At 39.1% G+C, this 576,716-nt stretch overlaps 27 protein-coding genes and 5 long non-coding RNA genes across 38 annotated transcripts; 20 read left to right on the forward strand and 12 right to left on the reverse strand.

Moving 5' to 3' along the window:
- Window positions 1–579: 579 nt before the first annotated feature.
- LOC133519657 (uncharacterized) lies at window positions 580–1,878 on the forward strand. Its single transcript, XM_061853708.1, has 2 exons — window positions 580–1,227; window positions 1,356–1,878. Exons 1-2 carry the CDS (start codon window positions 1,222–1,224, stop codon window positions 1,836–1,838), a joined length of 489 nt encoding a protein of 162 aa, XP_061709692.1. The 5' UTR covers window positions 580–1,221; the 3' UTR covers window positions 1,839–1,878.
- A 5,604-nt stretch (window positions 1,879–7,482) lies between these two features.
- Window positions 7,483–9,325, reverse strand: LOC133519658 (uncharacterized). Its single transcript, XM_061853709.1, has 2 exons — window positions 8,678–9,325; window positions 7,483–8,549 (listed from the first exon to the last, which is right to left on the reverse strand). Exons 1-2 carry the CDS (start codon window positions 8,681–8,683, stop codon window positions 8,067–8,069), a joined length of 489 nt encoding a protein of 162 aa, XP_061709693.1. The 5' UTR covers window positions 8,684–9,325; the 3' UTR covers window positions 7,483–8,066.
- Window positions 9,326–25,492: 16,167 nt separating this feature from the next.
- On the forward strand, window positions 25,493–47,444 carry LOC133519661 (proton-coupled folate transporter-like). Its single transcript, XM_061853711.1, has 7 exons — window positions 25,493–26,581; window positions 34,925–35,084; window positions 36,579–36,680; window positions 37,110–37,247; window positions 40,811–40,894; window positions 41,568–41,724; window positions 47,164–47,444. The coding sequence occupies exons 1-7, from the start codon at window positions 25,796–25,798 to the stop codon at window positions 47,231–47,233; spliced, it is 1,497 nt and encodes a 498-aa protein (XP_061709695.1). The 5' UTR covers window positions 25,493–25,795; the 3' UTR covers window positions 47,234–47,444.
- Window positions 47,445–51,522: 4,078 nt separating this feature from the next.
- Window positions 51,523–62,850, forward strand: LOC133519660 (lysosomal proton-coupled steroid conjugate and bile acid symporter SLC46A3-like). The gene is made up of 7 exons (XM_061853710.1): window positions 51,523–52,481; window positions 54,298–54,457; window positions 59,394–59,495; window positions 60,693–60,830; window positions 61,484–61,567; window positions 61,915–62,071; window positions 62,505–62,850. The coding sequence occupies exons 1-7, from the start codon at window positions 51,693–51,695 to the stop codon at window positions 62,602–62,604; spliced, it is 1,530 nt and encodes a 509-aa protein (XP_061709694.1). The 5' UTR covers window positions 51,523–51,692; the 3' UTR covers window positions 62,605–62,850.
- Window positions 62,851–103,783: 40,933 nt separating this feature from the next.
- On the reverse strand, window positions 103,784–121,785 carry LOC133519663 (exocyst complex component 4). The gene is made up of 17 exons (XM_061853714.1): window positions 121,559–121,785; window positions 121,326–121,487; window positions 119,726–119,895; window positions 118,114–118,267; window positions 117,377–117,497; window positions 117,143–117,300; window positions 116,076–116,293; window positions 114,741–114,837; window positions 114,162–114,318; window positions 113,791–113,917; window positions 108,288–108,440; window positions 106,548–106,836; window positions 105,991–106,122; window positions 105,432–105,587; window positions 105,078–105,218; window positions 104,774–104,965; window positions 103,784–104,301 (listed from the first exon to the last, which is right to left on the reverse strand). Exons 1-17 carry the CDS (start codon window positions 121,613–121,615, stop codon window positions 104,137–104,139), a joined length of 2,649 nt encoding a protein of 882 aa, XP_061709698.1. The 5' UTR covers window positions 121,616–121,785; the 3' UTR covers window positions 103,784–104,136.
- A 185-nt stretch (window positions 121,786–121,970) lies between these two features.
- On the forward strand, window positions 121,971–124,428 carry LOC133519662 (aspartate--tRNA ligase, mitochondrial). The gene has a single exon (XM_061853712.1). It carries the CDS (start codon window positions 122,159–122,161, stop codon window positions 124,055–124,057), a length of 1,899 nt encoding a protein of 632 aa, XP_061709696.1. The 5' UTR covers window positions 121,971–122,158; the 3' UTR covers window positions 124,058–124,428.
- A 4,143-nt stretch (window positions 124,429–128,571) lies between these two features.
- LOC133519665 (inducible metalloproteinase inhibitor protein-like) lies at window positions 128,572–130,553 on the forward strand. 2 transcript variants are annotated; one of them, XM_061853717.1, is made up of 3 exons: window positions 128,572–128,751; window positions 129,317–129,514; window positions 129,963–130,553. In XM_061853717.1, the coding sequence occupies exons 1-3, from the start codon at window positions 128,664–128,666 to the stop codon at window positions 130,148–130,150; spliced, it is 474 nt and encodes a 157-aa protein (XP_061709701.1). In that variant the 5' UTR covers window positions 128,572–128,663; the 3' UTR covers window positions 130,151–130,553. The 2 variants fall into 2 exon arrangements, with proteins under 2 accessions (XP_061709701.1, XP_061709702.1); XM_061853718.1 differs by having other exon boundaries at window positions 128,633–128,751; window positions 129,317–129,443.
- A 622-nt stretch (window positions 130,554–131,175) lies between these two features.
- Window positions 131,176–136,666, forward strand: LOC133519664 (SCO-spondin-like). 2 transcript variants are annotated; one of them, XM_061853715.1, is made up of 6 exons: window positions 131,176–131,302; window positions 133,305–133,490; window positions 134,071–134,253; window positions 134,398–134,577; window positions 135,086–135,295; window positions 136,198–136,666. In XM_061853715.1, exons 1-6 carry the CDS (start codon window positions 131,233–131,235, stop codon window positions 136,212–136,214), a joined length of 846 nt encoding a protein of 281 aa, XP_061709699.1. In that variant the 5' UTR covers window positions 131,176–131,232; the 3' UTR covers window positions 136,215–136,666. The 2 variants fall into 2 exon arrangements, with proteins under 2 accessions (XP_061709699.1, XP_061709700.1); XM_061853716.1 differs by lacking the exon at window positions 133,305–133,490 and having other exon boundaries at window positions 131,218–131,302.
- An 11,777-nt stretch (window positions 136,667–148,443) lies between these two features.
- Window positions 148,444–148,908, reverse strand: LOC133519478 (uncharacterized). Its single transcript, XM_061853483.1, has one exon. It carries the CDS (start codon window positions 148,906–148,908, stop codon window positions 148,444–148,446), a length of 465 nt encoding a protein of 154 aa, XP_061709467.1.
- Window positions 148,909–158,263: 9,355 nt separating this feature from the next.
- On the forward strand, window positions 158,264–163,589 carry LOC133519666 (basic proline-rich protein-like). Its single transcript, XM_061853719.1, has 3 exons — window positions 158,264–159,110; window positions 159,419–160,117; window positions 160,912–163,589. Exons 1-3 carry the CDS (start codon window positions 159,059–159,061, stop codon window positions 162,768–162,770), a joined length of 2,610 nt encoding a protein of 869 aa, XP_061709703.1. The 5' UTR covers window positions 158,264–159,058; the 3' UTR covers window positions 162,771–163,589.
- Window positions 163,590–170,482: 6,893 nt separating this feature from the next.
- On the forward strand, window positions 170,483–181,331 carry LOC133519667 (uncharacterized). The gene is made up of 7 exons (XM_061853720.1): window positions 170,483–170,706; window positions 171,011–171,186; window positions 173,963–174,137; window positions 175,952–176,109; window positions 177,825–177,996; window positions 178,243–178,367; window positions 181,114–181,331. Exons 1-7 carry the CDS (start codon window positions 170,640–170,642, stop codon window positions 181,246–181,248), a joined length of 1,008 nt encoding a protein of 335 aa, XP_061709704.1. The 5' UTR covers window positions 170,483–170,639; the 3' UTR covers window positions 181,249–181,331.
- A 559-nt stretch (window positions 181,332–181,890) lies between these two features.
- Window positions 181,891–188,271, forward strand: LOC133519669 (uncharacterized). 2 transcript variants are annotated; one of them, XM_061853721.1, is made up of 7 exons: window positions 181,891–183,084; window positions 183,581–183,747; window positions 184,171–184,328; window positions 185,008–185,120; window positions 185,717–187,045; window positions 187,377–187,592; window positions 188,066–188,271. In XM_061853721.1, the coding sequence occupies exons 1-7, from the start codon at window positions 183,039–183,041 to the stop codon at window positions 188,131–188,133; spliced, it is 2,097 nt and encodes a 698-aa protein (XP_061709705.1). In that variant the 5' UTR covers window positions 181,891–183,038; the 3' UTR covers window positions 188,134–188,271. The 2 variants fall into 2 exon arrangements, with proteins under 2 accessions (XP_061709705.1, XP_061709706.1); XM_061853722.1 differs by having other exon boundaries at window positions 184,252–184,328.
- A 315-nt stretch (window positions 188,272–188,586) lies between these two features.
- Window positions 188,587–214,983, reverse strand: LOC133519671 (integrator complex subunit 5). The gene is made up of 17 exons (XM_061853725.1): window positions 214,640–214,983; window positions 214,374–214,521; window positions 213,465–213,575; window positions 212,875–213,038; window positions 211,730–211,850; window positions 210,494–210,658; window positions 207,741–207,899; window positions 205,942–206,257; window positions 204,292–204,469; window positions 203,698–203,812; window positions 199,589–199,812; window positions 198,741–198,902; window positions 197,875–197,991; window positions 196,962–197,142; window positions 190,033–190,166; window positions 189,371–189,455; window positions 188,587–188,964 (listed from the first exon to the last, which is right to left on the reverse strand). Exons 1-17 carry the CDS (start codon window positions 214,853–214,855, stop codon window positions 188,702–188,704), a joined length of 2,859 nt encoding a protein of 952 aa, XP_061709709.1. The 5' UTR covers window positions 214,856–214,983; the 3' UTR covers window positions 188,587–188,701.
- Window positions 201,093–204,059, forward strand: LOC133519670 (glucose-1-phosphatase-like). The gene has a single exon (XM_061853723.1). It carries the CDS (start codon window positions 201,278–201,280, stop codon window positions 202,457–202,459), a length of 1,182 nt encoding a protein of 393 aa, XP_061709707.1. The 5' UTR covers window positions 201,093–201,277; the 3' UTR covers window positions 202,460–204,059.
- A 7,941-nt stretch (window positions 214,984–222,924) lies between the features above and the next one.
- On the forward strand, window positions 222,925–244,671 carry LOC133519679 (zinc finger and BTB domain-containing protein 42). The gene is made up of 11 exons (XM_061853734.1): window positions 222,925–223,306; window positions 223,617–223,933; window positions 224,167–224,416; window positions 225,404–225,582; window positions 226,755–226,895; window positions 228,005–228,171; window positions 228,754–228,882; window positions 239,671–239,782; window positions 241,242–241,382; window positions 242,110–242,264; window positions 242,886–244,671. The coding sequence occupies exons 2-11, from the start codon at window positions 223,642–223,644 to the stop codon at window positions 242,913–242,915; spliced, it is 1,596 nt and encodes a 531-aa protein (XP_061709718.1). The 5' UTR covers window positions 222,925–223,306; window positions 223,617–223,641; the 3' UTR covers window positions 242,916–244,671.
- On the forward strand, window positions 235,149–236,627 carry LOC133519675 (retinol dehydrogenase 13-like). Its single transcript, XM_061853731.1, has one exon. It carries the CDS (start codon window positions 235,557–235,559, stop codon window positions 236,532–236,534), a length of 978 nt encoding a protein of 325 aa, XP_061709715.1. The 5' UTR covers window positions 235,149–235,556; the 3' UTR covers window positions 236,535–236,627.
- Window positions 244,672–245,971: 1,300 nt separating the features above from the next.
- LOC133519678 (proliferating cell nuclear antigen) lies at window positions 245,972–250,454 on the reverse strand. Its single transcript, XM_061853733.1, has 7 exons — window positions 250,308–250,454; window positions 249,948–250,067; window positions 249,281–249,387; window positions 248,732–248,889; window positions 248,209–248,325; window positions 246,934–247,109; window positions 245,972–246,412 (listed from the first exon to the last, which is right to left on the reverse strand). Exons 2-7 carry the CDS (start codon window positions 250,059–250,061, stop codon window positions 246,302–246,304), a joined length of 783 nt encoding a protein of 260 aa, XP_061709717.1. The 5' UTR covers window positions 250,062–250,067; window positions 250,308–250,454; the 3' UTR covers window positions 245,972–246,301.
- A 328-nt stretch (window positions 250,455–250,782) lies between these two features.
- LOC133519677 (NAD(P)H-hydrate epimerase) lies at window positions 250,783–253,097 on the reverse strand. Its single transcript, XM_061853732.1, has 4 exons — window positions 252,900–253,097; window positions 252,613–252,815; window positions 252,047–252,370; window positions 250,783–251,106 (listed from the first exon to the last, which is right to left on the reverse strand). The coding sequence occupies exons 1-4, from the start codon at window positions 252,933–252,935 to the stop codon at window positions 250,872–250,874; spliced, it is 798 nt and encodes a 265-aa protein (XP_061709716.1). The 5' UTR covers window positions 252,936–253,097; the 3' UTR covers window positions 250,783–250,871.
- A 570-nt stretch (window positions 253,098–253,667) lies between these two features.
- Window positions 253,668–271,540, forward strand: LOC133519673 (transmembrane protein 115). 3 transcript variants are annotated; one of them, XM_061853728.1, is made up of 5 exons: window positions 253,668–254,230; window positions 254,417–254,612; window positions 258,229–258,405; window positions 261,548–261,763; window positions 271,170–271,540. In XM_061853728.1, the coding sequence occupies exons 1-4, from the start codon at window positions 253,720–253,722 to the stop codon at window positions 261,747–261,749; spliced, it is 1,086 nt and encodes a 361-aa protein (XP_061709712.1). In that variant the 5' UTR covers window positions 253,668–253,719; the 3' UTR covers window positions 261,750–261,763; window positions 271,170–271,540. The 3 variants fall into 3 exon arrangements, 2 of the variants coding, with proteins under 2 accessions (XP_061709712.1, XP_061709711.1); XR_009799653.1 differs by having other exon boundaries at window positions 253,669–254,230; window positions 261,548–261,799; XM_061853727.1 differs by lacking the exon at window positions 271,170–271,540 and having other exon boundaries at window positions 253,669–254,230; window positions 261,548–265,574.
- Window positions 271,541–274,496: 2,956 nt separating this feature from the next.
- On the reverse strand, window positions 274,497–287,225 carry LOC133519674 (E3 ubiquitin-protein ligase Hakai). Of its 2 annotated transcripts, none has more exons than XM_061853730.1 (8): window positions 286,816–287,225; window positions 286,286–286,473; window positions 283,755–283,829; window positions 282,976–283,077; window positions 282,041–282,136; window positions 281,225–281,338; window positions 275,037–275,169; window positions 274,497–274,721 (listed from the first exon to the last, which is right to left on the reverse strand). In XM_061853730.1, exons 1-8 carry the CDS (start codon window positions 287,027–287,029, stop codon window positions 274,630–274,632), a joined length of 1,014 nt encoding a protein of 337 aa, XP_061709714.1. In that variant the 5' UTR covers window positions 287,030–287,225; the 3' UTR covers window positions 274,497–274,629. The 2 variants fall into 2 exon arrangements, with proteins under 2 accessions (XP_061709714.1, XP_061709713.1); XM_061853729.1 differs by having other exon boundaries at window positions 275,037–275,172.
- A 5-nt stretch (window positions 287,226–287,230) lies between these two features.
- LOC133519680 (uncharacterized) lies at window positions 287,231–362,900 on the forward strand. The gene is made up of 3 exons (XR_009799654.1): window positions 287,231–287,698; window positions 316,587–316,668; window positions 362,875–362,900. It is a non-coding gene; the product is annotated as an uncharacterized LOC133519680 (long non-coding RNA).
- On the forward strand, window positions 304,931–315,968 carry LOC133519681 (uncharacterized). Its single transcript, XR_009799655.1, has 2 exons — window positions 304,931–307,030; window positions 309,794–315,968. It is a non-coding gene; the product is annotated as an uncharacterized LOC133519681 (long non-coding RNA).
- On the forward strand, window positions 327,040–328,874 carry LOC133519448 (uncharacterized). Its single transcript, XM_061853454.1, has 2 exons — window positions 327,040–327,518; window positions 327,784–328,874. Exons 1-2 carry the CDS (start codon window positions 327,240–327,242, stop codon window positions 327,934–327,936), a joined length of 432 nt encoding a protein of 143 aa, XP_061709438.1. The 5' UTR covers window positions 327,040–327,239; the 3' UTR covers window positions 327,937–328,874.
- Window positions 362,901–365,692: 2,792 nt separating the features above from the next.
- Window positions 365,693–386,060, forward strand: LOC133519672 (MAP kinase-interacting serine/threonine-protein kinase 1). Its single transcript, XM_061853726.1, has 7 exons — window positions 365,693–366,057; window positions 375,479–375,667; window positions 377,127–377,368; window positions 381,405–381,674; window positions 383,720–383,941; window positions 384,348–384,550; window positions 384,850–386,060. The coding sequence occupies exons 1-7, from the start codon at window positions 366,021–366,023 to the stop codon at window positions 385,091–385,093; spliced, it is 1,407 nt and encodes a 468-aa protein (XP_061709710.1). The 5' UTR covers window positions 365,693–366,020; the 3' UTR covers window positions 385,094–386,060.
- Window positions 386,061–389,986: 3,926 nt separating this feature from the next.
- Window positions 389,987–418,483, forward strand: LOC133519684 (protein transport protein Sec24A). Its single transcript, XM_061853737.1, has 16 exons — window positions 389,987–390,168; window positions 390,369–392,187; window positions 396,868–396,970; window positions 399,007–399,133; window positions 399,432–399,619; window positions 399,941–400,094; window positions 400,375–400,532; window positions 401,545–401,618; window positions 401,961–402,112; window positions 402,265–402,418; window positions 402,837–403,012; window positions 403,373–403,483; window positions 408,784–408,968; window positions 410,478–410,662; window positions 411,270–411,506; window positions 412,279–418,483. The coding sequence occupies exons 2-16, from the start codon at window positions 390,380–390,382 to the stop codon at window positions 412,388–412,390; spliced, it is 3,924 nt and encodes a 1,307-aa protein (XP_061709721.1). The 5' UTR covers window positions 389,987–390,168; window positions 390,369–390,379; the 3' UTR covers window positions 412,391–418,483.
- Window positions 406,163–406,848, reverse strand: LOC133519682 (uncharacterized). Its single transcript, XR_009799656.1, has 2 exons — window positions 406,630–406,848; window positions 406,163–406,341 (listed from the first exon to the last, which is right to left on the reverse strand). It is a non-coding gene; the product is annotated as an uncharacterized LOC133519682 (long non-coding RNA).
- Window positions 418,484–425,709: 7,226 nt separating the features above from the next.
- On the reverse strand, window positions 425,710–431,848 carry LOC133519685 (cytochrome P450 6B6-like). Its single transcript, XM_061853738.1, has 2 exons — window positions 427,419–431,848; window positions 425,710–426,401 (listed from the first exon to the last, which is right to left on the reverse strand). The coding sequence occupies exons 1-2, from the start codon at window positions 428,776–428,778 to the stop codon at window positions 426,232–426,234; spliced, it is 1,530 nt and encodes a 509-aa protein (XP_061709722.1). The 5' UTR covers window positions 428,779–431,848; the 3' UTR covers window positions 425,710–426,231.
- A 52-nt stretch (window positions 431,849–431,900) lies between these two features.
- LOC133519687 (uncharacterized) lies at window positions 431,901–436,573 on the reverse strand. Its single transcript, XM_061853740.1, has 3 exons — window positions 436,249–436,573; window positions 434,424–434,509; window positions 431,901–432,272 (listed from the first exon to the last, which is right to left on the reverse strand). The coding sequence occupies exons 1-3, from the start codon at window positions 436,334–436,336 to the stop codon at window positions 431,910–431,912; spliced, it is 537 nt and encodes a 178-aa protein (XP_061709724.1). The 5' UTR covers window positions 436,337–436,573; the 3' UTR covers window positions 431,901–431,909.
- A 3,667-nt stretch (window positions 436,574–440,240) lies between these two features.
- Window positions 440,241–443,928, forward strand: LOC133519683 (cytochrome P450 6B6-like). The gene is made up of 2 exons (XM_061853736.1): window positions 440,241–442,240; window positions 443,695–443,928. The coding sequence occupies exons 1-2, from the start codon at window positions 440,881–440,883 to the stop codon at window positions 443,865–443,867; spliced, it is 1,533 nt and encodes a 510-aa protein (XP_061709720.1). The 5' UTR covers window positions 440,241–440,880; the 3' UTR covers window positions 443,868–443,928.
- A 3,192-nt stretch (window positions 443,929–447,120) lies between these two features.
- Window positions 447,121–451,462, forward strand: LOC133519686 (dual specificity protein phosphatase 14). Its single transcript, XM_061853739.1, has 4 exons — window positions 447,121–447,397; window positions 449,051–449,273; window positions 449,790–449,926; window positions 450,454–451,462. The coding sequence occupies exons 1-4, from the start codon at window positions 447,303–447,305 to the stop codon at window positions 450,641–450,643; spliced, it is 645 nt and encodes a 214-aa protein (XP_061709723.1). The 5' UTR covers window positions 447,121–447,302; the 3' UTR covers window positions 450,644–451,462.
- Window positions 451,463–459,904: 8,442 nt separating this feature from the next.
- LOC133519721 (uncharacterized) lies at window positions 459,905–469,446 on the reverse strand. The gene is made up of 2 exons (XR_009799660.1): window positions 468,427–469,446; window positions 459,905–460,395 (listed from the first exon to the last, which is right to left on the reverse strand). It is a non-coding gene; the product is annotated as an uncharacterized LOC133519721 (long non-coding RNA).
- LOC133519720 (uncharacterized) lies at window positions 463,008–465,252 on the reverse strand. Its single transcript, XR_009799659.1, has 3 exons — window positions 464,710–465,252; window positions 464,127–464,302; window positions 463,008–463,128 (listed from the first exon to the last, which is right to left on the reverse strand). It is a non-coding gene; the product is annotated as an uncharacterized LOC133519720 (long non-coding RNA).
- Window positions 469,447–576,716: the final 107,270 nt, after the last annotated feature.

Below are 576,716 nucleotides of genomic sequence, written 5' to 3' on the forward strand. Positions count from 1 at the left end.
GAGCACAATTATTTCGGAGCTGTAGTCCTGAAATGTGTTATGTTCGCACGCACTATATCTTGATTTTCAGAACTTGCCCCATTATACCTGGCTGAAATATCTGACGGAATTTATGTGCTGAAATTCGTTTTGATATCGAGCTATAAGTGGCCACTTGAACTGGAATTACGAAAGCAGAATAATTAAATTACTTCGAGGAATCTTGTATCAGGTCTCGGGGATTTTAAATTGAAGTATCGACTCTTCTTTACAAAAAGGTTGGGTTTTCTTGTATACTTACAGCTTATAGTAAACAAAAATATCTTAGGTATAAGTAGTAGGGATGTGTGCGTTCTGGCTCAGCTTTGGAGGGTCAAACAGTCCTGGTTTTGGTTGATGACCTTTTTTTTAGCAGCCACACTGAGAACCTCAGGTGTTACTTGGTGTCAACAAGTGGGCGGGGTGTTGGTTCAAGATGTCGCTCTCCTATTGGTCGTTGCGGTCATTAGTGGTTCTAATTAGCTAATGACATTCCATTAATTAGGCCACACCTCCTAGTTGAAGTTATCAAGTGGGCGGGGTCTTGGTTCTGGATGGCGCTCTCCTATTGGTCGTTGCTGTCATTTATGATGCTCATTCCTTATTACATCGTAATTACATAATTCTCGATGGGACTCTGCTATTGGGTAGGTAATTAATGATTCCCTAACTGCATCCATTAATTAGGCGACATTGCTCATTTACGAGTAAACTGTTATGAGCCTTTCATATATTCTTAGACCAACCAACAGACGTTTCTCAGGGGTCACGGTTCTAACCTAACCTAACCTATCAACAGCGGGTCACGGTTTAAACCTAACCAACCTGTCTCTAATGCCATCGAAGTTCAAATCAAACCTAACCTAATTTTATTATTTTTAGAATACTTCAAATATCTAGTTTTATAAATATTCTCGTTCATTACAAAGTTGAATGTTGAAATCTCTATTTCACACAATGGAATTTTAATGTGACTTTAATGTATGTATAATCTACTTGGTAATTGAGCTTATCATAATTGTTAGCCAAATTCCAATAACACGTATTTAGAAGCAAAACAAGTTATCAATTATCAAACAAGACTCTGTATTGAAACAAGATTTTTAATGATCAAGAGTTGTATATATAAAGACCTACGACGATTTCTTTTTTATACTACTATCGATTGACCCACGCTGTACTCCTACACCAGAAGGCATCAATATGTCGGTAAGTCTTCAATTATTAACTACAAATATTGTACATGTTTTTCTAATGTTAAGATTTTAAGAACTGTGGTAATCACGAAATTATGTAAATTTACAATTGTGTAACACATGTTTTGTTTTTAAATACAGAACTCCCCATCAAATGTCTTCGACGGCCAAGACTATACATTTAAGCAGTACTATTATCCAGTGTCAGATGCAGAGGACAGCCTAACTTGTGTACCAGACGAGCCGGTGAAGCGAAAATTAAACACACACTCAAATATCGATGCATTCTTTGACCAGCCAAAGATAAAGAGGAAGAAAAACGTGTCTTCCACTGTAGGAAAAGGCTGTAAAGGGGGTGGTATATCATATATATCTACAAACAAAGACGATGGTACGAATTCGACACATCTAATCAAAATAGAAATATTTGATATGAAAAAACTATCCAAAGTTTCTGATACAACTAAACACTGGATGTTTGCGGATGTGCGTGCAAAATATTTCGTGATGGAAAATGAAACAAATAAGCACTTACAGCAAGCTAAAGATCTCATTTACGGAATCACGAAGGAGATTTCCGAATCCGACGAGTGTAAAAAGTACCATTTTAATTCAAAAGTCTAATCACTGTTGTCTAATTGTGAATAAAAATATATAGTTTATACATGTTGATGTTTTATTTCTTTATTATATTGTGTGTAGTTATAAATAAAACCAAATCACATTTTTTTATCATATTATATTTATTCAAATAATATTCTAAACATATGACATATAGTAACATCATTACTTATTCTGTTTACAGCGGAAAAAACATTAATAAAATCATGCATTTTTACATTTTTTGTTTTTAAATAAAGATAAACTAAACAATATTTTCCACAAACCGATGTTAAATAACTTTGCAGTTCTTGGTGATTATAGAACCACTTCTTAGCATTTCTTTTCAAGAACATTTTATGATAACCTTCTGGTTTTCGACCGAATGAATCAAAATATTCACCAACACCATTGACATCAATGTAAATGGCTATCCAATGTGAGCCAGGTTTAAAATCTGGATCTAAGTTGCTTATTATGAAAACAGGTAGTTGAACAAACATTGGCATTCTGTTGGCTGCAAATACATTCGATTCCAAGGCTATATTCATTTTATTCATATAGTGTTGAATCTCATGTGTATCCATCTTGAGCTATGTTACATATATGATAAAATAAGTTATTGTCTGATTTATTCATTCAGTAATTAACTATTATAATCGACATTTACATCTCGGTTTTTATTTATTTCTATAACATTATCAAACTCAGCATAAATTATACAATTAATTGTTGTTGTTAATGCTGTATCAAAACGAACTTCTAGTCTCACACTACCATGTCTGACTAAATTCCAATGTGAGCTTGAGCTGGCTGAAAGATCTGGAGTTAAGTCAAAAGCTAGTAAACAGTAGCCTCCTTCATAGTCCTGTCTACCTATCGAGTTACCTTCATTGAAAAAGTGAATACCCGTTCCAGAAAACAAAGTATGATAAGTTGATGCAAATAAACCTTCTCTGAATGAGGGCTGCAATGTCTTTGATGGTACCTGCTGACCATCAACATATAAACTAAATAGGTTTATTCCATTATTATCGAAATTAAATGGATTTTGTGTGAAACTACCATTAAATGCTGAATTTTTTACAAACCCTATAATACATCTTTTAGGTACTTGTCCTAGAAATATGTTATCTAACGTTTTACCTTGAATTCCAGTTGGAATTGTTAAAACTTTAACTTCTGCTCTAGTGATAGGATATTTAGCAGTAGTCGAGGCTAAAACTTTTTGATGTGCTAGTAAAACAGATGGATTGATACGAGCCTTTCGAATAATAAGGCTTGCGTCTAAAATTGACACTTTAAATTTTTCATCCTCACTGTTACACATGAGATTAAACACTTCCTTACTTCGTACTAACTTTATACGCGTTTCTACACCATTAATTAAAAATTTGTCTTGATTAAATATATCGCCATGTAAATGGCCAATCATGTCAATCGCTTCATTCACTTTAACTAACTCTTGTCTTTTAGAAAAACCCTTATTTGTACTGTCTGTAGCATCCATTTTATGAGGAGTGTCTTGATACCACAGTCCACATGTAAGATGAGAGGTTTTAGCTGCAGGTCCATAGTTAAGTAATGTTTCTATATATGCACGATATGCATAAGTGTTATTTGGTGGAGACACAAGTTTTTGATTTAAATACACATCTAACTGATTGAAGAGCGAGTGTAACCAATTATTAATAGGTGCAATTTGAGTTGTAGCTTTAATGGAATTCGATTCAGAGCATACTATTTTAGCTTTTATATAGAGCATAGTATGAGATAAGTCGATATAGTCATCTCCCGTACCAGGTACTTGGAATTCAATTGGTCCATCATCACTCAATGATGAAATCGGTTTGTAATGAATCCATTGACCACTTTCAATGCTTGTTTGTGTTGATGGTAGAGCAAACAAGTCCAACTCGGACTTAGCACATTCACATGAATGATTATGTATGAAGGCCATTTTTTTTTTTAAGATGAAAAAATATCTTCAAATTTAGGTTTAGTTGATTTATGAGATCGTCTTCCTTGTAGTGCTTTACGTGCAATGACCGAATGTCTTGCTTTCCTTATTCTTTTATACCCTGAACCACTCATTAGAGAATCAATCTTATCATCGGCCTTTCTTTTTAAATTAGAACTGGCATCTTTAAAACGTGATTTTAATGAGTCCTCCAAAGGATGAGAGTTCATCATATCAGAGAGTAATCCAACACCGGCATTTAATGCTTCTTTACCTACAGTTCGAAATCCACTTGACAATAGAGGCAAAACGGATCTAAATAATCCCCCCAAAAAACTTCCAATTCCATGTCCACGCTGATGAGAGACACCTTTATATATTATTCCAACGCCAGACCCTGCCTGATGTGAGTAATAATGTTGATATGGACAAATGTTATTTACGTTTTTTTGATTCATTTTATACGCTTAAAGTGTAGTTTCACACAGGATGTACCAAACTGGAATGGTACTCGATTGCCAATGCTTGTTCTTATATCTATTTCTATAGTATCAAACTCTCTGCGCATAACGGATAAGTAGTGAGCTGGTGAAAATGCATGCATTTTGTAAGCTCCATAAGTGTACTTAGTTGGATCAAGTGGTATAATGCGTATTAAAGATGACATAACATCCCCTACTATCTGTGGTTGAATAATATCCGAATAAATGAAAATCTGTGATGGTAATCCTAAATATAAATTGATAGGATATTTACCAATTGGCTTTGATACTATATTTGTTCCTGGTTCAAACCCTAATTGAAGACTTAATTGCGGTGAGACAATTAAAGATAATAAATCTGTATTAGTACGAGTGGCTGTTACAAGTTTCGATATATCATCATATCTTATTTTTATTTGATTTTTCAGCAAGGGATTCTCATTAAAAGCTATTAAAAAGTTGTTAACATTATCATATGTTGTTGCTGGTATGTGAGATTTATATTCTACAATTATATCACTTCCTGCGTTAGGGCTTTGATTTGCATCATTACTATCTTGCAAGCGCGCTTTCTTTTTTATGTAAAGAATATTTTCATGTTCTTGAACGTTAAACATTGTACATGGATAATGAAACTCTACTAATCCAACAGTCCATTCACCCTCCAACTTGATAGTTTTTGGTAACTTAGTTAAAAAGTTTGCAGTCGTATTTTCTGGATAGTATGAAATTGAACTATTGCTCAACAGTGTTAAATAAAAACTGTCATCAGTCATATTCTTTCAATATCTGATGCGGGGATCCAACTATTAAATTTGTTGGGATAACCTTTCCACTTGACTAACACTTCCTTTCTGCCACCAATGCGACGGGATTGTATTATTTTATCTATTTTATGCATGGTGGTGGGATCATAAAATACTTTTTGCAGCTCCTTTGAATAGAATGTACCAGTAATTGGTTCATTCTCTAAGTCTTTTAAAGTATAAACAATCCAGGGAGATCTCCTTATAAAAGTATCAATCACAAATATTTCGTCACTCCAGTTAGTTTCATAGCCTTTTTGAAAGATATGTTTATGCTTAGTTATCCTAACATGATCCCCAACTTGAAGCAAAGGATGTTCAGTAACATGTATTTTATTTTCTTTTTTGCCATATAAATTCCGCCAAACTGTCATAATATTATCATGATTGACTTCATTTGGACACATTTTAATGCTTGAATGAAAACTATGATTGTACGAAGGTAACAAATCTTGTAAGATGTCAATATATCTGTTGGTATTTTTAAAGGTAAAATAACGCCACATTTTCATCTTTAAAGTTCTTTGAAACCTCTCTACAATGCTAGCCTTAATATCAGGATTATTTGTTGTATAATAATTAATACTTTTTGTCTTAAAATATTCCTTAGTAACTTTTGAAACAAACTCAGTACCTTTGTCTGACTGAATATGTCTTGGGGTAACTTTAGCTTCTGCGAATATGTTATCGAAACAGGTTTTTACTGTTTCAGGTTTTTTATCCTTCATCGCTCTTGCAAAGGCATATTTACTAAATACATCAATAACACACAGAATATACTTGTACCCGTCATTATATTTACTATAACTACGCATATCACTTAAGTCAGCTTGCCAAAGTTCATTAAAATTAGACAGAATATATTTATTTCTTTGAAACCGTTTCTGCAGAGGCTTGTGAAGTGTGTAAGTTTCTTGAGACTGCAACCAATTTTTTACTTCATTTCGCTTCATCTTTCCACGCATGGCTTCTGCTAATTTGTTGACACTACTAAAACCGGCAGGATGAGAAACATCGTAGTATATTCTAGCTATGTCTTGTATGGGTTCCATCTTTCCCAGTTCAATTGTTTTTTGGATATATCTTTAGATCTAATTGATTTTGGCGTTGAAGCATTGAATTCTTCCTTCTTATGATTTTCTGCTGATTTATGCACGGATAGCTGATTTATATAATCTAAAGAGCTTGGATTACCAACATAGGTTAAGGGAATATTTAATTCTCTTAAAGTAGAAGCAAATCTTTCCCACCCCAATGGTTTGATGCGCTTGAGTGGTCTTACCGTATCACTTATAAGATCAAATATGTTACTGCCTGATATAACTTCATTATCTATAACCACTTCTCCCCCCTCTTTCCACCAAATTTTAGGCTTACTTTTTATAATAAAATCAATCAAGGCTTCACCTCTTTTTTTATAAGTCTTAGGAATTAATTTAAGCATGTAAGATGGTGAGTACTGCGTAGTGAATGTACTTAACCTCCGAGGAGTTTCACCTACATCTGGTAGAGGGGGATTTAAAACTATCGTAGGATCTTCATGTTTTTTTTCTTTATATGGTACAACGGGCTCATTCAACTTTAATGACTCATCTTCAGTATCAGCTAATATAGATAATTTGAGTGGTCTCCTATTTTCCTCGATAGCATGTAGATATCTTTGTAAAGCTTGAGAATATAGTGCCCATTTTTCGCGATCATTCAAATTACTATTTATAATGTTTTGCATTTCACCATCTAATCTTGATGCAGCATTTTCCGAGATATAGCCATTGTTTGATTTAAGTCGATCAATTAACTCTGGTTCAACTAGTATCATTTTTTTTGTGTGCTGCATATTTATTTAATTAGCGAGCTTAACAGACCATTAATAACCGCTCCTAAAATTATGGGAAGGAATGCCCCACCTTTTTGTACAATTATATTTTTACGTATTTTATTTTTACCCTTTGATATTAGTTTTCGTAAAAGGTTTTTGTATTTACTCAAGTGGGTCCGCTCGTTTTCAGGAAGGGATATTTTACCTTTTAAAATGTTATAAATACATTCACAAATAACATTTATTTCTTCATCACTACAGGCTTTTAATATAACTTTTCGATATTTTGGCTTTAAAGTGTGTAGTGCTTTGAGTAAATTTTGATGTGTTATAACTCTCCTATGCATAGTTATAGAATGACTAAAACCATTGATGTAAGTCCTATTTAAAGCCCTTTTTTGGAACATAGACTGTACAGTATGATGTAATAGGTAATATATTTGTTTTAAATCGATATTTATCATCTGTTGTTTGCTTAAGATCAATCATTAAGTAACCATGAGCATCTTTAGTTGCATCTTTATAAGCTTCTTCAACAAAAAGCGAGTTTTCTGGATAAACTTGTCTCGCTAAATATCTTATTTGAGTTTTGTCTCTCGGATTCTTAAAGTAAATAATGTAGTTAGCATTCAATGATATATCACGTTGCCCTTTTCCCTGATGAAATAGGTTCTGTGTTATGTAAAAAACACTTATATTTCGATGATGACTCCCTTTAGTAAAAATATCAACTATCCGTCCATCGGATTCTCTCATTAAATCATCTATAATAAGCAGTTGTGGTTGTTTACCATCAAACATACCCAAGTCTGGAATACCTTGATTATAATTCACATTCTTTAAATTGTACAATGGCTGCATTTCATCATAACACCACACAATTTTTTGGAATGATTGATTACAAACTGCTTTGATACTATTTAAAAAACTTGTTACAAAATGTGATTTCCCACAACTACTGGGGCCAGCAACAATGGCTGTAAATGGATGCAAAAAATGAATCATTATTTTTTTATTTTCCCGAGGAGGGTAAAAAACACGTCTTATAATGAAGAAGGTAAGGGAAGAAATAAATATGTATCATTTTTTTTATAAAAAATAAATAAACTGGTATATTCTATAGTATTTGTTTATTATATTATAAATCGATATTCTAATTACAAAAATACAATTAGACAACAGTGATTAGACTTTTGAATTAAAATGGTACTTTTTACACTCGTCGGATTCGGAAATCTCCTTCGTGATTCCGTAAATGAGATCTTTAGCTTGCTGTAAGTGCTTATTTGTTTCATTTTCCATCACGAAATATTTTGCACGCACATCCGCAAACATCCAGTGTTTAGTTGTATCAGAAACTTTGGATAGTTTTTTCATATCAAATATTTCTATTTTGATTAGATGTGTCGAATTCGTACCATCGTCTTTGTTTGTAGATATATATGATATACCACCCCCTTTACAGCCTTTTCCTACAGTGGAAGACACGTTTTTCTTCCTCTTTATCTTTGGCTGGTCAAAGAATGCATCGATATTTGAGTGTGTGTTTAATTTTCGCTTCACCGGCTCGTCTGGTACACAAGTTAGGCTGTCCTCTGCATCTGACACTGGATAATAGTACTGCTTAAATGTATAGTCTTGGCCGTCGAAGACATTTGATGGGGAGTTCTGTATTTAAAAACAAAACATGTGTTACACAATTGTAAATTTACATAATTTCGTGATTACCACAGTTCTTAAAATCTTAACATTAGAAAAACATGTACAATATTTGTAGTTAATAATTGAAGACTTACCGACATATTGATGCCTTCTGGTGTAGGAGTACAGCGTGGGTCAATCGATAGTAGTATAAAAAAGAAATCGTCGTAGGTCTTTATATATACAACTCTTGATCATTAAAAATCTTGTTTCAATACAAAGTCTTGTTTGATAATTGATAACTTGTTTTGCTTCTAAATACGTGTTATTGGAATTTGGCTAACAATTATGATAAGCTCAATTACCAAGTAGATTATACATACATTAAAGTCACATTAAAATTCCATTGTGTGAAATAGAGATTTCAACATTCAACTTTGTAATGAACGAGAATATTTATAAAACTAGATATTTGAAGTATTCTAAAAATAATAAAATTAGGTTAGGTTTGATTTGAACTTCGATGGCATTAGAGACAGGTTGGTTAGGTTTAAACCGTGACCCGCTGTTGATAGGTTAGGTTAGGTTAGAACCGTGACCCCTGAGAAACGTCTGTTGGTTGGTCTAAGAATATATGAAAGGCTCATAACAGTTTACTCGTAAATGAGCAATGTCGCCTAATTAATGGATGCAGTTAGGGAATCATTAATTACCTACCCAATAGCAGAGTCCCATCGAGAATTATGTAATTACGATGTAATAAGGAATGAGCATCATAAATGACAGCAACGACCAATAGGAGAGCGCCATCCAGAACCAAGACCCCGCCCACTTGATAACTTCAACTAGGAGGTGTGGCCTAATTAATGGAATGTCATTAGCTAATTAGAACCACTAATGACCGCAACGACCAATAGGAGAGCGACATCTTGAACCAACACCCCGCCCACTTGTTGACACCAAGTAACACCTGAGGTTCTCAGTGTGGCTGCTAAAAAAAAGGTCATCAACCAAAGCCAGAACGCACACATCCCTACTACTGGTATATTAGTCCCACTACCAAGTATAGGCTTTACAGGTGACCCATACGTCGTTATTACATTCAGTTTCTATAGAAAGTGGAGGTAAGGAATACAATGTGCAGAACTATTGCAAAAGTGTCCAGCTGTCAGCTACAACTAATAGTTCCAAATCTCTCCAGTAGTAGCGCTAGAGTAGCTAAGAACCTAGGCGTTGTTGACGGAGTGAAGTGCGCTGTCTATGATTTGAATTTATTTTTCAAATAGAATATTTGGTATTGTAGCGCCACCTATTTAAGGTTTTTTGACGGACACTTGTTGGTACGGTCAGCTGCAGGGAAAAAGTACCCATTACTGCATACAAAATTTCTATGCAAACTAACTGGGGGTAACTTTTCTCTGCAGCTGACTGTACATGGAGATTTTATTCCTCCTTACCTCCCACCTTTCACACTAGTGCGGTAAAGTAGCACCGTATGTACTGTAAAATATATTATTAATTTATAGCCTTAACCGTGCATTTTTTTTCTTATATAATCATCACTTCACGTCAGTAAGTGTGACGTTTTAAATAAAAACAAAGTAATAATACATTGCGTGCAAAATTATTTTATAAGAAAAAATATAAGTCGTAAACTTTAATTAAACATATGAAAATTGATTCATTTGAGCCTATACTAACTACTCTTAGAATATGGTGCTTGTATCAAAACTACAGTCCCAAGAAACTCATTGGTACGGGCCGGAGTTCGAACCCGCGATCTTCGGTTTGAGAGCCTCATATCTTACCCCTCTGCTATCTTAGCATTTCTGTATTCTTCATTCAGCAGCTTTAAATTCACATCATCCAATAGGTATACTTACTGTATATTACCTCAAACTACACCTCATGCGGCGAATGATGGTCCCTACTCTTTTAGCTGGATTTAATTAAAAATAATAATAAAGAAATATGTTATTCCGTATGTTTATTACTTAAACGTTACATTTCTAAGTACATTTTAAACGCAGCATTTTAAGCGCAGCTAAAACAAATCTAAAAAAATACCTTATAAAATAAATAAGATTAAAAAAAAAAAAAAAAACAAATCTTAAAAATCTACAATCATCGCAAAATAAATACATAAAATCTCTTTTTAAATATCCTCAGCTTACAATAATGAAATTACTATACACAAAAAACAAAACTTTTCAATTTAAAACAACTCTACACATACTGCACATGCAGTTTTTCAACAGATACTAACGCAGAATATACACTCGCAACTAATAATAACCAAAAGGAAATTTAAACACAACTTGAGAAACTGATATATCCGAGGGTACTCCAATATACATAAATATATCATTAAAATGGAGGCTAATTCTATTTTAACAATTTGATATGGTTTTAATTTTATTTTAATTACGACCTTGACCGTGAGCACCAATCAGCAATAGCGGGTCACGCTGATTGTCACTGACTGTTGTTTCACTTTTGAGGATCGTTGAGGAGTTGTCTCATAAAGGCTTCTACGGACTTTGAAACAAAACGCATGCGATTTTAGGTGATTGCCGGCCAAGTAGCGAATTTAATCGATCGATCAAAGGCCGGAATGGAATGCAAATCGCCTGGGATTTTCATTGAGATATGTAGATGTCCTAAAGCATTTCGCTCGCACTTATATGCGTGCGTGATGCCTAATGCGACACACAGAACCACATCAAATTATTAAAACAGAATCAGCATCCTGTTTTGATTAGGACCTCCAACAAAAACAAACGTACAATTCAATGATCAAATTAAATACAAAGCAGGGTTGACAAAAATGAATTTTCAGAAGCAGTAAATTATTGTAATGAATTGCCCTCGCCCCCGGGCCCACAGATTAAATACGGGACGCAATCAAAATGGCATATGTCAAGGGCTGGAAGTAGGACATTGGATACTTTTATCTGAATGATTTATTACATCATAAAATTCGTATGAAAATAATAGATTTGCGTTTTTGTGTGGTTTTATTGTTATTTGGAGATGTATGAGTGTAATGGACGCCGACTTTTGAATTCTTTTACGTTTTTTGGAATGTGTTTTTAATGGGTTAATGAATGGTTGGGATTATTGTGTGTAACTGGTTTGAATGGATTGTGACCTCCTTTCGGATTTTTTATGGATTTAAAACATTGTGTAACACGGTCGGTTTAGAGCAGCCCAGGGGTCGCAAACCGCGACTCGCTAGCCGCATGCGGCTGTTTGGGGGTACGATTGCGGCTCTTCATGCAACTAAAATTTAAACCTTCTCTTATACTCGTACCACTGAAAACACCATTTGCGGCTCTTTGACATTCTTAAAACTGGTGAATTCTACTACGATTCGCTCTTCTTCTCAAAAGTTTCCCGACCCCTGGGGTAGCCGATCAGGATTTTAAGTTTTTGTTTCGGACGAAATCAATAGATGGCGCTGTTCATTGGATTCATAGGGCGGCCGAGCTACTTTTGGAAACTTTTTTCACCTTACGTCTAAATCCGATATAAGAATTCAACTTTGATTGTAAATTGCCTATTCCTAAACAAAAAAAGAAGTTTAAAATAGTACATAGATATTCTAACCATTAACGCGTTTGGAATTATTTTAATTTTTATAACAGCATTCGCTTTAAGGCGGCTAGTGCTCAATCAAAACTTCTATAAAAATGTAAATTAGACTCCTATTCCTCTGATAATTTAACTTTTTTATACCTCATAAAACACGAACGAATATTTTTAATTTGCATCAAAAAATATTCCCAAGAGGCTGTTTTTATTAGATATTGATTCCCTGAGGATCCAGACATTATTAAAAGTAGAGGTAATTTTGGTAAGTAATTAATTTATCTTGATCTGAAATCATTTTAAAATTTGTATTAAACTCATTTCGTCATACGTTCAAGTTCATCCTCGTACGTCTTTTTACTATGAAGTGGAGAAGTTTTGCGAATATCTCAATAACAGCTAAACTGATCATGTCCGCTATAGTTTTCATTTAATGTCTATCTTAAGTTCTATTTCCACGATTTTTTTTATATTTTTGGACCTATGGTTATGGTTAGAGGAGGGGTTACATTCGTTTTCTTTCGGAGTGATCATCTCCGAATAAAATGTTTGTTGAAGACCCCTGTTAGTTTTAAAAGTGCAAAAAAAATCCCCACTTTACGTGTAGCGGAGGACCTAATTTTTTTTTATTGTACGCATTTGTCGGCTCTATTGGTTTATACATCTATGCCAAATTACAGCTTTCTAGCACTAACGATCACGAAGCAAAGCCTCGGACAGACAGACACACAGACGGACATGGCGAAACTATAAGCGTTCCTAGTCAGTTTCGTAGTCAGGAACCCTCAAAATCTTATTCTTATTAGAAAGACTATAGCATCGACTTATTTCGCAAAGAAATGGGTAGGTATCTGTCGCGAACGTATTGCGAACCAGCTAATATTTGCCAACGTCATGGAGTAGATGGCGCTAGTAGTCACGTTTAATTTAAGTAACCGCTTCTAGGTTATTGGGATTTTTTGAGGGAAGTTGAGAGGGTAGATGAGAACGACAGTAGGAAAAAGGAGGTTGTGTTCGCACACAAATCGACGCGGCAGTGATATTTGCTTTTAGATCAAGTCAAGAACGTTCTTATGGTGTTATTAGAATAATGATGTGTCTCTGGTATATTGTGACCAACGTTATCAGTACTCAGAGTGAACAGTGATCCAGTGAGGCTAATATGAACTTAAGGTAAACTTTGTGTGAGGAATGGGGTCGCTATAAGGGGAGGTTTGGAGGCGACTATTAAGCTCAAGAAACCAGGTGGATAATCATGTGATAATAAAGTCGGACACCAGCACAACTCATATCGTCATCTCACTAACATCCAGGCCTCGTATAGGTATGTAGTACATTTACATATCGCTTTCCAGTATCCGTAAAAGCATTAGCTCATTCGATAGGTTAATAAGTATGGTGAGCTTGACGACAGTATCATTCAATTTAGTCCATCCTTATTTTATATTTATGCTTAAATACTTAGAGATTTTCTACAAGGAAAATCAACCTTTAAAACACGAAGCAAATTTTTGAGGTCATTAACAAAAGTGTACCTATTTTTAGAACCATATTTTAATTATACAAGGAGACTCGTATACCTGTACACGACTCGTATAGTGTAAGTATAATTAATTTGGGGCGGGAGGTGTAATCCTGAAATGTGTTATGTTCGCGCGCACTATATCTAGATTTTCGGAAGTTGGCCCATTATCCTGGACCTGTACGTATATGTTATGTCGGAACGAATTTATGAGCTGAAAACTGTTTTGATATCGAAGCTTCAATAAGGCAAAATAGCTTTAAATTTTCGGAATAAAATAATGAATCTGTAGGTACGGCAACTTTAAATGAAACTGTACCCCTAGTGAAAATTTATTCAATAGCGTGACATGACGAACGCGTTTGCGTTAAGTCTCATTTTGTATGGGATTTTGAGTTTCCAAAACGTCCTGCTTGGCGCGCTGTTTCTAAATCCCATGCAAAATGAGACTTAAAGCAAACGCGTAGTCACGTCGCGCTATCGAATAAATTTACACTAGGGGTTCTGGTCGATAGAGCAATTCGAGTTTTAGTTATTCTTATTCGATCTGATGATACTGATTCCATACCTAACTAAAACTTGAATTGGCCTATGTGTCTGATACTAATCATACTAAATTATAACGGACAAATATATAAATAGTAGAAAATATTAAAATGTATACACTGCTGTAACATTAGTAAATATTAATTAATTGGGGTAAGCTGAGCTGAATAGTATATCAATAAATAATAATTATCAATATGAAATTATAAACACAATAGCATATTACCTATCGTCAATAAGGCTCTCTGTTTTATATGGCAAACATCAATAAAGTTGTTGAAAACTTCAAACATAAGTCTGTACCCCTAGTGTAAATAAATTCGATTTTGAGACGTGACGTACGCGTTTGCGTTTAGTCTCATTTTGTATTGGATTTAGAAAGAGCGCGCCAAGCGGGACGTTTTGGAAACTCAAAATCCTATACAAAATGAGACTTAACGCAAACGCGTTCGTCACGTTATGATGTCGATAAAATTTACACTAGGGGTACTGAACTACATAAAAAGTAGCTGTTTGATAAAGTCATGCATGACGTCCAGTCTCGGACTTTGATTTCCCATTTACGGTTCAAGCTAATTTGGTTGTCAGTAACGCTAAGAACCCTAATGGCTCAACAATTAAAGTCCATGACTGTGCCTACATCAAACCCAACAAGGTTGAAAAGCAATCTTGTGAAAAAAAATCAAAATTTAGGTATAGGGACCGTGCGCGTTGGAGGGTCTGCCATCTTGTGGCCTGAATCGGAACAATAAATATGTACATTTACACGTCACATGTTTTCTTGTGCATAGTCGGTTCTGCCATCTTGTGGGCTACATCAGAACAATAAACATCAAATTTACGCCTTGCGCCAAAAATCTGACGGCTCCTGTGCTGCCTCCTACAGTTCATGCACGCTCCCTATCACCTGCGTTTAGCGCTCGACAGTGCCCAGTGGTAAAAATATTGCCAGGCGCTAAAATTAGGTTCACCCATGGACTTAGAATACTAAGGACGTAGTTTCGCTAAACACAACTAGGATTCCATCCTCCACCAATTTCCTAATAGGGACCGTGCGCGTTGGAGGGTCTGCCATTTTGTGGTGTGAATCGGAACCATAAACAGGCACATTTACACGTCAAGTGTTTTCTTGTGCATAGTAGGTTCTGCCATCTTGTGGGCTACATCGGAACAATAAACATCACATTTACGCTTCGCGCCAAAAATCTGACAGCTCCTGTGCTGCCTCCTACAGTTCATGCACGCTCCCTATATTTACGCATGACACATACACATTGACATTTATCTCTATGGCCTGATCCACCAATCTGCCGTCAGTCAATTTTAGACGTCAGTGCATTAATTGTTCGAAAAAAAAAATTGGCATGCCCGTTTATTAAAATTGCGTCCAATTGCTAGAAACTGAAACTTTAACCGACAGCGAGTCAAAGGTTCACACATTATTGCTCTCTGCCTGAAATATTACGCCATAACGTTCTCCTAATGACCGCCTCATTTGGTCTCAAAATTCGACACGGGTAAATGGCCAGACCAATAGACGGCTGGTAAGTGGAAACTATTAATATTGAGTAATGGCTACCGTTATTACGCACCTCTGGAAGACGTGTGTTAAGGTGCAGTGGGTTCAGAGAGCGGAGTTTTTGAAAAAACCGGTCAAGTGCGAGTTCCTTTTACTCGCGCGCCGAGGGTTCCGTACAAACATTGCATTTATATCTCGTGTAACAATAAAGGCGAAAGACTTTTGATCAGAAGTACCTATACTAAGTACAATCAAATGGTATAATTGTGTACAACCTCATCTATCGGAAAATTGTCTAACTAATTTGCGCGATGTAATGCACGTATGTTGGTTTTTCAAGAATAATTCTCTATCATGTGGACCGATTTCAAGTATTGTTCTTTTATTCGAAAAAAGGTGTCTTTAATGGAATCTCATATAAATTTCAAGTGTAATAAACACACGTATAGTTGGTTAAATTGCAATCTGAATTCGGAAATGTGTCTAGGGTAGCGTTATTCGTAACTATTCCAAATTTCAAATTGAGAGCTTCAGTGGTTCAGACGGACGGACGGACACAGTCGCACCGTAAGGATTCCTTTTGTACCATTTTGGTACGGAACTCTAAAAATGAGATAGTTTAGATCCGAATACGGCTTACGAAAAATTTATAAATAATATAAAGAAAAACAATAAAATCAGCATGAGGAATCCTCCATTCTGAATTTCCACAAACAACTCCACAATCACTTATGTATTCTATCCAAAAGCTGTATTTCTGTGCCATAATTATGGTGAGCTGTCTTTTTCTAAAACAATTGCAGCCCCGCGTGGCCTTAAGTCTTGGCGGACTACTCAAAAGAAGAAAGACGTATGTCTTAACAGGCGCCATGTAGAGTTACATCTTTTTTAGTGACAAGAGAACACGGTAGCGTATTCCCATTTTCTGCGCGAGTGCCGGTTGCTCAAGTTCTTGGCGTAACTAGGTAATATGCAGTGACCTGGGGGCCATCTTTAATATTTAAGTATGTGTTTGACTTATCTTTAGTAACGGCTATTTATTTTTCCTCACACTTGCATAAACGGTGTTATTGTATGCCAGCATACTGAGATAGAATGAGCTTATTATGTCAATTTATGTCCACGGGCGTAATAGATTTTTTTAAATTTAATTATGCCCATGGGCTTATTAGGCATGTTTTATTTTATCATCTACTCTTTTTCTACACAGGAAGGTATAAATGAGTCGCCTCAGAGAGTGTAGCAAAGAAAACAGTTACTCTTCCTACTGACCTCCGATATATGCGGCGTCCATAAGAGTGTCTGGTCAAGGATGATACCCAAGTTCTTCACAGTAGAGGAAAGGGGGATCAAAGTCCCGTCATAAATGACATTGGGTAACACCATATCCGCTATTTTGGAGACAAAATGAGGACTGCCAATAACAATGACTTCCGATTATTCAAAAAATATAAAATATTCACACGAAAACTAGACTCTAATGCAAGGGCAGACTTTAACCAATTCTTAAAAGGTTAAAGTTGTCTCTATAGAAAAACATTGCGAAAACACATCAAAATTTTGTTTATTTTCTATTGTATGGCGTTACCGTGTCTACCATAGCAGTATAATTTGAGTATAAAATAGCTAGTGATATAGCCGAGCAAAAGTATATTTTCAGAGTAATTGAGATAAGAGATAAAAACCCGCGCGACGGCCATATCTTATAACTCTGGCAAGACAACAATATTTCTAAAGAACGTAACGATACTTAGAGGCATCAGCAGAAGACCAAGGCCTAATAGTGCATGCAGGCTCCTACAGGACGAGTGTCGTATGCAAAATTTGACACTGCCATTTAAAGGCTCTACACGATGGGCCATCCTACTGGCCCACAAAGATGGGCCATCGTGTAGAGAGGATAGTGGTGTCGGATGGCTTATAATATGGCGCGGCGAGTTGGTAATAGAATGGTGGCCACGGTGTGGGTTTTTGTATGCACATCAAAGGCCAGCGATGGCCAGCATATACACGTGGCCTATTCCATAATGCGTGCTCTCAACCATCGCATGGCCATCTCGCTGATCCAGCGCTGGGCCATCTAGCTGGTCCAACTCCAACGCTGGGCCATCGTGTAAAGGACCCATATCGTCTATACCTCTCGGGTCGAATGATGATCCTTATGACAGTTCATTTTTAAATGACTTGTAAAACTTTTCTACACTAGTTTTAGAAGCTAAGCACATTAATTTATTTGGAACGTATACATAAATAAAAATGCGGTAATAACAGATTTCTTCAATTATTTTTTAAGCCTTGAAGAGACTTGAAGGACAGGGGACCACCATTCGACTCGAGATAGGCCTACACATATCCCAGGCTTCAACAATCCAATGATACTGAACGGCACGTGTACGAATAATATAAAGGAAAATTCCAAAAGGGCTAGCTACATCAGAAGCCAAACAACATACCTATAATATGAAAGCGCCTTTGTACTGATTCCACCGGAGATGAAGTCGCCTGTTATTGACAAGAGACAGTGACTTGTAAGTGTTTGTAACAAGCCTGAAAACGGTTATACGCAGCTAAATAGTTTTGAACTAACTATACTAGTAGTGGTTACAATTCAGCACATGGTAGAAAATCAAATCGAAATTCGACATCAGAGTATAGTACTATTATTTATTCCGTGGTTAAGGTGACAGGTAAGGGAGGCCGAGGTGAGTTAAAACAAAGGTAAGTTGAAACACCGTAATTTTTGCGGTATTTATTATCGTCTTGAGGCAAGGATGGATATAGGATTGAGGGACCAGCAGGCGGTGAGACGAGGCTACACACAGTTTTTTCAAGCACGATAACAACTCATACTCGTAGTATTGTGTTCCTACCGGTGAGTAAGGTTGCTTAGAGCTCAACGAGGGCGCGGAGTGTTAAGGTCGGCAACGCGCATGTAACTCCCATGGAGTAGCAGTCGTCCATAGGCTACGGTGACTGCTTATAATCAGGGGGGCCGTATGCTTGTTTGAATCCGACGTAATATAAAAAAAAACTTAAGTCAATCACCAAGACGATCGTCAAGATCATATCAAAACCTATTCAAACCCCCTAACAAATTGTTAAATTGAAATTGAATGAATGAATGAAAGATTTATTGCGTATATGATCTCCATGAGACACGTTGAAATCTACGCCGCAAGCGCGCAACCTCGGCAAGCGAATAGGAACATGCATCGAGCAAAACGAATTATCCCAGCACCCGCTAGTTTTTGTTGTAACTTCGACGGAATATTTTAAATCCCAAGTCGGTTAAGAACAGTCTGAGAGATTTTATTACAATCCGATTGTTTCGTATCGATTGCTCAGTGCTTTGCGTTGAGAAAATTGCAATTTGCCATTGCTCATAGAATAAAATGTATTTGTAGCTTCTGGCAATATTAAGTTAAAAGAAAGAACAAGCAAGAACAACATTGAAAAACAGTCACTTTATATAAAAACTTACTACTTACACATTGTGCTTGAGCTATATAGTTGTTTATTTAGCCACCTGCAATAATTTACGGGCTGAATATATAGGTCATACGGAGCAACTTGTACTGTAGGACTAACCCCGAAATCGCGAAAAAAAAAATTACTCTTCCATATAAAATCTCAAGGCAGCCAGACAGCCAAAATGTATGAAACAGCCAATTTTTTTTCGCGATTTCGGGGTTGATCCCAATAGGGAAAGTAGCTCAGTATGACCTATATATACAGCCCGTAAATTATTGCAGGTGACTAAATAAACAACCTGTATTATTGGAAATATTGTAAAATACAAACCATTCGCTATTTATTTCGCTGTAAGTTTCTGAGGGCCTGTAAGTTTCTCTGTCGCACTTGTAAATTCGTACGTAAGTGTGACAGGGAGGCAACACGTGGTTTGCGGTAGGCCCTCTGAATTCAAACGTACATTTTGATATCTAAGTGACATCATTTAGATATCAACATGTACGTTTGGATATACATATGGTGCTACTTTCCCGCACGCGTGCGGGAATGAGCACTTTTCGTGCATATGTCGAAACTTTAAAGAGGTATTGTAAATCGTTGTACGTGACACGTGCGAATAGGTAATTAGCCACTCGTGTCGATTTAAAACACTCCCTTTCGGTCGTGATTTAATTTATCACCACTCGTTGTAAATTTTCTATTTTCTGCACTTGTATTTCATACTTATTATATCGATGTCGTTATTACATGATCCGATAAAGACACATATATCGTGTATTAGGCGGTTACCCTGATGCGGATCCGCACTCCGCTGTGGTGTGCGTACGGGACATTACTATATTTAATAATAATAACTCTTGGACTCCAAGGGGACCCGCAGGACTCTCAGCTCTGGCTTGCCTTCATTGGCCGGCCAGAGAGGAGTCGTTAGAGCTAAATGCTCCAGGGGTGGAAGTGAAAACTTGCATAAGACGCGAGTTGGCACAGTGACTGTTATTAGCCACTGGGTAGAAAGCGGCGTACACCTCTCGACGCCCCTGAGCCGCTCACACCGGTGTTGCTCCTGGTCGTCTTCACGACGGCATTTTCAGGGGCCCATCTAGTGGGCGGCGAGAAACCGCCTGCCTCGATAACTAGTGAAAACATTGTTATGGCAGGTGTCCGGACCTCTTTGCAATAACCCAGTCTCATTTTCCTCCCAAACTTCAATCCATAGACCGTTATACTGTTCACTTTTACTACAATAGTCCCAATGCCTGCTGCGACCGGTTCATGGGTGTCTATTGTTGGGCCTGTGAACGGGTTCCAGCAGGCGTTCTACATGACATTAAAGCTCTCCAAGGGGCCTCTACGTGTTGGATCTATATCCCCACGCAAGCCTATCAAAAGACCGGGATTTATAGGCCCGTGAAATCCAAGGAGATACAAATAATAATAATCATAATCAATTTATTAATAATAAAAATTACAGGTCACAGAGTAATTGCCTATATCTATAGGAAAATATAAAACATTAAATTAACACATAAGATTATGGCTGATAGCTGCACTAATACATGCAGAGTACGTTATATTATTTACATATTGATTTTGTAAGATCACGGCTGTAGAATTCTTTATGGTCATAGAAAGCCTGCTCGATTAGCCAACTCGTCAGTTTTGTTTTGAAGATTGTGTTGCTGTGTGTGTTAACTATTTCGTTGGGTAAATGATTATATACCTTCGGACCCATAACGTGCACGAGTTTGGCTGACTTGGCCAGCTTGTGCGACACGGCTGGGAGTCTTCTCCCAACTGTTCTCGCGCGTGCACTGCTGCTTGGAGTATCAGCAGCGATGGCAGTGTCACGCAGTGTTAATACGCCCAGAGACTTAAAGTGAGGCTTCGCAGACTCCGTTTGTGAGATGTGAACTATGGCTCGTACGGCACGTTTTTGGAGACGAAACACCCTTTCCCAATCTGCAGCACTAGCCCACAGATCTACTCCGTATTGCAGATGTGCATGCACTTATGCGAAATAATAATTTCGCACTATATCGCGGGGGAGGATCCGAGCCAGCCTTTTTAGGGCGAAACAGGACGCTGAGAGTTTACCACACACCTTATCGATAGGGGCCGCCCAAGTCAGTCCTCTATCCAATTCAAAGCCCAAGAAGGTCGTCTTTGTGACTTGATCTATATTAATTCCGTTCGTTATTTATATTATGCATAGCGCTGTCACCATACACATCAGGAGCCTACCACGAAAATCGAAGTTCGTCAATTGCGGGAGATACTCTCTGTCACTTTAATAGATAGAAATAAATAGAATACTCTTTATTGGCACACCTCAGTAGTGAGAGTAAGTAGAAGAGAATGATCCCCGCAATTGACGAACTTCGATTTTCGCGGTATGCCCCCAGACCTGTCAGCAGGAGTTGCAGTCTCGCGCGCGACTCCATACATCTTGAGCCACTTCAAGTAAACTATGGACTCGCGCGCGACAACGCAATTCATGCTAGACGGTCAGAGATGCGTGCGGATCTGCATTAGTGTGATAACCGATAACCATCTCACGTTACTCAGAAAGATCAAAAGAGACGAATGCCTTGTACCGGACGTAAGCCCGACGTACGAGTAGGTACTACAGGTGCACGGTGTAGATGGCCAGTAAGTACTTATACGTAAGCGAATTTGTTTCGTTTATTGTTACACTCTAATACAGTGTGTTCATGAGAAATACTAAGAATTTTTCACCACACTAGTAAAGGCCCTCTTGATTGTTTAAATACTAATAAGAATGTTGCATTTTATCCACATGTGGGGCAAAGTAGTAAAATACAAATTTTGAGTTCTTTACTTATGTTAGCTTGTACAATTGACTTTTAAATGATATTTTTATTATTACGTTCATTTGGATTTGATTTAGTTCGTGTTTTCCTTGGGTTGGTGTGGTGAAAAATGTTGTGTTTCACTCGGAGGCAAAGTTTGTTTAACCCTCATGTCTTGAAGCCCTCGCAACGCTCAAGATTCCACTTCTCGGACCACTCGCTACGTTCGTGGTTCAATTTTAGAATCTTTCGCTTACTCGAGTAACAATATTAGCACGAGTGGTTAAACAACAACTTTGCCCCCTTGTAAAACAAATAACTATTGACCACGCAATGCCTTAAAACAAGGGAAAAAGTTTTATTTTAATATTGTCGTCGGTAACCACGATACTTATTCATGAAATAAAAATAACGGAAACTATTCGAAGCAGTCCATCTAGTAATCATCTAGCAAAGGAACAAGAAAGACATATAGGACTGTGAGACCATAAGTGTTGAATGGTGTAGACATTTCAGTACCGTAAAATGCTGCAACTTTGCCATTTAAGCTCAATTTTGCCTATTTAATTTCAATTACGATCTCTCGAATTTGCTTAGTTTTTTCTTGTTTTTTACCATTTGGTAGTAATATTCATTATACTGGCAACACATATTTCATTTTTTTACAATGGTAACTCCATTGCTGCTCCGCCAGTTACGTATCATAAGTCGGCGTGAGAGGCAGCATTTTTTTAGTGTCTCGCAACTTTTGAATTTTTATCTACGAAAAAGGTGTTTTTTGAGAAGTGGTAACGTCCCAGGGTAAGTAAAGACTGTCTATTTCCCGTAAGTTTAATATTTTCAAGAACAGGACATGATTTCAGCATAATAACGTACTAGGCAATATTGGGCAGTGTTTTGGAAACTTGAATGACACAATTTTGCCTGAGTCTAGGGCTGTCACTAGCTGAATTTTATAAATGTACAGAAAAGAGTAAAAATAAACTTGCCTAAACTGCTTAAATGAGTTTATTTATTACAAGCTTTTTATTAACTTGCAATGTTTGTTTAAGTCAAATCTTGCAAGTCGATTTTCACCGACTTTCAGTGTGGGTAGATCTGCTGACAATGCAATTATAAACTAACGTTAACAAAAAAAACTTATGGGTATTAAATGAAAATTATAAAATAAAACTTATTGCAATCTGTTATTATATTTTTATTGTAGTTACTTGCAATTGTATATTTATTGTATTATAATTATGTTGTATGTTTACTTGTAATTGTCTTTTTGTTCAAAATTTGCAATTTATTTTTCAACCACTTATTAGCGACTAATTGAGGTGTTTGACATACTTATGTAACTTGGGTGACAATGCAATGTTTATGGTACCATCGAGATGGTCTGATGATGGAGACCGAAAATAGCAACTTCTAAACTACACATAATAAACCCACTGTGTTTAGGCTCATTTGATTTGTCTTGCAGTTATCTTTCTTATCGAAATCTGGGTTGTCAGGTGTCAGGTCGATTACAATTGGAGTTCAAAGGTGATGGGTGATTAGAACTTTACAATGAAATAGAACTTTACACTATAATAATGCATTGAAAATTAGCAAAATAGTGTATCTGCAATGTACTTGTAATAAAAAATTTAAAATAAGTTCAAATTATTATATACTAAAAGAAAAAGAAATCAAACAACATTATATTACATTTGTTTGTTGATTATTTTGTAACTAACAATATAAATAGTTTTTTTTTATAATAATATTTTTTTGGCACAACCCTACAGTTAACGATATTTTTGTATAGAAAGTTTGTGGAACCTGCTACAACTTTACCTATTGCATGTGAAAAAAAAAGTATTAAGCTTATGGCAATAATTTGACTGTCAGGGACAAGCATAATGTCTCATGCACAAGAGTAAATATTATTGCAAATAGCAACACATTTTTTATGGAGATATCCGTCTAGGCAAAGTTACGTCTTAAGCCTACAACTTTGCCTGCCACTTTGATTGCTTGTAAATCGGAAATACAGTATGATTAGGTAATGAGATTTGAGTCTTATCTGGTAAGGCATAGGGTATGTTTTCCGACTAATACTCATGAAACTCATAATGAAAAATAGGTTCACAGATATAAGAAAAAAACGTCAAAATCCAGGCAAAGTTGCAGCGTTTTACGGTATAGTAACTTTTCCAGGCATAGTACGATTTATCGACCACATACGCGTCATTAGAATTTCAACGTTAGCATTCCGATTTAAGGTTCAAATTAGATTACACTTTCAGGAAATGTTACTTGTCTTCAAATGAATCATTAAAGCTGGATTAATTGGAATATATTTGGATTTTTTGGGAAAACCTTGTACATTGGTGCGGCCTAGAAAAGGGTTAAAATAATTGTCATGTATAACTAGCTTTATACGCCAAATTAGCATGTATAACTAGCCTTAAAATGTATAGTCTTAATTCATTATTTGTGACGTTTTCAAATAAAAGGTGCCATATTGTCGGTTGTCGATAAGGTTGATTTCCAACTGAAGCTATATGGAAATAGCGCCTTATTGACAACCAGCAATAAGTACATTTTTGGTTGAAAATATCACATTTCTGTATGCGGGTAGTTATTAGGGTTTGCACATTGTAATTTTTACAAAGGTGAATATTTTTCCCCAGTCATCCCCGTTGACCAGATTTCCGATTAAACTTCAAAATGAAGAAGGAGTCTCGAGATTATTATTTTTTGTTTTTGGCTCATTCATTTTATTTAAAGTGTCATATTGATAGCTTGTATTGCAGTAAACAAATGTGGAAATGCGTTGAAATGCGTGTTGAAACGCGTTACACCATTCTTTAGTCCACACCCGACAAGCATCGTGGCTATTTGCAAAGTCCAGTCGTCACTTTACTAAGAGTAACCACCGTACAACGTCATGCTCTACGAGCACACTTGGTATTGACGAAATTGTTATATATATAAATTCGTCTTCCAACCATGACGCTAGCAAAATGGTCCCCTGGACAGATGCCGCCATTTAACCGACATTTAAAAAGAACTGGTGCTTTTCTTTCCAGTTAAGATAAGCTCTGAAAAGTCCTTATTATGAATTCGATGTCTGTCAATAACTGTACCATATAAAACCTAAAATGCGTTTTCACTAATTCGTGTTAAGAAGGATTTCGAAATAATGGTTTCTCTCTGAAACTAGACCGAGTTTTACTTACCTTATGCGACAGTTTAGTTTCTAAAGTTCAGTCAATCCTGTATATTCGTCTAGTTTATGTGCTTAATGAGCATAGTTAAAAGACGCTTGATAGTCAGATTTAGCGTTTTCATTCTTCTCCATTCTATTATTACCTACCTTTATAGCACCACACAATCGCCAAAAAATAGTTGTTGCTCCTCACGAGTATCACAAGTAGCAAGGTGATGATATACCTTGACCGTGCTAATCGCCTCGCGCCTGCTGTTTCACATACGGCAGACATTGGCCTAATGGGATAATCGGGCCCTCGCAGCAAGGCTGCGCCCGCACACTCGCGGGGACCGCCGCTCCGCGCGCTAGCCCAATTGCCGGTAATGTACCACTCGGACCCGTATCCGTGCAATCATCTAAGACAAGAGTCCTTTAGTCTCTACTCGTCGATCTGACGGGACGACACAGAGCAACAGTGCACAGGAATTAAGCTGGTATGGACTAACCTCAAACAACCGACCAGGTCAAGCCACCATGGCCAAGAAAAAGGACGAACGCCTTCCGAACAATGCCATTCACAGTCTATATCTAGATTGATTGAAGTACATCGGATCACGGACAATTGTCAGCATGAATGGAATAAACACCGCCGCGAAGCCAGCGGTGGAAGAGGAAACTCCAAATGACCCTAAAGTGACGAAGTCGAGTGTGCGGCAAAAGTTAATGCAAATCAGAGCGAACATTACAGTGGAACCTATAATCGCGTGTTATATTATGTCAAATGTGTTCTCTGGTCTGGCCGTACAGAATTTAAATTTAGAGAAAGCGTGTCGAGTAAATTTAGGGTATAGTGATGAAGTGTGTTCAGCGCTGAACAAGAGACAAACCGTGAACTATACGCTGGAAGAGGCGGAAGTGCAGAAATTGACGGCGTCAGTGCAAGCGTGGAAGAATATCGTACAAACAGCGTTCCCCTGTATACTAGTGCTGTTTGTTGGCTCGTGGAGTGACAAAACAGGGAAGAGGAAGGCGTGCATCCTACTCCCGATAGTGGGGGAAGTCCTGTGCTGCACAAGCTTCATTCTAAACACTTATTTCTTCTACGAGCTGCCTCTGGAGATCACAGCTCTCTCTGACCTCTTCCCGTCCCTCACTGGAGGATGGATCACGGTGTGCGTTGGGGTCTTCAGTTACATCGGCGATGTGACCACCAAAGAGATGAGGACATTCAGAGTGGGGGTGGCAAACCTGTGCATGTCGCTAGGAATACCTATAGGCATGTCCCTAAGCGGTATTCTTCTGCAACAGATAGGCTACTACGGGATATTTTTCATATCAAACTGTTTATATTTCACCAGTTTGATCTATGGATATATCAGGCTAAAGGATCCAGTAATATCGGACGAAAGACAAAAAGTAAGTATCACTTTAAAGTTTTATTTACGGAGAATTGTTTGGTACGAAGACAATCCTGCATTGTCCTTTTATAATTATATTACCCGCTCAAAAGCCTTTTGAAGATGATTTTTACCTTTGCTTTTAAATGCTCTCCTTGGGAAGAAATTGCACGTATTCAGTGTTTACAAAAGGTTGGTAAATCAGGTCGGAAATAAAGCGAAACGTAGAGATGCTTTATTCTTCTAGGCTATTGACCTCTTTGTGAGAGAGAATGTATTCTACATTGTAAGTCTTCTTTATTACGTAGGCTCATTTTTACACCGAACGAGTTTCCTCAATATATAGGTATAGGTATGTATGCTAAATCGAGTTTTCTTTTTGTTTTTCTAGAATAAAATTAAGAAATTAAGGTCGAATCATATTACACACGAACGCGTGCTTCACGTGGGTATAATTTCGTGGCTACGCCCACGTGGAGCATGTAGCATTTTAGAAACATGTTTTGATAAATATAGCCTCGTATCATAATATTGCCTAAGTACTTACATTACGTCATAAACTATTTTTTTCCTTATAATAATAAATATACGTTCACCGTGGGCTCGGAGGGCTCGAATAACCCGAGAGGTTTTAAAGGTGTAATTTTGACTGCATTTAGAGACTAAAATGTTATACAGTTTTCTGAACTCGGTCGTGTTTTATAGATTAATGACAATTCTTATGAAAAACGCCTTTTGTCGCAGCCAAACCAAGACACAGCTACGAACAACGCTGCCACTGTGTGACTTGGTTTGGACATACATAGTGACAGGCATTATAGTATTTTATGCAACCGTTGTATAAGAAGGGTCAAAAAAGGCAAGTGGCGTGGGTTACATTGTAATGGAATACGCCACGAGCATTTCTAGGGCTCCGTACCTCAAAAGGAAAAAGCGGAATCCTTATAGGATCACTCCTCTGTCTGTCTGTCTGTCACAGCCTATTTGCTCCGAAGCTACTGGATCAATTAAGTTGTTGGTTCTCATATGTAAGTCAGTGACCCAATTGAAGCTCAAGGTGCACGTCTTTATAATAAAATCAATAATTTAATCGCAATTTATAGCTATAACAGGGCGGGAAGCCAAAATTAAAGTAACATTTAAAGTAACTGGTTGCAAAATTTACCATATAATGGAACTGAAAACCTGCTCGTTATAATATCATAGGCAATTACCTAACATAATTAGTGTATTTCTAAATAGCTATTAATAGAAATTAGTTGTTTTATTATCTTAATGCTGTTACACGACCTAAACATATGGTTACGATATCGAATCTGGACGAACTCTAGCGCCTAAGGCACAGGTGCTTACCTAGTTCAGGGGTCGAAAGTTTGACCACTCCATCCATACTGTCATGTTTGTACAAACTCTTGTGTACTTGGTTCTTTATGTAACGTGGTCTTTGATGTACAATAAAGTTATTATTATTTTAAAAAAGACGAAAATGTAACGTAAAAAATGAATTTTGAACATAGGGAGCACTTTTAGGGGTAAATGAGTAAATAAAAAAGAAAAGTTTGCATAAATCGTGTTACATATCAAATGGAAGGGCTCACTATGAGAATCTCAAATATATATTTTTAATAATTTTAAACTAAATAGTTTAGAAGTTATTCACGAAAGTAGGCAAAACATTACCATTACTGGCACATTATACATGGACTTAAGAAAAATAAATGCGTCGTTTCTAGCTCAAAATCAGCACCATCTCTGTTGGTAGTACATTGTATTCCATGTAATTGCTTTTCTCCTAAACATTGATACGAAATCATATAACATATACTTCTTCTATTTGACGGGATAAGTAAAGATCGACTTTTAAAATCAACACAATATTAATTATCGTCATCGTGTCTGTACGCAATCACAACTAACATTAGTCATCCACATATAATTATAAACAGGAGTTGAATTTTTAGGGTAGGAAATGTCCATTATAGATATCATGGTCTTGAATTTTTGCATCAATGAAATGTTGTATCTACGCGGATACGTGAACAATGCGCAGCACTATGGCTAATAAGCGCTGCGTACTCACATTTCGGTACGGTACGAACAAATAGTACCCGTGCCGCATCAAAGAAAAACAATCACCTTTCAGTGCGTTACGCGAAAATACGTCCCCTACATGTTTTCTCTTGAAATATAATATACTTGAAATAAGAAAATAAAAGCTTAAAGATACTTTAATATATTACAAACTAAATTAAATAATAATACAAAAAATAATAATGCGAAATAAACTAAAATAACTAAGAATGTCAGGAGTGTACTTAGTTATCTTTTTATTACTTATACGGGAACATAGAAAAACCGAGGACCGGGGACAAGACAAGCGACGATAGCTGCCGCACCGGCGGAAAATCAAATACGGTCAAATGCTTCCCGTAGCGAATGTGTTCAAAATAGCGTCATGTACAGAACCCCTGGAACACGAGTCCGACTAGCACTTGCCCGGTTTTTTGACCTACATATACAACCATGCATACAATACTTTTCACCGCACCAACTGGTAAAGGCTCTCTTGATCGTTCAAAAACTGATGAGAAAATTGCATTTTATCTACATGTGGGGCAAAGGAAACTGATGCAAATTTTGAGTTTATTCCTCATGGTTTTGGTCAAAAAGTAACCGAAAAAACCTCGCGTGATTTGTGCAAAAGCCCAAAATTAAAAACATTGTCTATGGTGAATTTTATTTTTAGATGACGTTGTAAGTTGGCAACAATGCACTTAGTTTGATAACTGTAGGTATGAATAATATTGATTCTTTTAGCTTGGTAAACGTTAATTGCAGTATCGTTTTGGCGATTTTAAAGCACAAGAGCTGTAATGAGGAATAGACAATATTCAAACTATTATATTTGTTCTTATATTAGTGTTCATGAATGTTTTAATGATAAATAACAGTAGAGAAGTAGAAAAAAAGTTTTAAGGAAACTTGCAAAAAATTATCTGTACAGAAAAAAAACTTTACTGACTTTATTTACATAATGGATATTTACAGAGGCAATTACCATTAATAACTAGCTTAAATCTAAAATAGGCCCTTGGGACATTGTGCCAAGGATGCCGGTGGCATTTCCTCTTTATTTATTTTTTTCGCTAAGTTGTAAAAAGCAATAACGTGTCGTGTGCAAAAAACACATATACACAAAAAAATTAAATTACCGAATTTGACCAAGTCTTAGGTATAAACATTTTTTTGCTCCTTATGATCTCTGGAATGCGTTGTTAAAATCTGTCCGGTTTTTCTAGCCCACGGGGTAGGTATATTTAAAAAAATAATCAATTTTTATAATTATTTAAATCAATATTTTATGAATAGGACATACTTGATTAAAATTGAGTCACTCAAATTTGAACACGTTCCGATATCTGATGGTTTAAGTTTGGTGTACTTTCATAATTCTGATGAAAATGCAATAAAATGTTAACATGAAGCTGTTCTCATCATGCAGCAAAGGGAACTCCTCGCTGGAAAAACTCACTGAGAGTAGACTCACTAGAAAGATCTCAAGGAGTACTTAATATGTATACGTGTAAAGGATAAGTCACAGTCAGCAATAAAAGTATCTACAAATACATTTTTCATTCCTCATGCTCTGAAAGTGGGTCATTGTTGTGCTAAAAAGTGTGCAGAAAGTAATACGTTTCTGCACTAGAGCATTTTACTTTCCAAGCACGTCTTTTATTTTACGATACCAAATAAAAATTTGGGTTCAAATAGATTTATTATACAATTTCCATTTAATTATCTAACTCCCCATTTCATGAATAACGATACTTTTAGATACATTGTAAATTAAAAGGTCCCTCAAGAAATCTATAAAACTTTGTACTTAGTCACGTTTTTTTAAATACACATGTATTTTACTTTCCTCGTATTCCAAAGGAAAAGTAGAGTGTTCAACTTAGATGAAAAGCTACATTTCAGTCTCGGACTACAACTACCTCGACAGAAGTGTCTTTTATCCAATCTAAAATAATAATTTATTTTATATTAGGTAGATACTTATTTTTCATATATTCCCAGATTTGTCCTAAGTTGACATCATGACCGGATTTTACCAATCTACTTTTTCGATTCTTATTCTTGACTTTTCTGCTTTTCAACTCACGTAACCTAATAGAATTATTTCGGTCACTATACGATAAAGCGTACGTTAAGCCTGTCCGTCAGTTAGTCCTACAGCTAAGTGGTAAATTGCGTGCGTACAAAGGGGAACTCACACTTTCGCGACGCACACTAGGTGGCAGTAGTAATTATGGATTTTTCCACATTAAAGTAGTTTCCAATTTATAATTCGAAATATCGACATTCATCAGTTTATCAGTTGAGAGCCATATGTGAATCCTTTTTACATACAGGTTGTTTATTTAATCACCTGCAATAATTTACGGGGTGAATAGGTATAGGAGTGTGTCCCTAGCCATTGGACAAAGCCGAAATGTACATATGCATTAGGGTATTTAGAACCAGTGTACAAAGTATCATAACAACCGCTGTAGCGGTTTCGAAGAAATTAACAAATTACCATTTTTTATTTACTTTGGAGCCTGTATGAGTTAGTACGTTAGTAGCTCCTAAGTTAATATCCTCAAATAATAGTATGGAACCTTCTTCGACCTTTTTGATTATCTTTTTTAATTATGACACTATGAAGCTTCTGACTTTTGAAAAATGTCATCATTATCAAATATTTCGAACAAATTGTCAAAAACACTGTCAAAGATTAACACGGTGTGTTTCCTTTTATTAATTGTTTTTATTAAACGGTTTTATTTTTTATTTGTAAATAGAAAATATCTTTGGAATATAATATCGTCTATTGTCATACCGAAGCTTGTAACATTAACAATGTTTCGAAACATATTTGTTAAAAAAAATTGAATTGAATTGAATTGAATTATCCGACCGTTCTAATTATGAAAATAGTCTAGACTTTTAAATGAGACATCGTGTATAAACCATTAAGTTGGGTTAGATTTGTGACGTTTAAAAACACATTTGCAGAATTTAGAAAAGGATACATTCTTCGGAAGTATGGTAGGTAGGTAAATTCAGTATTAGGTGGGTCAAAATTATTTTCATTGTCTTGGTTTTTGTCCCCAAATAATGTGACGGAGTGTTGCTTTTTGTATGAGATGAAATTTAGTTTAGTTTTTCTCGTGTTAAATATAATCTAATCTATAGCTAGAAAAACATTCAATAGCTCTCGTTTTATTTACAGAAAGTCAAATACAAGCGTAACAGAGTGGTCAGAAACAATGCAACGAAAATAATTTTGACCTAGGTACTAGAATTAGGTCTGTAATATCTGTAGGAAATTTACAATAACTTTTGATCCGACAATTTGATTCAAATTATATTATAAACAGTTTAAGTAGGTAGGTAGTAGAAAAGTCTAATGTATTTTTGGCAATTCCGCCCACAGTTAGGCAATGAAAGTGCGTAAAACATCCTTCTAACCTATTACGACCTACGCCTGTAAATTACAATGTCCGAGCCTCTCCTTTTGCGATTGTCGCATTGTGTTGGCGACATAAATTGTGGATCATTGCCGGATTGTGCGCCATACGAGATCTGCCACTTTGCGAGTATCGCAGATGTGTATCTGAATAGACTGAGCATGTCGTGTCATAGTCAGTTAGCGCTTTCTGACCGAAAAGTTTTCAAAGACTTGTAAAAGTTATTGGTTTTTATTAAACTCCTTTCATTTTTTTGCACATTTTTCCAAAAATTTTGAGATTTTTTCAAAAATTTTCGTCTTTCTGCAACGTGCACATGAGAAGACAGCGTATCTAATATCTATACCTCTTAAGTATACTGAGGCAAGTGCAAAGGTACAACGGAACGTAGCTTCCTTATTTTTTAAAGCAATTCCAAAAAAAAAACTTGGTCTAGCGAAATCTCTTAGATTACGTCTGCATTAATATCCATTAATTATTATATTGAAGTTTATAATATAAGAGTATATGCTCTAGTCTAGTGTATCCATATTTTAGCCGAACTAACAAGCACTTGCTCCAGTTATGTCAAATTTATGTCTTATAATATTTATTTATTTAATGTATCAAATAATTGTTATTATCAGTTTTTTTACCCCATCGACTCAGTAAGTTGTATCAGTATGCCACACTTAAGTTACCCTCGTCCGCATTAACTTTACCGCGGAAAACACAACACAACAAGTGATTTGCCTCTTTATTTCGAAAACTAATACGAATTTCAGCATGAAATATGTGGAAAGTAAATATTGATATTTTAATGATAAATATGTAGAAAACGTAAAATTGACACTTGCCCCAGAATACTTAGGAGATATTGATATATCTAGTACCTCTAGTAGCGGATGAAACAACGCGACATTTTACAAAAATAAATATATATCTCCAGTTTGTTTTTAAAATTATCAGCCACACTGTTTTATATATACAGACGTAAAGGATTTTGAAAAGCCAGATAGTTATGACGCGTCCACAATTAATAATACTGACTATACTTACCATCGTTAAATGAATCTACAATCGAACAAACTGATTTGTAATTTACCATAGGACGTTATCACAGTAAATGTCATAGTAGTAAGTGTGATATTACTTTATAAATGCCAATGACGTAGTAAATGTATAAGGGTTGCACAGTGGGTCAGGAATCAAATTATTCAATAAATAGTATTATTTAAATATAATTCAATAGAAATGACAATTAGGTAGACATACGATTTATAGCTAACGTAATTTAAGCTTGAATACTGTTTCAAATCATTACTTATTGGCTGTTTCGCACGACAGCTGACAGTTTTAATACGTTTGTCAAACAATATAAACACGAACGTTCACATTTATCCCACAACATGCGCTATCATCGCTTTTCCCCAACCACGTACAAAAGAAAGAATCTGGATCTGAATGACCCATTCACATTATAAAAAAATGTTATTGATTTATTATGTGACATTACTCTCAGTGGATCGCGTTCGCGCTCGGACCAATGTACAAGAGTATTTGAGGGATTTGTTTACATTATATGTCTGTGATAACCACCTACAGTATCTAGAAGTAAGGGTTTAGAAAGATGGGCCTAGAATATCTATAAACATTAATTTTCTGAGCTTGAATAGTGTGTAGTGTAGCGAGCAATAAAAAATTGCTTTATAATTTTGCTTTATATCAAGACGTAGTAAAACGTACTGTTTGCGCCTAGTAATCCCGATAATATTAAATAATACTTACTATAGTCGGTTTTTTTTTAGATTCGATTTTTTGTAACCTCAAAAGTAGTGGTAACTTTTTCCTCCAATATTATAGTGTCGTTTACATATTATTATACCGCAATATTAACTTTTAAAAATTAATTTTGATACTTCTTGAAGATGTTGCAAGTTTCAACTTGAATAAAAGAGTGGGAGTGGTAAGGCCATATTTTTATTGTAAATTATTAATAAGTAAATTTTTAGTATTTTTAATATTAATACTTAAAAATCCGTGGGTACTAGATTTTTGGTGACCTGGAAATATTCCTAAATATCTTTCATTTTACAAAGCCTGTATTTTTCACAAAACATATTTATTTGTTTAATACAAGGCTTTATTAATAAGGCTTATAAAGACTAAATAATTAATCAATGGTTTCACATATTTCAATAAACATGAAACTACTCGTAGTTTCCTGTAATTATCAAACTTCTTAGTAACCCCTATTTTCTTTTCAGTAGTATATATTTTCAATACGATTAATCGACCCAGTTTGTACAAGACCCTGCAATGTAAAATACCATTGCAAGAGAAGAGCACATTTCCACATATTCCGACCAAGTACTTATTAGGATCATTAGGTTTTAATTCCCTTGCAGTCAGACGCAATTACAATCTCCTGGTGACAGCATGTGGAGTTTTACGTGGCGAGACAGACTGTCCTGAACTGGTAGGACGAACTGTTAGACTCGCTATTCCATTTGTGCCCAAAAATCTCCTGCGACCGTGAAGTCACAAGCTTTTGGCCGTCCCAATTACACGCACTGTAGCACATAAAAACTCGCCTGCTGTGCGGGCTCTAAGGCTGCTGAACTCCTTTCTGTCATGGACACCAGATTGTGATATGTTTGCAAGTCGATGGACGGCTGTGTATCAGATGTGTCTGCGGTATTGCGAGGTGATGGACGAAAGTTGATTGTGATCTGTTTTTCCTAGTATGTAATCCTATCATATAATCTGAATTGTACAGTGCTTTGGTCTCGACTGTAATGCTGTATATATATATTAAATATTAAATAAATAAATAAATATTAAATAAAGTATATTGTTCGATTTTCCAGGAAACGCCAGTCGGCTGCCGCGGCTGGGTGTGTTCGTTCTTCGACGCGCGTCACGTGCGCGAGACGCTCACCGTGGCGTTCAGGAGCGGGTCGCGGCGGCGGCGTCTGCGGGTGTCACTGCTTATTGTGGTCGTGTGCGTCATATTTGGGCCACTTCACGGTAAGTATGGAAAACCACGAATATAATGTCTTAAGAGGCTCCCTGACCTTCGATCTGAATCCCTTAGTGTTCTATTATTTTTTGTAACTTATCATAATAACTATCCCATACCTACTTATTTACTCCAAAGTTCACAGTCTTCGAGATATTTGGCATAAAAGTTGAATAATTTTAGGCCAAAAACCTGGTTTTCTGGCCATAACTTTTGAGTTAAGTAATTGGTTTAAAATTAAAATGTCTGATCAGTTTTAGAGACGTCAAAGACAAATCCTAATATGTAGATTTCATATATGTAAGATGAGACGAGAAAAGTGTTTTATTAAACAATGTTTAAAAAAATCATTAAAAAATAAGTATTCCTTTCTTTCAAACTCCGGCAGACCAACCGATAGCTGTTTGTCTTATAATGCTATCTGTAGTGCAAATGTAGGAGTAACGACTTAAATCTTGTCAAAAATCGATGAAAACCGCGGGGAGCCCCTTAACTGTGGCGTCCAAGAGCGGCGCTGTTTTTGGGTGTCACTGCTTACAGTTTGTATTTTCGGCATAATAATTTGAGGTGCTTCACAGTACATATAACATCATTATGGTCAAAATACTCTTAGCATAATTGCCTATAGAAATGGCTTGCGGCAGCGGCGTCCGCGATTGTGACTGCTTATAGTAGTCGTGTACTTATATGTCATATTTGGACCACGTCATGGTAAGAATGGTTACTGTAGACACACACCGAGGTATTAGGGTCGACTCGTCGTGGCGCCATATATGAGGGCCAGTGCTACCCTTTACCGCATATGCAACCAACCATACAGTGTGTAAATTCAATACGGGCGAATATTTAAACGGTGGTTAACATAGGACCTAAGAAGTATATTCAGATAAATTTTGCTTAGAAATACAATGACAATAGTAATTATACAAAATAATTCGGCCCGCAATGTAAAGCAATACAAGTAAAGAGATACGAGCTTTTTAAACCAACTGTCAACGCTTGCAATCATATATGGCAGTTATAATATTCAACTCTATTGACAGCTATTAAAATTCAAAAACCAAATTCTTTTTTTGACATCCGTTAAGGGATTAAGTGTAACTTAAAATAAACTTCTTAATTAATGATTACACGGATACGCATTATATATGCGCTTTAATTGATGGGCCGTATCGAATTTACACACTGTATATGGCAATTATAATATCCAACTCTATTGGCAGCTATTAAAGTTCAAATTTAAACTAAATATTTTTTTATTACATGCGTTAAGGGCTTAATTATAATGGTCGCGTATCATATTTAGGCCGTTTCACGTTAAAATGTGGTTATAGAATAGATGTAGACCTTCACAGTGGCGTTCTACTCACCTACCTTCAGTCCGTGTTACAGTTAGTCAGCACCAGCAGCGAGTGATATATTAGTTCGCAAACCTTGTGAATGACAAATATCGAACAGTTTTATTACTTTATTGGTTTCTATTTGAGATGTTCTTCCTGCAGGTGAGATGAACGTGCTGTACCTGTTCATGAGGTATCGGTTCAACTGGGACGAGGTGCAGTTCAGCATGTTCTGCACGTACAGCATTATCACGAACTTAGTAGGTAAGTTGAACGATTTACTATCAAAGAACCAATGTATGTAATGTGTGGGGTCGAGCCGAATAAATTTCGGTACGATTTTTTGTCGAGCTTTTATTACATTTTACAGAAGCCTTGGCCCACTTTTGGGTTTTGTTAAGTTTTGAGATCATATTTGTCTTTAATATCATAAGAGCTGGGTTCTTATTGGAGCATTTTACATGTATCTCTATTCTGTGCCTTCTCTTTCATCGCCTTATATGACACGATGTTTTTTTCTGTCTTTTACAAGTATTTGGACAAAGTTTCATGGTAGTTTTTCTCAAAGTTACTGAAAATCCTACATTTCTTACCCAAAAAAATCTCGATAGCTTGTACCTTTGTCCTAAACTACGTTGAGATTTTTTTGCAATTATTCTACCTATAGATTTATGTATTGCGCATATGCTTCAGGTACGCTGTTCTCGATCAGCATCTTCAGCGACTTCTTGAAGCTGGACGACACGGTAGTGGGCATCATCTCCTGCGCCAGCAAGATCCTCGCCTCCTTCATCTTCGCCTTCGCCAGCACGACCACGGAGATATATCTGGGTAAGTTCCGATCACGCACGAGTGACACTTCATTCCACATTCACCAATCAGCGTGAACCATCTTCAAGGTCGTATTAAGTTAAGATCATAACCGTAACGAGTTTTTAAATCTGAATAGTGCTCCAGGTCTTTACTTCTCATTTTTATCTTAAGTTGTGTGATAAGACTTATATCATCTCAACGACTTTTACGTGTGATTTATGGCAAATGCAACGCTGTAATACTATTGTATTACACCTTACTTTACTTTTGTGTACTTTATTGAGTACGTATTATTATTAAATAACGTCTTTGAATCCGTGTAATCAATATGTCAGTAAGCAACTGATTTTACATCTAATAGTAATTGACAATCATATAATGTTATACTTACAATACAAACAGTATGATGAACGTAAAGCAATTACTCAAACCCGTTAACGTTTAGGTCATACTGAGTAACTTTTACTATGGGACCAACCCTGGAATCGCGAAAAAAAATTTGGCTGTTTCATACATTTTGCTGGTCTGATCTTGAAATTTCTTATGGGAGAGTCCATTTTTTTCGCGATTTCAGGGTTGGTCCCATAGTAAAAGTTGCTGAGGATGACCTAAACGTTAACGGGTTTCAGTAATTGCTTTACGTTCGGATACATAAATAGTAAATGGAAGAACTAGCCAAATAAAATTAGATAATCGTAGTTTTCAAACGTTCCGCATGATGAATTCTATTTAGGCAAAATTTCAAACCATTTCTAGTTACCAGTTTCCTTTGAGAATAAACTACATTAAACTATGAAATATCTCTCGTGTAAAATGTATTGTCTAGACAGGCCTATTACCAATACAAATGTTATTACATTTATGTCGATGAAATATAAACCCTATTCAATGTGAAATAGGGTCTCGTTTTGCTTATAAATAATTTGATATATATATACGAAGTTGGGGAATCAGAAGCTTATACCTAATGTATAGAGAGCAGAGGCTTTAGACATTTCTCATTTTAGTTAAAAGCCACATTCGATTTAAATGTTGACATTTTGCCGTCGCAAATCTTCTAATATGGTTTCAAATAACAAAATATTAAACGTTAGATATTTAAGTAATTTTCAGAGTTTAGTGAAATTAAAGAAGACTGCCAACCCCCAGAATTTCTACGTATTAAAGCTTAAATTTAAAAATAGTAAAAATGCATGCGACGAACGCGGTGTTTTTTTTTAAAGTCCGTTAATTTCGAGGGTGCATTCCTGATCTTAAAGTAAGTAACTTTCACAAAGAAACATTTTAGAGATAATCAATGATTTTTTTTTTCTGATAAGGCCCCTGCGAGCGTGTTCACTTGCCTTAGGGCCTATTTACATATTAATTATATTTGCCGCAAAACTAAGTGGCGAGTTAGGTCATATAGCTGTCTCTTTCACTTTTGGTTGGTCTTAACAAGGGTAAAGGAGATAGCATTATGATCTCAGTCGCCAGTTAGTTTTGCGGCAAGTATAGTGTTTAGTAAGTTTATACATTTTCTACTAAACGCAAGTACTATCTCGGACGATCGATATGCGAAATGTAATAGATATGTCATAGTTTTCAATTGTTTGGTGGATCTAAATATAATGTCCGTGTTATAACAATGCTATTAATTACTTTTTATGAAAAATATACAAAATAGTTTTTAAAATTAACTAAGTATGCCATTCAATTTCCTTAAATGTACTTAGTCACCTCGGGGAAGTTAGGTAACGGAGTTTAAAAACAACACCGTGTATGAAGGAAATACGTCTTATATACCGTGTTTTTTTATTTCCGTTAATTTCAAGGGTGCATTCCTGAGCTTAAATTAAGTAACTTTCTCAAAGGCACCGGTATTCTAATTAACTCCATTTCGGAGATAATCAATAATTTTATTTTATTTTATAAGGCCCTTAACAGCGTATACACTTGCCTTAGGGCCTGTTTACATATTTATTAGTGTTTAGTACGAGTTTATAAATTTGATACTAAACATAAGTACTATCTCGGACGATCGATGTTGGAAATGACATTGATATGTTACAGTTTTTAATTGTTTGGTTGCATTAAATATAATGCCCGTGTTACAACAACGCTATATGCAACATTAAATTACTTTTTATAAAAATATTTATTTATTTTTAATTAACTACGCGATTTAGTTTCTTTAAACGTACTTACCCATCCCCGGAGTTAAAGGAATTCAATAAAAACACGGTGTATAAAAAAATCTAGAGAGTCACCATAGATCCTGTTCGGAGAAAAAATAATCCCGATTTTTGAATACACTTTTCCTTCCCTCCGTTTCATAAAAGTAATACATACCTATACATACAATCTTCGTTTACTTTGACTAGTTCGAGTGGTATAAGAATAGCAACCATTTATTTACCAATTGATATCATTTTATCAGTTTGTTCACGTCTTTAATAATTTCTATTAACATCGAACATTGACATGATACGTCGCTGAAGTGTTTACAATCGGCTCTGTCTCGACAATACACATGTTACACGCTCCATTGTTGAGTTAAACAATATGGGATTATCCGCCTAATAATGCTTGTAATGTTCACTGATATAAATAAAGCACGCGCTTCAAGGGATGATGGAGAATTAACATGATATTAGGTGTATAGCTCGCACACGAAGTGCACAGGTCTCAAGTTGGCTGTTGTAAAAAGAGCATGGTCAATTCAATTCAAAATGTTTTATTTGCAAATATAGGTAGTACTTATGTACATGCCTGTTGGTTAAATATACCTAGCGACACCACTCATTGTAAGATTACCATCGCTATACAGTCGTGGTGTCGCTATATTTGACCAATAGGCATGCAAAAAACATGCTTCGTAGCCACTATATCCGATGTGCTTGCGACACAGCACCGTAAACTATGGCGCACCTGCTAGATTGCCCCACTTGCCCGCACTCATGCTCTGAATCTGACCTGAGAGACGCCACGGTCAGAGTTATCAGCACCGCTGCTTTCTGGGGCATCATAGCTGCCTAGAGCCTAACTCAGCGGATACCTTAACACCAGTTAATCATGCTTACATCACAAAGGCGGTGACTTCAGGCAAACTATACGTTCCTAGAATTAATAACTATTACGGGGATAGAACCCTTAGGAAAAGACTTCCATACTTACTTAATAGTTTGCCTGAAGCCATAAGACGTGAAAATAATAAGGCTAAATTTAAATCTATGTTAAAAAAACATTTTCTTACATTGTAGTCATACCTACTATAAGTTATTTTTAGTTACATAACTAGAGACTGACGACCCCATAGTATTTTAATTAATAAATAATAATAATAAATAGGGAAACCTTGTCACGAGAGAAAAGAAAACGAAATGCACAAAGTCGTAAAGGACTTTTGCCCAAAACGCCCACGCGAAATTCCTGTGCGCAAAATGAGAATGATAGCCTAGGTTTTAAAACACCAGATAACGCTTCTGTAATTTTGTCTATCACTATGATACACCACGAAAAACTTAAGACTACGCTAGGGAATAGTCTTCAATTAAAATTATTTCATCAGATACCTACATTTAAATACGTTCTTGTTACAGCTCCACTGGTGGAGATCTTCAATGGAACATCCTTCATCGCCATGCGGTCTATAGCCTCCAAACTAGTTACGAGTGAAGAATTAGGTAAAAGATTACTTATTATTTTCTTTAACTCGTACCCTGAATCAATTTTATGTCATTAATAATAGACGTTGCCGTTCAAAACGGGACCTTGCTTTGTTTTATTGCCAAATTTTAGAGCAATCAATCATCAGAAACTGATTCAGATCTTGTTTCCATGATTTGCCTCACACATACATATGAACTAAAATAGCAAGTTAAATAACATCTTGTAAAGAACGCTGAAACCGTATAAATATTCACAAATAAACATGAGTGAATAGGGTACTACTGAACCGGTGAACTCCATCTTAGGCCCTGTCTTCACTTTCCATCAAGTGTGACTAGCGCCAATCGCCAATCAGTTTATAATAAAAAAAAAATTTGCTCGAACTCGGAGCCCGACGGTAGGGTGCTCAGAAGCCTGGCAGAGTTGCCGCGCTGGATGGCCATCCCTATGTGCTTGGCAAGGAATGAGCCAGCCCTCTGCTAACCACTAGCATTTACAAGACGTTTGCTCAGTTTAAAAATAATCATGGCAGCTCCAGCTCGCATTGGTTGTACTTTTCTACTCCAAACGGTTCAAAGATGCATTTAGAGTCGACTGTAGCTACATATTTGTGCGGCTTGAGGTATTCGGCAGTTTCGGTGCAAGAAGTACCTAGTCATCTAAGTCAAGTATGTCAATCATTTTCAGGTAAAGTGAACTCCCTATTCGGTCTCGCGGAAGCGATGATGCCCCTTGTGTACGGGCCTCTGTACTCCAGGGTGTACATGGCCACGCTCAGCTTCCTACCGGGGGCGGTCTTCCTGCTCGGAGCGGCTATGACGGTTCCTGCCGTGGCTATATTTGGGCAAGTTATTTAAGCTTATAACCAACCAATCAAAAGCCAGAGCTAGTGTGATTCAGAAATTCGTCATAGTACATTCATTTTTATCCCTCCTCTGAGAACTCCTTCACCACTAGGGATCCTTTTCAAGTTCCAACATAAAAAATATATTTATATGAACTACGTTTTTGCTAAATTTTATGATCATCAAGGTTGGATATCACTCAAAATTCGTCTAACAACCATGGAACTTAAAAATAACACCATTAAATCTTACTATTAAGCAATTAGCTAATGAGATAGCCCATCAAAAATAACTTTTGAATAATTAATAGTCTTAATCTTGGGTTCTCATGGTGAATGTCCTGGTATGGTAAATTTACCTATCCAATTTATTTATTAAGGTGAGATCCGCTCAGACTAAACACTTTAAACCAAGTATGGAGTGTTAAAGAAATCATTTAGTTCCTTGGAATAGTGGAAGCCGTTCGAGACCAATTTCGAAGAAAAACCGCAAATCGATGTACAGTTTAGCCATTTCACACATGCATACTAAAGTCAAAACACAATTTTAGGCCCGCAGTTTCTAAAAAAAATCCTTTAGAAAGGGGAGTGCTGAGTATATTTTTTGTATGGTTTTTTTTTCGAAACCTGTCGTGTGTGGTATTATATGAAAGGGCTTTTAGACACAATTCTTAAAATATACCACATCATTACATTTCAGCCATTTCAGCCAGGTGTGATGAAAAAAGTAGACTAACCTGCATTGAAACCTACATACACAACAAGTTAAAAGTCTAATTGCACTTAATTTTTTTTTCTAAACTTGTTTGTTTGTACAGTCTTGCGAGATCAAATATGTAAATCGTTCCAGGAAATTCTCATTAGCAAAACCATTAATATAAGCGCGCAAAGACACCTAAATATCTCCTGCAATTACTTTAGCTGCAGTGCTCTGTAAGGGGGCTAATTAGTACGGTAACGTCGACTATTTACGTACTTATCGTGATTAATAAAATCATATTACTATAAATATGTATGTACAGTCACCATCAGATACATCGGAGCGGTCAAGCTGGTCACAAATATCTGAACACGCCTCTATTGTCAAGGAGTTAGATTGCGTGCGTCTTGTAGAGTATATATTTCATGGCTGGCGAAATTTTGTTGATAAACAACTATCAAGTTGTGTTTTGTCTGAAATTCATTAAATAATATAGTAAACACCCCAGAATGGAACAGGCACCAGTAATGGGATGCTATGGAAAAATCCTGTAAAACAAGTATTTACCATCACCATCAGTTTTTAAACGCTTATAACATTTTACCATAAACAAGAGCCCAAGAGCTGCTTAAGTTTAATATTTCATTGATATTTGTTAGTTTCAAAATTGATGACGCCATACATCCCATGACTGGAGCAAAAAACCGTAGTTTTAATTGGTTAATAATTTGAAACCAATTGCAGTAGCTTTCATTAAATACATAGAAAACATAGAAGACGAATTGGACATTCAACTTTTAAAGCATAAAGCGGTGGAAATTTTACAGGTGTCGGTGAAATATCAAAAATTCTCCAATTTTCGTCTTAAATGTCCCATGATTGGGGCCGTTAACATAAGACTATACCGATCTAAATGAAAAAATGAGTCAGAATGGCAAATGCAACGAAAGTCAAGATTTGTGATCATTTCCATACATTACTTTTTTCCATATTCTAACTATAATTCTTTTAAACAAAAAGTAGACTGTAAATAAAATATAAAAACAATGCCTAAGTTAAACCAAAGGTTAAACCTAGTACGTTTAAAGGAATTAGGTGAGATACAGAATTTTATTACACGCGGCTACCCTACATACAACTTAACTGCCTGTTTATAGTATTTTATGCAACAGTTGTATAAGAAGGGTAAAAAAAGGCGAGTGGCGTGAGTTACAATGTGAGCCGGAGCCGAAGGCGTAGGCGAACATTGTAAAGGAATACGCCACGAGAATTTTTTGACCTACTTATACAACGTTGCATACAATATTTTTCCTACGAGTCAACAAAAATAAATCTTAATTTAGGTAAACAAATTACAGCAAAAGTATATAGCCAAGACGCGCGAGCATACCTTGTTCCGCGCCCGGCCCGCCCCGGGCCGCGGCCGGCCGGTCGGCGACACCTCCTCGTAACTCATGAGGCCCTGGTACTTGCTACTTGCTAAATTAATTTTTTGGACAGTTTTTTCTCAATTTTGGCCACCGTAGCCTACGGAGACTAACAAGCAACGCTAAGCGGTCTTCGTAGTCTATGGGTGTTGCTATATTACGGGTGTCACATGCGTGTTTCTGACTTATGAAGTAATTATTTTTACTATGCAACCAAATGAATATTTTGTAAGTTGGCAGCAATGCACTTAGTTTAAAACTGTATTCGTTTTGGTTTTGTTAGGTTGGTAGCCATTAATCGCAGTAACGTTATAGCTTATAAAAGCACAAGAGCTTTTATGAGGAATAGACAATATAGACTTTTCTTGAAACCTTTTATGTATGTTCTTATATTCGTGTTAATGAATGCATAAATGACAGATAACAGTAGAGGAGTAGGAAAAAGTTATTAATACCTTTGCATTTCACCTCTCTTGCAAATCTGATACAAAGGTATGAATTCCCATATAATACAAGTCATGTATTGAATACATTTTAAGGGGATAAATTCGCCTTTATTCACATTTACTGTATTCTCTGTGTTATGTACATGTATTGTGCAATAAAGTATTTTACCATTACTAAATCCGTGATGTAATGTTAACTGTACCAATCTTGGGACATTTAAGAGAAGAGTATTTTTGATATTTATTTACAAGTTGAATGTCCTATTTGTCCTTTATGTTTTATATCTATTTAATGATAGCTACTGCAGTTGGTTTCAATATTGTTAACAAATTAAAACTATGGTTTTTTGCTCCAGTCATGGGATGTATGACGCCATTAATTTTCAAACTAACAAATATAAATGAAAAATTCAACTTAAGCAGCTCTTTGGCTCTTGTTTATAGTAAAATGTTGCCAGCGATTAAAAACTGATGGTAAATTCTTGTTTTACAAGATTTTTCTATACCATCCCATTACTGGTGCCTGTTGTATGACCCAAAGACCAAATGAAGATGTACCAAAAAAAAACTGTAAACTTCAAATGAAAAAAACTGACGCGATTGAGAACAAACTAAGGTTTTTAGAATAACTGCAAAAAAGCGACTTTTAATGCAGATAATTGTCAGTTTATTTATTTATAAGGCAGCTTTTTACGGACCTGTTTATCATATTTGCCTGCATCAGCCCATGACCTGCTGGAATTGTTAATGTTTTTTGGCTGTTTCATTCTTCTCTTTTAATTCACTTTTGATTTGAGCCCAATAATAGTTGAAAGAACGCCACTGAAGGACGTTTGGAGCTCTTAGTCTATTCTATGTCAACTGCCAAATACGATTTTGGTACGAAGGAATTTGTATGATTTTCGACTTGGCCTAGAATTAAGTAACACATATTTTCTGTAACTTTAGCTATCCTAACCTTCGTACGAAGAACTGAAGTGACTTTCATCGTAGTTCGTTGCACTTTAACCGCATATCTACACCAGTTTTTACGATAATTTTGACAGGTATGCTTCGTTTTCGCAAATTCTATTAGCAATCTTTGTGATAGGACCAGGGTCACTTGTTCCTAGAGATCTACCGCTTCGAAACCTCGGGGATAATTGTAAATATTTTTTATGGTATTTCAAACTGTTTTGTGAAGTCAGTTTTTTTTCTATCAATGTTTATATTTCTACAATTTCAGTCATTACATATTATTATTGTATTATTTTTTTTTATTTACTATTACTTTTACTTGTTCTGTCGAGTTCTCGATATGTCGGCATGGAGGAACTGACGTGCTTCGAGTTTGGTTTCTGTGCCGAAATATCAGAAACTCGCCATAATCATGATAGATGTAAGAATGGAGTTTTTGGAGTTGAAGACTCAAAATTTTGTTATTATCTTGTATATGGTACCTGCTTTCAAACCCCAGGTGGTTTCAACTTTACCAAAATTACAATCATGAGTGATACTCATTTTGATTGATATTATTCAATTGGGGTAATTATGAACTAAGGAAACGAGAGCGTACCCAATTATCCTTTGCATTATCAATAATTCCTACTACATACTGATTGACATACTCGTACCAATTTTTATTTTATTTTGAAAATGTTATGTATCCCGTGAGGTAAAAATCCTTGAAAAGTGATACTAAATTGGAAATCTTCAAGTATTTCCATTTCCCTCGCGGACTGTTTCCAATTACCCTAAATAAAGACAATCCTTTTGCACTACGTTATTGCACCTTTCGTTTTGGATTTTACATTATTTAATTTATTTTCTGTGGAATTTTTCTATTAGCACCGTTTTGCTTTTTAGAATATGGATGTTATAGGTATATTTAAAAATACATTCATTTCTGTACCTAATAAATAAATATAATAAAGTTAACCGCCGTAAATACAAGTTTGGGACTATTGCGTTTATTTCGATATTTCTCGAATACGATTAGTCGAATCGAAACGCCGTCTATGTTACATTTTATTACCAAATAGCTCAAGTTTCTGTCACTAGATGGCGTGAGCCGGTTAGATCTTGAAAATAATCACGTTGCTTAAATAAAACTCAAATAGACACCATAACCCCATAGTTACACTCATCCCGGTCGACCTTAAAAGGGTTTTTTCGAGCCTATGAAGGTACCACTGCCAGGCAAAGGCAATGGGAAGTTTCTCAGCCGTCCTTGTCAAAAACATCAAGCTTTGGAAAGACGTCCGAACATCTCCGACGAGATACATTACCGTGTCTCCTTACAATTTGTGGTACTTGGCGATTCTCTCGGCCCTACATATACTACGGCTACTACATATGTCTGCTCGTGACATATTGTGGTAGATGAAGAGTATTGTGATGACGAGCGCACAAGAACATTTCGGCAAGTGACGTGACGAATAGCGAACGCCCATATTGTATTATAATCCTAGTATGACATGTCGCGAGACATTTGTCCTTTACTGAATCACCGGCATTAAACATCATCGAAAATCCCAAACAATCAACGTCGGCCGGTTCACAAGTTCACACTAAAAAAGACTTGAGACACCAGCCGCGATGATTTCCCTCTTCGTCACCCCGCATGATAATCTCCTGCTAGCGATGCGGCTTTGGATAGCGCTGTTATACGAACGGTGAAAACCCTACATCTCGCGAACGTTTATTTATCGTGGAATCCATAAAACTTGTTTTTCTAATTAATAGGTGTGATGAGACTGCAGGTTAATTAAACATACGTCTGTTTATAATTAAACTCTGTGTTTCTTGCTTACTTTTCGAGACCTTGATGCAAAATCGTACACGCTCACTTTCGATATTATAACTCACTTCCATTTTTTTGTTCCAGTTGGATGTATTTCGAGCAGAAAGAGGACAATCGTCTCGCGGCCGCTGAAAACGCCAATAAAGAGGTCTAGATTCTAGACTTAAATAAATTCTACAACTAAAATTTGTCCATTGTCAAAACAGCGCAATTCATCGAAAAATTTCTGCACGTGCATATTTCAGTACGTGAGTATTTGAAATAATGCACTCATTTTATATATGATAGATTTGTGCGTCTTTGAGATCAGTGTCTGTTTATATGTAGTGAGAGATATTTAATAAAAAATACTTGGTTAACGATTCCTTCAGATTTTAATTAAATTAACCATCTGCATCACTTTCGTATCCAGAACCACTCACTTCACTCGAGTGCAATGATAATGCGTCACATTTTTATGGATATAGTCATACAAAATTATCTTTTTTTTTAGCGTAGACACGAAGACAATTGATTGTAATAGAAAGGTAAAGTCTAACAAATAACGTGGCCCTTAGTTTGACATCCAAAACAGATGGCGCTGTACTGCGCAATATGTTTTGCGGTCACTGAATTATCGAATGTCAACTTTTTTTCAACCAGACTTACCGCAAAATGTATGGAGCTGTACGCACCATCTCGTTTACCTGTCAATTTCAAAGCACGAATTGTCTTAGATTTTACGCGTTTTACTCAATCAATATATTTTTGCCTAGACAGTACCTTTTAAAAGGCAAGAATACCACGTGATCGTCAATACATAAAGAGAAAACGTTTTTCCACTTCTAAATCTTCCATTCTCCATGATTTTTTATTGTATTATTGACATTTTTTTTATACTACATCGGTGGCAAACAAGTATACGGCCTACCTGATGGTAAGCAGTATCCGTTACCTATGTACGCCTGCAACTCCAGAGGAGTTACATGGGCGTTGCTGACCCTAACCCCCTCCCACCCTCGTTGAGCTCTGGCAACCTTACTCACCGGCAGGAACACAACACACATAATAAATAATAACCGGCCAAGAGCATGTCGGGCCACGCTCAGTGTAGGGTTCCGTAGTTACTCTTCCGTCACAATAAGCTAAACTGGAGCTTAAAGTATAGTAAATTGATAACCAAGGGATGAAACGGTACCTTTCACCCGAGTTAAACAAATAGGCAAATTTGCATAATCAGTACCTAATTAAAGTAAGTCTTACTATGAAGGGAAAACTTTCTGCGATAACTCAAAAACAGCTAAACTGATCATGTCCGCTATATTTTTCATTTAATGTCTTTCTTAAGCTCTACTTCCACGATTTTTTTCATATTTTTTGGACCTATGGTTCAAAAGTTAGAGGGGGGGAACAATTTTTTTTTCTTTCGGAGCGATTATCTCCGAATATATTCACTTTATCAAAAAATGTTTCTTGAAAACCCCTATTAGTTTTGAAAGACCTTTCCAACGATACCCCACACTCTAGGGTTGAAGGGAAAAAAATAATTCACTCCCACTTTACGTGTAGGGGAGGTACCCTAAAAAAAAAAATTTTAGATTTTATTGTACGACTTTGTCGGCTTTATTGATTTATATATCCATGCCAAATTTCAGCTTTCTAGCACTAACGACCACGGAGCAAAGCCTCGGACAGACAGACAGACAGACAGACGGACATGGCGAAACTATAAGGGTTCCGTTTTATGCTATTTGGCTACGGAACCCTAACTTGGGACCGTGCGCACCGCATGGTGGGGGTAAGTAAAGCGATCCCAGCGCATAAGGTGGTAAAAATTTGAACTAACTGCGGATAGCGTCTTTAACATTTCGTACAATTATATGGCTCGAAATGAAACTTTGATTTACGATTACTCCTGAAATATTCATTTAAATTGTATGGTGTAAGGGACCATTGTAAGCTGTATGAAATGCTTAATATAACTAACGTATTTATTTTGATAATTGTTAATAATGTATCCATTTAAATAGCTTTGCAAATGCCACATATTACGTGATCTTTTTCTAGAAGTTAAGAATGGATATAGTAAGTTATCCTTAAAAGATAGACATTTAACATCGCGGACTTTTTTGTAGACCTATGAATGAGAAACAACCCCACCATACATTGTGTTGTTATAGCTCAAACGGATTAGGCAGCGTTTTCGATTAAAGCTCCTAGCCAGCGTGATTTTTTCCGACAACATCGTTATATTTCAAACAATTTACACAAAACCTTAACAAGTTATATACTTAAGCCTTCCTCAAGAATCACTCTATTGATAGATGAAAGTCGTATAAAAATCCGTTCAATAGTTTTTAGTTTTGGAGTAGTTTTATAAGATGTAGTGAATTGACGTTTTCCCCTAGACTTGCGGACACTAGGTTGCGTGACAGTCGTGCACGCTCCCAATAGCTTTTCCTTTTTTTTTCAAAATTTGCAAAACAAAATAAACCTAATAATATATTATGCTAAAGCGATCGACATCAAAATCAAAATCATTTGTTAAGATTTAGTTAGTGGAAAACGTTTTCTCCCGAAATGGAATTTCATAGAAAAAAATCCGTTATTTCGCTACGATGGCAAAGCAATTCTCTCTTAAGCCTTTGCCTACTATTTGATACTCATTGGCTAATACCAAACAGAGGGCCTACCGCGAACCACGTTCAACGTGTTACCTCTCTGTCGCACTTGTAAATTCGTACGTAAGTGCGACAGGGAGGCACCACGTCGAACGTGGTTCGCGGTAAGCCCTCAGGACACTACTTATTTCACAATTGGTGCGAATATAAGTATGTCGTTAGTTTGAAAATCTTTAATAGATAAATGAATTTGATAAAGTGTGTAGACACACTAGCCCCGTCACATAGCCACCGAACCTCCGTAAGGGCAGAGGCAGCAGCAGAGAACACCAAGCTAGGAAAGTAAAGGGGTCTCGGCGACAAGTATACGCATAATGGTATTCCGTTCGGCGTCGAGACCCTTGGTCCGTGGGACCCTGGCGCTGTGAATATTTTTAAAGTCCTGTCGAAGAGACTCGGAGGCGCCACCGCGCCACACAAGACCGACGGTTATTTTAGATTTATTTAATCTGGTTTTCATTCTAGTTTCGTTTTTAATTATAGTGTTATTTGATATACTTAATTTGTTAAATTGAAAAAAATGTATCGTTAGGTGACAACCAAAACACACTAATTACCTACAAAAAATAACTAAACCAAAATGTTGGTGATATGATGGTTTGACTCACAATTTAATAAACGGACCCGCAGAATTTTAATAGAAATTCCCTCTTTTTGAACGCCGATTAAAATGTAAATAAATACCTAAATAAATAAAAATTGTTTTACTTAAATAAATTATTGTCACAAAACGAATCAACATATGATTTATCTAAATCGTCATCACAAACGTCTTACTGTACGTTTGTTTTTCCTCTCTCGATGTAAATTACCTATCAATCTTTTAAACAATAGCTGCAGTAATACCCATTGTAAAACTCGGCGCCATCGAATATTAACCATCAATATTATCATTATCACATGCTTGAATTCAATACGAGTAAGTTTATTCTCGATCCCAGTCGCTATAATGTATGTGAACGCATTACTGTGATATGGCTTACATACTGCGACACAGCTTAAGTATTTACACATACTTAACTTCGTCTAATGATCCTCTGTTTTGATGCCCAAAGATTTGTAGTTTAAAAGTGAAAAAACAATAAAACATAGGAGTATATCGCCAGAACGGGATTTTAAATATGCCGCAAATTTGGTTTCACCAGGAGTTAATTGATTACGAATCGAATGCTCTTATCTATTGAGCGTCCCACCATTGTCATCCATTGATAAACAAATGAGGAGAGCATTCTAAGTAGGTATATGAAGAGACACAATATTTAAAAAAATACAAATTCAATGTAGTTACCAAACTAACTTTGATAAATAACAAATTAAAAATAAACATTAGTTTCGTCAGAGTGAACAACTCGCCCTCGCACTAGTTGCATTCTGTGTCGTGAGAACTGTGGGGCATTAAATTAAATCGGAAGATTTACCAACAAGATGCGTAAGATACATATTTGATACAAAGAAGCAAATTTTAACACTATCATAACAAATTATCCAAAAAATAATCTTTCACCAAAGACTGAGTTAAAGCACAACTGCAAGCAGAATGTCGATTAAGTACCTAGATAATTTGTTCATTTATTTTTTGTTCACAGATAAAGGTAGTTTATTTTTCAAGATAGTTTTTTATAATAAGTAGTTCACCTTTTGCTATTTTTCTTTTCCGTTTTACACACTAAAGGAAAATTTGTTTGTTAAAGAAAAAATTATAACTTAATTTACGTTAAACGGTCGTGCTAAGAAATATACTGTCATACTTAAGCTGTGACTGTTTGCTTACTAAGAGTCAGACAATAGTGCATACAGCGACGGACCGGCCACATAACATTCAACATCAGTATCTGTCTATTGAGTGGTGCGGGTGTGTATACTAGGATGTGAACTATCATTAAACTAATCGGCAAACAGTGCAAGAATAATCTATTATTTAATCATTTTAAGCCATCGAATTGGATAAGCAATATGGAGACTAAAACGCAAGATGACACGACAGAAGAATCGCCTTTAAAAAAGGACGTTAAACAAATAGAACAAATGACTGTGATAGAAAAAATTAAATACATCAAATCAAACATTACCGTGGAACCTGTGTTAGCTATGTTTGTTATGCCAAGCGTTCTCGCCATATTAGCTACGCAGAATCTAAACCTGGACAAAGCTTGTCGAGTGAACCTTGGTTTTGGGGATGAAGTGTGTACCGCATTGAGATTGAGAAAGCGAGCGAACCATACGTACGAAGAAGATGAAGTACAGAAGTTAATAGCATCTGTCCAAGGATGGAAGTCCGTTATCCAGACCGCTGTCCCAACAATCCTGATGCTTTTTGTCGGGGCGTGGAGTGACAAGACTGGCAGAAGGAAGATCTGCATGCTCATGCCTATCATTGGAGAATTCCTAACCTGTGTCCTTAACATGATAAACACACATTTTTTCTACGAAGTCAGCGTGGAATGGACGGTAGCCATGGAAGTTCTTTTCCCGGCCCTCACAGGTGGCTGGTATACAATGTTCCTGGCTACTTTCAGCTATCTAGGTGATATAACTTCGAAAGAAACTAGAACTTTCCGCATGGGCATCTTGAGCTTGTGTATGACCGTTGGTTTTCCTATTGGAATGGGTTTGAGTGGAGTCTTATTGAGGCGTTTGGGGTATTACGGAGTGTTCAGTATATCGGCGAGCCTGCAGTGTGTCAACTTCTTCTACGTTTACTTCTTTTTACGAGATCACACGTGGCTTGAGACCAGGGAAAAGGTGAGTACTGCTCTGCTACTTGACTGAGACGGTTCATGAAGTTCTAGGTCTGCGGGTTTTTTATTATAAGACTTAGCCCACTATTAGATTGAGTCTAAGTAGTGTAACGTGTTTAAATATTAGGTACGGTCGGTGCCCCAACTTAAGTCACCAAGTAGCCATACTAGTTGTATAGAAAAGTGAATACTTATGTTTGGGAACAAATAAGGTTAGGTGGAGTGAGACAATTATGGGGCAAGAGTAACTAAATATTGTAGGGAAAATAACCCTTTAACTATGACTAAAAATAAAACTAATGCGTAAATAAAATTAACTTAAATGATACTTACGCAGAAGGACTTTCCTCATACGGTTTTTCTGGCCCTGAGCAAAATAAACTGTTTCTCTTACCTTACCTGACCTTATTGCAAATAAATCGCACAGTGTTATACTGTCAATAAACAACCGTCAAAGCGTCAGTTTTCATTTTCAGTATTATGAATCATTTTTTAGAGAAATGTCTTAACAGGTAGGTACCTAGGTTTAGTACTTGTTACAACTTTAATAAATAAAATAATACGACTGTGACATGACACAAATTTTAAAACCTTGAGGATTGGCAGTACCTACATAGTTACCTAACTACGTAGATTAAAGACGTTCGTAGCTTATTGGTTAGATATGATAATTATTAATAGGATAGTGAAAGGCCGCTTCGCTATACAAACGTACTCCCCATTTTCCTCTTTAGATATTGACCTTATGGAAATTACACAATTTGTTGTATATTAACCATAGCTATGCCCTTTCGTTTAACTTATTTGTTAGTCGGCCACTTTCGTCTTAACAGCGGAAACATGATGAGCACGAGTGTCCTGAGCACGGTTCTTTTTCCTGTAACCTCTAAACATGCAAGGCATAGTTGACGAAATATAATTTGCACCTATTAGTCATAATATGAAACTTTATATTTACGAATACAAAAGGACAAAAGAGCTAGGAGTATCGGTAAAGCACGTGACATCCGTATCGTGCAAATAACTAGTACTTTGTATTTCTGGGATAATATAGATAAGTAGGTACATTATTATGTAAGAGAAACCTTTTTTCGACCAAGATGGTATTTACTTTGAAATTAATATCTTGGTTTTGCAAAATAATACCATCTTAATACTTATAGAACGAGATGAAGTAGATATATTACTTATTTACAGACCAAATATTTAGCCACGTTAGTTTTAGGATCACTTTGAAATAAATATTATGTTCTTTAGAAAAAAAAACTTATTTATTTAATTTAACATTAGGTAAAACCTGGTATTATAATAACCATTAACACCTTGTTACCCTATTGTCAAAAAATAGCCAAGCCCTTTGGAGCGATAACATTCATCGATGCAAATAATATTTCTTCAACTATACAAGACGCTGCTGTAGCGTACTGCGTCCAGCGGAACCCCTTAAACTACGTTCTCCTTAAAACGCCACCCGTGACGGACAGCGAAGCTTGATGTCACAACAAGCGACTGACATGCTTCACAGGTTCACACGCTGCCCGCCGCGGATGACTGGTCTGCTTGACCAGACGCCATCGCAGCTGACGTATCATATAAACAGTATTAAATTGCACTAAACTTATAAGCAGCTCTTCTTTCCTTTGGTATTTAGCTCTATGATATAGAATGCCGGTTGCCATCTGCGGTGGGCGATCTTCTTCTCATGTAGCGAGCGAGCTAGACCACAAACATACATATACGAACATAGCAAACGGACGTCATCTTGTCAAGCAGATCCATTGTCGTCTATCTATATGTACATCCCATTTCATTTTGTCAAGGTTCAATCTACGGGTTGCACCGCGTTGTTGCTGGATTTTTTCGACTTCGCCAGTCTGAAAGAAACACTTGGCATAGTGTTTAAAAAAGGAGACAACAACAGGAGGTTAAGGATCTGTCTCATTCTTACTGTCGTCTGTCTTACGTTTGGACCTATGTGGGGTAAGTTATTGTGAGATGAGTATGGATAGAAGTAAGTAAGAGAGCAAAAAGCTACTATGAAAGGCTGAATTCGTTTAATATTGATTATCCGCTCGTAATTTTAAAATTGGATTCGGACTTATAAATTTTGGTTATAAAAAGAATCCCAAGATTTAAACACTATTTTTTTCATCACCTATCGATGTTTTTTACCTTATATCGTTTCCTTAACGTGACTAGTATGTTTGACCACTTATTATATAAGGAAAATTATCGTAACTTTGTACCTACCTAAACTTCACAACTTCACGTGAAAAATATTTATGAGTCATAAATATAATGTCTATTCATAATTTTATACTTGCGTAAACACTTTTATGCACTGTTATATTTTTCTTTATTTAAAAAAAGATGCAACTCACACATTTGGGCAAACACGATAATAGCTATTTACGATACAAGTGCAGAAAATAGGAAATTCGAAACGAGTGGTGATGAATTAAAACACGACCTAAGGGATTACCTATTCACACGTGTATCGTACAACGTTTTACAGTACATGTGGCTCTTTAAAGTTTCGAGTTCGACAAATGCACGGAAAGTGCTCATTCCCGCACCCGTGCGGGAAAGTAGTACCATATGTACTGTAAAGATAATTTGATTGTTCTCAACCGTATCATGTCGTGCACCAATATAATTATTCTGTGTAACCATGCAGATAAATTTTACTTTGTACTAAATACATACGTAATAAGATTTTTCAAACAACATATCAACAAGAATAACATGATACCATGTGTTTGTGTCGCTTTTTTGGGCTATGTGCGCGTTGTCTCATCCGCCTTCAGCTAATTGTTGGTATGTGTTATAGTCCGTTTATTAGGGTTCCGTACCCAAAGGGTAAAATGGGACCCTACTGTCTTTGTCTTACGCTAGTACTAGCACCTAAAAGAAAGGGATGACTATAATTTTCCTGATTCTTACTGACTGACAAGTTGTGTTTACAACAAAGAATGCGATCTTCATATTGGACGCGGATCCGCATACTGCTCTGGCTGACATGAGAGCGGAAAATCGTCGCTATTATACATGCATAGCGCTCTCTCGCTCACACATCGGATCGGTTTGCGGATCCGCCTTAGTATGATCACCACGCAAGTCTTATAAACATATTTGTTATATTGTATTGTATGTCAACAATCCACTTTGCACTTAGATAATAGAAAGCAAACATTGCGTAATTTTCAAACAGTTTTCCTCAATAATATCTTAGTATAATAAAGTTAAATATATGTTTAGTCATTGACTAATGGTAACACAATCTATCTATAAATAATGACAATATACACATACTAGTAAGTACATAATGGGCTACATGCTTGAGACATATTTTAGAATAATTGTTCTATAAACGATTTGACGACCGGTCTGGCCTAGTGGGCAGTGACCCTGCCTACGAAGCTGATGGTCCCGGGTTCAAATCCTGGTAAGGGCATTTGTTCGTGAGATGAGCATGGATATTTGTTCCTGAGTCATGGGTGTTTTCTATGTATTTAAGTATTTATTAATATTTATACATTATATACATCGTTGTCTAAGTACCCTCAACACAAGCCTTGTTGAGCTTACTGTGGGACTTAAGTCAATTTGTGTAATAATGTCCTATAATATTTATTATTATTATTATTTATTATAAACACGTTTACCAACACGGAATTAATCTAAAAATGTGTACCCCGCAATTTTTTTTAACAATTTTGAAAAGATATAAGAGTTTGAAAACTTAAAATTTTAATATACCTATTTGTTACTGCCCTAATGTATAATTAAACAATGTTATAAAATTTCTTATGTTACAACAAGAAAAAAAATTATGTTAACTATCTACTTTAACGCAGTTTTTTAAGTCGTAAATAACGAAAAACGTAATTCATTATTCCTTTGTATACATTTTGGCGCCGCGGCCCGTGCTGTGACTGTGCCGTCACAGGGCGCACGCTTTTTGTATCGGGTGTTTTTCGGTGCAATGAGCGTTGCGCGCGCCACATATATTTACGCAATTTGGAAATTTCTGGGGTAAAATAGATATCAGGTTTATTAGAAACATGAATCTCTCGACAAGTAGAATCGATTGACAGCTGCCCAAAAATCATACATCTAGCCAATTGCTTACTCGTACTGTAATTATGTACTGGGTACTGTTGCGTACCTGTTTAATGTGTACTGAATATAGTTTCTAGAAACCAGAAACATTGGTTTCCAGATATACGTTTGTGAATTTCAAGCTGAAATTACAAACAAAACGTATCGCTCGTTTAATTGTATCAGTAAGACTAAGATGCCTAAGATGGTCAGTTTTTTATCATCTGTCACCATGCCTGTCACGTTCTAACAAGTATGTAAGTGCGAAAGTGACGCATGACATGACAAGTGATAAAAATGCGACCATGATACAGCCGCTGAATATATTAAATATAAAATAATAGACATGTCCTGACATAAACACGTAATTACCTAAGGTCGGATGCTGCGCACACGTCAATTTTCATTCATCAATATTCACATCCATATGGACAGTGTGACCATTGCTTGCACGAGCGTAAGCGAGTATGTTCTTGGCGGACCAGCTTATAGACCGCGGGCCAGGAGCATATTTCGTCAGTCATCGCCTCCCGGCTGATAGTTTAGATGCTATTTTAAACTAAAAAACCGTCAGCCGGTTCTATCGCGGTGGAATGACCGTCAGCTGTAAAATGAACATGTAAAAAACATGCACCTTACCACTTTATGTGCGGCAAAGTATGCGCAATGTGTAAATTGCGTAATCCGTTGATGGCTTTTCAGGCGTTTACGCCTGATGAAATGCTACATGCAATGATTCTTGATTTGTTATTGCTATCATAAAAGGTATGGCGCTTATTTTTTACATGTTCATGCGACCAGCTGATGTTCTTCGCGATATAACCAACTGACGTTTTTTAATTAACAACAGCATCTGAGCTATCATTTGACAAAGTATCAAACGGGAGGCAATGACAATTTTTTTTGTTTTACGTGTTTCGGTGGCTGCCATTCCTCAACCCACCAATGGAGCTGTCATCCACGAGGGTTTATCATACCTAGCCGTTAACCACTACACGAGTTTTCAGCCGGGAGGCGATTGGTCATGGAAATTGTTCCTGGCTCGCGGTCTATTATATCCTTGAGATGTTACTGGATTATGTGGCTAGTTAGTAATAAGTGGTAATTTCGAATTCATTTCGAGTATTTCCTTACGTCAATAAATTATAAATGAGCAACTTGTAACCTCATGTGTACAGTATTAAGTACCTTCTTACATACATATTTGTACATTATTACATAGGTACTTAATAATGTACAAATCTACTCGTAAATTATGTTCTTGTTGTCTAATAGGTAATCAGAAAACAAGAAATTAATATTAGAAAATAAAGGTTCAACGTTCGTATGATTAATGAGATAAACTTTAGGCTAGAGAAATAAAAATTTAGTTATAGATATTTTTTCTTATCGATCTTGGGAATACATAGATTAGAGAGTACTGCCCGTATGCGCTGCGTCTGCGCAGACGATCAAGTGTGCTCGACAAGAAGCCCGATTCAGATTCAATAACTTGTTACAGGTTTGATCTTATTTTAATACGACCTTGATGATCGCTCATGCTGATTAGTGCATGCGAAATTAAGTGAATTAAAATATCGTTTACCACCTAGCCTGAAGCGAATGTCAAGAGCAGTTTACGTAATTGAAAGCGCTTGACAAAAAAATGATTAAAAATGATTAGATTCCGAATATCTGAATTGTGTGTGGCCAAAGTATTGACGCTGGTGTGCTAGGTACAATCAAGTGTAAAAATATGGGTCCACGCAACTTACACAAAAATATGTCCCCTCCTAATTCGCCGACATAAGAGCTATGGGACATATTTTTGACCAACTTGTGTTCGACCATATTTTTACACTTGAGAACTGCCTGAGAACTGAACCGATCAATCTTATGTAGTTATTTAATTGAACTTCAATCGACATCGCGGAAGCAGGCCCTTGTTTTGAAATACGGTTGAGGTAACAAAACTATATTAGTACATATGGTGCTAAATTCCCGCACGCGTGCGGGAATGAGCACTTTTCTTACATATGTCGAAACTTTAAAGAGCCGTATAAACCTGTAAAACGTTGTACGATACACGTGTGTGTAGGTAATTCGCAACTCGTCTCGATTTAAAACACTCCCTTCGAAATTCCTATTTTCTGCACTTGTATCGTAAATAACTATTTAAAAAAACGGCTACAGCGTAGCATGAAGTGGTTATATTATACGGTAAGAAAACATTATTTTTCAGCTTAATTTTCCAAACAATATCATATCTCTAAATACAGAAATAATAATCCCATTAAGTACCTACTCTCTAGCAAAATCACCTAGTGATTAACTCCTGTACGTTTGCATGGAATTGCGAATAAGTTTAATAAAATTGCTTCCCCAAATTGTCGATGGCGGAATAGTCGACATATCGTCCGAATGTGCAAACTTCAGCAGCGAGCACTCGACCTACGGTCAATATGAACAACAAGTCATCGGTTTCTGTTTATTCTTGGCCACTGACTCATATTTAATTTGTGTGTTTATGACGAATATTTTCCTGGGTTATGGACGTTATCTATTATTGTACATAAGTATATATTTACCTATAATATATTTATTAGTATGTTAGTGCCAACAAAAGTATTGTACTTTTTCCATATGCGTTGGAAAATACACTACACTCAGCGTGAGCAAAATGTGAACTTTCATGGCATAATATTTTCATACTATTTGACAACTGTCAACTGCCAAGTTACTAACGGCTCCCATACCCACTAGGGTGGTGCCACAGTTATGCACGTATCGAATGATATTGATGATAACTGTCTGTATAATTACCCTTTTTTTTCAGGAGAGCTTAGCGTAATGTACATATTTATGCGCTACCGTTTCAACTGGGATGAAGTCAGATTCAGCATCTATTCCACCTACAACTTCGTCGCTCATTCTGCGGGTAAGAGAGAAGTATTTTTCTCCAAAACTACATACGTCTCTGCTCATATCCAATTGACTTAACTTATCTATTGGGCAGAAGCGACATTTTTTTCCAAGTGTACGTGCGTTCCTCGACCCACCAACGGATCGACGGCTGATATTCACAAGGCATCGTGGTACATTTCCTCCGATTACGTACTTTCAGAGTTATAACCCCGGGTAGAAATGATTAACAACATTTGTACCTAATTAAAACAAGAAATATTACTTTGCTAATCCGCGAGAAAATAACGTGTTAGTCAATCAGTGCTAACCCGTTATACTTACTCACACAGGTTTTTTTCTAGACAGCTCAGTCAGTTGTCGGGTGTCAGACCGTCAACATCTCCAGCATCTCCTGAGGATGCCTCGTAGAGAGGCGAAACACGTGTCGAGTTTTGTACTTTTGGTGGCGGGTTGTTATATTTATTTGCGTATTTATTTTTGCGGTGGGAGGGTGGGAACATTAATTGCATGTAAAAATACGCAAGTAAGTATAACGGGTTAGCACTGATTGACTAACACGTTATTTTCTCGCGGATTAGCAAAGTAATATTTCTTGTTTTAATTAGCATGGATTTCCGCAAAGTAACGCCTGATTCTATTAACATTTGTACCTAGCCTGGGATCTAAAAGCTGCTATAAAGTGTCTGGAACACAAGCAAGTCCCACGCGTCCATAAGCTGCAGTATTGTAAAATATACCTACTCTCCTCCTCAGTGTGCTCCAACTGTTTGTATATAGCGGTGGCCGATCAGAAAATCAGGCAGATCATAGAATTTTTAGGCATATCGTGAAACATGAAAATCATTGTCTCGTTCCCTGAGTCGACGGACCTCGAGTCCTATTTCTGGGCAGTTTGCCCTTTGGGCATCTGATTCAACCTAATGAACCTATCCCACCTATCTATTGGTTTAATGTGACTATCGTCAAAACATTACACAGGAAATTTATCATCGGCCGCCGACTTATTATAATTTATGAAAAGAAAACTATATCACCACCTAATTTAAGTAAGTCTTACAACATTATAGCAGTGAAGGTCTACTTTGAATCGGCATATATATTAACATACCTACCACATTATTAAATTTATATTAAATTTCAAATTTTGGAGCAAAGTAAGCATATTTTACGGGGTACCGTAGTAAGTAAGACTAAAGAAGACTGCTTTCAGGAACGCTGTTCTCGATCAGCGTGTTCAGCCGGAGGCTCCACGCCGACGACGCCATGCTGGGCATCATATCCACCTCCAGCAAGATCCTCGGAGCCCTACTCATGGCGTTCGCTAGGAACGATTATGAAGTGTATCTTTGTACGTTTTTAGGTTTAATGACTTTTCAGCGAATATTTAGTAATTTGATTTTGTTTATTTGTTGTTTTTCAAAATTATGAAAGAAGTGTTTGTATAACAGAAACAAAATAATATTTTTTGCCCTCCGGGTGGAAAACGTCAACTTTGCTCCCGCTGCGCTACACGAAGTTGCCGCTTTCCGCCTCCGTTGAGCAGAAAAATAGTATGCGCACTACGGGAGGAATCGTAGGACATTCTAGCCCGCGTGTTTGACAATTTTACACGCGGCACGCAATGTTCTACTTTTCCTCCCTTGGGACACAAATAACTATTGTATGTTGTTATTACTAACACAAAAATTGAGACTTACGAACTATGTGTTGGCCGGTGTAGGCCAACAGGTCGGTTTGTGACAACAAAATCGATTGTAAGATTTGATCACAATTTATTACTCCACTATTTAAGTTCAGCTATTTGTTAAATAACCTCCTCAATATCTAATTATTATTTTCAGTTTCAAATTCTACTTTGAAATTTATTTATGTATGATCTCACATTCAGTCTTCAGCATTCCTATATCGTTCGAAGTCACGTTTAGCGCTCAGATCATGAAAGTGTTTTAATACTTTATTTATCAATTGTTCTTCACACTTAAATAATATTTATGTTCTCAGGTCCCCTCGTTGAGATCTTGAATGGAACGTCAGCCATCGCTTTGAAGTCCATAGCCTCCAAGCTCGTCTCGTATAAAGAATTAGGTAAGATTACACCTGAAGATCCCCTTTTTACCCGACTGCGAAAAGGCGCAATGTGTTTATTACATGATTATTATTTATAAAATAGTAAAATGATTCTTTATTCTATATATGTGTGTTACTAGCACTTTGCCCGTAAAAAGTAAAAAAAGTAAAAAGATTAGGTTGACAGTTTTGGAAACCTTTCCTAGCCATATATCAGCAGAAAACTCGTTGGTCTTCGTTCACGCCATACTTTACATATAGCCTCATCGTGGAAGCGACGAAAGCCTTGTTCAAAGAGCAAAAGAGAGCGATGCTTGGAGCCTGTTGTACTACGAGTAACTCTAACAATAACTTTTGTGGTACAGGCAAGGTGTTCTCTCTGTTCGGTGTGGCGGAGACCCTGATGCCTCTCATCTTCGCGCCGTTGTATACCCGAGTTTACATCCTGACGCTGCACGCGCTGCCCGGCGCCTTCATGCTAGTTAGTGCTGCAGCCACGATTCCTGCGTTAGGAATATTTGGGTAAGGAGTTCGCCATCAGGTGTGCCAAAATATCATTTAAAAGTACTGAAGCAATGGTAATTTAAGTCAGGGTTTTTTAAACCATTTATCTTACTTAGTTATAATTTTAACTAACCAAAAGTTTTTGTCAAAATTGAAATTTTTAATTCATATAGATGCCTATTTATTTTACGCCCCCAAAGTAATAGATTAATGAAAAGGAATTTTATAACTACAAACTTGTGGGGTTTACTAACTACCGAAACTCCATTAGATCAGCTCGATTATACCTACTAAATAATAGTACCTGATAAAACTGTAAAACAAATTATTGATAGTAAAAAGTAACAATATGACATACAGTATGACAAAGATATGAAAAGTTAATCCCGGTATTCTGATTTGGTAGCGACGGTAACAAATGACAATTTCGATTATTTTTCCTAAATTTCAGATGGTTCTACAATCGGCACAAAAAAGACTTGAAGAACAAAAGAGCAGATTGCCCTGTGACTCCGCCTGTACCTGGTGATGTTGCTATAGTTCCCGCCTAAACTCTCGCGTAAGCTTTCTGCGGAATTGTGTTTTAAAAACTGTATTTGTATCCGAGGCACCAAAGGTTGATTCGTGAAGCTTACTCATTAGTTACAAAACTCGACTACAAAAGTATGAATACAGACTACCTTGGGGCCATATAGAATATACCTGTGACTACTGTCAAGTCACCAAAATATACTGTATTACGACGTTGTGTTTTATATTACGACCTTTTTTTTACAATAAACAATTAGAATTTTTAATAGTTTGTTTCATTTTCATCGAGAACATCGCGTTGAGTTGTCCGTCACGATTGAATTTATCGCGATGATTTTTTTCACAAAATTGAAATTTATGACCGCTATGCAATATTACGAGTTGAAATTGAAGCTAGTCAAATTTGCCCCCAAAGCAATTTTAGCTTCACTGCGATAGATTATATCTGGAATCCTAATTTGATTAGTTAAAGCATGAAACACATTAATTCCCTTTGTTAAAGTTATCCAGCCATCACAATATCGGAGCGGCGAAGGTGTTCAAAATTGTAGCTTTATTGTCAACATGTTAAACAGCAAGTTGCGATATTTTTGAAGGTGACGTAGTCCCCATACAGACCCAATGCGAAATGGGAAATACACACACACCTTTGACTTTCTTCGCAGGTTTCCGCGCGATTTTTTTCTTGAATGAAAAGTAAGTGGGCAATAAAAAATGATATTCCGTACAAAGGTTCCAAACAAGTAATTTGGTACGAGCCAGGTTTGGAAGCTGCACAGGAGCGTAACAACTTGAGATAATTATATTGTCTATGACACATAATGCTTACTAAACCTAATAATGTACATGACATTTAGTTCCTAATCGAATCAAGTAACTGACATATAGGTAATTGCATGACATCCCGACACTTAAAGGTTGTCGCACCTTTATGTCTTTTGTATTACATTTTTGTCTAATGAGATGCTTACCAATTTTCATGAATTATTTAGGTTTCATAGTAAAAAAGGCATTATTTTAGATGAATCATAAAAAGTATTGTATAAGCTTTGTTGTTCGTTCTTCGTGTATAAACACGATACTCGACTGAAAAGCTCTCTATTATATCACGATTGTATAAAATACTATTATTTCATTATATTACGAGTAGATAATTTATAAAATTATATTAGTAGCTACATAACACAGCACGTTCTTATAACCAATAAATTATCATTAAAATCCTTGACTTCCCAACATTCGGTAAGAGTAAGGGCTGTAATTTAAAACAGATTAGCGACAAATATGGCGGAGATGTCCGGATGAGGAATGTGCGTTAATTAACTCTAAGACAATCGCGTACGGAATAAATTGCTTGTTACTCTGTCCTTTTGCTACAACAAAAGCGATATCAAGCGAAGCTATATGAATATATTCACTCTGAAATCACTCACTTTCTAAATATGAAGCCCTCATCTTATTACGCCATAGGTGCTTAAGGGGCCCACTGCCGAATGTCCTACTCCAACCACTTACCGCCTACTCGCGAATGTCCACTTTTGCGAATAACTGATAGGCTGATATCGTCCGGTGAACTGGTAATCAGTGGGCCAAGGCGCTTATCAAGGCAGCTTAGTAGCAATTTCCAAAACTATCCCGCCTGCGAAGTAACCCATGCTCCTTATTTATTTGCCTTAAAGCTACGATTGACAAATAATATTCCTGCCCGCGTAGCAAACGTGCATACACCTTTTTACGTACCGTAAAGTCGGGTTACATGACCCTTTTTTCTTGTATTTTTAGGTGCATCTTAAGGATACGTCGGATAAGTAAACGTAAAAAAAAGTTAAAAAAAAACCTTCTGTGTATTTTTTTTTATTTTTTCATTTTTGGGCCAAAGTTCATCTTAGATGCGGGTAAGTTTGAACTTTATACTTATTTTCATACAGAAAGTCCCACTATTAATCTAAACAACAAAGAAACCCAAGACACCTCTTTAAGGTAGGCTAGTAAATGAAACGAATCAATTTTTGATACAATATTTGACATTTATTTGAGCAAAAATCAAACAAAAATAACTTTTTCAGTTCTGAGATAGAATAAAAGTTGTTCAAATTTTAACAAATCCTTAATTAACAGCCTGTTAATGAGAATCATCATTAGAATTAGTCAACATATACGATAATAATCACCTTTATTAGTAACAAGAATATGGTAATATTTTACCTCTAAGTAAAATAAAAGTACAAAATCTCAGTCAAGTAAAACTTAATACTGAAAACGAAACAAATTCTTAAATCACAGCATTTTAACGAGAATAATCGTTGGAAATAGTAGGTTAACAATTCGTTTTTGTAACTTAAGACTCACTTACACTTATTTTAAACCTATGGAGAGCAAAAACTCACAACAATCATGAAAAACTTAAAATTTAGATACCAGCACTTAATTAATTCAGTCTTTCAACGAAAACTATCATTGGATTAACGAAAACTATCAACTGATCTTCGTCTAAAATGACATAATCATACAATACGATAGGTACAATCAATGGGTATTACTTGTAGGCTAGCTACAGTAGCTACCCGTGGGCTAAATTTCCCCGAAATGGGGGACAATGTTTACTATGATTATACTAACGAACTTTATGTTTCTAAGAAAAGACTAAATAAGTTTTTATTGTAATTGCAGTATTCTCAAAGACATGTTTTGTATCAAGATATAGGTATTAGTAAGCTAACTTACCTTATTTCGCTGTTTTAACCAAAAGTTTGCAGACACCATTTATGTACGTATGTCTCACCTCACGCTTGATCGATACTGACAAGTTGAAACCTGCGCAAGCAACTTGGAAACGGTACCACGTCGCGGGTAGGTAACTGCTACGATCGGACGTCTATTGGCTTTGTGGCGGGATGTTAAATCTTTTTAATTTTTTGGGACAATCTTTACCCTTAGGGCTAAAGAAACCCGGTTTTACGGTAACGTGAGACTTTAAAAACTTGCTGGCTTCCACTGGCCTACAGACATTCCGACCCCAAATGAGTAACTCTTCCAAAAACTGTAAGACAAACGGCACGCGTGCAAGTGAGAGTAACGCCCTGATTTGCCTAAATCTAAATAACGAGCGAGTTGTGCCATTAGGGATTCCGTGTTTTGTCGACTCGGAATTAATGCCCCAAGTTTTTGAACTGCAAAACTGTTATACCCGAACGGCACAGAAACGAGATTTACTTACTTGCAATTCAAGAAACACTCCTAACATATTTTTACTCGTACACAGACCCGGTTGAAAAAATAGGAGGAAATTCGATATATTTTAATGTTAATGGGAGACAACTGGGGGAGCAATTGTCAATTTGTCTGTCTACCTAAGAAAAAAGGTATCATCGCGAGAACGCCACTCACAATTGGCTTTGATCGTCCTTTCTCAATTACAAACAAAAAAAATACTAAACAATTTTTAAACATCTCTTAATTTATATCGATGTAAAATCGCGTATCCGAATAACTCAAAAGTGTCCTACTTATGTGACGTAATTATCCTTTGGTTTATTGAATCACACTGTACAAGCCTGAGCTAAAGTTCATAAGCCTTTTTTGAATTATTTAGAATTTGTAATTGGCTACTTGACTGTTTTCTGTAAATAATGTCAATTGATCTTGATTTTCAAACACTTGATTAAGAAAATGATAAGGTGAAGTGACGTCACATCATATAAGTCTGTCCTAAATGTATGGAAGAACAAGGAAATTGACATTTTGACCCTGAAATATTGCGTTTATGTGTATAGTTGTTATACAATTTATTTTTCAATAAAATGTAAGGAATCGACTGGTACCATTTTCTTTTCTATTTCTGAAAGACAAAAAAAATTTTGTTTAGTTTTCGGAGCCTTGTATTTTTTTATTATTTCAATATAATTTTTTAAATTCCACTTTTTTATAATAGATGGCTCATTTTCTATCCATTTAACTAAATTTTGTTATAATATTCAACATGTGTCAAGTACCCAATTCTCTACGAGTTGAAAGTCGTGGGTTCGAATTCTGGTTCTTATTCTGGTTTATCGACTTGTACGATATATCATTTCAAACTTACCGCGTGATTTTGTAAAACACGGTCATGTTTTATGCACTTTAATTACCGCAAACTGTACTTTAATTTCACTCATGTATTTGATTGTTATTGCACAAAAAAAAATTAACACGAGTATACCTACATCTTCCAAAGGACCCATTGGAAATCCGTCTTTTTAAGTTTTTTTCTGGCATGCTGAAGCATCAGGTCATCACCAATCACCCTTCATAGAAAACGAAGTATAGGACGGCTCGGCCCAGACCAGGACCATTCTAGCGTGACTCATCCTTAAACGTAATATTTTAATTTCATGGGAATACATTATACTTTTGGGACGCGGTTATAGGTAGTGATAATTCCATATTCTCGCACTGTAAAGTATGGACCATATGTTGTCTTCAATAAGTACATTTTTTAAAGTCTTTGCAGGATTATTCTCGCTCTATTTACTTATAGTGAAGTGTATTTACTTAGAAACTGATAAGGTTGCTCTGCACAAGCTAAACTGACGGTTTTATCTAGTTTCATTGCGGGCAAAAAACCGTAAACGTCGCTAACTAGGGGATTAATTACCGGCAGTTTACGATTTGCACTAACGTGCACTCGGAAACGTTTACAGCCTGTTTACTGCCCTAGGGGGTTATTCCGAATTTACCGAACGAGTCAACCGCTTAAGAATAGCGACATTAACAAAGAATGCCTGGATTTAACACGTTCACTGAGGTAGGAGGTCGAAAAACCCCGTTCTCCGATAGACAACGTCGATATCTGATCAGCCACAGATGTATGGAACATCTATTTTATTCACAATTTCGGGGTTGGTGCCATAGTTTGCTCAGTATGACCTATACCCACCTCACAATAGACATTCGTCCTGTGATTCACTTGTTCTCTCACGGTTTCATTTTTGTGACACAGTATACGGGCCCCGCCTCCTGTCGCGTACTCAGAGATAAATACAAAGAGTGCCAAATGCCTGTGCAAAGTTTTGTTTTGATATCCCTCCACGCCACATTCAGACGTACTCTCAGAGTAAACAACAATTGAAGGGAATATACATTGATGTCAGATTTGATGGAAAATTGATGTCTTGCACGTAACGCCATATTTAAATATGAACTGCATTGTGAAGATGTCCACGCCTCAAAAGGTCCATTTAGCGTCGCTTATGTTTGTCATTGTTCACCACCAGATGCCTTCGTACCTTTACAATAAGCTAACCTGGGCATATACCTACAAACTTATCTGCCCTCGTCACCACTCAGCGGCCTTTCGTGGTTGTTTCCGGTACGCTGCTACGAAGATTTGGAAAACGACATCAAGTAGAAGTCTTCACCACGCATCAGAATTTGACAATTGAATATTATGGTTGCTATCCATGGTGTAAAACCTGTAAAACGGATAAATGGGAAAACAATTCCGCGTGATTCTGATATTGATTTCTTGTTCTGAAACCGTTATGGATTTGATCCATTAGCTGTCAACAGTGACCCTTCTGGTCCAGAAATGAGTCATGACTCGAGCTCACAGTCACATTTACTCCGTCCAATGTTCCTTACGCTCAACGATATGCACTGAGGAAGATCTCCTGAGGACTACACCTCGAGGGCTAGAAGTGGCGAAGCATTGGCAGACAAAAATTTTAGTTTTAAGAAGATGGAAGTCACATTTATACTGGATTGTCTGAAATTTCGACTCGTTTGAAAGCAGCATGCTTCAAGAACATAGGCAATTGTAGGCCTTGTAAAAAATAATGGCCGGTTTACTAGTGTACTGCGAGTGATGAAACTGATGAATGGGTTGGTAAGGGAGCTACGCGCTATGGCCGTTTACCCCCGACCCGCGCGGGGTAGGCGCTGCAGCCTTGGAGGATTTAACAACAGGAGTCGTCTTTGAGAAGTTGCCCCTCTGTCGAAAGCCTCGTCCGAAGGTCATGTGTATTGCATGGACTGACGTTTATCACATTTGACGTGCGCCTCCCCCGCAAAAATCGTCAGACTGTTCTGTACAGAAAATTACAAACCTGGCGTCTTCAGTTGTTAAATCCTCCAAGGCTGCAGCAAAGTAAATAAGAGCGATGAGCATTGACAATGAATAATAACTGACTGGACGTATATGTAATTTTTTTGTTTGTTAAACAAATATAAGAACACTGAAATAAATTAAATAACAGGAATGACTTGTTTGCCTTATCGATTAGTAAATATAAACCGCAGCCAAATAACACTAAACGTTTTCCTGCCGATGAGTAAGGTTACCAGAGCTCAACGAGGAATCGGAGTTTTTGGGTCGCCAACACACATGTAACTCCTCTGGGTGGTAAGCCTACAGAGACTGCTTACCATCAGGCGTATGCTTGTTTGCCACCGACGTAGTATATAAATAATATATATATAACTCCAAATTTTGATGATTCTTTTCCAAATGTGCTTGACAGCCAAATTAGAAATCATCATCTCAAACATGTACTCTTGTATATGTATAATTCCCCCACCTTTCTCTAAACAGCTATAGGTACCTGATACATTAAACAAATATGAGTTAACATGACCCATCAGCAACACCCAAACCTCAAATCAACGGACAATGCGGGCAGTAGCCGCTGGCGCGAAGCCAAATAAAGTTTTTGACACAAAATACATTGTAGCGGCCAAACTGGGAGCAACTTAGATTACATGGCGGCGCGGGAACTTGGGTTCTGGATTCACTTGATAGAGTAACTTGACTCCACGTCGTAGGAATTTGGTATGATCTTTCAGTTTCGAGCGCTTCGCACCAATGCATGGACTAGTAAGAGCTAAATGTACGCGCGAATAATAACTAACCTGGTAAATAACATCATTTTGATGTCAAATGTAGTAGTAGTAGTAGAAAAACACTTTATTGCACAAAACAAGAGTACACAACATAGAAAGAATACAGTAAATGTGTACAAAAGCGAACTTATCCCCTTAAGGGATCTCTTCCAGCTAACCTTTAAGTATGTGAGAGAGATACATACGAAATGGTAGTCAAACTAAGATAATAATTATGTCCATGACGGCAAGACTTTAAAGAAGTAGCTATCCCTAGAAACAACTAAAAACTATATGATGCATTAGGTGCAAAGGCATATATACCAAAAAAAACTAAATATACATAAACATATTAATACATACTTATAAATACATAACTACATATATAAATAAATAGATACAAATATTCAAAAATATATAACCGGACAATCCTACCTATGTTTCTTCCAATTAAATTGTAAGTTGTGTTCCAAATGTAGGTACAAACAGCAATCGGTGGACCTTATGCTTTTTGTAATAAGGTTAACCGATGAACAGTTAACAGGTGGGCGATCGTACATTCGAATTGGCCTCAAAGACTTATCAATTTTACCTAATTACAACGCAAAAACGAGATCACTGATATATAGTTTGACATGCGTGTTTGGTTACGTAACCTAAGACATTTTAGTTTTTAAAAGCTGAAGGATTGTTTTTAATATAATTTATGGTTGGCATTGCCGGTCCTGACTTCTTTATTTAGTTTTTACTTATATTTACGTGAAAGAAAAATAAAAATTATTTAGCTCCGAGTCACTCATTTGCGTGAAGACGTCTTATCTGATTGTTTTATCCATAAAAATGTTGTTCAACGGTGGCAGAATGGTTCCATTTTTATCACTTGTCACTATACCCGTCACTTTCGCGCTTACATACTTGTTAGAACGGGACATCCACGGTGTCAAATGATAAAGAGCTGACCATCTTAGCCCCACAAACACCACTACTAACCTATTTGATAATCTTTAATTCTAGGTACGTCACAGATCTCCAAGCTTTACACTCTACACTGATGCTACATTTCTCTGGTATTTTGACCAGTAACCCGTTTCATGTAATGAAACCTTGCAACTTATAAAACAGGCAAAAGTTCTTTGCTAGGAGACAAAAGAGACGTCCACATGAATTATAGTTACATGTGGTTGTGTAACTAACCCCAGACCTTTGTGATTGTTTGTTTAAGTCCACTTTGTTCGGGGCCTTCTCATTCTGTATCTACCTTGGTTCTTCGTTCTTGATGCTTAGGTACAGGAATCTACGTGAAAGATACCTTTTTACGACTTCAACGAGTCTTGAAGTAACTAGAAAATCCGATCCCAGTACGTAGCTACACACTTTGCGTCTAGAACCTAGCGAAAATAGCCACTTAGTAAAACATTCCGGCGCGCATTACAGCAGCGAGCGCATTAGCTGCAAGTGGTTAACGGGTGAAACACGATTATTATATTATCGGGGCCTAAGTATATTAACTCCTCTTTGAATATGAACTAACCGTAAAAATTTCCACTTTTAATTTTATTCGATGCTTAATAGTATCGCCGGTAGACATTTCTGCTTGATACAGAATTTCTTTGACTTACCGTATTTCTACTAGCCCTCGATCAGCAACAATGTATTAGCCATTTTATGTTGAATTTAATAACATAGGTATATTATAATCATCTTAACACCGAGGTCTCTAAACTCTCTCTCGTCTTCAACCCATTAATAGAAAACATTACGTAAAAATCTGCGTAGGGGGCGCCACTAGCACAAACGGTATATTTTTCGTAACAAATAACCTGTGAAAAGTTGTCAAAAAACTGTTTACGGCATAGTACCTACATACAGGTTGTGTTTTAGTCACCTGCAATAATTTACGGGGTTAATATATAGATCATACTGAGAAACTTTTACTATGAGACCAACCCCGAAATCACGAAAAAAAATTGACTGTTAGATAAATTTGGCTCTCTGACCTTGAAATTATCTATGGGAGAGTAAATTTATTATTTCGCGATTTCGGGATTGATCCCATACTAAAATTTGCTCAGTATGACCTATATATTCAGCCCGTCAATTATTGCAGGTGACTACAGCCTGTATAACAGGCCAGTCGATCGTGGCAAGGCAAAAAATATAAAAACGTAGGCCGGTTTCATTTAAGGTTTCAAGAAGTATGTAATTGGTAGATCGCACAGGGTTTCGTTAGTAAACAGGAGATCTTGGGTCTAATCAAGTTGGCCACCCCGTGTATAAGTTACTCTATGGTTTATAATTTATGCTAGTCCTGCACTCTGGCGACAGAACATTGCAATAATACTCCTTATTGGGATGCCTCAAACTTAGATTAATCAAGTTGAAATACTGTAGGTACTACTTTGACCCTGACTTTTACGAACTAAGTATGGTATTAACTATTAAGTAAATAAGAATGCATTAGCTGCCCTCATGAAAGCGTTTGGAAATTGAAAGGGTTTACTAAAAGCGTTATTAAATTATACGATATGAGCTCATAACTTCGCTTGAGGGCAAAACTATATTGTAAAGGCATTTTAGCAGTTAATTACATTTCATATCAATGTTTTTCGGATGAACAATTTCTACCTATCCGGTGGTCTATAAATATAGTTATGAATAATTTACTTAGTTACCACAACACTTGTGGTGTATAGCGCCATCTAGTTCGGCTGTCAAACGCAGAGGCACGAGTTTTCTTCGAATTTACACCTCTTCTACAATCAGTGGCGAGTATCATTTTATTTAGGAATTAATCAATGAGAATCAGACCAAGATAACTCTGCAGCGATGTTTATAGCACTGACGTACAAGTGTTATTTAAATGTCATTATTTCATATTCGTTTGACGTTTAAAATAACACTTGCATGTCTGTGCTAAATCGCTGCAGAGTTATCTTGGTCTGACTCGAAAAATCTGTACTTTGGTCAAAGTAAAAATAGACACAAGTTCGAAACATTATTTGGTTGCATGGTTTGCCAGAAAAGTGGTTAGGTATAACACAACAATAAAACATGGGCTTCACGGAAGACCAGCGCTGACATCAGTAGGGATGAGAATTCCGGTGAAAAAAAAATTTTTTTTTTCGGGAATTTTACCAAATTTCTTTTTTTCCATTTTTTTCCTGTTTTATTCAGAAAAATTAAATACGTCATACACAATGCCACTGATGAGTGATGACAGTGTCAAATATATAAAATGCCAGAAACTAACACATTAGACGTACAACCTTAACCTTCCTGTTTAAATTCCGAATTAAATTCATATGGAAAAATACAGAAGTTTAAAAAAAACTTGTTTTTTTCGGCTTTAATCGTTTTTTTTTTTTCGGAAGTATTGTAACTAATTTTGCATTGTTTTTTCAAAGCTACATCATAGCTAGCATTATGCTGAGATGGATCCATTTCATGATGTTCTGTTTGTCTGTTTTTGTTGCCTGTATATGATTGTATTTGTGCCTGTCATGAAAAATGTTTCTTTTATCTTCCGATCACAACGTGTCCCGAAAAAGTGTTTATAATTTTTCGTTATGATACGAAAATATTATACTTTTTCGAAATTCAGAGGAAGACTTCTTAGGTCATACGGTGAAATTGCGCTTATATTGTACTATCTATCTAGAGTCAGACCCCAGATCTAGAGTCAGATCCCCATACATTCCACGACTCTTCTCTTTCCGCACAGACTCGATTACTAAATGCTATTATGATTGATTTACTCTGTAACTGTGTTTTTCGTGTTTTTATTTCTATGTACAATAAAGTATATACATACATACATTACATAACTACTACATATTTATAACATAACATGTTTGCTCGATGGAAAATTGTATCGAACAGTCATAAATCACATGCCTCAACCGCGCTTTAAGATTTAAACATTTTCGCTAGTGTGTATGTGGCGTAGAGTCGAACCAACGAATTTGATAGCCCAGACGGGGCCCGTGTTATTTGAAACGTCAAACTTCTATGAAATTATGACATTTACTTAACACTTGCACCATCTGAGCTATCAAAAAAGTATCATAGCCTGACTCTACTTAATTTTATCGAAAACTGACGAAAAAACTCCGGCAAGAAAATAAAAATCATCAAATAATGATTATTAACGTCACAACGTCGTGAAAATATCTAACAAGACAGTAAATAGGCAATAAAATATCTCCTCCATCGCGATAATGTGATTTTTATACTTTTTACGGCCAATGCCGTCTGGCGGGGCTATATTAAACCGCCCGGAGCAATAAACGCCATTTTTAAGGAAAACACAAATAAGCTCTCCGAGATGCCTTCATTTAATTCGTGAATTTATAACGTGCTTCATAAACTTGTTGATTGTCTGGTATAATTTGAGCCAATTTTTATATAGAAAAAATTGAAAAGGGTCCGTGTATTAGTGGTTTATGTGACTCGTACACAATGAATGGAATTAAAATACGAGTGTGGACTCATGAAACGAATGAAGTGAGTTTCATAAAAGGATCATCTGATATTTTATAAAATAATGCACATCTGATCCTTTTATTAACTATGCACAGCCCAATTATTTACAATTACCTATATAGGTACACTATATGATAATTGATCGCTTGTGTACAGTATACGTCAAAAAACATGGATTTAAATATATATACCAAAACCGCTATATAAAACCATCGAGGACCCAAATTTTCATACAAAAGTCCCTTATGAAAAATGGATTTGAACTTTTCAGGTTGATCCAAAGATTTCATAAGTCTCCTCCTTCCTCCTTGCGTTGTCCCGGCATTTGCCACGGCTCATGGGAGCCTGGGGTCCGCTTGACAACTAATTCCAAGATTTGGCTTAGGCACTAGTTTTTACGAAAGCGACTGCTACCTGACCTTCCAACCCAGAGGCTAATCTAGGCCTTGTTGGGATTAGGCCGGTTTCCTCACGACGTTTTTCTTCACCGAAAAGCGACTGGTAAATATCAAATGATATTTCGTACATAAGTTCCGAAAAACTCATTGGTACGAGCTGGGGTTTGAACCCGCGAAAGATTTCATAAGTAAAGGTCACATAATTCCGACCGAACATTGTCATTCACCCGTTGAATGCGATTGATTGATGCGCCCGATTTGTCGCAAGTGTCGCAACTAGTTGTATTGGACTGCACGATTGGCTCGCAGTCGTGTGTGCACCGGTGTGGAGGCCCCCCGTAAGGCCTGTCTTTACGAATTACTACATAAGTCAATGGGTTGATCCCATCGAAAAGAAATTTTATATTACATATGGTGCTACTTTCCAGCACTATTGCGGGAATGAACACTTTCCGTGCCTATGACGAAAGTTTAAATGGCCATAATGTACTGTAGAACGTTGACACGTGCGAATAGGTAATTCGCAACTCCCTTTGGTCGTGTTTTAATTTATCGCCACTTGTTGCGAATCTCCTACTTTCCGCACTTGTATCGTAAATAACTATTGTCAGAAAGAGTTGATTAAATGTTGCATATCTACTAAAGTTTTTGAGACTATAGGATCTTTCAGTATGACCTACGTATTAACTAAAATATGACGACCATCTAGAGACCAAAACAAAACTAAACTGATATGTGTGTGTGTGTGTGTGTGTGTGTGTGTGTATGTGAGTTTATAAACTGTGTTCCAATAGTAGAAAAGAGGCCGCAGCATTATTAAACCAAAAGTCATTCTAAATAACTGATATAAGTCGGAGACAATCATAAAAGACGTTGTCGATAGATTTTCCTCCCATCAAATAAAATATACACACTAGCGGAAATGTTTAAACCTTAAGAGGAAACATTAGTGGTCATTTTTCCATACAAACGTTCTCGTTATTTTGCTCTCTGGATTTTAATATTACACCCTAGATGAATATTTTTTATATGATTTCAATATTACTAGTATCAGTCTGTGTCTGTACGTTTTGCTTTTTTTATATTCTTGCTTTTATAAGAAAGAGATTACTTTAAAAAGCGCTACAAACATCAAAATAAATGCGCCTAGCGTACAAAATCGGCAACAATAAACGCAAAAATCAAAACGATCAGACAGTGACAATTTCTTCCTCATTAAGTTTCCAGAATTTCGTTACGATTGGTTATGGTTTGGAGGAGGAAACTATCCAGAACAAAACCTCGATTTCTGAGATTTTTACGAAAAAAAGAATGTTTTTTTTTTATTTATGCACGATTTTTCGCCTGAGCTGCAGTTGTCCTTATCGCACTAATTTTAGGAGATATTTACTTAGAATTCTCGAATCTGAGAAGTGACAGCTTATTTCTTCTTATAGCGCGGTTGAGCCATGCGATTTATGACTATTCGATTCAATTTTCTATCGAGCAAACTTTATAGCATTTAGTAATAACAAAAGCATAAACTCCTTTGTGTCGTCCTTTATCGAAAAATTAAACTGATAACAGCGGCTATTTTTACGCATGTTACCATGCCTGTCACGTTCTAACAGGTATGTAAGTGCGAAAGTGAGAGGCGTATTGACGAGTAATAAAAATGCAACCATGCTGCCACCGCAGATTTATAGAAACACATAGCAGCCTAAGCAAATCTCGTCATCAAAATAAGATCATTGTAATTGCAATAAGCCATTTTACTTTACGACGGCTATAAATGGAATAGGCTTGTGTCAACTAACAATGAAACCAATGGATGAATGTTTCTAGGCGTAAATTGTAATATTTAATCAAGGAAAACCGAAATAATTCCTCATAAAAAAATAAGATTATTGTTATTTTTACAAATTAAAATCAAAAAAATACCCCCCTGGCCCCTCCGCCGTGAACGCCAATTAGAACGTATTACGTCACATGGTGATATGCGCCATTGTTGTTGTTGACGTTTGGTTATGATTTTCATACAACAGCACAAGTCACTTCGTTTTTTTTTCTATTATTATCATTTTTCGACAAGTTGAGAGTGTTATTTCCACCCATATCGGATAATACTAGCATAAACTGCCATGGAACCTGGATTTATCAAAGCGAACAGCAATAATTTACCCAAAATTGACGCTGTTATGCTAGGCCGATTTTTCGCGTCGAACACTGACTTTTGTTCATCGGAATTTCGTAATGTTAAAACTTCTATGTAAGTATAAACAATACTAAAATACTGCTTATTATCATTTTCACGTATATTTCACTTTAGCACGCAGTCAATTATTATTTGAAGGAATGTATACCAATTGCAAATTAATTGATTTTGAGGTTAGAATTACAATGTAAATATAGAGAGATGATATTGTAAAGAAAGACACTACTTTGTCTTAGTGTCTTAAGCCCTATCGCAAGTTTGTGGAATAGTGGGTTTTTAATTGCCTATTTCGAAAGTAAGAATTAGAAAATAATTGTTTGTTTGCTCCCAGGGCAACAAAAAAAGCTTTGGTTTTTCTTAAGATTTACGAGTTGAATATGAAGTCACTACTTTTTTTAATAATACTTACATCGAAATGATCTTCACAAAAATAAATTCTCGATGTTGTTGATAAACAATGAGCATCTTTCCTCCTTGCCAGTTTTAACCACTTTCTTCGCATTTTTTCCTTGACCGGAACACGTATGAATAATTTAGTCCGAGTTTTTATACTTGTATTTATACACTGGGGCACTATACAGTTTTTAAAATACGAAGTTTCCATTTTTATTTAAACAAAACAAACTTTCGCCGTAAGTGAACACAATCGCTTGCAACTATGTGACGTCATTCACGACGCCATGACACTTTCTTGTGTTTTTACGTTAGTTTAAAAATATTTTTTTCAAACTTAAAATATGTGTTTTAAATATAATTTTTATCATGAAATATTATTTTTTTGGGGTAATACAGGTACTAAACTATCGAAATAAGCCATTTTTGAAATTTACGACACAGGCCTATTGCATAGATCGCATTTCAGATATTCGTGATAAGAACAATTTGCCACATCGCCGAACATATAATTTCTTTCTTACTTAAATCTTACACTTCCCTGAATTTTAGCGTACCTAATACATTTCCAATTTCGCCTCGTCGACGTAAAACGTCATATGTTAATAGAAAATAAAGTGTAGTTACGACTTTTAGAGTTTAAAGGCAAGATTTCTCGGCTGATGCAATCTGCACCAAACCACTTCTTCGCTCGCTGCATCGTTTCCCAAAAAGCCTAGTTCAATTACAGCTAGTCCCACATCTAGATTTGATTCGTTCGACATTACAATCCGTTCACCGCGACTATTGAAAAACGTTCCACAGTGGATGCCAGGTGCGCAGTCGGCCCGATTCGAAATTTAAGATAGACACGTCAAACATTTGCTAAAAATACGATATGGATTAGATATATCAGTGTCAAAAGTCTGTCTGGCTGTATGTGTCTTTCTGTTACCTCTTCATGCTATAACCGCTGAAACGATTTCAATTTTTGGTATGGATACAGAGGCCCGACGAAGCACATAGGATAGTTTTTATCGGTCATCATCATCATCAAGGTTGACTGGTAGAGAATGCCTCATGGCATTAAGTCCGCCTTTTGTACTATAAGGTTTTCTTTAGGAAAACGCGTAAATTCTGTGGAAAATTGTATCATTGGAGGGTCTGCTTGACCTTGTGACTTTGCCCCATTAATCAGGAGGCTTCTATTCTGTCCTCTACATGCATGCTTCCTATCTTCTTCAGTACCAGTCCTAGATAAAAAATAATTGTTTAAAATTTGAGCCCACTGTAGCAGCGCCGCCCGGGATCGAGTTAATTTGGCAGCTATCGCCGCCTGCGCGATCGCACGGAAAATTGCCCCCTTCCCCATTTCATTACGGTCCATTATGCCGTGCAAAGATCAAAGATCCTGTCGCATACACCATACAGACTTAAGAGGGGGTAAAGCCAGGAAATTAGAAAGGAACAAAAGATATAGCACACCGCGCGAAACCTGCGAAGGAATATTTGGCGATTTCGTGGATTTTAACGTTTTACCTCAATAACTCTGAAAGTATACTTCTGATTAAAAAAATTCTTGTCAAATCCTTCGCCTATATCACTAGCTATTTTATACTAAAAATATACCGCTATGGTATGCAGACCTACAAGGTAACGATTGAAAATAAACTAAAATTAGACATATTTACATGATTTTTTCTATCGAGCCAACTTAACCTTTTCTGGTTTTGTTTAGAGTCTGCCCTTGCAAATATAGTCTTATTTTTAGAGTGATTTTCTTTCATCGCATTAACCCATGACTAAATCATATAAAAAGTGCAATTTGGCCTTAGCCCCCACTTAAGCGCTATGGTGTTAGAATATCATGTGCTGTTTCTCGAAATTTAATGGAAAGAAATTTGTTTGTTCAGAGGCGTTGAATAATTGGCGTAATTGGTGTTGTAAAGTGTCGATGAGTTACAAGTTATTAATTGGGTCACGTTTACGGACTTCCATGGTAATTATTAGAATAATATTTCTTTGCTAAATATCTAGGTACTACAAAATTATATGTCGCCAATTAGCGACCAAACTACCGTGAATGGCTTTGATAACTATTCACAGGATTTCGTTATATTAAATTTTTTTAACTGATTGATTTTTCTAAGGTAGCTACACTAGTTAAACAGCTAATCATCGGATCATATAATTGACCGAGCGGCAGCGAAGGTCTTCATTTCAGCTTGGCCAAAAATGCATTTATATGTTCAGATGTTCTCCTCCACAGGTCGCAATTCTCAAGTGAGTCTCATGAAATTTTGTGTTTAATTCTAGGCTCTGGCTTAAAAACCAAAATTTCACTAATAAAAACTATACATGTTGCAAAAACTAGTTATTTAGCTGTACTGCGGACACAAAAATCAAGACAATTTTTGTCTACAAATGATGTTAAGTGAGGTCACAAAGCTGTTCAAACTCCCCACCCCATGCCACAAATGTCACATATTCTGTACCCCCTCCCGAACCTAAACATGTGACGCAATTAATCGATGACCCCTGTTCCAGGCATTTAGAAGGCGCTTTTAACATTTTAATGAAAAATAAGGGGTTCATCGAGCGGATGCTGCCCTTGCTCGTGTCTTGGGATGCACGCAGATACAGCAGACGCCAAGGTGTAAGGACTATTGAGATTTGATGGAATCTAAAATGAACAAGGCTAATGGGTGAAAGCGATGCACTAAATACTATGACTATGGGATATAAAACCGGTCGCCTGCCTAATTATTATTTTTAGTATTTCCGGCAGACGATGACTCGCCCCTACAAGATGGGCCCCCATAAAAAGCAACATCTAATGACTTGTCTACACGATGGCCCAGCGCTGGACCAGCGAGATGGCCATGCGATGGTTATGGCACCTCTACACGACGGACCAGCGCTGGACAAGCGAGATGGCCATGCGTTGGTTATGGCTCATCTACACGATGGACCAGCGCTGGAACAGCGAGATGGCCATGCGATGGTTATGGCATCTCTACACGATGGACCAGCGCTGGACAAGCGAGATGGCCATGCGATGGTTATGGCTCATCTACACGATGGACCAGTGCTTGACAAGCGAGATGGCCATGCGATGGTTACCTATGTCTCCTCTTCACGATGGTCCAGCACTGGACTAAAACGATGGTCATGCGATGGTTGAGAGCATGCACTATGGAATGGGTCACATGTGTACGCACCATCGCTAGCCCATTACCTTTGATGTGCGGATGAAAAACCGACACCGTGGCTACCCCATCGTCGTCCCGCCGCGCCATATGCCATCCGACACCACCCTATCTACACGTTGGCGCATCTTAGTGGGCCAATTTGACGGCCCATTGTGTAAAGGAGCCATAAGATGGCTCAAGGGAACACCAGTGTGAGAGCTAATTACGAGTAAATAAAAAAAGTCTGGAAAAAATCTAATAGTTAATAAATAAAATAGCTTTTAAACCTAATGTGACCGATGCGCACGATGCTGAAAGAACATAAAGCCAAAGTAATACATATAAATAACTGGTCCTGGGCTCAAAATTACTTTCAGGCAATTTGTCAGGAAAAAAGTGTCCCGTTCGGAAACAAATGGGTCAACCTTTTTGGGAGGAGCGGTAATTCCATTGTTTTCGTATACATCTAAGTGGGAGCTGTCGATTTTGGCTGCGGCGGTTGATAAATCGATGTATTGTCTCAAGTTTCCTGAAGTTGAAGTTTCTGAAGGATTCTGTAGTAAATAACAAACTACAGGCGGATCAAATGAAAAGCAGCCTTTTAAATTTTCAGTCATTGTATCTCTTTCTACGTCCTAGCAAGGATCGTAGAGCTGGAGATAAACCATCTTTGAATTTCTTGTTGGTTAGTTTGCACCTTCATATAGTCGCGTGATTAAGGTGGTTCGATTTTCATACAAAAAACAATCGCTATTTATTAATTAATTACACAATATTATTACATAAATAGTTGCGCATCTATCTACTTTCGAATATTCATTTGCGCTAAATTAATAGAAAAACTTTGTTTCATACAGAAATCATGCAATAATCAACGTTATATTTTTATAAATTTTACTCATGTGTGTGTGACAAATGTCGTGTACAAATACATTGCGGCGTTGCCACTCCATGCTTCGGACGGCCATCGGCGCGACGTTGCGATGTTTGACGCGTTTTTAGCTGACTCTGTCGACACTGACACTCAGTGTGACCAGGCGTACGATAATTGTCGTACATGTACGATAATTTGGGCCCGGGTATGACGTAATGTTCCAAAGAGCATTATCGTACTAAAGTACTATAATTTCAGCCCTTGGATGATGCCACCTTAAAAGTCTAGTAATTTGAAGCAAAATATGACACTTTCTCTCAGAAATAGGCTAAAATTAGTATCTTTTGGGTGTTCGGCTCAGTTTAAAGTTTAAAATGTCTCAATTTCCTGTATACCGTTTGAGTCTATCCCAAAATTACACAAACATAAACAGATTTTTTGCGCAATTTAGACGAAAATTGTCTTTTTTTATTATTAATTGGAAATTTAAGCTTATTTTACTAGACATTTTTTGGGGCTGCCTTTTTGATTGGCGTACGATATTTTTTTCAACGGTACAATAATATTGACACTCAAGTACGATAATTCTCTTCCGCTCACCTGGCAACACTGCTGAAACTTGACAGGACCTGGGGGCCTACCGCGAAAACCTAAATTCGCAAATTGCGGGAATCTTTCTCGTTTACTCTCACTAAGACGTAATTAGAGTGACAGAGAAAAATGCCCGAAATTGACGAATTTTGATTTTCCTGGTAGCCGCCCTGGTGCTTGAGGTACTTGATAGAAAACAACGCTGCCGCATGTTCTGAATTGTGATTTTATGTGTTTTTGGATTGAAAATGATAGCAACGTCTAAATCAAGTTACAAAAATCATCGATATTCTGGTCCACGAAAAACCAGGAAAAGTGTAACTGTAATTGGAGTCTACAAATATGACCAATTCATAGAAAATATGACCTAGAAACTAGTTCACTTTTATAAAACTCAATTTTACCCGAGATTGTAGGTACTTAGGCGAATACCTAAGGGAGCTACGTGTATTGATCTTGAATAATTAGTTGGCTAATATATGACTCCAACATGATATGGACATTTACATCATAACTATTATACCTAGTTGGTTACTAAGTTCTGTTACTCGATTTCTTTCTTTCTTCCTAGCGTTGTCCCAGTATATTGCCACGGCTCAATGGAGCCTGGGGTCCGCTTTGACAACTAATCCCAAGATTTGGCGTAGGCACTAGTTTTTACGAAAGCCACTGACATCTGACCTTCCAACCCAGAGGGTAAAACTAAGCCTTGTTGGGATTAGTCCAGTTTCCTCACGATGTTTTCCTTCACCGAAAAGCGACTGGTAAATATCAAATGATATATCTGTTCTGAAGTTCTGTTACTCGATTTGCAACCTCTTTATTTCCGTTAAAACAAATGCTACCGATAAAATAAAAAATGACATAATGTGGTGGATTTGTGAGCTATAATTATATACCACACATAACGCTTATCTCGTTGTATCTATAATGAATTGGGGCCTAAAAGAGAATCGTATTCCAATTTTTTGAAACGCTTGTATTACTTTCTATATTAACTAAAAGTTGCCTTAAAATTCAGCTTTTATACTAAAAACGGCTTTAAATATGTTAAATTAACAAAATATATTTTGACAGATGCTTTCGCGCCCAAAACGCTCTTTGAAAATTGTGTGACGTCACAGTTTATGGTTTGACACATAACTACATACACACGTAGAAGATACGAACTGTCAACTGATATTTGTCATTTGTTGTTAATCGCCTAACTGTCAACAGTGTCAATCCGAGAGTTGTGACGTCTTCAGAATCTTCAATGACGTTTCGAGTTTGGTCACGTGACGTGTGCCAAAAGATATTTTAAATTCAATATTTACAAAAATATGGTCATTACAGGTCCCCTAAAAGTAGTTTAACATGTTCTTATAATCCAAAAGAATTTATTGGGATACAATTATGCCCTAAGATTTGTAGATGGAAACAACCCTATTGCGTTGCACAAATGTGGGCACCCGCCAAACATGATTTTGGGTATGTCATACTCAGGGCTAACACAGATTCATTTCTGTGAAAAAGGTGTGAAAACCGGAAACTGGAAACCGTTCTCGAACCAATAGTGAAGCCCTTAAGCCACACCCTATTTCAAAACCAGCCATGGATCTTTGAACAGGACTCAGCTCCTGCACATAAGGCAAAAACAACTCAAGCCTGGTTTCGAAGGAACAAAATTGACTTTATTGCCCACGAAGACTGGCCGTCCTCCAGCCCGGACCTTAACCCCCTGGATTATGCCATATAGCAGGATATTGAGGAGAAAGCCTGTGCTAAACCCCACACAAATCTTAACTCCCTCAAGCGGGCCATAGTTAAGACAGTGACGGAATTAGACATGACAATCGTGCGTGCCGCTATTGATGACTGGTCTCGTCGTTTGAGGGCCTGTGTCAAAGCCAGAGGAGGCGATTTTGAATGATATTGTCATATGTAATTCCTGATTTTGTGTACTTCATTTTAATATATACTTTATTTAACTTTCGTTGGTATATTTTATGTAGATAAAGATTATTGCAGTAACAGAATTTAATAACCAACTAGGTAGAAAACAATGCAATACATAAACACATAAATTGGATATGATGTGATCCGTTGAATGAAATTGACAATAAATAAAATAAATAACTAATTTTCTATCTCTAGGCATTGTGTGAAACTTCTAGTTGTGTCAAAATATCGGGAAATCAATAATATAAACAAAAACCGGCCAAGAGCATGTCGGGCCACGCTCAGTGTAGGGTTCCGTAATTACTCTTCCGTCACAATAAGCTAAACTGGAGCTTAAAGTATAGTAAATTGTTAACCAAGGGATGAAACGGTACCTTTCACCTGAGTTAAACAAATAGGCAAATTTGCATAATCAGTACCTAATTAAAATAAATCTTTTTACTATGAAGGGAAAACTTTTTGCGATAACTCAAAAACAGCTAAACTGATCATGTCCGCTATAGTTTTCATTTAATACCTTTCTTAAACTCTACTTCCACGATTTTTTTCATATTTTTTGGACCTATGGTTCAAAAGTTAGAGGGGGGGGGACACATTTATTTTTTCTTTCGGAGCGATTATCTCCGAATATATTCACTTTATCAAAAAGTGTTTCTTGAAGGCCCCTATTAGTTTTGAAAGACCTTTCCAACGATACCCCACACACTAGGGTTAAAGCGAAAAAAAAAATTCACCCCCACTTTACGTGTAGGGGAGGTACCCTAAAAAAAATTAAATTTTTAGATTTTATTGTACGACTTTGTCGGCTTTATTGATTTATATATCCAAGCCAAATTTCAGCTTTCTAGCACTAACGACCACGGAGCAAAGCCTCGGACAGACAGACAGACAGACAGACAGACAGACAGACGGACATGGCGAAACTATAAGGGTTCCGTTTTATGCCATTTGGCTACGGAACCCTAAAAATGGTAAATATCTCATTTCTTTTTATAATGGTTATAAATAGAACGCCATGCAATTTTGTAACTCACTGTAATTTAATTAAATGTATCGTAAAAAAATGTTTTAATTCTACTGTAAAATAGTACCTACTTTTTTAAAGGCTGGGCAGTAAGGGATTGCTTTAATTTTAGAACAAAACAGCGTTTTTTTTTTAAAAAAAAATACCGGAAAATCTGACTTACAAATTTGGACTTTCTTAGGTTCATTCTACTTAGAATCTTCTCCACCCTAGCATTAAAAAAAGATATCCTAAAATATCCATACCATTACGTCACATTTTAGTGTGAAAGAAATTTCAGTGTAAAACTAAAATTTCAATAAAAATTTTCGGGTTTTTATAGTACGAGGATTGATTATGCTAGTGATTCTGAGTTGGAAGAACCCAAAAATATCATGATGTGTGAGAATCAGATTTTTAATATTTTTATGGAAAAACGCTCATATTTCTCATAAAATAATTTATTAATAATAGGTACTTGATAATACTGATAATAAAAAAAAATTAATGAGTCTCGAACCCACATCCTCTTGCATGTATTTCCACGTACATACCGCAACGCTATTGAAGCCTACTTACGCTGTGCCAAATTGTCTACTACAAGGATCCCAGTACGACTGTTTGAATGTGTGAGTGATACTTAGAAATAGAGTCAAGAAACATTCTGTCGACATTAAGGGGTAGTTTTTGTACAATGAAGTGTTCAATGTTTGTTTTAATAGTTCAATATTTATTTAAAGAGTGCGCTAAACATAATTTACAGTATAGAAATACCAAGACTACTCCACAAAAAAATTAAAACTCAAAATTTGCAATTGTGGTGCCATCTAGTGAGGTTTAAGCTTTGGGTAACCTAGTCGAACCACCTTAATATGATGCAAAACCTATCAACCAGAAATGATGACTCAAGTAACCATAATCCATTAGTAGTTAGTGCCACTGCACTAGACCGCCAATCCCAACATTGACATGCTTGTAACCAAAACGCTTCTCATTTTAGTAGTTGACATCTAGCGTCAAATAGCGGATTTATCAGCACCGCTATTTGACACTAGATGTCAGGAGTGTCGCAACATATGAAAAATGTATTGCTTAATAATTTACAACCAATATTACAAGCGATAGGAGTTGTTAATAGAGTTCCGGTTATAGGTAATATTAGGTGAAAATTGTTGAGCATTAGACTTTTCGTTCATCATTAGTACAGTAAGCTGCAGAGATAAATGATCCCTACTGCAAACAAGTTTATGTGCAGGGGACATGGGGAAAGCATCGACAATTCAGTTTATCGATATAGGTACTCCCTACCTGTCATTTAATTTCGCCCCCAAAAATCCAATGTCTGAACATTGCATACAGAAGGTATGTTTTGACATGGACACGACATGACTCTGTCAACGCGACGAAGTCAAATAAAAATAGTACCTAATGGAAATTGCTTTTTGGACACTCTTAGAATCACTTCCTGCTATCTGTACCCCTAGTGTAAATAAATTCGATTTTGAAACGTGACGTACGCGTTTGCGTTTAGTCTCATTTTGTATTGGATTTAGAAAGAGCGCGCCAAGCGGGACGTTTTGGAAACTCAAAATCCTATACAAAATGAGACTTAACGCAAACGCGTTCGTCACGTTATGATGTCGATAAAATTTACACTAGGGGTACAGATCGAGTCAGATGAAATATGGAGTAGGTACTTTCTTAATTCCGATGATTTGAAAATCCCAGACAATGCTCTTTGCTACCAAAGAGTTATTGCTTGTTATCGTAGAGAAATAAGTAAACATAGAGTGCTCACTCCATACATCAATTTTCTTACCAAACATTACCAAAACTGTGATTGTATTAATTTGACGATAGGTATTTAAAAAAGGGGGCCGCTACGTACTGTATTTTGTACTAAGTACCTTTTGAATACATCAAACTAGTTTCTATGTTGCTGGATTCATCAATCTATGAATTCAAAACAAAAACGGCCGTTTTAAATTTGGACGCCTAGATTGACGAATCCAGCAACGTAATAGTACATTACGATACAAGTGCGAAAAATAGGAAATGTACTGTAAAAACTATTATGATGATACAAAAGGTATTGAAATACAAAATACAGTACGTAGCGGCCCCCTTTTTTAAATATCTATCTTTAAATTTAAAAAAACACAATTATTTAGCAGTGGCACTAGTGAGCACGTTGATGGGCTCTTAATTTTCTAATCAAAAACGATTTGGTGGCTAGGTCGGCGCAAATAGAGATTTTACTACACTTCACGCGAACACTTAACGAACAGACACACACACATAACTTACACATCTTACAGCTTACACAATCAATAGATCTTTGTTGCCAGTAAACTATAATGGAACCACATCTCGGCGCACAACTCATAACAAATACCTATCAAGGCGCTCCATAAGTTTCAAAATACTAATATAACTAAAGAGTCATATCTTTCCTGAATATACACTTAAAATAAGCCTTTTTCATATTATCACAAAGCTTATAACGGTGTCCAACTAAAATGTGCGTTATTTCTTTGAAGTTAAGGTTTACTTAACCTTTTGTTGTTCGGCGTCATAATACGCATAAAAGTATCGCGATGGAATCACTAATCGAGTATTTTACGTTGATATAAGAATGCACTTATGAGTTTGTGTCCGTACTAGTGGATATCGAAGCGATTATCGATTACCGAAAATATTCACTTTATCAAAAAATGTTCGTTGAAGACTCCTATTTGTTTAAATGACTTATCCAACGACATTCTACTCTATAGGTATGAAGTACTCGCACTAGCTTTTATTTTGCCATCTCGTCGCATTGATTGATTTATATATCCAAAATACCAAATTGCGATCACGGAGCAAATCCTCGGACAGACAGATGGACATGGTGAAACTATAACGGTTCCTAGTTGACTACGAAACCCTAAGAAATGAAGATCACGTGTATAAAGTTCATAACTTATAACTCTACTAACTCCTTGCAAAGTTGGTGTTTATGTCGTATGTAAGCGACATAAAGTTGCTTTTTATGCTCTAGTGCATAAAGTAAAAAAAGAAGATCAAAACCTCCAATACAAACTGCCACTGCTGCAGCTGACTGCCGGCGCGCTTTCCTCCCCACGCGGCCGTGCACAGGCCCCAGTACTGATTTCAATAACCTTAAAACTATAAAATAACCGAAAATATTCAGTATTGCTGTATATTTTCCTGACAATCGAAGTGAAAAGCAGAGTATATAACTCGGGCATAAATGCCTATTCTATCCTCGACCTATATACATTACATATACATAGATATTTTATTGGAAAAAGGTAAGCATTTGACCACAATCTCACCTGCCGGTAAGTGCCGATACAATCTAAATTAATCAATTGCCTCGATTAAAATGGATTACTTTATGATCTTGTTGTACCATTCTAAGTCATCGTTTTAACTGGGCCTCGATAAAATGATGTCAATAATATTCCCTCCTTAAAGAAAACAACTGACAAAAGAGCAATATCTCACTAACCTCATATTTATCTTACGCGCTACGGTTAATCTGAACCCAATTACTTTAAAACGCGGCGTACTCGTAGTAGACCCCAATATTTTTATGCCGGAGGAGGGCTCGATATTTCAATTGTTCAGTGGACCGACAGAGTTTATAGATGCCGCACTGTGGGTTCAAAACGAGATTCCGCGGACAAAGTTATGAAATTAGGGGTTTATCTTGTTGAAATGGCTTTCAATTACATTTACAAGTATTGTGAATATACAATTCGGAGATAACTTAGAATTAAATCATCAATTCTTTGTTCTTGCGTCTTGCTGAACCGTTGTAAATCAGTGTCTTACCTGAGCGAATAACTCGCGAACGCGAAGCGGCGAGGCGCGGCGCGGCGCGGTTGAATTCAATCCTTTGATACCTATGGAAGTGTCCCACGTGGGCGATCTCCGAATGCCGTTGGGCCGCCGCGTCGCATTTGCGAGTCATCGCCCACGTAAGCCGCGCTGTTACACTTCTAACCTATTATTTTTCCCTAGGACGGGACTTAATCGCGTAAAATTATTAGCGCGATTAAAACGATAGTGGAGCGCGAAATCGCCTTTTCTTACAAATGTAGTCCTCATTTTCCTGATGGATATTAACATTATTGACGATATTTTTTTAATTATTATGAAAGTTAGAAGCATTTAGAAATGTGTATGAAATCAGTTTTACGCTCCTAATTTTTACAATAATGGAATAAGGAAAAAAACCGGCCAAGTGCAAGTCGGACTCGCCCACCGAGGGTTCCGTAATTTTTAGTATCTATATTATATAAAGCTGCAGCCCGAACGTGAATTGACGCGAATTGATCTCCCGGAAGGAGGCGCGGGGGGGATTCGAGTTTGGTACGGTCGTACAGAGGGCGGTCCGGTGACCTCCGGAAAAATCTGACATTCGGTCTACCGGATCGGGACAGAAAAATGTTTGACGGCCCGGCTAAACGGTGGGAGATAGTGGGGGGGTGCTCGACCGAATGTCACAGAGGACCCTGGGCAGTTTCGGAGGCCGCCATTTTTTTTTCAAAATGGCGGATTCAAAATGGCGGCCGATTTTCAAGTCGGTCCCGGCGCGCTCAAATTTCGGTCACGGAATCTCGGGGCCCTCTTGATCGGTATGGAAAAAAAAAAATTTGGAAAAAATCCAAGATGGCGGACACCATGGCCACTTTTATTTTGTATGGCAACTTTTAAACGGTGACAGATAGGTGGGGGATGCTCGACCAAATGTCATAGAGGGCCCCGAGACAAATGGAGTGGCATTTAAAAAAATTCAAAATGGCCGACTCAAAATGGCGCCGAAATTTCAAAACGGTCCGAGAGCGCCGAGAACCGGTACGTGGGTACATATGGGCATTTCCCCGCATTCGAAAAAAATTTTTTTTTTTTTTTTTAGCTCGAAAAAAAATTTGTATGGGAATTTTTTTCGAATCCCCCACATGCCAAACGGTGAGAGATAGGTCGGGGGAGCTCGACCAAATGTCATAGAGGGCTCCGAGTGAAATCTGAATAAGAAAAAAAAAATTCAAAATGGCCGACTTTTTTTTTTTCTAAAACTTCAAAAAGGTCCGAGCGCTCTGAAATTTCGGTCGCGGTATCTCGGAGCCCCAATGACTCCTATGGAAAAAAAAAAATTTGGAAAAAATCCAAGATGGCGGAGAAATGGTCAATTTCATTTTGTATGGCAACTCTCAAACGGTGCGTGATAGGTGGGGGGTGCTCGACCAAATGTCATAGAGGGCCCCGAGACAAATAAAACTGCATCAAAAAAAAAATTCAAAATGGCCGACTTTTTTCTTTTCTTTTTTTAATGTTGGTCCGAGCGCGCTGATATTTTGCATGCGGCGAGCCTGGGGGGCCAAGATTACCATATGAAAAAAAGTTTTTTGGAAAAATCCAAAATGGCGGCGGACAGGGGCAAAGTCAAATTTCCAAGTAGGTTAAGCGAGCCCGAAGGGCGAGCTTCAGGCTGGGAGGCCGAAGGCCGACCCCGGCGGAGGGCCGAAGGCCCGGAGCCTTCACCCCGACCCCCAAGCGTGCAACCCCCAGTAACTAAAAGCGAGGCCGAAGGCCGAGCTGCGTGCGTACGGTGCTCCCAAGCGTTCTACCAAGTCGACTGTCTTGATAAGCGGAGCCGGCGGGCCGAAGGCCCGACGGCGACGCGTCGAGGCCAGCGAAGGCCGAAGGCCGAGCTCCGCGTAGGGCCGAAGGCCCGAAGCGTCACCTGAGAGGGGGAAGTTGGAGCTTAAACACGACCCAATAGGAAAAGTGTCTTAGACAAGCGAAACGGCGGGCCGAAGGCCAAAGGCCGTAGGCCCGACGTGAGCTTGTCAAGACACTTTTACTATTGGGTCGTGTTTAAGCTCCAACTTCCCGCACTACTCCGGAAGCGAAACCAACCCTCCCCGAGTGTCCTTAATAAGCGAAGCGGCGGGCCGACGGCCCGACGCTGAGCTTCGAAACCCAGCGAAGGCCGAAGGCCGAGCTCCGCGTAGGGCCGAAGGCCCGGAGCGTCCCACTGGATTGGTCAAACACGCGAGGCCGAAGGCCGAGCTGCGAGAGTGCGGCCCAAAGCGGAAGTACAACCGCATTACATTTCACCTTTGGAAAACAAATATTCTTTATACTAAAAATAACGGGAAAAATGCATTTATAGAGCGAACCGGTTACAAGTTAACTGTTTTAATAAGCGAAGCGGCGGGCCGAAGGCCCGACGCTGAGCTTCGAAATCCAGCGAAGGCCCGACGCTGAGCTTCGAAATCCAGCGAAGGCCGAAGGCCGAGCTCCGCGTAGGGCCGAAGGCCCGGAGCGTCCCACTGGATCGCCCAAGCACGCGAGGCCGAAGGCCGAGCTGTGAGAGTGCGGCCCAAAGCGGAAGTACAACCGCATTACATTTCTCCTTTGGAAAACAAATATTCTTTATACTAAAAATAACGGGAAAAATGCATTTATAGAGCGAACCGGTTAGAAGTTAACTGTTTTAATAAGCGAAGCGGCGGGCCGAAGGCCCGACGCTGAGCTTCGAAACCCAGCGAAGGCCGAAGGCCGAGTTCCGCGTAGGGCCGAAGGCACGGAGCGTCCAATTGGATCGCCCAAGCACGCGAGGCCGAAGGCCGAGCTGCGAGAGTGCGGCCCAAAGCGGAAGTACAACCGCATTAACTTTCCCCTTTGGAAAACAAATCTTCTTTATATTAATAACAACAAAAATAACGGGAAAAGTGATAAAGCGAACCGGCAACAAGTTAACTGTCTTAATAAGGAAGCGAAGCGTCGAGGCTAGCGAAGGCCGAAGGCCGAGCTCCGCGTAGGGCCGAAGGCCCGAAGCGTCCCCTTCGAGGCTCGCCACGCTTCGCTTCAACCCCCAAAGTAACCATATTGCAAAGGCCGAAGGCCGAGCTCCGCGTAGGGCCGAAGGCCCGGAGCGTCCCATTGGATCGCCCAAGCACGCGAGGCCGAAGGCCGAGCTGCGGGAGTGCGTGCTCGCACGCGGACCATTCCTTGCAAGCAAAAGTACAACTGCTTTACCTTTTCCCTTTGGAAAACAAACTTTTTCACTAAAACAACGGCACCTACAACAACAACTCATCAACAACAACATCAACAACAGCACCAACTACAAAAACAACAATACCAACAACAGCACCATGCACACCGCGGGGCCCCCGGGCCCCGCGCACCAAGCAAAATCTAGTCTATATTATATAAAGCTGCAGCCCGAACATTAATTGACACGAATTGTTCTCCCGGAAGGAGGCGCGGGGGGGATTCGAGTTTGGTACGGTCGTACAGAGGGCGGTCCGGTGACCTCCGGAAAAATCCGACATTCGGTCTACCGGATCGGGACAGAAAAATGTTTGACGGCCCGGCCAAACGGTGGGAGATAGTGGGGGGGGTGCTCGACCAAATGTCACAGAGGACCCTGGGCAGTTTCGGAGGCCGCCATTTTTTTTTCAAAATGGCGGATTCAAAATGGCGGCCGATTTTCAAGTCCGTCCCGGCGCGCTCAAATTTCGGTCACGGAATCTCGGGGCCCTCTAGATCGGTATGGAAAAAAAAAATTTGGAAAAAATCCAAGATGGCGGACACCATGGCCACTTTTATTTTGTATGGCAACTTTTAAACGGTGACAGATAGGTGGGGGGTGCTCGACCAAATGTCATAGAGGACTCCGAGACAAATGGAATGGCATTTAAAAAAATTCAAAATGGCCGACTCAAAATGGCGCCGAAATTTCAAAACGGTCCGAGAGCGCCGAGAACCGGTATGTGGGTACATATGGGCCCCCGCATTCGAAAAAAAATTTTTTTTTTTTTTTAGCTCGAAAAAAAATTTGTATGGGATTTTTTTTCGAATCCCCCACATGCTAAACGGTGAGAGATAGGTCGGGGGAGCTCGACCAAATGTCATAGAGGGCTCCGAGTGGAATCTGAATAAGAAAAAAAAAATTCAAAATGGCCGACTTTTTTTTTTTTCTAAAACTTCAAAAAGGTCCGAGCGCTCTGAAATTTTGGTCGCGGTATCTCGGAGCCCCAATGACTCGTACGGAAAAAAAAAATTTTGGAAAAAATCCAAGATGGCGGAAAAATGGCCAGTTTACTTTTGTATGGCAACTCTCAAACGGTGCGTGATAGGTGGGGGGTGCTCGACCAAATGTCATAGAGGGCCCCGAGACAAATAAAACTGCATCAAAAAAAAAATCAAAATGGCCGACTTTTTTTTTTTCTTTTTTTAATGTTGGTCCGAGCGCGCTGAGATTTTGCATGCGGCGAGCCTGGGGGGCCAAGATTACCATATGAAAAAAAGTTTTTTGGAAAAATCCAAAATGGCGGTGGACAGGGGCAAAGTAAAATTTCCAAGTAGGTTAAGCGAGCCCGAAGGGCGAGCTTCAGGCTGGGAGGCCGAAGGCCGACCCCGGCGGAGGGCCGAAGGCCCGGAGCCTTCACCCCGACCCCCAAGCGTGCAACCCCCAGTAACTAAAAGCGAGGCCGAAGGCCGAGCTGCGTGCGTACGGTGCTCCCAAGCGTTCTACCAAGTCGACTGTCTTGATAAGCGGAGCGGGCGGGCCGACGGCCCGACGGCGACGCGTCGAGGCCAGCGAAGGCCGAAGGCCGAGCTCCGCGTAGGGCCGAAGGCCCGAAGCGTCACCTGAGAGGGGGAAGTTGGAGCTTAAACACGACCCAATAGGAAAAGTGTCTTAGACAAGCGAAACGGCGGGCCGAAGGCCAAAGGCCGTAGGCCCGACGTGAGCTTGTCAAGACACTTTTACTATTGGGTCGTGTTTAAGCTCCAACTTCCCGCAATAATCCCGAAGCGAAACCAACCCTCCCCGAGTGTCTTAATAAGCGAAGCGGCGGGCCGAAGGCCCGACGCTGAGCTTCGAAACCCAGCGAAGGCCGAAGGCCGAGCTCCGCGTAGGGCCGAAGGCCCGGAGCGTCCCACTGGTTCGGCCAAGCACGCGAGGCCGAAGGCCGAGCTGCGAGAGTGCGGCCCAAAGCGGAAGTACAACCGCATTACATTTCACCTTTGGAAAACAAATATTCTTTATACTAAAAATAACGGGAAAAATGCATTTATAGAGCGAACCGGTTACAAGTTAACTGTTTTAATAAGCGAAGCGGCGGGCCGAAGGCCCGACGCTGAGCTTCGAAACCCAGCGAAGGCCGAAGGCCGAGCTCCGCGTAGGGCCGAAGGCACGGAGCGTCCCATTGGATCGCCCAAGCACGCGAGGCCGAAGGCCGAGCTGCGAGAGTGCGGCCCAAAGCGGAAGTACAACCGCATTAACTTTCCCCTTTGGAAAACAAATCTTCTTTATATTAATAACAACAAAAATAACGGGAAAAGTTATAAAGCGAACCGGCAACAAGTCAACTGTCTTAATAAGCGGAGCCGGCGGGCCGAAGGCCCGACGGCGAAGCGTCGAGGCTAGCGAAGGCCGAAGGCCGAGCTCCGCGTAGGGCCGAAGGCCCGAAGCGTCCCCTTCGAAGCTCGCCAGCGGGGAAGTTGGAGCTTAAACACGACCCAATAGTAAAAGTGTCTTAGACAAGCGAAACGGCGGGCCGGAGGCCGAAGGCCGTAGGCCCGACGTGAGCTTGTCAAGACACTTTTACTATTGGGTCGTGTTTACGCTCCAACTTCCCTTCAACCCCCAAAGTAACTATATTGCGAAGGCCGAAGGCCGAGCTCCGCGTAGGGCCGAAGGCCCGGAGCGTCCCATTGGATCGCCCAAGCACGCGAGGCCGAAGGCCGAGCTGCGGGAGTGCGTGCTCGCACGCGGACCATTCCTTGCAAGCAAAAGTACAACTGCTTTACCTTTTCCCTTTGGAAAACACAAACTTTTACACCTAAACAACAGCAACAAAAACAAACACTACAACAACAACACATAAACAACAATATTAATAACAACATACGCAAGGCCGAGTGCATGCTCGCACGCGCAACAAAAGTACAACTGCAACACTTCTTCCCTTTGGAAAACAAACTTTTTCACTCAAACAACGGCACCTACAACAATAACTCATCAACAACAACATCAACAACAGCACCAACTACAAAAACAACAATACCAACTACAGCACCATGCACACCGCGGGGCCCACGGGCCCCGCGCACCAAGCAAAATCTAGTTTGTTGTTACAGCGGCAACAGAAATACAAATCACAACTTGAATTTATCGAAAATAGTCAAACGTAGGAGCATAGTTATGGTTAATATACAGCAAATTATGTAAACATATTTACCATAATGTCAATATCCGTTTGTATGGAATGGAGAAGCGGCCGCCCTTTTGCTTTTAAGTCCCATCGTAATGAAAAATAATGAGTAAAAATGAAAGTTTAAAAAAGCGTTCTAACCTGTAACTTAATTATTTAAATGAAGTATAAATACATAAATGCCAATACCTATCACATAACAAAAAAGTTGTCAGGAGACCATAGGTCTACTAGGTATAACTTGGCAGTGACAACGTGAGGAAGCGCCACTATAAAAATGTACCGTTTACGGCGGGGTTTTTACACTTTTTCGTTTGCTTAGTCGGTTCAGATCAGAGTTGAATTTATTTATTTATTTAAACTTTATTGCACAATATAACAAATAAAGTACAAATGGCGAACTTAATGCCTAAAGGCATTCTCTACCAGTCAATCATCAGGCTAAACCGAAACAGTAGTACGTGCAGGCATTAAACAAAAAAAAAAACAGAATAAGTAACTTAAAACAAGCAATATAGCGATAAATAATATATACTAACGGTAATAAACTTACATAAATATACTATAATTAAGTATACATACATATATATTAATTTATGTACCCAGTGCAAAAAATACTATGACTACGATGGACAATTAACCAGAGAGCCATAATTAAAACAGCCATGTTAAAAAATAATGTACCTACTTTGTGTATATAACGTGCATTAATTATTTACATATAAACCAGATTTGATTGAAACTGTATAATGCATAGAGCCTTAAGGTATTTGCCATCGTTATATTGGCTTTCGTTTGACCCTTACTAAATGCCACACCTTGTATAGAAATACTAGCAGTAGGGAATAAAACTAAATACCTATCCTACACATGAAACTTTACACTTTACTTTTTGTCCATAAAAGCTAACTTCGACTCACAGTGTGCCATCGAGTGACGTCGTAATAGGGACACAAACATTACCCCTTTTAAATTGAATTTGGAGCAATTTATCAGTCACCCTGATAAAATACGGCGCCCTTTCAAGCAGTTTATATGGAGCTGTATTTGGGTTTATTAAATGTTTTGCTTCGTTCATTAGGAACCGTTAATTTTTTGATTTGATTAACAGCCGGACGGTGAAGGTTGGGCTTCTGTTAACTGAAAGTTTTAGTAAGTACAATTTTCAAAAGGTGGTGTGGGCAGACAAATTCAGTTATGTCACCATTTAATTGATCTACTTAGTCTGGAAAAATAGTACATTACGATACAAGTGCGAAAAATAGGAAATTCGAAACGAGTGGCGATAAATTAAAACACGACCGGAGGGAGTGTTTTAAATCGACACGAGTTGCGAATTACCTATTCGCACATGTATCGTACAACGTTTTACAGTACATATGGCCCTTTAAATGTTCGACACAGTAACGTAATATGCTACTTCTCGCACTAGTGCTATAAAGTAGCCCCATATGTACTGTAAAATAATATAATCTATTTCTCTAATAAATCATTTCTATTAAAAATCGACCGTCCACTCGTCCAGTAGCGCCCTCGTTAGGGGGATTCTGTTTTCTAATAAACCAATACATTTATGTAGGTATATTAAGGTTGTTGTCCTACTTATCCCCGTTTTTTGATCTATGACCTAGCTTTTGATTTCATCGCTTTGTGTATATACCCCTAACTCGTTAAAAAAAGAGCACTTTTTATTTTAGAAAAAATGAAACTACCATTAACATTCTCAAATAGAGCCAATAAGTATATTAAATATAATTTTCAACCCATAAACCGTGTTTTTTTCAAGGGTGCATTCCTCAGCTTAAATTAAGTAACTTTCTCAAAGTAACCGTTATTCTAACTATCTCCATTTTGGATATAATCAATGATTAACATAATTTTATATAATAAAGCCCCTGCATATACACTTCAAAATTACAAAAAAAAACCGATAAGAATTTCGTTAGCGAGTTGTACGGTCAATTCAGCGCCATCTAGCGGGAGATTTGGTACACCTTTTATACTTATGCGCTTGCTATACGGACGCAAATAATCACCTGAACGGAAAAATGTGGACACCATTTGCCGTTTAGGTGATAAAGCAAAAAAAAAAACTATGTTACAAAGACCTAGTGTGGAACTCATCATGTCAATAACACAGTCCAAAGATATCCAAAAACGAAAAGATAGAGATATCGAGTACTTGACAGTCCCAAGGATTTCTCCAACCACCACTCGGCGTCTACCTCAGGATTTGGCTATGATGTTGACCTGAATAGTCGGTCAGCAACTGCAACATTATGACATTACATAAATTGTTTCAGAAGGTGCTAGACGGGCTATTCTAACAATATTTTGATTAGTAGGTATGTCCAGCTGCGCAATAAAGTATAATAAATAAACATTAAACAACCCCAACTCAATGAGATGTTGGCAATAAAACGCATACTGCATTTTAAAACATTGACGTGGATTGGATATTGCAGGAGTCCACGTGACCGCCCCAAGTTCTAACATCAGTAGCAATTTACAAAACACGGAAACCGTGAGTTCATCGCTGGTATAACTTCAAATAGGTACAAAAAAATACATATATAAATTAGGGTTAGGTAGATAAATAGTCCATCTTAGGTATACAGAGTAAGGTAGGTAAGTATTTATCTAACAACAACAACAACAATTTGATTGTGTTATGAAAAGGTGCATTTTTTTACAATAAATTTGGTTTTAACTGGATTTTTTGGACATTTTCTATTCTGATATAAATAATAAATAAATAAATATTACAGGACATTATTACACAAATTGACTAAGTCCCACAGTAAGCTCAATAAGGCTTGTGTTGAGGGTACTTAGACAACGATATATATAATATATAAATATTTATAAATACTTATATATTACACAGAAAACACCCATGACTCAGGAACAAATATCCATGCTCATCACACGAATAAATGCCCTTACCAGGATTTGAACCCGGGACCATCAGATTCGTAGGCAGGGTCACTACCCACTAGTCCAAACTGGTCGTCAATTAACTCCACATTCCATAAATAACGATACTTTTACCAAAATTGTTAATTGAAAGTATCCTTAAGGAGTACTATACGGTAAGTGTATACTTAGTCATGTTTTTTTAATACATAAGTATGTAGTTTACTTTCCTCGTGTTCGAAATGAAAAGGTGAGAGTTTAACTCGGGTAACAGGCACCATTTCAGTCTCGGATTATTAGCGCTCGAACACAGGAATAAGTGTCTTTCATCCCATAGTTAACAATCTACTATTTAGGTCTCGCAAAGCGAAAAGTGTGCTACAATATTACCTATTTATTCTAGGTCACATTTAAGCCTGCCAGCCATTTAAGTGCTGTCGAAAATTATTTTTAGGTCACGCAAAGCGAATAAGTGTTTTTTTTATTATTATGTGTTAAGGTTATTAAATATGCGTCTTTTTGTGATTTCATTAAAATAAAGGAATTTTACAGCTTAATTTTCTTGTTGGACCCTTACAGGTATGTTTAAATCTTCTACTTCTTAAAAGCTTTTTGATGAAAACAGGAAAAACGCCCGTTTTCCCGATTCGGGGATTAAGGCCACATTTAAGGTGACTTATTTTATTTTAGGTCGCGTATAAATTGAATACAGTGGTGGTTTATATTTATTGAAGCTTCATCTTACTACAAGATCAAATTATACTGGAGAGTAGGGTACAGATGAGTACAAAACGATTTGTGAATAGAAAGGTAGCTTGGTCGTGATGGCCCGCGGCCACTTCGCGATTACTCCAGCTTTAGTTATTGGGTTTAGTCCGTTTAGCTACATCGGGGAAAGCTACGTTCCTAGGATTCGGGTCAATTTCGTTTTATACAGACTTCATAATTAATTCTTGGAAATAAATACGACTATAACGAAAATAAAATGAGATATAATTTAATTAGAAGAAGTTGAGGTGAATCTGGTAACTCGTATACTTATGATCGTTGCTGAGCTTACCAAATGCGCGATCTTAAATAAATGGACTAATACTTTATATATTAGTGCGAGCGAGACGTATAGAAAGTACCTAAGTTACGCAGACGTTTGCGACTATGTCAGTTTGAGACTGCTAAGGCAGTCGAGGTGAGGCTATACCTATACTTGAATGAACTTCACGCTTAAGTTGGTGTCTGTTGGAAGTATTCTTTGACTTCTGCCTTCTTTGAGCGTTTTCGTTTGAGCTTTCTAGCTCAAGCTTGAAAGGTATCTATCTTTACTTGCATTTTAAGTTCTCAACTTTTCTACGAATCCCTTAGCCACGCGCTTCCTAAAATACACATTTTTCGGTTTCAAGATTATAATTGTTAAATTTGTTTGTCAAAAGGTAGGCCATATTGTTAGGTAGGTACATGGAATTTAAAGAAAAAGTGGCAACATTAATTAAAAACTATTTCCAGCTAATCATGTCATTTAGAAAGTTGAAACATTTCACATATAAGTAAGGAAACATGATCTATTTCGCTACGTTACTCATAGTAATAGTATTTACATAGTATCAGCAACTGAAAGATGGTTTTACCTAACTTGGAAGTCTTTGCTTCATAGCGCGAAATCAACTGTGATATAACCAATGTACCCAGCGTTCCATGAACGGTACAAAATGGCGAACTCGTGTCCAACTCACGACTCACGACACCGCTTCCTCGCAAAAATACAATATTTCGCCGTTCAAACTTCCGCCGGCCAAGTTTGATGAGTTCGACACACAGCCCGACACAAACTGACAACTTTCACAATAGCCGGCCTTTGAAAACTTGACTACAATTTACTTTTATGTTTTTATTTCTGCCAACGTTAACCGGGTGTTTTGGATTTGGGTGTATTGATGTTGGGAATTGGAAATGTTAGTGACAGGCAACACGAATAGGTATTAGACAGTTTCCGTAGTCAACTAAGAACCCTTATAGTTTCGCCATGTTTTAACTAAGTATAAAGTTCTACGCTGAACATTTTCTACGCAAGAAACAAAATGAGCGTTCCTATTCTATTTTACATGGGCAGTAGGTACCTACTTCACAGTAAAAAGTTTACTATCAAGTCAAATGAGTTTTTTTTAATATATAAAACTACTGTTCCTATGAAGTTAGTAAAAAAATGCAACGATCATGTAACCTCCCTAAAACTTTGAAAACTACACTAACACACACAATACACACAACTACACACTACACTATTCAACTTTTAAACTTTTTCTTTTTTTACATTTCTCATGCTCTGAGAGTGGATCATTGTTTAGATGTCGCAGGCAAATTGTATGATTCCGCCTTATACAAACAGCGTCGTCATTTTAACTGTACGAGCGGGACAGCAATATACGAACAGGCGGGTTAATGACGTTAATGTACGAAAATCCTTATGGTAAGGGTCTTTTGGGTTATTCCCACTAGTTACCACCAAGTTGTTACCAGTGGTAACTACTAGGATTTTTTTTCCCACCTTTACCACTAATAAATATTTTATTTTGTTTTATTTGGAATTATGTATTACATTATATTAATTATTAGATTACATGTTTTTTTTTTCCTTTTTGCCATCAGCCTCGAGAGTATGAGAGCATTTATCTTCTTAATTGTAAATTGAATTAATTCTGACGTTATCTATGAAACCTGGATCTTTTGTCAAGGACGCTTACGCCACACTGCGTAGCGCAGCGTTGTATTTATATAGGAGCATCGTTGATAATGGCGTAAGCGCCATCGAGAATAAAGTCCTTTTCAATAAATAACGTCACAATTATACGAACGAACAAACAAATCAGTCAAAAACCGTTTTTTTATCACTTTTAAGGCAGTTTACTGAAACAGTAATCGACTTATAATGAAACGAATAACTAATGAACTTATAAATAATTCTACGATTAATAAACTATTGATTAAGGAACTCTATATTTATACTGTTTTATTAGTATTGAATGCTAACCAAATTTTGGTGGTAACCACTGGGAAAAAAAATCCCACCTTTTACCAGCGGTAACTACTGGGAAAAAAATTCCCAGTAGTTACCACCAAACCAAGTCGGTGGTAACTCGTGGGATTTTTTTTCCCAGTAGTTACCAGTGGTAAAAGGTGGGAAAAAATTCCCAGTAGTTACCACTGGTAACAACTTGGTGCCAACTAGTGGGAATAACCCGGTCTTTTCTTTAGATAAAAGTAATTTTTCACCACACCAACTGGTAAAGACCCTCCTGATTGCTTAAAAACTAATGAGAAAGTTGCATTTTATCCACATGTGGGGTAATCAGATTGAAATTTTGAGTTGTTTCCTTTTGTTAGCTTGTAGAATTGACTTTTAAACGATGATTTTGAATGATATTTTTTAATTACGTTCATTTGGTTTCGCTTTGATTTTTTGATATTTCATACTTAGTATTTTCCTCACATTGGGGTGGTGAAATTTTTTGTGTTTCACTCGGAGGCAAATTATGTTTGTTTAACCCTTGCCCAAAGCCTTGAAACCCTCGCAACGCTCAAGATTTCACTTCCCGAACCACTCGCTGCCCTCGTGTATCTTTCGCTTGCTCGGGTATCAATATTAGCAGGAGCTATTAAACAACAATTTTGCCCCCTTGTTAAACAATGACTATTATTGCTCGTTAACACATCGCCAGCAGCGCGCGCTGCTACGAGCGTAGCCGATAACATGGGAAAATGCGTAAGCGAAAAGCGACTACGGACAGTGCGCCTGGCGGGTTGCTGGCAGTAAATGCGTTAAAGGAAATGGAAACACATTTCCTCGCAAGTTTGCACGGAGCATTTATACTCTGGTACAGCTGCTTTGTCAGTAGATAATGGCGGCAAATTTGAAAAATGAAGGGCTGATCTCCCATAGTAAATTTGAATTTGAGTTTTTGAGTAGAGCTTTCTGTACTTCCCTGTATACCTGCAACCTTTGGGTTCAGTATTCGCAGTGGGCCTATGGGGCTCTCCGTGTCCAATATATAACGCGTTCCGGGTGATTGTGGCCTCACTTCTGTAGCGCATCAGGAATGTTTGCGGAGGCGCGCGTTGATTGTTTTCAGACGACCTTGCGCAAGCGCGCCGCATCAGGTCATCAGGTCACAGTCCCAACATCATCTTAAGAATGATAGGGGATAAGCCTGATTCTCCGCTAATGCTACACTGTGCGGGACTACATTCCGCTATGGGCTCCATATATACAGTGTTAACTTGTAGGTTTAGTGTGTAGGTTTAGGTATAATTTTTAGGATTAGATACTAACCCTTTGGAAACTGTTTTTTACTAACAAAATGTATGTGTCACAGTTACATGAAATAAATGATTTCAAATGTTACTCCCAAGAGCATAGAATTTTTAAGTAGAGTAATTAAAGCTAAAAATAAGTTTTATGAAAACAGTTCTTGTTGTATAATATTTCCGGACATTTTACGTGTATTAAGCGTATTTATTTATAGATAATAAGCGTTTATGAAAGCCCAGACGGTGCACGGGTTATTTTAAACGTCAAACTTCTATAAAATGATGACGTTTACTTGACACTTGCACCGTCTGGGCTATCAAAATCGCTGCCAACTTATCTTGGTCAGACTACAATCAACCAAAAAATATACTCATGACACATTCTCAGTAGTATCTCGGCAGCAACTCTCAACTCAAGTGATTGGAATGATCTAGTAAATATTATTGAATGAGTGGAGGATTCACATTAGAATTTAAATAATAAAACCAGTTAACTGTGTAAATATAATTATGTAGTTTATTTAAAATAAACCCTTTACCGCATACGAAGCCATAAATGGCGGATATGATATTCAACTCGATTGACAACTGTTAAAGTTCAAATTTCAACAAATATTTTACAGTACATATGGGGCTACTTTATAGCACTAGTGCGAGAAGTAGCATATTATGTTACTGTGTCGAACATTTAAAGGGCCATATGTACTGTAAAACGTTGTACGATACATGTGCGAATAGGTAATTCGCAACTCGTGTCGATTTAAAACACTCCCTTCGGTCGTGTTTTAATTTATCGCCACTCGTTTCGAATTTCCTATTTTTCGCACTTGTATCGTAATGTACTATTTTATTACATGTGGCAAAGGGTTAAAATACATTGCAACTTAAGTTACATAACATAAATATATAATCTTACAATTAATTATACAAAGAGCTATAATTATATCAGCGTATAGGTATTCATCCAAATATATATTTATATTAAATACCTATTGTCTTTTATCAATATGAATAAAATATGTAATTTAAACAAGTGTAATGTTAATTAACGAGTAAATCAATTCGTTACTTATTTCATGTTAAATACATAATGGACACTTCTATGTTTATACATGATCCGAAAATAAATATGCTTAACGTTCTCTAAACGCCGGACACTTTCGATACTTTACTAAAGGCAATGGAGGTGTATTTTTATTATACGTTGTACATTATGTACCTATAACGGTCAGTAGTGGGCTGCTACAAACGGTTGTTCTATAAGTGCACATGGAAAGGGCTTTAGACTAGGCAATAGAGTACACCGCTGCGAGCGCGGCGAATGGTTTGCCGCGCTCGCAGCGGTGCGCGAACATCTACCCTGCAGCAATTTATTTACTTACTTGAACTCTATTGCCTAGGTAATAAGGGTGATGGCATTTTGACTAAAATACAAATATCTCAATTCTGCAATGGTATTCCGCTTGGTGGTTGAACGAAATGAAGTAAATAGCGATACCTATCGAATGACCTAACTCAAATTTTTTGGTGGACCAAGTGGACCAGGCTCCATACAAAGTTGCCCACGGTCCTTTTACATAAAAAAAAAAATCTTCCCGCTCTATTTTCTGTGTATAACAATTTTTAGCAAACAGTACCAGACATAGATCTTGCATAAATATTGATGCCAAGTTTCATGCAATTTACGCATTTCGTTGGAAAATGAGAGCGTAGCTTCGATTGTGTTGGGAGCGGCTTTTTGGCGGCGGCTTCGTGACTCATGGGCGAGTGATTAGAAAAAAGTGTGGCTGGGAATGTGAATAGTCAACGATATCTGTAATAGATGCATCTTTTATTTACAGTCGCCATCAGATATATAGGAGCGGCCAAAGTGCTCACAAATAATGTAGGTTAAAGTCAGGTCGTTCAGTGAAAGATCCAAGCGGTTTTGTATTTGGTTGGTTAACCAATAAATGTTAAAACTACCAGAAAATGTACAAATTGTTTGTTTACTTTTATTTATATACCTAAAGATACAGAGTATAGGGCCTCACACAGTCCTACTTGGCTATTCGCTATGCAGAGGCTGAGTAGTTAGACTGCATAGCGGGATAGTGGCCTAGGTAAAATCTAGGATTCCGCGATTTCCCTTGATTTTGCTACACTGATCAATCTGACCCGAAGCAGTAACCTCATTTTAGCTCCCCAGGGCCTTAAACAGTGACCCCGACATGACCTAAGGCACTAGCCAAGGCCTTGAGATGGGGCTTCATGTCGGCCTGGGAGAGCCCGCGCCGCGCCGCGATCACCTTGAAGGCGTTCAGGTACTCCAGTTCGGTGAACTGGGCGCCTTTCTCTCGAATCGATGCTATGATTTCCTGTTGACAAATGATAAGTTATAATAAATTTGTAATTAATATTAGGGGAAAATTATACACAAATTTGTGGCGTTCCATGCCTAAAGGGTCCTTGTGCTTCATGTGCCACAAGGGCCCTTCAGGCATGGAATATCACATTTACGCTTGAAAGTAATAAAGAAGGCAATTTTGGAGACATTCTGTCGGCATATTTTTTTTAATATCACGACGGTGGCAAGCAAGCATACGGCCCACCTGATGGTAAGCAGTCACTGTAGCCTATATATATTGTATATTGTAGTCATTTAGCGAAGTGCTGCCCTCTACAGTCCACGTACGTTTTCGTGAGCATTGGAGTTTCTGCCATCTTGTGGGACACATTGGAAGCTTAAACTTGACATTTACACTTCGCGTCAATAAACACGGGGCTCCTGTGCTAGTGGACGTCTTTATGCAACAGTAGACTATAGCTAATGACAGTGACGATGATCACCTCGGGCTCCGGCATAGCGAGTAACAGACGAGAGTAATCATGCGCTCGCTGCAGCCCGGCGTGCGGCAGCGAGAGGGCCGCCAGGCAGTGCCTGAGCGTAGCGAGGGTTCCGCCCGCGAGTTCCGCCTCCATGCACTGCCAGCGCCACACTACGCCCGCGGACATCATCTCGCCGATGCCGTTGAAGATGTACTGCGAGAGAAATCATTCATAAATTATCTTTTCTACAGTGAAGAAAAATCTTTTTCAGACTAAGACAACAATGTCAGACTGTCAAATAAAGTGAGACAGTGTCAGTACTCACGGCTCTGCGGCCGGCCGCCATGACGTTGGTGGCGTGCTCGTGGAAGGCGAGCAGCGCGTGCGCCAGGCGGCCCGCGCCGCCCGCCTCGTCGTCGTCGCCGCCCGCCGGCTGCCCGAGGTAGTGGAAGCATTGGATTCGCATCTGACAAAAAATATACGAGAGATAAGTTTTTTGAGAAAATGTTCTAACACAATTAGGTTGCATTGTTTATCACCTCCCTCCCAGATATGATGGACCTCCTGTGTCCATCATCAGATTTCTCGATAGTACCATAATATTGCATTATTACCCAATTTACATATACGAAGTTTCAGCTCAATCGAATAAGTCCGTGTACCAAAAATATAGCATTACCTCCAAATGTAGAAACAGCAGACATTTATGAGAGATCTCGTCAAAGATGGCGGCCGCAGCAGATATATCTTCGCGCAGCTTGTCGGTCAGCCGGACGCCGCCGGACGGCGCCGTGAGCAGCCCCGGCAGCGATCGGATGTTGGTGGCCAGCCAGTCCTAAAACATATGTCAAATTGTGTGAACTACACAATAAGTGATCTTATTATGCATAAGATACGAGTACATCTTTATTTGAATATGGCATTCGATTCTGGGGTAAGAGCCAGGGGCCTAAAATCACTGAATAATTTATAATCTGACATTGTCTCTACTACTAATATCGGCGGAAAATTTCTTTCGGGTGTTTTCTTTGTATTCTAATCTAAAGAGTTCTGTATAATTAGTTTTTCATGTTCGTTGTGACTTATTGTAACACATGCCAGTTACTTGCCTTTTTGCTAAATGTCGTGCGTGCAAAAGGTCGATATCTTCGTCATCCATCATTTTCGTTACTTTCGCACCTCTGTTACCAAGTGTTTAGCCTTTGACTTACGCTTAAAATTTGCGTCATCTGTCTTACCATGGACTCGCAGAGTAATGCTAGGTCGCCTAAAGCATTGATGTCCCCAACGATTTCGCGGCGAGACACGGCGCCGTCCCCGAGACTCGAGCCTAGGATTTCGGCCTCGCGTTCGTATGCCTGTTTCAAATCCTGTCGAAAGATGAAAAACAATGTTATGAGACTTCACGGTGATGTTACTAAAATTTGGTTTAGTTTACTTTATCGTTTGTTTTTTGACACAAACGATAGACTATAGTGAAATTTTAGGAGTCACAGGAGGGACATTCATATTTAGGCTTTTGGCGCGGGGAGTGCAGCGAGCACGACGGGCAGCGCTCGCAGAGCATATGTGTCGTTTTTAAGGATCAATTCGGTATGCCCCTAAAAGCGTTTTCAACATACATACCTGTTCATTTTTACTAGCAGCACCAGGAACCACAACCGCCTGCCGTCATGCAGGAACCTTACTGTATTATCATCGGCCAGCCACGCCGCTTCGTTCACGCCGCTAGGATACCTAATAAGTATGAGGGTAAAATGTTGTGTTATGTTTTAGGGGCCACTTTTTCACATACCTGTTCATTTTTGCCGGCAGAATTAGGATCAACAACGGCTTGCCAGTTAGGCAGCGTCTGCAGGAACCGGACGATGTCGTCGTCCGCCAGCCACTTGGCCGCCCTGGCGGGCTGCGCGGGCTGCAGGCGCAGGTGCGCGGCGCGCGCGTGCGCGGCGAGCGCGGCCAGCGCGGCGGGCAGCGCGCGCAGCGCGTGCGTGGCGCCGCACGCGCCGCAGCGCCGCGCCGCGTGCGCGCAGTGCGCCACGGCCGCCCAGCCCGCCGTGCAGCACGAGAACACCAGGCGGTGACTAAATAATACATTTGTTTTGATGTAGGTAACCTTCGAGGCTGCGGGCTGGACGCGAGCGACATATCAACAAACAAGATCGGGCGCACAGTATGAACGGTCTTGATGTTCCGCCGCCACGCCGCGCGCCGCTTGCGTCCAGTGCGCGGCCTAAATATATCCAGGGCCTTTGTGGGAGATATGTCACGAGCCTTTAGGTTAGTAAATAAAGGGTTCCTTTTGTACCTTTTTGGTACGGAACCCTAAAAACCAAGCACGAGTAAAAATTAAACGTTGTTTTTAAATATATGCATATCAAAAAATACATATATAAGACCCATTTTCCTTGAAGTGTGAATAAAATACAGTTTAGTAATATAAATTTGATATGAACTATCCTACGAAACCTACAAAAACCTATAAACCACTAAAAAATATTAAATTAAAAATAGTGTCATTCTACTCACTCATAATGCGGATAAATATAAGATGTATGGTTCTCATAAGAAATGGTCTTAGAAGGTTTTAATCAATGACTTTATGAACAATGTTAGCTATGATTTTTTTTTATCTGATGAGTCTATTTCTGTACACGATTAAAGCTTTTTAAAGACAAGCCACAAAACAAGGTAAAGAAAAATGTCTTCTATAAAATAAAGTTATGTTTCACATGCCCTATCAATGATTATTAGTTTATTACGCTTGTAATGGAAGAACTATTTTTCTTTTAAATACTATTACCCGAATGATTATGCAAAGAAAATGATACTATTGATCAGGATCACTATTACTCACTTCTTCAACAACCGGAGAAGTCTGACATCGTTCGTGGCAAGAAAGGACAAGTGCATAAATTATGTACATAACCTTTTTCCCGATATATCCAAAAGAATGGCATTTTCGAATAGTTGAATGTTTTACACTTAAATATTCTGAGTATTTCATGCGACATTCATTTTATTAATAATGAACAATCATCAAATGTTTATTCAGTAAAAAATGAAATCTAATAAAATATAGAATTACAACAAAAAGTAACATACAATTGGAAAAAAAATACACACAAAACAATAATATATAAATAAACTACGAGTACAATGCTAAATAAAACTATCTTATTCTAAAACACCACCGCGGGCTGCACCGGGTGCAAAGGTGCCCATCACACTTGCCGCGTTACCGCGCTGGATAGCGATGGCTAACCTCTGCACCAGGTACGAACCCCATAACTAATGCCCTTGACCACGCGTTTACCCAATTTCATTTAAATTAGAAAAAAAATACTTAAGTTATTGTCCATCAAACTATCCCTTAATACTTAACAACATCGACATACCGGGACGTGTCCCTAGCCAGCCGTGTGTACCAAGTTGAATGCAAGAACTTCGCTTCGCTTGCACGTTCGATAACAATTTATTTTAAATTGATTAAACCGTAAAGAACTAACAGACAGACAAACATATAAAAACTTACTTAGCGCTCGGCGGTTCCGGCGGCGCTCGCTCGCGCCACGCGGCAGCCTTCATAGCGACCTCGATAGAAGCCCTCGCCTCGCTCGCGAGCCGCTCGCTCTCCCCAGACCGAACGTAGTCCGTAATGAATGCTCGCAGCGAACATTCGCCGCCGCTGTTAATAATAAAAACTCCCATCATTTTTTTAACCACCAGTCTTAACAACACAAATAACTAAAAAAATTGGATTTTTAACGCAATATTTCGAGTTGATATAACAATATTTATTTATTCGAACGATCGAATGCGTCGTTAAAGGTGTTCGTATTATATAGGAACACAAGAACTTGTATTCTTTGTATACCAAACTTTTTTTTTAAACTTACACTAATAATTTTACAATGAAAACTTGCCAAACTTTTACGTTAAACAAATATAAAAGCATCTTTAGCTATTTGACTCGTGACATGTCACTTATCACTACACATTATAAAACAAAGTCCCCTGCCGCGTCTATCTGGGTGTATGTACATTCGTGATAAACTCAAAAACGGCTGAACGGACATGCGGTTTACACCTGTAAATAGAATCATTCTTGAGGAAGGTTTAGGTGTATAATTTGTTAAGGTTTTTTGTAACCCGTGCGAAGCCGGGACGGGTCGCTAGTGCTACATATGTATGGTAAGGTCCTTACCGCTCGAAAAGGAAAACAGCACATTTCTATGTTGTTTTCGGCTGTTGTGCGTACGTTTTGAGTTCCTGTTGACAACTTACTTCGCTAAAAGGGGTACCCGCGTCCTACAGTTGACACACGCTGCCTACATTTCCGTCGTCAATGAACAAGTAATAGTAAAGTCAAGTAGACTCACACGACGGGCTCGATGTCGTGCGTGAGCTTGTGCAGGGTGGGCAGCAGCACGTGCAGCAGGCCGGGGTCCGGCCGGCACACCAGCGGGTAGCTCACCGCCGGCACCACGCCCACTGCGACATACACGAGTATACTCACACGACGGGCTCGATGTCGTGCGTGAGCTTGTGCAGGGTGGGCAGCAGCACGTGCAGCAGGCCGGGGTCCGGCCGGCACACCAGCGGGTAGCTCACCGCCGGCACCACGCCCACTGCGACATACACGAGTATACTCACACGACGGGCTCGATGTCGTGCGTGAGCTTGTGCAGGGTGGGCAGCAGCACGTGCAGCAGGCCGGGGTCCGGCCGGCACACCAGCGGGTAGCTCACCGCCGGCACCACGCCCACTGCGACATACACGAGTATACTCACACGACGGGCTCGATGTCGTGCGTGAGCTTGTGCAGGGTGGGCAGCAGCACGTGCAGCAGGCCGGGGTCCGGCCGGCACACCAGCGGGTAGCTCACCGCCGGCACCACGCCCACTGCGACATACACGAGTATACTCACACGACGGGCTCGATGTCGTGCGTGAGCTTGTGCAGGGTGGGCAGCAGCACGTGCAGCAGGCCGGGGTCCGGCCGGCACACCAGCGGGTAGCTCACCGCCGGCACCACGCCCACTGCGACATACACGAGTATACTCACACGACGGGCTCGATGTCGTGCGTGAGCTTGTGCAGGGTGGGCAGCAGCACGTGCAGCAGGCCGGGGTCCGGCCGGCACACCAGCGGGTAGCTCACCGCCGGCACCACGCCCACTGCGACATACACGAGTATACTCACACGACGGGCTCGATGTCGTGCGTGAGCTTGTGCAGGGTGGGCAGCAGCACGTGCAGCAGGCCGGGGTCCGGCCGGCACACCAGCGGGTAGCTCACCGCCGGCACCACGCCCACTGCGACATACACGAGTATACTCACACGACGGGCTCGATGTCGTGCGTGAGCTTGTGCAGGGTGGGCAGCAGCACGTGCAGCAGGCCGGGGTCCGGCCGGCACACCAGCGGGTAGCTCACCGCCGGCACCACGCCCAGTGCGACATACACGAGTATACTCACACGACGGGCTCGATGTCGTGCGTGAGCTTGTGCAGGGTGGGCAGCAGCACGTGCAGCAGGCCGGGGTCCGGCCGGCACACCAGCGGGTAGCTCACCGCCGGCACCACGCCCACTGCGACATACACGAGTATACTCACACGACGGGCTCGATGTCGTGCGTGAGCTTGTGCAGGGTGGGCAGCAGCACGTGCAGCAGGCCGGGGTCCGGCCGGCACACCAGCGGGTAGCTCACCGCCGGCACCACGCCCACTGCGACATACACGAGTATACTCACACGACGGGCTCGATGTCGTGCGTGAGCTTGTGCAGGGTGGGCAGCAGCACGTGCAGCAGGCCGGGGTCCGGCCGGCACACCAGCGGGTAGCTCACCGCCGGCACCACGCCCACTGCGACATACACGAGTACTCACACGACGGGCTCGATGTCGTGCGTGAGCTTGTGCAGGGTGGGCAGCAGCACGTGCAGCAGGCCGGGGTCCGGCCGGCACACCAGCGGGTAGCTCACCGCCGGCACCACGCCCACTGCGACATACACGAGTATACTCACACGACGGGCTCGATGTCGTGCGTGAGCTTGTGCAGGGTGGGCAGCAGCACGTGCAGCAGGCCGGGGTCCGGCCGGCACACCAGCGGGTAGCTCACCGCCGGCACCACGCCCACTGCGACATACACGAGTATACTCACACGACGGGCTCGATGTCGTGCGTGAGCTTGTGCAGGGTGGGCAGCAGCACGTGCAGCAGGCCGGGGTCCGGCCGGCACACCAGCGGGTAGCTCACCGCCGGCACCACGCCCACTGCGACATACACGAGTATACTCACACGACGGGCTCGATGTCGTGCGTGAGCTTGTGCAGGGTGGGCAGCAGCACGTGCAGCAGGCCGGGGTCCGGCCGGCACACCAGCGGGTAGCTCACCGCCGGCACCACGCCCACTGCGACATACACGAGTATACTCACACGACGGGCTCGATGTCGTGCGTGAGCTTGTGCAGGGTGGGCAGCAGCACGTGCAGCAGGCCGGGGTCCGGCCGGCACACCAGCGGGTAGCTCACCGCCGGCACCACGCCCACTGCGACATACACGAGTATACTCACACGACGGGCTCGATGTCGTGCGTGAGCTTGTGCAGGGTGGGCAGCAGCACGTGCAGCAGGCCGGGGTCCGGCCGGCACACCAGCGGGTAGCTCACCGCCGGCACCACGCCCACTGCGACATACACGAGTATACTCACACGACGGGCTCGATGTCGTGCGTGAGCTTGTGCAGGGTGGGCAGCAGCACGTGCAGCAGGCCGGGGTCCGGCCGGCACACCAGCGGGTAGCTCACCGCCGGCACCACGCCCACTGCGACATACACGAGTATACTCACACGACGGGCTCGATGTCGTGCGTGAGCTTGTGCAGGGTGGGCAGCAGCACGTGCAGCAGGCCGGGGTCCGGCCGGCACACCAGCGGGTAGCTCACCGCCGGCACCACGCCCACTGCGACATACACGAGTATACTCACACGACGGGCTCGATGTCGTGCGTGAGCTTGTGCAGGGTGGGCAGCAGCACGTGCAGCAGGCCGGGGTCCGGCCGGCACACCAGCGGGTAGCTCACCGCCGGCACCACGCCCACTGCGACATACACGAGTATACTCACACGACGGGCTCGATGTCGTGCGTGAGCTTGTGCAGGGTGGGCAGCAGCACGTGCAGCAGGCCGGGGTCCGGCCGGCACACCAGCGGGTAGCTCACCGCCGGCACCACGCCCACTGCGACATACACGAGTATACTCACACGACGGGCTCGATGTCGTGCGTGAGCTTGTGCAGGGTGGGCAGCAGCACGTGCAGCAGGCCGGGGTCCGGCCGGCACACCAGCGGGTAGCTCACCGCCGGCACCACGCCCACTGCGACATACACGAGTATACTCACACGACGGGCTCGATGTCGTGCGTGAGCTTGTGCAGGGTGGGCAGCAGCACGTGCAGCAGGCCGGGGTCCGGCCGGCACACCAGCGGGTAGCTCACCGCCGGCACCACGCCCACTGCGACATACACGAGTATACTCACACGACGGGCTCGATGTCGTGCGCGAGCTTGTGCAGGGTGGGCAGCAGCACGTGCAGCAGGCCGGGGTCCGGCCGGCACACCAGCGGGTAGCTCACCGCCGGCACCACGCCCACTGCGACATACACGAGTATACTCACACGACGGGCTCGATGTCGTGCGTGAGCTTGTGCAGGGTGGGCAGCAGCACGTGCAGCAGGCCGGGGTCCGGCCGGCACACCAGCGGGTAGCTCACCGCCGGCACCACGCCCACTGCGACATACACGAGTATACTCACACGACGGGCTCGATGTCGTGCGTGAGCTTGTGCAGGGTGGGCAGCAGCACGTGCAGCAGGCCGGGGTCCGGCCGGCACACCAGCGGGTAGCTCACCGCCGGCACCACGCCCACTGCGACATACACGAGTATACTCACACGACGGGCTCGATGTCGTGCGTGAGCTTGTGCAGGGTGGGCAGCAGCACGTGCAGCAGGCCGGGGTCCGGCCGGCACACCAGCGGGTAGCTCACCGCCGGCACCACGCCCACTGCGACATACACGAGTATACTCACACGACGGGCTCGATGTCGTGCGTGAGCTTGTGCAGGGTGGGCAGCAGCACGTGCAGCAGGCCGGGGTCCGGCCGGCACACCAGCGGGTAGCTCACCGCCGGCACCACGCCCACTGCGACATACACGAGTATACTCACACGACGGGCTCGATGTCGTGCGTGAGCTTGTGCAGGGTGGGCAGCAGCACGTGCAGCAGGCCGGGGTCCGGCCGGCACACCAGCGGGTAGCTCACCGCCGGCACCACGCCCACTGCGACATACACGAGTATACTCACACGACGGGCTCGATGTCGTGCGTGAGCTTGTGCAGGGTGGGCAGCAGCACGTGCAGCAGGCCGGGGTCCGGCCGGCACACCAGCGGGTAGCTCACCGCCGGCACCACGCCCACTGCGACATACACGAGTATACTCACACGACGGGCTCGATGTCGTGCGTGAGCTTGTGCAGGGTGGGCAGCAGCACGTGCAGCAGGCCGGGGTCCGGCCGGCACACCAGCGGGTAGCTCACCGCCGGCACCACGCCCACTGCGACATACACGAGTATACTCACACGACGGGCTCGATGTCGTGCGTGAGCTTGTGCAGGGTGGGCAGCAGCACGTGCAGCAGGCCGGGGTCCGGCCGGCACACCAGCGGGTAGCTCACCGCCGGCACCACGCCCACTGCGACATACACGAGTATACTCACACGACGGGCTCGATGTCGTGCGTGAGCTTGTGCAGGGTGGGCAGCAGCACGTGCAGCAGGCCGGGGTCCGGCCGGCACACCAGCGGGTAGCTCACCGCCGGCACCACGCCCACTGCGACATACACGAGTATACTCACACGACGGGCTCGATGTCGTGCGTGAGCTTGTGCAGGGTGGGCAGCAGCACGTGCAGCAGGCCGGGGTCCGGCCGGCACACCAGCGGGTAGCTCACCGCCGGCACCACGCCCACTGCGACATACACGAGTATACTCACACGACGGGCTCGATGTCGTGCGTGAGCTTGTGCAGGGTGGGCAGCAGCACGTGCAGCAGGCCGGGGTCCGGCCGGCACACCAGCGGGTAGCGGCGCGCCGCCGCGCTCACCGCCGGAACCACGCCCACTGCGTCATTAACACATTTTTTTTATTGCAAAGGGAAACAAACAGCATATAATTGCACACACACAGTTTAATAAATTAAGTTAATACAACGGCCAGAACAGTTTTCACTTATAGGTAACACGATTATTTTACTAATTAGTACATGCAGAGTTATGAACTTTTTGCGAAAGGATTCACTGGCTTTTTATAGTACAGACGAGTGAATATCGTCTGTCCTACGATGACCGAGAGAACACTGCCTTACCATTTAGCTTGAAAAGTTTCTCGCGCCGCTGCGGTCGCTTTTTGGCGAAATAGTCGGCAATCCGAAGTTCGCTCTGGGTGTCCGAGGCGCTGGTGGAACGGGCGGCGGCGAGGGTCACGCTCTCTATTTGGAGGTAGTCTGTCAGTAGCAGTTGGAGCTAAAACAAAATCAACTCGCTAAAAATAACAGGGCCGTCCTTTAAAAACCTTTGAAGTGTTTTTATAATCTGTACTGTAAAAATAAAAACAGAATTACAATTATGAACCTCAAAAATTGAGTTACGATTTCCTACATTTAGCAATCCTACGGTTCTACAACAAAAAATCCAGTGGGTCCTATGTTCCAAATTTTCGACCCGAAACCACATAGCAAATACGACTTCGTAGCTTTTGGAGGGTAAGTAGGTGTCAGTTGCAGCGCGTCAAAAATATTCGTATATTTTCGGAAGACGGAATTAATTTGGCTTTCCTTTTCATTAAGAGTGGAAGTCAACTGGCTGAAAATAAGGCACGCCGGTGGTAAATGGACTGGTAGTAAAGAGGAGGAGTAAGTATAGTAAAGAGGAAAGACAACACTTACGACTTGTTGAACAGCGCTCCAATAGTGTATCTCGGTGTGCAGACAAGAGTCTGAGATCTTATGTTTCTGTAGTGCGGCCCGCCACAGTTGGAGAAGTCTGTAACAAAACAAATGCATTTTTAGAAACTGATCACAGTGATGAGGTGTGGTGTGAGGATCATAAATTGCCAACGCTAGTCCTGGCAAAATTGCGGACAGTTGTACACCTCTCCGTACTATTTAATAAATGGAACTATCTCTCTGGTATTGCATTAGAGTCATGACGCATAAAAACGTCGTAAGTTAAGGATATCGAACCATTTTATGTTTACAGCGACTTCCACTGGTATCAACATTTAAACGCTACTAATTTTGTCCAAAATAAGGACGAAAAGTACACATGTACGTAAAATAGTGAAATGCTCTCGAAAAGCTGCTATACGGGAAGAATAGCGTATCGTAAAACTGATCACTGAATCACTTATAAGGGCTACGACTATTCGTATCCACAAAAAAGAAAATAATAAAATGGCTACCTTTTATTCCTCGGTTTCGAGTTCACAACCACCTCGTCCGGCGCGTCCGGCAGGTCCGGTACATTCGGCTCCCCGCCCTATTCGATATCATATTACTCTCACATTTAACTATCGCATACGTATAGTTAAATGTTTTTCCCTTTTTAGGGTTCCGTAGACAAATGGCAAAAAACGGAACCCTTATGCATTCGTCATGTCTGTCTGTCTGGAAGGACGGACGTCCGTATGTCACAGCCGCTTTTTTCCGAAACTATAAGAACTATATTATTGAAACGTGGTAAGTAGATGTATTCTGTAAACCGCATTAAGATTTTCACACAAAAATAGAAAAAAACAATAAATTTTGGGGGTTCCCCTTAACTGAAACCCAAAAATCTTTTTCTCATCAAACCCATACGCGTATATCATACGTGTGGGTATATATGGATTGGTCTTTAAAAATAATATTGAAGTTTCTAATATCATTTTTTTTTTCTAAACTGAATAGATTGCACGAGAGACACTTCCAAAGTGTATCCGCGCCCCGCGCTTCCCCCCCCCCCCCCCCCCCCCCCCCGTAACTACTAAAATAAGAGAATGATAAAAGTAAAAAAAAAAGATGTACATTACCATGCAAATTTCCACCGAAAATTGGTTTGAACGAGATCTAGTAAGTAGTTTTTTTTTAATACGTCATAAATGGTACGGAACCCTACATGGGCGAGTCCGACTCGCACTTGGCCGCTTTTTTCTTTTACAACGACTTTTACTAATATCAAAAGAAGTTACGCAAGTTGTACTAAATAGCGACAATAATTATAAGTTAGTACGTAAAATATACCTTTTATTCCTCGTCGCACACGTTCTAAACTGCTCCACCAGCGCGTTCACAAGCCGCAACGGTTTCGAGTTCTCCACCACTTCGTCCGGTACGTCCGGCGCGTCCGGCACTTCCAGCACGTCCGGTACATCTGTCTCCACGTCTCCGTCTTCGATTATCCGCCGAGACACAGATTCAATCACGGTTAGTAGCTCATCCTGGATCTGGACTTTGAATTTCTGTAACGATAGATCGGCATAAGTATAGTCAGTCATAATTTTCAATTATTCAGTTTAGTCCAGTGAAATAAGGCGTTATAAGGAACATGAAACTTCCTTACAACGCCACGTGGCTCATCATGTCATAGATGGAATAAGCCCTATTTAGCTTAGTGCTCTATCTAGCTTAATACGTCCTCTTGCTGTTATTTATAATTTTGAAACTTAAAATTTTATTGTTCTCAGTGACAACTTTAATCATAGTCATAGTCATTTATTCAAATAGTATAAATATAAATGATATTGTAAACTATTTATGTAATTGTTTGTTGTTTTTAGAAATTGTATAGTTAATGGTATTCTGTCGAGTATGAGTATAGCATATTAATCTTAATGTTAAACTTGCTTTGCGCTCCAGGGCCCCAAGATACAGGCTTAGCCTAGTTTGGGTTCCACCAGATATCTCTTATATGGAAAAATTGTTACTGGTAAACAATAAAAAGATTTTGATTTTTTTGATTTGATTTTGAACTTCATTGTAAAAATTTGGTCACGTAGTACGAGTATGTTCCCTAAAGTTCAAAATCTTACCTCAGTGGCTCCTTTGAGATGGTTCAAGACCCCTAAAGTTACTAGCGATATCATCGATACACGACGGTAGTTTCACACATTTTGTTTTCCACTCTAAACAAATACTGATTTATACAAGATACTAAAGAGATATTCAAAATCGTACCTCAGTGGCTTCTTTAAGCTGATTTAAGACTCCCCGAGCTTCTAGCGATATCATGACGGTAGTTTCAAATGTTTTGTTTTCCTCTCTAATCAAATTCTGACTTAATACTAAAGAGATATGGTTCAAAATCGTACCTCAGTGGCTTCTTTAAGCTGATTCAAGACTCCCAGAGCTTCTAGCGATATCATAACGGTAGTTTCAAATGTTTTATCTTCCTCGGTGAGGGACGCCTCGAATTCAGGCGTAATGTCTTGTAGGTACGCGTCGGTAACTTCTTCGCTCTTCGTCAGCTCTGTCAACAAATATGTTGTTAGCAATAAAAACTACTTCCCGTCATACAAAATTACGTTTATCCTAGACTGCATTACCTGCCAAAAGCAGCGCTGTTCGGCGTCGCGACGACATTCGGCGTGTGAGTGGCGCTGCTTCGCCGTACAATGCCGATGACAACCGCCTTAGAATCACCGTCACCAGCTCATGCTTCTTTTCCTGAGTGAACAATATACAAAAACTGTTTAACTACCTGAGCACTGTCAGCACTGACTTGGGACAGTGCAGCGCAATGATCTAAACTTGAGATGCGCCCTCGTAACAGTGTTTTGAGCGCGTTGACATGACAGCGTGGTTGCAGCGGTATCGAGCGTGAAGCGAAGCAAGTCCAAAAACTCCTACACATAACAACAAAATCTTTCCTACTACTTAACCCTTAAATGCATGATTTTTTGTATAACTTTTTAATAAATTGAAATAGATGTGTCATGTTGTATAGATTGAGGGAAAAATGAGTAAAATATATGCATATTGAGCCACGGACCATCAAATATACGATGCATATATACATCATTATGCATTTAAGGGTTAAAGATTCTATGTCGACCCTACGTTAGCGCGATGCAGGAATCGCTAAGACCGATACAGCGTCACCTAGTGGACGCCTGTGACTACCCCGAGATGCGCCCTTGTAGTGTAGCGTATGTCGCACTCACTAACTACCCGTGACAACAAAACTGTTCCAACTACTTAAGGATCCTACGGCAACAATTCGTTAGCGCGATACAGGAATTGCTACGGCCGTTACAGTGCCACCTAGCGGACATTAGTCTACCTCGAGATGCGCCCTCGTGGTGTTGAGCGCGCTGACGTGCGACAGCGTCGTTGCGGCCGTGTCAAGAGCAGACCGAAGAGAATGCGCGCACGCGAGCACGAGCCCGCGCGAGAGGTGATCGCGAATGTCGCGCTCGGAGACTACCACGCGTTCGCTGGAAAAAAGGCGAAAGTTTGGCTCATTTACATGAAGCAAGCATACAATTCTCGTAACAAAAAGATCCTCCAGCCGCCAACAAATCAAAATTTAACAAACCTGGTAATTTTGATTATAGAGATTTAAAATTATGAGTACAAATAAATAAAAGGCCTTTATTATACCTTATATGGTAAAGTAAGAATCAGTATGGTTGTTTTTCATAGTAATGATTCAGTAGGACAAGCAATTTTGTGGGGTCGATTGCTGAGTTTTGTCACTTTATTAAGGGAATTTTATTTTTCTTTGTGTCTAGATCTACGCATGATAATAAGCATAATAATTGGAAACATTGTTATGGCAGGTGTCTGGACGTCTTTGCAATAACCCAGTCTCCTTGTCCTCCCAAACTTCAATCCATAGACCGTTATACTGTTCATTTTTACTACAATAGTCCCAATGCCTGCTGCGACCGGTTCATGGGTGTCTATTGTTGCGCCTGTGAACGGGTTCCAGCAGGCGTTCTACATGACATTAAAGCTCTCTAAGGGGCCTCTACGTGTTGGATCTATATCCCCACGCAAGCCTATCAAAAGACCGGGATTTATAGGCCCGTGAAATCCAAGGAGATACAATAATAATAATAATAACCAGCTTGTGGCGAGCTGACGGTGAGTGGCGACACCGCGGACCCCTATTCCAGAGGGCCCTTTTATTTGGCCCTCGCCTCTGCACTTGCCTTCACCGGCCGGCCAGAGTGGAGTCGCAAGAGCGGGACCTATGCTCCAGGTTGGAAGTGTAAAATGTCATAACGCCGGCGGCCTGCTGAACGGATTACCGGGATCTGGCTTCCGCAGTCTCACCTCTCGACAACCTCATAGCCGCTCCAAAGTGTTGCCCTATTGTCGCACTGTGCGTGCGGCCGTTGTGGGGCCCACTCAATGAGTTGGCGAGTCACCACCTGTCTTAAACAATTCCGAGACTGATTGTCACGGCAGGTGTCCGCTAGTCTCCTCCCATAGCCTATTATCCAGTCCATCCAACTTTCAAATCAATAGCCTTATGACCTTAGATCCCATCGCAGCACAAAAGTGCTGCACTGCAATAGTCTTTGCACCTGGCGGGGACCATCTCCGGATGTATCATATTGTACGCTCGGAGATGGTATCCGCCATGTGTATCCCTTGCTTTTAGATTAATTTGTCTTAAAGGGCCTCTGCGCTGTTGGCTTCGGCCCCACGCATGCCTCCCAAAGGTCCGGGACCCCATGGTCCCGAGATATGGTAAGACAGACAAATAATAATAATAAAATACTTTATTGTGCACTACAAAGAAACATACATGTTACAAACAAAAAAAAGGACATAAGTAAGTAGGTAACAACAGGCGGACTGACTTGACTTATATTGCTTGTTGACAATTAATTGCCCATATCTGTTCTGGAGGATCCTTATGCATCTTCTTCGCAGTAACTTACATGATGGTGAGCATATGCAGTGCGTGGTGGTGAGTCCTGGCGTCCTGCCACAGCCGCCGCAGCTCGTCGCGCCGCACGCGCAGCAAGCTGCGACATGCGGTCAGCCGTGCTGTGGCTGCATCAGTGTGCTGACCCCAACTTGCTAGGGCTGCTTGGACGCTACTGAATTTCTGAGGGACATAAACTATGAATTAGAAGCCTCTGTATTGTATACGGGCAATTTTCTGCAATTCGACGACTGGCGCCTATTTTGCGTAATCCTCTGACTTTATATTTAAAGAAATATTATTTGCAGCGATGAAATGTTATCACTAATGGCTATTTTACAATTAGGTTATAAAATCATTAACATCCTGTTTTGTTAAGTATTTTAATTTATCTTGATTTACCAACTTTTCAATTCATATTCTGTTGACTGACCTAATTATCAAAATAATCCTGAATGAATGGTTGAAGAAAGCTTTCTTTTGCATAATAATGTATCTTGATAAATTCAGAAACACTAGCGTCATAACTAGTTTTTGTACTTTGCTGCTCGTTTGTATTCTTAAAGATAAAAAATAAAATAGAAAATATTTATTTGCTTGAATATGTAACAATCAGATCTTATTAAATTGTTAGTTAGACACAGTATTCAGCGGACGTTAATGTACAATTTTGTAAATATTTTGCATCAACATGTAAAATATTTACAAAATTGTACATTAGGGTACTAATTTACTAATTATTAACATGCCATCATTAAAACAATATAATAATAAACAATGTCAATGAAATTAAAATTGAAAAAAATATATATATTATGGTAGAATAGTCAAAAATAAAAGTTAATTATGTAATTATTTATTTGTTTAATTGTATGGCATGCATGGTTAGGCAATCAGAGAACAGCTTTGAGGTTGTTAAGCCAGGTAACTATGTCGGGTGTCAAGACATCGAGATCCTCAGCTGGGCCAGGATAGAAGTGAAGTGGGGAGCACCAAAATATGGGGGGCAATAGTTACTCGCATTTAAAGGCAACACAGCACTTAGAGAGATACACTATGGCGATGACAATTAAATAATTAACTTATAATATATGTATTTCAAATACAATCAAAGGCAATTATTATTTTAAACATTAAATTTTAAATATTCGGAGGATAATATAAGTTATTGAATATTACAACACACATATTAAATTATATTATCTGAAGTACAAGCTGGCTGCTATAGTAGATGTTGGTACTGAGCCCGGAGTTGTCTTGCAAAAAAGTATGACTAATTGGTGCAAATTATATTTTGTTAACTATTACTATTTAACAAGGAAGCAAGCATTAGGCATTAAGTGTTGCCTGTATATCAATCCTAAAACTAGCACCCTTATATTCATTTTACAGTCCTGCTATGATGGCCAACTGGGTTTTTACCATGAAGTGTGTTCAGTTCACGGTAAAAACTAGAACACTGCCCACACACAGTTTATAGGCCAACAACATATTTGAGCATAATTCAGAGTATGAAAGACAGCAGTGGAGTGACCCTAAAACTATAACTTGTACTTGTTCACTTTGTTGTAATTGTTATAGTAAATCATGATAAAAACTCTAGTAACTTTTACCTGCATAACTTCCATGATTTCCTGTGCATGTTCGGCAACCAGCTCGTCCAATCTCGCATCACTCTTTTTATACTCCTTCTCTAGTTTAGCACGTTCTTTTTCTCGCTGCTCGTTGGTCTCACTCGCCGATAAAGTGCGAATAACAGACATTAAAAGTCCACTCTGTAAGCAAAGTAATTATGTTATACAGTATTATTTTTCGCAAAAAGTACGGAGGATATTTCTTGTATTACTGTTTCTCTTCCTTGTTTCACCCCTCTAGGGGGTTTTGTAGGTGGTGGTGATGACATTATTTCCTTAGTAATACAACTTTTGAAGAAAAATGATGAAAAATCGAAATAGTTTCACTACGCCCCGTTGAAAGATACAATGAATGACATTGATGACGTTGACGTTTAAGGAGTCAATTTTCCTATTATATTGTTTTCTTGCTGTTTAATTTATTAATCAATAAAAAAAACCACAGGCGGCTTCCGCGAAAAATGAAAATCAAATGTTCGTTATCTGCCTTTCTCTCGCTTTTGCGTATTTGAGCGATAAAGAAGCAGGTACAGAAATTCCGATTTACGTTTTCCGCAGAAGGGCCTCAATATGAGGTCCTTCAAAAGTGTATTTTTCTTTTTAAAATCCGAAAAGACTTTTATCTCCAATAGTTGGATATGTCAAATAGTTGTCAACCTAACTCGAAAATTCTGAATTGAATTGTAAACAAAAGTAAATATTGCGTAAAGTAGGTGAATTATTTCTTCTAAATATTGATTTAGATAACTTCTGCATTCCACATATGACTGTACATCAACGCCACGCAAGACCGGCTAGTAAAGGTAATAAACATGTGGAGGAGAAACATAATTCATCTGAAGTCATTTAGTGCTTCTACTTGCAAACAGACATTAACCAACACGAGAAGTCTTACAATACATCCTTTAGCAGCGCAATGCATATTCAGAAATCAACAGTCGCTAAACATTGGGGCCTCGAGAGTTCGTCACAACAGTCAGGGAAGTGCACCACTTACAGACCAATTTAGTGTTGAAGACAGTTCCATCGAAAATGTTAACTCGTTTACTTACAGAACTCACACATGTGGGGAACTAAGAGCTTGTAATACAGGCGACAAAGTATCATTGTGTGGTTGGGTACAGTATTTACGTCTGTCTAAGTTTCTTCTACTCCGAGACCCCTATGGAATCATACAGTGTACTGTTGGCCCTGTGAATATAGACCTTTCTAACATACCACTGGAGTCTGTAGTTAAAATACATGGCGAAGTGACTCAAAGACCACAAAATGCTGTCAATTCTAAAATGTCTACTGGTGAAATTGAGGTTATAATTGATAGGTTAGAAGTTTTAAATATGGCGGATAACCTTCCATTTAATTTAAGAGAATATCAGAAGCCTAAGGAGCAGATAAGGATGCAACACCGCTACATTGACTTACGATTTCCAGAAATGCAAAGTATTCTAAGATTGAGATCACAAATTCTGCACAATATGAGACGATTTCTTGTTGAACAGCATGGATTTGTTGAAGTGGAGACACCCACACTGTTTTGTCAGACTCTTGGAGGTGCAAGGGAGTTTGTGGTTCCAACACATCATGCGGGGTTGTTTTATTCCTTAGTACAAAGTCCACAGCAGTTTAAACAAATGTTGATGTCTGGAGGCATTGACCGGTATTTCCAAGTAGCTAGATGCTATAGAGATGAAACTACACGGCCAGACAGACAACCTGAGTTTACTCAGTTGGATATTGAAATGTCCTTTACTAATTTAGATGGAGTTTTATCTTTGATTGAATCATTGCTTATTGACACATTTCCAAAACTTTTACAAAAGCCACCTTTTAGGAGAATGACATACAAATATGCATTGGAAAATTATGGCACTGACAAACCTAACATTCAATATGGCTTGAAATTCAAAAATATAAAAGATTTATTTCCAGAAAAAGCTGATAATACTGATTTTTCTGCCTATGCTTTACCTTACCCTGTAGCATTAGGAAAAATCACAACAAAAAGTAAAGAGCAAATAAAGCAAATAGCTAAGAAATATAATGTTAAAGTGGTATTGGATCATGATATTCATAAAGCATTTAATAAGGAATTCGAAGGGAAACTGAAAAATATTGTTGGTAATGAAAATGCCACTATCATTTCAATAGGGGACTTAGAAAATGCCTGCAACTGCCTAGGAGAAATTCGACTATTAATTGCTTCATTACTACAATCTAAAAATTTACTAGAACTTAGGGAAAGTACTGAAATATTTTGGTTAGTGGATTTTCCATTATTTACTAAAGGAAAGAATGGTTTAGAAACATGTCACCACCCCTTTACCTCGCCACATCCCGAGGACATGCATCTACTGGAGTCTGATCCATTAAGCATGAGATCATTAGCATATGATTTAGTCATGAATGGAAATGAAATTGGAGGAGGTTCAGTGAGAGTCCACAATGTGAGGTTACAAGAGAAATTGTTGAAGATGTTGGGAATGGATGCTGAGAAATTGAAACACTTCTTGAATGCTTTACGTAGTGGCTGCCCGCCACATGCAGGGATAGCTCTAGGCATAGACAGGCTGGTATCTATAGTATGTAACACGGAGTCAATTCGTGATGTTATAGCCTTTCCTAAGACTCATGAAGGAAAAGATCCATTGTCAGGTGCACCTAATGCCATTTCAGATGAAGACAAGGAATACTATCATATAGTTAGTAAATAACAATAAACAAATATCTGTTTATATTAGTTGTAGCAATCATCCATTAAAAAATTACCCTATAAGTAATTTTTTTTTTTATGTCCAATAGTTTCATTCCATGGCCATGTTTTACTGTCTGAGAAATTGTAATAAATGGTGCATTAATTAATAGTATGACTGGATGACAAGCTCTTCTCTAGAGAATACATGTATCACCTGTATTATACAGGCTGCATATGTATAGGATTATGTAGGCTAGATAATTTTGCTATTCATTTAACTATATGGCCATATGTGATATATTAGATATTCATGATTTTGATATACCTACTAGTGAGTATCATTTCGTACAATTGGTATTTCTTATATATAATTAAACTACATTAGTATTAGTCTTAGACATTTATTTTGTCTCTAAAACATTATTTCTGAACAAATGGGAGAATCTTAAAAAATACTCGACAAGAACATGCTCACGTTATAGGGACCGCGCGCGTTAGAGGGTTTGCCATCTTGTGGCCTGAATCGGAAACATAAACATGTACAAATAAATGTACATTGACAATTCACGCCAAAGCAAGTGCTGCCATCTCCCGTTCTCGTATGTTATCTTGTGCATAGTAGGTTACGCCATCTTGTGGGCTACATTGGAAGCATAAGCTTCACATTTCCACCTCGCGCCAAAAATCTGGTCTCCTGCGCTGTCTCCTAAAGTTTATGCACCCTCGCTCCCTATAATGGACATAACGCCCATTATGTAGGTATTGCCAGAATATTGTGTGATAATGATAAATAAACTCGTTTCTTAGGTAAGTATTTTTATATGAAGCATTTGGGTTGTGAACTCCCCAGAAAACCACTAGCGTTTATTTTCGAGCTGACGTCATTCAGAAATACTTAATTCCAAGGTTATGGTCATACAGAGACGCAAAGTAATTATCACATATTATACGAGTTTGTTGACATGATAAATGATAAGGATAATAAGGAAATAAACCGGCTGCAGTTTGGATTGCTAATGTTGCCATACATCAGGATTTCTCCAGACATCTCAGCATTTATAGCAAAGAATATAATACTCACTATTTATAGCGAGTGTCTGAGTTTTTTTGCAAACATCAACTAACCAAGTTAGATAAAAGTTTGGAGTTGGGTAAAGGGAAGCTAATGTTATACTGTAATTACAGCATATGGTACCGTGACAAGTAGGCTTAGCGCGGGTGCACCGCAACAGTATATGGCGCGCGAGAAATTAAGAGTTTGAAGAGGACGAGTACTGTACCAATGGATGGGGAGGGGAGGAGTTAGAGAAAAGGCAGTGATGCCAATGACGTCAAGATTTTTAGGATTAAGTACCTATCGATGATGAATTTTGTCAGGCCATTACATTTTTCCTTGTGGCAACCCTAGCTGCAGTGCCATCATCCATCTAGTTAACTAGCTGACAATACGTAAACCTTATTATAAACACTGTAAGGACTACCAATGGTCAGTTAAGTTGCTGTTAGTAAATCAGTTACCTATATAACGTATTGCACGTCACGCGCTATTTAGTGTTCTGATTATTGGATTAGGTTTTTGTGGGGTAAAATCTTTGGATTGGCCTGAGGGCAAAATTGAAATAGGTAGGTGCTTGTTTAATAAAATAACCACAAAACACTTTATTACACACGGTGTGTATATCATACCTACCTCATACAACCAAACCAAAGGACCTTAATTACTGTTAAGTTTCTACGTAAAAGTGAAATTAAATAAAAGTAAACAAAATCTACCTTCAAATGATCAAATAATGTAGGTTAAAGTCAGGTAGCTCAGTGACACATCGAGGCGGTTTTGTAATTGGATGATTAACCAATCAATGTTATAAGTTATAACTACCCGAAAATGTACAAATTGTTTGTTGACTTTCATTTAAAGGGGCTCGAATCATATTCTTCCAATAACTTCAGTCTTGGGCAGATTGGATCACTCAACCAGCCAGAGCAGCTCCAACAGAGCCATAGGTACTTTGCTCTTCGAAATGGCGCCAAGCGAAGGTCTGGGCCGAGGGTATCCGTTTCTCGGGCATCTTCTAGGCCAATTAATTGGGTATCTCCATAGGTGCGCTTGTTAGGCCGAAAGGGCAATTTGGCTCAAACAAGGGTAGTATCACGTTGTTTAGTAGTTATGAATTGAAGATCCTCACTTTAAGTCCTCTTATCAAGGTTCCACACCGATTTCAGTGCGGCGGTAACTGGTGTAGGTAGGGCTTTATAAGAAGGCCTCCTGCCGGTGCAGTGGTAAGGTGACGTCTTGGCTTATACCTATGTTTTTTTTTTAAATAGCCTACATTGTGTCCCACTGCTGGGCAAAGGCTTCCCCTGTTTTCCGCCACTCGTCACGGCTTTGTGCATGCTCCCGCCAGTCGCCACGAAATGAGCCCAGGTCGTCTCGCCATCTCGTTTTTGGCCTTCCTCTGCCTCGGGTGATCTGTGGTGCCCATTCGGTCGCTATTTTGGCCCATCTGTCCGGGTGCATCCTACAGACGTGTCCCGCCCAATCCCATTTGAGCTTGGCGGCCATCACACCCACATCTGCGATACCTGTTTTGGAGCGCAGCTCTGTGTTTCTTATCCGATCCATTCTACGGACTCCGAGTATGCTCCGCTCCATTGCTCGCTGGCAAATCTTGAGTCGGGACTTTTGAGCTTCTGTTTATGACCAAGTTTGGGCGCCGTAGGTTAAGATAGGCAGGATACACATGTCGAAAAGTTTGCGTTTTAGTGCTAGTGGAAGGTTGCCCTTCATTAACGCCTTCATGGACCAGAAGCTCTTCCAGGCGTTTTCGATGCGTCGATCGATTTCCTTGGACTGCCTGTTATCGAAGGATGCTATCTGGCCCAGATAGGTGTATTCGTCAACATATTGTATATCCTGCCCATCTACCGTGACCCCACGTTTCGCGCCATTGGTCATTAACTGGGTTTTTGTCCTGTTAATTTCGAGTCCGACTTCAAGACTTGCCGTGCTAAGGTCTTGTAGCATTTCCTTTAGATGGGGTGCAGTGGTGGAGAATAAGACAATGTCGTCGGCGAAACGCAGGTTTGTCAACCTTTTTTCGCCGACGTCAATGCCCATTGTTTCCCACTTGGTCGCCAGCTTCTGGAAGATTTCCTGTAGGCAAGAGGTAAACAACTTTGGAGACAGCGGGTCATATGATATAGAATCTAATATAATAGGTATCAACTGAAATAATTTTATTGTTATGATTTTTTGTACTATGTATTTTCAATTTATATCGGTCCAGACTATGCTACGGTTAGTGGTAGCATAATCTACAGAAGCTCGTCTTAGACTAGCACAGATAGTAAGTAATGGTACCCATTTTACAAGCAAACTAGCAAGCAAAATAATTCAACTGCCTTAATATTAATTAGATAATTCATTGTTCATTCGAATAATTACCTATTATTATGACTGTGATGACTGTCCAATGACCTCAGGAACTTCGCACGCCCGGTACAAGGGGCATTCCCTATAAAACTATGAAATAAAGCTGATGACATTAAAAACAACTCTATTCCAAGGTCATACGGCTTTGTGAGCACGCAATTTATATTCATTTATTTTGTAACACATCTATTTTAAGTTCGTTTTTAGGGTTCCGTACCAAAAAGGTACAAAAGGACTATGTATGGTGCGACTCTGTCCGTCCGTCCGTCCGTCTGTCTGTCTGTCTGTCTGTCTGTCTGTCTGTCTGTCTGTCTGTCTGTCTGTCTGTCTGTCTGTCTGTCTGTCACATCGCTAAATATCTCGAGAACCACTTAAGCAAATTGGAAATTTGTTAATATAATTGAAATTTGGAATAGTTATGAACAACGTTCATTTATAATTTTTTATTAAATATGGAAAATGACCAATATGTAGAGGGGGCAAAATTTCAAAGTCTAGTGACTAGGTAAATGATACCCATTTGAAAAAGCTCAAACTGGACATCCTAAAACATTTTTTTTTACAAACAGAACAAAAATGAGTTATGAAGGAAAATGTGAAAAAAAAAACGAAAAATTATGAAATATTTACATACCTCTATCTTGGTAACTTTTTTTTAATTCACAAAAAACCTTTCCGATTTCAGTTTGCAATTTAACCAACTTTACGTGTGTATATTACACCTGAAATTTCTATGAGATTACATAAATACACGTTCTTTCAAATAAAAGATCATTTTTTGAAATCGGTTCACGTGATAGAGAATTATTCTCGAAAATCCAACATATGTCAAATTAGTTAGACAATTTGCCGATAGATGGCACTGTACACAATTATACTTAGTAGTAGTAGTAAAACTCTTTATTGTACAGAAATGAAAACAAAACAGGAAATAAAACACTCATCATTAGTACAAAGGCGAACTTATCCCTTTAAGGGATCTCTTCCAGTTAACCTTTGAGCAATTAGTATAGGTACTTCTGTTCAAAAGTCATTCGCCTTTATAGTTACACGAGATAATTCAAAGTTTGTACGGAACCCTCGGTGCGCGAGTAAAACAAACTCGCTCTTGACCGGTTTTTTTGTATAAGTACAGGATAATTGGGTAAGGAAGGAAATAACATCAGCAGTCGAATATTGGTTGTCGTGCATTATGGACGGTAACACTTTGTTTTTAGTTGTTGCTGGATTAAGTTTTTGTGGGGCTAATCCTTTAGATAGTGGGGACAATGGTGAAACAGGTAAGAGTTTGTTAAAATATACTTAGTTAACATTTGCGAACAATCTTAAACAGAGCAACCTCAAACTCAGCAAAGCTTGTAACTAATGGGTACTAGGTGACGGTAATAAGTCTGCTTGAATCCCGTAAAAGCCATTTATTTTCCGTCACGGTATACGTACTTAGTTAGATACATCCATAACATCTTATAATTCAGGAATAAAAAATCGTAATGAACACACAAATAAATGACTTTGAATTCAAACCCGGGACCTCATATTTCGTAGCACAGAGAATTTGAAATAGAGGTGTATTTTCAAAGAAAACTTTGAAGCCACGTAAATTTACTGACATCTTTCGGCGCATGATTAAAAATTTTTGAATGCTTTTTGACTTTGATCCTTATTCTTTCACAGATATGTGTTAAGTTTGTTAAATATCAAAATGTACCGACTAGGCTAGGAGAAGCAGGGTTATGGTCAGCGCTGAGTGCACCTTTAAAACAAACAACTAAACGTTAAAGGTACACATATCTTCACCGTTAAGTCGATACCCACTTTCGCATCTTACCTATAACATTCTTCCAGCTATACAATGCAGTGACAATGAAGTGTTCTCTTCTTGCACCAATGGGGGCTGCGACGCGCGCAACTGCACTCAGCTTGGGAAGCCGGTGCCCTGTGTTAAGCTGCATGCTGACAGCTGCATCAAGGGGTGCGTGTGCAAACCGGGATTTCTACGGGCGGCGAACGGAAATTGTGTAGATGAAACAGAATGTCAAAAAGGTTAAAGTATTACCTTTTTAGCTATCAGCTTGGCAGAAAAAAGTGCCGTATCGTATGTTAGGTTAGGCTGCATCAAGGGATGCGTACGCGTGTGCCACTATACCTGCAGAGTTTAGCTAATGGTTTTTATGCCTACTCTACCTCTACATATATGACTTTTATGTAGAGATTTCTGTGTTTTTTATAGTTTTAGACAAGAACATATGCTCACGTTATAGGGACCGCGCGCGTTAGAGGGATTTGATTACGGGTTGTTCACAAATTATGTGAGTGCGAGAAATACCCATTTCTCGCTCTTACATAATTTGTGAAGTGTGAACAACCCGTAATCAAAATTCGTAATTCGTAAATTTGTTAATTCGGTCAAATGACTTTCAAACATCATACATACAATCAAGCCAAGCAAATAGAATAATCGTAATATAACATGTTTCCATTTGTCTCCCAGAGCGCTGTACAGGCCCACATGAGTACTTTTCCTGCGGCGGCGCGTGCGACAACGTTTGCGCAACTTTACAGGAACAGAGCCAGAAGAACTGTCCAATAAGGAACATTAGATGTAACGATATGTGTTACTGCGATGAGGGGCATGCGAGGGACGACAATGGTGTATGTGTTCCCACCGAAAACTGTTAACTATGCGTATCGACTTTACGTTACATGAAAGGAGTCAGAAGAAGTGTCTGTACCAACCTGTATAACCTATTAAAGCAATAAATACACTGATTACTGATTACTATTTAATAAGGAACATTCGATGTAACTAAATCTGCTATTAAGCCTGATTTACATGCGTGGTGAAACTTGCCAAGCGTCAGGGACACAGTTATGCGTTAGAGGGAGCAAGCGATATTGCTATCTCATTCCACAGCATAGCTGCGTCCCTGACGCTGGGCAGGTCTAGGAGTTAAAAGGTAACAAAACTTGTCAACAATAAATATAAATATTCCATAATAAATATAAATATATAATCCTTTAAATACAGGTAGTGCTTGATTTTCAAGTTTTAGGATAAGTAAATACATTTTTATACTCGCCTAGTATTTCCTTTGTTTCACTCATACCCCACCATGTAAGTGTCTATCACTTGGTATGTATCACACACTTATTCATAAAACGTTACAAGTCTCAATTAGTGAATTTATGATTTATCCTTATCATTCAAATACATGAGTCAAAATGACAGACTAAAACAAACGAATAATAGCTAAAATATCTATATTTAAGGCTTGTAGTGCTTTTATGAATAACGCCATAACACCATTAAAATCCATAAATAAGTTTCTTTATTCATTGCATGAAAAAACGGTAAACAATTGAATGACATAAAATACCTAATTAGAGGGTAGGTACGGTCCCGGAAATTGATTCTTTAGCAACTTGCGGTTCAAGTAAATTTGGCTGTATATACTTATGGTAAGAGCTGTCTATTGTAACGTGACACGTTAACTGCTAAAGAATCAATTTCCTCGACTGTACCTATTGTATTGTTTGCTTATTATGTCTTAATCGGGAGCTGAATGTTTATTTAGCACTGCGGCTGCTCGGCGCCGACAATTGTTTTAGAAAAGAAACTGTTCAGTGTTCACAACACAAGTACGAAAATAGTGAGTCATCCTTTGCTCTTGTTGTCGCGACTCTACAAATAATGGCAATAAGAATATAATTAAGGCGTAAAACAGCCAGTTTGTTCAGACGAGGCGCAGCGGTCGAGCAACATGGCGCAATCATTAGCGTTTGCCGTTATCATAACAGTGGGAATCTCAGCGGCTGCTGCTGAGAGCACAGGTAAATACGAATCATAAAAATATCTGTAGGCAAAGAGAAATCTCTTTTATCTACGCTGTAGGCAATATTTTACGTAAGTAAATTCATTGGAACATTACGAAGTGTGTAATTTTGGCTCATAGGCTATTCAAGTAATCAGAATAATTGAAGTAGTTACCGTTGTTAACCCCCGACGGGAAAGGGTTATAAGATTGTGTATCAGTGTGTATCTCTATGCCGCATGTCTGTAACTCAACGGTTTTTTAAAGTCGAGGTCGATGCTGCCTGTCGAGATGGTTCTGACTAGATGGCGCTGTTTTAATTTTGTCTGAGTTTTTTTACCTATTGATTATGCTAATTGACACTTTATAATTTAACGCCAGTGATGCCTAAAGAAAAAACCGGAAATCAAACACGTTTTTCCAAATTGGTATCCTACGTTATGTATACGTGTACCTAACTACCTACCAGCTGTGCCAACTACCTACTTAAAAGTAGACGCACGTTATTAAAATGCACATAATTATCATAATTTGTGAATTAAGTAGGGGTACTTTCTGGTAATGCATCTCCACCGGTCATAAAGTCATAAGCATAAGTACCTCTCATTGTCTCATTAGCAAAAATGCAGTTTTAGGATTCAGTCAGTGTCATTAAAAAGAATTGATTGTACGAGTAATAGAGAGGTAAAGTGTATGAAAAAAATGTACTCTTAGTTTGACATCCAAAACAGATGGCGCTATACTGCGTCATATATATTGCGGTCACTGACAACTTTTGACTTTGCAAACGTCAACTTTTGACAATCAGAGTTACCGCAAAATTATGAAAAGAATACAATCTCCATAGGCAGAACTATTGCAAAAGTGTCCAGCTGTCAGCTATAAATAATAGTTCCAAATCTCTCCAGAGTAGCGCTTGAGTAGCTAAGAACGTAGTAGTCGTTATTGACGGAGTGAAGTGCGCTGTCTATGATTTGTTTTTTTTTTTCAACGAACCTAGAATAGGTGTTGTAGTGTCCTATATACAATACAAAGAATAGTATATACTCTTTGTATTGTAGTGCCACCTATTTAAGGTTTTTTGACGGACACTTTTTGGTACATGGAGATTCTATTCCTTACCTCTACCGCCCATAAGCAAAATGTATGAAGCTCTAAAGCGCCTCATCTCATTTACCTGTCAAATTCGAAGCACGAAATTGTCTTAAATTGTACACATCTTAATCAATGTATCTTTGGTGTCCACTGTCGTCGTGCCGGTACATTTACCTTACTTTTATTTAAAGCTAGGTTGTAGTTGAAAATAATACAATTGCCCAAATATAGCTACAAAAAATGTGATGACGCTATGTTGTTAACTGGGCCTTACCAAGAACCGAACGTTCGTCTCAGACCGCCAGAATATGAGTGACCTCAAGACCTGTTCTAAAGGTGCGAGAGCGGAGGCCAAATTATTGGTTCACCAGCAGTAACCATAAAACGTTATGTTGAAACATATGTAAGACGTTGCTATAATTGTATTTAATCAGGTTTCAAAAACTAAATTTAATTTCATACAGCAATAAAACTTTCACAATAGATTTACGTGCCTAAATTTATCAATTTTCTGTCAAGATTTGGATAGTTTAGATTTATGTAGGTTTAGATATACATAAGAAGAAAAAGCCGCCCCTAATAGGCCCTGAGCACAATACTTACTTCTTATATCTATGGCCAAATAGGACCTTCAATCCAATAACCGTTTTATTTTCATTATTAAGAAAACGGTGAATCCCCAAATTACAAGAAATGGGGCGCTTTTATTTACCTATCGTGGAAGGTAGCGAATAATTATGGAAAATATCGTTATTTGTTGTTTTCTGAGTGCAAGTGAGTAGACTTTGACCACGCTAACTTTGCACAAACTTGGCAGTAATACACATCCCTATAAGCTCCATACTTGTCGTAGCACTTAGCGTGGCGTGGTCCGACTTTATGACTTAGCGCTCATTTCTTTCATTTTTTATTTGTTGGCTACACAGAATGCAACAAACCGAACGAGGAGAAGCGCTGCGTGACTATCTGTCCACCGCAGAAAAGCTGCCGAAACATGGACATACAAGTATCTTGCCTGCACAACCCCTCAGAAGTTTGCAAGGACACATGCGTCTGCAAAGAGGGTTACTTCAGGAATGCTGGAGCTGAATGCGTGACGAGAGACGATTGCAGTAAGTGTTTTTAGTTAATTTTATTACTTACCTAATCATTTTCGAGGACATATAAAGATGCTTTCATCATGATCATTTTATTGATTGAAAATGGATTTCGTTAATTATATTTAAGAACCCTGGGTTACCTATTATTTGAGATTTTGTTCTTAACCACTTTCCACCTAGAGAGGACACATTGAGGTTCAAAACACTTTGAGGTCACGAAACTGTCCAACTACGCATAGCACCCTTAACAGCCATTGATTCAGAATACTTACATGTGCCTCTATTATTGAATATCTAAATACCATATTGTATCCAATTATCCAGTAGATTTAATTTCCAGTTACCTGTAGAGATAGGATGGTTGCGATTCTATCTCTATCTTCATCTACATCCTTGTTAGAACATGAGGGAAACGATGTCAGACGATAAAATCGCGACCATCGTAGGCAAGCTGGCGGTAGACAGATCTATATAAAGTAGCGGCCGGAACCGCCATCAATCTACCTTAAATAGTATTTAAAAGGAGTTATAGAATATAAACTTCAAACAAAGCCCCAACTGTCGATAAAACCCCCTGTTCTTTATTTTTCAGCAAAATGCGGCGGCCAAAACGAATACTTCTCGTGCCGCGTTCAACCAGACCAGACGTGTGCGTCGCTCACTGAAAAATCGACAGACCAGGACAGTGAGCAGTGTAAGGAGCAGTGCTACTGCAGCCCCGGTACTGCGAGAGATGAGAACGATGTGTGTGTGCCAACCGACCAGTGCAACAAACGTAAGAACTCGTCAGAATGTAATATGATACTACAGATAGTAGATAATCGTGACAGAAAAAGTTGAGATTAGACACATCCAACCCAACTTTCTAGCCATTACTGACGAACTAGCAAACTCTAAGTATATCCATGTCTTCCGACAGCATGCGGTGACAGAGAAACCAAAGATTACTGCCCCGCCGACTGCGCCGCCGACTACTGTCCTAAGAACGCGAAGACCGTCTCTTGCCCTCGCCCGACTGTCTGTCCTACGCCCCAATGCAAGTGCAGATTCAATTACCGTCGCGCTGACAATGGGACCTGCATACCTACACGCGATTGCCGTGAGTATTATTCTTAGCCGTTCCCAAAAATGACGCCTTATCCCTACTTATATTCTATTTTAAAAATAAAAGCGATGTGAATTGCTAAATTAATTACGTTGGACACTTTCTGCTATCTTACTGCGGAGTGGAACGGGGAAATAACATATACCTTTCTTTGTCTCTCTCAACAGAAAGTCTCCAAGGAATACATGTACAACACCGAACTGTATATTTAGGTACCTAAATATGTAGAGTCAATCCTTATTAATTGAAATGCAGCTGAGGAATAGCTCGAGAAAACTGCTGTTTTGATAGCATATTTTTTCCAACTTACCTCTCATAAATAATTCAAACGCTCTAAAATTTTAGAGTGGCGGTTTTATCACTCATCATATCATGCATCACTTTCGAACTTTCATATCTGTTAGAACGTGACAGGCATGATGACACATGATAAAAAACCGACAATCTTAGCCTAACTGGAATCCTTGGATACTGATAGGTATGATTGGTTCCATTTCCACAGCCCCATTCGAGTGCAACAAGCCTTTCGAAGAATATAACCCTTGCCCGCCGCTCTGTCCAAACGGCTCCTGTGGCCAGGCCACGCCAACAGGGGACTGTCCAGCAATATTCGGAAGAATAGGCATTGTACTGGAATGCAGCCCGAGCTGTCGATGCAAGAAGGGTTACTTTTGGAATGAGGACAAGGTCTGCGTGCCTTACAATCAATGCCGTATGTATATGGTCTATTGTTGTATGTATTTGTTATGACGGCTGTGCAAACTCCCCGAGAAAGGCCGAGAATGAGTGTGTACATACTGCTCCCTTCTCGTTTCGCATTTACTCGTCTCATCTCGCCCGTCTCCGATTGGGTCGTAGTGAAGCGGTGCCGAGACTCTCCGCAAGAGACTCTTGACAAGTGTGTACAGCCGGCATTAAACAGTAATGCTAATTAGGTATCATTGTATTGTCAAAGAAAACTTTGTAGCCACGCAAATTTACTGCCATCTTTCGACACATGATTAAAAACTTTTAGAACGCCATTTGACTTTGATCCTTATTCTTTCAGACCGCCTGTTCTATTTTCCTTTAAAATTAATTTGTAGTTTTACATGTTTGTAATTACTTTCACTGATATTTGATAAATTTGTTAAATATCAAAAAGTGGCGCTATCTTACCGGGTACAACCTAAAGGTTATAGCGCCATCGCTCGAAACGATGTCGACAATCGACGTACCTTTATCCTTTGATCTATTAGATGGCGCCCCTTTTTGATATTTAATTTTTTTTACACATATCACTAAAGTATAAGGTTCAAAGTCAAATGGCGTTCTAAAAGTTTTAATTATGTGTCGAAAGATGGCAGTAAATTTGCTGTAGATACAAAGTTTTCTTTGACAATCCACCTCTATTTCAAATTCTCTTTGGTATCATTAATAATAGGTAAGGACGTGCTACTTTCACTCCGGAGTTCACGAGTACCTATGTATGGAGAAGCACTCGTCCACTATCGTCTTTATTATCGTTTTCTTTTGTTTAGTTATTGTATAACTATTGTGTACCATCGAGAAATTACCAGAATTCATGATTTTTTTAAATTTTGATAATACTCAAACTTCCATTTTTTTTTTCAGCGGGAAAAGGCAGATAACTACGGAATAGATAGAGGAAGAACGTAATTACTGCGAGCAACCCTTCGTTTATTATTATTATTGATGGCTAGGACTATACGATGGCCCAGCGCAGGCCAGTCCAAGGGATGCATTTATGCGTTAGAGGGAGTAAGTAATATTGCTATCTCATTCCAACGCATAGCTGCGTCCCTTAGACTGGCCTACGCTGGGCCACAGATTAATAAATAGTTACTGGGCCATCGTGTAGGGGAGCTCTGAAGTTATAAAATGTCTAGGTGCTGAAATGGCGTGACATCCTAATCTTGAAATTTTGGCACCCTGATAATTTAGTACCTAATTAGCTAAAAAAACGACACTACATGGATTGAGTTGAAATCAATAACCTAACTAAATAAGCAAGTAGCCTGTCGCAAATCTCTTAAATCTCAGAGTTTCACCAAATAAATAAAATAAAGGTTCTTATTTTTAATGTTTTTTTTTTATTACGGGAAATACGAAATTATGCGATATTTTCTGTTCTCCTTTATACGTCTCGTCGTATTTATATTTAAAAATTACAGCTTTCTGATTAAGGTTCTTAATACCACAAAAAAAACTGAAAATCGGGTGAAAATTAAGTAATGAAATGAATGGCCATCCTCAAACACACCTACTAAATCGGAGCACGGGTCTATCGGTGAACATACTTACATCAAAAAAATACCCACAACCGAATACAGTACCTCCTCTTTCTAGGAAAGGAAGTCGGTTAAAAATTAGGTAAACATTGGTAAACTTGAGGACGATGGTTTTTTATACTCGTACTGTACTGCTGTACTAAAGATTGATATAACTTCGGCTGTACCTACCTACTTAACCCCGTCGCCCCTTCGAAACCGAACGGCCTGTGGGCTGTCTTGTCAGCCCCAGTTGCCAGCTTCGCATTTGCAAAATAAATAGGATTGGTTGGTTGTTAAAACACCATAAAACAAGTAAACATGTTACCATAAGTACCATATACTAAAAATGTTAAAAAGTAAAGTAATATGAAATAGAAGAACTTTTATTTTTTCATAGGTGTTCAGATTATCTTCGGCTTCACGGATCTGAAAAAAATGAAATACTCGATTAGGTCTTACTTATTATCAAATTTAAGTATTATATAAGTATCTTCATCAGGAGCACCTGGATGCCAGCTTGGGCCCTTCGACTCAGTCCAAAGGCGTGCTGCACGATTCGTCGACGATCCCAAACTCAGAAGCGGTATTGAACCTTTAAGTCTAAGGAGAGACTTTGCGTCCTTATGTGTGTTCTACCGCTTGTACAATGGGCTGTCCTCTGAAGAATTGTTTGACATGATGCCCACGGCTACTTTCTATCACCGCACCGCCCGCCGTCGGCAGGGTGTTCATCCTCACAACCCAGAACCTAAATGGTCACGCACTGTGCGGGTTAAGAGGAACTTCCTCCCGCGCACGCTCCGGTTGTGGAATGAGCTACCTGCCGAGGTTTTCCCGAGGGTCTACAGTATGAGGTTCTTCAAAAAAGGAGTGTACAGATTTTTAAAGGGTCGGCAACGCGCATGTAACACCTCTGGAGTTGCAGGCGTCCATATGCTACGGTGACTGCTTACAATCAGGCGGGCCGTATGTTTGTTTGCCACCGTCGTGATATTAAAAAAATCTTCATAGCCCGCTCTTGAATAATTACATGAGCTTCATCTTTAACTAAGGTTGCTGGATACAAATTTAAAATTACCTGACAGAATTCCTGACTCGTACTGACAAACGGCCACAATTTCTGAGATGTCAAGAAAATTCCTGACGTCTGGTAACCCTATCATTGACCCCATGGATACTTGTCGCAGACTATTACTTATATTCATTGCTCAATTGCAGGTGGCCCATTCGAAGTTTATCAGTTTTATCACATTCGTATCGTATCAATAAAGAATCAAGTTAAGTTTAAAAAAAATCGAATAGACCTCTGAGGGTCTAGCCTAGATGCCAATCATTTGCGCAGTGGCAAACGAAACTGGGGCCCTACCGCAAAAACCGAAATTTGCAAATTGCGGGGATTTTTCACTTTTACTCTTACTAAGACGTAATTAGAGTGACAGAGAAAAATGCCCGCAATGGGGAAGGCGGCTGAAAGCTAATTGTAGATGGCGCCACTAGAGTTTGAGACAACTCGACCAACTCATTTTATGAAATTTATAACTTAAAAAAATATTTGTATTTAATAAACCAATGTTTAATAAAACTTCATAATTAAACTCTCTGTATAAGTATTAAACTTTGTGTCTGAGGCCGAGAAACTGTCGGTTAAGTTTCAAAGCCATTCAAATAAATAGTTTTTGTTTTGCCTATATCTAATAATCGTCTGCTTAACGCAAAAAATGGATCCTCATGAAAAACATGGACGTCTGACTGTAACACAGTTAAAAGCACTTTTACGGGAACGCAAGGCATCCGTAAAAGGGAAAAAAAGACCTCATAGAAAGGTTAAGTATATTTGGCTATGTACTGTTTTCACTCGAAAATATTATGCCTAAAATATCATGGAAAACATTATCAACAAGTTAATATTTTACGACCAAAATAATAATTTTCAATTGAATCCAGCATTAAATGTCGATTATGAGGCACCAACAGAATTCGCCTGTGATGTAAATTCTTACAGAGATATCAATGCAGATTCAAAGCTCCCACCTCTGATCATCTCTAATATAAAAAACTATTTAGACCGGTACATAAATATCTCATTAAATTAATAAATAACTTATTTGATTGTGGTAACTCACGTTTCCATTAACTATTATGATAATTTATTTATTCGAAGAAAAAAGGTGGGGCCAAACTAATGTCATGTCACAAACTCTAGTGGCGCCACTTAGTAGCAGAGTTTGGCAGCCGCCTTCCCCATTGACGAACTTCGATTTTCGCGGTTATAAGTAGCCCTGTTATCTCTCTCTATGACTCTTTATTCTTTATTGTATTGCAGTTATGCTCATTATACATTAGGTGTTACAATTTTGTTTTTTAGGTGTTTGTTTTGCTCTTCTATATTAGCGTATCGTTCCCGACGAATTGGCATCTTTGCCAGGTACCCTGGTCAGCTTAGAGCTGGCCATGGAATAGGGATACATAATACACGGATCAACCAAACCACTCTAAAACACCCAACACCTGGCAGCTATTCATTGGTAGACCTCAGAATGGTAGATCAGCGGGATCCAGATCGGATCCGATAATAACAAAAGTATCCTCCTTCATAGAGAATATCGGGCAGAATCATAAAAGTTCCTTAAAATATCCTTGTGCACGAGGTTATAGAAAAGAGATTAGCAGGCGTATTCTGATTTTAATAATAGGTCATGAATTAGATCAGGATTAGTTATGGATCTGATCTGTCAGTATCAGAAATGACGTTTTTGATTGAACGGCTTGAATGTCGATGAAGAAATGTCGTTATAAAAATCAAAATACGCTATGGCTAGAGTGGCTATGGCCAGTTCTCCTTCTAGTTGTTAATATATCCACTATAGGTACGTTACATTACGCGGTTAGTTATCAGGTTATCACATTGATGTGAATCCACATGCGGCTGTATGAGCGAGGCGAGGCGGCGCTATGCATGTATGAAGCTAACAACATCGGAGCAGCGTGCAGATCCGCATCCAATCCAATGGGAATTTGGGAATACCGCCTTATATCTACCGTGAAAAACGAAAAACCAAATTTCGTTAGCTTCCTCCTTAGTATCGCTCTTGCTTATTCAAGCGATAGAGAGGCAGATAAAGAAATTTCGTTTTTCGCCGTAGGGATAGGTCCTCTGAACAGTAAACGAACACTGGGTTTATAATTAACTTACCGCACTCCTCATATCTCACGCAGCGTGTTCCCTGCCTGTAATAACCGCTATCACAGACGCATTTGAAGGAGCAGTCATCAGAAGCCGCGCAGTCGTACATAATGTCACGGTTTTCGCAAGTCCTCGGCGGCGGGCATGGGGGTACGCAACGGAGAGCCTCGTGAGCGCCTGTGCAAGGCAATGCTGGAAAATGTATAGACATTTTTACACAAATCGATTAAGCCACAAAGTAAGCTCAAGAAGGCTTTTGTTGTGACAACGATAAATAAATACTTTAAATACATAGAAAACAACCATGACTCAGGAACAAATATCCGTGCTTATCACACTTATAAATGCCCTTAATTGCCCGGGATTCGAACCCAGGACCATCGGCTTCATAGGCAGAGTCACTAGGTCACTACCCACTAGGCCAGACCAGTCGTCAAATAAAATAATCGGAAAATCGGTCGAAAATATATTTTAAAATATATTACAAATTTAAACATAATTTTGGAGATAATGTACATCCGATACACGGGCTGCTAGGACATCAATATCATCCCAAGACGTCCCACAAGAGTCGATTAGTTCTAGTTGTAGGTAAGTATTCCTTCCATGAAGACATGTCCTCCGTATGGATGACCGCCGGTTGCCCAAAACCGTATTCTACTCTAAATTGGTGGAAGGCAAACGCAAGCACGGCGGTCAGCATCTGCGTTACAACGACGTGCTCAAACGACACCTGAATGCTTGCAACATCAACCAGCGACAGAGCATCTTGGCGGTCCACCATTTTTAACCACATCAAATCGTTTGAGGAAAACCGCCTCAATGCCTTAGATACCAAAACGCCAACAACGTAAAGAGAGACCGAAGCTCTCTTACACGTATACATACAACGCGTCTGGTCAACTATATTGTAACACCTGCAAAAGAGCCTTTAAGACCAAGTTCGGCCTGGCCAGCCACATTAGGGCCCATAATCGGCGTAATCCGTAATTGCTGAGGTCGCCGTCATCGAAATCGATGAGGAGGACTACATATAGTACAATGAATTCAGTCCATTATTCAGTCTATCGACCTGATACCGCATTGTAACCAGAATCGCATGCAAGTTCTTGAACCGCCTTAATGGGGCGTTAGTTCAAAGGATTCGATTGACTTACCTAAACGAAATCAGATATTATCTCCGACAGACACATCCTTACTGCCGCCATACATTAACAAATTCGCCAAAAATCATCTGACAGACCATTGCCAGAAACATCTGTGTATTCTGTATCTATAGACATTATTTAGAAAGAAAGAAACACATTTCTTTGGGTGTTACGACTTAAATTATTACTTAGAATACGACAGAGCGTGGCAGAACTTTGCTTAGCAAGAGATTAATCGAAAATCACACAATATATCAAATTTATTTATTCAATACCTACTTTGTAAAACGTCCAAGCTAAATTTCTTACCTCCTGCTTCCACCATCAGCGCACACGCCAACACAATGAAAATTTCTTTAAACATGATGCACCGCACTTAGCAAGTCGATAACAACAGCTGGTGTTTGTCGCGTAAACTTTATATAAACGTGTGTATTTTATTACTTGTTAAGGGCAGTTGGGGACACATGTTGAATGGGCATTTCTCAGAGGTGGCGTTTTTACGTGTCCGGGGGCATAAACACATGAATTTGTTGCCTATAAAATCTGAATTAAATCATGGAAATCCACCAGCATCTGATACACCTGGACAACTGGTAAAACATTCCATGTAGTATATATATTATAAGAAAATAAATGTTAAGTGCTAAAATTGACGAACAGTGGGTATGTCCCGCACCCAGATTTGTTGAAACAAAAAATCATAACTTAAGACTGGAATTTTATTTTAATTTTTAAAGTTGGTTCACGTGTTCAACATAAGCCTATCATTTATATTATTAGACTCAAAATAATTTACGCATTAATATTACAAAATAAATCCAATTATTCGACTTGTCCCGCGGCAACACGTGATTTCACTGGAATTTATAAACCTTGTCGGCATTTCACAAAGGAATATACCAGGAACTCCGCGCCGCGTGCGCAGGTAGCGTCAGTCGCGCCACGTTTACCGGCGAGAGCGGACGTCGGCTCCCGGTCTGCAAGCAAATTTCGTAAAGGTGTGTTCGGCATTCGGTGGGTTTGGTTACGTGATTTTTTGAATTCGGTGAAGCCATTAATTGTTTAAGTGCTTATGCTTTTTTCGGCTAAATAGTGCGTAAGCCACCCTCAGAGGTATTTGATTTGGATATTAGAAACTCTTTTACATACTATGATTATGTTTTCTGTAATTAATTAAAAGCGATTAAAATTGAATTCAGTGGGCGTGATAACCGTGGATTCGGTGGGTTTTTTGACCACCGAAATCAAAAAATAGTCCACCGTTGTCAATCTTTACTATATTGTTCGTTATTTTTGTACTTTACATACAATGATAATTTAAATTATATACGTTAACATGTGCTTATTATATATGTCCAAATAAATATATAATTTTGATTGTTAAGCTGGTGCCATATTTATTGGTTTTTATTTACAGCACAATCTGCAATCTTATATGAACATGCATACAAAAAGCAGTTACTTTAATAGTATAAGTGTATAGGAAAATTACAGCTTCTGGAAATATATACCTGACTTGGAAAACCTGATAACTCCATCTTTAGCACAGCATGACATTTCACTTCCTACATTTGATTCAGATAATGTCATTGAATCAGACGATGATTTAAATATATTTGATTAATAGCAGATCTCAATAACTCATTGATATCAAATATGTTGATTTATTTTTAAGAAATATTTTTATGTGTATATGTTAAGTGTTATTAGACGAGAAATGTCACCTTGTGTTAATTTTTATGTAGCTAAAACTAAAATGTTAACGTCTCTTAAAAAATAATTAAAATCTTAATGAAAAAAGACTGTCAAAGAAACTGATAATTTCCTACCATTTATTATTTTAATTTAATAGTCAATGACAAAAGAGTATTTTGTTTAAGATAACTTTAGAATTTAATGAGTATTGTGATATTTGTGATGTGTCTGCACATTGTCAGACAAACCGACTGAATATTATATAAATAGAGATATAGACATTACTTAGTTCAAATTAAGTTTAAGCAGGGTATTACGCAGGTTTTTCTTTTCAATGTTATGTTAAATGTTAAAGCATAACTGTTATTTTCTTCCTAAGATTTTTTTTTGATTTTGTTGTTGATTGTCAAGTGTTTGCTTGCGAGCAGGCCAATTTTGCCTTGCTTTTTAAAGATCTATATAGTTTATTTTGAGAGATTTAAACTTTAATTTGTTACTGATTTTAACTGCTTATTCAAAATAATGATTCTTTTACCGTTCTATCTTGATTATGATTTGACTTTTAGTTTTTGAAGCCATTTACTTTTATAATCATAAATCCATAGTTTGTAGCAGAGCATAACTTCGTTTTATGATGAATCACAATAATAACATAATTATATCTTCATTATGATGTCTTTAAATTGATAATAAAACTATTTTAGTGCTAAAATAATATTGTTTTATTACAATCTTGGTAAATTTTGAATTCAGTGGCACCCTTTTTATTAATATTGATTTCAGTGAGTGTGTTTGATTTCAGTGTTTTGAAAAACTCAAATATCTCGCGAACCTTTACGTCTATAAGGAGGCCTTCACTACCAATATTTTTTAAATTTAAGCCTAATTGTTAATTTTAACATCACATGTCTATAAAGTAAAAAAAAATTATCGGCACCGAAGTCAGGCACCGAACGTCACCTCTGAGAAATGCCCGAATATTATAACAAAATTTAGTTAAATGGATAGAAAATGAGCCATGCATTATAATAAAGTGGAATTTAAAAAATTATATTGAGATTATAAAAAAGTACAAAGCTCCGAAGTCTCAAAATAAAATATTTTTTTTGTCTTTCAAAACTAGAAAAGAAAATGGTACCATTCGATTTCTTACATTTTATTGAAAAATAAATTGTATGACAACTATACACATAAACGCAATATTTCAGGGTCAAAATGGCAATTTCCTTGATCTTCCATACATTTAGGACAGACTTATGTGATGTGACGTCACATCACCTTATCATTTTGTTAGAGGCGTTTCAATCGTCGACTGCGAGCGTCAGGCTTCAACTCTCATTTCTGACCTTTGTGTTGCTTAAATGCCATGAGTCCTATATAGACATTTGATCCTCAGGAAAATCAAGATCGTTTGACATTATTTACAAAAAACAGTCAAGTAGCCAATTCATAATTACACATACAAATTGCACTTCTACTTGGTAAGTATTATTGCTTGTCTTTTTTCTATGAGTATTAACATCAAAACATCGATCATCACTCAAATATGTAAATATACCGAAAGTGTATTATACATATGAGTGGGCTAGTCATCCAGATTTTGAACTTGCTCTATATTCGTTATGAAAATATAATGTAAGGCAACATTAAAGCTTATTAAATTCTACACCACAAAGTCCTCGATATCTTTGCGGAAAAAATATAAGCTTTCACTTCGCATTACACATTATTCATATTCAATCCATAGCTCCAGAGAAAGAGACTTTTTGGCGTAGAATTTAATAAGCTTTAATGTTGCCTTACACTATATTTTCATAACGAATATAGATTTATACACATTTTCCTAGATGGCTGCGATTCCTCGAGGTCCCCAAATGTCAAATGGTATGGGCATGAAAAAGGGGTCTTTAATTTATACAGTATGATTCAGGAGCCGTGAGCAGGATCAAGCCTGCGTATTCAGTAAGTTATAAGCAACTGTTTCGTATCAGTATTTGTGAGATTAACGTGAATTTTATTGTTACTGTTAAAAAAAAAAAAATTAAGTACGACATTTATGGTCATCCATAATAAATGACAAATTGAATATCATCGGAGTCTGGTTACTTTTGAAAAATCGTATCTCACTCGAGCGGTTAAAGAGGTTTTATCTTTGTTCATTAAGTGTTGTAGGATGTCCATGATTCTTAAAAAAGTTAGATAACAGAAAAAGCGTGATTGTTTAACTTAAATATGACGGTGAACGATTCATTAACATTTACTGATTGTGTATAGGCTTGGTCCTGCTCACGTCTCATGAATCACCCTGTATACATACCAATTTTCATGACTGTTCCAGAGATTTCGAGGTTGGTCCTAATCCGATTGTGCTACCGAATGTATTCACTTTATCAAACAATGTTTGTTGAAGACCCCTATTAGTTTTAAAAGACCTTTCCAAAATTCACCCCCACTTTACGTGTAGGGGAGGTACCCTATAAAAATATATTTTTAGGTTTTATTGTACGACTTTATCGGCTTTATTGCAAAATTTCATCTAAATCGGTTTGAGCAAATGAAATTTGACGATGCACCGATAACAGCGCCACCTACCGGGTCCAATTGTTTTTCAAACCATCCACGTATACTAAAACCTTCTCTAGAATGTAACAAAAACTTTTCTGAAAACCGCATCAAAATTGGTTCAGCCAACGCGAGATAATCGCGGACAAACATACGGGACAAACTGAGAACCTCCTTTTTTTAAGGCGGTTGTAAAATGTTAAAAAAAATAAGACTCACTAGTCTTATGTACGACAAGTTTTAGTGCACATTGGTCTTAGAACCGATAGCCATTGACTGCAATAAGGTAGAAGAGTGGCGACGTGGTGGCGACTACATAATGCACGTTACAGGGACCCATGGGACCCCTTTGACAAGATCGTTGCCCCAGATCTGAAGATCCTGGACAGGTTTTCCCACAACAAAGTTGCCTCGCCATGCATAAAGTCCATACCAGGATAACGCCAATATGAACGGTTGGGATATCACCTTTTAGACGATAATGTACAGTCAGCATCAAAAGTAGCGGATCAAACAAGGTTTCAATAGTATCTACCATTCTCTAACAGCATAACAAAATGTGGTGGCTCTATATGTAGAACAATTAAGACGGTAAAAGATATACTTTTGAATGTAAATTTTAGAGATTTATCTATATTTGGAAAAGTTATCTGAAATATGAGAGACTTTTGGCGCGTTGTTTCATCCGCTACTATTGATGCTGACTGTACCTACACTAGAGGACTAGAGGCATCAGGAAATAGATAATATTTGGAATCCACATAATTAGTTTTTCAATATTCCGAAGACGATGTATGCAAGTAAACGGCCCTTAAATATTATTTACTAGTAGTCTAGATTGTAACTAAGAATATCTACTTGTATTTAATTTATAAAGAAAACATATTATACGTTTTATTTTACAGTAATAATTAGTTATTTACCCTTGCGCAATTGTGTAAAGAATTTTATTGCTTGACGTCATATTTTTTTCTTCTCTGTAAGGCGGAAGTACTTGCCCATTTAAGTTGCTCCAGATTAAAGCAACATTGACATGGACCTGTACAACCAGCAACACCGATGGACAGTTAACAAAGTGGGCGATGGTACTATAGAGCTACATAATGCAAAATTCAGAGCATCTGCTTTGGCTGCTGCGGCTGACAAGAACACGCTGGGTCATTCTCGCATTTCGTGCAAATCGATGTTTTAGTTAATTTACCAAAAATTTGTTGTAGTTTTCGAATATCTGTAAAAGCAAGGTTGTAACATACGGCCTAAAGTATATGTCTCTTCAACGAACAATTCTAAAAAGGTAATAGTTTTCTTTATATTTACAATTAACACCCAATTTTTTCATTCCTCTCTACATGTAACGCATGAAGGTATAACTTTGACCTACATTTGAACCTTAAGATACTAAAAATAGAAAACTCGTTGTTTGCTCACTTAATGACTAATTTAGTTATGTTTTAAATCGTTTAATATTAGAAGCTAGATATTAACAGTTAAAATTATACAGCCTTATAAGTGTATGGTTCAAGTAATTTGTTCATTACCGACGCGAGAAATGGATTAGCTATATTTTGCTACATAGCAAGGGTATATAGCGTCTACCGCCGATGCTACGCATTGTTCGTCAGTCAGTTGGCCGCGTGATCTCGTAGCGGACGCGCGTATGCCGCTGTTAGCGAACATACCTACGTTCTCGCGTGTCGAAAAGGAGTGTGGTTCAAAACAATCTTCATCGCCATCCAGTGATTTACACAGTAAGTTCCAAGTGTACATTATTATAATTATACGTAATGAAGTGTTTTAGTGTTGCCTTCCAGATGGTTTATTCTGCAAAATTAAGGTCTGATGCCAACCGACGTAGGCGACAAAAACTTCCAAAACTTCATTCATATCTGTTTCATTCACTTCTTTTCCTTCCAGTTTTACTGGGGAAGGTAATGAATGCATTAAGAAGGTAATGATAATATATTCGAGGCAGTACATTTAATGGAAAGAAGCTCAGTTATTATAAAGATTACGTTGTTATAAGCATTTAAAACTGTAGATATGTAATAATAAGGGAGCCCAACCGGGGATTTTTCGGGTTTACTCGAGCGCAGTAGATTAACATAAACCTGCCGCTCTGTTACCTTTACTTGTGATGACACTCAAAACATGAGTGTTCAGTACTTCTGTGATACATACGTTTTGAATGTAGGGGTGCGTCTGATAAATATTAATCGTAAGAAATAGTATATCATAAAAATCTGTTTATTCTACTTCTGGTTTTAGTTCATAAACCTGGTTCGTCGTGCATAGCAGCTCCGGACGAAGATACGGAGCCAACTGCACCACCTTAGCATCGTCGCCGCTCGCGAATTCGTTGCACCGCACTTCGTAACGAAATGCGGTGACAGTGTGAGATAATCGCCTTTTTTTGGTGAAGCAGGGGTAAATGCATTTACGCATCTCACCCCCGGGCCAGGTCAGCCCATGTGGGGGTAGTATGTGGGACTCGCTCCTCCCACAGCTCTCTCTGCTACACAGAGGGAGGGGAGGAGAATACCCACTAACATCCCCTGCGGCGTCACCCGCTCTGCCGTTACTGGGAGCGCCGAGGGATTGCAGCCATTCTACCACGACGCTCCCCAGCATAGACGCTGGGAGCACCCGCGCTAAGGAAGGAGAGGACCAGGGACGCTATGGCCCTCCCCCTAGACGTGTGGGGCCGTATGGTGGGTACCCAGCCCACCAGCCATATTGGAAGATCAGACTAAGGCTGCTGAGAGGATGCGCGTCCACATTTTCCTCGCGTATTCTCTCAGCGGCCTCCTTTTGTGTCATAACGGTTTCACAGAAGGTGGCAACCGCATTCCATGATCTCTCGCTGCATAACATGGCCGAGACAACACTATGCAGTGAGAGATTACGCCCAATAACGCCCGTTAGGGCACCTCTCTCGGTATCCCACCGGTTACACACCTGCAAGGTGTGTTGGGCTGTGTCGTCCGAGTCACCACATTCATGACAGACCGGACTCGGCTCCCGTTGAATTTTGTGCAGGTAGTGACCGAAGCACCACCTGGGTCAGCCGGTATGATAGCACACCTCTTTTCCGCTTTATCCATTCCCGGAACGATGAAAAGAGTGCCCCAATGGTGCGGGTGCCATAGGGCGAGTCCTCCAGGTTTTCCTTCCATCGTTCCAGGAGCCTCTCTTCTGCCTGACGTAGCACTCGCTCCGACTCTTCGGGGTCTTCGCGTTCTCTCCGCGCCCTCGCCTGCGCCCTCATTCGGTACCTCTCCGCCAGTACCTGAGCATCAAGCTCCCACGGAGGGGTATTAGCTAGGAGGCACGCTGCGGCATGGGACACCGTTGAATATGCCCTGATGGTGCGTTGTGCTGCTACTCGCTGAGGCCGCCTGAGTAGGGCGCTGTTGCGCTCCGAGAGCCTGTCCGCCCATATTGGCGCCCCATACAGCGCCATGCTCCTTAGTACTCGCGCATACAGTCACTGACACGGAGCATTCGGACCGCCTACATTTGGGAGCAGTCGGCACAGGGCTGAGGCATTCAAGTTCCCGGATTTGCGAGCCTCCTCTAGCACATTGTTGGCTTCCGTGCAGACTTCGTCAATTATGTCCCCCTCATAGATTTTCGAGACCGGGGAAGAGCTCTTTACAACTTCTGAGCTGATGGCAGGAGTTGCCTTGGTATACTCATAGATGTCCTTCCCTCGTGCACGTATGATACGTCGCTCCGCATCCTCATCAACGTCAGAGATCATTTCATACTCATCCGAATCTATATTCCGCTGTTGTGCTTTAGCTCTTGCCATGCCTGAATATTTACCTCCAGGTTTTCCTCTACGCGCAGTGTTTATTTTTGGGGCAACATCCGGCTACAGATTCCCAGTATCGTCTTCGTGTGCACGTTTCCCATTTTTATAGGGCTTCCCTTAGTCAAATGTTCTTTAATGACTGCTTTGTTATCACTTTGTTTTAGCATTAAAATGACCAGGCCAGAGAAAAAAATGACCAAAGAAGACTAACTAGCAAAAGATAGGCAGCGTAAAAAAGAAAAATATTAGATTATAAAAAATAATCCCGAATTATATGCGATACAAAGAGAAAAAGAAAGAAATAGATACTTGTTAAGAAAGGAACAAAAAAGGTTTGTAGCATAAAGGAAATGACACCTCGTGCTCAGACAAAACAGAAAGAAATGGCGGTCAAATAGTAAAAAAAATTTTTTTGTAGAAATTTGCAAAACACGCCATTAAAATAATTGCTATGCAAGAGATTTAATCGAAATTGCGTAGGTAGTGAGTCAATTAATGACAATGTAACAATTTAAAATAATAGACTAATCAAAGACCGATTGAAATTTAGTTTAGTTTTTTGAATAAAACAATAATTATGTTGGTTACTTAAACTATTAAATAACAAATAAGGATCGGCTGTAACAAAATTCTTCTTATTCAGAAGCATACATATATATTTCTTTGGGAGACTTTTTATGCCACCTTTTCACTATTTCATAGTTTTATGCAGTTATATTGTGTATTTGCTAAATGCCAGACATTAATCGACACGTTTTTAATATTGTTGATTTTATTAATGTTGTTAATTTTCTTTAAATAAAGATTTTTATGTCAGATTTCATAAGTTTGTTTCATTACAGTCCAGTGAAAAAATTACCGTCCGATGCCAATTTCATTCCTTTCCTTTATCATTCATTACCATCTCAGGCCATTTCATTACCAGCGCGTAGTTCATTACCAGTAGCCCTATTAAATGAAAAGTAATAAGGTTACTAAGGTGCCTTTAGCATAAAAGTGTTAATAAACGAATCCACACATGGACGAAATCCAAAATTTTATCAATTAAAAGAAAAATTACAAATCGAGAGAATATCACCGATTTGCACGAAATGAGAGAATGACCCAGGACTACATCGTCATGTTATAAAACAACAAAAATCTAAAACATACTAATATTTTTATTTTTTATTTAATCATTTATTTCAAGTAACTTTAGACTCATAAGTATGTTAGTATGCACTTACAGCTATGTTAATATGTACAAACTTATCTCTAAATAATTACTAAGACAGCCATGTTTCTAGAAGCACCTAATATAATAAAATCACGTGTATTGTAAACTATCCCTCAATGCGTGCTCAAAATACCCGATGCGAAAACACTTGTCTTGCGTCGTGAGTAAACGCAAATATAAAATTACTGTGGCATTACGCAACACACTTTATTATTCATTGTACAACAATATTTTTAACGGAAAAGAACAGAACATCCGCAATCAGGGCTATATCCTGACTAAATCAAATATACTTACTTTCATTTATACTTTCATTCACTCTTTTCATTTCTCATGCTCTGATATAGGGTTGCCATCCGTCCGGGTTTCCCCGGATTTGTCCTAGTTATAGGGCATCCGGGGAGCGTCCGGGGGGGGGGGGGGTTCCATTTGTAGTCGGGGTTTAAAAAATTTAAGTATTGGCCGCCCGCGACACACGCATAACCTGTTTAAAAAAACCTATTGACATGTCCGAGTTCTGGACTCTAAAATCCGGGGTTTTCATGCGTCTTGTCCTGTTTTCCAAATTTGAGACATTGCAACCCTACTATGATAGCGTGTTTTTGTTGTTCTAAAAAGTGTGCAAAAAGTGATACATTTCTATACTAGAGCATTTTACTTTCCAAGTACGATTTTTTTCATTTTTTACGATGAGCAATTGAAATTTGTTTTAAATGGCTTTGTTATATAATTTCCATTCTGATATTTAACTACCCATTCCATAAATAACGATACTTTTACCTAAATGGTTTTCGGTGAAGGAAAACATCGTGAGGAAACCGGACTAATCCCAACACGGCCTAGTTTACCCTCTGGATTGGAAGGTCAGATGGCAGTCGCTTTCGTAAAAACTAGTGTCTACGCCAAATCTTGGGATTAGTTGTCAAGCGGACCCCAGGCTCCCATGAGCCGTGGCAAAATGCCGGGACAACGCTACAAATTAGTACATTGTCCAACGAGGGGGGTAAGTGAAATTTTGAAAGCGAGGGTGGTAATACCCGACAGCCGCAGGCTGGAGGGAATTAAAGACCCGAGTTTACAATATTCATACCCCCGGAGTTACACACAATGTTTTTCATTAAAATTGCAAAGAAAAAACTAAATTTTAAGCGAAATTATTCTTAAATACGGTGACATATCAAACATTCGTCCGCCATATTGTCATTTGTTGACAGGTATCGAAGGCACAGACCTATTCCGCATTCAGCCACGATTGAAAATTATGTAAAAATATTTTAAGAGGCTATTAAATTAATAACTCATTTGCGCTACTTGTTTTGTATGAATTAATCAATCAATCAATCAAATCATTTATTTGTTAGAATACAGTCAAGTGGATGTTATCAAATACATTTCAAAGAACAGTGTATTCAGCCAGCTAACGGGCATACAAATCATATATTCATAAATAAAATTAATCTAATGTATACTACATTATACTAAATTTAATAACTATGCGGAATATGGTCAAAATATTCATTTAAAGATTAAAAAGCATTTTGTACTAAAAAGTCCAATAAATGTTTCCTAAATACAGGCATTTCAGATTCTCTTATTGAATTGGGTAATTTATTATACAATTTGGGTGCCATACCATAAACACTTTTTGCACGCAGGGCTGTTTTTAGGGTTCCGTAGTCAACCCTTATAGTTTCGCCATGTCCGTCTGTCTGTCTGTCTGTCCGAGGCTTTGCTCCGTGGTCGTTAGTGCTAGAAAGCTGAAATTTAGCATGGATATATAAATCAATAAAGCCGACAAAGTCGTACAATAAAATCAAAAAATTTAATTTTTTTAGGGTACCTCCCCTACACGTAAAGTGGGGGTGAACATTTTTTTTTTGCTTAAACCCTACAGTGTGGGATATCGTTGGAAAGGTCTTTCACAACTAATAGGGGTCTTCAACAAACATTTCTTGATAAAGTGAATATTGCTCCGAAAGAAAAAAAATGTGTCCCCCCCCCCCCTCTAAATTTTGAACCATATGTCCAAAAAATATGAAAAAAATCTTGGAAGTAGAGCTTATATAAGAAAGACATTAAATGAAAATTATAGCGGATATGATAAGTTTAGCTGTTTTTGAGTTATCGCAAAAAGTTTCCCCTTCATAGTAAAAATTGCACTATTATAAACAGGAAATTGATTAATATTTAATTTAACATACATAGCGATTTCAAAAATATATAAACACGGTACAGTTAATATTTTCAAATTAATAAAATATGGCTTGCATAATTTAGGTATCTTTAGTCCACAAGCAGAACGCAAACACTTCTTTTGAGCCTTAAAAACCAATTCCTGGTCGGTTGAGTTACCCCAGAACATGATACCATAACGCAATGTAGCTGTTACATATGCGTGATAGGCAGTAACTGCAGTAAGGACCTCAGTCTGACTTACAATTTTATTTAAATTATGCAATGCATATGAAAAGCTATTTAACTTCTTACATATAGTATCAATCTGGGTTTTCCATGTCAATTTATTATCTAAATTTAATCCTAAAATTTTCGTACTATCTGAATTAGTGACATAATTTATTTTTCACGTCAGCATCTCGAACAAGGGTAATTTACTGCTTAAAACCAATTAGCAAAATCGCATTTTGCTCACTGAGTGACACAAAATAACATTCAAGTGACCTTTATATTCGAATGTCATTTCAACGTGCGGGGCCTAATACAAGTTCGAAATATTTGGATTCAACTATCGTTGTCCATTTCAGGTCATTGGCAAAAAGAGTGCATACATAATTCAACTGTATATTGACGAGTCTTCATTCGTAATAATTAATTAATGAAATAAAAGTTTCAAATTTAATACAAACACCATATTTTACGTACTTATTTTATTATACAATCAAAACAATGAACTAATAAAAATTTACGCAATTGTTCCGCAAAGTAAATAATTCTACTTTTAACGATCTCTACTATAGTTGACAAATATGTAGTAGTATCCGCAATTCGGACCGTATCTTACAAAGTTTTTTTTACACAAAAAGTTGTCGATTGAACTGTCAATTGATGTTCGGTAGTTCATTATTTCCGTATTGTTCTTTTTTTAATTTCTTTCGTTTTGTTTTATTGCGGTAATTAAACTTTTTCATTGTTAAAATACCTTAAAAAAAACATATGAGTGAAATAGTGATGAAGATGGATTAAATTTTTTCAAGTTAAATTTTTACCTTCCAAATATGTTCTCACGGCTGACGTGAAATTTTTTGTGTACTACACGAGATCAAAGTTATTTACATCTCGTTCGCTTTTGAGTCCCTTACTACGCTCAAGACTCGAAATTAGATATAGATATATAGATTAAAGAATCTTTCGCTTGCATGGGACTCAAAATAAGCACTCGAAGAAATATCAAACTTTGCTCTCTTGTTTTACTAATACCTAACTATTTTCACAATCCTACTCCCTAGAAAGTTATAGCTTTTTTAAAAAAAATATGTCACTTATTCATACACACGAAGTAGCATGAGTTTTACTTTGAAAATACTGACGTTTATAATTAAATATTTTTGTTTATGTTTAAAATTATTTAATTTGATTTATTTAACAGCCGCTTAAAATATTTTTACATAATTTTCAATCGTGGCTGAATGCCGAATGCTTTCGATGCCTCACCTGCCAAGAAATTACAAAATGGCGGACGAATGTTTGTTATGTCACCGTATTAAAGAATTATTTCGCTTAAAATTTAGTTTTTTCTTTCCAAGTGGGGTGAAAAGCATTGTGTGTAAACTCAAACTCCGGGGGCAAGAATATTGCAAACTCGGGTAAAACCACCCTCGTATCCAAACATATTCCAAACGTGGAGAAACGCACAGTTGAGGACTGCCCACCATCTAAGTGGTGAGGATGAAAATTGTTGTCGCGTAGGGCGATGGTGAAAAGAAGCGGCAGGGATTAATCCGAACAATTCTTCAGAGCACTCTCCGTTATACATGCGATAGAAAATGCAGAGTGAGGCCACATCTCTTAGTTACGCTTACGTGGCGCCAAGGAGTCAAGCCGATCCGAAATACGCCAGCAGTCGACAATTCGAGTCGCTCTTCGTTGGATGCGGTCCAGAGGGAGAACCTGGTACTGGGGTGCCTCTGCCCATAGATGAGAACAGTATTCCACGTGTGGGCGCACCTGCGCCTTATAAAGCTGTATAGGCGGTGGGCCGGTGTGAAATACTGTCTCGATCTGTTGAGCACACCGAGCTTTTTTGAGGCTTATTTGGCCTTACCCTCTAAATGGCCGCGGAACTGGACTTCACTCGAGATATCGACGCCAAGGATTCTGATACCGGCTGTGGCAGTCCGGGGAGTGCTCTTAAAACGAGAGAATTATCTCGGGGGAAAGGCATTCATTCCTTTCATCCCTTGGTTAACAATCTACTGTAGTCTTGCTTTGTGTTATCTAATCAACACCATGGGCTGGTAAAACCCGAAAGATTTTAACCTCGCATTCCCGAGATCATAACAAGCAAAAAATTTTATATGAATTTTAGTCAAATTACGCAAAAAAAAATTGTCGTCAGCCTCTTGTAGCTCTTGTATCGCAGTGGAAATAACATGGTCACATGAACATGTAAAAAATACGCGCCTTACCATTTTATGTCAGCAAAGTTTGCGTAATGCGTAAATTGCGTTCGTCTATTTGGAACGCCTGATGGAATGCTACATGCAAAGTTTAATGATTTTGTTATTACTTATATGCGCGCTTATTTTACATGTTTATGCGACTAGCTGACGTTCTTACCACCGCGATACAACCGGCTGACGATTTTTAGGGTTCCGTACCAAAAAGGTATAAAAGGAACCCTTATGGTGCGACTCTGTTCGTCCGTCCGTCCATCCGTCTGTCACATTGCTAAATATCTCGAGAACTACTTAAGCTATCGATTTGAAATTTGTAATAGTTATGAACAACGCTAACCCAGACACATTCGAAGTGTATTTTTTTATTAATTATGGAAAATGCACAATATAAAGAAGGGGCAAAATTTCAAAGTCTAGTTACTAGGTCAAATGGGGTATCATTTGAAAGAGCTCAAATTGAACATAACAAAACATTTTTCTATTTATTTTCTTAGTAAAAAAAATTAACTTATGAAGGTAAAAATACCATTTTCACGTCAGCAGCTGGAACAAGGGTAATTTGCTGCTTAAAACAGTGAGCAAAATCGCATTTTGCTCACTGAGTGAGACAAAATAACATTCAAGTGACCTTCATATTCGAATGTCATTTCAACGTGCGGGGTCTAATACAAGTTCGAAGTATTAGGATTCTATTTCTATTGTTTTTGTCGCTTTCACGTCATTAGCAAAAAGAAAGTGACAAAAAAGTGCATACGTAATTCAACGATATATTGACGGTTTATAATAGACCCCCGAAATAAGTCAGACCGCATCGTTCCAATACACCCTACGACTCTTCATTCGTAATAATTAATTAATGAAATAAAAGTTTAAAATTTAATAAAAATACCATATTTTACGTATTTTATTATACAATCAAAACAATAATTTATGGAAGAAAAAAGTTATAGCCATAGATTGACACACAATAAACGTTTTAATCATCATAAATTGCTACACATATCAATAATACTACATAATAATTGCTACATATATAATGAATGTTGTTATTAGCAATGAGCTTGTGATACATGTATAGGTTATGTTAGTTATAAGTTTGTAAAATCCACTATATTATGTTAAATAACTTTGTAAGTTATTTATATTGTTTTGTATTTGCTACACCCTATTCAGGGTCCATGTGATACCGTAAGAAATGTGTAACTACTACCTAAAAATTTACCATGGAAGCAAAAAAAAGTTGACGATTGAAGTGTCAATTGATGTTCGTTAATTCATTATTTTCGTATCATTTTATTGAAATTTCTTTCGTTTTGTTTTATTGCGGTAATTAAAGTTAATTGTTAGAATACCTTCAGAAAACATGAGTGAAATAGTGATGAAGACGGATTACATTTTTTCAGGTTGTATTTTTTGATGGCTGACTGACGTGAAAAATGTTGTGTACTACACGAGATCAAAGTTATTTACATCTCGTGCGCTTTTGAGTCCCTTACTACGCTCAAGATTCTAAATCTATTATAGAATCTTTCGCTTGCACGGGACTCAAAACAAGCACTCGAAGAAATATCAAACTTTGCTCTCTTGTTGTACAAATAACTATTCCCCCCTTATCTCCGAAGTTCACCAAAGAAAAATTATGAATTTTTTACATAAGAATTACATTATTATAAAGATTACAAGGGAAGGGAAACGAGGACGTGGGAGAAGGAGAATATCATGGACAAGGAACATAAGAGACTGGTTGGACGTGGGCAGTACAGAGAAACTAATTCGCATGACTTCAGATAGAATGGCATATAGACATAAGGTCGCCAACCTCCGGGATGGAGAAGGCACTTAAAGAAGAAGAAAGATTACAGGAAAAATAAAATCAGACCTCATTCTTGATAAACCGTTTTTTACAAAAAAACAACATCGGTTCACATGATAAAGAATTATCCCTGAAAAACCAACAACTGTATGTATACAGGTTGCACAAAATAGTTAGCCAATTTGCCCATAGAATAGATGGCGCTGTACACAATTATTCCTAGTATACTTCTGGTCAAAAGTCTTTCGTGATTACAGTTACATGAGAAAATTGAAAATTTGTACGGAACCATCGGTGCGCGAGTTTAACGAACTCGCACTTGACCGATTTTTTTAATTAACAATAGCATCTAAACTATCTTCTGACAAAGTACCAAATGGGAGGCGATGACTTTTTTACCTGTTTCTGTGGCTGCCATTCCTCAACCCACCAACGGAGCGGCAGCTGACGTCCAAGAGGGTTCATCATACGATTGGTCATGGAAATCTGTTCCTGGCTTGCAGTACTATAACATTATCAAAATAGTTGTGTTTTTCGTTCATAGTTCGATTCGAGGCTACGGAGGAACATGCGCAATTAGGGGAATACAGATCTCTCCTTCAGATCTGTCTAGCAGATGTGTCTGGCGGTCAAATCTGTCAATGTATAGTGGTAATTGAACGCACACGTACAGTATACCATAGAGATATATCTCTACTCCATAAAAACAAGCACTAAAACATACTTCCTAAGTTTGTCCCTAATAAACTTGACGTTGGCAAAGTGCCCTGGCAGCAAAAGCCATTCTAACAAAAAAAAACATACTTGTGTCACAGAATAAATAACAGTACTACCGTACAGAAATGAAACTTCCTACAGCAGTCGTTTAACAGCGACTCAGGGACGAATCATGTCGTCCCTTTCTAATGTATGACACTATCCCTTTCGGCTATTTAGGGTTGTCAAATTTCAAATAATTATCTGAGGTTGTACACGCAAAGGGAACGTCAAGTTTTACCAACCCCATAATTGCTCGTAGCAATGCTGAGCCAAACGGAGCCGAGAGCACCCGAAAGGTCCAGTTTCACCCCATTGTGTTTGAATCTGCTATCTTGTCCTGTCTAGACTGCTAAAATGTTTACTCTTCCAACTTTGCTGTTTCAAAATGTGCGTATTTTAAACGAATTCGCCGTCATACCAATTTGTGTAAAGTTTGTTCGTGTCAAAATTTATGACTATTAATACAAAGGCACAGACGTCATTGTCTTTCATGCATATTTCATTTAAAAATAACATAGAGATATAATTTATTAGCTCGATGTATGTCAACAAGAATTATACCTACTATGTATATTTTTACTTTTTCAATATATTATGAGTCATTTAATATCGTCCAGATTTTTTCAATAAAAAAGGCTTATTTTCTGAGCACCGGGCTTTGCAAATTTGGAACAAAAGTGTTCTTAATTGAGATCATTGGGAAGAATCCTGAAATTCCTTGATTAAGCCTTTGAACACCACGCCTATCGTGTGCGGCCACATGTATGTATGGTATGAACACGTGGGGCGGAAATGGAAATACACCGTATTGGGCTATGGGGAGCAAAGGGTTAATAGATTCTAGGGCAGGACGAAGTTATAGTCTGGCAAACCGTTTCACGTGGATAGGGTCAAATCAGGGTGCCTAGCCATGATGCCAATCGTTCGGTGTTCCAAGTGTGCCTAAGTGAATTGGCATATTGGCTAGGCCCTCAGTTCTGCCGATCAGATAACATTACAAATAAATGTGGCAGAAATTTATACACAATAATATGTACCTTTCATTTTCGTCAATTGATACTGCAAGTGACTAATATATATTACGATACGTACTAAATATTTGAAATGTGGAGTTTATTCAGCTTTGTTTAAATACGTTAACTTACGTCTGAGAAGAAATAATACAGAGCTACCATTCCGAACACCCGACCGTATTTGAGTCGATCGTTCAAATTAACCAGTATAAACGGTATCTCCGATTACAAGTAGATATTATGGGGCTACAGCTTAAATGAATACTGGTGTTGTAAAGCGTTGGTCTCAGGAATAGGAATACAAAACAAGGTATTATCAGAGGGGTCTTCGAAGCTCCGCGCAGTATAGATGTAGCTGACAATGAGGGCTGAAGTAATAGCTTTAAGCGTGATCGTTTGCGCCTGTTTAGTCGGTGAGTTAATTATCTTTCGAGTTTACTTTGCACAAAAAAATATTTGGATATAGCATTTGAATGATGTCTCATACACTCTGGTATTCATAGTCCTGTGAGCTTTTGTGCAATGTTAAGTTCGCATATGGGTCTCAGAGTTCCTGACCATCAGTCAGTCAGTTCAGTTACTTCTTGCTATTTTCCTACTCCGGTTGGTATTCATAAATCTCTGCCAGAATTAATCCGTACGTAGATTCATATCCATATTCTAAGCTTAAACTCATTTTATTGTTCATTAGATTGACAAACAATAAATATTTTTATTTCAGAGTCGGTTCCGTTCCCTGAGCCGGCTGGATACGTGGCGTCATACCAGAATTTTGGTTCCTCAGGGCAAAGCACAAGCGCAACAAACAACAATGCGTACAATCAACAACCGAACGTAGCCGTGCCTCTAACGAACAACAATGCCTACACGAACAGCTACCAATCCAACAACGGCTACCAATATGCACAACCTAGTTATCAAAACGTGGCACAGCCCCGTATAAACACTTGGCCAACACAAATGCAGCAACTTCCACAGCATACACAACTGCCGCAGTTACCACAACTGCCATCGACAGGGTCATTCTACCAGCAAGCGCCTGCTTACCAAAGTTACCAGCGACCTCAGCAGAGCTATGTACCAGCTCCAAACAGCTACGGTTCTAGCTCCGGCAATTCTCGAGCGTACGTTAACTCTGGTTCTCAGAACACGTACCAAGCTCAAACGCAGGCAGCACCAGCTCAAAATTATCAGTTCCAGAGACAGTCTTACCAAGCGCCTGCTCAAAGCTACCAATCTTACCAAGCACCAACAAAAACAACATACCGAACCAACCAAAACTACCAGGCTCCAAGCCAGAACTATCAGCAGTCATCATACTCCAGCAACCAGGTGCAGCCAAGATATACGAATAACTACGGCCTAGTTCAGCCACAATGGTACCCGAAACCAATGTTGCCGTTGCCTACGCATCCCGAAGGTATGTTTACTCCATCAATGATTGCAGATAACTAAACAAAAATGCATGTGCAGGGATATTTTTAACGATTTTAATTCAAGATCGAATGTTGCGTACTTTTCATAGGTAGGTACAATAGTTATTTGATTTACAACGGGGCAAAGTTGTTGTTTAACCGCTCCTGCTAATATTGATACCCGAGCAAGCAAAAGATTCCAAAATTGGACCTGAACCTGGTTCGAGTGGTGGAATCTTGAGCGTTGCGAGGGTTTCAAGGCACGAGGGTTAAACAAACTTTGCATCCGAGTGAAACACAAAAAATTTCACCACACCAACACAAGGAAAATACTAAGTATGAAATACCAAAAAAGTCAAACCAAATTCAATCCAAATTAACGATATAAAAATAAAAACATTCAAAAGTCAATTCTACCTGCATCTAATTACTTTGCCCCACATGTAGATAAAATGCAACTTTAAAAGTTTTTGAACAATCAACCATTTGGTGTGGTGAAAACAATTTAAATAAAGTAAAAAACAAAATAAATAAAATTTTGAATAATTCAGGGTCATTATTTTAGCTTATATGTTCCTCATATTACGTAGTAGTGGAAGTAGATTTTAACGACGTTTTCAGTTTTCTGATAGAAATACAAGACCTCAAAAAATTATCTACAGCTACACTGACGGTTTAAATTTAACTGTGATCTAAGTATATCATTTTGCTTTATGTACCTATCTGTGACTTATGCATTTGATACGATAATTAGTTAATTACCTACTTGAATGTAATGCGATAACTCTTATTTTTTTAGGGCATAACGTACAACATGTCGTGTCTCATCCGCAAATAAAACATATCCTGCAAACCTCCGGCCACAAGAGCAGATACCTCGTCGTCCTGCCGAACGGAAATATCCAGCACGTAGACAACCTCGACACGGTGACAGCGAATCATCCGAACTACGTGGTCGTAAACAAGAACGGCCAACGGATGGGCAGTGCCCACGCTCAAGCCCACGCTCACGCTGTGGCCATAGAGACTGGACACGCGACTGCCAACGCTGCAGCTAACGGCCAATCAGGAACCCAAGTAAGATCGGCTGTACCACTTACTCCGATTGTTCAACCAGCACGGCTATTACCTCCAATGAACCCATCACCAGCTGTACCATTAGCTCCCGTAATCCCAGCATCAACTACGGCGCGAGCAACCGCTAACGCAGTAACAGGACAATTCTCAGGACCCGCTACCCCACTAGTCCCGATCATCCCAACCCCGCCGACCCAAGTACCGATCACAACCACACTACGAATCCCGTCTGGTGGGGGTCCACCGCCGGTAGCCCCAGTTATTGCTACCCCACCAACCCTGCCAACACCACCGATTCCGCCAAGTCCGCCAAGTTTACCAACCCCGCCAACCCCACTAACTGTACCACGGGTACCACCTCCTGTCACTGTCGCTACAGTGACTCCACAACCTACAGTTACTGTTGCTACTGTAACCCCGCCACCTGCAGTAACTGTAGTTACTGTGACCCCACAAACCCCTGTCATGCCACCAACACCTCCAACACCACCAAATCCGCCCGCACCCACAACCCCGCCAACGCCACCTACGCCTCCTACATTACCTACAATCACGCCACCACCAACCCCACCAACTCCATCAACTTCACCTACACCTCCTACACTACCTCCGATAACCCCACCACCAACCCCATCAAAACCATCCACTCCGCCTTCTCCACCATTGCCACCGACGCCAGTTCCGATAACCCCACCAACCCCAGCCACACCAAAAACCCCTGCAACACCGGCCACACCTCAGTCACCACAAACCCCAGTGACCCCAGCAACCCCAGTTACATTACCCACTCAAGCAACCCAACCACCGCAAATACCAACTGTAATAACTTCCCCACCAACCCCATCAAAACCATCTACAGTAACCCCGCGTACTCCGCCAACCCCACCAACTCCACCCACTCCACCAACCCCGCCTACACCACCACCCCCACCCACCCCACCAACACCTTCTACAGTAACTCCCCCTCCATCACCACGTACTGAGCCAACCCCACCCACTCCACCAACCCCACCTATTCCACCATCGCCACCGACGCCAGCTCCGGTAACCCCACCAACCCCAGCCACACCAAAAACCCCTGCAACACCGGCCACACCTCAGACACCCCAAACCCCAGTGACCCCAGCAACCCCTGTTACACTACCCACTCAAGCAACCCAACCACCGCCAAGACCAACTGTAAAAACTTCTCCACCAATCCCATCAAAACCATCTACAGTAACCCCACGTACTCCGCCAACCCCACCAACTCCACCCACTCCACCAACCCCGCCTACACCACCATCCCCACCAACCCCACCAACACCTTCTACAGTAACTCCCCCTCCATCACCACTTACTGAGCCAACCCCACCCACTCCACCAACCCCACCTACTCCACCATCGCCACCGACGCCAGCTCCGGTAACCCCACCAACCTCAGCCACACCAAAAACCCCTGCAACACCGGCCACACCTCAGACACCACAAACCCCAGTGACCCCAGCGACCCCAGTTACACTACCCACTCAAACAACCCAACCACCGCCAAGACCAACTGTTAAAACTTTTTCAAATGGAATTGAAATCACACTTATTTAATTGGCGGGGTAAATAAATAACTTACAGTATTTTTTTCCATTTTTAAGTTTTTTGTATTTTTTTTATAGATGTGTATTTTTATTAATTATTAACTAATTATCAATAAATAATTAGCTAATGTTATTATGAACATGATATAAATGCATATTTATGCGATAAAGCTTTATCGCATATTCATATATTTATTGCATCCATGTATATTTATTGTACACAGGTGTTACATTATAGTCTGTTTCACATGGGCCCTGGTAGGGCACGGCAATTATATTAAATCTAAAGATTGATTTATGTATATACAATATTTGACAATGTCTTATTAAACTTTAAATGATTTGATAGTTGTATTATATAATGATTTCTAAAGTTAATAACAGATTTTATGTCATTAAAAATAATAAATTCAAATATTCATGCTTAAAAAATTGTTACAGTTTATGTCAAGAATATAAATACCTATATAATATTAATTTCAAGCTTAAATTAATAATTAAAAATGAGACAAGTCCAATAAATACACTAAACTACTTACAAGATAATTACATTTCATCATTCAAAAAATCATTAAGCTTATAATAGCACTTATTTATTAAAAAGTCCTTCAACTGTAGCCAAGATGAGAATCATTTGCAGAAAACGAAACGAATCGCTATCATTACCATAAATTATTTACGCTTACCTTGGCGTTTCGTTTCGTTTTCTGTAAACGGTTGTCTTCTTGAGCAGTCCAAGCAGTCCCTGTTAATCGTATATTCTACCTATAGGTTAAGGCTTAATTGGCAGTGTAAACTTAGAAATAAATGGCTTAAGTAAAGCCCGATATTTAGGCGAGTTTTATTAATCTGTGAACCCCACCCAGATCAGAGTCAGTATGGATATGATGGTTGCGCTCTTATCGTCTATCGTGCGGTGCTTCACTATAGCTCTTAGACCTTTACATACTACCTACTTGTTAGAAAGTGACGATGACGATGATTTCGATAATACCCAAGAGTCTGCACAAGAGTCCCCACAGGTCTGCGAAGGTTAGGTTTGTAGCGAATACTTAGTAGGGGAAGTGTCCCTACTATTCGCCACAAGCCTGCCTTTGTCAAGTTCTGCCTCTCGTTGTTGGTCCATAGTTGTCCGATCGTCTGGATCTAATAAGACATGCCTCGGATGACACACACGTTTCCTGACCGGAAACTCAGGAGTGTATTTCGAGGCATTACTTATTCGATTGTTGACGAATCATCATCCAATCATAATTTATCAAAGTAGCATCTACTCAACACTAAAGTGTTGAGCTACAGTTGTTAGTCTCAAGTCCTTGTGCAAATCATACTCACATACCACAGCGCCCCAACCAACTTCCGCAAGAATTTGTTTTGGAGTACCTGTATGCTCTTTAACTGGCGGGGAGAGGCCTGGGCGAAGGCGACCGAGGCATATGAGAAAACTGTACGGATACACACTTTGTAGATGTGCAGCTTATTACGAATCGACAACTTGCTCTTCTTATTTAGAAGGCAATGAAGTCTGCATACATAATAAGCTGCACGATCGCGTACTGTCCTAATATGTCGGTGGAAGTTTAACCGTTTATCTAGAACTACGCCGAGGTATCTGGCCTCATCTCTCTACGGAATGGAACGATCGAAGAGTGTGTTAGGAATGGATGATATTAATGACTAATACAGTGTAGTGAGTGAATATATGATCTCACACACACCACACTCTTGTCCGGATTGACTTCAACTCTCCACAATTTGCACCAGCGCCCAAGGGCATCAGTAGCAGACTGCAGGAGTTGAGCAACCCGACCAATAAAGGGGGATGTGACATAAATTGCCATATCATCAGCAAACAGAGCAAAAAGAATGTCAGCAAGTTTTGGAATATCGTTGATGTAGATGGTGAAGAGAGTTGGAGAAAGACATGAACCTTTTGGGACACCAGCCTTAATTGAACGAGAGGCGGAGCACGATCCTTCCACTTTATAGTGAAAGCATCTGGCTCTGAGAAAGTTTTGTATCAACTGGACAAGCCAGTTAGGCAACCCAGTATTGTAAAGTTTGTATAACAAGCCCGGGTGCCACACCTTATCAAAGGCCTCCGCTATATCTAGGAAGATCGCTCCAGTTGGGATAGCATGGCACCCGCTAGTCATCCAAAAAAGGATGTGCTCCACAAGGCGGTGAACTTGATGGACACATGAGAGAACTAGCCCTGAACCCAAATTGTCTTGAGAGACCTCACCAGCCTCCAGACGGCCTGATAGCTAGGTGTGATCTCTCTTAGCATGCTGTCCCATCGCTCATTCCTAAAAGAAGCCAGTTGCCGCTTCAGATGAGTCTGAATGCGGTTCAAAGCGTTCTTATTGGAAGGAGACGGGAACGCGTCGTATGCTCTAATGGTAGCGTTTTTCTCCCTCACCAGTTCTCTAATATACTCAGAGGCGTAGCGAGGGGGGGGCTAGGGGGGCCGTGGCCCCGGGCGGCACATGAGAGGGGGCGGCAAAACACGGTATTAAAAAAAAACTTAATAAATCAATATTTTCAAATCGTGCCACACAATGAACCAATGCACCGCGGGAGCGCACGGCACTGGGCGACAGTGCGGGGGCGGTCAATCGCTGCCGGAATGCTTACACCGCCGAGCTTAGGTACACGATTGCCCGCTGGTTATAAGTATAACCTATAACATGCCTATAACCCTATATAACACGTTGCCCTCTGCGCGCGATTGCCCGACGGCGACGCGACGACTTCGGTGCCCTCATATTAAGAGTCGGGCATAGCCCGACGTAGGTAGTAGGTATGTGTCGCGCTGCGGGCGATCGAAGAACGGGCGCCTTTGGCGCTCTCATGTAAATACATTGGGCGCTTTGCGTGCGCTGCTGTACTAAAGGAAATAATAACGAAATTAAATAACAAATAACCCTAAACCCCCCTAACCCTAACCCCTAACCCTAAAATTAAAAAAAAAATTAAAAATTAAATTAATTAATTAATTAAATAAAAAAAGTTCTAATATAAAAGCAGACTACCGAAAATCCCGCTCTAAAACGTATGAAACAAGAAAATATTCTCATCTGAAATAATAATTTACCTTTACCTTAGAGCTTATGACAGTTATGACTGTAGCAAACGACCACGGCTGTCCTTTGAATATTTTTGTGAATATTAAATACACATCGTGGGAAGGAGCAATCCGACAGATGTTAAAGGTGTAATTTTAACCGCATTTAGAGATAAATGTCATACAAAGTTTTCTAAAATCGGTCTGGATAGAGATACATTTATTGTGAAAATTCGTTTGTGTAATAAATAACTCAAATATTTAATTATTTGATTAATTATTTAAATATTTAATTATTAACTAAGAAAAGTCAAATATTTAATTTTTTTTGCTCCTTATGACCTAGTAATATATAGGAATACGTGGTTAAAATCTGTCGGGTTGCTCGTTCCCACAGTGTATACAAAATTTAGTAAATTATGTTACATTGTATTTCTTTATTAAAAGATGTAAATATACAATATTTTCTGTGTGATTATTTCAGATGAGATTTTTTTCTTTTTTCATACTTTCAAGAGCCAGACTTTCAGTAGTCGATTTTTAGTTTATGAACATATAGTCAGGTCATAAGTTATGTCACATAGGTTTTGACTGATAATATGTAATACAAAGTTTTTCAAAACAAAAAAGGTTAGCCATGATTTGAAAGCTTGTTTTATACTGATCAAAACATAATACAATTATTTAAAAAAAATTTGATCGCGATTTAGTTACTACTTGTTTACTTTAGGATTGTCGTTAGACGCGAATACGCGACTGGATTGTGAAAAAATATACTCCACAAAAGGGAGTAAAAATCAGTGTCACATTAATAAAATAGGTACAATATTTATTTGTATGAACCTACTTTATAAGAACGCTATTGTATCACCAGCATTTAGTTCTTCGACAAGTCTATACTTCAGCTAATTCCCTTCAAACTTAGGGTACTTTTCAGTAACACGCTTATTTTTGACTGCCATTCAACGAGTAGGTAAAAGATGTACAGTTGCAATGTTGGCAGTCCAATACACATGATTTATATATGTAATGAAAGATAAAAGACCCAACATTTGTTTTATTTACGATTCAACCATGTAACAAAAAGAAAAATAAATAAATAGGGATCAAAATCACCTAGAAGAGGCCGCGTATTTTTTTGCATGATTTTTTTTATATATTTGTACTTGTATAGCATGCTGTGTACACTTGTTTTGGATCTCGTGCTAGTTTTCAAGCCATCATATGCAATTGTATGTGTTTCATGATGTTGTACGATATCTGTTTAGTGTACCTACCTAATAAGGTAAGACAATAAATAGAATAAAACTTTTTTCGAATATTACATAGAATAATGCAAAAAGTAAAAATCTGTGACTAAACTTATGACTTGTCTAAGAGATGTTGGTCATAAATTGGGGCGGCAAATTTCTGATCGGCCCCGGGCGGCAAACACATACGCTACGCCGCTGAATATACTCTGGCAAGCGCCAGCGTTGTTCCCCTTCATTAGGAATCTGCCTGGAGCAGTTATTAATAACTGTACGGAGACCACTGGTAAGAGATTCAATTGCCGCGTCAGTCTGCTCGACAGTATAGATATTAAAGCAGAGTAGCTTTAATATCTATACTTTAATAGTAAAGATTTTTTAAATGATAATTGACCTATAGTATAAGTTTCTCACTCTTGTAATTATTTTGTTAGTTAATTAGGTACTGTAATTAGCTTTATGTAATATTGTATGCCCCTACGGGGTGTCATGGTCTGACTTGTTTGTATATATAACATCTTAATTGAAATGTACATGACTTCACAATGAATAAATGATTTTATATGATATGATGCCATTTAAACATTGGCTTAAATGTTGATAGGAGAGTCATGACTGTCGAGAGAATTACGAACTTTCTCCCAATCAGTAATAGACTTAAAGGAAGTGCGCTATCTGGGTCCGGTCCGAGCGATATAATTAATGGCCTGTTCTCGGAAGTCAGCTCATGAACGAACTCGATGGAGCGGAGACGAAGGGACACACCCTTCAAAAGAGCAATGTCAAGAATTTCAGGTCTGTGTTCAACTATTGAGGGAAAATGAGTCGGCTCCATGGGGGCTATTATGTCAAACGCCAAGATTGTCAGTCAGGCTATACAGTAACCGTCTATTAGTCGTTGTCACATTACAGTTCCAGAGCTGATGTTTGAAGTTGAGATCTCCATCCAAAATGACCGAGTCATCAATACCTTCTAAATCACAACTTCTAAATCAGCCTGACAAACTATCTTATTCGGTGATAAGTAGACGACCGGTCTGGCCTAGTGGGTAGTGACCCTGCCTATGAAGCCGATGGTCCCGGGTTCAAATCCTGGCAAGGGCATTTATTCGTGTGATGAACATGGATATTTGTTCCTGAGTCATGGGTGTTTTCTATGTATTTAAGTATTTATAAATATTTATATATTATATATATCGTTGTCTAAGTACCCTCAACACAAGCCTTATTGAGCTTACTGTGGGACTTAGTCAATTTGTGTAATAATGTCCTATAATATTTATTTATTATTATTTATTAAGTAGGCAGAGATAATAATTATAGGTCTGTGACCCGTAACCGCAATACGAATTTATTAAATTTGAAATGTCAACCGGTGAGACATGTAATATTTATGGAAGCTAGAGTTAAGGAAGAAAACAAAGGAAATGCGCCAAAACACCACCGATTCAACTCCAATGCTGATCAAGGGAAACCAGATTGACCAGGTGGCTAGCTTTTGCTATCTGGGCAGTATTGTCGACCAGAGCGGAGGAACGGAAGCCGACAGTGAAACTCGGGTAAACAAAGCCCGACCCGCATTCAGCCAGCTTAAACCAGTGTGGAACTCCTCTACCCTGACTAGATCGAAGAACTAAAGTGATGATCTTCAATTCAAATGCAAAAGCCGTGTTACTGTACGGGTCGCACCCGCAACCCGCAACCTGGTTTGTGGCGCAAAGATCTAACAACGAAACTCCAAGTGTTTGTGAACAAATGCTTAAGGCAAATTCTACGCATCTTTCGGCCAAACTGTACACAAGGAGATCCAAACGCGCAAATGGCATTGGACTGGGCATATCTTCAGGAAGCCTGACACCCACCTATCCAAAGTGGCCTTGACCTGGAAGATGCCCGGAAAACGGAAACATGGTCGCCCTAAATTTACTTGGCGCCGTTCCGTGGAGTAAGGGTTAGGTGTATTGGGGATGGGGTGAGAAGAGGTTACCCAAGCTGCCCAGGACCGGAGTCAGTGGAAGAAAATGGTTCGAGCCCTACATCCCAGCAGGGGGTAACAGGATGGAAAGAAGAGAAGAAGAAGAAGAGTTAAGGAATAGAATCTCCATATACCAAAAAGTGTCCGACAAAAAACCATAAATAGGTGGCGCTACAATACCTAGAATACTTGAGAAAAATCATAGACAGCGCACTTCACATCGTCAATAACGCCTTAGCTACTCTAGCGCTACTCTGGAGAGATTTGGAACTATTATTTATAGCTGACAGCTGGACACTTTTGGAACAATTCTGCCTAAGGAGTTTCTGTTCCTTGCCTCTACCTTCCATAGAACGTATATAGGAAGTATGGAGTGTGGAATTAAGAGGAGTGGCATCTCTTATGGTAGAACTTTGGAATATTTTTTTTCACACTGCACCCACTTTAGCAAATTTCTGTTTGGCCCAGTGGTTGACTGGTAGAGAATGCCTCAAGGCATTAAGTCCGCCTATTGTACGTTATACTTGTACTTGTGCAATAAAGTTTAAATAATAATAATATTTCGCAATTAAATGCTGAGCCCCACCATTCACGTATTTTGGAAATATCTCGAAAATATAATATGTCATCAAGTTGGGGATACCAATTAATATTCAAAGTTTCTACAATGCCTACCATATTAAACTTAATGTTTTTTTGTTTTGTTGTGCACATGCTTGGTTTAATCAGTTACTAATATTGACATCATAATTATTTACAAATTACTTAACAGATTTGAGAACCGCACTTTGTATATAGTACTAAAATAGTATAAGAAAGTATTTAATTTCAGTAGTATAATATTCATATATAGTTGGTCAAACCAATTTGTCAGTAAATAAGAACAAAAAAAAACTATACTCATCCTTTTCTTTTGGATGCTAGTACTAGTGTAAGACAAAGATAGTATGACTCCCTCTGTCTATGTTTGAAATGAGATAGCCCTTTGACAAACTATATTTATTCATAATAATTCATATTATATGTCACAATATTATTTAAAATTAGTTATTTACAAAATATGATTTGTAACATTTTACATAATAATAAAAAATTAAAATTAATATTATATCTAAGTTTTTAGGTACTTATTTTGTACTCTATAAACATATTTTGTTATAACAATATATTGATATAAATACTAACACAATGGTATGTCTTTAACATTGGCAACATGTGCGAGTGAGACACCGCGCCCCACTTTTGCTATCTCAAGTGGACCGTTTTCTCTAGTCTGGTAAGAACACCTTTCTACCTCAATGATAAGGTTCAATTTACTATAACAAAAAAGTTAAGAGTGTGCTCCACTTTATATCAAAGAGCATATAATCACTACGTTATATCTCCATGGATAGAATATGTATCTTGAGGGCCCCTTAAAGTACTGTACGTGGATTGTCTGGTTGTGCATTACTTGGCTGAGCATTATAGTGAAACGTCAATGTCAAAAGTTTCAAATCCAAATGGCCGATTTTTCGATTGAAGCCGTTACTTTTATTTTCCTCGAATTTTTGTTTCTAAGTTTGTAAAATCATTAAATATTCCGAAATGACGATGTTGAAAGTGAATAAAAAACAACTGAAAATAACAAAGCTGTTTCGCAAAGGAAATAAACGTAAGTATTTATTAAAATATAAGGATTACTTCATGGGAATACGATGGAGAAAGGATTCCCAGCAGTGTAGCAACTAAACTGTACCAACGTATTATTAAGAAGAAACATCCTAGATTTTTAGATTTAGATTTATTTATTACACAACATACGATTGCATTACAAATTACATTCATGTCAATTTATATGAATCTATATTGTGATTGTCAAAAATAAATTCTAATAATGACAAAAAATAACATCATAATCCAGATAGCAACAATTAATAAATGGACTAGTGTCGCTAATATTAATTTGGATGTTGTAGGTCCCAGAATCCTTAAGGAAAAAGATGAAAACAGTGAATTACAGCAGGAGGTAGCGGAACTAGAGCGTAAGCTTCGAGAGAAACAAGATTACCTGTTCCAAATCCAGCGGGCGAGCTACCGGCACCCTGTAGTAGTACCGAAGAGAACTGAAGATAATGATGTTGCTAATACTAAAGTATGTTCTATTTGTATTTTGCAGTAGGCACTTGTTGGATTTTATCTGTGATGTTGGAAATAAGAATTTTTAGGATGATTGTACATGGTAATTACTCATTCCCTTATACCAGGGGTTCCCAAAGTGTGCGCCGCGGCGCCCTGGTGCGCCGTAGAAAGTAAAGAGGGGCGCCGTGAGTTCTATCATTATCCGAAACCACAAATATTCGCGGGTACCTATTTGAGCGCTCGCACCAGTAAATAATATAGCGTCGTATCACTCTTTTTCGACCGTGATTTTAAATTTACAAGGGCGCCGTTGCAAAATACTAAACTTATAACTGCGCCGCATGTTGAAAAAGATTGGGAACCCCTGCCTTATACAATGGTGTTCTAAATAGTCTAATCATCGACCACTAATATCTAATAGACTGATGTAATGATTTGTCCTTAATGTTAGTATTAGAATTGGAGATGGTTGAATGACAAAGAACTGCACTTAAAGTAGTCGACGTAATATTGCACAGTGGCTGCTTACAGCCACTGGGTAGAAAGTACACCTCTCCTCACCCTGAGCCGCTGACGCAATGTTGTCCCCTTGTCGCTCCGTGCTAGCGACCGTTTTCGGGGACCCATATTATGAGTTGGCAAATCACCACCTGCCCATTTTGTCGTGTTTTTAAAAACAAATGATCAGGGCAGGTGCCATAGTATCCTCCACAGTCCCGGTTACCAGTCCACTTGCAACTCAACCCAATAGCCCGGTTTATTTTGGTACCCTTTTTAGGGTTCCGTAGTCAACTAGGAACCCTTATAGTTTCGCCCATGTCCGTCTGTCTGTTTGCTGCCGAGGCTTTGCTGCATGGTCGTTAGTGCTAGAAAGCTAAAATTTGGCATGGATATATAAATCAATAAAGCCGACAGTAGTAGAATAAAATCTAAAACTTTTATTTTTTTAGGGTACCTCCTCTACACGTAAAGTGGGGGTGAATTTTTTTTTTGCTTCAACCCATCAGTGTGGGATATCGTTTTAAAGGTCTTTCAAAACGAATTGGGGTCTTAAACAATCATTTTTTGATAAAGTGAATATATTCAGAGACAATCGCTCCGAAAGAAAAAAAATGTGCCCCCCCCCCTAACTTTTGAACTATACGTCAAAAAAATATGAAAAAATCGTAAAAGTAGAGCTTAAGAAAGACATTAAATGATAACTATAGCGGACATGATCAGTTTAAAGTTTTTGAGTTATCGCAAAAAGTTTCCCCTTCATAGTAAAAAGACGTACTATCCACAGTTCAGTTCATCCCTTGGTTAATAATCTACTATACTTTAAGTTCCAGTTTAGCTTATTGTGACGGAAGAATAACTACGGAACCCTACTCTGAGCATGGCCCGATATGCTCTTGGCCGATTTTTTTACAATAGTCTTACACTAACCGGGGCTTGTCCTTGGTTGCACTGCTATAGTGTGAACAGGGATAGTCGTCGGTTGGTGTCACGTTACATTTAGAGTAAATTGTCTTATTACAAGGGGCTCTACGTGTTAGCTTCGGCCCCACGCACGCCTTCCAAATGTCCGGGACCCCGTGGTCCCGAGAATTTGTAAAAGACAGACATAATACCTACTTACATATGTCCTTTTTTTTTTGTTTGTAACATGTATATTTCTTTGTAGTGCACAATTAAAGCATTTTATTATTATTATTATTATTTGTATCTCCGTTACAAACTCTCGGGTTTTTAAGCCCGGTCATTTATAAGGCGTGCGTGGGGATATAGATCCAACACGTAGAGGCCGTTTGGAGAGCTTTGATGTCATGTAAAACGCCTGCTGGAACCCATTCATGTGTACATAAATAGATACCCATAAACCGGTTTCAGCAGGCATTGGAGGCTATTGCAGAAAAATGGAAAGAGTCCTGGTCTATGGTTTGAATTTGGGTGAAAAATAAGACTGGGCTATTGCTAAGAGTTCCGGACACCTGCCATAACATTGTGATATACAGTGTTACCGAGGCAAGCGGTGACTCGCCACTCGCTAGATGGGCACCTGATGCGCCATCGTTAAGACGGCCAGGCGCAACACCGGCGTGAGCGGCTCAGGGGTGTCGAGAGGTGTGCTGCGCTTTCTCCGAAGTTACTCGCGGCGTTATGCCCTTTAACACTTCCACCCCTGGAGCGTATAGCTCTAACGTCTCCCCTCTGGACGGCCAATTAAGGCAAGCCAGAGCTGAGAATCCTACGGGTCCCCTTGGGGTTCCACTCCGACCGACGAAGACACGCCGGAGACGGAGACCCTGACCGACTCTCTGGAGCACTCGGGTCCGTGGGGTCGTTACTCCCCAACAGCTCGCCACAAGCTGCCCTGCGGGCTTATTATTATTATTATTATTATAATAATAATAATAAAAGACATTAATCTTATTGAAACAGTCCAAAGAAGAACAACAAAACTGGTTCCATCTCTTCGCAACCGACCATATGAGCATAGGTTAAAGGAATTAGGCTTGACAACCCTGGAGCATTGAAACGCGGGAATTAATAGAAACATACAAAATACTTACAGGACACTACAACACACTCGCATTGAGTGATATTTTCACTCGGAATATGTGTGACAGACTGACATAAATAAATAAATATTTTATATACTTATTTATTAAACAAAAATTATAGTTTTAGCACTTCTCGATTGAATTGTAAAAGTTTCAAGGCCTTTTCTTTTTTCTGTTCTCTTCTTTTATTTTTAAAATTGTAGACTCATCATAATCTTTCATTTTAACTTTGATATTTTCCAGTCAATAATTGTGAAAAACCGCATAGACGAATGGCAGAAGACACTGGACCTGGCGGCAATGTTGACAGGCATGGAGGTGGAGTCCTATGGCCGGGAGCACTGCAGCGTCATATTTCACATGCAGCTTGACAGGGAGGTGGATATCAAACACGGAGTCACCATATCCAGAGTAGATGGTTAGTGCTAGATTATTGTTATAGGGCTATTATTCAAAATTCCAGTTGAGTTCATAAATATTCATACATTTCTTCACCTGAATTAGGCCTAAGAAGAAAATTGCCTCGCGCGTATGGCCTATTCATTGCAATAAGGTGAACAAATTTATACATATTTATGAACTCAACTGTACATTCTTATACCACTAATAGTTCTTTGGTAGAAATCCACAATCCGTACTAAATAACTCTATGCCTTTGTACTTTTATACACCATCGCACAAAATGCCGGAAACATATATAAACCAGGAACTCAGGGTCTCTTGGGTCTAAAATTAAAGGACTCATATTGTTTTTACGAGATTCGGCATGTTCTTTTTAAATGCAACTCAAAAGGACTCGAGCCTCTAGATAAAGACTCTTGTCAACAATTTTGCAGGTTTTATCTAAATATTAGCTAAACAATTAAAAAAGGACTCAAATTTCTACAAAAGAATTAGAATTCTAAAAAGAACTCAAGTTTCGATGTAATTATAAGAGTCTGAAAAACCGAGTTGAGCCTGAACCCCTTTTCCAGGCCGCAATCTACAAGGATTTCTCAAAAAAAACCAAATATATCCCAATGAATCCAGCTTTGATGATTCATTTGAAGGCAAGTCTCATTTTCCGAAAGTGCAATCTAATTTGAACCTTAAATCGGAATTGTATTGGCGCGTATGTGGTCGATAAATCGTACTATGCCTAGAATAGGGTTAAAGCAGAAGACTCAAAGGACTCAAGTCTTATCCAAGACTAGTGAGAACTCGAATCAGTTTTCACGTAGTTGAGCTACAAACATGGATAGGTAAGCCTGGAAATCAAATAGACAACAATGAGTTTTGTCAATAAATTTAAAAAATACCTGATTGATAAAACCTTTTACAGTACATATGGTGCTACTTTACCGCACTACTGCGAAAATTAGCATATTACGTTACTGTGTCAAACATTTAAAGGGCCATATGTACTGTAAAACGTTGTACTGTAATATCGCCACTCGTGTCGAATTTCCTATTTTTCGCACTTGTATCGTAATGTACTATTATTGCCCACGAAGACTGGCCGTCCTCCAGCCTGGACCTTAACCCCCTGGATTATGCCATATGGCAGGTTATTGAGGAGAAAGCCTGTGCTAAACCCCACACAAATCTTGACTCCCTCAAGCGGGCCATTAGTTAAGACAGTGACAATCGAAGAACTAGACATAACAATCGTGCGTGCCGCTATTGATGACTGGCCTCGTCTTTTGAGGGCCTGTGTCAAGGCCAGAGGAGGCCATTTTGAATGATATTGTCATATGTAATTCCTGATTTTGTGTACTTCATTTTAATATATAGTTTATTCAACTTTCGTTCGTATATTTTATGCAGATAAAGATTATTGCAGTAACATAATTTAGTAACCAACTAGGTACTATACTACTTTTCCGCACTAGTGCGTAAATTAGCACATTATGTAACTATGTCGAAAATTTAAAGGGCCATATGTACTGTAAAACGTTGTACGATACATGTGCGAATAGGTAATTCGCAACTCGTGTCGATTAAAAACACCTATTTACCTATTTTTCGCACTTGTATCGTAAATAACTATTTAAATCTACTACATATAATACAAATATGTTTTGTATTTTGTAACCTTGTATGTTTGACATGTACATTTATATTGCATTACACAAATTGAATTAAATAGGTATCCATGTTTGCGGCTCAATCACGTTTGAGCCGTTTGGAGGAACATCATATCATTACAAATCATTATACAGCATAATACAAACTTTTAACATTGCCTTTCAGGCGAGCACAAAATCACAGGCTGCTCTTTGCCACTCGGCTTTAACCTGGAGTCGATGCTGGATGGTTGCAACGATGAGGTATCGTTCAAAACCTTCGACGTCATCAGGAAGGCACTCACCGCCTACTACGCTAGACTTGAACAGTATGAAGATCTCAAGGTAACAGGCTACAAGACACTTAACTCGGATGGCTTCTTACATACCTATCAAAAAAAATTGAAAATTGGCTTAGTTAGGTAGGTACTTATTACTCGACTATACTATGCTAGACTTGTATTTGTAGTATGAAGACCTCAAGGTAACAGGCTATCAGCCACTTAACTTGGATGGCTTCTTACATACCTATCAAAAAAACTTTACTTAGCTAGAGAGTATGTAGTATACTCACTACTCGACTAGACAATGCTAGACTTGGACAGTATGAATACCTCAAGGTAACAGGCTATAAGACACGTAACTCGGACGGCTTCTTACGTACCTACCCGAAAAACTTGACTTAGCTGGGGAGTAGTACCCACTATACTATGCTACACTTGTACAGTACGAAGACCTTAAGGTAACAGACTACACGCACTCCAACGCCTTGACAATACAGGTTCAAATATTTGTAAGTACTTTGGCCGCTCCGATACATCGGATGTCGACTATGCCTACCTAGACAACTTAAGTAACTTAACCTACCTAAGGAATTACTAGTACTAGGATACTTTGCCAGACTTGAACAGTATGAAAACCTCAAGGTTACAGATACTGGACACTTAGATGCATCAAAATTATTTTCGTTATCTTGTTTTTGACTACTCATGTCATGTGTCATGTCATGTCATGCTTTTATTTGTTACTTCTATTCCACCAAACAAAACGAGACCAGTTTCATTGTATATCTTTCTTGCTGTAGATATACAAACCAAAACTGAATTTCACGCCAAAAACTCCACATCGTAAAATTTTTTGGGGACTGAAAAGACGACAATGCAACGAATTTGACTCAGATAGTCTCTAGAGAATTTGAAGTTTACAGTGATGAGCGCCATCTATCTGACCCTAGCGAACCCTAGATGGCTTATCGATAATCAATATTATATGCTTGCAATAAGGGTACGTAGTTCCATAGGTAGTCCATAGGTGGCGCTGTAATAAAAATAATAATTTAGCCTAGCGAATTTTTGATGTACTCATCTCACCATGGGTGTAGGCAGGTACAAGGCAAAGGTACCCCCTAGAGCTTAAATTTTACCGCCGCAAATACGCGTTCTTGACAAATGAGTATGCATTTGCGGCGCTTGCAATGGAGACATTGGGCCCGTGATCTTCCGACACCAAACATTTTGTGAGAGAAGTGTCGGTCATAGGGCGGCTCTTTCTTTGACCAGAGTCCAGGCTAAGTTTGGCGGTGTAGAGGGGTAATGCCGCTAGAGTTCTTGCGACCATGCCGGAAGGGGCTGATTTAGGGGAATTCTTATATATTTCGTTTTAGATTTGGTTTTGTTTTAGCATAACTTTAATTTTTAAGTACTTGAATTTTATTATAATATATTAAATGTGGTAAACATGCACTCTGGTAAACACTCTACCCTGATTACAGATTATTGACATATGACAATATGTAGCTATATATTTTATCTTCAAGTTAAAACTCAAAAGTGGTGTATTCAGACATCTGTGTAAATTACTTGGCCAGCTATACAGTGCCGATAGATAGGTACTTCGTTACTGACAAACGACGCACAGCTCAATACGTTTTAAGCTGGACTTTGAAATTTGGAATATACATTATATTATTTTTCTAAGAAATATTATTTTCATAATCAACTCGTAAGGAGATTAAAATGGGGTTGAAAGATTTTAACAGTAATGCAAAGTTTTATTTGCAGGAGTTCCTATCCATAGATGCCTCACTCTTCAAGCTGATGGACGGCACGCAGATGGAAATCACATTCGTCGTCAGAGACGAACTGGAGCAAGACAGCGAAGCCACTGAAAGCATAACATTTATACTGCACTACACTATGTATGACATACGACCTAGAGACTATTCTTTCAAAGGTATGTGTGTTTTTATTTCTATTTGAAGGTATTCCGAACGCAGATGGCGTTCACACTTGTCGTCAAAAACGAGCTAGAGGAAGACAGCAAAGCCACAGTTTATCTATATTTGGAAAAGTTATGCGGAATATCAGATACTTTTGACGCGTTGTTTCATCCGCTATTATTGATGCTGACTGTACTATGAGTGCACTGATTACGTTTTGCTTATAAATACATTTTAAACACTATACAAATGTATTTCAGGTTTTTCAGATAAACCTCAAGAGACGCTGCAGGAACAGTTCCTGTTGTTCAAGAAATATCCTCTGACAAAAGCCTTCAAAATGGCCTTCATCGACGGCGAGGGCTCCTACAAACTGGTCAGGCATGTAAGTGAACAGTTTTATATTTAAACTAGCTGTTCCCAGGATTCATTGATTAAAAAAACTCTTTATACATTCTTGAAATAGAAGGTAATGAAATAGTTGCGAGCAGAAACACAAACAATATTATTTTTATTACATTTTTTTGCAGCAATATATATTACCAGACAGATATATGTTAATTTAATGTTTATGCCAAGATTCATGTTCAACATGTCTTTTTAAAATGTGAGCGTAACTTGGATAGTATCGCAGCGGCTAGGTTCTCGCTACCCTTAAGCTGAGCGTTGTCTGTCGTAACAGCATTGTTTTATACACCATGTTTTTATTTAATTCCGTTTACTCCGGGGTATGGGTAAGTACGTTTAACGAAACTACTGACAGTGTTGACCGAACGTTAATTAGAACTAACCATATTGAAAATTAACCATTACAAATTCAACCATAAACTGTAACCGTCCGGTACTGTAAACGGTCCAAAATGGTTAATGGTCAATATGGTCAATTCTAATAAACGTTCGGCCAACACTGCTAAATGGCAATTAAAAATATATACATAATTGCATATAGCGTTGTAACATGGGCATTACATTTAATTCAACCAAACAATTGAAAACTGTGACATATGAATGTCATTTCAAACATCAATCGCCCGAAATATTACTTACGTTTAGTAGCAAATGTACACACTCGTAATAAAAATAAATTACTTATTATCTCCGAAATGGAGTTAATTAGAATACCGGTGTCTTTGAGAAAGTTACTTAATTCAAGCTCAGAAAAACACTCTTGAAATAAACGGAAATCAAAAAATACACAGTGTATAATATAGATTAAATGGACTAACACATCAATGATACTGACTTTAGTTTGCTCTTACCTATGCATAAGCTCAGAAGCTTTGGTCGGAAAACATATTATTGATTATTATTAATTAAAAACTCAAAAATCTTTCCCAGAGATAAGATCTTGCTAGATCGATTTTTCGTCACCGAAAACTCGCTTATAGCAAATTGCATCAAAATCGTTACAGCCATTTCCGAGGTGCCCTATATATACAAGAATTGCTCGTTTAAAGATATAAGATTATTGCGTCATCTATTGTAACTAGCGTCTATTATTGCGTTTCTTATTCTTATTATTGTATTATAATGCGTACAATACACGCGTCACGCTTCCAGAAATTTTCACATCTGTTCAAATTGCTAATGAATAAACTTATTCATAAAACCATTTGAAAGAATTGTATGGAATGGCCGATACAGGTATATTTTAATGGAATTTTTAGTTTACATGGAGTCAAAATTTTGGAATACATACCTAGTGTATTTGCAACAAGGTACAGTTTAGTTTGCATTTTTAATCCAGGACACGTATTTTATACTCGAAGGTGGCTTTTCTCTAATTAAAATCGTCCTAAATTCACTACTCAGTAAAAAAACCTCTGGATAATCAATTCAAATATTATTTTAAGCCAAATTTTTTAGTTTTCCGTAGGTGAAAAACGCAACCTAATTGCCAAAGTATCCCGCTGTTGTCGTCTATCTGTCTGTCAACGGGCTTGTATCTCATCAACTATCTATATTTATCATGAAGAAAGTGTAATGCCTATTGGCATTAAGTCCGCGTCCGCCTGCTGTACTCTTTTTTGTGTGTAATAAAGTTTAAATAATAATAATAATGCTCAGCCTCTGGCGTCCAATCATGTTCTCTATGACAATTCCCATAACAAGTGTTGGACCCGGGTACGTCCTTAAACTACGTCCAAAAGAGAGGTATGGGCATTGTGAATGTCATCTGGCTTTGTGTGGTAGGGCACAGCACGGCGGATATCATTCCAGATCTAGAGCGGAGCCCAACTGGGGAAGTACCTCCACCTTACAGAAACCCGCAGCCAAATAACACTAGACCCTACTCATAGTGTTGTGTTCCTGCCGGTGAGTAAGGTTGCCAGAGCTCAACGAGGGGGGGGAATGCTAGGGTCCGCAACGCGCATGTGACTCCTCTGGAGTTGCCGGCGTACATAGGCTACGGAGAGTGCTTACCATCAGGCGGGCCGTATGCTTGTTTGCCACCGACGTAGTATTAAAAAAAAAGTGTATTTCGGTTGTTGGGCTTCATTTGAAAAATAATCGATAGAATATGTTTTTACCTTATTGTTATTACTTAAATTCGAATCAAATAAAAAACCATTTATTTTAAACAAGGTTCATATCGTGTTAGTAACATATTAATACTTAAATCTAGGGTTAGTATGACATGAAATTAGTACAAATTCTTACATAAAGGGGCATGTAGCTGCCCCCAGTGCTTCAGCCACGGTGAGTCCCACCGGTCGGCCAACGTGCACAGGATGGTATTCGAGCTGGCGCAATAAATATTGCAATTCTAAATAAATTAATGTGCTAAACTTCTAAAAAATTGCTACAAACATTTTATGTAACAGTCAACCATATAAAAAAGACTGTCATAGGGAACATCATTCGACGCGAGAGGTGGTAGTCACTTGTGTCGTTCATCTATTAATCACACTCGGCCAACAATCGCATGCTTCCCAGCTCTTGGTACCTTAATATTAAATAAGCTCACATACCTATACATAGCCCATAAGATCCCTGTTATTGTAAACAATCTGACGAATCTGTCGGTCACGTGACCTGTCGCGAGTTTAACATTTTTTCCCCATCACAAAGTGCTCAGCGCCGCTAAAGAAGTTTTCACTTCAAAAATCTATTAAATTAATATCTTTCAGCACGACAACCCGCTGAACGACAGCGCCCGTCGCAAGCGTCGCCGGCCCCACGCCCGCGCGAACCACGCCAACGACGATACCTTCCACGTCGAGGACTTCTCCGAGTCCAGTGGGGATGAGGCTGAAGATAATTGAATTATGAATCGGTTAAGCTCACAAATCGCAATGTTTATGTGTAAAATACCACCGGAAATAAATTAGGATAATAAGTATATAAATTCAGTTTTATTCATAAATACCCAAGTTAAATAAAAGTCGTCGTTTCGCTTTTCAAAGTGGATATGTGTTCGATTTTTGATTAACAAATACTTACCTAGTAAGAAAACACAAGATATAGATCGTGCCATTAACGATGACGCGCGCCTTGACTCGTAGTGTCATGTTATTAAAGGTTATATTTGACAAATCTGCGCGTCATCGTGGAGAACACGAGCTATATTATTTCAATTGAATAAATCGTGCACATACCTATAAAAAATAATTCCATGCAGTCCTATAAACGGTAATGAATGATGTTTTATAATCCAAATAATGGTTTATCGATGGAAATACTGATATCGCTACGAGTATATGTAATATATGTATGTCTATTAAGATATGAAAAATAGCCGGGTCCACACAGAGCGAGCATACCCGCGAGGCAATTTCCTCACGCACAAAACGGCCAGTGTACACGTTCCTCTGCCGAGGAAAACGCACGCGCCGCCTCGGCCGAGGCACGTCTACAGTGTAAATACACTGGCCGGTTTGTGGGCGAGGAAATTGCCTCGCGCGTATGTTGTTTGCTCTGTGTGGACCCGGCTAATCACTTTAATTCGAATCTTACAATCTTTCATTCGGAATAACCGAATTTTCGAGCTAGAGTATGATAAAAGTGGAATCTGGAAGTAGGTACATACATTTCTTTAAAAAAATCAAATATATTTTAAAATGATAATGCTTCAATATAGCCTACATTTCAATAAACAATCAACTGAATTTGAAACCTTAATTTTGAAGTCGGTTAAAAACAGCTCGGCGCGATTTTAATTTGCATCTTTCTTAATAACAAACCAAATTTTGCGCTCCACAAACACAGTATAATGATTTATGATAACACTAGGAAACTATTGTGTACGTGTGTAGCAATAAATCAAGAATTGTCGTCAATAGGTTACCGCAAGTGCCATTGCAAAGGTAACTAATATAACTGAGACCCCGTTGGTTATGAGCTTTACGCGAACTTAAACGTTAGCGACTGCCACAACTTACAACACAGTGCATCTCTCTTAGTAGCGCAATACGAGAGATGCATAGTAAGTTAGTTTACCTAGTCGCTAGCGAATATGTCAGAATCAAACTCGTGGAAAGGATACCGTTCGCCACACTTTGTTAAACACTCTTTTACTTGTTAAATGCTTGCACTTGCTAATACCTTGAGTTAAAAACTTAGTCAAATCTAAACTCGGTTTTGTAGCATTTTCCGAAAATTAAATGTTCATAAACGCGACGCTCTTTTGGAATTATTCAAGTGTTTTTTCTGAGACCCTCAAGACGCATAAGACGTGTTACTCATACTTGACATTTTTTTACATAACACGACGGTGGCAAACAAGCGTGCGGGCGCTTCATGTTAAGCAGCAACCGCAGCCTACGGGCGCTTGCAACTCTAGTGGAATTGTTACACGCGCGTCTTACCTTCCGTCAAAAAGATTTATTGCCAAAAACCTAATATTTGCATAGGGACTTATTATTTCGGTATTTACGCAACTAACATTATTGAGGTGGATTTTCTTTGTTCATAAACATGTATTCAGTAACCGGAGCAGGCTAAAGACAATGGCGGACTATTTGAACAGCTTTTTCTTGTGTTTGTTCAAACACGCGCTTATAAGAGAGGGGGGCTCACTACGGTTAGAGTGGTGTTAGTATACATGTAGCGGACAATGAAGACAATAGTCGTGTGTGCTATATTTATTTTGGAGTTGGTCTGTGAGTATTAATTATTTAATATAGTTCAATTAACCCTCGTCTGGTATTAATAAAAATAAGTCAGTAGCTGGTCAGTAGATATTAGATAAGTTACGGCACAAAAAGCTTTTTTTTACTTTGAAACTGAAGATTTGTTTTCATAAGAAACCATATGCCTGCAACCAATAGGACAGGCCTTGGTCCTAGTTTTATACTCAATGTAAGTTTATCTTATTTTCTTTGAATCTATACTACTTATATCAATACCTACTTAAATAAGCTTGTGATTGTATTGACTGATAAGATTTAGGTAAGTATGCAAAATATCGAATTACTGGCTTATTTCAAAGTGATTTTTACTTTCATTATTTTCGCGTCTTATTTGAATGAAACAAGACTCAACTTTACATCACAGTAAAACATGAAGACAAACAAATAAACAAGTGTGCAATTGAGTAATGTTCTTGTAAAACTAAGTCCTACTATTGTATATACTAACATTTATTTAAATTTCTAGCCACCTTCCCATTCCCGGAGCCCGCGTACTATGATACGTACGAGCCCCAAGAAATCCAAATACCAACTCTATCACACTCTCCCGACCTCTACCAGCAACAACAACTCTACATCAAGCAGCAGAATGATAACATCCGCAGGAACTATGAGAACTTGTTGAGGAATCAGGTGAATATACGCTCATACACATTTTATTCAAAAAACCAGTAAAAAAATAAACACTAAAAGTAAAATAAACAAGAAACACGAAGAAAAAAATATACGCTTTATAAAATTTATAAAATGGGGTCATGGTATCCTTAAAGTCGAAATTTCAGAAGTAAAATATCAAGGGCTAATTCACAAATCAATAGTACCTTGACGTTTTCAATCTTCATATTTCTAGTCAATAAAAACTAGAAAAATACTGTTCAGGCGAGAATCGAACTTTTAGGCTTGGAAACCACCACAAAAAGCTCTCCGACTGCGGAGCTTAATTCCAATATATTTCCACTTTCATTGTTGTACACGCCTTAGAAGCGCCCCTAGCGACATCTACCATAAAAGTATTGCACTAAATAGAGTAACAAAACCGCTTGAATCCATGTCCAGATCCTGACGCGTCCGAGCTACAATATTCAACCAGAGTTGAACACCATACGCGAACCGTATATTAACTCGATCCCTCTTCAGCGGCCGATTCAACGCGCTCAGTATGAGGCGCCCTTAACGCCGCAATACTATCCTGTGCAGCGCCAGCAGCCTGTTCGGTAGGTATACTTGATATTATATTTGTTTACACAAGGAATTTTTCAACATTTTTCTTGTCTGTGTGATAAGGATCCTGACGAAATTTTTAACCATCTTTTTGCATTTTCTTCGAGAGCGATTTTTCTGTTCTATAAAGCATAACCGAGGTTTGAACCCACAATTATTGACCACCACAGTGTGGTGACCACACCATATATTGGCGCCACTTTTTGATATTTAACAAATTTTACACATATCAGTGAAAGAATAAGGATCAAAGTCAAATGGCATTCTAAAAGTTTTACTCATGTGTCGAACTCTATTTCAAATTCTCTTTGGCCATACTTTGTGAAGTGGATGTGTAGTTTGCATTGAACAGCAATCGTAACAATTTCGACTGTCACATACCCAACTGATCAGCTGAAATGTATGCAAAAACACCCTGTTGGATGTGAAGGACCCAGTGTCTTAACTAGAAGCCAAAAATATGTCTAGCCGAGGGACTGAAATCGTGGGTTAACCATAACTTCATTAATACAATTCAGTACAGAAATTCGAAATCTTATTTAAAATTACGAAAGTTTAATTTAACTTTGAAATAAAAATGCTTTTCTACTGTTGTAGCAGTTGTCTGTTGTTATTGTTTTGTTAGTGTTCTAACGGATGTTTTGTTCTGACCACCATTTATGTCCCAATTAGGCAATACCAGCCAGTGCAAAGCCAGGACTTCCAAGTAGCAACAGAGGCCCACGCCGAGGCCGGGAACTCTCAGGTCGCGAGCCAACCGACAAACAACCCGTACCATTATGCGCGTAAGTCACTGAAAATGTAGAGTTGTTTGGATCAGCTAATAGTCACGATATCTAGTTAGAAAAATATCGGAATGATAAAGAAAACTCGGTAAAACAAAAATTCTGCCAATATAATATTATGCAAAACTCTGTGTGGGGGGCGCCACTACCATAACATAACAATCTCTACCGCGAAACAAGAAAATCTAAATTTCGTTATCTAACCTCTATATCACTCTTTCGTATTCGAGCGATGAAGAGGCAGATAACTAAATTTCGGTTTTTGTAAACAAACCGCCTTGATGCATCAATGTCATATTATACTATCTGTGAAACCTTGTCAAAAAACAGTTTAAGGCACAGTATGTATAAGTTACTCTATGGTTTACGAAAGGTGCTAGTGCTGCACTCTGGCGTCTCTGGCGGCAGAACATTGCAGTAATACTCCCAATAAATAGAACACCGCAGAATTGATTTTGTACTTTAGCCGTTTTAAATTTTATATAAATATACTATAGAAATAATGCAATGCAATATTATTAAATCAAATCAAGAGAGTACGTATATCTATGCGGTCTTATCTATCTGCTATGTTAATTCGTAATTACTGTTTCTAGAATTCAACGCAGAAAATTTGGCGTATCACCCGCGAATCCAGCAAGTCCTAGCTTCAACGCCGCTCCAGAAACGCTATTTAGTGCTCCACCCCAACGGAACCATTGAGCATATCGACAAGATCGAACACATCGTCGAACAACACCCTAATTACATCTTATTGAACGCTGGAAGCGTTACACCACAGATTGATAGTACAAGACCAGGTTCAGCGCAAAATCCGTTGGCTCCACAGGTCCCAGTTGCCCCTGTTGCACCAGTGCCACCGAATACCCCACCGGCACCAAATAACCCAGCAGCACCCGCTGTACCTGCGGCTCCAGTAGCCCCATCGCCACCAACCGCCCCTGTAGCACAAATACCGAATGCACCAAATGCCCCAGTTGCACCAGTGGCACCTAATACCCCACTGGGACCAAACGCCCCAGTGACACCAGCAGTATCCAATGCCCCATTGGCCCCAGTACAGGTACCGGAGGCGACTCCAGTTGCCTCGTTCCCACCAACGGCTCCTGTAGCCCCAGCGGCACCTAATGCACCAACGGCCCCAGTATCCTCAGCTGCTCCAAATAATCTAGCAGCACCAAATGCACCAGTTGCTCCAGTTACCGCTGCAACGCAACCAAACGCTGTCGCCACACCCCCAGTAGCCCCAGCACCAGTCAACCCAGCCCCGGCACCAGTAAATCCAGTCCCTTCGCCGGTAAATCCTGCACCGGCACCAATTAATGCAGCACCAGCACCTGTTGGTCCAATCCCTGGACCTGCTGAATCACTTTCACCAGTTAACTCCAAACCTGCACCTCCACCCCCAGGACCTCAAACTGGCATCGTGCCTGGCCCAAAACAGACGGTTCAACCACCAACCGGACCAACTACAGCCCTTCCACCCGTTACCGCCCAAACAGCTCAACCACATGTCCTTTTAAATGGCAATATTCCACCATCTGTGATTCTAAACGGTACCATCCCTGGGCCTAAACCTACAGTCCCACCACCAACCGGCCCAACTACCGAGCTACCACCGGTTTCTGCGCCCACAGCACAACCACCAGTGTGGGTAACAGCTACTGCAACTGCCATTTACCCTCCACCAACTACTCCTTTACCACCAGTAACTAAGACACTGCATCCAACGGTGACAACAAGTACACCACCACCAGTGACAGCAATCACCTCTGTACCACCAGTAACTGCGACTGCCACAGCCTCTGCTACTTCCATAGAAGTGACAACTCCCGTACCCCCGACCACTGAAGATTCTAATAAACTGGATTGCCCGACCACGGTGGCTCCATATATCAAACCAAACAATACGAAGAACGATATTGGTAAGTGTTCAGAAAATAAGCAGGTATTTTGACCAACCAGTAAATTCTATCGCAAGCAACTATCGATCTTATGAAAAAAGCCATTTGACTAGGTAGATGCCACTAAAAGCCTTTGTTTAGCAGTGGATGCGTTTATTCAGCGTCATAATTCGTACTAAAATTATTTTCTTATGTATTTCTTTATCAATAATTAAAATTAATAAAATAACTTGTACCTCCGTGTCTGAATTTAGCGTGGGTAACAAATAACTGCACAAAATGCCGGGAACTTAGTCCTCGTTTTGAATTAGGCTTTAGTTTTAGTTGCTTTAGATTCTCTTGGATGTTTCAGACGTACTTCAAGTAAATGGCGCGAAACCAGAAGCATGGTTCAGGACGAAGGACCTTGACTTCTGGGAGAAGCTGAATACCAGAGACGAAACCTTCGACGTCGTGTACTTCTTTAACGTACCGCGACAGCCGAGAGTGACGAAGGAAACTATAACCACTATACATGCTGACGGTACTGTGGTGGAAGAAGTGACGCAGACCATTTGTGACGACAAGGGTGAGTATTGTAAGAAGCTGGAGATAATAGGGAGTGCGATAACTCAGTTAACTGTAGAGGCATCCCAGGAGCTCCCGGCTTATTGGCGGGTAGTGATATTATCAAGTTGTATATCAGATTTAGGCCTCGAGATAGTAACCTTCTAACACGCAAGGCAGAGAGGCGTTGAGAGTACTGACCCGCTTATTGGCGTGAAGTGTCAAAAGATTTTATTTATACCGCAAGGTGGCAGACCCGTTAATGCGGGTCCCTATTGTCGGAAGAACTTGTTCTCTACTTCTGATCAGATTCGATTTTTGTGGTTTCTTGTTGTTGGCAAATAAGCGCGCGTTTACGGCAACTGGTAGCTTATGTATGTACATCACCGAAAACGAATTGAGAAAAATCGCCGTACATTATCTTTTTTTAAGACAAACTTCGGAGTGAATAAAAAAAAAGGAAAACTCAATGGTTACTTACTCTTTTTTTTTCAGATTCACCACCAAAAATTATCCGAACTATTACGGTCACCAAACCTGATGGCACCCAGTCAACGACGTGAGAAGAACTATATTGGATTCAAATAAGTTTTAAGTAATTAAGAATTATTTTAGTCTCTTCTGTACTCTTGTAATGCTCTCGGTGTACTTTTGTATTTGTAACTTTGTTTCCATAATGTAAATAAAGTGTTTAAGAAATATATTCGCCTATTTAATTTCCATTTCCTTGGTCCCCGCGTAACGATCGGTCTAATAAGAGCAGAATAAACTAAATTAAAACAAAGTATTGGAAAAAAAGGAAAATTTGACAGGTCGTCGGGAAAGACATTTTCAAGTGCTAAGTTCTCCCTGGAAGGTTACCTAAGAACCACTGAGGTAAATGCTACGCCGATTTTTTTATAAGCAGAAAGTGTTACACTTTGTAAATAGTTTTCTTTTTTTTTATTCAGTTGACTCTACCAGATGATGAAGGGGTGATAGTGTACCGTGCGTTTAAAAGAAACTAAAACAAACCATTGTTTTGAATATTTTTATTCGAATTCACTTACAACTAATATTTACATGTTCGTTTAAAAAAATATATGACTGCAATTAAACTTGCAAGTCTTGCAACACTTTTCAAATATTTTTTTAATAAATCGTAGCCGACGAGGCTGTAGCTGTAGGTTCCGCAGGCACCTCCATCGGTTCCGACGCATCCAGATCTATCGTCAACTCTGCCGTCCCATCGGTCCCTTCGCCCTCGGGCTTCCCTTCAGCCGGGGTTTTCAGATCCATGAACATGAGCGGGTAGAGGCGGCCGTGCGTTTTGATGCCGTTCTGAAGGATGGCGCGAAGAGTGTCCGTGTAGGCGGGCGCGGGCTGACATGTGGCTGGGTCTCGCCAGTGTAGACCTGGCAGGAAGGGATGGTTTCACATGAGGAGAAACGCGCAAAGCTACATATAAATGATAAGGTCAACGCAATTAACCCTGAAATCGTTCAAAAATAATCTTTATTTGAATTTCAAGCTTTTATTGACAAAGTTGGCTTGCCAGAGTAGAGGTAGTATATAAGCCAAATCCAAAGAAACAAACCGTATACCATTTTTTTGGGTACCTGGCAGAACCCTTTATAATCTTTGAGTTTTTAACCTCATTTCATTTTCAAGATAGTTAACAGTATTTTTTGTTATTTTGTCATCATAAGAAACAAAGTAAGTCTTTTTTCGATAGATTTCGATTTACAAAACTGATTTCTCGTGCATTTAAGTACCCAGCCAAAAATATAAACAAAGATAGATTAGATTAGATACCTTTACCTGTAACGTCACCAATGAACAGAGCTGGAGATGGCACGTTGTCTCTCGTGTAGCTCCATAGGCAATCCCGTAAAACTTGCACGATCTGCAAGCCAATTTCATTTTAGAAGAATGACAGACGAATCATGCTACTGTTTGTTCCGATGAAATAAATTATACCAGAAACGCTCGTATTACTAATTAAAAATATATCTGAAGTTAAGTTTGAGAAGTTAGACATTTAAAATAAATTAAATCTGTGCCAACTTAGCTTGTTCTAACTCTATAGCATCTTACATTGCGTGCATAAGGCTCACCATGCAAAGTATTCCTAATTTTAATTTGAACTAATTGTTGTGCACTGTGCATTGGGGTGAATTTCGTTTGTTTGAGAAAACAATGAAATAAAAGAAATGTTACTTTATCTGGTTTACGTAAGGTTCTAATTAGATTGAAGCGGAATGTAACATTGGAATGCACATTGGGCCTTACGAGGATAACATTTATGAGAGATAACTCCTATCGCATCAATCTCACCAATTTTAACTTCAGCATTTTGATGTACTAATACTTGCATCTAGAGAGTATATTTACTTATAAAAATGATATACTCACATAAGGTAATATATGGATTCTAAGAATTGAGAGCTGGTTAAAAAATTACGTATTTATTAATGGCAAACCTCGATAGCGGAGAGATTGGGCACCATCTCAATCATGTGGCTAAGCGGGTGCGGCAGCAACTGTCCCAGCGTCATTGTTTCCAGCAGTTCTTTTAGTGCGGTCTTCTCGCGGATTATCTCAGGTGATTGGGAGTCTGCTAAAAAATAAACATTGTTGATTGATATGGGGCCATCCTCGAGACGAACTATCATGAAATAAGGGCGGTCCTTCAATTTAATAGTATGATGTAATGATGTATGTATGCTATGACATGGGGTTGGGTTTGTCGAGTGAGGATTCTGGGTTTGCAAAGGTCGGCAATGCATAATCTGACCAGATGTCCTTCCTAATTTGGAACAACCCGATTTTTAGCTACTAGAATTTGGCCAAAATTCTTGGAATCCCGAATATTAATATCGAAAAATGTGAATTCTGCCCTGGTAACAAATTTATTTGCTTACTTGCTGTAATCAAATAGTAGATTATACAATTAGGGCATAAAGCGACCCATGATATGCGAGGCAATATATAGCCGATATAGGTCGAGGATAACAAGGGGCATTTATGCCCGAGTTGCATGAAAAGTAGAGTTTCCATTTCGATTGAGAGTAATTTTTTTTATTTTTTATTATTTATTTAGGAAACAAACAGTCACATATTAATATATATAAGCTTAAGTGATAACAAACAGACCTTTAGTTCCATTGAAAATAAAAGAATACATAGTAAATTACAGATCGAAACAGGGAAGGTGTCAGGCATCTTCTTGTCTGTCACGCATACAGGGACTTCAAAACATCGGTAGGTAATTAATAAATGCATGACATAGTAAAGAATTTAAAATGGTGTACAAAATAATTAAAAATATATGTATCGCTATAGTTATTATGCGTGCAAATAATATATAGTTACTAGGTACTTAGAAGAAAACATACAATATTTATAAAGAAAAGATTGAAATTCGCAGAATGCTACTGTATTACAAAATGATAATGAAAAAATATCTAAATTTGAAAATTTATCATTGTAATCATGACAGGCTCGTCTAAAAAAAGTATGCTTGGCAAAATTAGAGACACAAAAGCTAATATGGAATGTTTGGGGGTGGCGAGTGGGAATACGACGAGGCAATTTAAAAATATTTTTTTCAAGAAGATCAGGAGAGTTAATATAGTTATTTAAAAGCTTATATAAAAACATTTGGTCTATATATACGCGGCGTCCGACTAATGGGGTGAGACCGTGCCGTATGCTGGTACTTTCAGACAGATTCAAACCATGGCGGAAGTTAAGTGACTTAATAATTTATTTTGAATTCTTTCAATTCGCGTTTTATGAACTGTATATTGGGGAGTCCAAACGATGCAACCGAATTCTAAAACACTACGGACGTAAGAGGAATATAATATCTTTAGATTATTAGGGTCTTTAAAGGGTTTAGAGAGCCGAAGTATCAAACCCAACTGCTTTATACAAAATATATCCAATATTTTAGGTGATAGGAGTCCAGGCACAGCGCGGCCGCGCGCATGTACAGCTCACGCTCTATGCTACTTGCACCGACCTTGCTGCGTGGCGAGGCGGTGTAGCGGCGCGGCGGTGGCGGCGGCGGCGCGCAGCAGCGCGGAGGCCAGGCACAGCGCGGCCGCGCGCATGTACAGCTCACGCTCTATGCTACTTGCACCGACCTTGCTGCGTGGCGAGGCGGTGTAGCGGCGCGGCGGTGGCGGCGGCGGCGCGCAGCAGCGCGGAGGCCAGGCACAGCGCGGCCGCGCGCATGTACAGCTCACGCTCTATGCTACTTGCACCGACCTTGCTGCGTGGCGAGGCGGCGTAGCGGCGCGGCGGTGGCGGCGGCGGCGCGCAGCAGCGCGGAGGCCAGGCACAGCGCGGCCGCGCGCATGTACAGCTCACGCTCTATGCTACTTGCACCGACCTTGCTGCGTGGCGAGGCGGTGTAGCGGCGCGGCGGTGGCGGCGGCGGCGCGCAGCAGCGCGGAGGCCAGGCACAGCGCGGCCGCGCGCATGTACAGCTCACGCTCTATGCTACTTGCACCGACCTTGCTGCGTGGCGAGGCGGTGTAGCGGCGCGGCGGTGGCGGCGGCGGCGCGCAGCAGCGCGGAGGCCAGGCACAGCGCGGCCGCGCGCATGTACAGCTCACGCTCTATGCTACTTGCACCGACCTTGCTGCGTGGCGAGGCGGTGTAGCGGCGCGGCGGTGGCGGCGGCGGCGCGCAGCAGCGCGGAGGCCAGGCACAGCGCGGCCGCGCGCATGTACAGCTCACGCTCTATGCTACTTGCACCGACCTTGCTGCGTGGCGAGGCGGTGTAGCGGCGCGGCGGTGGCGGCGGCGGCGCGCAGCAGCGCGGAGGCCAGGCACAGCGCGGCCGCGCGCATGTACAGCTCACGCTCTATGCTACTTGCACCGACCTTGCTGCGTGGCGAGGCGGTGTAGCGGCGCGGCGGTGGCGGCGGCGGCGCGCAGCAGCGCGGAGGCCAGGCACAGCGCGGCCGCGCGCATGTACAGCTCACGCTCTATGCTACTTGCACCGACCTTGCTGCGTGGCGAGGCGGTGTAGCGGCGCGGCGGTGGCGGCGGCGGCGCGCAGCAGCGCGGAGGCCAGGCACAGCGCGGCCGCGCGCATGTACAGCTCACGCTCTATGCTACTTGCACCGACCTTGCTGCGTGGCGAGGCGGTGTAGCGGCGCGGCGGTGGCGGCGGCGGCGCGCAGCAGCGCGGAGGCCAGGCACAGCGCGGCCGCGCGCATGTACAGCTCACGCTCTATGCTACTTGCACCGACCTTGCTGCGTGGCGAGGCGGTGTAGCGGCGCGGCGGTGGCGGCGGCGGCGCGCAGCAGCGCGGAGGCCAGGCACAGCGCGGCCGCGCGCATGTACAGCTCACGCTCTATGCTACTTGCACCGACCTTGCTGCGTGGCGAGGCGGCGTAGCGGCGCGGCGGTGGCGGCGGCGGCGCGCAGCAGCGCGGAGGCCAGGCACAGCGCGGCCGCGCGCATGTACAGTTCACGCTCTATGCTACTTGCACCGACCTTGCTGCGTGGCGAGGCGGTGTAGCGGCGCGGCGGTGGCGGCGGCGGCGCGCAGCAGCGCGGAGGCCAGGCACAGCGCGGCCGCGCGCATGTACAGCTCACGCTCTATGCTACTTGCACCGACCTTGCTGCGTGGCGAGGCGGTGTAGCGGCGCGGCGGTGGCGGCGGCGGCGCGCAGCAGCGCGGAGGCCAGGCACAGCGCGGCCGCGCGCATGTACAGCTCACGCTCTATGCTACTTGCACCGACCTTGCTGCGTGGCGAGGCGGTGTAGCGGCGCGGCGGTGGCGGCGGCGGCGCGCAGCAGCGCGGAGGCCAGGCACAGCGCGGCCGCGCGCATGTACAGCTCACGCTCTATGCTACTTGCACCGACCTTGCTGCGTGGCGAGGCGGTGTAGCGGCGCGGCGGTGGCGGCGGCGGCGCGCAGCAGCGCGGAGGCCAGGCACAGCGCGGCCGCGCGCATGTACAGCTCACGCTCTATGCTACTTGCACCGACCTTGCTGCGTGGCGAGGCGGTGTAGCGGCGCGGCGGTGGCGGCGGCGGCGCGCAGCAGCGCGGAGGCCAGGCACAGCGCGGCCGCGCGCATGTACAGCTCACGCTCTATGCTACTTGCACCGACCTTGCTGCGTGGCGAGGCGGCGTAGCGGCGCGGCGGTGGCGGCGGCGGCGCGCAGCAGCGCGGAGGCCAGGCACAGCGCGGCCGCGCGCATGTACAGTTCACGCTCTATGCTACTTGCACCGACCTTGCTGCGTGGCGAGGCGGTGTAGCGGCGCGGCGGTGGCGGCGGCGGCGCGCAGCAGCGCGGAGGCCAGGCACAGCGCGGCCGCGCGCATGTACAGCTCACGCTCTATGCTACTTGCACCGACCTTGCTGCGTGGCGAGGCGGTGTAGCGGCGCGGCGGTGGCGGCGGCGGCGCGCAGCAGCGCGGAGGCCAGGCACAGCGCGGCCGCGCGCATGTACAGCTCACGCTCTATGCTACTTGCACCGACCTTGCTGCGTGGCGAGGCGGTGTAGCGGCGCGGCGGTGGCGGCGGCGGCGCGCAGCAGCGCGGAGGCCAGGCACAGCGCGGCCGCGCGCATGTACAGCTCACGCTCTATGCTACTTGCACCGACCTTGCTGCGTGGCGAGGCGGTGTAGCGGCGCGGCGGTGGCGGCGGCGGCGCGCAGCAGCGCGGAGGCCAGGCACAGCGCGGCCGCGCGCATGTACAGCTCACGCTCTATGCTACTTGCACCGACCTTGCTGCGTGGCGAGGCGGTGTAGCGGCGCGGCGGTGGCGGCGGCGGCGCGCAGCAGCGCGGAGGCCAGGCACAGCGCGGCCGCGCGCATGTACAGCTCACGCTCTATGCTACTTGCACCGACCTTGCTGCGTGGCGAGGCGGTGTAGCGGCGCGGCGGTGGCGGCGGCGGCGCGCAGCAGCGCGGAGGCCAGGCACAGCGCGGCCGCGCGCATGTACAGCTCACGCTCTATGCTACTTGCACCGACCTTGCTGCGTGGCGAGGCGGTGTAGCGGCGCGGCGGTGGCGGCGGCGGCGCGCAGCAGCGCGGAGGCCAGGCACAGCGCGGCCGCGCGCATGTACAGCTCACGCTCTATGCTACTTGCACCGACCTTGCTGCGTGGCGAGGCGGTGTAGCGGCGCGGCGGTGGCGGCGGCGGCGCGCAGCAGCGCGGAGGCCAGGCACAGCGCGGCCGCGCGCATGTACAGCTCACGCTCTATGCTACTTGCACCGACCTTGCTGCGTGGCGAGGCGGTGTAGCGGCGCGGCGGTGGCGGCGGCGGCGCGCAGCAGCGCGGAGGCCAGGCACAGCGCGGGCCGCGCGCATGTACAGCTCACGCTCTATGCTACTTGCACCGACCTTGCTGCGTGGCGAGGCGGTGTAGCGGCGCGGCGGTGGCGGCGGCGGCGCGCAGCAGCGCGGAGGCCAGGCACAGCGCGGCCGCGCGCATGTACAGCTCACGCTCTATGCTACTTGCACCGACCTTGCTGCGTGGCGAGGCGGTGTAGCGGCGCGGCGGTGGCGGCGGCGGCGCGCAGCAGCGCGGAGGCCAGGCACAGCGCGGGCCGCGCGCCGGCGCAGCGCCGCAGGGCCGCGCGCGCCACGGCGCTGCTCTCCAGGGCCGAGCGCATGTACAGCTCACGCTCTATGCTACTTGCACCGACCTTGCTGCGTGGCGAGGCGGTGTAGCGGCGCGGCGGTGGCGGCGGCGGCGCGCAGCAGCGCGGAGGCCAGGCACAGCGCGGCCGCGCGCATGTACAGCTCACGCTCTATGCTACTTGCACCGACCTTGCTGCGTGGCGAGGCGGTGTAGCGGCGCGGCGGTGGCGGCGGCGGCGCGCAGCAGCGCGGAGGCCAGGCACAGCGCGGCCGCGCGCATGTACAGCTCACGCTCTATGCTACTTGCACCGACCTTGCTGCGTGGCGAGGCGGTGTAGCGGCGCGGCGGTGGCGGCGGCGGCGCGCAGCAGCGCGGAGGCCAGGCACAGCGCGGCCGCGCGCATGTACAGCTCACGCTCTATGCTACTTGCACCGACCTTGCTGCGTGGCGAGGCGGTGTAGCGGCGCGGCGGTGGCGGCGGCGGCGCGCAGCAGCGCGGAGGCCAGGCACAGCGCGGCCGCGCGCATGTACAGCTCACGCTCTATGCTACTTGCACCGACCTTGCTGCGTGGCGAGGCGGTGTAGCGGCGCGGCGGTGGCGGCGGCGGCGCGCAGCAGCGCGGAGGCCAGGCACAGCGCGGCCGCGCGCATGTACAGCTCACGCTCTATGCTACTTGCACCGACCTTGCTGCGTGGCGAGGCGGTGTAGCGGCGCGGCGGTGGCGGCGGCGGCGCGCAGCAGCGCGGAGGCCAGGCACAGCGCGGCCGCGCGCATGTACAGCTCACGCTCTATGCTACTTGCACCGACCTTGCTGCGTGGCGAGGCGGTGTAGCGGCGCGGCGGTGGCGGCGGCGGCGCGCAGCAGCGCGGAGGCCAGGCACAGCGCGGCCGCGCGCATGTACAGCTCACGCTCTATGCTACTTGCACCGACCTTGCTGCGTGGCGAGGCGGTGTAGCGGCGCGGCGGTGGCGGCGGCGGCGCGCAGCAGCGCGGAGGCCAGGCACAGCGCGGGCCGCGCGCATGTACAGCTCACGCTCTATGCTACTTGCACCGACCTTGCTGCGTGGCGAGGCGGTGTAGCGGCGCGGCGGTGGCGGCGGCGGCGCGCAGCAGCGCGGAGGCCAGGCACAGCGCGGCCGCGCGCATGTACAGCTCACGCTCTATGCTACTTGCACCGACCTTGCTGCGTGGCGAGGCGGTGTAGCGGCGCGGCGGTGGCGGCGGCGGCGCGCAGCAGCGCGGAGGCCAGGCACAGCGCGGCCGCGCGCATGTACAGCTCACGCTCTATGCTACTTGCACCGACCTTGCTGCGTGGCGAGGCGGTGTAGCGGCGCGGCGGTGGCGGCGGCGGCGCGCAGCAGCGCGGAGGCCAGGCACAGCGCGGCCGCGCGCATGTACAGCTCACGCTCTATGCTACTTGCACCGACCTTGCTGCGTGGCGAGGCGGTGTAGCGGCGCGGCGGTGGCGGCGGCGGCGCGCAGCAGCGCGGAGGCCAGGCACAGCGCGGCCGCGCGCATGTACAGCTCACGCTCTATGCTACTTGCACCGACCTTGCTGCGTGGCGAGGCGGTGTAGCGGCGCGGCGGTGGCGGCGGCGGCGCGCAGCAGCGCGGAGGCCAGGCACAGCGCGGCCGCGCGCATGTACAGCTCACGCTCTATGCTACTTGCACCGACCTTGCTGCGTGGCGAGGCGGTGTAGCGGCGCGGCGGTGGCGGCGGCGGCGCGCAGCAGCGCGGAGGCCAGGCACAGCGCGGCCGCGCGCATGTACAGCTCACGCTCTATGCTACTTGCACCGACCTTGCTGCGTGGCGAGGCGGTGTAGCGGCGCGGCGGTGGCGGCGGCGGCGCGCAGCAGCGCGGAGGCCAGGCACAGCGCGGGCCGCGCGCCGGCGCAGCGCCGCAGGGCCGCGCGCGCCACGGCGCTGCTCTCCAGGGCCGAGCGCATGTACAGCTCACGCTCTATGCTTACTTGCTGAAATCAAACTGAACATTTGACCCGACCTTGCCCTTAAATCGTTAAACTGCTAACGAGGAGAATGACTCGCCCCAGCTTTTAACGCTCAATTCGATCACTTACGACAATTCTATGGCTTACCGTAGAAGCACTATCCTATCCTGTCACTATTCAGGTTAATCTACTTCCCATTTTATGCACATCCATGCAGCCATTTTACATAATTATGCGGGTCCACACATAGCGAGCATACGCGCGAGGCAATATTTTTTTTTAAATATTGAGAATTTCCTCACGCACAAACCGGCCAGTGTACACGTGCTTCGGCCGAGGCGGCGCGCGCATTTTCCTCGTCTATTTTGGATCAGACGTACAAAATTTCTAATGATGAATAGTGATATTTATCACCAGTGAAATTAAAAGTTCGGTAATACTTATACAGTAGCCTTAATGTAGACAAATTAAAATTGGTTTCTTTACTTTCTTGGCTACTAACTACTATCCGTTCATAAACATAAACTCATTAATTACTACCACAAGTTCAAAGCCAAGTGAACCTATGTTGTACCAAAGAAACGTTGATTTTTGTTTAATTTTTTTTTTTTGCAATGAATTTTGTTTTCACCTGATGAAATGTTTTCAAGATTTACGTCATCAGACAATATGAATTCTTCTTTACAGAACGTTTTCAGACTAATTTACCTGGCAATATGCACGAAATAAAATCCTAGAAAGATAGCAGACACTAACCTTAGTAAAATCTTCATCCGGCCAAGGCAGACCGTTATACATGACGTCAGGTGACACCAGCTCCACCAAAAGCAGAGCCACTGAGGTACAGCCTTCGACCACACCGTTATTGCCGTCCTGTTAAAAAAACTGTTTACTCTAGAAATAATATTAGTCCAAAGCCGCCAAAACTTGAGTTCTGACTCGGAACTTTTCCTGGCCACCTATGTACATATATTTCGAATAATTAACAACATATTCGGTGAGAATTAACCATGGATATATGAATATAGGAATAACCCGAATAAAGCACTATCATGAAATTAAGTGTATCCAAAAGATAAATAAAACTACATAAGTGCATTTCGTTTGGATTGCGGGATTAACGACGTCATTTACAATAATAATCCAGTAACTTTGTCGCCTTCTGTAACGGGGTTCAAATCCGGTAGTTCTTATTTTTTGCAGAATTGTTTATGATGTTGGCTTAGTGAATAAACCAAATTTGTGACCTCGAGCGCCGAACGCAACTTTGTCGAAAATAAAAAAAAAACCGTTTTTTTTAGATTTGGGCGATTATAACCCTAAAGGACTAGTTTTTTAGTACTTTCTTAGGGCGTTTTTAAAGTAGACTGAATTTTATACAATACGAAACCAGAATTGTCTCGGTGTACATAATAGTTTCCGAGATAAAGCCTTTAAAAATGTAAGTGCTAACTTTTGTCTCCGGCGGTGCCGCTTGGTACGATTGTTCCTTAGGTCAAACATAGCTGATTAGCCCAAAAGTGGGGGAAAAGGGTCGTTTCACCAGCTGCTATCTAATATTTCTTCCTGCTCTTAGCAACTAGGGCAATTTATATATCAATTTGGAACTTTTTTTAACTCACCATACAAGACATAAGGGCGCCCATAAGCAGCTCGTTGTTTGTGGTGAGGATGGGCGGAATGTCTTTCTTGGACTCGTAGAGGTTCTGCTTTCGGATGCCCGAGCCGATGATGCCCGCGTGGAAGACTGAAGTGTGGCTTTGGGTCAGCTGGGTTATTGGGCCCTAGAGAAATGGGACACGTGTAGTGTTTTTTTTAAACAGGTTAACAAGAACAATTTTTAAAGATGTTTCATTTGCCGAACGCGGTTTTAAAAAAAAAAAACTTTTTTTTAAACATGCCATCAATAAATGAAACATCGGACAAAAGTGTTTTGTTTTTGCCATAGGATACGTTCAGGGATATTAATAAATCGAAAATAAACGAAATGAGCCCCTACTGCCCCTAGCTAGCACGGCGGTATTGCTCGATCAAGAATTCTACCACTGTAACTAAACACGGACGCAAATGAAAACACTATAGGTAATATTAAATATTGCTATGTAAATATTGCTATGTAAATACACATGAATTAATTTTAGACATTATTTAGGTGCATGTTTAGTATTAGGTAAAAACTTTAAAATTTGCATGTCACTGTGTGACAAGGTAGCTTGGCTCAGTTAACTATAAACTGCAACATCCTATGTATACCCTATCTTTCGCAAATAAATAACTTATGACTTAACTTATAACTTATGACTTATAAATGGGTACATATATATCAAGATCGTGCTGCTACTGCATTCCTTAAATATAGCGGTTTTCGTCCCTCAGCATTGCCCGACCAACCTATCATATCAGCATTTGACACACTCGAGTAAAAACACTCTAGGTAATATGAAATAGTACACACATCCATCATACTTACATGCTTCTGATTCATTTGCAGCAGCAACTCCTCCGGCTGCCAATCCCTAGCCGGTACGACGGTATTATTCACAAAACTCTTGCTGCCAAATGCCGCCTCTTCTTTAAACATGGCTGTTTCTAACAGGTCCCTGAGCGCGGCGGCGCGAGCGAGCTTGCTGTGGAGACAAAGTTTGCGGAGCAAGCGACTCGCGATTTGTACGCCGCGGAGTTTTGTTAGGATATCTGAAGAATAAAACACGGATTAAAAGCCAAGTTAGAATGTAAGTAAGTGGCCTGTCACCGGACGCCAGGCGCAGCAAAATATAGGTGATAAAATGGTATTTAAATCAAGTTACTTTATAATAAGTTTAAAGTTTGTACAAAATTAAATTATTGATAATCAAGATATACTGTAATGTAAATAAACTGCAAGTAAGAATAAAATAGATAGAGAAACAAACACAACTGAACTTTGACCCCAGTTCATATCGATAACATGAACTAAATACCTAAATCAGGGGTCACCAATTAGTTTCGCTCGGGGTCTGTTTTAAGTAATGAAATGACCATCGCGGTCCGCACAACATTTTATAGAAAAAATATTTATTAAACAAATATAATTAAAGAAATAACAAAGGTATTTTTTTACATATCAATAAGAAAAATTACATTTTTTTGTTGCGGACTATCTGTCTGAAGTTTGGAGTAAAATTGGTGCAAGCTATTGACATTAAATCCTGGAGATGTTCGTCAGTAAGTCGTGATCGAAATTTATTCTTAATGAAGTTCATCTTCGAAAATGCTGCTTCACAAATATATGTTGACCCAAACAAAGTAAGAAGTTTCAAAGCTAATTTTTGTAGTTCTGGATATTGAATGCCACACACAAATTTTATCCAGAAGTCTTCACTGGAAACTTCCGTATGTTTATGTTTTAAAACTGTGTTTTCTTGGAAATCTATCATTTCTATTTGCAGAGGAGCTTTATCACTCCCGAAAACAATTGCAGCTTCGTTGCTCCATTCACCATCAGGGTGCAGAGAGTAAATGCTGCTAAGGATTTCTACAACATTCTAAATTTTTTTAAAGTCTGCGAACCTGTTTTTAAATTCCGATTTAAGATCCGTAATGAACGTTTTGTATTGGCCGACGTCAATCTCGTTGTCACTGCTGATTATTTTATTTAAATTGGGGAAGTGTAAGCATTCATTACCAAGATCATTCATAAAGAGATCGAGTTTTCGCGAAAAACTTTTTACATCTGACATGAGCTCCCATACAAGCTTTCCTTTGCCTTGAAGTTTAAGGTTCAGGTCATTGATATGTTTAAAAATATCCGTCATGAAAGCAATGGCAGCTACATTTTCTTTTTCGTTTAGGAAACTTAAGTAGGCGTTTGCTGAAATCTGGTCACTGTTGAAAATAAATGTCTTCAAGTGTTCTAAAATGCTGAAGAATCTTTCTAAAACGCAGCCTTTGCTTAACCATCTCACATTATTATGCAACAGTAGATCGGATACATTTTTATTTCAAAATACGTACTCTGTAGTGCAAAAGTTGCTGTGTTCTCGCGGTCCGCACAAAATGGGTCGGCGGTCCGGATGCGGACCGCGGTCCGCCATTTGGCGACCCCTGACCTAAATAAAATCCCGTGAACACACACCAGTGCCGAATACGACATTAGGCTGACAACATCGCAAATATAAACATGTTCCTAAAATTAACAATATTTATGACGACATTCCTTGTCAGTAACGGCTACGAGTTAAAACAAGTGATCGTGCTATCGAGACATAACATAAGGGCCCCGTTCCGCTACGACGTTAGCACGGATTTGCTCAGCCCCAAACCCTGGCCAACTTGGAATATGGAACCGGGAGCTTTAACTTCAAAGGGACGTCTCCTCGAACATCACATGGGAAAATACTTTTCTGATTGGATGATTAAGGAAAAGTTACTCGACAACAACTGCCCGGGAGACGAAGTTTTTGTGTATGCAAATACTAGATCAAGGACGAAGGAAACTGCAAAAGCATTCGCTGAGGGCGCTTTTGGAGACTGCGTGAGGATTTTCTTTAAAAACATTACAGACCATGATCCAATCTTTAGATTTAAAGTCAGAAACGATTCGGCGGAATTCAAAACAGCTGTTCTAAATGAAGCGAAGAAGAATTTGAACAGTACTGACTTGAGAAATGCATTTCTGGAATTGAACAGAATAGTAGATTTTGGAAATTCGTCGTATTGCAAAACAGAAAAGGTTTGCGATTTGAGTGAAGCGAAAACGGAAATAGTGTTTGAGACTAATATGGATATACCGAGGATTTCAGGTGGTGTAAATATTGGTTGGAGCCTTGTAGATTCGTTTTTGATGGCATATTACGACGGGATGCCTACAAAAAATGTGGCGTGGGGTCAAATTCAAACGAAGACGCAATGGGAATCTATAATGGCGATACTGAGAGCTTATCTCGAAACGCGATTCGAAGCTAAGATTTTGGATAGAGATATAGTTCTGCCTCTGCTTGAATATTTATCTGATATATTTCAGAACGGTAAAAGGAAGTTTTATCTACTCGTCGCACAAGACGCCAACATCAGTGTACTAACGACTTCACTAAACTTTAAACACTACGTCCTACATGATCAACTTGAAAGAACACCTATAGGCGGAAAGGTTGTGTTTCAAAAATGGTACGACAAAGAAAAGGATCAAGATTTGCTGAGGGTGGACTACGTGTATCAATCCACTGAACAAATAAGAGATGGCGTTGAAGTAGGTTTACAGAATCCGCCGCAGTGGCAGCTCCTTGAAATGGAAAAATGTGCTGTCGACGAAAATGGCTTCTGTCCTTGGAATGATTTTATAAGCATTTTAAACTCTGTATAAAAGGAAGTTTTCGCCTTGTACCGAATGTCTAAAGTTCTAAATGTAATAAACAAATAATGTACCTACTTTACATACATAACCTATCGTGTACTTTATAACCATTAAGAATACAAAATACATAAAACCTCGAAAGAGAAAACATATAAATATGGATCATTCTACTTTTTCATGACCATCTATTGTCAGAAAAAAGTATGATATATATTTAATTTATGTATAAAAATTGCATTCCCAAATTGTATCTGAAACAAATATTTTATAGGAATTTATTGACCATAATTTCATAAATTCATGTTAGTGTGGTCCTTATTTCGATGAAGTTATTTTTTGTACGGGGCATCCGCTTAATATAAAATCCATTAATCTATATAAAATCTAATCCCCTAAAAAAACAATGTAATTTTATTTTTTATAAACTTTAGTGGTTACTACCGTACTTTGAGAATTTGGACCCTCCATACAAAATATTACCTACAAACACAAATAAAATAGCAATGTTAAATTTGACATTAATACACGTTCCTCAATGAAAAATAGAAAAAAAATACATTTTGTATGAAGCTCCAAATTTTCAAAGTGCGATAGCGCCCCTAAAATGTTTTTAAACATTTTGAAAAAAAATGTTTTTTTAGGTAGATTTTACATTTAGCAAGGGTGCACTGTATATACTATATACTATAACTTCGACGAATAAGGTCCACCCTAATCAATACTGATTAATGTAACAATATGGTAACGCAATGGTAAGTGTCTTATTTTCATACAAATCGAGAGACAATCAAGGACCACCGAGTTACTGTGATTAAGAATACTTACAGTGTAGGTATTAATTGAACAAAGCTATCGCGATTGATAAACTCATTAAGCCTCTTTCTCCTTCGCAAAAGAGAAAATGAAAGGAATGACCAAGTATTCTAAAATATGCATTTTGCGAAAAAGTGTCAGAAACTTATGAACAACAAAAAGTAGAATGACCCATATTTGTTTTTTCTATTGAATGTTTGTTTCAGCTCTAAATTTGAAATAATTTATTTTAATATTTGTCGTACTTTGGAGAAAGTGAAATCTCTCACAGTGTACTGTGACGCATTCATGCGAAGTCCGAACATAGGTAATATGACTGTTCGGATGTCGAATAATACCAGTTATAGGTACATATAATATTCAAAAGGCACTTACTATAGTGCAGATAACCAATTAGAAACAAGCTATTGTATAATATAGAATGGACTTCATACCTTCTTCATGAAGACACCGGAAGAAATACATGACTGTAGCTTTAACCACCTTCAAGATGGCCTCCACGCTCGGCGGCAACCCCTTCGTTCCCGTCAAGTCTATTCTGTCCAACACCTGCAAACATAGACCAATACAAATATCATGTTTATAACCCGTGTTCTCTCACTGAGCGTAAGCGTGAGCGAAACGGATGTGCGTGCTCGGGACCGGGGATAACATGTTTTTTTTAATTTTAATTTGTTGTAAGTTTTCAAATAAAAAAGTAATCGATGAGTTCTCTCAAAAATAAAATTACGCATTTTTGAAGCAATTTTCATATTTGTGTTTATTGTTACAAATGTTTAAAGTGTGTTAAGACCTATGTTCGTTATTTTTTTACCCCACACAGTGATGCCGTACCGTAGCCATAAGTGTACATACACATTGTAATATTTGTAATCCGCCCCGGATTCAGAGCATTTAAACGACAAGAAAGACTTGCGTTCGGTAGTGATTCACTATAGGTTGCTGCATATAAACAAAGAGCACAGAAAACTGATTATTTTGTATGGAAATTTCTAATAAAGCAATCCGTTTTTATTGCTTTTATTGACCTCGGTTAATGCGTGGCATGCAGGCATCTCAGGTAGCGAAGACATAGTGCAGTCAACGGTGATCCGTAGAAGAGATGCGGTCTCTTGAAGTGCGGTACCAAAGCGGCATAGGTTGGCTTCGACCGCTCGACCTATGGGGCGGGTGCGGAGGTGCGGTACGCGGTTGGAGTTCTCCCATCTATGAACAAATAATTATATTATCAGTTTCTAAGTACTAGGTTTCTAGGTACTGCAGCGCATCAGGCATGTTTGCGGAAGCGCGAGTAGACGGCTTCCATGCCATCATTCGAAAGCGGGTCGCCTCCATCATGCGCCGCGTGCGGGGGAGTAACAACAGCATTCTGGACGTGATCGCTAGCAGTTTAGACTCTCCCATAGACTACTAGACACTGGAATAATCTGCATGTAATTAATTAATAGGCATAATTTTAACCATTATTAATATTTATTTTGTGATTATATGTAACGCTAAAATGTACCTTTTTATTTGTATAGGATTTAAATATAATTTTAATCATTTTATTGTAATATGGATCATTTGTTATCTGTAATAAAGAATTGAATTGAATTGAATTAAGTCTTTTTCGCAAGATGCTCTGTAAAGTTACAAGTACAATTACAATTAGGAAAGTATAATGTACAGTCAGCATCAAAAGTAGCGGATGAAACAACGCGCCAAAAGTATCTGATATTCCGGATAAATTTTCTAAATGTAGATAAATCTGTAAAATTCAAGCCCAAAAGTACATCTTTTACAGTCTAAATTGTTCTACATATAGAACTATCACTTTGTGTTTAGCTCTTACAGAATGGTAGATACTTTTGAAGCGTTGTTTCATCCGCTACTTTTGATGCTGACTGTACTAGGTATACAAGTTATTTTTTTTTCATTTGATTTTATCGCTAAAAGGTACGTTCAATCTCACGGTACACATATAGGTACATATTACAGTATTCAAAAGCGGCAGGTCTCATACGCTTCTCTATATTATCTGCTTGTTTTAATTAAAAAAATTCTTCCACATTAAAATAATATACATAACTTCATATAAATTAGCATCTTTCCCTGCACGAAACGCTATTTTATCTGCGTATCTGACAGCATAGAATTCCTCCAAGCGTTTCCGACAGCCGTCAGAATATGCTCCTGGTATAGTTCAGCTGAGTCTAGCGCGCGTTCTGACTTGTCGTTAGAGATGTGCTGTGTGCATGGTCGTGGTATCGGACACACCAAGAGCGCTACCGTTGTGTTGTACCACAGAATAAATAATAGTACGGTCGGTTCCCCAACTTAAGTAACCAAGTAGCCGTACTAAGTTGTATAGAAAGTGGATACTTATGTTAGGGAACCGACTGTACTGCCGCACAGAAATGACAATTTCACAAAACCGAAGTTTGACAGCGATTCAGGGACGAATTATGTAGTCCCTTTCTAATATACGACACTATTTCTTTCGGCCATTTAGGGTTGTCAAAATTCAAGTCATTATCTTATCTATGGTCGTGCACGTATAGGGACGTCAAGTTGTGCTAACCCTTTTAATTGCTCGATGCTGAGCCAAACGGAGCCGAGAAAAGCCGAAAGGAGGAGTGTCGCCCCACTGGTTGTACATAGAGTAAAGCCCGCTTTGTTTTTAATAGTAAACTTACCTCAACAACTTGACAATATTCAGACAATAATGATGCAAATACGTCTTCTGATCCGCCGGCACCTTCCCCTGCACAAAGCTCTTCTTTATCTGCGTATCTGACAGCATAGAGTTCCTCAAAGCGTTTCCGACAGCCGTCTGTACATGCTCTTGATATCTTTCTGCTGCGCCTAGCGCGCGTTCCGAGGTGTCGTTAGGGATGTGCATGGTCATGGTGCCGGACATGATGCGTACGAACAGCGCTAGGGTTGTGTCGTTGCGAGAATACTGCAGGAGGTAGCTTAGTGTGTTGACGTATTCTGATGGGAGGCGGCAACCTGGAAATAATGGATTAGGTGAGGACGTTATCCCAAAAATAACAAATAAAAAGTTTATAACGTACTTATATAGGTACTACGACCCCGTTAAGAGGGAAGAATGGCTTTTCGAAATAACGGTAATTTTTCTATGAAATTCCATTAAAGGAGAAAACGGTTGTCACTAACTAAATCTTAACAAATCACTTTGATTTTGATGTCGATCGCTTCAGCATAAAATATTCTAGGTTTATGGGTTTCGCTTTTTTGATTTTTTTTTTGTTTAGGAAAAAAAAAGGAAAATCTATAAACCTAGTTTTCATTGTGTCAATAACATACAAAAAAAAAACATGGAGCATGGAAAATATTTAGAAGTGGCAAACCTTTTCTCTTTTGTATTGACGATCACGTGCATCGTGCATATACTCAGTATCAGGTGCATCGTTAGCGTGGTTTAAACTAACTGGCCGGCCTACTTAATGTTAGTTAAAACAGCATATTGACAGTATCCACATAAAACTACAATAATAGAATCTGGGCGAGAGTTACACACAGTTTTATTGTAGTGGTCGCCGCCTGCTAATCAAATTTTTATAAAAAAAGATAAAACATGTTGCCTCAACTTCTTCTTCTTGTTAGGGGCTATGTAAGGCTCTACAGCCTATGTATCACTGCGACCATCAACCTGATCTATTGTGATCGTCACCTTTTTTTTTTTTTGCCCAGGAAAAATCTTCGAAAGATTCCCCAGCGCCAGGGGGAAGCGCTGAGGATATGTGAGGTTTCTACTCACTAAAAAACCTGGGGTGTTCATCTCTCTGCCTTTGGGGTGGGGTCACGGGCACGTGGTGTCAATCATCCGCAACCCCACCAGCAGCTGCCCATTACGGCCCATCACCGGGTAAATACTAGCCATTATTAAGGGCGTGTCCGAACACTTGACACGCCCTCCAGCCCGAGGACCTCTTTCCTATGGATGACAGACGCCCCCGTGTCTGCCACCCGGAGGTCTATGTTAAGGGGGCAAGCGTCTGTCGTGCGCAGCACGCCTGCGTCTCGTTCTAAGGCGGCGCATTGGGTCAGCCTCAGCTTGGATTTCCCGTTCGCGCTCTGCCTCCTTTTCGGCCATGACGTGCTCAGAGAAATCCAGCATCGTCTGCCACACCTCTTTATTGTGATCGCCACCTACTACAACTCTCGATCCAAGCCCGCAACTTCAAACAGCTGCACGATCTTTTTGATCTCGCGAGACCTTAGCTCCTCCGGACGTAATATGTATCTGCCCATGGTTGAGTCACAAGTGCGCATTAGGCAAGGGCACTCTGCGAGAATAAGCAAGGGCGTCTCCTCTGCCTCCATACAGAGTCTACACCACCCCATGTCACGTTTTCCCATAGTGTGCATGAGCTTATTTAGGCCTCAACTTACAGTTTATCAGTTGTGTAAGGTTAAGAGTTGTGAACTAACCTATAAAATCATGTAAACTAATGGTTATTCTACTTACTGACAAGTATGAGCAGCCGGGCTATAGTGTACTGTTCTAACTGGTCTCCAACCAGCAGGCGTTCTCTTAACACCGGGGCCTCTTCAGCAGCACTGGTCAGGAGTGGGAAGTCAGCATCTGGGAGTAGACCTGATAGTTCCAGCTTCTGTAGGAGGTATTCTGAAAAGAAAACCATATTAAATAAAGTGTTATATAATTAACATTCACAAGGTCAAATGCAGAGAATTAAATGGGTAAGTTTTTTGAAAGACCAATCAATTTGGAAAGAACTAAGGTTGTCCAAACAATGTTTTTTGTAATGTAAGGGACACCGTAAGTAAGTCCAACAAGCCTTTAGAACAAGTCCTTTAAATAAAACAGGGGATAAATACTCTTAAGGGACTCCCCGCGGTTTTCATCGATTTTTGAGAAGTTTTGAGTCGTTACTCCTACATTTGCACTACAGATAGAATTATATTATAAGACAAACGGCTATCGGTTCTTCAATCTTTTATCTCCACTGTGGTCTGTGAATATTTTTTTTTTATGAATTTTTTAAACATTGTCTAAAATAACACTTTTATCGTTACTAGATTGCTGTGAAGGATCTCACATATACGAAATCTACATATTTGGGTTCCTCCTTGACGTCACAAAAAAATTATGACCAGAAAACCAGGTTTTTGGCCTAAATTTGTTCAAATTTGATGACAAAAATCTCGAAGACAATGAACTTTGATGTAAATATGGGATAGTAAAAAACAGTTGCTGTTAATATGATAAGCTACAAAACACATGAGAAAACTAAGGGATTCAGATCGAAGGTCATTGGCGCCAGGGAGCCCCGTAATAAGTATCTGTTAAAATGTTACCTTTTACAAAATCAGAATCCCCGGAGTTTTGAAGCTATTTAAAACAATAATTATTAAATTTAGACACCACACCACAACCGTGTCACTCACCGAGCAGCTGCCGGCACACAGGGTGGTGCAGGAGCAGTAGCGTGCACTGCACGGACGCGCGCACGAGCAGCGCCACCAGCGACTCGGGCCCGACTCCCTCCCAGGCCGCCGTGTTGCGCTGGTGGGACCACACCACAACCGTGTCACTCACCGAGCAGCTGCCGGCACACAGGGTGGTGCAGGAGCAGTAGCGTGCACTGCACGGACGCGCGCACGAGCAGCGCCACCAGCGACTCGGGCCCGACTCCCTCCCAGGCCGCCGTGTTGCGCTGGTGGGACCACACCACAACCGTGTCACTCACCGAGCAGCTGCCGGCACACAGGGTGGTGCAGGAGCAGTAGCGTGCACTGCACGGACGCGCGCACGAGCAGCGCCACCAGCGACTCGGGCCCGACTCCCTCCCAGGCCGCCGTGTTGCGCTGGTGGGACCACACCACAACCGTGTCACTCACCGAGCAGCTGCCGGCACACAGGGTGGTGCAGGAGCAGTAGCGTGCACTGCACGGACGCGCGCACGAGCAGCGCCACCAGCGACTCGGGCCCGACTCCCTCCCAGGCCGCCGTGTTGCGCTGGTGGGACCACACCACAACCGTGTCACTCACCGAGCAGCTGCCGGCACACAGGGTGGTGCAGGAGCAGTAGCGTGCACTGCACGGACGCGCGCACGAGCAGCGCCACCAGCGACTCGGGCCCGACTCCCTCCCAGGCCGCCGTGTTGCGCTGGTGGGACCACACCACAACCGTGTCACTCACCGAGCAGCTGCCGGCACACAGGGTGGTGCAGGAGCAGTAGCGTGCACTGCACGGACGCGCGCACGAGCAGCGCCACCAGCGACTCGGGCCCGACTCCCTCCCAGGCCGCCGTGTTGCGCTGGTGGGACCACACCACAACCGTGTCACTCACCGAGCAGCTGCCGGCACACAGGGTGGTGCAGGAGCAGTAGCGTGCACTGCACGGACGCGCGCACGAGCAGCGCCACCAGCGACTCGGGCCCGACTCCCTCCCAGGCCGCCGTGTTGCGCTGGTGGGACCACACCACAACCGTGTCACTCACCGAGCAGCTGCCGGCACACAGGGTGGTGCAGGAGCAGTAGCGTGCACTGCACGGACGCGCGCACGAGCAGCGCCACCAGCGACTCGGGCCCGACTCCCTCCCAGGCCGCCGTGTTGCGCTGGTGGGACCACACCACAACCGTGTCACTCACCGAGCAGCTGCCGGCACACAGGGTGGTGCAGGAGCAGTAGCGTGCACTGCACGGACGCGCGCACGAGCAGCGCCACCAGCGACTTGGGCCCGACTCCCTCCCAGGCCGCCGTGTTGCGCTGGTGGGACCACACCACAACCGTGTCACTCACCGAGCAGCTGCCGGCACACAGGGTGGTGCAGGAGCAGTAGCGTGCACTGCACGGACGCGCGCACGAGCAGCGCCACCAGCGACTCGGGCCCGACTCCCTCCCAGGCCGCCGTGTTGCGCTGGTGGGACCACACCACAACCGTGTCACTCACCGAGCAGCTGCCGGCACACAGGGTGGTGCAGGAGCAGTAGCGTGCACTGCACGGACGCGCGCACGAGCAGCGCCACCAGCGACTCGGGCCCGACTCCCTCCCAGGCCGCCGTGTTGCGCTGGTGGGACCACACCACAACCGTGTCACTCACCGAGCAGCTGCCGGCACACAGGGTGGTGCAGGAGCAGTAGCGTGCACTGCACGGACGCGCGCACGAGCAGCGCCACCAGCGACTCGGGCCCGACTCCCTCCCAGGCCGCCGTGTTGCGCTGGTGGGACCACACCACAACCGTGTCACTCACCGAGCAGCTGCCGGCACACAGGGTGGTGCAGGAGCAGTAGCGTGCACTGCACGGACGCGCGCACGAGCAGCGCCACCAGCGACTCGGGCCCGACTCCCTCCCAGGCCGCCGTGTTGCGCTGGTGGGACCACACCACCCAGAGCCGTTGGACTACTTCATCTGTCACTGAAAATCAAAAGTTATGCTCAATTTGACATTTACTAGTCAGAAAAAAACGGCAAATCTAAAAACATTCTACAAACTATAGGCCAGGCAATGAATGCTCAAAAAAAGTTATAGAGGGGAATGCTTGGAACACAGTTTTGGACTTCGTTTCGTTGCTTTGTTTGGACTAGTCAGGAGATGAACATATCAAAAGTCCCCGGCCGTAGCCCTTGAACTGGCGGGGAGAGGGGGGGGTTTGAATATATCTCGGAGACTATGCGTCTTAGCGACATGACCACTTTTACAAAATAAAAGTTGATTCAATTTGTTACAAGTTTTATTTGTCAACTTTTTCGATATCTTGTATAGTTTTTGAGATATCCGCTCTTGAAAGATTATTTAGGGCTCTCAATTTTTCTTTTATACCACATTTCAATCTTTTTTTTTTTATACCACACGATGGTGGCACAAAAGCATACGGCCCGCCTGATGGTAAGCAGTGTTACATGCGCATTGCCAACCCTTTAAAAATCTGTACACTCCTTTTCATCTACATCAGTGAAGCTGAAAGGCCGTGTTTGGTATCGTTTTCGTATAAATCGGGGGTGCTGAATTCATTTATGGTATCACATTGACACCATTCTGAAGTAAAAACAACATTTAAAAAAATACATTCCTCTTCACGCTTAAACGGCTGAAGCCGATACCTTCTTATTGCTTGGCCTATTAATGAGACATATAAAATAAGTTTAGTGTCAAAAAGGAATTTCGTTTTTTGATACTAAAAAGCTTTTATCTCTTTAACAGTAATTGTCTACTTATCAACACAATTCAAACAAACCCAATTTCAATGAGGTTGCATTGTCAATAATGCAATATCCGAATTTCTTTGACCACCTCCGCTCGCGTTCTAATATTGCTTTGTCATCGGTCTTTACCGGGACCAAGATGTGATTAGAAAATGGTTTACAAGCTTTGAAGACAACTTACATACACAGTTAGTTACATACGATTAACTAAACTCGTGCTTTCATGACACTAAAGGGACATGAACCCTTATAACAAATACGTGATGTTTCTGCTTATACTTACGCGTTTGCTTAATATCTTGCGTCATAGCTTTCAACACAATGTCGGACTTGGCAGCCAAGTTCAGCAGGTAGGGTATCACGTCTCGCTGCTTCTCTGAATCGCCTTTTAACGAGATGGCTTCCTGCAATCAAACCAGAGATCACTAACAAATGGGACTTTTGATCTGCTATAACCTGTGCAACGTACCTATTACATAAGTATCGATTGTCAACCAATAATTGGCAAACCCAAGTAAATCGAAGATTGACTCAGGAGCATTCAACGAGTACAATTCAAGGCAAGGGAGTCGATTTTTAGTCTGATAACATTTCATGGCGGGATGACCTGGACAGCTTCCTGAATAACTAGCCGGAAAAAATACCAAATCGAGAGTCATGGAAATCAAGGGGAGAGGCCTTTGCCCAGCAGTGGGACACTCAAAAAGGCTAGAAAAAAAAAACATTTCATGGCTCATAACAAATTCTCGTCAAAAGAAGAGCGTTCGTAATCTACACTCTAATAGAATGCTCCTTAAATTCTTCATAATGTCCCTATGGCCCAATTGTCTGCACGTTTTTTTAACATTACACTATTGATAACTTTTCGATAAAGTATCGATTACTTTTGGTTCCAGCAGTCAAAAGCAGATGTTATGCTGTCACTGTAGGCGTGCTATACGCAAAAACAGTACAACGCTCTGCGTATACAGTATAACAACGCTTTCAGGGTGCTGATGGGACTACCTCGGTTTTGTAGTGCGTCGGGGATGTTCGCGGAGGCCAGAGTAGACTGTTTCTACACTACAATGAGGAAACGCTGCACATCCCTGGTGCGCAGGGTGCGGGCTAGTTCCAACGGCATCTTGAGAGCGTTTGCGGAGAGATTTGACTGCCAGTGCCTGAATCACTGTCATATGATTCACGTACTGGTGTCCAAGCCTCTCCAGAATAGGTTAAAATATGAGTATATTTGACTTAATTTAATTTAATTTAGTTTAAGTTAAATTTTAATCTTACGTTTAAATATAATAAGTTAAATGTAATATGATCCTAAGTTGGTCGAAATAAATGAATTTATTATTATTATTATTACTGGTGGTTGAACAAAAAAATCTAGGGGCCGATCCACCCATGCCAGTCTATAGCAAAATGTCAACCTTACACTACCTGAAATAGGTCGAGCAGCGCGCGCCTAACATGCAACAATGCCGGCGGATGGTTCGCCAGGTGCGCCAGCACGGCGTCGGCGCCCAGCGCTAGCGCGCGCGGCGCCACCAGCGCCGGCTCGGCGCGCCCGATCCAGCCCACCGCCCAGGAGCACGCGCGGCAGCCTAGCAACAACGTCATCATTTCAGAAAAAATGTTAAACAAAAAATATTATCAATTTAGAATACATACCAACGTTTAAAAAAAATCATGAAGTATATGCATTATAATCCGTAAAAATAGTTTTATATCATGCATAATAGATAAGATTTCACCCTTCTATAAGGTCAGTAATTTCCCAGTTGCATTCTTACTAAACCAATGTTAATGATAAGATCTGTGGGGTACCCCAAACTGACATTTCCCATAGGGGATACCAGGCCTCGGGCACAATTATTTCATTCACCAAAATGTGAATGGTAATATCAAATGATCTAAAAACTCATTGATCTCAAACAAGGTGAACCCACAACCTCCAGTATGAAAGTTGCATGCCTTACCGCTAGGCTAATGACAAACATTGCTCAGTTATATAGTGTTCAATTTCTTACCCAGCATCATATCTATGCATTTAGCTCTCATGTCAGTGTCTAGTAATGTCAGGTTTTGTGCTGTGATATCCAACAGTATTCTTATTGGTTCAGTTGTTTGAAGGGTTCCACCTGGAAGGTAAAATAACATTAATTTAAAACTCGTATTAAACAGACCACACTGTTAAATATTTGCTCATATAATCAAAGTTGAGCAGGCATTTCAGGATCATTGACCATTGACTGTAGTTAACAAAACCTTCCTTTCATATGCTGCTGTCAAAAATTTGCCATTTATACAGGGTTATTTTTGATTAGTTAGCCATATTTGAATATGTCATAGGCGGGTCCACACAGATCGAGTGATATCATTATCTTACTCAAACTTCAGAGCAATGTCTGAATCGGATGCAGTGTGCTATGCCCCCCCCTGCCCTGGCCGTACTTTAGAGTGACCACTTACGTTGAATATCCGGATTTCGAAAGGTGGCCACAAATTGAAAAAAAAAATTTATTATTTCAGTAAGTTTTATTGGACTGATCAACTGCTCAAAAAGAACCCTGTACTGCGATCATGACAAATACATGTTTAAGTTGAATATAGAGGTGCACTGATCAGTAACTGAGCATGTTAAAGTCTGAGTCAAGAATCAAGTTGAAAATCAGCAGTTAAAATGCCAATCTGTAGCTTTTAGTGCTGAGCTTGAACCTTTCTACTGACACACAATTTTTAACCTATTTATATTCATTATGTTTCTTGTATTGCAGATAACAAGTTTTCATGCGGTGAGTTTTAAACCAATCAATTAAAAATGTTAACCTTACCAAGAAAGGTAGTCACCTTAACTTTTTTAGCAAGCTTTTTATGGATTTCTAAAGATACATAACACAATACTGCTATTGCAAATTGCAACCGTGGTTAATACATACTTGGCACATTTTCTTTTTGTGTAGCAATATCCATAATTAGATTGATGCACCATGGCGCAATGAAGGGAGCCCAGGCTTCTCCGAGACTGCAGAGCTCTGGGCCAATCATGTTTACACTCTCCAGCGCTCCGTTTGTATTAGGGTCGTTCTGAGGAAAAAACCATTACTTGTTTAAAGATGTATGACTAAGTACTTTAAGAAAAATTAAGTACGTTTTTAGTTTCTAAACACCGGGTCTTTAAAACGCAAAATTCACAAAAGCATACCTCGTAGTCCGTTGGGTTGATAGAAACATTGACCGCGCTATGAAAAACCATCGCGAAATACTCGAGAACGGCATCTCTAGCGGCTGGAAACGTCTTCAACAGGCTGATACCGATTTTTGTTAGCTCGGAGGCATTCTGGAAGTTCCTTCGTGATACACCATAAATAAAGTTGTTAAGGTCTGCAGACAATGCAGTGGAATTGCCAGAGGGATTCATTTTGTTTATTTAGTTACTTTGTTGACTAATTACGATACATTAGTAATAAAAAGATGCATGCATCACGCACGCAAAACAAACCGCAAATGTGACACAAGCATGACACCAGTGACACATGCCAGCCTACAGATCCGTTTACTTTTTAAAATGTTACCAGTGCAAATATTAGAATTTTTAGTAATACAGAAAATTATATTCTGTCGTCTTTTTTCTAAGTAGCAAATTTAAAAAAAAATTGCCGCTAAGGGTTATCATCAAACTAGTTATCATCCCATACAAAATATGAATTTCGCGCCTTTTTTTACTGACAAAGTTGTTTGACTGGCTATAACAGCAAAATTATATAATTTATTGATTTTTGTTTTCGCACTAATTATAAACAATAAAAATAAACTATTATAAATATATATCACAATGTTTTTTTAAGTCGTTTTAATTTAAAATGTTAAATACAGTAAGTGAAATGTAAGGAATTCTAATCAAAAACCGGTAATAAAAAATCGATATGCTTACATTGTAAGTCACATAAATTAGTTAATATAGTCGAAGAGCCAAAAAGCAAAATCATACATTGTTAAAATAATTATTTACTACTACAGGAGTGTTTTAGTTATCGTGCTCCAAAATATTAGTATACTGTATATTATGTATATAAATAGAAATTTAATAACCAATTATATCGGTTTAATAACTGATATATTAAGTTGGTATATCGGGCATATCAAAGGATCTCGAATATCAAAGGGCGTAACGACTTAAAGTTACTGTACTCACACCCGTTCATTAAAAATTAGCAGCATCTATCTAAATTTCTAAATGATAAAACACTGTTAATATTTCATCACTCGTCTCATGAACACTAATCAAATAAAATACCTAAATATTATATGAAACAATATCATAAAATCGGCCTTTGTAGTCCCGCAATAAACTCATTAAGGCTTATAAACTTAATTACAATTATCAGGATACGCAAACATTAAGAGCCCGCAGCAAGTTCAGCCGAATTTCACCTTTCGATACAAACAGAGTTTCGTTTTCATTTTAAAACTACGTGTTGGATTGTAATCAAACTTTGCACATACAATGACATGAGATATGTCAATGCCTGTAATTAGTTTATATAACTCCAGTTTATAAAACAAACGAAAAAGAGCAAACACAAGTTTTGTATGAAAAACATAAATTCGATGTATTTTTTTTTATTATGTTATCATAACTATCATCAGTGCCGGATTAACCATTAAGCAAAATAAGCACTTGCTTAGGGCACCACGTCTAGGGGGGCACCAAAATCGTAGGAAAAAAAACGCACAGGCTGCATCAGCATCGCAGTCGTAGTGTAGTACTTATGTACACGAAACTTTTTGGTATGTGTCTACCCATCTAATAACGAAGGGTCGTAAGAGAGTGAGGACACGTAAGCACATCTCCAACTTTACGCGGAGGCCCTCAAAGCTCATGGTCAAAAAATCTTACCGTCGGGCTTGTGGCCAACTGATTTTCTCGACGATTATTTTTTTGATTACCGATTTTGTAGCGAATTTTGCTCTCTTGCACACCAGATGTGTCGGCCAGGCCGAGTTTCTGCAGAGCCGCGATCCTGCGACCTAATTGGCAGTGTTATAAAGGGCCCCGCGAAGGCCGAAAACCAAAAGTATCTTATCAAGTTGCGCTTTCGAGCTAAGCCAAAGGCTGAGCAGTAGGAGAACCGGGATTACATAGGTTCGATTTCAAGCCACTCTTTTGCAGTTCGGCGTTAAGTCTTATGCGACGCTAGGCCTTCTACTTTATGCAAACTGCCTCACTTTCACTTGGCCATGGATCCAAATCCAAGTCCTCTCTCGCAGCTGGGCCTTCTGCTTTGCTCACACCTCGCCGTTGGTTGTATTGTATGATAACGCGCCGCGATCGGACGCTCCGGACGTTCAGCCATTCTTACCTCGTCATTGGTCAAATTCAAGCCTGGCTTTCTTCCAGCTCGACCTTTGGCCTATCCGTAAGCGCCGATCGAACGCTCCGCGCGTTCAGCCTTATGGAAAGCTCAGCCTTTGCTTTTAAAAACACTGATTTAAAGTTTCATGATTCAGGCCAATCAAATTAGATCGAAAAATAATAATAAATAATAATTAATTCCCAGCAAGCTGGAAATTGTTTTAATACTTTCATTTGGTCTTAAATGCGTGTAATCCGAGTTTGCTCCATCCCAAGAGGTGTGCATACCTTTTGGGATACTTAGGAGATATTTTTTCCCTTTGGATTGCCAAACCATAGCACTTGGTGGATCAGACACTGGTAAGGCGTTTTCGGATTATAACATGATTTTACCAAAAATAAAAAATGTCGATCTTTTTTTTACAATTTACTACGGATACATATTAAGGTATCTTCAATCAATCAATAAATTTTATTGCAAGAACATAGTTAAATTACATTTCAGATCCTCAGATATCAATTTTAGTCATAATTAGAACAATTTTCGAATTACAAGAAAAAAACTGAAAAAGAGGAAACATTTACCAGCACACCTCCTGGGATGGAGCAAACTCGGATTACACGCATTTTTAGGACCAAATTCGAAAAAATCTAATTTTATTGGCCTAGGTAATTGTGACACATTATTATTTAAGAAAACGGGACTTAATCGCGTTTGATTAAGTTCCAAAATTACCTCCAACGTCAAGATAATGATGTCGACTTTACCCAGTCTTCTCCGAGACCACGACGTCCTTTGAAACGTCAGGTCAGGTCAATAATTTGCTATTTAAGAGATGGCTAAGCCCCTACTGAAGGCCTTTGCCCTCACATGAATGAGCTTCGCAGGAAAGCTCTAGAGGTTGCAAAACCCTGTGCGGAGTACGGCCTGTCTTACGTCTTCGCTTACTCTTCGATATTGGTTGGCTTGGCTTCCGGCCTTATGCGAAACACGGTCTTCGAATTTGCTTACACTTGACCTTACCTATTGTTACATTACTGCTGCAGTACTGTCAATTTCCGTGATAAAATGATGTGACGGATTGAAAGTCTATTCTCAGCAGTAATGCGGCAATAAACGTCACTCAATTTACTAAGAAAATTCAATGTAATCTTGATGAGGGGGCACCATGGTCTAGAAATGCTTAGGGCATCAAAATATCTTAATCCGGCACTGACTATCATAAGCTATATAAACTCATCATAGGCATAGATATACGTTATTATATTGTAAGTACAAGGTTGCAGAGTAATTTAGCTAGTCGTTTTAAAATGAGAGCGTAACTATATATACGTTTGTATGGAGAACAGAACTTGCTGTGGACTCTTAAAAATCCGAGAAATTCATTTTAGAATTTTATACGATACTGGATAGTAAAGTATTATCTTATAATGAAGCTCACTTCTCGTGCGACTGTTTGTAGTAGGTACGTTTTATAATTTTGGTCGCTTTCGTATTAATCTTACGGAAAATAACGGAGAAAGACGTCCTGGACGTGTTTCAATTATCGACGATATAGACGCTATCTAAACTAAAATCGCAGTTGTATGCTCTAAAATAAAAACTTCAAATAAATCTCATATCAGAAGTTTCAGAAAGGTTAGGTATCAAAATGAGTCAATATTTTCAGGTTGATCCTACATCCCATCGTAAAAAAAGCGGCCAAGTGCGAGTCGGACTCGCCCATGAAGGGTTCCGTACATTTATGACGTATTAAAAAAAAACTACTAACTAGATCTCGTTCAAACCAATTTTCGGTGGAAGTTTGCATGGTAATGTATATCATATATTTTTTTTTGATTATTCATTCTGTTATTTTAGAAGTTACAGGGGGGGGGGGACACATTTTACCACTTTGGAAGTGTCTCTCGCGCAAACTATTCAGTTTAGAAAAAAATGATACTTATTAGAAACCTCAATATCATTTTTGAAGACCTATCCGTAGATACCCCACACGTATGGGTTTGATGAAAAAAAAAAATATTTTTTATTTTATGACTTATTAAAAAAAACTACTTACTAGATCTCGTTCAAACCAATTTTCGGTGGAAGTTTGCATGGTAATGTATATGATATATTTTTTTTAGATTTTTCATTCTGTTATTTTAGAAGTTACAGGGGGGGGGGACACAATTTTTTTCACTTTGGAAGCGCCTCTCGCGAAACTATTCAGTTTAGAAAAAAATGATATTAGAAACGTAAATATCATTTTTGAAGACCTATCCATAGATACCCCACACGTATGGGTTTAATGAAAAAAATTTTTTTTTTTAATTTTATGACGTATTAAAAAAAAACTACTTACTAGATCTCGTTCAAACCAATTTTTGGTGGTAGTTTGCAAGGCAATGTATATCATATATTTTTTTTAGATTTTTCATTCTGTTATTTTAGAAGTTACGGGGGGGGGGGGGGACACACATTTTACCAATTTGGAAGTGTCTCTCGCGTAAACTATTCAGTTTAGAAAAAAATGATATTAGAAACCTTAATATCATTTTTAAAGACCTATTCATAGATACCCCACACGTATGGGGTTGATGAAAACATTTTTTTTTTTAATTTTATGACGTATTAAAAAAAAACTACTTACTAGATCTCGTTCAAACCAATTTTTGGTGGTAGTTTGCATGGCAATGTATATCATATATTTTTTTTAGATTTTTCATTCTGTTATTTTAGAAGTTACGGGGGGGGGGGGGGACACACATTTTACCAATTTGGAAGTGTCTCTCGCGCAAACTATTCAGTTTAGAAAAAAATGATATTAGAAACCTTAATATCATTTTTAAAGACCTATTCATAGATACCCCACACGTATGGGTTTGATGAAAAAAGATTTTTTGAGTTTCAGTTCTACGTATGGGGAACCCCCAAAATTTATTGTTTTTTTTTTTTTTTTTTTGTGTAAAAATCCTAATGCGGTTCATAGAATACATCTACTTACCAAGTTTGAACAGTATAGCTCTTATAGTTTCGGAAAAAAGTGGCGGTGACATAATCGGACAGACAGACGGACATGACGAATCTATAAGGGTTCCGTTTTTTGCCATTTGGCTACGGAACCCTAAAAAAGACGTGAACGCACTGTCAGAAAAAGTTAAGAAAAGGGACCATAATATAAATTATGTTGCACTTCTACAACAGTTTTTAGAATTAATGAATTTTTAATAAATTATTTTTTGAGTATTATTTGAAATGAACAAATCTATACGTGACGCACCAGCTTGTTACCAATTTACAAATCGTTTTGTTTTAGTCCGTGAACTTACCGCTAGTATAGTGTGACCCACATAATCGTAACAACAATGTGCAATCGAAGATCATTCTTACATCGGTCTCTCGGTAGCAAAGTGGTGGGTAACTTTGTTTACCACATGAACTACAAGTTATCGACTTTGTGTTCTGGACCCCGTGCTCATATTTATTTTTATTCTAAAGCTAAGTTATACTGGAATGCAAATATTATTATAACGATTTATGCAATCGCTAGTCGATGTTTTGTTTAAATATTATTGGACTAACTATTTAACAACGAATATTTTTAAGTAGGTACTATTTTATGAGCTAAGTATGAGAGTCAGTATTTGGTTTAGATTGTTCTCTATGTCTACGTACATTATCTCTATGGCGTCCATGACGACATGAGTCCACCCGAAACGCGTGCGCAGTCCGTAGCTTGTATTGATCGCTGCCACCCCACGCGTAACAACCCTCTATCTATATACCTATACATTTCTATTATTAATACCTACGTTCTATTTGATCGATCGAGCTATGCAACTAATTTAATGTGCTCCAACCATGCTCTAATAATGATAGCTAGGTACTAAAATACTATAAGCTATTTAGTGAATTATTTATTGAATATTCCGCGCGGAAAATTCAATGTAACTGATATTAAATGATATAGTACATATATTTTAGTCTTAAATTACAACTTATCGAATTCTCAATTAAAGCTACTAACTTAAACCTTTAACAAATGAAATTAAATCTCATGAGGTTCAATCCATGATCCATGACGTAAGTACCGTCATGCTTTATTTATTACCGAACACCAAAGCACACTAAAATTTACATAACAAACAGTACAGTCTAAGTCTACATGTTTGTAGTTGTAACGTAACTATATAATCGTTTCCGGGGTCCAAATAATAATAAATGCCTGTCATATTTTATAATTAACAAATTGGATGTAAAACCTTGCTACCAATTAATAACAGAAACTCATATTCTTAATCACCTACTAAGGCACTTCACTTACTTCTGACGCAATATATTGATGAAATTTTGTTTAAAACATTTTTTTTGCAATTAATAAATTATCACAATATAATTACCCATATTTTTATGCACTCTCTTTGCGAAGCATGCACGGACGGAACCCTAAAACAAAAACGTAGTAAAGGCGCTGAGGGGATTCTGGGGGTGTATAGAGTTTTATCTAGAAAACCATGATTATGTTTACGATCGGATCTAGGGTTAGTCTGAATACTTTCAATGTAATATGATAAGAATATTTACGATAAATATCTTCTTCTTCCTCGCGTTGTCCCGGCATTTTGCCACGGCTCATGAGAGCCTGGGGTCCGCTTGACAACTAATCCCAAGATTTAGCGTAGGGACTAGTTTTTACGAAAGCGCCATCTGACCTTCCAACCCAGAGGGTAAAACTAGGCCTTGTGGGGATTGGTCCGGTTTCCTCACGATGTTTTCCTTCACCGAAAAACGATTAATATATTAACGATTATTACGATAAATATATTGTAATAAAAAGCTATAAAGTATTGATATAGAGACTAGGAATTATAATTATACTACAAACACAATTAAGGTTTTAGGTAAGTTTAAAAAATATTATTTTTCTACAGGAAAATCGGTGTATACCTGAATTGATTACGTATATTTTTTATGAATATCTGATTCTGGATCAAGTTGCAAGGTGTGCAGTCGGCGTCGGCACAGCACAAGTGCACCAACGGGGCATTTGCGCCTACTCGAAGAACATAAGTATGACGTAAGGGTTAGAGGCCACCTTTTCCAGTAAGGAAAGGATAAAGTTCACTCACGATGGAACAGTGGAAGGACATGAAATGTAACCCTTACGCCGTACTTGAATTTGTCGACTAGGCATGATGTGTGTGCATTGTTCCGACTGACCTAAATATAGTAAATATTAAAACAATGCGCGACTAAAAATTGTACTATGTATACAGAGGTACATAGGTACTTAATACTGCTCGCTTACTTTATACATTTTATGTTAAGTATTTTTAGAGTAATTAAGTACTATTGACATATATCTAAGGACGGGCCTTACGGGCACTAAGAACGGTGTTAGTTCAGTGGTGTCACTCACGAATTCAAGCCAACTGTGCAGTCTAACGCAACTAGTTGCGACTAATCACGCGCGTGATGCGAACTCATTAACCAATCACGTTGTGGCATTGGACTGCAGGATTGGCTCGAATTCGTGTGTGTGACACCGCTGTACTGACCCCATTCTTAGATATATGTCAATGGTAAGTACTGGTTTTAGAAATTTCACGTTTTCCAGCACATATGATATGGCTACAGTTCAGTGTAATGGATATGCACTTATTTCGCCGTATTGGCTTTCAACTTTTTCCTTTCTTCTTCTTTAAGTGACCAGTATAGTTTGGCCTTTAGGCCCGGCCGACCGTAACGCCGCCTGCGTGCTTCCCTATGAATATTAAATGCTACATAATACAAATATAAGAAAGCATTCAGGGAAGTGCAAATCACACACAAGACTAGATAACATTCGAATTTCCGCATCCGTATCGTGGACTATTTACCCAAAAGGAGATTTTATGAAAACCGAGTTTACTCCTTCCCAGTCCCACGCCCGTACTGAAATTTACCAATGCAATCAGAAAATGCAATTCAAATGAATTGTTTAGAATTTGAAAGTTATATTATATTATTGACCTGGGCTTAGTTATTTATACCATACCTATGGAATAAAAAATACAGTACTGTTTCTTGGGATAAAAAATTAAATACCTCTTCATTTACTAATTCATTTGTAATAAAACATTCGTAGGCCGGTTGATTTGATACTTCTTTGCATTTTGCGCGTGAACAGGGTGGCTGCACGAGCTGGCGGCGGACGCGCGGGCCGCGGCCGACGCACCCCTCGCACACGGCGCAGGCGCGCGGCGCAGACCGACGCTCACCGGCATGGATCGATGAGATAAACGCGCAACCCCGCTCCAAAAATCAATACCCTTTCCATCGATTTTTACAGCCGCAGCCGCCGCACACTAGATTTGAGGGTCGCACGCGGTGGTTGCGCGCATTGTTTTAATATATTTCTTTAGTTTTATAGTTTTCGTAGACGCGACCTAATAAGGATTTTATTGTGTATATAAGAAAATATGAACAGTTAGTAAATTCGTTATCGTAACAGTTTTAAAATATCGATTTTCCTAATATCCGGTTTTCACAAGGTATTTTGTTTTATCTTGAAGTCGTTACGTAACTTCTAAATTTTAAAAAAATATTCTGAACAAATTTATTTATTTATTTAAATATAAATGCGTATTTAGTAAACGTTTTTTTTTAAATTAAAACTGAGGTTTTAAATGCATAATTGCAAACTTTGCATTTATTGTTTTTATAATAGAAAGTTTGACTTGTTTCTAGTTACATTTCCGGTAAAACAAGACATTAGACAAGTAGCCCGCTTCTCGATGGCGGCGTTTTCGCATTTGTAAACAAAAACAAAGCGCGTAACGTAAATTAACAATTTCGCCGCAGATGGAGTGGACGTGATATAACGACAATGACGTCGACGGACACGTATCAGTTAAAATGGCACTCGCACAGTTCACATTTGAATGGGTCCGTTGCGGCTTTGCTGCGCTCGGAACGGTTCACGGATGTGGTGTTATGCACGATGGACGGGTCTCAGATCCCGGCTCACAAGTTCATCTTAAGTTCGTGCAGTGTATACTTGAGCGGCTTGTTCGAGGGCCAGCGGCATGTCACGCGGATGGGCGGCATGCTTTACGTCGTTCTGCCTTCGGAGATATCTACGAAGGCGCTCAAGATTTTAGTGGAGTATATGTACAAAGGTACGCTTTTTTAAGTATTTCTACACAGGTACGTCGCTAGTAAGCGTAATTCGTACCATATTTTCTATAACCAAGTTTTGAAGCCTTAAATTTAAGTAAAAAAATTTTTTTGCCCCCCAACTGGCCACTTCATAACCAAGTAACTCCCGTACATTTTAATCATGTTCTTATCTCCCAAAAACCCAGTTCATATACAGAACAACAGAAAAACCAAGAAACTCCTATATTTCCAGGTGAAACAACAGTTTCAAATGAAGTTCTAGATACAGTATTAAAAGCCGGGGAGGTCCTAAAAATCCGTGGATTATGGCGGCAGACGGATGAAGCTGGGGACCCTCCAGCAGAGAAGACAACCACACAAGTAGCTAGCGTTAACAAACAGCCGGTGAAGAAACCGGAGGACTTACAGCCTAAGATAGCAGTTAAGAAAGATGATAAACTACTTAAGACTTTTACACCAATGCAGCAGCAAGGGGTCACAAGGTAAGTACTTGAAGCATTGACATACATTGAAGGACGGGCCTTACGGGCATTAAGAACGGTGCTAGTTCAGTGGTGTCACTCACGAATTTGAGTCAATTGTGCAGTCTAGCACAGCTAGTTGCGACCAATCACGCGCGTGATGCGAATTTTTCAATAAACGCGTTGTGGCGTAAGACTGCACGACTGGCTCGAATTCGTGTGTGTGACACCACTATACTGGCTCCATTCTTATTGCTTGTACGGCCCGTCCTTAGATATACCTCAATGACTTAAAGAATTTTTTTCTTAATTTTATTTTACGCATTTAATTATCATTAATTTTATTTTTGTTGACCTAGGTTCAGAACCTGGTCCCAGGGGTCTACATAGCAAATGTACCTTGAAGTAGTTTTTTGGGGACATAATTTTTTTTTATTGAATATTTATTATTAATTATTATGACAGGGTTGAGTGGAAGAAGGAAGAAGCGAGGGGAGGCTTTGCCTAGCAGTAGGACACACTAAATTAGGGCAATATAAAATATATATTTATTACATTTTTTTGTTCTGATTTTTTTTTACTTGATAATAATAATAAATAAATATTATAGGACATTATTACACAAATTGACTCAGTCCCATGGTAAGCTCAATAAGGCCTGTGTTGCGGGTACTTAGACAACGATATATATAATATATATTATAAATACTTAAATACATAGAAACTCATCACACAAATAAATGCCCTTACCAGGATTTGAACACGGGACCATCGGATTTGAACCAGGGTCGCTACCCAATAGGCCAGACCGGTCGTCAATTAATCAAGTGATCTACCCTTTGCTCTATTTAGGAATAGTTATTAAACAATATAATAAATATTATTCAATAGCTATAGTATGGGAAGCTTCAATAGCTTCATATTTTATAGTACTATCTAGCATCACAGGTTTACACTAATAAGCTGATAAAGGTTGGTAAAACTCATTTGATTTTTTTAATATTTCAGACCCATGTTCATTGGACCACCCAAGCTGGTGTTCATCAAGACCACAGAGGGAGGCACGCAGGCGGCGTTACGGTCGGCCGGGCCTAAGGGCCAAACTATACTGGTTGCACCCGCGCCAGCCCCGGACACTTCTACCACCTCGGCTACTACTACCACCACCTCCACTTCAATAGCTATAGGTAATTATCCAGATCCATGTTAATCAGAAATAACCTGGTGTTCATTAAGGCAGGAGGCAGACATGCGTTGCGGTCGGGCGGGCCTAAGGACCAAACTATACTGGTTGCACCCGCGCCAGCCCTGGACACTTCTTCCACAATAGCTATAGGTAATTATCCAGATCCATGTTCATCAGAAACAGACTGGTGTTCATTAACACAGGAGAATGCGGGAGTTGTGGCTGAGCGGGCCTAAGGGCCAAACTACTGGTCGCACCCGCGCCCGCCCAAGACACCTCTACTCACCTTCGCGTCAATACAGGTATCATTATTTAACATTATCAGCAACAAGGATCTTTCTATAGAATCGATGCCACCAAGTCCTGGTCAAGCAAGAAATTGCTCACTGGTGGAAGTGGATAGGGCACACCCTTCGAAGACCAGAGGACAACACGGCCATGATCGCGTTCACGGAGAGCAGACGATGGGGTCGGCCGGCGCGCACGTGGCAGCGCACCGGCGACGCCGAGCTGCAGCCTGCCGGACTGTTGGAGGGCCGCGGAGCGCGAGGCACAGGATAGGCAATGGGGTATCAAAGGACGACGACATTATTACCCAGATCCATGCTCATCCCATTCAAACTGGTGTTCAACAAGACTACAGAGGACAAAAGCACAAGGACCAATAGACAGTTAAGACTGTTGCCGTTAGTAGATGGCGCTGTGCGATGGCGCACATATGTGTTGTGGTAACAGGATTGGATGATCAAATGTTAGCAATTGACAACCAAAATGTATGGGAGTATACATCGCCATCTATTTCTGGTGTAATTTTTGAGGGTACATATAATTTACGCGGCGTGCCAAAGCAGCTCCTAAAGGTTCTCCAGCTGATTGTTCAAAAACTGATGACATAGTTGCATTTTATCCACAGGAGTGGTAAAGTAATTTGATGCAAATTTTGCGTTGTTTTCTTAAGTTAGCTGGTAGAATGATAATTTTGAATGATAAATATTTAATAACGTACATTTGGATTTGATTTTGTTTCATATTAGTAGTTAGTACCTATTTTCCGCGCTTTTGTGTTTCACTTGGTGGCAAAAGTTTTGGAACCTTTCGCTTGCTCTGGTGTAGCACGAGCGGTTAAGCAAAAACTTAGCCTCCTTGTAAAAAAAAAACTTGTGCTTTCTGTAGCTTCGACGACGATAGCGGACGACTCGCCGGACGAGGCGCCGGCGCCGCGCATCCTGCGGCGGCACGCGGCCGAGCGCAAGTACGGCAAGCGGCACAAGCCCGGCGACGGCGACGACAAGGACGCCGGGGACACGGCCTCCAGTGAGTACCGTCGTCCACTGCCACAAGTAAACCTTATTGCCGAGGCATAAGGTTCACCGTAGGTCTCTCGAGTTGCTGTTAATAGGTACAGTCGAGTTCACAAACATCTTTGGGCTTTGCACACCGCGTTTTTTAAACACGCCCGTTGCCGTGCCCGTCGGTTAAGAGGCCTTATTCCTACAGAAGAGCGTATTTTGTAAATTGCTTCCTTTTTCATTCAAGATTACGACGTAACTATTGGTATTTATTCAAAATCTGGTAACATACTTAAATAATTATTTCCTAAACTAGGGGCTAAAACAGTTCAAATTTTCATTTTCCCTTATAAACCTCTTTTTTAATGTTTTTTTTCTTGGGAGTCTTTTTCAAATTTTGCAGTGAGCAGTTTCATTTCGGTTCTCAATTTTGCAGTAAATAAGAATCATTTGGGACATGTATAGTTACAATTTGATTTAACATATCTTGTACGAGGGCCTGGAATGATTAACAATGGTCGATTCAGAAAAAAAAATATGATAAAATACCTTCCGAGTTTTCTTCATTTTCTTGGCGAAAACAGGGTTACATTATATTTTTTGTCCGCAAATTGTACGTATATTTTGCTTTAAAAATAATATTATAGCAAACTGTAACTTTATGTTAACCTATCAAAAAAAACATAACTATGGGACCTACATTGAGGGTTTTTTTTTTTTTAAAGACGTATAAATCACGCTACACAGACGCCGCGCACTCGGTCTACGCGGAGCGCGCTTAGAGGACGAACCTGTGCTCGATTGTCAGGCGTTCGTTGCGTTCGTAACCAGCTACGGAGTTCCGAGAAGTGCTGTATACTGCGAGTAGAAAATCTTAATACATTTTTTACACTATGCTTAACAACAGACTCTCGCTTATTGATAGATTTTTATTTAAATATTTCGGCGATCTCAGAAACGGCTCTAACGATTTCGATGAAATTTGCCATATGCGGTTTTCAATTCCGCATATGGCAAATTCGCATATTTGAGGTTTTTTTTTTATGTTTTCCGAGCAAAGCTCGGTGTCCCACATATTATTTCATTTAGTTTTGTTATAATTGTCCGACCACTAACCATTCTCTTTTTCATCAGAAAAATCATCTGCCAGCAACAACGACCCAGACGTGTCTATCAAGGAAGAGCCGGAATGGGACGCTTCCAGCATCGAAGAGGAGGAACGATCGATCGCCGAAATGTTCCAGCAAGAAATGAGCGTCAAACAAGAGCCTGAAGATCTGGATATCGACGAGGAGGGATTGGTATGCATAGCTATAGTATTCAAATTGTGAGAAGACTTCTCAGCATCAGCATTAGTCAGTATAATTTGACAGTTTTTTCCTTAAAAAAATGCCATATAGTACGTATCATAGATTCATGACCAAAGAAAAGTCGAGTCTTCTCACTAAGGATTCCCTCGGACCAGAAACGTCTACTTGCAGAGATGAAACTGCTCTGCGTGGCACCTTTCACAGGCCCCCAGTTCTGTATCGATTCATATAACTACACTCAAACATCGATTGAGCGTGCGATTACTTTACTCTTTATCAGTAGAAAAAGGTGCGAAATTAAAATTAAAATTCTGCCAGAGGCAGAATAGCACTTGACTGCTCAAATATAAACAGACGCTTTTGAGCTATATGCTAAAGTAAGGACGCTAAGCGCCAATGTTACTGTGCGAGCGGGACAGTAATATATCCAAATCATCGTCATTACTTTAGCTAAGTTCAAAATACCTGATTGAGACTTTCGTGAGCCTCGGGCGTCTTGCGCGGTGATTTCCTTTCCTCCCTTACGATTTCCGCAATATTTTCCTCTACATTAAACTGTGTGTCGTAACGCAGGTGTACAGCCCGCTGGCGTGCGAGCTGTGCGCGGAGGTGTTCACGCTGCCGGCGGCCTGGGTGCGCCACGTGGAGGGCCACGCGCGCGCCGACCACACGCACGCGCGCAAGCGCAAGCATCGCTCCGCGGTACGTACCTACACTTACAACTAATGCAGGTGTACAGCCCGCTGGCGTGCGAGCTGTGCGCGGAGGTGTTCACGCTGCCGGCGGCCTGGGTGCGCCACGTGGAGGGCCACGCGCGCGCCGACCACACGCACGCGCGCAAGCGCAAGCATCGCTCCGCGGTACGTACCTACACTTACAACTAATGCAGGTGTACAGCCCGCTGGCGTGCGAGCTGTGCGCGGAGGTGTTCACGCTGCCGGCGGCCTGGGTGCGCCACGTGGAGGGCCACGCGCGCGCCGACCACACGCACGCGCGCAAGCGCAAGCATCGCTCCGCGGTACGTACCTACACTTACAACTAATGCAGGTGTACAGCCCGCTGGCGTGCGAGCTGTGCGCGGAGGTGTTCACGCTGCCGGCGGCCTGGGTGCGCCACGTGGAGGGCCACGCGCGCGCCGACCACACGCACGCGCGCAAGCGCAAGCATCGCTCCGCGGTACGTACCTACACTTACAACTAATGCAGGTGTACAGCCCGCTGGCGTGCGAGCTGTGCGCGGAGGTGTTCACGCTGCCGGCGGCCTGGGTGCGCCACGTGGAGGGCCACGCGCGCGCCGACCACACGCACGCGCGCAAGCGCAAGCATCGCTCCGCGGTACGTACCTACACTTACAACTAATGCAGGTGTACAGCCCGCTGGCGTGCGAGCTGTGCGCGGAGGTGTTCACGCTGCCGGCGGCCTGGGTGCGCCACGTGGAGGGCCACGCGCGCGCCGACCACACGCACGCGCGCAAGCGCAAGCATCGCTCCGCGGTACGTACCTACACTTACAACTAATGCAGGTGTACAGCCCGCTGGCGTGCGAGCTGTGCGCGGAGGTGTTCACGCTGCCGGCGGCCTGGGTGCGCCACGTGGAGGGCCACGCGCGCGCCGACCACACGCACGCGCGCAAGCGCAAGCATCGCTCCGCGGTACGTACCTACACTTACAACTAATGCAGGTGTACAGCCCGCTGGCGTGCGAGCTGTGCGCGGAGGTGTTCACGCTGCCGGCGGCCTGGGTGCGCCACGCGCGCGCCGACCACACGCACGCGCGCAAGCGCAAGCATCGCTTCGCGGTACGTACCTACACTTACAACTAATGCAGGTATACAGCCCGCTGGCGTGCGAGCTCTTCGCTCCGCGGTACGTACCTACAGTTATAACTAATGCAGGTGTACAGCCCGCTGGCGTGCGAGCTCATCGCTCCGCGGTACGTACCTACAGTTACAACTAATGCAGGTGTTCAGCGTTGGAGGTGATGGAGACCGAATCAAAGCAGAGAATTACAATAGTTATATTTAATGTTAACAGAAGGCTAGTTGCAAAAAGTGATTTAATCTATACACATGTAGAAGCTTATATGGTCGCGTACAGCGCCACACTATGGATTGTTTATGAACTATTGCATACATTGATATGGCTAAGCTTAGAGAGCAAGTACACAAGTTTTCGGTAGATGTCACCTTAAAGAGGTTAATTAGGTACATTTCATAAGTGGTGCCACCTACCGACGATAGAGAGACTTAATCTATCTAGATTAAGTAAGTAGGTATTTAGGTATGGTAATACCTAAACTTGTTAAGATAGGTCTTAACAGCAGGTGTACAGCCCGCTGGCGTGCGAGCTCATCGCTCCGCGGTACGTACCTACACTTACAACTTTATCTCTCCTCTCCGATGTGTGAGCTGCACAACTTATATAGCGATGTCCCGCTCGCACATTGGTTATCCGATATATGTACAAACCCGAGGACCCACCGCCAACATCGAAAAATTTAAAATCGTTATCTGCCTCCCTATTGCTCTTGCATACGACATGTCACAACTTCAAACAAAAACTTGTGTGCACCTTAAAATAGCAGACACAACATGGATGAAAAAGAAACATACCTTTTACACTTAAAATTAACAGTTTAGTAATAAAATATGAAAAAAAAAATAGAAGAAAAAAAAGAGATTACTTTATGTTAAATTTTTTTTAATATAAATGTATAATTTTTAGTTTTGATTTGACTGACATGTAACATGACGTTACATGTCAGTCAAATCAATCAATGCCTCGTCATTTTTGTATGTGCTCTATATTTTTGAAGGATCGCTTTGTATTGTGTTTTTGTACATAAAACTGTCGTCTTACTGAAATTTTTAGGCATGCAGATTGGTTTTTAGTTTGTCTCTGTTGTGTTTGTGTTATTGGTTTTATTTTGTTTTTTATTATAACTTGTAAGATATAAACAACAGATAAACCGGTTACAAAGAGCATACAATACCTAAAATATTATCCCTTTTACAACTGACCTTGTCAAAAATGTTGTTTAAAATTAGAACCTTGTTTGCTTAACAAACTGGACAAGGATCACCAAACGTGAAATACGCGTCGTTGAAGGGGGTTCTATTCTGGTCTTCATCAGCAGTCCCACTTCACCAAATGGCACTTTTTTTAAATGCAAATGTTGATGAATTTGTTGATGAAAATACAATAATCACTATACCGGGTGGAACAGAATGAAGGACTTTTATGCTAACGGAAATTGTTCAAGCTTCGTGCTTTATTTTTTACCAATTAACTACGTTAATATTTCTATATTTCTAACCGTTTGTGAGATACAGGTTGTTAAAAATTTGTGCAAAATTTTTCATGTTTCATTTCAACCCTAGCAAGTAGATCCGATGACGTCATCAAGACTAAGTATTTCTTAGATATCTAAATAAGACCTTTTAATCGTCGGCTCGTAGTAAACAAAAACAAAAACTTTTTTCATAGGTAGGCATGGTCATGGCATGGTACTATGAAATAATTAAGTATTACTGCAATGTTCTGCCGTCAGAGTGCAGCACTAGCACCTTTCGTAAATCATTGAGTAGCTTATACACACTGTGGCTTAAACTGTTTTCTGACAAGTTTTCACATATAATAAAATATGACATTGATGCATCAAGGCGGTTTGCATACAATGGGCGTACCGGCAAACGCGAAATCGAAATTTAGTTATCTGCTTCTCATCGCTTGAATATGCAAGAGTGATAGAGAGGTTAGATAACGAAATTTCGATTTCCTTGTTTCGCGGTCTACCCTCAGATTGTGGTGGATTGTGGTAGTGGCGCCCCCTACGCAGAGTTACGCGTAATATTCCCTATTGTGGAGTATGATTATAAACAAAAAGGTTTATTACCAACTAAAATGGTTAATTATCTCAACGTTCCTAAATATTTTTCTTATTTGTCACATTTTGCGAATTTTTGTTTCAAACTATATTTTTAACTGGTAAAATTTCTCGCGAAGGATGATATTATTTTATGTAAAAAAGTTTTTTGCACAAACAAACCTTTGTAATAATGAAATTGTTTTTGGTTTGTGTTATATATCAAATTACATTAATTATTAATATCGTAATATTATATGTGTTTTATTTGAAAGCTCAATCAATAAGTCAATTCAAATTTGACATTGTCTTCTAGCGATCGATATCTAAAGCATGATGGCCTGAAGGCCTAACAGTTTAATGATTGAATATATACTAAACATAATACTAAAGAAATACTATTAACAAGGTGACATGCTTTGACATAATGTGACAATTCACGATTAAAACTGCCACAGTTAGATGCTACAAGTTATTTAAATTAACTTTTTAAAAGTACAATTATAATGCTGCCGAGGTTTTACACCAATACTGAAACAGTTGCGCACCAGTCCACCACCTTATCCAGTCGGGCATAGGACAATACTACGAGCTATGGAACGTGTCACTAAATCGTCCCATCGTACCACGAACGGGCCAGGACTACCAACGAGACGCATTGTTTAACATGCAGTTAGATTTGAGGAGAGAATCCTATGCTACTTCCACCGTAAACGTAAAGCAAGTTCAAGACAGAGTTTCACACAAATTATTCTAATATATTGAAACGTGCCGGCCGTCAACCTTAAAAATTCAAAGAGTTCACTTTGCTACCCACAGACTGTCCTATCCGGGAAGTTTATTGCCGGTGACTTTTGCAAAGGGTACCGGACGATGGCCAGTTCATCAAATGCGTTAACTATTTGGAGTGACGAAAGTTTGTTCACGCGAAACGTAATGTAGAACAGAGATAACGGGCACGTCTACGTAGAAAAAAATCCATTCCCATATCGTTATACAGGACACCAATATCGTTGGTTGGTATACGTCGAATGTAAATTTAATGGCGTGTGTCAAATTGAAAGGTAAATAACTTTGTTGTAGTAGGGTTGTCACTGATATTAAAATAATTAATTTTAATGATTTTGTTTTAGTTTTTAAGCCAGCTTTACGGTTATAATAAGTCGATTGTAAATTACTTAGATAACACTATCCCTTCAGCCCAGCCTATAGAAATGTTCCACCCTGTAGATGTATGCCCATAAGATTTGCGGAGTTCTCTCAATTCTTCATGCGTCCCATCATCTGATCTAGATTTGACAAAAATGGGACCAACTTGGAAATATAATAATTTAGAACAAAAATTATATTTCTCTTTGACTTGGGAACAAATATAAAAAAAACGGTCAGTCAGTTAAAAATAAACTACCACATAAGCTTAAAATTGTATATGTATATATAGATAGTCAGCATCAAATAGTACTAGTTGTATTAAAACACTTTATTGCACATAACAAGTACATAACAATAAATAGAGAATACAATAAATCTGTACAAAGGCCAACTTCTCCATTTAAGGGATCTCTTCCAGCTAAACATTAAGGAACTGAGAGAGATAAATAGAAGATGGAAGTGAAACTAAGATTAATACATGATGGCAAGATAAGTTTATTTGTAATTTTTTATCCTCAGTATATAAAAAATGCTATGTATAGATTGTTCCAGAATGATGCTGACAGTACCGAAAATCCTAGGTCTTCAAAATAGTACTGGTTCGGCTCGCCCATTGTGGGGATTCCCTGATATGAAACTTTGACAGCGACGTAATTTCGCGATTTTTGTTTCTTTTTCGCGAAAATCGAAGGGTCTACCGTGTAAATCGAATATTTGTTATCTGCATCTCTATCGCTCGAATATGTAGGAGTGAATTGAAGTGATAGAGAGGCAGATAACGAAATTTCGATTATAGATATTCGCGTTAGGCCCTCAGATTCGAATCTCAAGTATATATTTTATGTGTTGCATAGTTATGTCAATTTAGGTATCTGATGTAATGTTTACTTTTGATCTGATGTAATATTTACCTTTGATCTGATGTCATGTTTAATCTTTATTTAGGTTTGGTACCGAATATTCCTCGTCCTGTCTATATGACTGGTTTGACTTTGTGAAGAATGACTGTATTGAAACTGCATCTTAAGGTAACTAATGCTGCAGTTTGCTTAGGTATTCATATGGATAAATATTGCAATTGGAAAGCCCATATCAACTACTTGTGTAATAAGTTAGATATTTTTTTTATGTCGTGTATCGTTTGCGTTCTATTGTCTCTGAAGCGGCAGCATCCGCAGCCTTTCACGGCCATGTGTCTTCACAAATTCGATACGGCTTAATAATATGGGGCAACTCTACCTAGTCTGATAGAATATTTAAAGCGCAAAAAAATGTGTGAGGTCATACTGCGGGGTCCAGTACCTATAGCTGCAGGTCATTATTCAAAAGAAAAAAGATACTCAGATTCAGATTCAGATTTTTTATTGGTAAAAAAAAAAAATACAGATTTTTACACGTCAAATAAAAATACCATATTCTTTATTTAAGATAGACTTAAATGTGCGGTATAGCTATAATTAAATTACAATTTCAAAATGTCAGTTGTTTACTAAATGTCGGGTAAATAATCGTAGATATAGATATTCCCTTTATATAGATACTCCCTTTACCATCCTTGTACGTCTTTAAAATGTGTAAATTTGTTAATAAATAATATAGAATTGTTTAAAAAAAAGGCCAACGATAAACGGCACGGCAAATACGACCGAAAAATTGTATAATTCTATTCCTGTTTGTATAATATGAGGAACACACACTCGAGAAGGAAAGGCTTTTGGAAAAACCTGTACAGTTTATTACTGGAACATTGTTTTTATGACATAAATTATTTAATACATTTTAAAAATGATATTTTTTAGATAATTTAATTAAGTAATTAAATTAAAATGGTTGGATAAAAAAAAATTAAGTAATTTGACATCGAAACACATTAATACTTGATTTTAATTTTTGACTTTTTAATGTAATGTTTCTTATATTTGTAATTTATTTTTGTGCTTAATATTCAAATGCCAGCCAGATATGTAAAGAACTGTACAGTTTACTATTGGGACATTGTTTTTTATTGCGTTAGTGTTTTTGCATTAAAGTTTACCACAAACTACAGTAACTACAGTGGCCCTCATTATTACTTTGTTAATTACATATTCTCCTTTTATGCTAATAACGACTCAAATAAAACGCTCACGTCGCAGGTAGAATAACAGGTTAAATACAAACATTTCAATATAAATAATACGCGTTGTACTTCGGGATTCCGTCCTTTTTATACGTAACTATTTCTATACGTATTGGAGGTAGACATACACTGGTTCTTTAATGACAATGCGCTCGATTGAGATTTGAGAATAACCGCAATTGCTTCTTTATTTATCCAAAGTCGTCAGCTTCACATTTCATTCACATTCCACTCGCGTTCACGATGGTGCTCATACTTGCTCTCGCGGCTCTCGCGATCTTCGGAACTCTCTACCTCCTCCGACTGTACCACACAGCGACAAATCGAGAATGCAGGTCCCTGAAAACTCTGAAAGGAAAAACGGCCATCGTCACTGGAGGCACGACCGGCATGGGACTTGAAATAGCCACAGACTTCGCTCGAAGAGGTGCCAGGGTTATCATCGCTTGCCCGTTCCCGCAAGAAGGGATCAACGCTCAGAGAATAATCGAAGAAAAAACCTACAAAAAAGTTGTCTTTAAATTCCTTGACTTGGGCTCTTTAGAATCAGTCCGATCATTCGCCGCCGATATCTTGAAGAATGAAGATAGATTGGATCTATTAATGAACAATGCTGGCGTCGGAATGCCCAAGAACTTTGAAACCAAGGACCGTTTGAATTTTATAATGCAAGTCAATTATTACGGGCATTTTTTACTGACGATACTGCTACTCCCGCTTTTGAAGAAGAGTGGAACGGCCGCGGAACCCGCCAGGGTGGTCAACACGTCATCTAGACTGCATTATTTTGGAAGGGTCGATCTAAGCGATTCTGACATCAATTGGCTGAACTTCTTTAGTTACTGCAACAGCAAATTTAGCATGATCCTCTTCTCCAGAGAGCTGACTAGGAGAATCAAAGGATCTCATGTTGTGGTTCATTGCGTAGACCCTGGTACTGTCGGGACGGGTATCTACAATTGCTCTGGCAAAGTCCTAGGCGCCATCTGTCGATACTTACTAATTTTCTGCAGCAAGACACCTAAAGTAGGCGCTCAGACGGCTTTGCACGTGGCTTTGGATGATGAAATTGGCCAAAGAAGTGGGGAATATTTCGTGAATTGCAGGCCCGCTCGAGCCATACCCTGGGCCTACAAGGACAAGAATGCCCGGGTACTGTGGGAAGAATCTATCACACTCGTCAAACTTACTGACGACGAGCTGGCACAAAGTTTTAAATAATAAAACTGCTTAAGAACAATAGAGTAGGTACTGCAGTACACATTGTGATTTATGATAATATTTATATTTAATCAATCAATACTTTTATGTAAATATAGGTTAAAGGTGCGATTACATTAACGTGTAACGAAGATCGCTCCTGACAAACAAAATGCCTTTGTTATTTGAGCTCATCGACATGTTATTAATTAACATGAAAGTGAAAATTATGTTTAACCACACCAGCTCGTAAAGGCTCTCTTTATTGTTCAAAAACTGATGAGACAGTTGCCTTTAATCCACAAAAGTCGCAAAATAATTTATGAGTTGTTCCCTTATATTGGCTGATAGAATTGGCTTATAAACTATAATTTTAATTGATTAATATTTAATAACGGACGGATGGATGTGATTTTGTTTGAGGTTTTACAATTAGTATTTTCCTCGCGTTGATGTGGTGAAAAATGCTGTTTCTCTCGGTTGCAAAATTTGTTGAAATTTCAATTTTGGCCTCTTTCCCGTGCTCGGGTAACAATATTAGCACGAGCGGTAAACAACAACTTTGCCCCTTGTAAAACAAATAACTATTTATCATGATTTGTTTCTGTTCTGCTTAAAGTATGTAAGTACAATCAGCATCAAACAAAAGTAACGATTCAAACTATACGTCAAAAGCGACAAAAGTATCTAGAGTCAGTGCGGAAAGACAAGGGCTTGTGCACAAATCACGCGAGGTATTTTCGGCTACTGTTCGACCCCTCCCCTCCCCCACATGTATATTTTTCACCCCCCCCCACCTCACGTGTATTTTTTTGAATTTTTTTAGTCGACCTAATTTTAAGATAAATAGGTAGTATTGTATTGTATATAGTCAATCTTGTTTGATTTTCTATTTTCGTTATGATTGTGATGATATTTTTGTAAACTAGACTAGCTATTTTTAAGTGCGGAGTGAAAATTTATGTTTAACGAAATCGAGAAAAAGTATCTACTTTTGTGGTAGATATTTTTGCTTAGTTTCGTTCATTGTAGAAAAATACACGAGAGGTTTCCTTATAATTAGACTACAACGGACAAATACTTTTGAACGCGAACTGTAGAAATAAATTAGGAAAAGTATTCCAGGGTGGCAGATACTTTTGGCTCACAGTTTCATCCTATCGATGTCGACTGTACCATAAGGTCCAAAAGCATTAAAAAAAAATTTATTTTTAGTAACCGGCTATGTTGTCCCTCGCAAAAAAAGTGCAGTGTGCCTTCTTATTTCTTGTCTTAGTCTTATGATTTTTATTGGACACCTTCGTCCAGTCAGTGAACTGATCATTCTTAAACCTTATTGCACGCGATTAAGCTCTCCCAATAGTCAAGTTAAGTGTTTCTGTTATAGTATGTTACCCGAACCAGAACTGGTCTTGGCTGCATATTATTTGCGATTTCTTGTTTTCCTACAAATACGAACAATACTGATGATAACACATGTTGTATTTTATGACAAAATATAGTTAAATAGAAATAGATATAAACCGAGCAATTTATTACCTACAATAAATTTGACACTTATAAATTATATGATAAATAATGATAATGTTAAAAAATATACCTCAGTTTTAAAATTCCAAGAAAAAGCAACGGTGTATACATAAAGGCAATATTTCACAGACAAAATCGCAATTTCCTTGTTTTACATACTTCAAGACGGCTTCTCAGCAATAGTGACGTCACGATTGCTTGCCGTTTTGTTAGGAGCGTTTCTTGAGTGAAGTACGTTTGTTAGACTTAGACCATCATTTCATTTCTAACTTTTTTATTTGTTGAATGCAATGGGTCCTATATAGACATTTGATCCTCAAAGCAAACCTGATCGACTAATACCGTATAAATAAAAACTTGTCATGTAGCTATAGCCTATTGGAGCGTGTTTATAATTTATATATCGCATCTCTCAATACGAGTGCGTCACGCTTACATAGTTTCGCAGACGCATTCACATTAAACATATTGTTAGTTTTGAATGTTTTACATTTACATGTATATAAAATCTATACTTATAAAATACCAATCACAGGTACTAAAAATCTTATTTGTTTTATTTCGATAACCTTGAATGTTCATTTACCTTGTAAGGTGCTTGAGCCATATCCTAAATTAAGAATAACGAACGGATTATAATATCAACCTTTTAAACTACACATTTCCTGCTTTCAAGTAAGCAAAATAACAGATTAAACTAGTAGGTAGACAGTTCCCCTACGAGTAAACTACAACAGAAAACGTCTTAAGTAAAGAATTTGCGCGCAAATCATGATTGCTCTGTTGTATCTTGTATTTCTAAGTACATCGCAAGCCAAGAGTATGGAAATAATTTTGTTTTCTTTAACCTTTTACCCCATACGCAACCATATATGGCAGTAATAGTATTCAACTCTATTGACAGCTATTAAAATTCAAATTTAAATAAAATATTTTTATGACATGCGTTAATCTCATGTTTCTTTTATTATTATTGTATATAGGTAACCAAAAACTTACATTAAATAAAATAAATATAAATAAATTTACATACAAATATAATTAAATTACAAAATGTTTTTCGAAAAAGTAAACAATACATTTTTTCTGGAAATCCCCGTATATCTACATACGTACACTTATACTTGTATACTAAGTATGTAGGAAATATAGGAATGTGAGTATTTTTGTGTCGCGTGTGTCACGTGTGTGTGTGTACCACTGTAGCGTCATAACTATTTGTATTTCGAGTCAGGCCAAGATAAGTTTGCAACGATTTTGATAGCACACGCAGTGCAACTGTTATTTATACGTCATAATTTCATACAAGTTTGACGTTTAAAATAACACTTTCGCTTCATTTTCACGACGTGGGTGACAGTTTTAAAGAACATTGAAACTATTGAAAGAGGATCTATTTTTACTATAAAAACCGTAGTCGAGTCTGTTATCTTACGGAGCTACTCCTCCATTGGGGCCTCTACGCACCTCACGGATAATGGCATTGCGATTTGCCTTACTTTGCGGCATTTGTTTTCATTTAAAATCGCATGAAATTTAATGCAAGGTCAATAAAGGCCTTTAACGTTTAGTTTGTGTATATCTTTATAAATTTACACTAATTTAATTTACTATTATTTGTACACAGAGCGATGATACCGAAGAGACGATGGCACTACTCCGCTGCGATTTGTGCCAAAAACACTTCCCCAACCCCGCCGAGTGGGTACGCCACGTGCAGAGCACCCACACTGAAACAGGTGTGTACTTTTTACTTCACACTACACCTTCACACTATAGACTTAAGACTGCTAATACTATTATTACTACTATACCTATATTTCATAGAATATAAGATGCAAGGCATTTAGGCCGCATGACCGAGTCACGTGTAATTGACTATATTCAAAATCTAAAGAGTACCTAAGCTTCGGTGTAGAGACTATAACAACTACCTACTCGTACAAAATATTTTTGATTCGGACCTATTGAGAATATTTTTATATTTTGGGGTACTACACTTCCCTCCCCATTAACGTGTAATGCATTAAATGGATGACCCCTTTTAGGCCCCAGATAATTATTAGTATACAAATTTTCGTTCTCAAAATATATTCCTGATCATGTTCACGGCGGAAAAATCTTTGCTTTCGCTGTGAATGAAAATGTAATTATTTCAGTTTCAAAATACCACAATTTTAAACTACTGTAATCTTGCTTAGCTTACACAATACATTGTTTTAAATATCCTAGGACCTAAATCAATGTGTGTATGTTATGTATTTTGAAAAAAAGTGTGCATTTCGTACACATTTATAAAATTATGATGATTTCCGAAGGTGGTAATTTGAAAACGATTAAATTGAAATAAGCAACATAGCTGAAATCTGATTGTTATGTACGTGGCTGATTCTCGACAAGCGAATAGTGAAATAAAGTTTACGTAAGTTACTAACTCGTACCTATTATAACCACTGAGTTCCCGCATCGCTCTCACCCCGCTACACATGATGATCACTTCAGTTATGTTTAATATTGGCTTTGCTTGTCGCTTAACAGCACTTTGCCACCTGAGGTGATGGCATGGAGGTGTCCCTGAATACTTAGAAGACTACGGATGGATACTGAAAGAAATATTGCATTAAAATGTTCCTTTTCTTTTGAGTGGCTGGATAAATAATACTCATGGGCGTAGGCAGAGGGGGGGGGGTGTAGCTGCACTCAAATTTTACATGCCCCCCTGCAGCGTCTGTTTCCCCCTAGGGCCTCCGGCGATACCAACTCCCCCCTCTCTAGTTCACTGGCTGGTTACGCCCTTGCTAACACTTAAGTTGTCTATGAAGCTGGGTCGAAAAATCTGACGACAATAGCTTGGGACAATAGCTAACACCTATTAAAGAAATGTGATCAAACTATACCGTAACCGTTTCTATGTAATTATAGTGTATACTTTTATACATCTTGAAAAGTCTGCAAATAAATTTTAACACGTCTGAATACTGTTCTAAAATTATGGTTGCCGCTGCAGCTTTAATTTAGTGTTACTGCTGATATTTTAAATTTCCTTTCAATATTAATCCGTTAGTACGCTAAAAATATTACTGAAATTGCAATTATGATATATTATCATATGTACTGTGACAACACCAGCATGCCATCATCTCTTCAAACATGATGTCCTAATAACCCTTTCTAAATGTATCGATGTCGGTTGTCTAGAATTGGCCATATCAAACAACAGTGCCCCACCAAAACGTCACAATCGTTTCACAGAGGGCGCGCAAAACAAGACTTGCTCGCACTGCAAGAAAACCTTCCCGTCGCATGCCTCCATGCTAATACACATGAGGACACACACAGGTTCGTATAATTGTAAAAATAACAATGAGATGAAGTAGATAGAATCTTGAGAACATTGACATTATATAAAATTATAAATTAAGAGTATACTCAAATCAGCCATTACCCGTTATTCTAGTGTCTCCGTCCTAGATAATAAAATAGGATATATCTAGGATTCGTAAACAGATTATTTAAAATGGTTTTTCAAGGAATGATTTCATTCATAACTTGTCCATGCACTTTTGAACCCTCCTGTACGTGTTATTAACCTTGTTGTCGTGAAACAATCTCTCGATTTAATTTTTCTTTGGAATACCTTATCTTTAAAGGTGTACAATTTACTTACATTGTATGTGCATAATTGCATGTGGAACAATCATTTCTTCTATCTGATAATGTCGGTTAATATGGGTTGTAATGATTGACAAAGAATGCCGTATCTTTACTTTGCATATAAAAACTTACTTATATATGTAGTCGGCACTTTGTTGCTACGTCGTCATGTAAAGTTATAAATCAGCCGTCTCTAGAAGAAATATAGGAGTCAAAGCCGTCAAATGCAATAAAAATGGACACATTTTAACCTGTGGTTAAAGGTTAAAATGTGTTCAGTTTAATGTTCTATTATTGAAAGTCATAACGTAGTCATGGTGGTGAAAAGATTTATAAGGAATTTCCTTACAAAATATACACATTTTGAATACTTTATTTTATGTAAACAATACTCACGAAGAAAACGTTTCAGGTGAGCGTCCGTTCGTATGCGGGCTGTGCAACAAAGGTTTCAACGTGAAGTCGAACCTGCTGCGGCACCTCCGCACGCTGCACGACCAGATCATCAGCCCCGCGCTCGTGGAGGGCGAGGCGGACGCGGACGACGAGCCCGAGGGCCCGAGCGAGGTGCGTACTTCCCCATTTCACTATCATAATTAGGGTAAAAATTGACAATTTCTCGTTGTATTAGTGGATTCTGGATACGATGTTATGCGTTAAATTGACGTCGAGAAAATTGTTGGAGAATTATTAAAAATGGGGGCATTTAACGCCAAGCGGGCAGCGAAAAAATGTCAGGTATATTTTTATTTTCTTCTGGTTTAAAAGCATTTAAAAATGCACTCCTCTAATTTTGTCCATTTTTTAAATGCTTCTAAACCGGAAATGGTACCGAATAAAAATAAAATAAAAATATACATAAATTCAGGCCATCAAGTAGCATAACTATTCCAAATATTAGCAATTTCTATGACCTGACATTTTTTTCGCTGCCCGCTTGGCGTGAAATGCCCCATTGCACAGTTATAGTTCTGGCTAAAGCACCATAACGCGACAGTTAGCATATCAATTGACTTGGGACAATTGCGCTACGTTTCTCGAGCAGTTGGATAGTTGGAAACCGAAGGTACCACTTACCGCAAGTTGCGAGTACTTTGGGACGGGCCAAAATAATACCGGTGTTTTCCTTTCATATTGAAGATCTATTGTAGAGTTCTGGGGTGAAATGTGTGGGTATTTGAATCGCAGGTAATTGTGCAGGTGAAGCGCGAGTCCTGAGGCCGCGGGGGGGCGGGGCGGCGAGGCCGGCGCGCGGTGCTGCCGCGCAAGCAGAGCTACTCGCTGTTCCTCAAGCAGCGCGCCGTGCTGTTCTCCGCCAAGAAGTGGAAGCAGTAGCCGCCTGCCGCACGGGCCGCCGCCGCCGCCGGGCCGGTGGCAGGGTAACGCTTCATTCACTCTTTGCGAATTGCACGAATTCGAATGTGTGTGTGTGATGTGACGACGATATGAATATTAATGACTTCTTTGCGAATAGAAAAAACTCAATTTTATTGATGTTGAAAACCCAATTATAACCCAGCGCCTTGGGATCGAAAAAGGTTTATAGAATATATCTAAACATCAGCGCCGGCTGCGTTAAGCTTTGCGCGTTTATCCTCACTAGAGAAATTAGTTGTGATCAACTTTTACAGTTGAGGCTTTCCTTATGCTTCATGTGCAGAATTCAGACCTGGCAGAATTTCTGTTGGAATTTCAGATAAAAAGCTTATTAAAGCATAAGGACCCTTATGTAATGGAAAGCCACAATTTACAAATCGAGTCATTAAAGCTCGCGTGATCAATCAGATTAATGAATCAGAAGATATCTATATAAGCATGATATTCATCTTGATTAAGATTGAGCTTTTACTATTGCTTACTTTAATGTTGAAACAAATATCGGCGTCACATTCAGTACTAGGGTACATATTTGAAGTATGTTGTCTAGTCAAGTTACCCAATACCGGCCCGGACGAGACTTGCATTTTGATTTCTATCTCTCTGAGTTTGTTATCAAAATTCGTAGCGTCGCGGTCATCTGAACTACGCTCCGTTCCGCCCTCCTTATGTTTACCATTATTTGTCTAAGAGTGTATCGTTTCTTTATTCCTAGTGTTATGTGCCATACACAGATTTAGATTCTAAATTAATATTTCCTGTTCCTGAAAGCTTATGAAGTTAGGATATTATATGATGAAAAGTCGAAAAAAAAATCCAACTGCATTTTTTTGGGAACAGGATATTTATAATTATTTTACAATCTGTGTATGCTTATTGTACGACTTTGTAAGTTTAATATGGTCTAGTCACGTTGCCATAGAGCTATTTTGTGATTCAATAATTCCGCCTTCGCTAGTAAAATTCCCGTAAAATTGATTACTATAATATCTTTGATATTTGGAAATGAAAGAAATACACAATTATTTGTCAAGCTTTTGAAACATGGGTTCATAATATCATAATTGTGCTTAAATTTCATCTAAAGAAAGGACGCTTAGCACGAAGAATTTCGTACATTGACCCGCCTGTTTCTATCTCTATCGCGTAATATTGTTGCCTCGCCCATGCTACTGACGGTCAATGACACTGTGCGAGCGGGACAGCAATATACTTACACGCGTGCGGTAAAGGTTGTGCGTACTTTCTTTAATAACGAATATACGTTTGAAAAACTTTTCACTTATGCATGAACTTGTACATTTTCCTTAAAAGTTCACAGATTTTACCGCGTTGGCTAGTACATAAAGACCAAAGGCATTTGTGTAGATGTAATATTATTTAAAACTAAGGTTTAGAACCTACTAAATTATTAAATAGACGTAAGTTTTACATTCCATTTGAGTTAGAATGATTTTATTTTGTGAGCTTCTGTAATAAGTATGGATTTATTATTCATATTTTAGATTAAATACTCATGTGAAACATGGACATGATTTGAGATACTGTGTAGTATTTGATATATGATGGAATGTCAATATAAATTTTCCTATAAGTATTCTTGTGTTTTATTTTAACTTTATTGTATATCTTAACCGTACATTCCGTACATCTTAACCAGGGTCCGTACATTTCATGCCGTTGACGCAAAAATGACGTAATTTAAAATACAGGAAGTTTTTTTTTTTTTTATAATACGACAATTTAAATAACTAACGTATCGATGCGTAGAAAATAAATACTTGTATATAAATACACTGTTAAAACTCAAAAATATGTATTATTTAATAAACTAATAATCTATTATTTCGTTGAATGGCAATATGATAGACGTTTCTGTACTGACTGTTAAGTATCTAAATCAGTTTACAGAAGAGGTTGACAACGAATTAATTATTACGAAAAGACTAATTGGAATTATACTTTATGTAACGTGACGTTATTTTTCCGTCAACGGCATGTCATGTAAAGTCTGACCATTAATATATGATCACGCGCCATATTGTGGAATTTCATTGGAACTAAACTTTTCATACTTAAAAGAACTGTCACCCTATACATGAGAATAACAGCGCCCTCTTGACAATGATCATATATTTCTATTCGGGCTTTACGGGCCCTGATCATAACCCTTTGTATGGCCTTGTCAAAAATTTGTTGCTCCGCAATAACTTGACAATAAATTACAGTTCGAATTGTAAGTTTTTTCACTTTTTTAGGCAGTCAGATAGAAAGTGCCCTTTAAGTGGCCAAATACATCCGTCCTTTTCTCCTATTGTAACAATTACTTTAGTTACCACTTACCACCGATACGATACCGACTGTGAAGTCAAGGTATTAAGTATCAACACGGACAAAATGCCAAATTTAAGTATACACGACCTTAATTATATGAGTACATATATTTTTATATTGCTTATAACCTGATATTTCGAAATATATGGGTAACCAAACTTTTTATTTGAGGGCTAATCACTGGCTCTTCCGCTTCCTTTCCGCGGACCAGATTGTTTGGACGTTGGCTCTCCAGGGGCCTATTGCAGAAAAAAACAAGCTAATGCTATTAGTTATTTTGTATGTACAGTCAGCATTAAAAGTAGCGGATCAAATAACGCTTCAAAGTATCTACCATTCTTTAACAGCTCCACAAAAATTATGTCTTCAATAGACTATAACTAAGACTGTAAAGGATACACTTTTGAACGTGAATCCGGGATGTCAGATAATTTTGACGCGTTGTTTCATCCGCTACTATTGATGCTGACTGTACAATCATAAATTGTATTAGCTTGTATCCCCTGATTATATTCTTTTCGGAAGTAGGAGTATCACTGGATGGAGCAAATTATACTCGAAAATGGTTTATGGAATTACGTATATTGTGCAACATAGTACAAAAATAGCATAATTTATATCAGTCGTGACGATACTTGCGCGAGCCCCGCTCATTTTAGCAGTCTGGCTAACAAATCTGGAAAGTTAGGTCATATCCACAATTATTTTTAACTTTAACACGCTAAATGAATGAGCCGGCTACTTTCAAGCTTCTATAGCCAGATTGTAATTAACTAAATTTATTCTCGGAATTGACAATCATAATGACATGATAACAGGAACTGACGATATATAATACCTAAACTATTTAATAGTGTGGATTACAACTAACATTATACTTAATGGCGATTAGTCTAGCTGTCTTCCTCCTCGATCTTGGGCGCGAGATAGTAGCGGATGTGGCCGATGTCTTGGATGCGGTATTCCACCACCAACGGGACGTCAGCCGACATGGACAGTTGCACCTGTGGATAAAATTGAGTACTGTATAATATAATTGAATAAGATTCTCAGAATAGGTCTCATAAGCTTATAAGTTACTTAAAGGTGACCGCGAATGGATGAATGGAGAATGCAGCCAGAGGTGCTCACTAACAAGGCCAAAAATTTGGTTTAGATCCCAGGGGACCGTTGGCCTATTTAGAAATTTGGGCGCGTGAACTACATAGAAAATTGAGCACGTTTATGGTAGGAAAAAATTAGCATTTTTCCAAACGCAACGTCTTAGCTCATTTTGCCATGACCAGGCCGCAAAGGTCACGCTGGACGCGCTACCATTACGTCTGTTTTGTTGTTAAATAGATAAACACTAGTCTATCCTAAAAATACTGCACGCGAACGTAAGCGTGACGGGCCCGTCCATTTCGATGACAACGGCTTCCTCCTTGTCCACGGACGCCGTCTGCGCCGGCTTGATGAGCTAAAGCTCACGCTAGACACTGTTTTCATTCAGATCAGTCGCAGTCTGTCCAAAAGCGGTAAATACCTGCGGGCTCAGCGATGTTGCCTTCGTGAAGTAGTTGAGGTACTGGCACGCGAACGTGAGCGTGACGGGCTCGTCCATCTCGATGACGACGGCCTCCTCCTCCTTGTCCACGGACGCCGTCTGCGCCAGCTTGATGTTGGCGGAACCGATGTCGCCCGTCGATGAGAACTTCACGCCTGAGGACATTGACAAGATGACATAAATATGGAAGGGAAAATTAAGGTGTGGATTATGAATAGCATGGTTTAAATTAGAGAAAATGGAATGGGATTATTAAACGAACATAGTTGTAGAACGAATGAACATAGTAGCAACAAGCTTTGGGTTCCTACTTAATTAGGCGGGTCCACACAAAGCGAGCCAGCAAGCACGTACGCGTAGGCGGCGCGTGCGTTATCCTCGCCCGAGCGCGCCGCCTCGGTCGAGGCACGTCTACACTGAGTTTGTGCGTGAGGAAATTGCCTCGCGCGTATGCTCGCTCTGTGTGGACCCGGGTCCACACAGAGCGAGCATACGCGCATAGCCGGCGTAGATAGCCGGCTATCTACTCAATTCAAGGTACTGTTAACATTTTATATTGGAAATATTTCCGTTTTGAATTATGTTAATAATTATTACCTGTTTTGTTTCCTATTATATTGACAAAATAAATATAAAAATGGAGGGAAAAATTAAGGTGTGAATTATGAATAGCATGGTTTAGAAAATTTGAGCAAATGGAATGGGATTATTAAACGAACATGGTGCCGGTGAGTAAGGTTGCCAGAGCTCAACGAGGGGGGTGGGGTTAGGGTCGGCAACGCGCATGTAACTCCTCTGGAGTTGCAGGTGTACATAGGCTACGGAGACTGCTTACCATCAGGCAGGCCGTATGCTTGTTTGCCACCGACGTAGTATAAAAAAAAAAATAAGCAACTAACTTTGGATTCCTACTTAATCTATTGTAGCTCCTGTTCAAATTTAATATTGGAAATATTTCTCTGTTTTGAATTGTGTTAATTACCTGTTTTGTTTCCTATTATTCTCGTAGTATGTGTGTAAATTCACAAAAAAAATGGATATCTTAGAATATTTTTTTTTGCATTATACATTTATAAAATAGTTAGTAATTTGTGTTTGGTAAAGGCCTGTAATCTGTAATACAAAAGGAACCAACAATCATATTTGTTTAAAACTTTTGAAAGAGATTTTCACTTGTATTACAGGCTACAGTTGTCACTCATTATAACAAGCTGGATTACAATTTGTTAATTTTCAAAATGTCAAAATTCTTACCCTCCTTGGTGCAAGATATGACCATGGACTCGCCGAACTGGGAGAGATCACGACAGATACGCGCAAATTCCGCACTTGGTAGGCGGATAGTACAACTGTACTCAGTCTCGGGAATACCTGTTTAATTTTACAAATAAGTACTGTGAAATTTTTAATATAATTGCTGTGATTATAAATTGGAAAGTCAGTAAATTAGGTAAAAATATCTGATGTACTTAGTATCCAGACCTAAACATTTTGGAATCTTTAAGGCTTACTTATAAAGTAAAAATATAAATAGAGAAGTGTGTGATCATGAAAAATAATTAAGTTTTGCGCGCTTTATGTGAGTCTTGCATGAGTTGCGCTAATTAGGCGCGCAATTTGAAACTAACATGCATGCTCATCACACCATGTGCATGCTCAAATGTGCACATGAAAGTCTAATTGCGATAAATAAATAATAATAAAAATAGGATGACTCCTCACTCACAACTGAATCGCACAAAGTAGCAAAATAAATCATTATCTTCATACAACTTACCTAAATGTTCAAGGTCCAAATTCATGAGTTTCATTTCATAATCAGAGACTTTTTCCTGGTTGGGGCTCTCAAAGACAAATGTGACGGTGTCTGCATTGTCTTGTGCCTTCATGGTCACTGTGTCTTTATCGCCTGCACATTTGAGGATCTTGGACATGCTGTGGTAAAATAATATTTATTTAATTATTTTGAGCATAAAAAAATACTTTAACATTTAATCTATTTATTTAATATCAATGTTAGAGGTAGATTTGATGCTTCTTTTTCTTCCTTGAAACTGTTTAAAAATAATCTACATTTAAATAAATTCTGAAAATCTAATCTTTATTGGATCTCTAGGTAAAATCTGAAATTTAAATTGAATTTTTATGACAATATATACTCATAAATCTATATCTGTAAAATAGGATACCTACATGACAAGTTCCCGCAGGAGAATATCTATTTCAAATTTAGTTAATTGTCAGACAGTTCATTCCAAGAACTCTAAAATTATGCATGCCAGTTGAAGAGTTAAGAAAGAATAATTTGGTGACTAAATAAACTTACCTTCCCAAATTCATGCCCATGGAAATGTTTCTGTCACATCTGTATTTGTCAAAGCCATCAGCTCGGAGAGTGAGAGACACCAGTGACACATGGGAGTTGTCCATGGCCTAATAGAATACAAAGAAGAAATTTATAAATGCATCTAAATCAGCTGTTCCTTTTCATGGGACAAATGTGGTGTTGTCATCAAATAGATAGTGACTACTAGATATATTGTAAGCCACCTTTGTTACCATGGAAATAAAGTTGGTTTCTAATATATTTAGCCGTCTATATTTATCCAAACCCAAGTTATGAGGGTAAAAAAAAAGCGCTTCAAGAAAAAGTGGGTAGTGCCCTTGCGCTTGACTTTGCTTGTCTTGGCGGCGCACTACCATGCTTCCAGATTATTTCATGCTAAATATAAAATAATCATTTTCAGTCATTATAATAAGTGTAACAAAAGAGTTAACATGGCAGCGGACAGCTATGGTTTGCAACCCCTGATCTAAATTATTTGTCTTGAGTTCAGTATTGTAACTAATAAATAAGACTGTACTTAAGGTGAAAATTTTGAATTATCAAAGAGATAATCAATATAGTTATATTCAGGTCATGAACGAATTAGTTTATTATACGTATTTTTGAAATAGGTTAGGGTAATCCTTAAACAGACAAAGGAATTTACCTGCAATTGAATTCCATTGTCATCGCAGTCAAACGTGGCTTGTGTTAGCAGATCTTTGATGGCTTCCAGCACCTTTTTGAGGATCGAGCTTCGGAGTAGACGTGCCTCGAACATTGTTACCTGGCAATGATATTACACCTATCGTTTACATTATACTTTCGAATGTAGCATTTCTTTTAGTTAATCAAGTTAGAAACTAGTGGTTCAATTCAACTACAAGCGTTGGTAACAAACAATACATGAGTACATGACACAAAACGTACAACGCAGGTAACGGATTTTGAAAAAGTTAGTACACCGTTTTAAATGCACTAAAGCATGTACACATGTTATATATGTATAAAGCACGATAATACTCACGTTTTACAGAAAATTTGCAGGATTGCAACAAGAACAAATGCCTTGAGACTAAATAAATGACGCTGGGTGCTGCTGACCTCACGAGCTTGTGACAGCCGGTGGAGGGAAAAAACGGCGCGAAAAGAAAACGACAGTTCAAACGTCAATCATGTAGCTCCTGCTGCGTGGATCAACATTGCGAGTTATAAAGTGTGTCTCGAATAGCACCATTTTTTTTTATTAATAGTAAGTTGGCAAACCTGTCTGTTAAACTTGCGGCGGTGAACTTTAAAATATAGTCTGTCAAGCCATTTCCGTCAGTAGTTAAAGCGCAAATCTAATAAATGCAGGCGTATTGTTATTTTTAACAAAAAAAAAAGTAATGGATGAGCTGGATCAAAAAATAAAATTGCATAGTTTTTAAAGCAGGTAATTTTTAGCTTTGTGTTTTATTAAGCGTCATAGCATAACCATATTAAAGCAATGAAACACAAGATTTCAAAGTATAATAACATTTTATTTCTCTTTAAAATTACACCAACCACTTAACCCCTATTAAAAGCTTATTTCCACATGATAGAAAAGTTAACAAGACAACTGAACTACTTGTTCTTGATCTGGATAAGGTGGCAGAGACAAATTATATTTTGAGACAATTCCTGGTGGCAGAAATCTGCCTCCAAGGTAATGTTTAGCATCCTGAAGAAATTCTGGCTTTGCACAAAGCTTAGGAGCTGATAAAGAGATCAGAAGAGATGGTTTTAATGCTGGTTCATTGCCTGGTCCTTTTTCGACGTCCCATCCACTTGGAATATCTACACTGTAAAACAAAATTTTATGTTACTAAAAAAATATTTAGGACCACCAGGGGAGCTGCGGTCTGGCCGGCCGCAGCAACATTGGGCTGACGACCTAACCCAGGCTATGGGATAGCAATGGATGGAAATAGCTTTGAACAGACGCTTGGAACAAATGAATTGAGTTGGAGGAGGCCTTCACCCAAAGAGGGGTTCACTGCTAAGCAAAGGACAATAAATTTAAACATACAAATCGTCAGGTGACAAGCAAAACTCACTAATTACAGTAATTACCACTACAAGTTCATAGCCATAATGAACCATATTACTACTATAATAAGTTTGATTTTTGTTTAATAATTTTATTAGTAATTATTGAGTTTTGCTTGTCACCTGACGAAATGTTAACCAACATAGTGTGAATAACTCTTCAAGTGGCATATGTTGTTTTTGAGTTATTAGAATTTTGATTTTATTTCAATAACCGGGTCCGTACAATACGGCCAGTGTAGACCTCGGCCGAGGCGGTGCGCGCGTTTTCCTCGGCCAAGTGTGCCGCCTCGGCCAAGGCACGTCTATACTGGCCATATTGTGTGTGAGGAAATTGCCTGTATGCTCGCTCTGTGTGGACCCGGCTAATTAATCAAATTTGAAATTAAAATGACATAATCGGTTGGGAGTCAAAGGCCTACCACTCCAACGGTTATATTACTTTTTAATTTATTCATTAAAAAAAAATTGTTAAATTAAAAATGTTTAGTAAAAATTTTAGTTTAACCCTTTAAAGCACAATAAATGGCGTGAGTTCATGCTTCTTTGATGATCAATTTATCAAAATTTGTAAAAAAATGAAGAAGAAAAGGAAGAAGAAGAGATATTGTGTCTACATTGCCTAATAAATTATTAAATATGGTTGAGAAAACAATGGTTTCTTAATACATAATGAATTAAAATGCAAAATACCTGCAAACTGGTAGTCCTGCATTGATCAAAGCATCCAATGCAGGTTTCAACTGGTCTCTGACTGGCGGTTTAAAACTAAACCCAAATAGTGCGTCTACAAGTACTTTGTAATTTTGTTTTAATTCTGTTACGGGTGGTAAGTCATCAACAATTTGCACATTAAACTGCTTGCACTGTTCTAGTAAGTTCTCATAGAGGAGCTTGGGTGTGCGTTTAGGGTAGTGGACTGCCACTGAGTATCCAAACAGAGCCATGTGGCGGGCCGCCACCAAGCCATCACCTCCATTGTTGCCTGGGCCACAGATTATTAGGGCAGATTGATGACTGAAAAGAAATTTACTGATTTTTACATTTATTCTTGAATAATAAATAAATAACTAGGACTTGATTCTCAACATCAAAGAACTTATAGTATTTATTATAGACCTGCTTGCATCTGCTAGTAAATTTAATTATGATCCTTCAATAGTAGTTTAAATAATTGTAACTAACTAAGTAAGTACAATATAAAACAGTATAGTAGGCTTCATAAGAAAGGACAAGATAATAATTAGAACAAGTTTTACGTTTGAGGTGGATAGACTTTCGCTACCGCTGTCGCCACGCTCAATCCAGCCAGCTCCATCAACTGGTCGACGCTGAATTTGTACTCATTGAATAAGTCCTGGTCCAGCGCCGCTGCGTTCGACTGTGTAAGGTAGCTCACCCGGCCACTGCTGCATTGTTTCACACCCGTCATCCCGTTAACCCACACGCTGGCTGCCCGCAACTAAAATTATCAGTTTATTAACAAATGTACTTGTATTAGTATTTAATTTTATTGGTTATTTACTAGAGTATACCGCAATCATACCAACAAAGCGCTGCCGATGTACCGGAGGAAAAACATTTACCCATTAACGATTAAGGAGTCTAAGCAATTGTAGTTTGCGGTATGGCAAATCAAATTACTTTAATAAAATAAAATATTATAAATATTTATTATTCAACTATGAAATCACAACAAGGTCGTTGACATTGTCAATAACACAGATAACACAGATAATTGTAATTAAAACGTAGTGATTATATGCTCTTTGATTGTAATCATTGACTTTTGACATTTTCTTATCAGACTATTTGAGGCAACATTTTGTCTTTGGTTTTTTGAAGGAATCACAATAAATTTATTAATTGTTTTTTTTTTTTCAAATGAAACTATAGTCTGACAAACATAACTTGTCAGTCAGTAAGTAACAGAAAAATATACTTCAGGAAAATTATAAGTTCTTTGATACTCATCTCTTAACTAAACTAAACAATAACGTAAATTAGATTTAAAAAGCAGAGGGTTCCATTTTTAACCGACGAAAAAAACGGAGGAGGTTCTCAAGTCGACGCGTATATATATATTTTTTTTTATGTATGATCACGCATAACTTTTTACTCCGTATTTATATATTTATAATCTGTAATTTTTGGAGTCGGTGCCAGCCTCAAACAAACTTGAGCACCTGGCGGAGGTTGCATGGAATGTGTTGCGTTCAACTCAAGTTCAACTCTTCACTATGGAACCCAAGAAATTTACAGGGTTAATTTCAATCCTATTCCAATAAAAGTAAACGTTTCGTTTCTGAACGGAAAACAATTGACAGATATCTAATGTCTATTTTTCCCAATCAACCGTCACAAAAATGGCTGCGCTTAGAGTATTTAGCCGTAATTTACCATATTTTCGACAACAATTTTCAGCATTACTAGGAAACACATCGCCTTCAGTGAAATTTATTTGCGTTGTCGTAGTAATAGGATACGTGTTATCGTTCTCTGAAGATGTCGTGAACGTTCTAAGTGTAACACCAGGATATTTGTTGCCTCCTTCGTTTCAATTGTGGTCTACTTTTACGTTCTGGTTTCTCGAGATACACTTATGGGAAGTAGTTATCGACATAGTAACTGTGGGACTGTGTGGGAAGTTAATAGAGCCGCTATGGGGCCAAATGGAAATGATGAAGTTCTTCTTTCTGACGAACTTTGGCGTGGCATTTCTAACGACGTTTTACTACTTGGTGATATTTGCGTGCACGGGCCAGACATCGTATCTGTTTGACATACATGTGCACGGCCTGGCAGGGTACCTGGCCGCGGTGTGTGTGGCAGTAAAGCAGATATTACCTGATCATCTGCTTGTAAAGACACCATTAGGTATGACATACGTTGTTTTGTTTCCTGTAAATATGTAGTTTGTTTCTTATATCTTTTCTATTATTTAAGATGCAGTTAAGGTGGTTACTTTGATGACAAATCAAAGTGTAAAGAAAACTATAAGAATAATTAAGTATAGAATAAAATGAGATAAATCTCTATTTCTAAAATATTAATCTATTCCAGGCAAACTTACAAACAGATCCTTACCACTCCTACTGCTTATAGCGGCTATAATCCTATGGGCTATTGGGGCCCTGGAGGGGACGTATCCTTGCATGTGGGGCAGTGGTACCATACTATCGTGGATGTACCTCAGATTCTGGCAGAGACATAGCAGTGGGACCCGAGGGGATATGGCTGATAATTTCAGCTTTGACAAGTGAGTTTCATGTGTGTAACAGTGATGTCACTGATAAGGTGGTAATTTTAAACAGATATTGAAGTATGTGTGTCAAATTGTGTACACAACACTTATGTTTTTAAATTTCATGGAAGGTTTGGTATCAGTAGATAGATACTTTTTATCTGCAGTTAATATAAAAAATGCTGTAATTCTTAATATTTAAATCCTCCTTTAACGGGCAAGAATAAAAAAGATCCTCAATTCAGGCCTCATCACCAATCTATAGTCTTAAAAATTCTGTAAAAGAAAAAAGAAAAAGAAGATATAGGGTGGTCTTTTTCGAGACTGTTACCCTATGAAGGGTGAAATGAAACCAGCACACTTAGACAGGCCTTCCTAGCTTCACTGGGACTAGTTGTCTCACTTGGGGTGTCTAACTTACCTGCATTTTGTTATTTTCATACCTTTTTATATTATTATATATTATTAAATTAAGGCACTTTCCAAATCATTTAAATATTTATACAAAGTATACTGTATTCTACATAATAACAAATGGAATTCCTACAAATGCTGATGAGGAAAAACTTACATATTATTCTTTTGTATGACACTATAATGTCATTGCACTAGCTTCCGTCCAGGCTCTAGTCTTCATCCATTTGATGGAGTAGCAAATAATATATTAATTTTTTTATTTGCAACCTGTGAAATTTAATTCTTTATGTAGATACAGTTGTGTGCAATATAATAGCAGTACATAAGAAAATGTAAATTAAGGGAAAACTATAACTTTAGAACAATAATATTGTATCTTTTTATATAATTATTCTGCACTACTTGATATTGTTACAAAATTAACTGTAACTTTTACTTAATGATATTGGAAGTAAAAAAAAATATCATGACAATTGGCTGTTTTTACTAAGTTGCGGAAATTCCTATAAAACCGTTAAAACCTACGAAAAAAATACAATTGTGTACTATAATTGTAATTTAGAATCTTTCCTATTATTTCCAATCAAAGCTTTACATCTAAACCCAAGTCATCCAGAAAAAAATTACTTTTCTATAAGACAATCTTCGTCGCAGAGTGTACTGCTATTATATTGCACACAACTGTAGATCTATTGTTGAGAAATTAAGGATTGCAATAAGTCCAAATTTGTGCAGCAAGGTAGGTTTATATTAAAATTTCGTCAAATGGACGAAAACTAGAGCAGGACAGAAACTAGCACAATGACCATAGTATAGTAATAGGCAATATAATGTCATTTTATCAATGACACAGTGACTCAGAGTAATCCATGATACCTAAACCCCCGACTAAAATACTATGTTAAAAAATACTTTTTTTTTTAAATATAAATGGGTATAATAAGACTAAATGTGTAAAAACAACTATATTTATACATTACTGCAGTACAACCCTATATAATAACAGTTTTGAATGATTCATGGTTAGTTTCACTAGACTTAAATCAACCGGGATGAGAACCATGATTAACTTTATATTGTTTTTGAGCTCCCAATACTTTGTTATTGAAAGGGAACGCAGGGCACTGGCAGTAAGAGCTAATATGTTGATTCGCAGGTTTGCGCGTTGTACAGTGGATGTCAAGAAAACATTATTTATGTCATATTGCCAATCATTCTACACGTGCAGCCTATGGATCAATTATACGAAGCGCGCTTACAGTGCTCTGCGTGTCCAGTTCAATAACGGCTTCAGGATGCTGTTGGGGCTACCACGCTTTTGCAGTGCCTCAGGCATGTTTGCGCAAGCACGAATGGACGATTTTCATGCAATTATGAGAAAAAGAATCGCCTCTCAAATGCATCGCTTGCGGGGTAGCACCAACAGCTTGCTGGTAGATATAGCGGAGAGATGGGACTGTCCATTTTTTTGTCACTGGGCGTCAGCTCATCGTCCTGTGTACCAAGACCCCAAATGAAGCCGTGAGACCTAGGTTAAGATGTACTAACACTAGTATTGTAAGTCTGTATATAACTAACAATCTATGGGCAAATTGGCCTGAAATACAGAAATAAATTAAATTAAATTTGATACAAGCAGATGATTTAAGTCTAGTTAAACCCTATACAGTTCCAAAATTTAATTATAAAATCTCATTTATCAAACAGCTAATCCTTTTGCGAAAATCTAAAAATCTATCTGCAGTAATAAATAGTACAAACAGTTATGTGCGCACCTCAGTGGAGTGAGTAACTGTTTATTTAACAGTTAGTGTAAACTGTATCATAATAAAGTACTGGTGAATATCATACATAGTTTATTTGTTTACAAAGCTTGTTTCTTTGTTGTCCCACTTTTGATGTGATTAGTCATGGGAACATCTTCAGAAAGAAGTGCAGGGATGTGTTGCAAATGCAATTAATATTAGATCAAGTATCATTATGTACCATTTAGGCCGCGGACTGGACGCCAGTAGCGCGTGGCGCGTCGTATCAAGGTCATTCATCCATTGCGCTCGACCAAATGTATAAACGGCCTTGATTTGCCACTTGCCGCGCTGCGCGCAGCTCGCGTCCAGTCTGCGACGTGTATTCCCGTCTGTCTCAGCCGGGCAAAGGTGCTACATAAAAATCAATCATTCCCATCTGTGCCCGCCTCTTGTATGACGGTGGTCACGTGGGGCGGGCACAGATGGGAATACATCGTCTGCGTTTCTTGTAGTCAGATAGAGTCAGACCAAAATAAGTTGGTAGCGATTTTGATAGCCGACCAGGTGGCGCAAATGTCAACTAAACGTCATGATTTTATAGAAATTTGACATTTAAAATAACCCATGCACCGTCTGGGCTATCAAAATAGCTGCCAAATTATCTTGGTTTGACTCTAGTCCTATATTTGGAAATTTCTTTTTAATTTGCATTCATTAGCCGGGCCCACACAGCAAGCATACGCGCGAGGCAATTTCCTCACGCACAAACCGGCCAGTGTAGACGTGCCTCGGCCAAGGCGGCACACTCGGGCGAGGAAAACGCATGCGCTGCCTCGGCCGAGGCACGGCAGCTATTTACGGAAATCATCACCACTTGGTAAAGGGGAATGGTAATGTAGACCATAAAATAATGGCGCTTTATCTATTATTAGAGGTCTCCAAAGTTTTTGACCTGAGGGCTTTGGCAGGTCTTCAGCTCTCCCACTTTCATTTCATGATTGAATATTTATCTTTAATATCATTCAAAAATATACTCAGGCTTAGAACGCCGGATCCCTTTGTTTGACATAATTATTGAAAGTCATAATGTAATGATAGTCATATTATCATTAGTCATAACTCTGAAACCGTTAACTTTTCAGGAATTTCCTTAGATTATCCTATAGATTGGTTAGGTTAGGTTAGGTTTGTTTTATGGCAATCCTGAAAAGTTACGCGTTTCTGAGAAAAACCAAATTATGACTAACGAAAATGTGGACAAACAATACATTATGACTTAAAACTTTATGGGAAACAATAGAGACCCTTAGAACGCACTCCGGTTTCAATCTTGCAATTGCGTGCGCTTATGAAGCATGCTATACATTACACTTTTAGCGGTTCTGAAACCTCGAGAAATTTATCGCAGTGCGTTTAAAGCCTTATTCTTAATAAAAATAAAACTCATTAATGAAAACTTGTTCCAGCTTCTTCCCAACAGTCCTACAGCCCATAGTGCGGGGTATCCTGGGCCCGCCGCACCGCTGCTTGGTGCGCATCGGGCTGTGCTCGCCCAGCCAGCGCCGCGTGCACCTGGCCATGAGTCCTCGCGGCGTCACCATCTCCATGCCGGGCGTGGAGCCCCAGGATATGGAGAGGAGAAGGTAAGTTAATACCTACATGAATTTTATTGATATAGCTTACAAAATAAATTACAGATAATAGCAGGATTTTCTTTATTATTGATTTACAGTTCAGATCTGTACTATAACTTCAAACAAGCAGAAAACTAGAGTGATGAATTGCTAATTTTAGCAAGCTACCGACTTGCTACAGCCTGTGTAAAATGTTGAAGTGGGTAAAATTTATGTAGGGGAGGCTTCCCATCTAACACTACGACTATGGTAAACGCACAAGGCTAACTTAATGATTTCGCCGCCACGTCAATGAAGTAATAAAGTGTCATCTACGCCACGTCAAAAATTGCACGTATACAAATCTGACTAAAACCACGACTTGATATGAAGTCGTGGCGTGTGGAGCACGAAATGTACTGACTTTATATCAAGTCAATGGCGGCGAAAAGGTTACTAAGACTCGATCAGGTAAACATCGTGAAATAATAGCTACTGATTGTTAATATGCGTGTTGTCGATCCTTAATACAAGGCGTCCCTTTGACCGCCAACGACGTCAACTGACGCTCGCGGCTACGGCCCAATATTGACCTTCGTGAATTCTGACAAGGTTCACGTTGACGAAGGCGCACCATAGCCGTGGCGTTCAAATCTGATCGTTTACTATGTTTTCATAATTGAGACTTTCTTCAGATAGTTGTGAATACCTTAGCCGCTCCGATATATCAGATAGCGACTGTACACAAAATACGCTTATGTGGTTTAGCGGCTGCGACAGTGTCTTAAGGCTGCCTGTCCACTGGAGCGGAACGCTGAGCTAAATAAAAATCCTCTAATATTGGTGGATTTTTATGTCTTTAGGCGGGTCCACACAGAGTCAACATACGCGCGAGCAATTTTCGGAGCGATGTTCGGGACGTGTTTGTTTGGTGCGCGTGGTTATTTTGTTCCGTAGAAACATCCAATTGGAAAAAATGAATAAGACCAATGTTGCAAATTAATATCCTTTTTACGTAGAGAATCTTGGAGAATTTAAAAGCTGGAGATGCCTTGACTGTAATTTTCTGTACAAAATAGTCTGCCGATTTTGGCGGGGGAGCGGCACGTCAAACAACAAGTCCATACAATACATATGACCATTGGCCGAGCTTTTCGACAGAAGGGTAAGCTCTTAAAGGCGTCTCCAGTTGTTAAATCCTCCAAGTAGCGAATACATGATATGGGATGCTAGAGATTTCAACTATACGAACAGGGGAATTAGAGGGGACTGTTGTTTAATTTGATTATAAATTTAATAAATAGACGGAGACGAGTCTTCCGTCGCTAAATATCGCTGCGTGGGAAACACCATCTCCCTGAAAGTGATGCCTTTCTTCAATTCGTGTCTTTCCATTTAATTTAGTTTTACATGTAATTGTGAACATAACAAGTCGAATCACTCCTTTTTTAATGCGTTTAAAATTCATCTTAACTTAATTTTATAACCTGGAATTCCGTATCGTGATTGATATTTATAGATTTGTTGCACCCAAAATCTCCTGCAACTTGTTTGTTTTCGTTTTTTCTTTTGGATTGCATTGAAAAGCAAAATAAAACATACACGAGCTACAGCAGGGACGCCATCTTGCACAGCAAATTGGCTCGACTGAGGCAAAAGTTACACGCGCACGCGGCCGCGTGAGGCCTGTCGTTTGTCGCGCGAGGAAATTTCCTCGCGAGGCTGCTCGCTCTGTGTGAACCCGGCCTATTCACCGATCCACTGCCTCGCTCTGGTCGAGTAAACAGGCAGCCTAAATGGTCGGGCCACGATACTTTCAAACGGGATATGTACAGGCGTGACGTTGCAATAGCAACTCTGCCTCAGCCTCCTTATTATATACTAGACTAAACTTTGCTCCTTCAAACAAGGCTGTGTGATGACAATTTTATAGGCATGATAATACCATCTTATCTATCAACTAATCGATAGCACTTAGAATTAAGTGGCGCCTTTGATTTGTTATTGTTTCTGGTCTAGGTCTTATTTTTCATCGTAATATTGTCAGGTTACAATTTTTCGGACTGATTTATAGTATGATACGTATGCTGGTTAAGATAATCAATAATTTAACTATCTGATACGACGCCTACGAGCGAGTACACTTGTCTTAAGGCTTGTTTACGTATTGATTATTACTATCTCGGTAGTATTAGTACGGAAGTACTATCTTGGACTATCGATGTTCGAAATGACAGTGATATATGTTTTCAATTAAAAAAAAAGATTTAATTCAGACTTTAAAAATCCATATCTTGTTAGTATTACTTAAACGAGGGAACCTATAAACTAATAAGTGTTAATAGGTTAGCGTGGTATGGGCATTTAATGAGGAGGGATGAATGCCATATAGGAAAAAGAATGTTAGGAATGAATGTTGATGGACGGAGAGCGGGTGGTAGACCCAAAAAATGGATGGATTGTGTGAAAGAGGATATGAGAAAGAAAGGAGTGAGTGCTGAGGTGACGAAAGATAGAGGAGAATGGAAGAGAAGAACATGTTGTGCGAGTAGAACATGTGTGAACGTGGGATAAGGGCAGGAGGAAGAAGAAGAAGTGTTACAACAACATGAGTTAAATGCATTATTTAATTATTTGCATAAAATCCGAATGCGAGGAAAATCTACAAAATGTCCAATATTTTATGTTAGTTTACCGTATTTGTTCAAGATTAAAGAAAATCGTACTCGGGCCGGTCGGGGGCGCGCCGGCAGGGCTGGCAGGCAGTATGGATGGTAGATGCAGAACTTTATTGCTAAGTTTATAAGGATCGTAATAAATGATTTCACTTTATGCTCTAGAACATAATAAGCAATTTTATGTCGCTTACACGCGACTTAAATGTCAATTTTACGAGCATGAGAAGTGAAAAATATATATAAAATTCAAAATTTTCGAAAATTAATTCTGTTATTTAGTTTCCTTAAAATGTACTCAGCCATACGCCGCATTTAACGAAAATAGGCGGGTCCACACAGAGCGAGCACGTCTACACTGGCCGTTTTGTGTTTTTGTCTTTTTTGTTGCCTCGCGCGTATGCTCGCTCTGTGTGGACCCGCCTATTCAATAAAAACACCGTTTAAGCATATTTAGATAACTGCGTGACAAAATTACATAGACTTTTTTCTTTCAGACAAATCGCGCTCAAAGCTCTAAGCGAGCGCCTCTCGAAAACGTCGGAACAGACGCGACAGAAGAACCTCTCGACCAAAGTGAACATGGAGGCCGTCCGCAAAGCGCAGGCCGCGCACGTCACGCCCCCCTTCCCCGCCGAGCCCGCGCCGCCGGACGCCGCGCTCGTGGACCTGGGCCCGCCCACCACCAAGCACTCGTGATCTACCAACTATATGTAGGAGGAACGTTCACCGGGGAGGGTTGTAATTAGGTGATCGAGTGTGTTTGGGTCTGGCGAAAGTGCCGCTAGCGCGCTATTTGCTAATCGCTCGCCCTTTACGTCGAACCAAAAAGATCCGTTGCACTACGGACTGGATCGGCCGAAAAGACGACATTTGTACTTTTCTGAGAAAAACATTTTTTTAAAATGCTATTTGTAAAAAGTAGAAAAATTAAGTTTTGGAAGACGGGTTGGCTAATAGTTTCCGTGAAACAAGATACCTATTTTTGGGTCCCATACAAAAAGCAGACTTTATTTTCTTCTGCTTTCAATATGCCTTATTTTGAGGAAATGTATACCACATGTGTTGTTCCTTAAACAATTTCCCATCGAATAGCATAAAAAAAATGATTTCCTTAAAAAAATACGAATATCCTCTTTTCTGCCAATCCAGCCCACGGTGCGTTGATTGTACGATGGAATCATAGAGCAACTTATATAATATATGGGTAGAGTGGTTTATCAGAGTTTGAAGTTAAACGACTCATAAGATGTGTTGTGTTTATCACATTCATTGCCAAGAACACGTGTTCATTTTGTACTGGAAATGAGGCACTCGGCACCGAAAGTGTTAAGGAAAATTCATACTTACTTCAAATTTGTCAGGTGAATTAGATGGAGTATGGCTCCATACATTATGCAGTAACTATGGTAGTCAAAAGTTTTGACAATTCAGTTACCACAAAACATGGCCCATGCAGCGCTTTCTGTTCCAGCTACAAACTATTACAATGAATAAACTCTTTGGTCGATCTATTAAAACAACTTGCTTGATGTTTTTCATTGAACTGCCATAACCTTGGTAATGAGGACAAAGACTGGCAACTAGAGCTACCAAAAGCAAGTGAGTCGGTAATGCCATCAGATACCTATATCGGAGCGCCCAAGGTGCTTCCAAATATCTGAACACGCCTTTATTGTCAAGGCGTTAAAGTGCATGATCCAATATTTTTGAACACCTCTGCCGCTTCGATATATCTGATCGCGACTGTACGCGAGCAGTTAGCGCACCTTTCGCTGTCAGACGCAAGCGCGCGTTCGCGCCGTTTTCGCCAGATCTGGACGCACTTATAGAAAAGAATGTCAATAGCAGTATCACTAGTGGATTTAAATTATCAAGAAATCCATTGTAGTCTAGGTAGGAGCTTCGGAAAACAAAAAACGTAAGACCTGTATGGTTTCTTATGTTTTTGTATTCTTAGAGACGTATTCTACAGTAATATGATAATTTAAATCACTAATTCCTACTGTAAAGGAGATAGAGTGCTAAATAGATAAAATATTGTGTATGTAGAACATGTTTCATTTACTTTAGCACTCTGTTATAAATATACTTACATCAGCATGATTGCGGCGTTTTTAGCCACACAAAAAAATCTAACTCTGACAGAGTGACAAATTCTTTCAGTCGCGATGGCTCGAAAACGCTAAGTGCCTTTTAATAAGGGTCATAAATATTACTTATCGGGTCATAAAATCCAGTCATTCAGTTTTCCTAAACATTTCTAATAACCTCATCAGCTGACGAGATCGAGGCTAAAATACTCGTACTTCCTCGTTAATAAAGATGCTAACAAAGAATTTCGTACATTGACTCTCCTGTTCCTATCTCTTTTGCACACGCATAGTTATATTTATTACTGTACTGCTCGCCCAGGGGTTTTGACCGCCGGTATCATGAGCGGGACAACAATATAATTACGCGCGTGCAAAAGAGCAAGGAACAGGCGAGCCAATGTACGAAATCTTTCGTGCTTAAAATTTAGCAACCCGAATCGCTTTTGTCGTGTTGTCATATGGATTTGCAGTACATTACGGTGGTTAATACTGTAAGGTGCGCTTTAAAGTTAAAATTTGATATGGAGTTCTCGCGATCATCTTGGCGGGGACAACACATCGCTATTTCACTAATAACCTTATTTTTCTATTTGTTGATACTACCTTTCTTTAATCTTTATACCGTAGACCAAGATCTCCAAAACTAGTGTTATTAGACCGCAGATTGACTTCTGTTCTTCTGGTGGTTTTTAGGATAGGGTACCGTACCCAAAGGGTAAAACGGGACCCTATTACTAAGACTCCGCTGTCCGTCTGTCACCAGGCTGTATCTCATGAATAGGGTTGCCAACCTTAGTGCACAGATTTGCGGTCAATTTGCGGGATCTGGGTATAAAATGCGGGACTCCTTCACCTGGCCTATCTGGGTAAGGTATATTGATCGTCAACTTATTGAAAGGCATGCAGAATTAAACCAATTTAACTTTCTTATTGCACATTAAAATATAACTTTTACAACAAATATTAAAAATATATTGTTCTCGTGCATTACTCGCGTCGTAATATATATTCAAGTTAAAATCACGCGCTCTCACATTACTCTAATTTACAACTGAACGTTTAAGTGCTTATAATCTGGTCTAGCCTGAAAGCGGGGCAATCGGCGTCCCGCGTGGGCTCTTTGCGGGACGCATACTTTAGGGCTCCAGAAGCGGGACGTCCCGCATATAGCGGGACGGTTGGCAACCCTACTCATGAACCGTGATAGCTAGACAGTAAAATTTTCACAGACGATGTATTTCTGTTGCCTCTATAACAACAAATACCAAAAAGACGGCGAATATATCGACGGGCGAGTCTGACTCGCACTTGCCCGGTTAAAAAAAATATGTTAATAACTGGTCATTATTTCTAATTTCGCGCAGACAAACGAATATGTTCTACTTGAATATATGGTTAAAAGTGCAGACAATCAACGTATTAAGAGAAAATCTATGAATAAAATTGTATGAAATTCGCATAAGATATGAAGAACCACCTTAACCATAGTGTGTCTAGGCTTCAAGAAACCCGATATTGCTCGACTGAAAAATTAACTAACCTAAAATATTACTTGATTAAACATACTTCAAAATAATACCAATCTCAGGCAGTGCAATTACACTGAGAGTAATTACTTAAGTTTGTTGTATAGAAAGTGTGATTTTTTCGACGGCGAATGTATGATAAATATGATAATTGTAAGGGGGAAATTTTCAGCCTGACAACATCGGGTTTCTTGAAACCTAGGAACACCACTGCAAGGATCAGAAGTCAAACCGCGGTCTAATATGCTTACGACACAGTTCTAGGGATCCTGGTCTAGCAGGTATTGCAGTTAATTGCGTTGTATGGTAAGTTGATCAGTTATGAACAAATGTTGCCTAAGTTCAGCTATTTTAAGCGCGGCTTATGTTTTAATCAAAAATTTGAGAGGTTTATAGAAAATTGGTTATAAAATGAAATGAGACGAATTTATCGGTTTTTTTTTTAAATCAGTATTGTCGGTTACTGTACGTGGATTCAGTTAGGTGTAAATCTTTAAAACCATTTGTCAATTCTAAACTAGAGATAATCGCGGCGAACGATATACAATAGTTATTTGTTTTATAAGGGGCCAGGGGGCAAAGTTGTTTATCCACTCGTGCTAATATTGATAACTGAGCTTACGAAAGATTCCAAAATTAAACCACGAGCGAAGCGAGGGTTAAACAAACTTTGCCTCCGAGTCGAACATAAGAATTTTCACCATACCAACGCGAGGCAAATACTAACTATGATGTACCAAAAACATAAAACCAAATCAAATCCAAATGAACGTAATAAAAAAAATCATCTTAAAGTTAATTCTACCAGCTAACATAGGAAACAACTGAAAACTTGCATCTGTTTACCTTGCCCCGCATGTGGATAAAATGCAATTTTCTCATTCGTTTTTGAACAATCAAGAGAGCCTTTACCAGTTGGTGTGGTGACAAATTAAGTTATTTTCAACAAGCGTGCACATAACCTTTTCAACGTTGTGTCAAACACTAAAGCTGTCACTCGGACGCACGTCACCGAAATGTCAAAACTGAAATTGAACTTTATGCACATGCATGTAGGTCTATGTTGCTGTGTCACGGATTAACCTTTTGAACGCCACGTCTATCGCACGCGGCGCGTAATCGTGAACCTTGTCGGTACGCATGAAGGTTGATATTGGGCTGTAGCCGCGCCCGTCATATGACGTCTTTGGCTGTCAAAAGGTTAATACGTCTTCAGCGTTGGACCTACGGTGCGGGTTATCCGTCATTGGCGTCAAAAAAGTTAAGAGTCCTTATTCCTACAGACGAGCGTATTTTGTAAAATGCTTCCTTTTTCATTCAAGATTACGACGTAACTATTAGTATTTATTCAAAAACTGATAACGTACTTAAATAATCGTTTCCTAAACTAGGGGCTCCAACAGTTCAAATTTTCATTTTCTCTTTTAAACCTCTTTTTTAATGAGGTTTTTTGGGAGTCTTTTCCAAATTTTGCAGTGAGATGTGGCGTTTCGGTTCTCAATTTTGCTATAAACAAGAATCATTTGGTACATGAATGACTACAATTTGATTCAACATATCTAGTACGAGGGGCTGGAATGATTAACAATCGAAGATTCATTTGAAAAAACTGATAAAATACCTTCCGAGTTTTCTTCATTTTTTTGGCGAAAACAGGGTTTTATTATATTTTATTTCCGCAAATTGTACGCATATTTTGCTTTAAAAATAATATTATAGCAAACTGTAACTTTATGTTAACCTATAAAAAAAAAATCGTAACTATGGGACCTACATTGCCGTAAATTTATATTTTTTTAAAACACGTATAAATCACGCAGCAGCGACGCCCCGCTCTCAGTCCGCGCGGAGCGCGCTTAGAGGACGGACCTGTGCTCGATTGTCAGGCATTCGTTGCGATCGTAATCAGCTACGGAGTTCCGAGAAGTGCTATATACTGCGATTAGAAAATCTTAATAAAAGTTCATTTTTTACAGTATGCCTAACAGACTCGCTTATTGATGGATTTTCAGTGTTACTTTTTTTTTAATACTAAGTCGGTGGCAAACAAGCATACGGCCCGCATATGTACGCCTGCAACTCCAGAGGAGTTACATGCGCGTTGCCGACCCTAACCCCCTTCCGCCCCTCGTTGAGCTCTGGCAACCTTACTCACCGGCAGGAACACAACACTATGAGTAAGGTCTAGTGTTATTTGGCTGCGATTTTCTGAAAAACGCATTTTCACTTGAAATTACGTTAGGGTTTGCATTATTATTTTTGACCCGGATGAAGTCCAAGTTCTCATGATGGAGTCAGGAGTTGGTCACTAGAACTCCTAATCTACTAATTATAATCCCATCGTGTTTGGGCTCAAAAGATTTGCCCTGACGAACACCATCGATCTAGATGAGGTCCAGGGTCTCATGATGGAGTCAGGAGTTGGTCACTAGAACTCCTAATCTACTCATTATAATTCCATCGTGTTTGGGCTCAACAGAGTTGCCCTGATGAGCACCTTCAATCTAGATGAGGTCCAGGGTCTCATGATGGAGTCAGGAGCTGGTCACCAGAACTCCTAATCTACTCATCATAACTCCATCGTGTTTGGGTTCAATAGAGTTGCCCTGACGAGCACCATCAATCTAGATGAGGTCCAGGGTCTCATGATGGAGTCAGGAGCTGGTCACCAGACCTCCTAATCTACTCGTCATAACTCCATCGTGTTTGGGCTCAATAGATTTGCCCTGATGAACACCATCGATCTAGATGAGGCCCAGGGTCTCATGATGGAGTCAGGAGTTGGTCACCAGAACTCCTAAACTACTCATCATAACCTCATCGTGTTCGGGCTCAATAGATTTGCCCTGACGAGCATCATCAATCTAGATAAAGTCCAGGGTCTCATGATGGAGTCAGGAGTTGGTCACTAGAACTCCTAATCTACTCATTATAATTCCAACGTGTTTGGGCTCAAAAGATTTGCCCTGATGAGCACCATCGATCTAGATGAGGTCCAGGGTCTCATGATGGAGTCAGGAGTTGGTCACCAGAACTCCTACTCTACTCATCATAACTCCATCGTGTTTGGGCTCAATAGAGTTGCCCTGACGAGCACCTTCAATCTAGATGAGGTCCAGGGTCTCATGATGGAGTCAGGAATTGGTCACCAGAACTCCTAATCTACTCATCATAACCTCATCGTGTTCCGGCTCAATAGATTTGCCCTGACGAGCATCATCAATCTAGATAAAGTTCAGGGTCTCATGATGGAGTCAGGAGTTGGTCACTAGAACTCCTAATCTACTCATTATAATTCCAACGTGTTTGGGCTCAAAAGATTTGCCCTGATGAGCACCATCGATCTAGATGAGGTCCAGGGTCTCATGATGGAGTCAGGAGTTGGTCACCAGAACTCCTAATCTACTCATCATAACTCCATCGTGTTTGGGCTCAATAGATTTGCCCTGATGAACACCATCGATCTAGATGAGGTCCAGGGTCTCATGATGGAGTCAGGAGTTGGTCACCAGAACTCCTAAACTACTCATCATAACCTCATCGTGTTTGGGCTCAATAGATTTGCCCTGACGAGCATCATCAATCTAGATAAAGTCCAGGGTCTCATGATGGAGTCAGGAGTTGGTCACTAGAACTCCTAATCTACTCATTATAATTCCAACGTGTTTGGGCTCAAAAGATTTGCCCTGACGAGCACCATCGATCTAGATGAGGTCCAGGGTCTCATGATGGAGTCAGGAGTTGGTCACCAGAACTCCTAATCTACTCATCATAACTCCATCGTGTATGGGCTCAATAGAGTTGCCCTGACGAGCACCATCAATCTAGATCAGGTCCAGGGTCTCATGATGGACTCAGGAGTTGATCACCAGAACTCCTAGTCTATTCATCATAACTCCATCGTGTTTGGGCTCAAAAGATTTGCCCTGACGAGTACCATCGATCTAGATTAAGTCGAGGGTCTCATGATGGACTCAGTAGTTGGTCACCAGAACTCCTAATCTATTCATCATAATGGTAATTTGATGGTGCTTGTCGGAGTAAATCTATTGAGCCCAAACACGATGGAGTTATGATAAATAGATTACGAGTTCTGGTGACCAACTCCTGACTCCATCATGAGACCCTGGACTTCATCTAGATCGATGGTACTCGTCAGGGCAAATCTTTTGAGCCCAAACACAATGGAATTATAATGAGTAGATTAGGAGTTCTAGTGACCAACTCCTGACTCCATCATGAGACCCTGAACATCATCTAGATTGATGGTGCTCGTGAGGGCAAATCTATTGAGCCCAAACACGATGGAGTTATGATAAGTAGATTAGGAATTATGGTGACCAACTCCTGACTCCATCATGAGACCCTGGACTTCATCTAGATCGATGGTACTCGTCAGGGCAAATCTTTTGAGCCCAAACACGATGGAATTATAATGAGTAGATTAGGAGTTCTAGTGACCAACTCCTGACTCTATCATGAGACCCTGAACATCATCTAGATTGATGGTGCTCGTGAGGGCAAATCTATTGAGCCCAAACACGATGGAGTTATGATGAGTAGATTAGGAATTATGGTGACCAACTCCTGACTCCATCATGAGACCCTGGACTTCATCTAGATCGATGGTACTCGTCAGGGCAAATCTTTTGAGCCCAAACACGATGGAATTATAATGAGTAGATTAGGAGTTCTAGTGACCAACTCCTGACTCGATCATCAGACCCTGAACATCATCTAGATTGATGGTGCTCGTGAGGGCAAATCTAGTGAGCCCAAACACGATGGAGTTATGATGAGTAGATTAGGAATTATGGTGACCAACTCCTGACTCCATCATGAGACCCTGGACTTCATCTAGATCGATGGTACTCGTCAGGGCAAATCTTTTGAGCCCAAACACGATGGAATTATAATGAGTAGATTAGGAGTTCTGGTGACCAACTCCTGACTCCATCATGAGAACTTGGACTTCATCCGGGTCAAAAATAATAATGCAAACCCTAACGTAATTTCAAGTGAAAATGCGTTTTTCAGAAAATCGCAGCCAAGTAGATTAGGAGTTCTGGGGAGTTCTGGTGACCAACTCCTGACTCCGTCATGAGACCCTGGACCTCATCTAGATCGATGGTGTTCGTCAGGGCAAATCTTTTGAGCCCAAGCACGATGGAATTATAATGAGTAGATTAGGAGTTCTGGTGACCAACTCCTGACTCCATCATAAGAACCTGGATGGACTTCATTCGGGTCAAAAATAATAATACAAACCCTAACGTGATTTCAAATAACACTGAAACTCTATAGCACTAATGTGCGCAAACGATTGGCATCTTGACTACGCAGCATGGGTGCGTAGCCACCATGCCAATCGATACGACAACGAAACACTATCTGTCTCTCTCTCGTACTAATATGCACAAACGATTGGCATCTTGGCTGGGCAGCATGGGTGCGTAGCCAACATGCCAAACGTTTACGATACGACAAGGAAACACTATCTGTATCTCTATCGCACTAATATGCGCAATCGATTGGCTTCTTGGCTAGGTATCATGGGTGCGTAGCCAACATGCCAATCGTTTACGATACGACAACGAAACACTACTCTCTCTCTATCGCACTAATATACGCAAACGATTGGTATTTTGGCTAGGCACTAAGCAAGTGTGTGGCCAACATGCCAATCGCTTACGATACGACAACGAAACACTATCTGTCTCTCTATCGCACTAATATACTTTATTTATACCTGCAGTCATTTAGTAACTTCTTCATTTTCCATTGGTGTGAAAGAGACAGAATAAAGAGCAAGGGTTATAGTACACTCTGTAGTCTGTACACTTAGTAGTAATGTACATAAAAAAAAACTACTGTGCATATACAATAAAATAAAGAGTGCCCATATGATATCATATGACACTAAAATTAATGTTGCTTGAAATTATATTGAAAACTATCAAGATTATTCTAGTCTGCATTGAAACGCGCGTCGCGTTGCCGGCGCTCGCGTACCGAGCGCCAACGCCATCTATCGAGCGTTATTTCGTGAAATCGGAGAACGCTCCAAGGATTAAGGGCTCTTAAGGGTTATGAAAATGTCGGTTGTTGACATTGACGCTAACGACCGCGTAAATTCTTTCGCACCAATTCATCAGTGCCAGCGAGATGGACTGCGATCGAGTTCACGAAGTCGCTAGGGTAAACGTCAGCTCATGGTACCCGTACTTGTTCCTTGATGGACCTTATGTCAATGTATTAACAGTAATATTTTAGCATTACTGCTATAAACAGTAATTTCAGAAGCTCATAAGAATCATCACAAATAGTGATTTCACTTCAAGGATATTTTAATATCTGTGGTTAAGGCCGGTTCCTAATTTGGCTTGGGATACAAGCCTATAATATAATATATCAGTCAAAGTAAAAAAAAAACATTTTTAACCATTTAAAATAGTTACAAAATAGATGACACTTTAATTTTTTGCTAACTTTTTCAGAATTGCGAAGTACCCCGATCCCGCAAAGCCAAATGAGGAAGCGACCAAAATGTTTAAAAATCTCAAAATATTTGGACAGTGGATGTTCAATTAAGCAGTAATTTTAAAGCATTTAAAATGAATTTACTTTTCAAATTGGAATTTCTGCAATTGCGCTGTGAATTGTTACAATTCTAGTATCTATTTTATTTCCCTTGAGCCCATACTTGTTTCAGTATCGGGACGGCGAGTATGATATACAAAGAAAGATATTTTTTGCAGATTTTAATGCATTTGTTAAAATTTAAATCAAGATATTGGGAGGTGTGAATGAGACTTGTAAATATAATTAATATTGACTAGTGTTACATTAATAAATAATACCCAATCAATGTGGTGTATATTTTTATTTATATTATATTCCAGTCTCTTATACCTATTTGTGGTTTCATGTCGTATGTAAGGGTTTTATAATTTATTATTTTCTTAGTACAAATTTTGACGTAAGTTTTGAGTAACGATCGGAATAATAATGTATACATAGAAAATCATATGAAATAATCGCATTATTATTATGCACTGGACTTTCACAAGTACATATATCGAGGAGTGGGTAGTCAAACTCGAAATTGGAACTGTGCGACATTCGTGGAGTTCTAATTTTAATAAAAAATATTTTGATTTATCAGGTTTCACCTCCCAGCCCTCAGTATATAACGTCTTATCATATTTAACTCGTCAAAGCCGCATTTCACTTCAGTCTCAAGTCCACTGTATCCTTCACCATTGTATCGTGATATTCACCCGAGTAACAGTGTCTTTTCCTAACTGAGGAGATGCTCAATCGGTGCGTGCGGCGAGGCGTTCCATGTTCACCTTTTGAACGCCAACGACTTTAACTGACGTGCGTGACTTCAGCCCAATATCAACCTTTGTGCATTGCGACAAGGTTCATGATGATGCACTGCACACACCATAGTAGTGGCGTTCAAAGGGTAAACAAATGTAAACTTATGCTCGTGGTCTTCGGGCACACTGTACAAGCACTCGGAAGCTGGGGTGCCGGCGATGTATAGTTACTCGAACGTCGTAGAGACCTATTGGAATCGAGAGATTAGATGATAGGAAGAAAAAAAGGTTATATAGTTTTCTTATTCGGCGAGCAGGAAAACGTCTATAGATTTTTTTAAATTTCAGGGGGATAGTGGAGGGTTAAAAGAATCGTTAAGTAGATTGTGGGTTTAGTCAATTTGATATTTTTTCCATAACTTAATCTAACAATTATTTGTTAGCATTTCCTTAATCTGACGATCATAAATACGGCGCCTGATTTTCACATTGTAACCTTCAAGAAAAAAAATATTAAATGAATTATTATTGATTAAGAAAATGCGTACTAATAATTGTCAGATTTAGTAATAGCACAAAATAGCAGTAATTTGGACTAAAACGATCAAATCTTTAATCTGCATAACGATTTTTGAACACCCCATCAACAACCCACCAACCAACGGATAAAAGGACGGCTAAAAGTGGATAAGGTAGACTTCACGGGATAGCGAAATATCATATTTTAATCTGACGTGCTAGAGTAACTACAAAAGTCCCCTGTTGGGCTCCCCAACCATAACGTCCCGCCGAACGGAGCCACTGAGGTCGTACACTGTAGTGAGACGGAGCTTTGTCCCGGTGCGGGTGGCGGTGGTGTGGACGCGGCTACCGGTAGTAGTGCTGCGGCCAGGCGGGCGCGTAGCCGTCCGGCCAGCGCTCGGGCGGCGGTGTGGACGCGGCTACCGGTAGTAGTGCTGCGGCCAGGCGGGCGCGTAGCCGTCCGGCCAGCGCTCGGGCGGCGGTGTGGACGCGGCTACCGGTAGTAGTGCTGCGGCCAGGCGGGCGCGTAGCCGTCCGGCCAGCGCTCGGGCGGCGGTGTGGACGCGGCTACCGGTAGTAGTGCTGCGGCCAGGCGGGCGCGTAGCCGTCCGGCCAGCGCTCGGGCGGCGGTGTGGACGCGGCTACCGGTAGTAGTGCTGCGGCCAGGCGGGCGCGTAGCCGTCCGGCCAGCGCTCGGGCGGCGGTGTGGACGCGGCTACCGGTAGTAGTGCTGCGGCCAGGCGGGCGCGTAGCCGTCCGGCCAGCGCTCGGGCGGCGGTGTGGACGCGGCTACCGGTAGTAGTGCTGCGGCCAGGCGGGCGCGTAGCCGTCCGGCCAGCGCTCGGGCGGCGGTGTGGACGCGGCTACCGGTAGTAGTGCTGCGGCCAGGCGGGCGCGTAGCCGTCCGGCCAGCGCTCGGGCGGCGGTGTGGACGCGGCTACCGGTAGTAGTGCTGCGGCCAGGCGGGCGCGTAGCCGTCCGGCCAGCGCTGGGGCGGCGGTGTGGACGCGGCTACCGGTAGTAGTGCCGCGGCCAGGCGGGCGCGTAGCCGTCCGGCTAGCGCTCGGGCGGCGGTGTGGACGCGGCTACCGGTAGTAGTGCCGCGGCCAGGCGGGCGCGTAGCCGTCCGGCCAGCGCTCGGGCGGCGGTGTGGACGCGGCTACCGGTAGTAGTGCTGCGGCCAGGCGGGCGCGTAGCCGTCCGGCCAGCGCTGGGGCGGCGGTGTGGACGCGGCTACCGGTAGTAGTGCTGCGGCCAGGCGGGCGCGTAGCCGTCCGGCCAGCGCTCGGGCGGCGGTGTGGACGCGGCTACCGGTAGTAGTGCTGCGGCCAGGCGGGCGCGTAGCCGTCCGGCCAGCGCTCGGGCGGCGGTGTGGACGCGGCTACCGGTAGTAGTGCTGCGGCCAGGCGGGCGCGTAGCCGTCCGGCCAGCGCTCGGGCGGCGGTGTGGACGCGGCTACCGGTAGTAGTGCTGCGGCCAGGCGGGCGCGTAGCCGTCCGGGCGGCGGTGTGGACGCGGCTACCGGTAGTAGTGCTGCGGCCAGGCGGGCGCGTAGCCGTCCGGCCAGCGCTCGGGCGGCGGTGTGGACGCGGCTACCGGTAGTAGTGCTGCGGCCAGGCGGGCGCGTAGCCGTCCGGCCAGCGCTCGGGCGGCGGTGTGGACGCGGCTACCGGTAGTAGTGCTGCGGCCAGGCGGGCGCGTAGCCGTCCGGCCAGCGCTCGGGCGGCGGTGTGGATGCGGCTACCGGTAGTAGTGCTGCGGCCAGGCGGGCGCGTAGCCGTCCGGCCAGCGCTCGGGCGGCGGTGTGGACGCGGCTACCGGTAGTAGTGCTGCGGCCAGGCGGGCGCGTAGCCGTCCGGCCAGCGCTGGGGCGGCGGTGTGGACGCGGCTACCGGTAGTAGTGCTGCGGCCAGGCGGGCGCGTAGCCGTCCGGCCAGCGGTCGGGCGGCGGTGTGGACGCGGCTACCGGTAGTAGTGCTGCGGCCAGGCGGGCGCGTAGCCGTCCGGCCAGCGCTCGGGCGGCGGTGTGGACGCGGCTACCGGTAGTAGTGCTGCGGCCAGGCGGGCGCGTAGCCGTCCGGCCAGCGCTCGGGCGGCGGTGTGGTCGCGGCTACCGGTAGTAGTGCTGCGGCCAGGCGGGCGCGTAGCCGTCCGGCCAGCGTTCGGGCGCCGGCGCGGCCGCGGCCGGCGCCATGCTGCCGCCTGCAACATTTGCTAATGCTGAAGCCGGAATCACATTAGTGGCGTCAAATTAATTTCCTGAGGTGGATTCTCAAAGAAAATTTTGTAACCACAGTAAATTTCCTGCCATCTTTCGACACATGTCTAAATCTTTTAGAACGCCATTTGACATTGATCCTTATTCTTTCACTGATATGGGCTAAATATTAAAAAGTGGCGCCATCTTATCGGGCATCGGCTAAAGGTTGCGGCGTCATCGCTCGAAACGATGTCGCCATACCTTTGGCCTTTGATCTATAATATGGCGCCACTTTTGGTCAGAATGAGCATACAGACCTGGCGGCGGCTGCGGCTGCGAGTAGGCGGGCGGGTAGGCGCCGGGCGCGTAGTACTGCGGCGGCGGCACGCCGAGGCTGTGCGCCGGCACGCCGCCCGCCGCGCCCGCGCCCGCCGCCACCGGCGCCACGGGCTGCTAAAACAATTTCAAATAAGTTTTTGTCCAAAATTTCATTTTTAGTACAAGCTATTATCGCCGACTGCTTTTCTTTCCACAGGAAACTGTTTGCGTTGTTTTATCACAGAGTATCTAATGTTCCTATGGCTGTATCCATAATTATCAGCTCAATGATACCATAATGTTACATTGTCACCCGACTTACATATGTATGCAAACTTTCAGTTTCATCGGATACCGGGAAGTGGGTTTAATTTATCTTGCAAGATTTGACCCGTACAAACATACATAGTTACATTGCAAGTTAAATAAAGCTTGCAACAAAAACAAATTTACATATAAAGTTTTATTACTCTCAAAGGAGATTCTAAAGAGCTATAGCACACAATTATGGTATTTTCTTACACGTGCCCTATGGCACCTTCATCATCAGACCGGAAAAAGGTGTAGAGTTACAGCCAGCGTTACTTTATTTGACGTTCAAGAGCGCATTGTAATATGCCTACTTGAAAAATAAACTAATCCTTATCTTTAAAATCTTCCTAGCACGCCTCAGAATGTTTACATCAACAAACAACGTCATATAACGCGCATATTGTTAACTACAAAGTTCTTACTCTAATCTGGGGGTCACATTATCATGTAGTATTTTCATTAGTATCCATTGAAAATTCTGATACCCCTGGATAGTGCGATATAGGATTTTCGCCATACCCGATACCGAACCGAACAGCGCCATCTAACTGATCTAACATTCAATTTATTGACAAAATATTTTTAACACGGCTTTAAGATCATTATAGCAATAAAAATCTTAATAGCGCGATGTAGGATTTTTACTACATGGAACAGCGCCATCTATCGTGCAACTCATAAACGCACCAATCTTTATTTGAATATGGAATCATTGTCCTGAGAATAATTTTGTTAGCGTGATGCAGGGTTTCGCTACACGGAGCAGCGCCATCTATCGTGTAATTCTAAACCAAACAATTTTTATGATTGATGATTATATTAATTATCCAAAGAAATGTGGTAGCGCGACGCGAAGCAGAATTATTAGTACACAGAGTCATCTAACTTTCAATAGGTACTAAATCAATGCTTGAGTAGTTGCTAATACTCGTATAATATTACTCTCCGAAACTTTGTTGGAAACACAAAATTAGTATTCAAGTATTTCTTTCGAGCATGTTTTTAAGATGCGTTTCAACTTACTCTTTAAGAGTCCTTATTCCTACAGACGAGCGTATTTTGTAAAATGCTTCCTTTTTCATTCAAGATTACGACGTAACTATTAGTATTTATTCAAAAACTGATAACGTACTTAAATAATCGTTTCCTAAACTAGGGGCTCCAACAGTTCAAATTTTCATTTTCTCTTTTAAACCTCTTTTTTAATGAGGTTTTTTGGGAGTCTTTTCCAAATTTTGCAGTGAGATGTGGCGTTTCGGTTCTCAATTTTGCTATAAACAAGAATCATTTGGTACATGAATGACTACAATTTGATTCAACATATCTCGTACGAGGGGCTGGAATGATTAACAATCGAAGATTCATTTGAAAAAACTGATAAAATACCTTCCGAGTTTTCTTCATTTTTTTGGCGAAAACAGGGTTTTATTATATTTTATTTCCGCAAATTGTACGCATATTTTGCTTTAAAAATAATATTATAGCAAACTGTAACTTTATGTTAACCTATAAAAAAAAAATCGTAACTATGGGACCTACATTGCCGTAAATTTATATTTTTTTAAAACACGTATAAATCACGCAGCAGCGACGCCCCGCTCTCAGTCCGCGCGGAGCGCGCTTAGAGGACGGACCTGTGCTCGATTGTCAGGCATTCGTTGCGATCGTAATCAGCTACGGAGTTCCGAGAAGTGCTATATACTGCGATTAGAAAATCTTAATAAAAGTTCATTTTTTACAGTATGCCTAACAGACTCGCTTATTGATGGATTTTCAGTGTTACTTTTTTTTTAATACTAAGTCGGTGGCAAACAAGCATACGGCCCGCATATGTACGCCTGCAACTCCAGAGGAGTTACATGCGCGTTGCCGACCCTAACCCCCTCCCACCCCTCGTTGAGCTCTGGCAACCTTACTCACCGGCAGGAACACAACACTATGAGTAAGGTCTAGTGTTATTTGGCTGCGATTTTCTGAAAAACGCATTTTCACTTGAAATTACGTTAGGGTTTGCATTATTATTTTTGACCCGGATGAAGTCCAAGTTCTCATGATGGAGTCAGGAGTTGGTCACCAGAACTCCTAATCTACTAATTGTAATCCCATCGTGTTTGGGCTCAAAAGATTTGCCCTGACGAACACCATCGATCTAGATGAGGTCCAGGGTCTCATGATGGAGTCAGGAGTTGGTCACTAGAACTCCTAATCTACTCATTATAATTCCATCGTGTTTGGGCTCAACAGAGTTGCCCTGATGAACACCTTCAATCTAGATGAGGTCCAGGGTCTCATGATGGAGTCAGGAGCTGGTCACCAGAACTCCTAATCTACTCATCATAACTCCATCGTGTTTGGGTTCAATAGAGTTGCCCTGACGAGCACCATCAATCTAGATGAGGTCCAGGGTCTCATGATGGAGTCCGGAGCTGGTCACCAGAACTCCTAATCTACTCATCATAACTCCATCGTGTTTGGGCTCAATAGATTTGCCCTGATGAACACCATCGATCTAGATGAGGCCCAGGGTCTCATGATGGAGTCAGGAGTTGGTCACCAGAACTCCTAAACTACTCATCATAACCTCATCGTGTTCGGGCTCAATAGATTTGCCCTGACGAGCATCATCAATCTAGATAAAGTCCAGGGTCTCATGATGGAGTCAGGAGTTGGTCACTAGAACTCCTAATCTACTCATTATAATTCCAACGTGTTTGGGCTCAAAAGATTTGCCCTGATGAGCACCATCGATCTAGATGAGGTCCAGGGTCTCATGATGGAGTCAGGAGTTGGTCACCAGAACTCCTACTCTACTCATCATAACTCCATCGTGTTTGGGCTCAATAGAGTTGCCCTGACGAGCACCTTCAATCTAGATGAGGTCCAGGGTCTCATGATGGAGTCAGGAGCTGGTCACCAGAACTCCTAATCTACTCATCATAACTCCATCGTGTTTGGGTTCAATAGAGTTGCCCTGACGAGCACCATCAATCTAGATGAGGTCCAGGGTCTCATGATGGAGTCAGGAGCTGGTTACCAGAACTCCTAATCTACTCATCATAACTCCATCGTGTTTGGGCTCAATAGATTTGCCCTGATGAACACCATCGATCTAGATGAGGCCCAGGGTCTCATGATGGAGTCAGGAGTTGGTCACCAGAACTCCTAATCTACTCATCATAACCTCATCGTGTATGGGCTCAATAGAGTTGCCCTGACGAGCACCATCAATCTAGATCAGGTCCAGGGTCTCATGATGGACTCAGTAGTTGGTCACCAGAACTCCTAATCTATTCATCATAATGGTAATTTGATGGTGCTTGTCGGAGTAAATCTATTGAGCCCAAACACGATGGAGTTATGATAAATAGATTACGAGTTCTGGTGACCAACTCCTGACTCCATCATGAGACCCTGGACTTCATCTAGATCGATGGTACTCGTCAGGGCAAATCTTTTGAGCCCAAACACGATGGAATTATAATGAGTAGATTAGGAGTTCTAGTGACCAACTCCTGACTCCATCATGAGACCCTGAACATCATCTAGATTGATGGTGGTCGTGAGGGCAAATCTATTGAGCCCAAACACGATGGAGTTATGATGAGTAGATTAGGAATTATGGTGACCAACTCCTGACTCCATCATGAGACCCTGGACTTCATCTAGATCGATGGTACTCGTCAGGGCAAATCTTTTGAGCCCAAACACGATGGAATTATAATGAGTAGATTAGGAGTTCTGGTGACCAACTCCTGACTCCATCATGAGACCCTGGACTTCATCTAGATCGATGGTACTCGTCAGGGCAAATCTTTTGAGCCCAAACACGATGGAATTATAATGAGTAGATTAGGAGTTCTAGTGACCAACTCCTGACTCCATCATGAGACCCTGAGAGTTCTAGTGACCAACTCCTGACTCCATCATGAGACCCTGAACATCATCTAGATTGATGGTGCTCGTGAGGGCAAATCTATTGAACCCAAACACGATGGAGTTATGATGAGTAGATTAGGAATTATGGTGACCAACTCCTGACTCCATCATGAGACCCTGGACTTCATCTAGATCGATGGTACTCGTCAGGGCAAATCTTTTGAGCCCAAACACGATGGAATTATAATGAGTAGATTAGGAGTTCTGGTGACCAACTCCTGACTCCATCATGAGACCCTGGACTTCATTTAGATCGATGGTACTCGTCAGGGCAAATCTATTGAGCTCGAATACGATGGAATTATAATGAGTAGATGAGGAGTTCTAGTGACCTACTCCTGACTCCATCATGAGACCCTGGACTTCATCTAGATTGATGGTGCTCATCAGGGTAAATCTATTGAGCCCAAACTCGATGGAGTTATGATGAGTAGATTAGGAGTTCTGGGGAGTTCTGGTGACCAACTCCTGACTCCGTCATGAGACCCTGGACCTCATCTAGATCGATGGTGTTCGTCAGGGCAAATCTTTTGAGCCCAAGCACGATGGAATTATAATGAGTAGATTAGGAGTTCTGGTGACCAACTCCTGACTCCATCATAAGAACCTGGATGGACTTCATTCGGGTCAAAAATAATAATACAAACCCTAACGTGATTTCAAATAACACTGAAACTCTATAGCACTAATGTGCGCAAACGATTGGCATCTTGACTACGCAGCATGGGTGCGTAGCCACCATGCCAATCGATACGACAACGAAACACTATTTGTCTCTCTCTCGTACTAATATGCACAAACGATTGGCATCTTGGCTGGGCAGCATGGGTGCGTAGCCAACATGCCAAACGTTTACGATACGACAAGGAAACACTATCTGTCTCTCTATAGCACTAATATGCGCAATCGATTGGCTTCTTGGCTAGGTATCATGGGTGCGTAGCCAACATGCCAATCGTTTACGATACGACAACGAAACACTACTCTCTCTCTATCGCACTAATATACGCAAACGATTGGTATTTTGGCTAGGCACTAAGCAAGTGTGTGGCCAACATGCCAATCGTTTACGATACGACAACGAAACACTATCTGTCTCTCTATCGCACTAATATACTTTATTTATACCTGCAGTCATTTAGTAACTTCTTCATTTTCCATTGGTGTGAAAGAGACAGAATAAAGAGCAAGGGTTATAGTACACTCTGTAGTCTGTACACTTAGTAGTAGTGTACATAAAAAAAAAACTACTGTGCATATACAATAAAATAAAGAGTGCCCATATGATATCATATGACACTAAAATTAATGTTGCTTGAAATTATATTGAAAACTATCAAGATTATTCTAGTCTGCATTGAAACGCGCGTCGCGTTGCCGGCGCTCGCGTACCGAGCGCCAACGCCATCTATCGAGCGTTATTTCGTGAAATCGGAGAACGCTCCAAGGATTAAGGGCTCTTAATAATAATCAAATGAAGCTCAATGTGGAGAAGACCGTCTACAAGGTCTTTAGTCGCTTCTAACTCTTGCGTTTGTGTAAAGTCCACTTACAGAAGGTAAGGAAGGGAAAGTAGAGCAGAAGGAACGAAGCCCTTTCTTTCTGACTGTCTGACCGAAGTATGAAAAGCCTGACCAGTAACATATGATCACACGCTATATTGCGGAATTTTATTGGAACTAAATTTTTCATACTAAACTGAACTGGCACCCTATACATGAGAATAACAGCGCCCTCTTGACAATGATCATATATTTCTGGTCCGGCTTTATACACACACAGTTTCAAGAACTTGTTAACAAGTCCTATGATGGATGGTAAAAACCAATAAAAAAATGTATATGCCATAGATAGATAGATAGAATACCCTTTATTGGCACGTTCATCTATACCATCTTCCCCACAATAACCTTATATTTCAAAAATTCTTGATACTAACCTGATAATAATTGTAATAATTAGGGTCCGGGTCCTGAATGGGCACCGTGATGAGATTCCGGCGCGTCGACACCGCGTGCCGCGGGTCGTTGGATACTCCAACCCCGCTTCCGACCTGTCACAATATGTTCTATTAGTAATAAAACACTATTGCATAAAACAACTACATAACAGAGATACATTTTATAAGAACAATGGCCAAATTAACACTATTAATGTTATATTTGACTATGTACCAAGTGAAACACCTATTTATTTGGAAAAAACATTTTAGGGTTCCGTACCAAAAAGGTACAAAACAACCCTTATGGTGCGACTCGATGCGTCCGTCTGTCTGTCGCATCGCTAAATACGAGTATTATTTCCGTCTTTGTCTACGTCCCGCCTAATCCGTTACGCACTGTCGACTAGTCGCTAGCGACTTGGTCTCTGGGCGCCTAAAACATAGGCAATTAGGGCCAGGAGATGAAGCCGAATGCCAAGCATAACTAAAACATGGTATTCTTTATGTTCGAGAGAGAGACTGATACAAATTTGTCGTCTCGACTGTTGCTCGCACTGTGAATGCTTCCATTTGAACCCGTGATACTAGGGTCGCCGTCGACTAGCAGTCGCTTGCGAGTCGCCACTGTGCAGCGAGTGCGTAGTCAGACCAAGTAAAGTTGGCAACGATTTTGATAGCCCAGCTTGTGCAAGTGTTAAGTAAAAGTTTGACGTTTAAAATAACACTTGCACTGTCTGGGCTGTCAAAATCGCTGCCTACTTATCTTGGTCTGCCTCTAAACCTCTATATAAACTATAGAAAGTTTTCGCTTACCGAGATAGGCTTGACGACGGCCACGGCGGCGGGCTCGGCGGCGAGCGGCTCGGCGCCCGACACGTGGCGGTGGTTGATGTGCGCCTGCAGGTCCCTCTGCACATCAGACTGTGTTAATGGCTGATACCGTGTCACAGGCGGTAACGTTCGGTAGGGGTACTCCAGGGTACTGGATGTACAATGCCAAACAAACATTTATGGAAGAAATGGGAGGCCTTTAACCAAACGGGATCCATACCTCTAGAAAGAAGAAAAATCAACGGAAACAACAATAGCTTAAAAACATATATAAAAAATTCTAATGAAAATGAATAATTTGTAAGAGTATGGAAATAAATAATAGACTCCAGATGACCATCAAGATTTTTTTTAATAAACCTAATCTCACGAGTTGTGATTTGTGATGTCTGTCACTGAATTTCTGTAACCAGTTCAGTTCAATAGTAAACCACCCCAGACGACATATAGGACAACAGTGCATGTCCTACTGAATTATTAAGGTGTTATAATATATGTACACTACTCCATACAGGTATGTACAGAAATAAGTCAAATTTGTATCGAAATTCAACTTTGTATTACAGACATCAAGAACTGAGTCAAATTTCAAATAACACATTTATTGAAGCTTGTAAAAAACAAATTTAAAGCGAAAATAACTTATATAAATAAATGATACTGGGTTGATCAGCCTAAAGAAATACACCAGACATAGGCCTTCTCAATAGTTCCTTGCATGAATATCATCAGTCCACCTTGTTCCCAATGTTTGCAACCTTCTCATTATAACCAATAAGTGCCACGCCAATCGTGTGCGAGGCGTCCTCGTGAACCTTATCGAAATACACAATATCAATTGGGCTTGTAACTGCGAATGTCAGACGTCTTCTCGGTCAAAGGGGTAAATTAGAAACGGTTAACTGTTTAAACCGTACCTGAGAGAGGTATGTCCGCCGGCAGCCCGTGTTCCCGTACCGCGTGCCCGAGTGCGTGCACATGAACACCGTGCCGAGGCCTGTCTGCTCCACGCGCAGCACCTGCCAATACAAGAGAAGTGTTAGAGTCCGTCTAAAGCCTATGCACCAACTCTAATACAACGAAGTGTGGGGGGTCTTCTTCTTGCTGTTAGGGGCTATGTAAGGCTTTACAGCTTATGTATCACTGCGACCATCCCTGATCTATTGTGATCGCCACCTACTACAACTCTCGATCCAAGCCTGCAACTTCAAACAGCTGGAGGATCTTTTTGATCTCGAGAGACCTTAACTCCTCTAGGCGTAATATATGTCTGCCCAGGGTTGAATCACGAGTGCGCATTAGGCAAGGGCACTGCGAGGATGTGCAAGGGCGTCTCCCCTGCCTCCATACAGAGTCACACCGCCCCATGTCACAGGTATCTTTCCATGTATCTTTATAAATCTCAACATATTTTCATAAAAATTTGTCATTTATGATGGCATTATCACACTTTGTCATTACAAATGCCATAATGAATGAATTTAGCAGGCTAGTAGTAATTGGATTGTGATGGTGTCAATCAATGCGTCTATAAAATATAATAGGTGCAATTAAATGACGTCCAGTTGCGGAAACCAAGCCCGCGAGTACCTATAATAAATAATAAAATAAATAAAATAAAATGATTTTATTTCGGATAAAAAATCCATAGTTGTTAGTTACATTTTTACCCTATAAATGGACATAACAAACCTACCTTTTCCCTACACCGTGGACAGTGAGTGTGGTCTGCCCGCGCGCAAGAAAGGCAGAAAACATGCTTGCATGGTATCTGGAAAAATAAAATAAAATCATTTCAACACAAAAAAAAAAAGATAGTTCTTAAAACAAATAAGTGTCTTTTTTTATACTACGTCGGTGGCAAACAAGCATACGGCCCGCCTGATGGTAAGCAGTCTCCGTAGCCTATGTACGCCTGAAACTCCAGAGGAGTTACATGCGCGTTGCCAACCCTAAACCCGCCCCCCCGTCGTTGAGCTCTGGCAACCTTACTCACCGGCAGGAACACAACACTATCAGTAGGGTCTAGTGTTATTTGGCTGCTGCTTTCTGTAAGGTGGAGGTACTTCTCCAGTTGTCTAACTCTGACCTTAAAATAAAAAGTCCAAATCCAATATGGGTAAGGCCTAGCGCGCACTGCGGTGCGGCGAGTTGCGGTGCGTTTTTAAAATCGCAAAGGAAAAAAATCCGCGTGTCCAGTACGCGCACAGCGGTGACATATCCGCACGTTTTGCCATTCTAGTCCCAACTCAAGTTAAGAACGGACGTTGAAAATTCGGAGACACGCTAGGCGACGACATGACCGCGCAGCACCGTGTCGCAAGAACAACTGCGTCACTGGATGTCTGCCGGCCGGTCCATAGGATGCAGAAAATTCGTGCGGCGCCGCACCGCAACCATTCCGCAGCAAACCACAGATTTTAATCCGCAGTGCGCGCATTTCAAGGAGGTTATATACTTCACAGATTTTGCGGAAAAAAAACGCACGGCAGAAATCCGCAATGCGCGCTAGGCCTAAGTGTGACTGGCTTTCACATTGGTTTTGCCACAGCTTGTTAATGCCACAGGATAAATAATAGTACTACCAGAAATGACAAAACTCAAGTGTGACAGCAACAATTCAGGGAAGAATCATGCTGTCCCTTTCTAATGTTTGGCACTATCTCTTTCGGCTATTTAGGGTTGTCAAAATTCAAGTCATTATCTTATCTGTGGATGTGCACACATTGGGTCGTCAAGTTGCAACACTAATAATTGCTCGGAGCAATGCTGAGCCGAACGGAGCCGAGAATACCCAAAAGGAGGAGTGTTGCCCCTCTGTTAACGCATTGAATAGTTTTTATTGCGAGTTTGTACATTTGCTATTTGCTGCTTGTGTTTAGTAGCAAATGTTATTGCATTACGCACACATTTAAAATATGGGAAAGAGTCATCAATAGCAGATTGCTACAACTTACCACTGTAACCCAGAACCAATGCGGGTTTGTAGCGGGAAGGTCAACGACTGACGCACTACATAGTCTAAGGATTCTTCTTGAAAAACATAAACAGATAAAAAAGGACCTTTATCTTGCCTTTATAGACCTTGAAAAGGCCTTTGATAGAGTCCCACGTCAGCTAATCGGGCAATCTCTCCGCGCGCAATTAGTACCGGAATTGTACATCCAAGTAGTCACTGACATGTACACTGACGTCCATACACAAGTGAGAAATCCAGCGGGAGTAAGCGACGACTTTCAAATAGGAGTAGGTGTACACCAAGGTTCGGCTTTGAGCCCATTGCTATTCAATCTAGTAATGGATCACCTAACGGCAAACCTACATAAGACGCCGCCTTGGGACCTATTGTATGCGGACGACGTCGTTCTTATCAGAGATAACCTCAGTGACCTGGAAGAATCCCTTGAAGTATGGAGAGCCGCTATTGAGTCAGGCGGACTAAAAATAAGTCGACAGAAGACGGAGTACATGCGCTGCTGCTACTCGGATCCCAACCAGCAGTGCAATCCGGTGAAACTGCAAAACCATCAGCTCCGGGAAGTCAGCCAATTTAAATACCTTGGATCGGTTGTAGCCAATGACGGTTCCATTGACGCTGACATAGTTCACCGCATCAGCACGGGGTGGATAAAGTGGCGGGAACTATCGGGTGTGCTATGCGACAGCAGAATGCCGGTGCGTGTGAAGGGGAAGGTGTACAAATCCGCAATCCGACCGGCTCTCACCTACGGCGCTGAATGTTGGCCTTTGAAGAAGGTCCATACCACAAAACTGCACACAACAGAAATGAAGATGTTGAGGTGGGCAGGAGGTGTCACTCTACTTGATAGGGTTAGAAACGAGCACATCCGCGGCAGTTTTAAGATCCGGCCCATAGAAGATAAGCTTTCCGAATCTCGCTTAAAGTGGTATGGCCATGTCATGAGGAGGCCAGAAGATCACATGACTAGACAAGTCCTGAGCATCAACGTTGGCTCCAAAAGATCGGGCAGAGGTAGACCCCTTACGACCTGGATGTCCGTCATAAACAACGACCTTAAGAAAGCTCAAACAAATGTCTCGACGACCCAGAACAGATACGCCTGGCGAAGAATGACGAGGAGAGCCGACCCCAAATGACATGGGAAAAGGCTAGGCAAAGAAGAAGATTGCATTACGAAATTCAGAAAACAGTACAGTCATGGAAGAACATTTTTCTGTTTAATATATCATTTAAATGTCACTTACCATTCTACCATAAATAAGTATAGGCTTTGAGCAGATATCACAGCAGTATATCATAGGGTTCAGCACTTTTTCCCCAATGAGTGCTGCACGGTGGTCCCAGTCCAAACGCAGCATGGGCTCTGGCGGCCCACGCTGCAGCGTTGTGAATACTGGGGCTTCTAGTTGAGATATGTCAGAAGGGACTTCCACTGAAAAGGTTAACAAATGGTCAATTATATTTTCCTCAGACAATTTAAAAAATGTAATGTAAAGGTGCACTTTTACATATGAATTATGATTCAGATGCCTAAAATTACCCTATAAGAGCAATAAAGGAATGTGAAATTGCAATGATTTAACAAATAGTCTAATTAGATGTCCTGGTATCTCTAAAATGTTACCGGACGATTTATTTTTCATCAAGCTATCTACTAATTTTATCAAGTACAGAAAAACTGCTTAAACCAGTGGGTTTCACTATCAAATTCTGATTATTCTGAGAAAAGGTACAAGCACAATTATCACCAATGATACCATGCCTAGTTACTCACGTTTAGGGGGTTCGGCTTGTTCAACTTCTTCCTTTACCTCCTCAGTAGTTAAGGACTCCTCCTGGTCTTGTGAACTTTCTTCAACCGAACACTCTTCTTCATCAGAAGACATCACCTTCGGCACTTTCTTGCCGCGACCACGGCCTCTTCCGCGACCTCGGCCGCGGCCTCTACCTCGGCCACGGCCCCGGGCATTTCTCTTTTCACTATTCATTTTCAAATATGATGCATAAACTATTTTTTTCGTCTTCTAAACGGCGCCCTGTTTTGTTGACACTTAACCTCTTTTAATAGTTTCCACAAAACTATAACTATTAATTGAAACATAGACTAATTTGAGAACACGTATAAATATTTAAAACTCCACCGACAAGAGCCATGCTCTTAAATGATGATGATGATGATAAATATTTTATTAGCTTTAGTACATAAAAGCAATAATTGTTCAATCCTATAATTTTCCTACATTCAATCATTCAACAACCGACAACGCAAACTAGATTTTTTTGACATTTTTTTGTTTTAATATTATTATGGCCTGGATGCGAGTCCTTTAAGCCAAATTTTTTTTGACATTCCCGAAGGCGTTTTTCTATTTTATTAACTGTATTCGTGAATCTGTGAGTAAAGCGTGCATACCACACTTTCGACTTTCTTTTATAATCATAGGGTTCCGTATGGAAATACGGACCCCTAAATTAAGATCCATGGTAGGGACGTCACTATTTTTTACTTTGTCTATGGAACTGTCATCTGTCAAATGAAATTTGAATTCACCGCTCCACGCCATAAAATTTTCATCGGAAGAGAATCTAAGATTTTCTTCCAAGTAATCTACGCCCAATGAAGGATTATGGATGAAATAAGAAAACCAGCAATCTCGGTGAGTAAGATATAAATGATATTATTTTGCCAGACATACAATACGAGCCAAGTATACAAATTTTTCGATTTGAACAACGGTTCTTGTAGGCATTGTTTTTTACCGTGACGAACTTTGTATCTAGCAAGTACAAATTGTACACGTACACTGTATTTATAAAAAAATCCGTTTGGCATACAATATCAAACAATCCTACTCAATATGATTCTTTAAATATGCCAAAAATACCTTCGACTGGTATCAGTATTAAACTTCGTATGTACATGTTTTGTTTACATTACATTGTTTCATTTTGTAGGTATTATTGAATCTGGTGTCTGTGATATAGTCATTGCGAAGATTTTTGTAACAAAACTTAGTTTTTATTACAAATTTACAACAAAATGTTTAACCTAGGTAAGTGAATTAATGTGGGCTTATGCTATGTTTTTAACTTAATCACAGCAATGCCATGTTGCAGCTATTTTCCTAAATATGCTAAAAGTAATGTAGCCACTCAACTGGATAACAAAACACAAAGTCAATTCAGGCCCCGGAGCATGGTTGCATTTTTATCGCTTATCATTTTTGGCACTTACATACTTATTAGAACGTGACAGGCATGGTGACAGGCGAAAAAATGTGACCATGCTACCGCCTTTACGATTCACAGTATCAGTTCCAAGTACCAACCAATAGATGGCTGTTTTTTCTTTCTCTTTGTATGGAATTGAGGATGTTGTAAGAGGGCTGTTTAATACACAACTGTCATACAAATGCAAGTCTCATTCTAACAAATGCAATTGTATTTAGGTTGTTTATTTTTGATTGGTTTTGAAATATTTTTGCAAGAAATTAAGGCTACTAACCAATAGCGAAAACCACTATTACATCTAGTTCTAGTGTCTGATAGTATATATGTAGTTAGTTTTAATAATTTAAATTTTTCCACCTATGAACAATGAGTACAGAGGAGGATAAATACAAGTATTAAGAGAGATAATTTAATATTTGCATTCATAGCACCATACATATGTATATTATATGTAGTATAATAGCACAATAGCACACTATAACTTATTAAATTCCTTAAAAATATTAGAAAAAGCTATAAATTACCTTATTTACTGAATTATCATCGAAAGAACTTAAAAATGAATAACCATTAAAAAAAAAACTATCTTTATTATTATCCTGGTTTTTAAAATAAAAACCAATCATCATCTTCCTTGCGTTATTCCGGCTTTTTGCACTGCTCATGGGAGCCTGGGGTCCGCTTGGCAACTAATCCCAAGAATTGGTGTAGGCACTAGTTTCACGAAAGCGACTGCCATCTCCCAAAGGGGAAAATATTCCCTATCAGGATTAGTCTGGCTTACTCACGATCTTTGTCCTTCACTGAAAAGCGACTGGCAAATATCAAGTGATATTTCCTACATAAGTTCTAGAAGACTTATTGGTACAAGCTGGGGTTTGTACCCGCGACCTCTGGGTTGAAAGTCGCACGCTCTTACTGCTAGGCTACCAGCGCTCAATAAAAACCAATGTGTAAGATTTATAATTATAAGTCTAGAAAAACATTTACATAGATCTTATTTTCAATCAGTAATTATCCATTATAATAAGCTAATCTAATAAAAAAATAAAAATGTATTGTATATTACTTTTTAATTCAATTAAATAACTCTCATTATTCACTACTGAAGATATACAAAGAGCTAAGATGATGCAATGTATTTACCACACTAAACAATAAATGAACAAGTTAAGTTTTGTACATTTTATGAACAAAATAATCATACAAGGTACAGCATGCTGCAGGTACTTTTAGCAGCTGTGTGTAATATTCCATTTATTCAGTAATATTTGACCATCAAATTTAAACTGTCGCGAGACACACTAACATTAAACTAAACCATTGACTTATATATTACTTCGGAAAGACGGGCCTTACGGGCACCAAGAATGGTGCCAGCAGAGCGGTGTCATTGACACCGCTATGCACGAATGCGAGCCAAGCGTGCAGTCCAACACAACTAGATGCGACCAATCACGCACGTGATGCGAACTCATTAACCAATAGCGTTGCAGCATTCCACCGAGGCACACCCAATGAAAATATTCGGTCGGAATTATATGAATGTCGGAATTACATATCTTTACTTTTGAAATATTTGCATTAAACTAATTTTACGTTTTACACTCACGTGTTTTTAGTCAAACCTAGGCTCTCCGAAACATGTCGCGCGAGTGAGTAAAAGCACGTGAGTGAAAACAGTATTATTAATGCGTGAAAACAGTATTATTAATAGCTCCAGTCTTTACTTTTGCCATCTATAATTTATTATTTTACTGAAACAGTTTTCCTCAAAGAGTTCACTTCTGAGGGGTGTAGAATTCAGAGAAACAAACAAATATGTATATATTCGTATGATATTGTATAATTTGATTATTTACCGAGACCGTCTTCCAAAATTCATGAGGTCAATGTCAATGCCTCCTAAACCAGCGAATTAGAATAAATGAAACTTGTTTTTCTGAAACATGGTGAGTGAATTTATTTTAATTTTTTTCAATTCCTTAGATTGCGTAATGAATATGTTTTGGATTGGAAAGTAATTTACGAAACGAATACCTATTGAATTCAACGGAGAATGTTCTTTTCTATGAATACCATTTCTACTACTACCTATAGCTTTTTTCAAATATCTTGGGTACGGTGACAGATGTCATCTCAATAAGATTTTGCGTTTTAAGGTTATAAATTGTATGGAGATGACATCTGTTACCGTAGCCAAGTCGTTTGAAAAATACTATAGGCATCCAAGACACGTAAGTACTTATTTTTAGTTGTATATTTTTTTCTTAGTAAGCTTGGAGATGACATCTGTCACCGTACCCAAGTCGTTTGAAAAATACTATAGGCATCCAAGACACGTACTTATTTTTAGTTCTATATTTTTTCTTAGTAAGCTGTGTGAAACTTTTGTAAGCGGCTTTTTAATTAAAATTCAAATATACAGCTATTAACTTTTATTCAATAATATAGGAAATAAATACAGTCGTGTGGGTTCAATGAGTTCAATTAAAGCAAAACAACGTACGTAGTCTTAGACTAGCCAAGATACACTCGCAGTCACAGGTCGGGCTCGGGCCTAAATACAGGTGCCGTAACTTGATATTCGAAACAAAACAATGAATATCTACATTCAATAATGTCTCAAATATATATCGAATCTTACACTACATACTACCTAATAGGGATGTTGACATTGTTGACTGTATTTAAAATAAATTATTTCACACCATGCACGAAATAGTAATAGTGCATTAGAAAATGATTAATTAGCAAAACGTAGACCAGTTTTTTCACACAATTTCTAATTAGAAGGAAAGGAAAGAACTATAAAAAGCCGGCAACTTGACCGTGACGTCACTTGTTCTATATTTCAGTATAGGTAGATTCACGTCACGTTAAACGTAAAAGTAGCAAGGTGTTCTAAATTACATAGATGTAAAGGGTAAGTTACAAAAAGCACAATTTCAGAGCGTCTTAGTGTTATTGTTAAAGTAGGGGAATAACTAAATATTCTTTATTGCACCAACACCAACAAGTAAAATGTAATTAGCAAAGAAATTACACACAATATTATAATTAGGTAACAACGGGCGGTCGTATTTAAATAATGTTTATTTTGGAAGAAGCTATGCGGACGTAATTAAAAAGTGCAAATCATTATTAAGAGCAATTCCTAGCTGAGCAACATTTCAAATCTCGAATTTTTGAAGCTATGTTTCTGTCGCGCTGCGGTGGGCGGGAGCGGGAGCTATCTAAGTGTGAGTGCGCGCACACAGACGCGAGACTCGAGTGCTCGCTCATTGCGCGCCGTTCCGTCGACATCGCCCGCGAGGCGGACGGAATTTATCCTGCGCTGCCGAACGCAAGTTGTTTTTGTTGTTATCATTATCACATAATATTGTTTTTTTTTTTGTATATTATACTGTATCTATTAATTAACCATATAGGTAACAACTGCAAAAAAGAATGATGTCCCTGCTTCGGTCGTCGTCGTACAGTCAAGTGCAAAAATATGTATCGAAAGTATCGTCTCATAAATATGGTACTACGCTCTTATTACACTGGAACAAGATGCTATGGGACATATTTTTGAGTAAGATGTGTACACCCATATTTTTACACTTGACTGTACCTATCCGTTTTTGTAAGTAGGTATAAATATATTATGGTTAAACTACAATCTATTTAACTTGTAGTACGATGGGGCTAAACTTGGGCCGCCTTATTGAAGAACGTAGGTATCGCAATGACAATCTGGGTAAAGTATGTTGGGATAATGCCGGACAATTTTGGGCCCAATTGAGAGAACTCGTGAGAAAATATTTTTTCGAGATCTCAGCACGTGACAGATTCTTGGAAGTACGGAGCGAATCGTTAAATAATAACCGTAGATTCGGCCTGAATTTTGGTTATATTCAACTTAGAACGGTTTCAGTTTTGTACCTGTGTAAAGATAAGACATACGTTTTAATAGAGTAACGAGTGTTTTACCATCAAGGGAGAACATCGGATGGTGAAAAAAAGTTGCTTCTAATGGAAAGAGAATAAGGTATCACAAAGAAATAGGTCCGGTGTCTACCCTTCTCCAATGTATATAAATTACATTACAGCCACCAATATTTACAAACTTAAAAGTTGTCAACGAAAGTTTTTTTTTTCGTATTTTTGTATCCGATCTTAACCCTGATACAAAAATTGGTAAAATTGTGGCTCTCAAACTTTGATACCTATGTCATAAGGCAATTTGATAAGTAAACAATGTGCTAAGAAACCTCTTATTGTAAGGTTTACCCGAAATAATATAGTAAGAAAAACCACTAAAATAATAGATAGGTTTCGAAGTTTTGACAATTTAAGATCTCGTGAACTGTACAGGTTTAGTGAAAGTTTAAATGTATTGTTTATTGAAAGGAATGTCCTGGAAGATATTAAGTACTTAAGTAGGAGGGACAAAAATCAAAATAAAAAATAATCGTGCCCAGTCATTTTTAATGAAGGTCGCAAAAAAAATAAGAATCAAACTTAGAAATCAAAAAGATTAAGTAGTTCTTTAAAAAGGTCAAGGTTTTTTTTTATATTACGTTGGTGGCAAACAAGCATACGGCTTGTTTGCCGCCTGATGGTAAGCAGTATGCGTAGCCTATGTACGCCTACAACTCCAGAGAAGTTACATGCGCGTTGCCGACCCTAACCCCCTCCCAACCCTCGTTGAGCTCACTGAGAGCCCATCTTGAAGTATGGAAAATAAGTAAAATTGCGATTTTGTTGGTATAATTTTGCAATTATGTATATATATATATAGTTGATATACAATCTTTTTTTTATAAAATGTAAGGATCGTATGTAAAGAGTAAAGTAAATATATAGGAAAAGAGAGCCCTCTTGAAGCATTTTAAGGAAACTAATTTCGACGCCCTATCTCTAATTTGTATCCTAAACTAGCTATGTATGTATGCGTGCACAACTACATATGCATCCGTATGTGTAGGTACTTTATTGCGAAAAATTGCTCACTTGCTATTTTACTCGATTTTGTTATACAATTCAACGTGTATCATCATCCCTATACAATATAAATACTCTTTGTTGCACACCTTAATAAAAGAAAACAATACAAAAGAAAACAGAACCATAAGCACAGGTAAACAACATGCGGTCTTATCGCTAAAAAGCGATCTCTTCCAGGCAACCTTTGGGTTGCGGAAATTAAAAAAATTACATTGTCAGTAAGTAGGTGTACATACACATACAAACATACAAAATAGACTGCCAAAATCTCTTCCTTTTGATTTACCGTCGCGCTGGTAGTGGTACTGGATAAAAATAATGGTGCGAAAGTGTGATCAAGAAAACAATAAATGTGATAATTAAGTAGGTCAGTAGGTAAATAAAAGAAAATTTAAAGTTTGACAATCACTGCTGTTTTTGAAATAGGTAAAGATCGGATTGTTTCTTCCGATCTTTACCTGGAAGGGTCGAGATCGGATAGCGGTCTACAGCAGTGCTAGGTCTGTTAACACAATTACAAGAACTAACACAGTTTCATCACAATACGCAAAATAAATTACAGGTCGAAGATCGGATAGAAGAAAGAATTCGCAAAATTTACCTTGCTCTCTGTGATTGCGCATAGCACAAGCCCGACTCCCTGAGCGACGCGGGGACACTGGCAGTCGAGGCGCAATGAAATGGCGTCTTACACAATGTTGCCAACATTAAAAAATAAAGCCAAATTAGGGAGAAATGAATGTCCTACGTTCTTCACCCGCATCCGGTATTTACCCAACATACCTTAATCGTTGAACCGCCGCATTTCAAAATGGGCCTTATTTTGATATCGGCTAGCCGTAATGTAATACGGCGGATTATACAATAAGACTGCGATACTTATATGTATATAAATCCCCTTGTCAATGTAATTTCATTTAATTTGCTATCTAGTGGCAAACATCAATGTAGTTATCTTTTACTTGTGACGCACAAGTGTGAGCAATGTAAAATACTATATTTCTAAAAAAAAATGACTTGTTTATTGTGATTATACGTAGTAAAAGAAAATGTGATTATTAAATTATAATACGAAAGGTGGTCAAATCGCAAAATGCTGTCGTTTTATTTAAAATAATGAAATAATTAGACCAGTTCCGAAAGTACCGGGAAATCCCGGTTCTTTAAAACAGTACCGGTTCTGCAATCCCTAATAAGGATGTTATGCCCATCACTATTCCTTCTGTGTACGTATATTTAGAAACTGTCTCCGCCTCCAATTCGTGCGATAAGGACAACTGCAGCTCGGACCGAAATTCACACGCAAAAAACTCAAAAATCGAGGTTTCGCTCTCGACTGTTTCCTCCTCCAAAACGCAACCAATCATTATGAAATTTTGGGAATTGCAAGAGGAAGAAATAATCTATGCCGCTATGTTTTGATTTTTTGGATATTTGTTGTCATATTTGTATACTGCGCCTTTTTTTACAGCCAATTCAATTGAGCCGTTTTTGCGATTTTCGAGGCGCTGTAATTTTCTTCAAAATAAAATAATCCAAAAAAGCAAAACATAGCGGCACAGATATTGATGATATTGATCTTATTTGAAAAAATCATTGCTCTAGGTTTAAAATCCAGGGAGGAAACAGTCGAGAGCGTTTGTATGGAAAAATCACAACTAGGAATTCCTCTTAAGCATACATTTCAATTCCTTAACCATTAACTACAACAGTTTTGTGTTTATTCACTTTGTTGTTTATTGAGTCGAAAATGACGATCGGTAAGAGACGGCGCTTGAACATTCGAACATTCTGGACATATCTCTGTGTTGGCCTGTTGGGTCGCTACCTGCCATTGATCCCGTCAGCTGATTAAATTGATGCGGTTACGCACCTACAAGACTATCGGGACAGATTCAAAATCCTTGCTTTGTCAATCGTGAACAAGGCCTTAGCAGCGTAGTCTGATTATACAGCTTTATTTTTAACAATAATGTAAACGTAAAGACGTAGAAAAGTCTCCATTAACGCGTTTATAAAAGTGCCGAGTGCGATTTAAAATGCAAGCGCCCTCAAAGTTTTGTTCTCTGGCCGATTGAAATTGAAACATTTATCCCACTCTTAATTAACTCGAATTTCAGTGCTTTTTAGGGTTCCGTAGCCAAATGGCAAAAAACGGAACCCTTATAGATTCGTCATGTCCGTTTTTTCTTATTCTGCATGTTTGATATCCAATAGGTACATAAGAAGTTGCTTAGATTACGGCATATGTTATCAAATAAAAGAGGTACCTATCAACGTCAACTCCAGTAGGTACAGATGTAGTGCATAATTATTTTCCATCAATGGAAAACATTTATGCACTACATCTGTAGACTGTTTTTATTACGATGCGTTTGCTGATCTTAAAAGTTAATTGTGTAGTCAGGTCATAAGTTCTGCCAAAAAGATTTTGTTTTGACTGATAAAAAAGCTATCCCTAAATAAGGTTCACCATCATGTATATGTACATAATTATATGTATTAGTCTATCTTTTATACATTATATAAGTAGTAGTATTTAACTATTTATATATTTTTAATATTATTTGACTTCACGTTTAATTTTTTCCTTATTTGTTATTATTTTTTCCTGCACCAACATACACAAATGTCTCTGTTTGACCCAATGGTTGACTGGTAGAGAATGCCTTTTGGCATTAAGTTCGCCATTTGTACATTTTTCTTTATGTGTGCAATAAAGTTTAAATAAATAAATATAGATAGATAGATAGATTTTATTTGGTATTAATCATACACTGTCACATTAAGTACAATTTAGGCATAATTAATTACAAAATTATTATAAATTAAAATACAATGTAATAAATATCTCATCAAAAACATTTTCATCTAAAATGTTGCCAAGACAAAACCATAAGGCTCGCATTGTCAAAAAGTTATCAGATCTCTTGTAGAGCCAAGCTTCTAACTCTACAAGCCCTAACTTCACAAACTCTACACCTTAGTCAAAATATATGGTTTGGCCGTTTTGCTACCGTCACATGAGCGTAAGGTGAAAAATGTATTCACTATTAATTAAAAATTAATAAATAATACTTCTTGTATGTAACGAAACCGCCAAGCCACATATTTTAACTGAGGTGTAGAGTTTGGGAAGTTAGGGCTTGTAGAGTTAGAAGCTTGTCTCGTCGATCGTCTGAGCTATCAAAATCGTTGCCAACTTAGCTTGGTCTGACCTATTTTCAGTGATATAATATGTTTCACTGACAAACGACACTTGCCAACCAAAAAATACTTACTCGTATATCTGGCAAAAATCTATAATAGTAAAATACATATGTGATATGAATATGTTCTATTCATATTGCATACTGCACTTAAGCGAGTTTTCCTTTGGCTTTATTACAGCGTAAAATGGAACGTTTACTTTTGGAATAAGGGAATTCCCCTAATCGACTTACGTGATGTATTCACATATTGATCGAGCAGTCAGTATGGATCACATTTGTGCCACGAAAGGTTTTTGTTTAGTTGTTAATGTTATCAGTGTTTGTGTTGACAAAATGTTGACATGGACTTCCCTAAACGTGACAAAAAAGGTATCAGTGACATTTGGAGCCACTTTCGTAGAGGAGCATGTAAGTTTCGTTCCATGGCATTTATAAGTCAACTTTCTGAAATTTATCGATTTATCTACCAATTACACGTTATGGCTTTCATCTTTAGACATTTTGATTCCGCCCGGACCTAGGTCCGTATACTCTGTCCAAGCGAAACCGGATTCTTTGCCGAAACGTAAGGTTCGGTTTTGCTCTAATTTCGGCCAAAAACTAACCTTTAGTCGAAACTGAAACTTATCGGACACTACCGAAAATACGTATAGTTTCGGCGGGGCCGTGCGATCGGACGCACGCACGCTGGCCAAGAGCATATATCGTCAGTCACCGCCTACCGGCTCATACTTTGTCAGATGATAGTTTAGAGTGTCAAACGGGAGGCGATGACAATTTTTTTTTACGTTTTTCGGTGGCTGCCATCCCTCAATCCAACCACAGCGGCAGGTAACGTCCCCGAGGCTCATCATACATAGCCGTTAACCACTATACAAGTTTTCGCCGGGGAGGCGATTGGTCATGGAAATCTGTTCCTGGCTCGCGGTCTACATAACTCGTAAGAACCTCGAGCCTCGAGGTCATAGTTTCAGTGGGAGCCTATTTGATTCGCCAGCATAACAAGGTCCTGACGTAGCCACCGCATGCCCACTTCTCTTGAATTTAACCTATAAATAGACATGTCTCGTGCCTGCCAAACGTAAGAGCCTTTTATTTGTACCAAAGTACATACCTAAGTATACTCGTAATTCATTGGCACACTCTACAGGCAGCGTAAACGGTTTGGTAGATTTTGAGATATGGATAATATGATACGTATCAGCAGTGTCATGCGAAACTTCCCATGATTTATGTTATTTGAATGCCTGTCATGTGATTGACATGTGATGATATGCGGTTGAGTTCTGCCGCTTGTTTTAACGATTCTGTAGGCGTTTGAAAGTTTGGAACGTGAGTTTAGTTATAATCAATGAGTTTTAGTTTTGTATTTAAATAAGGAATTTACATCTATTGTTTATATTTGTTTTAAAAACTGTAGAACGCAGTTGGATTAGGAAGCAGGATGATCTTTGTGTTTTGGATAGGTGTTTAGGATGGGGTGGTGGATAGGAAAAATATATATTATTTTGGGCTATAAATTTACTTGTGTATAAGAGTTAGCCCTATAGATATTCTCCATATGTCCTTTTTAATTTCTTTTCCCACTTCACATGATGATGTTAGTAAGTATATATATTTATTAATAAAGGTACCGACTGCGCCATCTATTCGAGCAAAACTGAGACTAAGTAGGTATATTTCCCACTTCTTCTTCGCTTTGCGACTAATAATCCTTTGTATCCCACTCTTGTGTCCGTCAGAAGAACTGACTATCGACTATCTTTTTGCATTTGTTTTGAACCCAAACTGTTGGGCCTGCTTAGTCCTACGAAGCATAAACTATAGAGACCTTACAAGTTTTTTTTGCCAAATTAAGGGCAAGTGCGTGTTCCGACTACTCTTTAATAGTTCTCTACCTCGCCCCATCCCGATAACTGGCAATTAAATTTCCCGTCTAGCCAGCAAGGAGTAGTAATTTTCCATCAATTTCCATCGCATGCCAGGGCTGCGGAGCGACGGCCGGCCGTGACCGCTTTAGTCCTCAGTCCGCTCAACTGAAGACTTGCGTAATGCCAGATTACGCAGATAACGCGGAGACAAAAGGGAACGGCCTCCGATATATTGACATTAACAGCACCATGATAATATTGATAATACGTCACGAGAGGTGCTTATGGCGTCCGCGAAGAGTCGGTATTGGTATGGCTTATGTGTAGTCTTGTTAAATTATTGTATTGTTCAGTTGGAGAAATAACTGCAAAAGCGAATAAAGGTTTTGCTGTAATTATATGTGCTATAATTGAAAATGTTTTATGTATTTTTTTTTCTATTGTACCCTTTATTGTACTAAGTACAAATATCTACAAACAGACATTCATATATGTATAAACAAATATAAAGTTAAAAACACATGCCACATTTGAAAACATGTACAAATATGGCTGATTTAGCTAGTAGTTTACACGTTAATATTAAGACTGTTCGTTTTAACTAAACTGGTATAGATAATATAATACTATACAATAAAATAATAATAATAAATTAAAAATATATGATATGTAAATGCATTTACCTTTGTCAAGGAAATTATAAAAAAGTAAACAAATTGTACCGTCCAAGAGTTCATTAACGTTCTTTTCGCATTGCTTAACATTTTCAATTGCCTATTATTGCTATTTAGTGCCTAGGCAATCATCTTCGCAATAAGGACTGATTGCTCATCGCTTTTTATTTATTACAGTGTTGTTTTGTTCGTGTCATCGAGTTGAATTTAGCGGTTTATATCTGGAGTCGCGACTCCAGATATAAACCGGCCGGTTATTATTTATTTTTCTTTCTGAAATTTATTTCCTTTTTATCGTTACCGCGATCATATAGTTAGGCCTCAAAACAGTTCCATTATTGATCAAAGGCCTCCCCTGAGGATCTCCTCTATATGGGAGTCCTGGGACCCCGTGATCTCTGGGCCAAAGCATCTAACCGCCATGTTGGAGGCCTTACATAGCTCAAACAGTTTACGCAGCTTAGGTGGCAGTGAACTGACCACATGCTCTGAACTAGAACCTATGACTCCTGGGAGACAAGGATCTAGATTAGCCACTACATGAAAAAGGTTGGGATTGCCTTTCATACTTATGTATCTGTGTTCTATAACCAGGAAAGAGCCTTCTGACCAACTGACTGATTGTTTTTTCTGATGATTTCTGATGTGTAAAAATGCCTGTAATCTTATATTGCGGTTTTGCGGAGCGTCATCTGTTTTTATGACTGAAACCAATCAAGTTAAAAATTGTTTATTTTTGTGGCGTTCGCTTATTTAACAAAGCTAATTTTTAAAGTTAACCCAATTGACTTACTTATTTAGAACCTACGTCACTCGCGCTAAAGTTAGCCCGTTTAATTTAAGGGTCATCTAAATTTTACTCAGAGTTTAAAGTTAAAAGTATATTACGACTGTAAGCGGATTCGTCAGTTAAAACACCATCGTACTGATTGTACAGCAGTATGGCTCATTTTCTATCCATTAAACTAAATTTTGTTATAATATTCAACATGTGTCAAGTACCCAATTATGTCGCAGGTATGTACTCGTATATCCTTCGTCTAGCCAAAACATACTAACTCTCCCGCGGTCACAGGTCGCCCCCGAAGGGCCCGCGCCAACACTTAATAAATTTAAAACAAATGAATAACTACTAACTAGTATGAATACTTACATAGAAAATTGACGCAAAAACTATATCAAACCATACACGACCAGGGCCGGATTTAGGGGAGGGCAACCGGGCCTACAGCCCCGGGCCTCCACAAAAGAGGGGCCCCCACAATAGAGACTTCGGAAAATTTACTATTTTATTTGGAAAATAATTTGGGGCCAGGGGGCCTCCACTCTTTTATTGCCCGAGGCCTCCAGACCTCTAAATCCGGCATTGTACACGACTTTTCTCGTTATAGAGTCTATAATATAGACCCACAAATCGGCTGGTGTTCGAAGTATTACGCGATAAGATGCTTAACATCTACAATACCTTGAAACGATTAAGTACTTGCATTGCGAGTTGATCGATTATGGCTAAGAAATTGATACCTTTTTGTATATAAATCATAGGGGAATGACTGATAAAACAACATTATCCTCTTTTGTTGATTACGGGAATTTTAATCCTATCGCGTAAAACTTTGAGTGCTTTGTTTTTGTTTAAACAGTAATAGATTTAATAGTAGAAAAGTTTAATTGACAACACAATAACATCAAAGGTATGCTTAGGTCCTATCGTCGGCAGGATTCGTCCGAATAGATATTTTGAATCGGAAAATAAAGATGCAAATATAATTATTCAGTTCATAATCGTGGTATCTTAATACCACTGTCGATTTAAGACGAAAGGGGACGACCGCCCCGAAACCGCCTTTCCATATAAACGTAGTCCCCAATTTCCTCTCTGGATAGTCACATCATTGAAAATATTTTAACACAGTTTGATGTCTTTTAAAATTTTTTGTATAAAACCTGTTTTTGGCTCCTACCTTATATAATAATTTAAAAAAACAACGAAAAAAATCAAACGGTCGGGGTAAAATTCTGTAAAAATATTTTCCATAATGCCAATATCCAGGGAGGAAAATGAGGGCTATGGAGAATTGATCGTCCACTTTCCTCTTAAAGAGTTAACTGAAAATTAAAAGTGAAAATACATATGTATGTCATTTCATTGCATTTCAGGTCTGAAAAGTCATTTTATTATTTATTATGCTAAATAGTATATGAAGTAAAGTAAATTATCTTCTAATAACGGGTATCTATCTTTGTTAACGTTTGCGCCCACAAACAATCCAGTTATGTTAATCGCTACATGGCTACTTACAATTTAAATACTTAATTTTGAACCAGTGCCGCGCCTACAGAAAATTCCTCCGAAATATCTAGTCGCTCAATGTAGTCAGTGTAGTCAATCAGTTACACAAGTAGAATCTAATGCATTTTCTAGTTTATGGTAACTTTGTTTAGGTATAAATCTAGTACAAGCTTTCGACAACACCCGAAGACAACCGTACTGTGATATCAATAACAAGAAAGAGTAATTGGCGTGTATTTATTAAATTAATATTACCACGTTATGGTATACTAGCTTCTATATTATTGATTTAAAACTATCATAATTATGTCCTTCCTCGGGCCTCAAACTATCTCCATACCACCAAATTTCATCTTAAACAGTTCAGCGGTTTAAGCGTGAAGAGGTAACAGACAGACAGTTACATTTGCATTTAAATGATTAGTAGGAATAGAGCCAGTTGCATCTACCACATCTATATAGCGGGATGATCAACATCACACAGCAATGAACTACTTCGCATACAATAAAATTTAGCGAACTCCGACCTACTCTCATTCATGTTTTCACCAAAAATTGTGTATATCGCATAATATTTTTTCAAACTGCTGTCATTTTACTCATTCTAATTCTGAATATTACTGTTACTTTTCACCCGACTTGAATGGCAGAGCTATAACTTTGCATTTATTGCACTTCGCATGTAGAAAGCTCTAGGAATATAACAGGCGGTGACCAGATATTGGCAGAGCAGTTGTAAAACGTATTTTTGGCAACCATTTTAGTGTTTCCCAGAATCATAGTAATTTTCTTTCTGACGTCCGCAGGGGCTCCCATGGCCATTGCCACGAACAGGAATAGACGGACTTTTCTATTTAATGGAAAATTTTGCTCAACTATGCCAAATTTCGGATTTGGAAAATGACGTAAAAATTACTTAATTTGACAAGGAATAGAGTTGAAATTATACAATATTATCGTTAAATTTGTCCTTGTCTTTCAGTTTGTCCCTTTAAACATAAGCGCAGCTTCTACTTTCACTTTCTCATTTTAAATGCATATTTTTAAAGTATTTAATGAATTAATTTAATTACGATTGCTATGACTATTTACTTTCTACAAACGGGTCTTGCAATAATGTTTATAAATATACGGGTAATTTCTTCGAGTATCACAATCCCGCAAGTTTCACAATCGAATGGTACGTAAAACATTGTTTTAAATGCGTGAAATGATAAATCCGCCTACGGTCACTGAACGCTCAGCCTTCGAAAGTCCCTTGCACATTACTGACATTACCTTACGAGTCCCTTGCCGCCGCTGCTCCTTTGACGTATTCAATATACATAAGCAAAATGTCATGATCTCATGATGGTGTTACGTGCCCGCTACATAATACCGGGTTGTGGTAGGTATTTTTTACCTCAAGGTGTACAGTCACGTCTGAAAATATCGGTACAAAAAATGTGCCAAAAATATGTATACACTACCTTAATATATGGGCAATAAAGTCGTGAATACATATTTTTGGCACTTTTTTGTACCGATATTTTCAGACGTGACTGTACTTAATGCTTCAGGTATGGTAATGATAGTACATAATAAACATAAATTCCTAATCGCAACATTTTTACACCTTATTGTAGCATTTGCATAATGGGAGTCTAATTTACCTACTCTTACTCGTACCTTAAGAAGCTTATGATGCTTCTTATAACTATAATTCTCAATTCATCTGTCCCCACCGAGCACCCTATGGTCCCTATGTGTGTCTGCCTCTTGTATGGTGGTGGTCACGTGGGGCGGGCACAGATGGGAATACAACATTCCATATAGGTCCCAGGAGGTTAACATAGTCCGTTGGCTTGGCATCAGTATTAAAATCCCTAGCAACACGATATGTTCTATAAGTCCATTAGGTACCGACATGAGATTGTAATACCCGTATGCACTTCAATATTTTCTAGTCAGTTGCTATTGTTGATTTATGGCATTGGTTGTCTATGCTAGGCTCGGCCGGCAGTGCCCTCCTTTCACCTTCAGCGCAGATGGCTCCCCAGAAACCCTGAACTCAATCGCGACCTGAGCATTGGTTATTCACAGAGATCTCTCGTCAAATGAACATGCTTTACTTGAAAGAAACTGAACGGAGTATTAATTCATTTCATTTCGAATCGCACTAAACTCTATTATGCATCCAGGTTTGTTATGCGGACGGCTAAGGAGTGGAACTCACTTCCTGGAAATATATTCCCAGCACACTAAAACTTGGATCTTTTCTTGGATCTTGGATCTTTTTAAGTCGAGGGTGAATAGACTTCTCTTCGACTTTTAGGTAAGCATGCATCGGCACGTACCATCGGGTGAGATTGTGGTCAAATGCTTACCTTTTTCGAATAAAAAAGGCGACAGCACGGATTTTGCTGATGAAACCATTTATTCGTTTTGCATCACCACTAAAGCAGTTAATGCTAATATCTTAATAAGTTGGCGTGACACTTTTACCTATAGCACCAAAACATGCATTAATATTTCCATTCTGTGATTATCTCCAATCTTTCACGAACTGGGTTACACGAGATACGAATGCATAGGTCGTCGATGTCATGACACATAACAAAAAATAACTTCATTTTAATAAGTTTATTACTACCTTAGTAACATACGCAAAATATTTTTCTGATTATTGGCTTTATTTGTTGGCTGGACGAGTTTATTTAATTTTAACAAGTATTTGAATCTAATTCCATTTAAACTGTATGTATATTTGTATAAACCCTTAAGTGTTGCTGTCAGTAATTCAATTAGCATTTCTTTGTGTCTCGACATGAAACCTTATTGAATAGCTTGAACTATTGCGCATATATTTATGATGTTGCTTAAATATTCTCGTTTGTTTACGTTGAACGCTAGCTTTTAATTTATCTTTGCAAATTCTCGCTTAGCCTCGCCTTTAGGTAGTATTTATGTTTTTAGAGCATTGTCACTTTACTGCTTAGCTAAAACTTGCTATGCTTGCTTATACTAAATCTACTAAGCCTTGTAAGTTGTTTGATTATATTCAAAAAGGTGTATCTTAGGGCATTTCGGTGCAATTTTAGCACTAATCGGGCTAAGATCCCTTTTATGAAACTTTTAACTATAATTATCTTCAATATTACCATTATCATTTCAGATCGAGCTATTCACGAATTGTCTCTAATAAGCCGTTTAGAGAATAAGATTGATCTAGCAGGTTACAATATGAGCTTGTATTGTATACGGTGTACAGGGTTTTGTATAGATGAAACACTAACGTCTACGGTTAATTCTCATCACAATAGGTCACTATAGGTAAGGAAAGAAAAATATACGTCAAGTGCGTAGTGATGTGCCGTTACCAGTAAATTTTCCAACGCGAGTCAATTCCCAGTAACGGTCCCAAAAATCAGTAAATAACGGGTGAACTATATTGTTTCTATTATAAACCATGTTTCTGTATTTCATTAAAAAATTACATATACAATATTGCTTCATATTTAATTAAATAAATCAACATATGTGTACTAATACTACAAATTAAAACGTTTACCAAAATTATTGGGAAATTTCCCAAATTTACCGTTTAATTTCCTAATATTATTAGTAAATTTACTCCTTGCCTGCTCACACTTAAAACTAATTACATGTTAAATCATTACAGATTTTAGTAGAAAATAAAATAAAAATGTAAAAAATAGGTTTATTAACAAAGTCAATGTATTTAGTTCGTTGTGACTATACGAAACATGCCTTTTTTATTTTGTCATTTTTAACTTGTGAAACTTATCGCCAAGTCCACAGCTCGCAGAGACACAGTTTTATCATATGATATTTTTTATTATTATTATCATATCATAAAAGTATCTTAATATAATTAAATACGTAATAACAAGCGAGGTAAAGACGAAATGAGGTATCTATTCGTAATTAACACAAGTAATACAAAAGAAAAGTAAACACATGCCATAACCCACAGAAATTGTAATTACCGGTTTTTGGTAACGTTACTGGGAAAAATGGTAATTTACCGGTAAATTTACCAAATGGTAAATTACTGGTAACGGTAATTTACTGACGGCACAACACTAATCGCGTATCATATGTGAGATAAGTTATTGTTCAAAGTTAGAATTACTCAAAGGCTAATCGTTTGGTGCGCAGTTCCGATTTTATTATTTGACTTTTCTTGGAATAGAATAGAAACACTTTATTGACAAACTGTGGACAGAAGATGACATTTATACAACTGTCCCAACAGTTACTCGACATGGGTGTGCAATGTTGTGAAACTTCTCAGTGTTTTCTCGGACATTTGTACGATGGTGTAAAGCCAATATTTTTGTCCTGTCTGCGCCCTATATGTCCTGAACCTCATCGTCAACAAACGTGCTTAAACATGAACGGTCAACAGTGATGTCATTTCGGTAAACACCGCTGGTAATTAAAAACTGTTTATTATTACTAAGACTGAACATATCGTCTTTGCTACTGAATAAACTTTGTATTTAGTTTAAAAAATGCTAACAGCTTTATTAAGAACAATTCCTAGCTGAGCAACTTTTCAAATCTCGAATTTTTGAAGATATGTTTCCGTCGCGCTGCAGTCGGCTCCGGAGTGCGTGCGTGCGATAAGGACAACTACAGCTCGGACTAAAATTCCGACGCAAAAAACTCAAAAATCGAGGTTTCGCTCTCGACTGGAGGAGGAAATCCTCCAAAACGCAACTAATCACTATGAAATTTTGGAAACTGCAAGAGGAAGAAATAATATATGCCGCTATGTTTTGATTTTTTGGATATTTGTTGTCATATTTGTAAACTGCGCATTTTTTTGCAGCCAATTTAATTGAGCCGTTTTTGCTATTTCCGAAGCGCTGTAAGTTTCTTTAAAATAAAATAATTCAAAAAAGCAAAAAATAGCGGCACAGATATTGATATGATATTGATCTAATTTGAAAAATCATTGCTCTAGGTTTAAAATGCAGGTAGGCAACAGTCGAGAGCGTTTGTATGGAAAAATTGCAACTAGGAATTCCTCTTAATTCTACTACTAGGAATCTGGCGAATTCAACAGTTGCCATTCATAAGAAATGTGTCAGAAGCACGATTAGTTAGGATTATGTCGATTGTAGGTACACCTACAAAAGATCCACTTGTACAAACTAAATAGCGTGGAACAATATATTTTCCGAACAAAACCAGTTTTGATCGGTGTTTACAAGGACATTATGAGTATGAATATGAACATTATTTTTCACCACACCAGCTGGTAAAGGCTCTCTTGATTGTTCAAAAACTGATGAGAATGTTGCATTTTAACCACATGTGGGACAAAGTAATCAGATGCAAATTTTGAGTTATTTCCTAATGTTGGTGGATTTGACTTTTAAATGATGACTTTGAATGATAAATATTTAATGATGTTCATTTGGATTTGATTTGGTATGAATTTGTTTGATATCTTACAGATTATATTTTCTTCGGGTTGGTGTGGTGGAAAACTTTGTGTTTCACTCCGGGCTAAAATTATTTAACCCTCGCAACGATTAAGATTCCACTTATGGAATTACTCGCTCCGCTCGTGGTTCAATTCTGTACTCTTTCGCTTGCTCGGTTATCAATATTAACACGAGTGGTTAAACAACAACTTTGCACTCTTGTAAAACAAATAACTATTAAACATAAACGCCTAAAGGAAATAAAGATTACACCGTAGGTAGTGGGGTTTTTAGGTGCACTCAATGTATGGGAACCAATATTTTTCTCATTAAAGCATGAGACTTGGCACACTTGTTACTAAGGTGGACCAGAGTCGAAAACGCCCGGGAGGCAGCGGGAGACACCCCTCTAGGGGGGAGGGGGAGGGGGTGAAGTTTTCCTACGCCACGCGCACTGTTGGTCGTTATAACTACTAAACTATAGCTACTAGGGCAAGTGTGGTATCATTTTCGGATAAATAAAAGATGGTCAATCATTTTCTAAAACAAAAAAAACACCTTTACATAGAAAAAAATTGAAATACGGCCCAAAATCTAAAATCTTTTGAGTAAAAAAAATCTTTCAAGGTCAATAAATTTTTAATGATTACCGATATCGGTTTAAAAAAAATATATTTAAAAAGGCGCATTAATACAGATTCCAAAAATATAAGTAACATTGCAAATATTTACGAAGAAAATTGTTTAAAAAAATATAGAACACCGCGCGGCAGAGTCGTAAAAAATTCTTAGCCAATTATGAACATCAAAAACGAGTTTTATAGGTTGCTAGTGTCCTGTAAGCTGTAACTAATAAGGATGGAGTTTTCATTAGATATAGTATATCATCATATCAGCTCATATATGTCCCCACCGAGGGGCTCGAGCCTACCCTGCATTAGGGTGATCGGGCCTTAGTCGATCACGCGAGCCCAGTGCGGGTTGGTCGACTTCACACACAAGCTTCGAGTTTCCTCGCAGCCGTGTGCAGGTTTCCTCACGATGTTTTCCTTCACCGTAAGAGCGTCGAATAAACGTACATATGAAATCGAGATTCGAAAACACATTGGTATGCGGCCAGGATTCGAACCACGACCTCGTTTTATATAGCCCGCCTAGTACCTGAGCTAGAAGAGCTGTGGGCACGAAATAGCAAAAACTCTAGGTAAAAAATAATTATAAATTGTATTTATCTACGTTACGCCCTAGCCACTAGCTAGAATAGAATAGAATGCACTGAGACTATAACGCTAGGCGGGCTATATAAAACATATTATTTTCTTTTACAGGGCCACAAAAAGCGAAAGTCCTCCCCCTGTTCCATGCCTTCACAGGTTGTGATACTGTGTCCTATTTTAACGGGAAAGGAAAAAAAAGTGCAATAGATGCATGGAACGCATTTCCCAATGCCACAGAAGGGTTTCTGGCAGCATATAAGGGGAGTACTAGCGAGGCGTTTACAGTAATCGAAAAGTTTGTCGTCATTTCATATGACAGGTAATAAGCACTTTTTAAAACTAGCAATACAATAAAATAGTCTAGTAACTAATTTTTTTGTTTTGTTTTAGAGCCAGTTCATTTACAACCGTAAACGAAGCCCGAAAGCACCTATTCTCGAAAAAAGACCGCCAATTGGAGAATATACCTCCGACGAAAGCTGCTCTATACCAGCATTTCCTGCGGGCAGTGTTCCAAGCAGTCCATGTATGGGGTCAGATGTCACCGAATCAAAATCTTCCCTGTCCATCTAACTGGGGATGGAGAAAAGTCAGTGAAAGCTGGCAACCTACATGGACAGACTTGCCCGTAGCTGCAGATGCATGCCTGGAAATGATCCGGTGCACAGATGCAAAAAGAGGTGCGGCGGCTCGAGGTGCCGGTGCTTTCAGCGGCAACTTAAGTGCACGGAGCTTTGCGATTGTGGGGGACAATGTAAATAATAAACATTTTTAAGTAAAATTCTATACTGTTTGTTTAATTTCTTTATAGATTTTGGGTCACTTGAAATCGTGCCCAGCTGAGCCATAAGTTTAAATATGCTTATACACACGATAAAAAATGTCTTCTATCAAATAATTATTAAAATTGAGCTATATACTATATATAGAGAGCGTCGGTGGCGTAATGCTTAAGACCGCTACCTCCTGTGCGGGAGGTCGTGGTTCGAATCCTGGCCGCATACCAATGTGTTTTCGAATCTCGATTTCATATGTACGTTTATTCGACGCTCTTACGGTGAAGGAAAACATCGTGAGGAAACCTGCACACGGCTGCGAGGAAACTCGAAGCTTGTGTGTGAAGTCGACCAACCCGCACTGGGCTCGCGTGATCGACTAAGGCCCGATCACCCTAATGCAGGGTAGGCTCGAGCCCCTCGGTGGGGACATATATGAGCTGATATGATGATATACTATATCTAATGAAAACTCCATCCTTATTAGTTACAGCTTACAGGACACTAGCAACCTATAAAACTCGTTTTTGATGTTCATAATTGGCTAAGAATTTTTTACGACTCTGCCGCGCGGTGTTCTATATTTTTTTAAACAATTTTTTTCTTAAATATTTGCAATGTTACTTATATTTTTGGAATCTGTATTAATGCGCCTTTTTAAATATATTTTTTTTAATCCGATATCGGTAATCATTAAAAATTTATTGACCTTGAAAGATTTTTTTTACTCAAAAGATTTTAGATTTTGGGCCGTATTTCAATTTTTTTCTATGTAAAGGTGTTTTTTTTGTTTTAGAAAATGATTGACCATCTTTTATTTATCCGAAAATGATACCACACTTGCCCTAGTAGCTATAGTTTAGTAGTTATAACGACCAACAGTGCGCGCGGCGTAGGAAAACTTCACCCCCTCCCCCTCCCCCCTAGAGGGGTGTCTCCCGCTGCCTCCCGGGCGTTTTCGACTCTGGTCCACCTTAGTAACAAGTGTGCCAAGTCTCATGCTTTAATGAAAAAAATATTGGTATTGTCCTATAACGACCCCACTAAGGAAGGGAATTTGCTTTTCGATCATTTCATTATTTTCATTAATTAAACATCCAGCTACAAGTAAGTATATTTCTTTCAGATCTTAGTTAGAACATTGAAAATTTGTTGGTTGTTGGCCAAGCATCAGCCTATTTTATATGTATAGCCCTTGGTCTTCAATTTAGAGTCGCTGTGTTAAGGCCTTAGGTTCGTGTTCTTTACTCACTCTCACTGAGTATGTATCTCGTAAGCGTAAGCGTGATGGATGTGCGTATTCATTCGGGACCGTGTATATCATGTTTTTAAATTTTAATACGATTTAAAGTAGAAATAATTAATCACCGAGTTCCCTCAAAATAAAATTGCGCATTTTTAGAAGCAATTTTCATATTTTTAGCTTTTGTGCATAAATTGTATTGTTATCTAAAAGAGCGGTAATTTTTCAAATATTCCACTCTCTGAACCTCCGGCATCTTCAGCAGACACGTGCATGTTTCAAGAAGAAAACTCTGCCTTCGTTGTAATTGAAACTAGACATTTAAATCATGATTTTAAATGGACGAGGAAAAAATAATAATTTACCTTCAGCTAGACAGCAATTATTAAGACCTAGTCTGCATTTATTTTGTATTGGCTGCAAGAAAATACTCCTGATAATGGCGATAGTGGTCACGAGGCAGATAATGGTTAAATTAAAGAAGGATCAGCCGAGTGCGAATCTGTGACCCAAGCTGTCTCTCTCGTGTAATTTCTGACGCAATTCGTGTCAAAATTACAACACGCATAACTGATACAAAATCATTTTATTTACCTATAGTATCGACACCGTTACTGATTCTGATTTTTATTAATTGTAGGCCCGAAGTATTTGTCAGTAAATCCAATTTGGTAATTATTTGTGGAATTTTACCTCCTTGTGTCATTGGGTTGAGAAAATAATGTTATAAGGCTACTTACGAGTCTTTTTTGCCAAGGCGTGATATTGTTGGCAGCAACTCGAGTCTTTTGAGTCTAAAATGAAGAACTCTACTTGTTTTTCCGAGACTCCGAGCTTAAAAAACTTCTGAGTCTTTTAAGTCTCGAGTCGAGTCCTTTATTGAATCTTTTTTGAGCGCTACTCAAAAGGACTCGAGTCTCCGGATAAAGACTCAGTCAACAATTTTATAGGTTTTACCTAAAACACAGTAAAGTAAATAGGCGTTATTGTATGATTTATGTTATGTACATCCATGAATTTCACATAGACAACACATTTCGAAGTTATTTGTAAAAAAATACAAGTTCTCCGAACTCGAGTCTCTAATAAGTTGAAAAGAACTAGAGTTCCATCTTAATTGTGAGAGTCTGAAAAACTGAGTCGAGTCTTAAAGCAGAGGACTCAAAGGACATGAGTCTAACTTAACCAACACTAGGCGTGCATGTTCAGATTTTGTATGAGTCTGATGGTGACTGTTTCTAGTTTCAAATACTTATCAATTAAAGGTTCGTAAAATTAAAGCATATTATATCGTTATTTTTAATAAAACCATTTCAGATTGTTCATTTAACTCTACTGCCCTTCTATTCTACTTTTTATTTATTTTTTTAAACCTCCATATCTCCATAATCTATAACAGCTTATTCGTCGACATTATCATAAGAGTTTTATGAGGTGGTATTATGAAAAACCGACTGACATTATATTTGTTATCAAAAGCATACTTATGTATTATGTAGTACAAGTGTATTCAGCATTTACAGTCACCTTCCAAAATCGATAGCCAATGCGGCATTGACCTACTACTTCGATTCGATTTAAATAGTATTTGCTTGTCTGCAAATTATCAGTGGGCGTTAATATGTATTTTCGTTTCTATCCTCATTGATCCTTGTCTCAATTCTGTAGAAACACATTTTGAATATTATTATTCGCACTTTCGTTAATCTGTAAAACTGTTTGGAACCCCGTTAACCAACGAATTTTTTATGTTTGATGTGTGCATCTTTATGTTGGTCTGTGGCATCATAGAAACATTGGCTTGAAATTAGAATATTCTAGACTTGATTTATTTTTAGTTTTAATTTAAAAAAACGCTATCGAGAGTTTTCTTAAATGATTGAAGCACATCTTTCAGCCGTTTCTCTTCTTCTCTGTCTCATGTCGAAGGAATCAGATCGATGGATCGAAGGAAAACTTTCAATACAATTTAGTAATTTAAAAAGAAATTGCCTGTTGTACATTAATAAATTAAGTATATTATTCAGTGGATAAATATTCGGTAGAGATTTACAATGAATTTTCCTTTTGCTTTATACATTTTAATAAGACATTTCTTTAAGCATTCAGTGATGCAGGGTTAATATTGTTTCGCCGTCGGTTTACGGACCGCTTACATTTGGATTTCATGTTCTAAGTTCAACAAACCAGAGATTATTTATTGACCCCCGTGTCAATAGTCTATTTAAATGATCGTGACTCTTGCCAACTAAAAGACACTGAACATTGTTATAAATGTTACGAGTAGTTCCAAATGAAATTTGGTCCTCATTTACTTTATTTGTTGAGGAATTTAATGTGCCTTAGTTTTGAGACTTTGTTCGGACTGCCAAGCTTCATTAGCATATTAATGGGGAAATTAGTTCTCCTTTGGAATTAAATCAGAATGGAATTAAATCGAAAGCAATTTGTATATCTCGAATGTGTTTCTACTGTACCTTAAATATGTGTCAATCCATTAGAGCGTGTGAGTAATTTTTGCAAGCTTAACACATTCGAACTACCCAGCCAACCATCTAGGCTGGTTATTGGTTGCTGGTTAGTCTAGAAAAAATGTCCCAGAAAGACATGGGGTCACTAAAATTATGCATTTAATTTTATTCCCCCCACGACCTAGTAACCTCATTTCACACTTGATAATAAATAATCCATTTACATACCCTCTTTTAAACCATTGTTAGAGAACGTTGTTAATCCCCTCAAAATCCACTGTTATCCTTGACCGAATAACAGTCGATGGCCGTCCACCCGTCCGCCCGTGTTTATTGGCACATTTACTCCAACACGAATTAAAGTCTCATAGCGTACTGCCCCAGTTACAAAACGTAGGAACCAGATCAGCTGTGGATTGGGCAGGTTTCAAATTGATATTGGCAAAGGCTATATTTGATCAATTGCGAATAGTGAATGAATGTGAAAATCAACGTCACCATTTTAGGGACTACTTAATCATGGAATGAACAGTCTTGCCCGCTTGAAATTGACAAAAAAAACCTACAGTTATGGGAGTTTGATTTAGATTTTCAACTGGCTTCATTGCGTGTTAGAGTTCCGTCCATGTTCGTAGTGGTGATTCGTGTTAAATAGACACTGTTAATAGACGGAAAAATTGAACCAAACAATGAAACATCACTTTATATTACGCACTAAAACCGGTCCATAGTATAATGTAGAGCGTAGTTTACGTATAAAATAAAAATAAACTGAATTGGCGTACCTATTCGAATTAAAATAGTTAAATTAATTCGGCCGTGTAGCCAAAGTTTCCGGCACGCCTCGCCTCATTTTATATTTCACATCTAATACGTGCGTGACTTCGCTCTTTATAGTATACTAAAATATCTTCACTTTTCTAGAATTGAGAATATGGGAATCGCGTGAATGCGGAAGCAGCACTTTCTCACTACATTTGTGAAGGTTCCTGTTCAAAGATCTTGAAATTTGCTAAATTTAATGTTAACGTCCCATTATACCGTCTGGATGAACAGAAGGTCAAGTCGATATTGCAATCGTTAACGTTGTCGCGAATATTGCTGTCTTCGAGGTCATATGCGAAAATAAATTGAAGCAGATCAAGTGGCTGTAGATAAATTACCAATAACCATATGAGGAGTCAGAGAACTTCTAATAACTAGCCTTGAATTTATGATCCACTGTTCCTGATGACTTATGTTTACGAGCTATTTGAAGTGTGTATGTTTATACGGTTATATATTCATAAGGAATTGGAACCCTTCATATTGCTATAAAAATTGCTATTTGCTTTTAAAATTCGATAGGATGTATTAGTAATTGTTAAAACTGATTTAGCGTGGTAAGAAACTTACAATGCTGACATTGAAACTACAATTGTACGATTACACCGCGGTGGTCTGCTGGATGGTCACGTGAACTTCGCAAACAGCATTTGACTCACTTGAAACGAAATAGACACCCACTTACTGTATTAACGGATGGCAATTCGACTATCGGGCACATCCTTTTTAGGTCCTGACGTCAAATGTCTATTTTAGAAATATCTGTTAGGCATGTTTAACTATTTGATAGGTGCCCATACCCATAACACGGTATTAACTGCTACTGCTGCTAACTTGCATGGTTTATTTGTAAATTTACATTAGATTTTACGTGGTACCTTCGGTATAGCTTTAAAGTTTAACAACAACTTGAAAACTATAGCTCTTTGCTATAAAATAATGGTGCTTGGACGAAAAAAGTACTTGTACAAAATATGTTGGAAACATTTAATTTCACGTTGAGCTATTTTATTATTATTCAGCTTCCCGATTGACAGACGAAACAACTCAGAAATTAAAGCTATAATGCAAAACCATAAAATATAGAATATTGTTCATACTCGTAGAAGATTAAGCACACCATATTTCTGCACTAATGATACTTAATATTTAAAAACATATTGGCTTTATCCGTGACCAAATGATCATCGTAATATTGTCTCTGTAACATTTTACACTGCGCCAATGAAACTAATAAACTACTGAAAGCGTTAATTAACTCATTTCTTCCGTTAAACTGTTGAACGGAGCGCTTACAGTAAATAAGGAAATGAAATTGGTCGACAAGGGCAACCGTTTTCTGACTGGGTACATAGATAAGTTCCGCGATCGCTTGTGCAAATTAATTATGTCAACTCTTTCCAATTAATTAAAAATTATGCGACACTAAAGAAAACTTTCATAGGTCTTCTGCCTTTAAAGTCACAATATTTAGTCTTCACGACAAATTATTACTGTACTAAACGTTAAATATTTAGTATATTTTAACGTTATAAATATGCCAACTATGTGTTAGTGCGAACTAATTTTGCAATATAAAATTGAATCCCAAGGTTTCCGCAAGCATACATAGTACATATACACATACATAATACATATACAGAGTTTATACATAGTAATATATATCTACTATGTATTAACTCTGTTGAAAAAAGAGCAGGCGAAACCCCCATGCAAAATAACCCTGAAATACGAGCTTAGCTGCATAAGTTGTGTTTTGTGTTCAATGTGTTCATCCACAAACATTCAGCTAAACGCATAAGAATTCTTTAGACGCGTTACTCAAATTCACGAGACGGAATCACATTTCAGTATTTTTAAGTAACGCAATTTGAGGGTTGTTAAAGTCGGCGGCAGCATCTGTGGCGGATTATTCGCATTTTTGACCGACTGTAAACTAAACAGATTGTCGACCTACTTTCCAGCATTGTTCAGCTCGCTGCGTATGCGCGCGCGGCGCCTAGCCAAATCTATTTCGATTTTTATCTACGCGAACTACGTGGTCGCTCGCAGTCTGCCCCTTTCAATTTTTGCAATGTTTACAGTTCCCCTGCTCTACATCGCGAATACGCCGCGTGAACTAAAAATATATCGCGTACTGATAACAAATAATTGAAAACAACGTTCAGTGCTCACGTGCTGATAGCGCCGCGCCGGCCAGCAAGCATCAATAATATATGTATATTGGGAGATAATAATCGCGCCACTATGAACCTTCCATGTTTTATTTATGTAATTAGATAAGAGCCAGTTTATTATATTATACATTTATCTACTCGTATTTCGAGCATGTCGGTCAATCAGTGTACCGTCAATTTCTAAATTTATTTAAGAGTCCAGCCTTCTCCTTTTCGGTCAAAATTTAAAGTTCAATTATAAATTAATGAAACCCTAGGTCCGTGGGGTCCCAGCGCGCACAAGTTTTTTGGAGAAATCGCGAAACGTCTGGTTGACGTAACTGGTGACCGAAGAGCTGGCGGCTTCCTCGCACAACGTATCAGTATTGCGATACAACGAGGAAATGCCGCCAGCATCCTTGGTACAATGCCTCAAGGGCCTATTTTAGATATAAGCTAGTTATAGTAATCATCTGTATATATCCATTATGTATATTGTTATTGTCAATAAAATAATTTAAAAATTAATGATGGATTGATTTTTCAAACTTTGTGTATGATAAATGATAATCACTGATAAACATCGGTGGTTTCCGGTGGCTTGGATCTGTGCCCAATTCGCTTTCAAATTGCGTCAAATCCATTTTCTGTATGCGGGACGTGGATTAATGATAAAGCTCGAATCGCAGCACTGCTAAAGCTATTGCGCGACGAGACTTAATATTATGGAAATCTCGAAATATTCCTGCATTCTACAAATTAAGTACAACACTATCACAGTGAGTTAACTACTTATATGGTTTACAATTAATTGTGTACGGCATACAAATGAAGCTGTAAAATAAAATCAGTAGACACTTGGACAGCTTATGTTTCGTGAAAAGCGACTGTAATTGCATTATTTCTTAGCTTATCTTATCATTTATATGATAGGTACATAGGAACATTATAATACTGAGGAACTACATTTATAAGCATCAATTAAAGATATTTTGTTGATGACAGTTATAGTTGATGACTGTACTGTACCAAATACTATCATGTTTATATAAATATGTATCACACTGATTGTTTTCAGTCTTATTTTACAATGTTTTCCATGAACAAGATTGAATTTATCTACCAATGGAGCTTCCTTTATTTCAGATAATCAACGTGGCCCCTGCTCGATTTCCATTCGATATCTTCATCGTGTAACCTCGCGCCTGCTGCACGTCCATATTGCGAGGTAAGTACATTTTATAAATTTTATGCAAAGTCAGGTATTAAATAGTTTAGCCGTGTACATGGTACATGTCCTAAATGTTAATGTTCACTATTTACTAACTTGAGTGGGTTGGTTTTAAGGAATCGTTTTATTCCACCATAGTGAATATAATGATGCTTTACAATTTCAATGATGACAATTATCTCAGTTTCATTAGGAATTCAGGTAACGCTGTGTGTTACAGACCTAAGTAATTACTTAGTAGGTATTTCACGATTTCTTCGACCAACAAGACTAATTCAATTCAATTAAATCCAATTAGTGTTGTTTTGAACAGTATGAACTAATCATGGAATTACTTTTATCTTATCTTCAAATAATAAAAGAGTTGTAGGCATAACCTTTTAGCGCGTGCTTATCATTGTTTACTTCTCCATGACTGGCATGCCTAAAGATTTTACATTTCTTTTTTAACCTTACACCTTAAGAGATTTCGATAGGAATTGCTAGCCATCATACATTTACAAACTACGCACGCGTGTTGTTCCAAAATTTCTCCAAAATCCAACGCGTTTTAGATTTAGGCGAGTGTCTCCCGCTGCGGTATACGGTGCCAAAGTTTCCTAGGCAGTTTATTTCCGTGCAAACCGAAAACCGCTGACGCACGCGGCCGGTCAAAGCTCCGTGCGTGACGTGCGCCTGTCAGGACGGTTTCTATTATTGCCTAGATGTTCCCCGGACTTCAAATTTGTATTTCCCGTCGTTATTAGTTTTGATTGCTTTTCGTGCAACAGGTTAGTAAGGACGGCTCCGTTGTCTTGTACGAGAGAAGTACCTAATTACAAGTTTTCAAACAGCTTCTCGTCTGTTTATTGTTGAGGTTTATGTTTAAAGGCGTAATGTATGGTTCCTGGCATGGTTTTAGCTATAGATCGTTATTAAAACCTAGTAATCTGGTTTTAACAAATATGTATTTCAAAATTTCGGATAAAGACAAAAGATTATCAACGATTTGTTAGATTTGACAGACGTTTATGAATAACGCCATTAGCCTTTTGAACGGATTGGAGAAATATATAATTTAACTTACCTAACGCTTTATAATGTGCAATTTATTCCTCATAATAACTACATTATCTGGGCAGAATTCATGCGTAAAGTGACCAATCAATTTTATGTATATTAATGAATGACTTACCTACATTCCCTTTTTCTTTTCCTATATCTTTATAAATTTCATCTTTCAAGTAATAGTTGTAAAAAAATGCGACAGCAAAATCAACAAGCGAAAAATAAATACCTTAGCGTTCTTACTTGTAATCAGGTAAATAAAATTACCAGAGCGCGTAGCTATATCGACCTTGGGCACAGTAAATCGAGGGTTGAATGAAGTTGATTATAACAATGGTCACGAGCGTAACCGACCACTTGCCCTTTTCATTATGCACCCTAACATTCCCTACCTTAGTATTTGTCGGACCTGGCACAATAACGTACGCAGTAAAAATGTAGGGCAGTCTTAGAAAAGGAGAGTCCAAGTCCAACAATGACTTTTTAAATTGAATGAATTTACCTTATTGAATGAACGGTAAAGGTATATTTCCCCGCAGAGCATAATATAAGCAATGGTAGGAATCCATAAGATCGTCACCTGGCCTGGGTAGAATTGCTACTGATATTGTTACTGTTTTTAAAAGCTTTTATTTAGTTTCACCTGTCCCGTTGTCTGTAATCAAATCTTGCAAGTTAAATTTGACCCACTTCCCGGTTTCCGATTGAGCTGAAATTTTGCATGCATGTATAAAATGATAAATAGGACGACAATGCAATATTATTATGACATAGAGCTGTTCTTATGATTGAGCTGGAAGGTGGCCATAGGAACTCTGTGATAAAACAACAACGCAACCTTATTGTGTTTGGGGTTTTTAGAATTGTCACGATGGGTATATTAGTTGCTTATGGAAAAAAGTACAGTCAGCGATAAAAGCCTGTACTAAAAATGAAATTTTCGCCAAAAACTTATTTACAAGCTTTTATTTAGTTTCACCTGTCCCGTTGTCTGTCTGTCGGTCTGTATCTGTAATCAAATTTTTCAAGTTAAATTTGATCCACTTCCCGGTTTCCGATTGAGCTGAAATTTAGCATGCATATATATAAATTGGATGACGATATTATTATGACATAGAGCTGATCTGATGATGGAGACATGAGGTAGCCATAGGAACTCTGTGATAAAACAACGCAACCTAATTATTGTTGGGGGTATTTAGAACCGTCTCGATGAGAATTAGTTAACTATAGAATGAAAAGTACAGTCAGCGATAAAAGCTTGTACCAAAAATGAAATTTTTGCCAGAAACTTATTTACATTGTAGGTAATCTATTTATTTAACTTAGCTTATAATATCGCCATTGGCTTAATCAAATAGTCGCCATATCCAAAAATGAAGAACACATTTCAAAATACGCATTCATCGCCATTATTATTACTGCACTTGTTACCTAAATCGTTTCTTCGTGTCTGACTCTATTAAAAAGTCCTAGGATTCATGTTTTAAGCATTTTAGACGATGACAATTTTGGCCTGGCTTTAGAGGATTGTCTTTGTAATCAGGATCGCGTAAACTGTATGAAGATTCTGTGTGGATGGAGTTACGCTAGACCACTAGCTTGCATACTTAATACAACACTCACACAATGGCCTACTATTTATAAGCTAAGTGCGAAAATCTGCGCTCATAACCGCAGTAACCATAACTCTTGGCTCTAACAAGCTAGACCTTTAACTATTGAAATACGGCCTACCTTACCTATGTATGTATCAGATACTACAAATTACTACGGATTTACGGAAATAGGCTCGTCTAGTCGGTATCTTTGTAAACACAAAACATCGTCTAGTCAATTTTTTGTAAACACAGCATTATCCTGTGTGGGCGTCGGTCGGTCGCGATAGTAATAAGCCAAGGGGCTTACATTTACATATAATGTTCCGTAGGATTTCGACGGTCCCGCTCAGAACCAGTTGAGGCAGGTGTGCCTCCCACTGCCCTCAGGTTATGTTGCCTTGTTGCCACGGACAACGGTTGCTACAGTCGATCTACTTTACGTAGGACTCGACCCTGTTTTGCAGAAGACAATAGAATGGAAGTGAAATACTTATATTGTTTAAGTATACAATTTAGAGACAGTTAATCGTGCCAGGCGCTTAAGGGATCGTCAATTTAAAATGTAGAGCATAAAGTCTGTGGATGGTATAATAATAACATGCCACAATATAAACGTTTGACACTTTTAAATATCGGCCTTCAGAGAATTGAATGTCATAGTTGTCGCTGTCGCCATATTAAAATTATCCAACATGAAGTTTTCGACCACTCAGCAGAAAACAAACGACTTGAATATTGTTTTCTTGACTCTCTAACTAAGTACAGTATGCCATCTGCAGAGTTTTTGAGCAACATGGTGTAGGTAGTAACCTAGCAACTAACTACACTGTTAGTTGTGGACGTATTATGATTTTCTCTGTCCTACATGAAAGTTTAGAGTATTATGTTAAGTAGGTGATATGTGATATTCTATTGTAAAGCAGTTGCTGAGCTCCATGTATTTGATATTCTTATTTTGATACGTTTCAATTACAAGTTTGCTGTCTTGCCATTGGCACGACCGATGTCAGCCAAAATGCATTTGCTTAGTCGCGAAATTGGATTTCTTTTGTTTACAATTTCTTGCCAATCGTGGAAATCTCTTGTTGATGACGATCTGATTCGTAGGATTGTCGTAAGTATATAACACAGATTTCCACTTTATTAGTATTTAGATTCATGTATGTTTCGGTTTTTAGTCCACGATATCGACAACGAATAAGAAAACATCGAATTGGATGATATGGTCATGACGCATGACGCAGAAGTGCATTCATTTCAATGTACCCTGTAATATCACGATGTGTACGAATTCAAATGATCCAATAAAACCGATTTAAATACTCGAGGGGGAGTTAACGAGGAATTACTACCGGTTTAAGTTGGTAAACAATCTAATTGACGCAGACGGTGAACTTCAATTGCTATTGACGGCCGCAGGGACAGAGTACGCGGGAAGAAGTAGTATATTACTGACCCTTCAAGTGTGAAAGTTGTATTGGCTACGAACAGGTTACTGCTGAGTGGCCGAGATTCGTACTGCCGAACAATCTGTATTAGGAGTACGTAGCTCAGACCCGAATGACGGCAATAAACTCAATGACTTGTGTTGTGATGGGAGTATTCATTTAAACAACAGAACCTACCCGCATAGCCAACGTTCCAATCGTTAACGCTCTGTAGCGTAGCGTAGTCATCTCTTTCTATCACTCCATATTAACATGGCGAGGAAATTAAAAGCTATGAGGAAGCTATGATTAATTTACTATAAATTCAAAAGTTGTACGTGGCATCCCCGACTCCTGGGCCAGTAAAAACTACAGCCCATCTACTCCACCTAAAATTGTTCGAAGGTCTACTACTCTTTCTACTCTGGCGTAGACTAGCTGTAATAAATACCTATTTGCCGCTCTGGAACCGCTTTTCAACATGCTGTGTTGTCTATTCATACACCGAAATGGCTGTGCTTTAGCGTTGTTGTCGTGACTCCACGGCACGCTGCTCTGATTCCATAGATTAGGCGTTAGTGTTTGTAGTTTCTGGTTATCTCTTAACTTATTACGTTCGTGTTCATTTACTAACGTCAGAGCTAAATTATTTTGTGAAAACTCTGTCGTTTATCACTGTCGTTGCCATTGTAGTTTTAATGGTTAAACATACTTAGTACTTGAGTCATGTCATATAGTAGCCATTCAATTTCATTTAGAGATGTGCACGTTGCAGGAAGTTTCTCGAGGTTGGAAAAGTTTTCAGAAAATTCTGAAATTACATTCTAGAAAATTCTTTGAAATTTTCGAATCCTGCTTGGTTGAAGTTTCTCAAATTTGAGAGCTGTCAGTAGTTTTATTATAGTATAAAGGCACACATTTTAAAAAAAAGCCGCGTAATTTTTCAAAGTGTAGGTCAGAGATCACATACGAATCTTCTTCCAGCACATTAGGTACCTACTTGCGGTCGTCACGTGGCTTAAAATAGGTTTACCTCACCTTTTGTTATAATACAGAAACAATAATTTAGTGTAAGGAACAGAAAATTAATTTCGTACACTTAGCTTGCCAATGTTTTTGTTAAAATTACGTAATTCATTTGCATACTGTTAATATTCTGCTGTGATTTTCACTGGGTGACCATAAATTCAAATAATGAGCGGAAGGCGGCTCGTTTTTCTGTCCTTTTTGCACCGGAACTTAACTATATTATTGTATAGGTATTTATTATGTCCAAGGGTCTTGCGTAATTTTACTGTAGGGACTGTATATATATATATATATATATATATATATATATATATATATATATATATATATTAAGAGGGAAGAGAAGGGAAGAACAGCTTTGCGATCGAAATATCGTTTTTTTTCTATGAAATTCCATTTCGGGGGAAAACGTTTTCCACTTACTAAATTTTAACAAATCACTTTGTTTTTTATATCGATCGCTTCAGCATAATGTTTTCTAGGTTTATATGTTTCGCTTTTTTTATAATATATTTTTTGTTTTTGTTTTGCAAATTTTGAAAAAATTAAACCCTATAAACCTAGTTTTTCATTGTGTCAATAACATACCAAAAAATCATGAAAAATGGAAAATGCGTGGTACTGGTATACTTCCCTCTTAATGTAAAAAACTTTGATGATAACTTTAAAGAACGGAAAAGACATGAGTAGAAGTGCTGTGTATGACTTTTTTCAGAGTTTCCTAGCTTAACTTAGCGTGGTCGCATTGCAATTCCTTTTTATAGTATACTTTTAATTAATATTAAATTACTTTGACACACTCTGTTCCACTAAATTATTCTACAGCATGATTAAACGTGATCAAACCATGTAAGTACTGAAATTCATTTATCAATTCTTTTTTGTTCGGCTTCTTATGTAAATCTAGAGCTCGCCGAAGGCTGTGGATTATGCAAATGTATATATTATACTCAGGAAACCTGTGGGGACTGAACGCAGAACAAATTGCAGGCATGATCCATTTGAAGTTGCCCGCGCCCGTAGTGCAGGTTGAACCAGTTCAGATAAATGTCTAATGGCTGAGTTTACCGACGGTACAAATTATAATAGTTGAACGCTGTCATTAAATCCAATTAGAAAAAGAGTAGGTTTACACTACACAACGCTTGTTGGCTTGCTGCCATGGATGATGAAAGTATGTCGCAATGCTGCAACCCTTCTTTTCCCCTTAGCGTTTAATGTTAATGACGCAATAGCGATTCGCGAATGACTGATTTCTATAGTAGAGTGATGCAATAAATTCTAAGGGGTATTCTTATTCATTGTCTGGATCGTGAGTGCTATTGATTGTTAACAAGAAGTAAACCCACATAAGTTCTGCGTTACAGAGTTTTTTTATTCAAATATACTAAAATCGCTCGTCTATACATACATGTACCTACCTGTGACACCAAAATTGCACTATTGGCTCGTTAATACCGGGTTGGTAACACGACAACTAGGAAAAATACACGTGAATGAACCTAAGGCAATTGAACCCACTGGCGGCGCTCCAAAGTCTCTAGCGATAGGATCCTAGTGGGAAAAAATTTTCTTTGTTCACTTGTCTTTTTTTCTTGTAATTTCCATCAATCATCATTGGCCACGCACGCAATTTAGTCGAGCTTTCTGAAATGTGTATTTAGAAGTTAAATAAATGTGCTAAATGCTCTTGGCCGGAGTCTTCTAAAGTAAGTGTATAACATTTAGACGATATAACGCAACAACATCGAGTTAATAGAAGTGCAAAGAACAGGAGTTAGGATACGGTATAATGGTACGGCCAATAATAAATAATAATAACAATAAATAAATAAAAATTACAGTAGTGTCGATGTCTGTACAAGTACAAAGAGAAAGGCTATGATAATTTTGGCTCTTAATACAATATTCTGTTACATCATGTTACTACTACGTTTCATGCTCGATTTATGATTTCGCTGTTGATTGTTCAACCGTAAAAAGGTTTGATGACTCAGCTTTAGATTGAGTAAATAGTTCGCGCTTATTATACACCGTAGCAGTTTGTAGAGTTTTCATTGGTTGATATTGAAATGGTTCATTGTAATCCGAAATATGCAAAATCAGGCCCTTTACTATCTTATACCTTTAAACGAGCAATTCTTGTATATATATATGTATATGTTACTGTAAAAGCCCGAAGTACGGTAAAACCTAGGATATACCGGTAAGACCTAGGTTTTACCGATGCCGATCGGTAAAAGCCCGAAATGTGAAATAATTATTGTTCACTTCGGGCTTTTACCGACATGGATTTGGTAAATCCTAGGTCTTACCACGTCGACCGGTAAAGATTGAATCATCCACTAGTTCTTGACATTATTAGATGAAAATCTTGTATCAGTGTAAGGGGCGTTACATGTAGCGCCATTTAGAGTGATGCTTCGTATTGTTTCGGCTATTTTACTAGTCATATAGACGGTCTCTCGGTTTTGCTGAAGGTGAGAGTGAACTCTACTCACTGCAAATTCGAACGCCGTGAGTAGGGATGTAGAAGTCCTGAGAGCAGAGTAATGTACAGTGTGTCACATACTCTTTGTAAGCAATATGCCCAGTTGGTGGGAATTTTCGGGCTGTAGCTAGCCGCTGTAATGGGTAACAGAAACGCATTCCGTGTGTGCTTCGTTTTTCAGATGACTAGGGTGCACTGCATAATGCAGAGATTATCATATCGCGAACGATTGGCATCTTGACTAGGTACCAAGGTTTAGGTATAGTTTACAGTAAAAACAAATTAGGTATCTATTTATAGTTCTCGCCTGTTGAAGCGACTATGGCTGGGTAATCAAATGACACCTAGATGCTTTCAATTAAATCATTTTATTTTAAGTAAAAAACCTTTTGCCAAGCGTGAGTCATGGTAGTGGTTCGTAAGGGAGAGAAATAAGCCTGTCTGGTTCCGTTGTATGTTGGTACTCCGCTGTCATGCTAGTTGGTCGCGGTCGCGGTTTTAAGCGCCGTGGACAGCTGATGTGGATGCGAAAGGAGGCCTCTGCGTCCCTAGGAATCTAACCGCGCCGCTAAAGGGTTATTTGAACCGGAATCTTACAGCTCTATTCTGTGAGAATGCTGTCGACCGAAAGTGTGATTTTGTGTCTTAAGCAAGCTGTCAGGTACTACAAGGACAGGAACACGCCGATCTATACGTGCTTTCTGGACTTGTCAAAGGCGTTTGACCTGGTTGTGTACGACAAGCTATAGTACAAGCTTACAAAAACGGGAGATTCGATTGAATATGTCGCGTTGCTTAAACATTGGTACAACAGCCAGGTCAACCGAGTGAGATGGGCGGGAGAGGAGTCTGACGAGTACAAACTACAATGTGGACCGAGACAGGGAGGGCTAACATCCCTTCTCCTTTTCAAAGTCTACGTAAACGAGTTGATCGAGGCACTCAGCAGGGCCACCATGTCGGTTGCCATACAGGTGATGAGTGTTTTAACAATATAAGTTACGCTGACGACATGGCGTTGCTGGGGCCTTCGGCTGACGCGGTACGACAGCTCATCAATATTTGTGAGGAATACGCCGGGCAGTATGATCTAAAATACAACACGGCCCAAAGTCAGCTTGTCATATTCAAAGCTCGTAAGTATAACCCGTCTACGGAGCCGAGGATCATGTTGTGTGGCGTACCTCTAAAAGTTGTAGATCGCTTTAAGTATCTGGGGCATATGCTTACAACTGAATTGAATGACGATCTGGATCTGGATAGGGAGAAAAGAGCGACGGCAGTGAGAGGCAATATGCTTGCCCGCAGGTTCGCACGGTGTAATACATCAGTTAAATTGACGCTCTTTAGAGCTTACTGTCAGACTTTCTACACGTGCAGCTTGTGGGTGAAATTTACACAACGAGCTTATATCGCATTGTGCGTTCAATATAATAACATCTTGAGTATTCTGTTGCTGCTGCCGAAGCACTGCAGCGCATCCAGCATGTTCGCTGAGGCGCGAGTAGATGACTTTTTTGCCATCAGGCGGAAAATAATCGCCTCCATGCTGAGACGGATGCGCGGCAGCAGCAACAGTCTACTCAAGGTGTTGGCCGAGCACCTCAACTGCTCCGTTATAAAGTTTTGGGTGGAGGTGGCAATTGGAAGAGCGAAATAGAGTATGGCAACCTGCGCCCCTATTTTCCACACATCTTAGTGTTTGGTTATAAGTTCTTGTTTTTATTTTTCTCTTAGAACCTAATTAGCAAAGTTTTAAGTTTATACTATTATGTTTATACTATACTATTACCGGTTTCGTTATGGATCAGTGATCTGAAATAAACGGTTTTTTTTTTATAATTTATACCCAGGGTACGAGGCGAAACTTAAATACGTCCTTTTTTACATATTAAAGGTTGTGCTAAAATATTTACTTTTATACCTAACATTTTATTCTGTAAGAAAAGGAGACACTTGACCTGTCCGACGCGTCGCGTGTGATGTCACGGCGCGAAGCTCATGAACGCGACCGCACAGTACTGGACCCTAAAGGCAGCAGTGCATTAGCGCCAGAGTACTCTGAACGTACCGCGCGGTCAAAACTGCTAACGTTGTTGCTACGCTGAGACTACTCTCTCGATTGTACAGTCGCGCCTAGTATAACCTAATCTTACTTTGATTAGAATAACGTGCATCGTTACACTGTATATTGCTGTCCCGCTCCCACTGATAATATTTAACACTCGTATTTCATAAAAATAGTCATAGTGCTGACTGTTAATGTTCTGGTTTTGCTGTAGGTTTAGTTACAATTTTTCAACAACAAGCAACAGGGAGAACACCCCCCGGCTGTGGAATATATGGTATGACTGGGCCATAAGGGGGGGCCCAGCTTCCCTGCATGATCACCATCTGCTATGCTGACGACACATCTTAGTGTGGCGACACCATGGTGGCTGTGTGGGGAAGGCACATGGAAGATAACTTTTTCAGAGCGGCGGTAGCGGCAGAGATGTCAGTGGGTCGCATCGAACGCCTAGGATTGAATGTGTCCCTCCTGAAGACTGAAGCAATTGTCTTCGGGGGACCTGGAAGGGCGGTACCTGAGGACTTAACTATAGCTGTTGCAGGTGAGAGGGTTCCGGTCAATTCACACATGAAGTACCTGGGTCTTATTCTTGACCGGAGGTGGAATTTTGAACAGTATTTCCTCAGGTTAGCACCCCGAATCGTGGGTGCTGCCTCAGCCCTTAGCTGGCTATTACCAAACGTGGGTAAACCCCTTGTCGGCGCCTGTACGTGGGCGTTGTTCGGAGCATGGCCTTATACGGGGCATGAATTTGGGCAGACAGGCTCTTGGCTAAAGCCAAGCCTCTCCTAAGGCGTCCGCTGAGGGTGGTGGCCTTGCGCATAATAAAGGCATACCATACGGTGTATTTCGCGGTGGCATGAGCCCTGGCAGGCACTCCACCCTGGGAGCTGGAAGCTAATATGATAGCTGGAAATTACCGTATGAGACCAGAGGCCAGAGCGCGTGGAGAACGCCTCGACCCAGAGGAGGCGAAGAGAGAGCAACGACAGGCTGTCAAGAGACTGAGGGACCGCTGGAAGAGCGACCTGGAGGATTCCTCCTATGGAGCCCGCAGTATAGGGGCTCTCCCCCCGTCATTCAACCAGTGGCTCGATAGAGAACACGGGGTGCCCAGCTACAGATTGACACAGGAAACAACCGGACACGGTTGCTTCGGTCATTACCTGCATGAAATTAAGGTACGCCAAAACATGGTGATGGCAGCGGAAATCACGAGGGGACCTCTCGCTGCACGACGTCGTGTCGGCCACGTTGCGCAGCAAGAGGGCATGGAAGGAAGTTAAAGCCTTTTGCGAAACCGTGATTTCCCAAAAGGAAGCAGCGGAGCGGTTGCGCGAAGATAGTGCAGATGCGCTACCGCTCCGGCGTAGGCGGAGAGGGAGGGCCTCCTCCCTAGGTAGGCAATATATCCTAGCCATCAGCTAGTTGTTCCCCCTCGTAGAGCCAGTGGATTGGGGGCCCACACGGAACGGCTCTGCACGTGTGGGACGAGAGCCAAGCGTCCTGGTGCTCTCCCTCAGTGACGCGGGTGTGCAACACAGGTTGGTCGGGCTGCCGAGGGGCGTCGCGGATAGAATGCCGCAAGCGATCCCATGACGCTCCCTAACGGCAAAGAGGATGACACCGCAGGGGATGTTAGTGGGTATTCTCCTCCCCTTCCTCTGGCCATCAGAGGGAGTAACGGGGGGAGCGAGTCCCACATACCACCCCCCCAATGGGCTTCCCCAGCCCGGGGTGAGATGCGTAAATGCATTTACCCCTGCGTCAAAAAAAAAACCAACTCGCGCCTCAGCGAACATGCCGGACGCGCTGCAGTGCTTCGGCAGCCGCAACAGCATCCTCAAGATTGATTAATTGAAAGCGTCTGGGTGTCATTTGATCGCTTCAACTAGCGAGAACTATTAATAGATACCTAATTTGTTTTTACTGTAAACTATACCTAAACCTTGGTACCTAGTTAAGATGGCAATCGTTCGCAATACGATAATCTGTGCATTCTGCAGTGCACCCTAGTCATCTGGAAAGCAAAGCACATACGGAACGCGTTTGTTACCCATTACAGCGGCTAGCTACAGTCCGAAAATTCCCACCAACTGGGCATATTGCTTACAGAGGGTATGTGACACACTGTACATTACTCTGCTCTCAGGACTTCTTCATCCCTACTCACGGCGTCCGAATTTGCAGTGAGTAGAGTTCACTCTCACCTTCAGCAAAACCGAAAGACCTAGATCTATAGGACTAGTAAAATAGCCGAAACAATACAAAGCATCACTCTAAATGGCGCTACATATAACGCCCCTTACACTGATACAAGATTTTCATCTAATAATGTCGAGAACCAGTGCATGATTCAACCTTTACCGGTCGCCGTGGTAAGACCTAGGATTTACCAAATCCATGTCGGTAAAAGCCCGAAGTGAACAATAATTATTTCACATTTCGGGCTTTTACCGATAGGCATCGGTAAAACCTAGGTCTTACCGGTATATCCTAGGTTTTACCGTACTTCGGGCTTTTACAGTAACATATATATATTTCTGTGATCTCGGAAACGGCTCTAACGATTTCGCTGAAATTTGGTATATGGGGGTTTTTGGGAGTATACAATCGATCTAGATAAGATAGATTAGTCTTATGTTTGGGAAAACGCATTTATTCGAGTTTTCATGCGTTTTTCTTTCGACGCAGAATATGGTCGCTAATTTCGTGTTAGGTACCGGCCACTATCCGTCTGGTCCAGCGGGTTAAGACGTGGACTGCTAAACGAGTGTTACGGGTTCGAATCTCGCCCGGTGACGAACTTTTTTTTTTTATATGTTCAGTATTTTAGTAAAAAAATGTAGTTAAGATTATCACCTATACACCACCATATTACAATAAATAGTTATAACCGAGCAAAGCTCGGTCGCCCAGGTACTTTTTTCTTTAAATGTAAATTTGTGTAACTCATTGAAATGGAATCTACCTATAGCAATTTTTTTTCGTTAACTTTTTTCTTAGTCCGTTATAGTGTTCAACTGCTGGGCAAAGGCCTCGCCCCTTGATCTCCGCAACTCCCGTAGTTGTGTTCTTTCCGGCCAGTTACTGATGAAGGTGTCTAAGTTGTCCCGCCTTCTCCGTCTGGGTCTACCACGTCCGCATTTATTTTGCGGCATCCAATTGGTAGCTATACTAGCCCACATATCCGGATGCATACGTCAGACGTGATCTACCCAGTCCCACTTCCCACTGCCTGAAGGCGGTCTTCTCCCCTTCGTCAGCTATGCGTGTTTTGGAGCGCAGTTTAGTGATGCGTTCCGATCTTGTGACAATTAGAATGCTGCGCTCCATTGCTTGCTTGCTAACCTTCAATTTGGACTTCTGACTCTTGGGAGCAACCACGATTGGGCACCGTAGGTTAGGGAAGGCATATTAATACACATGTCAAGGAGTTTACGCTTAATCGCCCTTCATTAGCTCGTTCATAGACCAGTAGCTCTTCCAGGCATTTTGAACACGGCGCTCAACTTCCTTGTCTTGCCTGTCGCATAAAGAGACTAACTAAAGGTCCAAGTACAAATGTCTGTTCTAGCTTAAGTATTTCGTTAAATGAAGAAGTAAAATCCAAGCCCCATTTTACCCTTTTGCGGGTCTCTTTTGGACTTGTTTCGCAATGACTATCTGCCATTCTATATCATCTAATCAATATCGTTCATATTGTCGTGTTATCAAGCAATTTTCCTGCTCAAATAGTTCGTGATTTCTTTGTTGGTGATACATACTTACATATTATAAAAGTACAATGTGCAACAATAACGTTATGAATCATATGAACTAACTTGCTTTAGTAAGCTATTAAATATGTTCGCTATATAACAGCTACATATTTATATGACCATTGGTAGATCTTACATCGTTGCAATAAAGGTTACAGTCAAGTAATTGTGACATCGAGGTAGCACATGTTTTTGCGATGCCGTAATTGTTTAACGCATTTTAGTTCCGCTAGATAACTTCATTTAATTTCTTCCAATAATATTATCGCTACATCTTTCTTAGTCTTATGCACATTGTAACTCGTGTAACCCAAACGATTCAATGCAATACACATCGTAAGGTTAAGACTTTTTTGACAGCGAAGCGAAGGTCTTCGTTTCAGCTTAGGCAAAAATGATTTCGTATGTCCGGATGCTCTCCTCTACAGGTCGCATTTCTCAATCGAGTCGTGAAATTTTATGAACACACTTGATCGGTTGATTCAGTTTTGGGGGTTCGTGAGATCTACAGCTCACAGAGCTATTAGTTAGTTTAATGTTTTATTTTGATTTGTTTTGCAAGTTAGATTCTACATACTACATTCTCGATTAGATTATATGTAAAAAGAACCTCCCAAGGATCAGTGTTAACGGCGAAGGACCTGACTTAGGTCCCTAAGAGGCGGACCCAAACGTATTAGCCTAATTGTATCAACTATAGTTACTAATGAATAGAATCAGGCGTTACTTTCCGGAAATCCATAGTAATAAAAAAAGTGGTGTCAATCTTATTCAAACGCGTGGTTTTTTTCGCGGATTAGCAAAGTAATATTTTTCGTTTTAACTATAGTTACTGTCAAAAAAATATTTTACTTACAATAGAACTTATTGCTGACTGGAACCTCTACTCTCTGTTCTTTGTACATGCGTCTGATAATTCCTTCTCGAGATCTTTCTATTCAGCCCAAGCTCGATGTACCTTTTTTATAGCCATTTTCTGACTGCGTCATTATTGTCATCAGTTCAGCATAGGTATTATTGCAATGTCATGAAAGTTACAGAACTTTTCCAGTCACTGGGAAGTTGATTAATACTCAAGTAAGTAAAAGTAAGTAATAATTAAGCTAAGTAAAAGCGCCTAAAAAGAAATATTTGAAATATAATAGGCATAAAAAGCGTTTCCCGCCACGTGGAACGAGCTTCTGATGTTAGCTGCCACATGTCAGCTGTTCCGACCAAAATAACGCGCTGCGCAGTTCGCTCGTCGCCATGCCCGCGATATCTCCACTATACACTTATACTTATGTACAGTCAGCCAAGAAAGTGGGTTACCAGTTTTCGACTCTATTTGTCAAGTATTAGAGTCGAAAAGTGGTAAACCACTTTCTTGGCTGACTGTACCTTCTCTATCAAAAGGGTACCTATTTTAGGTAGTGAATAAGCCGTTACTGCCATAAGATTCAATTTGAAATCGGCAAGGAACAATATAATAATAAGGGACGCTCAGTAAAGCGAAGGCCGATCGGTCGCGCTAGAGGTCCTATCGCAAAAACGAAATCGCTCAAATAGGCAAGAGCGATAGAGAGGCAGATAACGAAACTTCGATTTTTGTATTTCGCGGTAGGCCCTTAGGACCCTCATCAGGAATGGTTGGGAGATCGCTGTTAAATCAGTCTTACGCGATCTGTAAGCCGGTAACTTGCAAGAAATTGTGTAGGATCGGGATATAGTGTAAACTCGAATCGGAAGACATGAGTTTGAATCGCTGAGTAAAAATAAACGGATAAATTATTACAATTACATGGCATTGTTTGATCTATCCATCCATTTTACTGATGGAAAATTTGCTAACGAGCTGATAACCGTATATTTAAGTAAGTAATTTTATTTTTTTGCAATTAAATTTAATTAATTATGTGATTTTATTATATTAAAACAGCTTGTATTTAACTGATCACCACTCACCAGATATAGTAAAATATTATAGAACGTCAAAACATCATTTTACCCGCGAAAAATAGTAAATGATCGCCAAAATATTAACCACATTTTAATTAAAAATGTCATTCAAATATTTAACATCTCGTTATACTATTTTCCTACTCCTCTACTGTTATCTGTCATTTATGCATTCATTAACACGAATATAAGAACATACATAAAAGATTTCAAGAAAAGTCTATATTGTCTATTCCTCATAAAAGCTCTTGTGCTTTTATAAGCTATAACGTTACTGCGATTAATGGCTACCAACCTAACAAAACCAAAACGAATACAGTTTTAAACTAAGTGCATTGCTGCCAACTTACAAAATATTCATTTGGTTGCATAGTAAAAATAATTACTTCATAAGTCAGAAACACGCATGTGACACCCGTAATATAGCAACACCCATAGACTACGAAGACCGCTTAGCGTTGCTTGTTAGTCTCCGTAGGCTACGGTGGCCAATATTGAGAAAAAACTGTCCAAAAAATTTATTTAGCAAGTAGCCAGTACCAGGGCCTCATGAGTTACGAGGAGGTGTCGCCGACCGGCCGGCCGCGGCCCGGGGCGGGCCGGGCGCGTAACAAGGTATGCTCGCGCGTCTTGGCTATATACTTTTGCTGTAATTTGTTTACCTAAATTAAGATTTATTTTTGTTGACTCGTAGGAAAAATATTGTATGCAACATTGTATAAGTAGGTCAAAAAATTCTCGTGGCGTATTCCTTTACAATGTTCGCCTACGCCTTCGGCTCCGGCTCACATTGTAACTCACGCCACTCGGCTTTTTTGACCCTTCTTATACAACTGTTGCATAAAATACTATAAACTACTAGATAAATCATTAGTTACCCAAATACAGGTTGTTTATTTAGTCACCTGCAATAATTTACGGGGTGAATATATAGTATATAAATATAATATATACTATATATTCACCCCATTAGTATATAAATTCCTAGTACCTGGGCGACCGAGCTTAGCTCGGTTATAACTATTTATTGTAATATGGTGGTGTATAGGTGATAATGTTAACTACATTTTTTACTAAATTAAACTTGTCTAAAACAATAAAAATTAAAAAAAAATATATATATATATATATATATATATATATATATATATATATATATATAAACTTGAACATATTAAAAAAAAAAAACAAAAGTTAGTCACCGGGCGAGATTCGAACCCGTAACACTCGTTTATCAGTCCGCGTCTTAACCCGCTGGACCAGACGTACAGTGGTCGGCAACACGAAATTAGTGACCATATTCTGCGTCGAAAGAAAAACGCATGAAAACTCGAAAACACGCGTTTTCCCAAACATAAGACTATCGATTGTTTACCCCCAAAAACCCCCATATACCAAATTTCAGCAAAATCGTTAGAGCCGTTTCCGAGATCCCGGAAATATATATATATATATACAAGAATTGCTCGTTTAAAGGTATAAGATATAAAGTTTGACCCTATACTATTGTAAAAATGTCTACTAAGGTCTGAGCTTTTTATGTCTAATTTAATTAACCCACGTTTATGATAGCAGTTCAGTTCTGTAAGGATCTCAGTTCTAACCTAACCTACCCCACTTTTCTCTTAAGGGTCACAGGTTAGACCTAACCTAAGCCATGATGGGGAGGGGCTAGTAAGTTTGGCATCTTTATACTTTATTTGGTAATATGCTTACATTTTATGGCAATCATAGTGGTTTATTTAGGTAAAAATGGCGCCTTAATTTGCTCGCTAAGATTTGGTGATAATTATAATATCTGGGAGACCGAGCCTAAGAGCTTTTCAATGCAATTGAGCAAGTTTAAAAGTGACATCTCAGGTAGATTATGTTTAATGCTAATCGCAATTATATGTATTTAATTAGGTAACTTTTGAGATATATTTGTAATACACACCTGAAATTTCAAAATTTTAAGAAAAAACACCCTATTAAGCACTTAATTATATTATCACCGTCAGCGGAACGGATGAGGAAGGTTTTTCTAAGGTGGAGCTTTGTTTTTTACCAATAATATGATAAAAAAACTGAGAGTGGATCAACTTTTTCCATGTTATTTTGTCCGCGCGTCAGCCATGCAACAATAGGATACTTGCCTGCTAGTCAAACCAGTTTCTTTTTCGAACTGTCAAAATGATTAGCCACTATGTATGTAGGTATATGAACAGAATAAGTGACGTCACGGCCAAGTCATCTTTTTTTCAGTTATGTCCTATTTATTTATTAAATATAAATTTTGTCAAAAAATAACCGCTATATTTTCCTTATAAATTTCTGGTGCTTTATTTCGTGCAAGGTGTATGATAAAAAAAAAATTAAAATACAGGCTACATCCCTATAGTACATTAGCATAGTTTGTTAAGAAATGTTATTTATTGCAGGAGACCGTAAGCATCAACGAGTAACAAGAAGAAGTTGATTCTAACATTAGCATAGGTATCGTTACACGAAAATAACATATCTAATAGCATTACCTATATATTGGGTAAATATTCCACTGATCCACATTGCGTGATAATCATGCCAATTTTTATCATTCGTCTATCTATAAAAATAGCATTAAACTGATTCGAACTTGATTGATTGTTTAGTCTTTGGGCGTTGCTCACATATGACTGATAGACATGAATTTAGTATTATTGAATCTGGATCAGGCATGAGCGGTGTGGGGGAATGATAGTCGAACGGAATAGTCTTATGTATCTTTCAGCAGGAGTAGCAGAGAAAGCGCTATTATTGATTGTCCTTGTCAAAGTCTCTTTTTTTATTCCCCACCGTAAATTTTAGTATGGTTTATGGTGGGCAACACATAACTCGACCAAATTACGTAGGTTATTTTTGGTATGTTGTCAGGAATGTAAAAACGTGTTTTTAATTTTGTCGCAATGCGTATGGGCTTGTGCACAAATCACGCGAGGTTTTTTCGGCTACTTTTTTGACCCGCCCGCCTCCCCTTGGTGATATTTGGTGAGGTTTTTGACTACCCCCCCCCCCCCCCCCCCTCCCCCACATAATCTCACGTGTATTTTATTTTATTTTTTCATTCGACCTAATTTGAAGATAAATAGTATTGTATAGAGTAAATCTTGTTTATACTCGCTATTTTGAAGTGCCAAGTGAAGATTTATGTTTAACGAAACCGAGAAAAAGTATGTGGTAGATATTTTTTCTTAGTTTCGTTCACTATGAAAAAATACACGTGAGGTCATCTTATAAATACTTTGTCTCTAATTGCCAAAAATTTTCAATGATTGATATTTTTGCGTATGAACCATTTTTTTACAATCCAAATATTGTTAACGATGTGCTGATATTCCATGACACGGAAAATGATTATCAGGCCCGATATCGGGACTGACTTCGGCCCCGATATCGGGAAGTGCGGAGGTGATTGGCCCATTTGCGTGCATAACCACAGATAGGACTTGAATTTTGACAACCCCAAATAGCCAAAAGGGATAGTGCCATACATAGGGAAAGGGACAGCTTGGTTCGTCCCTGCATCGCTGTCAAACTTCGGTTTTGTAGAAAGTGTCATATCTGTACGGTAGCACTAATATTTATTCTGTGACATATTCAGGATATGTGGAGGTACCAGCGCTATGTCATTTGTCAATATCGACGATTACTAATTGTATTTTTAAGCCTAATAGCCCACAGAACTTTTTCTTGTTCTTTTATTGTTCACCTTATTATTTTTATAAAACGAAATTATCACCTATAGAATTATTCCCTGTGCAGGCGAGACCGTAGTCAGAACTGGTCAAACTTGTTGTCCGCTTAATTTGTACATTTCATTTCAATACTTACACAATTCAGAATTATAATTTATTCTATTCTATCAAGTTTATTGTTCGTTTCATATACGTTGGCTGCAGTAATAGTGCGTGTATAATAAACACGTCTTAGATTTCTTCAGTGGGAACTTTATTTTATTTGTCTGTAAAGCAATGGGTTCGTTCTTCTCTTTTACTACTGATAGTACAAAAAAAAAACATAAAATGTAACATTTCCAATTATCGTTAGATAAATACTTGGAAGTACTTAACTATCAGCCCAATTCGAACATTTCGAACGTACACTGACATCAAAATGACATCTGAATGTCATTTAGTTATTGTGCGTCTCGCTCGCGCCAATACATGTACGAATAGGTACGAACGAATGCATGATGACTAAATGACATAATTTGGATGTCCGTGTATTTACGTCCGAATTGGCCTGAAAGTTGGTTACGCCACAATGTAAAAGGCATATTCTACTTATCTTCTCAGTCCTCAATTGAAAACTTTATATAAGTTATAAAACAGAGCTGTTGGCACTAACAGTTTTGAATCATTCACGGTTAATTTCATAATTTGACACCCTCCCGCTATCTTCAGTTACCCGTGACCAACATGCATGTAACTGCTTCGAAATATCAGGAGCTCCAAAACAATACATTCATAGTCCATATCCCGGTCGATTTAAGTCTGACTGTTGGCACTGTTGCGTGAATTGTACTAATATGCTATTAATGATTTTCATAGACATGGCGCCAGATTTCGTAAATAAATCTGTACTTTATGTAAATTTATGGTATATCGAGCTTTATATTTAATTTCCGTTGCAAACCAGTTAACGTAGTTGATGAAATGGAAAGATTACAAGTCAAATGATAGCGAGCGGATGTAGAACCTGATTTAAAGGTGGTACAGAACTACCGGCGGGTATTTAATAGTGCGTTCCGTTTGCTGCGGGAATTGTGCCGGCCATACCAAATATATCTAAACATTTATCCCCTTATCACCATGGAATAAGGTCCAACCGTGTAAACATGTCTTTGATGTTGACGGAACAAGAGTATATTAGATATTGTTAAGAGTGGTTATCTTATCGTTTTGTATTTGATTACTTGTATCCGCAAATGAACTTGCTAATTGCAGTTCTTGAGATTTTTAAACGTTCTACGGGTTTTGATAAGAGATGTCTACATAAATAAATAGAGTCAAAGAAAAATCGATGAAAGGCCGTTTTCAAATTGGTTCTTATGGTCATTCTGTAAATGTGCAGTTGTCTTACGGTTTTAAACTCTATTCTCAGGTACTTTTGAACTCCTTCCTTTATTATTTAAAATAAATGGTTATCCTACTATACCTATATATTACCCGGACCCGGGTATGTCCTTAAACTACGTCCACAAGAGAGGTATGGGCATTGTGAATGTCATCTCGCTCTGTGTGGTAGGGCACAGCACAGCGGATGTCATTCCAGATCTAGAGCAGAGCCCAACTGGGGAAGTACCTCCACCTTACAGAAAATCGCAGCCAAATAACACTAGACCCTACTCATAGTGTTGTGTTCCTGCCGGTGAGTAAGGTTGCCAGAGCTCAACGAGGGTGGGAGGGGGTTAGGGTCGGCAACGCGCATGTAACTCCTCTGGAGTTGCAGGCGTACATAGGCTACGGATACTGCTTACCATCAGGCAGGCCGTATGCTTGTTTGCCACCGACGTAGTATAAAAAAAAAAAATATATATTAGTATATATCTAGTAGGCATGGTATTTGATATGCAAGACAAAAGTCATTTATCACGTAATGTAGTAAGATGGAAGTCAGAGTTTTTCCCTTGGAACTATTGCTAATCTAAACGAATTTACTGAAGGAAATACCTATTCCATGATGATGCTTTTACAGATCTTTTGTTATTTTCCCTTATTGGAACAAGAAAGGTGCGACATAAAGCGAATGCTTTATTTTGTGACAGCAGAATTGCTGTCACAGTATGCAAGCACTTTGTCAGAAGTTCAAAACAATCAGGGTTTCTCTGCGACGATTATTCATGATTCATGACTGAAATTCGTGTCCAATGGATTAGCACACATAATATTAACAATACTTTAGTTCTTAAGATACATTCTTGAGGTACATATTGTACATAGATAATGTTATATTGTTCACTTACTGCGCAGTAGCCAACTGGCTAACATAGTTGATGGTATTATTATTTAATGAACGACGATAAATAACGTGCTTAATCTACCTTCGTAATGGATTCATTTCATTATCATAATTTATTAATAACTAAAAGTCTACCTACTGCTGTGTCGAAATTTTCCACGTGGAAATAATTCGGAACTTTTTACCTTTTTGTATGGGGAACGAAATTTTCTTTTCCCGATATTACCCAGAAACCAGAAACTTTCGAGAACTTTCCCAACTCTTTCGAACGCCTTATTAGCTGTCTTTAAAATATAACTGTGTTTAACTGTCAAAAGCTGTTGCTGAGTACTTAAATAAAAATCGGACCACCTCCCGCTTAGGTACATCACTTGCTCAACTTGCTAAATTCCTAATGAGTTGCGGTAAGGCAGGCATTAAGATAAAATATAAGTTATAGGAAAGTCATTTTCCTACGCTCTGATAAAAACCGTCTGCAAGGCGGAAGGATTGTGACTCAATTAGGAACTAGATAACGTTAAATAGGTTAATACCTCAGACAGTAGTCCGTTTGTTCATGATAATCAAGGAACTCACACACGGAACGAATAACCTTGTGCTCTAAAAATCTACCACTCAGTTGCAGATTTCGCATATTACATTATATCATTGGCTTTAGTCACTACATGTGTCGAGTTTGTGAAATACTCACTCAAGAGTTAAGAGATAATTTTTATTTTTACATTTTCTGTCACACCACTGGCTTCGGTTCAAGTGTAGGGATTCTGGGTATCGGCCATGCGGTTTGTCAGCAGACGGTTTGAGTCAGTTCTTCCAGATTTGTGATAAAGGCTGGCTACTGAGTCAAGATATATAATGAGGTAATTTTTATTTTTCGTCCCGCCACTCAAGTAGAGAGGTTCTGGGTATCGGCCACGCGGTCGATTACATACTAGATCAGACAGAAGTTATTCCAGATTTCTTGTGAGAATGACCTGGCGAAAGGTGTTGGCATTTATCCAAGGCGTGGCTAGCGGTTATTTCGTATCTCTTCGGGCAGGTTGCAGTTATCTGTATGTCTAATTGAGATTGTAACCAGCAGTTATAGTTCTCTGCTTGCGACATTTGGACCTGATCCACAAGTCCACGGTTAATCGGAGGTAATCTTACGATATAGGATAAAGAAGAAAAAAACTCGCCTAATCGTATTTATTTATACACTAATTCGACATACATATGCCAAGTATCAAATTACTTAGTGACTATGCCTCAGCTGCCAGGTGGAAGCCATACTCATGTATATAGGCAATAGTATGAGTTTTAATGTGTATATTAGTAGAAATTTGTCTAAAGAAACACGTCTTAATATTTATGTACGAAAACTTTCTCTGAACTGCAGAAAGTGCAGCTTCTCTTTAATTTTAGTGCCAGACTATGCAATCATAAAGATCTTGGACTACAATAAAAGTGTCCAACTCGCGTAAACTTTCAAAGTAATTATTCACCTACTTTATGTGATACCGACTAAATCTATTTCAGTAAACGAATACTCGGTCACTAGTGTTCTTCCTGGTCGATTTCCTCTGCTCCCATTGACGTCTTTCGTGGAACTCCGGCGTGACAATATTTCATACCTTATTTACAAATACCTCGCGTGGGCGTTGAGGAATAGCATAGCGGAGATCGTTAACACTATCAAAATATTACGTTATATGCAATCAACAAGAGCTCTAGCCACTCACTTGCCTGATATTTTTCATAGAACTTATTGCCTAGGATATAAGGGTGACGACTGGTAACTACAGTTGCCAAAAGCACGTGAGCACTGTCTACGTCAAACGTATTTAAGCACTTAACATGTGCCGTTCTTTAGATAAAGGAAATAATTAATGGAGGTACCTTTCAATTCAATACGCTAGAACATTGTATGGTTTAGTTTTCAATGTTGATTTCATTTTTTTAACATCCTTTATAATACGCTTTATAATCTTAACCTTGACCAATTTAATGATCCTTGACTGTGACTGTGCCCTGTGAGTAGCAGAGAGTATACAATATTATTGTACAAAAATAAACCAATGTAAACAAGCTCACTTGAAACCACAGATTAATAAAATCAAGATGCGATCAACATCAATAAAATACCGGATGGGAGGATGTTATGATGTGCAGCATCTCGACTGGTTTGAGAAATTGATAGTTCTCTCTCAGCATCATAATTTTTTTCTTAACTACTAAACCATGTGGTCCATTATTCTGTATGGTTATTAAAACTGTCATCTTAGTTACACTTTGATTTTGTTACGACTCATTTTGTGCACATGGCGGCCCCATTATCAGTCTTTTGTCGAGAGCGACGAATGCAAAGAAATAAATTTCGGGGTGCTCCCAAGTTAAAAGTGTAAGCGAATAAACTCTCTCTTCATGAGAGTTTATTCGCTTTTTGGAGCTGATAAAAGAAAAAAGGATTAAAGTCCACGGTTTTGAAAAAAAAAACATCATATCTAAGAAATTTACTTTTACAACTATAGTTAAATTCAGAACAATATAAGTTTTAACAGTATAACCAAAACTGATCAAGGTATTAGCGGGAAAAAAGGACCAGGGTGTGTAGCTAGCGTTTATGTTCCGTCTCGAACGAAACACAACTGTCTCTGTTGCACTAATATTAAAGAGTGATACAAAGTATACAGACAGAGATTACCGTATCGTTCGCTACAGAGCGGACGATTGACATCTTGGCTAAGCGCCCAGGTGGTCCCTCGAACCGGACAATTTTTCACGCCAGTATACCGCACTGGATTGCATATACATTAAGTGACATCTCCTATATCTTGCATCATCTTTGAAAGATTGAAAGATACGGTCGACGCACAACAATCGTACGATACCGAACCACGTGCGTCAGCTGCCCGTATAAACATCGAGTATATATGTAATGTACGATGTGGGCGTAGGCAACAAGCACAAAAATGCTATCAATGGCTTGTTGACGAGATGATCCCGAATGAACTTCGATAATGGGAGTAATGAGATGATTCTGATTAGCCATGATCTCTATTGACAGATTACCTATTGTGATTTATTTATACGAGGCGCACAGACACGCATATCTTACCTACTTTCTTTTAGTAGACCACGCAAATTCGCTTACCATTTAACATACTTTTCATTGCAGTGGTACACGTTCTATATTGTTTTTTGTTTCAGTATTATTGTACAATTTTTTTTCGGTATTTGTACTCGATAGCAGGTTGGGAAAAAAGTAGTTGGATTACAGATTAACGATTATGATTACAAAATGTAGTTTTAACTACAAATTACAATTACTAGGAAAAAGTAGTTGAGCGTTTGATTAATGATTACTAACTACATTTTGTAGTTAGTAATCGAATTAATAACTACATTTTGTAATTGTAATCTGTTATAAATTACTTCATGCGATTACAAATTACTTTTACTCAAAAATATGTTTCCGATCATCTTTGTATCCCAAATCAGGTTAAAAAATGAACGAATTTTAAGTTGATCTTATTTATAACATACCAAGTTTGACTTTTCATTTAAAACAATGATTGTTAGTTTTGTAAAAAGGGAGTTATTAAAAAATATGATAATTTTTGGGCAAAAACGAGTTTTTGTCAGGTGGTCAGTTCCATGATGCGGTAAAGCATTTTTTTTCAAATTTATATGGCATGAGGTAAGTAAATGTATGAAAAAAATATAGAATAAAATATTATTACTTTTGTTTACTGAGAGAGTACTAAAGTACTAAATTTGCTCATCTTTGCCTATCAATAAGTAATTGAGTAATTATGCTTATAAATTAATGTAATTTCCATTACAAATTACAAAGTAATCTTAATTACAGGTAGTTGTAACTACATGTAATCAACTACAAATAATTTAACTACTTGTAATCTAATTACATAAAACTACATAAGTAATTGATTACGCCCAACACTGCTCGATAGGTGCTCTTACAAACTGGTGAGTATTTGTTAATAGGTCGATGTATTTTGTTGAAAATGTGTTAATAGATATTATGTCGTTCAATTCTGCTTATCGCCGAAATACACGCAGGTACGTGTCGCACGATACTTAAACATTGGTCGATGGTTCTTCAGAAAATAGCTAACTCCCATTTCGTTAAGTACGTTCTGTTTTCATCTAAGATCTGTCTGTGAGGGCTGAGGGTTTTCTATATTTCGTTCGTCGTTTTTGAGATAAAAATGTTGCGTAGGTAGATACCATCCCTTTTGCTTCCTTTCTTTGATCTTCGACGTTCCTTCAAAGATTTTTGCATCTATAGCTCCCGAAGAATGCGTGACGAGCGTCGTGCGTTTGATTACAATCTTGTTGTTGACTCTCGATGCCAAAACACCCGAGAAAGTAGAACTTATATTTAGAAATTCGCACATATAAACAAGGACGGGTCGATTTATTAGGAATACACTTAAGAGTACGAAAAAGGGCACAACTTGTACAAGTTTTTATATAAAGCGGACCCGTTTTCAACTCACTTGACTGTACTTTCCGACATTCGGTTTATTTTGGGCGCTCGTTGTATGGATCGTTATTTAACGTGAGACACTCGAAAGTATTGCCTAAAAATAATCTTATTGAACAATGTTAAGGAGTAGTAAAAAGCTTGCTACAATAAATAATAATAAATAAATATTATAGGACATTATTACATAAATTGACTAAGTCCCACAGTAAGCTCAATAAGGCTTGTGTTGAGGGTACTTAGACAACGATATATATAATCTATAAATATTTATAAATACTTAAATACATAGAAAACACCCATGACTCAGGAACAAATATCCATGCTCATCACACGAATAAATGCCCTTACCAGGATTTGAACCCGGGACCATCAGCTTCATAGGCAGGGCCACTACCCACTATAGGCCAGATCGGTCGTCAAATGTACAGGAACTAACACATTTTCGGTGGGAACTTCGATGCGTTTTTAAATTTCATTAAGTCTTAGTTCCTTTGTTTACTTGAGAACTCAATTCGATTCTCTTTTGTTGGTTCACCGCCGATAAAAAATATAGTATTGTGCGGATTGTGCAGCGATCAAAATGGGAATGGAATAAATGCAATACACATTGTAACTTGAATATATAAACCTCCAAAAAACCTTCAAGAAGGACGGTTTCCATTTTGATTGCGGAAATGTAAACGGCTTGATGATGAATGAAAATTATTTTAAAAAATAGCCAGGTTATGACACTACTTCCTTTTTAATCAATCAACTTTTAGTTTCAAGATCAACTAGCTTCTGATGACAAAGGATCATTTCTGGGATTCGGCCTCCTCTTACAAATGGAGGAACCATTTGTCTTTATCCGTAGTAAACTTACATGTTTTTACATGTACAGTTGGTATACTTTCCAAAATTAAAAATCACAATTAGACTATTCCTGATTGCTCAAATCTGTCCTAAAAGTATTGCTTAAATTACAAAAAGGAATGTATTCGTTCCGGCTTTTGTATTTTTCTTTATATTGCCTTCTTTAATAAGAGAAAGAGGGTCCTTTAAAATAAATTGTAGACAGGCAAACGCCTTTTGTTTCATAATCGGCACAGTAGGTACAGGTGCACCCTACATACATAATTTCGATGTAATCATTAAAATTACTTTCATTTATAGTGTCCTTAATGTAACGTTTAAATGTAAGCTAAATTCATGTAATGAGGTGTACCATAATAATGTACTGGGGATAAATTTGTGTATAAGCAAAATAAATATGTTTTACTTCAAATACCTACATAGTCACAGTTTAACATTGTAACATTTTTGTAAATTTAGCGGAATCAACATATTATATTTTTTGCTGAATAAATCCAGTGGAATTCGGACCGACGGACGAACACCCAGACATTGTTCAGGCACTTTAATATGCTAAACATAAACTGCAGTATTTCCTATGAGGAAAATTAATTACTGGCGTTGAACTACTACTTCTGGTAATTGATACCCTATATAAATATTTATATTGCGTCTGTTGTATTTGTAACCTTGTGAAGATCACGATATTGCCCTAATTCGTCCTTTAATTCAATATTGGCTGTCTAATGTTCCTAATAACTAGAGTTATCATGGTCGCAGGCTTATCGTACTAACGTAGACTTTAACTCGTTGCCATAAGGTTTACAGATGGTCAGCTACTGTGTTTTCGGTAGAACCGTCCATTTGTGCCATCACTCCGTCAGTCAATATTGACCGGCAGCCAATAAACATCATTCGATCCGTCGGAAAATATTCTGTTTATCACCTGGCTGCCCATTACGCACTTAGCGTATACATTTCTATTTGTCAAATATATTTGAATGTGCTCAGTGTTAGATTTTGAAGGATTTATTCGTAGTTAAGTTTCAAATGCTTTATTAGGAAGGAAAAGGAATAAAATTCTTTAGACATTTTTTTGAGGTTTACCTCAATATCACAAAATAATTTATACACTTATCAAAGAGTTACTTCTTGAAGATGTGTAATCCAAGAAAAAAAAGTGCTCCGTAGTTTACCGGCCGAACTCTATAGCGCTATACGGGGACAAGTTGTAACGGAATTGTCAATTGTCAACTTTTAACAAAGTCAAATTCAAGGCACGAGTTTTTCTTAGACTACATGTCTTCTGTTTAGCTGCTTCTTCTATTAACGGTACTTCGATACTTTCGGATTGCTTACAAACTGCTATTAGAGTCAGGCCAAGCTAACTCTGCAGCGATTTTGTTAGCGCATACTGTGCAAATGTTATCTTTAACGTCATAGTTTCATAGAAGTTTGACGTTTAAACACTTACACACTGTGCTATAAAAATTGCTGTAGAGTTAGCTTGGTTCGAGGTGATTTAAAGTCGTCTGTTTTCCTTTTTGCAAGCTCTCTTTAAAAATAATTATTATAAGCGAGGCCGCTCGCACTGCGTACGTGCTCCCGTGAACGCAGGCGTGTTTACCGGCTGCGATATCTGCGCCGACGCATTAGAAGGCCAATTTAGAGTTGCTCGACCCCTCGACACTTTATCTAGTCTTCTGTCCTCTTCAGCTTCAACAGAAACGAGTGAGACCGTACGCCCTGCATGATTTAAGTCCCAAACAGTTCTAGAGGTTCTAATCGGTTTAGTTATTTGTGTGGGCGGTATTAATAGTTTGATAAAATCGTATTCCACTGTATCCACGACCTCAAAGTGGCTGCTATTTATAGGCTTAGTTCTACAGGTAAAGCTTTATTTTGGTTAAGCTATATTTATGTGAAGCTATAACTTTGGAAAACTTAAAAACACGTTATCTTCATAGCCCTCAGTTCAAGTTCTGCTAAAAATTGTTTTACAACCGTCACTTCTTACATTTATGACTGTGTCATGTCACTCGACTGGTGTTTTGATGGTATACAGTGCAGTATTAGTATTATGTTAACAACCATTCATAAGGTTTCTCACGTCGTCTTCTGGGTCTATACGATTGTTTTCAAGGCAATCTGTTGTTGCCAAATGAGAGTTGTCACCTGTCACCATCCTATCTCGATCAATAATTGAATCAGGGTTACCATATTCGTAGGGTGAATCATATTCATCAATGAAATGATACACTAAACGCTTTATGCAAAACGGAACAGTAGGAAGTTTTTCCTATATGTAAACAGAAGACAGACAAAAAACTAAGATTACAAAATCTTGCCTCAAAGGTTTATAATAAATCAAACTACATTAAGGCAATATTAGTTGAGCCCCAATGTTGCTGTCTCGCAGACACGGACGGAACCTCAAAAATGTGCGATAAGGACAATTGCAGCTCCACCCAAAAACCCGACGTAAAAATCTCAGCAATCGAGGTTTCGTTCTCGACATTTTCCTCCGCCTTTTGGCGCCTATATTATTGCCTTAATGTAGTTTGATTCAGGGATCGGAACCGGTTTTTTGCAAAAACATCGAAATAACCATTGTAATGATATAAAAAAATATTCATTTAGGGTCAAAATCCAGAGTAAAATGTCTAGAACGTTTATATGGAAAGATCACTACCAATTCCTCGTAAAAGTGATCGAACTATTAGGTTAGATTCACAAATAAAACAGAACAACATAAATGCAATGTACCTAGGTTTTTATCATAGATCAAGTGATAAATGATAGTGACGATACCCTATTAGTGTATAAAGACATTTCAAAGGCAAATGAAGAACATAAAGAAATAACACGGGCATATCATCTATGATCAATTTTATAATATTATATTGTATCGTATTTAATGTGCAAAGGAATACAAGGAGCTAGTTGTTACCACGCAAGATTTGTACCCACTAGTGTAAGGAATATTACGATCAAAGCATGTTATTTTGAACTGGATTTAATTTTATTTAGATGATCCTTCGTGCTACGCATAGCAATTGCCTACGTTGTCCTAAATCCTAAAGCGTTGAACTCATTCGTCACTTAGCAACGCTCTCGTGCGAATTTACATATAAACAACCCGCGATCCACCTTGCCAATTAGGGGATGGGATGTAAGGGGGTCGTTGTCCTCGTTGCTAGAGGGCAACGACCTCCGGCGGCCGACAGCTGATGCACACAACCACACAACGCCTCGCACTGACCCAGTTTGCACACATTGACAACGGTTGTTTATATCAGACTTGTCAACAACTAAATTACATAAGGGCTAGTAACTTCCACTCATTAGTGTTTATCTACGCGTTAATTTATTTTGGTATTTAGCGTTGATAATAATGCGCGCAAGACGATTGCTGAATCATGACTAAGGTTAGGAGCTCCTAGGCTGTTTTGCGGTAACCCTCGTGTATTTAACGTAGTGATATCACAAGTTTAAGATCTTGATCAGTGACCATTGCATTTACAAATGGATGCATGATAATTATGAGAAACTATAATATCAATATTGCCGGTTAGATATTAATTCGAATCGAAAATTTCACAAATTGCCTGAGCCCACTTCAGTCTCACATAATATACCTATTTCTTTCGAACTTTGATCATTAAGTACTATTATACTTATATATGTATTTCATTGATTTCATTGTAAACATTTTGACACTATATTAGTCTATTGCGCTTCTCCTTAATTCAGTTAGCACTCTTTCTCTCTTTCACCGTTTTCAACATCCGATCTTTTTCATTAAATTATTAAAGCGTATACTCGTAAATCCAATAGATTTTGTAATCGACCAGTTAAACCACATCGGGAAAGCAATATGAAAGCAAGAAGAAGAAGAACCTATGTTGAATTCTGGTAATTTTTACATGCTCACCGTTTTGAAGTTTCATGGAGCATGTAATTCAGGTTAAGTAAACTTGATGACACATTGATAGTATGCGTTTAGTAGTTTTAGCACCCATTCGTTTTATTTTGACAGATTCTGTAGAAGCTCTTACGAGTACCAGGTGGTTAACTAAGTATGTATAATCTGTTATCTTACACGTGTTACCTATCTTTACTTTTGGAAATGTATATAACATGTGAGTACGAGTCAGATCCCAATAAAGATTTTTTCCCCTCTGGGTTGGAAGGCCAGATAGAAGTCTCTTTTGTAAAATAGTGGGTTTTATGGGGTTAGATTGCCGAACGAACCCCAAGCTTCCGAAGTGAGCCGTGGCAAATTGCTAGGAAGCTGATGTAAGTGTAAGTCAGGAAAAGTGTTAATTTGACTTTCTCATTCCTTTCTTATTTTATGATGGGTAATGAAAAGTCATTAGAAACAAAGTAATCGGCTGGAGATAGGACCGCAATCACGATTATAAACTCGTACTCGTAGGTATTACTATTTTTAAAAGGAATGTAAATTATTCTGTATTGATAACTTCGGAACCGCGTGTACTGCGCAATAAGTAAAATTTAATTAATAACTTTGTTGAATAGTCTGTGTTTATAGTTTACATACCTTCTCGCTTACCGATTGTATTATTTGATACGTTTTAGTTTAGAATCATAGTTAAGTAGGAAAACGGAAAAATATGATATGACACTTAGTCAGGTCATAAGTTCTGTCAAGGTTTTGACTGATAAAAAAGCTATAGGACAAGATCCCTTATTATTCATATACATGGGTTGAAAGCTAATTTATTGCTGAATTACTTACATTATAATTAAACTTAATTTGCTGTCTCAGTTTTTCACAATTCTATGTAATATTCAGAAAAAATGTTATAAAAAACATGCAAAAAATACGCGACCGGAGGTGATTTTGATCCGTAGTTATTTATTTTTCTTGTTTACATAGTCGAATTTTGCATAAAATAAAAGCTGGATCATTTATCTGTCTTAAAATATATGTATAATTCATGTGTATTGGTATTGCCATCCTGCAACTGTACCAAACGTACTTGTAGGATGGCAATAAAAAATTTGCGTATCACTGGAAAATACCCTAAGTTTGAAGGGTATTAGCTAAAGTACAGACTTGTCGGAAAACTAATTGCAGGTGATAAAATAACATTCTAATAAAGTAGGTTCATACAAATAGACGATTGTACCTATTTTATTAATGTAACTCTGATTTTTACTTCCTTTGGTAAAGTATAATTTTTCACAATCCAGTCGCGTATTTGCGTCTAACGTCAATTCCAAAGTAAACAAGTAGTATTATTCTTATTTCATTTAGAGTGACTATTTACTCTTAAACCTATCCTTATTACAAAAGGCAAAAATTATTTAACTAACCTAAAACCCGTCCTGTGACATGCCTTGTCCAAAAGTCCCCATGACACTCGCAGCGTTGCCACGCTGTATGGCGATGGAGACCTGTTGGACAAGCCAAGACCCAGAACGGGGATCGTTCCCCCTCTCTCTCAGAAGTAGAGTAGAGTAGTAAATTAAGACGCGATCTAAATTTTAAACTAATTATATTACGTTTTGATCAGTATAACACAAGCTTTCAATTCATGGCAAACTTTTTTTTTAACCGACTTCAAAAAAAGGAGGAGGCTCTCAATTCGTCGGAATATTTTTTTTTTTAGTTAAAAAGCTTTGAATCACATTTTATCAGTCAAAACCTTTGTGACAGAACTTATGACCCAACTAAATATTATAATAACTAATATTTATACTGTGTTATCTAGGACTTCTAGAAAATTTGCTTAGGCTTTTGGATTTGCTAGGTGTCCCAATATTCGCAACCTCTTGTTGCTTCTCATAGAAAAGCTTGAAGTAAATTTTAGTATAAACTTGTATAATCTCATATATCCAGGACTCAGGATTCTAATTAACCCTCGGCCAACCGTATAATTGTGTAATCTCGACAGTTCATTAACTGCACGGTTTCCCAACAACAACGGTTTATAACAGCGACAACGACTTTTGATATAGCTAGCCACATTTAGACTATCTCGTTAAAAAACATATTTTTTTATAGAATAATGTTTGAAAATATACGGATGCCGACCAATGCCACTGTCGAGACCGCATCAGAACCAGAAATATTTTTAAATGTAGGTCAGAGTAGGTGGATATCGAAGGTACTATTGGGTCGTCGAGCAACGCCAAATATCTTCAAGGCTAGTTCACAGTTACTACGAGCCCGAATTGCTCGTTATCTGCTGTTCACATTTCATGTGGAAATGGTACTACTGCGCAAAAGGCTCCCTATCTTATCACAAACTGAAATACAAACTGTTTTAATTCTTTTTTCATACTCCGCTTCTCTTATTTGCATTAGTTACGTAACGATACACATTTAACGCTCGTATCTCTTGCGAATCAAGTTTTACAAGGTCAGTAGTGTTTTTGCAAACATGTTTTTTTTAGTCTTCACTTTATGGTGAACGTGACTGAGTTCACTGAGTACTATACATTAACTTATATACCGGTATTATCAGCTAGACTTTTCGAGAGTTGCTCCTAGTTGTTGAAGAGGCACGCTATGTAAGTGCTATCAATCAGCTTTTATTCAGTCACCTGATTGATCACAGTTACGTAATCTGTAAACAATAATGTGGCACATATTAATTATCAATACCTACCTATTTTATTATTGATTGTCACTAATGGTTCGGACATTTTGCTTTGTATCTTTTCAACTATATTTTATTTACGGCATATACATGAAACAAACACACTTGAAATACATTGTTTGTACATTGTTTTGTACTCTTTGCAAAAATCATAAGTAGCTATTTGAAAAATGTGGCGTAAAAAGCATATACATTAACGCGAACACGAATCTAAATATAAGTCGACCTTGACTGTTAAAATATTGGGGCCCATCAGAAACCTCTGGCGTGTTTTCCATCAGCGTATGCCATAAACTGTATCTGGTGTTTAATGGCTTCATGTCCAAAAATAAAACTCCACTTGGATGTGTCTTGTCGCTATCTGCGCACATGATGGTGTGATTGAAAATACATTAATTTGATCCTTGTTCCTAATCAAGCTGTCATACTTTTTAATCAAGTGTTAGCAGTATTGTGTACATCCAACCAATTTGAACCCTAGCCTAAGCCACCATTCATAATTATGTAAATCAATTTCCAATTCAATAAGAATGATATAAATAAATCATTTACGCTATCTGCCCTTACTCCATTTTAACATTCTTCTACGTTACGCTTGTTTAAGGATGAAATTGGTTGTATGAGGGTCTGAGGGTTGAGCTTGGTATAAAATACAAAACACACCTATGCAAGCTATGAGTATTTTTTCTTCGGATTGTGATGGGTCGCATTATCACATGTATGTACCATGTCTTAAAACTTCGTGCTTTATTTATTTGGGTATCTACTGATTTTGATACCTAGTTTTTGTTTATTTGGACGCTCGAATCACCAAAAAGAGATCTCAGGATACTCATGACATGAGGAATCGTCGGAGTTCCTTAATTTTTGTTTTTTCTTATGTACTTACTAAAACGTAGCTATAACGATGGTACTAACAATGTTTTATGGAATTTGAATATTCTGAAATAAAGATTTTATAAATGAAATAATCATTTATTTCGGACTTTTTTCCATAATGTATTAGTAGTCTATTACTATTATAGTTAACCTATGTTAGTGATTCCATGTATTATGCTGCATGTATACGTAACTTATTCTATCACAAGCTTGTAGGCTAATCCAATATTGCCAGAAAGCGCCATCTACCCTGTCCTGACTGTTTTATGTGTGTAGTGATTTCTGTCGTGTATAACTACGGAAAGCGCTACATCTAGCAGACCATGTTGATTTGATACAAGTTGATTCAAGATTGCAATACTTGCAATACAATTTTAATGTTCTTGTTTAATGATGTTATACGATGGATCAGTTTTGTTTTTACATTCTCTGTCATTTGAATATACATAATTGAACAGTTCCTGGATTTACTATGTATATCTGTTATCATTTCCTTATTTTAAAGAGACATGCGCTAACTGCGCTGTTTACTCAAGAGCTAAGGTACATAAATAGAACTTGAGTATAAGTACATTAGCGTCCACCGATCACGACACGCTTTGCAATAATTGCAGTGTTCAACTTGTGATCATGTTTCATGGATAACAGAATGATCATCAGAGTGGTTTGAGTACACTTCAGACGGGGATACCAGACGCTAGGATTAAGCGAACGTCTGATGGATTTTAGTACACTTCAGTGTAGTGCTAAGAATCGATAAAGAAGTAACAACATGGAAGAGTGTTGGGTTCTTGGTGTTTAGTCGCAAAATAAATAATATTAGTTTAGTTGAGCTTCTTTGGTAACCTACCTAGTAAAATTGTAGAGATGTTGAAAAATGAAAAGTACTACCTATCAGAGATTTTGTCCGGGACTTTCCAAATGAGTAAATGGCAATTTAATCCAGCTGCAATAATAGCGTTAATAGCATTCGGATAAGCAGGTCGTGGATGATAAACGGGTAAACGATTACAAGTAACATAGAGTGTGTTGCGTATTTAATGATTATTACATAGTTGCATCGGTAAATAACTGCAAAACTACGTATACAGTGCATAGCGTGTATGGAAGGCTTGGCTAATGTATTGACACATTTAAATCCATTAATATGCATTGATTGCAAACTCGTCCGTTTAAGTCTGCAACCTCAAGTGTAGGACAGTCGCTGAATGTTTTGAAATTAAAATATAACAATGAAGAAGGTAAGGTGGGATTTTTTTATGGGGGTTGATGTTCACTGATGCTTTCTATTTTGTGTATGACTCTGTCGCGACAGAGTTACACACAACATGTCGTTAGGTAGGACGTTCACGTTTATTCTTATTCGTTAAAGTTTATGCGGTTGCAGGAGGATTTCCAGCCATCAAATGTAAATAGCTCTATGCCAAAAGGGACTGTTGTGTTATTTCTGACTTTAAGAGAAAAAAAAAGGTGTTTAGTAGGGTGGTCTAAGACCGCGGCGTTAATAAAAGTGCTCACACGACGTAACTCTGAACTCTCTGAAGCAAAGTCTAACTGTAGATGTTTAGTTAGACCGCCTTATGAATACTCCCTTGCAGGGTCCGCAACGCAAAAATCCTCGAGTTGCAAACGTCCATTTCATAACCAACGCTAACATAATTATTATCTTTGTTTGAAACCAATGTGGCATATAAGATAAAAATCTAAGTTATAATTTTCATGATCTCCGCAACCGCAAATGTTATATGGTTTCGGTTATACCCATTGCATGAAATTGCCAGTTAGTTGATACAACCTTCTACAGCCTGACGACACGACATAATCAATAAGTGGCCTAGTTTGCGAACAAGTGTGGGAGTTGGTAATTAACTTTCGGCGAACAGAAGGTTAGGCTTTTGAACTTATTAAGTAATTGATCTTCTGTAGGATTTTCTTGTAGGATTTCATGCGGAAGTCCATTGGGTTTAATTTTAACCCCCAACGGGTGAGGGTTGTTATAAGTATAACGTGTTTATCTGTGTACGTGTCTGTATGTATGTGGCATCGTAGCTCCCTGAACCGATAAAAATGCAGTTTTTTACTACGTGAAATTTGTACTTCGTGAAAATATAAATATTAAACACAATAAGAATTTTCAAGTTGACCTACACTCCCTGAATAACCCCGTTTATTTGCATCGCTTAGCTTCAGTAATCATGTTGTTGTTAGACAATTTAAGACAATTCTTTAGTTTCCAATGTTTCGATTGTTCCTTAAAATAATTTCAAGTACTTTTTCACTATTGAATTAATTAATGTAAAATATGTCTACTTGGTATCTATAAACCTGCTATTTAAATTACAATTTTAGTTACAGTATAAGTGTCATAATTATTTCATTTATACGATAGGTACTTACATTGTAATAAAAGCAATAGTACTCTTGCAACTAGTTGGCGAATGTGGGAAAGACGGATGCTTTTTCTAGGCCGATAAATGCTAGCGAGTATGCCCTATTGGTATGGTTTTGTTTGTTTTTGTGCTGCAATACATACTTCAACACTCAACACATACATTTCTATCTGAATGACAAATAAAGGAGAACAATGTTTTCAAGGATTTACAAAATGTCGTAGTGTAATTTAAAGGCGAAGGCAAACCGGGGCTATATTTTTGCTTGATTTATTATTTGTGAGCATGAATAATGCTCGAAAATAAAAATACTATTATATTCCAGTCACTTTAATACAGGGTGTAACAAAAATAGTGGGGATCCATTTAAGGGCATATTCAGTGTGTATTCTGATTAGAAAAACCGGCCAAATGCGAGTCGGACTCGCACAGGAAGGGTTCCGTATCATATATAAAAACGGCCATCCATCCAAGTACTGACCCCGCCCGACGTTGCTTAACTTCAGTGATTGGATGAGAACCTCGAGGTTGGAAAGAAATATTTATTTTATTCTGTTTTTAGTATTTGTTGTTATAGCGGCAACAGAAATACATAATCTGTAGAAATTTCAACTGGCTAACTATCACGGTTCATGAGATACAGTCTGGTGACAGACGGACGGACGGACCGACAGCAGAATCTCAGTAAAGGGTTCCGTTTGACCCTTTGGGTACGGAACCCTAAAAATGAAAAGAATTTTTTTCGAAGTCGTTCAAGGCGGCTATCCCTCCACACAAAGGCCAAAAAATGTTCGCATCAAAAGAATTTTTCTTTTACTTTTTCATAATCAGTACAGGATACCGAATATACCCTTAAATGGATCCCCACTATTTTTGTTACACCTTGTATATGAAGCTGGTGTAAACGCTTGACTTGCTGGTGTAAATCGAACCCAAATCCAAGACCCGAAGGACCCGAAATCTGTGTGCGAATTTTTTGTCGTCTACCATTATGTCCAACAAAATATTAGACATATGGTAGTTCATTGATCACTCTGAGGAGTTGAATGTGTCAATTTTATTGTTATGGCAGCAACATCAAAATCATTTTGAATTCTTCCGTACAGATGGATCAATAGTTCTAGTTAACATAGAACCTCTCGTACTCGTGTATGAAGCCTTTGGCAGACTGCTAAGCTTCTTAGTTATCTAATGCCTTAGCAGACGATTACTTATTTGTGTGGTTACGCAACATTTTAGTTTTGTTTTCGTCTGGCCGTAATGTTTACTTGCTCGCTATCACATGCTATCAACTGTGCTGTGCGTAAGCTCCAGGTTATCATAAACTCATCCATCTTATTTATTATTGTGCTAGATAGTGGGCCCCCCGATAAAAAAAGGTGCTTTATTTAAATGGTTATCGTTATATTGCGTCTTAAAGAATTTTACATATTATAATATGAAGAAAATATGTTGCTTCGTGTTTAAATGAGATTAAAGTAATCATAAGTTAATGAAATAGTAACGATTTATTATTATTATAAATTAATTTCCCTCAACAAGGCATTATTGGTAGCATATACTGCGGAATTACATATTTTATACCCTATATTACAAGCTTTTACTTAACTTGCAAATGTTTCTATGTAACTGTTTGTACGGGTCAAATCTTTCAAGTTAAATTTGACCCAGTTTCCGATGAAACTAAAAAGTTGCATACATATTTAAGTACGGTGACAATGCAATATCATGGTACCATCGATCTGATCTGGTGATGAAGACAGGAGGAAGCCATAGGAACTTTGTGATAAAACACCGCAACCTAATTGTGTTTGGGGTTTTTAGAATTGTCTCGATGAGTATTTTTAGTTGCCTGTGGAAAGAAAAGCACAGTCAGCGATAAAAGCTTGTACCAAAAATGATTTTTTTGGCCATAAACGTATGTGTACTCGTATGTATATTTATACCTGTACTATACCTACAGGTATTTGGTACACCTTGACCGAAAATAATACGAAAGGTGTTTATTTTCTTGTTGAATTCTAAAAGGAACTTGTTTACAACTTTGCCTTGTTTTATACGTAACTGGATTTACTCTTGAATCTTGATATACGCTAGATTTCCTTAATCAGAAGTATTAAACATACAGCTAAGGACTCTAAATCAAGGCTACATTTATAAATTTTAACGTGAGGCAATTCTAGATTCATTTTATGTTAGCATTGGTTGAATATGGGTCTATGGATGGAACTTTCCACATCACACTAATAGTGTTTGCATATGTACCTACTTACTCACACACCTGCGGTATCGTCTAGTCGTGTACATGGATGACATCATGATGTGTAAGTATAAGCCATCAATGTATTCAAACTCGTTATTTGAGTTAGCGAGCATTTATGATACTAACATACTCCGGACTCCATCTTTGACTCTCGTTGTAAGCTTTGGTCGTGAACATTTGAGCTTTATCAACGATTCACAAAGTAGTATTCTGTTTCAACTTCTTAGTATTAATTCGGTCTAAGTCATTATGGAAGCGTTTTAAATTGTCTGTCGGAAACTATCGGCCCACGCGCGAAAAAGAGATACATGTGTAAGAACCAAATATGCAACACAAGTAAAAAACCGATTCCTTTTCTTACTTAAGAAAGTTGGGATAAAGTCTGGAATCTTCTAGTTAGTTGTGATTTTAGCATGAACTTCAGGCTCGGCTTTCGTTGTCGTTATACATACATTTCTTCCAACCTGGTCTGAGCTTTGTGAGCACACGATTGAGGATAGTACTCGTTAGTATATGCCCATCCATAGCATTGATAAACGTTCTTCCGATTGACATTCAAGTACCCATTAACCCTACTCTAGAAGTACCTCGGTAAGAGACGTGGACTACTGTTCGGCTTAGGGGAAGATAGGATGGCTAAATTAGTTTTAATATGTCTTTATTCCACGCTATATTTCACGCTACAACATTGTAGAGTAGATAACTTTGAATAAATTTATGGATCTCGCGTCCGTCACAGTGATGGAGTGATGGATGGTTACCCAAAGCCATAAACCACGACTATTGACTATTTTTACATGTCCGGGCGCAACGAACCCGGTGTTATTGCCATGCAGCAGATAAAAATGGTGATGTTTTTGGCAATCTGAATTGCCAATGCCAGGCCTTGACCCGAGGAACGTGGAAATCAACAGGTGTAATAAATATACAACTGTCAATTGATGTTAAGCATCGTTTGATCTTCAATCTTTCAATCGTTCGCGCATGGCTCGCGTAGCCATGTGCCACAATGTCAAAGTTAGAAAAATAGTAATAGTTTTTTTTAATAACCTATTTTAGTGTCTCAAAGGCCTCCCCTTATTTCTCCATTCGGCCCTGTCGCTTGTCATATCCCACCATTCTGTGTAGAATTGGTCCAAATCGCCGCGCCATCTTTTTTATTTTTTATTTATTTATCAAAAAAAGTTGGTACAATATACATTTACATAAAATTTCGCCAAACAACGTTTATCGGCGAATATCTCCTTTTTGGTCTGCCTTTACCCGTCGGCCACCAGTGGCCACTGGCCAGACGTGGGTCACACACCTACCGTGGGTACTGGGTAGGTAATTAGGTATATGGGTATGGGTCCTTTAAATGGTTATTTCAGAAATGTTTTATGATACAAGGTTTATGTCATATGTATCAGCGATTGATAGATGTGCTATTGGCTGGCACTGTACTATTTCAAGAACAACGCATTACTCTGTATGGAAATTTCCATGCAATTGATATACCTACGTCAATTGTTCTTAAATGTATCTAGTTTATACCTATAAACGAAATTTATTGTTTAAATTACATCAGTGGGTGGTACCAAAACAAACCGTCAAAAATATATCTATCAGTCAGTAGGTATCTTCAATCTTCCGTGTCTTCGAGACAGCCGTCATACAAATATTTTGGTAAAACAGATATAAACCGGCGGTAACCGGTTTTATCACAAATACCTACAATTGAGATATCTCAAAGATACTCGTGCGGTCAATTCGCAACTATGATTATTATCGGTCAAACGTCAGCTTTCATCATTGTAATACAAATAACATTGTTTTATTTCTGACATTGCTATCAAATTGCGGATTTTGTCCGTTTTGTCCTTTATGTATCAATTACCTTTTGTTTAAATGGTTGAACAAAATAACCACGAAACCATGTCAAGCTAATAGAAGAAATTCCTTGCCGACTGTACACCAAAGTACACTTAAATCGACTAGTTTGTTAATCACAAGCACAGATATGTAATGTACAGTAGGGTTCAAAAGTGCATGGACTAGTTAATGAATGAAATCATTCATAAATTGTCAATGTAAATTTGAACCTGATGGTATAAGATTGCCTGTCAAATTAATATCAAACAAAAGTGCGACCAAAATCGGAATGATCCCAACGGTCATTGGAAGTATTAAATTAAGAAATAATATTTGCTTTTGTAACAGTATAATCCAAGATATAATCAATTAATCACCCAACGTATCTCCTGAATACAGTTTTTTGTATTTTCGATTCCGATAACCTTATGTTTTAGTACATTCAAGCGGCCGCTTGAGGTGTCAAAGTCATCAAGTTTGTCATTTGTAGTCTGCCTCCTTCGCACTCATATTTCATATGCGCGACGACTTATAATAAAAGCATATAAAAGCAGAGGAAAGGGACACAACATACGCGAATAAGTTGAAATCGTTCCTTGCAGAAAAAGCTTATTATTCAGTTACAGATTTTCTCAATGATAAATTTGTTAAATAACTTATTATTGATCAGTACCCCTAGTGTAAATATTTTCGACAGCGAAACGTGACGTACGCGTTTGCGTTAAGTGTCATTTTGTATGAGATTTTTGACTTTCCAAAACGTCCCGCTTGGCGCGCTGTTCAAAAACCCATACAAAATGAGACGCGTACGTCACGTTTCGCTATCGACTAAATTTACACTAGGGGTACAGATAGAATTATAGTTAATAAGTATATTCCGTACAAAGTTATTTTAATAATACTTAGGTCCATGAGAGACTGAATTATTTTGTAACAACGTTTGTATTTTTACCATGGTGCAATAAACGATGATTGATTGATTGACTTCCTCTTTGCACACTGCGTAAGCGTCATTCTAGACCTGTGGTCAAAAGTGAATTTCATTATTGTGAAAAATTAAAATGAAATGAAAATATTTCGCATAAATTTAAACTTACAGTAAATCACGACCCTGTGTCCTGAGCTAGGAAACCCTGTGTTACAGGACTCAGTTTTGTTATACAGGATGTTTATTTGGTCACCTGCAATAATTTACAGGGTGAATATATAGGTCATACTGAGCAACTTTTACTATGGGACCAACCCCGAAATCGCGGAAAAAAATGGCTGTTTCATACATTTTGGCTGTCTGACCTTGATATCTGTGGGAGAGTAGAGTACTTTTTTTCACGATTTCGAGGTTGGTCCCATTGTAAAATTTGCTCAGTATGACCTATATATTCACCTCAATTATTGCAGGTGACTAAATAAACGTAGGTATGTATTAGTTTCTTAATCTATATTGGTACAAATTGTACAGAGAGTACATTAAAACTTACAGATAATAGCTATGCCTATTTTATTTTAACATATAGGTATTTTTATAAAATATAGATGTGATGTAAATATAGTAAATAATTATTTTAACGCGTTTAGGAGTTCAGAGTCCTGTACCCCTAGTGTAAATATTTTCGACAGCGAAACGTGACGTACGCGTTTGCGTTAAGTGTCATTTTGTATGAGATTTTTGACTTTCCAAAACGTCCCGCTTGGCGCGCTGTTCAAAAACCCATACAAAATGAGACTTAACGCAAACGCGTACGTCACGTTTCGAAATCGAATTTATTTACACTAGGGGTACTGGTAATCTAGTTGAGTAAGCCACTTAGTTAGAAACCGTTTACTGGGAGGTCTTTTTATAGGATGTAGTTTGCAGAATGCTTTCATAACTACAGCTGAAATGAAGGATATATTTGGGCAAATTTTGTACGTGTTTTTGTGGTTATTCTAAATAAAGGATACTGGATTTTTTGTACGAGGTTGTCGACTTAACTCTACCGCCCGCGGGCCTCATATGTTTAAAACATCTTAGATTAGTGCAAAATACATCGGCAAGGCAAATGTTTCCCGCAACCTTGTGTTGGGTGACCGTATAATGTATGGTGATCAGGGGAAAAATAGTGCCATGTCTATTGCTATTATATCGAGCTCATGAAAAGCTTATGAGAACATATTTGTCATGCCGTGTTTCTATATTATTGCGTTGTATTAGAATATACGAGACGATGTACCGTATGACAATAATAGTTTTTAATACATATATAGTATACACCGTAAAATGTGCCTACCTACACTCCAAAATTTGCTCCAAAATTCGAAATTTAATTAAAAATTTAATATTATTATATTGTGGTATGTATGTTGATTGATATACATATGCCGGTTTATTTATTTATTCAAACTTTATTGCACAGTAAAAAATATACAGTGACAAAAAGCGGACGCCACACGGCATTCTCTACCAGTCAACCTTTAGGCCAAACAGAGAAGCATAGTTAGTGCGGGGTATGTGAAGAACACTAGAACTTGACGCTTTAAAGTCGAATATACCTATATTATATTTTAAAAAGCTTGGATATACCTGAGGTGACAGATGTCATCTCCATACAATTTATAACCTTAAAACGCATGATCTCGAATTTTTTTATTCCGATGACATCTGTCACCGTCACCGTACCGAAACTGTTGAAAAAATACTATACTATCATGTTGTAACACATAACTGATGGTCTGACATAGTTTTCGTATATAAAAATTATGAAATCTTAAGTTTTGGCGACCGGTCTAGCCTAGTGGGTATTGACACTAAGTGACCCTGCCTATGAAGCCGATGGTCCCGGGTTCAAATCCTGGTAAGGGCATTGTGTGATTAGCACGGATATCTGTTCTGTATTTATTTATTATATATTATGTGAGTATATGTTTAAGTACCTGCAACACAAGCCTTATTGAGCTTACTGTAGGACTTAGTCAATTTGTGTGATAATGTCCTATAATATTTTATTTATTTATTTAAGTTACACAGTGGGGCGTAAGTTAGCACATTTATCGGAAGGTAGTTTGAATGTATAAAATAGCGACATATACCTAGTATGTATATGTCTAAACTGGTAGACACGAAGTTAACAGACAACTTGCTGCCATAAACCCTTAAAAACGAAATACCCATACCAATAAGATGAAAGGTGAAAGGGAAAGCACTAAGTACCTAACTATCTGCCTGTATGTATGTTACTTTCTCACTTGGCTATTAAACTTTTTCATTGGGATGAAATTTGACAAGTAAAGACTGTTCAAGATAAAAACTTAAAAAGTGGTCATGCACAATATGGTAAATCTTAAGTGAATGAATGAATTTTCAAGCAGCACTATTTATAATGATTTTTGGATGTCGATTATGCCAAACTACAAACATAATATAACGTTAGCTTGTCCATGAATTTTAGCAATATCTATAACATGGTACCTACCAATATTTTTTTGTATCTACAGCAGTTGTCTTCTGGCAGTCTTTACAAAATTTTCCTGTTATTTTGTTTTAACTAAGATAATGCAAATTATTCCTTATTATATTCTCTTTTCACAATACCTAACTTTTTTATTGTTGTGGTAGTTCGGAGGTGTTTTAACTTTGGTCTATTAGCAATTTTTTATAGAAAATGCTTGATGATATGTAAAGGAATTTAATACAGCTTTACATACCTAGGCCTGTAAGGCAACCTTCTTTTGTTTTTAAACGTCAAATTATGGCACGTCTTGGCATTCAACCACAAAAAACCTATAAGCAAAATTTTGCCATTATGTTTTTTGTCTTTTTTAGTGTTTTTTTTCTTTTTTGTGTTTATCGATATCTCCTAAACCGTGCGTCGTAGCGTAAAAATAATCAAATTTTCGTTCCCCTCTTAATAACGTCAAAGTAATAATAACAATGATCAACATCATCATCCTATTTTTTTCAATTATTTCATTGCAAGTTTGAGAAAAGCACTATACAAATCTCGGCGAGAAACGGGTTGCCGGCCCCGTATCCCTATTCGACCTCCCTACGCTCGGCCGTCTATATCTACTTGGCTTGCAACCTTTCGTTTCCCGTCCTCTATAGTAATGTACTATTTATAGTAAAATGACATTCTAATATACGTTATATAAATACGATTGATACATTGTAGCAGGAAGCGAGTGAAGATTATTAGAAAACCCTGTACAAGAAATGAAAGGTATGATGGAATATATTCGGCGAAAATCACACATACCCATACGATTTTTCATTACACATATAGTATTATATCTACAGATTATTAAAAATAAAAGAACTGTTTGAAAATGTGCAGTCAGTAAAAAGATATATCGGATCCGGATCATGCATGACCACTTTTTATCGTGGACAGTCATAGGTAAAATATGCTTCTAATTGTGTTGAAATTCAGGCATTCCGCTATTTGTACCTTCATGTATTGTGCAATAAAGATTAAATAAATAAATAAATTCACCCCTTGTGGAAATAATGGGAATTTTCACATACAAAACCCCACGCGGGCGAAACTGCGAGCAAATATCTGAAAAATGTAAAAAATAAAGGGTTTTGCACCCGAAACCTAACTTGTAAATTAGTTTTTATAGAAAATTCATAATCTACCATGCACATTAAATATCTTATAATTACGAGTTGTATTCTAATTATTCATCAGCTCACTAAGGTGTTTATGTATGTATAATTATAATTGCTCTGATTTTAATCCATTCAACTCAAAGCTAACTCAGCGTTATAAATAGTAGTGGCAATGAACTGCGTATCTATAGGCATTCATAATTTTATTCGCAGTACCTATTTGATGTTACCACCAATAGATTTTTCAGTCACAAAAAAATAAACATTAACTATACATTTGCATAATACATATTTTTACATTTATGTTGTAGCAGTGTTTATATAATAATGAAACTATTATACCAATCCGAGTTTAGCTAAAATCTAATCCATATGGAATATGCAGTTATTTAATGAATACAAAACTCCACATACAATACACGCACACTTGTTTTTCATTTTTATTTACTATTAAATTATCATGTAACATTTTGTTTTGACTTCCTTCTTACACGACCCGATATTTTATCTCACATGAACGTAAAACTTGTTTATCCTCTGAATCTGGCACTTTTATCTGTTGCACTTAGTTCACCTCTTTTTATCACACTTCTAGTTTGATTGACGTCGACGTACAAACAGTGCCACGATCTTATATTTGCTTGAGGCTTTTAGAGTTGGTTTACAAAATTAACATGCTATTATGTAATGTGTTCATCTTCATCTGTCATCGTTACATGTCATCGTTACGTGCTACTTATGTTGTTTTAATTTGTGACTTCAATTGAATTGAATTTAATGTTGCTCAAAATAGGTACACCACCATAACATATCCGTCAAATTCGTATAAAACGTCTTATTATAACATGTATTACTTAAATTCGTATTTAATACAGCATTGTGATTTTGTGACCCTGGAATTCCCTAGTCCCCAAATCTTTCTTTGTTCATCAGGTGCATTTTGCGTACGTGACGCGAAGCAGAGCGACTTCGAGTTACACAAAAGGGCTCGAATTTTAGATCCACGGGAATACCCCAATGCACCGCCCTCCAAACTAAAGCTATTCATTTATAGGTATAGCGATACGATTGGATTTTGAAAAGCAAACTTTATTCCAAAAGCTTGTAAGCACAATTTTGTTGAATGAAATGCAAAAGGCCTACTGTTAAATTTTTAACTTACGGTTCAGAGCAGATCGTAAATGTTCGCTAGAGATGCGTGGATGGATTGCATTACTTGGTTTATGTATTTTGATTAATGATGTTTATCATGTTCCAAAGTGTGTATAATTGTATATATTGTTTCAGATCAATCTCAAAATGGATGACGATGAAGATATTATAAAAGCCATTCAAAAGTTTTTGATTAAAGGTAAGCACAATCAAGATTAATAACATTACTAGTATTAAAAGATTGCTTACATTTTACAGTCCACCCGCATAAAAATAGGGTCTTTATTTTTGTACCGACGTCAATATTCCGAAGTTTTTCAAAGACCTATAATGAGGCACTACAAAGCTGAGTATCGCTTTTGTTCCCGCATTTCGGGACAAAGAAAGTGCTCCCGGACCCCGATTTGTATTACGCAAGCTACCTGCTCACCCCAACCGCCATAACTTACGGGGATGCCCATGCGTAACGTAACGATGTTCCACACCCCGTTCCAACCGTCAATTCCTGGAAAAGGGAAAGTGACCATGGAATTAACATTAACCGTTGTAAATGTTGCAATTAACGGGTTATGCAGATATTTGGCTTCGATGAAGCCTTAGGGCGGATCAGTGACCAATTTTCCCAAAACTTTTGGTGGATACCGATGAAATTTTGTGAGGCTACCCTAATGATTAAATTGCTAAGTATTGAATAAAAGTGATTAATTAAATTAGTGCAAGCGTACACCTACTCAATCGAGAAAGTTACATTTGGATATCGTGACTTGTTTTTTAAAGGTAACTAACATTATCTCTAATCTTTACAGTTATCAGGTGATATTTACCAAAAGAGTCATCATTGTCATGAATGTTTTATAATGTTTGCCAACTGCTTATAAAATGTTTGAAAGTTATTGGTGTCTATTCAGCAGGTATGTTAATATTCGGAATTAAAATGCAGCTATGTTGTGGCGCTTAATTGCTATGATGCCAACATGAAAGAACACTTAGACGCGTTCAATTTATGTATATTGGACTGGCTGCAGCAATTGCTGGGGTTATGTTTTGTTATTGTCAGTCACGTAGGCTAGCAAGAGAGAAGGGGAATGAGATTGCTGTTGGATGGACGGAGATGGAATATAAAACGGGTTAGAAGAGTACAGAGTGTGTTAAGAGAGGGATGGGTGGGTGGCGTGACAACAAATATGGCGGTGTGGCTGCCGGGTGCCGGTCGGACCGGTCGGGTACCACGTGCGTTGGCCAAGTATTCGGATTGCTCACTGTGTTCAGAAGAGACAACTGCTCTACTAAATCAATGTAACAGTGAACTCAAGATCCATAACAACTTGGCGTTACCGGAGTGCGCAGTAGACTGGCTCATCTAATCATTCTTACACCCCTGTGCATCAAAAGCGAATGGAATAAGACCCTTGTGCGCGGCGGCCGCTCCCGCAGCTTGTTTGTCAACAAACGTCCTGGAAGGTCACGTAAGGGAACACAAAGGATCCCTGTTGCGTAACACCATAACCCTGTAACACTAAAAAACATAACAAACAACTGGGAGATGAAGTGATGCTTGAAGGACTGCAAATTATTCGGAAAGAAGCTAATAGTTTCAATGGGCGACTTTTACTATTATTCGATAATCCGTTACTCTACTGGGCATGTCTTGTAAGTATTTTTTAACGATTACATTTCCTGATGATAGCACATGTAGCTGTCTATGTTTTTATTATTCTTTGTTGGATATAAATTCATATATACAATCGTAATCTAGATTCTAAACGATTAGTTACGTTTACGTGTCCTTTAAAGTCCGAATGATGCAATATGTTTGAAGATATTGTTTTGATGGATAAAAATAATTATCCATAAGTAATAAACTGAATTGTTTTGTCATCTGGCGTTATGATATGAGTAATATGACATATATATGTCTTGTCTATATTTAATATTTGATGTTATAGGCAAAGCGATATCAGTGAAGTAAAATCATCTCTTTACCACTGTTAACTGGCCATTCGTAAAACTTGATGAGATAAGATCGTCCAATGTTCAGTTAAGTGGTTTACTGTTAGTAATACACTAACATGTAGCATTCAAATTGACCTTTTAGATTATTATTAGTAATTTCAAACTCTCACGAATCTTATGATTAATAATTAAGTGACGTTCAGTTGAGTCACGAAATAACGTAGCAACACTAGCAACTGATGCAATGTGATACAATAGATATCTACATCCTTTACAAATCAACAAGGTATCAGTTTTAAAATTGGTATAGGCGGGATATGGTTATATTGTAATACATAACTATAGATTCGACCATTACCAAATAGATGTCCTTAGATTTGTACTACACAGCTAGGTAGGTATTGCTAGTTAGCTACCGAATAACATCTGGTCTGTTATAATATTCTCAAACAGGAAGACGTTACTATCACACCATATTCTCTGAAGATGGTGAGCATTTTGGTGAAAAAATAAACGATAAAAAATATAAACACGTCAGCGGAGTGCGAGCGAGAACGCATGCGCGCGGATGAAGAGGGTACGCGAACGACGCAGCGATCGGGGGAAGCGAAGGGCGCGCGGGGAACAACTGCGCGTCGAGCCGGCTCCGCGGCCCCTACCCACTCAATCTGAATCAGTTGGATTTCAGAACATCGGACGGGCGGGCGTGTATAGAATGGATCGCTAACCACATCAGCAGTTTTTTTTTAATTCCGCCTTCTAGCAGTGTTTGTTTATACCTTTCGGCACACTATCCGCAAATCCTTCTCGATTGTGGTGCTTTAAATTTATTTATCTTCGCATTTAATTTACTGTCGTCCCGATTTCACATCGAGAAGGCGGCCGCACCAAGTTTGAAAGCGGCTTTTCAAGAGTAGTACACCTACTCGTTATTTTTCAATATTGCTGTGTCAACGCATCAGGCAGCCATCAGGATGGTGAAGAAAATTTCAGAAGAAAGTGTAGATAGCGGTGAGTAGATAATTCAATATTCCATTGTTTGTTTTCTCATTGACCGGTGTCGTGTACTTGGTAGTCATGTGTGTGTGATGTGTGTGTATGTATACAACACAATCATCTGATATGCCCGACCGGCTTTTGTGTTCAACTGCGTAATTGAGCCTCTTGCTGTTGCCATAGCACCATCTCACGTTTAGATTAATTGGGCTTGATGCTTACAAAACACCGCGCGTTCATATTACGAGAGTCTTGTAGGAAACTACCCTCCATTTAGGTTGGATATTTTAAAAACAGTGGACGTTACACGTATCATCATGGTTCCATGATATTTCGTTTGCTTTATAGAAGATTTAGGTACCTACTACCTACTTCCATTCGGCGTTACGTTATCTTTATTTCATACCTGTCTGTTGCTTTGTTGGTTAACCATCTTAGAACTTAACTACCTTACCTTGTCTATCAGTCAATCCGACTTTGTCCACTTTTTTACAACCTTCATATTTCATATTTGTTACAATCCCGAAGTGAAAGATGGGATAAACATTAACCAATACATTGACATGATTAAATATTATAAATTAATATTGATAGTCCGCGTTCGTACGTGTATTAGCCATGTTCTTTTAACTCCGGAAAAGCCTCAATTTAATATAAATGAATTAATTACTTTGCTATATACCTTTAACTCCACCATAAATTTCTAACCCCTTATTCTCTATTTTATCCATTGCTGAAAAACCGTTGGTATCGGCAATCTGATTAAATTGTGTTTTATCTTAGTTAACCCCTATCAATTATATCGATATTTCATTACACCTTATCTTTGAAATTTGTTATCGGCGGCTTTTAGCACATCCACATTTGGTTTACTTCATTATTTTTTCTAGAACTCTTATTATTTACGATGACACTCATCTCACAGGCCAATTCTAGTTTTAGTTAATAGATCTGTTTCCAATATGATAATGATTTGGAAATTTTTGGTTAAAGAAATGTTACTTTTGTTTGGATACTGACAGATCAGTATCATATTGGAAACAAATTTAATAACTAAAACTAGAATTGGCCTGTCAGTTCTGACCCCAGACAAGCTTGAAGTTACGTAGCACGTAGCTAATTTCGCATTTGTCCATCATTCAAAGTAACTTTATTACTTACCTATGAAGTGTGACCGTCTGCCTATGTTCACTTGTATTGGTTTTATGGCTACTTCTATTGTTGTGTAAGGTTAGTTCTATTAACTGACGATGATTACTATTCAATAGCTTTGTGAAGGTAGGAAAGAATAATAAAATGCCTTCTCTGAAGATCTGTAGTAGGAAAGATATTGTAGTCTTATCTAGACCACACTGTGGTCGGCTATCCGGGTATATTCTTCGGAACCGATAGTGGACGATCTCCATAGTAACCTTCCTCCTTCTAACCGCTAACTCACTTCACTTGTTCGTATTTGTCCAAATATTCAAGCAGTACCTGCTAGACTTTTCCTAGTAAAGAATAAGACAAGAGATGCAGCCTCAACCTCATGCGAGTCGTTCTCTAGTAATAAACAACAAAAAAGATACAGACGTTCACGTTCCATGATGATATTTGACTGTTCAGTTGGTGGCTTAAGACCCAGCGACAATACTGTTATCAAGGATACTGGTATTATCCTTTCCAACCTAACCAAACATGTTTGAGACGTGATATCGAAGGTAGCCAGAAAATGCTCTTCGGTGCCTAATAGGCACCTTTAACGTTCAGTGCACGCTAGTTGTGCAATTTAACCGTTGCAAATGTCAAGGTTCGCCGTTCTTCTAGCGGACGTTGACCGATCAGATATACCTACGTATAATAAGATAACCAACCTAATACATGCACTATAATACGAGTATGTAATTACGAATACATTATTTTGCTGAATCATCTTTTCGCATAACTGTTAGCGGTTAGCAATTGTTAGCAGTTGTTAGTAACCACCAACAAAAATTTTGACTCACCAAAAACCATGTGTAAAAATGTATCTCTTAAAAGTAATAAACACGCGATTGTATTGGAGGGCATGGTTTTTAAACGGAAAGAGAATTGAAGCGAAATTTGACTATGTATGCAAAATAACATGAGAGTCCTCTGAAAACTTTATTGCTGCCTAAGAGTATCGTATTTTATCTAACCTTCGCAAGTTTGAACTTACTCAATGATGTCCAGTAAATTGGGCTGCAGATATACGAGTATAATATATAAATGTGCTCAATTCCAAACATTATCCTAATCTTATCTTCTTCTCTCTTTTGTCATTCCAGGTTCAAAGCAACTTTTAATGTTAGCCTCAATTCTATAAAAGGGCACGTATGATATGCCCTTGTTTAACTTGGCTGGCTTAAAAAACTGATTTATCCAGAATAGTTCTTTTTGACTAAATTAACACCAATATTCGAGTAGAGAATACCAACGTTTGTAAAAGCACGCATCGGAACAAAACATTCGAAACATCGAACTATTTGCCATTTTTGCTCGTTTCCCGTTCTCGCCCTAAATAAGATTTTATAGTAGATATAACTATGCTATTAGCCGATGTTTTTCACGAAACCGCGTGAATCTACGGAACGTCATGTCCTACACCCTGTTTGATTGTAAAATACGTTTAAGAAAACTAAATGGCATAGTTAATTTTAATTTTTTTTAAACCATTTTTATAGTAATTAAATGTTGTGTACTGTGGCATATCAATGTCGTTTCGAACATCGATCGTCCGAGATAATACTAACGTTTAGTAGTAAATTTGGGAATCAACTTTTACAACACTCATTTCTAGGGTGGTCCTTATATGGGAGAAATAAGGACCACCCTACTCATTTCGTATCCCTAGACTCCCTAGCAAAGAAAATCAGGTACACACCATTTTGTATGGAAGCAAACTTTTTTCTTCTGCTGTGTTACCGTACTAATTGTAACTTTTATCTGATCAAGTTGATAATTTTAATGTTAAATACTAATGGATCTAAGAATGCGCGTCTAAACAAAAAAGTAAAAAATCAACATGGTTTTTGAAAAATCGATTTTACCTTGCTATAAGTAATTGATTTGTCTAGAGACACGAAATCAGACTTCTGAAAGCTGATTCACCCAAATGTGCAAGTGTACACGCTCGTATGAGCCTTATCAGATTAAAATAAAATATTGAGTAAGGTAGAATAGAAGTACTAGTGCTCGACGCTGCACAAGTACTCGACATGAGCACTTTATGTCAAAGTGACAAGGATTAAGTTCGAATACAGAAAAATCTTCGTTGTTCTAATTTAACCTATATTTCCATGAAATAAAGTGCTCATGTCGGTGACTAGTGCAGCGTCGAGCACTAGTACTTCTACCTTATCTCCGAAATGGAGTGAATTAGAATACCGGTGTGACTTTGACAAAGTTATTTAACTTCGAAATTAACGGAAATTAAAAAAAAAAACACGGTGTAGACAAACAATACAGAAATCAAATTGCTTTCTGAATGGGAAATTATAGAAATTTCTTCATAAGTACTAATGTCGAAATGAAGTTGTTCAATTATTAACGGTGTTTCCATCTCAGATAAGATTTCATTGTTTTCGCGTGAATCGAATTGTGAAAGAATGCGTTGAAAATTTAACACAATTCCATTAGTGTTCCCCCTTACTGAGGTAGGTACCTATCGTTTCCACAACAACAGTGGCTCCCAAGCGTGACGCCGCAGCGTTCATTGTCAAGGTCAGCGAATAAAACAAAACATTACCTACTGCGTTTTAGCTTATGTAATAGGGACCTACCTACCCATATGAGATAAGCTCACCGAGAGTGAATTTCCAGAGGTGACCTCGACGGCTATTTTGCGCATGTCTAGTCTACACGCTTTCATACATCCTAGGTTTATTATAGATTTAGAAATTTCACTCTGTGATTGTGATCGACGAAAGGTTCTTTAATCGGCTAATCGCGCTTAAAATGGGGTGGAGGTTTAAAAATAATTATAAGTAAACTCAAGAGCAGAAAATGAAAACGGGTCTTTTCCTATGGACATTTGAACAAAGTAATTCGTTTAGTTTGCTCTTGACGATACATATACGCAGCGTAACGTAGCTATTTGATTTTATAATAATTAAACGTGTGTTTAAATTCGCGACACGTGAGTTTAAATTGTTTTCTCGTAGATACAATGCCATGTGCCTCGGTCACAGATTAATATTTTTCCATTTCAGTAATGGTGATTGGAAAGCAGTCATTCGTGTCTATCAGCTGAGTTAAATCGAGTAACCTTGACCGTGACTCCTTCGTGTTCCGGCGTAATACCTCTCCCTCCCTCCCCTCCCCTTATTGCGCGTTGCTGCTGCAAATCGATTTTCGTCCCGAATGAAGTTGCATAGGGTTTTGGCTATTTTTAGACAACCCTCGCACCACCATATTTACGTTTCCAAATTTAAATTTCGTATAGGAACCTGTATTTAAAACCTGACCGTTCGGATCTTGTTTTTATTTTACCTGACAACGTTAAACGAAGAGTTATAATTTATGTAAGTAGCCAGTAGCCAATGTATTTTTATATCCTTATCACGTTCGGTCCACCTACTATGGTGGAACTACGATATATTTATGATGCCTCTTTAACAGGCTTACAAAAAAAGGAGAATATAAACAAAAAAAACCGTAATCTGGTTTATTAGTTATTGTTTTATTAGTTCAAGCTTCCACAAATATGGCTGAAGTGAATATTTTATTCACTACGCCGCAGTTTGGTGTTGCGTGTCGACACCGGTCCTTACTATATAAGGGCTCTCGAAATGGGTACCTTGATGTAAAGGAGTATTTTATGCGTTATCTTTATTAACTGCCTACATGGGGGCTAAATCTGTTAGTAGTGAAAGTAGTTTAGTATGCAGGCTATACTTGCTACTTCCAAACGGCATCATTGGAGTTTCACTGAGATCTTAGCTGTTTAGTAGCCGCTCCAGAAGGCAATTTATTTTAAACTTCTATTTCTCTAATCTAAACTCTAATAACCTCAGCATTCTCAGCATAAGCTAAGTTCCTTTCCGACTTTACGTTTGTATCAATATCAATGTGTTTTAATCCTGCGAAAAGTTCATACCGAAGAATTGTAGAACACTTTCTGGGAAAATGTTTTTTTTGCGAACCTTCCAGAAAATCACCCTGGTCTCAACTGATGGCAAATGATGACAGGACCAACAGTCTCTCATTGGCTTTGTACACCGACCCTATGCCTATTCAAACTTTTGTCTCGTCGTTATTCTGAAGCACAAACAAGGAAATTACTGCATACGTGACAATGATACAGCGAAATAAGCTCTTTTGTTTCAATTGTATTGTAAACTTCATTGCATCCAATTAGAAAGTGATTGTTTCTGTCTGCTTAAGGGTACAATAAAAGTATAATGGGCCTGCGTTCGGCAACTGAGTCGTGCCCAAGCGTAAATGCCAGCAACCAGATTAGAAAGTATAGAAATCCGTAGGCTTAGGGCACGACGACATTATTAGTTTACTTTGTATCGAACACGTTTCCAGGACCAGTGTGCAAGCTTAGATATTTGAAACGTATCAAAATTTGAAGTGACTGCTACTCGTTATTTTGATAAATCGTGTGGTTTAATCTTGACTAACCTAATTTATATTACAAAGTCGCGTGACGCATTTCATTAATTCCTCTAGTAGCTTTGTATTGTAATTATTGTTTGTATTGAAATTGCTAAGTTCTAAGGCCTCACCCGCATGAATTGAATAAGCAGGATGACCGGCGCTTCTAATGACATAACGCATATTCATTTGAATAGTGACTGGGTCAGTTTACATAATCATATTGGCGGACCTTTTTTGGATGTCTTAAAAAGAACGTAAAATGTAGCGATACTTACCATATCATTAATCTCAAGTGATTTTATTAAAAAAGATCATGGCCTTTACTAAACAATACTGACTGTGCATTTTAACAGCGTTTTATGGGTATTGTTCGCTGACCATTGAACATAAATTTAAACGAATCAATGCGAATCGTTCGCCTTTCCGCCCTTTCCATTCCGTTAGTTCGGATTCAGTTCGCCGGTTAACAATGGCCCGGCCGATTTGCGATACGTGTGGACAATTATCCCGCATATGGTGTATTTCGGTGTTCACATATACTTATATCAGGTATACCATACATATCCAATAGGGCAGCTGTTCATCGCCAATGTTGTCATGTCAGCTGTAAAGCATCATGATCGTTCGTTGTCCTTATCTTGTAGATTATATGGAAGCCTCTCCCCGAAGTGCACTTCTCAGCGTACTTTGATTGACTAGTTGCGTCTAGTCACTAGTGATCCCATCTACAAAGCAGAAAATAAAGACTTGCTATGGACTTCGTAATTTCTGGCGACCGAGGTTTTTTTAGCAACGCATAGTCCACTCTCTTCTAGCCCTTTTTGTTTTAATTTGTAATTGGCAACACAGTTTATTAAAGATTTACGTAACAACTGGCCACGTTGCCCGGTGTGCTGGCACGGCCGCGTGGTGTCGCGTGACACGCGATCTCCACGCGACACTTCTGAAAAAACAATAAATAAATAAATATTTGTGGACAATCTTACACAGATCAACCTATTAGCTCCAGAATAAGGAAAGCTTTATACTATGGGTACTAGGCGACGATATATATATGTTTATAGATAAATACATAGTTATATACATAAAAACACCCAAGACTGCTCTTACCGGGATTCGAACCCGCACACAGATCAACTTAGCCCCAGAATAAGCCAAGCTTATAGATAAATACATAGTTATATACATAGAAAACACCCAAGACTCCAGAACAAATATCTGTGTTCTTTACACAAATAAATGCTCTTACCGAGATTCGAACCCGGAACCATCGGTTTCATAGGGAGGGTCACTCACTAACCACTAGGCCAGCCCGGTTAAACAAACAAAATAAAAAACAAGTAGCAGTTTCATCCCTCCTGAAGCTTCGTGCGCTGATAAAACTTGTTTGACTTGTTTCGTTTTCATGCGTTTAATGATTGTTTTACTTGTTTATGCGTATTTAGTATCATCAATCACAGTTGTTAGTAAACTGTTTGGTTTAACGACGAACTGGAAATAAATACCTATATCAAACATGTTAAGAAAAGAGCTCATTCCGAGATCAAAATTAGGTACACATGACGCAATCGAACGATAAGAATCATTATCATTCGGTTTTTTGCTCTTGTATAAGTTTTGATTGCGTCTCGGCTCCGGGGACTATGAAAATTAAATAGAACCGTTCATTATTGTAAACAAGCACAAATGGCAATATTATTTAATGTAGTTATTCAGACAGGAAGCTCTGTTGAAACGGGCGATTGTGTGTGCGTGGGCGTGTCTTATTGTTACAATCGCTCGCTATTGCGCACTGTTGTCTGATATTGCCATAGCCTACCGTATTATATCACTTCACGCAAACCAATACAATTGTGATCACGATATCCTTAAAAACTATACATAATTGGAAGTCACACAATACTGGTCTATCCGAGGAAAATGCTCGGGAAACTGTCGAATAGCCCTGCTCTACCTAGCTCTGAGTAGCTAAGTACGCCCTTCGATGACCTCATTGCTTGTAATTGGTTGCTAAGTTTCGCTTTTATCACTAAACCGCACGAACAGCATGTAATTATTCTAACATCTCTCTGTAGTTCAGTTTCGCTTTTTTTTGTTATTTTTTTCTAGTTACACGACCAGTAATATTCAATATTCGTGTTACTTTGTTCTGTCCCTATTCCCTATTGACCATATCGCAGATAACTCCTGTGATATAGTAGCTCTAACACCAAAGAAACAACTACCGCACACAAACAAGATTACTAAGTTCCATTCCAATAGCATAATCTCGATCAAGAATAGTATCTTATATTATATCGTTGAAGTCACTTTAGAGACTAGTTTTGTTCAAAAAGCATAATTCGATCAGGTATTGTAGCATCTCGTATTGTGTCATTTTAAATAACATTGGTAAGCGTAACTTGTATTTAATCAGCTGTTAATCCAACGTTACCAATGACTCCAGCTATAACTATCAGATGACGGCATCAGGAACCTCCGTCGCCATTCCCACCACGACCTCGCTACGTAACGCGGGCGCGGCGTACGCGCAGCGCGGGTGCGGCGGTCGTTGAACCGCGACTGTTTGCCAACTCAGCTTGCTCGACAGATTATTGATATCGATGACTGCCATGCCACGTGGCTGATGAAAGGCCTGCTTGTGAGACTGCCAACTGGGATATGGGTGACGGTGGACACCCACGTATTTTTTTAAACGGAAGTAATAAGTCGTTATAGGTTTTTAAGAGCAGATCGTTTTTGAAACTAGAGCATTGGACTTAGCGAAATTATCCACGTCTAGTTCATCTAGAGCTACGAACATACCAACGACATATGAATTAACTCTTGAATGGGTAAAGATTTTTTATCATTTTACTACAACAATCTTGGAACCGAACATTCAGGATGGATTCCACGAAAGAGTGCTCAAACTTCAGAACCATTATGTTCTTAACTGACTTACTTGAAGCCTGACGTTTTCGAAAGTTCATCTATTCAAAACAATGTTAAACTGTCGGTATTACAAAAGCAAGCCAGCACTGTGAAAACGTTGCAACAATAGCTGGCACCACATACGCGTTGAGTGAGAGCTGTCGATCGTCGCCATTGTACCGATGCAGCATGCATGATGCCTCGTTATTCATGCACTGCAGAAAAACAAGGGAATTCTTAATTCAGTTGGACTGACAGGTCACCGTCCTTTAGAGGTGGAGACAGTTTCTATAGAAAAGTTTTTTAAAAGACCTAATTTAAAATTTTATTTTGTCAACCGCGTTAATTTATTTGCGAATGTTAATTAACGTGACTGGCAAAACAGAAGTACTTGGCTAAAAATATTTTACATCACCCTGAAATAAGCAAAACACTTTCGTATGGAATGTTAACTGTGAGTATATAATGTAAAAAGTACTTATTTCACTTCTGATTTAAGACCTCTTTGGGGATCGTGGAGCTTTTAAATGTGCAGCGTCTCACCTCGACCCCGCGATAATTAATCTTCCGTTGTTTTTACATCCTCGTTTCTCCTTGATGTTCACTTCTTATCTTCGCCCATTACGCACGCTTCGTGCAGTAGAAAATGAAGTAGGCACATACGAATTCTAACCCGCGTTCTCATTTTGCATGCATTCGTTGGCTTAAATGCTCATAAGGCCGCCTCATGACCTAAAATTTACACCTGCGCACTGTCTGAGTAATTGTGTCTATACAATACCATTTCATTGTTGGCAATATGGATTCTTATAATACAACTTTTATTAAAATATCACTTGTAGTAAGTCACTTAATTTACTTTAAAGTGCTTACATTTTAGGCTTTCTATTTTCTAAGATTTTTTTTCCTTTGCCTGCAGGCGTAGGCCGTTGCAGCAGTCAGTCGTCGAGCGAGCGCGAATCCGACGAGAGTCCGCGAGGGTCGGAGCCGTCGGCCCCTGTTCCCATACCTGACAGCGAGGACCTGCAACGGCGCAAGGAGGAGGCGCGAAGGAAGCGCCGAAGGAAGAAGCGCTCTGGAAGCTCGGTGGTCACATCGTGTTTCCAAGGTACAGCCGCAAACCATTCGCAATTTTTTTTGAGCTGCTTCTTAATCTAGCAAATGTGCCATGAGCGAGTATTAATTCTGCTTCACATTGTGCGCTAATTGCGCAACTCATCAAGGTTCGCAAAAAGTACGCAATCTACAGTTAACTAATGAGCGCATTCGCTATACTCTGTATCTTTAGGTATTTAAACGAAAGTAAACAAACAATTTTAACATTTTCGGGTAGTTATAACATTTATTGGTTAACCAACCAAATACAAAACCGCCTGGATCTGTCACTGAACAACCTGACTTTAACGTACATTATTTGATCATGTAATGTTTTCATCTACCCTCAACAGGCTTAAGGAGCCATTTGAGGGCAGATTTTGTTTACTTTTAGTTAAGTATAGAGTATAGACTTGGACGCACCTTTAAGCGATTGAACTAGGTTCTTTCAACAAAAGAGGGCGACTACTAATATCTAAATTTTCGTAGCTAGTATTATAGAATAGCTCCGGAAGCCTTAATGTCGCAACACTTTCAAGGTGAACCGACAAAAATCACTCTGAACTTTGCTGTCGTAGTAGTACGGCATAAATTCGTCTGGCTTCTTATAGTCATCATAGTTAATATTCAAATGGTAGCTTGAGTCATGTGATAGTCAAAAAAAAGTATATGGTGTCATTACCGCCTTCGCCAGACAGGATCACCATGACTCAAGCACTAATCATAAAGTAGGAAATTATCAATAGGTATCGATATCGACGCGTCGAATTCTGTCAACAATTTTATTAGGTCTATTAAATCGTGTCAAGGTGAGCGTGAATAATGACCAGATTGTTAACAGTTTCCGTATTTACATTGACAAAATGGGTGTTCAACGTGATCTTTAGTAAATTACAGTTTAACGTTCAAGGCGTTTTAAAAATCCCTTCAAATGACCTTAGTTAGGTTATTGAACCATAGTTTCTATTAGGATTCGATGTATGATGCAAATTGCACAACCATCGCTTTCTGTTTCTATGTCCGTTTGTACGTTTCCGCCAGTCCACTTTTATTGTAGTTGAGCATTTGGTATCGTATCCAAAAGTATTACAACTTTTATGTAACGTAGAAGTTGTAGAACATAGAAACTAGGATCTTTAATCAAAGAGTAAGAAATAGGAAGTTTATTGACATGAGCGTACGTAGCTGAGGAAGTATAATGGTATTTATTACCAACAAGACATGTTTATTTATAATTATTTTAGCTTAGGTCGGAGAAAAAACAACAAGCGCCAAAGAAAACAGGTTTTTTAACTTGGCTTTTGATTTACCTATCCTAGCCATCTTAATACCTACCGGATACGGGGACTAGACGGGGACGATATAGATTAGATGTTATGAAGGTAATAGTGGAATATCAATTTGGAAAGACGAGGCACTTTTAGGATCACATCCGCATATTTATTTATTTAACAGAAAATAACTTGTTCCAGACCTTTACAAGCTCACGGGCGAGGTATTGGGCGAGGGTGCGTACGCCTCGGTGCAGACATGCGTGAACATCTACACTGGGCAGGAGTTCGCTGTGAAGATCATCGACAAAGTGCCGGGGCACGCCCGCGCCCGGGTGTTCCGCGAGGTGGAGACCTTCCACTACTGCCAGGGACACCCAAACATAATCCAGCTCATTGAATTCTTTGAGGACACCGACAAGTTTTACCTTGTCTTTGAGAAGGTAAGTGTAGTGACTTGAAACACCCTTAAGTTTTTTAATGGTTTCTTCTGGATTCTGGGCACTATAGCTGTTGTACTCATCCGTAAGACGCGTTGTAAGATAGAATTAGAAGATTTATCGTTTTGTGGAAAACCTGTCATGATTTTATCGTTTTGACCGATGCTAAATGAGTGCACAATAAAGGAAAGATCTGTTACTTGTGACATATAACTCGCTTTACTTAGTTTATATAGATATCATATTTCTATCTGATTGCCAGAATACAAGTGCATCGTAAAGCGAAACTCTTTTTGTGCAGATGAAAATATCAGATAACTGTGACCCGACACGCTTCCCATTGTCTGTTTAGTGGTTACTTTGGAACTGTTACTTGTAAATCATACACGCACTACAATTTAAATTAATATACCCACTACACTACAGATTTGTTTTATTTAGAAATAGCTGTAGGTAAGTAACCTATAGCAAGTTATTATAGACGGTCATTGGTCCTTGTTTGCCGAATGTGCAAGCCTTAAACTTTCTCTCGCAGTTACATCACGAAACCATGTAGGTACTTTTACCACCATTATAGGCAGGGCAGGTATAGTTGGTTAGTAACATGAATGTAATCAATTTTCAACTAAAAGTTCACTACTTTGGCAACGCCGTTTTAGGTTCAAAACTGTTTTTATGACACAGCTGTTCGGAATTTTTCATTTTCCACTATATTAGTCATGCAGTAGTACCTGTATGTACTCCGTTGGTAAAGCTACCGTTTCGAGCGCGTTATTTTCAAGTTAACTGACGAAATATTTAGTCACTGATGTAATGATAAAGTATTCTCATTGTTTCCTATTTATTTTGACGTGTCACGGATTCATGAATATGTAAGATTAGATGTGTTTGTCTTTTTGTATTGATGTCATATAATAAGATATAAGATATTCGGTGATAACACATCGTAGATATTTGCCGCTTTTAGCAATGACTCAACGAAACAGTCGCGCCATATGGATAAACACGCGTATCCTATATAATATATAACAATGAATTGTTCAGATATCGGTATTCGCAATATTGACATTCAGAATTCTGTTAATTCAACTTATTGTTATAGTTTAGCGGTAAACTAAAGACACAAACTGTACCTATATTATACTATAGTACCTATGTAAACAATTACTCACTTTGTTATGGTGCGTGTTATCTACAAGCATTGAGGAAACAGATATGTCGTTGACCACTAACCCGACTACCGCAATACTAATTAAATTATGAAATTAATTTATTATTGTCGTGCTCCAGATAAGTACATCTCGCAGAGTTACTAGTATTGTTCCAAGGCTATAAATATATTTTTTGCTCATATGAAATTTAACGTGAACATGTTTCAAAACCGCTGAAGCCACAATAACGTGTAGCGGCAATGTTTCGCTTTAAACTTTCGAGGAACATTTAGTGCCTGCCTGGAGTTACTTATTTTAACTTGAAGTCTAAATGCTACCAGCGAGCTATCTTGTTACCGCCTGCAAACTGCAACGACTGCAAATAAATCCGTTCTCGATACAATGTTTAAATCCGGTTAGTGGCAGAATTATGCAGTAGCCAGCGGTTTCCATTAACGATCTGTCTTTCTTTACTATGTCTGCGATAACCTTAAACATCTCGTAAAGCCATGAGAGGACTTTTAGATGAAATAACTACCTGTTTCGGCGTAATCGGCCTATTTGTTTGGCACCTTATCTTTACTCGTTATGTGTTCCTGTTCTACGCGATAAACCCGTGGACCGCGTTGTAAAGAATCATGGCTTACCACGTGACGTGTATCTTAATCTACTCAGTTATAGCAATTAAGGTAGGTAGGTGGCGTGGCGTTGCCAGCACAAAAAAACCAATTATACTGGAAAGAAAAAATGTAGTATGTCATGCCGCTTCGTTTCATGATGGCGACTCTTTTTTATTCTGTTCTATTCTGTTTCTTTATTTGCTTTTATAAGATACAAGTATCATGCAAAATTTTATACAAGAAAATAAACTTAGCCTAAATCATGCATAACATTCAAAATGAAATTTAAAATAACATTTGACTAAAGACTGATAAATATCCTAACTAACTTAAGGATGTCACATTTCAAAATATGTTATACATCATTATTTTGTGTTTCTAAATTAACATGATAGTATTAGTTACTTCGCAGAATATTTAACGTTCTTTCTAAGCCTTTATTGTCCTTATCCTATCACATCAGTAGGCACAAATAATAACCCTGTTTTGCTGCGAATACACTTGTAGTCACGCGGTCGCAGATCACGTTTTCACATTTGAATCAGTTGACCACATTATAGATCACAACATTGCATAGATTTAATGTTAATGCATCAACTGAATGATAACAGTGTTGTGACATATGCTCGGGAAGTTCAAATCCGAATCCAATCATACCGCACATAAGGTCCAATCGGAACGTTAGACTAACATCGAAGCGTATAATCGGTATAATGTATTTTATTTGGGGCGCTCTCGGTGCTTAACTCGCTGGCTTATTGTTTTAATCGGGTATTTAAAATTTTAAATGGGACAGTACTTACTCGTCAGTTGCGACATTTTTCTACATAAACATAAAAAAAAACTGTTGGGTAATGGCGATATACGTCAAGCTTAACATATCGAACGTAAACAACCAGAAGTCCGTGTCAGCGAGTGCGGATCAACTGAATTGCTTTTAAAAATAAAGTTAGGTAGAATATGGAAATGAGAGATTATTTAGTTTTTGCAATAATACCTACTTTTATGTGTTGTGTTGACGAGTCTTATATTTCTTTACTCGTCTTCCTATACAAAACATTCATATGTAGATTTCAGAAGAGATAAGAAGAACATTAGGTAATAATATTTTCAGCACACCTGGGCCCTGTTTCTCAAAAAATACAAGCCTTGTATTACAAGTGTGTATTACAAGATACACCATTACCATATTAGGGTTACTATAGGGTAACGCTTGTATTTCAACATTTTTCACAAGTTTCTGTTTCATGTTGATTGATTGATTTTGATTGATTTATTTATTGGTAAAATCGTTGTTTTACAAGTCAGGATTACATTAAATATTTACATAATAAGATTAAATAACTAATAATATTTACAAATTATAACATTTACAACTAAATGTTATATGTATAATTAATCAACCATTAAGATGACACTATTTTTACGCGTTAGTTATGTTATGTAAAATGTAAATGTATATTGTTACATGTATTGTGTTGTTATGTATTTAAATGTTCTAATCATTTTCTTTTTGCAGCAGTAAAAAAAGCTTAATAAAACCGCCTTGTAGTAAGCATCTCTTTGAGAAACAGAATTAAATACACTTGTACAAATTTAGTTTTAAATGTAATCATGTATACTGGTAACTTTCAAGAAATAGGGTAAAGACTCTTGATGTTTCAAAAACTTTGAGCTGTTTGCTCGTGTTGGCTGATTGAATGGACTTTAAGTGATGATTTTGAATTAATCATGTTAATTTGCATTTGATTTGTAATGTTAGTTGATGTTTTCCTCGCGTTTGTATGCTGAAAATTGTTGTTTCACACGGGAGCAAAGTTTGTTTAACTCGCTACGCTCTTGGTTCAATTTTGGAATCTTTCCCTTGCTCGGATATCAATATTAGCACTAGCGGTTAAACAACAACTTTGCCCCCTTGTAAAAAAAAACATTACTATTTCTTTATATAGGTATGTCACTTGTCATACTTTAAATGTCACACGACTAGAATAATAGACTTGCGTTGCATTGACGCAAAAACCTACGGACGATACCTAATTACTGTTTTACGAGTAAATTATCTACCTACCTTTCCAAAGTTACTTAAAACATTATTTTGTAACCTATGTCGGAAATAAATGTTTTCAGCAGAAGCCATAATAAACACTAAAGATAGTCAAGTTTCTCAGAGCCTCCGAGGTTGCACTGTGTTGACGGCATTTGTTCCTTTTTATCGAATAGGCCACAAAATGGTATCCATCATCTTACCTTCCGTTTCGATTGTCGCAGATCAACGGTGGCCAGCTCCTATCCCGCATCCAAGAGCACCACTACTTCTCGGAGCCGCAGGCGGCCGAGATCGTCCGCGAGATCGCGAACGCCCTACACTTCCTGCACGGCAAGGGCGTGGCGCACCGCGACCTCAAGCCGGAGAACATCCTGTGCGTGCACACGGACCGGCTGTGCCCCGTGAAGATCTGCGACTTTGATCTCGGCAGCGGGATCAGCTTCACGTCCAGCCTCGCGGGGCCGCTGGCCACGCCGCAGCTCATGACACCGGTGAGTACTATGCGATCGACGATACAGTTACCTCTGACCATTCCTCACTTTTATTAGAACGAGTTAAAGTCTACAATGGTCATCTTACCTGAAAATAGGTCGACTATGACGTCTCTTGGGTCTCGCATGTAAGCTATTTTTTTATACATTATTCTAGCTTTTTTTGACTGGGTCGTAATGCGTAATCAAGTTTACTACACCGTAACAGATCGTTCAAACAGTTTTTTTTCATGCGGACACGATTTTTTGTTCCATTACGCCTACAAACAAGATTTGTAACACAAAAAGCATCAAATACCAGGATTTATGTTAAATTACGCTAGCTAATACTTCATTAAGTTATTCGTTTGTTCGCAATTTGATTTCACGGTATAGGTAACTAATTTAAAATGTAAACGAAGCTACTTTAGTCTGACTTGCAAAATAATTATAGCCTTAATTTAATACTTCCTTTAAAATAATCAACACTATATTATTAAATGCAATACAGTTTTGGAAAGTTGCTAATAAAACTTGTTTAATATTGATCGGTCACGAACCTTCGTCGTTCAGAACGCAGTCAAGATGAGGCAGTACAGATATCACACTAAATTATTATTAAATTACCCTTAGGTTCAATAAATAAGCAAATTGAGAAAAAAACATAATTTGACCGTTGCATAATGTTGTTTCCAGTATATTATCAGATATAGAGGCGTATTGTTTATTACGGTTTGAAAAACCCCGTATCTACATTGTGTGCTATAAATCTATCTTATCCTTGCGATATATTATTTTATATAACAATAAACAATATTAATGGATAAATAACTTAAGATTTCCCTATGAATAAGTAAACCGTTTCAATTTCTTAACACGGCTCGAAACGAAATTAAAAAATAGTACATTAAACTGCAGAGATAAAGAACTGACGAACAAGTTTCTATGAAGGGGGGTCAGTTATCTCTGCAGCTTACTGAACATATACTGCTAAACTCAAACCCTTCCCTTTGTCGCATAGACGCCATGATGTGAAGTCCTAATATTGTTTTTATCGCTTGACAATAATAACTAAAATATACATATTGCATGATTGAATTGAAATTCTCACACATTGCTATGATTACTAAAGTATTGAAATGGATATAACATGTGACTAAGTGCGTATCGAATGTTTTGTATATCGTGACGAACTTTTCATTTTGCATAAATAAATATGTATCGATCAATAAAATACCAACATATATATTAATAAAATTTATTTTAGTCACATAACAATGAAGTCTTTTTAACGAGTTTTTTTCTGACGCTTTTATGGTGGTGATAAATGATAAAAATAAAGTAATATGAGAATGAGCAGTGATTATGAAGTACATTTCAGTTTACTTGGATTCTTATTTTAATATATAGTAGCATTATCTGCATAATATTATTCTTGTTTGAGATTCTTGCGCGTAGAAGGTCAGGTCCTTTTGTTTTGTCTTCATATTATGAAGTGCAATGGTAGCTAATATCGGACCATTCCAATTCTTTAGCACGTTATGTTAAAGAAATAATAAATGACTCGTATCACAAGTTAAACTCTTTGTAATAGAAGGAAAGTAAAGCACTTATCACCATTATGGGACCAATAATGGACCATATCACATTTTAATAAGGTTTATAAATAATCGTTTAACACCTTTGCTGAGGCAATTAGTAACTCGTAATAAAGCATACTTTGCATGTGGTCTTTGGACCTAATACCCCAGTAAAGGTGTTAAACGATTACTTCTTTGTAGGCCGTTCGGATAGGCATAGATAAGGTAGACAGCCGTTGTAGAAGTAGCAGCAGGTACGAGGAGTAGGTAGGGGAAAATCCGTCATAATATATGAATTTGTACCCTCATTTGTTATTTCACTCAGAAGGTGCAATTGCAGTAGGTAGTCGAGTGTGGGGCTGCCAGGCAACCGATATTGTTTAATTTGGCGAATCGACGTAGTGTTATTGCGCCCAAGATTACTTGCCTCTACTTAGCAACAAAAACTTAATGAAATATATTCATGATGATATATTTTGTCCTCAGGTGGGCAGCGCGGAATTCATGGCCCCCGAGGTGGTGTCGCTGTTCGCGGGTTCGGCGGCGACGCACTACGACAAGCGCTGCGACCTGTGGTCGCTCGGCGTCATCGCCTACATCCTGCTGTGCGGCTACCCGCCCTTCCGCGCGGACTGCGGCGCCGACTGCGGCTGGGAGCGCGGCGAGAACTGCCGCGCCTGCCAGGACCTCCTCTTCACTTCCATACAGGTTGGCACATCACATATATATGCTACTGTGCGGCTGTCAGATTTCGGGCCAACCACAATTAGCGGACTGATGAACCTTTTTCTTAGATGCTTTAATGGCGACAGTTGGTTTAGTGCAACCGACTCTTTAGAGCCCCTTAGAACTCGTGTATGAAGCACTATTTGATGTATACAAGTCGTTCTTCGGTGAAGGAAATCTCGGGAGGAAACTGGACTGTCTCATTGAGGCCTAGTTTATTTTCTGTATCGGAAGGACAAATTTTAATCGCTTTTATAAAAATTAGGCCATGCGCCTCCCAAGTGTACTGTTGCAAGATATCTGGTTAACTGCAAACTGCAACTTACGTATTCACATCTGATTAGCTGCAAAATTCATTGAAATGAGTAAGTATGTTGTTGTATTGTAGGAGGGGCGCTACACGTTCCCCGAGGAGGAGTGGGCGCACATCAGCTCCGAGGCCAAGGACCTGATCCGGCAGCTGCTGGTGCGCGAGGCGCGGCGCCGGCTGAGCGCCGAGCGCGTGCTGCAGCACGCCTGGCTGCGCCGCGCCGGCGCCGAGCTGCGCGCCGACCGCTACCCGCCGCTGCAGACGCCCATCAACATTAAACGGTGAGCTCCCATCCAAACTTATTACTATGGAAGGCGGAAGGCGCGGAACGGTGTTTTTTGTAGCTTTCGCCAGCACTGAAGCAGAATATTTTGATTTATGTTACCTGACATGCATCAAACACTAGTAATATTAAATAGGTATTTCATAATTAAAACTTTATCCCCCTTATCCATAGAACTTAGCAAACCTTTAGTTCTGTTGGTGATAAATAAGAACAAACGATTATACGGCATTTTAGATCCGTCAGAGGTTTATGAATGATACCGTATATTTACAGTACGTTTCCGTTTGCTCACAGCAACATGTCGGCGCGCAACCTGTCCAACTTCGCGGAGTCGGCGATGGCGGTGAACCGCGTGATCCAGCAGCACTTCTCGATGAACTACTCGTACCTGGAGCCGAGCGCGCCGCTACGCTGCAGCAAGTCGTGCCAGCCCGCCGCGCCGGGCCGGCCGTGCCGCGCGCCCGCGCCGCTCGGCCTGTCGCCGCCCGCCGACAGCCAGCTGCTGCGCCGCCGCATGCAGGACGCGCTGGCGCACTAGCGCCCCGGGGCTCTCATGTCGTGCCGTGCCCGCAATACTCCTAACGCGCTCCCTGCCGGCGAGGCCCGTGCGTGACGAGCGCAGCCAATAACACGAACAGAGAACCCGCTCGGGTCGCTGGCAGTGATTACGTTGAGTCGGTGGACGATTAAAACTCGTCGAACCTCTAATAGCTCGGTGTTAGATCCTGAGATATCATTGTTTCGAGTTGATTTAGTAAGGCTGATCCTGGTGCAGATGTCAATTGAAAATTCAGATTATAACCTTGAAATTTGAAACCTCGGCACGGTCCATGCTGCACTTTAAAAAGGATTAGACGAGTTTAGATTGTCATCCAGCGAATAATCTGACCGCCGATCTGTTATTCTGTAAGCCGCAAAATTGTATTTGCATAATAAGCTTCAGTCGTTACGCGACAGATTGACAGGTGGACTTCTCCCGATTTCGCTGGATAGTCTTGAAATTTGTTTTTTCGTGAACGGGCGTCAAAACGTTCATACAATTCGTAGTAAAGCTGTTCCTTCTAGGCCACATATTTCTTGAAATCTTTTCTATGTAGGCGAGTTTTACTTAAATCAAATTTTATTAACGTTTCGTCGTTCATATTAGACGCAGAGTACAGATATCGTAGCGTATAAAGCCGAACGTTAGAATTCCTTTTCGATTAACTGATGGAATTCTAAATTTGAGTTTGGCAAAATGTACGTAAATAGAATACCCGGCGTCTAGTTCTCGATGAATGTATTGCCGTGATTGGCGCGGCGCGGCGCTAGAGTAGATGTTGCTAGAACACGCAGGTGTCGCTCGGGGCGTCAGAGACACTGTGCCAACGGATACTCTCCAGTGATACGTCCGATCGCAACCATGTGAACGGTACTTATAGAGCTGTAAACAGTTTTATTTGAGCCTTTTAAAGATATATTTTTATGAATAAATAAAAACGACTGAATAGTTTTTATCGATAGAGTATTGTGAGTTTATTTTGGCGGTGCGGAGGCCCGCTCGGACCCCGCGCGGTCTTTAAACGACGTATTAATATTGAGATAGTTATACCGTTCTACTAAATATCAACGCAGATTTATTATTATGTTTGGATTTATAAAATCCGTCAATTGAAATTTGAGCTTACTTGTGTAATTACTTTCGAGGCCTATCCTTTGCAATATTGTAAAATATTCTATTTTCGAAGGAGTTATTCGGAAACTAGTCTGTTATGTGATTGTTTATTTGCATTTTACCAACGATGGAAAACCCACATCTCATTAATTAAGAATGAATCGATCCTTTTGTATAAGATGAAGTTGAAGGCAATATGTGACATTTAGCTACGAGACGCAAGAATGCTGCCGCTCGATTGTTGTGAGAATGAATCAAATTCGCTTTTTTAATTATATAGTGTTAATAAATTGTAATAGCACTTGTGAGCTGATTGTTTGAAATGTCATATATTTCTGAAGCTGTGGTACGTTAAGTGCATGGAGTTCCATGGGACTGCCATATGAACATGTGATCAGTTTGAATACTTTTATATTGCTGAGCGAGAGAAGTGTTGTAGTAGTGTTAAGTGTAGACCTGCTAGACTGTGTCCTGCGTCCTTGATTGGAGAAAGAAACAAACATACAAACATACCATCCTCACCTACATTTGGATTATTTTTATAATTTATTTAAATACAATTTAATTTTCACTTAAAACATACTATTTTATTTTACTATTATGTGGCTTTATCCAATCAAACCTGAACTTACGCAGATTCTTGTTAAAACTTTGTTTTCGACTAAATCATTGATTTGAAATGTCATTGAATACAGTTTGAATTTTGAAAAAAGATTTTGTTTCATTCTTCCTTGCAGATATTTAACAAAAAATCTGGGGGTACGGTAGTAACCCCGCCAAGACGAGCAAACCGAAGCGCAAGGGCACTACCTACCCTTTCTCGAGGGCTTCGTAATTTTTTTGAACACTCATACTTGGGTTTGGATTATCCCAGATAAACTAAATTCTCAGGATATAATGTCGATAGTGGAATTATTAAGCATAAAAATAGTCAATTGCATTAATTGCATAGCTCTCATACTTTAGATTATATTCATATTTTAAAAACCCAGATTTCGGCACTGACTCACTCACTGATGATCATCAAAACCCTTAGGTCCTTCCTGAAGTTCTAGGGAGCTGAAATTGAAAAATGGTATGTAGGATAGTATTAATACACAAACAACAAAAAAAAACAAAAACTTGGAGAAAAGTTGTTTTTATTTATTTAGAAACGAAACTGTCTTACAAACATCAAAAATGCAATACAAAAGATGTACCCCAACAAAAGGAAAAAGGAATTTTGTATGGGGAATGAATAACCGCTAAACCTCTTTAACCTTTTCAACCCCAAAATCACCCCGTAATAGTGAAAAGGGGGAGGAAAAGGGCATTAGGGAAAAAAGGGGTTGAAGTTTGTATGGGGAATCAGTAAAAAAACAGGTACAAAATATGCCGCCAGATACGTATTTCAGGATTTTAAATAGTAAATCACCCCCAACCCTTTAAATTAGGGGATGTAAGATTATCATAAGTGACTTACAAAAAAAAGTGAATTCCCATCAAAAACATTTTTATGTAAAATGTTGCCAAGACGAAACCATAAGGCTCGGACTGGCAAAAAGTTATTATAGAGCCAAGTTTCGAAATATACAAGTCCTGACTTCACAAACTCTACACCTTATTCAAAATATGTGGCTTGGCCGTTTCGTTACTACTAGAAGAAAGAAAATAGTGAATAAATTTTTCACCTCACAACCATGTGACGGCAGCGAAATCCTAAATAAATAATTCTAAATAAGTAAATAAATATATGGGGGCAGTCATCACAGATCAACCTAGCGGATGGGTACTAGGTGACAATATACATATTTATATTTTATGACAATATACATATATATATATTTAAATCTAAAATAGGCCCTTCACGCATTGTACCAAGGATGCTGTCAGCATTTCCTCGTATCGCAATGCTGATACGTTGTGCGAGGAGGCCGCCAGCTCTTCGGTCACTAGTTACGTCAATCCTCAATCAATCAGACGCTTCGCGATTTTAGCAAAAAGACTTGTACGCATTGAAACTCTGTGGTAAAAATGGTATAAAATGGTACTCTCTACTGAAGCTCTTATATTTATTACGTTTCAAAATTTTGGCGCTTTCCACCCCTCCGCCCGCTTTTACATTAGTCCGTTGAAGGTGGGACGGTGCCAGTGTATCTACGCAGGTAGCATCCCACACCAACATCCGTCCCAAGCTCCAAGGAACTAAGGGGATCATCAGATGATGAGGTCATCAGGTCTCTTGCCATCACCCCTGATAGTGCCAGTCGGCTCAAAAAGAGCAGGCACATTGATGGTGGCAAGAGACCGACGGATTATGTCATTAAGCGACGCATGTCTTGAAAAACGACTTTGATAAGATAATCCACGGTGTCCCAGTCGATCCACGTCCGTGCCACAAGAGCGTATGTGTGACGTACAGGTATGTACGTATACGTATGTACAGGGTTACGGTAGTAACCCCCGAGTCGCAAACCAGTCACCAGTCTAAGGGAGGTCGGATCCAAGAAAGTACCAGTATCAGGTGAAGGATGGGCATGTAGCCAGTAACCAGCTTCCGGGGCTCCGACCGCCAATGACCGCCAAAAGCCTCGCGCAATCTGGACCGGTACGGTTTTTTTTAGAAGAGTAGGTATTGTAAGTTAAATTACAGTAAAAATTATCCCAACTCCTTTGCGATTTTAATGCTTTTAATATTGCTTGCTCGGGCTAGGAATATTAAGAACATTTTTAGCATATTAAATATACATATTATTAGCATCCTCAAAGCCCGGAATCTCACCGACTTCTGGCACGTAGTGATTATATGCTCTTTGCTTCTGGCCGAAGAGTGTCGTGTTTCGGAGGTTCTAGGGCAAACTGCCGAATCCGACACAAGACTAGACCAGACTAGACGATTTGTAATATGAGCCTTGTTGCCTGAGTTATAAATAAATAACCCTAACATTATAATTATTTGATACGTACGTGCAAAAATCTCTGTCTTGTTTTCTACATTATACGCATCCAGGAAAATATAAATAGAAGTAGATCACCGACTAAAATTGCATCAATAATAATAATGTGCCACTATAATTTTAAAATTGCCGCCATATTTCATGTCTTCCACAGACAACCCGAAATATTGGCGTCCCACAAGACCATCCAAGAAGCTACTGTTATATATATTATATGTATATTATACTACTCTTTGGGCTACCGTGTGGAGTACCGTAAGTTGAGCATGGAACCCTAGGTCGTTTTATAAATGCGAAATAAACTGTAGTACGGTCACGTCTGAAAATATCGATACGAATAAAGTGCCAAAAATATGTATACACGACTTTATAGCCCATATTTTAAGGTAGTGTATACATATTTTTGGCTCTTTTTTCGTATCACTGTTTTCCGACCTAAATAATAAAATAAATAAATACTACTACTCACGTCTTGGTTTGTTGTCATTGTCATTGACCAAGCTAATTTAGCTGCGATTTTGATAGCAGTGATTAGTGATTATATGCTCTTTGGCAGTGATAGCACAGTCTAAGCCATGAGCTATCCAAATCGCTGCCAACTTAGCTTGGTCTAACTTCTAACTCAAAAACCGCTTTATGTTTTAAAACTATACTGATTAGCTCTGTGTAGTTTATTTTATTGCGTTGTGCATTAGATTCGTTTTTCCTATTAAGGAAAGAGATGAAACTAACATGTGAAGTGAAAAACAAATTAAACACTTCACAGAAAGAGTAAATAAATTCGTGTAATAGCCGCTTTAAATTTAACAGACTTCGTAAACGCAACGTCGTTGACGTGACATGTCAAAAATCAATTTGCAGAGGGCGCTGTAAATTGCTCGGCCACGTAAGTCAGGGTCGTATTTTTCTTGACTTTATTGCTTTAATTACGTTGTTTTACGCTCCCTTTTAATATGTGAGAACAGTGCAATAGTGTAAAAGTGTGTGTACAGTTTTCCGTCTCAATATTCCGTTCCGATCGCGGTAAGTGTTGGTTTCCGTCTGGCAAACGTCTTCGCCCATCCGTCAGTCCAGCAGTGAATTAGCATGTTTAATGCAATATTGTCACTTATATCTCTATTTTAATATACCATGGACATGAAATGATTCCATACAAAGCATCTGTGAACGCATGAGCAGTTAAGTTCAATGACTGTGTCATAATATTGCCTTAAATTTTCTAGATTGAGGAACGATGTCCAATTTACCACCAAACCCGTATAGCAACTTGCCCGGGGTTCCGCCAACGAACGCCAACATGGGGCCACAGCCACAGCTGTTCAATCAGAACCCTCCTATCAGCCAGCTGCCTCCCGGCTATGGACAAAAACAGGACACAAACTCAAACACTCCTCAACACCTGCCAACGTCAATGCCCCAGAATACCTTCGCCGGACAAGCTCCAAATGTGAATCATTTCAATCAAAGTGGAAGCAGTTCACCTGCCTTCAACAATTCAGGAATGATGCCACCTGTGCAAACTAGTTTAGGCTCGTCTCCAATAAGACCACCATTAAAACCTGTGACTCCAACTGGATACCAGAATTCTCAGCATGTTCCTCTCTCGTCAGCCAGCCCACAAATAGTGTCTAATGCAAATCCTCCTAATCCATACCCTCCTAACATTCCACCTCAACAACGACAGATAAATGACAATGCACCTCCACTCATTGCATCTAGTCAGTTCCAACCTGTCATGAATGGTCCCAATCTACAGCCATCAAGCCAGTACCCAGTGTTTTCAAGTGCACCACAAGCAGTGTTACCGCCTAATGTTAATAGTGCCTACAGACCTACAATTGGACCACAAATTCCAAAAGGAACGGGCTCTCCACTACCACCGGGACCCCAAGGGCCAACCAGTCAAGCTAACATACCATTTTCTGGGCCTCCACAACCAGGGCAGATGAGAAGCAGCCCATTAATATCTAGTCCCCCCTTGAGTGGTCCACCAACAAGTGCTCCAATCACAATTGCACCCACAGCAGCTCCATCAAATGTGCCTTTAGGAGTAAATGGACCATCAAGCCAACCAGGAAGACACCCACAAGGTCCACCTACATCTGTGCCTAATATGGTGCCACCAATGGGTCGTCCACCAAGTGGCCCACCATCTACTGGTGGGTCCGTTTATCCACCTGTTAGTGGTTCTCTTGGACCAGGCATGCCACCAAAGCAGATGTTCCCAGGCCCAAATTTAAATGGACCTTCAGGCCCAACACAACTTGCAAGACCACCTGGTTCTTTTCCTCCAGGTTCATTCACAGCTCCTAATCTACCACCAATGCAAGCTCCTCCTGGACCCCAAAGCTTACCTCCTACCAGTCTCCAAAGCTTACCACCTACAAGTTTACAGCAACAGTCTGCTGTGCCTAAAATGCCACCTGGACCGCCAGGACCTTTAAACATGCAGTCTGGACCAACTAGCATGCCTCCTGGTCCTTACAATATGCAACCGGGGCCCCCTACCATGCCTCCTGGGCCTCCAAACATGCAATCTGGGCCTCTGGGACCTCCAAATATTCAACCTGGGCCTCATAACACACCTACAGGACCAAACATGCAAATAAGACCCAGCATGCCTTCCGGGCCAATACAATCAGGACCAAACATGCCAGCTGGAATGCCACCTATGCCTGTACCTCAAAGCACGTCAGGAGTCCCACCAGGGCCACCTAAGGGCAACATGCAGAACAGATATCCACAAATGCCCCAGAGCAACTTTAACAATCAACCAATGATGCCTGCGCAACCTAGTACGGCTCAACCTGTTATGAACAGACAGTATCCTCAACCGCAATACAATGCTCAGCAGTATAATACCCAGGGTATAACTCAGCAGATGGGTCAGTTGAGTGTCACAAAGCAAGGCTTTGACCAGCTCTGGGGTCACCAGATGATAGATTTGCTGCAGTGTACAAATATATTGCCTGAGTATGCAGACGAACCACCAGAGATACGTCTCGGCCACCAATTTGCGGAGTCATCTAACTGCAGTCCTGAGTAAGTTTTCTTTATTATTTTTGCTGGCCTAATAAATTAATTCAACAAAGCTAGCACATTAAATTGACAAAGTAAAACCAATATGTGAGGGCTTAATATTTACTTGTGGTATTCCATCAGAGTAGGGTGCACAAGGAGCATAAGGACCCATCAGGCATGGAATGCCAGATTTTATTTTTATTTCACATTCGATTTATTTGTGCTACCAGCTTTGGAGAATCAACTTTTACCTAATGTTTAAACTGTTATTGCATGAACTGTCGTTGGGAACACACAAACTTAATCTTGATTGTCATGTAGCTTTATAGGTAAAAATGTGTTGAAAACTTTGCATCCATGTTGTAACTTCTTTTGAGTTTTTAAATGTTAGAAGGACTGTAGCAGTATTTAAATCTCTGAAAGAGTTTAATAAAATTTTAACTTTTATGCCAATAACTGAAATGTATCTTTTTTCTCTATTCATCTTACACGAGTGTAATGATACTGATAACACGTTACTGAACATAGTCACATATAGATTAAAATTTGACATATAACTGGAGATAACTCAACCACATCTTCAACTGACGTGCCCTCGTTTTAAGTGGCTGCTAATTGTTTGGTCAATTTTCAACTCTTGATGGCGGTCGTTAAATGACCATGATCTGCTTCCGAAATGTTGTTTTAAAAGTAACGTAATTTAAATGGCTTTGTTTTCATTCCATTGAGTTGTACTTACATGTTATATTTTTTTCTGGTTTCCGAAAGAGTATCTTCCTACTCCTTAGTTAAAGGTTCAGCTCTTACAACTAAGACAAATTTAGTTCCATTTTACACATTCAGAGTATTCCGACCCTTTGGGATGTTCGTTTGGGCTGTAGAGCATTCCAATTAAGTGGACAGACAAACCTACAAATTAACAAACAATGCAAAATTATAGGCCTTTAATATTGTCACATGTTTGATGCAACGTGATTTATTCAAAATTCTGACAGTTATTTTATTGGCTATTTGCATGATAGTGGCGCCTGTTTAGCGACTATGGACTACCACATTATTCATTTGGTAGCAGGTAGACGCTAAACATTTACCCCCTTATTCATAAACGTGTACTAAAGTTACGATGCCGCTAATCATCGTTTGTCCCTTTCCATCATACCAATACGTCGGAAAGGGACAAACGATGATTAGCGGCATCGTAACTTCAGTACACGTTTATGAATAAGGGGGTTAGTTGCCAAGTGGTCCCCAGGCTCGCATGAGCTGTCGCAAAAAGCCGGGACAAACGTCAGGAATATGCTGAAGTTGGCTTCACTAATAGCCGGAGCATTACATAATAGATGATATATATCTGTCTATCATAATTGCCTCCAATTAATTTTTTGTGATTGTAGGTACGGTCGATGTCGAAGATATGTTTAAATTTTTCGCCTTATTAGAAAGGAGTAAGGCACAAAAGTGTATTACATCTCTGTGACGTTTAGTGTACCTACAAAAACAGGTATAAATTAAATAAATAAAGTGTAGATATTACGTTAAAGATGTTTGAATGAGGCAGTCTTAAACATTGTTAAAAATTGCATCATGCTCATATTTTCCATAACACATTGTGTTTAATTTACCCAGGTGCTTAAAAATCCATACATCGCTAGTCTTCTGCCATACAGACAATAGTAGCGTGTTATCATATGAGATTTGTAAAGATAAACTATGTATGCTTTGTAATCTATGATAACGATATATCAGACGGAAGGTCAAAGTTCTTCGAGTTACGTCTTAAAATTTTGCCTTGCAGTTACACAAGTCATAAGTGTCATAACTTATAACTTAGAGATTGGAAAGCGTCAGCCATACAGTACTCGTACAATATTACTTTCTTGAACAAATAAGAACACCCAATGATCTTTCAATTCACCATTGAAACAAAACAAATTGAAATTGCTTCATCCAATTTGTTCGTTACGATGGTATCATGATGGTATCCTTTATCCCTCATCAGGTTCTCAGAAGGGATTTCCGTTGTTCACGGTCCAGCGCAGCGCGGCCTCCTCCACGTGGGCGACCTTTACCCCTTTTTCCGGGAATTTGCATGTCAGCCCTCAGCCCTTGTTCGGTGGTTGTTTAGCCTTCGTAAAACATGTCCTAGCCACCGCCATTTCCGCAGAAGTATGTCCTTAGCTAAAGGGTTTTGGTCGGTTGGTCCGTGGCCCGTTCACTTGTACGATTCGCCGCAAACACTTGTTTACAAACACCTGGAGTCTATTGGTTGTCTTGTTTGACAGGCCATGTTTCGCACCCATAGAGCGGGAGGAGGGTATACATTCAATACAGAAAACAATACAATTAATACAGCCCGACGTTACCGCAGTCATCTCGCAGTTAACTTGTAATGGATGTGTACAAACGCTAATAGGTGTCTGTTGACACTTTCCTGGTTGTTTGATTACGAGGAAAACGTACGAGTAGAGTAGCAAGGCATTATGTACTGTTTGTCTTTTAGCCGTATTCTTGAATTGGTTTGGCCAGCAAATTGGGGAAAGTTTCCAAAGGGAAAAATCACAGCAAACCAATGGATAGGTACTTTTTTATGGAAATGGTAAATTTCAATTCTCATACAAAAATATGAAAAGCTTCCGAAATGTTATGTTTAAAGAACTTTATTTTTCTCAAAAGAAATTTTACATTTCACTTAATGAGAATATATACTAAATCAAAAGTAAATCAGTGAGCATCGCAAGTTATACAAAACAAACAAAAACAATAACTAATTAGACTAAGACGTTTTTGTCACAATAATTAATAGTAGCAAACTGCAGGTGGCACTATAAAAGTCCAGAGACTTATCAAGTTCATTTTAGAGAATAAATGTTGTAGTTGGGCCCATACTCAATACATCACTTTTCGTCGCCTATGAAAAAGTGCGCAATTATCGAGTTGTTAGAGGCCTAAATTGATTTAATACAAAATACAAACAGCAACACTTAACTGCCCATCGGTGGACCTTATGCCTTTTATAATAGGGTCCACCGATGGATAGTTAACAGCGTGGGCGACGGTATTAGGCAGAAACGTCTCCAAACTTTAACGCAACGCTTAGAAATAAAGGATCACTCTTTCGTCTGTGTTTTTCCACTCGTCCTTTATGCTCTAAGCATTGTTAGAATCCTCACGCCCTACTTGTCATGAAACTTTGATATTATAAACAGAGACGCTAACACGGTTATTGGCGGGCTACTGTCGCAGGATTTCCTTCGCCCTATCAAGAATAAAATACACAACGCACTTGACGATAAGCATGTAATGCCATTTGTACGTTTGTTTTAAATATGCAACTGGAGACTGGCATGTTATAAATGTTGTAAATACGGGCTATATTTGGACTTTGAGTCTTCGATGCATGCGTCATCGGACAATGACTTTAATTGATTATGGTTACGATTATGACTGGACACAAAGACGTTTTGTGAAGCTTCCTTGTGTTTATAAACATACGAAATAAGTTTTTTTTTTTATTACAATTTGATGAGATCTGACGAAGTTGCTAAAGTTGTAGCTGACTTATCCAGTCACTACCAGTAGTAATGTAAATATTGAGGTATGAATGGGAATGAAATAAATAGTAAATAATGAATGTGAAAAGTAGCAGATCGCTTTTTTAATAGGGAGTAAAACAAGGCAGTAGTTAAAGAACTAAATAAAATAGCCACGTTTGATGATAATTATTTACTTTAGACATCCATTTGCAATTCTCTACGCAGTGTTTTTTTTTAACTCCGTTAATTTCAAGTGTGCATTTGTGAGCTTAAATTAAGTTGATTTCTCAAAGACACTGGTATTCTAATGAACTCAATTTTGACTATAATCAATAGTTTAACTTTATCCGATAAGGCCCTTACGAGCTGGTACACTTGCCTTAGGGTCTGTTTACATATTGATTAGTGTTTAGTAAGAGTTAATCCATTTGATACTAAACGCAAGTACTATCTCGGACTATCAATGAAATTTGAGATGACATTGAAATGTCATAGTTTTCAATGGATTGCTTGAGATAAATATAATGTTTGTATTACAACAACGCTATATGTATACGTCACTTAATTATTTTGTATTAAAAATAACACACATTTTTGAAAGTTAACTATGCCGTTTGGTTTCCTTAAATGTACTTGGCCATACGCCGAAGTTAACGGAATTCAATAAAAACACCGTGTGTAAGTGGTATTCCGTTTTGATTTAGTTAAATAACGCTTAGGTACTTACATTGTGTTGAATAGTATAATCGATAAGGTGACGCTTTATCACGATTGTGCCTTTAATTATATGATTGTTTACGAGCATGCACTATTGCACGCGCTCTTTGTGTGGTACAATAAAAGGATAGGACACAATTATATTTTACAGTACATATGGTGCTACTTTACCGCACTAGTGCGCAAATTAGCATATTACGTTACTGTGTCAAACATTTAAAGGCCATATGTACTGTAAAACGTTGTCGTGTTTTAATTTATCGCCACTCGTTTTGAATTTCCTATTTTTCGCACTTGTATCGTAATGTATTATTACGAACAACGTTACATTCAATATATGGTTTAAGTTTTGGGAAGTTTTTAACCTCTGGACTCGAGGATTTAAAATGTCTCTTACCCAACTAACAGCGTAGAAAGGATAAAGTTTAACATCTCGTATTGTCGGTTTCAGGATCTTCCGGTGTACGATCAACCGTATACCCGAGACGAACAGTCTGCTGCAGAAGTCGCGCTTGCCCCTAGGAATACTAATCCATCCATTCAAGGATCTCAATGTAAGTTACATGTGCAGTAAACTGCAGTGATAAGTGATCCCCATGCAATTTGTTTGCAGGGGGTCAACTAACTCTGCGGCTAACAAAACTAGCATCTGACCGCGACTTCGTCTACATGGGATGAGGATCATGATTGATAAAGCACTTTATGTCCATCTTTATGTCCTTCCTCGGGCCTCAAGTTATCACCATACCAAATTTTATCTAAATCAGTTCAGTGGTTTAAGCGTGAAGATCATATAGACAGACAAACACAGCCGGACAGACACAGTTACTTCGCTTTTGATATATTACTAAGGATATTATATAGCTGCAATTAGTTTTTTCGAGCATTAAAAATATCGCAGAAGTAAGCATGACTAACTCTATAAGTAAGTGTATATCGGGCACTTTGTGATGTATAACAATGTAATGTGGTAGTTAATAAAAAAGTAGTCTCTTATGTCGATAAGCCTATCATTGTCATTTCGTATAGGTATTTGCTTATTTGGAATGACTTTCAACAACAGTGATAACTCACTGTTCGTGTATATTCATATTATTCATAATGGATCATTGCAAAGTTTTATAAAAATGTGTGTAAATTATCATCGAGGGATCACGGAGAAAAAAAAATTATCTAATACAATTGAAATTGCATTAACGTTTAATGCTTTAAACAATTCCATATGAGCCTATCGAACGAAACAGTAAATTTTACTGTTCCGAAAAGGGTACATTTTACTGTTTTGAGTAGCTAAAATGTAGTGACTTATAGTTTATTTTTATCGTTTTTTCAATACTTAGAAATGTTCAAACAGTTAACGTTACTGTTTTGTATTTTACTGTTTTTAAAACTTTTGTTGACATTGTATGAAGACGTTAATCTTACCATAGAGAAATAAATAAATATTATAGGACGTTATTACACAAATTGAATAAGTCCCACAGTAAGCTCAATAAGGCTTGTGTTAAGAAGTAATAGAGTACATGCATAAAGTCTAATGCTCAACAACATTACAATTTTAAACAGCATTAGACTTTTTGTTTGCCGCGATATCTATTGTCGAGTAGCAGTACTGAAAGTACGCTACTCGATGCTAGATGTCGACTGCGTATATAATAAGCATTTTGGTACCAAAACTGATGTATGAAGTGAGCACTCTATTACGTCTTATTTCTCTATGATCTTACTGAAAATCATTTTAATGTCTGCTCGATACATCATTTTTTTTCTGTGATATTTCATTAGACCTTATATAAAATAAATAAATAAATATAATCTGATATGCGAGTGTAGGTATTAATCAATGAAAAAGAGGCCTAACCAAACAGTTTCTTCTGCTACAGTGCTTTCAAATTCATATTTATTTACAGTTGTCACTCAAATATTTGCAATATACATTCACTAAATTTTGCTAGATTATTACGCGAACTGCGTGCAAGTGCCTCGTCACACTTTCACTATTATTGTAGGTATTCCGTTCACGCCCGCTGTGACCCCAATACCTACTTTATTCGACAGTCGCCTTGACTCTAACCTTCACTTGTGTGTCATTATTGGCTATGTGCACGGCGGTGGCGCAGCCTAACGCATGAACGTCATCCATGACGTATGACTTCTGACAATTCGTTTTTGACAGTTGGCTGTTGGAACGTTCCCATGTTTGTCACAGCGCGCGCTACGATCGCTTCGACTGCGCACATTGATATTGAAAATATCGTAGAAATTCGAGTAAACATTCAGTTCATGATGGGCTTATCCATCTGTTAAAGTGTAATTTAAATAATACTAATTGTATATTGTATTGTGATGAGTGGCGGAAGAAAGGGGAGGCCTTTGCCCAGCAGTAGGATACAATATAGGCTATTAAAAAAAAACTTTGCTAAGCTAACGGCAAACATACTAACCACAACGTTACACCATCAGCCTTCAAATGACTTTCTCTGTCATATTATCAAAGAGTTATTGCTTGTAAAAGAGATTTACTTTTTTCATAAATAAAATAAAAACTAGGATATTGAAATTACATAAAAAAATATTGTCTATATTCCAGCACCTGCCGGTGATACAATGCTCTACGATAGTGCGGTGCCGCGCGTGTCGGACGTACATCAACCCGTTCGTGTACTTCGTGGACGCCAAGCGATGGAAGTGCAATCTGTGCTACCGGGTGAACGACTGTGAGAATACCATATTATCGATGAATTCTCTGTTTTTTGACTTGCACCTAACGAATGTTTCTTATTGTTTGACTGCAAACTTAATGTGCCACTTGTACTTCTTATGCAAATAATTAGACGCTCCGTTTGCGCGCTTTGCGCGAAACATTTGCGAAAGGTTGGCGAACGTAAAGATGCATTTCGTAGTACAATTTAGATTTTATCAATTGTTTCTCTCGTAGTCGATCAATGATAAAGCTAAAACTCCTTAAAGCGTTCTTTTAAACAGATATGTAACCTTATTGTTTGTGTGTTTCAGTACCGGAAGAATTCCAATACGACCCTGTGAGCAAATCGTACGGCGACCCGACGCGGCGGCCCGAGATCAAGTCGGCCACCATCGAATTCATCGCGCCCGGCGAGTACATGCTGCGCCCGCCGCAGCCCGCCGTCTACCTCTTCCTGTTCGACATCTCGCAGATCGCCATGGACTCCGGGTACTTGCAAGTAAGTTTTTAGTGGACACTTGTGGAAGTAGCGTAGCCTATTCTAAGTAGCATGAAAATTGCGTCGGACAGATCCAACCCGCCAAACAGTCATCGGGAATAGTGCACGATTTCCTACGAGAACTTCGCGAGCGATTTGTCGAGGTCAGGGTTAGTTCAGCTGTGAATTTTTGTACGATATAATAACCTAGCTATAATATTTGTATTAATTTTCCTCGCAATGGAAGTGATCTTCATTTGCCTGTCGCATGGATAGGTAAATGAGCTAAGGGTCAATCGCAGACATTAATTTCCCCTCAATTTGTTTGTTTTACCATTACAGGTAGTATGCGAGACCCTGAAGAACAACCTAGACCAGCTACCCGGTGACGCTCGCACGCAGGTGGGCTTCATCTGCTACGACTCACACGTCCACTTCTACCTCATGAGCGAGGGGCTCACGAGGCCTAAGGAGATGACTGTGCTGGATATTGACGGTGAGAGAGCTAGAAGTCGTCATCATGTAGTCTAGTCTGTGGATTTAGATCACCATGTAAAAATAACAGACATTATGCTACTACGGGTTTATTGATGTTTTTTGTTTTATTCTTGATTTCGTTCACCTTTAATAATATTTATCAGGTAAAAAAGACCTTTCGATTTAAAAATGATGTTCGTATTTTGATCCTCTTTGCTGACTCGATATCGCATCGAGGGAAAACGAGGCTTCAATATAAAATGAGTTCAGCCTCGGTACAGTACCTGTTTATTTCCCAGACATATTCCTGCCGTCCCCCGAGTCGCTGCTGGTGAACCTGGGCGAGCGGAAGGATCTGGTGAAGGAGCTGCTGGCAGTGCTGGGCGCGCGGCGCAGCGCCGGCGCCGCGGGGCCCTGCGCGCTCGGCGCCGCGCTGCAGGCCGGGTACAAGCTCATGGTACGTCAGCTTTTTTTTTAATGACTTTTATTTATTTAGGAGAAAATCTTCCCCAATTTTCTCTATTCCTAATCCCAAAAATTTACACGAGCATTCATTTCTTTAAAAACGACACTGTTTTTTTATAGGCTTAAAGTATTATATCGCGTCCGTGATTTTATAAACGTCGATTAGAGCATAAACCTTTGTGACTCTTATTCCAAATTGAGTAACGCTGATGACATCTTTGGGGGGTGTAAGCTGGCGCGTACCTCGGTAGTAATTCAACGCATTCAAAATGCTTGTGCCCGTTTTTCCTTTTCTGTTCCTAGCCGGTCTCACATCACACCATTTTTAAAACGTAATAATCTGTTAAACATGGCAGCTAGACGTACTTTGCACTTTCCATCATTGCTTTTTGGAGTCATTTACGATAAATGGCCGTCCTATTTATTTGAAAAACTTAAGTTTTCAAAGGGTCACGTACGTGGTGCCCTCAGACTTAACGGCACGCGACACAGTACGTCCGCTTTCCGTGGCAGCTTCCGATATGCTGCAACGAAGTGTTGGAATAATTTACCGCCACTAATCAGAAATTGCCAATCCGTTAGCTCTTTTAAATACAACCTTAAAAAGTATTTACTCGTAACCCAACAAGTTTTATAACTAAGCGGACGTATATTGATTTAAAACAACAACAACAACAATTTTAAAACTATAAGCGGACATAGTCAAAAATAAATATTTGTTACCTCTCTCTCTCTCTCTCTATCTCTCTCTCTCTGTCTCTCTCCCTTTCTTACATATGTTCTGTTGCTATTCTGTTGCTGGTGCCGCGTCTAACAGACACGGCTTATACTGAGCGGCATCCGGTGTGTACGTGTCAATATCTGCTTTGTTGTTTTTATGCTCAATAAACCCAACAACCCTAGGAAACATTTTTTGCCAAATCGTGTAGTAAATGTGTGGAACTCTTTACCAGAAACTGTTGTTAGTGCACCGTCAGTGATCTATAACATATGTTATGTTACAGGCGCCGACAGGAGGTCGCATTACAGTGTTCCAGACCTGCTTACCGACCATCGGACCCGGACGGTTAGAATCAAGGTATGCTGCACACAATATTATCTTACAGATGTGGGTTAATACCAAACAACTTAACTCTTAAGAGATATTTCTGCTTTTAAATAACTAAGTAATTAATTTTATTCTTGTATCGCAACTATTTCTTTGCAAGCATTGTTTGTTTTAATTATTAGAAATATAAAACATACGTGTCGTTGCAAAAACGTTTCTGTTAAATGTTTATTATTTCTTTCATTATATAGAACTGTATATATAATTTTAGCATAAAAATTATTTTATTTTTGATCTAAATTTGCTCTCGCTTCGCTCGGGACAAATAAATTGCCTCGGGTAAAATGAATTGTTTTATGCTTTTTTTTTCAGGGAAGATCCCAACGCGCGGTCATCGAAAGACGTGGCGCATTTAAAACCAGCTACAGACTTTTACAAACGAATTGCGCTAGACTGCAGCGGAGCGCAAGTGGCGGTAGATCTGTTCCTACTCAGCTCGCAATACAGCGATTTGGCGACATTAAGTGAGTAACATTTTCAGTGATTTAAAGATTGCAGATATCAAATTACACGCTATCAATGGCCATATTTGTATCAGACATAAGTAAATATGTAAGACATAAGTATGTTGAAATATTTTGTCTATTCTACATCCAGTACTTGTTTTGATCCGCAGGTGGCATGAGCAAGTTCAGCGGCGGCACGGTGTACCACATCCCGCTGTTCAAGGCGAGCCGCGCGTGGCAGGCCGCCACGCTGGAGCGCATGCTCACCAGATACCTCACGAGGAAGATCGGCTTCGAGGCCGTCATGCGCGTGCGGTGTACCAGGTACTCTTACTGTACACCCAAGATCTTCCATCCCTCATACTAAAATCACAGTTTGGTTGGCGAAAGATCTACTGCTCAATCTGTCTGATTGTGCTACTACTGCTAATATGAAAGTTGTATTGGGCAGATGACAGGGTTTAATCATAACAAGCGTCGTGACAAAATTCTAGACCTAATATTGTTTGTTATCGCGCTAGTAATTTATAGGTTTTCGGATGAATACAAAATTATGCTGAATTTGGATTCTAAAAGCAGTTATGATACTTAAACATATGCGATTTTTTCGTACTCAACTATACAAATGAAAATAAGACTGTCAAAATGCCCTCGATAGCGATATTCCTTAGGTTATATTTTTTCCAGTGGTATTTAAAATTAAAATGATGGAACACCTGATTTATACCTTGGCTGTCTCCAGGGGTATCTCCATCCACACGTTCCACGGCAACTTCTTCGTGCGCTCGACGGACCTGCTGTCGCTGCCCAACGTGTCGCCGGACGCCGGCTTCGGCATGCAGCTCGCCATCGAGGAGTCGCTGGCCGACCTGCAGCAGGTCTGCTTCCAGGCCGCGCTGCTCTACACTAGTAGTAAAGGTGAGTTCAATCACGCGAAGCCCCCAGAAACACCTTTTATCCTAAATTCATTCTCATAGGACGTGAAACGGGCGTTAAAAGAAGTATCCAGATAGAAATACTTAGGGAAGATGCGAGATTAACAATTTCAACGAGAAAACCCCCTAGTACAAGTATCATAGTCGAAATAATATCATGTAGGCTAGTGATAACCGGTGGCCTCACCTAAGAGGGCTTATGGAAGAATGATTGTTTGCAGTTGGGCCCATTTTGTGATGCACACTTACTGTTATTTCTTTTTCTGTATTGTAGGTAGTCGCATTAATGTTTAATTTCTTCTGGCGATGAGTAAGCGCTATATAATAATTAATGTTGCAACAGGTGAAAGACGGATACGAGTGCACACGCTGGCGCTGCCCATCGCCAACACACTCACGGACGTACTGCACTCCGCGGACCAGATGTGCATCATAGGACTACTTAGTAAAATGGGTGAGTACTACAGTTAATCCTCTAAGGAAGATAAAATAGCTAAGGTAAGTACTCAGTTCAAGCCTCCTTGATGTATAATTTGTCTCAATCCGAAGGCCACAACGGTTCTCTGGTTAGGAAAAAATGCAAAAGAAGGTCTAAATTTATGTTGTTTTCTGATCTACATGTCACATAACGGAATAAAAACTTAATTGACAATCTTATTATCATGAGGTTGACTAGGAGTGTTGCTTTTAGTCCAATTAACTATGTAATTTGGGGACATTGTGTATTTGATTATAATTTGTATGAAATTTGGAAGCTTTATAAATAAAGTTACTGTATTATCGCTAATCGCGATTAGCTGGGTCAAAAACTTATATGCGATTTTTGTTATATTGCGGTATTTGGTCGATTGGGCCAGTTGCACCATGCCCATTTGATGTACTGATCATGTGTAAATATGGCGCTAGCGAATGCTAACTGCATATTTGGGTTGCACCACGCTATGTGTCCGTTAAAAAGTTACGTTGCCCTTAACCGGTGGTAGAGCACTGGTTAACAGCAAAGTCGTTCGATAAATATGGCGGCGCTTTTTGGAAATCGTCCGTGTGTCACGAATTTATGTTTGATTATTAAATAATTTGAGTAAAAAGTAATGTAAATTATTAAAAATATATTTATAACAATAAAAAGGTGGAAATATCTAAACGCAAAAACGTGTGATAGTTGACATAATGGTTTTAAATGTCATTTTAGTTGCGAGACTACTTGTGTTTCATAAAATACATTAATTTGTTCCGGATATTCAAAGAAAAGGTGTGTTTTAAATTGAAATCGAGTGCAGAATGAGTTTAAGTTGAGGATAAGACCAGATTGATGCTATCACAGGTTAACAAATACGTCCCATGAAGTGAAACTCGACGGCATGTAATGAACACTATTTATCGACAGACTGGTCATTAAAATCAATTTAAAACGCTCTCTGTTTATTGGAATCAAGATAAGAATGTTATATCCCTTGGAAATATTAGTGGACTAACTATGATATTCGAAAACAGCGAGATGACAACTATAAACATATACAAAGTCGGCCTCTGAAAATCGTAACCCAGAACAGAAGTGAACTATATTTATAACTATGAAATCACATAAAACAAGATGCTACATATGAAATCAAGTATTTTAGTGCGAAGAAAATGTATTGGACAATTCCAGACCAGTCGGCATAATAGGTTATATATAAGTGGCCAAAATGTGTACCATTTGTAAAACTGATTATAATACTTCAATTCATACATACTTGCTTGTGTTTTATTTGCTTTTACAACATATCTTATTCATTAACCCTAGAAACAACAACTTTGCAAGTAATTAACTAAAACAGTTTTATTTATGGTGATATTAATATTTAAATTAATATTTATTAGAATACAAAGTTACAATTAGATTTAACAATTAACAGCTCCAAAAATCTACATTTATTTTGAGTGTGGGCTACCTGGGTATCTCTTATCTTCAATTATTACATTATACCTATTATAGGGTCCCGCACCCATTAGCGACATGGCATGGCAGGGCGTCCTTCAGCATATTGCCGATTCAGCATCCCTACACATTGAGCTCTGCTTGTGAATGTCAAGGTATCCCTCTGGAATTTTCAGGTTTACCAGTGTCTTAGAAATGCCAGATGTTCTTAGCATTTGTTTGTGTGAGGGATGCCTCGGCATGCCCTGACATACTTACCTTGATACTACGCCAAAGGATCTCTTACTGTGTCTAGACAATAGTGGCCTACGAGCCTAATAAAGTAATTCTTCTGGAAATATCGAATATACATGAGAACAACTGAGTAGTTTAATAGGTATAACCTGCGGTGGCAGCATGGTTCCATTTTTATCCACTTGTCACTATGCCTGTCACTTTTGCACATACATACTTGTTAGAACATGACAGGCATGGTGACAAATGATAAAGAGCTGACCATCTTAATTGTTTCCTTTCATACTGGATAACATTTATAAATATAACAGCCAATACCTGGGTTAGATAAAATATAATATGGCCTCCCTTCTGTCTCCTGAATTTTACTTGTATTCAACCAGTCATACAGTGAAGTCGCATATAAATAAATTACAATGTAACAATTGTATGTAACCCTAGCCATGTATTAGAAATAACATAACAGTTAATTAGTAAAAATATAATCCATAGGTCTTAATTTGCAAAAGAGCATTACAACATACTTTAGAGAATGTGTAAACCCATTATTTTTAAACTTGACTACACATTTATTATACACACGACTGACTACTGACAATACCCTACCTACATATTAACCCACCAATCCCTATTCATCATCATTTAAAACCTAACATACCTAAATAGCTCTAAAATCAGTCATAATAAAAGGCCCTCAGATTGATTTTATTTGTTTTCCCCATACCAGTTTTTCAACAGCCCATGCATGTTTCATAAATGATTTATATCATGATCACCCCAATAAAGAAAAAAAAAAATTGTTGGAATAAACAAGTGAAGTCACCGTATGACAGAAAATATAATAAGTAAGCACTTAAATATAATTGTGAAATAATATATTATATGTCAATGAGTTGTTGATTTCTCTCCGGATAACCTTTTACCTCCATTAGTCACTACCTAAAAAGGATTTAGTGTAAGATAGAAAATAAAGTAAGATAAGGTAACTAAAAATGTATTTTATTATCAAAAATTAAATTCAGATATCATTTATAATACTTTATTTTTCGCAACAAGTTTTTCCAGTTAATCTAGTGTATGATTCTTTGATTTCTTGAATCGATTCACTTGTGTGTAACTTTCATCTTGTATTCCATATCAAATGGTGTATATCAAACCTGAAAAGAAAGTAACATGAAATTATTGTGCATAAAAATATATTGTGATCCGTTTCAACCATTGGCAAAAAGAAAATGCTTAGATCAAGCAGGTTTAAATTAAAGTACAAAAGTAACTTGAATATCTGCTACTAACAGAACTAACAGTTATGTATTATTGTGTCAACAATATATGTAATTGGAAATGTTGCCCCAACTGTCGGTATTTGTAGGTAGCGTAGGTAATTCCTTGTGCTTAGGGCTCTGAAAGTAGTTAGGGATACGTATTAAACGAATAAGATAACTTACCGGGCAATGCAGCTCCTTGTTTGATTCGGCTTTGCAGCTTGGAAAGCACTTGGCCACTGAACAATCGTAGTCAGCAGTTTCACTTTAAAGTGCCATGAAGATACATTGTTTTTAATATAATCATAAATATATAGAAGATTGGCATGGCATAACTTGTGTAGTATTTAGATTTAAAACCTGAAAAGAAACTAGTTCGCGCCTACAAAAGTTTTCTCGTTGTTGAAAAACATGGCGCCGCGCCGGTAACGCGTGCGCCGCGCCGCCCGCGTCTGTCATCAGTGTCACCTACGTCACGGGATCGATCGCTCGCACATCGTCAACGCCAGTTAAATCCTATCCGCGTACTTGACTAGTAGCTTATCGTGATACTAACCTGTGGATTCACGGACATGGTATGGTGCATGAACCTAACTAGTGTTTCGGTGAACTGTGTGTGCCTGTGCTAACCGCTTGTGTTTAATACTAACTTAAATAATAATAACTTTTTAACTGTATTTCGAACATTACATATTGTTTATTAAGTGCGTGCATTATTATTTACGATCCACGTAGATTTAACACCCACACTTGCATTCTTTCTATATTTTTTCACCGTTCACACCGTCCCTGGACCTAGAAATATTGCATTACAAAAATTAGCCAAATCGGTCCTGCCTTCCGCGTATTTAATGAAAAGTTATAAATAGCAGCGAGATCTTTACTTTACTTTACTTAGTAAAAATGTACCTACACATAAAAAAGCGCCACCTACAACGACGATTCGTATTTACTATCACGAATTTAAATTGTCAAAATAACAACCTGAACAAATTTATAATGAAAGTTTCTTAATATCAACGATTGTTTAAAATGCATAACATCATCCCCATATGAAACCTGTTTTGATCAAGAGAAATCAAAATAATATGATCCTAGCTAAACTATACTTACGTGAAAAGTAATCCTATATTGTTTCCAGTGTTTGTTGGAACGACTAGCACATCATTTATCCGCACAATAAGGCATATTTCTTTTATTAAAGATATAATTTTAATACTTCTTACTACGACTGTGACAACGGGCCGCCATTTGCGAACTAAATAGCTCCGCGGTACAAAGTTGACGCCCCGCCCGCTTCGGCACAATATGTGTAGGGTCATTTTGCAGACCTAGTTCGTCATCTATGTTTATTATCAATCGCTGATTATTACCGTAAAACGGGGAAAATAGGAATGGAGGGGTAAATAGGAATAAAAATCTGCTTTTCTAAACTGTTCTGTTAGTCCCATTACTAACAGACAGGAGATCAACTTGTTAATTTCTGAACAGGCGAGGTATTTTTCGCTTCTGGCTACATTGAGTATTTAAATCAGCCAATGACGTTTCAGTAAAAGTAGTAGGTCGTCGTTAACACATGTACAATGTACGGTTTAACTTCAAGTTTTAGATGTGTAATATTATGACGAATTGTTGAAATTTGTGTAATATCATCATGGTTGAAACAAATAAAAAAATAAGTAAATAATTGTAATATTTCATGAGTAATGTTTAGTTTTAGATAACCACTTGTTTTTAGGTTATTTTTGAGATAATAGGAACGGCGAAGGAGAAAATTGGCATTGTCACAACACGGGGCATATTCGGTGTGTGTATGGAGAAAATTGACATTGCCAAATAAATTATTTAATTTTAGCACCTATTGTAAAAAAAAATTTAAACTAGTTTAGTAGGTACCTACTTATCTATGTAGGTACTTAGCTTTGGATGGATTGAGTGACAGCCCTAGGCTAAATTACGATTTACCTCACTTTCGAGTCTATTAACCCCGTCAGGGGTAAATTGGAATCCGATAGGGTTTTTGTTGAATTTTTCGAAATATGGCAATAAGTTATCTATCTAATGCTACTAAGCATCTAAAAGAGCTTATCACACATTTTTTATGTAGTACTATAAAATGCCCTATGACTTACGGAAGAAGGCTAAAATTCCAGTTGAAAGTGAAGATTGGACCAATTTATCCCGTTTCACGGTATAGTATCCAGGGCAAATAGCATGGTGAACCTCCGCGCCAATATTTTTAAATTTTGCCGCCTTTTTCTGCTGACAAAACTGGTTTGGCAGGCTATAAAAATAGTTTTAAAAAAGTAAGTTTGTATCGACATAATACTTTTACAGCCGTGGACCGTTGCGTGGACGCGTCGATGTCGGAGGCGCGGGAGGCGCTGATGAACGTGGCGGTGGACGCGCTGTCGGCGCACCGCCTGGCGCAGAACCTGCCGCCCGGCGCCGCCGGCCCCGCGCTGCACGCGCCCGCCGCGCTGCGCCTGCTGCCGCTGCTGCTGCTGGCTTTGCTCAAAAGGGTTCGTTCACTTAGTTCCTGTGTCTGGTTTCACGGGACTTACACAAAAACTACATAACATTCCGTGGACTGGACGCCAGCGGGCAACCTCAGCGATTTCCGGTGTTTTTCGCTTAACAACCGTTTACAATTGCTTGCTGTCTCTCGTTGGAGCATTCCATGAAATTGTCTACCGTTGTTTCGTACAAACTCGAATTATCTGAAGATTTGCAGGTACAAGAGTTTCCTTTTCTGTGACTAATGGTCAAAAATATGCACAGAAATATAATCGTCTGCTTTAAACGCCAAAAGAAAGTCGCAACACAAGAAACAAAATGTTTCAGTTTTTCTCAGTTCTTAACCCCGCGAATAATCTAATCATTTATCTTGCAAAGTATTGAGATAATTGGTAATTATTTAATACTGTAATCAATATATACAATGACACTCATCTGACGATATGGAGATCCATATCCTGAAAGATAACAATTTCGGCTATATCATACAAAATTTCAAGATCAATTTGCCTGAAATGTAAAAAAGCGAATAATTTATTTTTAGGAGTTCGGGGTTAGTTCCATAGTAAAAGTCGTTCAATAGATCTAAGATGATCGGCTCTTTATCATTTGCCATCATGCCTGTCACGTTCTAACAAGTATGTGAGCGCGAAAGCGACGGGCATAGTGACAGGAGATAAGCAGACATAAAAGTTTTTGTAGCACAAACGAGTGTTTGAGAAAATGAAACATCGATAAATCGGTTATCGATAAGTCAGTCATATGTAGATTAATAATTAAAAGATCTAACTTCTACTTGATGTAAATTACCAAGTAATGTCAAGACTGCAAATCAATTACAAATCAGTACATACTTTTTCTATGACATATAGTTAGTACTTAATAATTAACGTAAACTATAGTATACAGTGCCGAAAATAATAGAAAACTGACAATATATAAATAAAATATCTAACGTGTTTTGTATTCCGCTGTATAAATAAATAAATAAATATTATAGGACATTATTACACAAATTGACCAAGTCCCACAGTATCACAGTAAGCTCAATAAGGCTTGTGTTGAGGGTACTTAGACAACGATATATATAATATATAAATATTTATAAATACTTAAATACATAGAAAACACCCATGACTCGGGAACAAATATCCATGCTCATCATACGAATAAATGCCCTCACCAGGATTTGAACCCGGGACCATCAGCTTCGTAGGCAGGGTCACTACCCACTAGGCCAAACCGGTCGTCAAAATGTATATAGCTATCTTCTTATAAAATGTTAAAAAAATATCAATAACGTCAAGGTAACATCGATAACAGACATGTCGATATTTTATTTTGTCAATCACTTTATTTTGCCACAAACACTTCTATGTCTGGTGATAAAAATAGAGCCATGCTGCCACCGCAGAATGACTGATCATCGTGCAAAATATATATAGAGGTTCAAAAACATGCTGTTTATCAAAATTATCTGTAGCTTACGTTAATAATGTCATTCGTTGTTACAGAAAGCGTTCCGAACGGGCACATCGACGCGGCTAGACGATCGCGTCGCCGACATGTGCGACATCAAGTCACTACCACTACCACAACTAATACGCGCTGCCTATCCCCCTCTCTATCCCATACACGAGCTCTGCAATATGAGGGAAGAGGACCCCATGCTGCCGCAGCTCATGCTCAGTGCGCAGAGGTGAGAATAAAGTAGATCTAATACTAAGGTAAAGTTAGTAGTGCTCTATTACCGTCTTCCCTGAAACTTAAGTAGTTTTAAAATTAACATGAAAAATTAGTAAAAACTGCTAATATCCGTACAAATTTGGGTTCTTCTTTAACAAAGGTTTATTTCGAGGACAGTTTACTTTAGCGAGGTCGCAGACTCATAGGTACTACTTGGTATATGTGTTGGGATCTCGCTTATATAGCAGCAGTATGTAGTAAATATTTCCTAATAGATCAAGCAAGTGAAATATTTGGCTCTGCTATAATAAACTTAAAATAAATTTAAAAGTGGAAAAATTACTGTCTTGGGTCAGACTTGAACTCACGGCCTCTGGAGAGGCCACGGCATCGTTCACAGACGTTTCTGCTTGTTAAAAATTAATCCTTATAGCAAAATAACTTGTACATTTGACTTTATTTCCAACAATCTGAAAAATGAGACTGATCCACCATGAAACCAAGTAAATAATTTTTTACAATTTCATTTTTAATGTCACAGTGTTTCATTGTGGATCAGGCTTTCATTTTGCTGCGTTTTAAACGGCCAACAAAGCTAAATTCGATCGTTTTTTAACCAGGATAAACGTAAATGGCTGCTACCTCCTCGACGACCTGGACACGATGATCATCTACGTGTGCCACGGCGTCTCCCCCGCCTACCTGTCCGAGACCTTCGGCGTGGCCGCCTTCAGCCAGCTGCCTGACGAAGCCAGGAGTCTGCCTGCTATAGAGACGGACGCGAACGAAGCGCTGCACGCCTTCATTGAGAAGCTTAATGAGGACCGGCCCTATGAGTCCGGGATACTTGTTTTAAGGTCAGTATCTGTCTACTAAGTTAGAAAGAGACCTCCGCAGATGTCTACTATAGCCAGTTGCCTGACGTATTGCCGTACGACGTACCAGCAAAGCAAACAAAACCAAACTGGTGCGCACCCTGGTCCTCTATATTCCTGTATGGTTCGGAAACCTGGACTCTGAAAGCGACTATTCGGAGGAGAATTGACGCACTTGAGATGTGGTACATCGATCAACATCGATCGATTGGTGTGGTCTAGTAGAAACTTTCGATCGACGTAGACTGTTCCATTCTACCATCGATCGATAATCGATCGATTGGTCTAGTAGACACTATCGATCGACGTCACCTGTTCCATTCTACCATCGATTATCGATCGATTGATCTAGTAGAAACCATTGATCGACGTCGACTGTTCCATGTCGATGCCATCGATCGATTGGTGTAGTAACCCTCCCCCCCCCCCCCCCTAGATTGAGACTTTCGCAGTAATCTCCTCTAGCCAATTGCCTGATGAAACCAGGAGTCTACTGGCCATAGAGACTGACGCGAATAAAGCGATGAACGCCTGCTTTGAGAAGTTTAATGAAGACCGGCCGACCGGGGCATCAGTGTGTCTAGTAACTGAGTTACAGAAATTGCAGTAGTCAGAGGTTGATGACTTGACGCGACAATGAACGACATTGAGATGCTTTTTTGACGATATCTAAGTCACGTTGCTCTCATTTTAGTGGCAGTAGGTATTCCGATAGTTTATTTCAAACAATGTAACGTTAATTTCTTCTCCACAGAGACAACTCACCCTCGCGGCAGCTGTTCATCGAGCGGCTCGTCGACGACCGCATGGAGTCCTCCTTCTCCTACTACGAGTTCCTGCAGCACGTCAAGCAGCAGGTCAAATGATAACGTCAACACGGTTGACTAGGCGTTTATACATATAGTTTACACAACTGGGAATAAGTGAACCTTATTGCAAAGATGTAAGGTCTATTAATGATCAGTTGAACGTAGTGTTTGTTAAGACTCGAGCCGTTTGGGTCCTCTGCTTTAAGTCACGACTCAGTTTATCAGACTTGCTCAAGTTGCTCAGGGGGCCTAGCCAAGGTGCCAATCGTTGATAAATTTAAATAATACATTTTATGAGTTTTTTGAGTTTCGACAACGTGATTTTTAACTTATTGAAGACCCGGAGGCCTAGCCAAGGTCACAATGGTACATCTACAAAAGCCAAACGAATAGAAAAAATGTATGGGGATGACAGACGCTACGAAAAGTCATGTGACTATTTCTATACATTATTTAAGTTATGGATTGTGGATTTAAGAGGAGAAATCTCTTATGATAGAACTGTTGCAAAAGTGTCCAGCTGTCAGCTATAAATAATAGTTCTCTCCAGAGTAGCGCTAGAATAGCTAAGAACCTAGGCGTTATTGACGGAGTGAAGTGCCCTGCCTATGATTTGATTTTTTTGTTCAAGTACTCTAGGTATTGTAGCGCCACCTATTTAAGGTTTTTTGATGATACTTTTTGGTATATCGAGGTTTCTTTCCTTACCTCCACCGGCCATAATTTAAGTTTATCAACGATTGTCATCTTGGCTAGGCCTGCGCAACTTGAGTCCTTTTCAAAGAACTCATTATTTAAAAAAAATGCATTGTCTGTATGTAAAATTCATAATGGGTTATTAAGTAAAGAAATCATGCGATATCCCTCATTTTCTTTACTGTTATTTAGGTAAAACCTATTAAATGTTGATAGAGCCTTTAATCCTTATGAATTGCGCTTAAAATACTTAATAAAGGACTGGACTCGGGACTTAAAAGACTCTGAAGTTCCGTAAAAACGAGTCTAGTACAGTGTCGTCTGAAAATATCGATACGAAAAAAGTGCCAAAAATATGTATACACTACCTTAATATATGAGGAATATTGTCGTGTATACATACTTTTGGCACTTTTTTCGTATCAATATTTTCAGACGACACTGTACCAACATTAGTCGAGCGTGTGTTACACATCGCTACGTGGCGTTGAGGTGACATTTGTGAAGATTATAGCTATACAAAGGTTATTTTGTGTTATCTGCGCTTTGGTTGAATCACGAGTGTATTTTGTCGAATTCATTCGTTTGAACAATACTTTTCTGAAAGAGATTCTATGTTTTTATTTTAAGAAATCTTACCTATTATTCGTATTTATTTTTCTTATTATATTAATAATTGAGATTCCTTCAGAAATCGATTAAACCATCGTATGGAACGCGGATCCGCGTACGAGGAAACTATTAGAAAAAAGAAATCCCGGCACACGAGAAGTAAGTTAAGAGAATGTTACTAGGACGAATGTATTTTCAATGAAAAATGCCTATTAAAGATATCGTTTAAATTACTATTAAATAATACATTGAATCTTATTATTTTGGCTAAACTTAGAAAACATTAAATTAATACTGATAATTTATTTCTAAACTTGAGATCGTATCGCTTGAAAACGCTACCTCAATGCTATTTTATGGATGTGTGCACGACTGCAATACCAGCTGAACAACAGCTACCGGCCTTGAATTTGTTGAATACTTGCTGAACTGTAAAAACGTGACCCTTCATTGTAACATTTGTCTAAGTTATACGAATTATACTGTGGTTTAAAAACTTGGCGACTTATTACTTCTCTAGTTTCTCAATAGCTGTTATAGATGAGCCCCTTATGTAGTCCCCACCATTATTTCGGAGCAATAATAGGTCCTTTCAAATATCTAAACACGATTATTGTCAAGAAGTTAGATTGCTAGATCAGATATTTTTGGGATTGTTGGTTATTTTTGGTTCAACTTTGTGAACATGCTTTTTATGTTTTAGTTAAGGCGGAATAAAACTTTCGGTTGATAAAACTTTACACGGCACGTTTAAAAAAGCAGCGGCGCAAGATTTCGCATTAAAAGTTATTTTGTCCGTCACAAGAAACCGTAATCAGTTTCACAGAAAAGATGTTAGTACGCAATTCGATCGTTTAGATATATTTTAACTCCCTTATTCATAAACGTCTACTAAAGTTGACAAGCCGCTCATAATCGTTTGTCCCTTTCCATCATACCAATACGTCGGAAAGGGACAAACGATTATTAGCGGCTTGTCAACTTTAGGAGACGTTTATGAATAAGGGGGTAAGTCGATTACACAATTTACTATATCTCTTAGACTTATGTGTTAGACCATAATACGCTGAAAATGTATAGATATATTAAAGTTGACGAGTAGTTTAACGAAATATTTAATTAAATTACTATAACTGTAAATATTTATGGTTAATTTGTCAAATATAGTGTAACTGAAATCACACGCTTAAAAATATTGACACAGATTATTAGGTACTTTTTATTTTCGACCATATTACTATGGAGGTGTGGTCGAATATTGAACGCATTCGCATTTGATTCTATATTATTAAGTGTGTGATTTGTTATGTAGATCTATAGGTAACTAAGATTATTCGACTACAAGGAGTTATTCCCATTGGTCCTATAGAACAAAGAGGTATGGATATAAGATATAAATTATGAAAAAAAAAAACTATGTCAACGGCATTTAATACACATTATGTTGAAAGTAATGTTGCAAAATTTTGATCTAAGATCGAACGAAAGAAAAGCAATACGGTATGGATCAGCCCGAAGAAGAAATATGTGACCGAAACTGGAAAACGTCCCACTTAAGGTTATTCGTATAAAAATAGTAATCTGATTGCAAATCTCGTCTTTACGGCAAGCGACAAAGTGGGACGTTTTGCCGGTTTCGGTTACATATATATATATCGAGTTCTATCTTAATCGTAACAACACATGTATCTATTTTTTTGTTTTTATATACATAAGTAACAATTGTTGGGACTAAGAAAGGCTTACTCATTATTTTTACAGAACCAATACAGGTTGTTATTCCATGGGGAATAGAACGAATGGGAAGCACTCACTATAACAAGAAGATACTAGCATAAAAGAGACACTGCCAGACATATAAAACACATACAGCTTAGAAATAGTAGCAGTTAGGGATCGAATTGTCAAGAGCTTATAAAGGATATAGCCACAGCTTGCTGTTGTTTTACTTATTTTGCAAAGAGCTATTAATCACGGCTACTTTTGCAGCTGAGCGAAGCGTTTCAAGTCAAATACAGTCCTATTGCAGAGCCTCCAAGAAAAAGTAATTAGTTTGCCTGTGTTTCTTCGTTTCTAACCTGTTAATTTGGCAGGCCTAAAGAACCCGAAAAACATTGACGCAAAGATTGGAATTGCATCAATCTACTTCAACAGGCTTGTAAATAGCTTGTACGTCAGCTTGTCAGGGGTGCTTCATCGTCTTAGGGCCACTTAACTTGTTTCCCCAAACATTTCTGCGTAAGCTGAAAAAGTCGCCGTGTTCGACGACGCTAAGTGTCTCTTATAAGTCAGTATTGTTACGTTTACTCGAGCCATATCTACAGAGCATTTAGTATTGTAGCTCGAAGGTCCTGGACTTCTAGGAGTACTGGTACTCCAGGGTTTGCACTCGTGCAGTGTTATAGGTAGCAAGAACCTTCTGATGTATATTTTCTCTGTACCTATCTTAGTTCAAGATTTATAAGGGTACCATAAACGACGGCATCTCATAAACTGTTACAAAAGGGTGTCATTTTCACATTGTGTTGATTTACTTCATTTAATAAGAAAATATAGGGCCCCTGGTTTACAGGCACATTTTAAAGTTGCTTTTCCTAATGGTATACAATTTTGACAAGGAAAACCATACTCGCGACATGAGGGCGTCATATCTTGATGACATTAGGTTTTCAAACCGAGTAACTGGCTCCTCAGTCATACTTACAGGCACTGTTTTGCTTTTCGCAATTGTGTCAGTGATTTAGAAATAAAGTTATTTGTATCAGAACATCTTGTGATTTAATTCAAACGCTGTTCAAAGGAAAGGCTGTTTTTATAAACTTTGATTTGAATTATGTTGTGGTTTGTAATGTAAACTGAATCATATTAATTTAATTTTATATTCTTTTAACACGGAATGCTTAATCTACAGAAATGCTAAATCTATATCTACATTTCAAACAACAGATATTTTAACAGCATGATGATATTTCAACTGATATCAACATTTATATTTGTTGATAAGATGTTTGTTGCCTTATCTGACTTTATGATTGTATTATTCTCAATGACTTACGAGTCAATAATAACATGTCATAGAATAACGACTGAAGTCATTGTGACAGCTGAAAAGATTAAAAAGGAAAATTAAAGAGGCGATAAGACTTGACAATCGATTTGGTATAGTCTGTTATGAACACAAAACAGAAATGTTAAGAACTAAGAATTTGGAATTATATGGAAACGCTTTGTACAGTCAGCAGCTGAAACAAATGCGCTCATATTCACTAAACAATAAAGTTATGTATTTTTGAACACCTCACTTGCCTGCTCAGCAACTTTGCTACTGTCTGTACGTTTAGCGTTTTAACATTGTCAACATTTTTATAAGCTGTACTTGTCGCAAGATCACTTTATAGCACAACGCTGCGCCGAAAACTCACTCGGTCGTTGGTGCAAATATGATTCCGCATTTTTTATGTGCAAAGTGGTATCCCCCACGAATATTTGGGCATTAAATCTAAGTGAGACGGTAACCTAAATCTTGGCGGAATCTTAAATATAATTGCGAATAGAGTAAGGCTATGATTGTTTTCAAAAAGTGGAGGCTAGGAGCAAATTAACGCGTTAATCCACTGAGCGAAGGGAAGGCCTTTCAGTCAACTAGGCGCATAGAATTTTAATTTGCTCCTTGCTTTTTTCTGAGGTGTCTCGGTTATGTTTCGATGTTGTGTATAGAAAATGTTATCGTTTATTTGTATGTCGCAACCTCAACGCTTTAATCAACGCGATGGCACTATGTTATTTGAGACATTTTCCATCCTCACAGTGAAATGAATATCCTAAAACAAATATACATTACACTCTGGGGAAGGCGAGGTGTAAACGGTACTTTAAAATGGTTTATTTTCCATTTCGAATGCCAGATGTGTATTTTTATTATATTTCGGTAGTAGGTGTATCTGTAATTAATTAGTTTTAATCCATGTATTTACTTGATATTACTTCTATTGTAAATTTAATAGAATTATTTATGAAATTTTAGGTAGACAGTTTTATACTGAAATGAGGTCGGGTGAAACATGGAGATAGAAATGTCCAGAAATACAAATACATGTCGAAGTATAGGAATAGTTATTATATTGCCAGATATATATGTTTCATAGATGCAGATAAGTAAGGCTATGCCTTAACGAATAGAAATGTTGACGCCGTATTTCGACGCTTTTATACTTTACCGTGGACGTCCACTACGGTAACGGTATTTTGTGGTCATCAACGTCTACGGTAATTTAAAAGTGACTGCATATCTCATATATTTACATCGAACTTTTCACATTATCCGATCCGATATCGGACACAGGATCCTTCAATCCGACATGCCGTCCCTACGTCTCCACATTCACGCACACAAATTTATCGGTCCGACAGTTGACGTGGGTCCGAAATGTCTGAAATTATCGGAAGTGCCAATCCGATATCAGATGTAGGGTGGGCCTTATGGGAAAGACAGATGTTAGAGAGTACACTGTGGCATAAAGTCCGCCTTTTTTGGGGAAAACACTCTATTTTGGCAAGCAGATGAGCTGGAGGCAGATGATTAAACGAATAAATAAATAGAGAAAAACAAATATTATACATTTTACTTCCATCCGATATTCGATATCGTATCGGGCAATGTGAAAATGCTTAGTGACGGTAAACATGCCGATGACGTCTATGTAAAGTACAGAAGCGCGTTTTGGCTGAGCATCGCTTAAGCCGCGTCGCTCCCAGTAGTTGACTGAATGAACATTTTATTGCCACTGTTAGCCGACTGAACTCGAAAGCCTTGTAACTTGTTTCATTATAACGAATCCAAAATATACGTGTTTCAATTCATAATCTTTACTTTTAGGGCGCGCTTGGCGACTTCGTGCATTATTAAGGGGAACGTCTCTTCTCTTCTCAGCATATTCGCGTCCACTGCTGAACATATGCCTCTTTCATGGATTTCCATGTTGTTCTGTATGCGGCGGTCCTGCCTTCTTTCTAATATCGTCCTACCATCTGGCTCGTAGTTTTCCGTCACCTCGGCTTCCCAGTCGAGGTCCCCAGAACAGTACTCGCTGGCCCCATCGGTCATCAACCCTGCGACAGATATGGCCAGCCCATTCCCACTTCACGGGAACGTTTACTTACGTTAAAAGTAGTGATCCAAACATCCCTTCAAACCAACTCTGTCTGTCTGTTACCTCTTCACGCTTAAACTACTGTACCGACTTAGATCCAAGGACCATGGGCAACTTTGTATGGAGTTTGGTCCAAAAACCAACAGAGCTGAGAGTTAGGTCATGAAATAGGTATTTTACCTACTTCATTTCATTTTATGGGCATCAAGCGGATTTTCGTTGCAGAAATGAGATATTATAAATAAATAAATATTATAGGGACATTCTTACACAAATTGACTAAGTCCCACGGTAAGCCAAGAAGGCTTGTGGTGTGGGTACTCAGACAACGATATATACAGGATGGGCAACTAAGAGTGATACAAAAATTTTTTTTTTTAATTTATTTAATATTTTTTCATAAATATATTATTCAGGGTTGGCAATTGTATACGGAAGATAATTTCAGCCAAATGTCTATCAGAATCAGAATCAGAATCAGAATTGTTCATTGCACTCATGTTAGTGTAGTTCTTTAAAACTATTTAATACAGCAGCAGCTATTTAATACCTCTAGCAGCAAGCATTTTTTTTCTCAAATATTTGTGTTCTTTACTAAACGTGTGCTCGATTAATTTTGAGAAACAGTGGCAGTGATTGACACCCAAATTCTCCAAATTTTGCAGCTCCTGACTTATTTCTGTGGGGCTATTTAAAATTACGTGTGTATGCTAACAAGCTGATGAAATAAACAATTAAAACCGATCATCCGACACAAATTTACTAAGATAACGCCGAAAATGTTCGAAAATATGTTGAATATTGCGATGATTAGGGCTTACATTTGCCTGCTGTTAGAGGTGGACATATGTCAGACATTATGTTTCGTATGAATTTGCCAACCCTGAATAATATATTTTTAAAACAATACTTATTAACTTAATGTAGTTAAAATTTAAAAATAAAATGTATACTTCTTATTTGCCCATCCTGTATAATATACAAATACTTAAATACGTAGAAAACATACATGCCTCATGAACAGGGCCCGTACATTCAGAGGCGTAAGTATTTTAATATTTGGCGCCGCGGGCCAGAGGGACTCTGCCGCCCCATAAAGTAAACACAAATGCTAAATTTTTTCTCAGTGCCTTTCTGCAGAGCTTGGAGCTTGGCCGAGCTCTGCATAAGGCCCAGGCTTGATGCTCTGTGAGGCTGGATGCCGAATAGCAGAAGGGCAGAGCTTAAAGCACTGGCCATATCTAAGCGAGGCTGAAAGCTACGAATATGATTTAAAGTTTTCTGCGGGCCCAAAGGACTTAAAAGGCCGAGCTACAGTGTAGCTTGTAGCTGAGCTGGGACAAAAACCTATGGCCAAGACAACAAGACTGTACAGTGCGAAAATCCCGGATGACCCGGATCGTCCAATTGCGGCGCTCTTCCGAGCAAAGCCAAAGATCGAGCTGGGGAAAACAATGTTTGGGATTGGAACAATGACTTGAGCTTGGAACCAATGTGATCTCGGCTCTCCTACTATTCGACTTTGGGCGTCGCTCAAAAGCAAAGGCGCGATTTGCTGGAATGCTTCGGGTTTTCAGGAAGGCGCAACAATTTTTTGTCAAGTTCGAGTTCTGAGCTCTGACGATGGGGCCCATGAGGAATCGAGGGAACTCCTCAAATGTTAAAGGCATATATATAGTGATCTTAGTATTTTTATCATCAAACCAAGCATTGACATTTGTAGAAGTGACATTTGATGAAGCGGGACTGCTGATGATGAACAGAATGGAACTCTTTAACGCCGCATAGTTCACATTGGGCAATTTGTTCTCTTCGCATGTTTGTGAAGCAGTTAGGTGTTCAAGGCAAATTTTAGTCAAGCTTGAGTTTTGATGATGGATTCCATGAGGAATCGAGGACAGTTCTCAACTCCTTTAAGCAAACTTATATTTTTATTATTTTGGCATGGTGTGAAATAATTTATTTTAAATACAGTCGAATACCCTATTGCGGGTATCTTACCAGTCAAGCAAATCTGAAATGTGAAAAGGTGGGTGCAGTTACAAACCTCCTTTTATCTCCTTTTCTACATGGCGTAGGACGCTGTCTTTTTAATTTCATTGTATGAAATCCAAAATCAACAATAATCTTTCTTTCACCGCTCTCCCTCATTGAAGTCGGTTTTTTTTTCTTAAAAATTATTAACCTTATGTTTGCCTTCGGGCTCCGCTATTTAGTATCTCGGCCTCCTGCCTTGCGGTGCACCTTTGAAACAACTAACCATGTCGTATCGTCTCCGAACTCTACTTTTCTTCAATACCTACATAGTTGCTGTAAGATCTATTTGCTGAGCAATTCGCAAGTAGCACAGATAGCGTTATAACAGCCAAAAAATGGAGTACGAATACGCTTGAAGCAGAATATAAAAGCTGTATGAGAGCTGTATCAGCGAGTTGTCAACTTTTATAATTCTTAAATGGGCACAAATTTAGGCCTTAAGTTCACATAGCTGCTTAAGATATGAAAAAATCGTGAAACAAAAGCTTAATAAATACTTTCAATTAAAACTATAACCATTATGATCGGTCCAGCCGTTTTTGAGTTATTGCACAAAATGTTCTCTTCTTAGTAAAAAGACGTACAAAGCGCTGCGAAGTTACTCCTTTATGCTTGTAATGTACTTGATACTTAATTATAAATAGCCCCCCTTTGGCCCGTTCTGACAGACTGGTAACTACAAAACCCTACACTGAGCAATGCCCGACATGCTCTTGGCCGATTTGTATGGTTTAAATGTAAATGGTGTAGATGCCTGATTTTCACAATCTGTTAATGGTAAAATCATTCAAATGCATCAAGGCTATTTAATACTTTTGTCTCATACTTGTGGCATACTGATTTAAAAAAAATACTTTTTATGGATCGCTGCAGAGTTAACTTGGTGTAACTGTAGTAAACTATCAGATTACTTACGTTTATATCACTATGTTTAAAATAGGATTGAGGAGCTCAAGTTTATCTTTGGGATTGAGAAGCATACCTATGTTTATCTTAATCTTATAGGTTTATAGGTAAATAACCGGGCTGCAGATAAAATGGTAAAGTCGGTATTTTTATTTTATCTATGAAATCAGCATTCTATTATAGAAGATAACAGCAAACAATATTATCTGCATAATATTCGTATGTTAACTAACGGCGATTATTAACGTCTAGGAATATAAAAAAAAACGCAAATTCTCAAATTAAATTATGTCTATTATTGAAATAGGAATTTATTACTCGACTGCGTCAGAAGCAGGGTAATGTTTTTCAAGCGTATGAATGTATGCCCATTTTTTGGCATGCCGTACTTACCGCCCAGACGGCTGGACGTTTTTGACATATAAAGTGTCGTTGAATTGTGGTAGTGATATCTTAGTTTATATACATTTTGAAAATGGCGCCCGCAAATGAAAAAATCGGCCAAGAGCATGTCGGGCCATGCTCAGTGTAAGGTTTCGTAGTTAGCATTCTGTCAGAACAGGCCAAAAGAGGGCTATTACGAGGGCTGCTATTTATATATCCGGAAACCGGGATTACAATCTTCTTAAATAGTATATTTGACCTCCATGGTACAATTTGAACTTTTTTAAGTACTGGCCGGTATATTTTTTTTTCTTATTAACGCTAGTGTTTTGTTTTTGATGGGTTTTAAATGTCATCTCTAACTATTAACTTTATAACTATTCTCTGCTCCTTAATCTGTCCAACACTTTCGTGCTAAATTCGCAATCCCGTTTTATGGGGAATTATATTGATGTGATGCTCGCAAATGCCTTCGTGGCGATAGCCATTAAAAAAAAAAAAGTCATCTCGCTGCAAGAATGGCACTCGCTCGTAACAACAGTGCATAGATCAACTAACTTCAACTTTTGGTGATGAAGCTCCATCTAAAACTACTGTGTATATATCACTGGTTTAGTGAGTTCAATCGTGGAGGTAGTATGCTTACGGACGAAGTTAAGGCAGGTCGCCCGAAATCGGTCGTTGTACCACAAAATATTGAGGCTGTGCGAAAATTTATAATGGACGACCGACATGTTACGTACCGCGAGATAGAGGCGACTCTGGGTATTTCTATGACTAGCATTATGTAATAGCATATTACATGATCATTTAGCTGTAAAAAAAATTGTTCTCGTTGGATACCGCACAACTTAACTAAGGAGCAAAAAGATCGCGTCGAATGGTGCAATAAAATGTTAAAAAAATATAACCGTGGTGACTCAAAGGCCGTTTATAACATCTATACAGGTGACGAATCCTGGATCTATGCATACGATCCCGAAACGAAGCAACAATCAACGGTATGGGTGTTTCAAAATGAGCCGAACCCTACGAAAGTTACTCGTGCAAAAAGTACATTGAAACAAATGGTGGCCTGCTTCTTCGGTATTAATGGCCATGTAGCTACAGTGCCACTAGAAAACCGTAAAACGGTTAATTCAGATTGGTACACGACCATTTGCTTACCGGAAGTATTTGAACAAATTCGTAAAACTAACCAGCGACGAAGAATCATTCTTCATCATGATAATGCCAGCTGTCATACGTCACGCGAAACCACTCTATTTTTGGAAGGTCTAAATATGGAATTAACGGGTCATCCGCCGTACAGCCCTGACTTGGCACCCAATGATTTTTAATTATTTCCCAATATAAAAAAAAAAATTACGCGGTCAACGATTTTCGACCGCTGAAGATGCTGTCGACGTATTCAAACAACACGTTATGGAGGTACCTCAGGCGGAGTGGCAGAAGTGCTTCAAAAATTGGTTCACACGAATGCAAAAGTGCATAGATCATCAAGGGGAATACTTTGAAAAACAATAAAACCATTTTCAGCCATGTACGTTTGTTTGTTTTTTTGTTTCAGGATATAACAGGGTGACTTCGAATTGGTAATACCAAACACTTGATTGTGGCTCAGTTAATACCAAACATTAATACCATACATTCACTCCGTTGTTAAAATCAGCTGCATTTAATTCTCGCTAATTTTCTAACAAAACCAATAATTAAAGTCCCAAAGTGTGGTTACTCTACATTAAATATCTAACTGTCATACCTACTTCTCACTCGATGTTATCGTCAATGTACGTTATCATTGATATCACTACAAGTGACACTCGTGTAACTAAATTGTTTTGATGAGGTTTTAAGGACCCTGATAAATTTATGGTAATAATAAGCCGAATTATTTTTTTTAAATCATTTATTATTGTACCTAATCTACCGATTAATACAAACTCGAAATTTTCTCTTCTTTACCGCAATAATTATAAATAACAATGAAACACTTTAAAACGCATAAATCACGTTTATTAACACCATGGCCCTTTAAAAGTTTAAGTGTGAACCTACCTAAGCGTATTTTAAGATGTGTTCAAAATGACCACCGCCTTTCCTGACACATAAGTCGGCCCGCCGTCTATGGTTGATTTTGAGTCTGTCTAAAATAAATTCATTGGCTTTTACAGAATTAAATGCCTCAATTATCTTTCGGCGAAGTTCATCGATAGTATTTGATTCCCGTGCGTACACTGTCCTTTTAATTTCGCCCCACAAAAAGAAGTCGAGTGGCGTCAGATCGGGACTTCGAGGCGGCCATGCGACTGGGCCGTTGCGTCCAATCCATCTGCCAGGGAATATTCTATCCAAATAATTTCGCACACTTGGGGCAAAATGTGCTGGTGCACCGTCTTGCTGGAAATAGAGATTCTCTAAATTTTGTTCCGGCACCTCTTGTAGCAAAATCGGTAACACGTTTCTCAGGAAATCTTCATATTTCGGTCCATTTAAGTTGCCGTTAATAAAATACGGTCCAATCACACAATTATTCAGAATGCCTGCCCAAACGTTTACAGAAAAACGAGTTTGGTAAGAGTCTCGCCGAGTTACGTGAGGATTTGCATCACGATCAGCCCACCAGTGTTCGTTGTGCACGTTAAAGAGGCCGACTCTTGTAAAAGTTGCCTCGTCGGTCCATAGGATATTTAAGTGTAAGTTTTGCTGCAGCCAACGCCCAAAAATAACTCTTCTAGGGTAATCAGCCAATACAATATCCTGTACCCTTTGAAATTTAAAGGGATGTTTTGCTTCAGCTTTCATTAGCCGCCAAATAAACAATTGGCTCGTGCCGAATCTCGCAGCAGCATCCCTTGTGCTGGCTTCTGGATTGCGGTTAAAAAACTCGAGCACTCCGAAAAGCTTGTGAATACCGCGCCCGCCGGCCTTGTGCTTGAGCATGTACTGGAACCGTAAACTGACCATGGTCTCGTAAATTTTGGCTGGTACTGTTTATTAATACACGTGTAGGTGTTGGGCAATCAGGGTATCGTTCGTGAAATAATGCCTGAGTTCGCACAGTACTCCGTGAAGTAAAATAAAATTCAAGAATATCCATTTTTTTGAACATTAGTATACGGATAACGTCGAGGCATTTTAATTTAATTGTGAAATTAAAATCTCACGGAAAATATTATTTTCTTTGACAAGTGACAATTACTAATCAAAACATGTTTTCTTCATAAATAGCGTGACAGGTGATTGATAACCAAAGAGGAAAGTGTTCATTTGTAATTCTCTAAACTTCTTTGTTAATTATTATGGTAGGATAACCATGTGAAGTCTAAACAAAAGGGATAAATTAAAAATTAAGAAAAAAATACTTTTGCTTAATTTAATAGCATGAGACTTAATTAAGGGGATTAGTTAAGGGAAAATGTGTGTAAAACATTAATTTTGTATTACCAATTTGAAGTCGCCCTGTATAAGCAGCGCTTTGTAAGTCTTTTTACTAAAAAGAGTAGATTTTTGCAATAACTCAAAAACGGCTAGACCGATCATGTTCGCTATAGTTTTCATTTAACGTACCTATATACTAAGCTTTTGTTCTACGATTTTTTTCATTCATGTATTATTATTGTCGGCCACTAACTTGCCTAAAATAAAGATTTTCATTTCATTTCAATTGGCGCCATTCATTTGTTACGTAACACGATTTTATCCAGTTTTTGACCCCCTCCCCCCGTATGTAAGAAAAATAAGAATAAGCTGACTCCCTCCCCCTTATATTACGTAAGAATCAAAAGGAAAAAATAATACAAGTTTCGTTTGTCGTAGTGTTTATAAAAAAAAAAATGCCATGTCTTTCACTCTTGGTTGGTCTTAACAAGGAGATAGCATTATGATCTCAGTCACCAGTTAGTTTTGCGGCATGTATAAAATTTAAACCTTCTCCAGTTGATCCAGCTTTGATGATTCATTTGAAAACAGGTCACATTTCCCGAAAGTAGAATCTAATTTTAACCTCGGATTGCAAGGGTTGAAATTCTGTAGGCGCATGGGGTCGATAAATCGTACTATGCGTGGAATTGTACTATGCTCGTGATATTGTCTCGCTTCGTTGGAAACCGATCATTGCCTGACGGTGAGCTGGAGCGGCAGCCCGCCTCTGACGGCTTGCACGATATTAGACGTCGAGTCCACTTGCGGCACCCGTCTCGTGGTCGGCGCTGGTGCCACGCTGCATACCTGCAACAACGCGGCCAGCCCAGCGAGCGACTGCATCTCTCCTAGTCGCGACCCTGTGAAAATAATTATGATTACAGCACGTTATTGGCGACTATAGAAAAATAAAACAGGTCTAGCGCATTTAGGCACGATTCACTCCTGACTCACTCCTGAATCTTTTTGGTATTTAACAAATTTAACGCATAACTGTGAAAAAATAAGGATCAAAGTCAAATGGTGTTCTAAAAGTTTTAATGTGTCAATAGGTGGCAGTAAATTTAATGCGGCTACAAAACTTTCTTTCACAATCCACCTCTATTTCATATTATCTTTGATATTAGCAATGTTTGACATCTTTAGATTTTTTTATTCGTATAAAAATGTGGAGCGAAAAACAGATTTCATACAAATTTTTAAATGCTTCTAACTTTTATAACAACTAAAGATTCGAAGAAAAATAAACATAGGGGTTAATATACAAACTGTCAAAATATTTTTAATAATGTTAATATCTAGAGAGGGAAGTGAGGACTACGTTTGTATGAAAAGCGTTTTCGTTCGGTGAGCTATTATCTACTGGGGGCTTAACAAAGATAAAAACGTTTGTAAAAAACAAAACGAAACGTTAAGATCTTAAGATTGAAGACCGGTTTGGTCTAGTGGGTAGTGACCCTGCCTACAAAGCTGATGGTCCCGGGTTCAAATCCTGATAAGGGCATTTATTCGTGTTATGAGCATGGGTATTTGTTCCTGAGTAATGGGTGTTTTCTATGTATTTAAGTATTTATAAATATTGATATATTATATATATCGTTGTCTAAGTACCCTCAACACAAGCCTTATTGAGCTTACTGTGGGACTTAGTCAATTTGTGTAATGATGTCCTATAATATTAATTAATTAATTTAAGATTAACATAAATAATGTATGGAAATGATAGCGTTTCGTTTTTTACAAATGATTGTCATCTTGGCTTCCTAGCCCTAGTATGCAAAAATCGACATGCTTCCGTTTGAGGTTAAAACGGATGTCAATCTATATAAGTAGGTGCTTACGTACGCATTTGACACATACCTATTTACGTTACGTACCTATACACGCCCTGGGTCCATCGCCGAAGGGTAAATATACGTATTTGTGTCGCTTCTTCACTTCGTCAGGAGTGAATCGCTCCGGTCGGAACTCCCGCGGGTTGTCAAAGTATTTTTCATCGTTCTGGAGCGCCTCCACCGGCACCACGATCCTCACTCCGGGGTCCACGGTTAGCCCCAGCTCAGGGAACGTGTAAGGCCGAGCACACACGCGGGTCAGCACGCCTAGCGATGGAAACATCCTCATCGCCTCCTTGAAAGCCATGCTCAGCAGCGTCATCTCCGCCACTGCGTCGTAGCACAACTTATTATCATATTTCTGAAGCACTTCATCGATCTCCAATTGTATTTTTAATTGTAATTCAGGGTTAAACGCGAGCTGGTGCAAAGTATAACTTGTAGCCGATGAGGACGTCTCAAAACCCGCGCCAAAGAATATAAACACTTGGGCCACCATCATTTTTAAATCCATTTGCATGTCCACAGTCACAGGCGTACCGTCTGGCTTCCGGTGCTCAATTGATTCCCCTACAATCTTTCCCTTGCCTTCTAACTCCAGGAGCAGGTCTATAAAATCATGGCGGCCAGACGGTTTGCACTGTCTAACTTCTCTAATATTCTTAACGAAACTAAAAAATACGTCATCAAGTTTCCGATCAAATACATGAATGTAGGATCTTAGAAGAGGGAAAAGTTCCCACATCATGAACTTTATTATGACTGGGAGTGGTCTGGCCAACATGAGCCTGCCAATCTTTCTGAAGTGAGAGTCTTCGTTGCCGAGGGAGTCAGTCTCGATGCCGAAGCCGCAGGCGCCGATGAACTCGGTGGTGAAGCGCGCCATGAGCTCGCGCGCGTCGCAGGCGCCGGGGCGGGCCGCGGCCGCGCGCGCCACGCCCTGCAGCCGCTCCGCACACCGCACCACCAGCGGGAACATCGCCTTCAGCCGTGCGGTGGTGAACGCCGGCGTCAACCGCTGCCGCGTCAGCTTCCACAGGTCGCCGTCTGCGTGGAACAGATTCGCCAGCAACGGCTCCACATCCGAATTCCTTCCAACGCCTCGTGGATGAAAATATGCAAAATCATTGCTTATTATATTCCTCACTATATCTGGGTCTCTTATGTACAGCTCGGGTGTGGATCCTCTGTAGTATCCGACAACTTTCTCGTTAGGGAACCGGTTGTATAAGTCGTTGGCTACCTCCGTAAAACTTTGCCGCCCGAAGAAGCCCTTGAAGTTGTTTCCGAACAGGAACACGGGTGGGTCGTGCTTGACGTTCCTCTTGGCCCAGTAGTCGTGGTTCCGAGTACCGAAATAGTACACAAGAATCGCCAATAAAGCGAGCAGTACAAGAATCATGTTTACTGCTTGTACAACAAATTAGAACTAACCATGATCAATAAAAGTAAGTAGGCATACGTTAATCAATCACGTTAATTTATTTGATAACCTTGTGAATAGTACAAATACAATGTTGTTATAAATTAATAATAATATGTTGTCGTGCGATAGGGAATGTTTAAGCTGCCTATCGGCCCGATTCGAATTTTAAGATACGTCAAATATTAGGTCTATGTACGATATGGATCGGATAGGTATGTCAGTGTCAAAAGTGACGTTTTTGTTTAAAGAAACTTTTGACACTGACATATACGGTCCATATCGTATAAAAACCTAATATTTGACGTATTTGAAAGTTCGAATCGGGCCGTGTATAATTTTAAATAATTTATTTAATATTAATTAATGTATTGCCCATTCGTTAGATTTTTTCAATTGTTTTATTATCTAAAACAAATTAAAACAGCGAAAAACTAATTTCATACTTTTTTCAAAAGCGCCTAACTCTTCTAGTTCAGTCCCTATTTCCCTCTGTAATCACAACCACACCACACAGCTGTGGTTAATACACTTACAAATTCGTTTTTTTTTATTATGTAAATATCCAGAAAGTTAAATGGCGACTACGTTGATATTGAGAAGCAGTCGATTCCTTTCATCGTAAGGTGCCGTAGCTTCAGAGACCGGTATCTATGAAAAATCATAACTCTTTTTTAGGGTTCCGTAGTCAACTAGGAACCCTTATAGTTTCGTCATGTTCGTCTGTCTGTCTGTCTGTCCGAGGCTTTGCTCCGTGGTTGATAGTGCTAGAAAGATGAAATTTGGCGTGGACATTAAATCAATAAAGCCAACAAAGTCGTACAATAAAATCTAAAAAATATTTTTTTCTGGGTTCCTCCCCTACACGTAAAGGGGGGATGATTTTTTATTTTGCTTCAGCCTTACAGTGTGGGGTATCGTTGGAAAGGTCTTTCAAAACTAATAGGGGACTTCAATTAACATTTTTTGATAAAGTGAATATATTCGGAGATAATCGCTCCGAAAGAAAAAAAATGTGTCCCCCCCCTCTAACTTTTGAACCATAGGTCCAAAAAATATGAAAAAGAATCATGGAAATAAAGCTTAAGAAAAACAGTAAATGAAAACTATAGCGGAAATAATCAGTTTAGCTGTTTTTGAGTTATCGCAAAAAGTTTCCCCTTTATAGTAAAAAGACGTACTTACATCTACAGTTAAACGTTATTACGACGTTAAATGGGTTGTTAAAGTTATTTGGCATTATTCATGTAAATAAGCTAAAGCTTAAAATAAAAATTAGCTTATTTTACTCATCCTATTTTAATTTAATATTTAATTTGTCTAAAACAGTTTCGTTGGCTCTATGAGTAAAGCCGTTGACTATTGGCAGTTTTATTACGAAAGACTAAAAATTACAAAGTAAGAGGCAATCCCGCTAATTTTATATTCATATTCGTTTATTGCACTCATTTACGATGCATTATGTCTAGGACTTATTGTTATACTTTACTTTTTCATGCTTTAATAAACCAAATCATTTTAAATATACTGCAGTTTGTTAAAATATGTGTTTTATTCATCTATATACTCGTAGCAATCTAAAGGTTTTACGCTATGCGATATTTATCTTTAGACATGCAGTCTCCGATTGCAAGTAAGTCTGTTACTTTAATTAGGTACTGATTATGAAAATTTGCCTATTTGTTTCACTCGGGTGAAATGTACTTTAAGCTGCAGTTTAGCTTATTGTGACGGAAGAGTAACTACAGAACCCTACACTGAGCATGGTCCGACATGCTCTTGGCCGTTTTTTTGATAATATGTAATACGGCTGGCAAAAAATGTTAGCAATCTTGAGAATTTTCTCTAGGATCTTCAGCGAATCGACTCAGGTCAACATAGGTCTAAAACGCACAATTTATGCACAAAACCTAAAAATATGAAAATTGTTTCTAAAAATACGCAATTTTATTTTAAAACTCAGGGAACTCAGCGATTACTTTTTTCTTATTTTTAACTTGCAACAAATTAAAATTCAAAAACTTGATGTCCGCAATCCCGAGTACCTACGCACGTCCATTTCACTTTCGCTTACGCTAGAAGAAGACGAACCTACAGGGCCTTAACTAAATTGCCAAACCTCAACTTTTAGCAACCATAACTCTGGTTGCTGAAAGTTGAAGTGAATTCACGGTCCGATTCGAAGAATGAGATACGATAACGATAAGTTCTGGTATGGATAAGTTCTCATTAGCAGCTCGATTCGGGCAACCAATGTCACTTTCACGTAAGAAATATCGTAGATAGATCTTATTGGGATCACAGCGGAATCGAAATAAACGTCAATTTTAACATGTCGTTTAGATAGCGATCTTTCCAAGATCTTAAACGTGTCTTAATCATTTTTCGAATCGGGCTGTCAGTCATAGATTATATCAACTCGGTCAATAGATTATATCAGCTTCATCTATATAGAAAGACGAATTTGTCTTACAAGCCAATTCGAACGTACATTGCTATCAGAATGAAATCTAACTTATGTCATTAGTTATCGTGTATTTTGCTCGTAGTTGTCCGTACATTTATTGACGCGGGCGAGACGTTCGATAACTAAATAATAATATATGATTCAAATAATATTCTAATGTTTCTCATGATGTAAGTATGTTCGAATTGGCATGTTAGTCTTCACAGTTTACACATCTAGTAGCTCTTTGTAACAAAAAATGAATCGTGAATCTAGTATTAAATATGGATTGGGCATGAGTGGTGGGGGGAACTGACAGAACGGGATAGTCTTATGTATCTTTCAGTAGGAGTTGCTACTCCTACTAAATTTATGGTGGGGAATTGTTTGTCCTTGTCACAGTCTCATTTTTTTTATTCCCCACCATAAATTTAGTATGGTTTATGGTGGGTAACAAATAACCCTACCAAATTATGTAGGTTATGTTTGGTATGTTGTCAGGAATGTTAAAATGTTTATTTAGTTTTGTCGCATTGCGTATGTTCTGTGAGGGAGCTCACGGGCTCACGCACATCTATATGATCCTCCCATCTAAGCAATGAATCTTTGCCGATACTAAAACAACTTAAAATAATACTAGAAAAAAACACATTGGTGAATTTCTTCACATTTTATCGATATCCACCCTTTTATTGCTCAAATCATATAGCAAATTCTGCTTAATCTCATTATAATTTAACAGCTTTTTCTTTTCGGCGTCTTCTTTCTCTCTACTCAAAATACCACAGCATCCCACGCAATCCAAGCAGGTTGCATAAGGTTTGATGTTTAGATCGAATGGCCACTGGTCTTGGTAGGGTGTTCTCTTGAAGATGTCTTCGTTGATGAGGCGGGACAGCCAGAAGCAGTCGCGGGCTCGCTGGAGCTCGTCGGAGGCGATGAGGCAGGCCTGAACGGCGCGCGAGGCGACCGGGTCCGAGTCGCATTCCATGTTTAGTAGGAGATTACGGATGTTGCAACGGAACACCTAAAAGTAATAAGTTTTTTGTTTAAAAACATTTTTGATACAAGCTTTAATGGCTGTACTTTCTTTTCAACAGGCAACTAATACTCATCAACACGATTCTAACAAACTCAAATACATTGAGGTATGGCCACCTCCTGTGTTCATCATCAAATCAGCTCGACTTTACCATACTATTGCATTGTCACCCAACTTACACATACAGTTTCAGCTCAATCGAACAATGCGATGTGGGCCTAATTTAGCTTGCAAGATTTGACCCGAACAAACATAACAAACAATCATTGCAAGTTAAATAAAACACTTGTAAAATTACATAGTAATTTGTTCCTAAGTCATGAGTGTTTTCTATGCAGGTATATGAATGTATGTATATATGTCGTTATGTCAGTGTCTAAGTACCCACATCACAAGCCTCCTTAAGCTTACTGTGAGGCTTAGTCAAGTTGTTGTCTACAGATAAATTTTGCAAGTAAAAAAAAATCTTGAAAAAATATTTATTTATTATTATTTTATTTAATCTTTATTGCACAATACATGAAGCTAGAAATATGTTAATACCCAAAAAAAATGTTTGAAAGTAATTCGACATCGGATATTTCGTATTATCTTTTTAAGTAAAGTACCTAAATATTCTTTATTGCACCAACAATTATACATTTTACATACATGTAAAACTACAAATAAATCATAATAATATCATGTTATTAAAGGTTAAACTTGATAAATCTGCGCGTCATCGTGATTGGTTTCAAACTATTAGTTACCGTCGGAGACACAAGTATTCATTTACGGAATAAGTAGAAAAATAACCTACTTATAATTCGGAATGTCTCCGAATGTAGGTACCACACAATTCCGAAAATAACTACCTAAACTCTAAAGCGATGTAATTGTAGGTGATGTAATGTTAAATCCTAGAGTTTTAGGAGCTAGACTTCGTTTTTGGCTGTAAACTGTAGGGGCGTAACTAGAGGAAATGGCGTCCTGGGCAGGTACCAAGTTTGCAATCTTTCATTAAACCTAGCTCAGATAAAATCAATTTCATGTCAAACATCCCTTGTATCATTTTGTAAAAGAGCTGGTACCCTTCAAACTCCTAGATCAATTTCTGTCAAACATATTTAAGAACCACCGCAAGGAAACTCGCTTTTACGTTAAAAAAACCGCGTCGAAATCGATGCATCTGTTCGTGAGCTATGATTTCACACTCACAGACAGACAGACATTGGCATCAAACATATAACACCCTTTTTTTGCGTCGGGGGTTAATAAAAAGCTGATAAAAAAAGAAAAAAAACTCCTGTAGTTAAGTACCCAAAGTGCCTCGAAAGATCAGGTAAGTAAAAATGTTGATGGCGTAGATACAAGGGGTAGAGTAAGACCAAGATAAGTTGGCAGCGACTTTGACAGCTTAGACAATGCAAGCGTTATGTTAACGGCACCAATCATGGAACATTTAAGAGAAAATTTGGAGTGTGTTTGATATTTCACCGACACCTGTAAAATTTCTACCGCTTTACGCTTTAAAAGTTGAATGTCCAATTCATCTTTTATGTTTTCTATGTATTTAATGAAAGTTACTGCAATTGGTTTCAATTTTATTAGCCAATTAAAACTGTGGCTTTTTGCTCCAGTCATGGAATGTATGGCGCCATTCATTTTCAAAATAACAAATCTCAATGAAAAATTAAACTTAAGCAGCTCTTTGGCTCTTTTTTAAGGTAAAATGTTGCCAGCCATGAAAAACTGATGGTAAACACTTGTTTTACAGGATTTGTCCATATCATTCCATTACTGGTGCCTGTTCCATTATAGGGATGTTTACTATATTTTAAGCGTCAAACTTCTATGAAATTATGACATTTACTAAACGTGATATTGTTGAAGGTAGTGAGCGCCTGACGTGCAATAATATGTTACAGAACGAAGACCGCATAAATATCTGACAAGAACTTACTTACTTATTTGTAGAGCTATAAGCCATAACAGCGTGTCACATATTTTTGCGGCCTTAGAAGATTAACATATTATTGCAAACGACTGTACCTATATAATTACGTCTAGGTCTAGTGAATGCGTTCGGGTGCGTACGTATATAAGCGTTGGCTAGACTACACTATAACGAAATTAGGCCGTACTTGCCGTACATACCTGGTACCCCATAATCTCGAAAACGCAGTAGTTAATGTACTCCACCGGGTTCAGGTCCACTCGGTAGCCCAGTCGCCGAAGCTTATCTATAATTTAACAGGCGAACATTATTTACATAATCTATTTCGAAATATTAAACTAAACTGTTTAGAACTGTTATTGTACTTAATTGTTTCTGTGTTAGAATTGTTCTATTTTATCAATAAAGTTTGATTCTGATTCTGAAACTTTTAGGTACTAAGTAACCTAAACTTTTGACCGCGCAACTCAATTTTTATTGCCTTTATTTTATTTCAAATGTTATTCATTTGATTTTTCTTACACAAATTGAAACACCGAATAATCGGATTGAAGTACTGGATTAAAATAATAAAATGTCCATAGAATAAATAGCAACCTTTCTGTCGACACAAAAAAAAAACACCCACATATTATTTTCTAATTGTTGCTTTTCAGCTAATTAGAAAATAAATGGGATGTTATCCATAAAAAGGGAAGGTCCCTTTTGTCGATGGCGCTTCCGCCATTAGCATTATAAATGCAATATCTATCGCGCGACGCAATGCAGCGCAAGCGCCGGTGTTAGATCCGTTCGTCCGTAAGGTCTGCTCATTCATAAAAGCTTATAATTTCAAGTACATTGCGTTGCGTTGTTTGCCTTGTGTAAGCAACTCATTTGGTATGGTTTGCTGTCTGTCGTCCCTACGTGTCCCTAGTCAGAAAATCTTAACTAGAAAGAATTAGCAAACCTCGTGATCATAGGAGCTATTTATTAAAAACAAGGGCTAGCAAAAATTTCTACCGAAGATACCTTCGGTGGAATTCTGACTTAATGCTTCCCTGTCACACTTACGTACGAATTTACAAGTGCGACAGAGAGGCAACACGTCGAACGTGGGTCGCGGTAGGCGCTCAGGTCCTTGTTCGAACGCAGCTCGCTGAGTAGGTACTGAATGGATGGTCGTGCATGCCCAGTATCGCGGATATCATAATTTTTGAATAGTTTATTTTAGTTCGTTTTTACAAAATGACGTAATGGATTAGTAAGATCAAAAATAAAATTGGCCTTTTTTAGAAGCCAATTTAATGTTCATATATTTCATGTTTGTCGAAAAATAGTTACAAATTTCAAATGGTGCGTTTTAGATCTATACTCGTGTTTTTTTTTAAATCGAGTGATAGTTGTTTAATCAGGTTACGATCGATTAAGTTACTAGAGAAATGCATCAAGATTGCTATTCATATTTTTGACAACGTACCTACCTATTATCGCTGATCCCGCTGCACCTTAACACATTGAGTGCCGGGAACCCGCTCGGTGGGCGCTCTGTTCGTAGTCGCACAAAGCGGGCAAACGTTATCGCTAGAATCGGCTACGCGTGTAGCGCTACGAAAACGTTGGCAGTGAATGCGTTAAGACATTACGGAAAATATTTTTACATAATTTGATGTATATTAACCATAGCTATGCCCTTACGTTTGACTTTTTTAGATTTTTTGATTATTATAAAGATTAGGAGCGAAAAACAGATTTCATACAAACTTTTAAATGCTCCTAACTATTATAAAAATTTAATTAGAAATTCTAAAAAAAATCAAACGAAGGGGCATAGTTGAGGTTAATATACAAAAAACTGTATCAAAAGATTTTCAATAATGTGAATATCCAGAGAGGAAAAAGAGGCCTACGTTTGTATGAAAAGGCGAGTTTGCACGGGTCCTCCACTTTCGTCTTAAGGCGAATTCATGTGGTAAAGGCGAATTAGGGTTGCATAGGTTAGCCAATCCTAAAGGGGTATGAGGAGAAGACAACGCGTGAACTCACCTCTAACTCCTTTTAATTTAGCAGGTTTGTGCGAGGTAGTGTGAAACGCCTGGTAAGGCCCGTAATGAATTTTTACGTACTGCGTCATTGGTACGCCAAAAAACGTTCCCCGAACACAAGAGGCATTGATTTTAGTTACACTATAAGATTTTAAACATATTAACAGTTGTCTATATGGAAGTATAAGATGTATTATGTTGACAACGCGCCATTGATAATGTCGTTATGACAGTGACTGAAATGGAATTAAACCTACTCGTTTCGATCCTATAGCCGTAATTCCGATAGGTTTATATCTTGGAATATACTGTTACCACAGAATAAGGCCTCTTACGCACTAGCGGTTGGCCGCTTAGCATTCAGGGACGAATCTTGCTGTCCCTTTCTAATGTATGGCACTATCCCTTTTGTTTATTTAGGGTTGTCAAAATTAAAGTCATTATCTTATCTGTGGTTGTGCATGCAAAGGGACGTCAAGTTGTGCCAAACCTCATAACAATGCTGAGCGGAACGGAGTCGAGAATGCCCGGATAAGTTTCACCCCCTGCTGTTACAAAAGCAAATAATACTGATACATCAAATAATTCACGTAATTACATATTTTTTTTAGTTTTACCATTCTGTTATTTTAGAAGATACATGGGGGGGGGGGGGCGCACATTTTACCACTTTGGAAGTGTCTCTCGCGCAAACTATTCAGTTTAGAAAAAAATGATATTAGAAACCTCAATATCATTTTTGAAGACCATTTTTTTCGTATGGGTTTAATGAAAAAAAAAAATTTTGAGTTTCAGTTCTAAGTATGGGGAACCCCCAACATTTATTGTTAGGGTTCCGTAGCCAAATGGCAAAAAACGGAACCCTTATAAATTCGTCATGTCCGTCTGTCTGTCCTTTTATGTTACAGCCACTTTTATCCGATACTATACACACTACACTATAAGAAACAGCAAACTTCAAACTTGGTAAGTAGATGTATTCTATGAACCGCATTAAGATTTCTACAAAAGTGGCTGTGACATACGGACGGACAGACAGACAGACATGACGAATCCATAAGGGTTCCGTATTTTGCCATTTGGCTACGGAACCCCAAAAAGTCAGATAGATGGCGCTGTTAACTTCACAAGTTAACACAGCATTAGCAATGTCTTTTAATTTACCGTAAATGAGTTAAATTTTGAGTGAATGATACATATTATTGTGTTTAGGTATTTATTCCATAACTCCTGCAAGTCAATAGTTGGATACTCCTATTAATCATTTACAAAAAATATAAACTCGCCTGACACCCCCAAATCTTAGTGAGAAAAGTAATTTCAGCGTTTTTTTGTAAATGCATCTAACAGGGTTAAAAAGGGGATGAAAGTGTGTAACGGGAACGCTTTGAGTAGGGACTTGAAATTAGTAGGAAGAGAAAATATTAGAAATTACGAAAAATAATTTGAGTGCTTATTATTCACCCCTTAATAGGGTTAATAACCGGCCAAGAGCATGTCGGGCCACGCTCAGTGTAGGGTTCCGTAGTTACTCTTCCGTCACAATAAGCTAAACTGGAGCTTAAAGTATAGTAAATTGTTAACCAAGGGATGAAACGGTACCTTTCACCCGAGTTAAGCAAATAGGCAAATTTGCATAATCAGTACCTAATTAAAGTAAGTCTTTTTACTATGAAGGGAAAACTTTTTGCGATAACTCAAAAACAGCTAAACCGATCATGTCCGCTATAGTTTTCATTTAATGTCTTTCTTAAGCTCTACTTCCACGATTTTATTCATATTTTTTGGACCTATGGTTCAAAAGTTAGAGGGGGGGACAAATTTTTTTTTTCTTTCGGAGCGATTATCTCCGAATATATTCACTTTATCAAAAAAAAAATCTTGAAAACCCTATGAGTTTTGAAAGACCTTTCCAACGATACCCCACACTCTAGGGTTGAAGCGAAAAAAAAATTTCACCCCCACTTTACGTGTAGGGGAGGTACCCTAAAAAAAATTTAATTTTTAGATTTTATTGTACGATTTTGTCGGCTTTATTGATTTATATATTCATGCCAAATTTCAGCTTTCTAGCACTAACGACCACGGAGCAAAGCCTCGGACAGACAGACAGACAGACAGACAGACAGACAGACGGACATGGCGAAACTATAAGGGTTCCTAGTTGACTACGGAACCCTAAAAAGGGGTTGAAAGTGTGTTTCGGGAAATAAATTTACGCGGACTAAGTCGTGGGCAACAGCTAGTATAATATCAATAATCAGTGCAATATAAATGTCAGGACATTCAATACCTATTTAACATTGATTACGATCTTTATAGCGGCTGCCTTTGTAATTTGCAGACTGCAAGACGTTTTTAATGTCAACAATGTCATTGACTTGAGCGTTCACTCTTTCGTCTAAAATCACGCTCAAAGTTTAGGCGTACGATATGTCGTTCTAAATAATTTTTTTTTTTTTCTTTACATAATTTCTTTATTAGTATTTTTTTTTTTTTTTTTATGTCTAAAATGCACTTTAAAAAATTATACTAAACGTTTATTTGGTAAATATACTAAAAACTAAACTACAAAACTTAAAAACCTAGATCTAAAAATAAATAAAACTAGACTTAAAATAAAATAAAACTATCCCCCTGCGGCATGGTGCCGTAGATGCTAGCAGCATTTCCTCGCTGTATCGCAAGACTAATTCTTTGAGCGAGGAAGCTGCCAGCTCTGCGGTCACCAGTGACCTCTCTAATCCTTTTAGAAACTTCCTTAAAAAGGTTAAAGGCGCTCGGACCCCACGGACCAAGGGTCTCGACGCCAAATGGTACGAAATTATATTCGGTGCCGAGACCCCTATATTTAGTCTTTTTTAATTTTTCGGCCGCCTCTGCCGCCGCGCCAGCCTTAGCAGAAGTGCCGTGGAGATGAGACGGGGCTAGGGTGTCTACACAGGTGGCGTCCCACACCAGCACCCGTCCCAACTTCCACGGAATTAGTGTCATTCCATCCGGTCTCTTACCATCATCTCTTATAATGCCGGGGGGCTCGAGTAGAGCTGGCACATTGACGCTGGCAAGAGACCGGCGGAGAATGTCGTTGAGCGCGGCGTGTCTAGAGAAGCGGCCGGCGCTCCTTTGGCAGGAGAGTCCGTGGTGTCCGAGGACGTCGACGTCAGTGCCGCAGGGGCACCTATGTGGAGCGCAAACCCGGACGCCGAGACGCAGACAAGCAGCAACGCGCAGAGTGTGCGGTTCCAGGAAGGTTCCGGTATGTACCGACGGGAAGGCGTGCAGCCAGGCGCCGGACTCCCTGGAACCTGCTGCTAGCAGTCTGGCGCGTGCTGAACCTGTGCTGCGGCTTAAAAGAGCGTCGTAAATTATTTTACATTGAATGTCGTCCCAGGTCTTTTGTGAATTTGGATTTTCGGGAAAATCCTTACCCGGGCAGGCAATGGACCAGGCGTTTTTAGACTCCGTTAAGCCAGCAATCTCATAGTTTGGAGGGCAGGCCCTTAGGATTTTGCCTACGAGAATTGCTGAGCTATGAACGGAAGATAAAAACGCCGGGGTAGAAACACTAGAAATTTTGCGGATCCCTATCCCACCGTGACGAATGGGAAGGGATGCCTGGGTCCAGGACTCTTCACTAAGCTGCAAGTTCAAAATCGATTCCAAACTATTTTTGATAATGTCGTCTAAAGGTATTAACAAATTTTGAAATTTTGAGAAAGAGCAACAGCGAAGTACATACATTAATTTTGGTACAAAGAGGCAGAATTTAATAATACATAAAGCGAAATGCGGACTAATTTCGAGAAGACGACTTTCATAATTTTGGAATTTAGAAGTTGTGTCGGAAATGAAATTTGAATAGGATTCTTCAAAAATAGGAGACCCAAGGAGGCAAAGAGAGCTTTTATCTATTATTTTAATGTTTGGTGTAAGGAAATCAAATTTTTGCTTTACATCCAGAAGATTTAAAGAGGCGTTATGTTATTATGTTGTTGCAATAGTAAATTGATAAGTTATTTATAAAATATACGTAAACTAATTTCTTTGGAAAACACACGATAAATTCATTTTGAACGGAATCTTTAAAAAGGTAGAAACATATCACTTTCAACCCCTTTCGTAAATAAACAAAAAGCTAATTTCAGAGCATGAGAAATTTATTGCATATTAATTAAACATACCTATTTATTGCAAGTATCTTTACGTTTCTTTTAAAATAATGATTAATAGGTCCGAGAAAACTTCTGTATTAAGATAAAGAGTGCAGGAGAAAGGTCGGTTAACATAGTTTATTTGTTAAATCGGACAGTAAAGTCTGTTTCGGACAGTAAATATTGCGCCGATTCAAAGCGGGATTTCATAGTACACCTACGAGTAGGTATCTATGATAAAACGTCGTGCGCATCAAAAGTGGATCGAAGATTTAAGACATAAGGCCGTAAATAGCATAATCATTTGTATATAGGTACTAGTTTTAGTGCGAAACTGGGTTCCATAGTAAACGACCTACACACACACACATAATCAGTCGTCTCGTATCATTTGATTCTACTAAAAAAAGTTCTAGATAAAATATCTTGTATTATTTATTGATTCCATTCAGTTATCATTTGTGTTGCAAGCAGTAAGCATGATTCTTGTCTTGCTCGCGTTACTAGCAATTCTTGGGTACTATTTCGGTACTCGGAACCACGATTACTGGGCCAAGAGGAACGTTAAGCACGACCCGCCCGTGTTCATGTTCGGAAACAACTTCAAGGGCTTCTTCGGACGGCAAAGCTTTACAGAGGTAGCTAACGACTTATACAACCGGTTCCCTAACGAGAAAGTGGTCGGATACTACAGAGGATCTACTCCCGAGTTGTACATAAGAGACCCAGGTATAGTGAGGAATATATTAAGCAATGATTTTGCGTATTTTTATCCACGAGGCCTCGGAAGGAATCCGGAGGTGGAACCGTTGCTGGCGAATATGTTTCACGCAGACGGCGACCTGTGGAAGCTGACACGGCAGCGGCTGACGCCAGCGTTCACCACCGCGCGGCTGAAGGCGATGTTCCCCCTGGTGGTGCGGTGCGCGGAGCGGCTGCAGGGCGTGGCGCGCGCGGCCGCGGCCCGCCCCGGCGCCTGCGACGTGCGCGAGCTTATGGCGCGCTTCACCACCGAGTTCATAGGCGCCTGCGGCTTCGGCGTCGAGACCGATTCCCTCGGCAGCGAAGACTCACACTTCAGAAAAATCGGCAGGTTGTTATTTGCCAGACCGCTTCCAGTCTTAATTAAGCACATGGTGTGGGAATTATTCCCCCCGCTAAGGTCCCACATTCATGTAGCCGATCAGAAACTCGAAGACGCTTTTTTAAATTTCGTTAAGAATATTAGAGAAGTTAGACAGTGCAAGCCCTCCGGACGCCATGATTTCATAGACCTCCTCCTGGAACTAGAAAGCAAGGGAAAAATCGTAGGCGAATCAATTGAGCACTACAAACCAGACGGTACACCTGTGACTGTGGACGTGGATATGGATTTGAAAATGATGACGGCCCAAGTGTTCGTATTTTTTGCCGCGGGTTTTGAGACGTCCTCATCGGCCACAAGTTATACTTTGCACCAGCTCGCATTTAATCCTAAATTACAATTAAAAATACAATTGGAGATTGATGAAGTGCTTCTGAAATATGATAATAAGTTGTGCTACGATGCCGTGGCGGAGATGAAGCTGCTAAGCATGGCTTTTAAGGAGGCGATGAGGATGTTTCCATCTCTGGGCGTATTGAACCGTGTGTGTGCTCGGCCTTACACGTTCTCCGAGCTGGGACTAACCGTGGGCCCCGGAACGAGGATCGTAATCCCGCTGGAAGCACTGCAGAACGATGAGAAATACTTCGACAACCCGTGGGAGTTTCGGCCAGAGCGATTTAGTCCCGAAGAAGTAAAGAAGCGACATAAATTTGTTTATTTGCCCTTCGGTGATGGACCTCGAGCATGCATAGGTAAGTCACTGGAACTAGTATATGTGGTTAGTGATATTTGGTACCTACGACAGACGGGTACACATTCCGTAACAAACGTGTTGCAAAGTAATATAATAATCTTGTTTTGCGAAGCTATTAGACAATCATCAACATAAGTATACAAATATGAAGTCCAGATCCCTGAATATGGAATCTCTTAATCTCTCGGACCCTCTCAACTAAATACCATAAATGTCCGGAATAAGTTTTTTTTTTTTGGAACCTTGTTTAACATATGATGATCTTCGCAAGGTCTCCCTTCGCCTTTCTTCTTTTTAACCATTATGAAGTGGACTCGCTCGTAAAAATATGATGCTTAACATTATGTTTTGGCGGTTTCTTCATATACGACGGCCGTGTTATATTTATTTATTTCACAAAAGAAAACTTACAGTACAAAAGGCATGAGGCATTCTCTACCAGTCAACCTAAAGGTTGCTTTTTTATATGAACGTATTCTTCTAAAATTTCCTTTATCGGTGAATTAATTTTTCCACCAATAGACCGAATAGAAATAATCGGCGGTTGCTTCACTTTACCAATGGTTGTAGGCGTTGTAAGCTCTGTAACTTTGTCTATCAATCTGTGGCCATGAATGTCAATTAAAATCTTGTGATATTTTAAGGAGATATCTCCCAAAATTGCTCGCTTGACGTCGGCAAACACGAACGTCCATGTAGCATGTAGAACGTCCATAGGGTCGGCGAAATACAATATTGAGTGTCTCCTCGTCGTATTGTAAAAAAATATAATTCACTTCGAAAATTTTATAATATATTATCAGATTTCTTGAAGACAGCTGAAAGGATTTGGATAACATTTGGTCCCATTGTCACCATGTTAGAAACTGATGATGGAACCCTGGGGATATTGAGGGAACTCTTTAAATAATATAAGTACACCTATTACTGATTTGGGTATATTTAATTCCTGCCAGTGCTCTCGGATTGCACTATTTGGTGAAGTGGAATTTCTGACGAAGATCATACCATTGACTCTATGAGCTGTAGGCCTCGCAATAAGCTTTATTACGCTTAGAAAATGTAAAAATTAAAATACTTCGTTGAGTCACTATCACAGCAAACTCAAAATGGTCTTAAGCCACATATTCGAGTGGTTGACTGAAGTTCTTTACGCCAATTTCCACCATTTTGAACATTCCCAAAAAAACGAAACGACAGAAAAAATCTATCTACTCGTAACTGCCGAACCTGCTCACAAATTTACGCGGGAATCTTCTGAGAAAGTGTGATCTGCAGCCTCCTCTCCATCTGTCCGCATGTGGCAAAAATGCTTTCGTATCTCCACGAAACCATTTTTGCCCAAGTTGAGACGGACACCCTCGCTGATGCTCGGTCAAAAATGATGTCATAGTATAATCTTTTGTGAAGTCAGTACTTTTTTTAAGTTAAGCTATAATGTTCTGTGTGCAGGATCACGACTGGGCGAGATGCAGTCGCTGGCCGGGCTGGCGGCGGTCCTGCATGCGTGCAGCGTGGCACCGGCTTCGACCACAAAGCTGGTGCCGCCCCTGGACTCGCGGTCTAACATCGTGCAGGCTGTCAAGGGAGGCCTACCGCTCCAGCTTACTGTTAGGGGCCAATGAGTCGGAATGAAGATTGAAAAATGTGGAAAAGCGCACATAAATAAGCTTGAAACTACAATAATGTGGATGTCTTCTTTATGAAACTGACAAAATATACCTCGACGTCTGGATAATTGATATTTCCTGCAGCAATGCAGTCGCAATCTAAGGGTCTATTGGACCGTTGGAAAGTTTTAGCCACGCTCTGGTTACCTAATGGTCTTACATATCTAGGTAAATATATTTACGTAAAACATGCCATATCTCTTTATAAAGCTTTACATTATTACGCTTTTAGACACTTTTTCCGCGTCTTATCCGCTACTATTGACGCTGACTGTATTTAAAAGTCTGATAAGTATCTAGACCAAAATGTTTGATAAAGATAACATATCTCTAAAAATAGGTCTATTGACATTCAACATATATTTATTTATGTATATATTTGTATAGATATAGTGAGCAATCTTTGTGAGCATGCGATTCGAAGTGTCGGCTGTCAGCGTATTTCTGATCGGCTTGACTCCTTGGCGCTGCGTAGAGATACTACTATGAAGTACCGAGGAAATGTTGGGATTATAAGTAATCCCTGCCGCTTCTTTCCGCAATCGCCCTACGCGACATTACCATCTTCATCACTTAGATGGTTGGCATTCCTCATCTGTGCGTTTCTCCCGAAACTTCCTGCCTCGCACAGCTAAACTGAGGAATGAACTGTCGTCTGCGGTATTTCCGGACCGATATGACCTAAAAACCTTCAAGAAAAGAGCGTAAAGCCATAGGTCGGCAATGCACTTACAACCTCTCTGGTGGAAAAAAGCCAGCAAAACTAATTACATAACTATCGGTACCTCTCTGATGTTGTGTGTGTCTATGGGCGACAGCAATCGCTTACCATCAGGCGATTTGTCTGCTCGTTTGCCTTTATAAAAAAAAAATAATTCTCGTAATTATTCAGAAGTACCTAGTAACATTAATGTATTGTATGATTTAATTTTACACATAGGTTGTGGGACTACAGGTGGACTATGGAAAAGGAAGGCCAAAGAAAATAGGTCTACGAGATTTTCTTTTCAGCAAGACCATTGTCATTAAAGTTGCTACCTGACGATGGTTGCGCCGTATCGTGCATGAGCATGGAATTTGCTGCATAGAGTATGAGATTTTATACCGCTGGTCGGGTGGCGCCGGCGGGACGAGCAGGCCGCCACAAGCTATTATCAAAGTGTTGATTGTAATTGAGCGGTAAAGTCTAAGAAAAAAAACGCGCTAAGTGCGAGTTCGTTTTACTCGCTCACCGAGGGTTCCGTATAAACTTTGAATTATCTCGTGTAACTATAAAGGCAGAAAAAGGTGTCTTTAATGTAATCTTATATCTCTTTGACCCATAGATAGACATACATTAAGATAGACATTAAATGTAAAAATTGAAAATTGAATTCGGAAATCTTATTTTGGTAATAAAAAAAAGTTATCAAGATAGAGTTATGGTTATATTTTTGCTGCTAAATTTAAACTAATTATCATTCAACGCAGACGGACTTGCGGGCAGTAGTACATTAGCATGTACACAATAAATGCTACCTAGGCCGCCTTCTTGACTTAATATATACATACACACACACATATATAGATATATATATATAGGACATTCTTACACAAATTGACTAAGCCCCACAGTAAGTTCAAGAAGACTTGTGTTATGGGTACTCAGACAACGATATATATAATATACAAATACTTAAATACATAGAAAACACCTATGACTTAGGAACAAATATCTGTGCTCAGCACACATAAAATGCCCTTACCGGGATTCGAACCTGATGGTCCAGCCATCGGCTTCATTTCGCCGGGGTCACTATACCCACTAGGCAAGACCGGTCGTCACTTGTCGCCCTGGACGTTGGCAACATTACCCCTTTGGAGGGCCAGGCTTATTCTATGGCCGAAGTAGTGGTCACCAAGGCGCTGGGAAATCTCATTAAACAAGAATTTTGCGCTGGGCCCCCATCGTCTCAGAGCTTTGACGGATTTCCCTAGGTAAATTCCACGGCTATTTCAGTCACACAAAGAATGTGAAGGGTAAGCTGAGAGTCGCCTCTGTGACTGGCTTGAGGAAATATAAATCACTCAGCGGAAGCTCCGACGTCTGTGATTTAACGAAGCTTACGAATTCTTTTGTTCATCTTGATAATGTATAAGTAACATAAAATAAAGATGAAAAAAAATGGCGGTAATTGCAGATGTGACGGAGCCGCTATCTGATTCGACAGTAGATACTGAATGTTAATAATAAAACTTCCTTGAGACTTAGATATAATTAATAGTACTTTTGCTCAGCATGACCTATATATTCACCCCGTAAATTATTGTAGGTGACTAAATAAACATCCTGTATATTAAACGGGTCACAAATGTTTTTATGTCGAAAGACATGTTTCGCTCCATAACTAGTAGCTTCAACAGGAGCACGCGTTGTGAGAAACACAACCTGCGTTGGTCCGCCAACGCTTGCTCCTGTTGAAGCTACTCGTTATGCAGCGAAACATGTCGAGCAATTTGAGATAAACAAGTTTGATTGAGACATATATCTGATTTCTTGACTTTTTTCTCCTCTTTTTGACCGACACAAACAATTTATTGGCATTTTTAACGACAATGATATTCCTACCTACCTGCTGCAGGCCATTGAATTCTGGTCGGATAGTTATATATTATTACTGAGATACAACATGAATTATATTTTTGTCTCCACTCCACTACATACTCGTAAATAAATGACTAAACAATCCTAAAATTGTTCTTGCATTTGCCTGCAAATGAGTGGGAACTTACTCGTGATTTTTGATCCTACTCAAAAGTATATGACTCAATATGATTTTTTTAATTATACAGAGACGTTAGCCTTATGCGAAGATATGAAGGGCAGTTCTAATTTAATAATTTGATATGGTTTTGATACGACACAGACGATCGTTTTGGTGATTGGCGCGCATATCACGCATGACTTTCCTTTTATTTCGCATGCACCACGCAGCGTGAGCGATCGTCGAGGTCATATATCAAAATAAGATCAAAACCTTAATAAAGTGTTAAATCTGACGAACTAATCTCACTCAAATAACAATATGAATACATAGAGGAATCCTGATCTGACTAACCAAAATAAGTATGCAGGCGGATTGTAAACAAAATAATCGTCACGCGTACGAAAATAATCGTGGAATGCCGGATATTGCGCCGCAGGACGCTCAGGTGCCTGCGCGGGCGCCGGTTCTTTTATTATCTGTGGCGCGCGCAAACATTTCAGTTCAGCTTCAGACTCCGCGAGAGACACACGTCTTTAACGTTCGATCAAATCTACAACTTTATCGATATCGAACACGATACCGAACATTGACATAGCTTTTTTTTGGAAGTGAATTTAAAATTGAATTGTTATTGGTGAATAAGATGAAGGTTCTTGTTGACGACAAAGTGTCGTGTGTGGGAGAGGAACCGCGGGTGGAGGAGGAAACACAGAAATTGACCAAGGAGGAATTAAACAGGTATTTACAGGAATTTGAAAAGTCTAAAAACGATTATTTTCCTTAGTTTGAGAACCAACTTTTTCGAAACAGAAATTGGAATAGATAATATTAAATGGGCACCAGCTTCTACTATAAAAAGTTAAATTATGATTCGGACCTAAACAAAGTTTTTTTTACCTAGTGTTAATTTAATACAATTTTTTTTATACTAGAACATATTTCTATTAGAATAACCGCAGCCAAATAACACTAGACCTTACTCTTGGTGTTGTGTTCCTGCCGGTGAGTAAGTTTGCCAGAGCTTAACGAGGGTGCGGTGTGTTAGGGACTGCGGAAACTGCTTACCATGAGGCGGGCCGTATGCTTGTTTGCTACCGACGTTGTATAAAAAAAAAAAAAAATTAGTAACAAAATTAATAATTTATCATTTTTATAACCCCTCGGGGTGAATGCCAATGCCAACTTTGTGTCAATCAATACTTTTGTTAAAAATATTGATTCCTAACTCAAGGGACGTGAAAACATAGAACCACTTCATTAATATATAATAATAATAATATACAATTTTAATAGTACACTGAGCTAATTACTAATCAGACTATATTTATAAATGGGAATAATAAAGCTCTTAAACAATCTATAAATAAACTAAACATGATATTACAAAATTAAAACTAAAATTAAACCTAAAAACAAAATAAAATCACCTACTATAAAATATACTTACCTACAACACATCTGTAAAACTTTACTGTACTCCGAGCATTTATAAAATAGGACACGGACACTTTATCCTTTCATTATGACGCGTCGTCGCGCCAACGCCCAGAGATTTGATACACAATCGATCGTTGACAAAAATGTTATGATGTATGAAATATGTCATGTGTGTGATAGTGATAGTTCACGGGCGAAGCTTCCCTTGCGCTGGCCGCGTGCCAGCTGACACGGCAATCAGGAATGTGCCTTGTTTACGTTCCTCTGTTTGGAATGTGGGCTTCGGCAACACGGGATGTTGGCGAGACGAATTTGAGAGCGCTGAAGGACTGTAATGTTTTTATTATATGGTGATTGTGGCGCGTTTTTATCACGTGATAAAATTTGTAAAACTGAAAAATAAAATAAGTTAGGGCAGTTATTTTAATAAATAGTTAAGGTACCTATACAAAATATTTGAAAACGACGATGAATATTAAGAATCATTAATTACGGATTTTTAAATTATATAATAGGTACTTATTATGTTACCGACTTATAGTTTTCTTGTATTTTAAGTGCACATTAATTTTAAAGTTTAATAATGAACAAGGATTCAGATTCTACTCGCTTCACTCGTGTCGAAGAGATAAGTGAGCGGCAAATTAGTTTTACTGTGATTATATTATTATATCTTATTTATATTTATTTATTTTTTATTTACATGGAGCTTATGGGTACTAACATGCTTAGAAAAAAGTATTATTTCGTCTTTTATTCCTAAATAATAAATAGTGTCCCTTATCTCCTTTAATAATTTGTAAGGTGCTCGTAGCAAACCATTTCGTAATCATTGAGGACTTTTATAACGTTTGGCACCTAGAATAACTGCTGAGGTCATGACCTCAGCAGTGAAGAATAGATACCGATCTGTTTAGTATCCGACCTATTAGCTTAAGCATCAAATTATTCCAGAGGCTGTCCCCTGGGCGTGTCCCGCGTCACAACATCCGTGTTCGTATGTGGTGCGCACGCGCTGCCCGGCGCGGTGGCGGCGCTGCGGCCCGGGCTCGTGGTGAGCGCGGCGCCGGAGCTCCCACCCTTTGAGGGCGCGCCGCTGCACTGCGTGCCGCTGCTCGACACCCTGCATTCTGACATGCACCCGTATATGGAGAGGGTTGCTGATCTGATTAATGAGGTAATTAACTTCGAAGTTCACGATACACCTTAATTATTTAGAAGCAATTCACACGTGTTGATAAAAACAATAGGTATACTTTCAAGTCGATGTGTAATCGTAATCGGCACTTTGGTAGTATCTTCCTTCAGTAAACATAAAATGTAGGTATACCTTGTCCTGAATTAAAATGTAAGCGTAGGTACTGTGGAAAATCCTACTGGATAATTAATGACGGCCATCACACAAAAGTATCCAAAACATTTTCATAAGATAATAATGCCTAAAATTGAAATGTTTTATACATTTGTGTGTAGGACAGAGATGTCCCTAACATGTAGAATAAATATTCTAGACTAACAGCAGCATTCATTGTACAGCATTAAACACTATATCGAGGTCCTCTAATACACATACCTGGTCTACGCCACAACAATACTGTATAAGATATTTAAAGAAGGTCAAATCTTCTGCCACTTGATTATCATGCTGAAGACTCCTTACAAGTTTATATTAAGTTAAATTTGTTTGCCGTAGGTCGTATCACGAGGAGAAGTCGTGTTGGTGCACTGCGTCGCTGGCGTGTCCAGATCTGTCACGCTGTGTTTAGCTTACCTGATCAAGTGGGAGAAGATGACACTGCGGGACGCCTACCACCATATGAAACTTAGACGGTACGTCGTCAAACATAATTACACTGTTCCTAAGATACTACTAAGTGTGTTAATTTAATAACTCCCATAAGTTCTAGTTTCGAAGGAAATGTCAGTCATTTTAACAAAACCTTTGAAAAAGCTAGGAGAATGTTGACAAACTAACTTAAATTGAGAACCATATTTATTATGTCTTGATAATTTTAGAAAAAATATTGTATGAAAACCCATGCCAAGATTATAACACGGTTGTCTTCGGTATATTTCTCATACGTTTATAGATCGTGTCATTCGCGAAGACGCATGCCTTGACTCGTATTGTCATGTTACTAAGTGTTAGATTTGACAAATCTGCGTGTCATCATGGATGACACGAACTATATGAGAAGACTGCACCAAACTATTGGATGTAGGACATCAGTTTTATGATATAGGAGGCAACACTAGGGGGATTATAGTTAAGTGCGTTGCCGGCCTTTGAGATGGGAGTACCTACCTACCTTGTGGGACGGGACTACCTTTGGCTAATAAAGCCTTACTTGTTCCAGACCGCAAATTCGGCCGAACACCGGATTCTTCAAACAGCTGATCAAGTACGAAGAGAGGTTGTTCGGCGTGCCCTCAGTCAAGATGGTGTACTGTGAGGCCATCGACAAGGAGATCCCGGACGTGTACGAACCGGACTATAGAGGCATGATGTGGTTCCGGAAGAGATATGGTCCGATCGAGAAGTGCTAACTAGTGACTGAACAAGTATGACTGCGTATTTAACAAGGTACTAGTGGTTTTTCGGCATCAGAAACTGAAGTTTAGAGGTGATTTTCTTCACCTATTCTTGGTTTATTAACTTCACGATTTGATTTACCAGTATTCAGATCTATTTATTTATATTAATTCTTCCGTTCTTTTTTTCTAATTTTCAGTCTTACTCTTGGGGAATAATTACTAGTATCTTGGTAAAGTGACTGTATAGATCTAAATAGGAACTCTGAAAGAGATCGTATGAAGTGATACAAGACTGAACGAATGAATGTTTTCGGATGTGCTAGGAGAGGTTTGAAAGACTGGAGGAGTAATTTCTTAAGAATTTCTGTCGATATAATTTTAAGTAGGTAATTAAGTTAAAATGTCTCGTATAATAAGGAACTGTAAGTATCATATTTATTGAGGAAAAACGAAATTTTGTTTTACGGTGTCCGTAATTCAATCAACAACATTTTCAAAACTGTTTTCAAATATCTACCAACTCACCATATGATGATTAATGACTATTATGACAATAATAATGAAATAGTAAAATTATAATAGACGGAACTTCATTTCTTCACGTGTAAAACTGCAATTGTTTTTAGGCTCTTAAGATCTGTTATGAGTAAATTAATATTTATATGTAATGATTTTGGCAAATAACGTGCAAATAGCTTGAGCTTTTGAAGTAGGAGCATCACAGTCAATTCAAAGCAATGTGATATGTAATTGTTATGTTATATTAGTCAAGTAAGTTATTTATTTGTGTTTAATTTATTGGGACCAAAATAAATAAGTCATGAATTTTCAGTTTTACTTTTATTGTTTACCCAGCTTATTTCTAGTAAATACAAAGATCGACAGAAACTAAAAATCAACACTTGTATTGTAAAACGACAAGCTTAGTTTTGATATTCAAAGTGAGCAGTCGGAATACAGAATGTACTCGTAGGTCATATTAATTGAGTCTAATTTACTGTAAGTACCTACGTTTGCTTACGTAATGGAAGCAAATGCTACAATTGCAGCAGTTCGTTTATTAACACATATTTTGAAAGCCACAATATGTGTCCGTAACAATGTATCTAGACTAACAGATTTCATTTAATTTGCCAGTAAGTAAATATAAACAAATGAAAACGAGAGTGTCAAAACTTTGCAAAGTACGACGTATGACGGCGCACGATAGAGAGACAATAATTAGCCCGAACGTTATCGTACAAAAATATCTCATGCGCGTCAGACAAAACCGCAAATTACTCCAATTCATCCATTAACACTTTTAGCTCGTGTATTACCTAATTGGCATAGTCGAGTACTGAGTCACGAGTTGTTGGCCTCGTGGCATTGAGCAGGAGCAGAAATAGCTCGCCCAAAGGAGCGGGGGTTGCGCGTGTGTTCTGCGCTGTGCCGAATGGATTTGGTTTGTTACGGATGAAGTGTCCTTGCTGGAAAAGTGTCTAACTTAATTAATTGTATACATAATGGATATATACAGAGGATTACTATAACTAGCTTAAATCCTTAAGGCATGATGGCAATTCCTCGTTGTATCGCAATACTGATACGTTGTGCGAGGAAGCCGCCAGCTTTTCGGTCACCCATTACATTACGTCAACCAGACGCTTCGCGATTTCTGCAAAAAAACTTGTGCGCGCTGGGACCGCACGGCCCTAGTTTCAACGCGATATTAATTGTGGTTTTATTAGGGTTCCGTAGCCAAATGGCAAAAAACGGAACCATTATAGATTCGTCATGTCCGTCTGTCTGTCCGATTATGTCACAGCCACTTTTTTCCGAAACTATAAGAGCTATACCGTTGAAACTTGGTGAGTAGATGTATTCTATGAACCGCATTAAGATTTTTACACAAAAATAGAAAAAAAAAAAAATTTGGGGGCTCCCCATACTTAGAACTGAAACTCAATAAATCTTTTTTCATCAAACCCATACGTGTGGGGTATCTATGGATTGGTCTTTAAAAATGATATTGAGGTTTGTAATATCATTTTTTTCTAAGCTGAATAGTTTGCGCGAGAGACACTTCCAAAGTGGTAAAATGTGTGTCCCCCCCCCGTAACTTCTAAAATAACAGAATGAAATATCAAAAAAATATATATGATATACATTGCCATGCAAACTTCCACCGAAAATTGGTTTGAACGAGATCTAGTAAGTAGTTTTTTTTAATACATCAAAATTAAAAAAAAAAAAAATTTTCATCAAACCCATACGTGTGGGGTATCTATGGATAGGTCTTCAAAAATGATATTTAGGTTCCTAATATCATTTCTTTCTAAACTGAATAGTTTGCACGAGAGACACTTCCAAAGTAAAAAAATGTGTGTCCCCCCCCCTTTAACTTCTAAAATAACAGAATAAAAAATCTAAAAAAAATATATGATATACATTACCATGCAAACTTCCACCGAAAATTGGTTTGAACGAGATCTAGTAAGTAGTTTTTTTAATAAGTCATAAAATAAAAAAATATTTTTTTTTTTTCATCAAACCCATACGTGTGGGGTATTTACGGATAGGTCTTCAAAAATTATATTGAGGTTTCTAATATCATTTTTTTCCAAACTGAATAGTTTGCGCGAGAGACACTTCCAAAGTGGTAAAATGTGTGTCCTAAGTGGTAAAATGTTGAACAAGATCTAGTAAGTAGATTTTTTTTAATACGTCATAAATGGTACGGAACCCTTCATGCGCGAGTCCGACTCGCACTTGGCCGCTTTTTTATTCTTACACAAACTTCTTCTTTTTGTCGTTTAACTTTGGTAGAGTGGTCGTGGTCATCTTTAAGCTATCGATGACTTTAAACGCACCGTTTTTCTTCTCTGATGGCTGTTTTCCTGTCCTGCCGTGCACAAACCGTGCGTATGCAACGTGTTAATTGTTACCGCTCGTAGCGAACGAAACGCAACTATCACTGCCGCACTAATGTGGAAGAGATATAGAGAGAGATACACAGCACCCTTGCGTATTACATTTTTGATCTTAAATTAATTTTAGTAATATTTCGTCTTGCTGGCAATGTTTACATCGCCGCATTGTTTCACGATATTGCAAGCTAGTGTCTACAAATTCAAAACACTTGAATTCCAACTCAATTTATATGTGTCATATCATAAATGTCTTACTAAAGATTTTCTATATGTCAGATGTAACCTAAAGGTATTTATAACCACCGGTTACCGTTTCCGGCAATAAACGTGTTTTTAAGATGTGTTAACTACCAATACCTACTATATAGGAGATAATAGTTGAATTGTACTCTTTTCATGAATTAACTGTGTCCGTAGTTGCTAGCGACTGCGAGCTGATGTTCTTGCCAAACTTGTACAAATCAGTTTAAATCTAAATTCTACGGTACGGTACGGTATTTTTACTGACAACTTTTACTAACGTTTTATTAACAGAATAACTATCTTTCATCCGGTATTTGTTAAAAATAACAATGTTGAAGTAGCTATTAATTATTTTTACGAGATAAATGAAGGCATTGAACTCCAGTGCTTTCATCAGTGACTCATGTTTTCCGGGTTTATGCGTATGCGTACGAAAGTAGGAAAGGTTCGTTCATTGATTGATGACCATGTTATCATGTTTTTTTTATTTTTAAAAAATTTTTAGGTTGTAATTTTTTTTATAGTTAACGAATATATCAAGATACAATATATCAAGTACGAGTTAACACGTTAAACGCCAGACCAAAATATTCATTTTTTCTTTAAAAAAAACTTGATGTAAATTCAATTATTACTTTGATATGTATATAGATATATATTTTATTTTGTTATTGGAGGTTTAGTTAAAAAGTTATTAAAAAAAAAACTCGCGGTCACCGATGACCCCCGTGGCGCTGTGAAGTTCATATTTCAAAAACCGTTACCATGACGCCACGCCGGTCCCCCCGCCGGCCACGCCGGTCACTGTGCCGGTCATTATACTGTCACATTCGCACCCGCTAAAATATGCTTATAATATAAAATTTAACTGCTTTGGCATTGTGTGACAATAGCTTGGTTTGGCAATTCCTGCTACTGGTTCAAGAAGATACGCTGTTTTTGTTTATTTTTGTTAATTTTGGGTTTTTATGATGTTTTTTTTGTGGAATGCATGTATCAGGTGTGTGTCTGCATTGGGAAATTAATTTTTTCTTATTTTTTGATAATTGTCGTGTATCTCCAGATAATTGAAATTAATTTCTATTAATTATATAATTATTGCAAATACTTAATTATATAAATTATAGAATTAAAGCTGTGATTTGAAAAAAATGCCTTGTTTTTTTCATTTTTTCAACAAATCTACTATGTCACTAACTGCACCCACGTCCCAAGCCACCGTTTTACTAACGAGCGCCATGCCGGTCCCTTGCATACAACGCATTGCTTATAACTGCTACACGCGGCGCAGGATAGCGTCTTAAAAACAGGTTTAACACGAGGTCACCGGTGCCCCCCATGGCGTGTTGCAGTTGACTTCGTGAGGTCGCCGGTGCCCCCCATGGCGTTCAACGTGTTAAGTTTGGACGACCGGTTTGGCCTAGTGGGTAGTGACCCTGCCTATGAAGCTGATGGTCCCGGGTTCAAATCCTGGTAAGGGCATTTATTTGTGTGATGAGCATGGATATTTGTTCCTGAGTCATGGGTGTTTTCTATGTATTTAAGTATTTATAAAAATTTATATATTATATATATCGTTGCCTAAGTACCCTCAACACAAGCCTTATTGAGCTTACTGTGGGACTTAGTCAATTTGTGTAATAATGTCCTATAATATTTATTTATTTAATATTTATTTATTTATATCAATATATCGATTCATAAGGGCTAATTTACCCTAATAAGCTTTTGTGCATAAGAAGCCATATATGTCAAAGTTGAAATTTAAAAATATAATTTTATATGACGTGGGGTAAAGGGTTTTCACACGATATTCGTGCTTCTCAATAAACGCAGTTTTCAAAAATTATTTACAATCGCTTATGCAACTTTGCTATGTGAACATCAAACGTTGCAATACACATCTGTTTAGCCTGGCCTTTGAATAGGGGTACAGTAGGCTGCTGATGTCAGCAGTAGACAATAGTGGACTTTGAGGAAATGTGAAATTCCTGAAAACATTTCATTCTATTAGATATATACCTACTAACCATGAGTTTACAGTAGCTGTAATGTAATCGCTAGCGACTGCATAAACTCGCATCGCAATGAATCTCGTTGGTGGGTGGATTTTATCACTAAAAATTTTTCCCTACAATTTTTTTTCAATGTGTAATTTAACACGATTCAAGCTATCAAAAGTAACAGGTATAGACTGTATATTGAGTATATTTATGGTATTTTTCTAATAATTTGTGAGCTAAACTTTGAAGTTATCGCTTTAGAAAAATAAGAACGTAAGATGGTGATGACAACCATGCGACGGTAATAACTCTTTTATGGACGGTGATGATACTGCATGTATGGTGATGACGATTTGTGAACTAATTTATATATACTTTAAAACATATTAAAAAAAGGAAAACTTTTTTAATTGTAAAGGGCTTCAATCTTTAACAAATATTACAAAAATTATTTTCAGAAAATTGTAATAAATTTATTATATTCATCAAAAAAAAATAACTAACAAGTACGGGTATTGCATAATTTAAGTTAATTTATAGTCCAAAACAGGCGATTTGTGATTTTTTTTTTGTTTTTTTCAATATTAAATCATATTATCAATATTTCACTCTTAAATATCGGTTATTCTTGTATCTGATGCGTGTCTTGGTCTTGGTATTTGTATCGTAAAAGATAATTGCTGGCTTACCAATGAGCATAATTTGTATAGTAAATTACTTATTTTTGACGATTTGATTCATTAAATTATTTTTTATTATTGTTGTTTTATAAATGAACGTTAGAAATAGCTATAATACGTTTTTTTTATAGAGACCTAGACATAAATTTTTTCCGGATTTTGAAATCCAGTCTGATGCTGGTGCAGGTACTCGCGCAGTCGCTACCATTATTTTAATTGTTGGCGCTTAAATTCCATGACAACTATAATGATTGCTACCTCACCCGGGTCAAATTAAAGGTTGAAGCTAAAACTATTCCTGACTGTCGTCCAGTTTCGATCGCCTTTTACAACTACCTTTTGACGGCTTCTTAGCGAAAACAAAAATTGGCAAACTTCAAACATTTTGCTATCAACAAAACAAAACACACTTATGTGTTTCGATATAGAGGTTAAGTTTGAATGGTAATAGAATTGGCGAGAGTGAATATTTTTTTTGACAGACAGGTCTAGGTTAGCTAAGCGAGAGTTGGCAATGTTACAGGATTCAAGTTCAATGTTTCTGTTAATTGCCACGGCAGGAATATAATTAGCCGACAGGCCATACGTAGTATTTTTGAAGGTGATGTTAATGATGGCGACGCTAATGAGATGTTAGAATATCATATATCCAATGGGCTTCCAACTGTCAAAATAACATTACCAACGATGGTACCTGGGCTATAACCGCAAAAATCCGAGTTCGCAAATTGCGGGCATTTTTCTCTCTCACTCTTATTACGCCTTCATTGGGGTAAAAGAGAAAGATCCCCGCAATTTGCGAATTTCGGTTTTCGCGGTAGGCCCCCCGAAACGAGCAAAACTTGTTCGCGCGTCCAATGATGATCCCCATGACAGTTAATTTTATATGGGGCAGCTGTCCCGTAAAATGTGTGTAGACATTTTTGGAAATAAAGCACATACATTTATTTTGAAAAGTAACATTTAAGTAATAAAAACATGGTAAAAACATATCCCTTCAATTATTGTTTTTTAATTCTATCAAAACGCGACTTGGAGGAACTATCATAGGGTCAGAAATCATTCGATCATTTACTCAATGTTTCGTCTCTTTTTTTTTTTTATTTGAAAATATCTTTATTCTTTAATCGTATACCTTATTGTAGTGATGTAGTTGTAGTAATTTACACATTCAAAGGACTGGAAATTAGGTAACAGCACCCCAGATCTTTGCGTATCGTTCGCCCACGGAAAATATTATCTTTGTTAATGTGTTTCTCTAATGTATCAGAAACCTGGGTTCTTTCAATGTAAGAAGTCATTAAGCAAAAATCTGGATGTTTTGTTTATTGTTAGATAATAATACTCAAGCCCACATCATATGTGGTGGTTTAAGCTAAATAAAATGAATATGAACAATGTATAAATCATTTAAACTAATTAAAAGCTCCGTTTAGCACGAAAACAATTTTTTTTTTCAGACCTTCTTGGTCTGGTCTGGTCTTTATGGTATGGGATCCTAATGTGAGTCATCCTTTAGTTTGCTGACTTAAATTTAGCAAATATTTCTTATTTGGTTTCAGAAAATAAATTCAATATTTACCTTTAGGTTTTCCTTGATTTATTACAATAAGCTTTTAAAATACTAATTATTTTCAAGTCTCCTTTCCCAATAGTATTTTGGCTCCGAAAGATATTTCGAGCTTTTGGCAATGTGTTATTTTTGCTGGCGATTTGGCTTGACATCTCAAATGTACGGCTTCCTCACCTTGCCGTTTTGTGGACTGCTGCCACTTCGCCAAATATAACGCCACGTCTTAATTAGGCTTTGGCAACGAATTGTAATTATTTTTGGTCGGCAAAACCGACAACATTCTAAAAACATGGCTGAGAATGATATTGTTAACTTTGGCACTGCTTGCCTCTCGTTATTTTGTTCACAGTTTCTGGCATTGTCATTTCACTAGATTAATTTATAAGTAAGACAAACGATGTCATAGATTTTCTTTTAGTTTAATTAATAATTAAAAAGTTAAGGTACGTTATCTGCGTGTTTAGTTTTACGGTTATTTTCTACAAAATAACCGTAAAACTAAACACGCCAGAAGAAAATTCTAAGTATCTTGAATACCTTACGTCAATATTATTATTCAACTATTCAACCCATGAACTACACAACGCCTACGTATAATTGTATCAAGTGCAGGAGTCACAATATTTTATTTTGTTTGTACCTACATTTGTTTGTACATGGCTCACAAAAACTATGATGAATAGTTTTGTCCGGCCTTGTGCTCGCAGACGAGACTCATAGCTCAGGGTTGTATTTCCAACCGATATGATGGTTCAAAGGAACCAATATAAGTGTACCTTCGGATCAAGTATAGTTGTTAAGAATTTAGAGGCCACTTTACTCTAGCGACTGAAAACTGGACTTCCCGGCGCTCGCGCGTACACTGACAATACGCGGCCATACCTTGCACATTCCGGGCTATTTTCGCCAGCAAGCATTCCCACTTCAACCTTTCTGTCCGACTCATCATTTAATTTTGAATACACGCACATTGAGTTTATAAACGGCCAGTGTTTGAGGCCATTTGGCGATAAAATCCGAGGGCGTAATAAATTAATACTTACCTACCTTGCAAACACATTTATGATCAAATTGGCGCCAGTGGCGGTCATAAATTAGTAAGCTGGTACCAAACAAGTATACTTGCAAGGAATTAAATATTTTCACTGTGTTAAAGTGCAGTTTGGTTTCAGCCTTGCTTTCCACAAGCTTTCAATTCTACATCTTGTTTTCTCAAACGCCATGTCATATAAAACCGATCGGACGCAACTATTATCTGAATCGGGCGCAATTGTGCCATAGGAAGGCCTATGCCGAGTTGTAGGAAGTATATATGCAGGCTGGTAAAAATAATAATCAGATGAAACATGAATGCTACAGGGAACGCGCGTGAAATGTAGGGAACACCATAGAGGCATATTTACGCGAAATGTTAATTTCAAGCTTCAGTTTAAGGTGACAGACCCTCCGACGCGCACGGTCCATGTGGCCATATGGCTTTAGACTGAGTATTCAGATTTAGAGGAAGTTTATAAACACCACATTCCTGAGCACTGCTTTGTGTTCGGCTCATGATGTGTTTTGCCGATGATTGGTTCCACGTGGAGGTAGTTAACGTTCCCAAAACAATATGTGTACGTGACCAAAACCACGAATGTTTGCTCTAATATTTTAAGATTCGTTATTTATGAATTATACACAATGGACATAAAGTGACTTTTAAGTTACAAGTTACAGCTACAGTCCTAAAAACATACGTTAATCAAATGACAAAAACACATATCTACATACGTGTGTAAAAGAGTAACTTATATGTGTTTACCTCTGTATTTAGAAGTATAAATAACTAAGGGACATTTTTATCAAGCAATAAAACATATTACTATAATTGTAATAATTTATTAAAACAAAGAATTGCCTAAACACCAATTAATCCGTTTTGCCTTCAGGTTCACTGCATGACTGATGTAGAATTATTCAAATCATTATAAGACCGCTCTTAGCGATGTCTTTTCTTTTGCACGCTACATGTTAATAACATAATAGTATTTTATGCAAACGTTGTATAAGAAGGGTCCAAAAAGGCGAGTGGCTTGGGTTACAATGTGAGCCGGAGCCGCAGGCGAAGGCACTAGCATTTTCGACTCACAATAGTAAAACTAGTGAAAATTGACTGATTCACAACAGTAAAGTAAAATTGACATGTGAATTTTCACGAAAGCCAGCAGTCGTCGCGACACTCGAGGTGCTCAAAGGGTCGTCGCTTCGCATTCCTGCCGCATGCCTGGTTATTTATACGGCGCTGGACGCTGTCATTCTCGGCTTCATGCTCGCATTCCACCTCTCCACGGGACATGGACATTTTCCGTATTATCTAGAAAATGAAAATCTATATTTTAAAATTTAGGCATATTAAAATGCACGTATTAATGCCAAAAACTACCACCGGTTTTAACTCTACACCACAGCCCCGAACAGATACCGGGCGCAAGAACTCGGCGGGACGCATTTGAAAAAAAAAACATCAAATCTTATAAATACGTAGTCTACCAGAAAATAAATCAAAACTTTTACAAAAGGAAAAGAAAAGGAAATTTTAACAGAAATAAAAAAAAAACTTTGTGTGCAAGCAAAAACATGCAAGCTTGTTAGTTGGTCTTCAGACCAACAGTTATAGTTGCAGCTTAGAGCATTTAAATCACCGGAGTCCCCTTTAAGAGCTTACCCCTCTGTCGAAAACCTCGGCCAATGGTCATACTCACGTCATACTTATTGTATGGACTGACGTTTATCTGACATGGCTATTGACATGGCTATTTTATACGTTACGTACAAATAGCCATACATTTGACGTGCCCCTCCTTTGCAAAAAATTTCAGACTTTTTTGTACAGAAAATTACAGACCTTGGTTAGTAATTAGTTAAATGCTCTAAGGGTTGCAGCGCTTAATTTTTATTCCGCCAGTATTGCCCGTTAAAAATTGATTAAACTAACTCTGCCGGCCTATGATGGTTTTGTCATTATATCATTAATCATTTAATGCTTGGATTGGCGATTATCTGATAAGTGACTTAATTCGGTATAAAGTCGCGAGGATAACCTATAATTGACTAATGATAGCGCGACATATTTTGAGGTTTTGAAAAATGAATTTTAAACTCTATGCCTTAAGGCGTATTTTAAAGAATAGATGATTAAATCACATTCTACCACTTATCTTCATATGACATTAACAGTTAAAAATTATCCATGGTTTGAGCTTTTGAAAAATAAATCGTAAACAAGTATACTTAAAGCGTATTTTAATGAATAGTTGGTTAAATGACATATTACCACTTATCCACATTTGACATTGATAGTTAAAAGTTATCCATGATTTAAGAGTTTGCAAAATAGATTCTTATTGTGTTTAATTAAGACGTCTTTTAATAAATAGTTGGCTTAATGAGCTAAGTTGTGTCTACAATTCATACATAGCAAATGGGGAATCATTGCTCGCTTAGATTTGAAGGCACGTTTTAAGGTTTGAAAGACAGGCAAATGTAGTGAAGCGTGTAAGGTGTTCAAAATTAAGCGTGTAGATCATTTCCAACATTTCACACGATGAGTTACTTTTGGTGCGGACTGTGCCTATTGAGTGAAATTAACGTAAGGCGGTCTTCACACTGGCGTTGCACCGCATTCCATTGCGATGTGGATGATTTAGTATACGGCAGAGTTCGCTATAGTTTTCCTTCAATAGTTTTTCGCCCGGAACTGAGAACTCGCGGTTTGCCAAAAATTATGTATAGCGATTGCATTTGTTGCACCTACTTACTCGGAAAATGATAAACTCTGGTACAGCAACTTGGTCAGTAGAAAAAAGGCGGTAAATTTTTAAAAATATAGGCGCAAAGGGTCTCCCATATAAAATTTAAACTTTGCGCCTTTTTCTACTGCCAAATTGGGTGTGTTTGAGTATAGTTTCAAGTCACCATAGAGATTTAAAAAGACCGTATCTGTGGTAAACGGTTACGTTTCTTGTCAAATGACTATATTATGTAATTTTGAATTCGTTTATCTTGCTAATTATGTAAAATGGTACATTTAAAAACAATATCAAAAACGTGTAAGCCAGGCTTTTTCATTTGATACCGCCGACCACACTTTCTTGCAAACAAGTTGACTAGAATAGCAATAAGACCCCTCACAAATAGCTTTTGGGTTTCTAGGCTCTTATATAGCTCCAGAACCCCTTGATTGAGCCTGCTCATAATTTAATTTAAATTAGTACAAAACTAAAGTTATTGCATAACAAGCTATCCTCTGAGAGCTCTTAAAAAAAAAAAAATGTCGAGACCTGCCAATAGCCAGTCGTGTGTTCCAAGTTGAATGTATGATTTTTTTGTCATATTATTTGGACCCAACATGGTTCGAAAGTTAGAGGGAGGGACTCTTCTTTTTTCTTTCAGAGCGATTATTTACAAAAATATTATCTTTATCTAAAAATGGTCATGAAAGACCCATATTTGTTTTAAAAGACCTATCTAATGACAGCCCACACCGTAAGTTAAACACTATACTACGGTTTAACTAACTCACGTTATTTTTGACACTTGTGCGACATGTTTCGGAGAACCTATTAGGTCTTCATTTTCAATCATGTCTAGTTCATGTGAGCATTCACGCTAGTCATATTTCTTTTTTGCTAAAGTTAGACTCACAACCGTTTAAATTCGATCCCACACCGTGCTTATTGTTAGCTTGGCTCAGTTAACTATGAACTGCAACATCCTATGTATACCTTATATTTCGTAAATGAATGACTTACGACTTATGACGTCACAAAGTTTATGACTTCCCCTCCCTCTAGTCACAACATGGCACATTTTCTTGACCCCCTCTCTCCCCCTTAACGTGTGATCTAATTAATGGATAACCTCTTGGGGCTAGTCCGGTTTCCTCAGAATGTTTTCAGGAAGGCAGTGTTAATAAACATAACAAAATAAAATAATACTAGGCGAAATATTTATTTATTAATAGGGCACGCTTCTTTGCATGTAATGCATCCCTCGAGCAGCTCCCCCTTCCATTTCCGCTTCAGGTTCGCCTTTTATTGGAAGATTTCTGGAAAAAAGAAAAACCTATTATACCTATAAAGTAAAATAATCAAAAAAACTTTTTACAAAAAAAGTAAACCGACTTCAAAAAGGATAAAATAAAATATTATACTTTTTTAAGTATATGCATTACCAACTAATATGTTTGAAGTCGGTGCCTTATCGTCAGTTTATATTAAAATTTCTGATCACAATATCATATTGTTGCATTAAAACTACTTTGATTAAGCTAATCGCAAGATATAAGGTAATTGCAGCAAAAACAATTAGAAGTCTCACAAGTTATTTTCTCAACACATTATGACGTTAAGATTTTATAATTAAGTGAATAGTTAAAAAAATATTCATATTGTCCATTTCTGCCTGAAACACAAGGAATCCTAGTTAAGGTATTTGTAAACCACTTTTCTCTAATAACAATTCTTAGTCTTTAAGAGCAACCAACGTAGGTACAATACTTTTTCAATGGATATGGTAGGCAGCTGCCCCCAGTCTCCCATTTAAAAAAATCCATGTACATGGGTATGTGTTCGGTCACCGCAGAGAAAATTTGAGGAGTGGAGCCCTAAACATGGTAGGTAAACCTAAATTTAATTTATTCATAAAGTGTCCAATGTCCATGCAATTTTGCAGATACATCACGTAAAACTAACAGGTGACTTGCATGGAACGACTCTGGGTATCTATGTACCTAATCGCGGAAAACGTCAAACATTTCACAAATATTTATACTTAAAATATTATAACAACGGTTATATGTATATGTAATCTCTTAATATTTTAGAAATTACAAAATAGTATTTGACTACCTATTTGTATCCGATTTAGCAGAATGAATGATAGATGAGTTGTAACAAAACGTACTAATCCCGATTCAAAGTAATCCCCATTGGTGTTGTCAGGGCTTACTTTGGCGATCTTACGGTTTACAAGAAAATATCGATTCTGTCCATCCATTCGATTTATTCTAAAATTTCTAATTATGATTTTGCAGTCATTACATACCAACTGAACGTTTAGCGAATGAATTCCTTTTCTGTTTAGAAACTGTACGCCATGCGGTAAAGGTTATGGAAATATTTTTACTTGGGTGCAGTCTACTGTGCCTAAAATGTTAGCAACCCCATATGCCTCCTGAACACCTCTCATTTTCTGGGAAGACTATCCAAGTGTCCTTGAGTCTGTAAACAATCCAACACTTTCATGATTTGGTACTTTAGCTACACGTAGAATTGAATAATACTTACATAAATACATATGTAAGAGTGGTAAAGAAGTTGCATATAATAACAAAAATAAGGTATGATTCTGCATTGAAATATTTAGGTAGAAACACTTCAAATACAAATACCACAAAAATCCACATTCAAGCCTCATTTGTACTTCATGGTCCCTAAAAATCTACGTAAGAAAATAAATATAAATATTTTGTTACTGACTGCGTCTTTTTGCCTTCATATGTGATCATACTGATTACGCTGTATACCAGGAACATCATTATAGAAAAATCTCACTGCACATCCATACTCGTATTTTTTTACCTTCTTATCTCCGGTGTCAGTGGTATTCTGTACCAAAATGGACATACCTTCTATTCACCACAATTACAAATTGATCCAAGTACCGGCTGACGGTAGACTGAGCAATGGACAAGCCATGGTCTTTTCCAGTTCCCCGTTAGTAACTACCGCCAGCCAATAGGTGCAGTGATGTTAAAACCTAAGACAAAGACTTGTAAGTAGGTATATCATTATGAAATAATGATTATGATCAAGGTGGTAAAGGTAGCGGGAATGATTTGAGGAATAGTGCAACATTATATCTTTACTTTAAGATGTGCCGGCAATCCATAGTATAGTTCAGCACACATAGAGTGCTAATTCTTTCCGCACCCTATATATGCGCCATAACTCCTCGTCGGGCTTATCAAACGGGTTGCATGCATCCCTTATGGCTCGGCGTTGAAGTTTTCTGTCTTGTTTTTCTTCGATAGCAGCAGCTGCCAAGAAGAAATGATATCTTGCCATCCCTGAAAAATGTATTGATAATGTTATATGTAAATAAATGAGTTTGATTGTATATATAATGAAAAACACAGATACTTACTGATATTTAACTCCAAAAATTTGTATTTTGCACCATTTATATAGCACAAGAGCACTTATCGTGACCCAGTGAGCACTAGGATAAAATAATCAAAGTCTAGCCGTCAAAACTCGACTATATATTTAATTATTCAACAAACGTTGCCATTTACCGTCTATCGCTGTCAAAAGTAGACAAAACGGTATAAATGCTATAAAACGATATAAATCTAGACAAGTGTCATTTATATCATTTAACTTATCCACTTATCAACTAAGTTTAAGTCAGAAATTTAGACAAATGACAAATTATCCACCGACCATGTTATGCAGTAAATCATTTAACATCTATCGCTGTCAAAAGTGGAAAAGACGTCAAATCAATAAAAACTGGATAAAATGTTAGTTATATTATCATTTATACAGCCATATCATTTATAAAATCGACCATAATAGCCCTGCTGCATGGTATTTGTAATGAGAAATGTCATGATTAATGTCAAATTTATATGAAAATATGTCGTTTATAATGACACTCCCACACTTTGTTTTGTTCAAGTCGGCCAAAGTTAACTTAGATGGACTGTGCCTACATACCTACTCGTAATAAAAAATATGTGCTCCGTGAACAAAGTATTTTACGGAGCACTAAAATAGGTGTAAATTACATGACATCCATTTTTTAAATAAATCCAAATTAAGCCTTAGTCGAAACTGAGCCAAATGAAAAATCATTTGTTCACTCTTTGACTTCCATAGCTTTAAATTAATTTTCTATCAAGCAGAAACGTCTGCGAACTATGCATGCTATTAAAGTATTAACGCGATCTTGGTAGCTCAGATGGCAGAGCACTGTACTAGTGATCCAGTGGTCGTGGGTTCAAGTCCCACTTACGACAGTGATTTTTTCCACTTTTAATTTATTCCTTAGCTCAGATTTTGAGACTGCCATCCAGACTAGTATGTCTCTTTTTAAGAAGTTTAGGCACTAAAATAAACCTGTACCGTGTGTGACCACACACAGGTAAATCATCCGCGATCGCTATGCGATCTCCCCGCCCACAAATAGATAGAAATCCGCAGTTCAAATATATCTTTGCACCTGCAATCCTCAGACTATCAAAGTCGGGTCCACACCGACTATACGCCACGGAAAGCCGTCAAGATAATTCCGATACGGTTTTGGATATCTAGATCGCATCGCTAAGAAGGAGTGCCGGATGTTTGAGCGGCCCGAGTGGTCGGTGCGGACCACGAGAACGAAGCCCTACCAAGCTGGCTGGCGCCCAAAATGACATCGTCGGAGGAATGTGCTGTTTATATCGACTTCGCCCAGTTATTCTGATATTGCACGTTGAAATGTTAATGTGATGTCGAAATGAGAATATTTGTTCGCACATTGTTCGGTTCTGCTTAAACTATGCGTAGAGGTTAGAATGTCTTTAAATTGAGCTGAAGGTTATACCGTTCTCAACATAGCCTCCATTAAAACGGCACGCACATTATATACAAACATATGCATAGATTTTTTTTTTCCCCATGGGAAAAGAAGATACTCGTATCTCAAAACATCCTCTTGATTCACCTCAATAGTAAATTTAGAAGTTTTTTGACATGATACCGCCTATTTTTTTGAATATATTTAACAATTTCTCCTCCTCTCGTTTTTTATGTTTCTTTATTTGAAGTTACAATTTTCAATACACATCACCAAAATGACCTTAAATTGCCTTTTTATTCAATTACATGCGTGGAGAAAGTTCATGACTTCTCCTTCTTTCTTCCTCTATAAAAATTCGGATGCCTGAGGTTTTGATGTCCATGAACGCCTTCTTTAAAATCTTCCCACTTCTCGTTGGTTTTTGGCTTAAAAAGGTAGACTAAATTTTTTTTTATACTACGTCGGTGGCAAACAAGTATACAGCCCGCCTGATGGTAAGCTGTCTCCGTAGCCTCACCGGCAGGAACACATTACTATTAAACGTAAAAAGAACGCAAAACTCAGATGGAATGCTCGTTCAACGATAACCAGTTCAATCGAAATTGGAGCGACAAAGCATTTCTTTAAAGTCACGATGCGGGTAAACATTGGCACGCTGGAAAAAGTAGTCCACTTCAACGATGTCACAAGAGTCAGCTATGTCCCAAATGCCAAACATTCCCCACGGCTGTGTCGCCACGGGAGCCTCGAGGGACCTGAAGACAAATTGCGAGGCTGACAACGATGTAGGTTAGGCATTAGGTTTTTCATAAGTAGTAGTAGTAAGTAATTTCAAAACATATAGTCTGATGAACTATTCTTATAAGTAAATAAGGCGGACAATTTTAAAATAATCTAGTTGAAGAAAAATTACTTCCATAGCAGATAATTTGCTATTCATTATCCAGATTCATTTCCTTGTAATTCATTAAATTTATTTCCTTCTTTAATAACTTTTATTATACGGACGGACAGCAAGTAGGTTACTTATACCTTACAACACCTTATTGTCCGTACATTAAGAAAGTATACATATTCTAGGCATTTTGTCCGTATCGATATTTAATGCCATGAATGTACCTTGTTGAATTTATTTAGAGTGGCATGTGCATGGTATGTGCGCGTGAACAATAGTCGTTCGTTGAAGGGCGCAGTGGTTTTCCAAGGTCTTTCATGATATTGAGAACATGCACGTGTAACGTGTATAATGTACTAGGTCTAGTCTATACGTATTTGTTCCACTACATATACCTCCAAGAGGGGCGAAATACATATACAATAGCTCCCACACTTTTTAATTTCTTCATAGATGTGCCTATGCAGGTATCCTCGTGAAATGTTCCTTCACTTTTACTAGATTATTGCTACAATCTGCGTTTCGAGTCATGACTTACGGGTGGGAAATCGCCCTTGTGGAAGCTCCCAGATTTTCCTAGTGACACTATATCTTGATAAAATATCAGTTTTTCTAGTCACCCGCTTCATGAAATGACCTACGTTGATGAAATGAGATCCACGGCGGGCGGTCGAAACCGTTTAGAAATTCGCATATTCAAATTATGTTGACCCTGTGTTGACCCGACAAACTTTGATGTAATCTGTTTTTTTTTGTTAATCTTATGTATGGATCTAAATGAATGAAAACTAAATATGTATGGATCACCTTGGCAGCAGCAAGTGCACTAATCTAAAGATACAAACAAAAACAATTGCGTAAAATCAAATGTAGATGTTGACTCACCAAAACATACGATATTACCCGGCCAGGAATGCAAAAGCAAACATTCACGGCATTTAGACAACAGAATGATATTTTACGGTCGTATAAATAAACTGTTTACAAAATGTGGCGCCAAAACCGAAGGAATTTATCCTTTGATTCGCGAAACAAGAAACTGGTTACACAGTGAAGTAAGAAAAATAATCCATTCGCAGTGCATTAGTCGGATAAATACATGGTAGGTACGAAAGAAATTAAGGCGCCGTGAGTTCCGGTCCTTCTCCAACTGTAGCTCGCTGAGCACTGACCGGACGGCCGTGCGTGCTCAAGATCGCAGATGTCATTGCTATTAAATTATTTTTATTTAATTTTAACAAAAAAAGTGAACACATAAACGCGTTACTGGCCTGAATTAGCTATGAATCGTTCATCTTTATCTGTCATTTTGCCTTATGTATTTGTAAGAAAGGGATAAAACATAATTTAACTAAATCAGCCCCGTAAAGTTTTATGAATAAGGGAGTAAGTCATCATACACGTAAGACGTTCATCACTGGACGAATATCTTCTCCGATCACCTTTTCCGATCATGCGCCTTCTCCATCATCTTTGCTCAGATCGTCGTTCCTTTAAATTAGGGTTCTTCCCACATTGTGGCTATTTCAGGTAAGTTGGTATACGAAGGTTGCGAAGTTCCTACTCTCTGATATATTGTGTGTGCCGACACAACAACTCGGCATGCAATGATTGTAAAGCTCGCGCAATGAGAGTTTTATGAGTCATGTGGCATAACTGAAAAAACATCAGTTGCAGATCATAAAGCAATAGAAATAATCCACGGTAAACAAGGTGTTGAAAGCATGTTGAAAGCTTGTATGTTTCATAATAATGTCGGGGTTTTCCCGCCTTATTACCCTCCGCTTAGTAGTCAATTTTAAAATTCAATCGATTTTGTGTCAGAAAGCGAAGTTTTTGACACCCGAGTCATTGTCCAAAGCCGATGAGATAGTAATTCCTTGGTCTGATTAAACAATTGATTAAGGTTTTTGTCCAACCTCTGTATGTATTTCCTAATTTTATTTGCAAGAAGTTAATTTTAGTTGTCAAATTGCCTGCTAGATGTCGCTATACCATGTGTTGAAAATCCTAGATCGCGGTGTTAAGATTTTCCCGAGAAACATGACGTCTGGCCAGTACTAATTATTGTCAAGCTTTTATAACAGTTGTACCTCTATTGAATTTATTACATTATTGTATAGTCAACAAGAGTGCTTTTCTTTTTGGGCCTTTTTACATGGTCCTTCGAGCCGGATGAGTTCGGCTAGTGGATTCGGTAAACTTCGGGCCAACGGACGCCGGGCAAGGTAGTGGTTTGCTGCCAGCGGTGTTAAGGCGAGAAGAGCCTATGTTTCCCGGAGCAGCGTGTGACGTAAGCAAATGCATCGTGACGTCAGTGGTGAGAAGCAGCAGTATGACGTAAGCGGATTATATGTGTGACGTAGTGAAGTGACAACCGTGAGTACATTCAATTATTAAGTAGTGCAACTGTCAAAAACTTAGTGAAATTTCAACAAATTTGGACTTTGAATAAATTTCATCAAGTTTGGACATAGAAAAATTCGTAGCAAGTTTGGACTTAGAATAGTTTCGAAGAAAGTGGAACGACGGGGAATCCACGCCCAATTTTGCCTAGATATTGCTAAGTTCCAAACACTTAGAAAATTTCACCATGGAGGCTCTTATAAAAGTGCAACAGGACTTGTATTTGAGAATAGATAAGGCTAAAACTAACTTTAAAAAATCGCCTAAGGAACGGCTTAACTCTGTAGATTATCTTAGCACAAGATTAGAAACCTTAGAATCTTTATGGGAAAAGTTTGTGTCAACTCATACTCGAATCATTCAAGAGTCTACTACACTTGAGTTCAGCGAGTATATTACTGAAGACATATATTCTAATGCGGAAGAGTTATTCATGGATTATAAGTCGGATCTTAAGATTGCCTTAAACAAACTAAATGTTTCGATTCCTGGAAAGAGCACTGAGTCTACCACAATTGAGAATAAGTCTGATGTTAATCAAGGCAAATCGGTGATGGTAAAGCTACCAAAGATTTCAATTCCTACGTTTTCAGGAAATTATTCTGAGTGGATTAGCTTCAGAGATCTATTCACGTCGCTCATCCATAAGAATAGAGATTTAGACGACGTCCAAAAATTGCACTACCTGAAAGGTTATTTAGTCGGTGAAGCTGAACAGCTTTTGCGTCACGTACAGATCACGCAGGATAATTACAGCGCATGTTGGGAGAAATTGGAAAAGCGCTATAATAATAAGAAGTATCTTTCTAACTGCATTCTCAAACGCTTCATGAGTCAGAAGAATATTACGACGGAGTCCGCGAATGCACTCAAAGAATTGCTGGACACTACAAATGAGTGTTTAAATGGATTGAACAACTTAGGCATCGACACAAATACATGGGACATAATTGTGATTCATATAATTTGTCTTAAATTAGACAACGAGTCTAGGAAACAGTGGGAACTTAAGGTTAGCGAGTCTTCTGAAGATTTGCCCACACTCAACCAACTTCGAGAATTTTTAGAAACCCGATTTAGGGCACTCGAATGTTTTGATGGGAAATCATCGAAGACTAGCTTTGTTTCAAAGAAACCCAATGCACAATGTAGTAGCAACTTTAAAGTGCATCATGTCACTGAAATTTCTTGTGGCTATTGTTCAGAGAATCACAAATTGTGTAATTGTAAAGGTTTTGCAAAAATCGATGTTGATGCTCGACGTGATTTCATCCAGTCCGGTAATTTTTGCTTCAATTGCTTAGGTTCAGGTCACAACGTATATTCCTGTCGCCAATCTACTAGATGCCGAATTTGCAAGCGCAAACATCATTCTTTACTGCACCCAAAAACTAGCACTCAAGCAACCGATTCTCAAGTCAAACCTACTCAATCGGTTGAAGGCAGTATTGTTGCACATGCAACAACAGCTCCATCATTATCGTGTGATGAGCCCAATAATGTAACAACTTGTTTTTCGACCAGTCGTGGGCAAGTTTTCTTGCCAACGGCTTTGGTTCAAGCTCAGTCGAAAACAGGTTCAGGTATAACCCTCAGATGTTTAATCGACCAATGCTCGGAAGCCTCTTTTATAACGGAGTCTGCAGCACAACTGCTGGGACTAAACAAGGTTTCCCACAAGAGCACAGTCACGGGTCTAGGCGGTGAAGAGAGTTCACCTGTGAACTCTAAGGCGGTGGTAAAGGTAAAAATTTCATCACTCCTAGAACCTGACTTTGAAGTGAACGTGCATGCTCATGTTTTGGGCAAGGTAACATCGAATCGGCCGAGAAAACGTATTGTCATTGATTCGTGGTCCGAACTGTCTAAATTAAATTTAGCAGATTCCACATTCAACATTCCCGGCAAAATCGACTTGCTCCTAGGAGGAGAGGTGTACGGTCAAATACTTTTAAACGAAATGATCAAAGCTCCACAGGGAGCACTCATCGCTCAGCGAACGTCTTTAGGCTGGATCGTTTCAGGGCCAACTCACTTAGGTGAGTCGGAAATTCGTAAAAGCGTTAGCGTTAACCACATTCATTTAGATGAAAATGAGTTACTCAAAAAATTTTGGGAGCTCGAGGCTGACCACAATACGACAGATCCCAAGCAACATTACACTGAAGACGAGAAGAAATGTGAAGAATTTTTTACTGCTACCACTGAACGTGATAGCACAGGTAGATATATTGTGAAACTACCATTTCGTGATCAAGATCCCAGTTGCAAACACGGAAACTTTGTGCCTATTGCAACTAGGCGTCTCAACCAATTAGAAAAGAGGTTCGCAAAAGATCCTGAAATGAAGAAACGCTACACAGATGTCATCAATGAATATCTTGAGCTAGAACACATGGAAGAAGTTCCCCCAGAACAGGAGAACAACCCAGATGCAGTTTACTTGCCACATCATGCTGTCATCCGAGATGACAGATCCACGTCAAAGCTTCGGGTAGTTTATGACGCGTCTTGTCCTGGCTCTAATGGCGTATCCCTAAATCAAGACCTATTAGTAGGTCCAACTCTGCAACCTGTTTTGCGTCATACCATCCTTCGTTGGCGTTGCCATCCTATATGTCTGGTAGCAGACATTGTTAAAATGTACAGGCAGGTAAAAGTGCACGAAGACGATGTAGATTTTCAACGCATCCTATGGCGTGAAAACTCGGGGGAGAAGATAAAGCACTTGAGACTGCTCCGAGTCACTTTTGGTACGGCATCAGCACCTCATCTCGCAGTGCGTGCTCTTCAGCAAGTAGCCCACGATGAAGGATCACAGTATCCAAATGCTGCTGATAGGGTCCTCAAGCATTTTTATGTAGATGATTTGTTAACAGGGTGTGAATCTGTAGAAGAGGGTAAAGTAGTGTACCAAGAGATGAATGAACTTTTGAAAAATGGTGGATTCGAATTACAGAAATGGAGCAGTAATAATGAAGAATTAATGCGTTACATGAAAGAATCTGATGTCAAAGAGGAAGGAAGTCTCCAGTTGAAGATAGACGTTGTCATGAAAATTCTGGGACTGGTCTGGAATCGCAGAAATGACGAATTTGAATATTCGGTACAGCTTCCTCCACTCAAAGTTCCTGTAACAAAAAGAAGTGTCATATCTGACATATCAAGGCTGTTTGATCCACTTGGTTGGTTGGCTCCAGTGATCATAGTGGCTAAGATTTTCATCCAGAAATTGTGGCTTTCGGGAATCGAATGGGATGATGAAGTTCCACCACAATTACTGAAGAATTGGCTAAACTACAGAGAAAGTCTAAACCAACTTACCGAATTCAAGCTGCCTAGGTGGAACAACGCTAGATCCAATGTAACTGCGGAACTTCAGGGATTCTGCGACGCTTCTAATGAAGCGTTTGCTGCTGTTGTGTACTTGAGGACTGTAGATGAAGAAGGAAAGGTGCACGTGTCACTGATCACGTCCAAAACTAAAGTGGCTCCTATCAAACAAATTTCTATTCCACGTCTGGAATTGTGTGGGGCTGTGTTACTCACCAAATTGCTAGTTGAAGTAGCCGACGTTATGAGTATCAGCAAGGCAAACATTCATGCATGGACTGACTCCACAGTGGTCATTTCTTGGCTAAATAGTCGTCCAAATCGATGGAAAACTTTTGTCGCCAACCGTGTATCTGAAATAATAACATCAGTTGAGCCACACCAATGGTCCCATGTCTCTTCGAAAGATAATCCTGCAGACTGCGCGTCTAGAGGTACACAGCACCTGAGTAAAGAAGAACTCTGGATAGAAGGTCCGTCGTGGCTGAAAAATAAAGAAATTAGCTACAAAAAACCAAACATAAAGGACACGAAGTTAGAAGAAAAAAGCACTAAAGCATGCTTCGTGAATACTTGTGGTAATGATGTCACAGCAGATGCCGAAGAAACACTTATTTCAAGGTTTTCTAAATTGTGGAAACTGCTACGCGTTCTGGCTTTCTGTAAACGTTTCTTGAAATGTGTTAGAAAAGAAAAAGTAAGTTTATGGTTAACAAGCACTGAAATACAAGAGATTTTGAAAATGTGTATTAAGATTGTTCAAGCGAATCATTTCAAAGAAGAATTGAAAAATCTGAACGAAAATAAAACAATTAATAAGAAGAGTCAACTTACCTCACTAAACCCTATAATTGATGAAGATGGTATCCTGAGAGTTGGTGGAAGATTAGAGCATGCTGGAATCAGTGAACAAATGAAACACCCAGTTATAATTCCACATAAGTCACACTTCACAACTTTGGTCTTAGACAACGCGCACGAAAAAACTCTGCATGGCAACCCACAACTGATGCTCAATTACTTAAGATCTAAATATTTTGTCATCGGAGCAACCAATTCCGTTAAGTTATTCGTTCGCAAATGTGTGACTTGCGCTCGCTATGCTGCTGCATCGCGACATCCACTGATGGGACAGCTGCCGTCAGTTCGAGGAACTGTCAATCGCCCCTTTTTTCAGAGTGGTGTGGACTATGCTGGTCCAATAAACATGCGCACCTCAAAGGGAAGAGGCCACCGCTCTTACAAAGGCTACATCTGCCTTTTCATTTGTATGGCTACAAGAGCAATACATCTTGAAGCAGTCAGTGACTTGACAGCTCAAGGATTTATTGCGGCCTTTAAACGCTTTACAGCACGCCGTGGTCATTGCGCTGATTTGTGGAGCGACAATGGAACAAACTTCGTAGGAGCTGCTCGTGAGCTGAAGCAGTTATACGCGGAAGAACGATCAAGCATAGCTGTGGAAATTGCCGACCAGCTTGCTACAAATTCCACTAATTGGCATTGGATTCCTCCACATTCTCCAAACTTTGGAGGCCTCTGGGAGGCGGGAGTCAAATCCACAAAACATCATCTTAGACGAGTGATTGGAAACTCCACCTTGACATTTGAGGAAATGGCAACAGTTTTAGCTCAAATCGAAGCTTGCCTTAACTCAAGGCCTATGTCAAGAATTAATAGTAGCAACATTGATGATCCTATACCACTCACTCCTGGGCATTTTCTGGTTGGAGAGCCCCTAGTACTTGTCCCGGACTCTAACTATGAGTGTACCAATGTAGGTAGTTTAAGAAGATGGCAGCTAACACAGAAAATGGTCCAAGATTTCTGGCGCCGATGGTCGCGTGAATATCTGACTCAGTTTTACCACCGTTATAAGTGGGCTCATCAAACTCCCGAGCCAGTGGTAGGTAGTGTGGTGTTAGTAAAGGAAGATAACTTGCCTCCAGCAAGATGGTTATATGGTGTAGTCACTGATAAACACCCAGGTCTGGATGGAATCACTAGAGTAGTTAGTTTACGTTGCAAAGGGAATATTATCAAACGACCTGTTGGCAAACTATGTTTTTTGCCAATAGAAACTTTAGGTTGTTAGTTAAGTTTTTTTTGTGTTTTTGTTTCTTGCCAAATATAAGTTGAGGTTTTTTTTAATTTGGTATCACTGGTTCAATTTATATGCAAACTTATTGCAGTGTAATAATTCTGAGTTTGTATTTATACATTTTGAATATCACATGTTACAATTTCTTTCCACTGTGCCATGTTACATGACATTCTGTTTTTTTGTTAGAGTTAGATGTCTCATGGTGGGCGGAAATAAGGACACTTGTGTTATTATTGTCCTTGGTGGGCGGAATGTCCAACCTCTGTATGTATTTCCTAATTTTATTTGCAAGAAGTTAATTTTAGTTGTCAAATTGCCTGCTAGATGTCGCTATACCATGTGTTGAAAATCCTAGATCGCGGTGTTAAGATTTTCCCGAGAAACATGACGTCTGGCCGGTACTAATTATTGTCAAGCTTTTATAACAGTTGTACCTCTATTGAATTTATTACATTATTGTATAGTCAACAAGAGTGCTTTTCTTTTTGGGCCTTTTTACAGTTTTGAACTTGTTACCATATTTGGCGATCGCCAGAGCCATAAATCCAGTAGAAAAATTAAAGCATTGCGCAGACTCTTCTTTTATAGCGCACTAACAGTAATCCAACGGGTACGACTGAAAATCCGTGTCGTCGACGCTTAGAACCGGATATGAGGTAAGTACAATAATATAGACATGAAATGGGGGAGGGATCAGATGACCGAAAGACATGCACTTATGGAACTTTCAGCAGGAGCAGCAGAGAAAGCGCTATTATTGTTTGTCCTTGTCACAGTCTCATTGTTTTCATTCCCCATTGGATAATTTTAGTATGGTTTATGGTGGGCAACAAATAGCCCGCCCAAATTAAGTGGGTTATGTTTTTGGTATGTTGTCAGGAATGTTAAATAGTATTTTATACACTCATGCATCATGATATAATAGAGAGCTTTCAGTTGAGTACCGTGCTTAGCTTAGCTAAGTAAGGTACGAGAGCTTTATTATATCGCTGATTGTAAACAATACTTTTTCTACGAGTCATCTAAAATAATTCTTATTAGTGTTCCATACAAAACTTTTTCTCGGAACACTTATGGAATCACTTTAGTCTTGCAAATCAGTTAAATGCGCTTTTCTCAGAGAGCGTTTCGTTTGACGGAGACAGCAAACATTTGGAACAGCTATAGCAATAACCGCCACTAATATTGTGAATAAGTCAAAACCGCTTATTTCTTATTTTAGGGGGAAATTTAGGAAGTTGAAAAAAAATATTCAGCTTACCGAGGGGTAAGCTGAATATTTTTTTATAAAACCTAAATAATCAATAATGTAATATAAGAGTGTTATTTGTTATTGTGAAATGTCCTAAACAAACTCACAGTTTTATGTAATAATTTTAGTTTAAATTAGCATACGTATGGATGTTTAAAAATAAAAAAGAACATTCAGTAGCCCTGTCAGGTGACAAAGGCTTTACTGTGGCAAGCTTAATGTGTCTAAAGCTGTAGCGCTTCTTTGCTAAAAGCGCACATCACCTTTCCTTAACCTTCGACGTTCATGTCATTGATGTCATCTATTTTCATATCTGAAAAAAAGTACAACCGGTGAGAGTCCCACCGAGTTTCATGACTTCGTCGACCGAGTAACATTATGTTTTCTTTTTGATAAAGTTCTCACCGGCAGCGATCAACAATCAATAATTAAGTATGCATGTTATGTTATTCTCAGGGGATCTACAACCACTCATACACGTGCGTTTCTATTAGTCGATCTCTACTCGCTTTCTCGTCACTGGAAAAGGACATATGCTTTATTAGGCATCCAGAGGGCACCATTTTTCGCTCAATCTGTTTAAACTGTTAAATTTATTATGTGATACGGACGTTCAAATGAAATTCAAGGACATTGGCTTGATCTCACTCTGGAATTGTGTGCATGAGGACGCTAAACGGGACTGTAAATCAAATTGCTTTAATTTCTGATCAAGTTAGCAATTTGATTGTCCTGTCTGGACCTCCACTTACACTGGTTTTTGGAGTGTTCAACCGACCACTCGCTAGGTGATTGTAATAGTAGTTTGTTTACACTCTCTAATGTCGAATTAAGGCCGATCCCGAGACTAGCCAGGGCACAGGAATCTAACTTCTGGCCGTGACATGGTATTTGTATTTCTTTTAAATTCTGTCACGACTGTTTAACTTTTATGTCGATATGAAGCAGATGCTTCAATCCAAAACAACAATTTTTTCAAACGTGTTTTTTATTTATTTGTTTGCACATAACTCGGACGTAAGTAAAAACGGCAACACTAGATTGTCATTTACATATGCATAAAAGACAACGTGTAAACTAGACTGGAATTTGGTAATTTATAGGTACGTCTAAATTACCTAATTCTAGTCTAGGATGCAGGTTGAGAAATATCTGAATGTTTAAGGAATGTCGATAGTCTGAATTTTGCGCGTTTTTGTTAAAATTGTCTCTATGAAAACATTTTGCAAATAGGGTATACTTTGAGCGACAAGCGACAGAAACCTGTGATCAGTTTTGTTGCTGTCATGGTTCTATGGTGAAAAGCGCTGGTGGCCTAGTGGTAAGAGCGTGCGACATGCAATCCGGAGGTCGCGGGTTCAAACCCGGCTCGTACCAATGAGTTTTTCGGGACTTATATACGAAATATCATTTGATATTTACCAGTCGCTTTTCGGTGAAGGAAAACATCGTGAGGAAACCGGACTAATCCCAACAAGGCCTACTTTACCCTCTGGGTTGGAAGGTTAGATGGCAGTCGCTTTCGTAAAAACTAGTGCCTACGCCAAATCTTGGGATTAGTTGTCAAGGGGCCCCAGGCTCCCATGAGCCGTGGCAAAATGCTGGGACAACGCGAGGAAGAAGAAGATGGTTCTATGGTGTCATAGTGTAACTTAGTTGGGGTTCAAGCAATATTATCTCAACTTTTTCGAAACTTTAAGGACCATTATAACAATACAAAAGTCTTCTCACGAGCATAAGTAAAAATAGCCATACGATTATTATTTAGCGTTTTGGAAAACACAACAATATCTCATTATTCGTTACACAACCGCCGGGCGTGCGTACGCGCAGATGACAGACAAAAAATGTTTCCTATTCCCCGCGCGCTGTGTCATAATTTCTCTGAGTGCGGGTTGCGTAATAATGCGAAAACAATATATTTAGGTCAGCATTATCCTCTTTCTAAAGGTCCGATTCGAACTTCAGGATACGTCAACGTCGTATTAGTTCTAGATACGATGTAGATCGGATATGTCAATGTCAAAACTGACGTTTTTGAGTGAAGAAATATATCGTATCTATGGGTACCAAATATTTGATGGAAGCCAGGTTCGAGCGTCATCTTGATAGTCACGCCTCGTGATTAATTCCTTTGTTTTTAGGGTTCCGTACCCAAAGGGTCAAACGGGACCCTATTACTGAGACTCTGCTGTCCGTCCGTCCGTCCGTCTGTCACCAGGCTGTATCTCATGAACCGTCATAGTTAGCCAGTTGAAATTTTTACATTTTATGTAAAGCTGTTGCCGCTGTAACAACAAATACTATAAAACAGAATAAAATAAATATTTAAGGGGGCTCCCATACAAAACAGTGATTTTTAGATAATGGTACGGAACCCTTCGTGCGCGAGTCTGACTCGTACTTGGCCGGTTTTTGCTCATTAATATTGTTTAAAGTGTAAAATCGATACCTTTTAATAAAGTAAACTAATGTGGCAGTGTGCAGTATTATTATAATGTAATGTTTGCCCAGGTATTGGCTGTTGCATTTATTTATTAACTTGTAAAAGTGCCCTACTTGCAGATTTTTTTTTTAATTTTGAATTTTGCTGTGAAATTGAGAATTAATCTTCAAACGCGTTTAACCACCATTTTATAGTCGACGGCCGGTAGTCTACGTGCTACTTATAAAGTCCAGCTATCGCTTTACAAGAGCTGATAAAATCGCCGTAGATTGTCTTGTACTAACCGTACAATTTTAGTCGTATTTAAAGCTCCTAATACCTTGGTACTGGCGAAATAGTCCCACTGAACTGAAGCCATAATTCTAATAGAATGAATAATATTTGACGTATCGGTTCAGAAGAGATTCGGTATCAGTTCGAATCGGGCCGTAAATTAATGAAATTGGGAAATATAGGATAAAGGTATACCGAAAATTTCTGGTTGAAGAAATGTCACGTTAGACACTGACAGATCGTATCGATAACAAATTCAGATCGTAAGCATAACCTGTTATTACGATCAGAGTTTGTAAGGTCAAAGTTTACTGTTGAGAGATATCAACTTAGTTTTTTTACACAGCACACAAATTAATCTATCTTTTTAGTTTTTAATTATTCGAAGTTGGTAGAGTCAGACCAAGTTAACTCTGCTAGCGATTTTTACAGCATATGTGTGCAAGTGTTATTTTAAATAAGAGTTATCATAGTCTGACTCTATTATAACAAATACCGTGGGTTCGCTGTTTCAATGTACCTACATTGGGTAAGTTGATCGAGAAACCTACATACTTTTTTCAAAGAGGACAAAAATTACGACACGATTTGAGATAATAAATTTTATCTCACAAAGCACGTTCGTCTAAATAATCTAGTTCATGTATTTACAAAGTCATTCTTTACTAATGTATAGTGGTGTGCTTAAAACTATTCGAGTGACTCGATTTAGTTGGATGATTTAAAAACACTTAAGAAACCTGATCAAGATACTTATTAAGCACATCAAATACGATTTTAAGTTTGGTTTGAGAACAATGAGTCCTCGAATATCCGGTCCCTGTTTCTTGTACCTATATGATCTGGTGTGATGCCATCTGTTGGGATGTTTTGTGTAATTGCTCTTCCACTGTTTTGTCATGTCCCATCTCTAGACATGCAGTTATTAATACACGAAGGATAACCAGTGCTGGTTATTAACCTATTTCGAGTCTGTTCGTTTATTATGGTTTTTGTCATCGCTAAGCAGAAGTCGTTTGCGAATTTCTAGGTAATTTATTAACCAAATGTCGACCTAGAATCTGTAATGTATGTCTTCCAAAACAGTTTTAACTTTTTATATCGACGTCACGATTCGATTGACCCCATTCTGTTTTATCAAGTGACAAATTACACATATTTGGGATACTGTTTTAGCGAGTATATTTTTAAAAGATCTTATTTTAAGGACGCTACTGCGTAGTTCTGTAAAGAACGTACAGAGTATTAAAGGAAACTAAAACGTTTTCTCCAATTGAGGGGGATTTAAATCTTCTCGGGTCAGAGGTGTAGAGTTAGAGCCGGTGTAGCTTTAGTTGACGTTGATAAGCGCATCGTAATATGCCTACTTGAATAATAAACTATCTTTATCTTTATTTAAACGATCCCGGTTTAGTCAGAATAGCCATTTCGAGGGCCCTATAATCGTAAAGGGTATTCGAGATTCTAGTAAGCATCTCGCAAACATTAAACATTAAAACGACTAGTCCTTTCAAGCTAGTGACATTTTACGGACATTCCTTTGATTAATAAACAATTGTTAACGGGTGATAACAAAAAAATGAGAATGATTTTTTGTAGACTTATAAACAAAAGTATCTACATAAACAAAAATGCTGTTAATAAAGTTGTTGCTAGTTCTTTTGAGATTCTTGAATTTTAAATGTTTTATTTTTTCAAACATTTATTGTTGTTAGAATGGAGTCGAAACAAGAAACTCTACGAAAATGTATTGTACATTTTAAAAATTCTAACTTAAATATGTGTCCCTTGGGACAGTGGCTCATTTTAGTACAGGAAATGTACCAGTTTCTACTATACATAGAATATTATTAATATATAATTCTTGCATCCTTGACTATAAATGGCAAAGCTGGTAGTGGCTGGCCAGCGAAGATAATAACCAAAGCAAGCCTGAATTGACTCTAAAGCACTTTTAATTATAGGAATTCCATGAGCCAGCGAGATGTGGCCAAAATTGTTGTGTTACCAACCGTACATTTTCCGATCATTAAAAAAATAGGTCTGGAGTTCTGCTAGAAGGTAAGAGCCCCGGGATACACTGATCAGTAAAAATCGACCATTATGTCTCAGTGTCGCTAGATGACTCGAAATTACAAAGGGAAATTATTCAGTTTGGATGATGAAAGTTATTTTTCTTTTAGCAAAACTGATATACCTGGCAATGGTTCATACTATACTAGCAATAATTCTACAATACCAGGCCATATCAAACACAAGTATTATGGACAAGTTTTAGCAGACATACATTACAATTCTTGGACTCCAATACAATACGATTTGTATGTAATAATGTTCGAAATTCCACAAACCTTCCACATTTATAGTTTTTTTAGCTGTTTCAGTAGTTGAGTGTATAAAAACAATTGGAGAGCTGAAAATTGTGCCCCATAAAAATGACTAAGACTTGTGTTCCGAAAATGGACAAAAACGGTGTCCAAAGGTCTTATTCGAACTTTATATCTAACTAAACTACGTCAAAAAGCTGACCACGGGCCCCATTCTCCATTAATGTTATTGTAAATAATTATCATGTATATATTGCCTAATAATAACAAACTATCGTAAAAAGTTATATGAGTATTTTTTCACAGCTCGGAAATAATTCTCATTAATCGAGATTCTGATTGAGCTGTTATTATTATCTCCTTTATTTATTTTTCGTCTTAGGCTAGGTCATTTATAATATGAATATAAAAGTAAAATATAAAAACACTTCAAAAACATTACAAAAGATACAAACACATTATAAAAAACCTAACCTAGGGTGCCGCCAGCAGCGGGGCAGGGCCCAAGCTGCCGGTGGTCAGGGCCGCAGAGAGAGGAACCGTCGGACTATCCGCGCCGTGTCCAAGATCACCGCCTTCTGCATCTGACCCTTGATCCAACCACCTAGCGAGAGTCTCTCAAGGTGTTGGTCGAGACTCTTCGCTATGAGACCGTTCGCTGAAACGACTATTGGGACAATGATCGTCGAATCAACATCCCACATGGCGGTTATCTCGTGGGCCAAGTCTAGGTACTTGCTGGACTTGTCCTTCTCAGCTTTCACGAGATTCTCATCATGGGGGATGGTGATATCGACGAGCACGGCCCGGCGTTGCGATCGATCTATTATCACGATGTCAGGCTTATTGGCTACAATAGTCCTGTCAGTGATAATAGATCGATCCCAATAAAGCGTGGCACGACCATTTTCGAGAACTGGCGCAGGTGAGTACTTGTAGTACGGTACTTCGCGGTCCACAAGGCAGTATAGAAGAGCAAGTTGCTGGTGAATAATTCTAGCTACGAGATTATGTCTGTGCAAGTACTCGCCATTAGCAAGATGAGAACAACCGGAGATGATATGCCTGAGTGACTCTCCGGGACGGCGGCATGCCCGACAAATGTCGACCGTACCGTCCCTCAGGATATATTTCCGATAGTTGTTCGTCATCATAACTTCGTCCGCAATTGCACAGGCAAAACCCTCGGTTTCTCCGAAGAGGTCCCCGAATCGTAACCAGTTCACCGACGCGAGCAGGTCCACGTCAGGTCCCGTGAGGGCCTTGTAGAACCGCCCGTGTAGCACCTTACTCTCCCATGCCGCCCTGCGATCCGCAGTACTTAGTACCACAGGTTTGCGCCAGTTCTCGTTTGCCAAGGAGAGCGGCGTGAGGTTCCTGTCTACTTCCACCACATCACGATGCATCCCATACTCGTTGTTAAGGAAATAATCCCTGAGATTGCACACCTCGCGGTTGTGGAGATCTTTGGCGTTTAGGAAGCCTCGACCTCCACACTTCCGTGGGATGTACAATCTCATAACAGACGAGCGTGGGTGTAGCATACGGTGTGTGGTGAGCAGTAGTCGGACCCTCCGATCCAGGGCGTCCAGCTCGGTCTGAGTCCACCTTAGTATGCCAAAGGAGTATGTGAGTAGGGGCATTACCCAGGCGTTGAAGGCGCGCACTTTGTTGCCTCCTGACAAAAGACTGTTAAGGACTTTTGTGAGCCGACTGAAAAAGCGCTCCTTCACCGACTGTCTAATACCCTCGTCCTCAATACCCAACGACTGTGACATACCAAGGTATTTGTAGGTTTCTGATTCAGAGATAGATCTGAAAGACATTGTCTCAGAAAGTTGTAAATTTGTTGAATTTACAACCTTCCCCCGCTGTACATGCATAACCGCACATTATTATTATTATTATTTGTCTGTCTTACCATATCTCGGGACCATGGGGTCCCGGACCTTTGGGAGGCATACGTGGGGCCGAAGCCAACAGCGCAGAGGCCCTTTAAGACAAATTAATCTACAAGCAAGGGATACACGTCGCGGATACCATCTCCGAGCGCACAATATGATACATCCGGAGATGGTCCCCGCCAGGTGCAAAGACTATTGCAGTGCAGCACTTTTGTGCTGCGATGGGATCTAAGGTCATAAGGCTATTGATTTGAAAGTTGGATGGACTGGATAATAGGCTATGGGAGGAGACTAGCGGACACCTGCCGTGACAATCAGTCTCGGAATTGTGTAAGACAGGCGGTGACTCGCCAACTCATTGAGTGGGCCCCACAACGGCCGCACGCACAGTGCGACAATAGGGCAACACTTTGGAGCGGCTGTGAGGTTGTCGAGAGGTGAGTCTGCGGAAGCCAGATCCCGGTAATCCGTTCAGCAGGCCGCCGGCGTTATGACATTTTACACTTCCAACCTGGAGCATAGGTCCCGCTCTTGCGACTCCACTCTGGCCGGCCGGTGAAGGCAAGCGCAGAGGCGAGGGCCTAATAAAAGGGCCCTCTGGAATAGGGGTCCGCGGTGTCGCCACTCAATTATTATTTTATTTATTTATTTATTATTCTATTAAAGACCACAAATGGAGGTAGCACTTTCGCCTATTATCTGTTTTAATCAAGAATGTCGACTCTAGGGCTCCATTTGAAAGGCGAAAAATTTACTCAACATAGAGCAAATTATGGTGATTATCCTCAGACATCAAAATTTAATATGGAAAAAGTGATTAGTTATTTAGTAGGTGATATATTTGATATCTAATCAGAAGTTGATCGATCTATCGGAGCAGGTAATGACATCAGGGGATCGCCATGCAGCGTTAATCATCGTTGCACCTCGCTGGCGGGCCGCCAAATGCGAGCGGTTCCGGACGCATGCCATTCCGAATGCAAGTATTTATAGGGTTCGAGAGGGTTCCATTATACTTGAGATACAGAATACTAGTTGAGGGTTGCATTATGGCTCCCGTGATATTTCATAATCCTGCTAATATGCTATTGCATAATCCTGCCTAACGGTGTCTATGTTACGACTTTAGGAATCATTTCTATTCCCATAAGTTCTAAAAAGCTAAATATTAAAAAGACAATAAATGTAATATGTGAGATATCTACGTGCAATATGGTGCTGGGTGTAACTTCCAGAGTGGATTTGGTACTATCCTACCATAATCAAGTCAATGTTGTCTCAAACCTTCAAGTCAGGATTGGTACCTGCAAATAGCTAGGTTTCAATTTGTTTTACTAGCCTTGTTTGTGCTCGTAATTTCGCAAAAAATCGTGTTTTTACCCTAAATGGCGTTAGATGACTTCTATGGGTAGTATACCAAACTTTATTATAACAATATATATATCAACGTGGTGGTGATAGACCAGAAGTGTAATATGTTCTCTCATACCGGGGTTTAGTTCCGTAAACAAAGCCGTTAACAGGTGAATATATGTATTCTTCAAGGTTTTGTGGCTTGGCGCACGATTCATATTCAGACAACAGTTATGAAGTGTGAAGGGCAAAAATATTGGAAATATTTTTTTTTGTTAGCATACATTAGTGTCCCACTGCTGAGCAAAGGCCTCGATTTTTCCACTCGACCCTGTGCATCGGCATTTTCCCACCATTTTGGATATAATGCATCAAAGTCGTCCCGCCATCTCCTTTTCAGTCTGCCTGCACCCCGTCCTGCACCGTCTATGGTGTTCCGTGGGTTCCCACTCAGTAACCACTTTGGCCCACGTTTCCGGTTGCATGCGGCAAACATATCCAGCCCAGTCCCACTTGAGCATGGCGGTCTTGACGCCTACATCTACAACTCGAGTTCTGGAGCGTAGTTCCGTGTTTCTGATTCGATCAGTTCTACGAACACCTAATATACTACGCTCCATCGCTCGCTGGCAAACCTTGAGTTTTCTACTTTAGAGCCTCAGTTAATGACCAAGTTTGAGCACCGTAAGTTAGGATAGGCAGGATGCACATGTCGAGGAGTTTACGCTTCAGACACAAAGGAAAGTCGCCCTTCATTAGCGCTTTCATGGACCAGAAGCTCTTCTAGGCGTTCTCGATACGTCTATCGATTTCTATGGACTGCCTGTTTTCGAAGGATGCTATTTGGCCCAAGTAAGTGTACTCATCGACATACGTATTGTATATCCTGCCCATCTACTACTACCCTATGTGTAGCTTTAGCTTGATTGGTCATCAACTGAGTTTTCGCTCTATTCATTGTAAGTCCAACCTCAAGGCTCACCGTGCTGAGATCTTATAGCATTTGTTGCAGATGTGATGACGTATGGGAAAAGAGGACTATGTCGTCAGCAAAGTGCAGGTTTGTTAACCTCTTGCCGCCAACTTCAATGCCCATCGTCTCCCATGAGATCGCCGGCTTTTGAAATATTTCCTGAAGACAACTGGTGAACAATTTCGGAGATAACGGGTCGCCCTGTTTACGCCTCTCTCTATTTTGAATACGGGGCCGGGTGCGTGCAATTTAATACTATTAGGAAATAAATCGACGATTAAACTGATCTAACTTCAACTAACTTTATTTATCTTTTAGTGGCACCTTTGTGTAAGTACGTAGGTATTCGATTTGCAATGCATCACTTCAATATGTAACTAGAGTTAAAAAGATTATGATTTCGTAATTCTCAAGAGTTTAATTACCTACAAGTGCTTATTTCTAATGTACAGCTAACTACATGCAATTTAAACCTTTATACTAATTTAACATGGTTTCAAATTGCCCGACAAGCTGGCCTATTCAGATTTAAAAGATATTAAACCAATAAGATATTAATTCTATACTTACATTGCCCTAGCACACTACCTCTTGGGAATGCTCCCATTTTGAATTTGTATGGCGAGTACAGAGATTTCCCGGTTCAGGTTTTTTTTTAGAATACCACTACCGGGAGTGTTTTATTAACATGGTTAACTATTACAAATGTAAATAACTGTAAAGTCCCGGATAGACGTGCGAGTAAGTTCGCGAACTTACAGCTCGACGACCTTTTTCGCTCGTGTGTGAGCCTAAGTACGCGTACTTTACAAGCGAAAAAAGTCGTCGAGCCATAAGTTCGCGAACTTACTCGCCCGTCTATCAGCCACTTAACAGTCATTGAAAAAGCTATTGTTTACTGTATTTTCGCGCAACGAATTCAACGTTCTTATTGGTTTTCCGAAACTTCTACGACTTTTATGCGTGGTGGGGCAGTTTACAGATGTGCAAATTGCGAAAAGTCCTAATTGTTAGAAAAAAATTTGGAAATTTTACTGGAAATCAAGGAAACTTTCATTTTGGAAATAGACAATTTTTGAAACTTTCCTACGACACATCAGTAGGTAGTAAAAACGAAACATCTCGGGAATATCATGTTAGTATTATATTTACTATTTCTGTATACGCTTCAAGACGTGTATGTAGAATGCATTTCAGGGCTCTTCTTCAAAAAGCTTATGAGTCATGTTTGTCGCACTGATGAAGCGATGCACCTTTGCGTAAATTTAGAAGAGTTATTGAGAGTAGTCCAACTCGCACCTGGGTAACAGTCTGAGCACTGTGTGTGACCTAGTCTGTATCGCTAGCTAATGACTGATGAAACATCGTTTCCAAGAATGATATTGAAAGTAAAAAGGGATCAGGTCCTATTAGTTATTTGAGCTAGGGCGTTTTTTGTGTTCTGAGGATTTTTAGAACTTTTAGTTAATCCTACGCTAAATCAGGAGCCCTATTGATTCTACTGGAATCAAACTTTTTGGGAACTTGTAGGAGTTAAATGGAACGGTTTAAGTGTCTTTATTTTTAACCGAATGGGATTCTTTGTTTTAGGGTTCTGTAACTCAGTCGGCAAAAATGGGATCCTTAAGCTCACAGGATCACTTTGTTGTCCATCTGCCCGTATGTTCGTCTGTCAAGACCCTTTTTCTTACGTACGCGTGGATCAAGCTAAAATTAATACTGAATACTAAGGTCTGCAACCCCTTTAGTGCGGTGAAAAAATCAAAATTCCAAGTCAACGCAGGCTAAAGATAAAGCCGCTCATGCTCCGTTTATTGCGCATGTTTTGACTTTCGTAAGAGTAATAGAGGTGACTTCCTGTTGACCTAGAATCATGAAATTTGCCAAAAAATATTGACATATAGCACAAATAAAGGAATACATCCGAATACCTTAAATTTTGTTTGTAGTCATTACAAAATAATTACTTTGATTTGCGATTATAAACTTATTTACAGTTGGTAAGATTTTTATTTTCATTTTCGTAAACTAACCGCGATCTATATCGATGTACGCGGGGACAACAATTTTCCAACGGCAAGGTTGTTTGTCCCTCAGTACAGTATATAATTTCGTTAAGGGATTGGAAATCGTACTTTTTAGGTAAAAACGGACGGAGCCCTCAGTGTTCGAGTCCGACTCGCACTTGACCGGCGTTTTTATTGTTACACATTCATCGTCATCATAAATGATTTATATTAATTTATGAATAGCAATAATAAAATACAACTCTAAAACATCAAACTAAACAAATTGTACCGTGAGGTTAATCTTCGTTATTTTAAATAATAGATATTTCATATTGGTAGGTAATTTTTTCGAAAACAATCAATCAACGTCAACAAAACAATCAAGTGTCAGAACGAAAGGAACGTCCCACAACATAAAAGCTAAGAAACTCAATCTTGTTTTTAAACAGCATTGTATATCAAATGGCCTCCCTTGACTTTAGATTACGCCTAATAAATGTAATAATATGTAATTACCAATATATCCACCGCATTATTTTAACGTGTTTTTTTTTTCATTTTGTAAGCGGATTTCGTTACTAGCAACTGTAATTTATAATATGTGATGTGACCGTTACCGATATTTCTGAAAAATAGGTAAAATTTTGCTTATCGAATAAAGTAAAACCTAAAAAAATTGTGTTCTTAAATAATAAAATTTGGAGTTATTGATGTTTTACTCCAAAAATTGTACCGAATAGCCCGGTTACCTAAAAAAATTGTGTTCTTAAATAATAAAATTTGGAGTTATTGATGTTTTACTCCAAAAATTGTACCGAATAGCCCGGTTACGGTACCTACATCTAGAAACTAGTTTTGAGTCCGAATTGTGTGCTATTTATGTTAACGTTTTGAAAATTTGGATGTGGTTCAGTAATATTATACAAAATATTTGAGATCAAGGTTCCCAAACTTATTTGGGATCCTGAAGATTCCAAATAGCCTCAATTTCATGGACGGCATCTAGTTTTACTAAATAGTTGTCAACTTGTCAGGTTGTCACTGTGGTCTGTGGTCATTCAAATATGTTTTCCAAAGTCTCTGGTACGCCACCCCTGTCAGCTGCGGCTGGTTCATTTTATTTTCATACTCAATTTTAAAATAAAAGACTATTTGTATTCCTCAATGAATAATATGAAGTGTTTTTCTATAACTCTCGGGGACAGCACATTGCTATGGAATTTGGCAGGGAAGCAAGGACAAACGGTTTATGTATTGCTACCGCAGAAAAACATGCGTTTAGCGCTATTTCATTATTAACAATATTAAAAAATAATTGTAAATAGTTGGCTCCATTTCGGTAACGTATGTTTAATGGCCAAGACGAATGATTGTGACATAATTGTTCACCTCTGCGGATTTTTTTTGTTGTAAGCTTGATAAAACCGTTTTTAAGTAGATAGGTATTTTGATATGTATACCTACGGGTTTCGTTGAACTAAATGAGTTAAATATTTACAATCTTACACATATCGACTTTGCTACAAACTAAGCAAAACTACAACGATACACATACGTATATAGATAAATACATACTTAGATATACCTAGGATAACATCCATAACTCAGGAACAAATATTCGCGATAAATACACACTTAAATGCCCCTGCCGGGATTTGAACCTAGGACCTCCTTCTTCGTAGGCACTACCGACTAGGCTAAGAGCCTAGAGAGATAAATAAGCAAACAGGAAAAAGTGTTAAGTACCGAGAAAAATGGATACAAACCTACTTTATGCCTGAACTACTTACTACTACTAACTTAGTTTTTTTTTTGATACTTTTTTATATGCCTGAATTACAGCGTTCCCAGCGTCCCACTCAGCTTTCAAAGGATTACACGTGCCACATTTTAATCCACACTAATTTATTAGATACGCACCGTTTGACGCGGCATCACAAACAATAGGCAGCTGTTGTTTACGCATGGCCTTGAGCTATATTTTCACTCTTCCGCATCTGTCAGATCGTGTCCGGGCCAGTGAGGCGAATTCACGTGGTTGCCATTCATTCTTAAAGGCATGGTCTACACGGCCGGATTCTAAAGGAACGCCTGACGGTTTATAATAGCGATGACAAAGATTTCACATAGTAAGTAGATATTGTGCTGTGCTATATTGTGTGAGCTGTGTACCTCGAGAGCCCCCATGGCTCCGTCATTATGAGAAAAATCTAAAAATTGAATCGACAAAATAGTTACATATATGTAGAGGATAACCGCCAGACGTGTACAAAAGTAATCTGGCCCAAGCTAAAAGATGCTCCGCTCGTACTTCGCACTCGTTTGGTCAAAAAGTAGAATAAGTATATAAGATACTCATAAGGTGCTTACAAATTAGTTGCCTACCGATATTTTAAGATATGGTACTTTACGTTAAAACAATTAACTTTAAATAGAAATTAAGAAAACTGTTCATATACTTACTTAATAATTATGCTTTCATTTACTGAACAAAAATAAATAGATCATAATTCTATCTAAAAATAATCACATGTGCATTTAACTGACAAGATGTTTAACAGTTTCTGTCATGTCAACAATTGTTTGTCTTAAGCGTCATTATGGTTCTGGGTATGGAAGGTAAAGGCAAGGAACAGACACTCCTTAGGCAGAATTGTTGCAAAAGTGTCCAGCTGTCAGATATAAATAATAGTTCCAAATAGTTTAAAACGTTAATGCTTCTTTGTTTGCTGCGTGATTTTAATATTCTGTCTTTTAACTTTCAGTTGCCGGCACAGCGATGACTACGAAAAGGCGCGTGACGTGAAGTGACGACGCAAGTCTTTATAATTTATGTCATTATAACTAATGATTGCTGTAATCGTGACAGTTACCTGGTAAATGTTTGCACGGAGGAGGCCCATCATGTCGGTTCCTCACTGAAATATTATACAATGCTGCAGTCAGCTCAAGTGCATTGTTCGTTACGGCCTTACGGCTTAATGGAAAGCCTGTAATATCGGCAGCTTAGCTCTTTGAACAACTGGGTCGCGGTTTAGAAAGGCCTGTAAAAACTATTTGCCTCTCTTTCTAACAAATACGGTTACTAATATAAATAGAGAGAGTCAGACCAAGATAAGTTGGCAGCGATTTTGACAGCCCAGGCAGTGAAAGTTATTTCAAACGTCAATATTCTACGAAATTATGACATTTACTTGACACTTGCACAGGCTGGACTATCAAAATCACTGCCAACTTGTCTTGGTCTCACTCTACATCTCTACTTTATTACATGGAAAGGATAACAAAGTTAAGGGGCCCACTAATTACCTGAGGCCTACCGCCAACCACGTTCGACGTGTTACCGCTCTGTCGCACTTGTATATTCGTACGTAAGTGCGACAGGGAGGCAACACGTCGAACGTGATTCGCGGTAATCCCTTAGTTCGCCGGACGATATCGGCCTGTCAGTTATTAGCGATTGTTAGCTTTTGCGAATAACTGACAGGCCGATATCGTCCGGCGAACTGATAATCAGTGGGTCTCTTTACAGCCCAGAAGAAGCAGTCGAACTTTAAATATCTGGTTTAAATCTAGATTCCCGGGAATTTTTGCCAGTCTTAGTATAATTTTTCGAATTTGTTTATATTGTTTTTGCAACTGCGTATGAAGTGGTCGTTAGTTGTTATCAATGTTATAATATAGTAAACGATGTAAAGGATGTTATGAATGATATAGGTGTGACGCGTTACCGACAAAGCGACGTGGGGCTTGTTTATCACGAGAGAAACACTATAAACTTATTTTTGCGAATAGCTCCGTCATAATTTTACTGCGCCTACATTTCTAAGCGTGGGTTCGCTAAATAAGTCGTGGACAACAAAACTACGTTTGCATCGTTAAATATATTCCAAGGATGTTATTCTCTAGCTTTCTGAGCATATTTATTACTATTTATGTTAACGTTTTGAAAATTTGGATGTGGTTCAGTAATATTATACAAAATATTTGAGATCAAGGTTCCCAAACTTATTTGGGATCCTGAAGATTCCAAATAGCCTCAATTTCATGGACGGCATCTAGTTTTACTAAATAGTTGTCAACTTGTCAGGTTGTCACTGTGGTCTGTGGTCATTCAAATATGTTTTCCAAAGTCTCTGGTACGCCACCCCTGTCAGCTGCGGCTGGTTCATTTTATTTTCATACTCAATTTTAAAATAAAAGACTATTTGTATTCCTCAATGAATAATATGAAGTGTTTTTCTATAACTCTCGGGGACAGCACATTGCTATGGAATTTGGCAGGGAAGCAAGGACAAACGGTTTATGTGTTGCTACCGCAGAAAAACATGCGTTTAGCGCTATTTCATTATTAACAATATTAAAAAATAATTGTAAATAGTTGGCTCCATTTCGGTAACGTATGTTTAATGGCCAAGACGAATGATTGTGACATAATTGTTCACCTCTGCGGATTTTTTTTGTTGTAAGCTTGATAAAACCGTTTTTAAGTAGATAGGTATTTTGATATGTATACCTACGGGTTTCGTTGAACTAAATGAGTTAAATATTTACAATCTTACACATATCGACTTTGCTACAAACTAAGCAAAACTACAACGATACACATACGTATATAGATAAATACATACTTAGATATACCTAGGATAACATCCATAACTCAGGAACAAATATTCGCGATAAATACACACTTAAATGCCCCTGCCGGGATTTGAACCTAGGACCTCCTTCTTCGTAGGCACTACCGACTAGGCTAAGAGCCTAGAGAGATAAATAAGCAAACAGGAAAAAGTGTTAAGTACCGAGAAAAATGGATACAAACCTACTTTATGCCTGAACTACTTACTACTACTAACTTAGTTTTTTTTTTTGATACTTTTTTATATGCCTGAATTACAGCGTTCCCAGCGTCCCACTCAGCTTTCAAAGGATTACACGTGCCACATTTTAATCCACACTAATTTATTAGATACGCACCGTTTGACGCGGCATCACAAACAATAGGCAGCTGTTGTTTACGCATGGCCTTGAGCTATATTTTCACTCTTCCGCATCTGTCAGATCGTGTCCGGGCCAGTGAGGCGAATTCACGTGGTTGCCATTCATTCTTAAAGGCATGGTCTACACGGCCGGATTCTAAAGGAACGCCTGACGGTTTATAATAGCGATGACAAAGATTTCACATAGTAAGTAGATATTGTGCTGTGCTATATTGTGTGAGCTGTGTACCTCGAGAGCCCCCATGGCTCCGTCATTATGAGAAAAATCTAAAAATTGAATCGACAAAATAGTTACATATATGTAGAGGATAACCGCCAGACGTGTACAAAAGTAATCTGGCCCAAGCTAAAAGATGCTCCGCTCGTACTTCGCACTCGTTTGGTCAAAAAGTAGAATAAGTATATAAGATACTCATAAGGTGCTTACAAATTAGTTGCCTACCGATATTTTAAGATATGGTACTTTACGTTAAAACAATTAACTTTAAATAGAAATTAAGAAAACTGTTCATATACTTACTTAATAATTATGCTTTCATTTACTGAACAAAAATAAATAGATCATAATTCTATCTAAAAATAATCACATGTGCATTTAACTGACAAGATGTTTAACAGTTTCTGTCATGTCAACAATTGTTTGTCTTAAGCGTCATTATGGTTCTGGGTATGGAAGGTAAAGGCAAGGAACAGACACTCCTTAGGCAGAATTGTTGCAAAAGTGTCCAGCTGTCAGATATAAATAATAGTTCCAAATCTCAGCAGAGTACCGCTAGAGTAGCTAAGAACCTAGGCGTTATTGACGGAGGTATTGTAGCGCCACCTATTTATGGTTTTTTGTCGGACACATTTTGGTATATGGAGATTTTGTTCCTTGCCTCTACCTTCCATAGTTCTGGGGTTCGGCGGCCCGTGAAGTGGCCAGTTAAGTGCTCGGTAAAAGAGGTTCTAGAATCTGTACAATGAGGTCTCATTTAACTATCTCATTAACAGGGTGTTTTTACGTAGCAAATTTGTTTTCCAATATTCTCGAAAATACACATCATAAAACCTATAATGTTTAATTTAAATATATTTCAGGTGCCGAGTACTATCAGCTGTAAAAATATTGGTAGCTAATTTGTTAGCACCTTATATACTACATGTTCAAGTGAACTGCGACATAATAACAGGACAACGCTAGAAAAAGGATAATAAAAAGTAATTAAGGAACAAATTCCTACGAATCGGTCAGAGTCGGAGCGTGTCTAATTAGAATCGAAGGAATTGAAATTGCATACAGAAGTGAAATTTGAAATATGTATGCCTTATTCTTTTATTTTACTGTTAATAACAATTTCGTGAAGGACAAAACAGACACAGGCCGTCATTAACCCATTCAGCGCTAATTACGACACGTTGTAGTTTTATCTCTACGAAGCATTTTCGCTACATACCGGGAAACCCATGTTATTGACTACGACGTAGCGCTACGATCGTAGCTAAGCGATGAATGTGTTAAAACAATGTCTTATCGATTCTAGGCTTTATAATTAGTCGAGACTGAGCCTAACTTCCAAAAGACACAGGTATTAATGATCCTTGGCCGTCGCTCAAACTGCCGAGTGGCCTGGACTCGGCCAAATAAAAAGGCCCAAGTCTTTTTTAACGTCCATCTCTTTATTATTTATTTTCTAGCGTATGTTACTGCGTTGTATTCGTCTCATAGCAGATTTATACGAGGCTAAATATTTTCCTACACGTGGCAAAGATTTTTCTAGGAATAAAAAACTACTTCAAAAATAAACTATGTTGAACATATAAATATTCTAGGGTTATAAAACAGGTAGTTTGAAATGTACAAGTAGCGCCACGAACTGCTTTAAAACGAATGACGAAGTGGCGAAGTTTAGGTATGCAGCTTGCTGAGGGGCCTAAGTACGTTATGAGATTTTACTATTATCTGGCACTACTTAACACGTAGAGTAATTATTTGGAAAATTGGAAATTATAGCTGGCATGCTTTGTCGTCACGAGGTACGATAAAATTACGATAACGGTTTTTGGCGAGCAACGAAAGGGCTGTTTCGCCAGCATTTATCGCGCATTTGTCACGGATTCTTGCGCACTATTAAAATATTTTAGGGGTCATTAAAACGTTAATGCTTCTTTGTTTGCTGCGTGATTTTAATATTCTGTCTTTTAACTTTCAGTTGCCGGCACAGCGATGACTACGAAAAGGCGCGTGACGTGAAGTGACGACGCAAGTCTTTATAATTTATGTCATTATAACTAATGATTGCTGTAATCGTGACAGTTACCTGGTAAATGTTTGCACGGAGGAGGCCCATCATGTCGGTTCCTCACTGAAATATTATACAATGCTGCAGTCAGCTCAAGTGCATTGTTCGTTACGGCCTTACGGCTTAATGGAAAGCCTGTAATATCGGCAGCTTAGCTCTTTGAACAACTGGGTCGCGGTTTAGAAAGGCCTGTAAAAACTATTTGCCTCTCTTTCTAACAAATACGGTTACTAATATAAATAGAGAGAGTCAGACCAAGATAAGTTGGCAGCGATTTTGACAGCCCAGGCAGTGAAAGTTATTTCAAACGTCAATATTCTACGAAATTATGACATTTACTTGACACTTGCACAGGCTGGACTATCAAAATCACTGCCAACTTGTCTTGGTCTCACTCTACATCTCTACTTTATTACATGGAAAGGATAACAAAGTTAAGGGGCCCACTAATTACCTGAGGCCTACCGCCAACCACGTTCGACGTGTTACCGCTCTGTCGCACTTGTATATTCGTACGTAAGTGCGACAGGGAGGCAACACGTCGAACGTGATTCGCGGTAATCCCTTAGTTCGCCGGACGATATCGGCCTGTCAGTTATTAGCGATTGTTAGCTTTTGCGAATAACTGACAGGCCGATATCGTCCGGCGAACTGATAATCAGTGGGTCTCTTTACAGCCCAGAAGAAGCAGTCGAACTTTAAATATCTGGTTTAAATCTAGATTCCCGGGAATTTTTGCCAGTCTTAGTATAATTTTTCGAATTTGTTTATATTGTTTTTGCAACTGCGTATGAAGTGGTCGTTAGTTGTTATCAATGTTATAATATAGTAAACGATGTAAAGGATGTTATGAATGATATAGGTGTGACGCGTTACCGACAAAGCGACGTGGGGCTTGTTTATCACGAGAGAAACACTATAAACTTATTTTTGCGAATAGCTCCGTCATAATTTTACTGCGCCTACATTTCTAAGCGTGGGTTCGCTAAATAAGTCGTGGACAACAAAACTACGTTTGCATCGTTAAATATATTCCAAGGATGTTATTCTCTAGCTTTCTGAGCATATTTATTACTATTTATTATGTAAAACTTTCTTTGCCAGTTTTTGCCCCCCCTCTCACCTCTATGTAGAAAAAAATAAGAATACACCGACCCCCTACCCTCTGAATTACATAACAATCTAAAGGAAACAATTAATACATATTTGGTTTGTTTTAATTATTATTTTACTAACAATCATTTTTGGGACGTTTGTTTGTACCTGCAAAGGTACTAGTAATTTGTATTTTTTAGTAATAATCACTCCTTTGCACTCGCGCGGATGCTCTCGCTTTTTCAAGGTATTATATGTGATTTTACGTAAGAACTGTTAAGACGTCCCACCCCCGTGTAAGAAAAAATAAAACATGGTCAACCCCCTCCCCCCTAAATCGTCTTACGTAATAAATTAATGGCACCTAAGTGATTTTCCAGCTTCTCGCCTTTATTTTATTCGATGTACTCACTCACTAGGTATTTTATTAAAGTTTTCCCACGCTACCATTATGATGGTACTTTCACAAGTAGGTATTACCAGTTTAAAACTTTTTAGCCTTTTTAGGGTTCCGTAGTCAACTAGGAACCCTTATAGTTTCGCCATGTCCGTCTGTCTGTCTGTCTGTCCGAGGCTTTGCTCCGTGGTCGTTAGTGCTAGAAAGCTGAAATTTGGCATGGATATATAAATCAATAAAGCCGACAAAGTCGTACAATAAAATCTAAAAATTTAATTTTTTTGAGGGTACCTCCCCTACACGTAAAGTGGGGGTGATTTTTTTTTTGCTTCAACCCTGCAGTGTGGGATATCGTTGGAAAGGTCTTTCAAAACTAATACGGGTTTTCAAGTGAATATATTCGGAGATAATCGCTCCGAAAGGAAAAAAAAATGGGTCCCCCCATTCTAACTTTTGAACCATAGGTCCAAAAAATATGAAAAAAATCGTGGAAGTAGAGCTTAAGAAATACATTAAATGAAAACTATAGCGGCCATGATCAGTTTAGCTGTTTTTGAGTTATCGCAAAAAGTTTCCCCTTCATACTAAAAAGACTTACTTACTTTAATTAGGTACTGATTATGCAAATTTGCCTATTTGTTTAACTCGGGTGAAAGGTACCGTTTTATCCCTTGGTTAACAATTTACTATACTTTAAGCTCCAGTTTAGCTCATTGTGACGGAAGAGTAACTACGGAACCCTACACTGAGCGTGGCCCGACATGCTCTTGGCCGGTTTTTTAAGAGTATTTTAGTCTCGGATGGCTTTCATTGTTTATAAGCAAAACCTATTTACCACAAAAAATCCGTTATTTAAAACTCCCCCATCAACTGGTTAAAAAAGCTACATTGGGAACTAATGCGAAAAGAACCGGGTATGAAAATTTTACTGGTATCCCTGCCTTGTTTGCCTCAATAAGGCGATTCCAAAAGCGATATGAATGACGCCTAAACAACAAACTACGCTGTTAAGTCGTTAAATATATTCCAGCTAACTAGACAGCGTCATGTTGTTGTTTTACGTCACGTCCGTCATGTTTTTTCACCATACGGCTCCCACATCGTCACATGACCGTGCCGTTCTTAAGAAGTTTGTACATTCGTTTAGCGCACCGGAAGCCTATTCTGTAAGTCAAGTGTCTTTTCTAGTTGAAAAAATGTCACTGTCGACAGCTGACAGCTCATATCCATAACCGTTTCATAACTTTATTTATTTAAACATTATTGCACAATTCATGAAAGTATAAATGGCGGACTAAATGCCAGAAGGCATTCTTTATCAGTCAACCATGGGCTAAACCGAAAAATAACAAGATTATGAAGTTCGAATCGCCCTCCCCAGATGTGAAGGACCATCTTCCGCCTGTTTTTCTTAGGTATTCTTATTCTTTAGAATCTATTCGTTTGCAGCCAAATAACACTAGACCCTACTCATAGACCGTAAAAGATATACTTTTGAACGCGAATTTTAGGAATTTATCTATATTTGGAAAAGTTATCCGGAATATCAGATACTTTTGGCGTTGTTTCATCCGATACTTTTGATGCTGACTGTACCTGCACCTTACAGAAAATCGCAGCCAAATAACACTAGACCCTACTTGTGTTCCTGCCTGTGAGTAAGGTTGCTAGAGCTCAAGGAGGGTGCGGAGTGTTAGGCTAGGTTCACATGGCGTGGGCGCCCACCTGATCAGCCGTCGGCCTACCGCCCAATAGTGTTGCTTGACGAGACGAGTAAGCTCTTTGAGCGTATAATTGCCACTCGACTCGTCAGGAGCTTGCAGCCGGGTCTGAGCGACTGCCAATATGGCTTCCGCCCGCTGCGCTCGACGCTCGACGCGATTGCCCGAGTTAGGGACTTTGCTGAGGAGGAGGTCTCTCAGAGTGGGGTTGTGATGTCTGTGTCACTAGACATCTCCAACGCCTTCAACACCCTGCCCTGGGAAACAATTAAGGCGGCTCTAAAATACCACAACGTGCCCGAGTATTTGCAAAAAATAGTGGCGGATTATTTTGCAGGCCGCGTTGTGGTATTCCCAACCAGGGACGGCTGGGGCAGACGGAAGATGTCGTGCGGTGTTCCACAGGGTTCGGTACTTGGGCCGCTCCTGTGGAACATTGGGTACGACTGGGTCCTACGCGGGGTCACTTTGCGGGGGATCGGCGTCACGTGTTACGCTGATGACACTCTCGTGTCGGCCCGTGGAAGGACCCACAGGGAAGCCGCTTACCTAGCCACAGCAGGTGTGGCTCATGTGGTCCACAGGATCCGGGCTATAGGCCTAGAAGTGGCTCTGCACAAATCCGAGGTCCTGGTTTTCCACGGACCTCGAAATAAACCACCAGAGGGGGCACAGATAACTGTGGGAGGAACTTCCATCGCCGTCGGGTCGACGATGAAGTACCTGGGACTCGTTCTCGACGGTAGGTGGAAGTTTGAGGAGCACTTCAAGCGCCTGGCTCCAAAATTGATGGCTGCAGCCGGAGCGCTTGGGCGGATCCTCCCAAATCTAGGCGGTCCAGGAGGAGCCTGCAGGAGGCTATATCTGGGTGTGGTGCGCTCAATGGCGCTCTACGGGGCGCCAATATGGGCGGATACCCTGAGTCCTCGGAGTGCGGCCCTATTGCGCCGGCCGCAGCGGGCCATAGCTCTCAGGTTGGCTCGAGCGTACCGCGACAACTCGCACGCAGCAGCCGGCCTGCTAGCTGGGAGCCCGCCATGGGATCTTGAAGCCAAGGTTCAGTCCGCGGTCTATTGGCGGGTGCTGGCAGCAAGGAGGGAGGAGAACTGGCCTGCCCCTCGTGAGGTCCGCCAGTGGCGTGAAGAGGCACGAGACGTCCTCTACCAGCAGTGGTCAGAGCGTCTGGAAATCCCGGGAGCTAGCCGGGACCTGGTGGCCGCTGTTCGGCCCGTTTTGAAAGAATGGGTCGAACGCAAGCATGGCGCACCCTCCTTCCATCTCACGCAGCTCTTAACGGGGCACGGCTGTTTCGGCTGGTACCTGTGTGAGAGGTTGGGAAGGGAGCCGACGACAGCGTGCCATCATTGCGACGGAGGAGCTGTGGACACGGCGCAACACACGCGCGAAGAGTGCCCTGCGTGGGCGGAGCCTCGCGCTATCCTGTCCTCGGCCATAGGAGGAGACCTCTCGCTGCCGGCGCTAATACGCCGCATGCTCAGCAGTGAGGAAGCGTGGGCGGCAGTGGCCTCCTTTAGCGTCACCGTCCTGTCGCAAAAGGAGGCTGCAGAGAGAATGCGCGAGGACGATGCGAATTCGCTCCCTCAGCGCCGTAGGAGGCCAGGTCGGCGTCTAAGGGCATACGCAGCCCGAATGATACCGCCTTAACGGGAACCTGCGGGTGATAGGCCGGGAGTTCCATCACTCGCCTAAAGAGGTTCCGAGCTGGAAGGCCCTCAAGTGTTCCGAGGCGTCTTCAGCGGAGTAGGCTGCCACAAAAGTCGAGCCCGTAATGGCAACGCCGACGGGGTATCGGAAGTCTACAATCGCGTTCCCGAAACCCCGTCCACAAAGCGCGCGGTGGAACACCCCAGGGGGTTTAGTCCGTGGGAGTCGGACATACCCACTCGGCTTCTCCCGTGCCAGTGGGATCCATAACAGATTCCCCCTGGGTAAAAAAAAAAAAAAAAAAAAAAAAAAAAAAAAAAAAAAAAAAAAAAAAAAAAAAAAAAAAAAAAAAAAAAAAAAAGTTTCACACGGCGTTAATTTTTCCCGTATACCGTATACGGGATTTTATCGAATACCGCAGTGACAGCAAAATTTGTATGGCTTCTTTCAAAATCGTTCACACGGCTAGACGGCTTTCCCGCATAGACGCCGTGTGAACGATTTTGAAAGAAGCCATACAAATTTTGCTGTCACTGCGGTATTCGATAAAATCCCGTATACGGTATACGGGAAAAATTTACGCCGTGTGAACCTAGCCTTAGGGTCGGCAACGCGCATATTGCTCCTTCGGAGTTGCAGGCGTACATAGGCTACGGAGACTGCTTACCATCAGGCAGGCCATATGCTTGTTTGCCAACGACGTAGTATAAAAAAAAAGTTCATGTCAATTAACATTGTACAATACTACGCGTAGCAAAATTTCACATTTAATATAATAAATAAACAAGTTTTCTAAGACCTGCTACAGATGTTATGCGTGGCGTACAGAGTTGAATGAATGAATGATTTATTTGCATATGAATATTACATAAGTGGGTGTTGGGTACAATATTTTGAACTTGTTTCACCAAGATTCTACCTGTACACGTACATGCACTGTATATTGGCTTGATTCGCTACTAACAGTAGTAGAATTTCGCCGCATTACAGTTACAGTTGTCTGTTTTAGTCGTCATCCCATAATATAAACAGTAGTGTGTAGCCTCACTTAAGCTAGTTACGCACCGAATGCCCGGACGCGCCTACGATAGAAAAGAATTGGCAAAACATTCATCAACACCACGAAAATAGCTCTTTGCCGCGAAAACAGGTGCTTGCGTGCCGGCCCGTGATGCGTAGAAGGCGTGTCTCCATTGTTCCCACAAACTTTTAATTGTTTGACATTCTGAACATCATGCTGAAACTTGATTATTTCGCTGATATAGCTCTATCACTTATTTCAGGTGGTTGGTAAAGTAGTTGCGCGGTAATTTTGTAGTAGAAAGTACCTAAGTTTTGGGACTAAAACAAGATAAATTACGGTTACGGTTGACGGTTCAATTTGTAATGGTTAATTTTCAATACTTACTTGGCCGGCGCGATGACCCAAAATGGGTCTTGGCCTCCAACACAAGAGCACGCCACTTTGCTCGGTACAGAGCGGACTCGCGGACTCCCGAGTTGACGGAGATCTGCCTCCACTCTATCCGCTCAACGATATTTAGGATAACCAACAGGACGGCGTCCAGTTGGTCGACCCAAGTAAGCCCTCTTGACTGTTCGATCGTCACCCACCCTTTCGAGATGGCCAAGCCAGCGGAGACCATGTGCTTTGGTCTTACCTATTATATTCGGCTCGGCTATTAGTTCTTCTATTTCGGCATTCTTTCGAATCCTCCAAATGCCATCGTCTCTTTTGACAGGTCCCAGAATGTTCCTTAACACCTTACGTTCTGTGACTAGAAGGCTGTTCTCCTCTTTGAGTGTTAGTGTCCAAGCCTCACACCCATACATGAGGATGGGGCGGATCATGGTCTTACAGATCCGTAGTTTAGTGCGTCTACTAAGAAGCTTGGACACCAACACCTTATGGAGCGCAGCACTGCAGCCTAAGGTGTTTTGAGTTCGGATGTTGATTTCGTGCTCCCTTGTATATGTGTCAGTGACAGTGCACCCAAGATATTTAAATTTGGATAGTCCCTTGTAAGTGTTTTCACCCACAAGTAAGGTCTTCTAATTTTCAATACGGTCAATTCTAATTAACGTTCGGCCAACACTGATCAGAAGTACCTACTTCACAACCTTAAACCAGTCGGTAGCTGACTATAACAACTTCTTATCAACCGCTTCAGTCAAACGCTAGACCTATAAATAAGGTCCCTGACTATTAAACAGAGAATGGCCATGGAATGGACAAACAATGAAAAGGTATAGGGACCTACTAGGCATTAATGACTCTTAACTAACACTGTAGTCCGTAAGGGACTGTAAGGGCGGATTTGTATTTTATTCTAAGTCCCAAGTTTAATATGGTAAACTCGGCAACCGTATGAGTGAGAATACAAATGGCTAAAATAACTTTTTCGACGAATTGAGAACATAGCTAAACTAGTAGAATTGCACCTACATAATACACACATAATATATTATATGAGGTGACGTCATGCTTTTTGTAAAGGCTTCATAATGCAGTGTCTGTGCAGTCTGTAAAGTCCACAGAACATAATTATTAATGTATTCGTTGCTTATAATTGCATTCAGTTAATTATTTGTATGTCTTTCCCATCACGGAACAATGGTGTTCCAGACATTTGTGAGGCGTGCGCTGAGCGGAGCCTACACGTAGAGTTCCTTTTGACACTTGAATTAGCTGCCCTTTGCCCGTGTCATGGGTCGCACGCAGAGGCAGCGCCCGCCAGGATTTAAGGATTATTGAGAGTTGATACTTGATGGAATCTAAAATGAATTCTGGATGAGATTGGCTTAGGACCTGGATAAGTAGCGTACTGGAAGAGAGGTCTATGCTCAGCAGTGGGCGATAAAACGCTGAAATGATGATGACGATGAAAATGAACTAGGCTGGGTAAAAGCGATAGACTAAATACTGGGCTATGGGATACAAAACCGGACTCCTGACTAGTAAAATGGTATACAATTTTATTTCCGGCAGTGACACGCCCCCCAAAATGGTTCCCCTCAAAAAGCGACATCTAGGATGGCTAAAGAGCAACACCGGTGTGAGGGCTCAGTTAATTTATTATTAAGATGACTGGCGTCAATGCTCGTGCCGTATTGCATTGCACCGTGGAAACACATAAAAACCCGATCCATTGATGCAGTTGTGTTTAGTTTTCCCGCGCAAATAGATCGTTTTCAGCCGCGTAACTAATCGGACGTTACATCTTACGTTACACAACTGACTTTCGTTACGCAAATGATTAATCACCGAATTAATCATAACGCTCACATTAATTTCAAAGACGCTGGTTCCTTTATCTTTAGCGGAAACGATTAAATATGTTTAAATGGCTTTAGAAATATACGTTATAACTTTTATTGCAATTTCATAAATATTTATTTTATTGGATGAAGCAGCTTGTTTCAATGAATTATCCGTGACCCAAATTCCTTATGTAAGTGTAAAATTAACAAGTGTGCTAATTTGTGTATCTTTTAAGTGAGGTTTGAAATTATGTCAATTCTTTTCATATTACGTGCTAGTCAATCAGTGCCAACCCGTTTTATATATTTACATGCAATTAATTTTACCACCCTCCCACCGCAAAAATAAATACTCAAATAAATACATATAATAAACCATCACCAAAAGTACAAAACTCGACACGTGTTTCGCCTCTCTATGATTCAGACCAAGGAACCAGGTACCAGGAATTTCGTACTACTAAAAACCAAACATATTATGTTGTCGTAGAAATAAATATATTTTGCCACATCGCGACTGTTACTATTTGTTTGGTGCCGACTATCACGCTATACGCCATCTGTCTCCCACTTCTAACACTTTTACAATAGGGAATACGCTTGCATCTCAGTAGAGATGAAAGCACGAGACTATACTGTCAAGTTTAGCATAGCAAGGTGTTTAGTGGCAACGCTAGATGGCAGTAAAATAATAAATAATCTAAATTTTACGGTAATAAATAAGAATATGGCATGTCGTTCAGCTTTATATTCTTACCTAAATAGTTAATTAAAGTACCCCTAAGAAATACTATCAGAGTATACTTAGTCGTGTTTTTTTTTAATTCTCATGTATTATTCATTCCTCGTACTCGTATTCGAAATGAAAAGTTAAGTGTTTAACTTGGGTGAAAGGCAGATATCTATTTCAGAATTATTTTCCTGAAATGGTGTCTCGGACTATTGGCGCTCGAACGCAGAACTACCTAGAGAGTATTGAGTGCCTTTCATCCCTTGGTTAACAATCTACTGTTCCCACTACGAGGTCGATCGTGTACCATTTTAATGATGATGATGTGATATGCCAATTTGTTAAGGTTTTGCTCTTGTTATGATATTACCTTGACACCACTCATAGTGCATCTCACGAACACCAACAAGCGCGAGCGGGATGTGTAACACAACTTTCATCTGCATTTCGCTCGCATCAGCGTGAGCTATCGCCAAGATCGTATCAAATTGAATTATGATCAAAACTCGTAACAAGTTGTTAATTCAGAATTGGCGTCGTTTCGTGTTGTTGGAGACGCGCCTTGAATCGACCATAACGCTAATGTGTTAACGCCGTAAAGAAGAAACTTGATACATAATTGATGTTTTAAAAGCATTCACTATATGCTACCTATCTGTGACGTGCCACGAGAATGCATTAAATTCAGTTTCGTGTAAAGCCCTCGTAGGCACGTACCTACCTTATTACTTACACGTTTCTATTTGCTTTATTAAAGAGTAGCTCTTAAATAAATAAAAAAAATTAGGGACAATCGATCAAATCGATCTAGTTTAATTACACAAATCGATCTAGCCCCAGATTCGTGATGAACACGCAAATGAATGCCCTTAACGGAAAGTGGAAATGCATCTGTTAGCGACGCGACAGAAAACCTTAGATGACGCTAAGATTAGTTAAGTTTAAATACGATTAAGGCTGTATTCGAAATAAAGATTTTATCCGTTAGGTAGGGCAAATATATAATTAGATTGTTATCAGACATAAGAGTTATGTAATCGTTAGGTATATCAGATATTATTCGATATTTAGGTCACGCAAACCCTAAATCCCAATTCCTTATTCGAAGAGCGAGATGGACGAAGGAATAAGAAAATAAAGAAAACTTATTCATTGGTTCATAATTATAGCCAATCACACGTAAATAAAGACAAGGAAAGGTAAAAAACAGCGAGACAGAAAATCTCGATCGTGATTGGTCAGTCAATTTCCCGTACAGAATTCGATTATGCTCAGTTGTACTATGAGACACACATATTTAGGTTATTATCTCAGTAATTACTTTAATTAGACTAATGAATGTTACGTATAATCGTAGAGCGTGAATTGCTTAACACCCTAATAAAGTTCATGTTATCGTAATCCTTAGCTATTAGATAATAGCATGCCGTAAACCGTCGAGAAACGGGCTATTGTTCCGAGCGCGGACGAACAATAGGCTTTGTATTCGTGAAGTAAGCAAGTCGGACAGGTGTTATTGTTTTGTTTCACTGACCTAGTAACCGAGTTAGCGTGTTATGCAATATTTAAGTCAATAATTAGATATTTGTGAGAATTATAGTGATGTAAGCGATAACGAGATAACACGATTTGACCCGAACAAAGCCGAATTAAGTAACCGACCAATCAGAGGGCGTGATTCAGAACGAATCGAAACGCGTCTTATCTCCTTATCGTAAGGGTGTTCCTTTTCTACGAGATTCGTATATAAGCGAGGAAGGAACGGGGAGAAATCGTAGTCAGTCGTCGAGTGATCCAGCAACAAGAAGCCTCAAGAAAACCAAGAAGAAACCAACCGGAAGAGAACCAGAAGCGGTTCAATCGCGTAGTAGGGATTGTAGGAGTATTTTTATACCTTGTATCGCGTTAAATAAAAGTGAGTTTGTGCGCATCAGTAGTTTATTTAGCTATCTCCTCGCGTATCGTATTCGCTCCTCTTCACGCGGCGACGTAGAGGGCCGTGGTCACGGTTTTGGCAGTAGGAGTGGTGGCGACAGCCCGGTGCCTTCTCCATTGAGCTATCGTCGGCAGATATAGCGCCGCGGGCTGCTATATTTTCCTGGTCCTTCGAGCACCGGATCAACTGTCAGCCCATCAAGACCGTCGAGATCAGCTTCTACTCTGCGTGAAGAACCCCATCGTGCGACATCGTCAAGATGCCGATAATTCGGACCAAGAAGGCTACGTCGGTACAGAGCGACGAAGACAGGCAGCGTTTCCTAGACGAAGGCGCGGCGGCGGCCCAACATCGTGAGGTTGCCCGCGAACACGCTGAGAGGACAGAGGACGCCGACGCGGAGCGCCCTCCCCTCCCCCCTGGCGAGTCGGCCGACGCGGCAGCGGTCACCCATCGAGCTGCTAGCGCGGAACCGTTAGGCGCAGCGGCTACATTATCGATCGACGACGTCTACCAGAGGCCACCGAGGTCTTCCTCGCAAGATACGATGTTGCTATGGCGTAGGGACCTGAACCAACGCCTGCGACGTCTTGCGAGACCTACACCGATCCCGTTACGTCATTCGAAGACAGTGGTTAAAGACGTTACCACATCGCAACGACCGAAGGATACTCCAAAGGAGGCGAGCACTCCGCACGTGCACACCCGTGCGCAGTCCGTGCGCTCACAAGCGAGTACCGTCATCGAGGCCAGACTCTCGCAAGCCGAGCTGGAGGCGAGCGAGCGGCTAGCGGAGATACAGAAGAAGGAGCTGCAGTTAGAAGCCGAGTTAGTGAAGAAGAGGTTGGAAGCCCAGAAGCTGCAAATTCGTGCAGAAGCCAGTGAATCCGACGCGGCATCCGATAGGAGCGAAATCGGACCGCAACACCAGCGCATCCTGACATGGATCGACGAATCGCAGGATAAGACGCTAACCGAGCCCGTTAAGTCCAAGAAGAGGTTAGCCAACGAGCCCCCACCGGATTACGAGACTCCAAGGCGCTCCACGCGGGAAGAGAGGCATATTCGACGTCGCTCACCGAGCCGCGAGGACCGTCGGCGATCGTTATCGCCACCGATCGAGCCCCGTACGCCGCACACGGAGCGTACACAGCTCACTCAGGAAGGAACCGTAGCGGAGTCTATGTTGCAGTTATTCGAGAAGATGCAAATGGCGGCTCGACCGGCACCGAAGGATATCTTCGAACTACCTCACTTCTACGGAGATGTGAGTGAGTGGCGAAGTTTCTACAACACGTACACCGAGACGTCGAGAAGATATAAGTTTACCGACTACGAGAACGTCGCTAGACTGCGTATGGCGTTACGCGGGGACGCGAAGACATGTGTGTCACACGTCCTATCGACCGCAACTCGTCCAGATATGATTATACGAATACTGAAAAAGCAGTTTGGTCGGAGTGAAGTATTGCTAGACAGAGCAATCGAAGATTTGCGCAAGCTGCCAGCGTTGGGACCTACAGCAAACGATCTCAACAGCTTCGCGATCAAAATTATGAACATAGTGTCCACTATTATGGATATAGATCGGAGACACTACGCCGACAACCCGTTGCTGATTCGCGAAGTAACGGACCGGTTATCGCCCCATATTCGAAGCAGGTGGTGCGACTACGCACGCAATCATCGTGATACCGACGAACCCGAGATCCTGCAACTTGCTGACTTTCTGATGGAGGAAAGTGAACAAGAAATGGCGTTTTGTCATGCCCGCGCAGCCCCGAGGCGTGCGCAGGTATCGTCAGCAGCACCGAACGCGCGCGCGACCGGCACTCGTACGAATACATCCGCGCCGCGTTATCCGATTCCCGCTACCACACCCGGAGGTCGATACGCCACAGCACAGAAGGTGACGTATGCGACGCGTCAAGCCAGTACATCGAAGTCGACGTGCCTGTATTGCGGCGGCAATCATTCAACGCCGGAATGTCGCAAGCTAGCCGCACAAAGCATAGGCGCAAGATGGGAGTGGGCAAAACTCAACCGAATATGCTATAGGTGCATGGACGCGAAGCACCTCAAAATACAGTGCAAGGCGAAAGGGTGCGGTGTGGCAGGCTGTCCGCACGTGCATCATCGTCTGCTCCACGCGGAGACGACGCAGGAGCTCCGTGATAATACCGCGATGGCGATGACTCATGCTACGCAACGAGCGGCCGTAGCGCGAGTTACTACAGCATCGATCGAGCCGACGGCGGCACAAGAGCCGCAATCTACGCAAGTTACGCCACGAGAGGACAACGACCCACGAGTCTACGTGTCATCGACCCCGAACTACAACGTGTTATTGAAAGTGTTGCCTGTAACGGTAACAGGCCCGCAAGGAACAGCGCATATTTTCGCTTTTATCGACGACGGATCGACATTGTCGATGATCGATCAAGATGTTGCTGATGAGATAGGTGCAGTGGGTCAAGACGAGCCGTTATGTATTCGAGGAATAAGGAATCTCAAGCACACGTCGATAACACAGACTGTTAAGGCCACCGTGAGACCGGCGAAAGGAGGTACCGAACACGAGATTACCGTCAAGACCGTAGATGGCCTAGGAATCAGGTCACAGTCGCTCAATAAGGAGCAACTACTCAAATATAAACATCTGGCGGACTTAGGCGACGAATGCTACGTCGGAACAGGCGTACCACAGATGTTAATCGGAGGTGATTATAGCCACTTGATTACACCGACGGAAATCAGGCAGGGCGGCGAGAACGAGCCGTGCGCTATGAAAACACCACTAGGTTGGGCGTTTTTCGGTAGAATGCCACGCATCATTCGTACGAACGAGCAAACCGTGCTACACTGCCGTATGGGGAATGAAGATCTCAACGAGCAAGTGAAGAAACATTGGTCGATCGAAGCGTTAGGCGTAACGCAAAAGGAGAACGTGAGTCCGAGCGATCAACGAGCCATCGACATATTTAATAAAACCGTGAGAAAAGTTGGAAATCGCTACGAGGTTGGCCAGCTATGGGCGTCAGACGACGTGAAGCTACCACCGAGCTACGCTATGGCGCGTTCAAGATTACATAGCTTGGAAACGAGAATGCGTCGCGACAAGGACTTCGCGGAGGACTACGAAGCCCAGATTCAGAAGTTGCTGAAAAAAGGATATGCCGAGCGTATTATGGAACCACCGCAAACCGACAAGACTTGGTTTTTGCCGCACTTTAGTGTTTTCAATTTGAATAAAGGCAAAGGAAGAGCCGTATTCGATTGTGCCGCGAAAAGTCAGGGAAATAGTCTGAACGACTATATTTTAGCGGGACCAGACCTGCTAAAAAGCCTGCTGGGTATACTACTGAGGTTTCGCGAATGGAGCTTCGCAGTAGTAGCAGATATACAGGAGATGTTTCTGCAAATCCAGATTCGAGCCGAAGACCAGCAGAGCCAGTTATTCTTGTGGCGAGGTACGAGAAGAGACATGGAGCCGCAAGTCTACAAACTAAACAGAGTTTGTTTCGGAAACGTATCGTCACCGTTTCTCGCGCATTCAGTGCGCAATCGTAACGCAACCGACAACGAGGACAAGTATCCAGAGGCGGTCTACGATATACACAATAATCATTACATGGATGATTATGTGGCGTCCTACAAGACTGAAGACGAGCTACTGAGAGTGTCATCACAGGTACGAGACTCTCACGCCGAGGGAAACTTTCATCTACGAGGCTACGCGAGCAACAGCGAGCGACTGTTAGCGAGCATCGAGCCAGAGCTTCACGCACAAGAACCGACGCACCTAGGCGAGAAGCAACAGACCGTTCTAGGAATGACTTGGGATCCTAGCACCGATACTCTAGGATACAATACGAAGATGCTGCGCGTACCGGACGCAGTAAAGAATCACGAGCGACCACCGACAAAACGAGAGTTACTCAGCGCGATAATGTCAATCTACGACCCGATGGGACTTATCGCTCAATTCGTGATAAGCGCGAAGATAATATTTCAGCGAGTTTGGTCAAAAGGAACGGATTGGGACGCACCGCTACCGCACCAAGAAACTGAAGACTTTTTTCAGTGGCTGAATGCACTGAAACATGTAGCTACGCTACGCATACCGCGACAGTACGAGACACCGAGAGCTGCTACGAAATATACTCTGCATATTTTCACCGACGCGTCAACGGAAGCATATTGCGCTGCAGCATATTGGCGCATAGAAAACTCAGAGCAAGAGGTTCGAGTAAGTTTAGCAGCGGGCAAAAGCAGAGTTTGTCCACTGAAGGTGCTATCCGTACCGAAATTGGAGCTAACGGCGGCAGTCATCGGAGTACGGTTAGCAGAAACAATTTGCAACGAGCAACGATACGACATCGACGAAGTGATATATTGGACGGATTCAAGAGTCCTACTAGGATGGATTAAAGACGACGCACGAAATTACAAGCCATTCGTATCACATCGATTAGCCGAGATCACCGAGAAATCGAATCGTCAAGCATGGAGATATGTACCGACCGATCTTAATCCGGCAGACCATGCTACACGAGGCAAGCCTACAAGGAGGATCGACATACAGGACGATTGGTACAGAGGACCGCAGTTTCTCTACCTAGCCGAGGTGGAGTGGCCGAGCCGAGATATCACAGTAAGCCGTACCGAAGATCTCCCTGAAAGGAAGCTGAAAGTCAAGTCAGGAATCGTTTTATCGACTACGACATCGAAAATGGAGCCATCAAGCGTATTACCCGATATACGTCGCTTCAGTAATTACGATCGATTGATTAATTCGACAGCCTACGTGCTACTTTTCATCGATAAGCTGAAATCCAAGAATAGGAGACTACAGCTGCAAGTGCAACACATTAAGCGAGCAGAGCATATGTGGATACAGAATAGTCAACGGAGAAGCTTTCCAGACGAAATACGAACTCTGCACATCGGACGCGAAATCGACAGGAAATCGAAGTTATATACGCTAGCACCAGAGTTATGCGACGACAGCGTGCTACGTATGAAAACGAGATTGGGCAACGCTCCAGTACTCTACACGTCACTACATCCGATAATACTGGACGGCAGAGACTCATTTACTCGATTGCTGATTCAGAGAGCCCACAAACGATCAGCGCACATACACAACGAAGCCGTGATAAATCAGTTACGTCAAGATTATTGGATTTTGCATCTACGACCGATAGTGAAAGCTGTAGCAAGAGACTGCGCACTTTGCAAGCTACGTCGAGCTTCACCGCGAGCGCAGCCCTTCGGAGACCTACCCCCCGAGCGACTACAGGCTTATCAACGACCGTTTACCTACACCGCGCAAGACTATCTAGGCCCCATGTACGTGACAATAGGCCGGCGAAGAGAAAAACGCTGGGTCTGTTTATACACATGCCTAGTCACCAGAGCCATCCATCTGGAAAGCGTGCATAGTTTGTCGACGGACAGCGCGCTACTCGCCCTACGACGATTCGCTGCGCGACGAGGATGGCCACACACGATGTACAGCGACAACGCGACATGCTTCAAGGCGGCATCAACGGAGCTACGAGAAGCATATAAGCAGTGGCTACCACAGCTACGTGCTTACGGTCTACATCATCGGATGGAATGGAAGTTCATCCCGCCTGGTAATCCCTCTGCAGGCGGAGCTTGGGAACGCATGGTGCGTACCGTGAAGACGGCAATGGCGTACACATTCCATACAAGAGCACCGCGAACAGAAGTCTTCGAAACACTATTAGCAGAGATCGAGAATATCGTTAATAGAAGACCTCTCACACACGTTAACGTCGACCCGCAATCCGAGGAAAGTCTTACACCGGCACACTTTCTACTACTGCACAACGCAAACCTACCTATGACCGGAGTCTACGAAGAGAACGACAAGAAGCAGTGGAAGGCTGCACAGGCGCTCGCAGACCACTTCTGGCGGCGCTGGACGAAAGAGTACTTCCCACTGTTAGCACCACGTAAATCGTCCGACGAGGGAGGACGACAGATCCAGCCGGGAGACGTGGTCATCATCGCTGAACCCAATGGACCTCGCAGCGTATGGCCCAAAGGAGTCGTCGAGGTCGTCTATCCAGGCCCCGATGGACGGGTCCGCTCCGCAGACGTCAGGACGAGGCACGGGACGCTACGCAGGCCGAGCTGCAGATTGGCGGTCATCGCGTCGCAACCCATGCACCAGGAGTCTTCGACTGCGGGGACAAAATGTTAGCGACGCGACAGAAAACCTTAGATGACGCTAAGATTAGTTAAGTTTAAATACGATTAAGGCTGTATTCGAAATAAAGATTTTATCCGTTAGGTAGGGCAAATATATAATTAGATTGTTATCAGACATAAGAGTTATGTAATCGTTAGGTATATCAGATATTATTCGATATTTAGGTCACGCAAACCCTAAATCCCAATTCCTTATTCGAAGAGCGAGATGGACGAAGGAATAAGAAAATAAAGAAAACTTATTCATTGGTTCATAATTATAGCCAATCACACGTAAATAAAGACAAGGAAAGGTAAAAAACAGCGAGACAGAAAATCTCGATCGTGATTGGTCAGTCAATTTCCCGTACAGAATTCGATTATGCTCAGTTGTACTATGAGACACACATATTTAGGTTATTATCTCAGTAATTACTTTAATTAGACTAATGAATGTTACGTATAATCGTAGAGCGTGAATTGCTTAACACCCTAATATAGTTCATGTTATCGTAATCCTTAGCTATTAGATAATAGCATGCCGTAAACCGTCGAGAAACGGGCTATTGTTCCGAGCGCGGACGAACAATAGGCTTTGTATTCGTGAAGTAAGCAAGTCGGACAGGTGTTATTGTTTTGTTTCACTGACCTAGTAACCGAGTTAGCGTGTTATGCAATATTTAAGTCAATAATTAGATATTTGTGAGAATTATAGTGATGTAAGCGATAACGAGATAACACGATTTGACCCGAACAAAGCCGAATTAAGTAACCGACCAATCAGAGGGCGTGATTCAGAACGAATCGAAACGCGTCTTATCTCCTTATCGTAAGGGTGTTCCTTTTCTACGAGATTCGTATATAAGCGAGGAAGGAACGGGGAGAAATCGTAGTCAGTCGTCGAGTGATCCAGCAACAAGAAGCCTCAAGAAAACCAAGAAGAAACCAACCGGAAGAGAACCAGAAGCGGTTCAATCGCGTAGTAGGGATTGTAGGAGTATTTTTATACCTTGTATCGCGTTAAATAAAAGTGAGTTTGTGCGCATCAGTAGTTTATTTAGCTATCTCCTCGCGTATCGTATTCGCTCCTCTTCACGCGGCGACGTAGAGGGCCGTGGTCACGGTTTTGGCAGTAGGAGTGGTGGCGACAGCCCGGTGCCTTCTCCATTGAGCTATCGTCGGCAGATATAGCGCCGCGGGCTGCTATAGCATCATAGTGATATCGCTCCTGTGTTCGCCATGTTACCATCTGTCAATGCAGTAATTCAAATTAGCCTCCAAGCGCTCTTTACCGCTATTTTAGCGACGTTTACTGTAAACGTGGCTACCTGTTAGAATTATTTAACAGCACAACAATGCACAATTTATTATTTAGATTTCTTGCGTAGCCATTTTTTATGCAAATTTTCTTCCCGTTCCTGCTATTGTGCAGCAGTGATTAATCCACCGAGGTTATTCCAAACTCTAATGAGAAAAAGACTTAAGTAATTAAGTAGGTATATGTGCAATTTCACGTAGTTAGGCCTTTTAAGACATAATATTGAACTGATGTAAGACCGGATAAGTTGTAAGGTTGTAAAGGGTCTTCTTAATGTAAAAATAGTTATTTTTGAGCGAATCAGCCGCCAAAAAGCTGTTTCCTCAAAATTAAGCGCTCAAGCAAAAACTTGGCATGCACATTTACGTTATTTTTTATATTTATTTCTGGTAGGTAAATACTTGTTTCCTTTTCATAAAAACTAGCTTTTGCCCGCAATTTCATCTGCATGGAATTGGTAATTTGGGTAGCTTATTTTTTATTCAATCTGCTTTTTATTGATTCCCCATACAATACAAACTTCCGTATTTAAGAGACAACTATAATGCCTAGATAAAGTGTAAGGGCAATTATTCAATTTGAGCGTATATTCATTTAAAGTATCAATTATCTCACTTCTACCCCACTTTTCATCCTCAAGGGAAGATTTCTGGGATAAAAACTATCTTATGTTCTTCTCTGGGACTGAGACTATTTGTATACCGAATTTCAACTTAATCGGTTTAATAATTTAAGCGTGAAATATTATTGTATGGATGGTGACTCTTAAATAAAATAAATAAATAAAAAATATTTGGGGACACTATATATATATATGGGGATACTAGGCAGCGATATACATACTTTTAAGTACACAGAACACACCCGAACACAAATACCCGTACTCATCACACATATACACAATTAAATGCCCTTACCGCAGCCCGGGACCATCGGCTTCATGCATGGTCACTAGCAGTGTTGGCCGAATCGTAAATGCAATTAAAAATTATTGGCCTTAACCATTATAAATTGAACCGTAAACTGTAACCGCCCGTTACGATTACGGTTCAATTTATAACGGTTAATGGTTAATTGCAATTAACGTTCGGCCAACACTGGTCACTAGTTTCACTACCCATTAGACCAGACAGGTCGTCTAAAGTTTCGTTTTGCGTTTTCTATAACGGATTGTCACTTGGCTAGATAAGATCTATAGATCTAAACAGAAACAACAATCAGAGAGTAAAAGGGCCATCCCCTGCCAAGAAACAAAAGAAGTAAATTTAATTAAAAGCAAGTCGTTAACAGTTTTATTGGACCGGCTGAAGCAACGAGCCGTCGATTGGCAACTATTCGTTTCCATTATGGCCGGTTTACTCTAATTGGATTTGGACAGATGAATACAAATTACATGGATTCAGTCTCAATTTAGGAGTTGGGAGGCTGTGAAGGAAGATTTTCGGTTTTTTGAGCTGTAATCTGTAGATAATCTTTAGAATTTTAAACGAGTTCTTAAAACACCCGATTACAAAATTCATTTTCATTTCTCATGCTCCGCCGCGAGCATGCAAGCGGGTCATTGTTGTTCTACAAAGTGATTTCGCAGCACACTTGTACATTTAAAATGATCAGCTTATAAGTGCGGCATAAATGTGTTACAATACATTGATTATGTGCAGTTCCAATTTTTTTCTCTTGATTTATGAGTATATTTTCCTAGTAGGTACCTAAAAATGTATAGCCCGATATGTTTGACCATCGACGTAAACAACTAGGCAGATATGAATGAATGCATGTGAATGAATAGCATGTGAAGCATGCACTGCTTTTGCCGTTTCAAAAGATAGTAACAGCGAGTGATCCATTCAATTTATATGTCTAATTAAACCCGTCTCGACTCTAGTTTGGTAAACGTTCGGGAGACTGCGAAATAATATTCTATCCCTTACATGATTACACAATTTATACATACTTAAACGCTGCTGACCTAACCATACGAGCGTGCGATTTTAAATCCGGAGAACGCGGGTTCAAACCTAGACTCGTACTAACGAGTTTTTCGGAACTTATGTACCATATATCATTTGATATTTGTCAGTCGCTTTTCGGTAAAGGAAAACAACCGGTGAGGAAACCGGACTAATTTTAATATTGTATATTGTTATTATAAATAAATAATACATAAATAAAATTATAATAATATAGATATAATATATTATTATCTAAGGTTTACATGCCAATTCTAACAATGTAATATGATACTGATCTAAAATGGATCTGATATCATTCCAATATGAGATGATTCCAATCTTCTTTACGCGACCTGCTGAATTGAGCATTATATCAATCTTTACTTCACTTCTTTAAAAAAAATGGCTTCAGTCCAGAGGGACTATTTCACCAGTATCAAGGTATTGGGAGCTTTGTACGGTCAATACCTACAAGACAGTGTACGGTGATTTTATTATCTTCTTCTATATTATCTACTTCTATATCTTCTTGTATTATGAGCTTCAGATACGACTAAAATTGTACGGTTAATACAAGACAGTGTACGGTGATTTAAACGCGGTTCAGTATTAATTCCTCATTCACTGCACACTACCACATTAGTTTACTGTATAATTAGTGTCTACGCCAATTCTTAGGATAAGTTGCCAAGCGGACCCCAGGTTCTTATGAGCCGTGGCGAAAAGCCGTTACAAACGCGAGCAAAATGATGATGAAGCATATATATTTAGCCACATTATTTATAGGTACATGTATAGTTTTGTATACAAGAACTTCCCACAGGGCTGTCTCCACGGGTGATTGATGCTGATTTGCCCAGATAATGTACGCACCGCGAGGTAATGCACTCATACACGTGACATCCCTTGAAATGCCATTTTCAGGGAAAAGGGAATATGGTGCGAGCTTGCGGTATTATCAGGTAAGCTTTAATATAATACAGAGTAAGATGCTCTGATTTAAAGCGTGCACTGGTTTAGAATATTTTTACTTAGATCGGTTTTACCACGCATAATTCGAATAAGCACGTATTTGACGTAGCACTTGGCATGAAAACTTAGCGCCGGGGTCCGACTATAGTCGTAGAAGTAATTGGAAAAGCTATTCAATTGTTTGCAAATTCAAAGTTGTTTTCCAATGACTGTTATGGCTGTTGGATGTTCAGGGGCAGTATCAACGTATCTAGGATGTCTTTTATATTCAATTCAAAACCACGGTCTTCTGCTATCCGACCTAGTGAATCGGTATGACAAAAGATCGTGGATTTGAATATAAATTCGGTTTTTGGTTTTTCATCTTCTTCCTGAAGATGTATTGTCTATTTGCGACGACGCAGGGTAGGATAGGAATGATGATGTCGATCATACTATTTGCTATACTTGACATGGCGGCTTCAGCTTATATCTATTAAAATTATATATGTAAAAAGAAAGGAAGTCACCCCGCGACCCCCCCGATGCAAAAGTACCCATGACGCTCGCCGCATTGCCACGTTGAACCTTTGCATCAGGAAGGTCCCTGAGCGAGGATTCAAACCTCTCCCTCGCATACGTCTCTCCACTTCCCCGAAAAAGACCTTGGGATCAGCACACCAGCACCCAGTGGTTTCCACCGCAAGCGGGACAAATAAATAGTTCACAACGACTTCATATTTCTCCCGCTTTCGAACCGCAGTCAACTCGGCTGCTGCTCCTGCTGCCATCACCCTACGGCCAATATGCGACGCCGCGAAAGTGCTGACCTACGTTGCCTACCAAACTAAACATGTCCCCTTCTCCCAGGGAACCAACGTCAACCCATCAGGTCTCTTCCCGTCAAAGCATCTGAGGCCCGGGGTTCCAGCACGTACGAGACGTTTGCAGAAACTAGCGCTCTCCGCACGATAATTAAGTACACAATAAAATAAATTGTCTTATTTTTCCATTTCATCCTCATGAGGTTTGCAAACGGCAAGCGGCTCACATGTCTTAGTAAGCTATTAAGTAGAAGTTGCGTCGGTGAGTGAAGGTTGTTTATGTTGGCACAGGTGGGCACGGGAACACTTATACTAATCCACCCGGAGACAAATAGCGCCCTACACGCTTTTGTAGATTTAAGAGCGGGACGACAGGGCGTACGTCCAGTTACGCCGTTTGGCTGTAACTATTTACTTTAAAGTAAACAAGAGCTACGAAAGGAACTTGAAATCTTGATTTGATACAAATTTTACGTGGATCTAGTTCAAACATAGATAAATTATGGTGTGTATGAGACGTCTTACAAAAAAAAAAATTAACCGATTATACTTTCTTCACCAATGAATCAAAATTATCTTTAAGGAACCGTGAAAATACCACTTGTATTTTAGAAGTGTTAGGAAAAAAAATTAAAGTACTATTCGTACAATTCTTTTTTGCGAAGCTTGAGGACCTATATTCAGAAAAATACAAAAGAATATGAATAAGTTTTAATTTCTTAGGTTTGTTTTAAAGGGGCCCACTGATTACCAGTTCGCCGGACGATATCGGCCTGTCAGTTATTCGCAAAAGCTGACAATCGCGAAATAACTGACAGGCCGATATCGTCCGGTGAACTGGTAATCAGTAGGCCCGTTAAAGTTTCAAAAACGGTATAAACGTACGCTTTAAGCGAAGATACTCTGCAGCCCGTAGTGATTATGGAAGCCATAGCTTCGTGGCAAAAATTGCCCCCAAAATATTGCATTTTATTATCGCACAGGATCATCTCATTTATTTTGGTGCTTTGGTGGATGACGAGTTAAAATACTACACTGTGAACTATAAGTTTTGACTATAAAAGAACTTAAACAAAAAAAACTACATTAGTTGTTCATCCAACGACATTCCATAAGTTGTATAAAATTTTGTACCTCTATGATCGAATTTTGTGTAGTTCATAAATCATAATTTACATTATTTAGCAGTCCATAAACAAAAGTTTAAATACCACGTCTCTTCTACACATTCGTACGCCTCTCCGTTTATCCGAGCGGGCCCTTCAGTTAACGAGTTGCTGGGAACCGACCGCGTGCACCTGTGAGATGTCTTACGAGTAGGTATGTCGTACCCAAGGAGTTTCGCGTACTTTACGGAAGACACGTTCGTGTTGCCTAGGTATAATAATGTGGGGTTTTATTACTCACATGTTTATAATAACTTAACATATAATTAACAAACAATGTATTAAAATCTGACAACTTTTAATAGCCGTATCGATTTGAAAATTTATAAGGATATATATGCCATCGAGCTGATCTGATGAGGGAACCAGAAAATGGATACTGAAACTATTCGGTACCTACTAGTAGACTTGAGATTGGGCTCATATGATTCGTTTTAAAGTCCAATTAAAGTACTAAAACAAAAGCATAAAAGTAAGTGTGTTCTTAAAACGTAAAATTTTACTGAAACTTATTTTTCGACTGCACTTATTTCCTAATTTTCAAGGTTTTCCCAGTAGCGGTAAACCAACGGTCTACCAGACAACAGAAATAAAGTAACCTAACCTTTATAGTTTGTTGTTGTTTGGAACCGGCAACGTGCAGTCGTGCACCTGTGATGCTTTTACTAGGTGGTTGTCTATCGCGTTGTATGGCTGTGATACTTAGGCTTCGTTTGCCATATTAAGGAGAGAGAAGCACCAGAAACATTCGGGCATACATGTATAGTGAGATTTGTGTTACTAGCGTGACACGTCTAGGGTAAAGTGTGCCCTTTTAGTCTTTTAGTGCGAAACTGCAAACCCAGGTAGGTTATAGATCGTGTCATTCACGACGATGCGTGCCTTGACTCGTATTGTCATATTATTAAAGGTTAGAATTGACAAATCAGTACGTCATCGTGGATGACACGAACTATAGCTATTCACAGCGAACTCACCCGTGCTTTCATTTGTTTTTAAACGCTACCAATACTAACCAGTACCCCTAGTGTAAATATTTTCGACAGCGAAACGTGACGTACGCATTTGCGTTAAGTGTCATTTTGTATGAGATTTTTGACTTTCCAAAACGTCCCGCTTGGCGCGCTGTTCAAAAACCCATACAAAATGAGACTTAACGCAAACGCGTACGTCACGTTTCGCTATCGACTAAATTTACACTAGGGGTACAGGTATTCGTTAATTCTGGGTTAAGATGAGCTGCTGTAACTTACCATGTTAATTGTAACAGCTTGTGATTATAATATTTATATCTGGTTGTCTGGTCTGGTCACGTCTACCGCATGGATCCGGACGGAAGATTTTACGATTGCGCGGATTTTGACGTTTTACCTCAATAACTCTCTGATTACATTTTTTCAGAAATGTGTATGAATTTTTCATTGCTTTGCCTTTCATTAAAACGTGTAAAAATAAAAAAATATAAATTTTTGTTTATTTTTATAATTAACAGGTTAACTAAAAGCTACAAAGGGTTTCCAATGATAATTAAGAATATGATTATAAAGGTGATGATGAAGAAGACTCCCTAGAAAACTAGAAATGTAGATAGTAGTTGCCAATTTATTTTGATTGTGTTCCTCTTGTCGACAAGAAGACCTTACTTTTTTAACTTCTGTTTCGTCATCCGTCAGATAGGAGTCGGCCGTTTCCCCATACAAACGTAGTCCCCATTATCCTCTTTGGATATTGACATTATGGAAAATATTTTTACATAGTTTGATGTATATTAACTATAGCTATGCCTCTAAGTTTGACTATTTTAAATTTTATTGTTATTGTAAAAATTAGGAGCGAAAAACTGATTTAATACAATTTTTTAAATACTCCTAAATCTTATACATAAAAAATTGAAAAGAAATCAAACGTAGGGGCGTAACTGTGGTTGATATAAGGTAGAAGTACTACTGGTCGACGCTGCACTAGTACTCGACATGGGCACTTTATGTCAAAGTTCGAATTAAGAAAAAAGTATTAAGTTCGAATACAGAAAAATCTTAGTTGTTAAAATTTAACCTATATTTCGGACATAAAGTGCCCATGTCGGTGACTAGTGCAGCGTCGAGCACTAGTACTTTTACCTTACAATAAATTGTTATATTATAATATTATAAATTGTTATATTGTTGTATTATTTTCAATAATGTTTGTATAGAAAGGTGATTTCGAGCGGGTCCTCCACTTTCGTCTTAAATATGAAACAAATCAAGCGACGATTCAAACTAATAAATTTAAACTCAAATAATAAACGTGTTAGGTACATAATAGCCAAGCATTATTTCAGTCTTTAAAGTCCTTATTGCATTGAACGACGTACATAATTAACAGGGACATTAATTAAACAATTAACGCTTGTACAAAGCAAGGTTACAAAGGACGAGGCATGTCTTTGAGGAAGGAATGTATATGCGGCAGTAATTAGCGTGCTAACGTGACAGCGAAGTTTTCTCTGGGTCAGAGGGTTTGCAACAGATTTAAGGGTCACAATATTGAGATTTTTTTACTCCAGCACTTCAGTGATATCTAAATCAGCTACATTAGAAGCCCGGCGCGTGAAACGAAGTGTGCTGAGGGCCTACTGCGAACACTGAAGTTCGCAAATTGCGGGCATCTTTCTATGAAACCCTAATTACGCCTTAATTGGAGTAAAAGAGAAAGACGCCTGCAATTTGTGAACTTCGTTGTTCGCGGTAGGCCCTCTGGTCTATAGGATCATAACAGAACTGTTTACATGTGCTTAGCAGCATTGACATATCTTAGTAGTCATCTAATTAATATAAATACAATATAGTGAACCTGTTGTATTTTTAATGCTAAATTCTGGGCAACTACAAAGTGAATAGATTTACTCATGTGTAGGTATTTACTTTGATTTTATTTAACATTTAAGGTGTTTGCTGCTGTCTTAGAAAAAATATTGTGTGCAACATTACACATCTTTGACTTCGATTCGACTTCGTCTCGTTTTGTAACTTCGGCCCTTGAATTTAAAAAAACCCTTATTATGTGCCTGTTGCACAATATACTATTAAATTATCCCCTTGCATTATATAAGGAAAAAATACTGTCAAATTTGAATCAATGGTAATAGAAAATAGAATAGAAACTGTATCGTTTTAAAATCAAACGAAACAAAACAAACGCAACCCTGTTCTATTTAATAATGATTTAATTTTTATTGAAGGTACTTTGTACAGTTAAGAGCTCTTTTCCACTTAATTACATCTACCTACTTTTTTGCGGGTACGACTTTTGCAGGATCCCGTTTTCTGTAGTATGCGTGCAGTACCCCAAACAAAATGATTGTGTGTACTACTAAAACTGCTTTTGTTTTGTTTCGTTCGATTTTAAAATTAAACAAATTAAATTCTTTTTCTAATACCATTGATTTAAAATTGACTAAGATGGTTGGACTGAGATGGTTTCTAAGATGGTTGGTCTGGTAAGAAAGGTCACTGTTGACAGCTGACAAATCTGATCATACCCATAACCGTTTCATAACAATCAATAAACAATCTGAATTGAACTTAAAAACATATTCGAAGTTACACTCGTAGAAGTGTTACTTGCAAAACTTTATTTATTTATTTATTTACTTCGCTCTATTTCTTTATTTTAAAATTTCAAGCAACAAAACTTATACCAGCCCAGTTATACTACTTAGTTAGTGAATGTTATGTTCATCCTAAGTTTCATGTTGTTTTAAAATGAAAACGTAACTACAGTTGTATGGCGGCTATGTTCTCGATGTGTACCAAAACCATTAACAGACCAGACTTTAATTTAAATACAAAAGATGATGATTTTAGGGTGGTAATTTGCCTTACAATATAGATTACGCCCAGTAAAGGTTAGATTAGTTTTGACACTAGCCACTGTCTTGGCGTGGCGTTAAGAGGGAAGTGGACGACCGGTCGATACGGTTTTTTCATATAAACGTAGTCCCCATTCTCCTCTATGGATATTAAGGTTATAGTATATACTAACCACACCCTACGTTTATTTTTTAAAATTATTATAAGAGTTAGGAACTGTTAAAAGTTGCCTTGACTTGCCCGTTGAAATTCTACGTCTACCTCATTTTTCATTTTTAATGTGTAATTTCTGGATCTCTCGAACTTATATTTTTTAATTATGATAATTACTTTAATTACAAACCATGTAATTTTAGTGATACTGCATGCTTTAGTACTTAGAAATAAATCTGTAATATTATTGTTTACGTTTATCGTATTATATTAATGCATGTTTGTTGAACCAAACATTTGTAAAAATTAAATACTTTATCTACGAAATGTATAAATAATAATTATGAATTCTATGTACCTATTCATCAAATTTTATAGAAAAATGTTTCTCATAAAAGTGAAATGTAAATTTATTTTTGAGAAAATAAAAATATTCTTTAACCCGAAAAGTTTATATATGGAATCTGGTTTTCGCTCTTAAAACAAAAAGTGAAAATTCTGTAAACTTGATTATAGTAAAATGTCTAATTTTACATGAAGTTTAATTGCAAGTGAAACTGCAGGACAAAGCTATTAGTTCACTAACGGCCAGTCCCTCGTAGCAAAACGTTCAATCGCTTAGATTTACAACCAGTGCGGGGCTAAACACCCGCGTAGGGGTAATACCTACACCGCACGACCACAGCGGACCGCGTACAATGCCTACTTACGGCCCGATTCGAGGAATGATTCAGACACTTTTAAGATCTTGGAAAGATCGATAGCTAAACGACATGTCAAAATTGACGTTTATATCGATTCCGCTGTGATCCCAATAAGATCTATCTACGATATTATTTACGTCAAAGTGACATTGGTTGCTCGAATCGAGCTGCTTCTGTCAATTATACGACATACAAACGATATCTAAATGAGAACTTATCTAAACCAGAACTTGTCGCTATCGTATTTCATTCTTCGAATGGGGCCGTTAGTTTCTAAACGTCTCGCGTTGAATGGTGGTCCCTATGACAGCTCCTTTAAATTTCTTTTGGTTTAGCTTAATTAAAAAAATAATCATTAACAAATATGTGTTTACTTAAATGTGATATTTCAAAATAAACTTCAAAAAATGTCTACAAACAATTTACGTCACAGCTACACTCCATATAAAAATAAACCGTCTTACGGACCATTATCAGCGGGGCGATATTGATCCTTTCAGGCATTTTCGGCTCCGTTCGGCTCAGCTTCGCTACGAGCATTGCATTAAGATTGGCACAAATTGACGTCCCTTTGCATGCACACTCACAGATAACATAATACCCTGAATTTTGACAGCACGATTCTTCCCTGAATCGCTGCCAAACTTCGGTTTTGTAGGAAGTGTCATTTCTGTACGCTAGTACTATTATTTATTCTGTAAGTACCATTATTAAGATATACGCAATAGTGGCGGAGGATCAAAAATATTCTAAAGCAGCAGCTAATTTGACTTTCCATTTCTTCATGAACAAGATGCTGGGACGCCCCGACACTGTTAGATAACTACTTAACCCTTTACCAGGCTAAGGGAGATATATTTCCCACATATGGCACTTCAAACTTGTGTTCTATTTTCGATGAGTAAGACTTTAGTGTTCGATTAGTAAGATTTTTTTTTAATCATTTATTTCAAGTAACTTTAGATTCATAAATATGTTAGTATGCACTTACATCTATGTTAATATGTACAAACTTATGACTAAATAATTACTAAGACAGCTATATTTCTAGAAGCACCTACTTAGTGGTTAGACATAATAGGTACTTCTAGAAACATGCATATCATTACAATGCCTCAAATATGGGCAGTCAAACCTCTCGGCAATCGAGCGCAGGATTGGGTTGGGGCTGGCCCGCATAGCACCCGGCGCACCAGGGATGGGCATCGTTTGCGCATAGTTGCTATACCTACTATACCTACTCTCATTCAATTCAGGACGATTTTGATAAGCACAAACTCAAAAAGGTTGCATTATTTTATTACAGTGCGTATGATTAATAGGAGGGGAGGAGGTTGTCCAAACTGCCCAGGATCGGATTTAGTGGAAGAATACAATTCTAGCCCTACACCTCAACAGTAGATAATAAAAAGACGAAAATGACCACCTTTCGCTCTCCGAAACGTTGTATTCTATTGTCACCAAAATCACGTGTCTGTGAAACACCAGACTATTTTTATTACTAAAGTACGAAACAAAGCATCCACATAACAGTACGGATGTTTAGGGATGAAAATAATACATAAATATTATGTGGGTATATCTCTGCACTGTGCACATACCTTTGTTATCTGCGCAAAGATCGAAAGCATGCATTACATAAGGCAAGCGATAGACCACGTATAATTACACGCTTTGGGCGTGAAGCGAAGAATTCATTACTTAAAGGCCATTGCGAAGTTTCAAGTTAATATCGAACATTGGGACAGAGGAGGAGCTGCACCGTTGGTGAGGAACGTTTTCTAAAATAAATATTGAAAACTAGATTCTTACAAATCTGGACATTCTTGGGCTAATTATACTCAGAATTGACAGCATTCTCCATTCATTACGTCACGTTTTAGGGTGGATTTTTTTTTCACTTGTGTGTGTATGACGTAAGTAGTAAAACTACAATTTAACCATACAAATATTTGGGGCATTTTTTTTAGCACCAGGATTGAAAATGCTAGTGATTCTGAGTTGAAAGAACCCAAAAAATACCAGGATCTGTAAGAATCAGGTCTTCAATATATTCTTTTTTTAACTTGCGAATTTGCCGTTCGCTTCACGTTGGCCGTTACCTCCCTCGCACCACGCCGCAACCCAGGCCCGTTTAGTACTGGGACGTCATTAAGCAACGGCCAACTCGAAGTAAACGGTTAATAGGGATTAGTATTATGTATTATACTTCAAGTAAGGTTAGATGATCGATAATCTTACGACCCAAATGACGAATCCAATAACTTATAAGCCTATTAAGTACCATTTGAACAAAGAAGTGCAGAAACATAGAAGGTTACTCCTTGACGGTGCGTTGTTGCCATGTCGTTTAAGCCTCTTACCAGAAAAATCAATTTCATTTGTCGGGTAGACAAACCTTGTTATATCCTATTATAAAACCCTTCCAACAGTCCTCGTATAATGACCTTTCTTGGCAATTTAGGAAATAGGGAAGGAAAAAATCTCGTCTTCACTTCTCTCTCTCGTCTTAATCCGTCAGGAGAAAAAGACCCTGACAAGATTTTATTTGGCCTTCGCCATGTTGCGGATTTTCAGTGGTACCTACTGATTTATTTTACTGGCAAGGAGACTCTTTTCGTTTCATTTTCATTTATTCACTTAAATAGGTACAACAGGAGACAACAGGGGGCCTACACTACTGCGAAAACCGTAATTCCCAAATTGCGAATATCTTTTTCTTTTACTCCAATGAAGGCGTAATTAGAGTGACTCAGAGGGATGCCCGCAATTTGTGATCTTTGATTTTCGCGGTTATAGCCCTTTTAAAGTCATCGAATGTCTCCAACGTAAAAAAAAGATGTCGCAATTATAAAAGATTTTACCCCAAATTGCAAAAAAATTTACAAAGTAGCAAGTAAAATATTTTGAATACAATAAACCATTAACATCAATAAAAGGACGAAGGATTACGTAGAATTTCAATAAACAATCTTTTTAACCGACTTCAAAACTTCAAAAGGAGGAGGTTCTCAATTCGGTTGTATGATTTTTTTTAATGTCTGCTACTTCATAACTCCGTCATTTCTGAATCCATAAATTTATGTCAAAAGTCAGTTTTCATGATGGGATCCATGAGGAATCGAGGGAACTCTTCAAATGTGAATGGCATACATATAGTGATTTTTATATTTTCATTAACAAATCCAGCATTTACATTTGAAAAATAAAGTAACCAAGTAAAGTAACACAGAAATGCTACTGTTTAAACATCTTCATAGCCAAATATACGAGTAATATAAATAAGGTTACCTGAATCTCAACCCCTCCTGCCACATAACCCTACTTGTGTCGACCGAATTAATTTCCTGGTCTATAACTCTCTTATATTGGCCCCGGCGACGGCTCACGATTTATGGCGTCGCAGTCGCAGGTTAAGGGTTACGGATCCACATATTGGATAACTAATATTGGTTATAGCCCGATTGTTAATAGTACCTGTGATAGTTATTAAGTGTTAATAGAAACGAAGCGATGTTGTAACGGCCCGATTCGAAGAATGATTAAGGCACGATTAAGGCACGTTTAAGATCTTGGAAAGATCTTTAAAAGATCGATAACTAAACGACATGTCAAAATTGACGTTTTTTCTATTACGCTGTGATCCCAATAAAATCTATCTACGATATTTCTAACATCAAAGTGACATTGGTTACCCGAATCGAGCTGCTTCTGTCAATTATACGACATACAAACGATATCTAAATGAGAACTTATCTAAACCAGAACTTATCTCATTCTTCGGATCGGGCCGTGAGGATAAGAATAAGTATATCATAATACTATGACAACACACAAACATTTTCTGTTCTAGAAATAAAAGCAGATCTAGTCCCGAACACAAAGCTGTTTGATTCGGACAGGGACACTTATCCGGGCTGCTATACCTGCCCATATTTTGATTCGAATCCAGGTGGTAGACCCTCCCTGTCTACTTGGACCCTTCCAGGTAGGTATTTAATGCAATGTTTTGCCGTACTCGACCGGGTCAATACATACCGTCAAACAAAGAGAAGAGACCTATTAATGTTGAACTCATACTGAGCAACTTTTATTATGGGAGCAATCTAGAAATCGCAAAAAAAATTGATGCTCCCATAGGAAATTTCAATATCAGACCAGCAAAATGTATGAAACAGCTATTTTTTGTCGACATTTCAGGGTTTGTCCCAAAGTAAAAGTTACTCAGTATGGCCTAAACATTAATTGGCCTCTTTCTTTGCCTTCCGTTCTGTTATTACATACAATGAATCTTTAAAAAAATCATACGTTATAACCAGGTAGGCTCTAGTAAAAGTTACTTCAATTTGATTTGAGTATGGTCAAACGTTGAATAACTATCGTGGATATTCAAAACTGCATGATTTGAAAAAATATACCCACTAATAACGAGTAGTAATGCCTGTAGATATTATTTTTCAAACGAAACGGCCACATCAGCTTTTATTAACAGGATTTATTAACAGACGGGAAAACGGGAGACAGAGAAAACGAAATCGCGCATCTTTGAAGATCTTTAATAAAGAATAGCGGACAATTATGAGCCCAGTAACCCAATTAGGCTTTGTTCGCGGTTTCTTCGTTTACTCTTGCTAATTGGCGTATGTAGTCTTCGAGATTACCCGTTTTTTAAAAGGTTTTTTTTTGTATTCCTCATCTTGCCGCTTTTCCAGTTGTGGAAAGAAAGAAGCCTGGTATCAGTTTTGGGCAACGTAATTTTAATGCATATCGCTTAGGCTGCAATGTGCTCTACTAGTCAGCCGTAAAACGGCTGGTAAATATCAAATGATATATCGTATATAACTTCCGAAAAACTCATTCTACTCTCCGGGGTTTGAACCGGCGACCTCCGGATTGCAGGTCGCACGCTCTTATTACCGCTAGGCTACCAGCGCTCTATATGTAGTTCTATAGGTACGATTTATAAAATAGAAATTGTGTCTAAAAATAACTGTTGTCTACGTTCTTCTATTAATGTATGTTGTTGTTGTCTTGTTTCATGCACGGTGTGAAATAATTTATTTTAAATACAGTCAACATTCCGATTCAAACAGACGTGCACTAAAACCACGACTCTACAAGAAGTCTTAAGACGGCAGGTAGAGTGTGTCCCTAATGACCGCTCTTGGCACGAGCGCTCCAGGCTCTCTAGTGTCTCTACAACTCTTTGTGTGGTGTTTGCCGTCTGCTCCGCTGTTTAGCTTTGCGGTGAAAGAGTCCGGTTTGCGAGGAAAAATAGCAAAAATAGAATCCTAGTTTAAATAGCCGAGCCCGTCGGTGTTCCACGGCTATTCTAATATGTACCATCAGGTTCCAAATGTTCAATTTTTTTTTTTTTTTTTTTATATAAAGAGAAGTTACACCAGTCATGGTTACTTATCTGCCAAACTGCATAGCAGTTTGTTGGCAATAAACTTATTCTACCCTCCACCATTGTTAAATAACTTATTGCTTGCCTTCTTAATTTATAACTATATTTTATAGTACGAGTGCTATTTCTTACAAACAGTTGTAACAGCTTTAGATAAGCAGATTTAAGATATAAGCTAACAATAATCATTAGTAGCAATAACAAACTAACTAACTAGGTTTGTTTACCTATTTAGTCAGTCTGTTACTGTTACATTTTATGAATCATTTCATTCATAAGTGCATAACTTATCCATGCACTTTTGAAGCCAACTGTACATTCCTATGCAAACAAGCTTAATATGACAATAAAAAAAACTGTGACTTTCATGCAAGATTTTAATAGTCATTGAGAATTAAAAAACAAAATATCCATTATAAATGATAAGAAAACATTTTACGAGTAAAAGGAAATAGCTCAAAGTCTGTTTACGATACATGCCAGTTCAACATATTTTACGACAATTTAAAAAAGGCTAATGTAAGTTATTCCAAATTTCTAATTATTATATTTTTTACAATATATTAGGATGTTTAAATTCTTAGGGTATATTTTAAATTATTTGGGGTTGTCTATTGTAAGTTTTTGTTACCAATATATAAAATAATAAAATAAAATTTAGTTCTGGGGGAACGATATAATTCCGGTTACTCTCGACTTTCTGAGACTCTCGGTTAAACTCGTTGTCATACGTGAAAGAGACAGCAATAAATTACTCGTTCTACCTTGCTTCGATATTTTCAATTTAACTGCAATTTCATTCCACAAAAACGAAAGACGATGAAAAACGAAACGAAACGAATTGGTATATATATACTGGTATCTCAATAGAACAGTTTTTTAACCGGTAACTGCTAGCGGAAACGAAATCGTTTTCATTCGCGGGTGAATGAACGAAACCGGTTTGAAAAATAAAATGGTTTCCGAGCCCTGATTCATATAATTAGCCAACATATTTAGCCAACAAATTGTGCACGGAATCCTTGGAGCGCGAGTACGACTCGCATTTGTCCGCTGTTTCATTTTTCTAAATTCAATTGGCAGTGAAAAATCAAGAGTGAAAGGTACGAGGATCTGACATTTCCATTTCGATCAAATCGATACGTAAAGGGTTAACAGTCGTTGCCAATAAAGGATTTACGTAAAAGCATAAAAGCTACAAAATTTCAATTCTTTATTCGTACCTATATTTTATTCCATTATTACTAGAAAATTACTTTATCATTTCACTTATAAACTTAATCAATAATGTGTAAGTAAAGTACAGATAGCAGCTGAAGTTACAGCGGACAAGGTGTTTATAATGATATGAACGCCATCTCGTTGTCAAGGGAATAAGTGCGTGTGTAGACTAGACACGACTGACTGACACTGACTGTACCCGTGTGCAGGATCAAAATACTCGTCAAATGTATGATCCCTTTTACGCCATAACATAAAAAGGGGAAACTCTTCAATACCCATGGCTTTGACTGCGTATGACGGAAGCAGGGGCCCAGTGCCTGTATTTAGCGACTACCAATTTAGTTGTAATTCAACCCTTTAAATGCTATAGGCACCGTGCGCGTTGGAGGGTCTGCCATCTTGTGGCCTGAATCGGAACCATAAACATGTACATTTACAAGTCACATGTTTTCTTGTGCATAGTAGGTTCTGCCATCTTTTGGGCTACATCGGAACAATAAACATCACATTTACGCGCGCCAAAAATCTGACGGCTCCTGGTTTGCCTCCTACAACAGTTCATCCACTCTCCCTATATACTATTTCAATTTCAATAGCTTTAATGTCAAAATCAACACATGTGAAAAATATACAACTAACACCAAATTTAAGCATATTATTTAGCTTATTTTAATAATAACATAAACAGATGTCAACAAAACAGAAATTATGAAAAAAATAATAGTATTATATTTACTATAGAAATTTCTTATCGTAAATAATGAGTTGTCCAACTACCCCATCATCATTTTATTTCATTTCATTTATTTCGTTGTAAAATAATGTACATAAAATCTAAATAATAATGTCAATCCATGACGCCCTGCTAGGGCACACAGCATACTTAAAACTAAATTAGGCTAAAACAAAACAAATATATTTAAACAACAAAAAAAATAAGTAGAAATAACACAAAAACCAAATATATATATACATATATATATCAAAATAAATCAAGTCACATCAATGATTAATTAAAACAAATTCAGTCAAAGTAAATTTAGTAATCTATGCAATTACACGAAATGAGATTCAATTAGGGTTATAATAAATTATTATCATTTAGAAAATCTTTTACAGAGTAATAACATCCTTGTATTTTTCTAGCTTGTTTTTAAACACTGCGTGTCGAGGTTCTTGTTTAATGGAATTTGAGATCTTATTAGTTATTGCGATACAATTGTAGTGTGGGCTATTATATATATTTGTAAATTGCATTTTGGGACCAAAAGTTTATTTCTGTACTGTTCTGTATTTTACGAGCCTGACAAAGACGGATTTAATATTACGATCAGGTTTGCCTTTGTTACTATATTCATATGACACTAGCGTTTGCTGGTAAAAGCTAGTGTCATTGAGCCAAAAAAAGGTCGCTAGATCGGTAAATTGCACTTCCACCCGTTGTATGACCTAGTCCATGTTAAATTCTCGGTAAAAAGAGGGCGCGAAATCAGTTTTAACTTTTTCGATCCAATCTGAATACATCATAAGCTCATTTGAAAATAGGCCCCCAGGATAACGGAAGTCAGTGGTTTTGTCTCACAACGCGGGGTATGTAGTATGTAGCCGGTATCGACGCATGCCAAGATCCGATTCCGCAGTACAATGCTATGGAATCAATTCAGCGTTACAGTACTGTTACGTATCCTAGGGTTGTCAGTTCTCCAGATATGTTTACATCACTTCAATAACGCCATAATTTTGTTCAATTTTTTTTTTAAGTTTAAACTTTATTGTACAGTAAAAATATACAGTTACAAAAGGCGGACTTAATGCCACACGGCATTCTCTATCAGTCAACCTTTAGGCCAAACAGAGAAAGTAAGTTGGTGCGGGGTATGTAAATAACACTAAACTACTTACTAATTTAATGTAAATATAGGTACATATATAAATGTAAAATGACCGAAGAGCTGGCAGCTTTCTCGCACAACGTATTAGCATCGCTATACAGCGGGGAAATGCTGCCAGCATCCTCGGCACCATGCCAAAGGGGCCAAATTTTTTAGACATATTTTAATTTTATTTAGTATTAGTTTTTAGTTTTAATTTAGTTTTATTTAATAGATAAGTTAGTTTATTTTTATAATGCCCAATTAAATGTACCTATTTTGTTCTTAAATAAATTAATCAATTGCCTCGATTAAAAAAAAAAATGTAGATAACTATATACAACAATAATATATACATAGAATATATACGAATAAAAAATATATATATATGTACACGTATACCTGCTACCAAATATACTATGAGTATTCTTAATCTTTAGACTTTTCAAGAAGATGTTTGCGCAATTTTATTTTGTTCGAATTATGAGCCGTTTGAGTATTCTGTTCCTGACGCAGCCATGAAGTAGCTCACTCACGTTTACTAGTTACTCGATTATTAACAGAGCGATATAGGTGAGCGCAGGCTTTCTTTGCATTTCGATTTTCACGTTAGCCATCATGAAGACACGTTACAAAGCGGTACTTGCGGCAGGGCCTGACCGAATATGGGTATGCGAATGGTTTATCAATTTCTACTTAGTTCTTCTGTTCGTCTAGTGGGAAACTAAAGGGAAATCCCATCCACGTTTACGATACTAATGGTACAATTTGAAACTATAATGGCCTTTGACTAAAGTACATGCAACACAGCCTGAGCGGATCTAATAGGTCTTCTATCCATCGTTTCCTGGCACTACAAATAACCTGTTAAAGGTGTAATTAGAAATGAAAATTGCCTATAATACTGTAGCTGACAACCCTAAAGATACGTGAATAAAGTACCTGCGACACGGCCTGGGCGGGACCGAACATGGGTCTGGGAATGGTTTGTCAATACGCCGGGTATTGGGTAAAGGGCTATTAGCACGGCGTGTGTTAGATTGGACTATTTGATTAGGTACAATACGAGTATACCTGGTTTACCTATTTTATTTAGCATTGAAGATTTTAATACTAGTAACAGTAGTTCACTCCAAACTGTGAACTCGCTATTCGCCAAAATATTGAAATCGAAAAAGCTATATTTTTTTACTTTGCCTATAGAATTATAGAGTGGATTCATTGATAGCTATTTAATTTTTGACGCGATTAATTCATTGTACAACGAGGGTGGTAAATGAAGTTTTGGCAACTGGTAATTACACATCAGTTTGCAATATTCTTACCCCCGAAGTTACAAACAATATTTTCATCACAATCGCAAAGAAAAAACTAAATTTTAAGCGAAATGATTCTTAAGTTCGGTCAAGGACGATATATCGTCCTTGGTACGGTAAAATATTGAACATTCGTCCGTAATATTGTCATTTCTTGACAGTTTAGGCATCGAAGGCACAGAACTATTCGGCATTCAGCCACGATTGAAAATTATGTAAAAAATACCAATTTTAAACGGCTATCAACTTAATCAAATTAAATATTTTTAAACACAAACATAATATGAAATTATAAACGTCAGTATTTTAAAAGTAAAAATCATTTACGCTACTTGGTTGGTACGATTTTTTTTTACAGAATTAAAAAAAGCTATAACTCCCTAGGGAGCTATAGCATTGTTTTTCACACACTATTACTCCCGTGGGAACAGTATAGGCCTTTGTTCTTTAGTACACCTGTATGAAATAAGATCTTTTTCGGGTAAGTGTGATGAAAAATATTAAGATGACGGGTGTTTTTCACAATTTTGACGACGGATTAATATTAAGGAGCTTTTGGCTTCTAATTACAGAATGTATTTTGTCGGCTGCAATTAAAATTCACTAAGCTCTTTTGTCCCGTTGCCATACTCGTACATACGTCTCACATAACCGCGCGCCTTCCTAGGAAACCAAATATGTTAAGCGGCAGGCCGTAAAAAGCGACATATCTCGTTAGACTCCCTCCTAATCCTAAAAAAAATAAGTTCCTTTAAAATCTCCTTACATTTAATTCAAAGTAATTGACAGGGGGCTGAGTCTAGACGTTGTACTTAGGAGATTAGATTGGGAGCGCCCGGAAGGCATGCTACCATTCCAGTTATTCATTCAGGCTTTTTTTTCCGCACATATTGATTTTATATGCTTATGCTTACTTCTTTATGCGTTCCTGATTGCCAAAGTTCGGATAACACGGTGAGCTACGCGGTCTGTCCAGCGAGGTGATCTCATAGTAGGTTTGTTGCTACGATCATTGCATTGCCAACAGGTTTATTCTTCGTTGCCATTAACACAATCCTTGGAAATCTTCTCTATCCTTGGGAATTCTGGTAACTTTGCTCATTATCAGCGAGTTCAGCGACACGGTACATTTATACAAAGTTGGAAGTATATTATTGCCATGGCCTTCTGTTAGGTACCTAGAGATATGTTCTCAATTGGGCTGCTTCACCTCGAGTGAAATGACGTCCCAGTTTAGATACGTCGTTCATGCTCTGAAATTATAGACTCAATAATTAGGATAAAGTGCTATTAAAAAAATTGCCGAAGCATGAGGTGGAATTAAAGATATAAAAATAACTCCCAAAGTCCCACTTCTTATACAAAATGGAGGCTGGTACAAAGCAGCAAAAGTAGGTACTAAAGGGTCCATCTCCATCTCAGTAGGTGCTTTTAAATTTACTTTTGAGCATAGTACAAGATTAACCCTCTTCGAGTAATAAATGGAGGCTGGTACAAAGCAGCAAAAGTAGGTACTAAAGGGTCCATCTCCATCTCAGTAGGTGCTTTTAAATTTACTTTTGAGCATAGTACAAGATTAACCCTCTTCGAGTACAGGTTCAAGATTAAAATCTCTTAGTTACTAATGAAATCTAAATACAAGAACCACCCCGTACATTTATATTTCTGTGTACCCTATGTTTCTAAAATGGATCCTGAAATGATATCTAAATGAGCATTATATGTAATATGTTAGAAACAGGTCCTGTAATATTGTTATGAGATACCATTATCACGTATCGACTATCTTTATAGTCATCTTCATCTTCATGAAGCTTAATTGTCTTAATAATACATTAGGTTAGTCGTAATCTTGGAAATTGCGACATTGTGAAGTATTATTCGCTATAGGATTTGATATAAAATTTTGATAACTACTACATTTAAAAAACTGAAAAATCCTATGCTATATGTCAACAGAATTTTATGCCAAAAATGGCTTACATCATTTTGGAAAAGAGCTGATACTCTTCAAACTGCTGAAACAAAGCTAAGAACCACTACACGAAAACTCGCTTTCAAGTAAACAAAAACCGAATCGAAATCGGCCCATCATCTTTTTGCGTCGAGGGTTAATAAAAACAAATAGGATAACTCAAAGGAGTTATAGCAGGTAAAGACCTACAACGTTTAAAATTTGAAATTTGGAACATTAGCTTTATGTTTGGTCATTATTATATAACGCAAGCTTTGCGATATCACCGCCAAAATCAATATTGCATTGTGGCCTTATGTTCTATCTATAATAGAAGACATTTGTGAAAATGGCGGCAGGCGGAATTTCCCGAAAGTTTCCCGAAGTTTGCCGAGCCGTAGCGGGGAATGAATGGAAATATCAATCGTGCGGATCGTCCCCGCAGGGGACCTTGAATGCCAAACTCTCGCCTAATGATGCATTACGCTGATTCGGCGGGGCGAAGGGCACAGATGTGTTACTCAAGCCAGTGGCTCTGCATGAACCACTCGTATATAGTATTTGACTACTAGTCAAATCAGTTTCTTTTCTCGAACTGCCAAAACGATTTGCTACTATGGAATTTATATGAAATACTAGCAAATAACATCACGGTCAAGTTATCTACTCTTTATAGTTCTATAAGAATTATAAAATAGAAATAGTGTCTAAAAATAACTGCTGTTTACGTTTCTCTAATATTGTTATGGCGCTTTATTTCGTGTATGGTGTGAAATAATTTATTTAAATACAGTCAAATACCCTATTGTGTAAGTTGAAGCTAGTACCTAAAACCAAGTAGGTACTAACTTAATTGATTGGCATAACGTAATTAACTAAACTACCAACGAACTAAAATCCAAATTATATACATAGATAACTGGCATGTATTCAGTTAAAGCTTGAGTATTAAATAAGTACTTTCTCGTTTATTTATATTAAGAAGCATTAGCTCCAACATTTCAAAATAGCAGGATTTTATACGCTACAATCGTTATACATTATACATACCCACGATTCTTTAGTAGCGATAGGCTACTGTTACAGCCGCAGCTACACTTGAACTACTGGCAATATATTATCTGTAACTACTTACCTTACTTTGGTAATGTCTTCACTAAATAGCTTACGCAGCCAAATATGAATCTTATGTAAAAGGGAGAGGTCTCAAATTAGTTTAACAGTCATATACTTTTATGATTTTCGACTCAAGGAAAATTGTCAAAAGCAGGTGGATTCATCAGACATTTCGTAATCTATGAGCTGTTACCGAAATGTCAAATCCACTTGCAATGTCAAGCATTTGTTTGGATTAATTAATGATGTTATAAATTAAATCTTTAGAAATACGAATAAGATGCTGAATTGAAGCAGACAAAGGAATTAAATTAGATAAACAACTCTCTTTTTAGAAATGTGACATGCACTTTGAAAATTTTCAACCACGTATAAAAATAAGGTTTTAGTTATTAGATATTAGTATCTTACTCGAAATTGGCAAAAAATGGGAACATCCAATAAGCTTTTTCATCACTGGAAGTGAATGTTATTATCTCGAAAACCAGGAAACTTTTACTAGACCTATAAGTACATTTTCTGGACCGGCCTAAGGTCGGGTGTTAGAAGGATATCCATTAATTACTGGATACCCAATATAAGTGCTATTATGTACTAAAAATAGTAGTGTTAGCATATCCCATGCACATTTGGCTACCTTTACCGCATACGAAGCCATATATGGCGGATATGATATTCAACTCTATTGACAACTATTAAAGTTTAAATTTCAACGAATATTTTTATTACATGCAGTAAGGGGTTAAAACAAATGTAGTCCTCATTTTCCTCTCTGGATATTAACATAATTGAAAATATATTAGGAGCATTTAAGAATTGAATGAAATCTGTTTTTCGCACCATATTTTTATAATAATAAAAAACCGAAATAAGTCAAACGTAGGGGCATAGCTATGGTTAATATACATCAAATTGTGTAAAAATAATTTCCAAAATGTCAATATCAAGAGAGCAAAATGACATTAATTGCATGTAAAAATACCACGTCATCTTTTCGCGGATGAACAAAGTAATATTTTTGTTTTAATTAATATGGATTTCCGCAAAGTAACGCCTAATTCTATTCATTATTAGGAAAATGGGGACTACGTTTGTATAGAAGAGCCACCGTCCCCTTTCCTCTTGCATCATAATACTAAAGTTAGCTAGTTTGACGGTTTATTTCTTATAAAAATACAATGTAAAAGAAATTTCGTCGTTTAGATGAATGTCGAATGTCATTGCTTACGGATAACACGGGAGGTAAACATCATCAAAGGGCTGTCTCGTGATTGGGCACGATCCGGGGACACACCTGGGCCCCCTCACTAAGTGAGGGCCCCAAACAAAGGAGTTGGTTGCCTTAAGTTACATGTTTATAGCTGGCTATTATAACTGATTAAGTAAACGTTATGATTCTTTAGTTTTATTGTTTTTAGGGTTCCGTACCCAAAGGGTAAAATGGGACCCTATTACTAAGACCGCTGTTCGTCCGTCTGTCACCAGGCTGTATCTCGTGAACACAGTTGAAATTTTCACAGATGTGACAGATGATGTATTTCAAACGGAACCCTCGGTGGGCGCGTCCGACTCGCAGATGTTCGGTTTTTTATTAAGTATTATAAACATTAGGAGCATCCAAAAACTGCAAAGATTGCAATTATTTTATAACATAAATATCAGACTCAACGATAAATTCAGGCTGTCCATTAAAATAAAATAAAGGCGGCCGACAGAGCTCATAAACAATCAAAATCACTCCCATGTGTGATGCAATGTTGCAATAATTAGTAGTTCTGGACGTAGTCTTCAAATTTTGCGGATTCCGCTTCAAAATTTGAAAATTTACCTAATTAGATAAATTAGGCGTCAAGCAATTACTATTTAACAGGGCATTTAAAATCTTTAGTTTTTAACTCTTTGCTTTGTGTATGATGTAAAAGTCGCTAGGAAAATTATGTCTAATTTATTATTGATTCTGTCGCCTTGTTCTTAATGTGACTAAATTCAGTATATAATAGTTATTTACAGTACATATGGTGCTACTTTACCGGCGGTAAACCGGCGTAAATTACCGCACTAGTGAGAAAATTAGCATATTATGTTACTGTGTCGAACATTTAAAGGGCCATATGTACTGTAAAACGTTGTACGATACATGTGCGAATAGGTAATCCGCAACTCGTGCCGATTTAAAACACTCCCTTCGGTCGTGTTTTAACTTATCGCCACTCGTTTCGAATTTCCTATTTTTCGCACTTGTATCGTAATGTACTATTATATTGGTTATACGCGGATTTTTTTTGTTGAAAAACGACGTCACGCTATCGCTTTTACCCTGAACCACGCTCCCAAGTGGCAGGTGCGTACTATTGTCTACGGTGGCACTTGAATCCTTGATGCAGGATTGAGTTTTGAGCTTTTAGTGTCCCTCCCTTGTCTGAGCAGGCTAAGGGAACCAGGCCCGCAGTTGAGCTGTTTCAACGTAGTTGGGACAAGTATAGGATACTCGTACCTTTGTATCTCCGCTAGAACTTGATGGAAATAGAATCGTCAAGTGAAACTTGCTCGGACAGTAGTTACAAATATATTGTGGTACCTTATGTACATACAATTAGATATTATGTGTATGACTATCCTTAATACGAGATACCTATATTACAACCCAATTTTACGTGAAATTAATTACTTATGGGCAAAAGCTAGTCCTAGATAACCCAATGACAGATACATTGTGAATCTCATGAAAGGACCTCGACTACACTAATATTTTAATAATAATATTTTTTTTTATTTAAACTTTATTGCACAATACATGAAGAGTACAAATGGCGGACTTAATGCCAGAAGGCATTCTCTACCAGTCAACCATGAGCCAAACCGAAGCCAAACCAATTAGGTGCAGGGTCAGAATACAGAGTAAAATGACAAAAAAAAATATCACAAAATTATATAAAATTATACGTACATAAATAATATGATACATAAATATAAATATATACATAATAATAATATTTTAATATTAAATGTTTTGTTTGGAACTCTAGGTCCATGGGGTCCCAGCGCGCACAAGAGAAATCGCGAAACGTCTGGTTGACGTAAGTGGTGATCGAAGAACTGGCGGCTTCCTCGCACAACGTATCAGCGATACAACGAAGAAATGCCGCCAGCATCCTTGGTACAATGCCTCAAGGGCCTATTTTAGATATAAGCTAGTTATAGGAATCCTCTCTGTATATATCCATTATGTATATTGTTATTGTAAATAAAGAATTTTTAAATGTTCTGTTCCAAGCCCGTAATCCACATTCGATTTGTAACCAAGTAAGTATGTATGAAAAAAAAAGCAACTTTCAACCTAGTAAGAGTTTATTTATGTGTTATTTACCTTGTACGTACTTAGTCTAAGTCAAAGTATTTTATTTGTTCATTATTAAATACGTAAAGTATTCTACAGGCCTAAAGCTCTGTGCGGAAGTCAAAAATATTAGGCCTTGGTCTCCGGTTGACACAGAACGCTGCATATATATATATTTTGTTATATTATAAAAGTCTTTCTATCTACACATGTATACTATATGAAACGTACGGTGTCGACTGAGTACAATGCCTTATACGCGATGTGTTTAAATCACTGAATGCGTTAAATGCCTGCGTACATCGAACGGGAACGTTTAATTCATTACTTCCATACCATTTATTATTCAGGTTACCTCTCGCTCTTATAAATCTCAGTTATTAGATCCCATTCACAAGAAAAATACTGAATGCGAGCAAACAAAACTAATTGGGTGATAATCTCCTTTGTGTCTGCCACTGAAGTCCGTGAATGGCTGGGAAATGCGGATAAGACTATTCTCTGTTCTTTTCTTAGAATATGAGTTATCTAGCCATTGCGAATGAAATGGGAGAATATATTTTTAGACTCATTATTTTACAGACTAATTTAAGATTTTAACTTTGTTATGAGGAGGGAGGTGTTGTTACTCTCTTGAAATTGTGATGTTGACGTTCAACTTTAACTTTGTTTGGTTAAATTCAATAATATCATGGTATTGATTTGAAATAAGAATTCAATTGTTTTCCATGCATTCCGCATGCCTGCCACTACGACGTAAGTATAGAAGGTGGAGGTGAAGAATGGAATCTCCATGTACCAAAAAGTGTCATCAAAAAACCTTAAATAGGTGGCGCTACAATACCTAGAATATTTGCAAAAAAAAATAGACAGCGAACTTCACTCCGTCAATAACGCCTAGGTTCTTAGCTATTCTAGCGCTTCTCTGGAGAGATTTGGAACTACTATTTATAGCTGACAGCTGGAAACTTTTGCAACAGTTCTACCATAAGAGATTTCACTCCTTTTAATTCCACACTCCATAGACGTAAGTATTCTAATGACATGCCATGAATGATTGAAAAATAATTAATTTGAAGTACTTGGATTGGAGCGGTGGACTGTCAAACGATAGTTTTGCTCTGTTAAAAATATTATCACACTACCCGCAATCGTTGGATGTGGGTTTTTTTTTGAGGAACTTAAACTGTTTCTTTTAATAAAAGTGCGATTTATCATTTCTATTTAAGGGTCCAGTGGGTCGGCCCAGATACCGCTGGAGCGACAGTGTACAGGCGGATCTGTGCCAACTCAAAGCCGACAACTGGCAGGAAGTGGCACAGGATCGGGACAGGTGGCATTCTCTCGTTTTGGAGGCCAAGACCCTCTTTGGATCACTGCGCCACAATAGTTAGTTAGTTAGTTAGTTATTTAAGGATTCAGTGGATCCTGGAATCCCAGCTGATTCTAAAATCCACTGAATTCTTTCACCCATTATATTGCCCCATGATTTACATACTTTTTTAGGATTTCCTTAACGTAATTAAACGTTCTTTAGATTCTACCTTGCATCTTTGGAACATCAAATAAAGTATAATAGGTAATTACTTAAAGTAATTTTCGGTAAGCGACGTTACGTTAAATACGTTACCTGCGGATATTTAGGAGGGTGTTTAACAGTAAAATTGCCTCTTAAACGGATTAAACTTGACGTATTATGACGGAGAACGGAAGCTTTACGGGGATTAAGCTCCTTTCAAGTGTTATGTCGGCCAAAAACCGGCTGTAATACAGGCAAAGCACGTTTAAATCTACATACCTAAGGTGCGTCTATACCTCTATATAGTATGTGGCTGCAGTTTGGCTGTTTGAGCGGTAAATAAATAAATAAGTATTTGGGGAGAATCTGACACAGATCGACCTAGCCCCAGACTAAGCAAAGCTTGTACTATGGGTACTAGGCGACGATATACATAGGTACTTATTTACATAGAAAACACTCATGACTCAGGAACAAATATTTGTGTTCATGACATAAATAAATGCCCTTAGCGGGATTCGAACCCGGGACCATCTGCTTCATAGGCAGGATCACTACCCACTAGGCCAGACAGGTCGGTAAGTATTCTGGTTTTAAAATCTGTTACGATTTTATTATTGATATGTTAGTGTATAGTGTACATTTCACCGCGATTCGTGTCATATGCAATCTCGCTTCAACTTAGCGGTACTGCGCGAAATATACTGCGAGTGTCAAGGTTGTAGCATAACAATATAAGTATAATCAACCAAAAATCTGAATACTGCTTCGTAATATATATTTTAAAACGTTAGCAAGATTCTTTTGTGTCCTATTATTTTTCCCACACTCTTTAATATAATGTACCAGGGATCGGAAACCGGTATTTTTTGTATGGGAACGAAAACGGTATTTTTTCGTTCTTTGTTAATTATTTCATTTCTAATTGGGCAATCTCATAATACGAAGTCGTTATCTAAAAACACAACCGAGTCCTATATTTGGAGTATAAAATAAACCGAAATATATGTTTATTTGAAAGTTTTTCCAAAAAACCGGTTCCGATCCCTGTAATGTACCCTCCTTTTAAATCTATATCTAAACATCGATTTCCAACTGTTAGAGCAACCGCAAATCACTTAATACAATCTACTAGGTAAGTAAATTTCATATTAAGGTTCCAATTGCATTTTCCTTGCACAATATTTAATTACACCATCGAAGCGGCTTACAAAATCCAATACCGCGACACCTGATCCCCACCGTCTTACCGCAACTCAACACTTGCAACTATCCAATAATATAAGGTCTTATGTACAAGGGTGATATTTTGCTAGAGAAAGTAATAGATGATGTACGAGTACAATCGAACAAACTTATTTGCTTGTATTAGTTCTGTGATGCGATAAACGCCAAAAAAAGTCAAAGTAGCCAAAGTTTCAAACGGTTATCCACTCTACAAGCCGTAAAGTGCAACGGTTGAGCAGTCATAGGCAGGCGTTTAATTTGAAATATTTTAAATAATAGCTACAATTTGTGGTCTCCCCTGACAGCTTTGACCGCATCCCGCTAATATAACATCCCGCATCTTTTTTTTTTTTTTTTTTTTTTTTTTTTTTTTTTTTTTTTTTTTTTTTTTTTTTTTTTTTCAAAATTCAAAATTTTATTCTGCAAGTAGGCCTCAAGGGCTCTTTTACAAGTCAATACAACATTTACAGTAACATCATATAGTGACATGAAAAATACATAACAACATTTTATAAATACAACAGCCAATACCTGGGTAAACATTACATTATAATAATCTTAAAATAAATAATTACTACAATACAATAGAGATGTATAGTCTCTATGGTTAAAAACACATTAAATCTGGAGATGTAAAAGGTCCCCAATGTCAGAGTACTAATATTAATAAAATTTGGAGGTGTAAAGTCTCTCCAAGAGTCAAAATAAAATTTATACTAAATAAATAAACCGCGTCTGGACTGTTAAACTAGCAGTCTCATAAACTAATGCTACATTCTGTACATAACTAGTATGTACCAAGTCAAGTATATTATACAATATGACAGAGACGTATAGTCTCCACGGTTAATACATTAAGTTTGGAGATGTATAAGGTCCCCACGGTCTGAGAAAAATAATAATACACAATAATAAGATTTGGAGGTGTAAAGGTTCTCCAAATGTCAAAGAATAAAAAAAATAAAAAATTGTATGAAATACATATTTCACGTCAAGAGACTGTTAAGCTAACAATCTTAAAACTAGTTCTACAGAATACATAACTACTATGTATTTAATATGTCAATGTCATCATCAAAATAACTAAAACATAACAAACATTAATACATAAGGTTGAACAGCTAGAAACAACAGCGCCATATGCCTCTCCGGGACACTGCACGCAAAACTATTACAGCTTTTGAGACTGGATACTTGGCCATGATTCCGTGTCTCCCAAGTAGTCATCTATTTTATAGTATCCCTTTTTGAGAAGTGCATTTTTGACGTATTGCTTGAATGAAGTATAGGGCAGGTTCCATGCCTCTAAGGGTACTTTGTTATAAAATGTTACACAGTTTCCCATGAACGATTTTTTAACTTTCTGTAGACGAAACTTGGAGACTACTAACTTATGTTTATTTCGCGTATTATAACTATGGATATTAGACAGTTTCTTAAAGGACTTTATATTCTTATGCGTATACATTATCACATCTAGTATGTATTGTGAAGCTACTGTGAGAATATCTATTTCCTTGAATCGTTCTCTCAGTGAGTCACGAGAAGCCATGTTATAAATGGATCTGATTGCCCTCTTCTGAAGAACGAAGATGGTTTCTATGTCAGCTGCTTTGCCCCACACCAGTATGCCATAAGACATAATACTGTGAAAGACATAATACTGTGAAAAACTTATAAAACTTTCCGTCACGTTTTCAGAAAAGGGGTTGATTTTCAAAATTGATTTTTATGTATAATCACAATATGTATGGATTGGAATGTATCCATGGGTGGCCGTAACCGCTTACCATCAAGCGAGTCGTCGGCTCATTTGCCTCCTATATCATAAAAAATGATAGATGATGATAATGAACAGTGATCGGAACTATGGGAGTAAAACTTTAAGAAAACTTATCAAGCGGACGTAAAAAGAGTGCTTATAGCCTTAAACATATTCGAATATCTATGAATGTAAATATTTTTATGGCTGTAAGTACTATACTATTCCTATCCCTATGGACATGAATGTTTTAGGGCTGTATGCACTATTTTATGTGATGTCCGCTTAACAAGTTTTGTTAAAGTTTTACTCCCATAGTTCCGATCACTGATAATGAAGCAGTGACACAAGTTTCGTTTAAATGCATTGCTAGAAATGACATCATTTCATGGTAGTACCTGCTGAATATACTTATATATATATTCTTTTTCTTATGTTCAATATGAATTTGCAGTTTTGTCTTTGGTATTAGCGAATTTCTTCCTTATTCTTCCTCCTGCCCTTATCCCACGTTATGTGGGGTCGGCACAACATGTTCTTTTCTTCTATTCTCCTCTATCTTTCGTCACCTCAGCACTCACTCCTTTCTTTCTCACATCCTCTTTCACACAATCCACCATCGTTTTTAAAATCTACCATCCGCCTTCCGTCTATCAACAATCATTCCTAACATTTTTTCCTATATGGCATTCATCTCTCCTCAGTAGATGCCCATACCACGCTAACCTATTACTACTACTGGTACTAGCGAACAAGGACGTAAAATTTGAACCTTATGAAAGTTTGAAATGTTGAAAGTAGGCAAGCTTAACAACTGCACCTTCTTAACTTTGGCGCAGGTGCAGGTATCTTAAGCTTTTCTCGAACTGTAGCTCTGCGGTCTCAGATTTACTTCGTCTACGGATTACGAGTGCCTTCTAATTCTTCCCCTCACCTATAAGACTTCCCTCGAACTATGAATACCATCATCAGCCGCGATTATCATATTTCACAACCCACCAACTCCATCTTACACTCAACGAACTAAAAATCAGTCAAAATTCAACCTTAAAACCAGGTAAAAAGGATCATTGTAGATTTTATGGGCTGTAAGTTCGTCACCTTAGCCCTCGTCTAATCCACCCTCCGAGGTTTGTCTCATACACGTCAGTATTTGCTGAAAGTATTACGACGGTGAAGTGCTTCTGTTTCCATTTCCAGGGTAAATGAAGTTTTTATATTCATATTCCATAAGGGTTTTTTGAGTAAAGTTGCGTTCACGGTCTAATATTGGCTAAAACTGATGCACGTATGTCCCTAGTTGTATTATAGTAGTCCTAATGTTTTTCGAGAAGCTTTTTATGCGTATAGGTAAAATGAGGCTAGAATTTAAGAAGGACTAAAGTTGAAGCAGAATTTACAAGAAAAATAAAAAAAAAAAAAAAAATATTCTTAAAAATATAATTATTACAATGTATTAATGAATGTCAAAAACAACCACAGGTTCTAGCCTACTAAAGTAGCTTACGGTCTGACTGAAGATGGCAGACTAAAGAAACAAAGTAGCACGTTCACTACATCTACGTTAATTATCTACTGCCTTAACTCCTAAACTACCGTTTTGAAGAATCTCATCGCTACAAAAACTTGCGAGATCGCGCATTGAAGTTTAATGCAAAACCAAACCGGTATAATGGAAACGCAGGTATTGCAAGTGACTTCCGATGTTTTCAACGGCACGGCGCATTGTTGGCGCGCTGAGAGCCAGATTTAATGTTCGACGTACTGATTTATGCGTCTACTATTGAGGCATTTACCCTACGCCTGCTTTGGCAAGCGCTTAGGAATGGCGAATGATGAAGTATGCGGGTGGTAGAGATAGGCACCAGACTGCTTATTAAATATTATTGTCTACATATCAGCATACATGCTACGGCAAACGATACAAAAACGAAAAGATCATTCCCCGAAGCTACAGGCTTGGTTAAGGCTACAGACAAAGATAAGTAACAATGCGGCAACCGAAAACTGCGTCGACAAAATGATTTTTAGATTTTAAGATTTTTATTATTGTATGTTAGTTTGTAAAGTATGTATACGAGTATATTGGCCTTAGTTGCCTGAAAATAAATGATATTAAATTTTAATTAAATTTAATTTCAAAGGGTAACCCTTCTCTTTCTAACCATAGTGATTAGAAAAAGTGAAATGGGCTAGTACCTACCTAACAATTCGCCATTTTTGCGAACGACATAAGATGCGTTGTCATATATGCTAGCTAGGTGAAACAAACATTGGAGGTATCCTATTAATTAGTTAGTAAAATTAATACTAAATGAATTCGGTAGACGAGTGTTTGTGATTTACTCGTATTAAGAAACTAATATAAATAGACAGATTTATACGGTTCAAATGACGTAATAATTTCGTTATAATTACACTTTCCCCGCAAAACCTGACAAATATTCTACCATATAATCTCATTTCAAGTTAATAATACTCTCATACCCATTTCATGTAATCCCTTATTACATTACACGCTTATAGATGTCGAAGGTGTAAAGAAGCTTCTTCGAGGGGCGGTTATCTGATCTTAACACCTTAATGAAATAGGGACAGTTTTAAGCAGAACTGGTAATACCTACCCTGTTTGGGGAGACACGGATATTGTGTTTTGCGGCAAAATTTCGCACAAAAGATACATGGGGTGTCTATTTAATCAAATCAAATGGGGTGAAATAGAGGGTTAAGTTAATAAATGCTTTATTCTTCGCTTAAAAATAAGTACCGTAAAATCACTTAACTAATCTAAGTAGTCTACTACTAGGACTAGTAGTTCTAGTAGTAGACTACAACCTTTGGTCCACAAGTTTACCACATAATCAATTTATCGCGATTTCTGGTTTCGTCTCATAGTAGAATTTGCTCAATATGACCTATACTGTGTCAACTTTCAGTGGTTGGTGTAACACGTTGTATAAATACTTATATACATAGAAAGCATCCATAATATTTCTGATAAACACACAAATGCCCTTACCAGTATTCGAATCCGGGACCCCCTGCTTCGTAGGCAGGGTCACTACGGACTGGGTCAGGAGGCCTTTAAAGAGGGCTTTTTTCTTTCATTTATGAAACTATTGTGCCTTAGAACTGCGAAACTGACTCAGTTAACCGGTAGACCTACAAGCTCACAAAAGAAATGTTGCATCATGTTCTACTAACACGTTTAGTAGATGTCCCATTATGGAAATTACTTCAAACTACCACAATATGCATGTTTTGTAAATTTAAATACTCACCGCTCAATATTTTCTTGCAAATCTTCCCGGAAAATGCTACCCACGTTTTTATGTTGGATAACTATGGACAGAGATTTAAATTTTAATGATTTTTACATATTAGTATTTATGAAAACGGGACTTAATAAATTCAAAATTACCTGTTACCTATTACGCAATAGGTGATAAAAAATGTATACAGGATTTGTTATAATCGAAAGAAACGCCTGGCGAAATTGTCACCGCAACATGACCTGAACGCCCGGGAAGGGAATGCAGGCCATGCTATGTCGGACCTAGCTCGTTGAGCCACAACTCTGGATTACACATGTTTGAGATTGCTATTCAGGTACTGACATACTCTCAGTGCCTACCTTGCATTGCATTGAATATTCTCTACCTGAAATTTTGCAATTCAGAAGATTAATTATGTGTAAAGTATTCAGAAAGAAAACAGTGGCACTCCAGGAGTGCCGACAGAAGTGAAAACTTGAACAATTACATGTGTATTTTATGAATTTTCAATTGTCAGGGGGTTTTCAATTGTCAGGAAATAGTTTAAGATTTAATAGGTCGCGGTGACGGTGACGGTAACCGTGTCGCGAGTTCAATGTTTTTTTCCCATCTCAAAAAATGCCCAACGCGCCTAAAGAAGTATTCACTTCAAAAATTGTGGTCTCGAGTTTAACAGTTGAAGAAGCTGCAACCTGGTAGCTGGCGCTGTACGGAGCCTTATGTTTTATGGTAACAGAACTATCAACCGTACGACGGACCCGTACAGTTAGCATCAATATTTAGGTACCTACTAGTAGCGGATGAAACAACAACCGCACACTTTTTTTTATGAGAGCGTAACCGCGATTGTAGGTATGGCAGCGGTTCATAAGCTTAGAGAATGGGAGAACGTTTGATGTGTAGTTTGACCCGCTAATTTTGACGCTGTCTGTAAAAATTCAAAGCACGAAATTGTCTTAGACGTTACACGTCTCACAAAATAAATCTTTGATTAAGGTATACTATAGCTGTAAAGATAAATGAAACCAACCACAATCGAGTGCAAAGAAGTTTAAATAATTCCAGGTTATTCAGTTACTGGCCTGGTTCGAGCAAGCCGGTAATTCAATTAGAACTTCTTGCTACAGTCGCGTGCAAAAGTTTAACTAGAATTAGGTACCTATGCATTTAAAATGTGTTTACTAACCCCATAAATCTTAATTAAATTGTACATAGCTAAACTGCTCGGTGAGCGAGTTAAATTTCGATGCTTGACAATCCTACAGTTACAAGAGTTCCATGAAACGCACGCTCCGAGCGTGCACGCTCGAGGCTGACGCCGGCCGATCGCAATACATTTTTTCTACCCGTCGACTGTAATGGTTGAATTAAAGTATCGTATACCAAATTATAATTGCGTACTTTCATGTATGGGCTCCCAACTTAACTATAATATTCATTTCGATAAGCTGTAGTCAACTATAAAAAAATGACCAATGACGTACCGCTGCGCTCCCATAGAAAATACTAAACCGGCGCGGGACAGGACTATATAGTCGCGCATTATGTCTTTTGTACTACATTTTGTCTACCGAGATACTTACCAATTTTCATTAATTATACAGGTTTTATAGTAAAAAAAATATTTTAGATGACTCGTAGAACAATTATTGTATATAATAGTGATATAATCAAGCTTTTCAATCTCGTACCTTACTTAAGTAACAAAAAAAACTTATATCACAATTGTATAAAATACTATATTGAGTCAGCCAAAAAGTCGCTCCAATACTGTTTATCTCACTAATACTAGTACGAAACATTTTATCATTAACTGAATGCGTAGGGTGATCCTTCTTTACGTCTCTTGAATTATCCTGTAGGTATGATACTAAAAACTAGAATGTTAACGTCAAATTTATTTCATGTTATTTCAGAATGTAGTTTTAAAATTAGGGCTCAACTTCGATTGTATGGCGACGGCTAGGTTTTTATTTGGAATGTTTTTTTCTTGAGCTGGGCGGCGCATGCACCCTTTGCTCGCTAGTGGGCTAGATTAATGGCGGTCGGTGTGTGTATGCGTTTCGTGTCCGACGTCGTGTAGGTGTGCGTTTTCTCAGTTAATTTATTCCACTTCTCTTTGCGATTGTAGGCTTCTCGCTCCAAGAAAAAGAGCACAAAAAGCGAACTATACGGGCTTCATAAGTTATCGACACCGACTACAGAAGTTATACAGCTGTAATATAGATAAAGGCACGTACACACGACACAGTCGCAAAACAGTTCGGAAATTGAAAGTATATTATAATTGTTATGGATACTTATTCAGGGTTAAAAAAGCATAATTTTATTTTATGCTTAGGTACGTTTCTCGTGCGAGAAATGGTCGATTGCTATTCGCTGTCTTGATCTGGGACCTTATAAAAAGAATTGGAATCCATAGTTTAATCACCTAACTCATAAAAGCTTTACAAACCATAGTTTTTATCTCTTTCACACATACATAAGTCAAAATGACAGATTAAGACAAACGATCAATAATAGCTGATCGAGGCTCGTAGCGCGATTATGAATTAAGCCATTAAACTTAAGGTGTTAGGTCAAATGAAAAGTTATAAATTGGCTTCAGTTAAAATTAGTATGGAGGTCTAAAGGACCCCGTGCTTTCCTAGTCATTGGACATTAAATAGTTTATAGAAAATGCCAATTGAATTTATTGTATGGAAATGACTACGTGACTTTTTTTCTAAGCTGTCACCTCGTTGCATTACTATTTTTCGCTCAATGGTGTGGGCATTTCATTATAGTAAATGTTACCTAAAATATTTGTTATATAACTAGCTTTATTAGCCAATTTATACCCTTGAAATTTATAGATTTGTTCATTATTTCTGCATTACCTACGTTGCAACAACTACCTACGTTTTGCACATTGTAATTTTGACAGAAGTGAATATTTTTTCTCAGTCACCCGTTGACCACGAACTGTGTATAGGGTTCAAAACGTCAGGATGTATTTTAAATTCATTAAATACGAGGACGACATTTGCTTGTATCTTTATACGAATAACCTGTCAATGCGTCCTTATGGCTAACGACAAAGTGGGACGTTTTGCCAGCCGCGGTCACAATTGTCGCGGTAACCGAAGACAATATTATTATTATTTTAGCTGTGCCCCCTGGCGTGTATGTACGTGGCCTTACACCGCTAAGCCGGCGGCCGCCATCGCAGCTTTCAGCTGTATTACACCCGTTTATAGCCCTTAGAACGCCTTTATGACTCCGAGGAATCGGTGTTTAATTCATTTCCAATACGCTCCTTTATGAGACTTTCAATTTTGCAACCGGTCTTAACTATATTGAGTTCTGTATGGGTTGATTAAGGAATAAAGATTTATGATGTTCCATTCGTAATACTTGTCTGTAATGAATATTGAATACGGGTTGTATAAAAAAAAACACTTAGTATGAAAATAATTCCTAATCTTTCCTTAGTAAAATACATCGACTACTATATAGAATTGACTTCTAGTCTAAAAACTATTTTAATTAAAAGTAGTGAAAATAAGACAAATTGTTGTATCAAAACTCAATTAACACTTAAAAAATTAAATTCAAGGAACCTAGTTTTTAATATTTTGTGTCTCTCCATAATTTCTTTTTGTTATGCACTGTGGAAAATTGACTTTTGCAATCAAATACACAAGTACTTATAGATAATCTTTTGTTAATATAAAATAATTTACCCTTTTTTTCGTTTCAGAAATTGCATACATACCTACTCTATTAAAAGTATTAAAACTCATTCAACTAAGTCATCGATAGCACACATTGCCGTCGTTAACGAGCCATGTTACCCGTTCGCTTAAACCATTAAGAAATTTTCCAAATAACTTAATAAGCTATTCGTTTGTTCCACTACGGACCAAGGGTTCCATAAATAATACGTCAGGGGTTCCATAAAGTTACCTGTTGTTCGTGCTTGCGTGACGGAAACCGGCTCTGGTTTATTCTGGATTTGCCGCTAATCTTGTTGCTTGGAATTTCCTGAAATTAGTCGAGGAACTTCTGATAACTTGTGATGAGAAACGTGTTTACACGTTATAAAGAGTTACGCAGTGTATCAATTATGAGGATGCCCTGAGGAATCTGAAGATCGACGTGAGTATTTATTAATTATTTATTTATTTATTTAATCTTTATTGCACAATACATGAAGGTACAAATAGCGGACTTAATGCCTTAAGGCATTCTCTACCAGTCAACCGATTAGATGATTATATGTGATTTTAAAAAATGCAAAAGAAAATACACATCTCTAAGAAAAGTAGGTGTTTCTCTTACACCTGATAATAATTTTATAAAACTGGATAAGTATGTATTGTTCGAAATATAAAAAATGTAATTAAGTGATCTTAATAATATATATTTTTTTTTTATACTACGTCGGTGGCAAACAAGCATACGGCCTGCCTGATGGTAAGCAGTATCCGTAGCCTATGTACGCCTGCAACTCCAGAGGAGTTACATGCGCGTTGCCGACCCTAACCCCCTCCCACCCTCGTTGAGCTCTGGCAACCTTACTCACCGGCAGGAACACAACACTATGAGTAGGGTCTAGTGTTATTTGGCTGCGATTTTCTGTAAGGTGGAGGTACTTCCCCAGTTGGGCTCTGCTCTAGATCTGGAATGACATCCGCTGTGCTGTGCCCTACCACACAGAGCGAGATGACATTCACAATGCCCATACCTCTCTTGTGGACGTAGTTTAAGGACATACCCGGGTCCAAAAATTAGTAATAATACTATCAGTATAAAGATAAATTGATAGCGCCGTACGAAAATCACGAAAATATATGTTATTATAAGAGGAGATAAACTCACATAACAAATCAGGTACTCGCTTTCTTAAATTATAGTCGCATAAAAAAACGATGTGTCGTGACACACAATAGCTTCAACAAATCCTTTGTTAAGCAACCATCGGACCCAAGGGGAACAAAGCCTTTCCTGTGTCACGCCACTACATTTTTCACTGAAATTTACAGTTTTACAGCATAGGGGTCATTCGGTTACCGTTATAAAAGAAGAACGATGCATTCAAGAAGTAATAGGGTAAATGTGTACATTAAAGCCAATGAGACTTAAGACCATTTGAAATTAAAATGACGGAAGTAAACACAATTAAGACGCGCTACAATGTTAGCGAAGTTTGATTTACTTAGAAAGCGATCATTTACAGAATAAACTGAATTTTGCTTATAAACAGATACACAGAGAACATTTAAACTTTATCAGCATTTGAGTAAAGTATTTAGGTTAAAGTTCATTCTAAATATTAACTTTAATGTATACAGATGGGTGTTTTCTCAAGAACCTTTTTGAGTTTCAAGCGATAACTCGTGTCTCGTAACAAAAAGCTATTTTACTTGAGGTCAAATAAATTTCATTTATGTATTGTAACCTACTTGAAGTACCAAAATTATCGACTGACAAAATGATAACAATATTTTATTATCAATGTGCGTGTGTTTTGGAGCCGCCGGGGTTGAGTCGCACAGACGGTAAAAGGCCTGATGGACTAACCTTAATTCCATGGCGAAAGAAGCGCTGCCTTTTATGGGATGCCACTTGATGTCAGTACTTTCGCTGCATCCCATTTGAGGCACACCACAAGTTGTGCTGGCTCAGCAGCGGAGTCCGCGGCAAAGTCTAAGCACGCAAAGTACTCTGCGTTGGAATCAGCTTATGACTTTGTGCCGGTGGCTATTGAGACAGCGGGGCCTTGGGGTTCAGAGGCTCGCTCCTTTTTCAGGGAGTTAGGGCGTCGCCTGCGAGAGAGGGGCTGCGATCCTCGCTCTGGGTCGTATCTGGTTCAACGGGTCTTCATTGCGGTTCAGCGAGGAAACGCAGCGGGAATAATGGGGACATTTGAGCCAGGTACGATCCAGGGGGGATTATTTTAGTTTTATAGTTTATAGATTAAATGTTATTTTATATATAATTAATTTTAACGTTTTTATTTAACAATGTAGTCAAATTATTAAACATGCTATTTCATTAGAGTATAATTGTTATTGTAGTTCTTAGGTTTGATATGTGAAGAAAGAGGATGTGTTATTACAATTACATTGTATCAATGACTATGTTTTAACTTCTGACCTTAGTATAAAAAAAACGCTTAATCAGAGATACGTAAAGCTACATTCCATGTAAACTCACAAAGTTGCAGTTGTATACGCACCTTTGTTATAATATTGTAAACCTACTCGTAGAACTTAAACATTTTATTTATATACAGGCAAATAAATAATGAATAATTATAGTTTGTTTTACTCACTTACATATTTATCTTACCTCAAACCAAAATTGCTTAACTCAACTTGCATTAACAATGATTAAATTATTTCCAGTCGCAGACTTAATTCCAAATGAAAGTCGCAGATGCTAGGCTTTTTTCCCCATGATTATGAGGGTTGGTTCAAAGGATATGGCGGCCAGATGATGTCATAATCTGCGGAACAATTTCACGCCGTCTATCGTATCGTACTGGCCCATGGGCGGGTTTTAATTGTTTTTGAGCATCTGGCTATGAATATGCAGTGTAAGGGAGGTTGAGATGAGTTTTTAAAACTATATTAATAGGTAGTTTTACCTATTATGATTAGGTACAGTGAATTAACTGCTTTGGTGAATTTAATATGATTACTATTTTAGTTTATTCACTATGATTTTTGTATCTTACAGCGTGCTCTTGTACTTACCGAATATTTTTTTAAAGTATAATTTTATTGTAACAATAAGAATCGATCAAGATTCCGCCGCCTGAAACGAAGAATTCATCATGACGTCTTGAAAACAGCAACGAAGAGTTCATATTGATAATGAATTAGCTATCTGGCTTTTACACCTAAAATATACATACCAAGTAGACTGCATATGATAGTTAAACATAAAAAATACAATTACCGCTTTACGCCAAAAATGCTGTGTTCGCACACACAAGACAAGACCCTTTGAAGTATCATAAAAGACTCCTAAACGCTCTAACGACTCATCGAAAAACTCGAACAAAACGCAATCGACGCTCTCACAGCGGCGGAATTTAATCCGCAACTTCGAAACTCAATTTCAAGCGATAATCACTTCTAATTGTGCTCCGCCGAAGGGCGAAATTTGCATAATTCGCGCGCCTGACCCGCGGGAACATTTTATGACATCTGCATAAATAAATATAAATGGCGGCAAACGAGACGCCTTTGATATAGAATCACTATTAGGTTTGGAAGTTACCTCATACTTTGAGGTAGATTTTGTGGCAGACTTCCGATCTAGAAAAGTTTCGCTGGCAGTTTATGATCTAGTTTACGTTCGAAGCATAGTTCGCTACTTTCTCAGAGTTAGGAATAGGAAGTATATGAAGTTTTAAAATAGGTAGGTGGCGGATTTTAATGTTTTTTATCTATATCTATACATATAATAAAGCTGAAGGGGGTCGAAAGTCTGTACATGGAAGATATTCGAAAAAAAGTAGGCTGGGGATACTAAGAATCGATAACAGAACACGTTCCAACAGTTTTTAGAATTTTTGTCTGTTTGTCTGTTTATCTGTTTGTCTGTTTATTTGACCTCGCATCACGTGAAAACGGCTGAATGGATTTTGATGCAAACTTTACTAATCTGTCGAGAAAATCCCCGGCCAAGTTATAGGCTATAAAAATTCAACCCCTAGAAGGGGGGGTAGCCACTACACTCGATTGAGTTAAGTTTGCACCTGAATCTTATGGCGCTACTTAGGAAGGAAGTGCATACTTTTACAACAAATATGTGCTACGAGTATCGAGTACCCTGCTAAACTAACAGATATGGTGCTGAAATTAAGCCACCGAGGAAGGATTTTGCCAAATTAACTCTAAAGTTAGAAAAGGTGGGTACGGATATCAATTCAATTTCAATTGTGTTGATGTAATAATACAACGAAATTAAACGACAGTAAATTAATTGCCATACATACGAGTAGCACACTGAGTAAACATTTAGTAATCAAGTAAACTAATAATTTTTAAGAAAAAAAAAACTGACATCAATGAGGGTGACCGGTGAAAGAACGATTATTGTTGATTAAATTAAAAAGACAGCTTCCTACGCCTAATTATGTCGAAAAGGCGGTAACATGTTTTTTTTGTCACTGCACCCACCTTGACACATTTCAGATTTGCCCTATAGTTGACTGGTAAGATACCCGCAATAGGGTATTCAACTGTATTTAAGATAAATTATTTTACACCATGCATGAAATAAAGTACCCGATAATTATTAAAAAAAACTAAATAGGATAGAAATATAAAAATGTGCCTTGAAAACCTAACTGCTTGACAAACATGCAAAGAGAACAAATTGCCAAACGTGAACTATGCATCGTTGAAGAGTTCCGTTCTGTTCATGATGAACAGTTTCACTTCATAAAATGTCACTTCTACAAATGTAAATATTTGATTTGTTGATCAAAATACAAAAATCACTATATGTATGCCTTTCAGATTTGAAGAGTTCCCTCGATTCCTCATGTTTATTGTGTTATGTAACTGAGTTTTGATAAAAACGGGACCAATCTGTATATATATATATATATATATATATATATATATTATATATAAATATATATATATATATATATATATATATATATATATATATATATATATATATATATATAGATTCAAGCAAAAAAAATAATTTTCAAAATCGGTTCAGAAATGACGGAGTTATGGAGTAACAAACATAAAAATTTTTTTTTTAGAATTGATAACCTCCTCCTTTTGAAATCTTGAAGTCGGTTAAAAATGAGTTTACTTACATAGTTAAGTAGTGGCAAAATCAACACACACATCAACACGCGTATAGCTGCATAATTATTTAAAAAAATATTTTCGCCGTCATGAATTATACCTAATCGTAATTTTATCGTATCCATATTCATACGTAACGCTTTTTTTAAGCAATTAATAATGGCTACGAAGGTGGGTACTATGAAAAAAAAAATCTCCGATGTTTGCGGTGTAAATGTCAAACGATTTGGGACTAAGAACTGAAAATGCCTTCCCAAAAAAGCGAACCTTTCACGAAAGTCTCGCAACGCATTGAGTTTACGAAAATATAGCGACGATCGTGATTTTAGGCGTAGCCACAACTACCAGAGACGTTATGCAGGATCGTTCCATCCGTTGAAAACCTCATTCGCAGCGTGTACGGAGACCTGAGCCATTCTTGGGTTTGTGAGAGATCCATACTCACGCCCCTAGAGGAGCGGTCCATGCTCACGCAGAAAAATGAGCAGGCGGAAATCGAAGGTGAACATTCAGTATATAATTCCATTAACACTGTCTTGGATGAAGGCAATGTCACAACATACCCGGTAGAGTTCCTTAGTTCCTTAGCTCATTGAGTGCTTCAGGACTCCCAGCAAACACATTAACCCTGAAAGTTGGAGTTCCAATCATGCTTCTTCGGAATTTGTCGCCTCCGAATTTATGCAACGGAACCCAGCTAAAAGTAGTGCAGCTGCAGCGAAACCTCATTGAGGCACAGATCCTGAAGGGGTGCAGCGCCGCAGAAGTCGTGTTCATCCCGCGCATCCCCCTCATCCTGAGCCATTTCCCGTTCCACTTCAAGCGCCTACAGTTCTCCGTGAGCGTCTGCTTCGCCATGAACATCAACAAGTCGCAGAGGCAGACACTGCGCGCCGCCGGCGTGGACCTGCGCACGGGCTGCTTCTCGCACGGGCAGCTCTGCTCGCGCGTTACCAGCGGCACGGAGCTATTCGTGCTGATGCCCGCCGGGGAGACTCGCAATGTGGTGTACAAATAAATATTGTAAAGTGTCAATGTTATGTACATTTACTATTACATACGTAATTATTAGTATGTAACTGTAGATATAATTATATGTATACATTTAGTTATGCATACATAAACATAACTGTAAACAAAATGTAAATACTCGGCCTCAAGTTTTTCATGTCTATTCTCCTTTCCTCTAATCCTACTTCTAACTAATAGGTATTACACCTAAATTCGAAAGTGTTTGGAAGTATGGATTTCTATGTGTATATTTCTTACTTTTTCATACTTAGACTGATTGGTCTGGAGCACCGATTTGGATGATATTTTCCATGGACATGATTTGGATAGGTACAGTCAAGGACGTAAAAAAAAAAAATACAAAAGTGGAACTGTATTGTCCGATATACATCTACTACTCTATGTCGTTTAAATCACGTCAAAAATTTGAATAAGGGCGAAATTGAAAACAAAAACAATTGATTTTTGGAGTGTAGTTTTATTAAGTGACTACAATCCTCTAGCGTATCCATCTGTCAACTTTACTTCAAGTTCCACCTCCAGGGGAGAGGCAGAGAAATTAGATGAATGAGCCGGTTACTGATACAGACAGAATTCCACGCGGGCGGAGCCGCGGGCACAGCTAGTAATAATATAATTTCGCGACTTGTAAAGTAGCTTTCTCTGGGCTAACTGGAACAGTGTTATTATAAAGGTATGGTATGGTATTATCTGTAATGTTGACCTTTGAGCAGGTTTCTTTGACCAGATGTCGGTTTATCATGCCCCTAGGACTCATCTCCCGACGTGGTTGTACTTCAAGATCTCTTCTACCATATTCACCGACGGCTCTCCGAGAATTGTTCGCCCTACGCCTGCAGCTATTACTGAAGTCTAGAAGCTCTGGGGTTTTTTGATGACATTGATGTCAGGAGAACCCTGTAAATTGCCTGCGAATCCAAGCATCTGAAATAATAATTAAACTTTGAAACGTATGTTTTGAGACTCCTTTTTGCGAATGCAGTTCAAAGTAGACAGCCTTAATTATTCATGTCTACGTATTCATTTCCAGCGACACCCATATTGCTTGCATAAAAGAAACATGCCTCACAATGTACGTTTCCCGCCCTAGTTTCACATTAACACGCTGCGGAATAATTTTCCTTTAAATATAAATGGGCGCCCGCGGCATCTGGCGACAAAGTAAACAGACTATTGTGCGAGTATTAAGATGCACAAAAAAGCGGGAGAAAAGGCTGTATTGCAAATCGCGGGGTTTGAACAAAGGAGCCCTCTTATTTGCGGTGTGCGCTATCGCTCCATCGGCCTCTGCTGGAGCTTTTAATAGGGACATCGCGTTTGGCCTATTACTAATGTTTTTTATGTTATATATTTTCAGTGACTGTCTAACTTACGTTATCTCAAGTATCGGTAACAGCCCAAGCTCTAAGTTAGCTTTAAGTAGCTTTTAAAATTATGGGAACTACCAAATTAGATATGGTTTAAAAAAAATGCTTCTTTATGGTTTACGTTTGAAAATACTAATACTGACGAGTTAACTATATCCGTTTCTAATAGAAATAATACAAAAATCTGACCTGACTATATCCCAGAGCACTATAATATTAACGATCCATTTCCCAGAAATGGGACTCGAGGTGTACAAGTAAGAAAAACTCTCAACAATTGTTACCTCTAGTACCTCTACATCTAAAGTATGAGTATGACTCACGCTACAACTGTACGGGCCCGGGTCGGGGCGCCCGACTCTTCAGTTTACTATAAAAAGCATCACGTGATCACTGATCATCTGTCATGGTAAAAGAAGTGTCGGGCGCCCGGGCCCGGAGTGTTCTAGCGTGTGTGCACTGCGTGCGTCATACTTTAAACAGCTGATATCTGTAAGCAAACGTTTTACAGTTTAAGTTTCTTTTGCTATGCTTGTTTTTGTTTTATCGCGTTAGTGAATTATATGCATATTTTCTTTGTTTTTCTTTCTTCCGATGGAAAACGCCCTCATCGATTAAATTGATTCTTTATTGAAAGTGTCTAATGCCTTGTCGAGTTCGGGAGTTGAGCAAAATCGGCGGCTGTTTGACGTCGGCATTAAAACAGCGAAATGTCAATATTTGCCGCTCCGGCCCTCTCGGCAAACTCCACCATTGTTGCACGACTGATTTGCGACGTTTAGATCACCTGCTTAGGCCGTGACGAGAGGGAGAACTCCCTTTTATAATTTGTCTATGGATGACTTTGTTTGAAGATGTCTTGCCTAAATACCATAAATATATATCGCGCTAAATGTTTATTCTCTAGGTATTTAGGTAAAACAATCGGAAAAATTAGTGCCGTTTTGAATATTATATTTTAAAATTATAGAGAGGGCATTTTCTCATGTTTGTATTTTCTTAAAGTTGCAAGCAAAATTGTTAGAAATTTCTATCAATATTAATTCCTCTATTAGAGACTAAGTTGATTAGTGTTACCCCTACAAAACATTAAATTTCTTTGAAAAAAAAACGTGACGTTGTTATTTTCGTTTAAATGTGTTTTGTGAAATTAAAGTCATGGTTTATATATACCTATAAATTACGGTCCCACGTTTACCTATCCCGAAAACTATAATTCACCAAAAACATGAACTCACTGTTACAGTAAAATGTTATTTTATTTATTATACCACGTTAAGTAATAAATCTAAACTATTCGTATTATGTCTCCGCAACACACCGATTTGTATAAAAGGGCCCTATTTCACGTTGCCCATCACGGCTACGCAGCGGGGCCATAGCTGTGACAAAAACACTTGTAAACAGAAAAATATGCAAATCCCTGCTCCGCCATCTATCACAACCCTCTCTCGTGGGCCAAACACAGTGGTTTTCTGTGGCTTTGTCTAAATTTTTACTCAACTAACGTAGAACGGAGGTTAATGTTTTTTATTTTGATATATTTCTTCATTTTCTCTTTTCGTTTCTCACGAAAATCAAAGTTTGCAGAAGGCTCGCCCAGTGCAAGCGTGCATTTTTTCCCATAGAGTCTGTGCGGAAAGAGAAGATTCGTTGAATATATGGGGCCCAATATACATTCCATGACTCTTCTCTTTCCAAACAGACTCTACTAAGGTGTACACTTGTACAAAACGCGCGCCTTGTGAATTCTAAAATGGTGCGCCAGATTAAGAGATTGATTTCACTTTTTTTTACATTTCAGATTCTTCTTCGTTGGGATAGGAACTGCTGCTGCATTACTTTGCGACATTACTGCGCCGGCGTGGATGCAACCACTGTATTTGTCAATTTACTTGATAAAATGAGTGACGGTTTGAACGTCATAATCGCGGCAGTAATACGGCGGCGAACGTCACTTATATTGTCAAGCAAATTTTCAGTTACAGTGGCGAGATCGACGCCGCCGCAGTAATGTCGCGGCAACATTGCAGCTTCAGTTGACATCCGAATGTCAATGTTATGAAAGTGACAATATTTATCACGACTTTTTTTACTGTCCTAATTGTTAAAGGACATTAAAAGTTCAGATCATCATTACGGATCATTAAACGTATCAACTTAATTAAATCCATGGTACAGTTTAATCGAATGTAATTTCATCCAGTGACCTGTTTAGTTTGCTTTTCTAATTATTGGAAAATTATAATCCACTTAGTTTCCTGAGGCCATTTCAAGCGTTATGAACATCTCAACTTGTAATGTAACTTTGGTTACTGTAGCTATCCAAGTTTCAGTTCCCACTTCACCGAGTAACAGACAGACCCATCGTATTAGTAGGGAATATTCGTGCCATTAGTCACACTTCAGAAGCAGGCCCTGAACAAAGCGACGCGGGACAAAGGTGCGATATTTTATTACCAAGATCTGACCACGGGGAGAAATGGGGCAATTTGTCTGCTTTTTGAGGATTGGCCTTTTCAGTTGTTTGGTAAATAAGGCTTAAAATATGTGTATCAAAAGAGGTATTCATATTTATAAAAAACATAAAATGTTACTGTTGTGGAGGTATTAGTGGGTCAAATACTTTTTTAGTACGAATTAAAATTTAAAAAATTGAATCCCCGCTTCAGCTACACATGCGATAGTAAAAGAATGAACCAATATCCTGCAACATCGCATAAGGTAAATTAATAATCAGCATGCCCAATCGTCTGGCAGATGTAAGAAGAGCCCGCGGTGTTCTTAAAAGTTCGTTTTTGTGTGGTATGTGAGGTAGTCTTTTAAGTTTTCAACGAAAAAATGCGTAATATTTTGTGTCTTTTATATTATTAAACAAAAAACGTCTCCAACATTTGGTGTTATTTGATTAAGTATTAAATTACCTATAACATATAGTTTCACTCATACCGCTAGCTCTATTATTTTAAAGGTTAAATAATAATATTCTAGTTTTTCGTACTGACCCGTATTCTTTGTCCGCGACTGTATTATAATGGATTATATTGCGTACCTATGATGAATTTAAAATGTAGGGCAAGCGAAGTAGGTGTTTAGCGTGATCTATAGTCGTTAGATTTGTAGCTGGCCCTCAGCGGCTTATCCATTGTCCATTGTTAACTAAAACGGCGCGTGCCACTACCTGCAGAAAAAAGGGCCCGGTCACTTTAACCGGTTATTTAATTACATCTCCTATGGTAATTGAAATAAGATTCAAAATGAACAAATGGAAAAATAATTTGCGAGTGCTTGTGTGGTCCCTATACGGTTACTGAGTGCCGGCGAGTCGAACGCTACCGTACCAGTCTAAAATGTGTCCTCGATATGCGTAACAAAGGCGCGTCATCGGAGAGCACACCTACACTGGTTTTTTGAGCTTTAGACTAGCCCGCGCTCTGGTGCCAATTAGAATTATACGACGCTTTTTTTGCAGGTAGTGGCACGCGCCGTTGCCGCAAGCCGTTGAGGGCCAGCTACAAATCTAACGACTATACTACAATGTTAAATATTGTATATCGAATGCCTGTCATGTCCATGGTTCACTGATTTCAGACTCAGTCGGTTCGATCCGAAGAATAATGAAAACACATTTAAGATCTTGGAAAGATCGATAAACGGCATGTCAAAATTGATGTTTATTTCGATTCCGCTGTGATCCCAATAATATCTATTTACGATATTTCTAACGTCAAACTGACATTGGTTGCTCGAATCGAGCTGCTTCTGTCAATTATACGACAAACAAACGATATCTAAATGAGAACTTATCTAAACCAGAACTTATCGTTATCGTATCTCATTCTTAGAATCGTCTCGGCGCGATTCTAAGAATGTTCACGTTTGAGACAAGGAGGCGCCGAAGCAGTGATGTGGAAGGCCGTGAAATATTACGGGGCGTTTAGATATTCAATAGATTAGAGATAAGCGCTTGAGAACGTTTCGGGACGGGATTTGATGCCAAGTCAAGTTAGCGGTCAGTGAGTTTAAAGTTATAGTAAGTATCATCAGATTAGTTAGACAATGACTTAGTATCTAGCATAGCATAGCATGGTATGTCTTGATTCAAAACAATTTTGACTGATTCTAATGTTGCCCTAGTTTCTAAATGAAACAAATAAGTAACTTAAAGTTAAGTGAAAAATCGACCATAATTTTAAGTAAAAAAAAAACACTTGAAAACGGCGTATTAAACCTACCGTACCTTTAAGTACTGGAAGTCTTATGTAGCAAAGAGAAGTGATTATAATAGAGTGGTAAAGTTTAGGAAAAAAACGTGATCCTTATTTTGATATCCAAAATAGATAGCGGTGTACTGAAATGTCAAACGTCAACTTTTGACAGTCAGAGTACCGTAAAATATCTATAAGGAGCTGTCAGCGCCATAAAGTTTACCTGTCAAATCCGAAGTAAGAAATTGTCTTAGATTTTACACATCTTAATCAATATCATTCGGCTCATAACTGCTTTGTTTTTATACATACACAAATTGTATTTACACCATCTGTGTATATTAATTTCTTCTAAAAATAGTAGGTAGATACGTACCTCGCTATAAAACACCCTATCTTGTTACATTTGCGATTCTCTATAATAATTGGCGGTTGGCACGCCACTGTTTGTTGCCGCTGTCTTTTGCTTGAAACAATTAGACATAGCGGTTCTATTTTTGCTCTGGCTAATTGGACTTCGTTTGATGTCTGAATATTGGCAAAAGGGGACTTTTTGATAGCTTTATAAGCGCAGTTATGGAGTAAGACCGACGCAATGTGTCACATCGAGATAGGTACTGAGTACTTATATATTTACATAAATATAAGTAACATTGTTTATGTCAGGAAAGAAGAAAGTCATCATTTTTGCAGTAAATCAGTTTGTTTTCGTGATAGTCAGTATACCCGTTGACACGGGCCACTAACCCGGAGTTAACATGTTAAACCGTTAGCTTAGAGGCGCGCTTAGAGGCCTATTCGAACTATGGTCTAATTTTGACATTAGGGTACCCGCCCATGCTTCACGCTTGTACAAGAAAATGTAACCTGAGAGCTGAGAGTAATATGAATAATTTTACAAAGAGATAACTGACCCTCCTGCATAGAAACTTGTTGTCGGAGGAGTCAGCCATCTACGGTAGGAGGCCTACGCAAACCCGTAGCATGCTACGAATTGCCTAAGCTTTAATAAGTTTTGTTTCCCTGAAGTTTATTCTGCTTCTAATAACATGTTATGACTTTGATCTGCATTTCTGCAAATGCAACTGTCAATAGTGACATTTCTTCAAGCAGAAATCCTCCTTTTATGTATAGCTGCCACCGCCCAAACAGTATCGGAAGTCACGGATTTAAAACTAATAGTAGATTGTTAACCAAGGGTGAAATGATGGATTTCACTCGAGTAGTTTTTACTATATACTTTTTATTTAATTTTTTTTAGACATGAGTAAGTATAATTTTTATAGCATTTCTTGAGGGTACTTTCAATTTGCCATTTAGGTAAAAGTATCGTTATTTATGGGATGGCGAGTTAAATATCAGACTGAAATTCGTATAAAAATCCAATTAAAATCAAATTTCAAATTTCAATTTTGGAAAGTAAAATGGTCTAGTGCAAAAACATATCATTTTACACTTTTTAGAACAACAATGACCCTCTTTCAAAATACTAAAAATGAAAATTAAATTAAATTATCGTAATTTTAAACGCAAACCTGAAGATTTTGATTAAGTTTTTAAAATTCTGCATGTAAACTTCTGAAAGTACAAGCCACATGCAGAATCACATGAATTAAAAAAAAAAGTCATCGATGAGAACTACCTACAGCACAAAACAAACAAATACCCGTTAACAACACACACATACACACGGCTAAAATCATTTTACCAATACTATTCGTCACTCAAAGATAATAGCACATTTCAACGTTAAAATACACCTTACCAGTTACTGAACCTTGTAATTTCATTTCAGATTGGTAATAATTTCATAAGACAATTCTTGAAATAAGTAGACGGTAATACTGTCACCAAAGCTAGAAGGCTGTTTATAAATCGAACTTGTAAAATTTAATAACATCATGTATCGAGAGCATTTGTCTCACATGTACTTATTTGGCAGTGTCTGACCCCACTCACACCTCAGAACTGGCCACAGGTGAGGCCAAACAGTGTAACTCATATTCCAAAAAAAAACATGTATTTATTTACACCTTACTGTCGCCAAACACACGTTGACCTCATGACATCCATGGCACGAACTACACCTAGCCTAGCAGTCCTTTATAGAGTTTTAATTTGGTTGGTCATTCATTTCAAATTGTCAATTTTTAATAAGTTATGTATCGTCACTTTGAATTTTTCACCACTTACTTTTTATGACTCATGATTTTATTCACTGTGTCCCGAATGTCCGTACACACTTTTTATGCTATTTACTTATATTTTTTATTGGAAATGTCCATTTTCACCTTTTGACCTAGCACACATTTAATAAATAAAAAAAGTTTCGCAATTTCACCATAAGTTCTTTGCATTATCACTGGTTATCTTCCTGCCGATTTCACTTGCACTGTTTTTAAATGTCAGAAATTTTGCACAAAATGTCTAAATGATAGCCTTGAAATTTGTTCTTATTCTCTTCTGGCTGGCGCGTCGCGCCGCCAGTGCAGCGCAAGACCGCACTGGCAGGATCGCCATGTAAGCTGTGGCGTCAATGATACAACGGTTGCTGCTGCAGAACGCGTAAATGCTGTTATACTCGTATATTACAGCTACGTACATGTGAGGGTGAGGCATAGTACACACACTACATTATTTACGTTAATAAATAAATAATATTCGTATGATTTTAATAAAAGCTGGTTAAAATAAATTTATATTTGGGGACAAACTTACACAGATCCTTACTGTCGCCAAACACACGTTGACCTCATGACATCCATGGCACGAACTACACCTAGCCTAGCAGTCCTTTATAGAGTTTTAATTTGGTTGGTCATTCATTTCAAATTGTCAATTTTTAATAAGTTATGTATCGTCACTTTGAATTTTTCACCACTTACTTTTTATGACTCATGATTTTATTCACTGTGTCCCGAATGTCCGTACACACTTTTTATGCTATTTACTTATATTTTTTATTGGAAATGTCCATTTTCACCTTTTGACCTAGCACACATTTAATAAATAAAAAAAGTTTCGCAATTTCACCATAAGTTCTTTGCATTATCACTGGTTATCTTCCTGCCGATTTCACTTGCACTGTTTTTAAATGTCAGAAATTTTGCACAAAATGTCTAAATGATAGCCTTGAAATTTGTTCTTATTCTCTTCTGGCTGGCGCGTCGCGCCGCCAGTGCAGCGCAAGACCGCACTGGCAGGATCGCCATGTAAGCTGTGGCGTCAATGATACAACGGTTGCTGCTGCAGAACGCGTAAATGCTGTTATACTCGTATATTACAGCTACGTACATGTGAGGGTGAGGCATAGTACACACACTACATTATTTACGTTAATAAATAAATAATATTCGTATGATTTTAATAAAAGCTGGTTAAAATAAATTTATATTTGGGGACAAACTTACACAGATCTACCTAGCCCCAAACTAATACCTTGTACTATGGGTATAGGCGAAGATATAAATACGTATATAGATAAATACATACTTACATACAAAAGACAATAACCTTAATATTTTTATGACTCATTTATTGATATGTAAAAATTTGGATGATATAGATAAAAATAGTTATTTCTGCAACAAGAGAGGAAAGTTAGTTTTTCTGGCGAGTGTTGATTTTGAGTCCCAAGTAAGCGAAAGATTCTATAATTGAATCACAAGCGAAGCAAATGATTCTAAGTTAGAATCTTGAGCGTAGCGAGGAACTCAAAAAAACGAGATGTAAAATAACTTTGCTCCCGTGTGACACATACAACTTTTCACCTCAGTAATGAGAACATCAAAAAAATTCAACAGCAAGTAAAGGTTTTATTCCTGTATTCATGGCCTTCACTAAATTAAAAAGCTACTTTGTCTCACTCTCTGGAGTGATGAAAGTAGGCTTGTTCGAGCTGCTGAGGTGAAAACATTATTAATTTATAATAAGGCAAATAAAACACGTATGAAACGTAAGTATTTTCAGCTAGGAGTAGATATTGTTATTGCTACAGTGGTTTTTCTTTTACAAGCGAATGCTCGCTTGTGCTCGTGATACGAGTACAATCAGTCCAGGGGATTTGCTGTATGGTTAGTGTCAATAACACGAGTGCAAATGCCTTTATTACGGCTATTTACAAAACTGAAGGCTGTATTATGACGATTGCAAAAAAGGTACAATAACGCAATACGTTGCTATTCGATTTCAAACTTAAGTAATCTGTAATAAGGACCGCATTAGAGCAGATGGTACCTATTGTACTTTTTTATATAAGTATTTGCTAAGGAAAGCAGAAAATGATGTGAGGTTAATGTCAAATTGTGTTATGCTTAAAGCGTGGAAATAAATTGTGAGAATTCCTTCATGGTCTGCAAATTAAGGTTTTGTTGCCTATTCTTTTCAGGGAGGGGAATATTTAATATTTACTGTACAGGTATTTCTTTGGCGCCAATGGATTATGTTACGTGGAGTACCTTTAGCCTTTGTAAATATTGCTTTTGTTCTTTCCAGAAACTGACAATTTACCGACTCATAAAAGAAAGTAACCTGGGGTTTACAATATTAATAATAGATACTCTGTAATTATACCCATATTCCTTATCGTAAAATATTTAAAGCTCATTTAAGATTTATATTTCCACATGGCCTGCCAATAACTGAACATAAGTCACATTTTAGGTAAACTCGTAAGCCTGAAACTGAAGTTACGCGTCGGAGGGGAGAATAATCCCTTAAAGTGCTCAAAGTGCGAAAATAAGGGGTAAGTTTTAAAAAGCTCTTCGGCACGCCGTGGCGCAAGTGCCGGCGGTAATATGCATGTTAGTACCGGCAAAAACATCATCATAGTCATCGGTCCTAAATACTACTGAGCACAGGTTTCCTCTCATTTCGCATTTTCACAGGTTCGGGTACAATTGGCTACTTGACTGTTTTTTGTAAATAATGTCAAACGATCTTGATTTTCCTGAGGATCAAATGTCTATATGGGACTCATGGCATTTAAGCAACACAAAGGTAAGAAATGAGAGTTAAAGTCTGACGCTCGCAGTCGACGATTGAAACGCCTCTAACAAAATGATAAGGTGATGTGACGTCACATCATATAAGTCTGTCCTAAATGTATGGAAGATCAAGGAAATTGCCATTTAACCCTGAAATATTGCGTTTATGTGTATAGTTGTCATATAATTTATTTTTCAATAAAATGTAAGGAATCGAATGGTACCATTTTCTTTTCTATTTTTGAAAGACAAAAATAAATTTTTTTTTGAGACTTCGGAGCCTTGTATTTTTTTATAATTTCAATATATTTTTTTATATTCCACTTTTTTATAATGGATGGCTCATTTTCTATACATTTAACAAAATTTTGTTATAATATTCAACATGTGTCAAGTACCCAATTGAGAAACCTGTGTCAGTCGCGGGACGTATATACCTAAACTGCTGATGATGATATATTTCAAGAAACATTCTCATTACTTTTTGCTATTAATAAACTTACTCGCGCTCTCTTCGCATTGCGTTAAGGTTGACCGGCTTCGAATACGAGTACATAGCAATACGCTCGAAATAGCTAGGTTCTTAAGAGGTAGGTCCTTAAAATATGTAAGTGGCGATTTCTACACGGGCGAGAGCTTAATTTGAGAACATATAAATAAATATTATAGGGACATTCTTAGACAAAAGGACTAAGTTACACAGTAAACTCAAGAAGGCTTCTGTTGTAAGTACTCGGACAACGATATAATATACAAATATTTAAATACATGGAAAACACCCATGACTCAGGAACAAATATCTGTGCTCATCACACAAATACAAGCCCTTACCGGGATCGAACCCAGGACCATCGGCTTCATAGGCAAGGTCACTACCCACTAGGCCAGACCGGTCGTTAAATATAAGTTCTTATGATATTATATTATGGTCTGAATACAATATTAGCACTTTGACATTTCACTGCTTCAAATTATTGAGGATTCAATATCATTGTAACTTGTACCATGCGCCGTACGACGCGACACGACAATCCGATCGAGTCTTAATAAATAATGAGGGAACGGACGCAGGCGGTCGTCGCGTCCTTTTTAATAACACCATGAGACGCCTATTTCATTCCTTTACATATTTCGTCCATATTACAATGAATTGATATCCTGTTATCAACGGGATATCGTGTCGATATTCTACTGTTTGTCAAAGGTGTCGCTTTAATTAATTTTTAAACGACATTCGGGAATTCACAGGGTGGCGCTAAGGTTTAGTTCAACCGAATGGAATTAATAGTCTGTAATTCAAATGTCGCATTAATATGGAGGTAGACGTAACGTATTCCCACAATATGTGAGTGATTTAGTACGGCTATTTGATCCATGGTTATGAAACGATGGTACGAATGAAGTATTGATACGTATGTAAGATTTTTAAATATAAGATGCCGAAATAAATATATACGTCAAAAAAAGTTGAAAACAAAATGTCCTGTATTAAAATATAGAATTGAACATTTTTACTGATTGTACATAATGTAAAATTATAATGACCTGCGGCCCGATTCGAAGAATGATTAAGACACGTTTAAGATCTTCGAAAGATTTTTAAAAGATCGATAACTAAACGACATGCCAAAATTAACGTTTATTTCGATTCCGCTGTCATCCCAATAAGATCTATCTACAATATTTCTCACGTGAAAGTGACATTAGTTGCCCGAATCGAGCTGCTTCTATCAATTATACGACATACAAACGATATCTAAATGAGAACTTATCTAATCCAGAACTTATCGTTATCGTATCTCATTCTTCGAATCGGGCCGCTGGAGGTCATTATAATTACTATCAACATCCCATTCATATAATCAACTAGTTGTTGTAACTGGAGTTTATTCAGAGATTCAGACCTCTTAGTAATTATATAGTTGATTTGTTCTATAGAAATATAGACCACATAATATCAAATGCATCAGCTGTGACTGTGACTCTTGTATCAATCACCTTTAATTGCTGTCAAAAAATATTTAACAATGGACTGCGACTATGGCACGGTCACATTTTAACGCCTGTCACCATGCCTGTCACGTTCTAACACGTATGTAAGTGCAAAAGTGACAAGCAAAGTGACTAGCGATAAAAATCCAACTATGCTGCCTGCGCTGGACTGAACGTAAGTTTTAGCCATTCATTTTAAACACTCAAATCCACCCATTAATTTCACACCCTCAATGAGATTAACAATTAAACTAGCGACAAGCCGCAAAAGAGGGCACTGAAACAAAAGCTTCCACCGCAGGCCGGCGCCGGCGTCGCGGTAGAATGTAGTACATTACTGAAAAAGCCACCACAAAGGGAAAGTTGTGCCGCGCATTGTTTATCGCGGACACGGATGTCTAATCGAGAACTGGGGCGCTGCAACATGGTTGCTGGGTTGACTGTGATAAACTTGCGCGGTTACACTGATAAGCGTTGCTCTATCTTGCGGACTATATTAGTATAGTTAGGAAGTCTTGACGATGTGCGAGATAGCGGGATGACTTGGACGCATTTCAAAATGAGATAGTGACAATTTATGTGGAAGTTAATCGTCAGGGAAACAGTCAATCGCTTTTTCCGAATGAAACTCAAGAAGTATTTCGTTTTCTACAACTTTTTACAACATTTTCACATACCGTTTCATAAGTTTAAATATATTTATTATTTGTGTAGCCGACGTGCAGGTCAAGATCACGACGACTTGAATAAAACTTCGACTTGTAGTGAAGTGTTATAATTTTCCCAAAGGTACTGGTTTACAAGGGTTCTTGACAAACGGTTACGTGCAGAAAATGGTTGGAGGATGATGAAAGAGTAATTTGCAATATTTGATCAGTACAAAAGGTGGTTTAAATTTAGGTGCCTCTAATTGCCCGCTATACAAAATATGTGAAGCGCTCCTATTGGTGCTTTTGAAAAGCCTCCGAATACTAGCCGAGCCCGAGGGCTGCGTTTTTGCTACTGCATTGGGAATGTATTGATTTTTTATAAATAAAAAGTTGCGTTCGCAATATACTCCCGGGCGTTGAGAGACTCAACAAAAAACAAAGAAATAAATGGAAGTTAATAAAAGTAAATTCATTTGAGTATTTATGACAAATTAAGTAATAGGGAGTGGACACAAGTTGTTATAAGCCTTACGGATGACTCCTTTCTTCGTGTGTATCTCGGCGACTCTGATGACGTTATCCGTGCCCGGGTACAGCTTCGTGACGCGTCCCAGCAGCAACAGGAGGGGTGGAAGTGCGCGGTCCTTGCCCAAGACCATAGTCCTGACTCAACTTTTACCTTCTCGACTGAAACAGAGATTATTTGTCTCGTAAATAAGTCAACATTTAAATAGAGTCTTATCTAGATTTTGACACAACTTTATATCCTTTACGGCGTGTTTTGGGCACAGAGGTGGACGATAAATTGTGTGCTTTGTCCTTCCAGTCTGCTCGTGGTTTTTTGCCAAAATATCCAGGTGTGGGAATTAATGCATTCAGTTGCATACGCAAGTTAGATAAAATACGTTGGTATGACATATGGCTGCAAGTTCTTGTTGTTTGGATTGTGTTGAACTTTCTGTGTTAGATTCTTGTTGTATTGTAAAGGTAATATTTATGATAGATTTATTTCCAGATTTTAACTGCTGAAGATACCTTTCGGGTCCAGACTACACCAGCATTCATGCTACAGTATTGCAGCGCGACATTACTGCTCCTTGCATTGCTGCCTCTAATATAAAAAATCATGGCAGCAATATCGATTTTTGACATTTGCGGTAGTAATGCAGTCGGCAGTAATGTCGCGCTGAAATACTGCTGTATTAATGCTGGTGTAGTCTGAATTCGAACGGTTCCTTAAGTGTGTAAGAGATCCGGTCTAAGTATTAGTAGTTTGAGAGCGTTTTGTCATTACCCGATCCGATATTGGATGTTGGATGGAAATAAAATATAATACAAAATATTTATTTACTGGCCTATAAAACTCCGTATTCCCGGTCTTATGATAGGGCTTGCGTGGGGATATAGATCTAACACGTAGAAGCCCCTAGGAGAGCTTTAATGTCATGTAAAACGCCTGATGTAACCCGTTCACAGGCGCAACAATAGACAACCATGAACCGGTGGCAGCAGGCATTGGGACTATTGTAGAAAAAGTGAACAGTATAACGGTCTATGGATTGAAGTTTGGGTGGACAATGAAACTGGGTTATTGCAAAGACGTCCGGGCACCTGACGTAACAATGTTTTCACTAGTCCCCCGAAATTGTCGTTAGAAAATTATTATTATTAGGCCACGTTATTTCTTAGTCTTCATAGCGCCATCTAGCTAAACTTTAAAATGTATGATATCATTAACTTTAAGCGGCGGCAGTCTTACGGAAACTTTCAAAACATTGTTCTTAAGGGGTTTCGTAGCTAGTGCGTTCATGAAAAGCATAAATAGTGTAGTATTAAACATTATATTTGAAATTGAATAGGTAAGGTTATCTATCTTTCTCAAAATTATAATTATATTATAATTAAAAAAAAAAACATAATAACACTACCCAACACAACACAAGCCTTCTTGAGCTTACCGTGGGACTTCGTCAGTTTGTGTAAAAAAATATTTAATAACGGTGTTATTGACTGCTGCCAAAATCTTAAAGTATTAGGTACAAGTACGTTGAGATGTTTAGCGCAATAAGCAGTCTTCGTTACATTTACATATCTAAAATCGAAGTGGCAACAAGGCCGCGGTCTCGAGCGTTCCTAATCGGATAAAAACTTGATATCAATTTACTCGTATATATTGCCCATTTTGCTATTAGAATACGAAACTAGACATATTATTTTAAAAACCGTGGCTCTGACTTTCCTGCTACCGATACTCCTGACTGAAAATTACTATACACTCTCTATATCCTTTTAAGGAAGCAACATTCTTAAATAAGGAAGTAGGTAACAAACTTCAAGGTAAGGAAAGCGTAATACTATCCCACACAGCAGCACTCATAAATACTACCGTGGTTTTTCAAATTTTAAAAACACTCCGGAGCATACAAACGAGATTTTTATGCCTCGTAAACCTTTGAGTATATTTTACAATAAACTCAAGGTACGAGTATGTACTGGTTTTACGTTGTATTTTATTGGCCTGTATTTTATCACTCTGTTTAATGGTATTCTTAACGCTGTAATTAAATTGTTTTTTAAATATTGAATTTTTGTTTTATTGCACCAAATTTTCAATACATTATATTCTATTATTAATGTTTTATTATTATTAATTTAAATGCTAATTTTATAATTTTTCGGTACAGTTACGCAACTCGTTATTTAAATTACTTATCTTAATTTTTTGCTAATATTTATCTTAGCGTTTTGGAGGTTAACTCGTACAAGAGTATAAAGATAAGTAAAATAATCAATTCCTTCATCACCTGAATGACGTGTCAGGGTGAAGAAATGGATATCGCCGATGTACAGTGTCTACCTTCTTATTTGTCTGTACTTTGTCGTCGGGTGTGTGGCCTATTACTGTAGATCTTTGCTAACATGGTATATGCAACGAAGCGCTAATTAATGTCTAACTCTCTCTCCTTCTTCTTCCTCGCGTTGTCCCGGCATTTTGCCACGGCTTATGGGAGCCTGGGGTCCGCTTGACAACTAATCCCAAGATTTGGCGTAGGCACTAGTTTTTACGGAAGCAACTGCCATCTGACCTTCCAACCCAGAGGGTAAACTAGGTCTAGTTGGGATTAGTTCGGTTTCCTCACGATGTTTTCCTTCACACTTTCACTGGTAAATATCAAATGATATTTCGTACATAAGTTCCGAAAAACTCATCGGGGTGTGAACCCGCGACTTCCGGATTGCAAGTCGCACGCTCTTACCGATAGGCCACCAGCGCAGCTGGTGTCCTAATGTCTAACTCTCTCTAGTCTAGAAAAATCAAGATGTTGTAACAATGTGCAATATATCGTCCAAGAAATACCTACCTGTATATCTTTGAAATCGTCAAAGCATAAAGGAAAGACAAGCGTGTTAATAGTGTATTATTTTGTTTTTCTTTATATGTTGTGGAGTTTCCAAATCTCTAACATAACACTCATGTCTCCAAATTAATTTACACGGCCAGCACACCGAGCCCATTCGTTATCTAAGCCATAGTTTTGACGGCGCACAGCACAGTAGCAGTATCTTGATCGTAATTACCGTGTAGATGCAGATTTGCATTTAGATTAGCAGCATTAGCATGCACTGGCAATAATTCAGGGCAGCATAATGCAGAACCGTTAGATGGCTGATTAGCAAAAACCATCGTTTGCATACAACCCTGCACCGCGGAATAGATAATAGTGGAAGTAGAAGGTGCACTCTTTAGATGTCTTGTTTGCCTTTTGGTTTGATAAACGGTGTCTTTATTAATATTAGGATGCTGTTCAAAAAAAAATACACGTTTTTTCACATTTAACTGGTAAAAATGTTAGCCTTATACCTACAAGTTATACTTTAAGAATGAGATATTTTAATATCTCATCTAACACTCTAAAACAACCTCTCGGAAGCCGATCGGGAATCGGTTTTCTCTCGGAAACCGATTTTATTTGGCGTCTAGGTTAGTATTCCGATCACATGTGCAGCTGCCATTCGGATAAATAAAAAAATAAAAAATATCTACAGAAAACTGTCAATTCATTTCATTTCTTATTTAATAATTTATCGATCTTTGGTTGTAATTATTGTCCAAATGTATAAATGAGAGTATAACATTAAAGATAAAGGTAGTTTATTTTTCAAGGAGGCATATTATTATGAATCATATATACCTACTTATCATCATCAATTATTTTCATCCAAATAGGAATTTGATATAATATATTCCGCCAATGTGTGTGGCATATTGCGTCACTAGTCACGCAATACCATTGCACTATCACTCTGAATGTTTACTTTAGCATTTAGTCTAGCTAGAGAGGAAATACGAGTAGGTGACCCCGTTTCTTTGGAGAACATATTACCGAGCTGCACTTGAGAAGAAGAGACTCTACAGTATAAACCTTTGCTTCAAGCCCACGTTATCATATTAACTATCTATTCATCATCAGATCATCACTATGGTTGCTACAGCATATATCTTTTCGGTTTTTATATTTGGACACATTGGGGACAGCCACCTTAAATAACTAAAAGACCGGACAAGTGCGAGTCGGACTCGCTCACCGAGGGTTCCGTACAAATTTGTAGGTATCTACATATTATAAAAAGTTTAAAAAATACAACTATAATTTCAATTGTATAGTTTTCACATTTTGCCTGTACTTGTAGTATAAGACGATATCACTTGCCGACACTTTTTTTATGTCACCTTTTTTATAATCTATTCTAATAAATAATTTTAAATTATGTGGCCAGTGGTACCACTTGAACACGCTACCTCTACACTTTCTACTCTTGATGTAAACCACAAACATTTGCCCGAAGAGGAAACAATCCATTCTCTAATTGCGATCTATCTGTCTGTTTGTTCGTTAGATCGTCGATTGACTCGATGCGGGCTTGTTCAAACACTACCATCCTGGCAACTGTGATATTGACTAGTTATCTACAGCGCATTTTGGGAACAAATGGTTATGCGGGACTGCTGGCAGGTAGAGTTTACACATACTGTCCTTTTAAGTAGATTGACTAACGCTATACACCAAAGCTTTTACTATTCTTGCCACACAATTTGACACAACAATAATGCATTTTTCATAGCAAAAACTTCTTCGAGCTAGCGATGTTTATAGACCGAGCGTGGTCCGTAGACTTAAAAGTTTCAGCTCAATTGGAAATCGGAAAGTGGGTCCATCAAGCCCTAGCGTAGCGTAACAGTTAAGATTTTTACACAGAATAATCTTGATTATTGAATGAAATGATAAAATATTAGCATAAAACTAAATAAAAACTTTTATTATAGGTCTTTTATTTTATATTAGAATATTTCACCTGGAATAACATAATTACCTGTTAAACAACACGACGCTAGTTTGACAGCAATACGTTTTTTATAGTTTCCTCTCCGATTGATTTATATTTTCTACTTAATTTAAAAATATAGGTGTTACTATCGCATGTGTTTGTAAATGAATAAATCATAAATGTCGGCCGTTGGCGACTACTGTCGAACTCAAAAATATATACTGGGCCAGAGCTTTCGGCGCTTCGTTTTCTATGGAAAGCACCGCGTGATTACCGATCAGACGTCATAGAAAATGACGTGTCGGATGCCTCGGCCCGGCACGAGCCGGTATAGCGTGAGCTTAACATGATCAAGATTCATTTACTAATATTAACTTATGACGTCGGTGTTGAATGGCATGCTCAGCTATGATCATCTGTTTAAAAAGTACAAAGGCGATGATACATTTGTAATAAAAAACTCCAAACAGTACGAGAACTAGCTGCGCCATAAAAAATAACTAAAACCCATTGTAATTTTATTGTGGACCGGCACATGGACAATCGTATAAAATTATGACACGAACAATGTCTCGGTTAAAAATAGTATACCTAACTAACTATTTTTGCTCAGTGATCCAAAAATAATCTTGCCCTCCGAAACGAGAGCGTGTCACCTGTGCCGATTCTGCGCAACTTTCTGTCAATTACTGACGCGAAGCTGAAGAAGATCCGCCGCGACACGGTCTTCCCAGGGAAACCTGGACCAACCCACCGGACGGCTACCAGTTGGTCGTCCCAAGAACGCACTCTTGACAGCCCGATCCTCTCCCATTCTGAGTAGGTGACCAGCGAAGTCTGTGGGCTCGGCCACTACCTCCTCGATCTCGGCATTTATCCGGATTCTCCAGGAGCCGTCAATTCTTTGAATATGCCCCAAGGTCTTGCGAAAATCTTTCCTCTCCGATACTGGGAGCTGACATTCTTCTTAATAACATTTGACATAAAATATTATACATGTGAAAGTCACTGTTACCTACCTCTTCACGCTGAAACTGCTGATAATCTCTAAGTGGTCCATCCAAAAAAAAAACAGTATTATCTATGTAATTTAACATTGATTGAAGTGTGACATTCATGCATTTTGACTTATGATCATATCAGTCTTTTATCGCCCACTGCTG

This window comes from Cydia pomonella, chromosome 7 (genome assembly GCF_033807575.1).
Source record: "Cydia pomonella isolate Wapato2018A chromosome 7, ilCydPomo1, whole genome shotgun sequence".
Classification (NCBI taxonomy): domain Eukaryota; kingdom Metazoa; phylum Arthropoda; class Insecta; order Lepidoptera; family Tortricidae; genus Cydia; species Cydia pomonella.

Bases quoted from the DNA above. Each gene is read 5' to 3' on its own strand.
- LOC133519661 (XM_061853711.1), top strand. From the start codon at position 25,796: ATGAATGGAATAAACACCGCCGCGAAGCCAGCGGTGGAAGAGGAAACT. The intron at 37,248-40,810 runs GTAAGTTCCGAT...TTCTTGTTACAG, and splicing joins GACCACGGAGATATATCTGG to CTCCACTGGTGGAGATCTTC. The intron at 41,725-47,163 runs GCAAGTTATTTA...TTTTTGTTCCAG, and splicing joins CCTGCCGTGGCTATATTTGG to TTGGATGTATTTCGAGCAGA.
- LOC133519660 (XM_061853710.1), top strand. From the start codon at position 51,693: ATGGAGACTAAAACGCAAGATGACACGACAGAAGAATCGCCTTTAAAA. The intron at 52,482-54,297 runs GTGAGTACTGCT...CATTTTGTCAAG, and splicing joins GGCTTGAGACCAGGGAAAAG to GTTCAATCTACGGGTTGCAC. The intron at 62,072-62,504 runs GTAAGGAGTTCG...CCTAAATTTCAG, and splicing joins CCTGCGTTAGGAATATTTGG to ATGGTTCTACAATCGGCACA.
- LOC133519663 (XM_061853714.1), bottom strand. From the start codon at position 121,615: ATGTCATCACCACCACCTACAAAACCCCCTAGAGGGGTGAAACAAGGA. The intron at 117,498-118,113 runs GTAGACTAATGT...TTGTTCACTCAG, and splicing joins CCACGAGGGCGCATCTCGAG to GAAAAGAAGCATGAGCTGGT. The intron at 105,588-105,990 runs GTAAGACAGATG...CATATGTTTTAG, and splicing joins CATTACTCTGCGAGTCCATG to GACTGGCTGGCCACCAACAT.
- LOC133519662 (XM_061853712.1), top strand. From the start codon at position 122,159: ATGTGGAGGAGAAACATAATTCATCTGAAGTCATTTAGTGCTTCTACT.
- LOC133519665 (XM_061853717.1), top strand. From the start codon at position 128,664: ATGGACGGTAACACTTTGTTTTTAGTTGTTGCTGGATTAAGTTTTTGT. The intron at 128,752-129,316 runs GTAAGAGTTTGT...ACATTCTTCCAG, and splicing joins TGGGGACAATGGTGAAACAG to CTATACAATGCAGTGACAAT. The intron at 129,515-129,962 runs GTTAAAGTATTA...TTTGTCTCCCAG, and splicing joins TGAAACAGAATGTCAAAAAG to AGCGCTGTACAGGCCCACAT.
- LOC133519664 (XM_061853715.1), top strand. From the start codon at position 131,233: ATGGCGCAATCATTAGCGTTTGCCGTTATCATAACAGTGGGAATCTCA. The intron at 131,303-133,304 runs GTAAATACGAAT...TTGGCTACACAG, and splicing joins GGCTGCTGCTGAGAGCACAG to AATGCAACAAACCGAACGAG. The intron at 134,254-134,397 runs GTAAGAACTCGT...GTCTTCCGACAG, and splicing joins AACCGACCAGTGCAACAAAC to CATGCGGTGACAGAGAAACC.
- LOC133519478 (XM_061853483.1), bottom strand. From the start codon at position 148,908: ATGGCGCTGTATGGGGCGCCAATATGGGCGGACAGGCTCTCGGAGCGC.
- LOC133519666 (XM_061853719.1), top strand. From the start codon at position 159,059: ATGAGGGCTGAAGTAATAGCTTTAAGCGTGATCGTTTGCGCCTGTTTA. The intron at 159,111-159,418 runs GTGAGTTAATTA...TTTTTATTTCAG, and splicing joins CGTTTGCGCCTGTTTAGTCG to AGTCGGTTCCGTTCCCTGAG. The intron at 160,118-160,911 runs GTATGTTTACTC...TTATTTTTTTAG, and splicing joins GTTGCCTACGCATCCCGAAG to GGCATAACGTACAACATGTC.
- LOC133519667 (XM_061853720.1), top strand. From the start codon at position 170,640: ATGACGATGTTGAAAGTGAATAAAAAACAACTGAAAATAACAAAGCTG. The intron at 174,138-175,951 runs GTTAGTGCTAGA...ATTGCCTTTCAG, and splicing joins CACCATATCCAGAGTAGATG to GCGAGCACAAAATCACAGGC. The intron at 178,368-181,113 runs GTAAGTGAACAG...AATATCTTTCAG, and splicing joins CCTACAAACTGGTCAGGCAT to CACGACAACCCGCTGAACGA.
- LOC133519669 (XM_061853721.1), top strand. From the start codon at position 183,039: ATGAAGACAATAGTCGTGTGTGCTATATTTATTTTGGAGTTGGTCT. The intron at 183,748-184,170 runs GTGAATATACGC...ATCCATGTCCAG, and splicing joins AGAACTTGTTGAGGAATCAG to ATCCTGACGCGTCCGAGCTA. The intron at 184,329-185,007 runs GTAGGTATACTT...TGTCCCAATTAG, and splicing joins CAGCGCCAGCAGCCTGTTCG to GCAATACCAGCCAGTGCAAA.
- LOC133519670 (XM_061853723.1), top strand. From the start codon at position 201,278: ATGTTCCTAAAATTAACAATATTTATGACGACATTCCTTGTCAGTAAC.
- LOC133519671 (XM_061853725.1), bottom strand. From the start codon at position 214,855: ATGAATCCCTCTGGCAATTCCACTGCATTGTCTGCAGACCTTAACAAC. The intron at 211,851-212,874 runs GTAGTGTAAGGT...GTTTGATTGCAG, and splicing joins CGCTGCTCGACCTATTTCAG to GAAGCCATCTCGTTAAAAGG. The intron at 204,470-205,941 runs GTAAGTTTACTA...ATTTGTTCATAG, and splicing joins AATATTGTCAAGTTGTTGAG to ATGGGAGAACTCCAACCGCG.
- LOC133519679 (XM_061853734.1), top strand. From the start codon at position 223,642: ATGACGTCGACGGACACGTATCAGTTAAAATGGCACTCGCACAGTTCA. The intron at 228,172-228,753 runs GTATGCATAGCT...GTCGTAACGCAG, and splicing joins ATATCGACGAGGAGGGATTG to GTGTACAGCCCGCTGGCGTG. The intron at 228,883-239,670 runs GTACGTACCTAC...ATTTGTACACAG, and splicing joins AGCGCAAGCATCGCTCCGCG to AGCGATGATACCGAAGAGAC.
- LOC133519675 (XM_061853731.1), top strand. From the start codon at position 235,557: ATGGTGCTCATACTTGCTCTCGCGGCTCTCGCGATCTTCGGAACTCTC.
- LOC133519678 (XM_061853733.1), bottom strand. From the start codon at position 250,061: ATGTTCGAGGCACGTCTACTCCGAAGCTCGATCCTCAAAAAGGTGCTG. The intron at 248,890-249,280 runs GTAAGTTTATTT...ATTTTACCACAG, and splicing joins ATGGGCATGAATTTGGGAAG to CATGTCCAAGATCCTCAAAT. The intron at 248,326-248,731 runs GTAAGTTGTATG...AAAATTAAACAG, and splicing joins TTTGGACCTTGAACATTTAG to GTATTCCCGAGACTGAGTAC.
- LOC133519677 (XM_061853732.1), bottom strand. From the start codon at position 252,935: ATGTTTTTCCTCCGGTACATCGGCAGCGCTTTGTTG. The intron at 252,371-252,612 runs GTAAAACTTGTT...ATTTCTTTTCAG, and splicing joins AAAGTCTATCCACCTCAAAC to TCATCAATCTGCCCTAATAA. The intron at 251,107-252,046 runs GTATTTTGCATT...TTTGTTTTACAG, and splicing joins GCAGGACTACCAGTTTGCAG to TGTAGATATTCCAAGTGGAT.
- LOC133519673 (XM_061853728.1), top strand. From the start codon at position 253,720: ATGGCTGCGCTTAGAGTATTTAGCCGTAATTTACCATATTTTCGACAA. The intron at 254,231-254,416 runs GTATGACATACG...AATCTATTCCAG, and splicing joins GCTTGTAAAGACACCATTAG to GCAAACTTACAAACAGATCC. The intron at 254,613-258,228 runs GTGAGTTTCATG...AACTTGTTCCAG, and splicing joins GATAATTTCAGCTTTGACAA to CTTCTTCCCAACAGTCCTAC.
- LOC133519674 (XM_061853729.1), bottom strand. From the start codon at position 287,029: ATGAATAGTGAAAAGAGAAATGCCCGGGGCCGTGGCCGAGGTAGAGGC. The intron at 283,830-286,285 runs GTAAGTGACATT...TTATTTTTCCAG, and splicing joins TACTTATTTATGGTAGAATG to ATACCATGCAAGCATGTTTT. The intron at 283,078-283,754 runs GTAGGTTTGTTA...TTGTATTGGCAG, and splicing joins GTCCACGGTGTAGGGAAAAG to GTGCTGCGCGTGGAGCAGAC.
- LOC133519448 (XM_061853454.1), top strand. From the start codon at position 327,240: ATGATAGCTGGAAATTACCGTATGAGACCAGAGGCCAGAGCGCGTGGA. The intron at 327,519-327,783 runs GTACGCCAAAAC...CCCCTCGTAGAG, and splicing joins ATTACCTGCATGAAATTAAG to CCAGTGGATTGGGGGCCCAC.
- LOC133519672 (XM_061853726.1), top strand. From the start codon at position 366,021: ATGGTGAAGAAAATTTCAGAAGAAAGTGTAGATAGCG. The intron at 381,675-383,719 runs GTGAGTACTATG...TTTTGTCCTCAG, and splicing joins CGCCGCAGCTCATGACACCG to GTGGGCAGCGCGGAATTCAT. The intron at 383,942-384,347 runs GTTGGCACATCA...GTTGTATTGTAG, and splicing joins TCCTCTTCACTTCCATACAG to GAGGGGCGCTACACGTTCCC.
- LOC133519684 (XM_061853737.1), top strand. From the start codon at position 390,380: ATGTCCAATTTACCACCAAACCCGTATAGCAACTTGCCCGGGGTTCCG. The intron at 399,134-399,431 runs GTGAGAATACCA...TGTGTGTTTCAG, and splicing joins GTGCTACCGGGTGAACGACT to TACCGGAAGAATTCCAATAC. The intron at 401,619-401,960 runs GTATGCTGCACA...TTTTTTTTTCAG, and splicing joins CCCGGACGGTTAGAATCAAG to GGAAGATCCCAACGCGCGGT.
- LOC133519685 (XM_061853738.1), bottom strand. From the start codon at position 428,778: ATGATTCTTGTACTGCTCGCTTTATTGGCGATTCTTGTGTACTATTTC. The intron at 426,402-427,418 runs GTACGTAACGTA...TTATTTTCACAG, and splicing joins TGGACCCAGGGCGTGTATAG to GGTCGCGACTAGGAGAGATG.
- LOC133519687 (XM_061853740.1), bottom strand. From the start codon at position 436,336: ATGACGCAGTACGTAAAAATTCATTACGGGCCTTACCAGGCGTTTCAC. The intron at 434,510-436,248 runs GTGAGTTCACGC...GTTAAATTATAG, and splicing joins TAAATTAAAAGGAGTTAGAG to ATAAGCTTCGGCGACTGGGC. The intron at 432,273-434,423 runs GTATGTACGGCA...TATTACTTTTAG, and splicing joins TCGAGATTATGGGGTACCAG to GTGTTCCGTTGCAACATCCG.
- LOC133519683 (XM_061853736.1), top strand. From the start codon at position 440,881: ATGATTCTTGTCTTGCTCGCGTTACTAGCAATTCTTGGGTACTATTTC. The intron at 442,241-443,694 runs GTAAGTCACTGG...TTCTGTGTGCAG, and splicing joins TGGACCTCGAGCATGCATAG to GATCACGACTGGGCGAGATG.
- LOC133519686 (XM_061853739.1), top strand. From the start codon at position 447,303: ATGAAGGTTCTTGTTGACGACAAAGTGTCGTGTGTGGGAGAGGAACCG. The intron at 447,398-449,050 runs GTATTTACAGGA...AAATTATTCCAG, and splicing joins ACCAAGGAGGAATTAAACAG to AGGCTGTCCCCTGGGCGTGT. The intron at 449,927-450,453 runs GTACGTCGTCAA...TACTTGTTCCAG, and splicing joins CACCATATGAAACTTAGACG to ACCGCAAATTCGGCCGAACA.